The 576716-nt window shown below is 44.2% G+C and overlaps 3 protein-coding genes across 5 annotated transcripts; all 3 read right to left on the reverse strand.

The window, feature by feature from the left end:
• Nucleotides 1-529: 529 nt before the first annotated feature.
• On the reverse strand, nt 530-413461 carry CRYBB2 (crystallin beta B2). The gene is made up of 7 exons (XM_069759180.1): nt 413458-413461; nt 35221-35248; nt 32754-32828; nt 24850-24968; nt 9888-10020; nt 4228-4370; nt 530-857 (listed from the first exon to the last, which is right to left on the reverse strand). The coding sequence occupies exons 3-7, from the start codon at nt 32805-32807 to the stop codon at nt 689-691; spliced, it is 618 nt and encodes a 205-aa protein (XP_069615281.1). The 5' UTR covers nt 32808-32828; nt 35221-35248; nt 413458-413461; the 3' UTR covers nt 530-688.
• CRYBB3 (crystallin beta B3) lies at nt 157298-413461 on the reverse strand. The gene is made up of 7 exons (XM_069759168.1): nt 413458-413461; nt 213152-213183; nt 210544-210624; nt 181177-181295; nt 164558-164690; nt 162397-162539; nt 157298-157661 (listed from the first exon to the last, which is right to left on the reverse strand). Exons 3-7 carry the CDS (start codon nt 210616-210618, stop codon nt 157448-157450), a joined length of 684 nt encoding a protein of 227 aa, XP_069615269.1. The 5' UTR covers nt 210619-210624; nt 213152-213183; nt 413458-413461; the 3' UTR covers nt 157298-157447.
• Nucleotides 258668-484101, reverse strand: KIAA1671 (KIAA1671 ortholog). 3 transcript variants are annotated; one of them, XM_069759154.1, is made up of 12 exons: nt 483883-484101; nt 430026-431525; nt 422743-422827; nt 391200-393989; nt 389232-389354; nt 302555-302676; nt 269765-269990; nt 268413-268581; nt 264702-264826; nt 264056-264219; nt 263301-263382; nt 258668-262036 (listed from the first exon to the last, which is right to left on the reverse strand). In XM_069759154.1, exons 2-11 carry the CDS (start codon nt 431474-431476, stop codon nt 263304-263306), a joined length of 5334 nt encoding a protein of 1777 aa, XP_069615255.1. In that variant the 5' UTR covers nt 431477-431525; nt 483883-484101; the 3' UTR covers nt 258668-262036; nt 263301-263303. The 3 variants fall into 3 exon arrangements, with proteins under 3 accessions (XP_069615255.1, XP_069615239.1, XP_069615248.1); XM_069759138.1 differs by having other exon boundaries at nt 261627-262036; nt 268413-268584; XM_069759147.1 differs by lacking the exon at nt 483883-484101 and adding an exon at nt 479387-479499 and having other exon boundaries at nt 261627-262036; nt 268413-268584.
• Between the last annotated feature and the right edge of the window lie 92615 nt (nt 484102-576716).

Raw genomic sequence — 576716 nt, forward strand, 5'->3', positions numbered from 1 at the left:
AAAAAAAATCCATCATTTGTCACATTTATCCATCTGTGCAACATTGTAAGGATCTTCATTAATTATTAAAGTATGGCAATCACCTGCCACATGTGCCAAATACCAAGGGTGGTCAAAGATAGAAGAGGCTCCTGTGCCAGAACAGTATATGGGCCCTTTGCAGTCCACTAACTCATCGTAATGAACAATTACTGCTTTGAAGGTTGAAGTGGGCCCTCCTATCTCTTGGGTCTCTGGTGGCACCAATGATATTTCCACCCCTGAAGAATATAATAAGGTCTCTACATGATAAAACAAGACTAACATTTTGAAGTCATTAATAGCAAACCCTAGCTTACAAAGTGATGTCCTCTTAAATAAGAAATCCAACTACCGTATGTCCACCATAAAGTCCTATAGTTATAAAGCTTTAGGTATAGAATACAACACTTTAAATGCTGATTACTGCTAATCTGTAATCCAATAGATCAGATGTTCTCAGTGGAGCATTATTGCTACATGGAGAAAGTACAAAACATGGAGTCAGCAGGAGTTTGGAACTCAAAGCTTTTATTAAATTGCTTCAGCAGGTTTAGTCACACAGTGGCAGGCCAGTTAACCATACCATGGAAAAAACAGCAGCAGATCACGTAAAAGCCTTTCCGTATCTCTTTCTTGTCAGTGGCACTAGCTGGTAGAAGTGTTTTTCTTAACTGGTAGGGTGGAAGGCTCCCCTTTGGTGCCACTGCATATCACGGATGCGCCTCACAGACTGGATCTGGGGGTGTTGGGCGCCAAAATCTGAGCTGTCCTTATAATCCCCCTTCTCAAACAGGTACTGGTAACCTCTGTAACCTGGGTATTGATATCCAACCCACCTGTAAAGACATGTTTAACATATTAGAAAGTACAGTACCAAGAATATAAGAATCATATCAGTTCATTATGCAATGGGTACCCAACATTCTGCAGTCTCAAAAGGCCTTGCTCTTCTTAGCCCTTAACACAAGGATGAAGTGATACTGTCTCCTTAGAGGTACGTTCTCTTGAAAATCAAGGAATGCTGGATGGGTGCCGTTTGAAAACCTTATAACTGATAGATGAGGGGGAGAAATGCTTGTCGGGTGTAAAAGGTTTCAGGGTTTGGGTTAGTATTTTCCCCTCACTATTATTTTTAACTCATATTTTGATCTATTAGGAACATTGTCTGCTTATTAGCTGATATTTTGTCTCCTAAAATGTCATTACGCACTGTATTGTTCATTATTATAGGGCATGAGATACAATCGTCTTTCTAAGTCCCTTGCAGTTTGCATCTGTACTATAGATTAATTATGCAGTGATTATTATTTGTATTATTTATTAATTATGTAACAATCTTCATGGATTCTGCTATTTACATTCTATATATGTTCTTTCTCAGCATAATATACTTATTAGAATCATAGAATCATAGAATGTTAGAGTTGGAAGGGACCATCTGGTCCAACCCCCTGCTCAAAGCTAAATCATCTGCTAAATCATCCCAGACACGTGTCTGTCCAGCCTCTGTTTAAAGACCTCCATTGAAGAAGAACTCAACACCTCTCGTGGCAGCCTGTTCCACTCATTGATCACCCTAACTGTCAAAAAGTTTTTTCTAATATCTAATCTGCGTCTCCTCCCATTCAGTTTGATCCCATTGCTTCTAGTCTTTCCTTGTGCAAATGAGAATAAAGATGATCCTTCTAGAATGTGACCTTGAGATATTTGTAGACAGTTATTAAGTCTCCTCTCAGTCATCTTTTTTGCAAGCTAATATTCCCAAATTCTGTAACCGTTCCTCATAGGACATGGTTTGCAGACCAGTCACCATTCTGGTCGCTCTTCTCTGAACTTGCTCCAGTTTGTTGATGTCTTTTTTAAAATGTGGTGCCCAAATCTGGACACAGTATTCCAGATGAGGTCTGACCAAAGAGGAGCAGAGGGCAATAATGACTTCACATGATCTAGACTGTATACTTCTGTTAATACATCCCAGAATTGTATTTGCCCTTTTTGCTGCTTCATCACACTGTTGACTCATGTTCAGTCTGTGATCTATTAGCATACCCAAGTCTTTTCACATGTGTTGTTGCTTAGCCCTATTCCTCCCATTCTGTATATGCTTTTTTCATTTTTATTGCCCAGATGTAGTACTTTGCATTTTTCCCTGTTAAAAATCATCCTGTTAGTTGCTGCCCACTGCTCCAGTTTATTTATATCTTTTTGAATCCTCTCTCTCTCTCTTTTCTAGTATTAGCTATCCCTCCTAGCTTTGTGTCATCAGCAAATTTAATCAGTTTACTCCCAACTCCTTCACCTAAATCATTGATAAAGATGTTGAACAATACAAGGCCCAGGACAGAGCCCTGTGGTACCCCACTTGAGACATTCTTCCAACTGGATGAGCAGCCATTTACGACCACTCTTTGGGTCCGATCACTAAGCCAGCTATGAATCCACCTAACAGTTGCCTTGTCCATTCCATACTTGGTCATTTTTTCAATAAGGATTGTGTGACTTTATAGTCTAAGAGTTATGTATGCATATACCTATGGGATTGGCTTATCTATGTTAGTGATCAACAGCACGGTGGCGCAGTGGATAGCACAGCAGCCTTGCAGCGCTCGAGTCCTGGGTTCAAACCCCACCAAGGACAACATCTGTAAAGAGTTTGTATGTTCCGTGTTTGCGTGGGTTTCCTCTGGGTACTCCGGTTTCCTCCCACATTCCAAAGACATACTGATAGGGAATTTAGATTGTGAGCCCCAACGGGGACAGCGATGATGTGTGCAACCTGTAAAGCGCTGCAGAATATGTTAGCGCTATATAAAAATAAAGATTATTATTATTATTATTATTATTATTATTATTATGATTAATCCAAGACTTTCTCAGTTATCATTGAAGTAGTTCACCACATTTTATCATATTTGTCATTATCTGTATATTATGTAAACTATTTTAATTTGGTTCATAAACATTCTTTTGTCCGATATTTGTAGTGTGTAGTCATCTTTTTAGGGTAATAACTATAGATGAGGACACGAGAACACGAGTGACATTCAGACAGCAATGTTGGATCAACACTATCTTAGGGTTCTTTGACCTCTGTGGTCACACTGTGTATTCTGCTGGCTGCTTATGGAGTTGGAGCTGCAGCCTGTAGAGCTAGCTTTGCTCCTTTGAACGAGGTCGTTGTCTCCGCAGCTCATTGCTCATCGTTTCTCACTACAAGTGCTTCCACTGTAGCAAAGTAGTGGAGGAAATAGTACGCTCCTTAGAATTGCAAGGCTACCATAGAGGTACAATAAAAGGAGCAAAGCACTGCACCTGCCACCACTTCCTTTCTCCACCACCAGGGAATTCTGTGACATCAGCTTTGGTGGTGGGAGAGGAGCGTTAAAACTTATTTCTGTATAGAGAGCCATGTAACTCATGGTCATGTGCATTCATTTTTTATTCACATTTACTATTCCTGGTATGTCATGCCATTTCTCCATCATGATGTCACCTTCAAAATAACTTCTCCACTAGTAGAACATATTTTCCAATCTGTCTACATAAGTAGCTCTCAACTATATAAAAATAAACATTTGAATTCACAAAATAAATTGCATCCAATAAATAAAAAAATCAAATTAGATAAGCCCTCTGAAATGTGTTGTAGAGTGTAAGATTCATTTCTGCAAATATTGCAAGTTTTCCACTGACTCAGTAATAGAATACTTTGACAGTTCATTCTAAAACTTGAAAATACGACCTTTTTATTTTTTTTATCCCAAGCATTATTTCAACGGAACACATTGCAAGTATGTTGTGTTTGACCTTCTGCAGTGCCCTATGCCAGGGGTGTCAAACTGCATTCCTCGAGGGCTGCAAACAGGTCATGTTTTCAGGATTTCCTTAGCATTGCACAAGGTACTGGAATCATTCTCTGCAGCTGATTAAATTAGCACCTGTGCAATGCAAGGAAATCCTGAAAACATGACCTGTTTGCAGCCCTCGAGGAATGCAGTTTGACACCCCTGCCCTATGCTGACGACTTATCTGTGGTATTCAGATGTTCCCTAGAGGCCAAATGTATGATATATGTTGCACGACTGGATTTAAACAGCTGTAAGAAGACCGCACATTTCCTTTCTGATCTAATTTATCTTCATAAAAAAAAGAAAATGAAACTAGGGTATTTCGGGTTTACTACAAGGCTGAGCATGAGTAACTTACGTTCCACTTTGTACTCTCACAGAAGACACTTTTTCCTGGTAGCCATGAGCATGAAAGCTTGGGACATCATCATCAATTATCTCAATCTTCTTCCCAGTGAAGTTTGGGTTTTCATATAGAACAATCTTGTGTTCCTGGCTATCCTAGAAGTTGAAATGTATAACTATGAATCTAAGCTTACATTGAGCCCAAAAAAAAGTTTCAGGAACATCAAAATGATTACAATAAATGAAAGAAAGAATAAGGGGAAATGCTTTGTTTCAATGAAACAAAGTGCACTGGAGCGTAGGATTCTCCATTGGTTCCCCATAAATTAAGACACTCTTTTGTACACAGCTGCAGATGTGCAGATGCAGTAATGCACATGACATTTTTCTTGCTGTCACTTTTAAAGCCACCATATGCTTAATTGCTTCAGCACTCACAAAAATGACATTGAGGTCAAACTAAACTGATGCAATATTTGTAATAATCTCAACCAGGCCCCTCTTCCTCTCACAGGACGACACCAACACTGTCTTACTTCACACTGTCTCACACTGATCTCTCTCCACCGCATGTCTGCAAAAATATCTCTTGCTGTTTAACTTAGGACTTTACATGGACACAGCTTCTTGGACCCAGTCCCTGCCCCCACCCTTATTGTCTATACGTGATTAAACATAGATTCTGCAGCTGCTCACCAGACCGCTCCATAGGCACAGTACCCCTAAAGTCAGTCACCACCTTCTTACAAGTAATGGGAAGATACACTTTGTGCAGTTGATCGTCATGCACCCCTCCATTCAAAAGTTATTAACTTAATTTAAGTTCTAAATTAACAGAACTTATATATTATATGGATTCGTTACAAACTGAGTGCTCTATTTCAAGTGTTTATTTCTGTTAATGTTGATGATTATGGTTTACAGTCAATGAAAACCCAAAATTCATTATCTCAGTAAATTAGAATACTTCACAACACCAGCTTGAAAAATGATTTTAAAATCCAAAATGTTGGACTGCTGAAATGTATGTTCAGTAAATGCACTCAATACTTGGTCAGGGCTCCTTTTTCATCAATTACTGCATCAATGCGGCGTGCCATGGAGGCGATCAGCCTGTGGCACTGCTGAGGTGTGAGGGAAGCTCAGGTTGCTTTGGTAACAGCCTTCAGCTCTTCTGAATTGTTGGGTTTAGTGTCTCTCATCTTCCTCTTGACAATACCTGGCCAATCAAGCACAATGATACTGTTGTTTTTAAATCAGGTATTGGGAATTTTGGCAATGTGGGCAGGTGCCAAGTGCTTCTGGAGAATGACATTTCCATCTATAAAAAGCTTGTCGGCAGAGGGAAGCATGAAGTGCTCTAAAATTTCCTGGTAGACGACTGCGCTGACATTGATCTTAATAAAACACAGTGGACCTATGCCAGCAGATGACATGGCTCCTCAAACCATCACTGATTGTGGAAACTTCACACTAGACCTCAAGCAGCTTGGATTGTGTGCCTCTCCATTCTTCCTCCAGACTCTAGGACCTTGATTTCCAAATGAAATGCAAAATTTACTTTCATCTGAAAACAACACCTTGGACCACTGAGAAACAGTCCAGTTATTTTTTTCCTTGGCACAGGTAAGACACTTCTGGCATTGTCTATTGGTCATGAGTGGCTTGACACAAGGAATGCAACACTTGTAGCCCATGTCCTGGATACATCTGTGTGTGGTGGCTCTTGAAGCAATGACTCCAGCAGCAGTCCACTCCTTGTCAATCTCCCCCAAATTTTTGAATTGCCTTTTCTTAACAATCCTTTCAAGGCTGCGATTATCCCGGTTGCTTGTGCTCCATTTTTTCTGCCACACTTTTTACTTCCGCTCAACCTGCCATTAATATGCTTGGATACAGCACTCTATGAACAGCCAGCTTCTTTAGCAATGACTTTTGTGGCTTACCCTCCTTGTGGAGTGTGTCAATGACTGCCTTCTGGACATCTGTTAATTCAACAGTCTTCTCCATGATTGTGGAGCCTACTGAAACAGTCTAAAAAGACCTTTTTTAAATACTTAGGAAACCTTTGCAGGTGTTTTTTGTGCATTATACCTAATTTTTGGTTTTCATTGGCTGTAAGCCATAATAGTCGACATTAACAGAAATAAACACTTGAAATAGATCACTCTGTTTGTAATGACTCTATATAATATACGAGTTTCACTTTTTGAATTGAACTGAAATAAATTAACTTTTTGATGATTTTCTAATATTGTGAGAAGCACCTGTATATCCCAGAGCAGATTATAAGCATGTGTGCCACATCCCAGTCCCCTTCCATAATTATCTTGATCATGCAAAACCAACCCGTTATATTCTCATTAGTCCGACCAAATGAAGTGCATATATAATGCTGTATTGCTCCAATGGTGGTGATTACAGCATAATACTGTCCCCACAATAGAGCCACTTACTATCTGCACATTTGTGCCACCTCCTGATATTCCTTAGTGTGGCACCATGAAGAAGTAGAGGCCAAGTATAAGTGCGAGCACTACTGTATAGAAATGTCAACATAACAATTATTCATAGTGCTATGCCAATAGCTGTGCCCACAGAGTAATTACTGCTATTAAAAGAACCAATAAAATATGCAAGTTAGGAAATCTGCCTATACAAATGTTCTAGCCAAAGCAGTTTCCATACAAATGTGTTTGTCAGACTGGGTATATAACGGATGAGTATACATTCTTCTATTGTATTTAACTTATCCCTTCTTTCTGAAATTTTTGTTTCAAGTCACGCGACCCCTTTAACTTTCTGTCAGAGGAATATAGTGAAAACATAACTGTCACTGTTACATTGGGGAGGCACACTGATTTAAATCTGCTTTACAGGGAGGGCAGTTAAAGAAGAACTTTCATCAAAGTTTTTATGCTCTTAATATATTGTAGACATCACATTATATATTGCACTGTGTACTTACAATTGCTTATTTTACTTTTAACACAACTAATTCTTCTCTTTTCTCCGCTCTATGTAGAAACAGGAAGTCTCTTGCACCTGCATTTATCATTCCCCTCTTCAACTCCTGACCCAGCTGCTCACTCCTCCCCGTACCATATACTTTTGCAGTTACTCATAAGTTATGCAGAGAAAATTGACCTCCTGTTTCTACACAGAGCTTAGAATGATTCAGCTAGTCAGTTTTTAATCATGTGATGTCATAGACTTAACTGGGTAGAAGGGAAAAATTAGCAATTGAAAGTACACAGTGCCATATAATATGATGATTGCAATATATAAGAGGTTACAAACTTTGATGGGAGGAGTGCTTCTTTAAATTGTAGGACCAGCAGTATGTAATATGCTTTAGCTAATCCTATACCAAGATTCTTTATGCATTGGTGTTCCCTTGAAAGGGAAATACTTTTAATGCTTTCCCTGTGGTTGTGAGGTTGAGAATCACGGGCTTATAAAATGCCTACTATAGGAGACAAGTATACAGCCACATTGCCACAAACTCATCAGTCAGCACAGTATATTGGTTCCATTAACACACTGGTCACTTCAGATAGGACCATGACAAACAGCAATTGGAGGAATAGGATAATTACGCACTTGTTCTATTGTTTGGTGTGAAACTTAGCTGATGAATGAAAAACCAAAGCTATATTTAGGACAAGCAATAGAAGCATTGTTTCTATGCTCAGAAGCAATAATAAACTACCATATAAACCTAAGCCTTTAGCACATTAACCAGACAATACACAAATACTGTGGATTTATAGAGCTCGAAATGCACAACAACATAAAGAAATGTATGTGTACAATGAAACACTGGACACCAGTAAACATTTCAAGAAAACAGTCTTCATAAAATCTACTGTTATAAATCTGCTTTCAGTATCTTGCCAGCCCTATAAAGAGTAATCAATAGTAGATATAAAAATAAGCAAATATATAATATATCTTATCAGAAATATGGTTCTTTACCCTAATGCAGGGGTCCCCAACTCCAGTCCTCAAGGCCCACCAACATGTCATGTTTTCAGGATTTCCTTAGTCTTGCCCAGGTAATAATTGCATCACCTGTGCAATGCAAAGGAAATCCTGAAAACATGACCTGTTGGTGGGCCTTGAGGACTGGAGTTGGGGACCCCTGCCCTAATGGATTGATCACTCACTTGATCTGATTTTCACGTTACTGAGATAGGAGATGGCAGTTGGTTCTTATAGCTTCTGTTGAGAGAGAAGGAAGAGGCAGACACAGATATTCTGCAGAAGTTCTCCTGAAATAACTTTAATTTTTTAACTTTTTTTATACCATAGATTTAATGTTCATCTGTCATTTTAGGAGAATTTGCCCTAAATCGTCCTCCTTCCTTCTCCGGTCTACATAGAATCTTCTGAGTAGCAACTGCCATCGCTAATCTCAGTAATGGGAAACTCTTCACTGAATACAAATTTTGCAGCTTTTACCCTTGCAATGTGAGATCAGTCCAGGAAAGGAAACAAGCAGATTTTTCTGAAAAGATATATTGTCATTTTTCATATGTATTATTGATGTATGACATAAACATTATAACAATGGCTAATTTGTAACTTCTTATTCTCTACATTTTATATTTTTATAAGAATAAAAGCATAAATACTTTGTGGACTGCAGTATGCCTTGTAATTGTGCATGGACTTAGTGGTCCGAGGTATTAGGCCATGTTCACACTTTGTGGTTTTTACCGTGGAACCACGGCGATTTTGCCGCTGCGGGTCCGCTGCAGTTTCTCCTCCAGACCCCGGGAACCATATTTGTGTAAAAAAAAAAGAATGAAAATAAAAAAGCATGATATACTCACCCTCTGACGTCCTGATCTCCTCAGCACTGCATGCGGCCGTCCGGTCTCAGGTTTGCTATGCGACCAGTACCTGCGGTGACATCGCGGTCACATGACCGTGACGTCACGAAGGTCCTTCTCGCACAGCATCTTTGGAACCGGACCGCCGCCTGCAGCGCTGAGGAGATCGGGACGTCAAAGGGTGAGTATATCATGATTTTTATTATTTTTAACATTACTATTGATGCTGCATATTGCTGCATATGCAGCATCAATAGTAGGAGTAATCCCGCAGCGGAACCCGCAACACAAACCGCGATAAATCTGCAGGGATAACCGCAGCGGGTTTGCCCTGCAGATTTATCAAATCCGCTGCGGGAAAACCCGTGGGAGAACCCGCAGCCCCCTTCCTAGGTGTGAACATAGCCTTAGTCTCCACTAGAAACAATGTGAAACTTCTTCTCTAATAACTTGGCGCAATGGGACATTGCACAGTTGTTGTTTTCTGTTGCAATGGAGGTAAAAAGTATAGACGTTTAATGGGCAACATATAAGAAATCTGTGCAACACTGATCCATAAATCTCTCCTGTGAACTAGGCTTTAGTGTTACCTGCGTATAGAAGAAATAATAATACTATCTGAGCTAATGTGGGCCTCATTTCAGATGTAAAGTTGGGAATGATTAATACATCAGATCAGACTTTATGCAGTCATACTGCAGACACAATCAGTATGCCGTTAGGCAGAAAGAGATTAAGAATGGTAAAAAAAATGAATAGATAAACCTTTGGAGAACACAGTATTGAATATAAATGCAACATTTAGCTACATTTTCAGGCCTATTCACTATCTTACCACTTTGATTGGTCTCATGGAAGAGATGCTGTCACTTCTTCGGCTGTTTGTCCAGGAGTCCCATCGGGGGTATTCTCCCTTCTCAAAGACAAATTGTTCTCCCTTACAGTTTTGTTGTTCATATCCTACCCAGCTATGAAATAAATGAAAATAATACACTGAGAAATTTAACATTACTTAAAATGTTCCAAGATATCAAGAAGAGCATAACTGTAAATAACGTCTTGTGCTGATGCCTTCCAACCATTTGTAACAGGCATGAAAGAAAAGCAAAATCCACAGAGTATCAAACAACGAGGGGGGATGTGGAAACCTCAAATACGAGTATAATGATCCAATATATACAGCTGGGTCCATATATATTTGGACAGAGACAACATTTTTGTAATTTTGGTTATAGACTTTACCACAATGAATTTTAAACAATACAATTCAGATGCAGTTGAGGTTCAGACTTTCAGCTTTCATTTGAGGGTATCCACATTAAAATTGGATGAAGGGTTTAGGAGTGTCAGCTCCTTAACACGTGCCACCCTGTTTTTAAAGGGACCAAAGGCAATTGAACAATTGACTCCAAGGCTATTTCATGGACAGGTGTGGGCAATCCCTTCGTTATGTCATTCTCAATTAAGCAGATAAAAGGTCTGGAGTTGATTTGAGGTGTGGTGCTTGCATTTGGAAGGTTTTGCTGTGAAGTTAACATGCGGTCAAAGGAGCTCTCCATGCAGGGGAAACAAGCCACCCTTAAGCTGCGAAAACAGAAAAAAACCCATCCGAGAAATTGCTACAATATTAGGTGTGGCAAAATCTACAGTTTGGTACATCCTGAGGAAGAAAGAAAGCACTGGTGAATCATGCATCAATGCAAAAAGACCTGGGCGCCCACGGAAGACAACAGTGGTGGATGATCGCTGAATAATCTCCATGGTGAAGAGAAACCCCTTCACAACAGCCAACCAAGTGAGCAACACTCTCCAGGAGGTAGGCGTATGAATATCCAAATCTACCATAAAGCAAAGACTGCATGAAAGTACAGTACAGACCAAAAGTTTGGAAACACCTTCTCATTTAAAGATTGTTCTGTATTTTCATGATTATGAAAATTGTACATTCACACTGAAGGCATCAAAACTATGAATTAACACATGTGGAATTATATACTTAAAAAAGTGTGAAACAACTGAAATTATGTCTTATATTCTAGGTTCTTCAAAGTAGCCACCTTTTGCTTTGATGACTGCTTTGCACACTCTTGATGAGCTTCAAGAGGTAGTCACCGGAAATGGTCTTCCAACAATCTTGAAGGAGTTCCCAGAGATGCTTATCACTTGTTGGCCCTTTTGCCTTCTCTCTGCGGTCCAGCTCACCCAAAACCATCTCGATTGGGTTCAGATCTAGTGACTGTGGAGGCCATGTCATCTGGCGTAGCACCCCATCACTCTCCTTCTTAGTCAAATAACCCTTACACAGCCTGGAGGTGTGTTTGGGGTCATTGTCCTGTTGAAAAATAAATAATGGTCCAACTAAACGCAAACCGGATGGAATAGCATGCCGTTGCAAGGTGCTGTAGTAGCCATGAAGGTTCAGTATGCCTTCAATTTTGAATAAAGGCACAGATGATTGACCTCGTGGAGACCAAAACATCCAACACCGCGGAGACACCATCACGTGTTTCTCAACGCAGTGATCCAGAACAATGCACCCAAATATGCAAATGCATGTAGAGGAGCTGCAGAGACACCATTACGTGTTTCTCAACGCAGGCAGTAACATCCAATAAAGGAAAACATCCAATAAAGGAAAACCACCTATGCCACGCATGGTATCCATCCACAGACAGCTGTTTCGGGCTTTTTGCCCCTCATCAGGTGGTTTTCCTTTATTGGATGTTTTCCTTTATTGGATGCTGCCCTTCCCTTGGTTGTTCCTTCCTGGGGAAAGGCCTGGCTATTCACTGCCTGCTTTGAGAAACATGTGATGTTGTCTCCGCAGCTCCTCTACATGCATTCAATTTTGAATAAATCCCCAACAGTGTCACCAGCAAAGCACCCCCACACCATCACACCTCCTCCTCCATGCTTCACGGTGGGAACCAGGCATGTAGAGTCCATCCGTTCACCTTTTCTGCGTTGCACAAAGACACGGTGGTTGGAACCAAAGATCTCAAATTTGGACTCATCAGACTAAAGCACAGATTTCCACTGGTCTAATGTCCATTTCTTGTGTTCTTTAGCCCAAACAAGTCTATTTTGCTTGTTGCCTGTCTTTAACAGTGGTTTCCTAGCAGCTATTTTACCATGAAGGCCTGCTGCACAAAGTCTCCTCTTAACAGTTGTTGTAGAGATGTGTCTGCTGCTAGAACTCTGTGTGGCATTAAGCTGGTTTCTAATCTGAGCTGCTGTTAACCTGCGATTTCTGAGGCTGGTGACTCAGATAAACTTATCCTCAGAAGCAGAGGTGACTCTTGGTCTTCCTTTCCTCATGTGAGCCTGCTTCTTTGTAGAGCTTGATGGTTTTTGCCACTGTACTTGGGGACACTTTCAAAGTTTTCCCAATTTTTCGGACTGACTGACCTTCATTTCTTAAAGTAATGATGGCCACTCGTTTTTCTTTACTTAGCTGCTTTTTTCTTGTCATAATACAAATTCTAACAGTCTATTCAGTAGGACTATCAGCTGTGTATCCACCAGAATTCTGCACAACACAACTGATGGTCCCAGCACCATTTATAATTCAAGAAATCCCACTTATTAAACCTGACAGGGCACACCTGTGAAGTGAAAACCATTCCCGGTGACTACCTCTTGAATCTCATCAAGAGAATGCCAAGAGCATGCAAAGCAGTCATCAAAGCAAAAGGTGGCTACTTTGAAGAACCTAGAATATAAGACATAATTTCCGTTGTTTCACACTTTTTTGTTAAGGTTTGTTAAGTATATTATTCCACATGTGTTAATTCATAGTTTTGATGCCTTCAGTGTGAATGTACAATTTTCATAGTCATGAAAATAAAGAAAAATCTTTAAATGAGAAGGTGTGTCCAAACTTTTGGTCTGTACTGTAAATACAGAGGGTTCACTGCAAGGTGTAAGCCACTCATAAGCATCAAGAATAAAAAGGCTAGACTGGACTTTGCTAAAAAAAAAACATCTAAAAAAGCCAGCATAGTTCTGGAAGAACATTCTTTGGTCAGATGAAACCAAGATCAATCTCTACCAGAATGATGGAAAGAGAAAAGTGTGGCGAAGGTGTGGTACAGCTCATGATCCAATGCATACCACATCATCTGTAAAACACGGCGGAGGCAGTGTGATGGCTTGGGCATGCATGGCTGCCAGTGGCACTGGGTCACTAGTGTTTATTGATGATGTGACACAAGACAGAAGCAGCCGAATGAATTCTGAGGTATTCAGATACATACTGTGTGCTCAGATCCAGCCAAATGCAGCAAAACTGATTGGTCGTCGTTTCATACTACAGATGGACAATGACCCAAAACATGAAAGAAGACCAAAATCCACAGAGTATCAAACAACGAGGGGGATGTGGAAACCACAAATTCGACTATAGTGATCCAATATATACAGTATGTAAAAAAATTTCTTTATTGCATATATAAGACAGAACAAAGGAGGGTGAGCCCCCTCCTTTGTTCTGTCTTATATATGTAATAAATATTTTTTTTACATATATATTGGATCGTTATAGTCGTATTTGTGGTTTCCACATCTCCCCTCGTTGTCTAGTTTGGCGACTGATCTGTATAAAGTCCAGGATTGATAGCATTTCTTTTTTGAAAACATAAATTTAACAAAATGTGATTGACATAATGCTGCTATATACCATTATTTTTCTAGAGTATCAAACAAGTAGATTCCTGAATTTAAAAATGGACATCTGCTTTCCAAAAATAGTGGCCCCACCTATACATAACTGTTCCAAAAAAAAGTGTTTAGATGGATAGATTTTTGGGCAAAATTCATAAAAACAAATGAAAAGATTTCCTATAATATACTCTAAAATGTTATGAAATATCCACTGTGTGTATGCTTGTGTCTTCTATAGGTTTTAGGGAACTGGTTCTCAAAAGATTAGGCTGGTGTATGAAGTTACAGGTAATGCTCCATGAAGAAAAGTTTGCTATAAGGAAGTATGCAAATTGCCTCTTCTGAGAAAAAGAAGACTTAAACTCTATAGCGCCACCTGTTGGAAGTAGCGATCCTACAAGTCACAATCAACTCTTTAACGAGTCGTGCAATATGACTTAGGATAAAAGCCTAATTAGTATCTCAATTTGCAGACACGGTGTTTTGGGCTGTTGGCACTCATCAGTGCGAAGCATGAGAACTAATTTGGCTAGGTGAGAGGCTCTGGACTGGGGTCTAAGGGGTATCGTTTCTCCTTATGGAGAGTGACATACCATCTCTGGCTTGTCAAGGTAAGGAGGCTTATTCGCCGTGCAATGCTCCTCTGGGAAATATAATATGCAAATTGCCTCTTCTGAGAAAAACAGGACTTAAACTCTATAGCGCCACCTGTTGGAAGTAGCGATCCTACAAGTCACAATCAACTCTTTAACGAGTCGTGCAATATGACTTATGATAAAAGCCAAATTAGTATCTCAATTTGCAGACATGGTGTTTCGGGCTGTTGGCACTCATCAGTGCGAAGCGTGAGAACTAATTTGGACAGGTGAGAGGCTCTGGATTGGGGTCTAAGGGGTATCGTTTCTCCTTATGGAGAGTGACATACCATCTCTGGCTTGTCAAGGTAAGGAGGCTTATTCGCCGTGCAATGCTCCTCTGGGAAATATAATATGCAAATTGCCTCTTCTGAGAAAAAGAGGACTTAAACTCTATAGCGCCACCTGTTGGAAGTAGCGATCCTACAAGTCAATATAGCAAAAAGAGGGTAATGAACCACTCACTGAAAAAATGGGTGCCCAAAGAATTATGTATAAATAGCAAAAAGGGAAACCTAAAATATAACGATGAGAGGCTCCCTGGAGATTTTTTGTCTCGGTTGAGCACTCCATCAAATCCTGACCACGTACTGACTGCCGTGTCCCCTGAGGATTCTTCCCTTAGATGAAACGCATAGGGAGGTGGTCTTTAACGCAGGAAGTGGTCCGGGATTCCAACGGATCCTAGATGGTCGGAACCTGATCCATAGGACTCTGATCTTGACATGAGGAACACATTTCAATATGCTGCAGCATCACATTTGGGTGAGATTGTTCCAATAGCTCTATGTGTATCCCCATGTATTTGAAAGTTTCTTATTGGTGATAGATAGTGGTATTTTCCCCGTTCACCTTATATAGAACCTCAAGTTATATTTTTTTCACAGTAGTATATATTTGTTATGTTGGTTTCCTCTGCTTTACTTGACTGGGTGCATATTATGATAATAAGCCCTGAAGGTTGTGTAGGGTTCCAAATTGACTACTGATCTTTTCTCTTTGGACTGTTTATCAGTTCCCTGTCTGATTGACCTGTTGGTCAATACACGAGTTTTTCATTATATGTATTGTTGTGTCGTATAGTTTTTTAATTAGTATTTATTAAACGTTATATTTTAGATCCTACAAGTCACAATCAACTCTTTAACCCCTTTCTGCCATTAGACGTACTATTGCGTCCATGTGGGGTGGGCTTTACTTCCCAAGGACGCAATAGTACGTCATATGCGATCGGCAGCGCTCACGGGGGGAGCGCCGCCGATCGCGGCCGGGTGTCAGCTGTTTATCGCAGCTGACATCCGGCACTATGTGCCAGGAGCGGTCACGGACCGCCCCCGGCACATTAACCCCCGGCACACCGCGATCAAAGATGATCGCGATGTGCCGGCGGTACAGGGAAGCACCGCGCAGGGAGGGGGCTCCCTGCGGGCTTCCCTGAGCCCCCCGCAGCAACGCGATGTGATCGCGTTGCTGCGAGGGTCTCACCTCCCTCCCTGCTCCCTCCAGCCCCGGATCCAAGATGGCCGCGGATCCGGGTCCTGCAGGGAGGGAGGTGGCTTCGCAGAGCCTGCTCAGAGCAGGCACTGTGAAGCAGCCTGCACTCCTATCAGATCAGTGATCTGACAGAGTGCTGTGCAAACTGTCAGATCACTGATCTGTGATGTCCCCCCCTGGGACAAAGTAAAAAAGTTAAAAAAAAAAATTTCAAATGTGTAAAAAAAATAAAAAAAAATATTCCAAAATAATGAAAAAAAAAAAAAAATATTATTCCCATAAATACATTTCTTTATCTAAATAAAAAAAAAAAAAACAATAAAAGTACACATATTTAGTATCGCCGCGTCCGTAACGGCCCGACCTATAAAACTGGCCCACTACTTAACCCCTTCAGTAAACACCGTAAGAAAAAAAAAAAAAAAACGAGGCAAAAAACAACGCTTTATTATCATACCGCCGAACAAAAAGTGGAATAACACGCGATCAAAAAGACAGATATAACTAACCATGGTACTGCTGAAAGCGTCATCTTGTCCCGCAAAAAACGAGCCGCCATACAGCATCATCAGCAAAAAAATAAAAAAGTTATAGTCCTGAGAATAAAGTGATGCAAAAATAATTATTTTTTCTATAAAATAGTTTTTATCGTATAAAAGCGCCAAAACATAAAAAAATGATATAAATGAGGTATCGCTGTAATCGTACTGACCCGAAGAATAAAACTGCTTCATCAATTTTACCAAACGCGGAACGGTATAAACGCCTCCCCCAAAAGAAATTCATGAATAGCTGGTTTTTGGTCATTCTGCCTCACAAAAATCGGAATAAAAAGCGATCAAAAAATGTCACGTGCCCGAAAATGTTACCAATAAAAACATCAACTCGTCCCGCAAAAAACAAGACCTCACATGACTCTGTGGACCAAAATATAGAAAAATTATAGCTCTCAAAATGTGGTAACGCAAAAAATATTTTTTGCAATAAAAAGCGTCTTTCAGTGTGTGACGGCTGCCAATCATAAAAATCCGCTAAAAAACCCGCTATAAAAGTAAATCAAACCCCCCTTCATCACCCCCTTAGTTAGGGAAAAATTTAAAAAATGTATTTATTTCCATTTTCCCATTAGGGCTAGGGTTAGAGTTAGGGTTAGGGCTAGGGCTAGGGTTAGGGCTAGGGTTAGGGTTAGGTTTAGGGCTAGGGTTAGGGTTAGGGTTAGGGTTAGGGTTAGGGCTAGGGTTAGGGTTAGGGCTAGGGTTAGGGTTAGGGCTAGGGTTAGGGCAAGGGTTAGGGCTAGGGCTAGGGCTAGGGTTAGGGTTAGGGCTAGGGCTAGGGCTAGGGCTACAGTTTGGGTTGGGGCTAAAGTTACAGTTAGGGTTTAGATTACATTTACGGTTGGGAATAGGGTTGGGATTAGGGTTAGGGGTGTGTCAGGGTTAGAGGTGTGGTTAGGGTTACTGTTGGGATTAGGGTTAGGGATGTGTTTGGATTAGGGTTTCAGTTATAATTGGGGGGTTTCCACTGTTTAGGCACATCAGGGGCTCTCCAAACGCGACATGGCGTCCGATCTCAATTCCAGCCAATTCTGCGTTGAAAAAGTAAAACAGTGCTTCTTCCCTTCCGAGCTCTCCTGTGTGCCCAAACAGGGGTTTACCCCAACATATGGGGTATCAGCGTACTCAGGACAAATAGGACAACAACTTTTGGGGTCCAATTTCTCCTGTTACCCTTGGGAAAATACAAAACTCGGGGCTAAAACATATTTTTTGTGGGAAAAAAAAAGATTTTTTATTTTCACGGCTCTGCGTTATAAACTATAGTGAAACACTTGGGGGTTCAAAGTTCTCACAACACATCTAGATTAGTTCCCTGGGGGGTCTAGTTTCCAATATGGGGTCACTTGTGGGGGGTTTCTACTGTTTAGGTACATTAGGGGTTCTGCAAACGCAATGTGACGTCTGCAGACCATTCCATCTAAGTCTGCATTCCAAATGGCGCTCCTTCCCTTCCGAGCTCTGCCATGCGCTCAAACGGTGGTTTCCCCCAACATACGGGGTATCAGCGTACTCAGGACAAATTGGACAACAACTTTTGGGGTCGAATTTCTCCTCTTACCCTCGGGAAAATACAAAACTGGGGGCTAAAAAATAATTTTGGGGGGAAAGATTTTTTTTTTTAATTTTCACGGCTCTGCGTTACAAACTGTAGTGAAACACTTGGGGGTTCAAAGCTATCACAACACATCTAGATGAGTTCCTTAGGGGGTCTAGTTTCCAAAATGGTGTCACTTGTGGGAGGTTTCTACTGTTTAGGTACATTAGGGGCTCTGCAAATGCAATGTGACACCTGCAGACCATTCCATCTAAGTCCTCATTCCAAATGGAGCTCCTTCCCTTCCGAGCCCTCCCATGCGCCCAAACAGTGGTTCCCCCCCCACATATGGGGTATCAGCGCACTCAGGACAAATTGGACAACAAATTGTGGGGTCGAATTTCTCCTGTTACCCTTGGGAAAATACAAAACTGGGGGCTAAAAAATAATTTTTGTGGGAAAAAATTTTTGTTTTATTTTTACGGCTCTCCATTATAAACTTCTGTGAAGCCCTTGGTGGGTCAAAGCGCTCAGCACACATCTAGATAAGTTCCTAAGGGGGTCTACTTTCCAAAATGGTGTCACTTGTGGGGGGTTTCTACTGTTTAGGTACATTAGGGGCTCTGCAAACGCAATGTGACACCTGCAGACCATTCCATCTAAGTCTGCATTCAAATGGCACTCCTTCCCTTCTGAGCCCTCCCATGTGCCCAAACAGTGGTTCCCCCCACATATGGTGTATCATCGCACTCAGGACAAATTGGGCAACAAATTTTGGGGTCCAATTTCTCCTGTTACCCTCAGGAAAATACAAAACTGGGGGCTAAAAAAATAATTTTTGTGGGAAAAAAATTTTGTTTTATTTTTACGGCTCTGCATTATAAACTTCTGTGAAGCACTTGGTGGGTCAAAGTGCTCACCACACCTCTAGATAAGTTCCTTAGGGGGTCTACTTTCCAAAATGGTGTCATTTGTGGGGGGTTTCAATGTTTAGGCACATCAGTGGCTCTTCAAACGCAACATGGCGTCCCATCTCAATTCCTGTCAATTTTGCTTTGAAAAGTCAAACGGCGCTCCTTCCCTTCCGAGCTCTCCCATCCACCCAAACAGTGGTTTACCCCCACATATGGGGTATCAGCGTACTCAGGACAAATTGTACAACAACTTTTGGGGTCCAATTTCTTCTCTTACCCTTGGGAAAATAAAAAATTGGGGGCAAAAAGATAATTTTTGTGAAAAAATATGATTTTTTATTTTTACGGTTCTACATTATAAACTTCTGTGAAGCACTTGGTGGGTCAAAGTGCTCACCACACCTCTAGATAAGTTCCTTAGGGGGTCTACTTTCCAAAATGGTGTCACTTGTGGGGGGTTTCAATGTTTAGGCACATCAGTGGCTCTTCAAACGCAACATGAGGTCCCATCTCAATTCCTGTCAATTTTGCATTGAAAAGTCAAACGGCGCTCCTTCCCTTCCGAGCTCTCCCATCCGCCCAAACAGTGGTTTACCCCCACATATGGGCTATCAGCGTACTCAGGACAAATTGTACAACAACTTTTGGGGTCCAATTTCTTCTCTTACCCTTGGGAAAATAAAAAATTGGGGGCGAAAAGATAATTTTTGTGAAAAAATATGATTTTTTATTTTTACGGTTCTACATTATAAACTTCTGTGAAGAACTTGTTGGGTCAAAGTGCTCACCACACCTCTAGATAAGTTCCTTAGGGGGTCTACTTTCCAAAATGGTGTCACTTGTGGGGGGTTTCAATGTTTAGCCACATCAGGGGCTCTCCAAACGAAACATGGCGTCCCATCTCAATTCCAGTCAATTTTGCATTGAAAGTCAAATGGCACTCCTTCGCTTCCGAGCTCTGCCACGCGCCCAAACAGTGGTTTACCCCCACATGTGGGGTATTGGCATACTCAGGACAAATTGTACAACAATGTTTGGGGTCCATTTTCTCCTGTTACCCTTGGTAAAATAAAACAAATTGGAGCTGAATTAAATTTTTTGTGAAAAAAAGTTAAATGTTCATTTTTATTTAAACATTCAAAAAATTCCTGTGAAGCACCAGAAGGGTTAATAAACTTCTTGAATATGGTTTTGAGCACCTTGAGGGGTGTAGTTTTTAGAATGGTGTCACACTTGGGTATTTTCTATCATATAGACCCCTCAAAATGACTTCAAATGAGATGTGGTCCCTAAAATAAAATGGTGTTGTAGAAATGAGAAATTGCTGGTCAACTTTTAACCCTTATAACTCCCTAACAAAAAAAAATTTTGTTTCCAAAATTGTGCTGATGTAAAGTAGACATGTGGGAAATGTTATTTATTAAGTATTTTGTGTGACATATCTCTGTGATTTAATTGCATAAAAATTCAAAGTTGGAAAATTGCGAAATTTTCATAATTTTTGCCAAATTTCCGTTTTTTTCACAAATAAACGCAGGTACTATCAAATAATTTTTACCATTGTCATGAAGTACAATATGTCACGAGAAAACAATGTCAGAATCACCAGGATCCATTGAAGCGTTCCAGAGTTATAACCTCATAAAGGGACAGTGGTCAGAATTGTAAAAATTGGCCCGGTCATTAACGTGCAAACCACCCTTGGGGGTAAAGGGGTTAAGGAGTCGTGCAATATGACTTAGGATAAAAGCCAAATTAGTATCTCAATTTGCAGACACGGGGTTTCGGGCTGTTGGCCCTCATCAGTGCGAAGCATGAGAACTGATTTGGCTAGGTGAGAGGCTCTGGACTGGGGTCTAAGGGGTATCGTTTCTCCTTATGGAGAGTGATATACCATCTCTGGCTTGGCTTGTCAAGGTAAGGAGGCTTATTCGCAGTGCAATGCTCCTCTGGGAAATATAATATGCAAATTGCCTTTTCTGAGAAAAAAAGGACTTAAACTCTATAGCGCCACCTGTTGGAATTAGCGATCCTACAAGTCACAATCAACTCTTTAACGAGTCGTGCAATATGACAATATGGCAGTTTGCATATTATATTTCCCAGAGGAGCATTGCACGGCAAATAAGCCTCCTTACCTTGACAAGCCAGAGATGGTATGTCACTCTCCATAAGGAGAAACGATACCCCATATACCCCAGTCCAGAGCCTCTCACCTAGCCAAATTAGTTCTCATGCTTCGCACTGACGAGGGCCAACAGCCCAAAACACTGTGTCTGTGAATTGAGATATTGATTTGGCTTTTATCCTAAGTCATATTGCATGACTCGTTAAAGAGTTGATTGTGACTTGTAGGATCGCTACTTCCAACAGGTGGCGCTATAGAGTTTAAGTCCTCTTTTTCTCAGAAGAGGCAATTTGCATATTATATTTCCCAGAGGAGCATTGTACGGCGAATAAGCCTCCTTACCTTGACAAGCCAGAGATGGTATGTCTCTCTCCATAAGGAGAAACGATACCCCTTAGACCCCTGCTATAAGGAAGAAAACTTTTAGTGATAACTATTGAGGTTGCTGCTCTTTAAATTAATCCTTTATCAAGTCTTGTAATATGACTAGAGAAATTAGCTAACCAGAAACCTACCGTATGCGTACAAGGATTTAATCCAGCCAACCAGAACCCCACTCTGCAGTGACAAGAAGCAAGCACTTGTGCTTGTAAATTACAGAATGTGACAGTAAAAATACAGATTTAGTATTAAAAAATACACTGCAAAGAAAACTGATGATCTTTATTATGCCTAAAAGATAGCATAAGCGATGGTGAATGATTACTCTATTTAAGATTCTCAAAATTGCATCTACCTTTAAAGAGGTTCTCCAAGAATGTAATAAAATAACCCCATCACATAATTCAAATGGCAGCCTGTACTAGTCTCCTGTCAGGATACTCTTCAGTCTGAAGAAACACTGCTCCTGAAATGTGTATCTCAAAGACAGAGGAGCTGTATTCTAAATACATATATCAGTGAGCTGCCAGAGAACAACTGTGACAGGAAAAGAAATAAATATGCTACTTGGCTGACTGAACACAAATGACTTTTTTGTTTAGCCATAGTCATCCATGTGCAGTCAGCCGAAGACCAGATTTATTTCTTCTCCTGTCACAGCCCTTTTGCGACAACTCGCTGGTATATGTGCTTAAGATATAGCTCTGTCAGTTGAGACAGAGGTCTTGGGAGCTGTGTTTCTCCAGACTGCAGCCTGTCCTGACATGTGACTAGGAAGGGCTGCCATTTGACTTACATGATGATGGCCATTTTAATACATCCTTGGAAAACCCTTTTAATTAGCATTATATCATATAACATTTTATTTTTTTATTATTACTATTATTCATCTAATGTGCATTTTGTTTATGAAAACTACTATTTTAATAGGGGTATTAAAAACAAAAATTAATTAGAAACAAACATACTACTGGACATGACAAGAAAAGGAGATGCCAAACAGTATAACATGGAACATATTTGTAATAAGGAGGACATGGAGTAAAAAAATAAACAAAATTGTATTTAAAAATACATAGCTATATAATAGATATTAATTACATGGGTCACATCATGTGTACAAACAAGTGAATAAATCCATAGATGTAATATATGACCAAGGAGAGACTGAGAAACAGGAGGTCAAGCACATATGGTAAGCCTGCTATTGTTAACCTAGTAACAGTGTGTGTAGCCAATGCTATGTAGCAGAGAATCGCTCTATTTAGATCACTACACCGTTACAATGTCCATAGCTTAGCGTGCCTGTCATCCCTACATTAATGCAAATAAGTAAAGGCAATAATTACCCATTTATGTATTCAGTCCCGTTAGAGCCTCGGCCACAAAACCCCAACGCGCGTTTCGCGTACAAATAGTCTTGCTTCCTCAGGGGGCCCCAACGCACCCCAACGCACGTTTCATCTCAATACTTCATCAGTTTGGCATCCCCTCTTCTTGTCATGTCCAGTAGTATGTTTCTTTCTAATTAATTTTTGTTTTTAATTTATATAATTTAATAAAAAATCATTTTAAATGGTATATACTCCTCTGGTTATTTAACCTTTTTTGTATACAATGTCTATCTGAGTTTAATTACCCGTAAATTACACTGGGCTTTTCTTTTTGCTATTTTAATAGGGGGTTGTTAAACACTGAAAATGATTTTAAACACAGTGTGCCATAAATATTCCAAAGACCATCGTTGCAATTAGTATGAAGTACTAAACCAATGAATGATATCACATATGCTTACTGCTTATATACTGCACATAAGTAATCTACTATAAGCTGATAACATAAAAGGATTTCTCTCTGGATGATAATAATATACACACAAGTGACCTAGTTCAGTGTGATGCACACATACGGTTGCCTTGCACCTGGAGGGCCTGGGGGCCTAAATCATTTCATTAGTCCAACAACTAGATGCATTATGTATCATATTTATGGATAGTTAACCAATGCTGTCTGTTTAACTATTCATTTATATCCATTATGTTCCATATGGTTAATTAATTTTTTACACTACTTTTTTTTCTGCTTTCCAAAACATGATTCTTTAAAATGCATGTCCTGAAATAACATCATACGACAAAAATCTTGGAATCCACATACTTGAACATAGGATCATTCTCAGGTCTTAAACCATACCGCTTGGATTAAATACTCTCCTAATAGATTTGGCCAATTTCAGGCTGTCCTTTCAAGTGAGCCTCCTAACCCCAAAATGGCTTTAAAATGGCTTATACAGTGTTGTACGGGCCACTATAAAAGCCATACTAGGAATTGTACCTTTTACTTGTACAGTGCCTGAGAAAATAACTTTTAACTGGTATTGAAATGAGGAGGCTTGATGCACCCTTGGTGTGGCCAAAACTTTGGTGTGCCATTATGCCTCCTAATTTGCATATTGAGCCCCTTCCCCCACTTATGATTGACGGGGCTCGCTTCCCAAAGAGAGCAGTGTCTGAATGCTGCTGTAGAGAGGTTTTAGAGAAGAATTTTTTGAACCCGCTCGATACACTTAGGCTACGTTCACATTTGCGCCGTGGGGCACAGCGTCGTCGACACATACCGACGCATGTGTCATGCGCCCCTATCTTTAACATGGGGGACGCATTGACATGCGCCGTATGCGTTGTCATGCGTTTTATGACGCATGTGTTTTTTTGGCGCACCAGACAGGACGCGGACGACGCCACAGGTTGCAGTTTTGATGCGTCACATTTCCGAAGAAAAATGCATGCAACACACCTGCGTCGTAAATGCACCAAAAAAACACATTAGTGTCTATGAAAAACGCATAGGGCGCAGGTGCCTGCGTTGAGCCGCGCTTTTTTGACACATGCGTCTTTTGACTAAATGTATTTTTTCGAGGCGTTTTGGATCTTCAATAGTATAGTACAACGCATGCGTCAAAAAACACTGCGTTGTGTATGGGTTTGCCATGCGTTGTGCGTTGCGTCGACGACGCTGCGCCAAACAACGCAAATGTGAACGTAGCCTTACAGGTGTATTAGAGTAGCAAGTGGCATCAGCAGTGGCATCAGCAGAAGAGAACTCACCCGGCCAATGTGCGCACGTGCAGCTGGGCACAGGACATGTGCATGCACACACACCAGCAGTTCTCACTCTGGGAAGCAAGCAATGTCAATCAGAAGTGAGGGAAGGACCCAAATATGCAAATGAAGAGGCATAATGGTGCACCAAACTCTTGGCCATACCAAGGGTGCCCGAAATCCCCTAATTTGCGTTTTTATTAAAAGTAATAGTCCGTCCCCCAGTGATCACCAAATTATTCAATATCCTATAGGGAATAACTTGCTATTCTGTGAATAACTTGCTATTCTGGGAATAACCCTTTAAAGAATACTTTGAGATCATTGTGTTGCTCAAGATTTATATTCACAATAAGATGTCATGCTTATTGAATTATATTTAGATACATACGGTCCAGAGTGCACGAGTATTGAGCCAACTTTGTCCATGCCAGCCTCTTTTAGATTGGTACAGGGTGCACTGAGTTCATGGCAGCGACCTTGGAAGTTTTCTTGCTCAAAGATAACAATCTGTAAATTAGAAGTGAGAATACAAAACAATGTAAATGCTCTTTTTTCTTGATATACAATTGTGCTCAAACGTTTACATACCCGGCAGAATTTTTGCTTTCTTGGCCTTTTTTTAAAGAATATGAATGATAACACCGAAACTTTTTCTCCACTCATGGTTAGTGGTTGGGTGAAGCCATTTATTGTCAAACTACTGTGTTTTCTCTTTTTAAATCATAAAGTGAAACAAGTAGTGATTTATCACCTGCGCTGTTAGGTGTTCCTACAATTGTGCTTCAGAGTTGTGCATGAAGGCAACACACTATATATAGAAGAAGCCTTTAAAATATGTACTTATGCACTTACTAGATGCTGGAGTAGAGGTGGTCTGGAATACCCAGATGCGTAAGTCCTGCCAAAACAGTGTGACAGGCTTCGTGCTGCAGGATCAAGAGGCTGGGGGATGGCAGTTGCGCCTTAATCCCCACAAAGCGACTCTAGTGGACGGACGCCGGGAATAGACAGGAACCGCCAACTTCTAGCGTGCCCCGGCCGGAAGCAACGCCGAAGCAGTGGTGGGGTGTGGGAGGGGCGTGGTGGGTAGTGTGACGTCACACGGCTAATGGGCGGGCGCGTATGAGGATTAACCAATCCAACGCATTTCGAAGGAGCAGCCCTGATGAAGAAGGATCGTATCCTTCGAAACCCGTTGGATTGGTTAATCCTCATACATGCCCGCCCATTAGCCGTATGACATCACACTACCCGCCACACCCCTCCCACACTCCGCCACTGCTTCGGTGTTGCTTCCGGCTGGGGCACGCTAGAAGTTGGCGGTTCCTGTCTATTCCCAGCGTCCATCCATGGGAGAGACATGCAGCCATGGAGACTGGAATATATTTTTCGAGCATGCTGAAGACACTCAGTTAGTACACGAGCATTCTCAGATAACACCATATGTGATCACACTTGCTCATCACTAGAGATCAGTAATTTAAATAGCAAAAGAACAATCCTCAATCTCCTCTGCATTTCAAAAATAGGTAAAAGAATAAGGCCGGCTTCACACTCAGCGTATGAAAATACGGTCCGTATATTACGGGCGTAATACGCTGAAAAGTCCCGAAAATAGTGGTCCGTAGCTCCTCCGTAGGCAGGGTGTTTCAGCGTTTTTTGCGCATGGCATCCTCCGTATGTAATCCGTATGTCATCCGTACTGCGTGTTTTTATCGTAGGCTTGCAAAACCGACATACGGATATATAAGGGATCCATGTGTTAAAAAAAAAATATATATATATATATACTGTCTATATATATATATATATATATATATATATATATATATACATATATATGTCAGTAGACAAGCCTACAGCCTGCAGTGATCCTCAACCTACTGAACAGCCGTACAGCCAGCTCTTCCCTCTCCTAGTGTATCATCACCCACCCCCTGCAGACTGTGAGCCCTCGCGGGCAGGGTCCTCCCTCCTTATGTACTCGTGTGCCTTGTTATCTGCTCATGTTTAATGTATTTGTCTATATTTGCCCCGTATTCACATGTAAAGCGCCATGGAATAAATGGCGCTATAAAAATGTATAATAATAATAATAATATGTATATATATTAATATTTCATCCAGCGCGATAGAGCAGAAAGCCGGTAATTCAATTACCGGCTTTTGCTTTCTCCTTCCTAAACCCGACATGATATGAGACATGGTTTACATACAGTAAACCATCTGATATCACCATTTTTTTTGCATATTCCACACTACTAATGTCAGTAGTGTGTCTATGCAAAATTTGGCCGTTCTAGCTAGTAAATGAAGGGGTTAAATGGCAGAAAAAATTGGCATGGGCTCCCGCACAATTTTCTCCGCCAGAGTAGTAAGCCAGTGACTGAGGGCAGATATTAATAGCCTGGAGAGGGTCCATGGTTATTGCCCCCCCTGGCTAAAAACATCTGCCCCCAGCCATCCCAGAAAAGGCACATCTGGAAGATGCGCCTATTCTGGCACTTGGCCACTCTCTTCCCATTCCCGTGTAGTGGTGGGATATGGGGTAATGAAGGGTTAATGCCACCTTGCTATTGTAAGGTGACATTAAGCCAAATTAATAATGGAGAGGCGTCAATTATAACACCTATCCATTATTAATCCAATACTAGTAAAGGGTTAAAAAAACACACACACACACACATTATTAAACATTATTTTAATGAAATAAAAACAAAGGTTGTTTTAATATTTTATTGAACGCCCAATCCAATCACTGAAGACCCTCGTTCTGTAACAAAGAAAACATAATAAACCAACAATATCCTTTCTGTTGTGAATTCTGTGGCAGAGCTCCCTCCTGTGGTCACAAGTGGTACTTCGGCTGGTTCTCTCTGTGAGCTTCCGTTGGTGGAGGAAAGTGGTACTGCGGCTTCTGGGTTTCCTTCCTCAGGTGTGTGGTGAAGTCGTTAGGTGCTGCTCTATTTAACTCCACCTAGTGCTTTGATCCTGGCTTCCAGTCAATGTTCTAGTATTGGACCTGTTTCCTCCTGAATCGTTCCTGTGGCCTGCTGCTCTGCATAGCTAAGTTCTTCTTTGCTATTTGTTTGCTGTTTTTTTCTGTCCAGCTTGTCAATTTGTTTTTTACTGCTTGCTGGAAGCTCTGGGACGCAGAGGGTGTACCTCCGTGCCGTTAGTTCGGTACGGAGGGTCTTTTTGCCCCCTTTGCGTGGTTTTTGTAGGGTTTTGTGTTGACCGCAAAGTTACCTTTCCTATCCTCGCTCTGTTCAGAAAGTTGGGCCTCACTTTGCTAAATCTATTTCATCTCTACGTTTGTCTTTTCATCTTAACTCACAGTCATTATATGTGGGGGCTGCCTTTTCCTTTGGGGTATTTCTCTGAGGCAAGGTAGGCTTATTTTCTATCTTCAGGCTAGCTACTTTCTCAGGCCGTGCCGAGTTGCATAGGGAGTGTTAGGCGCAATCCACGGCTGCCTTTAGTGTGGTTGGAGAGGATTAGGGATTGCGGTCAACAGAGTTCCCACGTCTCAGAGCTCGTTCTTGTTTTTTGGGTTATTGCCAGGTCACTGTATGTGCGCTGACCTCTATGTCCATTGTGGTACTGAATTACCTATCATAACACCTTTCCTAGAAAGCTCCCAGGCTCGAGATCATAAGAGGCGCCCTCTGCTGGTTGTCCCCATATGAACTCGAGCCAGGGAGCTTTCTAGGAAAGTTCCCACGATCTAGGAACAACCAGCAGAGGGCGCCTCCCCGCAAATGCAGGTAAATATAGGTCAATGACCTACTTTACCTACATTCTCCGGGGTTTTGCAGACATGAGCAATGTTGCATTAGCAAAGCTCGTGGCTGCAAAATATTTTAACCCCTTCAGATGGATTTACATCGCTGGACTTTACAGGTCTGCGGAAGGTAAGGATATTGTTGGTTTATTATGTATTTTTTGTTACAGAACGAGGGTCTTCAGTGATTGGATTGGGCGTTAAATAAAATATTAAAACAACCTTTGTTTTTATTTCATTAAAATAATGTTTAATAATGTGTGTGTGTTTTTTTAACCCTTTACTAGTATTGGACTAATAATAGATAGGTGTCATAATTGATGCCTCTCCATTATTAATTTGGCTTAATGTCACCTTACAATAGCAAGGTGGCATTAACCCTTCATTACCCCATATCCCACCGCTACACGGGAATGGGAAGAAAGTGGCCAAGTGCCAGAATAGGCGCATCTTCCAGATGTGCCTTTTCTGGGGTGGCTGGGGGCAGATGTTTTTAGCCAGGGGGGGGCCAATAACCATGGACCCTCTCCAGGCTATTAATATCTGCCCTCAGTCACTGGCTTTACTACTCTGGCGGAGAAAATTGTACGGGAGCCCACGCCAATTTTTTCCGCCATTTTACCCCTTAAAGGGAACCTGTCACCTGAATTTGGCGGGACTGGTTTTGGGTCATATGGGCGGATTTTTCGGGTGTTTGATTCACCCTTTCCTTACCCGCTGGCTGCATGCTGGCTGCAATATTGGATTGAAGTTCATTCTCTGTTCTCCGTAGTACATGCCTGCACAAGGCAAGATTGCTTTCCGCAGGCATGTACTACGGAGGACAGAGAATGAACTTCAATCCAATATTGCAGCCAGCATGCAGCCAGCGGGTAAGGAAAGGGTGAATCAAGCACCCGAAAACTCCGCCCATATGACCCAAAACCAGTCCCGCCAAATTCAGGTGACAGAGTCCCTTTAATTTACTAGCTAGAACGGCCAAATTTTGCATATACACACTACTAACATTAGTAGTGTGGAATATGCAAAAAAAATGGGGATATGAGATGGTTTACTGTATGTAAACCAGGTCTCATATCATGTCGGGTTTTAGGAAGGTGAAAGCAAAAGCCGGTAATTGAATTACCGGCTTTAAAGCTGTCTAGCGCTAGAAGAAATATTAATATATATATATATGTGTGTCTACTGACATATATATATATATATATATACCTATTCTATGTGTACACATTTATTCTACCTATTCTACTGGAAGCTGTCAGTGTGATTTTACTGTACACCGCAATGAATTACCGACTTTTCTCTCTAACAGCGCTGCGTATTTCTCGCAAGTCACACTGCTGGTCCGTGTGTGATCCGTATTTTTGGGGCTTCCATAGACTTTCATTGACGTTTAATTTGCGCAATACGGTGTCAAACGCAGCATGCTGCGATTTTCTACGGCCGTATAAAGCCGTATAATACTGATCAGTTTAATACGGCAGATAGGAGCAGGGGCATAGAGAATAATTGTGCTGTATGTTTTGCGAGTTTTACGGACGTAGTTTCTGCGCTCTTACGTCCGTAAAACTCGCAAGTGTGAAGCCGGCCTAATACAATTGCTAAGAAGCTATACTTTCAATACGGTTTGGTCACTAAAGGACACAGACACTTATCTTGTATATCTTATATTGCATATTATCTTATTTATTTTCCTGTTTCCTTTCAAACTATAAAGCCTGATAATTTTATTATCATTTTCTGACCTTTAACAGCAAACAACATTAATCTTGAAGAATGCTTGAAATTAAACCCCAAGTGGGGTCTACTCACTTTTACTTGACAGATATTGAACAAAAAAGTGAGAAGTAACATATGTAATCAAGTTATGTGATGGTGAGATGTTTTTCAAACTTTCCTGCTATCCTGGTAAGACATTCTAAAATAATTTATGTATAGAAAACATATTTGACTATAGGCATTTTTTTCTGCAACAATCCCATTGACTCCTGCCAAGATGTGGGTGTGAGTTGAGGTCTCGCTATGCTCCTTCAAAACAGCTGACCATATTGGGAAATGTTCAGAGAGTTTATTTATTAGGCTATGGTCACACTAGCAGTATTTGGTCAGTATTTTGCATCAGTATTTGTAAGCCAAAACCAGAAGTGGAACAAACAGAGGAAAAGTATAATAGAAACACGTCACCAAGTCTGTATATTTGACCCACTCCTGGTTTTGGCTTACAAATACTGATGTGGAATACTGACCAAATACTGATAGTGTGACCATAGCCTTATGCTTATTTACGTAGTGTCATCAAATATTGCAGCACTTTACAGACACCATCATCACTGTCCACATTGGGGCTCATAATCTAAATTCCCTATCAGTACTGAGAAAATAATTAAAATCATTTACAGGGTGTCTAACAGCTAATATCCAGCCTACAGCAAATATGAAATATTAATATTAAATATTAGATATTAGGTAGCATAAACCGTAATAAGTTGTCTCAACCTTTACGGAATGGCCTCCACTGCAATATTTATTTAGATTACTAGTTCATAAAGTATTGACATCCAACTCACCATATTTAAAATTAAAAAGAACCTAATGCCTTTCTTACCCGGGGGTCCCAAGAACCATATTATGACATCGTGCCATTAGACATTTTATGTACAAAGAGATTAGGGTATGCTTAAAGTAAATGCCTGTCTCATTACTTTCTTCCAAACAGTTAGAAATCTTTTTCAAGATCCCTATTATACCGTATTTTTCTGACCATAAGACGCACTTTTTTTCCTCCAAATTTGGGAGGAAAGTGTGGGTGCGTCTCATGGTACGGATGTAGCATGTGGGGAGGGAGGCAGCAGTGAGTGGGATCGCACTGTTATCCCACTTCAGGATGTCCCTGCTGCCCAGAATCAGCGCTGGAGAAACCATGTGCTCCCGACGATTAAGTGCAGTGAATATTCATTAGCGGCTCCCCGCCCACCTATCAGCTGAGCGGTGAGCCGGGAGCAGCAAATGCTTAAGCAGGGACACACATGGCTTCTCCAGTGCTGATTCCTGCAGCAGCTGGGCAGGTCTGTGTGTCTGGGGGAGAGGAGGCAGCAGCAGGGGCCAAGGGAGAGAGGAGATGGCTGCATACCTGCCTGCCATGCCTGGGCTGGACGCTGAGTTCTGTGCAGGAGGACCTGTGATGATGTCAGGAGTGGGCGGGCTGGAGCATCACATGGCAGCTCAGAGCCCTCCCTCTTCTTGACATCATCACAGGTCCTTCAGGCTCTCCAGTCTCCACTGCATCAGAAAATGACCTAATAATTAAATCAAGGTTTTGTGTTAGATGTATTTTAAAACATTTTTGGCAATGTTGTTGTTTTTGTTACATAACACAATCTGTATTAAAAGTAACACTAGCTACTTTGGCTTTTCAGAATTCTACTGTTTCAGGAAACAATACATGTAGATAGCCACAATGTACAGACCCTATCACTATCTTTTGTATTGAAGTGTCTAATGGGTTTGTGCAAATGTTATTGTGATGGGAGGCGGCTCAGGGTCATCTGTGATATCATCGATTGTCAGTGTTGGATCCTTTGTTAACAGCTGTGAACACTGCTGATAATTGAAATTACTAATTTTATTTTCTTATTAAAGATTGTGATATGAAAAAAACATTGCCAAATAATATTTAAAAAAAAAATACTTGTAGCACAAAAACCTGATTGAAACACTAGGTTATTTTCTGATGATCGCTTCCTTTTAATGGGGTTGTCCACTATTATGCCAACCCGTTCTCAATCTGATTGTTTGCGTTCGTTAAAACAAGAACACTTAAACTCACTTCCTGCGCTGGTGTCGTTCCAACGGTGTCGGCACTCGCGTTACCAGGGTTCACGTAAGGTTGTTACATCACACAAACCCTTCATCCAATCAGCGCTGGCTTCACTGCCCCCACCTTTGGTCAAATTAAACATCGACAGGAAGTGAGAGAGCAGCCGCAGTCGTCAATTCCTGTTGATATTCGATTCTTAAGGCGGGGTCAGTGAAGTCGGCGTTGAGTGGGTGCAGAGCTCACATGGCATAACGACCTCCCATGAGCACCCGGAATGCGAGTGCAAACATTACTGGAACGGCGCTGGTACCAGAGGTGAGTATAGGTGTTTTTATTTTAATGGAGGCAAACATTCAGAATGAGAAGAGGTTGTCCTAGTAGTGGACAACCTCTTGAAATTATAAATTTCGAATACCAGCAGTCACCACTAGAGGCAGCTAATGATCTAACTGGATAATGTTTAAACATTGAAGTCAATAATTAAACCTATCCATTAATCGTCTACATTCCCTCTAATGGTGTATGCAGGCAGCAAGAACGTATCATTTAGGTCTATGCATTATGCAATTAATTCAAAACACCATAGGTTTGAAAGGTGGACTCTTACTGTAAAGTAACAGGCAAGAAACATGTAACGTGCCAGAGAAAAGGAATGGATTTTTGCAGAGCTACATAGGTTTCCTGCTCATACCTTCGAGCTAGGTTGCTGCTGTTTAGTGGCTGGAGTCTGATGGTCAGATGCCATTTTTATGCTGGTGTTTTGTTCCTGAAAGATACACACAATGAGAGGAGGTTTAGTGATATTCAGTCCAAATAAATACAGTCTGGACAATTTCTATTTGGAAGCTCAACCATTTTACATACAAGTTTGGAAACCTGCACGAAACTGACCACTGATTACTCAGCGTGTGATGGATTACTCGGTGTAATAATGAATAATGAATGGCTAGCTTGGCATTCTCTTGGCTGTGGCTATACTTTAAAACCCTATACAATAGATAAAGTTGATTTCATTAAGAATTTTATTGCTAAAGGAAGTCAGATATCCGCTATAAACTAATGTCATAGCCTGAAGGCTAGGCCTGTGACCCCAACCAGAAACCTAAAAATGTTTGATTTTTAAAGGGAACCAGTCAGCAGGATTGTGCACAGTAACCTACACACAGTGTCAGGTCGGCGCCATTATACTGATTAACATTATACCTTGGTTGATGAAATCCGTCTTGTAGTTGTTTCTTAATCTTTATGTTCAGTTTTGTGTTAATGAGATTTTTGCGCCCTAAGGCGGGGTTCATGTGTGTGGTGCTCTGATTATATATTCATAATGCAGACTGCTGACAGGTCACTGATCCCTCACTGACCAGCCCCCTAGTTTATATAATGAATACCTAACATACTGAAGAATGAGACAACAAAATGCTTCTGCAGGGAGGTGCCAGCCGTGGCACCTGCTCTGCAGGATAATAGCAGTAGCAGCTATCGGTGCCCATAGCTGTGATGCTACTGCGCAGGCGTGGGCAGAAACATCTGAGAATTTTTTTTTCTTCTCCAGTAAGATGGCACTGCTGGCGCATGCGCAGAAGTGGCGGGCACCATTTTCAAATTGTTTTTTCCCTAGGTGAATAACATCAAGAAAACGTATTATTGAGACACTAACCATGCGATTATCCTGCAGAGCAGGTGCCACAACTGGCACCTGCCTGCAGAAGTGTTTTTTGCCTCATTCTTCAGTATGTTAGGTATTCATTATGCAAACTAGGGGGCAGGTCAGTGAGGGATTAGTGACCTGTCAGCAATCGAGAAAGCATAAAAGTCTTCAAAATGTTCTACACAGCTACAGAATGTAAGCCTTTCTATAAAATATGTGTGTGTATGTGTGTGTATATATGTGCATGTGTGTCTGTATGTCTGTGTATGTGTGAATATGTGTTTGTATATGTGTGCCTGTGTATATGTGTCTATGTGTGTATGTACAGTATATGTGCATGTGTGTCTGTATATGTGCGTGTATGTGTATGTGCAAGGGTGTATGTGTGTAGGTGTATCTGTGCATGTGTACATGTGTATGTGTATATGTGTGTGTGTATATGTGTATGTGTGTATATATGCATGTGTGTATGTGTGTGTATGTTTTTATGTGTATGTGCATGTGTATGTTCGCATGCGTATGTGCATGTGTGTGTGCCCACATGCCTGTACGATATCAACATATTGATCATTATGATGTTTTCTGTTAATTAAACCTAACATACAATACCACTATAATTATTTATAACAATATCATAACTTATCACATACAACTGTTTGTATTATAAACTGAATATTAATTATTTTAATTGTTTATATTCACTAATATAACTTTAACAAATTATTTCATGACTATTGTATAACTATTCTTGCACCATCTGCCATAAGGGAGGTCATAACACAGCTCCCTGACTATGAGAACATAAAAATCCACCTTGTACATTTTGCCTCATCTTATACATGTGTGGGCATAAGACATAATATGCTTTAATCAACCTTTTAGCCACCAGTTGTATTCAATTTCTTTGCATAGTGATTGTCTTAGGCCGGGGTCACACTACCATAGAATACGTACGAGTGCTATGCAAGAAAACATCGCATAGCACTCGGACCAGTGTTAATCTATGGGGCAGCTCACATCGCCGTTTTTTTTCTCGGGCGTATTCTGCGTGCGAATGAAATCACAGCATGCCGCGATTGTACGCGTATACTGGTCGAGTATCGCCAATGTAAGTCTATGTGTGCAAGAAAAAATCGGACAACACAGATCATCCGTGTGACTTGCGACAAATACGCACACATTTTCCTTATTTCAGCCCATTGAGCCATTAAATTCAATGGGGAAAAGCAGTGAGAAATATAAAGCCACATGCATGTCATAAGGATGTCATACGGATATATAGGTGCGAGAAAATTGCATCATCGCATTGCAAACGCATTACACACGGATGACCATACGGAGAACATTTGTGCGACTCTCAGCAGAGAGACTCAGACTGATTTTTCATACGTTATGTGTGACCCCGGCCTTAGGCAGAATATGTCAGAATGTGCAAAAATGCTCTGAGAAGTGAGTGGGAATTATTAATTGAAGCCCAGTTGCATGAAGCCATGAATGCAGTAGGTCTTACCCGTATGCCAGTACCCGCTTGTTCCAGTAAAGGGCCTACAGCTCCTGATTACATTTATACTGGAAGGGGGCAGGAGAATGGTGCCAAGACTATTTACAAAATAGTTCCAGCGTGATGCAAAGCGATAATGCTGGATTACTGCTCTGATGAAAACCCAACTCTGCTGATGCACAGGCTGCATTGTTTTAAGAAGCAGAGTTGGGGAATTATTTCATTAGCTGTCACATTTGGCTGGCCCGGCATTGTTTGGTCTGTTGGTGGGGAGATTTGAACTTTGCATGCATCAGCCTTCTGAATGCCAAGACCAGGAATATCTCATGTGAACAATTATACGAGCCAGCCAGTCCAGCTTCAGGGCTTTTACAGCCAATGGTCCTGTCCTGTATAACAACCTATACCTAGCACAGCTCAGGAATCCAAATCAAAATATCTCAGTGGATCACTGCCATTCATATTTTTCCCACAATCTTAGATTTAGAGCATGTTAATAACAATACACAGTGTAATGACTGAAGATAAACACTTAAAAAAGAGATAGAGAATGCCTGAAATATATAATGGCACCATACTACATTTACAAATAAAAGCATTGGTGTAGAAGTCTGTGTGCTGTGATACCATAAGCCATATTTCTTAACAAGCCACATGCTTTAAAAACTGGCCTAATTGTATTGATAGATATGCTCCTTTGACTTTTACATTTCCCATTGGCAGTGGAAAAGTAAGAACAAAAACATTATGATAGGGCTACAGAGGTGAGGTAGAGTAGACTGCAAATCGGCAAACACGAGGTCCCAAACAGGAGCATCAACGTAAGAGAATATTGCAAAAATGCTTAATGCTACACAATAGTGACATTGTCGATGGTTGTGGCCAAGTATAATTGATTCTGAGGACAGACTTTGAGGGTGCCATCAAAATTTTTATTTTAGGACGGAAAAAAAACTTTACAAACCTTAAGCGATGTGTGGACCTGTTGAACATTTAAAACTCACATGATGAAATATTTACAAATCGGAGGATAGGTCATTGAGTAAATGAACCTGTCCCGTCACTTTAAGACAATACTGCAATACATTGCTCAGTTACTGCTGGCATACAGGGTAAAGAGCGCAGCTTATGTGTCCCCACTAGAGTTGAGCGACCTTGACCTTTTTAGAGTCGAGCCGTGTTTCGCGAAACCCGACTATCTCAAAAGTCGAGTCGAGTGAAATCGGCCGATTATCGCGAAAAGTCGGGGATCGACCGAAACACGAAACCCAATGCAAGTCAATGGGGGAGCATAGTCGGCAGTGAGTAGAGGCCAGGAAAACATGTACAGAGCCCATTGTATTGGCAAAAACATCCATTCTTGCTACTGAAGCTTGTCAATCGTAACTTACCTTATAATAATTGGAAGGCATTTGAAATTGGGGGTCATTTGGCTAAAGTTGTGGGGGGTAGGGCTGGTTCAAGTAATTAGTATGCCCAGTAAATCTGGACCACGTCACGGCAGTGAAGCAGGGAGAGGTAAGTATTTCAACTTTGCAAGTGCTGTGATCCTGAGCAAGCAGGGGGGGCCCACTCGTTGGCATTAGCACTGGCACAGGGCCCCTCAAAGTACAGCGGTGTGTTTGCACGGCGAGGGCGCCTCCCACCGGCAGCAACACTTTTGCGTACTATGAGGGGCCCTGTGCCAGTGACGTCGCCAACGAGTATTCCTCCCCCCACCAGATGAAGGAACCTGCACCTTCATCTGCACCTTCCTCTTTGTCCCCGTGTAAGGTGGTATGGTATGCGGGAAGGGGGACCTGACTTTCAGCAGGGTCACAATCTTGCAGTGTAGCGTGCACGGGGAATGTTGCATTATGGGTCAATGTACCAGCAGACTCATCTATCACTGGCTGGGCAATGGGCAGGATGAGGGGGTAACAGATATGGGCCCAAAGAATAAAGTGGGCTAAATGCAGTTCAAAATTGGTAACAGGACTAACCAGGGGGCATTGTTTTGTTCAGTGGAGGACAACTGGAATGAGAGGCTGACACAGAGAGTAGGCCCAAATCAGTAAGTATTTTAAATGCAGTTCAAAATTGGCAACAGTAGTAAACCGGCGGCACAGCTTTGTTCACTGGAGGAGAACAGCAAGGAGCGGCAGACACAGATAGAAGGCCCCAACCCAACTAGTAGGCCTAATGCAGTGTTGTTTTCAACAACTACTAAACGAGAGCCAGAAGATCAAAGCAATGGAGAGGAAACCTGGGGAACACCTTGGAGTGGAAGACACCGTCTCTACACCCCAGACCCAACTTGTAGGCCGAATGCAGTGTTGTTTTCAACAACTACTAAACGAGAGTCGGAAGACCCAGTCCAGACAGGACTCCCTTAGCACACATGGGTAATTTAACTATTTGATTTTTCTTTATGTGATTGTTTGTATACTTAGTGGATGTGGTGTTCCGTGTAATGTGGCCACTGTGAACAGACTTTTTTCATTAGGATCACCACATGCTTTAGGTAACATAGCCCTTGTGTGAGCAGCACTTTATTTTGATATTTATCATTAAATGTAGTGTCTTCTCATAATCATTTGGGCCCTGTCTTGTATACCTGGGTGACATGGATGTACCCTAAGATATAGTTGCTATGCACTTTATACTTTTTGATTATTATTTATCTGTATGTTTGTTTGATTTATTTAATAAAAACTACCTTTTGCGAAATATTGTGGCCAGTTTTGACTCTTGGTTCTCCTATTTTTGACTGTTTGATTTAGAGTCGCCATACATGTGCACATTGTACTTTTTACTGACGCCTTTTTTGTCTAACTACTAAACGAGAGTCGGAAGATCGAAGCAATGTGGACGAAAACTGGGGAACACCTTGGAATGGAACACACCGTCTCTACACCCCATACCCAATTTGTAGGCCTAATGCAGTGTAGTTTTCAACAACTACTAAACGAGAGTCGGAAGACCGAAGCAATGTAGAGGAAACCTGGGGAACACCTTGGAGTGGAACACACCGTCTCTACACCCCATACCCAATTTGTAGGCCTAATGCAGTGTAGTTTTCAACAACTACTAAACGAGAGTCGGAAGACCGAAGCAATGTAGAGGAAACTTGGGGAACACCTTGGAGTGGAACACACCGTCTCTACACCCCATACACAATTTGTAGGCCTAATGCAGTGTAGTTTTCAACAACTACTAAACGAGAGTCGGAAGACCGAAGCAATGGAGAGGAAACCTGGGGAAACCCTTGGAGTGGAACACACCGTCTCTACACCCCATACCCAATTTGTAGGCCTAATGCAGTGTAGTTTTCTACAACTACTAAACGAGAGTCGGAAGATTGAAGCAATGTGGACGAAACCTGGGGAACACCTTGGAGTGGAACACACCATCTCTACACCCCATACCCAATTTGTAGGCCTAATGCAGTGTAGTTTTCAACAACTACTAAACGAGAGTCGGAAGACCGAAGCAATGTAGAGGAAACCTGGGGAACACCTTGGAGTGGAACACACCGTCTCTACACCCCATACCCAATTTGTAGGCCTAATGCAGTGTAGTTTTCTACAACTACTAAACGAGAGTCGGAAGACCGAAGCAATGTAGACGAAACCTGGGGAACACCTTGGAGTGGAACACACCGTCTCTACACCCCATACCCAATTTGTAGGCCTCATGCAGTGTAGTTTTCTACAACTACTAAACGAGAGTCGGAAGATCGAAGCAATGTGGACGAAACCTGGGGAACACCTTGGAGTGGAAAACACCGTCTCTACACCCCATACCCAATTTGTAGGCCTAATGCAGTGTAGTTTTCAACAACTACTAAACGAGAGTCGGAAGACCGAAGCAATGTAGAGGAAACCTGGGGAACACCTTGGAGTGGAACACACCGTCTCTACACCCCATACCCAATTTGTAGGCCTAATGCAGTGTAGTTTTCTACAACTACTAAACGAGAGTCGGAAGACCGAAGCAATGTAGACGAAACCTGGGGAACACCTTGGAGTGGAACACACCGTCTCTACACCCCATACCCAATTTGTAGGCCTAATGCAGTGTAGTTTTCTACAACTACTAAACAAGAGTCGGAAGATCCAAGCAATGGAGAGGAAACCTGGGGCACACCTTGGAGCGGCAGACACCGTTAGTAGGCCCTACCAAATTAGTAGCCCCAATGCAGTTTTCAAATTCCGAGAGGCTGAAAACAAGACTATTGACGCTCTGCTTTTTTCAAAGGAGGACAGCTGTATTGAGTGGCGCAGACAGACACAGGTAGTAGGCCTTAAACCAAAAATGTGGCTAACTGCAGTTTAAAAAAGGTTACAGGGGTACACAGGTAGCATTGCTCTGGTCAGTGGAGGACAATTTCAATAGTGGACCGCAGACAGACTTTGTACGCCTACTATTAAAAAAAGGATGCTCTATGCAATTAAAAATAGGTTCCAGGGGTCCACGGGCAGCAGTGGTGTGGTCAGTGGAGGAGTATTGGAAGGAGGGACCGCAGACAGGCGTAGAAGGCCTAACATAACAAAATTAGGCTGTAGGCACTTTAAAATTGGTTCCAGGGGTACACGGGCAGCAGTGGTGTGGTCAGCGGAGGACAATTTGAATTAGGGACTGCAGACAGACTTTGTAGGCTGTCCCCTGTGGACCATGCATCCAACACATTAACCCAGTGCGCCGTAATGGACACGTAACTTTTTGTGGACATGCCTACTGGTCCATGCATCTCTTGTCAGGTGCACCTTTCTACTGTTTGATTGCCTGAGTGCTATGACAATGCAGACTTTTTCATGCCGGTGGAGGGCTGGGATGGCTTTTCTCGCAAAAGAAATGTCGACTGGGTAGCTTGAACCGTGGTACAGCGTAGTTCATCTGGGCTTTCTAAATATAAAACAAAGAAAAAAAGGAGGCTCCATGCACTTTCAGCTGGGTTCCAGGGGTACACGGCCAGCATTGGTCTGGTCAGTGGAGAACTATTGGAAGGAGGGACCGCAGACAGGCTTCGAAGGCCTAACATAATAAAATTGGGCTGTAGGCACTTTAAAATTGGTTCCAGGGGAACACGGGCAGCAGTAGACAGGTCAGTGGAGGACTAGTGGAAGGAGGGCCCGCAGACAGGCTTCGAAGGCCTAACATAATAAATTAGGGCTGTAGGCACTTTAAAATTGGTTCCAGGGGAACACGGGCAGCAGTAGACAGGTCAGTGGAGGACTAGTGGAAGGAGGGACCGCAGACAGGCTTCGAAGACCTAACATAATAAATTAGGGCTGTAGGCACTTTAACATTGGTTCCAGGGGTACACGGTCAGCAGTAGACAGGTCAGTGGAGGCCTAGTGGAAGGAGGGACCGCAGACAGGCTTCTAAGGCCTAACATAATATATTAGGGCTGTAGGCACTTTAACATTGGTTCCAGGGGTACACGGTCAGCAGTAGACAGGTCAGTGGAGGCCTAGTGGAAGGAGGGACCGCAGACAGGCTTCGAAGGCCTAACATAATAAATTAGGGCTGTAGGCACTTTAACATTGGTTCCAGGGGTACACGGGCAGCAGTAGACAGGTCAGTGGAGGCCTAGTGGAAGGAGGGACCGCAGACAGGCTTCGAAGGCCTAACATAATAAATTACTGCTGTAGGCACTTTAAAATTGGTTCCAGGGGAACACGGGCAGCAGTAGACAGGTCAGTGGAGGACTAGTGGAAGGAGGGACCGCAGACAGGCTTCGAAGGCCTAACATAATAAATTAGGGCTGTAGGCACTTTAAAATTGGTTCCAGGGGAACACGGGCAGCAGTAGACAGGTCAGTGGAGGACTAGTGGAAGGAGGGACCGCAGACAGGCTTCGAAGGCCTAACATAATAAATTAGGGCTGTAGGCACTTTAAAATTGGTTCCAGGGGAACACGGGCAGCAGTAGACAGGTCAGTGGAGGACTAGTGGAAGGAGGGACCGCAGACAGGCTTCGAAGGCCTAACATAATAAATTAGGGCTGTAGGCACTTTAACATTGGTTCCAGGGGAACACGGGCAGCAGTAGACAGGTCAGTGGAGGACTAGTGGAAGGAAGGACCGCAGACAGGCTTCTAAGGCCTAACATAATAAATTAGGGCTGTAGGCACTTTAAAATTGGTTCCAGGGGAACACGGGCAGCAGAAGACAGGTCAGTGGAGGACTAGTGGAAGGAGGGACCACACACAGGCTTCGAAGGCCTAACATAATAAATTTGGGCTGTAGGCACTTTGAATTCTCTTGCAGGGGTACACAGGCAGTGGGCACCATTGGTGTTGTCAGCGGCGGCCGATTGTAATGAGTGTCTGCCAGTTAGTAGTCCCAAAAAATAAATACATGTTAATGTCTCGCATTACAACAAAAAGAAAAACCAAAAGGGTGCAATCATTAGGTACAGGGGTGGGCTCCTCTGCGTAGTTTCAGACCTAGTAATTTGGCACAAAGTATTTACTTGGGTAAATATAGGACACTGCCCCTGACTATGTTAAGTACCATCATATACAGTGGGGCAAAAAAGTATTTAGTCAGTCAGCAATATGGCAAGTTCCACCACTTAAAAAGATGAGAGGCGTCTGTAATTTACATCATAGGTAGACCTCAACTATGGGAGACAAACTGAGAAAAAAAATCCAGAAAATCACATTGCCTGTTTTTTTATCATTTTATTTGCATATTATGGTGGAAAATAAGTATTTGGTCAGAAACAAAATTTAATCTCAATACTTTGTAATATATCCTTTGTTGGCAATGACAGAGGTCAAACGTTTTCTGTAAGTCTTCACAAGGTTGCCACACACTGTTGTTGGTATGTTGGCCCATTCCTCCATGCAGATCTCCTCTAGAGCAGTGATGTTTTTGGCTTTTCGCTTGGCAACACGGACTTTCAACTCCCTCCAAAGGTTTTCTATAGGGTTGAGATCTGGAGACTGGCTAGGCCACTCCAGGACCTTGAAATGCTTCTTACAAAGCCACTCCTTCGTTGCCCTGGCGGTGTGCTTTGGATCATTGTCATGTTGAAAGACCCAGCCACGTTTCATCTTCAATGCCCTTGCTGATGGAAGGAGGTTTGCACTCAAAATATCACGATACATGGCCCCATTCATTCTTTCATGTACCCGGATCAGTCGTCCTGGCCCCTTTGCAGAGAAACAGCCCCAAAGCATGATGTTTCCACCACCATGCTTTACAGTAGGTATGGTGTTTGATGGATGCAACTCAGTATTCTTTTTCCTCCAAACATGACAAGTTGTGTTTCTACCAAACAGTTCCAGTTTGGTTTCATCAGACCATAGGACATTCTCCCAAAACTCCTCTGGATCATCCAAATGCTCTCGAGCAAACTTCAGACGGGCCCGGACATGTACTGGCTTAAGCAGTGGGACACGTCTGGCACTGCAGGATCTGAGTCCATGGTGGCGTAGTGTGTTACTTATGGTAGGCCTTGTTACATTGGTCCCAGCTCTCTGCAGTTCATTCACTAGGTCCCCCCGCGTGGTTCTGGGATTTTTGCTCACCGTTCTTGTGATCATTCTGACCCCACGGGGTGGGATTTTGCGTGGAGCCCCAGATCGAGGGAGATTATCAGTGGTCTTGTATGTCTTCCATTTTCTAATTATTGCTCCCACTGTTGATTTCTTCACTCCAAGCTGGTTGGCTATTGCAGATTCAGTCTTCCCAGCCTGGTGCAGGGCTACAATTTTGTTTCTGGTGTCCTTTGACAGCTCTTTGGTCTTCACCATAGTGGAGTTTGGAGTCAGACTGTTTGAGGGTGTGCACAGGTGTCTTTTTATACTGATAACAAGTTTAAACAGGTGCCAATACTACAGGTAATGAGTGGAGGAAAGAGGAGACTCTTAAAGAAGAAGTTACAGGTCTGTGAGAGCCAGAAATCTTGATAGTTTGTTTCTGACCAAATACTTATTTTCCACCATAATATGCAAAAAAAATGTTAAAAAAACAGACAATGTGATTTTCTGGATTTTTTTTTCTCAGTTTGTCTCCCATAGTTGAGGTCTACCTATGATGTAAATTACAGACGCCTCTCATCTTTTTAAGTGGTGGAACTTGCACTATTGCTGACTGACTAAATACTTTTTTGCCCCACTGTATGTCAACACAATGGTATTGTCAGTGGCAGGAATTTACGGATGTCAGCGCATAGACTAAACATTGGTGGAACTGTGAGAGATAATTGTGCAAGTGGTAGAGCAATGTTTGAGCTGGGGGTGGGGGAACTCTCTTGTGGCCGGCGGTACATGCCCAGGGCCCCTCATGTTACAACAGTGTGTCTGACGTTGGGTGCGCACCACCACCGCCAGAGACACTTTATTGTACTATGAGGGACCCAGTGGCAGTGCCGTAGACCAAAAGCGGGCACACCCACCTCTTCAGACAAACAGCACTCTCACGGGTGCTTGCGCCAAGTGGTGATACCACGGCCCCGTGTGGGGAGTTTGGCCATTTAGGGAGGTGTAAACATGTCGTATGCTGGACAATCAGCTGCTGCAAATTACGAGATTGGTAAAGTCATTCAGAGTAGTCCACAGGCAATACCTTTTCACAGGAAAGCTAGGTGTCGGCCGGGCAAGGTGGGGCAAAAGAATTCGAAATCCAGTTGTGGTTCATTTTAATGTAGGTTAGATCATCAACATTTTGGTAGCCAGACGAGTCCTTTTTTCGGTTAATATTGAACCTGCAGCACTGAATACTCTTTCTGATAGGACACTAGCTGCCGGGCAAGCAAGCTCCTGCAATGCATATTCTGCCAATTCTGGCCAGGTGTCTAATTTTGATGCCCAGTAATCAAATGGGAATGACGGTTGAGGGAGAACATCGATAAGGGATGAAAAATAGTTAGTAACCATACTGGACAAATGTTGTCTCCTGTCACTTTGAATTGATGCAGCAGTACCTGTCCTGTCTGCGGTCATAGCAAAATCACTCCACAACCTGGTCAGAAAACCCCTCTGTCCAACGCCACTTCGGATTTCTGCATCTCTAACACTTCTGGTCTGCTGCCCCCTGCTGCTCGTGTGAGAACGATCACGGGCGCTGTGTGCTGGGAATGCCTGAAGCAAACGGTCAACAAGAGTTGATTGTTTGGTTGCTAATATTAGTTCCAAGTTGTCATGTGGCATAATATTTTGCAATTTGCCTTTATAGCGAGGATCAAGGAGGCAGGCCAACCATTAATCGTCATCGTTCATCATTTTCGTAATGCGTGTGTCCCTTTTGAGGATACGTAAGGCATAATCCGCCATGTGTGCCAAAGTTCCAGTTGTCAAATCTGCGGTTGTGCTTGGTTGAGGGGCAGTTTCAGGCAAATCTACGTCACTTGTGTCCCTCAGAAACCCAGAACCCGGCCTTGCCACGCCACCAATTTCCAGTGGCCCCGGAGAAGCTTCCTCATTAAAAAAATACTCATCCCCATCATCCTCCTCGTCCTCCTCCTCCTGTTTGCCCGCTACCTCGTCCTGTACACTGCCCTGACCAGACAATGGCTGACTGTCATCAAGGCTTTCCTCTTCCTCGGCTGCAGATGCCTGCTCCTTTATGTGCGTCAAACTTTGCATCAGCAGACGCATTAGGGGGATGCTCATGCTTATTATGGCGATGTCTGCACTAACCAGCCGTGTGCATTCCTCAAAACACTGAAGGACTTGACACATGTCTTGTATCTTCGAACACTGCACACCTGACAACTCCATGTCTGCCATCCTACTGCCTGCCCGTGCATGTGTATCCTCCCACAAAAACATAACAGCCCGCCTCTGTTCGCACAGTCTCTGAAGCATGTGCAGTGTTGAGTTCCACCTTGTTGCAACGTCTATGATTAGGCGATGCTGGGGAAGGTTCAAAGACCGCTGATAGGTCTGCATACGGCTGGAGTGTACGGGCGAACGGCGGATATGTGAGCAAAGTCCGTGCACTTTGAGGAGCAGGTCGGATAACCCCGGATAACTTTTCAGGAAGCACTGCACCACCAGGTTTAAGGTGTGAGCCAGGCAAGGAATGTGTTTCAGTTGGGAAAGGGAGATGGTAGCCATGAAATTCCTTCCGTTATCACTCACTACCTTGCCTGCCTCAAGATCTACTGTGCCCAGCCATGACTGCGTTTCTCTCTGCAAGAACTCGGACAGAACTTCCGCGGTGTGTCTGTTGTCGCCCAAACACTTCATAGCCAATACAGCCTGCTGACGCTTGCCAGTAGCTGCCCCATAATGGGACAACTGGTGTGCAACAGTGGCAGCTGCGGATGGAGTGGTTTGGCGACTGCGGTCTGTGGACGAGCTCTCGCTTCTGCAGAAAGACGAAGAGGAGGAGGAGGGGGTGCGAACACCTACAGCCAACTGTTTCCTAGACCGTGGGCTAGGCAGAACTATCCCGAAATTGATGTCCCCTGTGGACCCTGCATCCACCACATTCACCCAGTGTGCCGTGATGGACACGTAACGTCCCTGGCCATGCCTACTGGTCCATGCATCTGTTGTCAGGTGCACCTTTGTACTCACAGATTGCCTGAGTGCATGAACGATGCGCTCTTTAACGTGCTGGTGGAGGGCTGGGATGGCATTTCTCGAAAAGAAGTGTCGACTGGGTAGCTCGTAGCATGGTACAGCGTAGTCCATCAGGGCTTTGAAAGCTTCACTTTCAACTAACCGGTAGGGCATCATCTCTAACGAGATTAGTCTAGCTATGTGGGCGTTCAAACACTGTGTACGCGGATGTGAGGATAAGTACTTCCTTTTTCTAACCAGAGTCTCATGTAGGGTGAGCTGGACTGGAGAGCTGGAGATTGTGGAACTAGCGGGTGTGCCGGTGGACATGGCAGACTGAGAGACGGTGGGAGACGGTATTGTTTCCACCTGTTCCCTAGATGCAGTGTTTCCTACTACGAAAATGGTGATTCCCTGACCCTGACTGCTTTGGCCTGGCAAAGAAACCTGCACAGATACTACAGGTGGTGCGGAAAATGGTGGCCTTACAGTGACGGCAGGGATGTAGCGTTGCTGACTAGCTTCATTGGCCGAGGGTGCTACAACCTTAAGGGACGTTTGGTAGTTAGTCCAGGCTTGCAAATGCATGGTGGTTAAATGTCTATGCATGCAACTTGTATTGAGACTTTTCAGATTCTGACCTCTGCTTAAGGTAGTTGAACATTTTTGACAGATGACTTTGCGCTGATCAATTGGATGTTGTTTAAAAAAATGCCAGACTGCACTCTTTCGAGCCTCGGATCCCTTTTCAGGCATTGCAGACTGAGCTTTAACCGGATGGCCACGCTGTCCTCCAACAGGTTTTGGCTTTGCGACGCGTTTTGGGCCATCTACGGGCCCGGCAGATGGAACCTGTTGCGATGTTGATGCCTGCTGCGGCCCCTCCTCCTCCGCTTCAGAACTACTGCCGCCTGCACCCTGTTCCCCCAATGGCTGCCAATCGGGGTCAACAACTGGGTCATCTATCACCTCCTCTTCTAGCTCGTGCGCAACCTCGTTTGTGTCACCGTGTAAGTCGGTGGTAGAGCGTTCGTGATGGGGCAACATAGTCTCATCAGGGTCTGATTCTGGATCAGTACCCTGCGAGGGCAATGTTGTGGTCTGAGTCAAAGGACCAGCATAGTAGTCTGGCTGTGGCTGTGCATCAGTGCACTCCATGTCAGATTCAACTTGTAATGGGCATGGCCTGTTAACTGCTTCACTTTCTAAGCCAGGGACGGTATGTGTAAAGAGCTCCATGGAGTAACCCGTTGTGTCGCCTGCTGCATTCTTCTCTGTTGTTGTTTTTGCTGAAGAGGACAAGGAAGCGACTTGTCCCTGACCGTGAACATCCACTAACGACGCGCTGCTTTTACATTTACCAGTTTCAAAAGAGGAGGCAAAAGAGCTAGAGGCTGAGTCTGCAAGGTAATCCAAAACTTGCTCTTGCTACTCCGGCTTTAAAAGCGGTTTTCCTACTCCCAGAAAAGGGAGCGTTCGAGGCCTTCTGTAGCCAGACGACGAACCTGGCTCCACAGCAACAGACTTAGGTGCAATATTTTTTTCCCCACGACCACCTGATACTCCACTACCACTACCATCATTACCAGCTGACAATGAACGCCCACGGCCACGACCTCTTCCACCAGACTTCCTCATTGTTTTAAAAACTTAACCAAAGTAACGGTATTTGTTGCTGTCAAACAACTTACACGGAGAGCTATAACTTCAGTATGATTTAGATATCCCTTTACAGGTGGGTGAGACCGCAAGGAAAATCAGGCACAATGTTACACACTCTGTTTTCGGTGGCACCAAATGAGAGAGATGCCACACACGCAGGACTGTCACTCAAGCACAAATGTCAATATTGATCTCCCACTGATTTATTTTTATTTTTTCAGGGAGAATTTAGAATCCAAATAAAAAAAATAGGCTTTCTATAGCCCCCTATTTGAGAGAGAGAGATGGCACACCCAGGAGTCAGGAGTGGCACACAAGCAGAAAGGGCAATATTAATCTCCCACTGATTTTTTTTTATTTTTTCAGGGAGACTTTAGAAACCAAATAAAAAAAATGATTTTTTTCAGGGAGAATTTAGAAACCAAATAAAAAAAATGATTTTTTTCAGGGAGAATTTAGAAACCAAATAAAAAAAAAATAGGCTTTCTATGGCCCACTATTTGAGAGAGAGAGATGGCACACCCAGGAGTCAGGAGTGGCACACAAGCAGAAAGGGCAATATTAATCTCCCACTGATTTTTTTTTAATTTTTTCAAGGAGAATTTAGAAACCAAATAAAAAAAAAATAGGCTTTCTATGGCCCACTATATGAGAGAGAGGGATGGCACACCCAGGAGTCAGGAGTGGCACACAAGCAGAAAGGGCAATATTAATCTCCCACTGATTTTTTTTAATTTTTTCACGTAGAATTTAGAAACCAAATAAAAAAAATAGGCTTTCTATGGCCCACTATTTGAGAGAGAGAGATGGCACACCCAGGAGTCAGGAGTGGCACACAAGCAGAAAGGGCAATATTAATCTCCCACTGATTTTGTTTAATTTTTTCAGGGAGACTTTAGAAACCAATTAAAAAAAAATATTTTTTCAGGGAGAATTTAGAAACCAAATAAAAAATAATGATTTTTTCAGGCACAATTTAAAAACCAAATAAAAAAAAAAATAGGCTTTCTATGGCCCACTATTTGAGAGAGAGAGATGGCACACCCAGGAGTCAGGAGTGGCACACAAGCAGAAAGGGCAATATTAATCTCCCACTGATTTTTTTTTATTTTTTCAGGGAGAATTTAGAAACCAAATAAAAAAATACGCTTTCTATGGCCCACTATTTGAGAGAGAGAGATGGCACACCCAGGAGTCAAGACTGGCACACAAGCAGAAAGGGCAATATTAATCTCCCACTGATTTTGTTTAATTTTTTCAGGGAGACTTTAGAAACCAATTAAAAAAAAAGATTTTTTCAGGGAGAATTTAGAAACCAAATAAAAAATAATGATTTTTTCAGGGACAATTTAAAAACCAAATAAAAAAAAAAATAGGCTTTCTATGGCCCACTATTTGAGAGAGAGAGATGGCACACCCAGGAGTCAGGAGTGGCACACAAGCAGAAAGGGCAATATTAATCTCCCACTGATTTTTTTTTATTTTTTCAGGTAGAATTTAGAAACCAAATAAAAAAATAGGCTTTCTATGGTCCACTATTTGAGAGAGAGAGATGGCACACCCAGGAGTCAGGAGTGGCACACAAGCAGAAAGGGCAATATTAATCTCCCACTGATTTTTTTTTATTTTTTCAGGGAGAATTTAGAAACCAAATTAAAAAAATAGGCTTTCTATGGCCCACTATTTGAGAGAGAGAGATGGCACACCCAGGAGTCAAGACTGGCACACAAGCAGAAAGGGCAATATTAATCTCCCACTGATTTTTTTTTATTTTTTCAGGGAGACTTTAGAAACCAAATAGAAAAAAAAATAGGCTTTCTATGGCCCACTATTTGAGAGAGAGAGATGTCACACCCAGGAGTCAAGACTGGCACACAAGCAGAAAGGGCAATATTAATCTCCCACTGATTTTTTTTTATTTTTTCAGGGAGACTTTAGAAACCAAATTAAAAAAAAAGATTTTTTCAGGGAGAATTTAGAAACCAAATAAAAAATAATGATTTTTTCAGGTAGAATTTAGAAACCAAATAAAAAAATAAGCTTTCTATGGCCCACTATTTGAGAGAGAGAGATGGCACGCCCAGGAGTCAGGAGTGGCACACAAGCAGAAAGGGCAATATTAATCTCCCACTGATTTTTTTTTTTTTTTTTCAGGGAGAATTTAGAAACCAAATAAAAAAAAAAATAGGCTTTCTATGGCCCACTATTTGAGAGAGAGAGATGGCACGCCCAGGAGTCAGGAGTGGCACACAAGCAGAAAGGGCAATATTAATCTCCCACTGATTTTTTTTTTTTTTTTCAGGGAGAATTTAGAAACCAAATAAAAAAGAAATAGGCTTTCTATAGCCCCCTATTTGAGAGAGAGAGATGGCACACCCAGGAGTCAGGAGTGGCACACAAGCAGAAAGGGCAATATTAATCTCCCACTGATTTTTTTTTATTTTTTCAGGGAGACTTTAGAAACCAAATAAAAAAAATGATTTTTTTCAGGGAGAATTTAGAAACCAAATTAAAAAAATGATTTTTTTCAGGGAGAATTTAGAAACCAAATTAAAAAAAAATAGGCTTTCTATGGCCCACTATTTGAGAGAGAGAGATGGCACACCCAGGAGTCAGGAGTGGCACACAAGCAGAAAGGGCAATATTAATCTCCCACTGATTTTTTTTTAATTTTTTCAAGGAGAATTTAGAAACCAAATAAAAAAAAAATAGGCTTTCTATGGCCCACTATATGAGAGAGAGGGATGGCACACCCAGGAGTCAGGAGTGGCACACAAGCAGAAAGGGCAATATTAATCTCCCACTGATTTTTTTTAATTTTTTCACGTAGAATTTAGAAACCAAATAAAAAAAATAGGCTTTCTATGGCCCACTATTTGAGAGAGAGAGATGGCACACCCAGGAGTCAGGAGTGGCACACAAGCAGAAAGGGCAATATTAATCTCCCACTGATTTTGTTTAATTTTTTCAGGGAGACTTTAGAAACCAATTAAAAAAAAATATTTTTTCAGGGAGAATTTAGAAACCAAATAAAAAATAATGATTTTTTCAGGCACAATTTAAAAACCAAATAAAAAAAAAAATAGGCTTTCTATGGCCCACTATTTGAGAGAGAGAGATGGCACACCCAGGAGTCAGGAGTGGCACACAAGCAGAAAGGGCAATATTAATCTCCCACTGATTTTTTTTTATTTTTTCAGGGAGAATTTAGAAACCAAATAAAAAAATACGCTTTCTATGGCCCACTATTTGAGAGAGAGAGATGGCACACCCAGGAGTCAAGACTGGCACACAAGCAGAAAGGGCAATATTAATCTCCCACTGATTTTGTTTAATTTTTTCAGGGAGACTTTAGAAACCAATTAAAAAAAAAGATTTTTTCAGGGAGAATTTAGAAACCAAATAAAAAATAATGATTTTTTCAGGGACAATTTAAAAACCAAATAAAAAAAAATAGGCTTTCTATGGCCCACTATTTGAGAGAGAGAGATGGCACACCCAGGAGTCAGGAGTGGCACACAAGCAGAAAGGGCAATATTAATCTCCCACTGATTTTTTTTTATTTTTTCAGGTAGAATTTAGAAACCAAATAAAAAAATAGGCTTTCTATGGTCCACTATTTGAGAGAGAGAGATGGCACACCCAGGAGTCAGGAGTGGCACACAAGCAGAAAGGGCAATATTAATCTCCCACTGATTTTTTTTTATTTTTTCAGGGAGAATTTAGAAACCAAATTAAAAAAATAGGCTTTCTATGGCCCACTATTTGAGAGAGAGAGATGGCACACCCAGGAGTCAAGACTGGCACACAAGCAGAAAGGGCAATATTAATCTCCCACTGATTTTTTTTTATTTTTTCAGGGAGACTTTAGAAACCAAATTAAAAAAAAAGATTTTTTCAGGGAGAATTTAGAAACCAAATAAAAAATAATGATTTTTTCAGGTAGAATTTAGAAACCAAATAAAAAAATAAGCTTTCTATGGCCCACTATTTGAGAGAGAGAGATGGCACGCCCAGGAGTCAGGAGTGGCACACAAGCAGAAAGGGCAATATTAATCTCCCACTGATTTTTTTTTTTTTTTTTCAGGGAGAATTTAGAAACCAAATAAAAAAAAAAATAGGCTTTCTATGGCCCACTATTTGAGAGAGAGATGGCACACCCAGGAGTCAGGAGTGGCACACAAGCAGAAAGGGCAATATTAATCTCCCACTGATTTTTTGTTATTTTTTCACGGAGAATTTAGAAACCAAATAAAAAAAAAATAGGCTTTCTATGGCCCACTATTTGAGAGAGAGAGAGAGATGGCACACCCAGGAGTCAAGACTGGCACACAAGCAGAAAGGGCAATATTAATCTCCCACTGATTTTTTTTTATTTTTTCAGGGAGACTTTAGAAATCAAATTAAAAAAAAAATAGGCTTTCTATGGCCCACTATTTGAGAGAGAGAGATGGCACACCCAGGAGTCAGGAGTGGCACACAAGCAGAAAGGGCAATATTAATCTCCCACTGATTTTTTTTTATTTTTTCAGGGAGAATTTAGAAACCAAATTAAAAAAAAAGGCTTTCTATGGCCCACTATTTGAGAGAGAGAGATGGCACACCCAGGAGTCAGGAGTGGCACACAAGCAGAAAGGGCAATATTAATCTCCCACTGATTTTTTTTTATTTTTTCACAGAGAATTTAGAAACCAAATAAAAAAAAAATAGGCTTTCTATGGCCCACTATTTGAGAGAGAGAGATGGCACACCCAGGAGTCAAGACTGGCACACAAGCATAAAGGGCAATATTAATCTCCCACTGATTTTTTTTTATTTTTTCAGGGAGAATTTAGAAACCCCCCCAAAAAAAATATTAATAGGCTTTCTATGGCCCACTATTTGAGAGAGATGGCACACTCAGGACTGGCACACAAGCCCAAAGGCCAATATTAATCTCCCACTGTTTTTTTTTTTCAGGGAGAATTTATAAACCCCACAAAAAAAAACCAGAAAAATAAAAAAGGCTTTCTATGGCCCACTATGTGAGAGAGATGGCACACACAGGGATGGCACTCTAGCAGATTTGCCAATCTTAATCTCCCACAACTTATTTTTTTAGGGAGAAAAAAAAAAAAAAAACAGGGACTGTCCTACAATTACTATCTCTCTGCAGTAATCTCAGCCAGGTATGGCAGGCAGCAATAAGGAGTGGACTGATGCACAAATTTCATAAAAAGTGTGGACAAACAAACAAGATAGCTGTGCAGAAAGGAAGGAACAGCAGGATTTGTGCTTTGAAAAAAGCAGTTGGTTTGCACAGCGGCGTTCACACAGCAATGCAGCTATCAGGGAGCCTTCTAGGGCAGCCCAATGAGTTACAGCGCTGAGGAAAAAAAAATGTAGCTTCCACTGTCCCTGCAAACAAAAGGTGGTGTTGGACAGTGGAAATCGCTACAGCACAAGCGGTTTGGTGGTTAATGGACCCTGCCTAACGCTATCCCTGCTTCTGACGAAGCGGCAGCAACCTCTCCCTAAGCTCAGATCAGCAGCAGTAAGATGGCGGTCGGCGGGAACGCCTCTTTATAGCCCCTGTGACGCCGCAGACAGCAAGCCAATCACTGCAATGCCCTTCTCTAAGATGGTGGGGACCAGGACCTATGTCATCACGCTGCCCTCACTCTGCGTTCACCTTCATTGGCTGAGAAATGGCGCTTTTAGCGTCATTGAAACGCGAGTTTGGCGCGAAAGTCGCGTACCACATGGCCGACCCCACACAGGGGTCGGGTCGGGTTTCATGAAACCCGACTTTGCCAAAAGTCGGCGACTTTTAAAAATGAACGATCCGTTTCGCTCAACCCTAGTCCCCACCACTAAGGAGTCTCCAATTCCTGATGCTTGTATGACGGCCATTTGTGATAACTTGACCTTATCAGTAGTTTGTTTCTATTTTATTCAGTACGTCACAGATGTTGCATCCCTACGCTAGGGCTAATGGACAACTTTGGCTGTGACTTCTGCTGTACAACGCAAGATTGGTAAGTGTCGCTGCAAGTAAATGGGCTGGGGTCTCATTAGGATCCCAAGGATATGGCGACTAGGAAGTCACAAAATCTCCAACCCCGTCAGATCGTTTGCCACTTGTTTGTCTAGGTCACAGTAACATCAATGTTGCAGCAACAACTAGCAAACTTTGGCCGACATAGCCTTAATCTACTTGATAGATAGATAGATAGATAGATAGATAGATAGATAGATAGATAGATAGATAGATAGATATGAGACAGATAGTTATTATGATATAGATAGATAGATAGATAGATAGATAGATAGATAGATAGATAGATAGATAGATAGATAGATAGATAGATAGATAGATAGATAGGATATTGAAAGAGAAAAAAACATTTACAAAAGCAGGTGGTTATTCACATCCTAAGAAAACGGACATAGTACAAAATGAATTCTTATGTGATGGTTTTTTTCAAGTAGGACCAACAAAAGGAACATAAGAATTTCACAGAGAAGTAGAATAGGAGGGAGAAAACACCATTGTGGACAGAAAAGATAAGTTAAAAAGCCAAATGAATCCTGTGAGACAAACAACAAAGAAGAGAAGAGATTAGATTTAGTGGTAAATCTTTCATCAAAATTTTTAACTAGTGATGAAATTAAGGTGTTAGGTTTTAGTCCAAATACACATGTGAATTGGTTTAAACTAGAGACAGAATTATTTAAATTTTTTAGAACTATTAAATTAAAGTATTGGTACCCAAGGGATATACCAAAGAGTCAGTAAGTGTTGTCTTCAGATAAATCTATGTTGAAATTACAACAATTTGCATTAACAAGTCCTAGTGATTTTGTTCCTATTGTGGATGTGTGAGGGAGCGCCAGGGCCATAGTCGTGGCTGAGGTAAACGGCCCCAAAGCGCCCTGGTCTCCCATCACATGCAGTTCACAGTTCTCTGTCAGCATACCTGTTGCTTCATGATCCACTTCATCAGGGCTTTCTCTGGACACTAGTTCACAAAGAGAGACACAGCCCATTTCCAACTTCAAACAAGTAACTTTACTGTTGTCTGTTTTCAGCCCGTTGAAATCAATTACAGCATGCAGTTCGGGTACCACACAGTTTGCCTCAGTCACTTTTCCTGTGCTTTCCCTGTCCTCCTTCAGCATGTACCCTGGTCCTCCCATTCCATTCGGCATCATTGTATCCTCTTTGTCTAGCTTCACCAGTCTCAGATACTCTCCTGTCTGCTTCGCCCTGTTACGCTGCCGCCGCCACCCGCATCTCCCTGCTATACTTACCTGTCCTCGGTGTCCCGGCGCAGCTCTGCTACTGCAGCGTCCCTCCTCCAGCGCTCGCTCCCGGCGTCAGCTGATCGTCGGGTGCGCACGCACGCCGGCTTCCATTCTGCGCGTGCGCACCTCTAGTCTCTTCTATGCTGCCTGCCCGGTCCTCTCCATGATCCTGGAGGACCCTCGCCACCTGGAAGTAAGATCTTGCGCTACTATTTCTTCCTGTCTCATTCCTGCCTCTGTGCCCGATGATCACTTGTGCTTTGCAAGTGCTCCTTGTCACACATTATCTCTATGCATCTTCTGTGCTCTGATCTTGTGTATTGTTGTTCGTTTTCCCACAGTCCTGCGTCAGTGGCTTCCATTCCCGAACTTCCAGTCTCGTCACCGTTCCTGCGTTTCCATCTCTCCTTCTGTTTCCAGTGTCCCTGCGTCAGTCCTTGGTTTACTGAAGTTCCTGTTTTGTCGCTGTTCCTGCGTTTCCAGCTCTCCTTCTGTTTCTAGCGGTACCGTGTTCCTTCTTATCCCTGTCTCCCTGCGGTTCTCTTGGTTTTTCCTTCCTCCTTGGTCCTCCAGCTTCCGTGGCGATAGTCCCTTGCGTTCCTGCCCCTAACACTCCCTGTATAGGGGGTGGTCCACCTGGTCAGCTCATCCGTAAGGGGTTCGTCATCACGGTCTCAGTGGGTCCACCTCTCTCCCCTAGATTCCTCACAGTATCATCAGGCCATGGACCCCGCTGGTGTCTCTGCCACCCAGAAGGAATTACTTTTCCTGCGTGAAAATCAGACCAGGATCATGTCTTTCCTTAAAAGTATGGAGTCCCGTCTAGCGGCTTTACAGTCGACCAATCCTGTTAACGTCACTCAGCTGGCCGCTCTTCAGCAGGAGCTCGGTCAACAGCGGGATACTCAATCCCATATTTTGAATTTCATGGCCTCTGTGGATGATCGGCTTCGCTCTCTCCAAAATGTCACCTCTGCTCCTGTCCATGCCTCCGCTCCCCAACCATCGCCTCGTTTAGCCAGGCCTCCTCGGTATGGAGGGGAACCTAAACTTTGCCGCGGGTTTCTTAATCAGTGTCAGCTGCACTTTGAATTGTCTCCGCTACTCTACCCCACAGACCAGGCCAAAATAGCTTTTATAGTTTCTCATTTGGAGGGTGAGGCGCTGTCATGGGTTAATCCCCTTTGGGAATGAGTAGATCCGTTAGTCACCCAACTCGCACCATTCCTTGACACCTTTCGTAAAGTTTTTGACGAACCTGGTCGCCTGGTCTCTACTACTGAGTCTCTTTTCAACCTTCTTCAGGGGACCCTTTCTGTAGCTCAGTATGCCATCCGTTTTCGTACGCTGTCCTCTGATTTAGGTTGGAACAACGAGGCCTTGGTTGGTGCTTTCTGGCGTGGTTTGTCCTCTCGGATTAAGGATGAGTTGGCAGGACGAGATACTCCCACCTCTCTGGATGATCTAATCTCTTTGGCCATACGCATTGACTTGCACTTTCAGGAGCGCTCTCGCGAGCTCGTCAGAGAGAAGAAACCCCTCTGTCAGTCAACACCCTCTCAAGGGGCTTCTTTTCCTCTAGTTACCTCAGCTGTTTCCTCTACCTCTCCTGAACTCATGCAGGTTGATCGCCTCAAGCCTGCTGAGCAACGCTGTAAGGAGAGGCTCGCTCAGGGTCTTTGTTTTTATTGCTGCAGTGCCTCTCATCTCCTACGTTCCTGTCCTCTGAAGCCGGGAAACGCCTCTGCCTAGGGGTCTCCCTAGGTAGCTTTGATTCCTCTCCCCCCCTTGATTCTGTCCATTATTTTACATTTGGGTTCTCGTCGTTTTTCTCTAGATGCCTATGTTGATTCCGGTGCTGCGGGTAACTTTGTTCAACCTGAGGTAGTAAATAAACTTGGGATACCCGTAAAACCTCTGGAGACTCCTAGACATATAGCTTCTGTTGATGGTCAGCTTTTGCGGGAGACCGTCAATTTGGTCACGGACGAGGTTGAACTTCAGATTGGAGCTCTACATCGTGAGAAATTGTTTTTTTGGGTTTTACCGTCCTTGTCTCATTCTTTTCTTTTAGGTCTCCCCTGGTTAACAACTCATGAGCCCACTCTGGATTGGCGTTCGGGGGATATTTTATGGTGGGGACAGTCTTGTCAGAACAGATGCCTACTCTCCGTCTCGCCACCCGGCTCCCCTCGAGCCTCCCCGGAACCTGTGAATATGCCTTCTGCCTATCACTCTTTTTCGGATGTGTTTAAAGGGACACTGTCATCTGAATTTGGAGGGAACAATCTTCAGCCATGGAGGCGGGGTTTTGGGGTTTTTGATTCACCCTTTCCTTACCCGCTGGCTGCATGCTGGCTGCAATATTGGATTGAAGTTCATTCTCTGTCCTCCATAGTACATGCCTGCACAAGGCAATCTTGCACAGCGCAGACGTGTACTATGGAGGACAGAGAATGAACTTCAATCCAATATTGCAGCCAGCATGCAGCCAGCGGGTAAGGAAAGGGTGAATCAAAAACCCAAAAACCCTGCCTCTATGGCTGAAGATTGTTCCCTCCAAATTCATGTGACAGTGTCCCTTTAACAAGAAAGTGGCGGAGATCCTACCACCGCATCGCTCTTATGACTGTCCAATTGATCTAGTTCCTGGTTCTACTCCTCCTAGAGGCCGCATTTATCCTCTGTCGCCTGCTGAGACCCAAGCCATGTCAGATTACGTCCAAGAAAATCTGGCCAGAGGCTTCATTCGGAAGTCTTCTTCCCCTGCTGGAGTTGGCTTTTTCTTCGTTAAGAAAAAGGATGGGTCCCTTCGGCCATGCATAGACTACCGGGGCCTAAATGCCATTACGATTAAGAACAAGTACCCACTCCCACTTATTCCCGAGCTTTTTGCCCGTCTATGTGGTGCACGAATCTTCACCAAGTTGGACCTTCGAGGGGCCTATAATTTGGTCCGAATCCGTTCTGGTGATGAGTGGAAGACTGCATTCAACACCAGGGATGGCCATTACGAATACCTAGTCATGCCCTTCGGGTTATGCAACGCACCCGCAGTCTTCCAGGAACTAGTGAATTACATATTTCGGGATCTTCTTTACACCTGTGTTGTGGTGTACTTGGACGATATTCTCATGTTTTCTCCAGATATGCCCTCCCATAGGAGAGATGTTCGACTAGTGCTTCAGCGTTTGAGAGAAAACCGACTTTACGCAAAACTGGAAAAGTGCGTTTTTGAACAGTCATCTCTGCCTTTTCTGGGTTTTATTATTTCCGATGCAGGTCTGTGCATGGATCCAGGAAAAGTATCCGCTGTTCTCAACTGGCCACGTCCGCTTGGTGTTAAAGCTATTCAGCGATTTCTTGGATTCGCCATCTACTATCGGCAGTTTATCCCTCACTTTTCTTCCTCGTCGGCTCCCATCTCCTCCATGATTCGTAAGGGTGCCAACCCTCACCAATGGACTACTGAGGCCGAGGAGGCCTTTCACTCTCTTAAACAAGCCTTTGCTTCTGCGCCAATACTTCAACGTCCAGTAGCCAGTAAACCTTTCGTCCTTGAGGTTGATGCTTCTGCTGTCGGTGCTGGAGCTGTGCTCTCCCAAAGGTCTTCTTCTGGTCGTCTTCTGCCCTGTGGTTTCTTTTCCAAGACCTTCTCCTCTTCTGAAAAGAATTATTCCATCGGAGATAAAGAACTATTGGCTATCAGATTGGCACTGGAGGAATGGCGGTATCTACTAGAGGGAGCCTTACATCGTTTTGTGATCTACACGGATCACAAAAATCTAGCTTACATTCGTTCTGCACAAAGACTGAATCCGCGACAGGCCAGATGGGCTTTGTTCTTCCTTAGGTTCGATTTTGAACTTCGTTTCCTGCCTGGAAGTAAAAACTCCAAAGCCGACGCTCTGTCTAGGTCGTTTCAGTCAGTGGATATGGAGGAGGGGCCTGCACACATCATTGATCCTGCCAGAGTCATCACGGTTGCTCCAGTCTCTTTCTCATCTTTGCCTCCGGGTAAAACCTTCGTCGCGGTGGAGAACAGAAGACGTGTCTTACTGTGGGGTCATGCCTCCAAACTGGCTGGACATGTCGGTTTCAAGAAGACCCTCCGTTTGATCTCCCGCTACTACTGGTGGTCTACTTTGCCTAAAGATGTCCGAAGTTTTGTCGCCTCCTGTCCTTCCTGTGCCAGGAATAAAATCCCCAGGCGATTACCTTCTGGTCTTCTCCATCCTCTACCGGTACCTTCTTCTCCATGGCAACATTTGTCTATGGATTTCATTACAGATTTGCCTCTTTCCTCTGGCTGCTCCGTTATTTTTGTGGTCATGGATCATTTTTCTAAAATGGCTCATTTTATTGCCCTTCCTGGATTACCTTCTGCACCTGAGTTGGCGAAAAGTTTCGTTCATCATGTCTTTCGTGTTCATGGACTTCCCCAGCATATTGCTTCTGATCGTGGAGCCCAGTGCATCGCTCGATTCTGGAGATCACTCTGTAGATCTATGAACATCTTGCTTGATTTCTCTTCAGCTTACCACCCTCAGACCAACGGCCAAGTGGAACGCACTAATCAGACGTTAGTAACTTATCTTCGTCATTTCGTTAATGCCCATCAAAACAACTGGTTTGATTTGCTACCATGGGCCGAATTCTCCTACAACAACCATCCCAGCGAAGCGTCCTGCAAGTCTCCATTTTTCATCGTTTATGGTCAACATCCTGGTCTTCCATTACCGGTTCCTCCTGTCTCATCTGTACCAGCAGCAGATCTTCTGTCTAGAGAGTTCTCCAAGGTCTGGCAGGAGACCAAGTCTTCCCTCGAGTCAGCCCAACTTAGGATGAGGAGACATGCCAATAAAAGGCGTCTTGATTCTCCTATTTTCATCTCGGGGATAAGGTCTGGGTATCCTCTAAGTTTATTCATCTTAAAGTTCCTTCTCATAAGTTGGGGCCCCGTTATAACGGTCCGTTCGAGGTTTTGACTCGCATTAATGATGTTGCTTATAAGCTTAAATTACCCGCCTCTCTTCCTATTTCTAATTCTTTTCATGTTTCTCTCCTTAAACCGGTGGTGTTTAATCACTTTCATGCCTCTTCCCTTTGTTCTCCTTCACCTGTTTCGGCTGATGATGTCTTTGAGGTTAGGGATATCCTTGCCATGAGAAAAATTAAGGGAAAAACTCTATTCTTGGTGGACTGGAAGGGTTTTGGACCTGAGGAGAGGTCCTGGGAGCCACGGGAGAACATTCTGGCTCCTCAAATTTTGTCTAGGTTTCTTTCTAATCTTAGAAAGAGGGGAGGTAAAGACGGGGGTACTGTTACGCTGCCGCCACCACCCGCATCTCCCTGCTATACTTTCCTGTCCTCGGCGTCCCGGCGTAGCTCTGCTACTGCAGCGTCCCTCCTCCAGCGCTCGCTCCCGGCGTCAGCTGATCGTCGGGTGCGCACGCACGCCGGCTTCCGTTCTGCGCGTGCGCACTTCTAGTCTCTTCTATGCTGCCCGCCTGGTCCTCTCCATGATCCTGGAGGACCCTCGCCACCCGGAAGTAAGATCTTGCGCTACTATTTCTTCCTGTCTCGTTCCTGCCTCTGTGCCTGATGATCACTTGTGCTTTGCAAGTGCTCCTGGTCGCACATTATCTCTATGCATCTTCTGTGCTCTGATCTTGTGTATTGCTGTTCATTTTCCTACAGTCCTGCGTCAGTGGCTTCCGTTCCCAAACTTCCAGTCTCGTCACCGTTCCTGCGTTTCCAGCTCTCCTTCTGTTTCCAGTGTCCCTGCGTCAGTCCTTGGTTTTCTGAAGTTCCTGTTTCTTCGCTGTTCCTGCGTTTCCAGCTCTCCTTCTGTTTCTAGCGGTACCGTGTTCCTTCTTATCCCTGTCTCCCTGCGGTTCTCTTGGTTTTCCCTTCCTCCTTGGTCCTCCAGCTTCCGTGGCGATAGTCCCTTGCATTCCTGCCCCTAACACTCCCTGTATAGGGGGTGGTCCACCTGGTCAGCTCGTCTGTAAGGGGTTCGTCGTCACGGTCTCAGTGAGTCCACCTCTCTCCCCTAGATTCCTCACACGCCCCAGACAAAAGGAAGGGCACCTGTCCACGTAGCGAGCTGCCACATGATGAGCGACCTGTGTTGCTGTACTGCTGTTAGCTGTCTCGCTACCATCTGCGCTGTTATAATCTGCGCTGCTGTAATCTGTGCTGCCATCTGTGGCCCTCAGGCCCTGAACAGCTGGGCTCTTGTCTTAAAAATGTTACAGGGCCGACTGCCCTGTCAGGGCTCTGTGAGCAGGTAGGAAGATGCAGTAACAGGTCAGAGGCAAAGGAAGTGTTTAATTTAACAGGTATACTCCTCGCACGGAGAAAACAGATAAAACAGTATAAAGAATCACAGGGGACGTAACTCATGGGAAGCAGGTATGAAGCATAGGGTAGGAAGTTCAAAGATAGCAAACTTATCAGTCTGATGACTTCAGAATGCGGTTAGTTCAGGATGTGGACGTTGGTGCCAAAGTAGTGGTGCATAAGGGGTCCAGTATGGTCCTGAAAAAGATGGCGTCCAGGATCCTGGTGGCGGCGGTGATTCCCCGTGGTCCAGTGTAGTCCTGGAAAAGATGACGTCTTGGCTCCTGGCAGCGACGGTGATTCCTTGTGGTCCGGTCGGTGATCGGTGTATCAGGAAACGATGAGCCGGACAGAGCACAGTCTTTCCCATTGTCGGCGTACAGGGACAACGAGCAACTCGATTCAGGTACAAAGGGAAACCACTCACAGTGGGTGCCCCAATTCTCCCATCGGTGCATGCGCAGGCTTATGTCCTGACTGGGTGTCCTATCACTCATGGTCAGCGATGTCAGCGGGGACCAGATATGTAGTTGTCAGCCATCTCTGTTAACAGCTTTTAGCCCCTGCTGGTTTTTGCCCGCTCTGGCAGTTGGCACCCCGCAGAAGCCCTGACACTGCCCTCCTGCGCGATGCACATTCACACAGCAACTAACTGATTTGCCGCACGCTGTGGCCCTTTTATCTTAGCCACGCCCCCTACTCCTAGGTGCAGAGGTCGGTCCGGGGCTTTAAGCTTTCCCCCGTGAAACCTGAGTGACAGCCCCGACAGTTCCCTAGCCCAACTGACAAAAATGCCATATATCAAATAAAGAAAGCGGGAAATTATACGCCATAAAAAATCAAGAGTTTATTGAAGTATATTAAAAATGACATAATCATATTACTAAAAGATATCTCCCCTGGAAAAAGCAACACGTGAAACGCGCGTCTGGGTGTTTTCGACGCTTAAAGGTACAGTGTCCTGCATATTTTCCACATACACTTTTGTTCCACTTTATTCTAGCTGTGTCTTTATTTAACACTAGCTGAAGAGCCCGGCGTTGCCTGGGTATAGTAAATATCTGTGGTTAGTTATAGCACCTCACTTGTCTTATTTTCCCATCACCCCTCTCATTTTCCCAATCACATCTTTCATTTTCCCCCTCACACCTCTCATTCCCCCCTAACACTTGTCATTTCAACCTCACATCTGTCATTTTCTGATCACTCCACTATTTTTCCTCACTCCTCTCATTTTGCACTCACACCTTTTCATTTTCACCTCACACCTCTCATTTTCACCTCATCACCTCAGTATATACATGTTTGTCATCTCCCTTATATATAGTATACATCTGTATGTCATCTCCTGTATATAGTATATACCTGTATGTCATCTCCCCTGTATATAGTATATACACGCTGTGTGTCATCTCACCTATATATAGTATATACCTGAATGTCATCTCCTTCTATATATAGTATATACCTGTATGTCATCTCCTCCTGTATATAGTATATACCTGTGTGTCATCTCCCCTGTATATAGTATATACCTGTGTGTCATCTCCTCCTGTATATAGTATATACCTGTGTGTCATCTCCCCTGTATATAGTATATATCTGTGTGTCATCTCCTCCTGTATATAGTATATACCTGCATGTCATCTTCTATATATAGCATATACCTGTATGTCATCTCCTCCTGTATATAGTATATACCTGTAGGTTATCTGCTCCTGTATATAGTATATACCTGTGTGTCATCTCCTCCTGTATATAGTATATACCTGTATGTCATCTCCTCCTGTATATATATGTACCTGTATGTCATCTCCTCCTCTATATAGTATATACCTGTGTGTCATCTCTCCTGTATATAGTATATATCTGTGTGTCATCTCCCCTGTATATAGTATATACCTGTGTGTCATCTCCTCCTGTATTAGACCTCGTTCACACGTTATTTGCTCAGTATTTTTACCTCAGTATTTGTAAGCTAAATTGGCAGCCTGATAAATCCCCAGCCAACAGGAAGCCCTCCCCCCTGGCAGTATATATTAGCTCACACATACACATAATCGACAGGTCATGTGACTGACAGCTGCCGTATTTCCTATATGGTACATTTGTTGTATTTTGTCTGCTTATTAATCAGATTTTTATTTTTGAAGGATAATACCAGACTTGTGTGTGTTTTAGGGCGAGTTTCGTTTGTCAAGTTGTGTGTGTTGAGTTGCGTGTGGCGACATGCATGTAGCGACTTTTGTGAGATGAGTTTTGTGTGGCAACATGCGTGTAGCAACTTTTTGTGTGTCGAGTTGCATGTGACAGGTTAGTGTAGCAAGTTGTGTGCAGCAAGTTTTGCGCATGGCGAGTTTTGCGCGTGGCAAGTTTTATGTGTGGTGCCTTTTGAGTATGTGAAAATTTTGTGTAAGGCAACTTTTGCATGTGTTGCAACTTTTGTGCATGTGGCAATTTTTCCGCGTGTGCAAGTTTTGCGTGTGGCGAGTTTTCCATGAGGTGAGTTTTGCACTTGTGGCGAGTTTTGCAAGAGCCTAGTTTTTGCATGTGGCGAGTTCTGCGCGTGGCGAGTTTTAAGTGGCGACTTTTGTGTTTCGACTTTTATGTGGCGAGGTTGGTGTATTTGTTGTGAAATGTGTGCTGAAGGTAATATGTGTTCAAGCATGTGGTAGTGTGTGGCGCATTTTGTGTGTGTGTTTATATCCCCGTGTGTGGTGAGTATTCCATGTCGGGGCCCCACCTTAGCAACTGTATGGTATATACTCTTTGGCGCCATCGCTCTCATTCTTTAAGTCCCCTTTGTTCACATGTGGCAGCTGTCAATTTGCCTCCAACACTTTTCCTTTCATTTTTTCGCATTATGTAGATAGGAGCAAAATTGTTTGGTGAATTGGAAAGCGCGGGGTTAAAATTTCACCTCACAACATAGCCTATGACGCTCTCGGGGTCCAGACGTGTGATTGTGCAAAATTTTGTGGCTGTAGCTGCGACGCCTCCAACACTTTTCCTTTCACTTTTTCCCCATTATGTAGATAGGGGCAAAATTGTTTGGTGAATTGGAAAGCACGGGGTTAAAATTTCACCTCACAACATAGCCTATGACGCTCTCGGGGTCCAGACGTGTGACTGTGCAAAATTTTGTAGCTGTAGCTGCGACGCCTCCAACACTTTTCCTTTCACTTTTTTCCCCATTATGTAGATAGGTAGATAGGGGCAAAATTGTTTGGTGAATTGGAACGCGCGGGGTTAAAATTTCGCCTCACAACATAGCCTATGACGCTCTCGGGGTCCAGACGTGTGACTGTGCAAAATTTTGTGGCTGTAGCTGCAACGGTGCAGATGCCAATCCCGGACATACAGACATACACACACACACACACATTCAGCTTTATATATTAGATTATGACACATACCCAGTAGCAGTAGTCAAAGGTAATACATAAAATTATACATTATAACATAAGGTATTGGGACGGGCAAGAAAAAAGCAAGGACATAATGCACCCCCTTACATTTGCACCTGTTATTGAGGCTTATGTGACTGCTATGAATCAAGGTATAGAGAATTTGAAAAGTCTACAAAAAATGATCATTTTCAATATCCAAATTTTACTAAGACAGAATTGTTGGCCCTGGAATCTTTAGTCCATGACGGCAACATCTCCATCAAGTCGGCTGACAAGGGTGGTGCTGTTGTCGTCAGGGACACATACAATTACACTACCGCTCAAAAGTTTAGGGTCACTAAGAAATTTCCTTATTTTTAAAAGAAAAGCACAGTTTTTTCCTATGAAGCTAACATTAAGTGATTCAGAAATACACTCTATACATTGTTAATGGGGTAAATGACTATCATAGCTGCAGATGTCTGGTTTGTAATGCAATATCTTCATACAGTTGTGGCCAAAAGTATTGACACCCATGCAATTCTGTCAGATAATACTCAGTTTCTTCCTGAAAATGATTGCAAACACAAATTCTTTGTTATTATTATCTTCATTTAATTTATCTTAAATGAAAAAACACAAAAAGAATTGTCCTAAAGCCAAATTGGATATAATTCCACACGAAACATAAAAAGGGGGTGGACAAAAGTATTGGCACTGTTCGAAAAATCATGTGATGCTTCTCTAATTTGTGTAATTAACAGCACCTGTAACTTAACTGTGGCACCTAACAGGTATTGGCAATAACTAAATCACACTTACAGCCAGTTGACATGAATTAAAGTTGACTCAACCTCTGTCCTGTGTCCTTGTGTGAGCATGAAGAAAGAAAGAAGTCCAAAGAACTGTCTGAGGACTTGAGAAACCAAATTGTGAGGAAGCATGAGCAATCTCAAGGCTACAAGTCCATCTCCAAAGACCTGAATGTTCCTGTGTCTACCGTGCGCAGTGTCATCAAGAAGTTTAAAGCCCATGGCACTGTGGCTAACCTCCCTAGATGTGGACGGAAAAGAAAAATTGACAAGAGATTTCAACGCAAGATTGTGCGGATGTTGGATAAAGAACCTCGACTAACATCCAAACATTCAAGCTGCTCTGCAGTCCGAGGGTACAACAGTGTCAACCCGTACAATCCGTCGGCATCTGAATGAAAAGGGACTGTATGGTAGGAGACCCAGGAAGACCCCGAGACATAAAAAAGCCAGTCTGGAGTTTGCCAAAACTTACCTGAAAAAGCCTAAAACGTTTTGGAAGAATGTTCTCTGGTCAGATGATACAAAAGCAGAGCTTTTTGGGCAAAGGCATCAACATAGAGTTTACAGGAGAAAAAAAAGAGGCATTCAAAGAAAAGAACACGGTCCCTACAGTCAAACATGGCGGAGGTTCCCTGATGTTTTGGGGTTGCTTTGCTGCCTCTAGCACTGGACTGCTTGACCGTGTGCACGGCTGTCATGATCCCAATGGCAGGGAATCACAAAAGGACAAGCACAAAAGCAAAACAAGCTCTAGGGTGATGGAACCTGAGCTGACCGCGATACTGAACCTAACACACAACTAGCTGTAGCCGGGGAACGTGCCTACGATGATTCTAGACGTCTCGTGCCAGCCGAAGAACTAACTTCCCCTATTAGGAGAAACACAGACCTCTCTTGCCTCCAGAGAAACACCCCACAGAAATAGCAGCCCCCCACATGTAATAACGGTGAAATGAGAGGAAAGCACATACGTAGTTATGAAAACAGATTCAGCAAAATGAGGCCCGCTAAAGCTAGATAGCAGAGGATACAAAAGTGAACTGCGCGGTCAGCGAAAAACCCTTCAAAAAACCATCCTGAAATTACTTGAACTCATGTGCCAACTCATGGAACATGAGGAGTAATTTCAGCCCACAAGAGCAACCAGCAACAAGAAATCACATATCTGCAAGCTGGACAAGACAAAAATAAAGCAAAACGTGGAACAGGAAAATCAAAACTTAGCTTGTCCTGAAGGTTACAGAAGCGGGTAGCAGAGGTAAAAAGACACACTGATTACATTGATAGCCGGCGAGGAAATGACAAGAAAGCCAGGCTAAATAGGAAACTCCCATATCTTGATGGAACAGGTGGACACCAGAGACCGCAGAGAACACAAGTCACCCAGTACCACCAGTAACCACCAGAAGGAGCCCAAAAACAGAACCCACAACAGTACCCCCCCCTTGAGGAGGGGTCACCGAACCCTCACGAGAACCACCAGGGCGACCAGGATGAGCCCTATGAAATGCACGGACCAAATCGGCAGCATGAACATCAGAGGCAACCACCCAAGAATTATCCTCCTGACCATAACCCTTCCACTTGACCAAATACTGGAGCTTCCGTCTGGAAACACGAGAATCCAAGATCTTCTCCACAACATACTCCAATTCTCCCTCCACCAGCACCGGAGCAGGAGGCTCAAGCGAAGGAACAACAGGTACCTCATACTTCCGCAACAACGACCGATGGAACACATTATGAATAGCAAACGATGTTGGGAGATCCAAACGAAACGACACAGGGTTAAGAATTTCCAAGATCCTATAGGGACCGATGAACCGAGGCTTGAACTTAGGAGAAGAGACCTTCATAGGAACAAAACGAGAAGACAACCACACCAAGTCCCCAACACGAAGACGAGGACCCACGCGGCGACGGCGATTAGCAAAATGCTGAGCTCTCTCCTGGGACAACCTCAAATTGTCCACCACATGACTCCAAATCCGATGCAACCTATCCACCACCATGTCCACTCCAAGACAATCAGAAGGCTCCACCTGACCAGAGGAAAAACGAGGATGAAACCCCGAATTACAAAAGAAAGGAGAAACCAAGGTAGCAGAACTAGCCCGATTATTAAGGGCAAATTCGGCAAGCGGCAAAAAGGTAACCCAGTCATCTTGATCAGCAGAAACAAAACACCTTAAATAAGTTTCTAAGGTCTGATTAGTTCGTTCAGTCTGGCCATTCGTCTGGGGATGGAATGCAGACGAAAAGGAAAAATCAATGCCCATCTTAGCACAGAACGTCCGCCAAAATCTAGACACAAACTGGGATCCCCTGTCAGAAACGATGTTCTCCGGAATCCCATGCAAACGAACCACGTTCTGAAAAAACAGAGGGACCAACTCAGAGGAGGAGGGTAACTTAGGCAAGGGTACAAGATGAACCATCTTAGAAAAGCGGTCACACACAACCCAGATGACGGACATTTTTTGAGAGACAGGAAGATCCGAAATAAAGTCCATGGAAATGTGCGTCCAAGGCCTCTTTGGGATAGGCAAAGGTGACAACAATCCACTAGCCCGAGAACAGCAAGGCTTAGCCCGAGCGCAAACTTCACAAGACTGCACAAAAGAACGCACATCCCTCGACAAGGAAGGCCACCAAAAAGACCTGGCCACCAAGTCTCTAGTACCAAATATTCCAGGATGACCTGCCAACACAGAAGAATGGACCTCGGAGATGACTCTACTGGTCCAATTATCCGGAACAAACAGTCTTTCAGGCGGACAACGATCAGGTTTATCCGCCTGAAATTCCTGCAAAGCACGTCGCAAGTCTGGAAAGACAGCCGACAAAATCACCCCATCCCTAAGGATACCAGTAGGCTCAGAATTTCCAGGGGAGTCAGGCACAAAACTCCTAGAAAGAGCATCCGCCTTCACATTCTTTGAACCTGGCAGGTATGAACCCACAAAATTGAAACGGGAGAAAAACAGTGACCAACGAGCCTGTCTAGGATTCAGACGCTTGGCAGACTCAAGGTACATCAGATTTTTGTGATCAGTAAAGACCACCACACGATGTCTAGCACCCTCAAGCCAATGACGCCACTCCTCAAATGCCCACTTCATGGCTAAAAGCTCCCGATTACCAACATCATAATTCCGTTCAGCGGGCGAAAATTTTCTAGAAAAGAACGCACATGGCTTCATCACTGAGCCATCGGAGCTTCTCTGCGACAAAACCGCCCCCGCTCCAATCTCGGAAGCATCAACCTCAACCTGAAAAGGAAGCGACGCATCTGGCTGACGCAACACAGGAGCAGAAGAAAACCGGCGCTTAAGTTCCTGAAAGGCCTCCACAGCCGCAGGAGACCAATCCGCAACATCAGCACCCTTCTTAGTCAAATCCGTCAAAGGTTTAACAACACTAGAAAAATTAGCTATGAAACGACGATAAAAATTAGCAAAGCCCAAGAACTTCTGTAGACTCTTAAGAGATGTAGGCTGCGTCCAGTCACAAATAGCCTGAACCTTGACGGGATCCATCTCAATAGTAGAAGGGGAAAAAATATACCCCAAAAAAGAAATCTTCTGGACTCCAAAGAGACACTTTGAACCCTTTACAAACAAAGAATTGGCCCGCAGGACCTGAAACACCTTCCTGACCTGCTGAACATGGGACTCCCAGTCATCAGAAAAAACCAAAACATCATCCAAATACACGATCATAAATTTATCCAGATATTCACGGAAAATATCGTGCATAAAGGACTGGAAGACAGAAGGAGCATTAGAAAGTCCAAAAGGCATCACCAAATACTCGAAATGGCCCTCAGGCGTATTAAATGCGGTTTTCCACTCATCACCCTGCTTTATCCGCACAAGATTATACGCACCCCGAAGATCAATCTTAGTGAACCATCTAGCCCCCTTAATGCGAGCGAACAAATCAGTCAACAATGGCAAAGGATACTGATATTTGACTGTAATCTTATTCAAAAGGCGATAATCTATACAAGGCCTCAAGGAACCATCTTTCTTGGCCACGAAAAAAAACCCTGCTCCCAAAGGGGACAAAGATGGATGGATATGTCCCTTTTCCAAGGACTCCTTAACATAATTCCGCATAGCAGCATGCTCTGGCACTGACAGATTGAACAAACGACCTTTAGGAAACTTACTACCAGGAATCAAATCTATAGCACAATCGCAATCCCTGTGAGGAGGAAGCGAACTGAGCTTAGGCTCCTCAAAAACATCCCGATAATCAGACAAAAATACAGGTACCTCAGAAGGAGTAGATGAAGCGATAGAAATCGGAGGTGCATCATCATGAACCCCCTGACATCCCCAGCTTAACACAGACATTGTTTTCCAGTCCAGGACTGGGTTATGAGTTTGTAACCATGGCAGACCAAGCACTAAGACATCATGTAAATTATACAGTACCAGGAAGCGAATCACCTCCTGATGAACGGGAGTCATACGCATGGTCACTTGTGTCCAGTACTGAGGTTTATTCATAGCCAAAGGTGTAGAGTCAATTCCTTTCAAAGGAATAGTAACTTCCAGAGGCTCCAGACTAAACCCACAGCGATTGGCAAATGACCAATCCATAAGACTCAGGGCGGCGCCTGAATCCACATAGGCATCGATGGAAATGGATGATAAAGAACAAATCAGAGTCACAGACAGAATGAACTTAGACTGTAAAGTACCAATGGCAACAGACTTATCAACCTTTTTTGTGCGTTTAGAGCATGCTGATATAACATGAGCTGAATCACCACAATAAAAACACAACCCATTTTTCCGCCTATAGTTTTGCCGTTCACTTCTGGACTGAATTCTATCACACTGCATTATCTCAGGTGCCTGATCAGAAGACACCGCCAAATGGTGCACAGGTTTGCGCTCCCGTAAACGCCGATCAATCTGAATAGCCATAGTCATGGACTCATTCAGACCTGTAGGCGCCGGGAACCCCACCATAACATCTTTAATGGCCTCAGAAAGGCCATCTCTGAATTTTGCAGCCAGAGCGCGCTCATTCCACTGAGTAAGCACCGACCATTTCCGAAATTTCTGACAATATATTTCTGCTTCATCTTGCCCCTGAGAGAGAGCCAATAAAGCTTTTTCAGCCTGAATCTCTTGGTTAGGTTCCTCATAGAGCAAACCCAATGCCAGAAAAAACGCATCCACATTAAGCAACGCAGGATCCCCTGGTGCCAATGCAAATGCCCAATTCTGAGGGTCACCCCGCAGGAAAGATATAATAATCTTGACCTGCTGAGCAGGGTCTCCAGAGGAACGAGATTTCAATGAAAGAAACAACTTGCAATTGTTCCTAAAATTCAGAAAACTAGATCTATCTCCAGAAAAAAACTCTGGGATAGGAATTCTAGGTTCAGACATAGGAGCATGTACAACAAAATCTTGTATATTTTGAACCTTAGCAGCAAGATTATTCAGGCTGGAAGCCAAACTCTGGACGTCCATGATAAACAGCTGAGGTCAGAGCCATTCAAGGATTAAGAGGAGGATAGAAGCAGCAAGGCTGCAATGAAGGCTAGGCAGCAACCTCTGGGAGAGGGAAAAAAAAAAACTTCCTCAGACTACTTTTCCTCCTACTTCAGCCAATACGATTACCACTTTTGGCCGGCTATACTGTCATGATCCCAATGGCAGGGAATCACAAAAGGACAAGCACAAAAGCAAAACAAGCTCTAGGTTGGGTGATGGAACCTGAGCTGACCGCGATACTGAACCTAACACACAACTAGCTGTAGCCGGGGAACGTGCCTACGATGATTCTAGACGTCTCGCGCCAGCCGAAGAACTACCTTCCCCTATTAGGAGAAACACAGACCTCTCTTGCCTCCAGAGAAACACCCCACAGAAATAGCAGCCCTCCACATGTAATAACGGTGAAATGAGAGGAAAGCACATACGTAGTTATGAAAACAGATTCAGCAAAATGAGGCCCGCTAAAGCTAGATAGCAGAGGATACAAAAGTGAACTGCGCAGTCAGCGAAAAACCCTTCAAAAAACCATCCTGAAATTACTTGAACTCATGTGCCAACTCATGGAACATGAGGAGTAATTTCAGCCCACAAGAGCAACCAGCAACAAGAAATCACATATCTGCAAGCTGGACAAGACAAAAATAATGCAAAACGTGGAACAGGAAAATCAAAACTTAGCTTGTCCTGAAGGTTACAGAAGCGGGTAGCAGAGGTAAAAAGACACACTGATTACATTGATAGCCGGCAAGGAAATGACAAGAAAGCCAGGCTAAATAGGAAACTCCCATATCTTGATGGAACAGGTGGACACCAGAGACCGCAGAGAACACAAGTCACCCAGTACCACCAGTAACCACCAGAGGGAGCCCAAAAACAGAACCCACAACACACGGCATTATGAAGTCTGAAGACTACCAACAAATTTTGCAGCATAATGTAGGGCCCAGTGTGAGAAAGCTGGGTCTCCCTCAGAGGTCATGGGTCTTCCAGCAGGACAGTGACCCAAAACACACTTCAAAAAGCACTAAAAAATGGTTTGAGAGAAAGCACTGGAGACATCTAAGGTGGCCAGCAATGAGTCCAGACCTGAATCCCATAGAACACGTGTGGAGAGATCTAGAAATGGCAGTTTGGAGAAGGCACCCTTCAAATATTATGGACCTGGAGCAGTTTGCCAAAGAAGAATGGTCTAAAATTCCAGCAGAGCATAGTAAGAAACTCACTGATGGTTACCGGAAGCGGTTGGTCGCAGTTATTTTGGCTAAAGGTTGTGCAACCAAGTATTAGGCTGAGGGTGCCAATACTTTTGTCTGGCCCATTTTTGGAGTTTTGTGTGAAATGAGCAATGTTTTGCTTTTTGCTTCATACTCTTTTGTGTTTTTTCATTTAAGACAAATTAAATGAAGATAATAATACCAAAGAATTTGTGATTGCAATCATTTTCAGGAAGAAACTGAGTATCATCTGACAGAATTGCAGGGGTGTCAATACTTTTGGCCACAACTGTAGGTGTATTGAGGCCCATTTCCAGCAACCATCACTCCAGTGTTCTTATGGTACTTTGTGTTTGCTAACTGTGCAAAATGGCTAATGGATGGTTAGAATACCCTTGTGCAAGTATGTTAGCACAGCTGAAAACAGTTTGGCTAATTAGAGAACCTATAAACCTGACCTTCCTTTGAGCTAGTTGAGAATCTAGAGAATTACATTTGTTGGTTCCATTAAAGTCTCAAAATGGCCAGGAAAAAAAGAACTTTCATGTGAAACTTGACAGTATATTCTTGTTCTTAGAAATGAAGGCTATTCCATGCAAGAAATTGCCAAGAAACTGAAAAGTTCCTACAATGGTGTGTACTACTCCCTTCAGAGGAGAGCGCAAACAGGCTCTAACCAGAGTAGAAAGAGAAGTGAGAGGCCCCGCTGCACAACTGAATAACAAGACAAGTACATTAGAGTCTGAAGTTTGAGAAATCGACGCCACACAGGTCCTCAACTGGCAGCTTCATTAAATAGTACACGAAAAATCTTTTTTTCGAACCTTGTCAATATCTGGACTAGATTTTCAATTCATTTGGCAACTCATTTCATTAATAAAAGTATGAGTTTTCATGGAAAACACAAAATGACCCTTAACTTTCGAACGGTAGTGCATATGCCTGAGATTAAGAGTCAATTGGATGATTCACAGGTTTATAAAAGAATTAATGGGGACCCAAAATTTTCAATTAAAAATAAGATCAAGAGTCTTTTGGAGGTAGCAATACAACAGAATATTATAGATCAGAATTTGTACAAATTTTTGTTAGTAGATAATCCCGTGACTCCAGTTATATACATCCTTCCGGAGATACATAAAAGATTTATAAAAGTTTGCAAAATCCCCAGGGCACCCTATTGTTTCGAGTAGTGATTCTATTTTTTCCCCTTTAGGAATTTTTAGGATATACCATAATTTTGGGTCCATTGGCCAAGCAAGTTAGTTCCTTTATTTATTACTACTGATTTTAAATTGGGACATGTTCAGGTGGAAGGTCATATTATCCTGGCATCATTTGATGTCGTATCTTTCTATACATCTATTAATCATGAAGTAGGACTTAAAGCAGTATGCAAAAGCCTTGAGAAGACAGCCTATGCAACTATGGCAATTGAATTTATTTTGAAATTATTGAAGATTGTCTTGAGTAATAATTATGTTTTATTTGGTGATGAGTTTTTTAAACAATGCAGGGGGACAGCTATGGGTGCCAATATGGCGCTGGCTTAAGCCAATCTGACTATGGCAGCCATGGAGAAGGACCTCATCTATCTATCCCACCTCTTTGGGCATGTGCTGAGGTGGTGACGGTACATAGATGATGTCTTCCTCCTATGGACAAGTACTGTACAATGGGTGAACTTGAGGATTTTTATAAGTTCTTAAACAGTTTGAATAAAGATATATAATTTACTCTAACCTTTTCTAACTCTGAGATACAATTTCTTGATGTTCTTGTAAAATATGATAACCATCAATTTTCAACTTACGGTTTTTGTAAAATCAACAAATAGGAATAATATCTTGAGATTTGATAGTCTTCATCCATGGAGGATGCTGGAATTACCTTAGTCAGTTTCTTCAAGTTAGGCAGATTGTCAGTGATGATGATGCTTATAATAGGGCATTGGACAAAATGGGTTCGAAGTTCAAACAGGAAATATCCTAAAGCACTTATGGATAAATGCAAAAAGGAGGTTAAAAATTTGATACCTGATAATCTTTTATGTAAAATTGGGCAAACCAATACAAAAAAGGACAGGACACCTATGGTTACGACCTTCTGTGATGAAAGTAGGGCTATAGCTAATATAGTAAAATGACATTGGCCTATGTTGGGTAAATGTTTACCAAGCATCAAAGAATTGAATGTACCCCCATTGATAGCTTATAAATGGTCAAGGAATATTAAGGATAAGTTGGTTCATGCTGATGTGGGCACCTCTGCTATCTCTACTCAAACATCACTTATGGGTTTTAAAAAAAACGGGATGGTACCCATGTTTAAATTGTATCAGTTGTTCAAATATGTTAAAAGAGGACATATTTAAACATCCAGTTACACAAAAAAATTTCAATTAATCATTATTTAACATGTCTTTCTGACCATATAATATATTTACTTGAATGCCCCTGTAAACTTTTATGAGTGGGTGAGACAACTTGCAAGTTCAAGGTCAGATTAAACCAGCACAGATATATGATTAGGAAACAAAGATTATACTTACATGTACCAAAGCATTTTACTGAATTGAAATACACTGAGAGATTTGAAATTTTGAATTATTCATCAGGTTCCCCCTCTGAGGAGAGGTGGTAATAGGACCAAAATGCTTAAGATAAAAGAGTTGGAATGGATTAGAAGATTGGATTGTTGTGAATTCTGCTTTTGGGTTACCTCCAGTGGTTGTAGGTGGTAATGCAGTTGTCCCTGAGTTGCAGTCATGGTCAGGTGTATCTGCTGATTGCAGTTCTGACTGGGGTATTTAGGTGTGCAGGATTCATTAGTCCTTGCCAGTTGTCCATGGTTCAGGGAGGTTTTGGATCTTTGTCTGGTTCCTCCTGCCTTGCTGCCAATTTAGCAAAGATAAGTGTTTGTTTTTTCTGTGGCACACATGCTGTGTGCTTAATAATTTTGTGCTATTCATTTGTTTTCTCTTGTCCAGCTTAGATTGTGTCAGTGTTTTCTCAGTCTTGTTGGATTCTCAGGAGTTGCAGATATACGCTCCACATCTTTAGTTAGATGGTGGAATTTTTTGTATCATCTGCTGTGGATATTTTTTGGAAGGGTTTTAATACTGACCGCTTAGTATTCTGTCCTATCCTTTCCTATTTAGCTAGAAGTGGCCTCTTTTGCTAAATCCTGTTTCCTGCCTGCGTGTGTCTTTCCTCTACTACTCACAGTCAATATTTGTGGGGGGCTGCCTATCCTTTGGGGTTCTGCTCTGAGGCAAGGTGGAATTCCTACTTCCATCTATAGGGGTATTTAGTCCTCCGGCTGTGTCGAGGTGTCTAGGATTTGTTAGGCACACCCCACGGCTACTTCTAGTTGCGGTATTAAGTTCAGGATTTGCGGTCAGTACAGTTTCCACCAACTCCAGAGAAAGTTCCATGCGGCTCCAAGGCCACCAGATCATAACAGTACAACTGGCCAATAATGAGTTAAATGCATCTCAGAAGAAGGGAAGAAAGGTGTTGAGCCATTTTTTTTCTGCACTCTGCTTTGTCTTCTCTTCCCCCTTTTTCTCTGGGTGGCTGAAGAGTCTTGTGCTAGCATGGATGTTCAGGAATTAGCTTCTCGTGTGGACCAGCTTGCTGCTAGGGTACAGGGTATTTCTGATTATATTGTTCAGACTCCTGTTTTAGAGCCGAAGATTCCTACTCCTGATTTGATTTTCGGTGACAGGTCCAAATTTTTGAGTTTTGAAAACAACTGTAAACTGTTTTTTGCTCTGAGACCTCGATTTTCCGGTGATTGCATTCAGCAGGTTAAAATCGTCATCTCCCTGCTGCGTGGCGATCCACAGGATTGGGCATTTTCCCTGGAATCTGGGAATCTGGCTTTGCTTAATGTAGACTCCTTTTTTCAGGCTTTAGGATTATTATATGATGAACCTAATTCTGTGGATCAGGCGGAGAAGACCTTGTTGGCCCTGTCTCAGGGTCAAGAGGCGGCAGAATTGTATTGTCAGAAATTTAGAAAATGGTTTGTGTTGACTAAATGGAATGATGATGCTTTGGCGGCAATTTTCAGAAAGGGTCTTTCTGAATCCATTAAAGATGTTATGCCTTTCGGTCTGGGTGATTCTATGTCTCTGGCCATTCAGATTGACCGGCGCTTGCGGGAGCGCAGAACTGTGCGCGCTGTGGCGTTGTCCTCAGAGCAAATTCCTGAGTTAATGCAGTGTGATAGGATTCTGTCTAGAACGGAACGACAAGGTTTCAGACGTCAGAATAGGTTGTGTTATTATTGTGGCGACGCTTCTCATGTCATTTCTGTCTGCCCTAAGCGGACTAAGAGGATCGCCAGTTCATTTACCATCAGTACTGTATAACCTAAATTTCTGTTATCTGTGTCCTTGATCTGCTCATTGTCATCATTTTCTGTCATGGCGTTTGTTGATTCAGGCGCCGCCTTAAACTTAATGGACTTTGAGTTTGCCAGGCGTTGTGGTTTTCCGTTGCAGCCTTTGCAGAACCCTATTCCTTTAAGGGGCATTGATGCTACACCTTTGGCTAAAAATAAGCCCCAGTTTTGGACACAGGTGACCATGCGCATGGCACCTGCCCATCAGGAAGATTGTCGATTTCTGGTGTTGCATAATTTGCATGATGCTATTGTGCTGGGTTTTCCGTGGTTGCAGGTACATAATCCTGTGTTGGACTGGAAGTCTATGTCTGTGACTAGTTGGGGTTGTCAGGGGATTCATAATGATGTTCCTTTGATGTCAATCTCCTCTTCTTCCTCTTCTGAAATTCCTAAGTTTTTGTCTGATTTTCAGGATGTATTTGATGAGCCCAAGTCCAGTTCCCTTCCACCGCACAGTGACTGTGATTGTGCAATTGACTTGATTCCAGGCTGTAAGTTTCCTAAGGGCCGACTTTTCAACCTGTCTGTGCCTGAACATACCGCCATGCGGAATTATATTAAGGAGTCTTTGGCGAAAGGGCATATTCGGCCATCTTCTTCACCGTTGGGAGCGGGATTTTTTTTTTGCTAAGAAGGATGGCTCCTTGAGACCCTGTATTGATTATCGCCTCTTGAATAAGATCACGGTCAAGTTTCAATACCCTTTACCTTTGCTTTCTGATTTGTTTGCTAGGATTAAGGGGGCTAGTTGGTTTACTAAGATTGACCTTTGGGGGGCATATAATCTTGTTCGTATTAAGCAGGGTGATGAATGGAAAACTGCGTTTAATACGCCCGAAGGTCATTTTGAATATCTTGTGATGCCATTCGGGCTCACTAATGCTCCATCTGTTTTTCAGTCCTTCATGCATGATATCTTCCGGACTTATCTCGATAAATTCTTGATTGTATATTTGGACGATATTTTGATTTTTTCCGATGATTGGGAGTCTCATGTGGAACAGGTCAGGATGGTATTTCAGATCCTTGGTGACAATGCTTTGTTTGTGAAGGGGTCTAAGTGAATCTTTGGGGTGCAGAAGGTTTCTTTTTTGGGCTTCATTTTTTCTCCCTCATCTATGGAGATGGATCCGGTTAAGGTTCAGGCCATTCATGATTGGATTCAACCCACATCCGTGAAGAGCCTTCAGAAATTTTTGGGTTTTGCAAATTTTTATCGCCGTTTCATTGCTAACTTCTCTAGCGTGGTTAAACCCTTGACCAATTTGACGAAGAAAAGCGCTGATGTGGTGAATTGGTCTTCTGCGGCTGTCTCTGCCTTTCAGGAGCTTAAACGCCGATTTACTTCTGCTCCGGTGTTGCGCCAACCGGATGTTTCTCTTCCGTTTCAGTTTGAGATTGATGCTTCTGAGATTGGGGCAGGGGCCGTTTTGTCTCAGAGGGATTCTGTTGGTTCCTTGATGAAACCATGTGCCTTCTTTTCCCGTAAGTTTTCACCTGCTGAACGCAATTATGATGTCGGCAATCGTGAGTTGTTGGCTATGAATTGGGCGTTTGAGGAGTGGCGACATTGGCTTGAGGGAGCTAAGCACCGTATTGTGGTCTTGACCGATCATAAGAATCTGATTTACCTCGAGTCTGCCAAACGGCTGAATCCTAGACAGGCTCGATGGTCCTTGTTTTTTTCCCGTTTTGATTTCGTGGTTTCGTATCTTCCGGGTTCTAAGAATATTACGGCTGATGCCCTCTCTAGGAGTTTTTTGCCTGATTCTCCTGAGGTCCTGGAACCGGTTGGCATTCTGAAAGAAGGGGTGGTCCTTTCTGCCATTTCTCCTGATTTACGACGGGTTCTTCAGGAATTTCAGGCTGACAGACCTGACCGCTGTCCTGTGGGGAAACTGTTTGTTCCTGACAGATAGACTAGTAGAGTGATTTCTGAGGTTCACTGTTCTGTGTTGGCTGGTCATCCTGGTATTTTTGGTACCAGAGATTTGGTTGGTAGGTCCTTTTGGTGGCCTTGTTTGTCACGTGATGTGCGTTCTTTTGTGCAGTCCTGTGGGACTTGTGCGCGGGCCAAGCCTTGTTGTTCCCATGCTAGTGAGTTGCTTTTGCCATTGCCAGTCCCTGAGAGGCCCTGGATGCATATTTCTATGGATTTTATTTCTGATCTTCCGGTTTCCCAGAAGATGTCTGTTATCTGGGTAGTTTGTGACCGGTTCTCTAAGATGGTTCATTTGGTGCCTTTGCCTAAATTGCCTTCCTCTTCAGATTTGGTTCCATTGTTTTTTCAGCATGTGGTTCGTTTGCATGGTATTCCGGAGAATATTGTGTCCGACAGAGGTTCCCAGTTTGTTTCTAGGTTTTGGCGAGCCTTTTGTGCTAGGCTGGGCATTGATTTGTCTTTTTCTTCTGCATTTCATCCTCAGACAAATGGCCAGACCGAGCGAACTAATCAGACTTTGGAGACTTATTTGAGATGCTTTGTGTCTGCTGATCAGGATGATCGGGTGGCCTTCTTGCCATTGGCCGAGTTTGCCCTTAATAATCGGGCTAGTTCGGCTACTTTGGTTTCGCCTTTCTTTTGTAATTTTGGTTTTCATCCTCGTTTTTCTTCTGGGCAGGTTGAGCCTTCTGACAGTCCTGGTGTGGATTCTGTGGTTGACAGGTTGCAGCAGATTTGGGCTCATGTGGTGGACAATTTGGTGTTGTCTCAGGAGGAGACTCAACGTTTTGCTAACCGTCGTCGGTGTGTTGGTTCCCGGCTTCGGGTTGGGAATCTGGTCTGGTTGTCGTCCCATCATGTTCCTATGAAGGTTTCTTCCCCTAAGTTTAAGCCTCGGTTTATTGGTCCTTATAGGATTTCTGAGATTATTAATCCGGTGTCTTTTCGATTGGCGCTTCTGGCCTCTTTTGCTATCCATAATGTCTTCCATAGATTTTTATTGCAGAAATATGTGGTGCCCGTTGTTCCCTCTGTTGATCCTCCGGCCCCTGTGTCGGTTGATGGAGAGTTGGAGTATGTGGTTGAGAAGATTTTGGATTCTCGTTTTTCGAGGCGGAGGCTTCAGTACCTTGTCAAATGGAAGGGTTATGGCCAGGAGGATAATTCTTGGGTTTTTGCCTCTGATGTCCATGATGCTAATTTGGTTCGTGCCTTTCATCTGGCTTGTCCTGACCATCCTGGGGGCTCTGGTGAGGGTTCGGTGACCCCTCCTCAAGGGGTAGTACTGTTGTGAATTCTGCTTTTGGGTTCCCTCCAGTGGCTGTAGGTGGTAATGCAGTTGTCCCTGAGTTGCAGTCATGGTCAGGTGTATCTGCTGATTGCAGTTCTGACTGGGGTATTTAGGTGTGCAGGATTCATTAGTCCTTGCTAGTTGTCCATGGTTCAGGGAGGTTTTGGATCTTTGTCTGGTTCCTCCTGCCTTGATGCCAATTCAGCAAAGATAAGTGTTTGGTTTTTTTTCTGTGGCACCCATGCTGTGTGCTTAATAATTTTGTGCTATTCATTTGTTTTCTCTTGTTCAGCTTAGATTGTGTCAGTGTTTTCTCAGTCTTGTTGGATTCTCAGGAGTTGCAGATATACGCTCCACATCTTTAGTTAGATGGTGGAATTTTTTGTATCATCTGCTGTGGATATGTTTTGGAAGAGTTTTAATATGACCGCTTAGTATTCTGTCCTATCCTTTCCTATTTAGATAGAAGTGGCCTCTTTTGCTAAATCCTGTTTCCTGCCTGCGTGTGTCTTTCCTCTACTACTCACAGTCAATATTTGTGGAGGGCTGCCTATCCTTTGGGGTTCTGCTCTGAGGCAAGGTAGAATTCCTACTTCCATCTATAGGGGTATTTAGTCCTCCGGATGTGTCGAGGTGTCTAGAATTTGTTAGGCACACCCCACGGCTACTTCTAGTTGCGGTGTTAAGTTCAGGATTTGCGGTCAGTACAGTTTCCACCAACTCCAGAGAAAGTTCCATGCGGCTCCAAGGCCACCAGATCATAACATTGGATACGCTGAAACTAAATGGTCTAAATGTAGATTTCAAACTTGGAGTGACATTGCATTGAATTGTGGTTTGCCTTTTTACCAAAATGTAATTTTTTATACATTCTTATTGTGTACTTTTTGGTAACTTTTTATATATTTTTCTTTCTTTTTTACAGATTATATTATGCCAGTATTATTCCTATGGACATGACTCATCCCATTATTAAGGTTATATTTATTATTTACATTTTTGTATATATATTTTTTTATTTATTTATTTTTTTTCATTTTTTTAATCTTTTTTTTTTGGTACATCATTTTTTTTTACATGGATATTGCCAAGTGGGGATACATATATATGGAAATACTGGTACAAGGACATTGTTACTGTATATAGTCATTTGGATTGTCTTGTGAGCGATGTGCTCTTACTGGGGTATGCCTCTCAATTGTCTCCTGTGACTGTCTCCTCCCCCATAATCCTGTAGAATGTAAGCCCGCAAGGGCAGGGTCCTCGCCCCTCTGTATCAGTCCGTCATTGTTAGTTTGTTTACTGCATGTGATATTTGTAACTTGTATGTAACCCCTTCTCATGTACAGCACCATGGAATCAATGGTGCTATATAAATAAATAATAATAATAAAATAATAATAATTTAATGGGTTACTAATCTCAGCACATGGGTGGTGCTCCCATACCAATGACTTGCATGTCAAATATCAGTGCTATTTATATGATCCAGATTAAATCTTCCTTTAAACTGTTAAATCCTCGTTACGTGGTGTTTTTATGTACTTGTTGTTGGCCTAATTTAGGCTTTTTTCTTTCAAAGCATATATGGTAATTGTTATGTATATTGATGCTTACCTTTTCTATAATGGCGGCGAATAGCTCGATCTCATCACAGAGCATGCGCAAATGACATAATGCTTTCATGAAAGATAATGCCTGTGGACACACATGCATTGGAGCGCTTTCCCTGTACAAAGATGGTGAATATTGAATATCTTAACGGAACTGCGCAGAACCGGAAGTCATTTTATGTTTCTAATGACATGGGCAATGTAAATGGGGGATGTCTGCTTTCCCTGTACCAAGATGGTGAATATTGAATATCTTAGTCAATTTGGTTTCCTTAAATACTCTGCACATGCACTTTGTAACTGCTCGAGAAAGGTCTACATCCAGGACCGAAATGTCACCACATGGGCCAGTAAAGAGCACCTTACAATGGCCATAGGGAGTGCTGTTTCAACTTTTTTTGATTCTGGATAGATAGCTAGATAGATATGAGATAGATAGATAAATAGATATATGTGAGATAGGTAGATAGATATGAGATAGATAAATAGATAGATCTATAGATAGATAGAAGGATAGATAGATAGATCTATAGATAGATAGATAGATAGATAGATAGATAGATAGATAGATAGATCTATAGATAGATAGATAGATAGCTAGATAGATCGATCGATCGATAGAGGAAAAAATGAAGGCAGCACTCCAAATCCTTATGGTGAAGAAAAGTGGTAGAGTTTATTCAGACCCGTATGTCTGGGCAACGTTTTGGCTCAAACTGAGCCTTTTTCAAGCCAGGCTTGAAAGCCATAAGGATTTAGAGTGCTGCCTTCATTTTTTCCTCTGTTTAACTTTGGGCAAGTATTGGACTTTTGACTGGGAGGCCTGGCACCCATCATTGATTATTGTGCTGTTCCAATTTTTTGTTTAGATAGCTAGATATGAGATAGATATGAGATAGATATGAGATAGATATGAGATAGATAGATAGATATGAGATAGATGATACGATAGATAGATAGATAGATAGATAGATAGATATGAGACAGATATGAGAGATAGATATGAGATAGATAGATATGCGATAGATAGATAGATAGATAGATAGATAGATAGATAGATAGATAGATAGATAGATAGATATGAGACAGATATGAGAGATAGATATGAGATAGATAGATATGCGATAGATAGATAGATAGATAGATAGATAGATAGATAGATAGATAGATGCAGAGAATTCTGTCGAAATGTTGCTGCTAATGGATCAGTAAAACCACGGTTTTTCACTTTAATTTTTGGAGTGCTACCTGTTTTTTTCTGATTTCTTTCTGATTTTCTAGATAGATAATAGATAGATAGATAGATAGATAGATAGATAGATAGATAGATATGACATTCTATCTTGTTTTTTTAGAATATGTCGAATATATTATAAATAAAGCAGAAGTAGACCCAATTGTCTGTACTGCGTGTGATACAGGAGAGAAGAGGCGCTGATCTTACTGCAGCTACACTTTGTGTTGTATTATACAGCCACTTGGAAATGTGTACACAACTGAATCTCCTGCTCCCTCCCCCTATACAAATGTGTGAGGAAGGAGCTCACACTGCTGCCATTTCAGTTTGTTATTTCAACACCTTTGTGGTTATGAAGGGAGGAGATGCTCTTTAGCACATATCCGGTTGTGTGGTCTTAGCAGAACAGGAAAGCGTAAAACTGTATTTCTATATAGCAAATGAGAAACCAGCAGCTGCTTTCTTTTCTAGGCATGTGGCATGGGTCTTTGCCACTGACAGTTATCAAGCAGCCTATATTAATGCTGTACAGTACTTTATTATATTTCAGGTTCTTCAAGAACTAAGAAGTGAAAAAAATCACAGAAAACATGAGTTCAAAAGTTGAATATTTTTCATAAACAGACGCTCAAAGGGCTCATAACCCATATGCAAGAAAAAAAAGTTCCTTAATCTGGACCGAAAAAACAAACAAGTGTCATGCAAGTACAATGCGATTTTCACACCTATCATCCGATTTACATCCGAGTGAATTGCGATTGCTATCCGTCTGCAATGTGATTTTAACATGAGCTTTTACATACAGCAGTTCTCTATGTCATTTACACATAGTTTCAAAACACACACACACATTTACAGTTCTGGCAAAAATTAAGAGACCACTGCAAAATTTTCAGTTTGTCTGATTTTTCTCTTTATAGGTATATTTTTTAGTAAAATGTAAATTGTTATTTTATTCTATAAACTACTGACAACATGTCTCCGAATTTCCAAGCAATACATTTTGCATTTATTTTCTGAAAATGAGAAATGGTCAAAATAACAAAAAATGCATTGCTTGCAGACCTCAAATAATGCAAAAAAAACAAGTTCATAATCATTTAGAAACAACAATACTAATGTTTTAACTCAGGAAGAGATCAGAAATCAATATTTTGTGGAATAACGATGATTTTTATTCACAACTTTCATGCATCTTGGCATGCTTTCCACCAGTCTTTCACACTGCTTTCGGGTGACATTATGCCACTCCTGGTACAACAATGTAAGCAGTTCTTTGTTTCATGGCTTGTGACTATCCATCTTCCTATTGATTGCATTCCAGAGGTTTCCAATGGGATTCAGGTCTGGAGATTGGGCTGGCCATGACAGGGATATGATGTGGTGGTCCTTCATCCACATTTTGATTGACCTAGCTGTGTGGCATGGTGCATTGTCCTGCTGGAAAAACAGTCCTCAGAGTTAGGAAGCATTGCCTGAGCAGAAGGAATCAACTGTTTTTCAAGGATAACCTTGTATGTGGCTTGATTCATACGTCCTTCACAAAGAACAACCTGCCCAGTTCCAGCCTTGGTGAAGCATCCCCAGATCATCACTGATCCTCCACCAAATTTCACAGTGGGTGCAAGACACTCTGGCTTGTAATAATAATAATAATAATAATTTTTATTTATATAGCGCCAACATATTCCGCAGCGCTTTACAAATTATAGAGGGGACTTGTACATACAATAGACATTACAGCATAACAGAAATACAGTTCAAAACAGATACCAAGAGGAGTGAGGGCCCTGCTCGTAAGCTTACAAACTATGAGGAAAAGGGGAGACACGAGAGGTGGATGGTAACAATTGCTATAGTTATTCGGACCAGCCATAGTGTAAGGCTTGGGTGTTCATGTAAAGCTGCATGAACCAGTTAATTAATTTTTTTTTTTTTTTTAATATAGGCCACACAGGGATCGTTAGGTTAATGCATGTACATCTTTCCATGTCTCTGTCTAACCATTAGATGACCAGGTGTTGGGCAAAGCTGAAAATTATACTCATCAGAGAAGATTACCTTACTCCACTCCTCTATCGTCCAATTCTTATGGTCTTTGGCAAATTTTAACCTGGCTCTCCTTTGCTTCTCATTGATGAAAGGCTTTTTTCTAGCTTTACATGACTTGAGTCCTGCCTCTAGGAGTCTGTTACGAACTGTTCTTGCCGTGCACTTCACCCCAGCTGCCATTTGCTATTCTTTTGTAGGTCACTTGTTGTCATCCTGCGGTTGCTGAGTGATATTTCAAATAAGATGAAGGTCATCCCGGTCAGTGGAGAGTTGTTTTTGCCCTCTGCCGGTCTGTAGCTTTGCTGTCCCCAATGTCTGCTGCTTGACCTTGCTGTAATGGAATGCCATCTTAGAAATTTTAAGGATGGAGGCAACATGACGCTCACTGTGTCCCTCTACTAGTAAAGCCAGAATTGAGCCCTTCTTTTCTTCACTCAAGACTTTTCTTTTCAACTCCTTTGGCATGGTGGATATTACTAGCACTTGTTTTGCCATCCAGATTGTCATATTGCAAGAGAATTGTGAACACCACAGCAGTGTTTTTTATACTTTCCTTCGTCAAATAAGATTTGGTTTAGGTGATCACCTAATCAGAAGCACATTAAGTAGAATGAGGTGTACTCTGGTTGGAATTCAACTGATACTGGAATGGAATGGCTGTCAGACATGTAGAGACGCTGATTTTTATAAAACTGTGCAGTGGTCTCTTCATTTTTGCAAGAGCTGTGTATATATGTACACATAGAATACATATATATATATATATACATGTCAGTAACACACATATATATGCACATATATGTGTATTTATATTGCACAGAAAGATAGAAGAAAAGCCAGTAATTCATCTGCCGGCTTCTGTAAAATCCCTGCAGGAGCTAACAGGATAGAAGAGATGGATTACATCCAGTAAAGACAAATAAAATATGTAGATATATAGATGAAAGTGACAAATACAATTAGTACAGTGTGTGTGCAAATTACTGGACATGTATTTAACTAATACAAGATTATTTTATGGAAAAAAAGGATGTGGGCTCCCGCACAATTTTCACAACCAGCAGAGGGAAAGCAAACGACTGAGGGCAGATGTTTATAGCCTAGGAAGGGGGTAATACCCATGAAGATTCCCAGGCTATTAATATCAGCTCACAGCTGTATACCTAGCCTTTACTGTCTATTAAAATCCGGGAGCCAACCAAAATAATGATGTGGGGTCCCCTATTATTAATAACCAGCAAAGGCTAGGCAGACAGCTGCGGGCTGAAATTTATAGCCTAGGAAGGGACCATGGATAATGCCCCTCCCCCCAGCTAAAACATCAGCTCCCATCTCTAAGATGCAACAATTCTGGCACTTAGCCTTGCTCATCCCACTTGCCCTGTAGCGGTGGCAAGTGGGGTAATAGTTTATTACTATTAATATTTTATTTTGTAAAGCGCTGCGGAATATGTTGGCGCTATATAAATAAAAATTATTATTATTATTATTGTGAGGTTGATGTCACCTTTGTATTGTAAGTTGACATCAAGCCCACGGCTTAGTAATGGAGAGGTGTCAATAAGACACCTCTCCATTACTAAAATTATAGTTGTTAACCCCTTCATGACCCGGGGTATTTTTGTTTTTTCGTTTTTCGCTCCAATCTTTCCCAAAGCCATAACTTTTTTATTTTTCCTTCAACATGGCCATGTGAGGGCTTATTTTTTTCAGGACGAGCTGTACTTTTCAACAACATCATTGGCTTTAGCATGTCATGTACTAGAAAACAGGAAAAAAAACTCCAAGTGCGATGAAATTGCAAAAAAAGTGCAATCCCACAAGAGTTTTTTGTTTGGCTGTTTTGCTAGGTTCACTAAATGCTAAAACTGACCTGCATTGTGATTCTCCAGGTCATTAAGAGTCCATAAATACCAAACATGTCTAAGTTCTTTTTTATCTAAGTGGAGAAAAAAAATTCCAAACTTTGCTAAAAAAATAAAATGTGCGCCATTTTTCGATACTCGTAGCATCTCCATTTTTCGTAATCTGGGGTAGGGTGAGGGCTTACTTTTTACGCGCCAAGCTGACGTTTTTAATTATACTATCTTGGTGCAGATACATTCTTTTGATCGCCCATTATTGCATTTTAATGCAATGTCGCGGCGACGAAAAAAAGTAAAAAATTTTCTCGCTACGCCGTTTAACGATCAGGTTAATCATTTTTTTTGTTGATAGATCGGGTGATTCTGAATGCTGCAATACCAAATATGTGTATATTTATTTATTTTTAGTATATTATTTTGAATGGGGTGAAAGGGGGGTGATTTAAACTCATATTTTTTTAATTTATTTTATATTTTTTAAAACTTTTTTTTAATTTTGCCATGCTTTAATAGCGTCCATGGGAGGGTAGAAGCTGGCACAACTCGATCGGCTCAGCTACATAGGAGCGAAGCTCAGATCGCTCCTATGCAGCTGAAATCCTGGATTGCCATGAGCGCCGACCACAGGATGGCGCTCATAGCAATCTGGCATCAACAACCATAGAGGTGTCAAGGAGACCTCTGGTTGTTATGCTGATGCATTGCAGACCCCTGTTCATGTGACGGGGATCAGCGATGCGCTCATTTCTGGCCCGATGGCCGGAAGCGGTAGTTAAATGCCGCTGTCAGCGTTTGACTGCGGGATTTAACTAGTTAATAGCAGTGGGTAAATCGCCATTCCACTCGCCGCTATTGCGGGCACATGTCAACTGTTCAATACAGCTGACATGTCTTGACTTTAATGCGGGCTCACCGGCGGAGCCCGTATCAAAGCAGGGGATCTGACCTCGGACATACTATCCCATCCGCGGTCAGAAAGGGGTTAAATCTAATATATAAAGCTGAATGTGTGTATGTGTGTAATGTATGTATGTGTGTACTGTATGTATGTGTGTATGTCCAGGATTGGCATCTGCACCGTCGTAGCTACAGCCACAAAATTTTGCAGTCACACGTCTGGACCCCGAGAGCGTCATAGGCTATGTTGTGAGGTGAAATTTTAACCCCGCGCTTTCCAATTCACCAAACAATTTTGCCCCTATCTACATAATGGGGAAAAAGTGAAAGGAAAAGTGTTGGAGGCGTCGCAGCTACAGCCACAAAATTTTGCACAGTCACATGTCTGGACCCTGAGAGTGTCATAGGCTATGCTGTGAGGTGAAATTTTAACCCCGCGCTTTCCAATTCACCAAACAAAAGTGAAAGGAAAAGTGTTGGAGGCAAATTGACAGCTGCCAGATGTGAACAAGGGGGACTTAAAGAATGAGAGTGATGGCGCCAAAGAGTATATACCGTACAGTTGCTAAGGTGGGGCCCCGACATGGGATACTCACCACACACAGGGATATGAACACACACACAAAATGCGCCACACACTACCACATGCTTGAACACATATACCACCCTCAGCACACATTTCACCACACATACACCAACCTCGCCACATAAAAGTCGAAACATAAAAGACGCCGCTCAAAACCCGCCACGCACAAAACTCGCCACATGCAAAAACTAGGCTCACGCAAAACTCGCCACAAGTGCAAAACTCACCTCATGGAAAACTCGCCACATGCAAAACTTGCACACGCGGAAAAATTGCCACATACACAAAAGTTGCAACACATGTAAAAGTTGCCTCACACAAAACTTGCACATACTCAAAAGGCACCACACATAAAACTCACCACACGCAAAACTCGCCATGCACAAAACATGCTGCACACAACTTGCTACACTAACCTGTCACATGTAACTCGACACAAAAAGTTGCTACACGCATGTTGCCACACAAAACTTATCTCACAAAAGTTGCAACATGCATGTCACCACACACAACTCAACACACACAACTTGACAAACGAAACTCGCCATAAAACACACACAAGTCTGGTATTATCCTTCAAAAATAAAAATCTGATTAATAAGCAGACAAACTACAAGAGCAACAAATGTACCATATAGGAAATACGGCAGCTGTCAGTCACATGACCTGTCTATTATGTGTATGTGTGAGCTAATATATACTGCCAGGGGGGAGGGCTTCCTGTTGGCTGGGGATTTATCAGGCTGCCAATTTAGCTTACAAATACTGAGGTAAAAATACTGAGCAAATAACGTGTGAACGAGGTCTAATACAGGAAGAGATAACACACAGGTATATACTATATACAGGGGAGATGACACACAGATATATACTATATACAGGAGAGATGACACACAGGTATATACTATATAGAGGAGGAGATGACATACAGGTACATACTATATACAGGAGGAGATGACATACAGGTATATACTATATACAGGAGGAGATGACCTACAGGTATATACTATATACAGGAGCAGATGACCTACAGGTATATACTATATACAGGAGGTGATGACATACAGGTATATGCTATATATAGAAGATGACATACAGGTATATACTATATACAGGAGGAGATGACACACAGATATATACTATATACAGGGGAGATGACACACAGGTATATACTATACTAGCTATTGAACCCGTTCTACGCCCGGGTGGCGAGCATTTATATTGGTATATGGTCTCCATCCTGGTATGTGCTGCTCCATCCTGCGCCCCCATCCTGTCATGTGCTGCTCCCATCCTGCGCCCCCGTTCTGTCATGTGCTGCTCCCATCCTGCGCCTCCATTCTGTCATTTGCTGCTCCCATCCTGTCATTTGCTGCTCCCATCCTGCGCCCGTTCTGTCATTTGCTGCTCCCATCCTGCGTCCCCGTTCTGTCATTTGCTGCTGCCATCCTGCGCCCGTTCTGTCATGTGCTGCTGCCATCCTGCGCCCGTTCTGTCATGTGCTGCTGCCATCCTGCGCCCGTTCTGTCATGTGCTGCTGCCATCCTGCGCCCGTTCTGTCATGTGCTGCTGCCATCCTGCGCCCTTTCTGTCATGTGCTGCTGCCATCCTGCGCCCGTTCTGTCATGTGCTGCTGCCATCCTGCGCCCGTTCTGTCATGTGCTGCTGCCATCCTGCGCCCGTTCTGTCATGTGCTGCTGCCATCCTGCGCCCGTTCTGTCATGTGCTGCTGCCATCCTGCGCCCGTTCTGTCATGTGCTGCTCCCATCCTGCGCCCGTTCTGTCATGTGCTGCTGCCATCCTGCGCCCGTTCTGTCATGTGCTGCTGCCATCCTGTGCCCGTTCTGTCATGTGCTGCTGCCATCCTTCGCCCGTTCTGTCATGTGCTGCTGCCATCCTTCGCCCGTTCTGTCATGTGCTGCGGCCATCCTGCGCCCGTTCTGTCATGTGCTGCTGCCATCCTGCGCCCGTTCTGTCATGTATTGCGGCCATCCTGCGCCCGTTCTGTCATGTGCTGCTGCCATCCTGCGCCCGTTCTGACATGTGCTGCTGCCATCCTGCGCCCGTTCTGTCATGTGCTGCTGCCATCCTGCGCCCGTTCTGTCATGTGCTGCTGCCATCCTGCGCCCGTTCTGTCATGTGCTGCTGCCATCCTGCGCCCGTTCTGTCATGTGCTGCTGCCATCCTGCGCCCGTTCTGTCATGTGCTGCGGCCATCCTGCGCCCGTTCTGTCATGTGCTGCGGCCATCCTGCGCCCGTTCTGTCATGTGCTGCGGCCATCCTGCGCCCGTTCTGTCATGTGCTGCGGCCATCCTGCGCCCGTTCTGTCATGTGCTGCTGCCATCCTGCGCCCGTTCTGTCATGTGCTGCTCCCATCCTGCGCCACCATTGTATTATATGCCCCCCGCTCCAGTGTGTATGCCCCCGAATGCTGCTGCCATATAAAAAAAAAAAAAATACCATACTCACCTATCGTCCGGCTCCACTGCAGGTATGTCTTCAAGAAAATGGCGCCGGAAAGCGGGGACTGCGCAGGCGCCGATTCCGGCAGCAGGAATTGGCGCCTGCGCAGTCCGCGCTTTCCGGCGCCATTTTCTTGAAGACACACCTGCAGTGGAGCCGGAGTGTGTCTTCAAGAAAATGGCGCCGGAAAGCGCGGACTGCGCAGGCGCCGATTCCGGCAGCAGGAATCGGCGCCTGCGCAGTCCGCGCCCTCCGGAGCCGGGAGCAGAGGAGCCGGGAGACGGAGCCGCAAGCAGCGCTGGAACCGGGAAAGGTGAGTATACTTACCCTCCCTCCTGGAGGTCCCTGACTCTCCGGTGGAGATCGCGGTATGCGTTCAGTGCTTACGCATACCGCGATCTCCCGGGAGCGTCGCTCTGTGAGGCCCAGACTGCGCCGGCGCTTGCGCAGTCTATAGAGGCTTCGGACAGAGTGACGCTCCCAGCGTTATATTATAGATAAGGAGGAGATGACATACAGGTATATACTATATATAGAAGGAGATGACATACAGGTATATACTATATATAGGAGGAGATGACATACAGGTATATACTATATACAGGGGAGATGACACACAGCAGGTATATACTATATGCAGGGGAGATGACATACAGGTATATACTATATACAGGAGATGACATACAGGTGTATACTATATATAAGGGAGCTGACAAACATGTATATACTGAGGTGAAAATATGAGGTGTGAGGTGAAAATGAAAAGGTGTGAGTGCAAAATGAGAGGAGTGAGGGAAAATAGTGGAGTGATCGGAAAATGACAGATGTGAGGTCGAAAGGGGGGAATGAGAGGAGTGAGGGAGAAAATGAGAGGTGTGAGGGAGAAAATGAGAGATGTGAGGGGGAAAATGAAAGATGTGATTGGGAAAATGAGAGGCGTGATGGGAAAATAAGAGAAGTGAGGTGCTATAACTAACCACAGATATTTACTATACCCAGGCAACGCCGGGCTCTTCAGCTAGTGTTAAATAAAGACACAGCTAGAATAAAGTCTTTTAATTAAATAAAACACAACACAGTTTTACCATTTTATTATTACTCCTAGTTAGTGATGAGCGAGTGTACTCATTTCTCGGGGTTTTCCTTAGCATGCTCGGGTGGTCTCAGAGTATTTGTGAGTGCTCGGAGATTTAGTTTTTGTCGAGGCAACTGCATGATTTACGGATGCTAGCCAGCCTTAATACATGTGGGGGTTGCCTGGTTGCTAGGGAATCCCCACATGTATTCAAGCTGTCTAGCAGCCACAAATCATGCAGCTGCGTCGACAAAAACGAAATCTCCGAGCACTCACAAATTGTTAGAATCTGTTTTGTTTTGACCATCCGCCATCTTGTTGTGGTTTTCTGGCTGCTTGTGTTTTTCCCCTGGTGCTGGGTTGTCTTGGTCAGGTGATTGTATCATCCTTTATTACCCAGCACCTGCCTCCCATTCCTTGTTGGACAACAGTGTTAATCCGCTAGAGTTCTGGCTAGGTGCTTAGACAGCTTTCTGTGTTTGATATTTTGCAGTTCTTGGATCTCTGGTTCTGCTATATTTTGTTTCTGTTTTCTGTTGGTTTCTGCAGCTTTCTCTGTGTTTCCTTTTAGGAGCTGACCTGTTTTTTGTACCCAGTCCTTAGACCTTTGAGGGACCTCCTTCGCCTTATCTTAGGTCTTCGCTGAGTTTAGACTAGGATCGTCGGTGGGTCTATTTGCAAGGATACCACTCCATCCATCCACCGCCCACTCCATCGTATGGTTTCAGCCTAGTCTTAGTGCAGGGTCAGCTTTCCCCCACCTCTCCTAGTTCTGTGCTGCAGTTTCGTAACAGTTTGTTCAGCCACACATATAAAAAAAAAAATTCACGGATTGTTTCAATATGTGCAGCGTCTAGGAACTTGCTCAACGCATGCAAGGGTTAACGTTGGAAGTAACCAACCTTCAACAGCACGTGAGTAATTGCTCTGGAGCACTCTCTGAAGAACCTAAGGTTGGATTACCTGAGTTTTTTTCTTGTAAACGGCAGGAATTTTTTACGTTTAAAAATGCATGTTTACTATATTTTCGGCTTAGACCCAGCTCTTCAGGGAGTGAAGTACAGCGTGTGGGGATTATTATGTCTTTATTGCGAGGTGAACCCCAAATCTGGTTGTTTTCATTACATCCTGAAGATCCTTGTTTGACATCAGTAGAAGCATTTTTTTCTGCTATGGGGTCACATCAGCTGAGGCAGAGCTCAGATGGCTTATACAAGGCTCTGTGGATGCTGAGAGGTATTGCATCCTGTTCAGACGATGGTCCGCAGAGATCAGGTGGAATGACCCAGCGCTCAAGAGTCAGTTCTTAGCATGTTTGAGTGAAAGAGTTAAAGATTTGCTCATTGCATATCCCGCACCTGATACTTTGGAAACTGCTATGCAGTTAGGTATCTGTGTGGATAGAAGATTAAGAGACAGACGGAGTGACTCTTATAATGCTGGACCCAGTCTCTCAGGGTAGCCCCGTCGACAGCGGGGAACGGATGCAACCTCTCCTCCTCTCTCCTCTCGTTCCCAGGAGAGGGAGAAGAGGTTCGCTGAAGGGCTATGCTTGTATTGTGGTAAGGCTGACCATTTTATTAAGCAATGTGAGGTTCGCATAAGGAAAGAAAAAAAAGGTCAGTAGGAGTAACACTCCAATTCGTATTGCGTTTTTATGGTCAGCAGGAGTTTTTTTTTCTGGTAATATCACATATCATGGTCATTCCATTGATTTTCAGATTATGGTGGATTGTGGTTCTGCACTTAATTTGATTGATCAACAATTCCTAGACAAATATAAGTTTGATTATGAACCATTGTCATCTCCTATTCCTGTTGTGGCTATTGATAACACTCCTCTGGAACATGGGTGTATTTCTCGTAAGGTTTCTGGGTTCCCACTTATTGTGAATATGGAACATTAGGAGTGTATAGACTTGTTTCTTCTTGCTAAATTACCTTGCCCAGTCGTCCTGGGTTTACCCTGGTAAAAAATGCAAAATCCTTTGCTGGACTGGTCGTCTAGTACTATAAGGTCCTGGGGTCAGGGATCTTATGGTAATTGTTGTAATGTTCACATTGCTGCCGTTGTTAAGAAGGAGCTACCTGAAGCCATTCAGGATTTCTGGAGGGTATTTTCGGAGGTCGAGTCGCTAGCTCTACCACCCCATAGAGGTTACGACTACGCTATTGAGTTTGTTAAAGGTGTCACACTTCCTAAGAGTCGTTTACTTAATCTGACGATTCCCGAGAGGGAGGCCTTAAAGGAATACCTACAAACTAGTTTAGCTGCAGGTCATATAAGACCCTCTAAATCCCCTGTGGCTGTAGGATTCTTCTTTGTCAAAAAGAAGGATGGGGGCCTTAGGCCGTGTCTGGATTTTCTGGAGATTAATAAGATCACTGTGCGCAATCCTTACCCGTTGCCACTGATTCCGGATTTGTTTAACCAACTAACCGGAGTGAAGTGGTTCTCTAAGATTGACCTTCGTGGGGCATATAATTTGCTGCGGGTGAAGGAGGGCGATGAATGGAAGACAGCCTTTAATACCCCGGAAGGTCATTTTGAGTGCCTGGTGATGCCTTTTGGCCTTACTAATGAGCCTGCATCTTTTCAAAATTTCATTAATGACATTCTGAGGTCATTGATCGGTAGGAGTGTTATTGTTTATTTGGACGATATTTTGATATATTCACCTGATCTGGAGTCACATTGGCAGAGAGTCTGCAAAGTTCTACAGATTTTGAGTCAAAACTCACTGTTTGCCTAATTGGAGAAGTGCGAGTTTGCAGTACAGAAAATGAGTTTTTGGGGGTACCTTGTCTCCAGTGATGGGTTTGAGATGGACCCGGTGAAGGTTCAGGCAGTACTGGAGTGGCCTAGGCCTGAATGTTTGAAGACGGTTCAGAGATTTTTGGGGTTTGCCAATTCATAAAGAATTTTTCTGTGATCGCTAAACCTATAACTGATCTCACCAAGAAGGGTTCTAATACTGTCCAATGGTCCTCTGAGGCTGTTAAGGCTTTTGAGCATCTCAAGGAGAGGTTTAGCTCTGCTCCTGTTTTGATCCAGACGGACGAGACCAAGCCATTTTTGGTAGAGGTTGATGCCTCTTCAGTAGGGGTGGGGGCAGTTCTGTCCCAGGAGGGAGAGGATGGCGTGCATCCCTATGCTTTCTTTTCTAAAAAATTTTCGGAGACTGAGCTCAACTATGATGTTGGGAAGAGAGAGTTGCTGGCTATTAAACTTGCGTTTGAGCATTGGCAACATTTTTGGGAGGGGGCCAGACAGCCTATACAGGTTTTTACTGATCATAAGAATCTGATTTATCTGGATGCTGCTAAAAGTTTGAATGCCCGTCAAGCTAGATGGGCACTGTTTTTTTCCCAGTTTCATTTCTCCGTCACATACAGTACAGACCAAAAGTTTGGACACACCTTTTCATTTAAAGATGTTTCTGTATTTTCATGACTGTGAAAATTGTACATTCACACTGAAGGCATCAAACCTATGAATTAACACATGTGGAATTATATACGTAACAAAAAACTGTGAAACAACTGAAATTATGTCTTATATTCTAGGTTCTTCAAAGTAGCCACCTTTTGCTTTGATGACTGCTTTGCACGCTCTTGGCATTCTTTTGATGAGATTCAAGAGGTAGTCACCGGGAATGGTTTTCAATTCACAGGTGTGCCCTGTCAGGTTTAATAAGTGGGATTTCTTGCCTTATAAATGGGGTTGGTACCATCAGTTGTGTTGTGCAGAAGTCTGGTGGATACACAGCTGATAGTCCTACTGAATAGACTGTTAGAATTTGTATTATGGCAAGAAAAAAGCAACTAAGTAAAGAAGAACGAGTGGCCATCATTACTTTAAGAAATGAAGGTCAGTCAGTCTGAAAAATTGGGAAAACTTTGACAGTGTCCCCAAGTGCAGTGGCAAAAACCATCAAGCGCTACAAAGAAACTGGCTCACATGAGGACCGCCCCAGGAAAGGAAGACCAAGAGACACCTCTACTTCTGAGGATAGGTTTATCCAAGTCACCAGCCTCATATCCCAATTGAGATGGTTTGGGGTGAGCTGGACCGCAGAGTGAAGGGAAAAGGGCCAACAAGTGCTAAGCATCTCTGGGAACTCATTCAAGAATGTTGGAAGACCATTCCCGGTGACTATCTCTTGAAGCTCATCAAGAGAATGCCAAGAGTGTGCAAAGCAGTCATCAAAGCAAAAGGTGGCTACTTTGAAGAACCTAGATTATAAGACATAATTTCAGTTGTTTCACACTTTTTTGTTACGTATATAATTCCACATGTGTTAATTCATAGTTTTGATGCCTTCAGTGTGAATGTACAATTTTCACAGTCATGAAAATACAGAAAAATCTTTAAATGAGAAAGTGTGTCCAAACTTTTGGCCTGTACTGTATATATATATATATATATATATATATATATATATATATATATATATATATATTTATATATATATATACACTGCTCAAAAAAATAAAGGGAACACTCAAACAACAGAATATAACTCCAAGTAAATCAAACTTCTGGGAAATCAAACTGTCAAATTAGGAAGCAACACTGTTTGACAATCAATTTCACATGCTGTTGTGCAAATGGAATAGACAACAAATGGAAATTATTGGCAATTATCAAGACACAATAAAGGAGTGGTTCTGCAGGTGGGGACCACAGACCACATCTCAGTACCAATGCTTTCTGGCTGATGTTTTGGTCACTTTTGAATGTTGGTTGTGCCTTCACATTCGTGGTAGAATGAGATGGACTCTACAATCCATACAAGTGACTCAGGTAGTGTACCTCATCCAGGATGGCACATCAATGCGAGCTGTGGCAAGAAGGTTTGCTGTGTCTGTCAGCGAAGTGTCCAGAGGCTGAAGGTGCTACCAGCAGACAGACCAGTACACCAGGAGACGTGAAGGGGGCCATAGGAGGGCAACAACCCAGCAGCAGGACCGCTTCCTTTGTGCAAGGAGGAACAGGAGGAGCACTGCCAGAGCCCTGCAAAATGACCTCCAGCAGGCCACAAATGTGCATGTGTCTGCACAAACGGTTAGAAACCGACTCCATGAGCATGGTCTGAGTGCCTAACATCCACAGATGGGGGTTGTGCTCACAGCCCAACATCGTGCAGGACGCTTGGCATTTGCCACAGAACACCAGGATTGGCAATTTCACTACTGGCGCCCTGTGCTCTTCACAGATAAAAGCAGGTTCACACTGTGCACATGTGGCAGACGTGACAGAGTCTGGAGACTCTGTGGAGAGCGATCTGCTGCCAGCAACATTCTTCAGCATGACCGGTTTGGCAGTGGGTCCGTAATGGTGTGGGGTGGCATTTCTTTGGAGGGCCTCACAGCCCTCCACGTGCTCGCCAGAGGTAGCCTGACTGTCATTAGGTACCGAGATGAGATCCTCAGTCCCCTTGTGAGACCATATACTGTGAAGTTGGCCCTGGGTTCCTCCTAATGCAGGACAATGCCAGACGTCATGTGGCTGGAGTGTGTCAGCAGTTCCTGCAAGATGAAGGCATGTTCCCCATAACTGAATCCGATTGAACACATCTGGGACATCATCCACCAACGTCACGTTGCACCACAGACTGTTCAGGAGTTGGAGGATGCTTTAGTCTGGGTCTGTGAGGAGATCCTTTAGAAGACCATTCGCCACCTCATCAGGAGCATGCCCAGGCATTGTAGGTAGGTCATACAGGCACGTGGAGGCCACACACACTACTGAGCCTCATTTCCTTGTCTTGAGGCATTTCCACTGAAGTTGGATTAGCCTGTAACTTAATTTTCCACTTTGATTTTGAGCATCATTCCAACTCCAGACCTCCGTGGGATATTAGTTGTGATTTATGTTAATAATTTTTAGGTTTTATTGTTCTCAACATTCCACTATATAATGAATAAAGATTTACACCACCGGGTTCTGTCTTCCGTGTCCTCTGGCTGTGACGTTCAGGTCAGAGGGTGCGATGACGTATTTAGTGCAGGCCCTCTGCCTGAACAGCCACTGCAGAGAGACAGAAGACACAGCGGCGCATAGCGATGGAATGGGGAGAGGTGAATATTGCAAGTGCCGGGGGCCTGAGCCAGCGGCGACACAGGCACCTGACCCCAATAGTGTGCCGGTGTCCCCGTCTGCTCAGGACACAGGCACCTGGCCTCCGGTGACGAGAGGTGAGTATAAAATATTTTTTTTTATCGCAGCAGCAGCATATGGGGCATATTATTCTATGGAGCATCTTATGGGGCCATCAACCTTTATGGAGCATTATATGTGGCATATTATTCTATGGAGCATCTTATGGGGCCATCAACCTTTATGGAGCATTATATGGGGCATATCATTCTATGGAGCATCTTATGGGGCCATCATTAACCTTTTGTGCAGCGTTATATGGGGCATATTTTAATATGGAGCATCTTATGGGGCCATTATTAACCTTTTGTGCAGCATTACATGGGGCATATTTTTTGTATGTAGCTTCTTATGGGGCCATCATGAATTTTATGGAGTATTATATAGGGCTCCTGATTCAATATGCATATTCAAAAACATTTAACCTACTGATGTTTCAATTAATTTTACTTTTAGGATATGTGTCCACGGGCCGGACTACATCCGGATTAGCTGCGGATTGAACACTGCGTACAACCGCAGCATCCAGACATTACAGCATAGTGGAGGGGATTTTATGAAATCCCGTCTCCACTATGCGTGCGAACACACATCCGGTGGCCCTGCATTTACGGACATGCAGGGCGTCTTCTTAGAACACAGCATGTCTGTTTACCTTGGTAAATAACAGGGTCCTATGTATAGGGTGCGGCGATTCCGGAATCACCGAATGTACATAAGGGGGTGGCGCCTTGGGCGGAGCGGGTTTTCCGCTCCATCCAAAGCGCCGACAATCCAGGCCGTGGACACGCACCCTTATCGGTATTTATTTTTATTTTTTAAATTTACCAGTAGCTGCTGCATTTCCCACCCTAGGCTTATACTGTACTCGAGTCAATACGTTTTCCCAGTTTTTTGTGGCAAGATTAGGAGCCTCGGCTTATACTCGGGTCTGCTTATATTCGAGTATATACGTAATTACCCAACATCATTTTATTTTTGGCGTCACCCAGTTTAATAACCAATAAAGGCTAAGTAGACAGCTGTGACCTGATATTAATAGCCTGGAAAGCTCAATTTTGTTACCCTCTTTCCGGGCTATAAACATCATCCCCAAGCTTTTGTATTATTAAAAATTTGGGGGACCCCTTGCCATTTTTTGTTTTTAAATTATTACTTAAATATATGTACAGTAAACTACCCAAGTCATTCAGTTTAAGAGCAATGGTACCAAATAGTAATGAAATGTATGTACACTTTTGACTTTGCAGTAAGTAATAAAAATGTCTTAAAGCATTCTCTCTCTCTCTCATTATTACCATAAATATTAATAATTATGGTAATCCTAACTGAAAGAAAGCAAGAAAGTTTTATTCTGATTTCATGTCAGATATTGAGAAAAACATGCTTATATGTCTTTTTATGTAGTGTATGTAAATTTCTGGCTTCAACTGTATCACTGAAATATTTCTATCTAAAGTTTACATACCCGGCAGAATTTTTGCTTTCTTGGCTTTTTTCCAGAGAATATGAATAATAACACCAAAACGTTTTCTCCACTCATGATTAGTGGTTGGGTGAAGCCATTTATTGTCAAACTACTGTGTTTTCTATTTTTAAATCATAATGACAACCCAAAACATCCAAATAACCCTGATCAAAAGTTCACATACCCCATTTCTTAGTACTGTGTTTTGCCTCCTCTAACATTAGCTTGAAGCCTTTTGTGGTAGTTATGCGTGACATTCTTTATTTTCTGAGATGGTAAAGCTGCCCACTCTTCTTGGCAAAAATCTCCAGTTCATGTAACACAATTGTAGGTGTCTTTTCAGAGTGCAACGCCAGTGTCCTTCGGGCCTCCAGTCATCAATTAACAAGACACCAGGCCACATTTTGCTTGTGCTACTGTGAGCAGCCTCCAAGCTTCCATGGCCTGCAGCATCTCCAGAATCGCCTTCCATTGAGTACTTCTGAATAGTGTTGAGCGATACCTTCCGATATCGGAAAGTATCGGTATCGGTTTGGATCGGCCGATATTCAAAAAATATCGGATATCGCCGATACCGATACCCGATCCCAATGCAAGTCAATGGGACCAAAATATCGGAATTAAAATAAACCCTTTCTTTCCTTGTAGGTTCATTCTACATGAAGGAAAACAACTAAGAATAATGTAGGATGTATTGGGGGAGGTGGCGGAGACATTAAAGGCAATGAGGATTAGCCCAATCAAATAGAATAGCATGATTTTTTTTTTTTTAAAGACGTTCGGATTGAAAAAGATATTGACTATGTAATTTTTTTTTTATTTTGTCAGATATTGATGTTTCACTATTCCACGACCTTCCCCTTCTTTTTTTTCCTTTTCCCACACTTTCATCTTCATCATCATCAGCATCTTTGACATCAACTTCTTCACCTTATTCATCTTCTTCATCTTCTACCTATTTTTTTTTTTTATTACATTCTTCATATTCATTTTCTTCAACTATTATTATTCTTCCTATTCTACATATTCTTTTTATTCCACTGTTATTATTCTTCCTATTCTACTTCTTCATCATATTCTCATTTGTGACAGCCTCAGGCATTCCCGTAGTTGTTATCTATAAAAGTTGGAAGATTACACCTTCCGTTCTGCCAGTCACAAAAGTTACATTTGTCCGCGTTCAGTTTGGCCTGCAGCATCAGGCTTTATCCAGGGGCACCACGAGGAGGAACGGACTCACCCCCATACACTGCTTAGTCTTCTTCTGCATATAATTTAGATAATATCTTTTGCTCTGATATTAAGTCTTATGCTTAATGTTCTTCTGCTCTTTGTTCTGCAGCCTCTTGTTCTTCTGCTTCTCGGTCTTCCATGTCGTCGTCTCCAGGGTCGTCGTCTTCAGTGTCGTCATCTCCGCCGTCGTCGTCTCCGCCGTTGTCGTCGTCTCCGCCGTCGTCGTCTCCGTCGTCGTCTCCGCCGTCGTCGTCTCCGCCGTCGTCGTCGTCGTCATCGGGGTGGTCTTCCGGGTCGTCGTCGTCGTCATTGGGGTGGTCTTCCGGGTCGTCGACTTTAGGGTCTTAAACTTGGAAATGTAGCAGAAGGTACAAGAAGGCTGAGAAAATGCCAAGAACCAGCTGATGGAACTGGAACTCGGATGGCTACCCGAAGGTTCAAGAGCCTATGGAACTACCGAGGACCAGCTGACGTTACTGGAACCCGGTTACTAAGCAGGAGGTACCCGTGCTAAAAAGCACTACCAAGGACCGCCTGACGTTGGCGGAACTCGGATACCCAGAAGGAGGCACCTAAGCCAAAGGCTCTGCCCGGAACCAGCTGACGTTACTGGAACCAGGATGGGGAGCAGAAGGTACAAGAGCAAAAGACACTGCCGAGAACCAGCTGACGGTACTGGAACCCGGATGGGTAGCCGAAGGTCCAAGAGCCAATGGAACTACCGAGGACCAGCTGACGTTACTGGAACCCGGTTACTAAGCAGGAGGTACCCGTGCCTGAAAGCACTACCAAGGACCACCTGACGTTGGTGGAACTTGGATACCCAGAAGGAGGCACCTAAGCCAAAGGCTCTGCCCGGAACCAGCTGACGTTACTGGAACCAGGATGGGGAGCAGAAGGTACAAGAGCAAAAGACACTGCCTAGAACCAGCTGACGGTGCTGGAACCAGGTGGTGGACACAAAGGCCCACAGGAGAGGAGAGAACAGCTAGGCCGCGAGGCAGCCGCAGTTACCGAACCCCAACAGTCCTACAGGGGGAGCTGGGCCTACTGGCACTACAGAACCAGCCTTGACTACCAGTTCATGCAGCCCACATAGGAAGCTCCTAAACTGGAGGCACCCTGGAGTTGGCTAACCCGACCGCACCACGACGGGGCAAGCATAGGCGTCTCAGTGAAGTTGACACAACCCAGAAACAGCTGACGGTGCTGAAACCAGGCTTGGCACGAGGGAGTACCTGTGACAAGAACACTGCCGAGAACCAGCTGGCGGTGCTGGAACCCAGATGCGTTGCCCCAGTGTGCAAGAGCCAATGGCACGACCGAGGACCAGCTGACGGTGCTGGAACCCGGTTACTAAGCTGTAGGTGCCCGCGCTTAAAAGCACTACCAAGGACCGCCTGGCGTTGGCGGAACTCGGATACCCAGGAGGAGGCACCTAAGCCAAAGGCTCGGCCCGGAACCAGCTGACGGTGCTGGAACCAGGTGGTGGACCCGAAGGTCCACTGGAGAGGAGAGAACAGCTAGGCCGCGAGGCAGCCGCAGTTACCGAACCCCAACAGTCCTACAGGGGGAGCTGGGCCTACTGGCACTACAGAACCAGCCTTGACTACCAGTTCACGCAGCCCACATAGGAAGCTCCTAAACTGGAGGCACCCTGGAGTTGGCTAACCCGACCGCACCACGACGGGGCAAGCATAGGCGTCTCAGTGAAGTTGACACAACCCAGAAACAGCTGACGGTGCTGAAACCAGGCTTGGCACGAGGGAGTACCTGTGACAAGAACACTGCCGAGAACCAGCTGGCGGTGCTGGAACCCAGATGCGTTGCCCCAGTGTGCAAGAGCCAATGGCACGACCGAGGACCAGCTGACGGTGCTGGAACCCGGTTACTAAGCTGTAGGTGCCCGCGCTTAAAAGCACTACCAAGGACCGCCTGGCGTTGGCGGAACTCGGATACCCAGGAGGAGGCACCTAAGCCAAAGGCTCGGCCCGGAACCAGCTGACGGTGCTGGAACCAGGTGGTGGACCCGAAGGTCCACTGGAGAGGAGAGAACAGCTAGGCCGCGAGGCAGCCGCAGTTACAGAACCCCAACAGTCCTACAGGGGGAGCTGGGCCTACTGGCACTACAGAACCAGCCTTGACTACCAGTTCACGCAGCCCACATAGGAAGCTCCTAAACTGGAGGCACCCTGGAGTTGGCTAACCCGACCGCACCACGACGGGGCAAGCATAGGCGTCTCAGTGAAGTTGACACAACCCAGAAACAGCTGACGGTGCTGAAACCAGGCTTGGCACGAGGGAGTACCTGTGACAAGAACACTGCCGAGAACCAGCTGGCGGTGCTGGAACCCAGATGCGTTGCCCCAGTGTGCAAGAGCCAATGGCACGACCGAGGACCAGCTGACGGTGCTGGAACCCGGTTACTAAGCTGTAGGTGCCCGCGCTTAAAAGCACTACCAAGGACCGCCTGGCGTTGGCGGAACTCGGATACCCAGGAGGAGGCACCTAAGCCAAAGGCTCGGCCCGGAACCAGCTGACGGTGCTGGAACCAGGTGGTGGACCCGAAGGTCCACTGGAGAGGAGAGAACAGCTAGGCCGCGAGGCAGCCGCAGTTACCGAACCCCAACAGTCCTACAGGGGGAGCTGGGCCTACTGGCACTACAGAACCAGCCTTGACTACCAGTTCACGCAGCCCACATAGGAAGCTCCTAAACTGGAGGCACCCTGGAGTTGGCTAACCCGACCGCACCACGACGGGGCAAGCATAGGCGTCTCAGTGAAGTTGACACAACCCAGAAACAGCTGACGGTGCTGAAACCAGGCTTTGCACGAGGGAGTACCTGTGACAAGAACACTGCCGAGAACCAGCTGGCGGTGCTGGAACCCAGATGCGTTGCCCCAGTGTGCAAGAGCCAATGGCACGACCGAGGACCAGCTGACGGTGCTGGAACCCGGTTACTAAGCTGTAGGTGCCCGCGCTTAAAAGCACTACCAAGGACCGCCTGGCGTTGGCGGAACTCGGATACCCAGGAGGAGGCACCTAAGCCAAAGGCTCGGCCCGGAACCAGCTGACGGTGCTGGAACCAGGTGGTGGACCCGAAGGTCCACTGGAGAGGAGAGAACAGCTAGGCCGCGAGGCAGCCGCAGTTACCGAACCCCAACAGTCCTACAGGGGGAGCTGGGCCTACTGGCACTACAGAACCAGCCTTGACTACCAGTTCACGCAGCCCACATAGGAAGCTCCTAAACTGGAGGCACCCTGGAGTTGGCTAACCCGACCGCACCACGACGGGGCAAGCATAGGCGTCTCAGTGAAGTTGACACAACCCAGAAACAGCTGACGGTGCTGAAACCAGGCTTGGCACGAGGGAGTACCTGTGACAAGAACACTGCCGAGAACCAGCTGGCGGTGCTGGAACCCAGATGCGTTGCCCCAGTGTGCAAGAGCCAATGGCACGACCGAGGACCAGCTGACGGTGCTGGAACCCGGTTACTAAGCTGTAGGTGCCCGCGCTTAAAAGCACTACCAAGGACCGCCTGGCGTTGGCGGAACTCGGATACCCAGGAGGAGGCACCTAAGCCAAAGCTTCGGCCCGGAACCAGCTGACGGTGCTGGAACCAGGTGGTGGACCCGAAGGTCCACTGGAGAGGAGAGAACAGCTAGGCCGCGAGGCAGCCACAGTTACCGAACCCCAACAGTCCTACAGGGGGAGCTGGGCCTACTGGCACTACAGAACCAGCCTTGACTACCAGTTCACGCAGCCCACATAGGAAGCTCCTAAACTGGAGGCACCCTGGAGTTGGCTAACTCGACCGCAACACGACGGGGCAAGCATAGGCGTCTCAGTGAGCTTGACACAACCCGGAAACAGCTGACGGTGCTGAAACCAGGCTTGGCACGAGGGAGTACCTGTGACAAGAACACTGCCGAGAACCAGCTGGCGGTGCTGGAACCCAGATGCGTTGCCTTGCCTATTAAAGATTGTCTTCCTAGAGCCCCAACTAGCGGTGTTGGAGCAAAGGGTAAGCAGGGGGAGATGAGTGTAGGCCGAAGCCTGCACTGGAGGCAGCTTTGTGTCTGCGTTGCGTTTGCAGGACACTTTGCCGGCTACACACTGGGGGAACAGCTGGCGTTGCTGAACCCCACTAACACAATGGCGTGTGTTTTTCTCTGTGCAGCTAGCACTTGCGGGCAAAAACTAGCGATGTTAGAGCCCGTGTTGAAGCAGGAGGAGGAGGAGAGGAGCAGAGTGTAGGCCGAAGCCTAGTTGAACCAATTTCAAAGGAAACCTTTAACCCCCCCCTCAGGTGTTACAAAGTACAAGAGACACACCTTGTGCAGTATTAATGCTGCACAAGTGAAAGGTTGCTCTATTAATTTGTCTACTTGCACACGCTGAATGAAAGACGTACACAATTTACCCCATTCTACAGTCAAACTGTAGTGGATGCGTGACTTGGTTTTTTGATGAGACGCAGCACAGGTGTCCAAAATAACGCCTTGGTGCTTGGCGCAGCTTCCTGAGCGTTGTTATTTGCTGTACAGGAGTCTGCGCTCTTGTGTTATCCCTTGGCAATGCCCTGTTAGCGCTGCCCATCTTATGACATCATTTCATGTTGGCCGGTGCGGTTAACGATGGCCATAAATCCCAGACCCACAGTGTCTTTTCATAAAGCCACACTGCGGTGCTGGGATTCGTGGCCTTGAGCAGTAAATATTTTGGCCGCTCACACACGTCCTTACACCTGCTTCAGACTGTGCGGCCTCTGCTGATCCCTTCTCGCATGCCGCGGCCATGAGGCTGCACAGTCTGAAGAAGGCGGAAGGAGATGAGTTAAGACAGGCGAAGATATGCACTGCTCGTGCCCATCAATCACACCCTCGCAGTCAAAATAAGTAAGACAACGAGGAGCATTTTATTCAGGCAGGGCGGACGAACAGGCGCAACTAGCCAACCAATGATGTCAGAAGACGGGAAGCGCTACCAAGGGGGGTGCTGCGTATCATTAGAAAGGATAGTCACACCTCAGGGACAGTGGAATGGTCTCAAAGAGACAAATTTTGTACGTGTTGAGTTCCACGTGGGCAAGGAGAAAACATCAGCCACCTTGTACAAATGCAGCAGTACTGCTGTACAAGGTGGCTGTTATACATAGAAACACCTGGGGGTGGGGGCCAGGCTCCCTTCAATTTCAGCTCATGTGCCTGCGTGGCGTTTGCAGGTCACGTTGCAAGCTACACAGCAGGGGAACAGCTGGCGTTGCTGAACCCCACTGACACATTGACTGGTGTTTTTCTCTGTGCAGATCGCATGTCCGGGCAAAAACTGGCGGTGTTAGAGCCCAGGGTCAGCAGGAGGAGGAGAGGAGCAAAGTGTAGGCCGAAGCCTAGTTGAACCAATTTCAAAGGTTACCTTTAACCCCCCCTCAGGTGTTACAAAGTACAAGAGCCACTCCTTCTGCAGCATTAATGCTGCACAAGTAAAAGGTTGCTCTATTAATTTGTCTACTTGCACACGCAGAATGCAACACGTACACTATTTAGCCCATTATACTGTTAAACAGTAGTGGAGGCGTGACTTGTCTTTTTAAAGAAAAGCAGCACAGGTGTCGAAAACAACACCTTTTTGCATGGGCGCAGCTTCCTGAGCGTTGTTAGTTGCTGTACAGGAGTCTGCGCTATTGTGTGATCCCTTGGCCATGCGCTGTGAGCGCTTACTGTCTTCTGACCTCATGTTATGTTGGCCGTTGCGGTTAGCGATGGACATGAATCCCAGACCCACAGTGTGTTTTCAAAAAATTACACTGCGGTGCTGGGATTCGTGCCCTGGTGCACTAAATATGTTTGCCGCTCACACATGTCCTTACACCTGCTTCAGACTGGGCGGCCTCATCTGATCCCTTCTCGCATGCCGTGGCCATGAGGCTGCACAGTCTGAAGAAGGCGGAAGGAGATGAGTTAAGACAGGCGAAGATATGCACTGCTCGTGCCCATCAATCACACCCTCGCAGTCAAAATAATTAAGACAACGAGGAGCATTTTATTCAGGCAGGGCGGACGCACAGGCGCAACTAGCCAACCGATGATGTCAGAAGACGGGAAGCGCTACCAAGGGGGGTGCTGCGTATCATTAGAAAGGAAAGTCACACCTCAGGGACAGTGGAATGGTCTCAAAGAGACACATTTTGTACGTGTTGAGTTCCACGTGGGCAAGGATAAAAAGTCAGCCACCTTGTACAAATGCAGCAGTACTGCTGTACAAGGTGGCTGTTATACATAGAAACACCTGGGGGAGAGGGGGCCAGGCTCCCTTCAATTTCAGTTCATGTGCCTGCGTGGCGTTTGCAGGTCACGTTGCAAGCTACACAGCAGGGGAACAGCTGGCGTTGCTGAACCCCACTGACACATTGACTGGTGTTTTTCTCTGTGCAGATTGCATGTCCGGGCAAAAACTAGCGGTGTTAGAGCCCAGGGTCAGCAGGAGGAGGAGAGGAGCAAAGTGTAGGCCGAAGCCTGCACTGGTGGCAGCTTTTGGTCGGTTGTGCCAGCGTGGCTTTTGCTGGACACGATGCCGGCTACACAGCAGGGAAACAGCTGGCGTTGCTGAACCCCACTAACACATTGGCTGGTGTTTTTCTCTGTGCAGCTAGCATTTCCGGGCAAAAACTAGCGGTGTTAGAGCCCAGGGTCAGCAGGAGGAGGAGAGGAGCAAAGTGTAGGCCGAAGCCTGCACTGGTGGCAGCTTTTGGTCGGTTGTGCCAGCGTGGCTTGTGCTGGACACGATGCAAGCTACACAGCAGGGAAACAGCGGGCGTTGCTGAACCCCACTAACACATTGGCTGGTGTTTTTCTCTGTGCAGCTAGCATTTCCGGGCAAAAACTAGCGTTGTTAGAGCCCAGGGTCAGCAGGAGGAGGAGAGGAGCAAAGTGTAGGCCGAAGCCTAGTTGAACCAATTTCAAAGGTTACCTTTAACCCCCCCTCAGGTGTTACAAAGTACAAGAGCCACTCCTTCTGCAGCATTAATGCTGCACAAGTAAAAGGTTGCTCTATTAATTTGTCTACTTGCACACGCTGAATGCAACACGTACACTATTTAGCCCATTATACTGTTAAACAGTAGTGGAGGCGTGACTTGTCTTTTTAAAGAAAAGCAGCACAGGTGTCGAAAACAACACCTTTTTGCATGGGCGCAGCTTCCTGAGCGTTGTTAGTTGCTGTACAGGAGTCTGCGCTATTGTGTGATCCCTTGGCCATGCGCTGTGAGCGCTTACTGTCTTCTGACCTCATGTTATGTTGGCCGTTGCGGTTAGCGATGGACATGAATCCCAGACCCACAGTGTGTTTTCAAAAAATCACACTGCGGTGCTGGGATTCGTGCCCTGGTGCACTAAATATGTTTGCCGCTCACACATGTCCTTACACCTGCTTCAGACTGGGCGGCCTCATCTGATCCCTTCTCGCATGCCGCGGCCATGAGGCTGCACAGTCTGAAGAAGGCGGAAGGAGATGAGTTAAGACAGGCGAAGATATGCACTGCTTGTGCCCATCAATCACACCCTCGCAGTCAAAATAATTAAGACAACGAGGAGCATTTTATTCAGGCAGGGCGGACGCACAGGCGCAACTAGCCAACCGATGATGTCAGAAGACGGGAAGCGCTACCAAGGGGGGTGCTGCGTATCATTAGAAAGGAAAGTCACACCTCAGGGACAGTGGAATGGTCTCAAAGAGACACATTTTGTACGTGTTGAGTTCCACGTGGGCAAGGATAAAAAGTCAGCCACCTTGTACAAATGCAGCAGTACTGCTGTACAAGGTGGCTGTTATACATAGAAACACCTGGGGGAGAGGGGGCCAGGCTCCCTTCAATTTCAGTTCATGTGCCTGCGTGGCGTTTGCAGGTCACGTTGCAAGCTACACAGCAGGGGAACAGCTGGCGTTGCTGAACCCCACTGACACATTGACTGGTGTTTTTCTCTGTGCAGATTGCATGTCCGGGCAAAAACTAGCGGTGTTAGAGCCCAGGGTCAGCAGGAGGAGGAGAGGAGCAAAGTGTAAGCCGAAGCCTGCACTGGTGGCAGCTTTTGGTCGGTTGTGCCAGCGTGGCTTTTGCTGGACACGATGCCGGCTACACAGCAGGGAAACAGCTGGCGTTGCTGAACCCCACTAACACATTGGCTGGTGTTTTTCTCTGTGCAGCTAGCATTTCCGGGCAAAAACTAGCGGTGTTAGAGCCCAGGGTCAGCAGGAGGAGGAGAGGAGCAAAGTGTAGGCCGAAGCCTGCACTGGTGGCAGCTTTTGGTCGGTTGTGCCAGCGTGGCTTGTGCTGGACACGATGCAAGCTACACAGCAGGGAAACAGCGGGCGTTGCTGAACCCCACTAACACATTGGCTGGTGTTTTTCTCTGTGCAGCTAGCATTTCCGGGCAAAAACTAGCGTTGTTAGAGCCCAGGGTCAGCAGGAGGAGGAGAGGAGCAAAGTGTAGGCCGAAGCCTAGTTGAACCAATTTCAAAGGTTACCTTTAACCCCCCCTCAGGTGTTACAAAGTACAAGAGCCACTCCTTCTGCAGCATTAATGCTGCACAAGTAAAAGGTTGCTCTATTAATTTGTCTACTTGCACACGCTGAATGCAACACGTACACTATTTAGCCCATTATACTGTTAAACAGTAGTGGAGGCGTGACTTGTCTTTTTAAAGAAAAGCAGCACAGGTGTCGAAAACAACACCTTTTTGCATGGGCGCAGCTTCCTGAGCGTTGTTAGTTGCTGTACAGGAGTCTGCGCTATTGTGTGATCCCTTGGCCATGCGCTGTGAGCGCTTACTGTCTTCTGACCTCATGTTATGTTGGCCGTTGCGGTTAGCGATGGACATGAATCCCAGACCCACAGTGTGTTTTCAAAAAATCACACTGCGGTGCTGGGATTCGTGCCCTGGTGCACTAAATATGTTTGCCGCTCACACATGTCCTTACACCTGCTTCAGACTGGGCGGCCTCATCTGATCCCTTCTCGCATGCCGCGGCCATGAGGCTGCACAGTCTGAAGAAGGCGGAAGGAGATGAGTTAAGACAGGCGAAGATATGCACTGCTTGTGCCCATCAATCACACCCTCGCAGTCAAAATAATTAAGACAACGAGGAGCATTTTATTCAGGCAGGGCGGACGCACAGGCGCAACTAGCCAACCGATGATGTCAGAAGACGGGAAGCGCTACCAAGGGGGGTGCTGCGTATCATTAGAAAGGAAAGTCACACCTCAGGGACAGTGGAATGGTCTCAAAGAGACACATTTTGTACGTGTTGAGTTCCACGTGGGCAAGGATAAAAAGTCAGCCACCTTGTACAAATGCAGCAGTACTGCTGTACAAGGTGGCTGTTATACATAGAAACACCTGGGGGAGAGGGGGCCAGGCTCCCTTCAATTTCAGTTCATGTGCCTGCGTGGCGTTTGCAGGTCACGTTGCAAGCTACACAGCAGGGGAACAGCTGGCGTTGCTGAACCCCACTGACACATTGACTGGTGTTTTTCTCTGTGCAGATTGCATGTCCGGGCAAAAACTAGCGGTGTTAGAGCCCAGGGTCAGCAGGAGGAGGAGAGGAGCAAAGTGTAGGCCGAAGCCTGCACTGGTGGCAGCTTTTGGTCGGTTGTGCCAGCGTGGCTTTTGCTGGACACGATGCCGGCTACACAGCAGGGAAACAGCTGGCGTTGCTGAACCCCACTAACACATTGGCTGGTGTTTTTCTCTGTGCAGCTAGCATTTCCGGGCAAAAACTAGCGGTGTTAGAGCCCAGGGTCAGCAGGAGGAGGAGAGGAGCAAAGTGTAGGCCGAAGCCTGCACTGGTGGCAGCTTTTGGTCGGTTGTGCCAGCGTGGCTTGTGCTGGACACGATGCAAGCTACACAGCAGGGAAACAGCGGGCGTTGCTGAACCCCACTAAGACATTGGCTGGTGTTTTTCTCTGTGCAGCTAGCATTTCCGGGCAAAAACTAGCGTTGTTAGAGCCCAGGGTCAGCAGGAGGAGGAGAGGAGCAAAGTGTAGGCCGAAGCCTGCACTGGTGGCAGCTTTTGGTCGGTTGTGCCAGCGTGGCTTGTGCTGGACACGATGCCGGCTACACAGCGGGGGAACAGCTGGCGGTGCTGAACCCCACTAACACATTGGCTGGTGTTTTTCTCTGTGCAGCTAGCATTTCCGGGCAAAAACTAGCGTTGTTAGAGCCCAGGGTCAGCAGGAGGAGGAGAGGAGCAAAGTGTAGGCCGAAGCCTAGTTGAACCAATTTCAAAGGTTACCTTTAACCCCCCCCCTCAGGTGTTACAAAGTACAAGAGCCACTCCTTCTGCAGCATTAATGCTGCACAAGTAAAAGGTTGCTCTATTAATTTGTCTACTTGCACACGCTGAATGCAACACGTACACTATTTAGCCCATTATACTGTTAAACAGTAGTGGAGGCGTGACTTGTCTTTTTAAAGAAAAGCAGCACAGGTGTCGAAAACAACACCTTTTTGCATGGGCGCAGCTTCCTGAGCGTTGTTAGTTGCTGTACAGGAGTCTGCGCTATTGTGTGATCCCTTGGCCATGCGCTGTGAGCGCTTACTGTCTTCTGACCTCATGTTATGTTGGCCGTTGCGGTTAGCGATGGACATGAATCCCAGACCCACAGTGTGTTTTCAAAAAATCACACTGCGGTGCTGGGATTCGTGCCCTGGTGCACTAAATATGTTTGCCGCTCACACATGTCCTTACACCTGCTTCAGACTGGGCGGCCTCATCTGATCCCTTCTCGCATGCCGCGGCCATGAGGCTGCACAGTCTGAAGAAGGCGGAAGGAGATGAGTTAAGACAGGCGAAGATATGCACTGCTCGTGCCCATCAATCACACCCTCGCAGTCAAAATAATTAAGACAACGAGGAGCATTTTATTCAGGCAGGGCGGACGCACAGGCGCAACTAGCCAACCGATGATGTCAGAAGACGGGAAGCGCTACCAAGGGGGGTGCTGCGTATCATTAGAAAGGAAAGTCATACCTCAGGGACAGTGGAATGGTCTCAAAGAGACACATTTTGTACGTGTTGAGTTCCACGTGGGCAAGGATAAAAAGTCAGCCACCTTGTACAAATGCAGCAGTACTGCTGTACAAGGTGGCTGTTATACATAGAAACACCTGGGGGAGAGGGGGCCAGGCTCCCTTCAATTTCAGTTCATGTGCCTGCGTGGCGTTTGCAGGTCACGTTGCAAGCTACACAGCAGGGGAACAGCTGGCGTTGCTGAACCCCACTGACACATTGACTGGTGTTTTTCTCTGTGCAGATTGCATGTCCGGGCAAAAACTAGCGGTGTTAGAGCCCAGGGTCAGCAGGAGGAGGAGAGGAGCAAAGTGTAGGCCGAAGCCTGCACTGGTGGCAGCTTTTGGTCGGTTGTGCCAGCGTGGCTTTTGCTGGACACGATGCCGGCTACACAGCAGGGAAACAGCTGGCGTTGCTGAACCCCACTAACACATTGGCTGGTGTTGTTCTCTGTGCAGCTAGCATTTCCGGGCAAAAACTAGCGGTGTTAGAGCCCAGGGTCAGCAGGAGGAGGAGAGGAGCAAAGTGTAGGCCGAAGCCTGCACTGGTGGCAGCTTTTGGTCGGTTGTGCCAGCGTGGCTTTTGCTGGACACGATGCCGGCTACACAGCAGGGAAACAGCTGGCGTTGCTGAACCCCACTAACACATTGGCTGGTGTTTTTCTCTGTGCAGCTAGCATTTCCGGGCAAAAACTAGCGTTGTTAGAGCCCAGGGTCAGCAGGAGGAGGAGAGGAGCAGAGTGTAGGCCGAAGCCTAGTTGAACCAATTTCAAAGGTTACCTTTAACCCCCCCTCAGGTGTTACAAAGTACAAGAGCCACTCCTTCTGCAGCATTAATGCTGCACAAGTAAAAGGTTGCTCTATTAATTTGTGTACTTGCACACGCTGAATGCAACACGTACACTATTTAGCCCATTATACTGTTAAACAGTAGTGGAGGCGTGACTTGTCTTTTTAAAGAAAAGCAGCACAGGTGTCGAAAACAACACCTTTTTGCATGGGCGCAGCTTCCTGAGCGTTGTTAGTTGCTGTACAGGAGTCTGCGCTATTGTGTGATCCCTTGGCCATGCGCTGTGAGCGCTTACTGTCTTCTGACCTCATGTTATGTTGGCCGTTGCGGTTAGCGATGGACATGAATCCCAGACCCACAGTGTGTTTTCAAAAAATCACACTGCGGTGCTGGGATTCGTGCCCTGGTGCACTAAATATGTTTGCCGCTCACACATGTCCTTACACCTGCTTCAGACTGGGCGGCCTCATCTGATCCCTTCTCGCATGCCGCGGCCATGAGGCTGCACAGTCTGAAGAAGGCGGAAGGAGATGAGTTAAGACAGGCGAAGATATGCACTGCTCATGCCCATCAATCACACCCTCGCAGTCAAAATAATTAAGACAACGAGGAGCATTTTATTCAGGCAGGGCGGACGCACAGGCGCAACTAGCCAACCGATGATGTCAGAAGACGGGAAGCGCTACCAAGGGGGGTGCTGCGTATCATTAGAAAGGAAAGTCACACCTCAGGGACAGTGGAATGGTCTCAAAGAGACACATTTTGTACGTGTTGAGTTCCACGTGGGCAAGGATAAAAAGTCAGCCACCTTGTACAAATGCAGCAGTACTGCTGTACAAGGTGGCTGTTATACATAGAAACACCTGGGGGAGAGGGGGCCAGGCTCCCTTCAATTTCAGTTCATGTGCCTGCGTGGCATTTGCAGGACACGTTGCCAGCTACACAGCAGGGGAACAGCTGGCGTTGCTGAACTCCACTAACACATTGGCTGGTGTTTTTCTCTGTGCAGCTAGCAGTTCCGGGCAAAAACTAGCGGTGTTTGAGCCCAGGGTCAGCAGGAGGAGGAGAGGAGCAAAGTGTAGGCCGAAGCCTGCACTGGTGGAAGCTTTTGGTCGGTTGTGCCAGCGTGGCTTGTGCTGGACACGATGCCGACTACACAGCAGGGGAACAGCTGGCGGTGCTGAACCCCACTGACACATCACCTAGTGTTTTTTCTGTGTAGACAACACTTCCAGGTGTCAACTGACAGTGTTGAAACCCAGGGAATCAAAGAGGAGCAGAGTGTAGGCCGAAGCCTGCAGTGGAGCAAGTGTAAAGGGAACCTTTAACCCCCCCCCCCCCCCCCCCCCCCACCCAGGCATTTGTTGCTGAAGGAGCCATCTTGTACAGCAGTAATACTGCACATGGAAAATGGTGGCTCCGAAAATAATGCTCCTTGCAAACGCTGAAGTACACACTCATATAATGTGTCCCCTCACACCGTCAAACCATCCCGGAAGTGGGACTTTCCTTTGTAATGTGACACAGCACAGCCGTCATTCCAACCCCCTTGGTGCCGTGCGCCACCTCCTCAACGTTGTTTGGTTCTGTCACGGAGCCCGCGCTGTAATGTTATCCCTTGGCCATGCACAGTTAGCGGTGCCCGTCTTCTGACATCATTTAGGTGTCAGGCTGGCAGTGCCTGTGCGTCAAAGCTGCCCGAGATCCAACCTTGCAGTGTCATCAAATGTAATCCCACTGCGGGCCAGGGATCCATGGGCATGCGCAGTGCATATCATCGCCTCTCACTCACCTCCTTCATGCTTCTTCAGACTGTGCGGCGTCACGGCCGTGGCATGCTATTAGGGATCAGCTGACGCTGCCTAGTCTGAAGAAGCATGAAGAAGGGGAATGAGAGGCTAGTATATGCACTGCGCATGGCCATGGATACCAGGCCCACTGTGGGATCACATTAGACGACACTGCGAGGTGGGATTTCGGGCACCGTGGACGCACAGGCGCAGCCAGGACGACAACAAATGATGTCAGAGGACGGGCAGCGCAAACTGTGCATGGCCAAGGGATAACATAACAGTGCAGGGTCCATGACGGAATCAAACAACGCTAAGGAGGCAGCGCACGGTGCCAAGGGGGTAGAAATGACGGCTGTGCTGCGTCACATTACAAAGGAAAGTCTGGGACGGTTGGACGGTGTGAGGGGACACATTACATGAGTGTGTAGTTCAGCGTTTCCAAGGAGCATAATTTCAAGAGCGACCTTTCCCTTGTGCAGTATTAGTGCTGCACATGGTGGCTCTTTCAGTAACAAACGCCTGGGGGGGGGGGACAGGTCCCCTTACATTTTAGTTGTGCCAGCGTGGCGGTCGCATGACACGTTGCCGGATACACAGCTGGGGATCAGCTGACGTTACTGAACCCCAATAACAGAGGAGCGACTGTTGACTGTGCACACAGCACTTCCAGGCACCAACTGGCAGTGTTAGAGCCCAGGGACAGCAGGAGGAGCAGATTGGAGGTATTACCGCACACACAGCTGGGGATCAGCTGACGTTACTGAACCCCAATAACAGAGGAGCGACTGTTGACTGTGCACACAGCACTTCCAGGCACCAACTGGCGGTGTTAGAGCCCAGGGACAGCAGGAGGAGCAGATTGGAGGTATTACCGCACACACAGCTGGGGATCAGCTGACGTTACTGAACCCCAATAACAGAGGAGCGACTGTTGACTGTGCACACAGCACTTCCAGGCACCAACTGGCGGTGTTAGAGCCCAGGGACAGCAGGAGGAGCAGATTGGAGGTATTACCGCACACACAGCTGGGGATCAGCTGACGTTACTGAACCCCAATAACAGAGGAGCGACTGTTGACTGTGCACACAGCACTTCCAGGCACCAACTGGCGGTGTTAGAGCCCAGGGACAGCAGGAGGAGCAGATTGGAGGTATTACCGCACACACAGCTGGGGATCAGCTGACGTTACTGAACCCCAATAACAGAGGAGCGACTGTTGACTGTGCACACAGCACTTCCAGGCACCAACTGGCGGTGTTAGAGCCCAGGGACAGCAGGAGGAGCAGATTGGAGGTATTACCGCACACACAGCTGGGGATCAGCTGACGTTACTGAACCCCAATAACAGAGGAGCGACTGTTGACTGTGCACACAGCACTTCCAGGCACCAACTGGCGGTGTTAGAGCCCAGGGACAGCAGGAGGAGCAGAGGAACAGAGTGTAGGCCGAAGCCTGATTGGAGCAAGTTGAAAGGGAACCTTTAACCCCCCCCCCCCAAGACGTTTGTAGCTGAAAGAGCCATCTTGTGCAGCGCTAAGGATGCAAAAGGAAAAGGTTGCTCTTTTAATTATGCTCCTTGCAAACACAGAAGTAAACACTAAAAATGTGTCCCCTTATACCGTTAAACCGTCACGGAGGTGCGAATTTCCTTCGTAATGGGACACAGCACAGCTGTCATTCCTATCCCCTTGGTGCCGTGTGCTGCCTCCTCAGCGTTGTTTTAAGCTGTCACGGAGCCTGCGCTGTTCTGTTATCCCTTGGCCATGCCCAATTAGCGCTGCCTGTCTTCTGACATAATTTGGTGTCAGGCTGTCAGTGCCTGTGCGTCCACGCTGCTCCAGATCCCACCTCGCAGTCTCGTCTAACGTAATCCCACTGCGGGCCTTGGATCCATGGGCATGCACAGTGCATATCCTCGACTCTCACTCCCCTCCTTCCCTCTTCTTCAGACTGTGCGTTGTCACGGCCGTGGCATCCTATTAGGGATCAGCTGACGGTGCACAGTCTAAAGAAGGCGGAGGGAAATGAGCGAGAGCCCGAGGGGAAGATATGCACTGCGCATGCCCATGTATCCCAGGCCCGCAGTGTGACTCAATCAGAAGACACTGCGAGGCGGGATCTATGGCAGCGCGGCCGCACAGGCGCAGCCAGCCTGACACCAAATTATGTCAGAAGACAGGCAGCGCAAATAGGGCATGGCCAAGGGATAACAGAACAGCGCAGGCTCCGTGACAGCTTAAAACAACGCTGAGGAGGCAGCGCATGGCACCAAGGGGGTAGGAATGACGGCTGTGCTGCGTCACATTACGAAGGAAAGTCCCAGCTCTGGGACGGTATAACGGTATCAGTGAACACATTTTATAAGTGTTAAGTTCTGCGTGTGCAAGGAGCCCAAAAAAAATAGCTACCTTTTCCTTGTGCAGCATTACTGCTGCACAAGATGGCTCTTTCAGTAACAAACGACGGGGGGGGGGGGCAGGTTCCCTTACATTCAGGTTGTTGTGCCAGCGTAGCGGTCGCAGGACACATTGCCGGCTACACAGCTGGGGATCAGCTGACGTTACTGAAACCCAATAACACTGGGTCGTATGTTTTGACTGTGCAGCCTGCACTTCTGAGCCGCAACTGGCGGTGTTGGAGCCCAGGAATAGCATTTCAGGTGGTAGAAAGATGAACACAGCAGAAGACCTGGATGGCACCCAATTAATTAATCAGGCAGAGGAGTGGCAAATTCCTGCGAGATCCAGGCCTGGTTCATTTTCAGGAAAGTAAGCCGGTCAACGTTATCGGAGGATAGTCGCATGCGACGGTCTGTTAGTACACCACCTGCGGCACTAAAGACACGTTCCGATAAGACACTAGCCGCAGGGCAAGCCAGCACCTCCAATGCATACTGGCTTAGCTCTGGCCATGTATCCAGCTTAGAGACCCAAAACTTGAACGGGGAAGAGCCGTCGGGGAGTACAGTAAGAGGGCAAGCCATGTAGTCTGTCACCATCTGACGGAACCGTTGCCTCCTGCTGACTGGAGCCGCCGGTGATGGTGTAGACATTTGGGGCGGGCACACAAAAGTGTGCCAGAGTTGTGCCATACTCGGCTTGCCTTGGGCAGAGGCACTGCTTCTGCTCCCTCTTTGGGCAGAGCCTCCCCCACTGCCTCGACGCACTGAGCTGCTTTGTAAAGCACTAGCAGCACTCCTCTCAGTTGGACAGGAGAAGATGATGGAATTCACCAGTGTGTCGTGGTACTCCCGCAATTTACGCTCCCGGGTCAACGCAGGGATGAGGTTTTGGACGTTGTCCCGGTAGCGAGGATCGAGGAGGGTGAACACCCAATAATCAGGCATGTTGAGAATGTGGTCGATGCGGCGGTCATTTCTCAGGCACTGCAGCATAAAATCCACCATGTGCTGCAGAGTGCCAACCGGCCCAGAAACGCTGTCCCCTGCTTGAGACATGATCTCTGCCCGCTCGTCATCACCCCACCCTCGCTGTACACACTGACCACTGGACAATTGTGTCGCTCCCTCCTCTGGACGGAGCTCTTCCTCGTCCATTGACTCCTCCTCATCCTCCTCACAAATTGGCCCCTGCGTACCCCTTTGTGAGGAACCACGTGGCGCTGACTCTCCAGAAGCTGATGGAAAAGGTGACTCCTCATCCTCCACCTCTTCCACCACATCATCCCTTAACCCTTGCAAAGTTTGCTGAAGGAGGCAGATAAGGGGGACAGTCATGCTGACTAGTGCATCATCTGCACTTGCCATCCGCGTGGAATAATCAAAAGGACGCAAAACCTGGCAGACGTCCTTCAGAGTGGCCCACTCTGTGGTTGTGAAGTCTGATCGGCGCTGACTGCGACTTCTTTGCGCCTGATGCAGCTGGTACTCCATAACTGCTTGCTGCTGCTCACACAACCGCTCCAACATATGTAACGTGGAATTCCACCGGGTAGGTAGGTCACATATGATGCGGTGTTCCGGAAGGCGGAATCTGCGCTGCAGAGCAGCAATGCGGGATCTGGCCAAGCTGGAACGCCGCAAGTGAGCACACTCTAGGCGGACCTTGTGCAGCAGGGCATCAAGATCCGGATAGTCCCTCAGAAAACTCTGCACAACCAAATTGAGCACATGTGCCAGACATGGGATGTGAGTGAGGTTGCCAAGGGCCAAAGCTGCCACCAGATTTCGGCCATTGTCACACACTACCATGCCTGGCTGGAGATTCGCTGGCAGTAACCACACATCGCTCTCCTGCTTGATGGCATTCCAGAGCTCCTGCGCTGTGTGGCTTCGATGCCCCAATGAAACTAGTTTCAAGACGGCCTGCTGACGTTTGGCCACGGCTGTGCTCATGTCGGTCATAGGTAAACGTTCACGGGTCCATGTGGGGGTGGACTGTGACGGATCCTGCAGAGAGGAATCAGAGGAACTGGTGTAAGAGGAGGAGTCGATGCGTACAGACTGGATTCCTGCAATCCTTGGAGTGGGCAGGACACGTCCTGCGCCACTCGCACGATCTGTACCTGGCTCAACAACATTAACCCAATGGGCAGTGAGGGAAACATATCGCCCCTGTCCATGCTGACTGGTCCACGCATCGGTGGTGAGGTGGACCTTGCTACTGACGGCGTTCAGTAGCGCATGTTTTATGTTTGCCTCAACATGCCTGTGCAGGGCAGGGACAGCCTGCCTGCTGAAGTAAAAGCGGCTGGGCACCTTGTACTGTGGGACTGCCAATGCCATCAAGTCACGGAAGCTGTCAGTCTCCACCAGCCTGAACGAGAGCATTTCCAGGGACAACAGTTTGGCAATGCCTGCATTCAGAGCCTGTGCTCGGGGGTGGTTGGCCTAGAATGCCCGCCTTTTCTCCCATGCCTGTACTACCGATGGCTGTAGAGTAGACTGGGAGTGTGAGGATGACTGGGAAGGTGGTGCTGTGGGTGGAATTACACAAGGTCTCTGGGAGGAAGCCAAACCAGCTGTGCGTGAGCTGGAGGAAGAGGCAACACGAGCTGAAGAGGTGGTAGCTGCCGCTGTTGGTTGGCCTACATCTTCAGTGTGTTTCTGTAACTCCACCGCGTGCCTGGTCCGCACATGTTTCCACATATTTGTGGTATTGAGGTTGCTGACATTTTTCCCTCTTTTTACTTTCTGATGACACAGCTTGCATTTGACAAAACAAATGTCATCTGCAACTGTGTCAAAAAAGGACCAGGCACTGCAAGTCTTGGGAGCGCCCTTTTTGGCTTTGGAAAGAGACAGGCTCCTAACGGGTGCCAAAGTGGAGGCTACAGGCTCCGCAGTCTTCCCCCTCCCTCTCCCTCTTTGGCCCGTAAGAGGAAGCTCTTCCTCTGAGCTGCTCCCACCACCTTCCTGTTCCTCACGCCACGATGGGTCAAGGACCTCATCATCTCCACTACCCTCTGCCACCAACTGCTCCTCCTGGGTAGTCTCAGCAGCACAGTACGCACGAGAAAGCGGCACCTGAGTTTCATCATCAGATGCGTACTGCGCTGTGGTCACCGGAGGCACTGGCCCACCTGCCTCTTCAGAGTCAGAGAGAAAAAGGTGTTGGGCATCACTGCACACTGCCTCTTCTTCCATTTCTCCAATGCTGCTTGGCTGGCCCCCTGTTTCCAAGCCAAGAGATTCAGAGAACAGAAGTAGAGACGGCTCCTGTCCTGGGCTCTCTGACTGCCTGGCCAATTTGGCAGGTGGTGAAGAGACAGATGGCTGCTCTCCAGTGCTCTGTGCCTGAGAGGATGTGGCACTAACTGAAGTCGATGCCGAGGCGTTAGCTGCCATCCACCCGACAACGGCTTCAATTTGGTCTTCACGCAGCAGCAGTGCACGGCGCTCTCCGACAAAGCTGCGCATGAAGGACTGTTCCCTGCTGAAACTGAGTGACGACGAGTCACCGGCGCCCGCAGCAGGCACAGAATCACCACGTCCTCTCCCTGCTCCTCTCCCTGCTCCGCGCCCACGCCCACGTGCCTTACTCCCTGCCCTCTTCATCTTGGTTGACAGATAAAGATAAGCAGAAAAGTACTAAGGCCTTAGTGTGCTTATTCCTGTAATGCTCCTCCTAACAGGTGTAAGAAACACTAATGTTGTAAATTGTGGACTAAACTTTATTATTTTTCAAATGTGGCCTACACAAGTGTTAAGTTGTGTTTGGTGAACTTAACTTTTTTTTTGGTGCAGATCGGGCTACAGAGCTAGTTTAAATCACACGGAGACCGTGCAGACAGCCGTAAACGGCGCTGCAAGGCCAAAAAACCCTCCTCTAGGTTATCCTATATAGTGTTTTTCCACTATTTAGCTGGATACAAGTGGAAAGACACTAATAGGAATTTTTTTTTTCAAATTTGAAACTGGCTGCACTATTTGAAAAAAAGGAAATTGTTTTTCAAGGTATGAGGCAGTAACGCACCCTGAGCTGAATCCAACCGGCTATGGCTGCACACAGACTACAGGGCGAGCTGCGCTCACACAGAGACCGTGCAGACAGCCGTAAACGGCGCTGCAAGGCCCAAAAAAAACCCTCTAGGTTATCCTATGTAGTGTTTTTCCACAATTGAGCTGGAGACTGGTGGAAAGACACTAATAGGAATTTTTTTTTTCAAATTTTAAACAGGCTGCACTATTTCAAAAAAAGGAAAATTTTTCTCAAGGTATGAGCCAGTAACGAACCCTGAGCTGAATCCAACCGGCTATGGCTGCACACAGACTACAGGGCGAGCTGGGTCACACGGAGACCGTGCAGACAGCCGTAAACGGCGCTGCAAGGCCAAAAAACCCTCCTCTAGGTTATCCTATATAGTGTTTTTCCACTATTTAGCTGGATATGAGTGGAAAGACACTAATAGGAATTTTTTTTTTTCAAATTTTAAACAGGCTGCACTATTTGAAAAAAAGGAAAATTTTTCTCAAGGTATGAGCCAGTAACGAACCCTGAGCTGAATCCAACCGGCTATGGCTGCACACAGACTACAGGGCGAGCTGGGCTCACACGGAGACCGTGCAGACAGCAGTAAACGGCGCTGCAAGGCCCCAAAACCCCCCTCTAGGTTATCCTATGTAGTATTTTTCCACAATAGAGCTGGAGACTGGTGGAAAAACACTAATAGGAAATTTGAGAAAAAATGTGCAGCAGGCTGCACTAAGAGCAAAAAAGAACAACTGTGTGAGGCAGTGTGAACCCCCCCTGAGCTGAATACAACCGGGTATATGGCTGCACACAGACTACAGAGTGAGCTGCACACACACACACACAGAGAGACCTTGCAGAACGCTGTGAAAACAGCGCTGCAAGGCAAGAGCAAGGTGAACAGTGAAGAACACACAGCGTTTTGCTAAATTAGCCTTTGGAAAGGAAAATAAAGCAATTAGCAAGCTCAACTGGCCCTCAGTTAGAACACAGCGTCCTGTCCCTAACTGAAATCACAGCAGAGTGAGCGCAAAATGGCGGCAGCGCTTTTTTATAGTGCAGAGTGACATCATTTCAGCAGCCAATCCCAGCCTTGCCAGTACTTACATGCCCACCATGCTAAACAGGATGTGCCCACACTTTCATTCATTCCTCATTGGCTGCTGCGTTCAATTTGAATTCTGGGAACTTCCGATTCCGGTATCCGATACGCGGGAAGTATCGGAATTCGGTATCGGAATTCCGATACCGCAAATATCGGCCGATACCCGATACTTGCGGTATCGGAATGCTCAACACTACTTCTGAAACATCATAGCAAATACTGGTGTTGGCAGCAGATCTTGGTCATTTACTTGCCAAAGCGAATTCTGAGGGGCAGAATATTCTTCAGACAACCATCAATAACCTCAAAAATAGCAGTCAAGGTGTGTAAGTGCTTACTTGATACTGAATAAATTGAGATATTTTACAAATTCTGTTTCCATAGCTTCATAATTTGAACAGCATTAAGATATCTATAAGTCCTGGAATTTCCATACATCCATGACTTTTCTTTCTTGGTTTCGCATTTCAATGTTGAGGAATATAATAATTTTGTTCCCCTGTACCTGACATAACCATCTCTCCCATGCCAAGCGATGATGTGCTCCCCCTTACTGCAGTCTTAGTGCTGGTGTAGGTGTTGTGATGTAATTTTTCTTCTTGACGTCCTATGAAGCCTGTGGTAAGTGGTGGAGCAAGGAGCTGATAGCTCTCTGCTCCACTACAGTCAACAATATCCGCATACCGAGGATACAGTGTCACCTAGACTTTACAGCAGCACTGCATTTGTACAACAGCTGCTGCATACAAATGGGGGATACAGGACCCCAGTATTGATGAGTGGCGAAGGGTGAATAGAGGACAAGTTGTGATTCAGGGAATACCCCCTGAATGTCATGGTAGCTTTACAATATTCTATTACATAGGCAGCCTGAAGATCGGGAATATTATACTCGATGTGCTACTACATGCCAGGACCATTCTCTCCTTCATCCACCTACATCATAGTTGTTTTTCTAGTAAGATGGCATCCTCTAGCATCCCTCACGTTTCTTACAAGCCGCTGCTTTACATAATGAAAGACGTGTACAGTGAGATTAATACTTGACCTTCTGATACAAGAGTCCTATGGGGAATGGGCAAACACTGATTTTGCATGCAGCATTTTATTCAGGCTAGGTAGATATAATGTTTTCTAGTATACAGACAACCATTCATCACAAGCAAAAACCTCCGGAATTCTGACACATCTGACAAATTAGCTGCAAACTGACAAACAAGTAAATAATATTACCACAATTAGCACATTGGTATATTCACGGTGCTTTAAAAAGGACCTGTCACCAAGCCAAAATTTAGCAGTTTTTGCTCCTATAGCATCACCCCCTTGATAAAGACCATAAAAATTAGCACTAAATAGAAAGTCCCATATCTATGGAACTGTATTAAAAGAAATGAAAACCTACATACTCAGGGGGAGCAGCAGTGTTCAAATAAGAGCAAAAACTGCCCACTAGTAGACAGGTGACAGGTCTACCTTAAAGGGAAGGTGCTGGAATATTTAATTTTGTGTTAATAATTATTGATTATATAATCAATTATTTTTAATACAACATTAAATTTACAACTTTAATAGTTTTGTATTTATTAATTTTAACATTAACCACTGGGGGCTGCCATTTTCATTTGGGGGGTATAAATGTCTGAACACTTACATACCTCACATACGGCAGCCCCTAGGCATAAAAGATCGCGGTCAGACGGTGACCACATCTCGGGTTTTGAGGCTGCTCCGCCTGCGTGTCCAGGTCATAGCTGTGGGAGGAGATCTTGACCACCTTTGGGTATCGCATAGTGTATGCTGCAAGCTCCACTTTCCCCCTATCATCACAAACACTGCTCAAGTTAGATGGCAGGAGCCTGCCGGGGAGGAGAAAGTGTCATGGAGTGGAAGTCCGAGGTGAGGTGAGTATGTGCAACGACAGCAAGGAGCAATGATCGCAGCCTGTTAGTATTATAGTATAGGCTATGGTCACCGCTCACCGCCCACATGTTCAGCCCACAGAAAATGCATTGCTACATCGGAGCGCAAGGGAAGTGGGTAGAGGCATTTTTTTTCCATGCATTCAATATATGGAGACCATATGCAAGGATTGGGGCCATATTCACAGGATGAGGCCATATACACAAGATGGGGCAATATGCCCAGGATGGGGTGTATACACATGGTCTGGCCATATGCAAAGGATGAGGTCATATACCAGGATGGAGCCATATACGAGGATGGAGGACCATTTAAACAGGATGGAGCCATTATACCAGAATGGTGGGCCATATACCCTGGATTGGACCATATACCAGGATGGGGCCATATGCACTGGAGGGGACATATACACAGGATGGGGGCCATATACACAGGATAGTGCCATATACATAGGATGGGGCCATATACCAGGATAGGGCCTTATACCAGGATGCGGCCATATACACAGGATGGGGCCATATACCAGGATGAAGGGTCATATACACAGCTTGGGGTCATATACCAGGATGGTGGGCCATATACCCTAGATGGGGCCATATACCAGAATGGTGGGCCATATACACTGGATGGGACCATATACCAGGATGGGGCCATATACACTGGAGGGGACATATACACAGGATGGGGGCCATATGCACAGAATAGTGCCATATGCATAGGATGGGGCATATACCAGGATAGGGACTTATACCAGGATGGGGCCATATACACAGGATGGGGCCATATACCAGGATAGGGCCTTATACTAGGATGGGGCCATATCCCAGGATGGAGTGTCATATACACAGGATGGGGTCATATACCAGGATGGTGGGCCACATAACCAGGATGGGGCCATATCCATAAGATTGGGATGTATACCAGGTGAAATCGAGGTATAAAGCGAGCAGCACTAACAGAATCGGTGCAGCCATCCATCCTCGGTGAAACTGTGCTTGTCAGTATCACTCACCAATAAAATGGCTCCTCACTGTGATTCTAAACTTCATCCTTTCTCATCCTGTTGCGAACGCCCAGAAAGGGCAGAGTGGAGACATCACACACATGTGAGCAGATCCAGCCCATAGTTACTTCAGTCGTAATGTAAGCGAGTTGTACACTAGGTTTTCATGTTAAAGTTCAGCAGCTTAATTATTCTTATTTATATTTTACTTCATTAAATGATAATTTTTTTTTATTAAAACATTAATACTTTACATTTTTTAAATTATTGTAAACAAAAAAATTGGGATGGCACATTGCATTTAAACATTAAGAAAATTAATTCAAGCCTGTATAATAATGTAAAATACTCAATAATTATTTGTGACTGAGAATTAATAAATCCAATAAAGGTTGTTAGTAAATTGTAATGCATTCTAATTGCATTTCAGTAATGTCCAACCTTTTTGTGCAGCTTCTTGCAATCATAAAAGGCAGACTGATTTACATCAGCTGATAAAGCAATTTTCTAGGTGGATTCCTTATAATAAAAAGCCTGCATGTGGAAATACAGTGGTAAGCATTTTGCATCCATATTGGAAGAGCTCTCAGCTCACCAATATGCCTCGATGCATGAGGCCTAACATGTTTGAATGTCTATTAAAGCTCTTTAAATGAAAATGTAAATCCATTTTGCACTATCGCCCTCTGCTGGGCACAAACATTATTTCTCCATTATTTTTGCGACATTTTAACAGACAGGAAACAAGCTACATGTTTTTAGATTATAAAGTCATGAGTGCTGCTGAATTAACAGCCAATGCTTACTGTCTGATGATGTTTCTTTTGAGTATAATTTCAGACATATTCCCTGCATTTATGATCATTTATTCCATACTGCCATTAGAACTGTTAGCTCTGTGCTACATTGTAACAGCTGCAGGTGCAGGCCCGGACTGGCAGTCAGCCAAGGCGAGCAGATGCCCGGCTGGCTGGCGGCCCCAAACTACAAAGTGGGCCGCTGAAAAGGGTCGAGGCGGCAGACCTCGTCAGTGCAGGTACACGGCTGTGGCCCTCATTAGTGCTGGCACGCGGTTGCTGCCCTCATCACTATGGGCACGTGGCTGCGGCACTCCTTAGTGAGGTCGCGCGGCTGTGGCCCTTGTCAGTGTGTGCAAACAGGAGGGCACGCGCACACAGTGCCCCTTTAAGTCAGAAGTATGAAAAGACCACCACCATGTGCACAGCATGTTTTACCCACCAATCCCAGGAATCTGTTCCTCAGCACCTCCGACGCTCAACAGTGGACCAGCTGCAGCTCTTCATCCTCCCCCAGGGATCTGGGTGAGTCCCAAGATGGAAACTTTTTTATATACAACCCCTTCCAAAAATTATGTAATCACCGGCCTTGGAGGATGTTCATTCAGTTGTTTAATTTTGTAGAAAAAAGCAGATCACAGACATGGCACAAAACTAATTTCAAATGGCAACTTTCTGGCTTTAAGAAACACTAAAAGAAATCAAGAACAAAAAATGTGGTAGTCAGTAACGATTGCTTTTTTAACCCCTTAATCCCAAATTATGTATTATCCCGTCGAGGTGACCTGGGACTTAATTCCCAGTGATGGGATAGTACATCATATGCAATCGGCCACGCTCACGGAGGGAGCATGGCCGATCGCGGCCGGGTGTCAGCTGACTATCGCAGCTGACATCTGGCACTATGTGCCAGGAGCGGTCACAGACCACTCCTCGCACATTAACCCCTGGAACATTGCGATCAAACATGATCGCAGCGTTCCGGGGCCATAGGGAAGCATCGCGCAGGGAGGGGGCTCCCTGCGTGCTTCCCTGAGACCCTCGGTACAAGGCGATGTGCTCACCTTGTACTGAGAGTCTCCTCCCTGCAGGCCCCGGATCCAAAATGGCCGCGGGACTACATCCGGGTCCTGTAGGGAGGTGGCTTACAACTGCCTGCTCAGAGCAGGTGCTGGTAAGCCTGCAGCCCTGCTTGTCAGATCGCTGATCTGACACAGTGCTGTGCGAAGTGTCAGTTCAGCGATCTGACCCTATAGTGTGCTACGTTATAAAGTTAAAAAAAAATATTTACATGTGTAAAAAAAAAAAAAAAAATCCTGAATAAAAAAATATATATATTGTTCCCATAAATACATTTCTTTATCTAAACAATAAAAAAATAAATATACACATATTTAGTATCGCCGCGTCCGTAACGACCCCACCTATAAACTGTCCCAATAGTTAACCCCTTCAGTGAAAAAAAAAAAAGAGGCCAAAAACAACGCTTTATTATCATACCGCCGAACAAAAAGTGGAATAAAACGTGATCAAAAAGACGGATATAAATAACCATGGTACCGCTGAAAACGTCATCTTGTCCCGCAAAAAATGAGCTGCCATACAGCATCATCAGCGAAAAAATAAAAAAGCTGCAGTCCTCATAATAAAGCGATGCAAAATAATTATTTTTTCTATATATTTTCTATCGTATAAAAGCAGCAAAACATAAAAAAATGATATAAATGAGATATCGCTGTAATCGTTCTGACCCGAAGAATAAAACTGCTTTATCAATTTTACCAAACGTGGAACGGTATAAGCGCCCCCCCCCCAAAAAAAAAAGAAATTCATGAATAGCTGTTTTTTGATCATTCTGCCTCACAAAAATCGTAATAAAAAGCTATCAAAATATGTCACGTGCCTGAAAATGATGCCAATAAAAACGTCAACTCATCCTGCAAAAACAAGACCTCACATGACTCTGTGGACCAAAATATGGAAAAATTATAGCTCTCAAAATGTGGAGACGCAAAACTATTTTTTGCAATAAACAGCGTCTTTTAGTGTGTGACGGCTGCCAATCATAAAAATCTGCTAAAATACAAGCTATAACAGTAAATCAAACCCCCTTCATCACCCCCTTGGTTAGGAAAAAATAATAAAATTAAAAAAATGTATTTATTTCCATTTTCCCATTAGGGCTAGGGTTAGGGTTAGGGCTAGGGTCAGGGCTAGGGTTAGGGCTAGGGTTAGGGCTAGGGTTAGGGCTAGGGTTAGGGTTGGGGCTAGGGTTAGGGTTGGGGCTAGGGTTAGGGTTGTGGCTAGGGTTAGGGCTAGGGCTAGGGTTAGGGCTAGGGTTGGGGCTAGGGTTAGGGCTAGGGTTAGGGTTGGGGCTAGGGTTAGGGTTGGGGCTAGGGTTAGGGTTGGGGCTAGGGTTAGGGCTACAGTTAGGGTTGGGGCTAAATTTAGGGTTAGGGCTGGGGCTAAAGTTAGGGTTAGGGTTGGGGCTAAAGTTAGGGTTGGGGCTAAAGTTAGGGTTAGGGTTGAGGCTAAGGTTAGGGTTAGGGTTGGGCTAAAGTTAGGGTTAGGGCTACAGTTAGTGTTGGGACTAAAGTTAGGGCTTGGATTACATTTACAGTTGGGATTAGGGTTAGGGGTGTGTCAGGGTTGGGGGTGTGGTTAGGGTTATGGTTGGGTTTAGGGTTAGGAGTGTGTTGGAGTTAGGGGTGTGGTTAGGGTTGGGATTAGAGTTAGGGGTGTGTTGGGGTTAGGGGAGTGGTTGGGGTTAGGGGTGTGGTTGGGGTTAGGGGTGTGGTTGGGATTAGGGTTTCAGTTAGAATTGGGCATCTCCACTGTTTAGGCACATTAGGGCTCTCCAAACGCAACATGGTGTCTGATCTCAATTCCAGCCAATTCTGCGTTGAAAAAGTAAAACAGTGCTCCTTACCTTCAGAGCTCTCCCGTGTGCCCAAACAGGGGTTTACCCCAACATATGGGGTATCAGCATACTCAGGACAAATTGGACAACTTTTGGGGTCCAATTTCTCTTGTTACCCTTGGGAAAATAAAAATTTGGGGGTTAAAAAACATTTTTGTGGAAAAAAATTATTTTATATTTTCACGGCTCTGCGTTATAAACTGTAGTGAAACACTTGGGGGTTCAAAGTTCTCACAACACATCTAGATAAGTTCCTTGGGGGGTCTAGTTTCCAATATGGGGTGACTTCTGTGGGTTTCTACTGTTTAGGTACATTAGGGGTTCTGCAAATGCAATGTGACGCCTGCAGACCATCCCATCTAAGTCTGCATTCCAAATGGTGGTCCTTCCCTTCCAAGCTCTGCCATGCGCTCAAACAGTGGTACCCCCCCCACATATGGGGTATCAGCGTACTCAGGACAAATTGGACCACAACTTTTGGGATCCAATTTCCCCTTTTGCCCTTGGGAAAATACAAAACTGGGGGCTAAAATATAATTTTTGTGGAAAAAAAATTAATTTTTATTTTCACAGCTCTGCTTTTTAAACTGTAGTGAAACACTTGGGGGTTCAAAGCTTTCACAACACCTCTAGATAAGTTCCTTAGGGGGTCTACTTTCCAAAATGGTGTCAATTGTGGGGGGTTTCAATGTTTAGGCACATCAGTGGCTCTCCAAACGCAACATGGCGTCCCATCTCAATTCCAGTCAATTTTGCATTGAAAAGTCAAATCGCGCTCCTTCCTTTCCGAGCTCTGCCATGAGCCAAAACAGTAGTTTACCCCCACATATGGAGTATCAGAGTACTCAGGACAAATTGTGCAACAACTTTTGGGGTCCAATTTCTTCTCTTACCCTTGGGAAAATAAAAAATTGGGGCAAAAAGATCATTTTTGTGAAAAAATATAATTTTTTATTTTTACGGCTCTGCATTATAAACCTCTGTGAAGCACTTGGTGGGTCAAAGTGCTCACCACACATCTAGATAAGTTCCTTAGGGGGTCTACTTTCCAAAATGGTGTCACTTGTGGGGGTTTTCAATGTTTAGGCACATCAGGGGCTCTCCAAACGCAACATGGCATCCCATCTCAATTCCTGTCAATTTTGCATTGAAAAGTCATACGGCGCTCCTTCCCTTCCGAGCTCTCCCATGCACCCAAACAGTGGTTTACCCCCACATATGGGGTATCAGCATACTCAGTACAAATTGAACAACAACTTGTGGGGTCCAATTTCTTCTCTTACCCTTGGGAAAATAAAAAATTGAGGGCGAAAAGATCATTTTTATGAAAAAATATGATTTTTTATTTTTACGGCTCTGCATTATAAACTTCTGTGAAGCACTTGGTGGGTCAAAGTGCTCACCACACATCTAGATAAGTTCCTTAGGGGATCTACTTTCCAAAATGGTGTCACTTGTGGGGGATTTCAATGTTTAGGCACATCAGGGGCTCTCCAAACGCAACATGGCGTCCCTTCTCAATTCCAGTCAAATTTGCACTGAAAAGTCAGAAGTCCTTCCTTTCTGAGTTCTGTCATGCGCCCATACAGTGGTTTACCCCCAAATATGGGGTATCGGCGTACTCAGGACGTACTCAGGACAAATTGTACAACAACTTTTGGGGTCCATTTTCTCCTGTTAAACATTCCAAAAATTCCTGTGAAACACCTGAAGGGTTAATAAACTTTTTGAATGCGGTTTTGAGCACCTTGAGGGGTGCAGTTTTTAGAATGGTGTCACGCTTTGTTATTTTCTATTATATAGACCCCTCAAAATGACTTCAAATGTGATGTGGTCCCTAAAAAAATGGTGTTGTAAAAATGAGAAATTGCTGGTCAACTTTTAACCCTTATAACTCCCTAACAAAAAAAATGTTGGTTCCAAAATTGTGCTGATGTAAAGTAGACGTGTGGGAAATGTTACTTATTAAGTATTTTCTGTGACATATCTCTGTGATTTAAGGGCATAAAAATTCAAAGTTGGAAAATTGCGAAATTTTCAAAATTTTCGCCAAATTTCCATTTTTTTCCCAAATAAATGCAGGTAATATCAAATAAATTTTACCACTATCATGAAATACAATATGTCATGAGAAAACAATGTCAGAATCATCAGGATTGGTTGGAGTGTTCCAGAGTTATAACCTCATAAAGGGACAGTGGTCAGAATTGTAAAAATTGGCCCGGTCATTAACGTGCAAAACACCCTTGGGGCTTAAGGGGTTAACCAAGCATAGGGAAAAATTATGGAGTCACTCAATTATGAGGGAAAAATTATGGAATCATGAAAAACAAACAAATAAAAAAAAACACTCCAAAACATCACTAGTATTTTGTTGCACCACCTCTGGCTTTTATAGCAGCTTGCAGTCTCTGAAGGCATGGACTTAATGAGTGTCAAACAGTACTCTTCATCAATCTGGCTCCAACTTTCTCTGATTGCTGTTGCCAGATCAGCTTTGCAGGTTGGAGCTTTGTCATGTACGATTTTCTTCATCTTCCACCAAAGATTTTCAATTGGACTGAGATCCGGACTATTTGCAGGCCATGACATTGACCTTATGTGTCTTTTTTCAAGGAATGTTTTCACAGTTTTTGCTCTATGGCAGGATGCATTATTATCTTGAAAAATGATTTCATCATTTCATCAAGATCCTTTCAATTGATGGGATAAGAAAAGTGTCCAAAATATCAACATAAACTTGTGCATTTATTAAAGATGTAATGACGGCCATCTCTCCAGTGCCTTTACCTGACATGCAGCTCCATATCATCAATAACTGTGGAAATTTGCATGTTCTCTTCAGGCAGTCATCTTTATAAATCTCATTGGAATGGCACCAAACAAAAGTTCCAGCATCATCACCTTGCCCAATGCAGATTCGTGATTCATCACTGAATATGACTTTCATCGAGTCATCCACAGTCCACGATTGCTTTTCCATAGCCCACTGTAACCTTGTTTTTTTCTGTTTAGGTGTTAATGATGGCTTTCGTTTAGCTTTTCTGTATGTAAATCCCATTTCCTTTAGGCAGTTTCTTACAGTTCGGTCACAGACGTTGACTCCAGTTTCCACCCATTCGTTCCTCATTTGTTTTGTTGTTCATTTCCTGTTTTGGAGACATATTGCTTTAAGTTTCCGGTCTACCAGTATGTTTGCCTTTTACAACCTTTCCATGTTATTTGTATTTGATCCAGATTTTAGACACAGCTGACTGTGGACAACCAACATCTTTTGCAACATTGCGTGATGATTTACCCTATTATAAGAGTTTGATAATCCTCTCCTTTGTTTCGTGTTGGAGCCATGGTTCATGTCAGTCCACTTTGTGCAACAGCTCTCCAAGGTGTGATCACTCCTATTCAGATGCAGACTAATGAGCAGATCTAATTTGATGCAGGTGTTATTTTGGAGTATGAAAATTTACAGGGTGATTCCATAATTTTTTCGTCAGAAACCATTACTGACTACCACATTTTTTGTTCTTGGTTTTGACTTTTCAACTGCATAATTTATATAGACTACTGTATATACAATATAAGTGATACTGCTGTATACTGTATAATCTCAGTATCACCTATATAATTTACTAGCTGAAGAGCCCAGCGTTGCCCAGGCATACTAACTAACTGTGGTTAGTTATAGCACCTCACTTCTCTCATTTTTACATCATGCCTCTCGTTTTCCCCTCACGTCTCTAATTTTCCCCCTCACATCTCTCATTTTCCCATCACGCCTCTCATTTCCCCCCACACAACTCTCATTTTCCCCCTCACATCTCTCATTTTCCCCCGCACATCTCTCATTTTCCCCTTCACTTCTCTCATTTTCCCCCTAACACCTGTCATTTTGACCTCACACCTGTCATTTTCCGATCACTCCACTATTTTCCCCTCACTCCTCTCATTTTGCACTCACACCTCTTCATTTTCACCTCACACCTCTCATTTTCCCCTCAGTATATACCTGTATGCCATCTCTCCTTGGGATCATATTTGCCTGTAGCTTAACATTCTAAATATCATGTAAATAAAGAATTCTGAGACACAAACAGAAGTTGGCGTAAAGGCCGCGGTGTTTATTTTAGGGTTACCCAAAGTAAATTCAAATAATAATACATTTTAATCAAATATTTAATAAATAATTACAGGTCCTTCTCAAAAAATTAGCATATAGTGTTAAATTTCATTATTTACCATAATGTAATGATTACAATTAAACTTTCATATATTATAGATTCATTATCCACCAACTGAAATTTGTCACGTCTTTTATTGTTTTAATACTGATGATTTTGGCATACAACTCCTGATAACCCAAAAAACCTGTCTCAATAAATTAGCATATCAAGAAAAGGTTCTCTAAACGACCTATTACCCTAATCTTCTGAATCAACTAATTAACTCTAAACACATGCAAAAGATACCTGAGGCTTTTATAAACTCCCTGCCTGGTTCATTACTCAAAACCCCCATCATGGGTAAGACTAGCGACCTGACAGATGTCAAGAAGGCCATCATTGACACCCTCAAGCAAGAGGGTAAGACCCAGAAAGAAATTTCTCAACAAATAGGCTGTTCCCAGAGTGCTGTATCAAGGCACCTCAATGGTAAGTCTGTTGGAAGGAAACAATGTGGCAGAAAACGCTGTACAACGAGAAGAGGAGACCGGACCCTGAGGAAGATTGTGGAGAAGGACCGATTCCAGACCTTGGGGAACCTGAGGAAGCAGTGGACTGAGTCTGGTGTGGAAACATCCAGAGCCACCGTGCACAGGCGTGTGCAGGAAATGGGCTACAGGTGCCGAAATGGGCTACAGAGAAGCAGCACTGGACTGTTGCTAAGTGGTCCCAAGTACTTTTTTCTGATGAAAGCAAATTTTGCATGTCATTCGGAAATCAAGGTGCCAGAGTCTGGAGGAAGACTGGGGAGAAGAAAATGCCAAAATGCCTGAAGTCCAGTGTCAAGTACCCACAGTCAGTGATGGTGTGGGGTGCCATGTCAGCTGCTGGTGTTGGTCCACTGTGTTTCATCAAGGGCAGGGTCAATGCAGCTAGCTATCAGGAGATTTTGGAGCACTTCATGCTTCCATCGGCTGAAATGCTTTATGGAGATGAAGATTTCATTTTTCAGCACGACCTGGCACCTGCTCACAGTGCCAAAACCACTGGTAAATGGTTTACTGACCATGGTATTACTGTGCTCAATTGGCCTGCCAACTCTCCTGACCTGAACCCCATAGAGAATCTGTGGGATATTGTGAAGAGAAAGTTGAGAGACGCAAGACCCAACACTCTGGATGAGCTTAAGGCCGCTATTGAAGCATCCTGGGCCTCCATAACATCTCAGCAGTGTCACAGGCTGATTGCCTCCATGCCACGCCGCATTGAAGCAGTCATTTCTGCCAAAGGATTCCCGACCAAGTATTGAGTGCATAACTGAACATTATTATTTGATGGTTTTTTTGTTTGTTATTAAAAAACACTTTTATTTGATTGGATGGGTGAAATATGCTAATTTATTGAGACAGGTTTTTTGGGTTATCAGGAGTTGTATGCCAAAATCATCAGTATTAAAACAATAAAAGACGTGACAAATTTCAGTTGGTGGATAATTAATCTATAATATATGAAAGTTTAATTGTAATCATTACATTATGGTAAATAATGAAATTTAACACTATATGCTAATTTTTTGAGAAGGACCTGTATACCAAAACTACCTCAATACATTAAAATCCTGTCCACTCAGCATTAGCTGGGCGACCCCCTCAAAAGAAACACCATGACAAGAAAACAAATAACAATAAAATAGGGGCAGGTGGGCAGGGAGATGCTAGCGTGTAGAAATCTTCAGTCAGACAGCTCCAGATCCAGAAGCAGAGGTTTAAATAGATGCCCGTTTCCCATCTAAACTGACAACTGCCAATCAAAGTCCTGCTACCAAAATCTGCCTTATCACATGACATATTGAAGAGTCATCTAGAAGATTGTTAACCCTGACTAAAAGAACTTATGAGAAAAAAGTGGTATTATGTATACCCCTCCTCACATGTAAAGCGCCATGGAATAAATGGCGCTATAACAATAAATAATAATAATAATAAATGGTATGTACCACTTTATTAAAATTAATAACATTAAATTTAATGAAGGCAAAATGATCCCAAGTGCCCCCTTTGATGATATATTACGGGGGCTCACATTATATAGTATATACCTGTATGTCATCTCCCCAGTATATAGTATATACCTGTATGTCATCTCATCCTGTATATAGTATATACCTATATGTCATCTCCCCTGTATATAGCATACAGCTGTATGTCATCTCCCCTGTATATAGTATATACCTGTATGTCATCTCCCCTGTATATAGTATGTATTTGTATGTCATCTCCTCCTGTACATAGCATATACCTGTATGTCATCTCCTCCTGTATATAGTATATACCTGTATGTCATCACCTGTGGCTGCATGGTGGCGCTGTGGTTAGCACAGCAGCCTTGCAGCGCTGGAGTCCTGTGTTCAAACCCCACCAAGGACAACATCTGCAAAGAGTTTGTATGTTCTCTCCGTGTTTGCATGGGTTTCCTCCGGGTACTCCGGTTTCTTCCCACATTCCAAAGACATACTGATAGGGAATTTAGATTGTGAGCCCCAACTGGGACAGCGATGATAATGTGTGCAACCTGTAAAGCGCTGCGGAATATGTTAGCGCTATATAAAAATAAAGATTATTATTATCTCCCCTGTATATAGTATGTACCTGTATGTCATCTCCTCCTGTATATAGCATACACCTGTATGTCATCTCCCCTGTATATAGTATATACCTGTGTGTCATCTCCTGTATATAGTATGTACCTGTATGTCATCTGCTCCTGTATATAGTATATACCTGTATGTCATCTCCTCCTGTATATAGTATGTACCTGTATGTCATCTCCTCCTGTGTATAGTATATACCTGTATGTCATCTCCTCCTGTATATAGTATATACCTATGTGTCATCTCCTCCTGTATATAGTATATACCCGTGTTTCATTTCCTCCTGTATTAGACCTCATTCACAATTTATTTGGTCAGTATTTTTACCTCAGTATTTAAAGACACAAATCTCAAGGCAAGGTATACATATAAATAAATTTTAAAAAAATCAGAATAAGGGGGAAAAATTGTCAGCCATCACCACTAGGGTTGAGCGACCTTTACTTTTATAGGATCGGGTCGGGTTTCACGAAACCCGACTTTTTCAAAAGTCGGGTCGAGTGAAATCGGCCGATCCTATAAAAAAGTCGGGGTCGGCCGAAACCCGAAACTCAATGCAGTGCATTGGGTTTCCAATGGTTCCCAGGGTCTGAAGGAGCGGAAACTCTCCTTCAGGCCCTGGGATCCATATTTAAGTGTAAAATAAAGAATTAAAATAAAAAATATCGCTATACTTACCCTCTGACGCGCCCTGGTACTAACCGGGAACCTTCCTTCCTTCGAATCAGCGCTTCCAGGACCTTGCGGTGACGTCGCGGTGACGTCGCGGCTTGTGATTGGTATATTCCTATTAGGTATATACTCACCCTCGGACGCGCCCTGCTTCTTTCCGGCAGCCTTCCTTCCTAAGAATCAGCGCTTGCAGGACCTTGCGTGACGTCGCGGCTTGTGATTGGTCGCGCGAGCGGTCACATGGGTGGCCGCGCGACCAATCACAAGCCGCGACGTCACCGCAAGGTCCTGGAAGCGCTGATTCGAAGGAAGGAAGGTTCCCGGTTAGTACCAGGGCGCGTCAGAGGGTAAGTATAGCGATATTTTTTATTTTAATTCTTTATTTTACATTAAATATGGATTCCGATACCGATTTCCGATATTGCAAACATATCGGAAATCGGGATCGGAATTCCGATACCACATTCAGAAGATCGCCGACTTCATGGCCGACCCCACACAGGGGTCGGGTCGGGTTTCATGAAACCCGACTTTGCCAAAAGTCGGCGACTTCTGAAAGTGGCCGACCCGTTTCGCTCAACCCTAATCACCACTATGTATACCAAATGGACACTGTGACAGACAACTCGGCGATTACAAGCAGAAAAACGAAAAAAAAGCAAAATAATGTCCAATAATTTGCTAAATAATAATATTTATTAAGGAATGCAACAACATGGGGTAGAGGGGAACAAAATACGAAAGAAAGGGCGCTATGCCAGGGGACGACAAAGTTAGTTACAAAATAATGTGGTAACACATGAGAATTATCTGAAATAATTGATCAATTGCAAATTCATATAGTCAAATAATTATTCACATATATTAATACCACAGCTGAAATAAAAATCAATGGAGCAGTAATGTAACAGGTATATTCGTATGTAGAGGTAGGTAGTTAAATAAAGTGCTAGTTAAAGGGACACTGTCACCTGAATTTGGAGGGAACAATCTTTAGTCATGGAGGCGGGGTTTTGGGGTTTTTGATTCACCCTTTCCTTACCCGCTGGCTGCATGCTGGCTGCAATATTGGATTGAAGTTCATTCTCTGTCCTCCATAGTACATGCCTGCACAAGGCAATCTTGCCTTGCCCAGGCGTGTACTATGAAGGACAGAGAATGAACTTCAATCCAATATTGCAGCCAGCATGCAGCCAGCGGGTAAGGAAAGGGTGAATCAAAAACCCCGCCTCCATGGCTGAAGATTGTTCCCTCCAAATTCAGGTGACAGTGTCCCTTTAAGGGATGGGTTTGTAGGTGAGGCGGGACGCCTACTCCCCATATCTCCACCTCAAGGGTGTGGCTGGGATGTTAAATGTACAGCCACTGTTTTTTTTCTCTGTGTTGTGGTTTGGAAAAGGGAGACTCCAAATGTGGCTCCAGCTGGAACTGAAGACACATGGTGGTCTGAGCGGGCGAACCCCTCAAAAAAAGGACTTATACATTATCTGTTGTTTTTCTGTTATGCCAGAAAGGCCATGTTTACTTTGCTGAACCCGGCTATGGTTTATGCTGTTCTGCAATAAACCAGAACACTTCTTGTGATTTACCAAAAGAAGTGTTACTGTGTCTACCTTTTTGGCCACAACCATAAACGTTACATTTGTAGAGAGGTCAACAAGGCCTATGATGAAAGGAACACCATTCCTACTGTAAAGCACATAGGTGGATCGCTGATGTTTTGGGGATATGTGAGCTACAAAGGCGCAGGAAACTTGGTCAAAGTTGAAGGAAAGATGAATGCAGCATACTATCAGCAAATACTAGAGGCAAATTTGCACTCATAAGCCCGGAAGCTGCGCATGGGACGTACTTGGACGTTCCATCATGACAACAATCCAAAACACAAGGCCAAGTCGACCTGTCATTGGCTACAGCAGAACAAAGTGAAAGTTCTGGAGTGGCCATCTCAGTCTCCTGACCTTCTCCTGACTGATTTCAACTGCGCAGTTCATGCTAGACAGTCCGGGAATTTACTGGAACTGGAGGCTTTTATGCCAAGAAGAGTGGGCAGCTTTACCATCTGAGAAAGTAAAGAACCTCATCCACAATTACCAAAAAAGACTTCAAGCTGTCATTGATGTTAGAATGGGTAATACATGGTATTAAGAAATGGGGTATGTGAACTGTTGATCAGGGTCATTTGGATGTTTTGGGTTTTCATTATGATTTGAAAAGAGAAAACACAGTAGTTTGACAATAAATGGCTTCACCCAACCACTAACCATGGGTGCAGAAAAAGTTTTGGTGTTATCCTCCATATTCTCTGAAAAAAGGCCAAGAAAACAAAAATTCTGCCGGAATATGTAAAATTTTGAGCACAACTGTACTACACAGTACCACTACCAGGGCTGCTTTTTTTGTCTCAGTCCGGCCCTGTGCAGGTGCCATTGATATATCGCTGGAATCTGTGTCTCAGCCCCTAATATCATGCTGCTCTAATATAGGGTAGCAAAACCTGAAGGTAGATTACTTTTAAGTTATTAGAATTGGACTCAAAGTGGAAAACTAAAGAGCTCCGTGCAACACAGATCTTTAATAATATTAACCTGATATCCTTCTTGTCTCGTGGCTCTGAAGTATGTATGGATGTCTGAAGACCTCTGGGCTCAGAAAAGTGTATTTTCTGTTTACCCAGGAAATAGGCTTGTGGTTTGATAGCTTGGTTTTATGCTCTTACTGCAGATATAGGACCAGAAACAAAAAGACTTAACAGAAGATACAAACCTTTTTTGACATTTTTTTAAATTATTTTTGTGGTCTGGACCAGTCAGGGACTGTTATTTTTATTTGACGGAATAACTTACTCCAGATGTTAGTTAGTATCTATAAGCCAAAAGACAAGAACATTGAAGAACTCTTTATAAGCTACAATATCATTTTGAATCTATTACAAAATGACTCAACACAGATCTAGTCACATCCAGAGTGGAATTTGGTACTGTTTTAATAGAAAAGTTACTATATCACATATTTTACCATGCATTTAACTTTAAAAGGCATCTATCAGTAGAATCAACAATCCTCCTAAGCCATCTATATGATTGTGCAGGTCATAAGAAGCTGAATAACATTAGACTTTGATAACTGTGATCCGAGATCTTATTCCAGAAAAATCCATATTTTTCTTATATGTAAAAGAGCTGCTAAGATGTATGGGCTGGACACTGATCTCCCTGAGAATCGGCCTCCACAGCTCATCGTAAATGAAAGGGGGAGTTTCCAGTGTGAGACATGTAACTAACACAGAACAGTAGAACTGAACTTTGTCTTCTTACAAACACATTTGCTGCAGCTGTCATGGCTCATTTATATATATAAGATAAATGTGAATTTCTCTGAAATAAGACATCAGATCACAGATATCAAGGTATCATTTCATTCCTGACCTACATGCCCACACTGATAGCTTAGAAGGGTTTATCCTGCTGACAGATTCCTTTTAAATGCATTTGCACAACTAATTTTTTTTAACTTACACAAGAAAGCAACCTTTATGTTTTGAGGGAATTCTGGCACATAACCCTTACCCAGATAATTTTCCAAATAATTCAAGCACAGTGCTAGAGAAATGCTTTAGATTACAGGTTACAGGATATATAGAGCAAGGTTCTTGCAATGGAGCAACTATAGTATCTATATATGTTACCTTTGATTGCCAAAACGTATGAGGGCTGAAAATTTTGCTGAAAGCTTCAAATCTGCAATATGTATGACCTGATTAATTGAAAGCTCTGAAAATGGGGATTGCTGAGTATCCTTTATTACATCCATGACTGGCTGCACTTTATACCCTATACCCTTCTTTTGCCTATTTTATCTCCTGTTCCATCTCCTTTTCAATGGTTTCTCATTATATCTCTACTTTCATCAACAGTTTCTCCAATCTATAGTGTTTATTAGCGTGAGATATTCTCTATGTGGTTGACAGGACATCATTTGTAACCGTGAGTAGAAAACATTGTGGGTGGAAATCATGTCACAACTTCCAGTCCTAAGTAAACGTAGTCTATATATTTTAAATGTACTGATTTCACTGTACATTTATTTCTACAATATAAAGATCTAACTGGAAATAACAATAGGTTGGGAATCCGAAGTACTGCATGAAGGTATAAGTTTGCTCTCCGAGTAGTGGAATGTATTCAAGAGCATTAAACTCAGTATCTTCGTAATTAAAAAAAATTCCTAATTATTACCCTTATGTGATTCTTTCACACTTTACTATGTTAAATGTATCAATAATTTGTCTTTTATCTATTTATATTACTAAATAACAAACATACAAGCATACTTTTGGTGCTTCTATTTCCCCATAGCACCTTTATCTCTGTTTGGAAAAATAAAATAATGATTCAGCTTCAGTCTGCTATTTTGCTTGTTGAAATCTCAGGTGGTAGTGTTGTTAAATAAATGTCCTTATTCAGCATGACATACAACGCCTTGCGAAAGTATTCGGCTCCCTGGAACTTTTCATCCTTTTCCTACATATGATGCTTCAAACATAAAGATACCAAATGTAAATTTTTGGTGAAGAATCAACAACAAGTGGAACACAATTGTGAAGTTGAACAAAATTTATTGGTTATTTTACATTTTTGTGGAAATTCAAAAACTGAAAAGTGGGGCGTGCAATATTATTCAGCCCTTTAACTTAATACTTTGTTGCTCCACCTTTTGCTGCGATTACAGCTGCAAGTACCTTGGGGTATGTCTATAAGTTTTGCACATTGAGAGACTGAAATTCTTGCCCATTCTTCCTTGGCAAACAGCTCGAGCTCAGTGAGGTTTGATGGAGATCGTTTGTGAACAGCAGTTTTCAGCTCTTTCCACAGATTCTTGATTGGATTGAGGTCTGGACTTTGACTTGTCCATTCTAACACCTGGATACGTTTATTTGTGAACCATTCCATTATAGATTTTGCTTTATATTTGGGATCATTGTCTTGTTGGAAGACTAATCTCCGTCCCAGTCTCAGATCTTTTGCAGACTCCAACAGGTTTTCTTCAAGAATGGTCCTGTATTTGGCTCCATCCATCTTCCCATCAATTTTAACCATCTTCCCTGTCCCTGCTGAAAAAAGCAGACCCAAACCATGATGCTGCCACCACGTTTGACAGTGGGGATGGTGTGTTCAGGGTGATGAGCTGTGTTGCCTTTACGTCAATCATATTGCCATTGTTGCCAAAAAGTTCGATTTTGGTTTCATCTGACCAAGAGCACCTTCTTCCACATGTTTGGTGTGTCTCCCACTTTTTATGGATATCTTTGAGAAATGGCTTTCTTCTTGCCACTCTTCCATAAAGGCCAGATTTGTGGAGTGTACGACTGATTGTTGTCCTATGGACAGACTGTCCCACCTCAGCTGTAGATCTCTGCAGTTCATCCAGAGTAATCATGGGCCTTTTGGCTGCATCTCTGATCAGTCTTCTCCTTGTTTGAGATGAAAGTTTAGAGGGACGGCCGGGTCTTGGTAGATTTGCAGTGGTATGATACTCCTTCCATTTCAATATGATCGCTTGCACAATGCTTCTTGGGATGTTTAAAGTTTTGGAAATCATTTTGTATCCAAATCCGGCTTTAAACTTCTCCACAACAGTATCACGGACCTGCCTGTTGTGTTCCTTGGTCTTCATGATGCTCTCTGTGCTTCAAACAGAACTCTGAGACTATCACAGAGCAGGTGCATTTACACGGAGACTTGATTACACACAGGTGGATTATATTTTGTTGTGAATTCTGCTCTTGGGCTCCCTCCGGTGGTTGTTGATGGTAATGCAGTTATTCCTGAGCAGCAGTCTTGGACAGGTGTTTCGGCTAATTGCAATTCTGACTGGGGTATTTAGCTGTGCAGGACTCATTAGTCCTTGCCAGTAGTCAATGTTTCTTTGGAAGTGTTGGTTCCCTGCCTGGCCTCTCCTGCTTGCTGCCTATTCAGCTAAGATAAGTGTTTGCTTCATTTTTTTAGACACACTGCTGTGTGTTTATTTTCTGTGCTTATCTTGTTTCTATTTTGTTCCTGCTAGACTGTGTCTGATGTTTTTCTCAGTCTAGTTGGACTCGCTGGAGTCGCAGATATACTCTCCACATCTTTAGTTAGGTGGTGGAGTTTTTGTATTTATCTGCTGTGGATATTTTGTAGTGTTTTATGCTGACCGCATAGTATCCTGTACTATCCTTTCCTATCCAGGTAGAAGTGCCTCCTTTGCTTATCCCTGTTTTCTGTCTGCGTGTCTTTTCCTCTCCTACTCACAGTCATTATTTGTGGGGGGCTGCCTATCCTTTGGGGATCTACTCTGAGGCAAGAGAGTTTTCCTATTTCCATCTTTAGGGATATTTAGTCCTTAGGCTGTGTGGAGGTGTCTAGGTCTGGTTAGGCACACCCCACGGCTACTTCTAGTTGTGGTGATAGGATCAGGGTTTGCGGTCAGTAAAGTTACCACTGCTCCAGCAAAGGTCTTTTCATGCTGCTCCAAGGCCACCTGATCATAACAATATTTATCATCATTAGGCATTTAGGACAACATTGGATCATTCAGAGATCCACAATGAACTTCTGGAGTGAGTGTGCTGCACTGAAAGTAAAGGAGCCGAATAATATTGCACGCCCCACTTTTCAGTTTTTGAATTTCCACAAAAATTTAAAATAACCAATAAATTTCATTCAACTTCACAATTGTGTTCCACTTGTTGTTGATTCTTCACCAAAAACTTACATTTGGTATCTTTATGTTTGAAGAATGATCTGTGGGAAAAGGTTGAAAAGTTCCAGGGGGCGGAATACTTTTGCAAGGCACTGTATGTCAAGTGTAAATAAATCTAGGCTTATCACCATCATTCTGCACTGTGAATGGGATTCTGGAGCCACAGATAAAAGTATTTTAAATGGAATCGGTCAGCAGGTACTTGCCATGTAATCTAAGATCAGCACAATGTAGCGGCTGAGACCCTGATTCCAACAATGTGTCATTTGATGGTCTGCGTCAGGGTCAGACTGGCCCACCAGAGAACCGGGGGATTTTCCTTTGGGCCCAGGCACTCACACCTGCTGACATACTGGCCAGCAGCTGCCTAGGGCTTCCACTGCTCCAGGTTCCCCCAGCCAGTGGTGTGTTGCTAATAGCGGCACACCCATCAGCTATGGGACCCCTGAGTCAGGGGGGCCTGCCGGTGTCAGCTGAGCAGCAGCTGGAGGCAGGAGCCTGTGTCCGCTGCTAAAGAGAAATGAATATTCACGCTTCCCCACGCCCCCATGGGCATGGAGAGGAGTGAGTATTCATTTCACTTTAATAGGGAGCAGTGTTAGCCGCAGGCTGAAGCTAACACTGCCTGCATGTAACGCTGCATTGGGGTCCCGGAGGTGCATGGCAGCTAACCCTGAGGAAAATTGGCAGGCAGGGAGTGATCTCTGCAGCTTGGCAGAGAAGCGGAGCTGCAGGGATCCAATGCCGTCCTGCTTCCTACCCGCTGCCTGACTCTTCCTGTCTGACACAGCATGGCTGGATGACTTCATCATTCAGCGCGCAGCTATTTCAGAGAGAAAGCTGCCGACGATGAAGATGCTGCTGGGATGTGCTGCGGCTGCAGGAAACGTGTGGAGAGGTCAGTGTTGCTTTGTCTCTGTTTGTCTGCCTGCATGAGTATATGTGGTGCGGTGCTGTGTGTGTGTGTGTGTGTGTGTGTGTGTGTGTGTGTGTGTGTGTGGGTGGGTGGGTGGATGTGTGCGGTGCTGTGTGTGTATTGGAGATGTGTGTATTGGAGATTAGCAATGATGTGGGTGATGGAGAAAGCAGTGATGGGAATGGTGGGGGATAAGGCAATGTTGGTGGAAAGGATGATGAGGTTGTGGGGGAGGAGGCAATGGTGGAGGTGTTGGAATGGGCAATGATGGGGGTGGTGGGGGCGAAAGCAATGATGGTTGTGGTGGAAAGGACAATGATGTGGTGGTGGAGGGATGCAATGATGGAAGTGTTGGAATGGGCAATAATGGGGGTGGTGGGGGAGAAAGCAATGATGGTTGTGGTAGAAAGGACAGTGATGGTGGTGGTGGGGGAAGCCAATGATGGGGGTGGTTGGGGAGAAAGCAATGATGGTTGTAGTGGAAAGGACATTGATGGTGGTGGCGGTGGGGGAAGGCAATGATGGAGGTGTTGGAATGGGCAGTGATGGCGGTGGTGTGGGAGAAAGCAATGATGGTTGTGATGGAAAGGACAATGATGGTGATGGTGGGGGAGGCAATGATGGAGGTGTTATAATGGGCAATGATGGGGGTGGTGGTGGCAAAAGCAGTGATGGTTGTGGTGGAAAGGATAATGGTGGTGGTGGGGGAGGCAATGATGGAGGTGTTGGAATGGGCAATGATGGGGTGGTGGGGGAGAAAGCAATGATGGTTGTGGTGGAAAGGACACTGATGGTAGTGGTGGAAAGGACAATGGTGGTTGTGGGGGAGGAGGCAATGATGGGGTGATGGAATGGGCAATGATGGGGTGGTGGGGAAGAAAGCAATGATGGGTGTGAGGGAGAGGACAATGATGGAGGTGGAGGAGGGCTGCATTTTACTCTATGATTGGAGCTGCATTATACTTTGAGGGGGCTACATTATATTCTGTGGGGGGCGGCAATATTTTCTGTGTCAGGGCTGCATTATTCTCTTGGTGATACATTATATTCTGGAGGGCTACATCATACTATATGAGGAGGGTTGCATTATGCCCTATGAGGGGACTACAGCATAATCTATGGGGGACTGCATTATACCTTATGAGGGGATTGCATTATACTCTGATGGGGATACATTATATTCTGTGTGGAGGGGCTGCATTATACTGTATGAGGGGGGCTGCATTATACCCTATGAGGGTGCTACACTATATTCTATGGGGGGTGCTGCATTATACCCTAAGAGGGGGGCAGCACTATATTCTATGAGGGGCTGCATTATATTCTGCTAGAAGGGCTACATTATATTCCATGGGGGGGCTGCATTATATTCCATGAAGGGGGCTGCATTATATTCCATGAGGGAGGCTACATTTGAGGGGGCTACATTATAGTCTATGAGGGCCTACACCAACCCCTGCTACATAATGAAGACGTGTACTACCTTATATTATACCCTGATATTAGAATGTTTTATCACACAATTGGTGGTCTTGTATTTATTTCTATATAGCTACATAGTGGGTCCCAAGAATGATTTTCTCTGGTGGGCCCAAGGTGCTCCAGTCTGACGATGGTCTGCGTGCTGTCATTTTGATGCATCACTGTTTTCTCTGCTGCAGATCTAGCAGTGCTCAGAATGCTGAGCTCTGTATAACCCCGTCTACACCAGCTTTCTGTGTACATTGTGCTTTGACACAAAGCTACCAGTAAATGGTGGAGTGGAGTTACAGAAAGAAGTTAACTATGACGCACCTAGTCCTGTAGTGATAATGTCCGGCTGATAAAACACTGATTTTTGTTTTTGAGACAGCAACACAGTGACACATCACTAGAATCAGGGTCTCAGCCCCTACATCATGTTGCTCTAAGACGACATAGCACAAACCTGCTGACAGATTCCCTTTAAGCAACAGAAAAGGGCACAGCTGAGGAAACTGGTTGCGCAGTATGCAGCAGCATGCATGTCGCGGACTGCGTTGACTCTACTTTAATGCAGTAAGAGCCAGAGATAACGGACTGGCAATGATCATATGTAATCTATAGGAATCCGGACAGGAAGCAGTCCAAAGGAAGCAATAACAATGGCAGAGTATACAGGTACAATATGTGTGCTATTGTTCCTCCTGATTCTTACACAAGCCCAAACATTCTACCCAATATTATATGATGCACAAACCTACAACATACAGCAAAATCATCAACCATCATAATTGCATTTGGGGATTTTTCTTTAAATATCATCAGATCTAATGTATGTTAGATATAGCAACTGGAAAATGGAGCATAGTGAAAAAAGTAATGATTGACCTGTAAGATGCCTTAGTGCTGTTCCAGTTTCTGAAACTGAATATAACTCGTTAAGAAAGTGCTCTCAATTGTGTTAGGTTTGAATGAATATGGTTGGTCCCTCAGAAGACCTGTCACCACGCTGCATAATGCAAACTGCATACATAATTTAATAGATATTTTAGACCTAATGGGGCTTATATACCGTACTTATTTTAAAAATCCATACCAGATTGACCATACAGTAATTTTTAAAGATTTTTCAGACTAATATTAAAGTTATAATTTTGTGAGTCCAACTGCTGCTGCTGGTTGACACGTAAAATGCACATCCTGGTATCTGACATGGATGGAGGATTCATATGAGGTCTAGGGCTATGTTCACACGATGTGTTTTTGCTGTGTTTTTTGGCTTTTTAATGCAAATTTTAAGCTTCATTTTACAGTACCAGCAAATGCTAGGAGATTTCAGAAATCTCATGCACACAGTTTTTTTCCCTGACTAATTTTGAAAACTACAGCATGTCGCTACTTTCAGCGTGGTTGCAGCGTTTTGTCACCCATAGAAATCAATGAGTAAGTGCAAAAACGCAGCAAAAAATGCAGGTATCAGGTTTCGCTGAGGAAGTTGCATCAAGATTTTCTGAGGGCACCAAACTTTATCAGTAGAGTTGAGCGACCTTGACCTTTTTAGAGTCGAGCCGGGTTTCGCGAAACCCGACTATCTCAAAAGTCGGGTCGAGTGAAATCGGCCGATTATGACGTAAAGTCGGGATCGACCGAAACACGAAACCCAATGCAAGTCAATGGGGCAGCATAGTCGGCAGTGAGTGGGGGCCAGGAAAACACCTAGAGTGCCCATTTTAATGTCAAAACCATCCATTCTTCTTAATGAAGCTTGTCAAGCGTAATTTACCTTATAATAATTGGAAGGCATTTGAAATTGGGGGTCATTTGGCTAAAGTTGTGGGGGGTAGGGCTGGTTCAAGTAATTAGTGGGCCCAGGAAATCTGGACCACATCACGGCAGTGGAGCAGGGAGAGGTAAGTATTTCAACTTTGCAAGTGCTGTGAACCTGAGCAAGCAGGGGGGGCCCACTCGTTGGCATTGGCACTGGCACAGGGCCCCTCAAAGTACAGCGGTGTGTTTGCACGGCGGGGGCGCCTCCCACCGGCAGCAACACTTTTGCGTACTATGAGAGGCCCTGTGCCAGTGACGTCGCCAACTAGTATTCCTCCCCCCACCTGATGAAGGAACCTGCACTTTCATCTGCACCTTCCTCTTTGTCCCCGTGTAAGGTGGTATGGTATGCGGGAAGAGCAACCTGACTTTCAGCAGGGTCACAATGTTGTTGTGTAGCGTGCACGGGGAATGTTGCGTTATGGGTCAATGTACCAGCAGACTCATCTATCACTGGCTGGGCAATGGGCAGGATGAGGAGGAAACACAGATATAGGCCCAAAGAAGAAAGTTGGCTAAATGCAGTTCAAAATTGGTAACACAGGAATAACCAGGGGGCATTGCAGTGGAGGACAACTGGAATGAGAGGCTGACACAGAGAGTAGGCCCAAATCAGTAAGTAGTCGAAATGCAGTTCAAAATTGGCAACCGTAGTAAACAGGCGGCACAGCTTTGTTCAGTGGAGGAGAACAGCAAGGAGTGGCAGACACCGATAGTAGGCCCCAACCCAACTAGTAGGCCAAATGCAGTCTAACATTAACAACTACTTAACGAGCGCCTGAAAACGGAATTTCAGGACAGGAAACCAGGAGAACAGCAAGGAGCGGCAGACACTGTTAGTAGGCCCCCAAACCAACTAGTACGCCAAATGCAGTTGTTCCATTTAACCACAATTTAACGAGAGCCTGAAGATAGAAGCTCAGGAAAGGCAACCTGGAGAACACCTTGGAGTGGAACACACCATCTCTCTCCACCCCATACCCATTTTGTAGGCCTAATGCAGTGTAGTTTTCTACAACTACTAAACGAGAGTCGGAAGACCGAAGCAATGGCAAGGAAACCTGGGGAACACCTTGGAGTGTAACACACCATCTCTCTCCACCCGATACCCATTTTGTAGGCCTAATGCAGTGTAGTTTTCTACAACTACTAAACGAGAGTCGGAAGACCGAAGCAATGGCAAGGAAACCTGGGGAACACCTTGGAGTGTAACACACCATCTCTCTCCACCCGATACCCATTTTGTAGGCCTAATGCAGTGTAGTTTTCTACAACTACTAAACGAGAGTCGGAAGACCGAAGCAATGGCAAGGAAACCTGGGGAACACCTTGGAGTGTAACACACCATCTCTCTCCACCCCATACCCAATTTGTAGGCCTAATGCAGCCTACTTTCCAACAACTACTAAACGAGAGCATGAAGATCGAAGCTCAGGAAAGGCAACCTGGGGAACACCTTGGAGTGTAACAAACCCTCTCTCTACACCACGGAAGGGCTGATTCTTAGGAAGGAAGGCTGTCGGAAAGAAGCAGGGCGCGTCCGAGGGTGATTATATTCTTATTAGGTATATACTCACCCTCGGACGCGCCCTGCTTCTTTATTTGTAATGAATGTTTATTTGCAATGTGATTTTGACTTACTCTATTTTTTTGGTAAATAATGATTTTATTATTTTCATTGTTTTGCATCTTCTTGGCAATAATATAAAGAAGACGCGACAGGACAACACTCGGTGGATGCCATATCTGTGTTTTAAATTGAAAAAAACTTTCAGTTAACTACTTGCAGGAGAAAGTTATTGTAGCTGGTGGCCATTTTTAGTACTGTACCAGATTTTTGTTGTATGTGTTTGTTTTTAATGTTAAAATGTCTGCATTTGATATCTCTCCAGTATTTTCTTTTTTATAAGCAAAATACTTATTTTTATATTTTCTGATGTTGGTTCAAGGGGTACACGGGCAGCAGTAGACAGGTCAGTGGAGGCCTAGTGGAAGGAGGGACCGCAGGCAGGCTTCGAAGCCCTAACATAATAAATTGGGCTGGCTGTAGGCAATTTAAAATTGGTTCCAGGGGAACACGGGCGGCAGTAGACAGGTCAGTGGAGGCCTAGTGGAAGGAGGGACTGCAGACAGGCTTCGAAGCCCTAACATAATAAATTGGGCTGGCTGTAGGCAATTTAAAATTGGTTCCAGGGGAACATGGGCAGCAGTAGACAGGTCAGTGGAGGCCTAGTGGAAGGAGGGACCGCAGACAGGCTTCGAAGCCCTAACATAATAAATTGGGCTGGCTGTAGGCAATTTAAAATTGGTTCCAGGGGAACACGGGCAGCAGTAGACAGGTCAGTGGAGGCCTAGTGGAAGGAGGGACCGCAGACAGGCTTCGAAGCCCTAACATAATAAATTGGGCTGGCTGTAGGCAATTTAAAATTGGTTCCAGGGGAACACGGGCGGCAGTAGCCAGGTCAGTGTAGTAGTAGTGGAAAGAACGGGCCGCAGACAGGCTTCGAAGGCCTAACATAACAAAAATTGGGCTGTAGGCAATTTAAAATTGGTTCCAGGGGAACACGGGCGGCAGTAGACAGGTCAGTGGAGGCCTAGTGGAAGGAGGGACCGCAGACAGGCTTCGAAGCCCTAACATAATAAATTGGGCTGGCTGTAGGCAATTTAAAATTGGTTCCAGGGGAACACGGGCGGCAGTAGACAGGTCAGTGGAGGCCTAGTGGAAGGAGGGACCGCAGACAGGCTTCGAAGCCCTAACATAATAAATTGGGCTGGCTGTAGGCAATTTAAAATTGCTTCCAGGGGAACACGGGCAGCAGTAGACAGGTCAGTGGAGGCCTAGTGGAAGGAGGGACCGCAGACAGGCTTCGAAGCCCTAACATAATAAATTGGGCTGGCTGTAGGCAATTTAAAATTGGTTCCAGGGGAACACGGGCAGCAGTAGACAGGTCAGTGGAGGCCTAGTGGAAGGAGGGACCGCAGACAGGCTTCGAAGCCCTAACATAATAAATTGGGCTGGCTGTAGGCAATTTAAAATTGGTTCCAGGGGAACACGGGCAGCAGTAGACAGGTCAGTGGAGGCCTAGTGGAAGGAGGGACCGCAGGCAGGCTTCGAAGCCCTAACATAATAAATTGGGCTGGCTGTAGGCAATTTAAAATTGGTTCCAGGGGAACACGGGCGGCAGTAGACAGGTCAGTGGAGGCCTAGTGGAAGGAGGGACCGCAGACAGGCTTCGAAGCCCTAACATAATAAATTGGGCTGGCTGTAGGCAATTTAAAATTGGTTGCAGGGGAACACGGGCAGCAGTAGACAGGTCAGTGGAGGCCTAGTGGAAGGAGTGACCGCAGACAGGCTTCGAAGGCCTAACATAAGAAAAATGTCAATACAATGGTATTGACAGTGCCAGGCATTGAAGGATGTCAGCGCATAGACTAAACATTGGTGGAGCTGTGAGAGAAAATTTTGCAAGTCGTAGAGCACTGTTTGACCTGGGGGGGGACTGTCTTGTGGCCGGCGGTACAGGCCCAGGGCCCCTCATATTACAACGGTGTGTCTGACGTTGGGTGCGCACCACCACCGCCAGACACTTTATTGTACTATGAGGGACCTAGTGGCAGTGCCGTCGACCAAAAGCGGGCACACCCACCTCTTCAGACAAACAGTACTCTCACGGGTGCTGGCGCCAAGTGGCGATACCATGGCCCCGTGTGGGGACTTTGGCCATTTAGGGAGGTGTTAACATGTCGGATGCTGGACAATCAGGTGCTGCAAATTACGAGATTGGAAAAGTCGTTCAGAATAGTCCACAGGCAAGACCTTTACATAGGAAAGCTAGGTGTCAGCCGGGCAAGGTGGGGCAAAAGATTTTGAAATCCAGTTGTGGTTCATTTTAATGAAGGTTAGATCATCTACATTTTGGGTAGCCAGACGAGTCCTTTTTTCTGTTAGTATTGAACCTGCAGCACTGAATACTCTTTCTGATAGGACACTAGCTGCCGGGCAAGCAAGCTCCTGCAATGCATATTCTGCCAATTCTGGCCAGGTGTCTAATTTTGATGCCCAGTAATCAAATGGGAATGACGGTTGAGGGAGAACATCGATAAGGGATGAAAAATAGTTTGTAACCATACTGGACAAATGTTGTCTCCTGTCACTTTGAATTGATGCTGCAGTACCTGTCCTGTCTGTGGTCATAGCAAAATCACTCCACAACCTGGTCAGAAAACCCCTCTGGCCAACGCCACTTCTGATTTCTGCCCCTCTAACTCCTCTGGTCTGCTGGCCCCTGCAGCTCGTGTGAGAACGATCACGGGCGCTGTGTGCAGGGAATGCCAGAAGCAAACGGTCAACAAGAGTTGATTGTTTGGTTGCTAATATTAGTTCCAAGTTCTCATGTGGCATTATATTTTGCAATTTGCCTTTATAGCGAGGATCAAGGAGGCAGGCCAACCAGTAATCGTCATCGTTCATCATTTTAGTTATGCGTGTGTCCCTTTTGAGGATACGTAAGGCATAATCCGCCATGTGGGCCAAAGTTCCAGTTCTCAAATCTCCGGTTGTGCTTGGTTGAGGGGCAGTTTCAGGCAAATCCACGTCACTTGTGTCCCTCCAAAAACCAGAACCCGGCCTTGCCGCGCCACCAATTTCCAGTGGCCCCGGAAAAGCTTCCTCATTAAAAATATAATCATCCCCATCATCCTCCTCGTCCTCCTCCTCCTCTTCGCCCGCTAACTCGTCCTGTACACTGCCCTGGCCACACAATGGCTGACTGTCATCAAGGCTTTCCTCTTCCTCAGCTGCAGACGCCTGATCCTTTATGTGCGGCAAACTTTGCATCAGCAGACGCATTAGGGGGATGCTCATGCTTATTATGGCGTTGTCTGCACTGACCAGCCGTGTGCATTCCTCAAAACACTGAAGGACTTGACACATGTCTTGAATCTTCGACCACTGCACACCTGACAACTCCATGTCTGCCATCCTACTGCCTGCCCGTGTATGTGTATCCTCCCACAAAAACATAACAGCCCGCCTCTGTTCGCACAGTCTCTGAAGCATGTGCAGTGTTGAGTTCCACCTTGTTGCAACGTCTATGATTAGGCGATGCTGGGGAAGGTTCAAAGAACGCTGATAGGTCTGCATACGGCTGGAGTGTACGGGCGAACGGCAGATATGTGAGCAAAGTCCACGCACTTTGAGGAGCAGGTCGGATAACCCTGGATAACTTTTCAGGAAGCACTGCACCACCAGGTTTAAGGTGTGAGCCAGGCAAGGAATGTGTTTCAGTTGGGAAAGGGAGATGGCAGCCATGAAATTCCTTCCGTTATCACTCACTACCTTGCCTGCCTCAAGATCTACAGTGCCCAGCCACGACTGCGTTTCTTTCTGCAAGAACTCGGACAGAACTTCCGCGGTGTGTCTGTTGTCGCCCAAACACTTCATAGCCAATACAGCCTGCTGACGTTTGCCAGTAGCTGCCCCATAATGGGAGACCTGGTGTGCAACAGTGGCAGCTGCGGATGGAGTGGTTGTGCGACTGCGGTCTGTGGACGAGCTCTCGCTTCTGCAGGAGGACGAAGAGGAGGAGGAGGGGGTGCGAACGGCTACAGCCAACTGTTTCCTAGACCGTGGGCTAGGCAGAACTGTCCCAAACTTGCTGTCCCCTGTGGACCCTGCATCCACCACATTTACCCAGTGTGCCGTGATGGACACGTAACGTCCCTGGCCATGCCTACTGGTCCATGCATCTGTTGTCAGGTGCACCTTTGTGCTCACAGATTGCCTGAGTGCATGGACGATGCGCTCTTTAACATGCTGGTGGAGGGCTGGGATGGCTTTTCTGGAAAAAAAGTGTCGACTGGGTAGCTCGTAGCGTGGTACAGCGTAGTCCATCAGGGCTTTGAAAGCTTCGCTTTCAACTAACCGGTAGGGCATCATCTCTAACGAGATTAGTCTAGCTATGTGGGCGTTCAAACCCTGTGTACGCGGATGCGAGGCTAAGTACTTCCTTTTTCTAACCATAGTCTCATGTAGGGTGAGCTGGACTGGAGAGCTGGAGATCGTGGAACTAGCGGGGGTGCCGGTGGACATGGCAGACTGAGAGACGGTGGGAGATGGTATTGTTGCCGCCGGTGCCCTAGATGCAGTGTTTCCTACTACGAAACTGGTGATTCCCTGACCCTGACTGCTTTGGCCTGGCAAAGAAACCTGCACAGATACTGCAGGTGGTGCGGAAAATGGTGGCCCTACACTGCCGGAAGGGATGTTGCGTTGCTGACTAGCTTCATTGGCCGAGGGTGCTACAACCTCAAGGGACGTTTGGTAGTTAGTCCAGGCTTGCAAATGCATGGTGGTTAAATGTCTATGCATGCAACTTGTATTGAGACTTTTCAGATTCTGTCCTCTGCTTAAGGTAGTTGAACATTTTTGACAGATGACTTTGCGCTGATCAATTGGATGTTGTTTAAAAAAATGCCAGACTGCACTCTTTCTAGCATCGGATACCTTTTCAGGCATTGCAGACTGAGCTTTAACCGGATGGCCACGCTGTCCTCCAACAGGTTTTGGCTTTGCCACACGTTTTGGGCAAGATACGGGCCCGGCAGATGGAACCTGTTGCGATGTTGATGCCTGCTGCGGCCCCTCCTCCTCCGCTTCAGAACTGCTGCCGCCTGCACCCTGTTCCCCCAATGGCTGCCAATCGGGGTCAAGAACTGGGTCATCTATTACCTCTTCTTGTAGCTCGTGTACAACTTCGTCTGTGTCACCGTGTCGGTCGGTGGTATAGCGTTCGTGATGGGGCAACATAGTCTCATCAGGGTCTGATTCTTGATCATTACCCTGCGAGAGCAATGTTGTGGTCTGAGTCAAAGGACCAGCATAGTAGTCTGGCTGTGGCTGTGCATCAGTGCACTCCATGTCAGATTCAACTTGTAATGGGCATGGACTGTTAACTGCTTCACTTTCTAAGCCAGGGACGGTATGTGTAAAGAGCTCCATGGAGTAACCCGTTATGTCGCCTGCTGCATTCTTCTCTGTTGTTGTTTTTGCTGAAGAGGACAAGGAAGCGACTTGTCCCTGACCGTGAACATCCACTAACGACGCGCTGCTTTGACATTTACCAGTTTCACGAGAGGAGGCAAAAGAGCTAGAGGCTGAGTCAGCAAGATAAGCCAAAACTTGCTCTTGCTGCTCCGGCTTTAAAAGCGGTTTTCCTACTCCCAGAAAAGGGAGCGTTCGAGGCCTTGTGTAGCCAGACGACGAACCTGGCTCCACAGCTCCAGACTTAGGTGCAATATTTTTTTTCCCACGACCAGCTGATGCTCCACCACTACCACTACCCTCATTACCAGCTGACAATGAACGCCCCCGGCCACGACCTCTTCCACCAGACTTCCTCATTGTTTTAAAAACGTAAACAAACTAACGGTATTTGTTGCTGTCACACAAATTACACGGTGAGCTATAACTTCAGTATGATTTAGCTACCCCTTTACAGGTGAGTGAGACCACAACGAAAATCAGGCACAATGTTACACCCTCTGTTGTTGGTGGCAACAAATGAGAGAGATGCCACACACGCAGGACTGTCACTGAAGCACAAATGTAAATATTAATCTCCCACTGATTTGATTTTTTTTTTTTTTCAGGGAGACTTTAGGAAAAAAAAATAATAGAATAAAATGATATTTTCAGGAAGAATTTAGAAACCAAATAAAATAAAATGATTTTTTCAGGGAGAATTTAGAAAACAAATAAAACAAAAAAAGGCTTTCTATGGCCCACTGAGTGAGAGATGACGCACACAGGAGTCAGGAGTGGCACACAAGCCCAGAGGCCAATATTTATCTCCCACTGATTGATGTAGTGATTTTTTCAGGTAGATTTTGGAACCCAAATCAAGCTAAAAAAATAATAGGCTTTCTATGGCCCACAATTGGAGAGAGAGAGAGAGATGGCACACCCAGGAGTCAAGACTGGCACACAAGCAGAAAGGGCAATATTAATCTCCCACTGATTTGTTTTTTTTGTTTTTTTCAGGGAGACTTTAGGAAAAAAAATAATAGAATAAAATGATTTTTTCAGGAAGAATTTAGAAACCAAATAAAATAAAATGATTTTTTCAGGGAGAATTTAGAAAACAAATAAAACAAAAAAAGGCTTTCTATGGCCCACTGAGTGAGAGATGATGCACACAGGAGTCAGGAGTGGCACACAAGCCCAGAGGCCAATATTTATCTCCCACTGATTGATGTAGTGATTTTTTCAGGTAGATTTTGGAACCCAAATCAAGCTAAAAAAATAATAGGCTTTCTATGGCCCACAATTGGAGAGAGAGAGAGAGATGGCACACCCAGGAGTCAAGACTGGCACACAAGCAGAAAGGGCAATATTAATCTCCCACTGATTTGTTTTTTTTTGTTTTTTCAGGGAGACTTTAGGAAAAAAAAAAATAGAATAAAATGATTTTTTCAGGAAGAATTTAGAAACCAAATAAAATAAAATGATTTTTTCAGGGAGAATTTAGAAAACAAATAAAACAAAAAAAGGCTTTCTATGGCCCACTGAGTGAGAGATGACGCACACAGGAGTCAGGAGTGGCACACAAGCCCAGAGGCCAATATTTATCTCCCACTTTTTTTTTTTTGTTCCAGGGAAAATTTATAAACCCAATAAAAAAAATAATAAATAGGCTTTCTATGGCCCACTATCTGAGAGAGACAGAGAGATGGCACGCTTAGGACTGGCACACAAGCCCAAAGGCCAATATTAATCTCCCTTTTTTTTTCAGGGAGAATTTATAAAACCAAAAAAAAATAAATAAATAGGCTTTCTATGGCCCACTATTTGTGAGAGAGATGGCACGCTCAGGACTGGCACACAAGCCCAGAGGCCAATATTAATCTCCCACTTTTTTTTTTTTGTTCCAGGGAAAATTTATAAACCCAATAAAAAAAATAATAAATAGGCTTTCTATGGCCCACTATCTGAGAGAGAGAGATGGCACGCTTAGGACTGGCACACAAGCCCAAAGGCCAATATTAATCTCCCACTGATTGATTTATTGATTTTTTCAGGTAGAATTTAGAACCCAAATAAAGCAAAAAAAAAAAAAAAGGGCTTTCTATGGCCCACTGAGTGAGTGATGATGCACACAGGAGTCAGGAGTGGCACACAAGCCCTGAGGCCAATATTTTTCTCTCACTGATTGATGTAGTGATTTTTTCAGGTAGATTTTAGAACCCAAATCAAGCAAAAAAATAAATAGGCTTTCTATGGCCCACTGACTGAGAGATGGCACACACAGGAGTCAAGAGTGGCACACAAGCCCTGAGGCCAATATTTTTCTCCCACTGATTGATGTAGTGATTTTTTCAGGTAGATTTTATAACCCAAATCAAGCAAAAAAATAAATAGGCTTTCTATGGCCCACTGAGTGAGAGATGGCACACACAGGGATGGCACTCTAGCAGAAATGCCAATCTTAATCTCCCACAAAAAAAAAAAAAAAAAAAAAAACAGGGAGTGTCCTTCAATTACTATCTCCCTGCAGTAATCTCAGCCAGGTATGGCAGGCAGCAATAAGGAGTGGACTGATGCACAAATTAAATAAAAAGTGTGGACAAACAAAAAAGATAGCTGTGCAGAAAGGAAGGAACAAGAGGATTTGTGCTTTGAAAAAAGCAGTTGGTTTGCACAGCGGCGTACACACAGCAATGCAGCTATCAGGGAGCCTTCTAGGGCAGCCCAATGAGCTACAGCGCTGAGGGGAAAAAAAAAAAAAATGTAGCTTCCACTGTCCCTGCACACCGAAGGTGGTGTTGGGCAGTGGAAATCGCTACAGCACAAGCGGTTTGGTGGTTAATGGACCCTGCCTAACGCTATCCCTGCTTCGGACGAAGCGGCAGCAACCTCTCCCTAAGCTCAGATCAGCAGCAGTAACATGGCGGTCGGCGGGAACGCCCCTTTATAGCCCCTGTGACGCCGCAGACAGCAAGCCAATCACTGCAATGCCCTTCTCTAAGATGGTGGGGACCAGGACCTATGTCATCACGCTGCCCACACTCTGCGTTTACCTTCATTGGCTGAGAAATGGCGCTTTTCGCGTCATTGAAACGCGACTTTGGCGCGAAAGTCGCGTACCGCATGGCCGACCCCGCACAGGGGTCGGATCGGGTTTCATGAAACCCGACTTTGCCAAAAGTCGGCGACTTTTGAAAATGAACGACTCGTTTGGCTCAACCCTATTTATCAGCATGCACAAGAAACAACAAAAACACAGAAAAAAACGCCGCAGATACGCAGCAAAACCTTTTTGTAAGCAGCTTCTTTACTGCCAAGAGAGCAGGTTTTGCCTGCAGAAAAAAAATACAGCAAAACGCACTGTGTGAACATAGAATGAAAAGGGTACATTTTGTAGTTTGGCTTACGAAAACTGCTTAACTCTTCTGCCTTAGAATGCACCTTTACCGCAGCGTAATTTACTTTTACATTATTTTAGGTGATAGAATAAAAGATATAGTGATCTGTAATAGTCAGATATTGGCCACATGTACCTGTTATGGGATGTCATTAATGCAATAGTAAGTAGATGGGGCAGAGGACTGGGCAGTGTTGGGACAGGGGTGGTGAAGGATCAGGTGGGTCCATGTGGCTTTTTTCTTTCTTCATAAACCAAAATTATCAGTTTAAAAAAAGGTGTATTCCACATAAAACTTTGTTAATTGATCTGGAGCATTATGTTAATCCGCCCAAATATACTGACTGGGAAAATATAATCAACAGGATAACTGTGATGCAGTAATCTTTATTGAAGAATACAGAATGACAAAATTAAGAGACGTCAACTCATCAGGTTTTAAAATCATTTTACTCGTCTCTTCTTGCCGTGCTTGTCAGTAGAAGAGGGTGACGGCTGGTGATGGTGCTTTGCTCTCCTTCAGCTACTGGCTGGTGTGGGGGCAGGTGTGGCCGAAGCTGCTGCTACTGGGGCTGGAGCAAAGCAACCACGCTTGTGCCACTGCATGTCACGGATACGGCGAACAGACTGTATCTGGGGTTGGTTGGCCTCCCAGTCATTCCAGTGTCTGTAATCATTCTTCTCAAGTACATATTGACGACCTCGGTAGCCGGGGTATTCATACCCTACCCAACTGTAACAAAGAAGAAACCCGATTAAGTCTTATTGTGCCTAGACATCAATAATAGTTCTGTTTGTGTATGACAAAAATAAAAGACAGGGCAAAATCTTTTCGCTTTTCTTCTCCTTAAGCCACGTTCATATGTTCAGTATTTGGTCAGCTTTTTTACCTCAGAATTTGTAAACCAAAACCAGGAGTAGGTGAAAAATACAGAAGCGGTGATGTGTTTCTATTATATTTTTCCTCTGATTGTCCCACTCCTTATTTTGGCTGAAAAATACTGAGGTAAAAAACTCACCAAATACTCACCATGTGAAGGTGGTCTTATAATGAACATACCTGGAATGCTTGTTGTTTTAATTAAAGGGTTGGTCCACTCGGTATAACCCCAGTCTAAATGTCCTATTAGTGCACTTCATTGTTGGGGTGTCCAAACATTCTATTTTCAAGAACTTGCAGCTGCCAGGAAATAGAGGTCACTCTTGAGGACCTCATAAACTAATATATACACGGGTGCACAAAAACTTCTCTAGGCACCATACAATAAAACGATTTGGCTGTATGGGAAATATAGATGTGCAGAAAATTTATATCCAGGTGATAACAACTGATTAAGCTTCGGGTTCCTAGATATCAGTCATCTCACCATTAGAGGAGCTGCATCAGGAAAAGAGATGGAGAAGCTAGTCCAAAACGTGGCATTTTAAACCCTTGGAAACTGCAGTCAATAACAAATTTACAGACACCTTTCAACTGTGTGCAGGGTCGGCGTTAGGGGCAGGCAGACCAGGCAGCTGCCGGGGCCCCCACTCCCCCAGGGGCCACCAGCTAGCGGCAAGTCACGCAGCTGCTATGGGGCCCCTGTGAGGCAGTGCCGACTCCCCCACCGCATTGAACTATACCAGCGTCTGCCGGTATAGTTCAAAGCAATGATGGAGGAGAGAGCGTCACCTGACGCTCCTTCTCCCATCATTCCCCGCTCTGCCTCTGACACAGCGGGTGCGCGCGCACTCGCTGTGACCTAGGTAGTGCGGCGGCAGCCGCCGACACAGGAGCAGGGAGTAGCGCCGGCTCGGGGAGAGGTAAGGAGCTTGTGTTTTTTTTTGTTTTTTTTTACTGGCCTGTGCGGCCTTTCTCGGGAGGAGAGAGGCGGGGAGGGAAGGGGGATGTGAGCTGTGCTGTATACTCCTGTGTGCTCTGCTGTATACTACTGTGGTCTCTGCTGTATACTACTGTGGGCTCTGCTGTATACTACTGTTGGCTCTGCTGTATACTACAGTGGGCTATGCTGTATACTACTGTGGGCTCTGCTGTATACTACTGTGGGCAGTGCTGTACACTACTGTGGGCTGTGTTATATACTACTGTGGGCAGTGCTGTATACTACTGTGGGCTCTGCTGTATACTACTGTGGGGGGCTGCATTATATTCTATAGGGAGGTTACATTATATTCTGTGGGGGGGCTGCATTGTACTCTGTGGGGTGGCTGCATTATACTCTGTGGGGTGGTGGCTGCATTATACTATATGTGGGCTGCATTATGCTGTATCGAGGACTATGGGGAATACGTTATACTACATGGAGAACTATGGGGTGCATTATACTATGGGAAGTGAATTGTACTACATGGATGACCATGGCGGTGCATTATACTTTATGGAGCACTGTGAGGAGTGTATTATGCTATATGCCAGACTGAGGAGTATATTTTAATATATGGAGGACTATGAGGAGTGTATTATACTATATGGAGGACTATGGGAAGTGTATAATACTATATGGAGGATTATGAGGAGTGTATTATACATTTTACAATATGGAGGACTGTGGTGCACATTATAATATATGGAGGAGTATGGGGTGTATTTTACCAAACAAGCAAAATGCTGCATATTCATTGGGTGATTGGATTATTTATGCCGGAATAAAAATCCTTGTTCTCAGCAGCACATCACCGGTGTAAACTGTAGATGTGCTGCTGATAACATGATACTGTATGGTGATCTATTAGTGATGGTTCTGTCCCCATCATTCTTTCTCAGACGGTGGAAAGAGGCCGGGAAACAAGCGTCCAACGACTTCAGTATTGTCGATCACACTCGTTTAGCGGCCTGAGATCAGTGCATGTAAGTACAACCGAAATGATTCTGTGTGATGTGCAATATGTTAGCATTTGGGGCCCCATTTTAAACTTTGCCTAGGGCCCCACTTTGCCTAAAACCGGCCCTGACTGTGTGCAAGTGAAGGCTTATAAGGATAGAATGAAGGGAAAGACCACTGTCTAAAGCAAATCTAATGGGCGTGTTTCCAGTAGCTAATGGTGGCCATTAAACTTCGCTCTAGCAATTTTTTTAATTCACCACTCGCGTGGTATCACTACTGTAATTTCCCTACCCCTAGTAACATACTTATCAGTCACTGGATTCTTCAGTACCGCACCGCTCCAGTCATCTTCTGCTGTTTGTGACCTGCTGGATCACTCCAGTGTTTGCTGGGAGAGCAGGAGGTCACTTCTCACTGTAAGTCTAAGAGAGCAAGAATGAGACCAAAACGAATCCCTCATAGACTTACATTGAAAGCTGGTGACCGATATGTAAGGAGGAAGACCGGGCTGCAGGTGCCTGCGTCAAGCTGGGTACGGAACTGCTGAGGCTGCATCCCGTGTTGTCCAGGGGAAAGAATAGGGGACAGGACATGCCCCATGACCCGGGAAGAGGTGGCGTGACTAAGCCAGGCAGTGAGGAGAAAGCGCGCAAAGAAACAGTGAGTTTCCCACCGGCGGCGCGAGTAGAAGCAGGCGTGCTGCGCGTTACCTAGAAAGCTCCCTGGCTTTCTAGGTAATTTCCCACGATCTATGAACAGCCAGCAGAGGGCGCCTCACCGCAAATAAAGCTAAATATAGATCATTGATCTATTTTTAGCCTCATTCCCTGGGGTTTTGCAGCGAGGAGCAGCCTGCATTAGCACAGCTCCTTGCTGCAAAATGTTTTAACCCCTTCAGAAGGATTTACATCGTTGGACGTTACAGATCTGCGGAGGGTAAGTATATTGTTGGTTTATTATGTTTTTTCTTTCACAGAACGAGGGTCTTCAGTGACTGGATTGGGCGTTGAATAAAATACTGCAACACCCATTGTTTTTATTTCATTAAAATAATTTTAAAAAATGTGTTTGTGTTTTATTTAACCCTTTACTAGTATTGGATTAATAATGGATAGGTGTCATAATTGACGCCTCTCCATTATTAATTAGGCTTAATGTCACCTTACAATAGCAAGGTGGCATTAACCCTTCATTACCCCATATCCCACCGCTACACGGGAATGGGAAGAGAGTGGCCAAGTGCCAGAATAGGCGCATCTTCCAGATGTGCCTTTTCTGGGGTGGCTGGGGGCAGATATTTTTAGCCAGGGGGGGGCCAATAACCGTGGACCCTCTCCAGGCTATTAATATCTGCCCTCAGTCACTGGCTTTACTACTCTGGCGGAGAAAATTGCGCGGGAGCCCACGCCAATTTTTTCCACCATTTAACCCTTTATTTTAAGAGCTAGAACGGCCAAATTTTGCAGATACACACTACTGACATTAGTAGTGTGGAATCTGCAAAAAAAATGGAGAGAAGACATGGTTTACTGTATGTAAACCATGTCTCAAATCATGTCGGGTTTTAGGAAGGAGAAGGAAAAAGCCGGTAATTGAATTACCGGCTTTCAAGCTGTCTAGCACTGGAATAAATATTAATATATATACATATATGTGTCTCACTGACATATATATATATATATACCTATTCTATGTGTACACATTTATTCTACCTATTCTACTGTAAGCTGTCACTGTGATTTTACTGTACACCGCACTGAATTACCGGCTTTTCTCTCTAATATATGTGTCTACTGACATATATATATATATATATATATATATATATATATATATATATATATAGACAGTATATATATATTTTCTTTTCTTTTTGGGACACATGGATCACTTCTATAGCGGTATGTTGGTTTTGCTAGCCTGCGAGAAAACCACGCAGTACGGATGCCATACGGATTACATACGGAGGATGCCATGCGCAAAAAACGCTGACACACCCTGCCTACGGAGGAGCTACGGACCACTTTTTTCGGGACTTTTCAGCGTATTACGGCCGTAATATACGGACCGTATTGTTTTACGCTGTGTGTGACGCCGGCCTAACAGTCCAGTGGTAAACTAAAAAAAAACGCAGGAGTGGTGCTTTAAATGACCGCCATTAATCTACATATTTATGAATCAGCTGTCATTTAATAGCGTGTTTAAACAGGGTGACCACACTTCAATGCGCACAAAATGATGTCCTAGATCCTTCTGTGTCCAGAAACTATCATTGTTCTTGTCAGCACATGCCCTATTTACACAGGATGATCTGCTGCCTAGAACAATGATTTTTAAGCCAGCATAAAAATCATTTCTCTCAACAAATGAGCATTTTGCTAATTTGTCAGATAATTGTAAGCCTATTTACACTGGCTGACTATCGAAAAATAATCCTAGGAACGCTCGTTCACAATAATTGGCCATTTTAAATGCACCTTAAATTTCGTCTCTGAAGAAGATATTTTTGCAGAAATTATGAACACCTGATGGTAAGCGAAGACATTTTAGGGAAACATTATATGGTTACCAGGATGTAAAATTAGATTAAGCGCACAATAATAGAAAAAAACATAACACCACATGTGAAAAATGGGCTCTTACGTTCCATTGAGGACCTTCATACTGGCCACCCGGTCCTGGAAGCCATGGGCCCACAGACTGGGTACATCATCATCCACAATCTCCATCTTCCTGCCATTATAGCCAGCATTTTCAAATAGGTGAATCTTGTGCTCAGCACTGTCCTACATTAGAACATTAACAAGGTAAATGCAGGTGGTTACAAAGAAAGCCTTTTTAGCATATAATTTTAAGGCATATACTAAAAGAAACTAAGAAGAGCAAAACAAGTAGTATGTGCATTATTATATTAGCTGAGCAATGGTACACTCTATTTAAGAAGTCTGCGCAAGTACAACACTAAATTTTATAAAGGGGTGTAAGTATACCAGAATGTGCTACTGAATTGGTGATAAATGTTATATTGGTAGGGGTCCGTCAACTAGTACCCCTACTAGTCACTAATCGCTTCCATTAGTGAGATAGATCCCAGGCGATTGTCACCGATCTTGATGAGGGGGCATGTTGGGAGTCAGACGCTCCTGATTCATGAAGAGATCTATGCCTCAGGAGTGTCTGATGAGTGATGTGCACCTCCAGAAATCTTAGGGTATGTTTCCACGTTCAGGAAATGCTGCGTTTTTGACGTTGCGTTGAGCCGCAGCGTCAAAAACGCAGCGTCCAGATGTTACAGCATAGAGGAGGGGATTTAATGAAATCCCGTTTCCACTATGCAGTAAAAAATGCATGTGGCATAGCCGCGAAAACGCACATGCGGCGTGTCTTTTCAGAACGCAGCATGTCGTTACAATGAGCAAAACACGCAAGGACAGCGCAGGTGACCTGCCAGTGACCTCAGGTGCAGATTTGGTCAGGATTTTACCTGCATAAAATCCTGACCAAATCCTGAAGCAATCCTGAATGTGGACACATAGCCTTAGTCCAGTCAAAAGGCCAACTCCAAAAGTCACAAATTTTTGCAGCTTTTCAATTATTTATGCCAGAATTGTGGCGAACTTGCTTTGAAGAATCAGGGCCCTTATCTGTTAAAAGGGTAGCCCAGGCACAGGTATTTGATGAGCTATCTACAGTATAGTAGATTGTCATGGGTCCAACACCAGGTGACCCCACTGATTAGCTGTTTTTTTGCTCTGGCAGTGGTCAAACACTTTGAACAGAGGTGCTAAGCATACAGTAGCTCCATTCAAAGTGTAGCAGCCATTGCCCACATTGCCTGCTACCACTGCTGTTCTTTTGAATAGAAGCTATTGTGCAATAACCAACAATGGACAGAAGTGGCTGCTATATCTGACCATCGCCAGAGAAAAAAATAACTCATTGGAGGGGGCATCAGATGTCAGACTCACGATGATCTGCTGCTGATGAACTTTGCTATTGATTGTGTAGGTAGATCATCAAAATACCTATGCCCGGACAACCCCTTTAACTATCCCTTACTTTTGGGTATTGTAATAAATTCTAAATAGTCAAAATAATGTGATCATAATAATAAAACATATTTGACTAAGCACTGACAATTTTCCGAGATGCTGTACTTGATATTAAGTATAGCCCCATTCTCTTTTCTGCCATCCATAGTGTCCGGCAGAAAAAAAAACTCCTTCTGTATTTTTTTGTTATTTCTGTAGTTTGTACTGCACATGCACTTAAAAGGCTGACATGCGCAATACAAACTAAAAAAGGAGTACAAAGAAAAACTAGGAGCAGCAGAAGGTAGCACCGCAAGAAGAACGCATTTAGTAGCCAGCGCTGCCATTACCCGCTCCACACACCTTGTTCATGATCTGCAAATACATACGTCACAGGTCTTCAAAGGGTTAAATCCATATGGAAGCAAAAAATACTAGGTGATACAGATACAAAAATTAGGAAAAAGGTAATAAACAAATATGTTTCATAGGTTTTAAACTTTTTCCAAATATTTGAATAGTGCATTACCTAATAATTTTTTCTATGTTTATATGGCTTTAAATTACATTGGTTGTACACATGATGTTTATTCGTAGGCATATTAACCATTTGCACATGACCAGTACTACTTTAGGATGCGTTTATAGTTATATGTCATAAAACATGGTCACAATGCCTAACACACAAAGTAATGGGGACAGCGATGATAATGTCTGTAATGCGCTGCGGAATATGATGGCGCTATGTAAGAAAAGCATAAAAAATAACTCACAATGTTCAAGGGACGGATGGACATCAAATAGTCGCTCTTGTGGCTGTTAGACCAGGTGTCCCATCTTGGATAGTCGCCCTTTTCTAAGACAAACTGTTCCCCACCAAACGTTTGACGTTCAAAACTGAGCCATCTATATGTGAAGAATGAATGATGAGACTATGCAAACTTTACTATAAATGTGCATATATAACCTGCCACACATGTTTCAACATAATCCTACGTCACATGAAAATATAATATACATTTTGGGATTTTTGTCAACTACTAAAATCCATAAAATACATTTCTTTACACCAATCTTTGATTCCGTTCATTCTTAGGAGAGCATAGAGGACTATACTTTCTTCTATGTCATAAAGCTACTCTTTTTAGGGTACATACACTGGGGACATGAAGGCCTGTAGGTATGTCAGAGATATGCTCCTGATATGCAGTAATGTGCAAAAGTTTTAGGCAAATGTGGAAAAAATGCTTAAAATAAGAATGCTTTCAAAAATAGAAATGTTTATAGCTTATTTTTATCAATTGAAAAAATGCAAGGTGAATGAACAAAAGAAAAATCAAATCAATATTTTGGTGTAACCTTAGCCTTCAAAAGAGCATCAATTCTAGATACACTTGCACGTACACTTGTTTTTGAAGGAACTTGGCAGGGAGGTTGTTCCAAACACCTTGGAGACCTATACACAGATATTCTGTGGATGTAGACTTGCACAAATCCTTCTGTCTTTTCATGTAATCTCAGATAGACTTGATGATGTGATCATTTCTCTGTGGGGACCATATAATCACTTTCAGGATTCCCTTTTCTTCCTTACACAGAAGGTACTACTTAACGACACCGGCCGTATGTTTGGGGACTTTCTCCAGCTGCAAAATAAATTTGGAGCGACTCAGAGGCCTCACTGATGTTACGGCATAATGGATAAGTATCTGCCTTCCTTTATTTTTCAACATTAAAGACACCAATAGTCCTGACTAAATCCCAAACCTCATTTGAAAAATGCAGCCCCACATTTACACAGAACATCCACCACACTTCACTGTTTCCTTCAGACTCTCTTTATTGTTCCGCTCTCTAGTCCTTCAGTGATAATACTGCCAGTTTTCTGCACCCCAGTTCCTACGTTTGGCATAATATCCATGTAGAGGGTATGTTTTTTCTACTGCAACTCTTCCACGAAGACCACTTCTGGCCAAATTCTCCAAACAGTAGATGGGTGTGGCTGGGTCCCACTTTGTGCTGCCAGTTCTGAGCTGATGGTACCTCTGGACATCATCTGATTTTGTAGGGAAATATGCATGATGGCTCAGATTCATCAAAATGTTTATACCGGAAATCTGTCAAAAAAACTACCGTATTTGAAAAGTTGCTAAATCTTTGCGACTTTTCTAGTTTTCAGGCAGCGCTGTCAAAATGGGTGGGACAATGCCCTCTTACTTAATTCATGACGATTTCTGGCATACCTTTCACGACAAATCTTACTCCAGGACCCCAATGACTGGAGTAAGATTTGTGGCGAGACATACTAAGATACCTCAAATGGGATGTGCCTAATTCATTAAGTGTCATGTACAACAACACCAGCATGAACAACATCGATCTTGATGAATCGGAACCGATGTGTCTTTTATCTGCTGCATTGTTTCCTTGACAGGACACTGAGTCAATATTCTTCAACATTGCCAAGTTATTGGTGTCCTCAATGCTGAGAAATACAGGCACTTATCCAATATGCAATACCATTTGCAGGCATATGATTGGATCCAAATGTATTATGCACATCCCCAAGCATGCAACCAATGTCATTATACATAAAGAAGAACAAGGAGTCCAGGAAGTGATGATGATATGGGCCCACAGAGCCCAAATTTCACCATCATTGATTCAGTCTGGAACTACCTGAAGAGACAGAAGGATTAGTACAACTGACATCCACAGAAGATCGGAGGTTAGTTCTCCAAGATGTTTAGAACAATTTCCCTGTTGCGTTTCTTGAGAACTGTGCAACTGTATCTAGAAGAATTAATGCTGTGGTCACACCAAATATTAATGTTATTTTATTTAGATTTCCCTTTTGTTCATTCACTTCATTTTGGTAACTCGTAAAAGTAAACTATTACTACTTCTATGTTTTAAACCATTCTTGCTTTGCAACATTTTTTCTTCCCATGCCTAATAGTTTCGCACAGTACTTTATTTCTACAATGTTTTGAAAAAAAATGAGATTGGAAAATATCCATATTGAGCAAAAAAGGAATATGTCATACCCATTTAATGCCGGAACACTTAAAGGTCCTTTATTTTATTCTTTTTTTTACTTAAATGCTTGTATTTAGAGCTAAATATACTGGGTTTCAGTACAAGTTTTCAACATTTGCCGTCTCTAATCTCTATGTTACACTGTCTATTGCTGGCTGCAGGGAAAGTTAACAGAATATTCATCAGGAGGCTTGTTCTGGCAGTATTTTTCTGAGCTCTTTTCAGCTGATTTATGACAACAGACTACATCAAAGGTAAATGTGTTGAATGCGCAGTTAAACAAAGAGGCTATAAAAGCCAAACCATGAAACATTTTTAATTAATCCCAATTTGTAGACCAACAAAGAGGCTATAGAAGCCAAACCATGAAACATTTTTAATTAATCCCAATTTTTATACCCAAATACATGCATTTAAATAAAAATATATGACCCCAAAGGTGGACAACACTTTTAAGCATAAAGCTAAAATCAGTTTTGCTAGATCTTTCTAAATCACCCTTTTAGCAAATTTTTCCTTGGCACCACTGACAGGTAAAATAAGCACATTGTTTTAAACAGGTTGTCCATGAAAAATGCCGGTTTTTGGCACACCAATGTAAAACAACAATGAATCTGCATATCTATAATATAACGCTGGGAGCGTCACTCTGTCCGAAGCCTTTATAGACTGCGCAGGCGCAAGCGCCGGCGCAGTCTGGCCCCCACAGAGTGACGCTCCCAGGAGATCGCGGTATGCGTAAGCACTGAACGCACACTGCGATCTCCACCGGAGAGTCAGGGACCGCCAGGAGGGTAAGTATATTCACCTTTCTCCGTTCCAGCGCTGCGTGTGGCTCCGTCTCCCGGCTCCTCTGCTGTGACAGTTCAGAGGGCGCGATGACGCGCTTAATGCGCGCCGGCACCGCCCTCTGACTTACCAGTCACAGGCAGAGGAGCCGGAGTGTGTCTTCAAGAAAATGGCTCCGGAAAGCGCGGACTGCGCAGGCGCAGATTCCTGCTGCCGGAATCGGCGCCTGCGCAGTCCACGCTTTCCGGCGCCATTTTCTTGAAGACACACCTGCAGTGGAGCCGGACGATAGGTGAGTATGGTATTTTTTTTTTTTATATGGCAGCAGCACACGGGGGCATACACACTGGAGCGTCTTATGGGGGGCATATAATACAATGGTGGCGCAGGATGGGAGCAGCATATGACAGAACGGGGGCAGGATGGCAGCAGCACATGACAGAACGGGCGCAGGATGGCAGCAGCACATGACAGAACGGGCGCAGGATGGCAGCAGCACATGACAGAACGGGCGCAGGATGGCAGCAGCACATGACAGAACGGGCGCAGGATGGGAGCAGCACATGACAGAACGGGCGCAGGATGGGAGCAGCACATGACAGAACGGGCGCAGGATGGCAGCAGCACATGACAGAACGGGCGCAGGATGGCAGCAGCACATGACAGAACGGGCGCAGGATGGCAGCAGCACATGACAGAACGGGCGCAGGATGGCAGCAGCACATGACAGAACGGGCGCAGCATGGCAGCAGCACATGACAGAACGGGCGCAGGATGGGAGCAGCACATGACAGAACGGGTGCAGGATGGCAGCAGCACATGACAGAACGGGCGCAGGATGGGAGCAGCACATGACAGAACAGGGGAGCAGGATGGGAGCAGCACATGACAGAACGGGGGCGCAGGATGGGAGCAGCACATGACAGAACGGGGGCGCAGGATGGGAGCAGCACATGACAGAACGGGGCGCAGGATGGGAGCAGCACATGACAGGATGGGGATGCAGGATGGAGCAGCACATGACAGAATGGGGGCGCAGGATGGAGCAGCACATACCAGGATGGAGACCATATACCAATATAAATGCTCGCCACCCGGGCGTAGAACGGGTTCAATAGCTAGTAAAGTATAAGGGGTATTGTTTCTCCTTATGGAGAGTGACATACCATCTCTGGCTTGTCAAGGTAAGGAGGCTTATTCGTCGTGCAATGTTCCTCTGGGAAATATAATATGCAAATTGCCTCTTCTGAGAAAAATAGGACTTAAACTCTATTGCGCCACTTTGCCAATTCGCAGACACGGTGTTTCGGGCTGTTGGCCCTCGTCAAGCCAGAGATGGTATGTCACTCTCCATAAGGAGAAACGATACCCCTTAGACCACAGTCCAGAGCCTCTCACCTAGCCAAATCAGTTCTCATGGTTCGCACTGACGAGGGCCAACAGCCCGAAACACCATGTCTGCGAATTGAGATATTGATTTGGCTTTTATCCTAAGTCATATTGCACGACTCGTTAAAGAGTTGATTGTGACTTGTAGGATCGCTACTTCCAACAGGTGGCGCTATAGAGTTTAAGTCCTCTTTTTCTCAGAAGAGGCAATTTGCATATAAAGTATATAAATTTACGTATTCTGCATTGGCCATTTCTGACATGCCAATAAAATTAACAGCTGGGTAAGTTCACACCATGTTTGCGCATTGTGTTTGAGGTAAACGTTGTTAATACAAAATAAATATACTGGAAAAATAGCAATGAAAACAAGTTACAAGAATGTGCTGCTATTGACTTCCTGTTCTGTTAAAACAGTATTTCGATGTATGGCGTGTGTTGGCTTCGGACAATGGTAGGCAATAGTGAGGAGTGAACATGCTCAGATAAGGTCTTTGGCGTACTCGAATAATATGTTCTAGTCCCCACGGCTGCATGTCTCGCGGCTGTTCAACAGCTGCAAAGCATGCAGGGATTACCTGTTTGTTAGGTAATCCCTGCATGTGTTGCGGCTATTGAACAGTCACAAGACATGATGGTGCGGTGACTTGAACATATTTTTCGAGCACGACAAGACACTCGGTTATCACCTGAGCATGCTTGGATAACACCTTATCTGAGCACGTTTGCTCATCACTAGTAGGCAACTACTAGTGTAGGTCTGATCACCCCAGTTTAGTAGCACCAGAAGCATACACAAAAGTAGATAATGACAAGATCCCCTTTACATCTATTTGCATAGCTCTCAACTATTCTGGATCAAGCGGGACAGTCCCGAATTGGAAGAGATGTCCTGGCATCCCGGGAGGTCAGGGTTGTGTCCCAACTTCCACTCTGTGTCTGCAATATCTGCCAGCGGTGCAGACTAAGCATTGAGAAGAGGATGCTGGTGTGTACAGACATTCAATTAATGAATTAATTCTTCCCTTTTAAAGGACATCTGTCACCCTTTTGAGGTTTTGTAGTTAATAATATGGGCATGCAGGTTGTATACAGATGAAATTATTCATGCCTCCTGGAATTAAAAACCATCTTTTATTCCTTTGCTCTTCCAGGCTATGGGGGTGCTCTGCCCGGAAGATAAGACTGCCTCTGGTCTTCATTATGTAAGATTCCTCCTCCCCTTTCTCTTCAGTGTCCTTTTCATATCATGTGCGTGCCTGGAAATCCTGGGCCTGTGCATTCTGTCTGCAGTTGTTCTTCTGCACTATGGGAAATTTACTTACAGTGCACCAGAGATCACTGGGAACGGAAGTAACAGTGACTCATCGACACCTGCGCACATCAACAATGAAGATAGTGCTCAAACAAAGGGCGTAACAGAGAAGAGGAGCGACGGCTGGCAGAATGCGCAGGAGCGGGATTTCCGACTGCGCACATGAGATGAAACGAACATCTGAAGAGAAACGGAGGAGAAAACATGCATAATGAGAACAGTTGGAAGTCTTCTCTCCGGGCAGCCTACACTCCATAGCCTTTAAGAGCGAAGGTATAAAACTTGATTTTTACTTAAGAAGGCCACATCCAGGAGGCATACAGGTATGGCTAATTTCAGCTGTATATTCATATTATTAACTCCAAAAGCTAAAAAGAGTGACCAATTCCCTGTCCCTGGATTCAATCTCACAACCTCTACCATGGCAGGAAACAGTGATAGCTGGGAGCCACAGGCTGCACTTCCGGTTATCAGAGAATTTACTTCACTTGAATTTGTAAATGGTATTCTTCTTCTTTACAGGCACATTGTACTGGTATATACAGATACATATCTATATAGCAGTTTATCAGTATATACAGTAGCTGTATATTGGAGTAAAATAAAAGTGAGAGATCTTTTTTCTATAAAATTACTAATTAATAATAATGAAAAACTATAATTACGTTTAATGCACGTTTAAAAAAATATATATCACACATCAGTAAATAATAAGTACATATTTGGCATATCTGTCATTGCAACAACCCTTACAATACAGTCAATTAATTATTTATGTTGATCAGTAAATCACATTAAAAAATTAAAAATTAAAAAATGGCATGATTGCTTTTTTTACTCCATTAAACCCATAAAAATTTGACAAAAATGTAACACTTAGGCCGGGTTCATATTAGCGTTCAGGGGTTTTGTGGGTTTTAACTTCCTATGTTAAGCTCCGCCTACTTCTGCATGTGTCTGTGTACCTATCTTTAACCCCTTTCTGACCTCGGAGGGGATAGTACGTCCAAGGTCAGAACCCCCGTTTGCCGGCTCCGGCGGTGAGCCCGCATCAAAGCCGGGACATGTCAGCTGTTTTGCCCACAATAGCGGCGGGGAAATCTCGATTCACCCGCCGCTATTAACTAGTTAAATGCCGCTGTCAAACGCTGACAGCGGCATTTAACCGGCGCTTCCGGCCGAGCGGCCGGAAAAGAGCGCATCGCTGACCCCCGTCACATGATCGGGGGTCAGCGATGCTTCTGGATAGCAACCATAGAGGTCCTTGAGACCCCTATGGTTACTGATCTCGGCTAGCTGTGAGCACCACCCTGTGGTCGGCGCTCATAGCACACCTGCATTTCTGCTGCATAGCAGCGATCTGATGATCGCTGCTATGTAGCAGAGGCAATCAATTTGTGCCAGCTTCCTAGAGGCTACTGAAGCTTGGCAAAAGTTTTAAAAAAAAGAAAGTTAAAAAAATGTTAAAAAAGTAAAAAAATATAAAAGTTTAAATCACCCCCCTTTCGCCCCATTCAAAATAAATCAATCAATAAAAAAAAAATCAAACCTACACATATTTGGTATCGCCGCGTTCAGAATCGCCCGATATATCAATAAAAAAAGCATTAACCTGATCGCTAAACAGTGTAGCGAGAAAAAAATTCGAAATGCCAGAATTACGTTTTTTGGGTCGCCGCGACATTGAATTAAAATGCAATAACGGGCGATCAAAAGAACGTATCTGCACCAAAATGGTATCATTAAAAAAGCCAGCTTGGCACGCAAAAAATAAGCCCTCAACCGACCCCAGATCATGAAAAATGGAGATGCTACGGGTATCGGAAAGTGGCGCAAATTATTTTTTTTTTTAAGCAAAGTTTGGAATTTTTTTTCACCACTTAGATAAAAAATAACCCAGTCATGTTAGGTGTCTATGAACTCGGAATGACCTGGAGAATCAAAATGGCGGGTCAGTTTTAGCATTTAATGAACCTAGCAAAAAAGCCAAACAAAAAACCAGTGTGGGATCGCACTTTTTTTGCAATTTCACCGCACTTGGAATTTTTTTCCCGTTTTCTAGTACATGACATGCTAAAACCAATGATGTCGTTCAAAAGTAAAACTTGCTTCGCAAAAAATAAGCCCTCACATGGCCATACTGACTGAAAAATAAAAAAGTTATGGCTCTGGGAAGGAGGGGAGCGAAAAATGAACACGGAAAAATGGAAAATCCCAAGGTCATGAAGGGGTTAATATTTGGTACGCAGGACATGCAGATGTATGCGGATGCATGCGGATGCGTTTTTAAAGATAGGTATGCGGGACGCATGCAGAAGCATGCGGAAGTAGGCGGAGCTTAACGGAGGAAGTACGCAGCCCTCCTCAAAACCCCCAAACGCTAATGTGAACTTAGCCTTAAATACATGTTAGCAAAATTGAACTTCAAGACAACTACAGCTCAGCTTGCAAAATGGTAAAACCTCATGTAGTGACGCTTTCATAAAAATGTAAAAGCTATGGCTGCTACAACTATGAATAAATGAACTAAAAATAAATCCATTGGTCTAAACATCCCGAATACAGTGGGACAGTCCCACATTTGGCTCTCTGCTCCACTATCCTTGGTGGTCAGTTGAAAGTCCCGACTGCCCCCGTGCCTCTTCTGACATTTCCTCCTATCATTAGAGTAGCGCTGAATTTAGGTGTGCAATATGATGGGAATCTTCACAGAAAGTTGGTGGTGCTCATTATAGTTAGAGAGGAAGTGTGGACTCTGCTGGTATGCATCTAAGGCCAGAGTCACACTGCCGCAAGCTCCGTTCTGGAGTGCCGGTGCCAGAGCTTGGTTTTAACCTGCGAGACTCGGCCGTATCTCGCTGTGTGTGATCCCGGCCTTATGCTAATACTGCTCCCAGCTACCAATAATGGAACAGGACAATGTAAGGGTTTAGATTAGCAGTAATGTGAACACAGCAATAAAGGCAAAGAGGAAAGATATTTAGCACATCCATCCAGTGAGAATTGAGAAAAATTGCTTTATTTAGTCCATTAGTGCACTCAGCACCATTATTCATAGTATGTAAATCCATAAGATCTTGTTTTAACAGAAATACGAACCAAGTACCTTCAATCATGGGTGTAACATATAGCAACCAATCAAGAAAAAGCACCACTGAACACTTGTCACAGAATGTGGAAATATAACATTGGCATAAAAAATTATGAAAGAAAAAAAACCTTTGCATTAGTACATATAATAAAGACAATTTCTGATGTTCGTTGAGTTCCCGCCACTGCACAGGGGGAATCTCAAACCATGTCTGCTGCGGTCACCCATTCTTCTCCAGCCACAGTGGAGTCTGCTCAGCAGAGACGTCGGTGCCAGAATCTGGCTCAGGCTGATGCCGGACGACTGGTTACTACTCCCCTTCCAGGCTCTGTCATTGTAGCCAGCAATGTTCAGCAGCGAGCAGGTCTTTCTGGGACGAAGTCCCGCTTTTCCCATACTGAGCATGCCAATGGGACGACCTCCCATTGGAGGTCTGGGGTCACATGCTCAGGTCCTGTAGCAGCTCCTATTGGACCACCAGGAAGGTCCTTGTCTGCTACAGCTATAAAAGGTTTGCATGGCCACATGGTCATGCGCTAGTAACAACCTATGTTTTGAGCCTTGCTACTGTGTGGTCATGTTTGCATGAGGTCAGGGTTGGCTGAAATAAGCCCCTAGAATACCGGCACCTCCGGTGAGGAGTTGTTTGTGTGCTATGCTGACTGCATAACCACAGGTTTGCTCTGTTTGGTAGCTGTGTTCCTATGTGAGGTTAACAGGGCACAGTGTTTCCCTATCCCAGCGATTCTGTAAAGTAACAGAGTTCGCTAATACCGCCATATAGCGCCGCCAATTGCTAGCAGCAGGTTCCTCTCCTGCACGGTGGACCCCGGATTGCAAACGCACCTATTATCACATATATTTATACTTGGTGCATTCCGCCAACCCTAACATTCGTACCTTTTGGAAATTTTTTATCAAATTTCCAAAAGGTATGAACTTCAGGAATGATCTTTATCTATATAATCATCTAAGGGGTAATTCCGTCTGTCTGTAACGGAAATCCCACATTGGTGACTGGTCGCGGCCGGCAGGCCGCAACCAATCAGCGACAAGCACAGTCCGGCCGCGAATTCGCCCCTCCCTACTTCCGTCCAGTCAGTGCCTGCTCCATACTCCCCTCCAGTCAGCGCTCACACAGGGTTAATGGCAGCGTTAACGGACCGCGTTATGCCGCGGTGTAACGCACTCCGTTAATGCTGCTTATTAACCCTGTGTGACCAACATTTTACTATTGATGCTGCCTATGCAGCATCAATAGTAAAAAGATCTAATGTTAAAAATAATAAAAAAATTAAAAATCGTGCTATTCTCACCTTCCGTCATCCACCGATGCGCGCAATGCTGCCACCAGCTTCCATTCCCAGTGTTGCATTGCGAAATTACCCAGGTGACTGGGTCATCTGGAAAATTTTGCAATGCATCACCGGGAACGGAAGCTGGCGGCAGCATCGCGCGCATCAGGAAAGCTTCGGTAGACGCCAGAGGATGAGTATATAACAATTTTTTTTTTTAACAGGGGTATGGTGTCCACACTGCTATATAGTACGTAGCCTGTCTTATATACTACGTATGCTGTGTTATATACTACGTGGGCAGTGTTATATACTGCGTGGGCTGTGTTATATACTACATGGGCTGTGTTATATACTGCATGGGCTGTGTCATATACTGCATGGGCTGTGTAACATACTGCATGGGCTGTGTTATATACTGCGTGGGCTGTGCTATATATTACATGGGCTGATTTATTTACTACGTGACTGTGTTATATACTACTAGATTGTGGCCCGATTCTAACGCATCGGATATTCTAGAATATGCATGTCCCCGTAGTATATGGACAATGATGATTCCAGAATTCGCGGCAGACTGTGTCCGTCGCCGATTGATCGAGGCAACCTTTATGACATCATCGTCGCCATGGCAACCATTATGACATCATCGTCGCTGTGCCCGTTGCTGATTGGTCGAGGCCTAGCGGCCTCGACCAATCAGAGACGCGGGATGTCTACGTCCTTTATGACATCATCGTCGCTGTGCCCGTCGCTGATTGGTCGAGGCCTGGCGGCCTCGACCAATCAGAGACGCGGGATTTCCAGGACAGACAGACAGACAGACAGACGGATAAACCCTTAGACAATTATATATATAGATGTGGCTGTTATATACTACGTGGCTCCTATATACTACGTAGCTGTGCTATATACTACGTGGCTGTCTGTGTTACGTGGGCTGTGCTATATACTATGTGGCTGCTATATACATACATACATATTCTAGAATACCCGATGCGTTAGAATCGAGCCACCATCTAGTTATACAGTTAGGTCCATATATATTTGGACAGAGACAACATTTTTCTAATTTTGGTTATAGACATTACCACAATGAATTTTAAACAAAACAATTCAGATGCAGTTGAAGTTCAGACTTTCAGCTTTCATTTGAGGGTATCCAGATTAAAACTGGATGAAGGGTTTAGGAGTTTACGCTCCTTAACATGTGCCACCCTGTTTTTAAATAGACCAAAAGTAATTGGACAAGTGACTCCAAGGCTATTTCATGGACAGGTGTGGGCAATCCCTTCGTTATGTCATTCTCAATTAAGCAGATAAAATGCCTGGAGTTGATTTGAGGTGTGGTGCTTGCATTTGGAAGGTTTTGCTGTGAAGTAAACATGCGGTCAAAGGAGCTCTCCATGCAGGTGAAACAAGCCATCCTAAGGCTGCGAAAACAGAAAAAACCCATCCGAGAAATTGCTACAATATTAGGAGTGGCAAAATCTACAGTTTGGTACATCCTGAGAAAGAAAGAAAGCACTGGTGAACTCATCAATGCAAAAAGACCTGGGCGCCCACGAAAGACAACAGTGGTGGATGATCGCAGAATAATCTCCATGGGGAAGAGAAACCCCTTCACAACAGCCAACCAAGTGACCAACACTCTGCAGGAGGTCGGCGTATCAATATCCAAATCTACCATAAAGAGAAGACTGCATGAAAGTAAATACAGAGGGTTCACTGCACGGTGCAAGCCACTCATAAGCATCAAGAATAAAAAGGCTAGACTGGACTTTGCTAAAAAAAATCTAAAAAAGCCAGCACAGTTCTGGAAGAACATTCTTTGGACAGATGAAACCAAGATCAACCTCTACCAGAATGATGGAAAGAGAAAAGTATGGTGAAGGCGTGGTACAGCTCATGATCCAAAGCATACCACATCATCTGTAAAACACGGCGGAGGCAGTGTGATGGCTTGGGCATGCATGGCAGCCAGTGGCACTGGGTCACTAGTGTTTATTGATGATGTGACACAGGACAGAAGCAGCCGAATGAATTCTGAGGTATTCAGAGCCGCCATACTGTGCTCAGATCCAGCCAAATGCAGCCAAACTGATCGTTGTTTCATACTACAGATGGACAATAACTCAAAACATAAAGCCAAAGCAACCCAGAGGTTTATTAAAGCAAAGAAGTGGAATATTCTTGAATGGCCAAGTCAGTCACCTGATCTCAACCCAATTGAGCAGCATTTCACTTGTTAAAGACTAAACTTCAGACAGAAAGGCCCACAAACAAACAGCAACTGAAAACCACTGCAGTGAAGGCCGGGCAGAGCATCAAAAAGGAGGAAACACAGTGTCTGGTGATGTCCATGAGTTCAAGACTCCAGGCAGTCATTGTCAACAAAGGGTTTTCAACCAGGTACTAGAAATGAACATTTTATTTAAAATTATTGAATCTGTCCAATTACTTTTGGTCCCTTTTAAAAACAGGGTGGCACATGTTAAGAAGCTGAAACTCCTAAACCCTTCATCCAATTTTAATGTGGATACCCTCAAATGAAAGCTGAAAGTCTGAACTTCAACTGCATCTGAAATGTTTTGTCAAAGTCTATAACCAAAATTAGAAAAATGTTGTCTCTGTCCAAATATATATGGACCTAACTGTATATACTAACGCAAAGCTTTTTTTGTTTGCTTTTTTCTGCTGCTTCCAGTGTGTGAGGGGGGAATGGGGAATGCTGCACCTAGTGGGGAAAGCGGAAAACACTGTATCCAATGAGGGAGAAGTCGGAGGAAGAAAATTCTGCTTCCAGTGGGGTAGGGGTGAAAAGTCAAATTCATTGCTATCGTTATACTGAATTAAATGATTCCGTGGTTGATGAAATCCACCTTGTGGCTGTTTCTTAATCTTTAATATCAGTTTTGTGTTAATGAGATTCTCGTGCCCTAAGGGCGGGGTCTGTGTATGTGTGCTCTGATTAGTTATTCATAATTCAGACTGCTGAAGGGTCACTGATCACTCACTGACCAGTCCCATAGTTTACATAATGAATATCAGTACATACTGAATTTAAAAAAAAACGCTTCTGCAGGCAGGTGCTGGCCGTGGCACCTCCTCTGCAGCATAATCGCATGTTTACTGCGCACTTATTCCCTTTTGCTTATTTAACTGAGCGAGGGGGAAAAAAAGTCAATTTGAAAATGGCGCCTGTCGCGCCTGCACAGTAGCAGCTATCGGTGTGTATAGAGCTCCGATAGCTGCTATTGTGCATGCGCTCGTGGCACCATCTTGCTGGAGAAGAAAAAAAGAAGATTTCCTCCTCCAAGATGGCGCCGTCCGAGCCTGCGCAATAACAGCTCTCGGAGATCCGTGGAGCAGGGTGGGAGACGCATGGGGTAACATATGGTGGCAGGATGCGAGACACAAGGGGCAACATAGGATGGGAGACACATGAGGCAACATATGATGGCAAGATGGTAGACGTATGGGGCAACATATGATGGCAGAATGAAAGACATGGGGCAACATGATGACAGGATGGGAGACACATGGGGCAACATATGATGGCAGAATGGGCGACATATGAGGCAACATATGGGGGCAGGATGGGAGACACGTGGGGCAACATATGAAGGTAGGATGGGAAAATGTGGGGCAAAACATGATGGCAGGATGGGAGACACATGGGGCAACATATGATGACAGGATGGGAGACACATGGGGCAACATTTGATGGCAGAATGGGAGATGCCTGGGGCAACATATGATGACAGGATGGGAGACACATGGGGCAATATGATGACAGGATGGGAGACACATGGGGCAACATTTGATGGCAGAATGGGAGATGCATGGGGCAACATATGATGGCAGGATAGGAGAAAATTGGGGCAACATACGATGGCAGGATGGGAGATGCATGAGGCAACATATGATGGCAGGATGAGACAAATGGGGCAACATATGATGGCAAGATGGGAGACTCATTGGGAAACATTTGATGGCAAGATGGAATACAAATGGGGCAAGATGGGAGATGCATTGGGAAACATTTGATGGCAAGATGGAATACAAATGGGGCAACATATTATGGCATGATGGGAGACGCAAGGGGCAACATGATTGCAGAAAGAGAGACACATGGGACAACATATGATGGCAGAATGGGAGACATGGGGCAACATATGATGACAGGGTGGGAGACACATTGGGCATCATATGATGGCAGGATTAGAGATGCATGGGGCAACATATGATGACAGCATGGGAGATGCATAGGGCAACATTTGATGGCAGGATGGGAGACAATTGGGGCAACATATGGCAGAATGGGAGACACATGGGGGCAACATATGATGGCAGGGTGGGAGACGCATGGGGCAACATATGGCAGTATGGGAGATGCATGGGGCAACATATGGCAAGATGGGAGACACGTGGGACAACATATTATGGCAGGATGGGAGATGCATGGTGCAACATGATGGCAGGATGGAAGACAAATGGAGCAACATATGATGGCAGGATGGGAGAGGTATGGGGCAACATATGATAGCAGAATGAGAGACAAATGGGACAACATATGATTGCAAGATGGGAGACGCAATGGTCAACATATGATTGTAGAATGGGAGACACATGGGACAACATATGATGGCAGAATAGGAGACATGGGGCAACATATTATGACAGGGTGGGAGACACATGGGGCAAGATATGGGGACAGGATGGGAGACAAAAGGGGCAACATATGATGGCAAGATGGGAGACAGATGGAGCAACATATGGGGCAGGATGAAAGACACATGGGGCAACATATGATGGCAGGATGGAGACACAACATATGGGAGTAAAATGGGAGACATATGGGGTAATATATGGGGCAGTAAGAGAGGACATGGGCAGGATGGGAGATCATATGGGGCCCAGATGGTAGATCATATTGGGCCATGAATGTGACACATGGAGGCCAGGAATGAGACACGTGGAATAAAGAATGGAGTATATATGGGACCAAGATGGGACATGTTATTACAGGAAGGGACCAGGATGTGGGACATTATAACTGTAGGGACTAATTAAGGAATATTATTACTGCTGTATTGTATTTTGTTTTTGATTATACTGTTTTCAGTGTTGGGGTGGTTGGTCCTGTTACTGTGCAGAGTTGCCTATGTCTCTTTTTTCTTCATCTGGCATAGTGTAGAAGTTGGGGGAAAAATTGGGGAATATGCTCTGGAAGTTGTGCTCTAGATTACAGTGTGATATTTTCTGCATAGACGAGTCCGGGCTGAAGAAGTGATGGCAGTCTGCGCTGGATGAAGAATAAAAGTGAAGATGAAAGACTTCAACTAGAGACGTCCCTGGTGAGTCAGTGTATTATCTGTATGCTTACACTATACATTATATACAGTATAGAATATACAGAGCTCCTGTATATAATGTCACTGTTGATCCCTATATTACCTGTACACTATACACTATATACAAAGTTCCTGCGTATAATGTCACTGGTGATCCCTGTATTACCTGTACACTGACACTATATACAGAGCTCCTGTCTATAATGTAATTGGTGATCCCTGTATACTATATACAGAACTCCTGTGTATAATGTCACTGGTGATCACTGTATTACCTGCTCACAGACACTATACATTGTATACTATGTTCAGAGCTCCTGTGTATAATGACACTTTTGGCAATATTAGTATTGTGTCATTTTTATTAATGATCAGTATTGTAGTATTCGGTCACTATATGGTAGTAATATGTGGTCCGGTCATGGTGTGACAGTATTTGACTCTTGAATATGGCATTATTGGTCATTTTAAACAATGTATGTGACACATTCCCTTAAAGAAAAATAAAGAAAAATATACCTAAACAGAATATTGGATATTTTAAGATGTTTATGTTTTATAGGTTAGCGTAGAGTAGGACCCTGCCAAAAGAGTATACCTTGCTGTGCTGGTAACTTAAAAATCTTTTGGCCAAAACAAAAGCTGATGGTTATGTAGATGATATGGTGTTCAATGGGAACTGTCAATGTTTGATTAATGAGGACGTGGTGCAGAAGTGGAGTTTTTCCAAGAGTGGGCAGTGGAAATTTGGAAGGTTTGCGGGGTAGAGGAAGAGTTGGGCTGGAGCATGGGTGGAGTCTCAAGGGGGACCGAAAATTTTACCAGTATGGGGAGCTGAAATAACTGGTGGCATCCCTGCATAGACTACGTAAATATTTTGCAAAAACTACAGCAAAAGTAGGTCCTTTAACAGCCTACCAAAAGGACAACATGTTAAATTTCAGTACTACAATTATATTATGCAATCGAGGTCATGGCCTGGTCATAGTCTTCTATAACCACTTTTCTATATCCAACAATATTGAGGGAACTTAATGGCATATTTGTAATTTATCTGCAGGCAATGAGTCCAAGTTCACATTTCCCTTAATGAAATTAGTTTGCATTCTCCACTCACGGTCCAGATTCTACTTGGATGGATCCAACTTTCTCAAGTCCTTTCTCTCCCAAGTTCTGACATTCTCCAGTGAGCTCACACTTCTTCCCCTGAAAATTCTCCAATTCATAGAGCGTGATCTGAGAATTAAGGTAAAAATGATAAAATAGTAGTCTTTATCTTGTTTGAAACTCTGTTGTACTATCATAGTTAAGCTTTGTACACATCTTGTGCATCATGTGGCATATGTGTGGCATATGTGTCAGGAAATCTCCCACCACATACCCCTAATGTATCCACAGGTCTCCATATATCTCTCATATACAAAAAGGTTGTCCTTTTGAGACAGTATGCATCGGCATTCCTTTTTTCGATAAAGGAAATCATTGTCTGCTGCTTTTCTATAAAATGTGATATAGTTTTTTTTAACAATAGGAATGAAAGGGTGATGTTTGCCACTGTAGACCTATGCATTAGTATAATTTACATTGCAGACTTCAATCCAGGTGTATAGTAGCTAGCTACAATCTTAATGTGGTCTCAGTTTTCTGTACATGCCAAATTAATCATCTGTACCAATACAACCTATTTTTAAATCTGTACTCATTTGAAGCCATCCATAACCCCCTAATGATGACCCCCCACCAGGCTCTCTTTAGGGCATGGGCACACACTGCAGTTTTGCCTGTGGAATTTTCTGCTCCGATTCTGCATCTCTTGGCAGAAAACGCAGGTTGAAATCCGCGCAGATTTGATGCATTTTTTATGTGGATTTTCGTGCTTTTTTTCATGCGGATTTAAAGGCGTTTTTGAAAGCTAAATAAAGATCTATTATTGAAGAAAAAAAAAAAGAATTGTGATGTCATTTCTTGTCCAACCTTTTCATTTACATACTCCATTGAAGAATAATGTTTACACACATAGATATGTAGATAGATAGGTAGGTAGGTAGGTAGATAGGTAGGTAGATAGATATATATAGATAGATAATAAAAGTTCAAAAAAGAGGCAGCACTCCATTATCCAGTGTAAAAACGTGCAGGGTTTAATTTACCCACATATTCAGGCAACATTTCAGCTCACAATGAGCCTTTCTCAAGCCCATTGTGAGCTGAAACGTTGCCTGAATATGTAGGTAAATTAAACCCTGCACGTTTTTACACTGGATAATGGAGTGCTGCCTCTTTTTTGAACTTTTATGAAAACTTGGATGATCGTTGGACTGATTGTCTGGGGGCCTTGCACCTGAAGATAAGTATTTCTGTGCTGTTCCCTTTTCCTTTTTTGTTATAGATAGATAATAGATAGATAGATGTATAGTTAGATAGATCTATAGATAGATATATGTATAGATAAATCTATAGATAGATAGATCTATAGATCTATCTATCTACAGTATCTATCTATCTATCTATAGATCTATCTATCTATCTATCTATAGATCTGTCTATCCATCTATGTATAGATCTATCTATCTATAGATAGATCTACAGATAGATAGATAATACCAAGCCCGATGTTTAGTAATAAACATAATAAAATGGTACATAAAGTGTTAAATAAAGACACATACACACAGACAAAATCTGCGTTAGGCCGGGGTCACACTTGCGAGAAACTCGCACGAGTCTCGCACCTCAATTCCCGGCACTGCCGCTGACACTTGGGACAGGAGCATTCCGCTACATAGAAATACATGCAGCCGCATGCTCTGGTAGGTATTGATGCGACAGACTTGTGCGAGTTTCTCACAAGTGTGACCCCGGCCTTAAACGCAATATCTGTCTAATTTAAAAAAAAAAAATGAAAAAAATGCCGTGGGCTCCCGCACAATTTTCTGCACGAGAGAGGGAAAGCCAGTGACTAGGGACCGATGTTTATAGCCTGGGAAGGGGTAAATACCCATGGATCTTCCCAGGCTATGAATATCAGACCGCAGCTGTATATTTAGCCTTTACTGGCTATTAAAATAGGGGGATCCCCAAAAAAGGATGTGGGGTCCCCATATAATTAATAGCCAGAAAAGGTTAGGCAGACAGCTGCGGGCTGATATTCATAGCCTAGGAAGGAACCATGGATATTGCCCCTTCCCTGGTTACAAACACCAGCACACAGCCGCCCCAGAAATGGCGCATCTGTAAGATGGGGAAATTCCGGCACTTAACCTCTCTCTTCCCACTGCCCTGTAGCGTTGGCATATAGGGTAATAGGGGGTTAATGTCACCTTTGAATTGTAAGGTGACATCAAGCCAGCTTAGTAATGGAGAGGTGTCAATAAGACACCTATCCATTACTAATCCTATAGTTGTTAATGGGTTAAATAAACATACACACATGCAAAGTAAATTATTTTAATGAAATAAAACACCATAGTTTTGCCATCTTTATTGTTCTGCCAATCCATGCGACGCCCTCGATCTCCTGGAAAAAATAAAAAAATAAACCTAAGACAAATACTCCCTGGTCCGACGCAGTCCATTTAATAACAAGTGTCCCATGACGATCTCCCCTATAGACCTGTCACATCAGGAGATGTGACAGCTCTTTAGGCCTCCAGTGATATACTGACAGGAGACAATGGCTCCTGCAGTGTTATCACTGAGGGTTCAATGGCCTCTCACTTTACGGAACTGCTGCATGAGAATTTTCCCATGCAGCAGTGCTGCAAGTAACAGCGACATCTGACGGTGGAGGGATACAGTGCGGAAGGATACCTTCTGTCATTGTATCACCGGAGCCCTGGAGAGCGGTCGCATCTGCCGATGTGACAGCTCTCCACGGGAGATCGTCGTGGGACACTCATTATTAAATGGATTACATCGGATCAGGGAGTAAACTGTTGGTTTATTATTTTTATTTACAGGTGATCGAGGGCTTCGGGGATTAGCTGTATGGTGAGTATGTACTGTATTTTATATGTACTGTATGTCTATATGTATTTATTGTATATGTGTGTATGTGTTTTTTTTTGTTTGTTTTTTACATTTGAACACAGTAGCCGGATGATGGGACTACCGCTAAGTGATGTCAGCGGCAGTCACTGAGGCTGCGCTGACTCCCCACCTGACCGCAGTGAATTGACAGTGTGGGAAGATGTTTAGAAACTTTCCCACACTACAGAGTTCATGTCTGGTCAGGCAGGGAGGCTGTGCAGGCAGCTTTTCATTCAATCCTTTGTGGTTTACAGCCTGGAAGGTAGCATTAGCACCTCTCCGGATTGTAAACTATTTAACCCCTTGAGATGGATTTACAGCGTGGGACTTGACTGTATAGCAGACATGTATCGGATATTGTTGCTTTTTTATTTTGGACTTTTTTACAGGAGAACGAGGCCTTCGCTTGGATTGAGAATGCAATAAAGATGTTAAAACGTGTGTTTAATTATTTCATTAAAAGACTTTATTCTTAATGTGTGAAGAATGGGGGAAGGCAGAAATCATTTTGCTGTGATGGTAGCAATTATGCAAGAATAACAAAAAATAACTAAACCTCAGAGGTCATTCTGTCCAGATTTTCAGCATTTTTAGAAATGTCATGTAAGCTCTGCAGAGAATATCCAGTGCGCATTGCCATGTGATATAGATATGAAATTTGCATTTCAAGTTATACTTTGCATGTTACTGTAAAGATAGTGGGAATCGATTTGCAAGACAACTCCAGCGGGCAGATCTGTAATCTGTGACTGAGAGGTGGGAGCCCTGCGAAATGCCTCTTACCTGATGGCATCTCTGTTTCTTCTTTTGATTAGCCGGCCTGGCGGGACATCAGCATTGCAGCGTGATGCACATGTGACATCACACCAGGTCGGGTAATCAAAAGAAAAGTGCTGGATGCTGGAAGTTAGGCAGTGGTTCCCAGGACTCCCATCGGTACTTGCATTTGTTAATTTCTCTGCAGCATTATGGACTAAAGTCAGTGACGAAGAATACATTGCATTTAATAAAAATTAGATAGATACATTTTAGTGTCTCTTGAATATTTCCTGAAATTGTGTGACCTGATAACTAATGAGCAGAATCAATGTTTGGAATTTATCGTGTGCCAAGCACAACCTAAGACTATTACAAATACTGGGGCATCACATATTCCAATATTTGAGATTTAGTAAAATATCTAAGTGAAGTTTGGATATGCCAATTTTGTGGCCCACAATGTAAACTCTTAAGCAAAATGCTACTCAAAAAATAAAAGGAAAGTGGAAATAGCATCCCCTGCTGATCAAAAAATGGCACTGCAGCAGCTAAACTTCAACATTTGTTTAATGAGACTGGCAGACTCATCCCATGGTGTTACCCCAGAGACTATGTATGAGACTTATGTGCTATATGTTTAAAAGACTGTTACATTTCAGTGTTCTAGAATTCCTATATGTTTCCAAACATTGAGGAACAGACAGGCAAAGTAGCATTACAAGTTATGCAGTCAATATATTGCATTTAATTGAACTATAGATATCTTATTTCTTACTAAGATTGTATACATATGGGAGTGCTTCTTTTTCTGCTATATCACAATTCTGCTTAATAAATGCAAAAAAAACCCTGTCATTTATTTTTAAGTATGCCACGAAAATATTAACAATGTTATACTAAAGGTTTCAAACTTATTTAGGCCCCCCAACCTGGTTGATCCAAAAGACGAGATAACAGTAGTACAATCAGTTGGGGTGAAATTGATTGACTTTTTTTAACTTGTTATTAATTATGTACAATGTTGGCTGAGGCCTGTCCTTCAACTAAAGCTTAAAGGGTCCGGCCCAAATCAACAAGTAAGCAGTCACTCTGTGTGACTGCGGACTATGAATCCCCCAGTGCATGCATTGTGTGCTGTGGGGATTCGCTGGTTTCTGACCAGGGACCAGAGGGTATGGATGGGTTATACATACTCCCGGCCTATGGTTGCTCACCATACAATTGTATTGAGTCGAGACTGCCCCCGTCTAGTGACACGCCAACAAGTGGGCATGTCCAAATAGAGGGCGCGGCCTCACTCAGTACAAGTGTACAGAGAGCAAGGCCTCGCCCACTGGACGGGATTATGTATAACTCACACATACCGGATCGGAAATCGGCTAATCCCCCCAGGCACACAGTGCGTCCCCTGGGGGGGATTCATCAGTCTGCAGAGTGACTGCAGATTTATTGATCTGGACCAAACAATCCCTTTAAAGGAATTGTCCAGGAAAATAAAAAAGAAAAGTCTTATCCTCAGCATTCGTCATCAATATGAGCTCAATGTATAGGATCAACTATAAATGTAACTGTTCTGCAGTGTCCACCACACATTGGATGGAGCGGTGCTGTTCAACTCCGTTCTATGTTTATATTCAGCTAATGATAACAGCTGATTAGAGGGGGTACTGGGTCTCAGACCCCCAATGGTCTGATTTTGAGGACCTATGCAAGGAATGGGCCATGAATATTATATGACCGAATAATGCATTTACCTTTGTTATCATTGTACACATCAGGGTTAGCGTTCATACAATTTAATAGGTTATTTGTGAATAAACCCATAAGACTTATTCATACTTTTCATATGTCCTAACTTTCTAACAATCAATTGTTTAATATACTTCTATTACTTGCTCTGCTACTACAGTACAGACCAAAAGTTTGGACACACCTTCTCATTTAAAGATATTTCTGTATTTTCATGACTATGAAAATTGTAAATTCACACAGAAGGAATCAAAACTATGAATTAACACAAATGCGGAATTATATACTTAACAAAAAAGTGTGAAACAACTGAAAATATGTCTTATATTCTAGGTTATTTAAAGTAGCCACCTTTTGCTTTGATGACTGCTTTGCACACTCTTGGCATTCTCTTGATGAGCTTCAAGAGGTGGTCACCGGGAATGCTCTTCCAACAATCTTGAAGGAGTTCCCAGAGAGGCTTAGCACTTGTTGGCCCTTTTGCCTTCACTGTGCAGTCCAGCTCACCCAAAACCATCTCGATTGGGTTCAGGTCTGGTGACTGTGGAGGCCAGGTCATCTGGCGTAGCACCCCATCATTCTCCTTCTTGGTCAAATAGCCCTTACACAGCCTGGAGGTGTGTTTGAGGTCATTGTCCTGTTGAAAATTAAATGATGGTCCAACTAAATGCAAACCGGATGGAATAGCATGCCGCTGCAAGATGCTGTGGTAGCCATGCTGGTTCAGTATGCCTTCAATTTTGAAGAAATCCCCAACAGTGTCACCAGCAAAGCACCCCCACACCATCACACCTCCTCCTCCATGTTTCACGGTGGGAACCAGGCATGTAGAGTCCATCCGTTCACCTTTTCTGTGTCGCACAAAGACACGGTGGTTGGAACCAAAGATCTCAAATTTGGATTCATCAGACCAAAGCACAGATTTCCACTGGTCTAATGTCCATTCCATGTGTTCTTTAGCCCAAACAAGTCTCTTCTGCTTGTTGCCTGTCCTTAGCAGTGGTTTCTTAGCAGCTATTTTACCATGAAGGCCTGCTGCACAAAGTCTCCTTTTAACAGTTGTTGTAGAGATGTGTCTGCTGCTAGAACTCTGTGTGGCATTGACCTGGTCTCTAATCTGAGCTGCTGTTAACCTGCGATTTCTGAGGCTGGTGACTCGGATAAACTTTTTGTGAGTTCTGCTCTTGGGCTCCCTCTTGTGGTTTCAAGTGGTATGGCTGCTCCTTGGAGTTAGCTGTCATCAGCTGCCTCCACTTATCGTCTCTTCTGCTTGGCTATTTAGGCCTGGCTGTTCCTTCAGCCAGTGCCACTTGTAAATGGTTCCTGGTTGGATTCACATCTCTTTGGATTTCCCTGTTATCCTGACCAGTTCAGCAAAGCTAAGTTTTTGCTTGCGCTTTTCTGTTCACAGATTGTGGACTTATCCGTTCAGTGCTTTCTATGTTTGTCCAGCGTTATCAGTATGAATTAATTCTGTCTTGCTGGAAGCTCTGGGAAGCAGATTTACCCTCCACACCTTTAGTCAGGTGCATTCCACGGCTACTTCTAGTGTTGTGTTGAGCTTAGGGACTGCGGTCAGTACAGTTACCACTTCCTTCAGAGCTCGTTCCATGTTGCTCCTAGACCACCGCATCATAACAGCGGTTCTCATGTGAGCCAGTTTCTTTGTAGCGCTTGATGGTTTTTGCAACTGCACTTGGGGACACTTTCAAAGTTTTCCCAATTTTTCGGACTAACTGACCTTCATTTCTCAAAGTAATGATGGCCACTCGTTTTTCTTTACTTAGCTGCTCTTTTCTTGCCATAATACAAATTCTAACAGTCTATTCAGAGGACTATCAGCTGTGTATCCACCAGATTTCTGCACAACACAACTGATGGTCCTAGCCCCATTTATAAGGCAAGAAATCCCACTTATTAAACCTGACAGGGCACACCTGTGAAGTGAAAACCATTTCCAGTGACTACCTCTTGAAGCTTATCAAGAGAATACCAAGAGTGTGCAAAGCAGTCATCAAAGCAAAAGGTGGTACTGGAAGAACCTAGAATCTAAGACATAATTTCAGTTGTTTCACACTTTTTTGCTAAGTATATAATTCCACATGTGTTAATTCGTAGTTTTGATGCCTTCAGTGCGAATGTACAATTTTCATAGTCATGAAAATATAGAAAAATCTTTAAATGAGAAGGTGTGTCCAAACTTTTGGTCTGTATTGTATATGGATCATCTAGTCTTCTAATGTGATTCTGGTTCTGCTACTTCCAATCTGGAAATCTGAATCGGACGAACTGAGTAATGCACATCATTGGTAGGGCCGTGCTACCTCTTTGAGAGACAGCAGTCTGAGCATGCATGTGCATATCAGACTTCGCTCTCTTCCTTTACTTGTATTTTTTTGATGATTTGGAGTGCTGTGATTTCAGCTCACAAATGCTGCAATGTGCTACTTGTTGTTAGAAAGCATATCACAGCGTGGACATATCATTGGTGCAACTTGTGCAGACGCACAGGGGCCCTCGAGGTAAGGGGTCCCATTTCTACTTCCAAAGCTGGTGCAATTTTGCATTTTTAGGAATTCTTGGGCGCAAAGGGCCCATATATTATTCTTGCACAGGGGCCCTTTTCTGTCTGTGTCCGCCAATGTATCACAGCCTCACAGGGCTTGTCAGCTGAAGGGACTGCACTTCAAAGCATTATCAGAGTCTGTCTGTGTTACAACTGTCGCTTCTACTTACCTCTCCAGGCGTCGTGCTGGCTCCTCCTCGCTCGCAGCCGTGTCCTGTGCGGGTTCTGCTGCGATGTCCGTTGCTTCACTTCCTCCTCGCCGCTCTCGTCGCCTCGCTGTCCTCCCCTCCATTGCTCTCCATTGCTGCTACCGCCGCTGCTCCCAAGCTTCCTGTGCGGCTGACTCCTCCTCGCTCGCAGCCGTGTCCGCTGCAGGTTCTGCTGCGATGTCTGTTGCTCACTTCCTCCTCTCCGCTCTCGTCGCCTCACTGTCCTCCCCTCCATTGCGGCTGCTGCCACCGCTGCTCCTGTGCTTCCTGTGCGGCTGGCTCCTCCTCGCTCCAGACATCTCTCTGGTTCTCTGTTCCCTTCTTCTGCCACTAGGGGGCTTCAGCGTGGTGCTTCTCTTACTGCATTCTCTCGGTCAGTCTCTGCTCCATTCAGGTGCTTAAGGACACGGGCGCGGACTCCTTGTTCTAATTAACCCTTTCTGCTTCTTCCCAGCAGTCCCTGCTTTCCAATCAGATTTTGGCATCAGGTATATCTGGCGTCTCCACCCTACCAGTGACACCTGATTATCGCGTGCATTTCATGCGTGCTTCTGGCCCCGTATCTGACTCTTCCTTGTTTCTCTGTCTCGCCTTTTAACTGGATTTCTCTGTTGTCCGTATTTCCTTGCTTACTCCTCTGAGCCGTCCCTCTTGGTTTCCAGCAGTTGCAGTATCTGACTCCTCGGGTCTGCTTTTCACGATCCCTGTATAGGGGTTGGTCTCCCAGGCTCGCTCGCCCGTTGGAGCTTTAGTGCCGTGACCCAGAGGGTCCACTCTCTGTCCGATTTCTTCCGTCCTCTCGGTCGCAATAGTATAATCAGGCCATGGACCCCGCTGGTTCCACTACGGCAACACAAAAGGAACTACTCTTTTTGCGTGAGAATTAATCTCGGATCATGTCCATTGTGAAATCAATGGACACCCAGTTGTCAGCTTTGCTGTCATCAGATCCCGAGAATGCTTCTCTTTTGGCTGGGCTCCAGCAGGAGCTTGCGCAGCAGCGCGATACTCAGTCGCATATACTTAATTACATAGCGTCTGTCGACGACCATCTGCTCTCTCTTCAAGCCTCTGCGTCTGCAGCAGCTTCTGTTCCGCCTCGTGATTCTGTGTCCCATCCGCCGCCATGCTTGGGTAAACCTCCAAGGTATTCAGGAGATCCCAAGTTATGTCAGGGTTTTTTGAACCAGTGCCGTTTACTTTCGAGTTATTACCCCAACAATACCCTTCTGATCAAGCCAAAGTGGCTTTTATCGTGTCTCATCTCGAGGGGGAGGCTTTGGCCTGGGTGAATCCCTTGTGGGAGCGGGATGATCCTGTAGTCACAAATATTTTAGATTTTCTGGAAACTTTCCGTAAGGTCTTCGACGAACCATGGCGTTTGGCTTCCATTACTGAGTCCCTCTTCAGCCTTCAACAGGATACTCTTACAGTGGGGCAATACGCCATTCACTTTCGCACTCTATCTTTAGAACTGGGGTGGAACAATGAGGCCCTGGTTGGGGCTTTTTGGAGGGGACTCTCTGGTAAAATTAAGCATGAGCTTGCTGGTCGAGACATTCCTACCTCTCTGGAGGATTTAATATCTCTTGCTACCAGAATTGATTTACGGTTTCAGGAGCGTTCCCACGAGTTAGGCAGGGAGAGGAGATCTCCTAGGCTTTATCGCTCCTACCTCTCCTACTCTTCCCAGTACTTCTGCCCCAGAGCCTATGCAAGTCGATCGCATAAAGTTGTCGGAACAGCGACGCAGGGATAGGCTGGCGCAGGGCTTGTGTCTCTACTGTGGAGGGGCTAATCATTTTTTTCGCTCATGTCCAGAGAGAGTGGGAAACTCCTCCGCCTAGGCCAGGTAAGAGAGGCTTCCCTAGGTGACCCAAATTCCTCTCTGCCATTAACTTTTTCAGTTCTGATTTTTTTAGGTCGGGAGCGTAGATCTTGGGAGGCGTATGTGGACTCGGGTGCGGCTGGCAATTTCATTTGCCAAGAGGAGGTGGACAAGTTCCATATACCAGTTGTCTCTCTAGAAGATCTGCGTATTATCTCAACTGTGGATGGCAAACCGTTATCTGTTCCCGTTACTTTTGTTACGCTCGAATTGGAGATGCAAGTTGGAGCCCTCCATCGAGAAAAAATTGCTTTCTATGTTTTGCCTAACTTGTCTCACGCCTTGCTCCTAGGCCTGCCCTGGCTCAGGTCGCATGAGCCAGTCCTGGATTGGCGGTCCGGCGAGGTTCTTCGCTGGGGACACTCCTGTCATGAACATTGTCTCCGCGCTGTGGTTCCTTCTAACCTCTCTCCAACATCCAGTAAACTTCCTAGTCTCCTTCTGGCATATCATATGCTTGCTGACGTTTTTGATAAGAAGGAGGCTGAGGCTGAGTCTCTTCCTCCACATCGGGCCCATGTTTGCCCCATTGAGCTTTTTCCTGGATCCACGCCTCCACGAGGGAGAACATACCCTTTGTCTGCAGTGGAAACATCGGCCATGTCTAAGTACATCAGAGAGAATTTGGCCAAGGGCTTCATCCGGAAGTCTTCCTCTCCGGCAGGGGCCGGATTCTTCTTCGTCCGAAAGAAGGATGGCTCTCTACGGCCCTGCATAAACTACCGGGATCTGAATAACATCACGGTCAAGAATAGGTATCCTTTTCCGCTTATTCCTGAGCTCTTCCACCGCCTGAGAGGGGCTCGAGTCTTTACCAAATTGGATTTGCGGGGGCCTATAACTTGGTCCGAATACGTGCCAGAGATGAATGGAAGACGGCTTTCAACACACGAAATGGCCATTACGAATATCTGGTCATGCCTTTCGGTCTTTGTAATGCTCCGGCAGTCTTCCAAGAATTTGTCAACGAGGTTTTTCGGGATCTTCTGCACTCCTGCCTAGTAGTTTATTTGGACGACATTCTCATTTTTTTCTCCCGATCTTGCCTCTCACAGAAAGAGTCTCCGCTTGGCTTTGCAACGTCTTCGAGAGAATTGTCTCTATGCCAAGATTAAGAAATGTCTTTTTGAACAAACCTCGTTGCCGTTCCTGTGCTACATCATTTCTGATTTTGGATTGAAGATGGATCCTGAGAAGTTGTCCGCTGTGCTTAAGTGGCCGCGTCCACTTGGGGTAAAAGCCATTCAACGTTTTTTAGGCTTTGCAAATTACTATAGACAATTTGTGCCCCATTTCTCTTCTCTGTCTAAGTCGCTCTCCATTCTTACCCGGAAAGGAGCTACCCCTAATTCTTGGCCGCCGGATGCTGAAGATGCCTTTATCACCCTGAAGCAGGATTTCGCTTCTGCACCAGTCCTACATCGGCCAGTGACCAGTAAGCCCTTTGTGCTGGAAGTGGATGCCTCCTCCATTGGAGACGGGGCGGTACTTTCTCAAAAGGCATCCTCCGGACATCTTGTGCCCTGTGGGTTCTTCTCTAAATCTTTTTCTTCTGCAGAATGGAATTATTCCATTGGTGATCGAGAACTCTTGGCCATAAAATTGGCTCTGGAGGAGTGGCGTTATCTTTTGGAAGGAGCCATCCATCCTTTTACAATTTTTACCGACCACAAGAATCTTGCCTACCTGCAATCAGCACAGACACTCAATTCCCGACAAGCCAGGTGGTCTTTGTTCTTTAGTCACTTTGATTTCAAGCTTCAGTTTCGACCAGGTAGCAAGAATACCAAAGCAGATGCTCTCTCTCGATCCTTACAACCCAAAGAGGTGGACGAGGCTCCTTCACATATTATTGATCCGGCTAAATTCCTCACGGTAGCCCCTGTGAGAGTACTTCCTGCTCCGCCTGGTAAGACTTTCGTCCCGCAAGTCAAGAGGCTAGAGGTGCTTCGCTGGGGGCATTCTTCTAAGATTTCTGGACACGTCGGAATCAAGAAGACTCTCAATCTTCTCTCTCGCTATTACTGGTGGCCGACACTTCGTCGTCAAGATGTTCATGACTTTGTGGCCACTTGCGCAACTTGCGCTAGGAATAAAGTTTCTAGAAAATTGTCTTTTGGACTTCTGCATCCTTTGCCTGTGCCGGAGGGTCTTTGGCAGCAAATCGCCATGGATTTCATCACTGATTTACCTTGCTCCTCTGGTTGCACAACAATCTTGGTGGTTGTGGATCGATTCTCCAAGATGGCCCATTTCGTTCCACTCCCTGGTTTACCTTCGGCTCCAGAATTAACCAAGATCTTCATTCTACAAATCTTCAGATTGCATGGCTTACTTCAGCGAATCGTATCTGATCGAGGGGTACAATTTATGTCTCGTTTCTGGAGAGCTCTCTGTAAACTTCTGGGCATCACTTTGGATTTTTCCTCCTCCTATCATCCACCATCCACAGACCAATGGGCAAGTGGAGCGTATTAATCAGGTGCTAACATCTTATCTACGCCATTTTACCAACACCCATCAAGATGATTGGGTAGAACTTCTTCCCTGGGCAGAGTTCACCCATAACAACCATCCCAACAAGTCTTCTACCAAGTCTCCTTTTCTGGTGGTATATGGACGTAACCCTGGTGTACCTCTTCCTGTGCCTCCGTCTTCCAGCGTTCCAGCAGCTGATGTCCTTTCTCATGACTTCTCTCAGGTTTGGCGAGAAACCAAGGATGCTCTTGTTCTTGCTGCTACACGAATGAAAAGACATGCGGACAAAAGGAGAAGGGATCTGCCACCGTTTCATCCTGGCAACAGAGTGTGGCTGTCTACTAGACACATTCGCTTGAAGATCCCGTCTTACAAGTTGGGACCTCACTATATTGGCCCCTTTGAGGTCCTTAAAGGCATTAACAATGTGGCCTATAAATTGAGGTTGCCTGCTTCGCTTCGGGTCCCTAACGCCTTTCATGTCTCGCTCCTTGAACCTGTCATCCTTAATAGGTTTTCTTCTCCTACAGTTTCTCCTTTGCCATTTGGGAATGACAATACTTTTGAAGTGAGGGATATTCTGGCCATGAAGAAAGTTAGAGGGAGGACTTTCTTTATCGTCGATTGGGAGGGATTCGGTCCTGAGGAGAGATCTTGGGAGCCTCGTGAGAATATTAATGCTCCACGTATTTTGAAAAGGTTTCTAGTCAGTCATAGGAGAGGGAGTCTAAAGAGGGGGGGTACTGTTACAACTGTCGCTTCCACTTACCTCTCCAGGCGTCACGCTGGCTCCTCCTTGCTCGCAGCCGTGTCCGCTGCAGGTTCTGCTGCGATATCCATTGCTTCACTTCCTCCTCACTGCTCTCGTCGCCTCACTGTCCTCACCTCCATTGCGGCTGCTGCCGCCGCTGATCCCGAGCTTCCTGTGCGGCTGGCTCCTCCTCGCTCCAGACATCTCTCTGATTCTCTGTTCCCTTCTTCTGCCACTAGGGGGCTTCAGCATGGTGCTTCTCTTCCTGCATTCTCTTGGTCAGTCTCAGCTCCATTCAGGTGCTTAAGGGCACGGACGCAGACTCCTTGTTCTAATTAACCCTTTCTGCTTCTTCCCAGCAGTCCCCGCTTTCCAACCAGATTTAGGCATCAGGTATATCTGGCGTCTCCACCCTACCAGCAATGCCTGATTATCGTGTGCATTTGATGCATGCTTCTGGCCCCGCATCTGACTCTTCCTCGTTTCTCTGTCTCGCCTTTTGACTGGATTTCTCTGTTGTCCGTATTTCCTTGCTTACTCCTCTGAGCCGTCCCTCTTGGTTTCCAGCAGTTGCGGTATCTGACTCCTCGGGTCTGCTCCTCACGATCCCTGTATAGGGGGTTGGTCTCCCAGGTTCGCTCGCCCATTGGAGCTTCCGGGCCGTGACCCAGAATGTCCACTCTCTGTCCGATTTCTTCCGTCCTCTCGGTCGCAATAGTCTGCACCACACATAACCGAGCTCCAATCAGGCTTCACTCTCCTCTCTGTTTTGATCCTGCCAATGCTTTGAAGTGCCATCCCTTAACCCCTTAATCCCATATGACGTACTATCCCGTCCAGGTGACCTGGGACTTAATTCCCAGTGACGGGATAGTACGTCATATGCGATCGGCTGCGCTCACGAGGGGAGTGCGGCCGATCGCGGCCGGGTGTCAGCTGCCTATCGCAGCTGACATCTGGCACTATGTGCCAGGAGCGGTCACGAACCGCTCCCGGCACATTAACCCCCGGCACACCGCGATCAAAGATGATCGCGGTGTGCCGGCGGTGCAGGGAAGCATCGCGCAGGGAGGGGGCTCCCTGCGGGCTTCCCTGAGACGATCGGTACACGGTGATGTACTCACCGTGTACCGAGCGTCTTCTCCCTGCAGTCCCCGGATCCAAAATGGCCGCCGGGCTGCATCCGGGTCCTGCAGGGAGCACTTCCAGGTCAGGATCAGGCTGCAGCTGCAGCTCTAATCCTGCCCGGCTGTATGTCAGATCACCGATCTAACAGAGTGCTGTGCACACTGTCAGATCGGTGATCTGTGATGTCCCCCCCTGGGACAAAGTGAAAAAGTAAAAAAAAAAATTTCCACACTTGTAAAAAAAAAAAAAAAAAAAAAAATTCCTAAATAAAGCAGAAAAAAAAATATTATTCCCATAAATACATTTCTTTACGTAAAAAAAATAAAATAAAAGTACACATATTTAGTATCGCCGCGTCCGTAACGACCCGACCTATAAAACTGGCCCACTAGTTAACCCGTTCAGTGAACACCGTAAGAAAAAAATAAAAAAAACGAGCCAAAAAACAACGCTTTATTATCATAATGCTAAACAAGAAGTGGAATAACACGCGATCAAAAAGACGGATATAAATAACCATAGTACCGCTGAAAACGTCATCTTGTCCCGCAAAAAACGAGCCACCATATAGCATCATAACCAAAAAAATAAAAAAGTTATAGTCCTCAGAATAAAGCGATGCCAAAATAATTATTTTTTCTATAAAATAGCTTTTATCGTATAAAAGCGCCAAAACATAAAAAAAATGATATAAATGAGGTATCGCTGTAATCGTACTGACCCGAAGAATAAAACTGCTTCATCAATTTTACCAAACGCGGAACGGTATAAACGCCTCCCCCAAAAGAAATTCATGAATAGCTGGTTTTTGGTCATTCTGCCTCACAAAAAATCGGAATAAAAAGCGATCAAAAACTGTCACATGTCTGAAAATGTAACCGATAAAAACGTCAACTCGTCCCGCAAAAAACAAGACATCACATGACTCTGTGGACCAAAATATGGAAAAATTATAGGTCTCAAAATGTGGAGACGCAAAAACTTTTTTGCTATAAAAAGCGTCTTTTAGTGTGTGACGGCTGCCAATCATAAAAATCCGATATAAAAAACGCTACAAAAGTAAATCAAACCCCCCCTTCATCACCCCCTTAGTTAGGCTAGGTTCACATTGCGTTAATGGGTTAACGCTAACGGACAGCGTTGCACGGCGAAAATGTCACAATTAACGCTGTGCAACGGGTCCGTTAGCACAACCATTGACAGCAATGTGATTTTCGGGTGTAGCGCATCGCTAGAGCGTGCCATTTTCGGCTCGCGCTAGCAAGGTGCCATTCTTTTGTGGCGCGCCTCAGACGCTGCTTGCAGCGTCCGCGGCGCGCCCGAGGTCCGATCCCCGATCTTCCAGAGCGGGGACGTTAACGCGACCACTAAACACGACACCTAAAAAGACATTGCGTTAGCGCAATCCGCTAGTGCTAAACGGATTTCCCTAACGCAATGTGAACCTAGCCTTAGGGAAAAATAATAAAATTTTAAAAAATGTATTTATTTCCATTTTCCCATTAGGGTTAGGGCTAGGGTTAGGGCTAGGGTTAGGGCTAGGGTTAGGGTTTGGATTACATTTACGGTTGGGATTAGGGTTGGGATTAGAATTAGGGGTGTGTCAGGGTTAGGTGTGTGGTTAGGGTTACAGTTGGGATTAGGGTTAGGGGTGCGTTTGGATTAGGGTTTCATTTATAATTGGGGGGTTTCCACTGTTTAGGCACATCAGGGGCTCTCCAAACGCGACATGGCGTCCGATCTCAATTCCAGCCAATTCTGCATTGAAAAAGTAAAACAGTGCTCCTTCACTTCCGAGCTCTCCCGTGCGCCCAAACAGGGGTTTACCCCAACATATGGGGTATCATCGTACTCGAGACAAATTGGACAACAACTTTTTGGGTCCAAGTTCTCTTGTTATCCTTGGGAAAATAAAAATTTGGGGGGCTAAAAATCATTTTTGTGGGAAAAAAAAGGATTTTTTATTTTCACGGCTCTGCGTTGTAAACTGTAGTGAAACACTTGGGGGTTCAAAGTTTTCACAACACATCTAGATAAGTTCCGTGGGAGGTCTAGTTTCCAATATGAGGTCACTTGTGGGTGGTTTCCACTGTTTGGGTACATCAGGGGCTCTGCAAATGCAACGTGACTCCTGCAGACCAATCCATCTAAGTCTGCATTCCAAATGGCGCTCCTTCCCTTCCGAGCTCTGCCATGCGCCCAAACAGTGGTTCCCCCCCACATATGGGGTATCAGCGTACTCAGGACAAATTGAACAACAACTTTTGGGGTCCAATTTATTCTGTTACCCTTGTAAAAATACAAAGCTGGGGGCTAAAAAATCATTTTTGTGAAAAAAAAAAAGAATTTTTATTTTCACGGCTCTGCGTTATAAACTGTAGTGAAACACTTAGGGGTTCAAAGTTCTCACAACACATCTAGATAAGTTCCTTGGGAGGTCTAGTTTCTAATATGGGGTCACTTGTGGGGGGTTTGTACTGTTTGGGTACATCAGGGGCTCTGCAAATGCAACGTGACTCCTGCAGACCAATCCATCTAAGTCTGCATTCCAAATGGCGCTCCTTCCCTTCCGAGCTCTGCCATGCGCCCAAACAGTGGTTCCCCCCCACATATGGGGTATCAGCGTACTCAGGACAAATTGGACAACAACTTTTGGGGTCCAATTTATTCTGTTACCCTTGTGAAAATACAAAACTGGGGGCTAAAAAATAATTTTTGCGAAAAAAAAAAAATTATTTTAACGGCTCTGCGTTATAAACTGTAGTGAAACACTTGGGGGTTCAAAGCTCTCAAAACACATCTAGATAAGTTCCTTGGGGGGTCTAGTTTCCAAAATGGTGTCACTTGTGGGGGGTTTTAATGTTTAGGCACATCAGGGGCTCTCCAAACCAACATGGCGTCCCATCTTAATTCCAGTCAATTTTGCATTGAAAAGTCAAATGGCGCTCCTTCCCTTCCGAGCTCTGCTATGCTCCCAAAAAGTGGTTTACCCCCACATATGGGGTATCGTCGCACTCAGGACAAATTGCACAACAACTTTTGTGGTCTAATTTCTTCTCTTACCCTTGGGAAAATAAAAAATTGGTGGCGAAAAGATCATTTTTGTGAAAAAATAAGATTTTTTATTTTTACGGCTCTGCATTATAAACTTCTGTGAAGCACTTGTTGGGTCAAAGTGCTCACCACACATCTAGATAAGTTCCTTAAGGGGTCTACTTTTCAAAATGGTGTCACTTGTGAGGGGTTCCAATGTTTAGGCACATCAGGGGCTCTCCAAACACAACATGGCGTCCCATCTCAATTCCAGTCAATTTTGCATTGAAAAGTCAAATGGCGCTCCTTTCCTTCCGAGCTCTGCCATGCGCCCAAACAGTGGTTTACCCCCACATATGGGGTATCGTCGCACTCAGGACAAATTGCACAACAACTTTTGTGGTCTAATTTCTTCTCTTACCCTTGGGAAAATAAAAAATTGGTGGCGAAAAGATTATTTTTGTGAAAAAATATGATTTTTTATTTTTACGGCTCTGCATTATAAACTTCTGTGAAGCACTTGTTGGGTCAAAGTGCTCACCACACCTCTAGATAAGTTCCTTAAGGGGTCTACTTTCCAAAATGGTGTCACTTGTGGGGATTTCAATGTTTAGGCACATCAGGGGCTCTCCAAACGCAACATGGCATCCCATCTCAATTCCAGTCAATTTTGCATTGAAAAGTAAAATGGCGCTCCTTCCCTTCCGAGCTCTGCCATACGCCCAAACAATGGTTTACACCCATATATGGGGTATCAGCGTACTCAGGACAAATTGGCCAACAATTTTTGAGGTCCAATTTCTTCTCTTACTCTTGGGAAAATAAAAAATTGGGGGCGAAAAGATCATTTTTGTGAAAAAATATGATTTTTTATTTTTACGGCTCTGCATTATAAACTTCTGTGAAGCAATTGGTGGGTCAAAGTGGTCACCACACATCTAGATAAGTTCCTTAGGGTGTCTACTTTCCAAAATGGTGTCACTTGTGGGGGGTTTCAATGTTTAGGCACATGAGGGGCTCTCCAAACGCAACATGGCGTCCCATCTCAATTCCTGTCAATTTTGCATTGAAAAGTCAAATGGCGCTACTTCCCTTCCGAGCTCTGCCATGCACCCAAACAGTGGTTTACCCCCACATATGGGGTATCAGCGTACTCAGTACAGATTGTACAACAATGTTTGGCATCCATTTTATCCTGTTACCCTTGGTAAAATAAAACAAATTGGAGCTGAAATAAATTTTGTGTGAAAAAAAGTTAAATATTCATTTTTATTTAAACATTCCAAAAATTCCTGTGAAACCCCTGAAGGGTTAATAAACTTCTTGAATGTGGTTTTGAGAACCTTGAGAGGTGCAGTTTTTAGAATGGTGTCACACTTGGGTATTTTCTATCATATAGACCCCTCAAAATGACATCAAATGAGATGTGGTCCCTAAAAAAAAATGGTGTTGTAAAAATGAGAAATTGCTGGTCAACTTTTAACCCTTATAACTCCCTAACAAAAAAAAATTTTGGTTCCAAAATTGTGCTGATGTAAAGTAGACATGTGGGAAATGTTACTTATTAAGTATTTTGCGTGACATATCTCTGTGATTTAAGGGCATAAAAATTTAAATTTGGAAAATTGCGAAATTTTCTAAATTTTCACCAAATTTCCGTTTTTTTCACAAATAAACGCAAGTTATATCGAATAAATGTTACCACTAAAATGAAGTACAATATGTCACGAGAAAACAGTGTCAGAATCGCCAAGATCCGTTGAAGCGTTCCAGAGTTATAACCTCATAAAGGGACAGTGGTCAGAATTGTAAAAATTGGCCCGGTCATTAACGTGCAAACCACCCTCGGGGCTTAAGGGGTTAAGCCGGCGAGCCCTATGACATACTTTCTTTTCATCAGCAGCACATCGCAGTGCTTGTCAATTGAAGGCATGGCACTTCACAGCTTCGATAGGAACCAGGCAGAGGAGGAGAGCGAAGTCCGATCTATGCATTCCTACTGAGACTGCTATCAGTCACATAGGTAGCCACACCAATGATGTGTGCTATTTAGTGCGTCCGATTCTGATTTCTGGACCAGAGCCAGAATCACAACAGAAGACTAGATGACACACACAGAGATGAGCTTACAAGAGAACAGCAGGTAAAATAGGAGTGAAGAAAACTGATAATTAGGGTGAGTTGGGACATATGAAAGTGGATGAAATTGGTATCGGAAAACCTCTTTAAAGAGAACCTTTCATCAGTTTTGCATGTTAAACTCCATTGTGGAAATATTAGCTTAACATAGTAACATAGTAACATAGTTATTAAGGTTGAAGGAAGACTTTAAGTCCATCTAGTTCAACCCATAGTCTAACCTAACATGCCATAACATGTTGATCCAGAGGAAGGCAAAAAAAAACTCATGTGGCAAAGAGTAAGCTGCACATTGGGGAAAAAAAATCCTTCCCGACTCCACATACGGCAATCAGACTAGTTCCCTGGATCAACACCCTATCAAGGAATCTAATATATATACCCTGTAACATTATACTTTTCAAGAAAGGGATCCAGTCCCCTCTGAAATTTAAGTAATGAATCACTCATTACAACATCATACGGCAGAGAGTTCCATAGTCTCCTGCTCTTACAGTAAAGAATCCGCGTCTGTTATTATGATTAAACCTTCTTTCCTTCAGATGTAGAGGATGCCCCCTTGTCCCTGTCTCAGGTCTATGATTAAAAAGATCATCAGAAAGGTCTTTGTACTGTCCCCTCATATATTTATACAAATATTATCACCCCTTAGCCTTCATTTTTCCAAACTAAATAACCCCAAGTGCAATAATCTATCTTGGTATTGCAGACCCCCCAGTCCTCTAATAACCTTGGTCGCTCTTCTCTGCACCCGCTCTAGTTCAGCTACACCAGAGACCATAACTGTACACAGTATTCTAAGTGTGGTCGAACTAGAGAGTTGTATAGAGGTAAAACTATGTTCTCCTCATGAGCATCTATGCCTCTTTTAATGCATCCCATTATTTTATTTGCCTTTGTAGCAGCTGCCTGACACTGGCCACTAAATGTGAGTTTGCCATCCACCCATACTCCCAGGTCTTTTTCATTGACGGTTTTGCCCAGAGTTTTAGAATTAAGTACATAGTTATACATCTTATTACTTCTACCCAAGTGCATGACCTTACATTTATCCCCATTAAAGCTCATTTGCCATGTATCAGCCCAAGCTTCTAGTTTACATAAATCATCCTGTAATATAAAATTGTCCTCCTCTGTATGGATTACCCAGCAGAGTTTAGCGTCATCTGCAAATATTGAAATTCTGCTCTGTATGCCCCCTACAAGGTCATTAATAAGTATTTTAAAAAGAAGAGGGCCCAATACTGATCCCTGTGGTACCCCACTGCTAACCGCAACCCAGTCCGAGTGTGCTCCACCACCCTTTGTTTCCTATCCCTGAGCCAGCTCTTAACCCACTTACACATATTTTCCCATATCCCCACTATTCTCATTATATGTATCAACCTTTTGTGTGGCACTGTATCAAAAGCTTTTGAAAAGTCCATATACAGTACGTCCACTGGGTTCCCTTGGTCCAGTCAGGGACTTAGCTCATCATAGAAATTTATCAGATTTGTCTGACAGGAACGGTCCCTAGTAAACCCATGTTGATATTGGGTCATGAGGTTATTCCTCTTCAGATACTCCAGTGTAGCATCCCTTAGAATGCCCTCCAGGATTTTACCCACAGTAGAGGTTAAGCTTACTGGCCTATAATTTCCAAGTTCAGTTTTTGTCCCCTTTTTGAATATTGGCACCATTTGCTATACGCCAGTCCTGTGGTACAGACACTGTTATTGTGGAGTCTTTAAAGATTAAAAATAATGGTCCATCAATGACTGTACTTAATTCCTGCAGTACTCGAGGGTGTATCCCATCCGGGCCCGGAGATTTGTCAATTTTAGTGATTTTTAGACGCCGCCGTACTTCCTGCTGGGTTAAGCAGGTGACATTTAATGGGGAATTTTTTTTCATATTGTCTGCCATGGAATTTTCTTGTGTAAATACTGATGAAAAAAGTCATTTAGCATATTGGCTTTTTCCTCATCCTCATCCACCATTTCACGCAGACTATTTTTAAGGGGGCCAACACTATCATTTTTTAGTTTCTTACTATTTACGTAGTTAAAGAATATTTTGGGATTATTTTTACTCTCTCTGGCAATGAGTCTCTCTGTCTCAATCTTTGCTGCCTTGATTTGCTTTTTACAGAATTTATTTAATTTTCTGTATTTATTTAATGCCTCATCACTACCTACTTCCTTTAATTCTCTAAATGCTTTCTTTGTGTCACTTATTGCGCCCCTTACAGCTCTATTTAGCCATATTGGTTTCCTCCTATTTCTAGTATGTTTATTCCCATTCGGTGTGCACAGGTCCTATCCAGGATGTTAATAAACGTCTCCCATTTTCTTTGTGTATTTTTACGTCTCAGGATATCGTCCCAGTTAATTGCACCAAGATCCTCTCTCATCCGTTGGAAATTTGCCCTCCTGAAGTTTAGTGTCTTTGTAAGCCCTCTACTACAAATCTTATTAAAGGATACATGAAAACTTATTATTTTGTGATCACTATTCCCCAAGTGACCCCCAACCTGTATAATTGATATGCGGTCTGGCCTGCTGGTTAATATTAGGTATAGCAGTGCCCCCTTCTTGTTGGGTCCTGAACCAGTTGTGAAAGGTAATTGTCTCTCATAGTTGTCAAAAACTGATTACCTTTGATGGAACTGCTGGTTTCTGTTCCCCAATCTATTTCAGGGTAGTTGAAGTCCCCCATAATAATGATTTCTCCTTGAGTCACAGCTTCATCTATTTGCTTTATGAGGATATTCTCCGTTGCTTCCATTATTTTTGGAGACTTATAACAAACCCCTATCAGTAATTTATTATTTTTCCCCCTCCCCTTATCTCCACCCACAGGGACTTCACATTTTAATTAGATTCACCTATATTATTACGCAGGATGGGTTTTAAGGATGATTTTACATATACTGTAGACACACACTTCCCCCTCACTTATCCGTTCGGTCATAGCCCTGCAAGTTAACAGCCCAGTCATGGCTCTCATCCGGCTATGTTTCAGATATACCCACCATGTCATAATTATGCTCCAACAGCATTAATTCTAATTCGTCCATTTTGTTGGCGAGGCTTCTGGCATTAGTATACATGCACTTTATGTATCTCTCTGTACCTTTATTCTTTCTTGAATTATTAATTGTTCTAACCCCACTCCCCATGCCACCGCCACCCCCAACTTCCTTATTTGTGCCCAGGTGTCTATCTGCACTATCTTCCCCTCCTATAAAATGAATACCCTCCCCCCAATCCCTAGTTTAAACACTCCTCCAACCTTCTAGCCATTTTTTCCCCCAGCACACCTGCACCTTCCCCATTGAGGTGCAGTCCGTCCCTAGCGTAGAACCTGTAGCCAACTGAGAAATCTGCCCAGTTCTGCAGGGACCTAAACCCCTCCTTCCTACACCAATTCTTGAGCCACTTATTAACCTCCCTAATCTCCCGTTGCCTCTCTGGCGTGGCACGTGGGACAGGCAGTATTCTGGAAAATACCACATTGGAGGTCCTTGCTTTCAGCTTGCAGCCTTAAGGTACCTTCACACATAACGATATTGTTAACGATATCGTTGCTATTTGTGACGTAGCAACGATATCGTTAATGAAATCGTTATGTGTGACAGCGACCAACGATCAGGCCCCTGCTGGGAGATCGTTGGTTGCTGAATAAAGTCCAGGACTTTATTTCGTCGCTGGACTCCCTGGAGACATCGCTGGATCGGCGTGTGTGACACCGATCCAGCGATGTCTTCACTGGTAACCAGGGTAAACATCGGGTAACTAAGCGCAGGGCCGCGCTTAGTAACCCGATGTTTACCCTGGTTACCATGCTAAAAGTAAAAAAAAACAAACAGTACATACTTACCTACCGCTGTCTGTCCTCCAGCGCTGCGCTCTGCTTCTCTGCACTCCTCCTGTACTGGCTGTGAGCCGGAAAGCAGAGCGGTGACGTCACCGCTCTGCTTTCCGGCTCCCAGACAGTACAGGAGGAGAGCAGAGAAGCAGAGCGCAGCGCTGGAGGACAGACGGCTGTAGGTAAGTATGTACTGTTTGTTTTTTTTTACTTTTAGCATGGTAACCAGGGTAAACATCGGGTTACTAAGCGCGGCCCTGCGCTTAGTTACCCGATGTTTACCCTGGTTACCGGCATCGTTGGTCGCTGGAGAGCGGTCTGTGTGACAGCTCTCCAGCGACCAAACAGCGACGCTGCAGCGATCCGGATCGTTGTCGGTATCGCTGCAGCGTCGCTAAATGTGAAGGGGCCTTAATTCCCTTAAATCGTTTTTAAGGACCTTCCACCTACCTCTAACTTTGTCATTTGTGCCAATGTGCATCATGACCGCTGGGTCCTCCCCAGCCCCTCCCAGTAATCTGTCAACCCGATCAGCTTAAGTTTAGGTTATTTATTATTTTAAGTCCACGGAGGAATGTCCAGTGATTTGTCTCTGGGAACATGTACTTCTTCCCCTGCATCAGAATTACCAATTACAAGCAGGCAGCATTATACAGGGGAAAAAGAACACCTCCTCACTGATTTCTTCAGCTACTGTGCATAGATACAGCAAAGGTTAGTTATGTATCATTAAAAACAATTCTAGATCTTATCTGACAGTGCTGTCAGATCTCACTCTCCCCCTACACTGTTTGTCATGAGATGAGATCTGGAAGGGTTTGTAATTATACCTAACTCAGTTCTGCTGTGTCCGCAATAGCTGTAGAGATCAGTGAAGAGAGGAGAGGAGGGGATGTTCTTTTCTCCTCTATATGACATTGCCTGTTTATGAACAGTCAACTTTATGCAATGGAAGAATTAGATGCCCCCATAGACAAATCTTTGGTAATGTCTAATTGAACTATAACATAAATTATAACCTAAACTTTACAAGCTAATATCTCCGAAATGGTGAGAAAATTTTTTAAAAATCTATATTTTACTCGTACCTGCGGCCACTATTCCATAATGTGGCCAATTTGACATGCTCAAACTGGTGAAAGGTCCTCTTTAGAACCCTCTTACACATTAGACTAACATTGATTGAACCAGCTGATATTGATGTGTCTGGCTGATAGTCCAATATCTATGGGTCCCTCTCAACTATCCCCTGGTATAATGATGTCAGGGAACAGAGATGTCTGACAGATGCTCTCTCTTAGGAGCCAGAAATGTCTGACACAGGAGCACTCAGCTAGCTGAGAGTTAGGCTACTTTCACACTAGCGTCGTACGACGCACGTCGCAATGCGTCGTTTTGCAGAAAAAAAGGCATCCTGCAAAGTTGTTTGCAGGATGCGTTTTTTCTCCATAGGCTTGTATTAGCAACGCATTGCGACGAATTGCCACACGTCGCAACCGTCGTGCGATGGTTGCGTTGTGTTGTGGCGGACCGTCGGCACCAAAAAACGTTGCTTGTAACTCCGCCCCCTCCTCCCCGCAACTCACAATGGGGCAGCGGATGCGTTGTAATAATGCATCCGCTGCCCCCGTTGTGCTGCGTTGACACAGGATGCGTCGGTACGTCGGCCCGACGCACTGCGACGGGCCGACGCCGATGCTAGTGTGAAAGTAGCCTTAGGGGAAATAGTTGTTGGCCGAATGATAGGCTGAGCCACCGTTTGTCTGACATCTATTTAAAGTTTATTGGGGGGGAGCTATTCACTGTAGTTGCTATAATTGGCTTCAGAGTCAACTCCAAATGAAGTTGATGTGGAGCAGACATGAAAATATGAATTTCCAGTAAGATGAATAAGCAGCATGATCTGTATGGACCTAAAACTGAAAATGGGCATGTAGGATATTAGGTATAAGGAAAGATTAAAAGAATTACATTTATTTAGTCTTGAGCAGAGACATCTAAGGGGGAATATGATTAACTTGTACAAGAACAAGTAGTAGTTTTGTTCTTGGCCATATTCTGAGAGCTGTATCTCTTTTATTTTTTGGCGAACAGAGCTGTATCAGGGCTTATTTTTTGCGAGATGAGTTGCAGATTTTTCTGGGACTGTTTTGGGGCTTGTAATATTTTTTAATAGCAAAATAAGCAATTCAGTTATTGTTTTTATTTTTTGGGTCTTCACCATACGGTAAAAGTGATAAGACAGATTTATTTGTCAGGTCGGTACAATTACAGCAATACCACATTTATTTATTTTTTATGCTTCGCTATTTTTACACACTAAAAACAATATTTTACAAATTTGTTTTTGCCGTGTCATATTCTGAGACCTGTAACTTTTTTACGTTTTTGCCAAATAAAACATATTAGAGCTTTTTTTTGTGGGACAGGTTGACGTTTTCATTTGTCCAATTTTTTTTATATATGACTTTTTGATCGCTTTTTATTCACTTTTTTGTGAGTCAGTATGATGAAATGACATTCTTGGCATGTTTTTTATTATTTTTTATAGCGTTTCCCATACAGCATAAATAATGTGGCAGTTTTATAGAGTGGGTTGTTCCAGACACGGCGACATCAATTACATGTACTTTATCACAAATGCTGCGTTTTGTGTGGCAAAATGGCTTTTAGTGATTTGTGTGCGCTTTGTGTTTTTTTTCTTTTACTTTTTTTTTTACATATTTTACATTACATTTTTTTATTTTTTCACTGAGTCCCACTGTAGGACATGTATAATTTTTGTTTTGATTTCTGGTCTTATACACTGCTGTACTTGTGTTCTGCAGAGCAAGTGACTCACTGACGCAGCCTTAGGATTCTGCCTCCGGATCTGCAGCAGATTTGACACTGCAGATCTGCAGCTGTTTTCCATGAGTTTACAGTACCATGTAAACGTATGGAAAACAAAATCCACAGTGCACATGCTGCGGAAAAAAACACGCGGAAACGCTGCATTGTTTTTTCCGCAGCATGTCAATTCTTTGTGCGGATTCCGCAGCGTTTTACACCTGCTCCTCAATAGGAATCCGCTGGTGTAAAACCACAGGTGGAATCCGCACAAAAAACGCACAAAAGCCATGGTAAATCCGCGGCTAATCTGCAGTGCGGTTTACCTGTGGATTTTGCAAAAACCGTGCTGAAAAATCCGCACACCATTCCGCAATGTGTGCACATAGCCTTATAGCTGGACCTCACAGGCCAACATATCCTGGGGTCACCTTTTTCACCCAAGATTCTCATTGCGGGGGACTGATGGTTACAAAGGGGGTCTTGTAACCATTTAAATATGGCTGTCATTTTACGGGTTAATCAGCCCCACATCGGCTTCAAAACCAGCAGCCATGGCCCATACCACTGACATGTACAGCTGACACCTGTGGGAATTTCAGCAGTGGGGTGGTACTATACACTTAGGCCGGAGTCACACTACAGCGAGATACGGCCGAGTCTCGCAGGTTAAAAACAAGCTCCGGAGCGGAGCGTGCGGCTCCATGTATTGCTGTGCGGCCGCACGCTCCGCTCTGGAGTGCCGGTGCCAGAGCTTGGTTTTAACCTGCGAGACTCGGCCGTATCTCGCTGTAGTGTGATCCCGGCCTTGTTCCTCAGCGCTGATAAAAAGCTGCGTTGAAGAATAAGGCCCCTTAAAGGGACTCTGTCACCTGAATTTGGCGGGACTGGTTTTGGGTCATATGGGCGGAGTTTTCGGGTGTTTGATTCACCCTTTCTTTACCCGCTGGCTGCATGCTGGCTGCAATATTGGATTGAAGTTCATTCTCTGTCCTCCATAGTACACGCCTGCGCAAAGCAATCTTGCCTTGTGCAGGCGTGTACTACGGAGGACAGAGAATGAACTTCAATCCAATATTGCAGCCAGCATGCAGCCAGCGGGTAAGGAAAGGGTGAATCAAACACCCGAAAACTCCGCCCATATGACCCAAAACCAGTCCCGCCAAATTCAGGTGACAGGTTCCCTTTAATGGCCATCGTTAAAAGGTGTGCTGGCAGTCGTTAAGGGGTTACCAGTCTGGATCGGGTCATGCAACAGGGCTTTAGATGATTAAATAAAAAATAAAAGTAAGCCTGGAAAACCGCTTCTAAGACGTGCAATGCACTAACCGATTACTGAGATTGCGATAAACATTTTTATAATAAATTGAAAGGGTTTTTAAAAATATTTTAAGATGTTTACAATGTTTTAGCGCTGTGACCTGTATCCTCTATGCTGATCTCTTTACACTGGTTGCTGTGGTGACACCCCGTATACCACACATGACCACTGCAGCCCATCACTGGTTTCAGCAGAATCTGACACAAGACCAGTAAGGCCCCACTGATTGAATTATTGAGTTGAATAATAAAAATGTAAATAAAAAATGTTATCATTTATATGAATACGTTGTATATACAAAGGTTTATCAAAATGTCCTATGACCTATGCTCAATTACCCTGCAGCAGCCAACGCCGCAGTATTACATGTGGCCTAAATGGCCTCCTATGTGATAAATGGATGGCCCAGGCATGCAAAGTGAACGTCACTGCAGAGACTGGACTGAGCTGGAGACCCCTCTATGATATTAGCAGGGCATATAGATAGGGCTTGCTGGATAGCACTACCCCTTTAACCATTTATAGCCAACTGCATGCATTTTCAAGTGATTATTGTGTGATCATGAGCAAGGTGGCAGTAATACGGTCTCATATGGCTTGGTAGCTGTATTTTCTGCCAATACTTAGGGAGCCCTCTAGAGCTATTGGGTGAATAAGGCTGCCCTTAAGGGGAACCTGTCCCATTGTACATGTTGGCCAATCTGTGGACAGCATGGTAACTTACCGAAACGCGCGTTGGGGTGGACACGCGTCTTCTGGATACCTAACCTACACCCTGCTGCTGGTAAGGATAATGGTCCTAATTCTTTTCCTTTATTGAACTCCTACTGACATGGCTGAATGGAGGTCTGGATACACTATGGAAGCAGTGAGGCTTGTAGTTTAGGTACCAGCAGTAACCCATTTCACCTTGTCACTTATTTTTGTATATACTTTCTATTTATTCCACTGACTGGGCTGCTTATATGAGAATATGGTACATAAGATATAATATCTATTATCATTATTACTGCTGGTATATCCAGGTGTTGCGTGTTTACACGATACATATGTGACAGTAGTGTCTTGTTATTTTCATCCTCTTGCACTTTTGTTCATGTTAACAATAATAAAATTTGATATATTCTTTAGATATTATTGACCTAGTATCATCTTTTTTTGTGTTGTGATGCCTTGGTGATGATTGGTCACTATAGTGCAAATATGTTATATGCACATGGTGGGACACTATTGGCTGTGGTTACAGTGCACCATGTGTAGTTGACATATAGGTTGCTTTCGAAGGAGAAGATAAGCAAAATTATATATAGGCTTTTTGGAAAAGATTTGGTATAACTTGTATTTTATTAATTGAAATCCCTGATGTTTGCATACATAGGAGTTAGGAGTCCAGTGGGCGGTCCTACTAGAGATTGACAGCTATCTCTGTCATATGAAAAAGACTGTCAATCGCTGACTCTCCACTGGTCTTATATGCATATCAATATCAGGGATTTTCAGTACCAAAATGCAAGCTTTACGAAAACTTTTTCGACAATTTGATCAGCTTCTGCTCTATAACATTCCTGCCTGCAGATGAGGAACCATATTCAACATGACAGGTTCCCTTTAACGAGTTGCAGGTTCTATAAATGCAATATCACTAGGATTTCTGCTCATGAATATTCTCAGCTTATGATTCTAATATCAAATTTTAGATTTTATTCCCACGATGGCACTAATATGCTAGTGGACCACGGATATAGCACAATACCTTGTAGTTACCACCAATGCCACCATGACTCTTGCCAGCTGCCATCTGTTCTGGAGTGCTTTGTGGTTCACTCATGTTTACCTGGACCAAAAATAACTGGGTTAGTAATCATGACCAACAATATATATACATGGGAATATATCATATAAATATAGAATATAGGACTTCTTGACATGTCCCGTGGAGATACAATCATTGCACAGGATTTCATAATTTGGTAAAATGAGGCCCCGTTGTGCTACGATACGGACACTCTTGTATATACAATAAAACCTGCAGAAGATTTAGGTATTCCCGGAGTCATGGAAGATAGGTGTCTATTGTCCAACACATGAAACAGAAACACATAACCGTATAGCTGGTCTGGCTAAGAAGACGGAACAACTGTTTTCTATGTAGTTTAAGGTAATCCTGTGTAATTGGATGAATGCGACTTTATTTCTCGCCTACACATCAGACTCTTGCCTAGAACATATTTTAAAACTAATAAGCAGTTTAGCTTGGGGTAATAGATATTCACAGAATATGTAGGCGTTAATAAAAAGACCATCTGTGAATATGAAACTTATGACCTTTAGATCACATGCGACTGTAGGATGATAGACATTACACTGTCCAGATGAATGAGCTCCAACAAAAAGATCTCTATGTTACCAATGTAAAACGTCTCATGTAAGCGCACACAGATAGAAGATCCAATTTACAGTATTTAAAGGTGTTTTCTGGAAAACCCCTGTCCTCTGGCTGCAGATAGTTTTAAAAAATAATTTGCATCCGGTGACAGGGGTTTTCTGAAACCAAAAACCCCTTTTAGGCCATTTAATCCACATCAATCTCTATCAGCATAAGCTTTTACGCTTAATTACCACTAAAGGGCCACGTTGATAGACTGCAATGTATGACATCTTAAGGATTGATGCAAAGCAACACTATCCACAGAAAATTAACAAAACATTTTAAAATATCCCAGAAATTCCTTCCATAATTTCTATCTTTACTTTGATCCCATTTTGTCTCATCAGTGGGTGTGAGGAGATCAGCCATATCCCCTTCCTCCTCCTCACTTTCCTGCGTCTGGCTGTAAGACAACTGACTGCAGCAGTCTCCTCTCTGCAATAGGATCACTAAGCCACTGGTGAATGCTGAAATACTATACACAGCCCATTGAGATTGATATCCAATATAGTGTTGTTTTTCCCCAATCTCAGTAAAATCGCAACGTTTTGTTTGCAATTTTTAAAATCACAGTAATAAAAAATGCAATGTGACCACAACGTGTGAAAGCAGCCCTGCAAAGCCTTTTTTGCTATCCTGTAAAATATAACTATTACAAATGATAAAAGGAATCTGTTACTAGGTTTCTGTTACATAATCTGAGAGCAGTGTGATGTAGGGGAAGAGATCCTGATACCAGTGATGTGTCACTTACTGGGCTGCTTGGTTTTTTTTTCAGCAGGAGATCATCACTAGGACTAGTTGTCTCATGTCATGTAGTCCTCCTGCCGTGTGTAACCCAACCACCACCACTGATTGGCAGCTTTCTGTGAACACTGTGCATAAGCAGAAAGCAGTCAATCAGCGGTGTGGGTGGGTTATACAGAGCTCTGCATTCAAAGAACTGCTAGATCTGTAGCAGAGACGACTGAGATCTTATCAAATCAAGCAGCCCAGGAAGTGACACATTGCTGGAATCAAGATCGCTACTCCTACATCATGCTGCTCTCAGATTACAAAGCAAAAACCTGGTGACAGATTTCATTTTACCAAAATGAGCCACAGGTTCTCTCTATTGTCATGTCTTCTACACGCAGTATAGTTTCCTCAATACCAAACTATTAGTGATGAGCGAGTATACTCCTTGCTCGGGTTTTCCCGATCACGCTCGGGTGGTCTCCGAGGATTTGTTAGTGCTCAGAGATTTAGTTTTTGTCGCCGCAGCTGCATGATTTATGGCTGCTAGACAGCCTGAATACAAGTGGGAATTCCCTAGCAACCAGGCAACCCCCACATGTACTCAGGCTGGCTAGCAGCCGTAAATCATGCTCACAAATACTCGGAAACCACCTGGGCGTGCTCGGGAAAACCCGAGCAACAAGTATACTCGCTCATCGCTACCATCTATGCCAATGCCATCTTTAATAAATTTTGAGAGCAATGAAATATTAGTGCAACTCTCCTTAAACTAGCTTCATTTGATAATTTAAGGAACATAAAAAAACAGCATGGACCACACAAAGAAGACAATACATGGTTTCATGAGATTTTCCATTTGACCAATTAAAATGTTAGTAAACCCCCTTATATAGCATGATCTCTGCAGAGAGGAGGACCTTAAGCTGTCTAAAGTCCAACATGTTTGGTCTATTCAGGGTCCCATTCACCTGAACTTTCTATGATGCCAGGTATTCATTCATTCTTTGCATGGTCCATCAATAGTCCTTCAAAGCCATTGCCCTAAATGGGGTAGAACGATTGCTGAAGTTTATAAAACCTGGATCATAAGCCACAGCATAAATCAAACCCAGAACAAAGAGCATTGCATATCCCAAGACCAAGAAACGAAGAACTCCAAAGATCTGCGCTGCCGAAAGCGACCGGACCACCGTACCTCTTCTGCTGACTGTACTCTGAAATGACCATGTCCCATTGAAGAGGTGGACCATATATATATATAACAGCAATGAATGGAGCTTTAGACGACAGGGTGCTGAGGCAGCAAGTGTGTCTATCCCATTGTCTCCATCGGATTTCACATGAATAGTCTGCGCTGGGCACCCACTGTGCCCACCAGACACAGCTCTACCTTACAGCTCACAGCTCATTTTCAGAAGATTAGTGACGGGCTTTGGGTCAGCATGTTCAGACGGCCTCGCTCTATCGTCCCATGCCAAATATGTCGGCTCGAATGCCACTATCAGCAGTTTGTAAAGTACCATGCTGTTGTATCCCACTACAAAAAATACACAAGAGGAGGAACGTGAGGACAGGTCGAATAACATCCCATACAACCGTGACGGATTATATATATATATATATATATATATATATATATATATATATATATATATATATATATATATAATTGCAGAAAATGTATACCTATTGGTTTTGAAAATAATAAAATGCTGCATTCAAATTTTAAGCTTTAAATAATTAAACGCCCATCAACCGGACCTTCAGTGCACGTACATAGAAATCACAGGGGCACACAGAAAGGAAAGTTTGCCTGCTGCCTCCTGTTGTTTTTGTTTTCCAGCTAACACTTGTCTACTGCTACTTACAAATATATATAATATTATATTTATTACTAAACTCACATGGCATCACATTTCTGTAGAAAATCTAGTGTGTGAATTAACCCTCAGTTCACATTGAGGTTTATTCTTCAGGTGTTTCTGAAATGGAAACATTCCAAAATTCTCAAAAATTCTTGGAAAATGCTTAAAATCGATTTCCAAGGCAAATGCAATGAATTTTTCTAAGCTCTTTTTTTTTGCCTGAAGAGGTTTTGAAAACCTCCTGGGGAAAAAAATAAGTTCATGTCCTTTCTATAAGGGTTAAATCACACTGGTACATTACACGTTTTATCGAACAGCACTCGGCCCAGTGTTATACCATGGGGCAGTGCAGATCTATAATTATTTTCCCATGCTGATTCGGCATGAGAAAATACCGTAGTCGCAATATGCTGCAAGTGGCTCCAATATTTGGATTGCACTCACTCATATAAGTCTACAGGTGTGTGTAAAATATTAGACTGCACTTGGATATCATCTGAGTTCAGTCCATTTTATGTGCATACAGACAATGGAGAAGATGGAGAAAATAAGTTCTCCTCGCACCTGTGCTGTGATTCTCTCATATGAGAGAATCGGATCACACTCAGATGACGTTCAGCTCACATAGTTTGATCAGTATGTGACACAATTGTATCGGATGTCAGTCCGTGGAAAAGTCAGATGTCATCTGAGTGCAGTCCGATGGTTTCCATGCACTCATTGACTTGCATGGCTGAGTGCGATCCGAATAACAGATCTAACTTGGGCATCGGACAGCGAATTTTTCCTTGGACTGACACTGTCCGAGGAAAAAATTGAACATATGCAGGCCCCATAGAATAACATTGGTCTGATTGTGCTTCGATATTTTGACTGATCAAACTCGCACCGAAAATACAGACATGTGCATGAGCGCTGAGGCTGCAAAAAAACTCTTCATCGAAAAAATTATTTGAAACTCTTGGAAACATGTTCAGGAAAAGAAAGACTACTCAAAAACCTCAGTGTGAACACAGCCTAATTCTACTTAATGTGCAGCCACAAGCACCTCTTATTACAATTAAATAAAATTTGCCATGAAAACCTAGTATACAACTAGCTCACATTACGACTGCAGTAAATGTGGGCGGGGTCTGATCACATGATGATGACGACGACATCACTCCTCTAAGGAAGGATGTAGTTTAGGATCACAGTGAGGAGCCATTGTGTTGGTGACTGCAATGTGATACTGATATGTGGACTGTATCACACACTGAGAATCAATGCGCTCAATGTATTACAAAATTGGATTAGATGCATGGCTCAGTTCACTGTATCACATGTTGGGATTAGATACACAGACTGTATTACACGTTGGGATTATATACAGTCAGCATATTTTAGCGCTTCCTGGGAATTAGGAAGGGGAATTTATCACAAAATTTGATTACTGTATATACTCGTGTATAAGCCGAGATTTTCAGCACTTTTTTTGTGCTGAAAACGCCCCTCACGGCCTATACGTGAGACACTGCCGGCGGGGGAAGGGGTGGGGGAGCAGAAGACATCATACTCACCCTCCTGGTGTCATCGCTGCATCAGTCCCTGCATCTGGGGTGCCGGCATCTCTCTTCCTGTCTTCCTTCCTGTGCTGAGCGCTCATTAAAGTAATGAATATGCATGCGTGTCGACTCCCATAGGCGTGGAGCGCATATTCATTACTTTAATGAGCGGTATCACTGACCTCTCAGCACAGGAAGGAAGACAGGAAATGAGGTGCTGGCGCCGAGATGCAGGGACTGATATGCAGCGCCAGGAGGGTGAGTAGGACTGGGGGAGGGGGAGCCATGTGATATTCACCTTTCCCCATTGTACCGCCACGCTGTGTATTCCCGGTCCTCTGGCTGTGACGTTCAGGTGAGATGGCGCAATGACGTGGTTAATGTGCGCCCTCTGCCTGAACAGTCACTGCAGCGAGACGGCGATGCTGAGGAGCAGCGGGCAGCGACAAGAGGTGAGTATGTCATTTTTTTTATTGCAGCAGCAGCTTTATATGGGGCATATTTTTGTATGGAGCATATTATGGGGCCATCATTAACCTTTATGCAGCATTATATGGGGTATAGTTTTGTATAGAGCATCTTATGGGGCAATCATTAACCTTTGTGCAGCATTATATGGGGCATATTTTTGTATGGGGCATCTTATGGGACCATCATTAACCTTTATGTAGCATTATATGGGGCATATTTTAATATGGAGCATCTTATGGGGCCATCATTAACCTTTATGCAGCATTATATGGGACATATTTTAATTTGGAGCATCTTATGGAGCCATCATTAACTTTTGTGCAGCATTATATGGGGCATATTTTTGTATGGAGCATCTTATGGGGCCCATCATGGAGCAAATTATGGGGCCCATCATGAACTTTATGGAGAATTATATGGGGCATATTTTTGTATGGAGCATCTTATGGGACCATCATTAACCTTTATGTAGCATTATATGGGGCATATTTTAATATGGAGCATCTTACGGGGCCAACATTAATCTTTATGCAGCATTATATGTGGCATATATTTGCATGGAGCATCTTATGGAGCCCATCATGAACTTTATGGAGCATTATATGGGGCGTATTTTGTATGGAGCATCTTACGGGGCCCATCATGAACTGTATGGAGCATTATATGGAGCTCCTGATTCAATATGGATATTCAAAAACATTTAACCTACTGATGGCTCAATTAATTTTACTTTTATTGGTATCTATTTTTATTTTTGATATTTATCGGTAGCTGCTGCATTTCCCATCCTAGGCTTATACTCGACTCAATAAGTTTTCCCAGTTTTTTATGGCAAAATTAGGTGCCTCGGTTTATACTTGGGTCAGCTTATACTCAAGTATATACAGTATATACATGGCTCAGCAGGCTGTATCACACGCTGGAATTAGGTACATGGAGAGTATCTTGGAGGATGCGATTAGACACAGGGCACAGTTGAATGTATTATACGTTGGGATTAGATACCGGCCTCAGTGGAGTTTATCACATGATGAGATTAGATATAAGGCTCAGCAAAGTGTACCACACAGGATGGGATTAGATACAACTTTCGCAGAATGTATGACATAGGATGGGATTAGATGCACAAAGTATATCACACAGGACAGGCAAAAATACACAGATTGCATCACACAGGATGGCATCTGATGCATGGAGTATGGACTGTATCACACAGAATGGTATTAGCTACAGAGCTCAGTGGACCAAATCACTCATGAGGGGATTAGATGCATGACTCAGCAGACCATATCCCACCTCACGTGTTGGGATTAGATGCACGGCTCAGCAGACCTTATCACTCAAAATGGGGTTAGATGCACGGTTTAGTGGACCGCATTACATATAATGGGATTAGATACAGGGCTCAGCAGACCGTATCACATAGGATGGAAATAGATTAATCGCTTAGCGGACCATATCACACACGATTTGATTAGATGTAAGACTTCACTCAGTAAGTGTAATGCATCATTCAGATGCACAGCAGCAGGTTGATTACGCTGACTGAGCAGAGAACAGCAGAGGAATGATTACACTGACTGAGCAGAGCACGACAGCGAGATGATTACACTGAGCAGAGCACGGCAGCGAGATGATTACACTGAGCAGAGCATGGCAGCGAGATGATTACACTGACTGAGCAGAGCACAGCAGCGGGATGATTATACTGACAGAGCAGAGCACATGAGTAGGATGATTACACTGACTGAGCAGAGCACGGCAGCAGGATGATTACACTGACTAAGCAGAGCACAGCAGCGAGATGATTACACTGAGCAGAGCACAGTAGCAGGTTGATTATACTGACTGAGCAGAGCACATGTGCAGGATGATTACACTGACTGAGCAGCGCACGTCAGCGGGATGATTACATTGAGCAGAGCACAGCAGCAGGATGATTACACTGACTCAGTAGAGCACAGCAGCAGGATGATTACACTGAGCAGAGCACGGCAGCAGAATGATTACACTGACTCAGTAGAGCACAGCAGCGGGATGATTACACTAACTGAGCAGAGCACAGCAGCTCAGTTAGTGACTGAGCAGAGCACATGAGCAGGATGATTACACTGACTGAGCAGAGCATGGCAGTGGGATGATTATGCAGCGCCCCAGAGTCCTGGTCGTTGCAGTAATGTCGCTCTGCCACTAAGGGGAGTGATGTTATGTCTGATTGCACTAAAGGAGTTCACCTGACCAGGTATCACCATCACACATTACACTTCACACTCCGGCCACTAGGGGGAGCAAAAGGCACTATGTATTAGGCCACTCCTCACACTTTGGTAAAACTGGGGGTTGGATAGGAAGTTAGAACAGAATGCAGCCTGGGAGAGCTCCAGGGAGGACCTGTCAGGGGTGGGTTCCTGGCAGACACCTAGCAGAAAGGACAGACAGTTACGGAGCCGCGCCTGCACTACCTTGCGGCGGCATCCAAAGGAAGGACAAGAAGCGAAGGATATTGTGGAGAAGTGAGAAACGAGATCACCACACAAGGAGATAGACCAGTAGGAGTCGTGCCCCAAGATCGGCAACATCCTACTGAGGCGTGTAGCCGGTGGCCGGAACGCCGAGGAAGTAACAGACTTCAAGCATTACTTCAAACAGCGGCAGGACAGTTGATTATAGGTTGGCTGTCTACCTTACATCACCTAAGCAGACATAGGGGGCAAATGTGGGAGAGGGGCGTCTCTAGGGTCCCAGAATAACTCCAGGCCTTCCCGTCAAACGGGTGCGTCCTATCCAGATAAACTTGGGGGATGGAGAGAGAGAACGAACGAATACAAAAGTTGTGAGGACTATCCCGAAAGCTCAGCAGGGAAGGACTACAACACACAGGCGCTAGTTGGTAGGCACTGATCTCCACCTGCAAAGGGAACTCTGGATGTGCCTTCGGACCGGCCGGACTCAGCCATCCCTGTTAGCAGTGCTCTGGATTGCGGATCCCGAAGTCTTCAGTAAAAAAGGTAAAGAGACTGCAACCCTGTGTCCTCGTTATTAACTGCGCACCACATCATCGCCACTTACACTACTGGGAAGCCCTGGGGATATACTTCACCTGTGGGAAGGTATACCATCTAGCTGCCATTCCATCACCCCAGCGGACCCCTAAGCAGCGTCGGTCACCCTGACCGAATACCACAGGTGGCGTCACGAACCCTTCACAAACTTTCATCACCCTTTCATTGGACGCCCCTTAGCAGGGTCACGGATGGGGTCCAGCCACCGTGACAACTCCAGCACCGAGACAGAGAGGACCGGTACCAAGTACCCCGCGGCCCTGCATCTGGGGGCGCTCCAATTACACTGACTGAGCAGAGCATAGCAGCAGGATGATTACACTGACTGAGCAGAGCACATGAGCAGGATGACTACACTGACTGGTCAGAGCATGGCAGTGGGATGACTACACTGACTGAGCAGAGCACAGCAGCAGGATGATTACACTGACTGAGCAGAGCACAGCAGCGGGATGATTACATTGACTGAGCAGAGCACAGCAGCGGGATGATTACACTGACTGAGCAGAGCACGGCAGCGGGAGGGACGATTACACTGAGTGAGCAGGTTATGTGTCTGGGTCCCAGGAGCAAGGGAACCAGGGTCAAATGGACTGTTGACCAGTCATTTTCCTGTTTACAGGTGTCAAAATAAATATAATTGTCCAGTGGCCAACTCACCACAGCTCTGACACTCCAGGAGGGTTCACAGTCCATATAGTTCTGACCAGGCACGCTCCTCGGGTCTTTCTGCTTAGGTTTCCCTCTCCCTCCTTTTCACAGAGTACGGCCCTTTAAAAACATGTGTGCTGCTATTAGACCCCCTAAGAATAAAATTCAAGTTAAGCAAGGGCAGTATATAGATAGTAAAGCTCAGTCCATAGAGCAGTGAAATACCGTCTGTTTTCAGTTCAAAGGGCAGTTAACCCCATTGGGGTCTCAGTCCTGTAATTCAGCAGGGAATGCGCATACATGCGCAAAAGAAACTTGGATAGGAAAAACACAAACTATTTTTCAACTGTGGCCGCCCCGACCACACTGTAGCTTCACTACTACTTCGGCTTACTCTGGCCTATTCTGGCACCTCATGGTCATTCAGGGCTCTTGTACTCAGAGACGCGGAACAGTCTCATGCACCACTGTTTTATGTGCAACTAGCGCAACTTTTTTGTCTTAAAGGGGCAATCTTTAATCACAGTCTTTGCAGCTGCATACTGAGCCACTTCGTGCCCCTGCACATACATAAAGGTAGCTCTGGAGAAGGACCCATTGGAGGCAAACTCTCCACTTTCCTTCCAAACCCGCTTATCCACCACTTGGTTCAATGGCTGTGCTGCACTAGTGAGTTGTGTCTCAGACACCACTTATGGTGTCACAGATGACCCGGGCAGAGCATAGTCCTGTTTGACAGTGACCATCGGCCGCATTTGAGCCTGCATCCATTCGCATTCTTGGCACTCGTACACCTCAGGGTCATCCTCCGGCAGTAAGAGAGCAAACGCCACTCCGGGGTCCTTTTTCATTAATAAAAGTTACCCGATCGTCTTTCCACATTAGCTGCTGAAGCGTGATGGAACCCGCGTTCATGTAAATCTTATCACCATGGTTTCTCCTCCCGATTTACGCAAATCCACCCAAATCACTCCACTTTGGCAGCGCAAATTCGGAGCCACGGCCGCGACTGTACCTCATTCGAATACGTCGGGTTTCCTGACCACTTCCTCCTGTTGCTGTGGCTCAGGACTTCTCCTCCTGACATTCTTCCTCTCCAGCCACTTGAACGAGAACCGATCCTTCTAGGATTCTGTGTCTTCCATTCGTGCCGTCCACAAGCCTCCAGGGAGACAGTTCAATTTCAACTGTGCCAAGGACAGCTCTTAGTCCTGCCGCATGATGCACCCTCGAAACGAAATGCTGCGCTGCTCTGTAGTGGCATCTCTCCCTCTGGCACGATGTCCTTGTCTTCCAGACTCCGTCTGTTTGTGGGTGGAGCCGCTTCCGGCTGTTCTGCCCGTTCGGTATCAGACTCCTCCCGTTCCTCAGGAATCTGCTGTTGGAGACGGGGCTTCTTCTTTCTACGCCGCACCCACCGCGGGCAGGTACAGGGGGATGTGACTTGGACTTTGGCCATTGACTCTGCCAAACAGGTTTTCGCACCATTTTTGTATTAGGATGCCCACGATGGGCAGAACTACCTCCATCTTTTGTGCAATCATTCTCCATTTTAAAGTCTCTAACGGCTGCCATCTTTGCTATTCTGGGGGTTCCTCCACTTTCCAAATGCAAGGAATCAAAATCCTGCTGACTATACCTATTTTGTGAGAAGACCAGGGGGGTAGTCATGGTGAGGGCTTGCTGTTTCAGCACACCAGGCACCCCGCAAATAAAATACAAAGTCCCAAATGCCATATGATATGTGCGCCGTGTAATTCACTCACTTTTTGGTTAGAATTCTCCTCAGGTTGCAGAGTTCCAGTTTCATACGACATCACGCAGTGATTGACAGAGTCCAAGTTATTTTTTAGAAAACGAACTTAACTTAACACATTCAGTCCAGTGACAGGCACTGTACAGTGATCCTCAAAGCTCTAATTTCTTTTCCTCTGTCCCTTGCTCTTCTCTCATTCTTTATTTCCGTACCATATCCTCTGGTACTGCAGCGTCCCGTTTAGCCAGAGTAGTTCGTGCCTAGATTGTCCCGCCCATTTTATCCCATATGAGGGCGAAATCAAGGATGGTGCTTTCCAACTTTTACCATATCCAGAAGAAAAAAATGGGCACACTGTAAAGTTCAATGAAGAAGGTGCTGGCTGGACATCCAACGTCAAATATACAAGAAAAACAGCCGCACTCCAGTCTTAATTTCAATGTAGAATTTTTTTTTTGTTTTTATTCAAGTGCACAGGCACCACCAAAAAATAGCAAATGATAGCGGACAACGAGGTTCCAACTTTTACCAGACAGCAGTCTTGGACGTTTTAGGATTTTCAGCTGAACCTAGTTGATATTCCTTCCTCGCTGCACTTTTTCCTTTGTGTCCAAATAACTTCAGGCCTCGGACCACTGAACTTCTCTTGAAATATTTAACTCAGCAACCTCACTTCCCACACTCTGACTGACTGAAAACAGAGAGTGTCTCTAAGGCTGGTTTGAGACTTGCGCACGGGAGTGCTGTGGATGGCAGCATATTCCTCCCTGAAACCATGCCTACACTCCGCCTATGCCTCATTGTGTCCTGCACCACAGGACGCAAGGAGGCATAGGCGGAGTGTAGGCGTGGTTTCAGGGAGGAAGAAGGGAGGAAGTATGCTGCCATCCGCAGCACTCCCGTACGCAAGTCTTAAACCAGCCTAACTACCACTACTCTGACCCCGCCCTTTGTCTTAACTGTCACTACGCTGGCTGAAACCAGTTCTTATCCTAACCTTATCTTATCTTCTAATCTACAGTGCCCCCAATGTACTAAACCATATATTACCCATTACTATTGCTAAACCTTACTACTTAGCCCCCCAGCACACCCCTTACAGCAGGACGATTACACTGAGCAGAGCACGGCAGCTAGACAATTACACTGACTGAGCAGAGCATGGCAGCAGGATGATTACACTGACTGAGCAGGTGCTGCGGGCTTGTCGTTTGAAGAAGTTGTCATTAAGGGAGTTGCAATCGGAAAACTTAATTTTGCTTGTCGAGTTATGCCCATGGGCAGAGTTTTTTCTAGGAGATTGGCCAGTGCTACAGCGGGAGTTCGTGCTCCCCATCACTTTGTACGGTTGTCAGCGGACCATAAAGAGGACTTGGCGGTGTGGAGTAGGTTCTTACGGAATTATAATGGCTGGTCGTTGTTCGTTGAGGGAGTGGTTGATAATGAGTCGTTGGATTTGTTTACGGATGCAGCTGGAGGGTCAGGTTTCGGAGCGTATTTTGGGGGGCAATGGTGCGCAGCAACATGGCCTGCATCTTGGATTTCTTCTGGCCTGTTTTGGAATATCGCACTCTTGGAAATTTTTCCCATTTTGGTGGCGGTGCATTTGTGGCAGCAGGTTTTTCGGAACAGGCGGGTTCGGTTTTACTGTGACAACATGGGGGTGGTTTGTGCGATAAACAATCTGTCGGCTTCGTCGCCTCTGGTTGTGTGGGTACTGAGACAGTTGGTCTTATCGTGCTTGAATTTGAATGCGCAAGTAACCGCGACGCATGTTCCTGGTGCTCATAATTCCATTGCCGACTCTCTCTCTCGTTCACAGTTCGATCGTTTTCGGTTACTGGCTCTGGATGCGGAGGTCGTTGGGTTGGAATGCCCTGCAGAACCTGCGGTGTCCGAGACGCAGAGGCGTTGATTAAGTCATTGTTGGCTCTCAGAACGTGAGAGGCTTACCAGGCTACTTGGCTGGATTGGGTGGAATTGTTGCGTGCTGCTGGGTGTGGGTCGAGCGAGCAAGAGCAGGCTGGGGTGTTGTTGTCTTGGTTGAGTCGGGGAGCTTCAGCAGGTTGGTCTTCCGCCAAAGTGTCGCGAGTCATGTCAGCCTTGGCATTCGGCTTTAAATTGCGTGGTCAAATGGATTTAACCAAGATCTTTCTGGTGAAGCAAGCGGTGAAGAGCTTTCGGTGGCGGCCGTGGCGTATGGATGCTAGACGCCCCGTTTCTTTTAGCTTGTTGGAAAGGTTGGGCGGGGTTTTGCCTTCGTTGTGTGTGTTGGTTTTTGAATTGCATTTATTTTGTTTAGCCTTTTCTCTAGCCTTTTTTGGGGCATTGCATGTTGGTGAGTTGGTTTCACCTAGCAAAAAAGTTATGGGGGGTTTGTTGGCTCGTGATGTGTTTCTGTCGGCGGGTAGGGTTGAGTTGTGGTTGCGGCGATCAAAGTCTGATCAAGAAGGGGTAGTAGGATCGTGTTGGGTTCGGTTCCGGGGTCGGTTATGTGTCCAGTTACCTGTCTGGCAAATTTTTGGGAGTTTCGGCCCAGTCTGGATCGGTCATTACTATGCCATAGGGATGGTTCCTTGTTGTCCCGGTATCAATTTACGGTGATTTTCAGAAAGGCGATTGGGCTGCTGGGCCTGGATGAGGCTTGTTTCGCTCCTCATTCTTTTAGGATTGGGGCTGCGACGGACGCAGCGTTGGGGGGACTTAGTGCTCCTGCAATTCAGCACATTGGTAGGTGGCGGTCAGATAGATATCGGAGCTAAAGTGGGGGCTGGTGGTGTTTGTTTTGGCAGGTGGGGGGCTGTAAGGCTGCTATATCGGTTGTGCTGATTTTGAGTTTCTGTTTTGTGTTTTTTCAGGTCCCCTGCCTTTGTTGGTGTGGATTTTTGGCCATTCGTATGTCCATTGGGGAGAGCAGCGTGCCGACGTGCGGAACGAGGGTAGACCGCAAGGTGGTGGTAATTCGTTGGCTGGGTTTTAGGGGGATGGTCTAGTATAGAGTTCTAAAAGAGATCAATAACAGTGTCCAGTTGGACAGGGTTCCTAATATTTTAGTTTTGCACGTCGGGGGTAATGACTTGGGGGCCCGACCCTTTAGGGACTTAATAAAAGAAATCAAGCAGGATTGTTTGCGTTTATGGGTCTTGTACCCGGGTTTGACCATTGTTTGGTCAGAAATCGTGCCGCGGAAACGATGGAAGAACATGAGGTCATTGGAGAAGTTGAATAAGGCACGGATAAAGGTTAATCGGGCGGTGTCCGCGTTTGTGACCAGGAATGGAGATGTTGCGGTGCGACATTTTGAGCTGGAAAGAGGGGAAGGGGCCTTTTGGTTGGCTGACGGAGTTCATTTGAACGCAGTGGGAATGGATTTTTGGGCCCTTGGCATTCAGGAGGGCATTGAGCGGGCCATATTTTTTCGGTGTGGTGGGGTCTCGGGCCTTTGAGGGGTTCAAAGGCCTCTCGTTGTGGCTGCTGGGGGGAGTCCTGGGAGTTGGTGGAAATTGGTTTTGGGGATCCATTTTGGCATATGTTTCCTCTGTTTTTGGTGTTAATATCTTTTGAATCTGGTGAATGGTGGTTGGGGAGTTCCGGCAGGGGTGGTCGGATCTCCTGGAATTTTTACCGTGAACAGTGAACCCTCTTTTGTTTTTTTTTTTATATCATTCCAAAGAATTAAACCTAGTCGTGTTTTTATTGGTTATAGGGGTTATAGTTGGTGGGCTACGGAGTATAGAGAAATGAAGGGGTGGGGGTGGTTTTGCCACCAGATAAACTACACCTTCGACAATACCAGGGTCAAGAAAAGGCCGGAGCGAGCCGTACCCCTCCCCCCACGGCATAGGTGGAGGCCTACATGACAATGGGTTGGAGAGGGGGAGTAATTATGGTAATTATAAGGGAGGAAGGATTTTAGCCTGAGGGTATATGCGGGGAATTGGGGGAGGGATTTAGCATTTCCCACTCTTTAGGATCGTGAGCAGTCCTGCCCTCCCGCCCTAATTTTGGGGTTCAGAGGTGGGTTGTGGGTATTGTTTGTTAAATGGCAAGGATGTTTTTTCTTTTTCGGGTCATTGTGGCCGTGGCGGCTGGGGGGAGTCCTGGGAGTTGGTGGAAATTGGTTTTGGGGATCCATTTTGGCATATGGCTCCTCTGTTTTTCGTGTTAATATCTTTTGAATCTGGTGAATGGTGGTTGGGGAGTTCCGGCAGGGGTGGTCGGATCTCCTGGAATTTTTACCATGAACAGTGAACTCTCTTTTGGGTTTTTTGGTGCTCCCGAGCCAGGGTTTTGAACGGCTGGGAGTAAAATTGGTGTTATGTATGTGCACGGTATGGGTTGTCAATCACCAGATTCTTGGGGCTCCAAGGACTCCTTCTAGCCTTTAAAAAGTTATTGTTTTGTTTCAATGTATTTATTGTTATATGTTTAATAAAAAAAGGCTACTGTGGCCTATATCATTCCAAAGAATTAAACCTAGTCGTGTTTTTATTGGGTATAGGGGTTATAGATGGTGGGCTACGGAGTATAGAGAAATGAAGGGGTGGGGGTGGTTTTACCGCCAGATAAACTACACCTTCGACAATACCAGGGTCATGACTGAGCAGAGCACAGCAGCAGGATGATTATACTGACTGAGCAGAGCACAGCAGCAGGATGATTACACTGAGCAAAGCATGGCAGCAGGATGACTACACTGACTGAGCAGAGCACAGCAGCATGATAATTACACTGACTGAGCAGAGCACAGCAGCAGGATGATTACACTGACTGAGCCAAGCATGGCAGCAGGATGATTACACTGACTGAGCAGAGCACAGCAGCGGTATGATTACACTGATCTGCTCTGAGCACAGCGGTGAAGCGGCGGCGGAGTACAGGTCGGCAGCCTGACATTGTACTACTAATCCCAGACTGCGGAGCTGTTCCCACTGCTGGAAAAAGTTACTGCTACAGCACTGTTCTCACCGCTCAGAGGAGCACTGTGGCAGGGACTTCTTTCAGTGGTGAGTACAGCTTGGTAGCTTGGTATCAGTAGTACAAATATCAGGCTGCCGACCTGCAGTTGCCACTTCTACCTGCCACGGCTCACAGCTCATCACTTTCTTTCCAATGCTCACCAAAGAACACTGAGGTGTGATAAGTGGAAATTGTAGTTTGGAGCACCGCTCGGGACTACAATAAAACTCCTTAAACACAGCTCAGATCTGAACAGCCAAAGGGGTGTGGCCAGTTCACAGTTGAGGCCGCCACATTGTAGGCCACATTGTAGGAGATGCAGCCAGACACTGACAGCAGTCTCATATGACGAGGGCCTGCCGTATTTGCGATATGTGCCATGCTCAGACATTCATCACTAAATACAAATGGCAGAATTACAAAATAAATAGATGTTTTAATTCAGCATTCATCTCCATCATTGTTTGCTACATTTTTGCCTTGGTTTTGTGAAAATGGATAACACCCATTGCATTTTAAAGTGCTTCTTATCAATTGCATCTGTTTCCTGAGGATGTGAATACAATTAAAAGTGCTGGGCAGACCCTGGGCAGGACATCCCATCCGTGTGTAGGACCCTCTAGCTGGCAGGCCCCATCATAGCCATGTAACTTGCCTGTTTGTGAAATACAGCACTGGGTAAAAGGGTTGAAAAATGTCTCTTTTTCAAAAAACTGATGATCACTGAATTGCTGCTCAGTCTCATGTAGTAGAATGCAGCTGATCTGAAATAAACCGGACTGACTACTCATGAGACTAAATTTAGAATTTAATATATTGTTTCATTTTCTAATTCTGGAGAAATTCCGGGCATAGTTAGAAATGGCCTCAGGGATTTTAATTTTGTCTGACTCCTATGAATGTGAGTTACTGACATATCTAAATATGGTAAAATACGAAATAAACTTCGGTATCCCAACATCTGGGGGTTTATATTTTCTTTGTAAATAGTCCACACGCAGTGTGTTTTGTCTCCTCCATTCATACTTAGGTTAATAGGCATCTAGAACGGTTCGTACTTAAGACATGTTTATTATTTTAGACCTATTTTATGTCAACATTATAAAGAGCTACTAACACTTTTACAAGTATGCATATTAGGGTGCAGACAGACGGCCATATTACATAGATGACGGTTCGCTTCACAATTCTCGGACTGACCGGCTGCTCTCCTGACCCGAGCGTGACATGTATTTCTATTCCCCTGTCAGAAGAGCCGCCGGACAGTCTTTGCACTGCTATGCCATCGTCATCCATGTTAAACGGCGATCTGACTGCACCTTTATTCTAATATTTTAGCCTTGCATCTATCTAAAAATATTCTCTTGTACCAACATTGATCTCTCCTTATTACTGATGAGCCAACATGCTTGGATAAGTTGTTTTCCGAGCATGCTCATGTGCTAACTGACTGACTTCGCCGTGCTTGAAAAATATGTTTGAGTTCCCGCGGCTGCATGTCTGAACACGATCGCTCATCACTACTCCTTATTTAATATTTACTCTATCAAATCGACTCTCTTGTCAATGGTGATGTGATCATGTCGGGCATTCCAAAAAAAGTCTTATTGTTTATGTGCTGGAAGTCAGCTGTATATTGCGCTCCAGTCTTTGACAGTGAGTTCTGGTTTCTACCTATACTGAACATTATTGTCAAGATCTTATCACACAAATTCACAATATCACAGGGAAGGTCACGAGAACCACTGGCAGTAATCTTTTGTGAACAGCTCTGTGCTCCCCTATCGCCCAGATAATTACAAGATTGGTCGATGAATAACGGAAGAGGCCGCAGGCTGTTTGCACTAACAGGTCATTTATCGGGAAATTAACAGTGAGAGCATGATGTATACAGAAAAGAAAAAGCAGCAAATATCAGCTCACCTCCTCTCAGTCCCACCACGCGGATCATGCAGTGCTGCAAGTATTATGAAGGTGAAGCAGAAGTTCAGTGTGGGTGATATCCATAAAAAATAACTTTTATTCCATTTTCATTAAAAGCACATAAGTCCAAAATCCATCCTTATATCCAGAAACACAAAAATGGGTGATTCATACCAGTGACAGTCACAGGCTTAAAGTGCATTTAAAATGATACACGTTTCAACGGTCGTGCAGCCTTATTTATTATGACTAAGGCTAGGTTCACACTGCGTTCAGTGTCTCCGTTAAACGGACTATGTTACACCGTGGCATAACACGGTGTAACGTAGTCCGTTAACACCGCCATTGAATGCAATGTCGGACGCATCGCTAGCGTACACGCCCTAGCGATGTGCCGTCATTGAGTGACGGACCCGATACGCGGGCTGCAGCGTTTCCGGGTCCATCACTGCTAGTGCAGATGGAGCTAGCAGATGCTCCATCTGCGCTAGCGCTGTGCCAAAGTCAGCACTTGCGTTAGTGCAGTCCATTTAACGTATGCGTTGAACGGACTGCACTAACGCAATGTGAACCTAGACTAAGGCGGCACGACCATTGAAACACGTATGATTTTAAATGCACTTTAACCCCTTAACAACTGCCGATACGCCTTTTAACGGCGGCAGTTAAGGATACTTAAACCACAGCGCCGTTAATTAATGGCGCTGTGGAAAAAGTGAATAGCGCCCCCCAGAGTCGGATTTTCTCTGGGGTCTCAGTTGCCGGGGGTAGCCGAGACCCCAGAAAACATGATTCAGGGTAAGGGTTTTTTACCGACCCCCGGGTTGCGATCTCCGGTAATTAACCGTTTACCGGCGGTCGCAAAAAAACCCCGCGATTTTCCATTAAATTTCTCTGTCCTCCGACCGGCACCCGGAAGATCTTTGGGGTCTGGGCTGCCAGGGGTAGCCAAGACCCCAAAGAACATGATTGGGGTCGGTTTTGCGATCGCCAGTAATTAACTGTTTACCGGCGGCCGCAAAAAAAAAAGAAAAAGCGATGTGTCATTCTCTGTCCTCTGGTCCCTGGGTCCTCCTGCGTCCCCTCCTGCCCGCCGGCTTCTTCATCCGGTAAGAAAATGGCGGGCGCATGCGCAGTGCGCCCTGTTATGATAAGGTAATTCAGTACCACAATGGACATAGAGGTCAGAGCACATACAGTGACCTGACAATAACCCAAAAACATAGAATGAGCTCTGAGACGTGGGAACTCTGCTGACCGCAATCCCTAATCCTCTCCAACCACACTAGAGGCAGCCGTGGATTGCGCCTAACGCTCCCTATGCAACTCGGCACAGCCTGAGAAACTAGCTAGCCTGAAGATAGAAAAAAAGCCTACCTTGCCTCAGAGAAATACCCCAAAGGAAAAGGCAGCCCCCACATATAATGACTGTGAGTTAAGATGAAAAGACAAACGTAGAGATGAAATAGATTTAGCAAAGTGAGGCCCGACTTTCTGAACAGAGCGAGGATAGGAAAGGTAACTTTGCGGTCAACACAAAACACTACAAAAACCACGCAAAGGGGGCAAAAAGACCCTCCGTACCGAACTAACGGCACGGAGGTACGCCCTCTGCGTCCCAGAGCTTCCAGCAAGCAGGAAAAAAAAAATAGACAAGCTGGACAGAAAAAACAGCAAACAAAATAGCAAAGTGGAACTTAGCTATGCAGAGCAGCAGGCCACAGGAACGATCCAGGAGGAAACAGGTCCAATACTAGAACATTGACTGGAGGCCAGGATCAAAGCACTAGGTGGAGTTAAATAGAGCAGCACCTAACGACTTCACCACATCACCTGATGAAGGAAACTCAGAAGCCGCAGTACCACTTTCCTCCACCAACGGAAGCTCACAGAGAGAATCAGCCGAAGTACCACTTGTGACCACAGGAGGGAGCTCTGCCACAGAATTCACAACAGTACCCCCCCTTGAGGAGGGGTCACCGAACCCTCACCAGAGCCCCCAGGACGACCAGGATGAGCCATATGAAAGGCACGAACAAGATCGGAAGCATGGACATCAGAGGCAAAGACCCAGGAATTATCTTCCTGAGCATAACCCTTCCACTTAACCAGATACTGGAGTTTCCATCTTGAAACACGAGAATCCAAAATCTTCTCCACAATATACTCCAACTCCCCCTCCACCAAAACCGGGGCAGGAGGATCAACAGATGGAACCATAGGTGCCACGTATCTCCGCAACAATGACCTATGGAATACGTTATGTATGGAAAAAGAATCTGGAAGGGTCAGACGAAAAGACACAGGATTAAGAACCTCAGAAATCCAATACGGACCAATGAAACGAGGTTTAAACTTAGGAGAGGAAACCTTCATAGGAATATGACGAGAAGATAACCAAACCAAATCCCCAACACAAAGTCGGGGACCCACCCAGCGTCTGCGATTAGCGAAATGTTGAGCCTTCTCCTGGGACAAGGTCAAATTGTCCACTACATGAGTCCAAATCTGCTGCAACCTGTCCACCACAGTATCCACACCAGGACAGTCCGAAGACTCAACCTGCCCTGAAGAGAAACGAGGATGCAACCCAGAGTTGCAGAAAAACGGCGAAACCAAGGTAGCCGAGCTGGCCCGATAATTAAGGGCGAACTCAGCCAAAGGCAAAAAGGACACCCAGTCATCCTGATCAGCAGAAACAAAGCATCTCAGATATGTTTCCAAGGTCTGATTGGTTCGTTCGGTCTGGCCATTAGTCTGAGGATGGAAAGCCGAGGAAAAAGACAAGTCAATGCCCATCCTACCACAAAAGGCTCGCCAAAACCTCGAAACAAACTGGGAACCTCTGTCAGAAACGATATTCTCTGGAATGCCATGTAAGCGAACCACATGCTGGAAGAACAATGGCACCAAATCAGAGGAGGAAGGTAATTTAGACAAGGGTACCAAATGGACCATCTTAGAGAAGCGATCACAGACCACCCAAATGACTGACATCTTTTGAGAGACGGGAAGATCTGAAATAAAATCCATAGAGATATGTGTCCAAGGCCTCTTCGGGACCGGCAAGGGCAAAAGCAACCCACTGGCACGAGAACAGCAGGGCTTAGCCCGAGCACAAATCCCACAGGACTGCACAAAAGAACGCACATCCCGCGACAGAGATGGCCACCAAAAGGATCTAGCCACTAACTCTCTGGTACCAAAGATTCCAGGATGACCAGCCAACACCGAACAATGAACCTCGGAGATAACTTTATTCGTCCACCTATCAGGGACAAACAGTTTCTCCGCTGGGCAACGATCAGGTTTATTAGCCTGAAATTTTTGCAGCACCCGCCGCAAATCAGGGGAGATGGCAGACACAATTACTCCCTCTTTGAGGATACCCGCCGGCTCAGACAAACCCGGAGAGTCGGGCACAAAACTCCTAGACAGAGCATCCGCCTTCACATTTTTAGAGCCCGGAAGGTACGAAATCACAAAGTCAAAACGGGCAAAAAACAGCGACCAACGAGCCTGTCTAGGATTCAACCGCTTGGCAGACTCGAGATAAGTCAAGTTCTTATGATCAGTCAAGACCACCACGCGATGCTTAGCTCCTTCAAGCCAATGACGCCACTCCTCGAATGCCCACTTCATGGCCAGCAACTCTCGATTGCCCACATCATAATTTCGCTCAGCAGCCGAAAACTTCCTGGAAAAGAAGGCGCATGGTTTCATCACCGAGCAATCAGAACTTCTCTGCGACAAAACAGCCCCTGCTCCAATCTCAGAAGCATCAACCTCGACCTGGAATGGAAGCGAAACATCTGTTTGACACAACACAGGGGCAGAAGAAAAACGACGCTTCAACTCTTGAAAAGCTTCCACAGCAGCAGAAGACCAATTGACCACATCAGCACCCTTCTTGGTCAAATCGGTCAATGGTTTAGCAATACTAGAAAAATTGCAGATGAAGCGACGATAAAAATTAGCAAAGCCCAGGAACTTTTGCAGACTTTTCAGAGATGTCGGCTGAGTCCAATCATGGATGGCTTGGACCTTAACAGGGTCCATCTCGATAGTAGAAGGGGAAAAGATGAACCCCAAAAATGAAACCTTCTGAACACCAAAGAGACACTTTGATCCCTTCACAAACAAAGAATTAGCACGCAGGACCTGAAACACCGTTCTGACCTGCTTCATATGAGACTCCAATCATCCGAGAAGATCAAAATGTCATCCAAGTACACAATCAGGAATTTATCCAGGTACTCTCGGAAGATGTCATGCATAAAGGACTGAAAAACTGATGGAGCATTGGCAAGTCCGAATGGCATTACTAGATACTCAAAATAGCCCTCGGGCGTATTAAATGCAGTTTTCCATTCATCGCCTCGCTTAATACGCACAAGATTATACGCACCACGAAGATCTATCTTGGTGAACCAACTAGCCCCCTTAATCCGAGCAAACAAATCATATAACAACGGCAAGGGGTACTGAAATTTAACCGTGATCTTATTTAGAAGGCGGTAATCTATACAAGGTCTCAGCGAACCATCCTTCTTGGCTACAAAAAAGAACCCTGCTCCTAATGGCGACAATGACGGGAGAATATGCCCCTTCTCCAAGGACTCCTTCACATAACTCCGCATAGCGGCGTGCTCAGGCACAGATAAATTAAACAGTCTACCTTTTGGGAATTTACCACCAGGAATCAAATCGATAGCACAATCACAATCCCTATGCGGAGGTAGGGTATCGGACTTGGGCTCATCAAATACATCCCGGTAATCAGACAAGAACTCTGGAACCTCAGAAGGGGTGGATGACGAAATAGTCAGAAATGGGACATCACCATGTACCCCCTGACAACCCCAGCTGGACACAGACATGGATTTCCAATCTAATACTGGATTATGGACTTGTAGCCATGGCAACCCCAACACGACCACATCATGCAGATTATGCAACACCAGAAAGCGAATAACCTCCTGATGTGCAGGAGCCATGCACATGGTCAGCTGGGTCCAGTACTGAGGCTTATTCTTGGCCAAAGGCGTAGCATCAATTCCTCTCAATGGAATAGGACACTGCAAGGGCTCCAAGAAAAACCCACAACGCCTAGCATATTCCAAGTCCATCAAATTCAGGGCAGCGCCTGAATCCACAAATGCCATGACAGAATTTGATGACAAAGAGCAGATCAAGGTAACGGACAGAAGAAATTTTGACTGTACCGTACCAATGGTGGCAGACCTAGCGAACCGCTTAGTGCGCTTAGGACAATCAGAGATAGCATGAGTGGAATCACCACAGTAGAAACACAGCCCATTCAGACGTCTGTGTTCTTGCCGTTCAACTCTGGTCAAAGTCCTATCGCACTGCATAGGCTCAGGTTTAAGCTCAGGTAATACCGCCAAATGGTGCACAGATTTACGCTCACGCAAGCGTCAACCAATCTGAATGGCCAAAGACATAGACTCATTCAGACCAGCAGGCATAGGAAATCCCACCATGACATCCTTAAGGGCTTCAGAGAGACCCTTTCTGAAAATAGCTGCGAGCGCACCTTCATTCCATTGAGTGAGTACGGACCACTTTCTAAATTTCTGACAATATACCTCTATCTCATCCTGACCCTGACACAGAGCCAGCAAATTTTTCTCTGCCTGATCCACTGAATTAGTCTCATCGTACAGCAATCCGAGCGCCAGGAAAAACGCATCGATATTACTTAATGCAGGATCTCCTGATGCAAGAGAAAATACCCAGTACTGAGGGTCGCCACGTAAAAAAGAAATAATGATCCTAACTTGTTGAACTGGGTCACCAGAGGAGCGAGGTTTCAAAGCCAGAGATAGTTTACAATTATTTTTGAAACTCAGAAATTTAGTTCTATCTCCAAAAAACAAATCAGGAATAGGAATTCTCGGTTCTAACATAGAATTCTGAACCACAAAGTCTTGAATATTTTGTACTCTTGCCGTGAGCTGATCCACACATGAAGACAGACCTTTAATGTCCATCGCTACACCTGTGTCCTGAACCACCCAAATGTCTAGGGGAAAAAAAAGGCAAAACACAGTGCAGAGAAAAAAAATGGTCTCAGAACTTCTTTTTTCCCTCTATTGAGAATCATTAGTAACATAGTAACATAGTAACATAGTTAGTAAGGCCGAAAAAAGACATTTGTCCATCCAGTTCAGCCTATATTCCATTATAATAAATACCCAGATCTACGTCCTTCTACAGAACCTAATAATTGTATGATACAATATTGTTCTGCTCCAGGAAGACATCCAGGCCTCTCTTGAACCCCTCGACTGAGTTCGCCATCACCACCTCCTCAGGCAAGCAATTCCAGATTCTCACTGCCCTAACAGTAAAGAATCCTCTTCTATGTTGGTGGAAAAACCTTCTCTCCTCCAGACGCAAAGAATGCCCCCTTGTGCCCGTCACCTTCCTTGGTATAAACAGATCCTCAGCGAGATATTTGTATTGTCCCCTTATATACTTATACATGGTTATTAGATCGCCCCTCAGTCGTCTTTTTTCTAGACTAAATAATCCTAATTTCGCTAATCTATCTGGGTATTGTAGTTCTCCCATCCCCTTTATTAATTTTGTTGCCCTCCTTTGTACTCTCTCTAGTTCCATTATATCCTTCCTGAGCACCGGTGCCCAAAACTGGACACAGTACTCCATGTGCGGTCTAACTAGGGATTTGTACAGAGGCAGTATAATGCTCTCATCATGTGTATCCAGACCTCTTTTAATGCACCCCATGATCCTGTTTGCCTTGGCAGCTGCTGCCTGGCACTGGCTGCTCCAGGTAAGTTTATCATTAACTAGGATCCCCAAGTCCTTCTCCCTGTCAGATTTACCCAGTGGTTTCCCGTTCAGTGTGTAATGGTGATATTGATTCCCTCTTCCCATGTGTATAACCTTACATTTATCATTGTTAAACCTCATCTGCCACCTTTCAGCCCAAGTTTCCAACTTATCCAGATCCATCTGTAGCAGAATACTATCTTCTCTTGTATTAACTGCTTTACATAGTTTTGTATCATCTGCAAATATCGATATTTTACTGTGTAAACCTTCTACCAGATCATTAATGAATATGTTGAAGAGAACAGGTCCCAATACTGACCCCTGCGGTACCCCACTGGTCACAGCGACCCAGTTAGAGACTATACCATTTATAACCACCCTCTGCTTTCTATCACTAAGCCAGTTACTAACCCATTTACACACATTTTCCCCCAGACCAAGCATTCTCATTTTGTGTACCAACCTCTTGTGCGGCACGGTATCAAACGCTTTGGAAAAATCGAGATATACCACGTCCAATGACTCACCGTGGTCCAGCCTATAGCTTACCTCTTCATAAAAACTGATTAGATTGGTTTGACAGGAGCGATTTCTCATAAACCCATGCTGATATGGAGTTAAACAGTTATTCTCATTGAGATAATCCAGAATAACATCCCTCAGAAACCCTTCAAATATTTTACCAACAATAGAGGTTAGACTAAGGGTACCGTCACACAGTGAAATTTTGATCGCTACGACGGCACGATTCGTGACGTTCGAGCGATATATCTGTGACGTTCGAGCGATATCGCAATGTCTGACACGCTCCTGCGATCAGGGACCCCGCTGAGAATCGTACGTCGTAGCAGATCGTTTGAAACTTTCTTTCGTCGTCTAGTGTCCCGCTGTGGCGGCATGATTGCATGGTGTAACATATATCGTATACGATGTGCGCATAGTAACCAACGGCTTCTACATCGCACATACGTCATGAAATTATCGCTCCAGCGTCGTAGATTGCAAAGTGTGACAGCAGTCTACGACGCTGGAGCGATATTGTTACGACGCTGGAGCGTCACGGATCGTACCGTCGTAGCGATGAAAATTGCACTGTGTGACGGTACCCTTACTGGCCTATAATTTCCAGGTTCACTTTTAGAGCCCTTTTTGAATATTGGCACCACATTTGCTATGCGCCAGTCCTGCGGAACAGACCCTGTCGCTATAGAGTCACTAAAAATAAGAAATAATGGTTTATCTATTACATTACTTAGTTCTCTTAGTACTCGTGGGTGTATGCCATCCGGACCCGGAGATTTATCTATTTTAATCTTATTTAGCCGGTTTCGCACCTCTTCTTGGGTTAGATTGGTGACCCTTAATATAGGGTTTTCATTGTTTCTTGGGATTTCACCTAGCATTTCATTTTCCACCGTGAATACCGTGGAGAAGAAGGTGTTTAATATGTTAGCTTTTTCCTCGTCATCTACAACCATTCTTTCCTCACTATTTTTTAAGGGGCCTACATTTTCAGTTTTTATTCTTTTACTATTGATATAGTTGAAGAACAGTTTGGGATTAGTTTTACTCTCCTTAGCAATGTGCTTCTCTGTTTCCTTTTTGGCAGCTTTAATTAGTTTTTTAGATAAAGTATTTTTCTCCCTATAGTTTTTTAGAGCTTCAATGGTGCCATCCTGCTTTAGTAGTGCAAATGCTTTCTTTTTACTGTTAATTGCCTGTCTTACTTCTTTGTTTAGCCACATTGGGTTTTTCCTATTTCTAGTCCTTTTATTCCCACAAGGTATAAACCGCTTACACTGCCTATTTAGGATGTTCTTAAACATTTCCCATTTATTATCTGTATTCTCATTTCTGAGGATATTGTCCCAGTCTACCAGATTAAGGGCATCTCTAAGCTGTTCAAACTTTGCCTTCCTAAAGTTCAAGCCTCACTTTGGGCCTCCAGTACTGTTATGATAAGGTAATTCAGTACCACAATGGACATAGAGGTCAGAGCACATACAGTGACCTGACAATAACCCAAAAACATAGAACGAGCTCTGAGACGTGGGAACTCTGCTGACCGCAATCCCTAATCCTCTCCAACCACACTAGAGGCAGCCGTGGATTGCGCCTAACGCTCCCTATGCAACTCGGCACAGCCTGAGAAACTAGCTAGCCTGAAGATAGAAAAAAAGCCTACCTTGCCTCAGAGAAATACCCCAAAGGAAAAGGCAGCCCCCACATATAATGACTGTGAGTTAAGATGAAAAGACAAACGTAGAGATGAAATAGATTTAGCAAAGTGAGGCCCGACTTTCTGAACAGAGCGAGGATAGGAAAGGTAACTTTGCGGTCAACACAAAACCCTACAAAAACCACGCAAAGGGGGCAAAAAGACCCTCCGTACCGAACTAACGGCACGGAGGTACGCCCTCTGCGTCCCAGAGCTTCCAGCAAGCAGGAAAAAACAAATAGAGAAGCTAGACAGAAAAAACAGCAAACAAAATAGCAAAGTGGAACTTAGCTATGCAGAGCAGCAGGCCACAGGAACGATCCAGGAGGAAACAGGTCCAATACTAGAACATTGACTGGAGGCCAGGATCAAAGCACTAGGTGGAGTTAAATAGAGCAGCACCTAACGACTTCACCACATCACCTGATGAAGGAAACTCAGAAGCCGCAGTACCACTTTCCTCCACCAACGGAAGCTCACAGAGAGAATCAGCCGAAGTACCACTTGTGACCACAGGAGGGAGCTCTGCCACAGAATTCACAACAGTGCCCGCCATGATCTGCCGGCCGGCAGCTAGAGGAGTTGGGGCTAAATTTAGGGTTAGGGTTGAGGCTAAATTTAGGGTTAGGGCTAGGGTTAGGCTTCTTTCACACTTGCGTCGGCCCGACGTACCGACGCATGTTGTGAAAATTGTGCACAACGTGGGCAGCGGATGCAGTTTTTCAACGAATCCGCTGCCCAGTCTATGTCCTGGGGAGGAGGGGGCGGAGTTACAGCCACGCATTCACGGTCGGAAATGGCGGACGTGACATACAAAAAAACGTTACATTGAATTTTTTTTGTGACGACGGTCCACCAAAACACAACGGATCCAGTGCACGACGGACGCGACGTGTGGCCATCCGTCGCGATCCGTCGGCAATACAAGTCTATGGGCAAAAAACGCATACTGCGGGCACATTTGCAGGATCCGTTTTTTGTTCAAATTGACGGATTGCGACGGATACCACACGACGCAAGTGTGAAAGTAGCCTTAGGGCTAGGGTTAGAGTTGGGGCTAAAGTTAGGGTTAGGGTTGGGCTAGGGTTAGGGCTAGAGTTGGGGCTAAAGTTAGGGCTAGGGTTAGGGCTAAATTTAGGGTTAGGGATAGGGTTAGGGTTGGGGCTAAAGTTAGGGCTAGGGTTGGGGCTAAAGTTAGGGCTAGGGTTGCGGCTAAAGTTAGGGTTAGAGTTGGGATTAGGGTTAGGATTAGGGTTGGTATTAGGGTTAGGGTTGGCATTAGGGTTACGTTTGGGATTAGGGTTAGGTTTGGGATTAGTTAAGGTTAGTGTTGGGATTAGGGGTGTATTGGGATTAGGGTTAGGATTGAGGTTAGGGTTGAGATTAGGATTGGGGGTGTGTTGGATTTAGGGTTTTGATTAGGGTTATGGTTAGGGTTGAGATTAGGGTTGTTTTGGGGATAGGGTTGTGATTATCGTTAGGGTTTTGATTAGGATTATGGATCGGGTTGGGATTAGGGTTAGGGGTGTGTTGGGGTTAGGGTTGGAGTTAGAATTGGGGGGTTTCCACTGTTTAGGTACATCAGGGGGTCTCCAAAGTCGACAGCCAATTTTGCGCTCAAAAAGTCAAATGGTGCTCCCTCCCTTCTGAGCTCTGCCGTGCGCCCAAACAGTGGTTTACCCCCACATGTGGGACATCAGCGTACCCAGGATAAATTGGACAACAACTTTTGGTGTCCAATTTCTCCTGTTACCCTTGTGAAAATAAAACTTGGGGGCTAAAAAATCTTTTTTGTGGAAAAAAAATATTTTTTATTTTCACGACACTGCATTATAAACTTCTGTAAAGCACTTGGGCATTCAAAGTTCTCACCACACATCTAGATAAGTTGCTTGGGGTTCTAGTTTCCAAAATGGGGTCACATGTGGGGGTTTCTACTGTTTAGGTACATCAAGGGCTCTGCAAACGCAACATAACGCCCGCAGACCATTCTATCAAAGTCTGCATTACAAAACGGTGCTCCTTCCCTTCCGAGCTCTGCCGTGCGCCCAAACAGTGGTCCCCCCACACATGGGGTACCAGCATACTCAGGAAAATTGGACAACACCTTTTGGGGTCCAATTTCTCTTGTTACCCTTGTGAAAATAAAATCTTGGGGGCTAAAATATCTTTTTTGTGGAAAAAAAAATATTTTTTATTTTCATGACTCTGCATTATAAACTTCTGTAAAGCACTTGGGCATTCAAAGTTCTCACCACACACCTAGATAAGTTCCTTGGGGGTCTAGTTTCCAAAATGGGGTCACTTGTGTTTTTTTTACTGTTTAGGTACATCAGGGGCTCTCCAAATGCAACATAACGCCCACAGACCATTCTATCAAAATCTGCATTCCAAAACGGCGCTCCTTCCCTTCCGAGCTCTGCCATGCGCCCAAACAGTGGTCCCCCCACATATGGGGTATCAGCCCACTCAGCATAAATTGCACAATAAATTTTGGGGTCCAATTTCTCCTGTTACCCTTGTGAAAGTAAAAATTTGGGGGTGAAAAATCATTTTTGTGAAAAAAATATGATTTTTTTATTTTCATGGCTCTACATTCTAAACTTCTGTGAAGCAGGTGGGGGTTCATAGTGCTCATCACTCATCTAGATAAGCTCTTTCTGGGGTCTAGTTTCCAAAATGGGGTCACTTGTGGGGGGTTTCTACTGTTTAGGTACATCAGAAGCTCTGCAAATTCAACATGACGCCCGCAGACCATCCCATCAAAGTCTGCATTCCAAGCGGCGCTCCTTCCCTTCCGAGCCCCGATGGGTGCCCAAACAGTGCCCCCCCCCCACATATGGGTTATCAGCATACTCAGGACAAACTGGTCAACAGATTTTGTGGTCCAATGTCTCCTGTTACCCTTGAGAAAATAAAAAATTGCAGGCTAAAATATAATTTCTGAGGGGAAAAAAAGGATTTTTTATTTTCACGGCTCTACTTTATAAATTTTTGTGAAGCACTTGGGGGTTTAAAGTGCTCACCACACATCTAGATAAGTTCCTTAAGGGGTCTAGTTTCCAAAATGGGGTCACTTGTGGGCGGTTTCTACTGTTTAGGCACATCAGTGGCTCTCCAAACGCGACATGGGGTCCGATCTCAATTTCAGCCAATTCTACATTGAAAAAGTAAAACGGCACTCCTTCTCTTCCAAGCTCTGCGGTGCGCCCAAACAGTGGTTTACCCCCACCATACGGGGTATTGACATACTCAGGAGAAATTGCACAACAACTTTTGTGGTCTAATTTCTCCTGTTACCCTTGTGAAAATAAGTATTTGTGGGCGAAAAGATCATTTTTGTGTAAACAAATGCGATTTTCTATTTTCATGGCTCTATGTTATAAACTTCTGTGAAGCACTTTGGGGTTCAAAGTGCTCACCACACATCTAGATAAGTTCCTTAAGGGGTCTAGTTTCCAAAATGGTGTCAATTGTGGAGCGTTTCCACTGTTGAGGCACATCAGAGGCTCTCTAAACGTGACATGGCATCCGATCTCAATTCCAGCCAATTCTGCATTGAAAAAGTCAAACGACGCTCCTTCTCCTCCAAGCTCTGCAGTGTGCCGAAACAGTGGTTTACCCCCACATATGGGGTAGCGGCGTATTCAGAAGAAATTGCACAACAAACTTTATGGTTAAATTTCTGTTTTTATACTTGTGACAATAAAAAAAAATGGTTCTGAAGTAAAATGTTTGCAAAAAAAAAAGTAAATGTTCATTTTTTTCCTTCCACATTGTTTCAGTTCCTGTGAAGCACGTAAAGGGTTAATAAACTTCTTGAATGTGGTTTTGAGCACCTTGAGGGGTGCAGTTTTTAGAATGGTGTCACACTTGGTTATTTTCTATCATATAGACCCCTCAAAATGACTTCAAATGTGATGTGGTCCCTAAAAAAAATGGTGTTGTAAAAATGAGAAATTGCTGGTCAACTTTTAACCCTTATACCTCCCTAACAAAAAAAATTTGTTTCCAAAATTGTGCTGATGTAAAGTAGGCATGTGGAAAATGTTATTTATTAACTATTTTTTGTGACATCTCTCTGATTTAATGGCATAAAAATCCAAAGTTTGAAAATTGCAAAATGTTAAAAATTTTCGCCATATTTCCGTTTTTTTCATAAATCATCGCATGTAATATCGGAGAAATGTTACCACTAACATGAAGTACAATATGTCATGAAAAAACAATCTCTGAAGCGGGATCTGTTAGAGCGTTGCAGAGTTATAACCTCATAAAATGACAGTGGTCAGAATTGTAAAAATTGGCTCAGTCATTAAGTACCAAATTGGCTCTGTCACTAAGGGGTTAAGCCTGTGACTGTCACTGGTATGAATCACCCGTTTTAGTGTCTCTGGATATAAGGATGGATTTTGGACTTATGTGCTTTTAATGAAAATGGAATAAAATGTGTTTTTTATGGATATCACCCACGCTGGACTTCTGCTTCACCATAGTATATACACCTCCAGATTAAAACGCATGGAATATATACAGTCATGGCCAAAAGTATTGACACCCCTGCCATTCTGTCAGATAATACTCACTTTCTTCCTGCAAACACAAATTATTTGGCATTATTATCTTCATTTAATTTGTCTTAAATGAAAAAACACAAAAAGAATTGTCCTAAAGCCAAATTGGATATAATTCCACACCAAACATAAAAAGGGGGTGGACAAAAGTATTGGCACTGTTCGAAAAATCATGTGATGCTTCTCTAATTTGTGTAATTAACAGCACCTGTAACTTACCTGTGGCACCTAACAGGTGTTGGCAATAACTAAATCACACTTGCAGCCAGTTGACATGGATTAAAGTTGACTCAACCTCTGTCCTGTGTCCTTGTGTGTACCACATTGAGCATGGAGAAAAGAAAGAAGACCAAAGAACTGTCTGAGGACTTGAGAAACCAAATTGTGAGGAAGCATGAGCGATCTCAAGGCTACAAGTCTATCTCCAAAGACCTGAATGTTCCTGTGTCTAGTGTGCGTAGTGTCATCAAGAAGCTTAAAGCCCATGGCACTGTGGCTAACCTCCCTAGATGTGAACGGAAAAGAAAAATTGACAAGAGATTTCAACGCAAGATTGTGCGGATGTTGGATAAAGAACTTCGACTAACATCCAAACAAGATCAAGTTGCCCTGCAGTCCGAGGGTACAACAGTGTCAACCCGTACTATCCGTCGGCGTCTGAATGAAAAGGGACTGTATGGTAGGAGACCGAGGAAGACCCCACTTCTTACCCCGAGACATAAAAAAGCCAGGCAGGAGTTTGCCAAAACTTACCTGAAAAAGCCTAAAACGTTTTGGAAGAATGTTCTCTGGTTAGATGAGACAAAAGTAGAGCTTTTTGGGCAAGGACATCAACATAGAGTTTACAGGAGAAAAAAGGAGGCAAAGAAAAGAACACGGTCCCTACAGTCAAACATGGCGGAGGTTCCCTGATGTTTTGGGGTTGCTTTGCTGCCTCTGGCACTGGACTGCTTGACTGTGTGCATGGCATATGAAGTCTGAAGACTACCAACAAATTTTGCAGCATAATGTAGGGCCAAGTGGGAGAAAGCTGGGTCTCCCTCAGAGGTCATGGATCTTCCAGCAGGACAATGACCCAAAACACACTTCAAAAAGCACTAGAAAATGGTTTGAGAGAAAGCACTGGAGACTTCTAAGGTGGCCAGCAATGAGTCCAGACCAGAATCCCATAGAACACCTGTGGAGAGATCTAAAAATGGCAGTTTGGAGAAGGCACCCTTCAAATATCAGGGACCTGGAGCAGTTTGCCAAAGAAGAATGGTCTAAAATTCCAGCAGAGTATTGTAAGAAACTCATTAATGGTTACCGGAAGCGGTTGGTCGCAGTTATTTTGGCTAAAGGTTGTGCAACCAAGTATTAGGCTGAGGGTGCCAATACTTTTGTCTGGCCCATTTTTGGAGTTTTGTGTGAACTGTTATGATGCGGTGGTCTAGGAGCAACATCGAACAAGCTCTGAAGGAAGTGGTAACTGTACTGACCGCAGTCCCTAAGCTCAACACAACACTAGAAGTAGCCGTGGGATGCTCCTAACTCTCCCTATGCACCTCGTCACAGCCTAAGAGTTAACTACCCCTACAGATAGAAGCAGGAAAGCTATCTTGCCTCAGAGAAAATCCCCAAAGGATAGATTAGCCCCCAACAAATAATGACTGTGAGTGGAGAGGGAAAAGACATACACAGAATGAAACCAGGATGAGCACAGGAGGCCAGTCTAGCTAAATAGATATGACAGGATGGAATACTGTGCGGTCAGTATAAAACACTACAAAAAATCCACGCAGAGTTTACAAAAATCTCCACACCTGACTAAAGGTGTGGAGGGTAAATCTGCTTCCCAGAGCTTCCAGTAAGACAGAATTAATTCATGCTGATAAGCTGGACAAAACATAGAAAGCACAGAACGGATAAGTCCACAATCTATGGACAGAAAAGAGCAAGCAAAAACTTAGCTTTGCTGAACTGGTCAGGGAAATCCAAAGAGATGTGAATCCAACCAGGAACCATTTACAAGTGGCACTGGCTGAAGGAAAGAGCCAGGCCTAAATAGCAGAGCAGAAGAGATGATAAGTGGAGGCAGCTGATGACAGCTAACTCCAAGGAGCAGCCATACCACTTGAAACCACAAGAGGGAGCCCAAGAGCAGAACTCACAAAAGTGCCACTTACAACCACGGGAGGGAGCCCAAGAGCGGAATTCACAACAGTACCCCCCCTTGAGGAGGGGTCACCGAACCCTCACCAGAGCCCCCAGGCCGATCAGGACGAGCCAAATGAAAAGCACGAACCAAATCGGTGGCATGGACATCGGAGGCAACAACCCAAGAATTATCCTCCTGGCCATAACCCTTCCACTTGACAAGATACTGAAGCCTCCGCCTCGAAAAACGAGAATCCAAAATCTTCTCAACCTCATATTCCAACTCTCCCTCAACCAACACCGGGGCAGGAGGGTCAACAGAGGGAACAACGGGCACCACATATCTCCGCAACAAAGATCTATGGAAAACATTATGAATGGCAAAAGAGGCTGGAAGAGCCAAACGAAAAGACACCGGATTAATAATTTCAGAAATTTTATAAGGGCCAATAAACCGAGGTTTAAACTTAGGGGAAGAAACCTTCATAGGAACATGACGAGAAGACAACCAAACCAAATCCCCCACACAAAGCTGGGGACCAACACACCGACGGCGGTTAGCAAAACGTTGAGCCCTTTCCTGAGACAACGTCAAATTGTCCACCACATGAGTCCAAATCTGCTGCAGCCTGTCCACCACAGAATCAACACCAGGACAATCAGAAGGCTCAACCTGCCCAGAAGAAAAACGAGGATTACAAAAGAAAGGTGAAACCAAAGTAGCCGAACTAGCCCGATTATTAAGGGCAAACTCGGCCAACGGCAAAAAAGACACCCAATCATCCTGATCAGCAGACACAAAGCATCTCAAAAAGGTCTCCAAGGTCTGATTAGTTCGCTCAGTTTGGCCATTAGTCTGAGGATGAAACGCCGAAGAAAAAGACAAATCAATGCCCATCCTAACACAAAAGGCCCGCCAAAATCTAGAGACAAACTGAGAACCTCTGTCAGACACAATATTCTCTGGAATGCCATGCAAACGAACCACATGCTGAAAAAATAATGGAACCAGATCTGAGGAGGAAGGCAACTTAGGCAAAGGCACCAAATGGACCATTTTAGAGAACCGGTCACAAACAACCCAGATAACAGACATCTTCTGGGAAACAGGAAGATCCGAAATAAAATCCATGGAAATATGCGTCCAGGGACTCTCAGGGACCGGCAAAGGCAAAAGCAACCCACTAGTGCGGGAACAGCAAGGCTTTGCCCGGGCACAAGTCCCACAGGACTGCACAAAAGCACGCACATCGCGCGACAAGGAAGGCCACCAAAAGGACCTAGCAACCAAATCTCTGGTACCAAAAATCCCAGGATGACCAGCCAACATTGAACAATGAACCTCAGAAATTACCTTACTTGTCCATCTATCAGGAACAAACAGCTTCCCCACTGGACAGCGGTCAGGCCTATCAGCCTGAAATTCCTGAAGTACCCGCCGCAAATCAGGGGAGATAGCAGAAAGAATCACCCCCTCCTTAAGAATGCCAACCGGCTCAAGGACTCCAGGAGAATCAGGCGAAAAACTCCTAGAGAGGGCATCAGTCTTAATATTCTTAGATCCCGGAAGATACGAGACCACAAAATCAAAACGGGAGAAAAACAGGGACCATCGAGCCTGTCTAGGATTCAGCCGCTTGGCCGACTCGAGGTAAACCAGATTCTTATGATCGGTCAGGACCACAACGCAGTGTTTAGCTCCCTCAAGCCAATGTCGCCACTCCTCAAACGCCCACTTCATAGCCAACAACTCCCGATTGCCGACATCATAATTGCATTCCGCAGGCGAAAACTTTCTGGAAAAAAAAGCACACGATTTCATCAAAGAACCATCAGACTCCTTCTGAGACAAAACGGCCCCTGCCCCAATCTCAGACGCGTCAACCTCAACCTGAAATGGAAGAGAAACATCCGGCTGACGCAACACAGGGGCAGAAGTAAATCAGCGTTTAAGCTCCTGAAAGGCCTCAACAGCCCCAGAGGACCAATTCGTCACATCAGCGCCTTTCTTCGTCAAATCAGTAAGGGGCTTAACCACACTGGAAAAGTTGGCAATGAAACGGCGATAGAAATTAGCAAAGCCCAAAAATTTTTGAAGGCCTTTCACAGATGTGGGTTGGATTTAGTCATGAATAGCTTGGACCTTAACAGGATCCATTTCTATAGACGAGGGAGAAAAAATAAAACCCAAAAAAGAGACCTTCTGAACTCCGAATAGGCACTTAGACCCCTTCACAAACAAAGCATTATCACAAAGGATCTGGAACACCATCCTGACCTGCTTCACATGAGACTCCCAATCATCGGAAAAAATCAAAATATCATCCAAATATACGACCATGAATTTATCAAGATAATTGCGGAAAATATCATGCATGAAAGACTGGAACACAGATGGAGCATTAGAGAGCCCAAATGGCATCACAAGGTATTCAAAATGGCCTTCGGGCGTATTAAATGCAGTTTTCCATTCGTCACCCTGTTTAATACGAACAAGATTATATGCCCCTCGGAGGTCAATCTTAGTAAACCAACTAGACCCCTTAATCTGAGCAAACAAATCAGTAAGCAAAGGCAAGGGGTATTGGAATTTGACCGTGATCTTATTAAGAAGACGATAGTCAATACAGGGTCTCAAGGAGCCATCCTTCTTAGCAACAATAAAGAAACCCGCTCCCAATGGTGACGAAGAGGGCCGAATATGCCCCTTCTCCAAAGACTCCTTAACATAACTCCGCATGGCGGCATGCTCTGGCACAGACAGATTGAAAAGTCGGCCCTTAGGGAACTTGCAACCAGGAATCAAGTTAATAGCACAATCACAGTCCCTGTGCGGAGGAAGGGAACTGGACTTGGGCTCATCAAATATATCCTGGAAATCCGACAAAAACTCAGGGACCTCAGAAGAGGGGGAAGAGGAAATTGACATCAAAGGAACGTCACTATGTACCCCTTGACAACCCCAACTAGTCACCGACATAGTTTTCCAATCCAGCACCGGATTATGTTCCTGTAACCATGGAAATCCCAGTACAACAACATCATGCAGGTTATGCAACACCAGAAAACGGCAATCTTCCTGATGTGCAGGAGCCATGTACTTAGTCATCTGTGTCCAGTACTGAGGTTTATCCTTGGCCAAGGGTGTAGCATCAATATCCCTCAAAGGAATAGGGTTCTGCAAAGGCTGCAAGGAAAAACCACAGCGCCTGACGAATTCTAAGTCCATTAAGTTCAGGGCAGCGCCTGAATCCACAAATGCCATAACAGAAAAGGACGACAATGAGCAAATCAGGGTCACAGATAAGAGAAATTTAGGCTGTATAGTACTAATGGTAACAGACCTAGCGATTCTCTTAGTACGCTTAGGGCAATCAGAGATAACATGAGCAGAATCACCACAGTAAAAACACAGCCTATTCTGACGTCTGAATTCCTGCCGTTCTGTTCTAGTCAAAATCCTATCACATTGCATAGGTTCAGGACTCTGCTCAGAGGATACTGCCATATGGTGCACAGCTTTGCGCTCGCGCAGACGCCGATCAATCTGAATGGCTAGCGACATAGATTCGCTCAAACCGGCAGGCGTAGGAAAGCCCATAACATCTTTAAGGGCTTCAGAAAGACCTTTTCTGAAAATAGCAGCCAGAGCCTCTTCATTCCATTTAGTGAGCACAGACCATTTTCTAAATTTCTGGCAGTATAACTCTTCCGCTTCCTGACCTTGACACAAGGCCAACAGGGTTTTTTCTGCATGATCCACAGAATTAGGTTCGTCATACAATAATCCGAGCGCTTGAAAAAATGCATCAACATTCAATAATGCCGGATCCCCTGTTTCAAGAGAAAAAGCCCAGTCTTGAGGGTCACCACGCAGCAAGGATATGATGATTTTTACTTGCTGAATGGGATCACCAGAAGAACGGGGTTTCAAAGCAAAAAACAATTTGCAGTTATTTTTAAAGTTCAAAAACTTGGATCTGTCCCCAAAAAACAAATCAGGGGTAGGAATTCTAGGCTCTAAAGCCGGAGTCTGGACAACATAGTCCTGGATACTCTGTACTCTTGCAGCAAGTTGATCCACACGAGAAAACAAATCCTGAACATCCATGCCAAAGCATATATCCTGAACCACCCAGATATCAAGAGGAAAAAAAGACAAACCAGAGCACAGAAAAAAAAATGGTTCAGAACTTTCTTTTCCTTCTTTTGAGATGCATTTAATTCATTTTTGGCCACTTGTACTGTTATGATGCGGTGGTCTAGGAGCAACATGGAACAAGCTCTGAAGGAAGTGGTAACTGTACTGACCGCAGTCCCTAAGCTCAACACAACACTAGAAGTAGCCGTGGGATGCTCCTAACTCTCCCTATGCACCTCGTCACAGCCTAAGAGTTAACTACTTCTAAAGATAGAAGCAGGAAAGCTATCTTGCCTCAGAGAAAATCCCCAAAGGATAGATTAGCCCCCCACAAATAATGACTGTGAGTGGAGAGGGAAAACACATACACAGAATGAAACCAGGATGAGCACAGGAGGCCAGTCTAGCTAAATAGATAGGACAGGATGGAATACTGTGCGGTCAGTATAAAACACTACAAAAAATCCACGCAGAGTTTACAAAAATCTCCACACCTGACTAAAGGTGTGGAGGGTAAATCTGCTTCCCAGAGCTTCCAGCAAGACAGAATTAATTCATACTGATAAGCTGGACAAAACATAGAAAGCACAGAATGGATAAGTCCACAATCTATGGACAGAAAAGAGCAAGCAAAAACTTAGCTTTGCTGAACTGGTCAGGATAACAGGGAAATCCAAAGAGATGTGAATCCAACCAGGAACAATTTACAAGTGGCACTGGCTGAAGGAAAGAGCCAGGCCTAAATAGCAGAGCAGAAGAGACGATAAGTGGAGGCAGCTGATGACAGCTAACTCCAAGGAGCAGCCATACCACTTGAAACCACAAGAGGGAGCCCAAGAGCAGAACTCACAAAAGTGCCACTTACAACCACCGGAGGGAGCCCAAGAGCAGAATTCACAACAGTGAACTGATCAATGTTTTGCTTTTTGCTTCATTATCTTTTGTGTTTTTTCAATTAAGACAAATGAAATGAAGATAATAATACCAAAGAATTTGTGTTTGCAATCATTTTCAGGAAGAAAATGAGTATTATCTGACAGAATTGCAGTGGTGTCAATACTTTTGGCCATGACTGTATATATATATATACCTCTATAAGGTCACCGCTAACTCCACGATAACCCCAGACTACTCGGTGGCACCACTAATAGTTTATTAATAGGTAGCTTAGCGCTTTGAGGCGTGGTTTACATAACAAAAGAAACAGAACTATTAAATTTTATATTTAATCCAAAGCAAGGCAGTGTTTATGAAAAATATACAAACGATTTTACAAGGGGGACAAAACAGCACAGCATATAGTTACAGAAAATAAAAGGGATTGAAAAGAGAACTTACTACACCGATCGCAGAGACGATTCAGTTTAGGCAAAGGAGAGCACTTTGCTTGGGGCAGTTCAAAAAACTGGATTCATGGAAGTGTAGAGGTCATCCAGGGCCAAAGTCGTGGCGGTGCTCATCATGCTTGGTGTGACCTGACCTCCCTCCATATATAAATCACGTTTCACTTTCAGGTTACTTGTTGCTCTGTGCACTGCGCCGTCGGGGTTCTTTCTTGGTTCTGCAGTACATCCAGGTTCAGCACAGCATTGTCAGCAGTTTTTGCATTACACATCATTAAAGATTTCCCTTTGCTTTTCAGCCTGTCACACAGCTCGAGATCAAGTCGTACCGTAGTGTACATTTTTTTGGCATCCTCCCTGTTTAGGCTCACTTCCACTGGGTGTTTCTTCAGCCGTTTCACACCGGATCTGAGGACATCTACCTAGGATAGAACCTGCCACATGGTGAGCGACCTGCCTGTCTGTCCTGCCGTGTCCACCTATTTAGCTTACATCCTTGAAGCCCTAGCTTTTACAATACCTGTAGCTGTATCTAGTGACATTACTGTACAATATTTCTGTTCTGTGACATCATCATTTGCATGAACTCTGCATTATGAGATCATTAAATGCATTATTTTCATGCATTACGTATGTACAGTTGCAATTTTGAGAGCAGGATTTATATTTATCTATCCTGACTCTATTGAGGATTTTCTGCATATATTCTCTCCTGCTTTCCAAGAAGGAGTTTGACAAAGTATGTGTGTGTGAGATAACAGAGGTTCCTTAGGAATGTCTTAAGGTACCATCACACATAACGATATCGTTAACAATATCGTTGCTTTTTGTGACGTAGCAACGATATCGTTAACGAAATCGTTATGCGTGACAGTGACCAACAATCAGGCCCCTGCTGGGAGATCGTTGGTCACTGGGGATAGTCCAGGACTTTATTTCGTCGCTGGATCACCCGCTGACATCGCTGAATCGGCGTGTGTGACGCCGATTCAGCGATGTCTTCACTGTTAACCAGGGTAAACATCGGGTTACTAAGCGCAGGGCCGCGCTTAGTAACCCGATGTTTACCCTGGTTACCATTGTAAAAGTAAAAAAAAAAAAACACTACATACTTACATTCCTGTCTCATTCCCCAGCGTCAGCTTCCCTGCGTCCCCCAGTGTCAGCGTCGGCCGGCCGTAAAGCAGAGCACAGCGGTGACGTCACCGCTCTGCTTTCCGGCCAGCGCTTACACAGTGCAGGGAAGCTGACGCTGGGGGACGCGACAGGAATGTAAGTATGTAGTGTTTTTTTTTCACTTTTACAATGGTAACCAGGGTAAACATCAAGTTACTAAATGCGGCCCTGCGCTTAGTAACCCGATGTTTACCCTGGTTACCCGGGATCGTTGGTCGCTGGAGAGCTGTCTGTGTGACAGCTCTCCAGCGACCAAACAGCGACACTGCAGCGATCGGCATCGTTGACTAGATCGCTGCAGCGTCGCTTAATGTGACGGTACCTTTCGTCTAAAGGACTTAGAGAAAACATAGGTAAGTTGGCGAAACCTAAGGAGAGGAAACACACTTAACTTTTCAGCTGGGTGTAGACAAAATTACCTTTAGCCAATGAGAATTATGTATGCTAATACCAGCACATATTTAGCGATAAGCTGAGACAATTATATTATAATGAATAAATACTAATAACCTAAATACTGACTGAATGATGTAATAAAGAGAGATCTGCTTTGATGCTCAATGTATCAGCGTAGCTCTTCCATGCATGTATCCGAATTTTAAAATTTAATTTGGAGCAGGCACAACGTCTCAGAATGTCATTATGCCATTATGTGGCAAAACCTGGCACCCGAACAGGGACCCACTAGTTCAAAGGACCAATAGATCAAAACATTTTGATGGTGCCCAGAAAGACTGACAAATCAAAGCTGCAGCAATAGGTAACATATTTTATTCTTACACTACCTGAGTTTGTCTTTCTCTCTTGGTCTGATGTGCTTGGGTAAGTGGGTCCGCAGGTCACTTGATCAATTCATAATAAGTGGATCCATTAGTGTTAGAGAAAGAACTGTGATGAGACCTTGTGTACTGTGTTGAGTTCCTGTGTTGTATGTTGTATGGGTAGTGTGGATTTGGCATTTCACTGGTCATCTGTATGTGGGGTTGAATTGTAACTATTAGTTGATCGGTAGAGCTGACGTTGGTGATAGTTAGCAGTAGCCTCTTGTATAGAGTTGAGTGAATTTATTCGGGTTCCCTCTGCAGCTTATTCGGCAAGTGCTATAGCTTGCCGAATAAGAGGGAACCCAAATAAATTCGCTCAACACTACTCTTGTAGTTAAGGAAACACATATGTTTCTGGCTCTGAGACATAGAGGCTAGTGGTTTTCGTCAGGCATGGAGTGACAGAAGGAAACCATAGTGAGTGTGTTAAGAGTACCTGATTGTTTTGCCATTCTTGTCCGGTTTTCCTGTTTTTAAAGAAAAAGATGTGTTAATCTGTTCATTAAGGGGCAGGTATAGAATGGTAGAGGTGCTGTTAACATTTGGTGAAACAGAAAGAAAAATTTGTGCAGAAAATGTGTAGGTTTTGTTCATTGTCTGGTTGTCCACCAGGTGGCAGATTTGATGAAGGTTTCTGGAAGTGTACTGAAGGAACAAAGAGGTTGTTTAAATTATTCTGGCTTGTTAGATTAGGCTGAGATATGGTGGAAAAACCTCTAAATGTATAACTAGAGGCAAGTTAAAGGAAGAATAACATGGTGGTATGTTTTTGTATGTGAAAGCATGTAACAAATATGGCGCTGATCCTCGTGCCGCTATCAGTTTGACTTCAGTCCCTTACTTTGTCCCTGAAGGATGGACATGTTGTGTTTAGGGTTGAGCGAAACGGATCGGACAAATTCAAAAATCGCCGACTTTCGGCAAAGTCGACCCGATGCTAGTGTGGGATCGGCCATGAGGTTGGCGATCTTCACGCCAAAGTCGCGTTTCGTATGATGCGTTCAGCGCCATTTTTCAGCCAATGAAGGAGGACGCAGAGTGTGGGCAGCGTGATGACAAAGGTCTCGGTCCCCACCATCTTAGAGAAGGGCATGGCAGTAATTGGCTTGCTTTCTGCGGCGTCACAGGGGCTATAAAGGGGTGTGCACGCCCACCGCCTTCTTACTTCTGCCGATATTAGCATAGGCAGAGGTTGCTGCAGCTTCATCAGAAGGGATATAGTTAGGGAGGGAAGATTAAGCCCGGAAACTGCTTGTGCTGTAGCGATTTCCACTGTCCAACTCCACCATTTCTTTGCAGGGACAGTGGAGTTTTTTTTTGTGCATCAGCTCTGTTGCTTAGTAGGCTGCCTTATAAGGCTCCCTGATAGCTACATTGCTGTTTGCACGCCGCTGTGCAAACCAACTCCTTTCTGCACAGTTATCTTGTTTATTTGTCCACACTTTTGTGCGCAATAGTCATTTTTATTGCTGCCATACTTGTCCTGAGGTCATTGTAGGGAGATTGAAATTGTACTACAGTCCTTGTATTTTTTCATATATCTTCCAGCCACTTTCTGCCACTTACATTGTGTTGTTTTATGCACATGGCCTGAGGTTTGGCTTAGTCTCCCCCCAAAAAAGTGAGATTCAAATTATCACAAAGATACTGCAGTCCTGTTAGTTTGTGGTATATCAGCCAGCCACTTTCTGCCACTTACATTGTGTTGTTTTATGCACAGGGCCTGAGGTTTGGTTTAGTCTCCCCCCCCCCCCCCCCCCCCCCAAAAAAAAAAAGTGAGATTCAAATTATCACAAAGTGGATATATTTCAGTCCTGTTAGTTTGTGGTATATCAGCCAGCCACTTTCTGCCACTTACATTGTGTTGTTTTATGCACAGGGCCTGAGGTTTGGTTTAGTCTCCCCCCCAAAAAGTGAGATTCAAATTATCACAAAGTGGATATACTGCAGTCCTGTTAGTTTGTGGTATATCAGCCAGCCACTTTCTGCCACTTACATTGTGTTGTTTTATGCACAGCGCCTGAGGTTTGGTTTAGTCTCCCCCCCCCCAAAAAAAAAGTGAGATTCAAATTATCACAAAGTGGATATATTTCAGTCCTGTTAGTTTGTGGTATATTAGCCAGCCACTTTCTGCCACTTACATTGTGTTGTTTTATGCACAGGGCCTGAGGTTTGGTTTAGTCTCCCCCCCAAAAAGTGAGATTCAAATTATCACAAAGTGGATATACTGCAGTCCTGTTAGTTTGTGGTATATCAGCCAGCCACTTTCTGCCACTTACATTGTGTTGTTTTATGCACAGCGCCTGAGGTTTGGTTTAGTCTCCCCCCCCCAAAAAAAAAAAGTGAGATTCAAATTATCACAAAGTGGATATATTTCAGTCCTGTTAGTTTGTGGTATATCAGCCAGCCACTTTCTGCCACTTACATTGTGTTGTTTTATGCACAGGGCCTGAAGTTTGGTTTAGTCTCCCTCCCAAAAAGTGAGATTCAAATTATCACAAAGTGGATATACTTCAGTCCTGTTAGTTTGTCGTATATATCAGCCAGCCACTTTCTGCCACTTTGATTGCGTTGTTATATACACTGGGCCTAAGTTGTGGTTCAGTCTCCCAAAAAAAGGGGAGATTCAAATTCTCACAAAGTGGATATACTTCTGTCCTGTTAGTTTGTCGTATATCAGCCAGCCACTTTCAGCCACTTGCATTGTGTTGTTTTTTGCACAGGGCCTGATTTTTTGTTCAGTTCCCCCTCTCCCCCCAAAAAAGAAAGGGAGATTTAAAATCTCAACATGTTTATATACACCTTCTACCTTGTTTTACAGTACCATATAACGGTTGTTATTTTGGTTTAGATTTTCCAAAAAATGAGGAAGTCAGGTGGAGGAGGCCGTGGGTGGTGGTTGCGAGCTGATACTGATGGTGGTAGTGGTGCATCTGGTGGTAGTGGCAAAAGCACAATAGCACCTAAGGCTGGAGGTGTTGAACCAGTGTCATCGTCTGGCTACACAAGGCCTCGAAGGCGCCTTTATCTGGGAGTAGGAAAACTGCTTTTAAAGCCGAAGCAGCAGGAAAAAGTTTTGGCTTTCCTTGCTAACTCAGCCTCTAGCTCTTTCGCCGCCTGTTCAGAAGGTTCCAAATATGAAAGCAGCGAGTCGTCAGTGGATGCTCCCGGTCAGGAACAAGACGTTTCCTTGTGTTCTTCACCCAAACCAAAAGTGAAGAATGTGTCAGGCGGCACTACGGGTTACTCCATGGAGCTTTTTACACATACCGTGCCTGGGTTAGAAAGGGAAATTGTTAACTGCCCATTACAAGATGAATCGGACATGGAGTGCACTGATGCACAGCCACAGCTAAATTATAATGCTGTTCCATTTACTCAGATCACTACATTGCCCTCGCAGTGTACTGAGCCAGAATCTGACCCTGATGAGACTATGGTACCCCGTCCCGAATGCTATAGCTCCTTACACGGTGGCACAGAGGAAGGTGCACATGACATTGAAGAGGAGGTGATAGATGACCCAGTTGTTGACCCAGATTGGCAGCCATTGGGGGAAGAGGAGGATGATCCGCAGCAGCCATCTACATCACAACAGCTGTCATCTGGCAGGCCCGTATCAGGCCAAAAACGTTTGTCAAAAACAAAAACAGTTTTAGCACAGCGTGGAATGCCTGAAAAGGAATTCCATAGTAAGAAGAGTGCAGTGTGGCAATTTTTTAACCAAGATCCGAATGATCAGTCAACAGTTATCTGTAAGAAATGCTCAAAGACCTTTAGCAGAGGGAAGAATCTTCAAAATTTAAATACAACATGCATGCTTAGACATTTAACCAGCATGCACTTGCAAGCCTGGACTAACTACCAAACGTCCCATACCGTTGGTGCACCTGCTCAGAATGAAGGCAGTCAGCAACGCTACATTGCTTCCCTCACTGTAAGCCCACTGGTTAGGACACCACCAGCAGCAAATGTGGAGGTATCGTCGCAAGGCCAAAGCAGTCAGGGAATCACAAGGTTATTGGTAGGAAACACTGTAGGTAGGCAAAAATCGAGAATACCATCACCAACCCTCTCTCAATCCGCCATGTCCACCACCACCACCACCGCTAGTTCCACCATATGCACCTCTCCAGTCCAGCTCACCCTACAAGAGACTCTCGTTAGGAAAAGAAAGTACTCATCCTCTCATCCGCGTACACAGGGTTTGAATGCCCACATTGCTAGACTAATCTCGTTAAAGATGATGCCCTACCGGCTGGTTAAAAGCGAAGCTTTCAAAGCCCTGATGGCCTACACAGTACTACGCTATGACCTACCCAGTCGACACTTTGCGAGAAAAGCCATCCCAGCCCTCCACCAGCACGTCAAAGACTGCATTGTCCATGCACTGAGGCAATCAGTCAGTAGAAAGGTGCACCTCACAACAGATGCATGGACCAGTAGGCATGGCCAGGGACGTTACGTGTCCTTCACAGCACATTGGGTTAATGTGGTGGATGCAGGGTTCACAGGGGACAGCCATAGTGGGACAGTTCTGCCTAGACCACGGTCTAGGAAACAGTTGGCTGTAGGCGTTCGCCACCCCTCCTCCTCCAGAAGCGAAAGCTCGTCCACAGAGCGCAGTCGCACAACCACTCCATCCGCAGTTGCCAGTGTAGCACACGAGGTGTCCCATTATCGAACAGCTAGTTAGCCTACTTTTGTATTTGGGCCTACTAACTGTGTCTGCGCCACTCATTTCAGTTGTCCTCCAGTGAACAAAGCTATGCCGCCAGTTACGTGTTACGGAACCACTCGGCACCCAGAATATGTTGTGCAGTTATATGTATGTTATGTATAATAGGTTCCATGTGAGACGCATGTCCCTAATGCATCAGCCCACAGGCTCCGCCCCTGGTCAGAGGGGACACAATATTCCCCTTTAGTCCGCCCCCCCACCTTTGTAATTCCCACAGCAAATATCGGCAGGCTCCGGCCACCTGCAGCTATTGTAATGTATGTCTGGCCTGCCGCGTTTCTATTGGCTTGCCCTCTGTATCTGTGTTATATATTCTGTGTCCTGTGAGTAAAGTTTTGTCAGACTGGAAATACGTGGAGAAGCAGTGATCTTTTATAGGCACCCATGTAATCAAGTAATTCCAGCCAGCGTCCTTCATTCAGACTCCAGCCAAAGCAGAGTGGACCTCCGAAAACACGGGGTGGTAATGAAAGAGGTACCCCAGATTGGTAGACCCCGTTACACCGCCTGTTTAATCCTGTTACCAATTTTGAACTGCATTTAGCCTACTTTTTTATTGTGGGCCTACAAACTGTGTCTGCGCCACTCATTACAGTTGTCCTCCACTGAACAAAGCTATGCCGCCTGTTTAGTCCTGTTACCAATTTTGAACTGCATTTAGCCTACTTTTGTATTTTGGGCCTACTAACTGTGTCTGCGCCACTCATTACAGTTGTCCTCCACTGAACAAAGCAATGCCACCTGTTTAGTCCTGTTACCAAAACTGCTTTTAGCCTACTTTATTATTTGGGCCTATATCTGTGTTTCCTCCTCATCCTGCCCACTGCCCAGCCACTGCTAGATGAGTCTGCTGGTACATTGACCCAGATCACTACATTCCCCTTGCACTCTACACAGCCAGAATCTGACCCTGCTGAAAGTCAGGTTCCCCTTCCCGCATACTATACCACCTTACACGGGGACAAAGAGGAAGGTGCAGATGAAAGTGCAGGTTGCTTCATCAGGTGGGGGGGGGGGCATACTCGTTGGCGACGTCACTGGCACAGGGCCCCTCATAGTACGCAAAAGTGTTTCTGGCAGTGGGAGGCACCACCCGCCATCAAACACACCACCGTACCATGAGGGGCCCTGTGCCAGTGCCAACGAGTGGGGCCCCCCCTGCTTGCTCAGGATCACAGCACTTGCAAAGCTGAAATACTTACCTCTCCCTGCTCCACCGTATTCCACGTTTCCTGGGCCCACGAAAATCTTGAGCCAGCCCTACTCCCCACAACTTTAGCTAAATGACCCCCTGTTTTCAATGCCCAACTATTATTATCAAGTAAATTCAGATTGACAAGCTTAAGAAATAAGAATTGATGTTTTTGGCATTAAAATGGACACTGTAGGTGTTTTTCTGTCCTTCACTCACTGCTGAATTTGATTCCCCATTGACTTGCATTGGGTTTCATGTTTCGGTCGGTCCCCGAATTTTTGCAACAATCGGCCGATTTCACCCGACCCGACTTTTAACAAAGTCGGGTTTCGCAAAACCCGACTCGATCCTATAAAAGTAAAAGTCGCTCAACTCTAGTTGTGATTATAGGAATCAAAGCCCAGATTGGGTGGAGACCTGTTGTGTATGTGGTGCCCCCTGTTGGAACATAGGAACCATTAAACCTGCTACTCCAAAAACAGGATTCTATTAGTGATGAGCGAATATACTCGTTACTCGAGATTTCCCGAGCACACTCAGGGGTCCTCCGAGTATTTTTTAGTGCTCGGAGATTTAGTTTTTCTTACCGCAGCTGAATGATTTACATCTGTTAGCCAGTATAATTACATGTGGGGATTCCCTAGACACTAGGCAACCCCCACATGTACTTATCCTGGCTAACAGATGTAAATCATTCAGCTGCGGCGATGAAAATGAAATCTTCGAGCACTAACAAATACTCGGAGGACTCCCGGGCATGCTCGGGAAATCTCGAGTAACGAGTATATTCGCTCATCACTAAATACCAGAAGAGTGTGCCTCACTTTTTTCCATATAGTGTAAAAATCAGATGCACACAGGTACAGACAGCAAGCCACCGTACCACTGTATGGGTACAACTAACTAGGTTATGGTTGTACATAGCAGTAATATATCCATTTACACAAGTCCTAAAGGTGTCTGTACACATTAGAGGAGTGTTACATAATCAGGCAACTATCTACTGTGTATAGGGGTCTTCCTCCTAACCGGATGTCAAGACAGTGATGCTACGTATTGGGTACATCCCTCTCTATCCATTGAAAACCTATGCATGCTCATCCAAACATGCTCAATTTTTCATTTTTTTCCAACAGGCTCCGATTGGCAAGTGAATCCTGGTCTTTAGATACTCTAGTTCCCCAAGTTCTCCAGTCAACTTTCAATGAAAATACCAAAATATCTATTACTATCCTTTCTTCACTTTACCTGCTTTATCAAGAAGGAGACGGAGAAATAAAGAAACAAGACACTTTTCTTTTAAATATATATTCTGTGTATTCAAAACCAGTTTTATTGCAATACCATCTTTGTATATTGTGTATGTGTGTGTATATGTATATATAAACACTGCAGTGCATACATCCATATATACACACTCATCATGGAATAGAATTCTTTATGGGAGCAACAAACAATACAATCTGCTGCAGGTCTCGGAGATGCAGGGAACGTGTGAAGGCCTCTTCCCAGGCGTCTCCTCCTGATACAGTAGTGCGACAGTAAGTGCAAAGGATTCTGGGATTATATACAAGTTTGTTTCTGTGCAAGAAGTTTTACAGTGGGAGTGCTACTGAGGTTTCACATATACAGAACCACTATAGTCCTCTTAACTCATTCATCACCAGTCATGTAGGTTTTGCAGCTCCACTGGAGGAGGTGGGGATAACTGTACACCCTCAGCTTCCGGAAGCGTCTCGTCAGTAGTATCACTGTGGTACACATCATGTAAAAGGTACTTATGGCAATGCATTTATGTTAAAAGAAAAAAAATGACTCCCATGTACAATCTATACCAGGATAAAATTACCCATCGTCAAAATTAATATTTTATGCAACTCCTCATTTTATATTCTGAAATACATTTGACTCATCAGAGAAAGGGGTTAGCTAAGGAAAGTAGAGATCCTCTTTTACCAATCCTATTACCACCTTCTAAATACATTAAGAGATTGTTCCGGATTTAAAAAAAAAAAAAAAGTCAGTTTTTCTCCTTAAAACGGCACCAATACTTGTCTATGGCCTGTGTCTAGACAGCAGATACAGCCCTATGGTCAAGAGGTAGCACTTGGAGGGAACGAAAACCAGAATCTTCTTTGGAACCCTGTAATCCTTTAATAGGCAGAGTACGGCCCCCTCTAGGGAACACAAGACATGACTGAGTTTGATATTGATTTTACCCCCCAAACCCAGCACGAGCTAGCAGCTGGTAAATGGGAGAAAATTATTTTTAAGACAAGAGCTGAATGTAGTTTTTCTTCAGAACCGATTGCTGAGACTATGTCCAAAAACATCCATTTGGCAAATCAAAGAGTTCTGAAAGAAGCACATCTAGTCAGGCAACGATCTGGTAAATGATAAAGCAGAAAAGGGGGCAATATGGTGAAAAAAAACATTAATGCGAAGAAATATAAAGTAACGCGCTTCTTGCTTAAAGGAGCATTCTGTGCAAAACTGGCACAGTGAGATATGCCGCGTGTATGGGTGGCGGAGTGGTACATGGTACAGGGATTCTCTATTTGGAAATTATTGAATCCCTTATGGAATACCATCCCCTCACAGAGCACACCACAAGTGTGTACCTACGGTTTATAGTCTTCCTTTAAAGAGATTGTTGAATGAATTGAAAAAATTTTTTTTCATATATTTACATTTTTTAGGGTTGTCCTCTATTCAGGATCTCAATGATTAGCCAGAATGGACAATGGTTGCTTGTTCTGGAGGGTCTGTCCTGTTCCCCCATTATGTTGACAACACACTCATTTGAATATGCACTCTGTAATGCTCATTTTTTCCTGTGGAGGCACTGTAGGGAAACTGAACACTTACTACCAGATTTCCTCACTCTGGGTATTCCAAACTAATACGCATGGATTGTTCAGAGCAGATAACCCCATGTTGTATACAGAGGAATTAAACATACTATCCACATGGTTAACCCTCTCCCTGCCAGACAGCACAATATACTTCACATTCATCAGCAAGCGATGCTTTTATCATACCTTGAAAAGAAGCTTGTACATCTTAATTCAGAAAAATCAATTTCCCCATCACAATCTGGTTTGAAACACGTTTTGCCTCTTCAATATTTCATTAGAAATACAGAGTTGATGAACTCATCAGTTAGTCCAGAGCATTTTTTTGTTTTAATATAATGCAGCTAACATACTAATGATCATCGACATGATGAAAAAGCCTACAACGCCCAACAAAGTAGTCAGAACATTCAAGGTAAGCGTGATGGGAAACGGACACTGAATCGGACAGGTTTCGATTATTGCTGCTTCAGCCTTCCTCCATCTTGTTTGTTGCCAGGTAGAACCAAGTTCCAGAAGCATGATTTGCTATAAGGCAACACTATCAAGTTTTATTTCGCTCGTGCATTGTGCATTTGACTGCATGAACTATGACGGTGGAAGAGTTAATGGTTTTGCATGAAAGGGAAGGGCTGGATTTACACCGCTAGATACATAGACTTTGGCAATTTAAACCCAAGTCAATCCACTTTTTTTTTTACAAAAGTATCACATTGTGCTTCTCGACTACAATATCCATCTTCCTTCCCCTTCTAATAGACATCAGCCTACGGGGTCCTACAATAAATCCGGCCCTATACAAAATGAACACATAGGCACAAGTACAAGATCTAATTCAGAAACATGCAGAAAACAAGTGATCACACCGGAGACTTGTATACCCAAGTACACCGGGGGACAGACCGGTATCCGAAAGACACTGACAAAGGTTGCGAATCTACGGGGTCATGCAAAGCAGAACATGGAGCTGCGGGATATGTAAAACCATGCTTATATTATGGGAATTGTTATAATGTGCGTCATGGAAGCAAAAAAGAATGGTTCTTATAAGGTTGGAAGCCAATGATAACAAATATTAAAAAGAAACCCTGAAATAACGTGTCCTAACCAAGGTCCATGGGAACAGAAAGTCTATTCAACAGTAAAACAGCATTGTGCAGAGGCCAAAATAAAAGCAAGGAAAACATAAAATACAAGGTGTTCATTGTGACATTCTCTTTCCTATTAACAATTTTTAAAAATTATTTTACAAAAGTAGTCAAGCATTTTTTGTTGTTATTGGCAGTAAACATTTTGTTCTTTATATATATATATATATTTATATACTCTGGGACAAATAAATCATCTGGATCGTGAATTACAATATTCTAAGCGACATAAAAGATAAATTCATTTGTGAAATTGATTTTTTCTTCCATAAACAAATACAAAAGTCAGTCTTTTTTTCCCCCACTCATTCTACATCGAGTCTTCCGCATACAGAACATGATTACACATTCGCTCCACTGACAGGCGCTAGCGGCCACTGTCCTGATTCCCTCCGTATCACCTGGTCATCAGGAGGCATGACCTTTGGCTTTTGTACAGCTCGGTTTCAAGTAGGTATCCTTTTCAGTTTTAAAGTGACTTATCTCTTCTACAATAAAATACATTTTTGTTTGTATCTGTGTAAGTACGAAGCAGCTTTGTTCCGCAAAAATGGGAAGGCACAGAACACGTTGCAGTTGAGATGAAGCAAGACAGCAGAAAGGTGTGCATCTGTAGGGCTGGGTGGATTAAGGCTTATGTTAAACTGCTGTGTCCTCTTCTGGTTGAGTGTTGGAGCTAGCAAAAAAGAAATAGAATTTACAGAGTTAAACAACAGAAAAAATTAAAGGTGCTTAGACTATATGTATGAGCTCCGCTACCATACCTGAATACCCCCAGATGAAGCCATAACAAAACGCACAAAATCCAAATCTTAGGCAAATAAAGTTTACCAAAGTTCTTCTTCACCATTTCTGTGTATTTTATTAAATATGTGCCCTCGTCTTTATGCAATTATAACCTTGGCAATTATTTGTTACTGCACTTTGATGCACTTATTAATGTATTTTTGGTTATTTATAAGCCTGGATATGCCCCGAATTGACCAATTTGATGAGACATTTTTCACATCCCCGCAAAAGGTGGCTTTTCATCTTTTTACTTGTTTTACCACCATCTTATGTTTAAGGCATAATATTATGTGTTCTCATTTTCAATCATGTACTATTAGTATAACTATAATGTGATAGGGCATGTGTCACTGACTGGGCTGCTTGCTGCAGTTTTGATAAAATCACTGATTTGCGGTAGATTTACCAGTTCTCTGACTGCTGAGCTCTGTATAACCCGCCCTCACCACGGATCGGCAGCTTTCTGTGTACACTGTGCATAAGCAGAAAGCTGCCAATCAGAGGTGGGGGCGGAGTTACACAGAGATTATGAATATAGAGAACTACATGGCAACAGTTTTTGAGTGATAATCTCCTGCTGATAAAATGGTGATTTTTTCTAAACTACAGCAAGCAGCCCAGTAAGTGACACAATAACTGGAATCATGGTCTCTGTCTCTATATTAAACTGTTCTCAGTGTAAATGGCAAAACAATTCTGACATTTACTTTAAGAAAACGGTGGGCAGCCACAGATTATATTATTAGAGATCACTTACTAATAAAAGGACCAAACGGTCTATCAAATGTCGGGTGTGACCTTCTGGATCCTTGGTAAATGATGTCAGCACAACAGAGGAAGATCTGAACGCATTTATCATGGATTCCACACAGATTTTAGTGCAAACTTTCTTTTAATCCACATCTTGTGCATGAAAAATTGGATTTCATTACTCGTTCACATGTTTCTGTTTTTTGTTTTTATGTAAAATGATCATAAAATCAAAGAATACTGTAGATTATACCATAATGCAGCAATGGTATACGTACATACTTTAATTTAAAGTGGTTTCTTCCAGTGGCAAATAGTCTAAACATGCCTTTTACTTTATATTGTCCTGTGCAGCACAGCCATTAAGAACTGCATTTCACACTACATTTTTACAAGCATACCTGTTAACTGTGGTTCTCATATTGGCTCTGTCTCTTCTTTGATTTCAGCTCCTTTAACCACTGTGGGGATTCACTTGCTCCTCTGGAAGCAGAAAAAAATAGAACTGTGCTCAAGGTCGATCCTGCAATTTGTCAGAGGTTTCATCTTTACAGCTATATGGGGAATGCGGCATGCACTGTCGAACTGAAACATAGATCTAGCTCCAATATGCTAAACATGGCCACCGCCATGACATTGGTTTACTCTAGCCGATGGTGGTCCTTCAATAACCACTAACCAGCCTCATGCTTGCAGATCGGCAGTCGTTTATTAGCCTGCTTAGACAGGCCGACCGAACTTTCCATGAACAAAGGTCCGATTGGTAATAGATCATTCAGTGCGCATAAACGGTCATTGTTCTCGGCAGCACAAGTCCAGCTTACACAGGGCGATGTGCTGCCAAGAACTAATTTTTTTATTTAACAAGTTCAAAAATCTTTTTTCCAGATGATCAAGCGTTTTATACTGGCCGAATGGCGATTATTGCAAAAAGAATTGCTAGAAACACTAATTCATTATAATCGGACAGGATAATAAATGCAAACAATTTACCATTAAGGGACAGCCATCATGAGAGAGGAAACAACTTGGCTCAATTGTCATAAAAGAGAGGAGTTGTGACAGCCGTGCATCCTGATCTTACCATACCAAAACAAGCATGAGTGGGGAGACAGCGATCGACTGGCAACATACCGAAAAATCATGGACAACAAACCTTTCTTGTATGTCTGCAGAGGTTGGCAAGAGTTTGACACCCAGTGTTCCTTGTGGGAGAGGAGATTTTGGCGACCTTGATGGTTGAGCAGAAGACTGAGGTGAAGAAGGCTGAGTTGAAGATTCGCTACTGCTCTCTGTCTCTTGCCTTTTCCGAAGCTGGGCCTATCGAAACACAAAATTAGTATCTAAGATGATTAAACAACTGGAGACAATATTGCACAAAAAAAAAAAAAGTTTCCCATGACAAGTCAGATGTTATAAATGTAATATTCTAAAGAACCTCAGAGGAATAATCTGATTGGCTTCGATTGGTAACCCAACCAGTTTTACTCTGCACTAGTTTTGTACAATGGCGACATACGTTCCTTGGCAAACCAAAGAGCAAATAAAAAGTAAACAAAGTGAAAAATAAAAAGTATCATTTTTCATTATGAATGTGAAACCTGTGTTCAAAATCATCATACACATCAATCTCTTCATCCTAACTAGCTCGTATAATGGTAAATGTATGTGATTATATGTGAACACTGAAGTCATTCATGTCAACGGTGTTTTCGGGACATACAAGATCATAACTTCATAGCCAAATTGCACCAAACAAAAAAGTGCTTACAAACATTATCAATCGCAACCAATTCACTTACCACTAGAGTGGAGTGATCCATTCCAGGAAACATTGGCATCCTCTGAGACGGCAGGGAAGACCTTTGCGGCTTTTCTTCTTCTGCATCTACTTCATCTTTTTTCTCAGGTTTCTCAGGTTTGTCTTCTAAAATGCCAAACACAGAAAAATCACAATAATTCTAATCCTTGAGCAGAGATCTACTGTAAAGAAGGTAAACCACTAACTGACGCACGGTGTTATTTCTATTGCAAGGCTGGAGAAATTGTATCAGCCCCTTGGGCCCAATACAGAGTTCAGCCTCTGTGTTTCTTTCATAGGGTATGGCCACTATTTCACAGGAAGTGCTGTACATGACAAAACCAAAGACCAGTGGCGAAATGTGCGTGTGGTTTCTGCGTGCCTCGTCTACAGACCAGGATGTCTCGAGATATTTTTAGGAGGCTGTATGATTTGCTGCTACTTGTCTAATATTGTGTATTTTATAGTCTCACATTCTAGTATAGCTAGCATCACTCAATGACATCCATTTGGCTTACAGTACATTTATTGAGGCTTCCAAGCCAATGGTTAAACATATGTTACTAAAACTTTGTATAAATTTAGCTATTCTTTAAGATTATGTGTTTGACCATTCCTACGCACTCAATATTATTGATGATCTTACATGTGAAGCACTAGTCTACCGTGTCAACGGAGTCTTCTCCTTTATTGCTCCCTTTCTCCCCTACTTATATCAGGTCATAGTAGTACTGTTGTACTTTATTTGTAACACTTAAAAGGTGTTTTTCCACAAAGTACATTTGAATTAAAAGATCTTGGAATAATAATAAGTTCCACAATTGGACGTGTTTAAAAAAAAAAATGTTCCTGTGCGGAGATAATCTTATAAATGTGCCCCTGCTGTGTACTGTGTAATGGCCGTGTCTGACCATGCAGGGACATGGTCTCATCATAACACATCTCCTGGGCAGGGGAGGAAGCAAAAGGGTATACAGACATTACAGTATGGGATCACAGCTGATTCTTAAGCAAGGTTTTGCTTCAAAGAAAGAATCAGCTGCAATCCCATGCTATAATGCCAGTAAACCAGTGTCACATTCCTTCATCAAGGCCTCATTATAACATTGCCCATGTGGTCTCCTTACTAGTCTTAGGCCATGTTCACACAGTGCGTTTTTTACTGCGGAACCGCCGCGATTTTGCCGCTGCGGGTCCGCAGCTGTTTTCCATGCAGGGTACAGTACACTGTACCCTATGGAAAACAGGAACCACTGTGCACATGATGCGGGAATTAAATAAAAAAGCCGCGCTGAATAGCTGCGGTAAAAAAGAAGTACCATGTCACTTCTTTTTGCGGAACTGCAGCGGTTCTGCACCCATAGACCTCCATTGTGAGGTCAAACCCGCAGTAAAACCCGCAGATGAAAAAAATATCTGCGGGTTTTCTGCGGTTTGTGGTGCAGAACCGCTGCAGTGTGGCTGCCCCCCCGTGCCCCTATCCCACCCCCCCATGCTCCGATGCCACCCCCCGTGCTCCGACGCCCCCCCCCCCCCCGTGCCCTCATCTCCCCCCCTTATACTTACCCGGCCTCCCGGTGTCCGTCCGTCCGTCTTCTCCCTGGGCGCCGCCATCTTCCAAAATGGCGGGCGCATGCGCAGTGCGCCCGCCGAATCTGCCGGCCGGCAGATTCGTTCCAAAGTGCATTTTGATCACTGAGATATAACCTATCTCAGTGATCAAAATAAAAAAAATAGTAAATGATCCCCCCCCCTTTGTCACCCCCATAGGTAGGGACAATAAAAAAATAAAGAATTTTTTTTTTTCCACTAAGGTAAGAATAGGGTTAGGGTTAGGGGTAGGGTTAGGGTATTTTCAGCCATTTTAACCCTAAAAAACTTCCTAGAAAACACACAGACTCTGCATTAAAAAACGCACTAAAAAACGCATTAAAAAAACGCATCAAAAAACGCACCAAAAAAAGGACCTGAGTTTTCTGCCAAGAGCTGCGGTTTTTAGTGCAGAAAAAACAGCAGGGAAATCAGGAACGTGTGAACATGGCCTTACAGTTTACAGGGCTGGCTGGAGGCGTTGTAAAAACTCTAAAAGTCACAAAACAATTTGAAACATTTCAAGCAGTTTTAAGGCAAAATTCTGGTGAAAGCTGATCGAGTTGGGCTATAGGCTACTTGGGCTGTAGATGGGGAAAGATACGTTTAGTTTATAGACATCTAAACCGCAAAACAAACGTTAATCAAGTACATACAGAGCGGACTAAGTTAGCAAGTAGTAGGAAACGGTTATCCTCCAACATGATAATGTTTTTGTGTATGGCCAAACACGTTCTTGAGTTTTGTGGTGTAAAACTGCTGATTACCATGGCAGAAATCCATAAACTATTGTCCATCACATTTACATTGCAATTTACAACTGGTATTGACTATTTAGCTGTTTTCAACCCTGAGAAGATGAGAAATGTTAGTGGGATTCTACTCCCATGAACAAACGACACCGCTACCTTTCCAACCAGAATCTGTTTTATACCAGGTTACTGCCATAATATGTCAAATAATATTCCTAAAAATAAAAAAAATTCTACAACATATTTCCCACATAATACAACCACTGAATCCTCAAATACCGCCATAACATGCTTAAAAGGGAATCTGTCAACATGTTTTTCCTATGTAATCTCACTGCAGCATGACAAAGGGACAGTGACCCCGATTCCAATGATGCATCACTTAATTTACGGAGTGCAGCAGTTGTGATAGAATAACAGTATTCTCTCCTGCAGATCTAGCAGAGCTCAGAGTGCCCACACCACTATATTATATATTGACAGAAAGCTGCTAATCCGTAGTGGGAGTGTAGTTGACTAGGAGGCACGAGACAGCTAGTCCTAAAGTGAAAATCTCCTGTTGATAAAACACTGATTTTATTGAAACAAAAACACATAGCCTAGAACGGGAAACATCCCTGAAATCAGGCTCTTGGCCTGCATCATGGTGCTCTCCAATTACATAGCAAAAACCTGCTGACAAATTCCTTTTACTAGTAAAAGGATTATTGGAAAAGTGGTCATGGGATGTGCAGGAGTTACTAAACGAGTTCTGCCTGCCTCAATCTGATCATGTTCAGCTTCCATTTCCCCTGGCATTGATCATACAGATCAGTACAGATCAGCAGACAAATACTGTGCAGTTGGAAGGTAAAGATTAGTGATGAGCGAATATACTCGTTACTCGAGATTTCCCCAGCACGCTCGGGGGTCCTCCGAGTATTTTTTAGTGCTCGGAGATTTAGTTTTCTTCAACGTAGCTGAATGATTTACATCTGTTAGCCAGCATAAGTAGATGTGGGGATTCCCTGGCAACCAGACAACCCCCACATGTACTTATGCTGGCTAACAGATGTAAATAATTCAGATGCGGTGAAGAAAACGAAATCTCCAAGCACTAAAAAAATACTCGGAGGTCACCCGAGCGTGCTCGGGAAATCTCGAGTAACGAGTATATTCGCTCATCACTAGTAAAGATGTTTTCTGTATTGTCAGACAGTGCACTTAGTGCAAGGGAGTGCTTGTCCCAATGATTACAATGGACAGTGGGATGGAGAATTTGTTCTACTCAATTCTTGGGCTGATTTTAGAGGATGAATTGGTTTTCCAGCCCTAAAACAGTTACCGATTCCAATCATCACGTATAGCCGATGCTCTGGCTCGGCAGTTACCTGTGGTATCCGTGAACATCCAAGGACTGTCTGTATCCTCTATCACTGCTAGTTGGCTGCCGGACAGCAAAAGTCGACTTCTGCGCTGTGACTGGCTAGGTGCACGACGCTGGCTCTTCCGACTTAGTTGAACCCTGTTCTTGAGCGCTGTGGAGTCTAAGACTGAAGTCTGCTGTGAAGGAAACAACAGAGGTTTAACTGCAATGGTTCTGCTCAAAGTAACTTTACAACCTTGAAATAGTAGATAAATGAATAAGTATCGCAGGGCATGTGAGTTGAATATTACAACTGGTCAAAACAAGAGTTCTTTTGTTTTGCACTTAGTCAGCAGCAATTAAATTAAAAGAATTTAATTTTTGACGGTAAAAATCGTGAGAACACTTATGTCTATCATACTTGGACATAAAAAGTTAATTTATAATAATTAAGCTAAAAAGCATTAGAAGAATTGTGCTAGGGTCAGTGAAGAACAAGTCATGAGATCAGATGATTTGATCCACTGCTTAGATTACTGCCCAAGTCTATGGTAGGTCAGTCTAAAACCGTGTTTCCTAAAGTGCAGTCCTCAATTCCCCCACAACAGGTCACGTTCTCAGGATTTCCTTAGTATTGCACAGGTGATGGAAGTATGAAGGCATCAGGAACTCTCCCACCTATGTAAGACTATGGAAATCCTGAAAACATGACCTGTGGGGTCCGTGAGGACTGGAAATTGGGAAACATTGCTCTAAAACATTGCATTCTCAGAAATGGGGAAAAAATGTGGTATATTGGATCGATGAGCTGGACAAAAAAAAAAAATCACTGGTGGAATAATAAACATGCTCATAGTGGAAAATCTTCAGTTTCAGCTTCTATCAAACTGCTCAGCAAAATAATGTATTGTGTGTAACTGACCCTGTAATGTCTAGATTTGCACCCTTATATCAGATGCTATGCCGTCCAACTGTGCACTTTGTCCAGCACTGTCCTGTACAGACAGCTTAGTTGAAGGACACCTCTGTAGCCCAGATAACATTCTCCTAATGCCAGAAATCAGCACAGGAAGGGGAAGTCACATACAGTACAACAGCTGATGTGACTTCCTGCCTGCAGAGAGTCATGGTGGAAGCACTACAAAGCAGTTAAACTACTATGAAATTACAGACATAAGAACATGGACATTGTTACAGTAGTATAGAATACAATACAATACAATAAAATTAGGGCTAACATCTGCAACACAGACCTCCTCCCTCTTCAGCTTCCAATAGGCTTTTGCTAACCAATGCAACATAAAAATAAACCATTATAATTGGTTAAATTAAATTATGCTGTAGCTCCCATTTCCATGAGTCCCAAATGTTTCTTACATCCATGAAAGAGAAATCAGCTGCTTTGGCTTCATGAAAAGACGGTGTGCTTGCTGTGCCATCGGTGGAATCAAGGTCCATGCTTGATCTATCCAGACTTCCATCGCGGACTTCAGTGATCGAATCATGCTGGTCAGTCTCAGTGTGGGACAGTGAGGACAAGCGGCTGTGGGACTGCTGCTTGCGGGTGCTGATGTTATCGTATGATGAAGATTCTTGGACAAAGCTGGAACGAAGAAGGCGAACTTAGTTAATACATTTACTACAACTGCCGTAGCATTCTTTACAATTTAACTGTTTATTGCCGCCATAAAATATATACATAGACACGTGTTATATAGATCTCACACACACACACACACACACCACTCTCGTTATTCATATTTATCCATTAAGTGAACAGCAGAGGGCAGACAAGTCACACAAATCTGGAGAATGGTCTGCGTACTATGCGCGATGACCCAGCATAAATGCAGGAAGCTGCAGTTTACGGTAACCATTTCGCCTTTTCTTATTGATCTAAGCAGGGCAAATAATGGTAGGGCTAGTAGATCCAAAATATCTACAGCTAAGCTTAGCTGTTACTAGGTGGGCCCTGCAAGAGAATACGGTAATCTGAAAGTTGCCGCATAAATAATAACAGCACTGACCAACGTGAGCCCCCTCCAAACCAGACCTGAGGAAATCGGTGGAATTCTGTTAATATACACTTCGTTCTCCAATATTTTGGTTAGATGTAATGGCTTATTGGGCTGCTGGAAGCACAGAGCCTGTACATCAGTGTGCGGCGGATGTACAGCTCCCTGGTACGGGGGCGTTTGCAGTACACAGCGTATCTGAGGAAGCATGCTGCAATTTCATTTCTGCCAGATTAGTATAGAAAATGTGTTCCACCATATTAAATTTGAAGACAAAAGAGAAACCATAACTTATAATGAAAGCCCTATCATGGCTCATTGCAAAATAAGGCGAGACAAAAAGGATAGGGTGTTCTAACTCAAGGTGCCCCGATCCAACATAATGTGTAGGGGAAGCATCGGGTAGGTAGCCAAGCAGTCCTGACTGTCCTGCCAAAATCAACCGGTTCAGATTACTTTCATCTACCGAGTAAGGGTTAATCAGATTTATCACATTCAATCATTATTTCACTTGCAATAGAAAATGGTTCCAATACAATCATTGTCCAACCTATTGTGACAGTAATAGGCACAGAGCGGAAGAAAAAAAAAGAAACCCAATGATCGGACCACCGGGGAATAGTTTCCTTGTTTTCCTGTGCAGTATTCAGCCGGACCTCACAATAATCAATTATCTGAAGATCTATTTCAATGGGAGTATGTGCACATAAGATTAAAAGAGAATGAATGTGACAGTCCGTTGTACAAAAAAAAATAAAACCTTCAGTCTTCTAAAGAATTACCTTGCTTATATAAGATCAGTAAAAAAAAAAAAAAGCAAAGTAAAAGGCCAGAATAATAAAACTATAGAGTGTTGGCCATTGCAAACAATCCGAGTAATACTTTATACAACTACATGTAAAAATGATCAAAACTTAACATTTCCAACAATATTCATTAAATGGTCATGCCCAATTTTATGATTGACAACATACTGGCTACGGGCTGTAACTTCAGATTTTCTAGAACCCAGAGATCTCTTTTAGTACAAATCCCACCAAGGACAACATCTGCAGGGAGTTTGTATGTTCTCCCGGTGTTTGTGTGGGTTTCCTCCGGGTTCTCCGGTTTCTTCCCACACTCCAAAGACATACTGATAGGGAATTTAAATTGTGAGCCCCGATGGGGACAGTGGTGAGGATGTCTGTAGGACACTGCAGAGTATCATGGCGGCATTATTTTACTCACTATGTCAGTGAGCAAAATAAATCAACAAAATGAAAAATGAATAAAAACACGTAGGGCGGGGATGTCTGACATTATACTAAGGTTGTCGTTGCACCCTACGGGAGGTAACACTTAATCTATCCTGTCAGAGGCTCCTGGCTACAGGGATTATAGGGGTTTAACCAAAATAGCCCAGATAAGACATAACTAGTGAAGGTGCTGTGAAGACGACAATCTCGTTTACCCACAGAATAAGGTAAATGATGGATAAGCGTGTCTGCTCCTCCCCAGCCTTCTGCGTGACAGCCCACGATTTGCAGGCGCTGAGCACAAGTGTTATTTCCAGCCACAGTGCCTGTCAGGAATTGTGCCATGACTGATCCCATAAACAAGGATGATGAGATAAGCTGCTCACTTTCAGGGCTGACTCCTTCCTCTTTATCGCGGTCCTACTAGGGAAGTCATATGTGAGGCTCTCCTGCGCTGCATGTAAATATTTGGATGTGGCAGTGAGTTAAGTGTATGGAGGCGCACGTCACATCGCGCTTATTCCCTGCTGTATGGGTGTCACGGCTCTATTTATAGGCATGCCGTCACTCCGGCAGCACAATAACAGTGCCATTATCCAATACAGGCAGACTAAACAAGCCGGAATGTACTGTGCTGCAGAACACACCAACCTAGCAACTACCTGGAGACTGCCATTATTACTAACTTATTAAGAGACAACTCAATAAAAAAGGAAAAACTCTGCAGGGTAGGTTTCTTAAAGATATCTGGTGAACTGTATCTTGCCAGAGCCATGAATAGGGTTGTGCCCAAATCCGTTTGTGAAGCTGGACTGATCTAGGATACAGCAAAAAGCCAACATATTTATCATGCAATGACTTAAACTCTATAGCGCCACCTGTTGGAAGTAGCGATCCTACAAGTCACAATCAACCCTTTAACGAGTCGTGCAATATGACTTAGGATAAAAGCCAAATTAGTATCTCAATTCGCAGACACGGTGTTTCGGGCTGTTGGCCCTCGTCAGTGCGAAGCATGAGAACTGATTTGGCTAGGTGAGAGGCTCTGGACTGGGGTCTAAGGGGTAACGTTTCTCCTTATGGAGAGTGACATAACATATTTATCAACACTGACACACACCAAAGCGACCAGAAAGTTGGAGGCTCCTGCCCTGAGCAACTTTACAGCAAAGTCAATGTATCCTTGCTTCCATCCATTTATCATTGCAATGGCCCTATGCGCCAACGCTATAGCCGATGAAGCTGAAGGCTGCTGCAGACCCACAAGGAAGAGAGTAAATAAATGGAAAAACAAAAGAGTTTATCTCGGTAACAGATGCCAAATCCAATATGAAGCGGTTTATTTGTCTACGCGTTTCGAAGTATACAACTTCTTCATCAGGACAATCCACGATGATGGTTTGCCCTGATGAAGAAGTTGTATACTTCAAAACGCGTTGACTAATAATCTGCCTCAAATTGGATTTGGCATATCTAATCTTTTTCTTCCATGGCAGTGCAGATTAACCCATTTGTTTTTCCATTTACTTAACCACTATAACTATGTCCTTGCATTCATAATCGAATCTCTAAATGAGAAAGATGCCGGATATTTCCGTTTCCTGTACATACTGTATAGCCAAGGTACCTATGAACAATCAGCAAAAGGAGAAATGTGCATGGATTTACCCCACAGGGGATGTGTTTAACAATGGAAAATGTAACCATGAAGAGGAAGGGTGGGGGAAGGGAAGTCAAGAAGTCAATATGAAAAGCAGGCGAACGCTGACAGACCACAGATGCCTGGAACAATTAGGACACTATAATCAGGAATATACAACACAAAGCTCTAACCTTGAAGGGAATCGGTTATTAGGACATATAAGGACATAATGATACATTTTATGGGGAAAAAAATTATACTGTTCCATGATTTTTCTAAACCAAAGAAAAAAAAATTGAAATCTTGTAATTTTCACACTGGCCACTAGGTCTAATATAAGACCTCATCGAAATGTCAGATTTTTCTAATGAAAACACAGTCCGATTTTCATCAGTGTTTGGTTAGTGTACTGAAAGAATTAGGGTACTGAAAGAGTTACAGAGGAAATTTCAGAACCACTAGCCAGAATCTTTGAAAAATCCTGGAGAACAGGAGAAGTCCCAGAAGATCGGAGAAGGGCAAATGTTGTCCCCATCTTCAAAAAAAAAGGAAAGAAGACGGAACCTGGAAATTACAGACAAGTGAGCCGTACTTCTATACCAGGAAAGATCTTTGAACAAATTATTAAACAGCATGTATGTAAGTACTTGGATAAGAATACACTAATTAGCCAGAGTCGCATGGGTTTCTAGCAAACAAGTCATGCCAGACTAATCTAATTTCCTTCTATGATGGAATAACTGACTGGGTGGATCAGGGAAATGCGGTAGATATAGTATATGTCGACTTCAGTAAAGCATTTGATAAAGTATCTTATACTATTCTTATTGAAAAAAACAACCAAGAATGGGATTGACAAGGCTACGCTTAGGAGGATTCATAACTGGCTCAGTGATTGTACTCAAAGAGTAGTGATAAATGGATACATATCCAATTGAAAGGATGTTTCAAGTGGAGTACCACAAGGCTCTGTCCTAGCCCCAGAGTTATTTAACATTTTCATAGATAATCTGTATAAGGGACTGAGGAAAACTGATCAAATTTGCAGAGTATGCAAAGCTAGGAGGGATAGCTAACATAAGAGAAGGCAAAGAAAGAATTCAGGAGGATCTAGGTAAGTTTCAACAATGGGCATCACTAATAGAATGGTATATGAACAAGGAGAACTGCAAGATTCTACATCTGGGCTAGAAAAATGAAAATTACACCTACAGAATGGGAGGAATAGAACCAAGCAACAGCACATATGAAAAATACTTGGGCTTACTAATGGATCACAGGCTGCACATGAGTCAACAGTGTGATGCAGTAGCAAAAAAAGGCAGACAGTTCTAGGATGTATTAAGAAAAGCATAGAGTCTAGATCACGTAAAGTAATTATTCCCCTCTACTCCTTGATCAGGTCACATCTGGAATACTGTGGCCAGTTCTGGGCACCACATTTTAAAAAAGGACATTGATAAACTTGAGCAGAATCAGAGAAGAGCTACCAGGATAGTGATTGGACTGCAAAGTGTGTCCTACGAGGAATGGTTACAGGATCTGGGAATGTTTAGCTTGCAAAAAAGAAGGCTAAGGGAGGCTTAATAGCGTATTTTTCAAATATCTGAAGGGATGTCACAGTGTAGAGGGATCATCCTTATTCTTATTTGAACGTGGAATCACGAAAAGCAATGGAATTAAACTGAAAGGGAGGAGATACAGATTAGATATTAGAAAAAACTTTTTGACAGTGAGGGAGATCTATGACTGGAACAGGTTGCCACGAGATGTGGTGAATTCTCCTTCAATGGAAGTCTTCAAACAAAGGCTGGACAGACATCTGTCTGAGATGGTTTAGTGAATCCTGTGCTGCATTGAGCAGGGGGTTGGACATTGACACTTGAGGTCCCTTCTGACTAATATTTTATGATTCTAGTACATTAGTTAAAGGGAATCTGTCACAGGAAAAAAAAAACACTATAAAGCTGCAGATATAGGGTTAATCTGCAGGTTAATAGTGTTCTGAACCTGCCCGGCACCTGCACTTAGAGCCGCGCAGCCAGGAGGAAATTAACTTTATTCCCCTGGCAGCGTTTGGGTTTCAATGATAGGGACAGCACCAGCACGGGTTCAGTCACTGCTCTGTTTATAGAAAGTGGTGGCTGTAACCGGGCCCCAGGCTCTGACTTACCATTCGCTCAGCATTAGCGCCAGGGATACGGTTGCAGCCACCACTCGCTATACACAGAGCGAAGACTGAACCTGCAACGGTGCCACCTCCATGACTGAAACCCAAGCGCTGCAGGGGAATAAACTTAGACCCAAACTCTCAGGAGGAAATTAAGAGCAGGCGCCAGGCAGGTTCAGATACTATTAACCTGCAGATTAACCCCATATCTGCAGGATAATTGCGTTTTTTTATGTGACAGGTTGCCTTTAAATGTTTCATGAGTGATTTTGTCATATGAAAAAAATAAAAAAAAAAATAAAAAATATATACCATAGATAGATAGATAGAGATATAGCAAACCTAAAACTGATTGCATTTTAGAACTGCAGCACAGCAACATATTCATATAGAGCCCAAGAGGTAACACTCTCTATATTTTTACCCTGCATGTAAGTGGAACTCTGCGCCACAGTGTGCCTTTATAGACTAAACTGACAAAATCAGCTAGCACATTATATTGAGAAATCACTGAGGAGCACAACTACAACTACGTCTCCTAGTACTAAAACCATGGTTTGTGGTACATGTTCTTATCCCCCTTGTCTAATTGTGGAAGTGGGTCTTAGCGCAAATAAGCACATTTACACACATTTGGTTGTGGTCCTATTTTGCAGCTGGTCCTTCCCTCTTATATCAGCACGCCACTGTTTGTAAAAAACTTAGAATAATTACATAATTCAGCCATGTCTGAATGAGGCCTTAAAACTCATACTTGCTGTCCTTCTTCAGCAGTCACTTAGATATAGACAATAACAAGCATGCTCGGAAAGCAGGGTCAGCTGTAACATGTGAAAGGTGGATCCTGTATTATGCCAGTGAGTTCAGAGGTGTTATCTGTCATTGCAACCCTGCAGTTGATAATAATGAAACCATAAAAAAGTGTTCCATAAAGAACAGGGAGACAATATATTAGGCTTTGAGGCCAGTGAGACAATTGCAAGATTTCAGATTTTTATATACAGTGGGGAAAGTATTTGATATAGTGTCGATTTTGCAAGTTTTCCCACCTCCAAAGAATGGAGAGGTCTGTAATTTTTATCTAGGTACACTTTAACTGTGAGTGTCAGAATCTAAAAATATAATCAGAAAATCACATTGTAGGATTTTTAAATAATTAAATTGCATTTTATTGCATGAAATAAGATTTTGACTCTTACAGACCTTAGTTTTTCTTTAAGAAGCCCTCCTACTCTGCACTCATTACTTGTATTAATTGCACCTAGTTGAACTTATTATCTATATAAAATATACCTGTCCACACACTCAATCACACTCCAACCTCTCCACTATGGCCGATAACAAAGAGTTGTCTAAGGACACCAGGGGCAAAATTGTAGACCTGCACAAGGCTGGGATGGGACAATAGGCAAGCAGCTTGGTGAGAACACAAGATGGCCATCAATCTTCTTCAGTCTGGGGCACCATGCAAGATCTCGCTTTATGGATTATGGAGGATTCTGAGAAAGGTCAGGAATCATGCCAGAACTACATGGGAGTACCTGGTCAATGATCTGAAGAGAGCTGGAACCAGTGTCTCAAACACTACCATTAACAACACACTACCACCCAGTCATGGATTAATATCCTGCAGGGCACGGACGGTCCGTCAACACATGTCCAAGCCTGTTTGAAGTTCATCAATGACCATCTGGATGATCCACAGGAGGCATGGAAGAAGGTCATGAGGTCAGAGGAGACTAAAATAGAACTCTTTGCTATCAAGTCCAATTTCCTTGTTTGGAGGAAGAAGGATGAGTGCAACCCAAGAACAACATCCCAACCGTAAAGCATGGTGGGGGAAACATCATACTTTGGGGGTGCTTTTCCAGAAAGGGGACAGCATGACTGCACCTTATTGAAGGAAGGATGGAGGCATGTATCACGAGATTTTGGCCAACAACCTCCTTCCCTCAAAGAACATTGAAGATGGGTTGTGAATGGGTCTTCCAGCAAGACAATAACCCAAAACACAGTCAGGGGAATTAAGTATTGGCTCTGTAAGAAGCATTTCAAGGTCCTGGAGTGGCCTAGCCAGTCTCCACACCTGAACTGTTCAAACTTGGTCAAGAACTACAGGAAATGTCTGACCTCTGTAATTGAAAAAAATGATTTATGTACCAAATATTAAGTTCTGTTTTTCTATTATATCACATACTTATTTCATGCAATAAAATACAAATTATGCAAAAATTATACAATGTGATTTCCTGTTTTGTTTTTGTTTTTTTAGATTCTCTCACAGTTGAAATGTAGCTATGATAAAAATTACAGACCTCTCCATTCTTTACAGGTGGTAAAACTTACTAATCGGCAGTGTATCAAATACTTATTTTCCCCACTGTATATTGATATGGAAACAATAGCATTCAAATTTATGGAAAAAAAACACTTAATAAAAACCTGGTTTTAAAAATAGATCACTTTCTGATTACCGTACATCCCAATTAGACTATAAGATCTCCTACAAAGGTTAGGTGGATTGTTTATTTGTCACCTATACCTATCCATTTCCCTTTATAACCACAGCCTTATTTCACATTATTGTATTTCAGCAATTAGCAATGTTGAGGGCCAGTCTAGCATGTATGGCATTAAGTAAGGGGTGACTTAGAACCGATACGTTGTATTACCTATGTTAGATATTCCTGCACCTTTCTGAAAACAGAAGACTGGGGTAAGAGTTTAACGAAATGAGTAAGTAGTAAAGCAGAATGTATTCAAAAAAATAAAGTAAATTAACCATTTCTTGAGCAGAACGCATGAGATTTTGTCAGGAGTCATACCGGCTTATTAGACATGGATACTGTGTTCTAGTGAATAAGAAAGCTAGAAGATGTAGGATACTGATGAAAGGAATGACAGGAAAGAGCTGTATCACTTACTGGACTGCTTGCTGCAGTTTTGGTAAATCACCGTTTTATCTTCTGCAGATCTAGCAGTTCTCTGAATGCTGAGCCCTGTATAATCCCGCCCATACCCTGTAACAGCTTTCTGTGTACACTGTGCATAGGCAGAAAGATGCCAATCAGTGTTGGGAGCTCATGAATATGGAGGACAGCATAGCAGCAGGTTTACTAGTCCTCTAGTGATGATCTTCTGATAAAACAATATTTTTTATAAAAAATACAACAAGCAGAAGAGTAAGTGACATATCGCTGAGATCAGGGACTGTGTCTCCATTATGTGGCTCTCAAATGAGGCAGCACAAACCTGCCTACCTACCTTAAGAGAGAGTATAAGGAAGAGAGGGGGATGGGAGAGAGAAGGAAGAAGAGATGATAAGAAGGGATAAAGAAAGAAAGAGGGGAAGATGAGAGAAGGTGGGGGAATGTAAGGAGCTACGGTATATGGGCAAAATGGAAAGAGAAGGTGGGGAAGGTAAAGCAGGCTTGGTAATATAACAAATTCCTCAGGGAAAACTCATTTTTCACTTGATACATCATGACATTGCAATTCATTCATCATAAAGACATGGCTGATGTGACCTGCTTCAACAGGTCCTGTAATATGAATACTCAACATCTGTAAACACGTGTAAAGCTATAGTATGAAAAATAAAGTACGATCATAATTATCACTATCCATTGCAAACATTACTAGGACTGCGACTTATTCATGAGGAGATGGATTTATGGTCAAGAGACAAAACAACGTACAATAAGTTGTCTTTATCTTTTCACTGTTTGCATAGACATGTTCCCCCCCAAAAAAATGTGATTTTTTTTTTACGGAAAATGTGACTTGTACTGAATCTGTTACATTATCATCAGCCCTATCCAAGCAATTCCTGGGCAGACCTCACTCACCGTCTCTGGGTCATTTTAACGTTTCATACACTGAGCACATCCCACAAACTATCAGAGTGCTTGCTTGATTGCTTGTGTGGAGCTGTGTAGGTAAGCACAATCTTGGGGAAAAGCAGAGACAATTGGGCATAACAGGACTAAGGGGAACCAAGCTATCCTACATCTATGTAATGGCCATTTTCAGTGGTTTAGGGTCGCTGTTTGCACAAAACCTGTGACATTTGGTTTTCTATAATCTTGTAAGGCTAAGATCACACGTCCAGTAATTATTTCTGCTATTGGATCAAAAGAAGCAGAAATATAATCATGTGTAAGATTCTTTCATTAGAACGGAGGCAGAAATGTCCTCACATGTCTTGTGCTTTACTACAATCTTCTTTTTAGCTGGATGAAGAAAAAACAATTTGCACACTTTTTTTGTCCGGCCAAATAAAACCAATAACAAATGGGTCTCTCCTTTTGTAACATTCAAGCATATGAGAAATGGATCATAACGGATGGTCACCTTATGTAATCCAGATCAGTTCTTTAAACATTGCACATGCCCAGAACATTAGAGGCGTTCAACGACACTTCTAGTAAAAACAGATTCCGCACAAATTGAAAAAAAAAACTAAAGCAAAAGTGAACCAAAAGGTACATACATTTTTTCTTTGTTTGTAACGGATCCATTGTTTAAAGCTCTTTTAATACTGTATCTGCTATGAACGGACGACATATGGATATGTGAAGAGAGCAAAAGATGGTCAACCTTAAGGCTGTGTGCACACGATGCGGAATTTGTGCGGATCCGCAGCGGATTTTTCCGTGCAGAAACGCTGCAGTTCCGCACAGTGATTTACAGTACAATGTAAATCAATTAGAAAAAAAAACTGTGCTAATAGTGCGGAAAAATCTGCATGAAAACCGCTGCGGAACAAAAGAAGTAGCATGCTACTTCTTTTGTGCGGAACTGCAGCGTTTCTGACCCCTTCCATTATAGAAATCCGCAGGGGTAAAAACCGCAGAAAATCCGCAGAAAATCCACATCAAAACCGCACAAAATCTGCGGCAAATCTGCACCTGTGGTTTCTGCCAGTAGATGAGGATTTTGTGTGGAAAATTCTGCACCCCAATCCGAAACGTGTGCACATAGCCTTAGTCTGCGCATTTTTAGGTTAATAATTTCAGTGACTGTAATTCATTTGTTACCCTTCTTTTTGTTACTGCAATAATTCAGTAAATGGATTTAATCTAGAACAGCAGTACTGTACCAGATCTTGCCTTGGATGATTAACGTGTTGTGACACTACTGAATGTTTTTCACCCTACAATCTCCTGCAAGTTTTTATTGATGGGAATTAAGTTTAGCTGCATCAGACGTATTTATCTACCGTATTCTTTTTCCATCCTGATATAAAGTATATACATATACCAGACATACACATGTGCTGGGGTGGTGAAAATGCTCCAGTTATACTGAATATATTGGACATTTTAGCATATGAGGAACATTACATAATTATTGTTATCGCCTCCTAATTCAACTTCAGACAGGGGCGCTGATGATATAGACCAGACTCCATCGCAAAGCTGGCCATAAATCATGCAGAGTCTAGGAGATTCTCTCTCCTGTGCACAGCATTTTTATGAAAGCTAAGAACAGAACCCATAACAAGGCAGTAGGAAAATATTCACAAATATGCTTTCCTTCTGACTTGTTTTAAAGTGCATTATTGTTTTCCCAGTTTACCAGGGGTGCTAATGTATGAAAAAGCTGCTGCCATTACTATCCACACGGTCTTTCTAATAAAATACAGGAGATACCAGAGATGCAGAGGTAAGAAGAGGCTGCTCACACTGCTGTCCACCCTGTGTTTCTGATCTAATACTGAAGAGATCAGCGGTGTTGAGATAAGAAGCTGCTCACACTGCTGCCCACCCGGTCTTCTGATCTAATACTGAAGAGATCAGCGGTGCTGAGATAAGAAGAGGCTGCTCACACTGCTGCCCACCCTGTCTTTCTGATCTAATACTGGAGAGATCAGCGGTGCTCAGGTACCAAGGTGCTGCTCACACTGCTGTCCACCTGTCGTTCTGATCTAAAACTGGCAATACTAGGGTTGCCGAGGTTAGACTATCCTGCTCACATTGATGTTCAACCACCTGTTTTTCTGATCTGATATTGGAGATACCAGGGTTGCTGAGGTACAGAGAAGCTTTTCACACTGCTGTGGACACTGTCTTTCTGATCTAATACTGGATGTATACTAGGAGTGCTGAGGTTAGATGATCCTGCTCACACTGCTGTCCACGCCATCTTTCTGATCTAATACTGGAGATACTGACACAGCTCCCTGAGGAGGCCCAAGTGAAACAAGATTCAGGGATGCTGGCGTGGTACTACATAGGAAGAAATATGGGCAAGAGCCATTTTATGAATGCCTTTGGTGCTGGATATATTTTCTATACACATGCAGTCTTAGATAGATATCTATTATATCTATACACATATATATACATATATATATATATATATATATACACACATAAAGATATATTATATATATATATATATATATATATATATATACAGGTCCTTCTCAAAAAATTAGCATATTGTGTTAAATTTCATTATTTACCATAATGTAATGATTACAATTAAACTTTCATATATTATGGATTCATTATCCACCAACTGAAATTTGTCAGGTCTTTTATTGTTTTAATACTGATGATTTTGGCATACAACTCCTGATAACCCAAAAAACCTGTCTCAATAAATTAGCATATTTCACCCATCCAATCAAATAAAAGTGTTTTTAATAACAAACAAAAAAAACAACAAATAATAATGTTCAGTTATGCACTCAATACTTGGTCGGGAATCCGTTGGCAGAAATGACTGCTTCAATGCGGCGTGGCATGGAGGCAATCAGCCTGTGACACTGCTGAGATGTTATGGAGGCCCAGGATGCTTCAATAGCGGCCTTAAGCTCATCCAGAGTGTTGGGTCTTGCGTCTCTCAACTTTCTCTTCACAATATCCCACAGATTCTCTATGGGGTTCAGGTCAGGAGAGTTGGCAGGCCAATTGAGCACAGTAATACCATGGTCAGTAAACCATTTACCAGTGGTTTTGGCACTGTGAGCAGGTGCCAGGTCGTGCTGAAAAATGAAATCTTCATCTCCATAAAGCATTTCAGCCGATGGAAGCATGAAGTGCTCCAAAATCTCCTGATAGCTAGCTGCATTGACCCTGCCCTTGATGAAACACAGTGGACCAACACCAGCAGCTGACATGGCACCCCACACCATCACTGACTGTGGGTACTTGACACTGGACTTCAGGCATTTTGGCATTTCCTTCTCCCCAGTCTTCCTCCAGACTCTGGCACCTTGATTTCCGAATGACATGCAAAATTTGCTTTCATCAGAAAAAAGTACTTGGGACCACTTAGCAACAGTCCAGTGCTGCTTCTCTGTAGCCCAGGTCAGGCGCCTCTGCCGCTGTTTATGGTTCAAAAGTGGCTTTACCTGGGGAATGCGGAACCTGTAGCCCATTTCCTGCACACGCCTGTGCACGGTGGCTCTGGATGTTTCCACACCAGACTCAGTCCACTGCTTCCTCAGGTTCCCCAAGGTCTGGAATCGGTCCTTCTCCACAATCTTCCTCAGGGTCCGGTCTCCTCTTCTCGTTGTACAGCGTTTTCTGCCACATTGTTTCCTTCCAACAGACTTACCATTGAGGTGCCTTGATACAGCACTCTGGGAACAGCCTATTTGTTGAGAAATTTCTTTCTGGGTCTTACCCTCTTGCTTGAGGGTGTCAATGATGGCCTTCTTGACATCTGTCAGGTCGCTAGTCTTACCCATGATGGGGGTTTTGAGTAATGAACCAGGCAGGGAGTTTATAAAAGCCTCAGGTATCTTTTGCATGTGTTTAGAGTTAATTAGTTGATTCAGAAGATTAGGGACATAGGTCGTTTAGAGAACCTTTTCTTGATATGCTAATTTATTGAGACAGGTTTTTTGGGTTATCAGGAGTTGTATGCCAAAATCATCAGTATTAAAACAATAAAAGACCTGACAAATTTCAGTTGGTGGATAATGAATCTATAATATATGAAAGTTTAATTGCAATCATTACATTATGGTAAATAATGAAATTTAACACTATATGCTAATTTTTTGAGAAGGACCTGTATATATATATATCTGTGTATATATATATATATATATATATATATATATATATATATATATGTATTCATACACACACACTATATATATATATATTACCTCTATTCTGAAATACATACTCTTCTGGACTGTTTGACTCCATGTCTCTAAGTATTGGGTATTGGAGATACTAGGAGTGCTGAGGTTAGATGATCCTGCTCACACTGTGCATCCCAACTTTCTTATCTAATACTGGGAATACCAGGGTTGCTGAGGTAAGTAGTAGATAATCACACTGCTATCTACCCTTTCTTTCTGATCGATTTCTGGAGTTGCTAGGGATAGAGGCAAAAAGCAGCTGCACAGACTGCTGTTCAACCTGACTATCGGCTATAATACTCCACCTTGTCTATCTGATCTAATACTGGAGATACCAGGAGTGCTGAGGTCAGAAAAGGCTGCTCACACTGCTGTCCGCCAGGTTTTTCCGATGTAATACTGGTGATTGCTAGAGTTCCGAGGTTAGATGATCTTGCTCACACTGCTGTCCACCCTGTCTTTCTGATGTAATACTAAAGATAGCTGGAGCTGTGAGGTTAGATGATCCTGCTCACACTGCTGTCCACCCTGTCTTTCTGATCTAATACTGGAGAGATCAGTGGTAAGAAGAGGCTGCTCACACTGCTGTCCAGCCTGTCTTTCTGATGTAATACTGGTGATTGCTAGAGTTCTGAGGTTAGATGATTCTGCTCACACTGCTGTCCACCCTGTCTTTCCGATGTAATACTAGAGATAGCTGGAGTTGTGAGGTTAGATGATCCTGCTCACACTGCTGTCCACCCTGTCTTTCTGATCTAATACTGGAGAGATCAGTGGTAAGAAGAGGCTGCTCACACTGCTGTCCACCCTGTGTTTCTAATATTGGAGGAGTGCGCAAGCAAGAGTAAGTTGCTCACACTGATGTCCACCATGTCTTACTGAATGCTGAGCAGCTCCTGTGATCTGGAGATAATCTATACCACATAGTTTAAAAGTATCTCCAGGTCACAGCAGTAGAGCATTCTACATTACATGCTCTTACGTACCTGTCCCATTATTCTTTATGGAAGAATAGCAAGATGGGGAGCCATTTAAATGTTCTATAGTGATTACCTTAATAAAAGGTATTAGAAATGTATTGATAATTACATTTTCATTCTTTTTTTTTTTTTTTCCAGAGAAACCCTTTAACTTTCAAAATGTGGTGCATGGCTTCAATATCGGCAAAGATTCATGTCTAAATAGCTGTTAAAATGTTTTTTTCTGATAAACTAATATAATGTGACATTCATGCAATGTTGAGTCGGCACGGAGCTTTTTCGATTACATATACAGCAGTTTCTCTCATAGATAGAAAGGCTATTATATGTAGGCCAGGTATGGTGCTGACCTGAAACTGGAGTCACCTGTGCTAAACAATAGAGTACTTGTACTACTGGGTTTAAAACAAGAATAGAAATGTTAGCACAGAGTAAACTGCAGTATAATAAAAAAAGAAGGCATATGACTGCTGCTCAGAAGCAAGACAGAAAGGGATCATATGAAAACTAATTTTCCACATGACCAGGACTATATATATTTACTTGTAGCCAGGCATGTAACTAGATCACTAATAAGCTACAGCAGATGAAAGTTCCCAAAGTTTAGGAGAATGCCCGTTTACTACCTGCTGATGAAACACTGGCAGCAACCAAATACTAGACTTACTGCATAATCATTCACATATAGGTTGAATAGAACAGTGATGATATAAAATAGGCCACTGTATTCCTGCAGCATGTTTTATGCCCATTATTTTGGTATACCAAGCAGAATCAGTAAATGGAAGAATATACTCGATTGTGTCTGACACAGGAAGGAAAGAGATGGGGAAGCAAATGCAACACAATATACAGCACAGTTATAAACAGGAGAAGAAAAAAATGCTACAAAGTCAGAATGATTAAAAAAATAGAAGTGTTAACAGTTAATGTTTATAAATAAGAAATCAAATCCATATATAACCACTATTTGCAATCTAAACACCAGCAATTCTTCTAGGTACACTCACTTGAAGTTCTGAAGAAAATCAACAGTGAGGTTGGTCCAAACAGCTTGGAGAACTAACCACAGATCTTCTGTTGATGTAGTTTTGCGCAAATCCTTCTGTCTCTTTATGTAATCCCAGACAGACTGGATAATGTGGCAATCAGGGCTCTGTGAGGGTCATATTAAAATGTCCATTCCTTCTCGATCTCTTTTATGCTGTAGTTGGACCTTAATGCCATTGGTTGTATGTTTGGGGGCATTGTCCTGCTGAAGAATATATTTTGAGCCCAATGCCTCCTGATCGTATTAAATGATGTACAGTTAGGTCCATATATATTTGGACAGAGACAACATTTTTCTAATTTTGGTTATAGACATTACCACAATGAATTTTAAACAAAACAATTCAGATGCAGTTGAAGATCAGATTTTCAGCTTTCATTTGAGGGTATCCACATTTAAATTGGATGAAGGGTTTAGGAGTTTCAGCTCCTTAACATGTACCACCCTGTTTTTAAAGGGACCAAAAGTAATTGGACAATTGACTCCAAGGCTATTTCATGGAAAGGTGTGGGCAATCCCTTCATTATGTCATTCTCAATTAAGCATATGAAAGGCCTGGAGTTGATTTGAGGTGTGGTGCTTGCATTTGGAAAGTTTTGCTGTGAAGTAAACATCTGGTCAAAAGAGCTCTCCGTGCAGGTGAAACAAGCCATCCTTAAGCTGCGAAAACAGAAAAAACCCATCCAAGAAATTGCTACAATATTAGGAGTGGCAAAATCTACAGTTTGGTATATCCTGAGAAAGAAAAAAAAGCACTGGTGAACTCATCAATGCAAAAAGACCTGGGCGCCCACGGAAGACAACAGTGGTGGATGATCGCAGAATAATCTCCATGGTGAAGAGAAACCCCTTCACAACAGCCAACCAAGTGAACAACACTCTCCAGGAGGTAGGCGTATCAATATCCAAATCTACCATAAAGAGAAGACTGCATGAAAGTAAATACAGAGGGTTCACTGCACGGTGCAAGCCACTCATAAGCATCAAGAATAAAAAGGCTAGACTGGACTTTGCTAAAAAGCATCTAAAAAAGCCACACAGTTCTGGAAGAACATTCTTTGGACAGATGAAACCAAGATCAACGTCTACCAGAATGATGTAAAGAGAAAAGTATGGCGAAGGCGTGGTACAGCTCATGATCCAAAGCTACCACATCATCTGTAAACCACGGCGGAGGCAGTGCGATGGCTTGGGCATGCATGGCTGCCAGTGGTACTGGGTCACTAGTGTTTATTGATGATGTGACACAGGACAGAAGCAGCCGAATGAATTCTGAGGTATTCAGAGACATACTGTGTGCTCAGATCCAGCCAAATGCAGCCCAACTGATTGGTCGTCGTTTCATACTACAGATGGACAATGACCCAAAACATAAAGCCAAAGCAACCCAGGAGTTTATTAAAGCAAATAAGTGGAATATTCTTGAATGGCCAAGTCAGTCACCTGATCTAAACCCAATTGAGCAGCATTTCACTTGTTAAAGACTAAACTTCAGACAGAAAGGCCCACAAACAAACAGCAACTGAAAACCACTGCAGTGAAGGCCTGGCAGAGCATCAAAAAGGAGGAAACACAGCGTCTGGTGATGTCCATGAGTTCAAGACTTCAGGCAGTCATTGCCAACAAAGGGTTTTCAACCAAGTACTAGAAATGAACATTTTATTTAAAATTATTGAATCTGTCCAATTACTTTTGGTCCCTTCAAAATCAGGGTGGAGCAAGTTAGGGAGCTGAAACTCCTTAACCCTTCATCCAATTTTAATGTGGATACCCTCAAATGAAAGCTGAAAGTCTGAACTTCAACTGCATCTGAATTGTTTTGTTTAAAGTTCATTGTGGTAATGTCTATGACCAAAATTAGAAAAATGTTGTCTCTGTCCAAATATATATGGACCTAACTGTATATTTCTTAGCATTGAGGACACCAACAACTAACCAAAGCTGCGTCCCTAGATGGCTTAATAGGCCAAGAAAACTTAGTGTAGCAGTAAAAAAGACAAATCATGCTCACTTCCCTTCAAAATCACAACTATTGGGATTAAGCTACAACCATCTACTGATTAGAGATGTTTAGATGTTTAGCTAAAAGTGGTCTTCACAGAATAGTGGCAAAAAAACCGCAAAGGCAAATGAATCAACTATGCCCAAAAACAAAGAACAAAAAACTTGGGAGTACAGAAAAATGACAAAAGGTGCTCTGGAATCAAAGGTGGTTTGTTCACCTAGAGTTACCGTCGCACAGTGGCATTTTGATCGCTACGACGGCACAATCCGTGACGCTCCAGCATCGTAACAATATCGCTCCAGCGTCGTAGACTGCTGTCACACTTTGCAATGTACGACGCTGGAGCGATCATTTCATGACGTATGTGCGATGTAGAAGCCGTTGGTTACTATGCGCACATCGTATACAATATCGTGCACACCTTTGTTACACCATGCGATGATGCCGCCACAGCGGGACACTAGACGACGAAAGAAAGTTTCAAACGATCTGCTACGACGTACGATTCTCAGCGGGGTCCCTGATCGCAGGAGCGTGTCAGACACAACGAGATCGCTGGAACGTCACGGATATATCGCTGGAACGTCACAAATCGTGCCGTCGTAGCGATCAAAATGCCACTGTGTGACGGTACCCTAAGACTTTGTGAGCTGTATTTTGATTGCCATCAGCTCATTAATTTCTTCTTGCTCTGTTAGCACACACATGCAGTGTTTACTACTGAACACTGAAGGGCATGCAATGAAAGATTACATCCTGAAACCAGTGCCAGAATCAGGATACACTTTGTGGGCGGAGTTTGTATGGCCACTGAAGGATGCTATAAATATCCAAATGGCCCTTGGCAGAAAAAAAGATTCCCCACCCCTGACCGAAGGGCTGGGATGTGGTACAATAATGAGTGGCTTCAGGCAAAAGTAAAGCATGGTAGAAAAGTGGAAAGTCCTTATCTCAACATCATTGAGTCTTTCTTGGATTAGATGAACAGATAGAAGGTTTTGCACAAGCCTTCATACACATAAGGTCTGTGGATAGTTCTCCAAGATGTTTGAAACAACCTCCATGCTGATTTCCTTCAGAAAGTACAGTATGTGCTTTGTCCCTTGAAGACTTGATGGTTTTATGCCGTTTTGAAAGCAAAGGTCACACAAAAATTATGGATTTAGATTTCTCTTTTCTTCATTCACTTTGAAATTTGTGAATTGATAAAAAACAGGGATTTTTGTGTACTCACCATAAAATCGTTTTCTCCGAGCCAATCATTGGGGGACACAGGACCATGGGTGTTATGCTGCTGCCACTAGGAGGACACTAAGTAATACAGAAAAAATAGCTCCTCCCCTGCACCTTCCTGCTGGCTCCAAGTGAACCAGTTCGGTAACAAAGCAGTAGGAGCCAGGATGAAGTATGTCAAAACCAAACCAACACAGAAAACCAAAGCCATTAGGCTAACAGGGTGGGTGCTGTGTCCCCCAATGATTGGCTCGGAGAAAAGGATTTTACGATGAGTACACAAAAATCCCTGTTTCTCCTACGCCTCATTGGGGGACACAGGACCATGGGACGTCCTAAAGCAGTCCCTGGGTGGGGACCAATCAACTGTAATTGCTCCTTGTACCCACAGGTTACAGATGCGGGACAGCCGCCAGCAAAATTTGTCTGCCGACGGCTGCATCTGCCGAGGCCTGAGAATGAATATGGTAATGTTTTGTAAACGTATGCAGACTGGACCAGGTTGCAGCTCTGCAAACTTGTGCTGCCGAAGCATGGTGCCAGATGGCCCAAGACGCACCCACTGACCGAGTAGAATGAGCCTGACTCGGTAGGACTCTTGAATAGCTTAACTAATCCATTTGGCTATTGTCGCCTTGGAAGTGGGAAACCCCTTCGTGGACCCTTCTGGAAGCACAAACAGGGCATCTGACTTGCGGAAAGACGCTGTCTGCGAGACGTATCTCTTGAGAGCTCTCGCTAAATCCAGTGTGTGGAGGGCCTTCTCGATGCGATGTACTGGTGCCGGACAGAGTGACGGTAAGACAATCTCCTGATTGAGATGGAAGGATGAGACAACTTTTGGCAAAAAGGATGGGGATGTTCTCAAAACTACCTTATCCTGAAGAAAATTGAGGAACGGAACTTGACAAGACAAAGCCGCCAGCCCTGAGACTCGTCTAATGGACATGACCGCAACCAGGAAGGCAACCTTCCATGAAAGAAAGCACAGGGAAACCTCCTGTACAGGTTCGAAAGGAGCTTCTTGCAAGACTCCGAGGACCAGATTAAGGTCCCATGGTTCCAACGGCATCTTATAGGGCGGCACCCTATGGGAGACTCCCTGAATAAATGTCTTCACTTGTAATCTGTTAGCAATCCTGCGTTAGAACAGAGCGGACAGGGCTGAAATCTGCCCCTTGAGAGAACTAAGGGCGAGACCTAAGTCCAAACCCGTTTGTAAAAATTCGAGGATGGAAGGAATGGAAAATTCAAGAGAACGTCCCCGGTCGTTGCACCAGGAAAAGAAGGTTTTCCCAGTGCGATGATAAATGCGCATAGACGTAGGCTTTCTATCGCTGATCATGGTAGAGATGACTTCCGGAGAGAAACCTGCCTGGGTTAGAACCCAGGACTCAACGGCCATGCCGTCAAACACAGGGCCTTGGAGTTTTGGTGGTAAATGGGGCCCTGTGATAGCAGGTCTGCGCGATTCGGTAATCGCCAAGGAACATTGGGGACTAGTTGAACTAGTTCCGTGTACCACGCCCGGCGCGGCCAATCTGGCGCAATCAGGATTACTCGTACTCCCTCCGCTCTGATCTTCTTGATGACTCTCGGCAGTAAGGGGAGCAGGGGAAATATGTACTGAAGCCGAAAATGATGCCACGGGAGTACGAGTGCATCTGCCCCGATGGCTGCTGGATCGTGGGACCGAGCTATGAAGTCGGGAACTTTGGAATTTAGCCGTGAGGCCATCAGGTCCACGTCCGGAGTTCCCCAACGGTAGCAAATCTGGTGGAAGATCTCCGGATGGAGAGACCACTCCCCGGAGTCGAGGCCTTGACGACTGTGGAAATCTACCTCCCAATTGTCCACTCCCGGGATGTGAACCGCAGAAATCAATGAGCGGTTTTTCTCTGCCCAACAGAGAATGTAGCCTACCTCGCTCATGGCTGCCATGCTGCGGGTTCCCCCATCGGTTGATGTATGCCACCGCAGTGGCATTGTCAGACTGAATCCTGATGGGACGACCTGCCAGGAAGGGATGGAATTGGAGAAGAGCTAACCTGATTGCCCAAATTTCTAAGGTGTTGATCGGAAGGCATGATTCCTGAAGTGACCAGCAGCCCTGAGCAGTGTGATGTAGGAACACCGCTCCCCAGCCTATAAGACTGACATGTGTTGTCACAACTAACCAATTTACTGGAAGAAAAGATTTCCCTTGATTCAGGGAGGACTTCAAAGTCCACTACCTGAGAGACTGTCTGACTCGCTGCGGAAGGAAGAACAGATGGTCAAGGGAGAATGGGTTCCTGTCCCAAACAGCCAGGAGGGCATGCTGTAAGGGATGGAGGTGTAATTGGGCAACCGCCTCCATGGTTGCTACCATCCTGCCGAGGACTCTCATACTAAAGCGCAGAGAGTGAGTGCGAGGTTGAGAGAGCTTCTGAGCTTCCCGCTGTAAGGCTGAGATCTCTTCTGGGGGAAGAAGCACCAACCCCTGGGACGAGTCCAGTATCATTCCTAGAAAGGAAATTCGCTGAGCCGGTACTGGGGAAGATTTTTTGAAGTTTATCTTCCAACCCAGGCAAGAAAGAGAATCTATTGTGATGTTCACAGCCTCCTTGCAGGCGTGGAAAGAGAGGCCTTTGATGAGGATATCGTCTAGATACGGTAGCACCACCACGCCTCGGTTGTGAAGGATGGCCACGGTGGAAGCCATGACCTTGGTGAATAGCTTGGGAGCAGTGGCGAAGCCAAAGGGCAAACTAACGAATTGGATGTGTTGCTCCTCAACTGCGAAGCGAAGGAACCTCTGGTGAGAAGGGAAAATTGGAATGTGGAGGTACGCGTCCTGGATGTCTATAGATGCCAGGAACTCGCCTTTTTCCATGGAGGCGATGACAGAACGAAGCGATTCCATTCAGAACCGTCGTACCCAGACAAACTTGTTCAGCAGTTTTAGGTCCAGTATGGGCCATACTGTACCGTCCTTCTTTGGAAGAATGAACAGGTTTGAATAAAAACCTTGAAACTTTTCGCTTTGAGGGACCGGGATAATAACCCAGTCTTCCTTTAGAGAGCTTATGGCTTGGAAGAACTCTGATGCCTTTGCCCTGGGAGGAGAAGACAGGAAAAAATGATTTGGTGGAAGAGGAGAAAATTCTCTCTTGTATCCGGAGGACACTAGGTCGCGGACCCATTCGTCGTGAACGACCGAGAGGCACGTGTCGCTGAAGGAAAGCAGGCGGCCGCCTACTTTGAGGGTGTCCTCCGGATACCACAGGGAGTAATTGTGTGGGAGATCTGCCCGTTCTGGACCCCCTGGATCCTGACTGTCTAGGCCTGCCTCTTCATGAAGAAGGGGAAGGTTTGTAAGAGGTCTGGGGACCTGTATCCCTACATTGTTCCCGGCCAGGTCCGGAAGATGTGGAAGTAGAGGACCAATTTGAGTTGGAACGGAAAAAAAAAAAAAATCGGGACCGAGTGTGCGGATTTCGAAAGGGCCTCTGTTGTGGAAGAAATTTACCCTTCCCCCCAGTGGTGTCGGAAATGAATTGATTGAGTTTTTCTCCATAAAGACGACCGCTCTGATATGGTAAAAAAGTCAATGACTTTTGGAAGCAGAATCCGCACGCCAGTCCCTGAGCCATAAGGACATCCGAATGTTGATAGGGTTTGCTGCTGCTTGAGAAGCGCAGTCAGTGGCATCCAGAGACGCTGTCACTAGAAAATCCCCAGCTCTGGCTATCTAAGTAGCAAAGTCTGGTATCCAGAACAGCTGAAGAGAAGACCTCAGCCCAATGGGTCATAGCCTTAGCCACCCACGTAGCGGCAAAAGATGGAAAGAGTGCGGCTGCTGAGGTTTCAAAAGCTGAACGAGCCATATTGTCGATCTGACGATCGGTGGTTTTTTTTTAATAGAGGCACCCTCTGAAGAAGATAAAATAGAATTAGTAGCTAGGCGCGATACTGGAGGATCAACCGGAGGAGACTGTGACCAATCCTTTCTTAGATCAGGAGCAAAGGGATATTTTGACTCCATGGGCTTTTGCCCTGTGAAGCGTTTATCTGGACGGATCCTATGAGATTCAACGATTTCCTTAAATTCGGGATGATTGGCGAACAATCTGTGAGCCCACTTGGTCCTCTTAAAGGACACAGCATGACCCGTTTTAGATAAAGGTTCCTCATCTAGCTTCAGGGCCTTGTTTACTGACTCAATGAGAGAGTCGAGAGTCTCCTGATCGTGTTGAAATTCCTGATCTAGGAACGTGTCAGAATCGTCTTCTGAGACAAGTTCTCTACTAGCCCCAAGGGAGGGGGGAGTGAGAAATGGAACTCTCAGAACCCGATTCTCGGTGATGGTCTGAGGACAAGGCATGAGTCCTTTCCCTGGAAGAGCGAGAGCTCCTTGGTAAGGTACGAACCCTAGTGTACAAGGGGCTCTGATCATCGGAAGCGTTGTCCATAAAAGTGCCCTGGTTAGAGGAAGGGTCTCGGAACGAGTCTAACGCTTTTGCCAGGGATGCCATAGACCGGGCAGGGGAGGTAGCCCAGAGGAACTAGGCTCACTGGGTTCGGTATCAGTAACAGGTGGTTCCTGAGTAGTCACCAGTTCACAAGCTGAGCATAACGCAGTATTGTGACCCCGGGGTAGAGATACCTTACAAGAGGTACAAGCAGCAAAAAACACAGTGTGTTTTCCCAGACTTTTTGTTAGGCTCTGATTGAGACATAGTGTAGCCTTGAGGAGAGCGCTTACTAGCAGGGGATGGGTTAAGTTATGTTTCTGCAGCTTGCCCAGGTCCTGTGTCTTGAGTCCCCGGGGGAGGTCCGCAATGTGTCCACAGAAATCGCTAATCCCTGAAACTGTGATTCAAAATGCTGGAACAGCGCTGCAGCATCAGCCCTGTGGGTGTCCAAAGATGGCCGCCGAGATCAGGAACGAGAAGCGCCAGAGAGAGTGGGCGGTGGAAACTGCCGGTGGGCGGAGCCAACGTTCCGGCCTGGAAGAGAGAAAAGCCGGGGGCTAAATTTTAAGCTTGCGGCCTGCAGCGTCACAACCGCTATTTGTGCGGACCGGCGTCACCCACGGACCCGTGCTTTAAGGTATCTGCGGACCACCCTTATCCCAGGGACCAGGACCCCCCAGCGCCTCGGCCCCGCAGGTGTACTCACAGTAGATGCGGTGGGCCAGTGCTCAATCCACCGTCGCCATAATCAGGGAGGGGGTGGAGAGCTTCTGCTGCCTTCCATCATCCGCTGTCACAGTGGTGATGCAGTGGGGAGCTGCATGGACGCCATAAACATCATGTCCGGCAATGCACCTGGCTCCAGGAGAGGTAAATGGAGGGCTACTCCATGTGGTCGCCTGCTTTGGAGGGGGGAGATCGGAACGCGAAGGAACCGTCGCCCATAAAGTGAGCTCAGGGCTGGCATCCAATGGTACAGGAAAGGGTACGGGGAGGGAAGCTCCACGTTCTTGCCTGTTGATGGTTCGGGGGAGATCGGAACCTAGAAAGGATCCGTCGCCCCCATTTGCTCCGTTAAGAGAAAAATAGAATAAAAATAAAAACGGTAGGGTCTGAAAGCAGACCCAAGTGCCTCCTACAGACACTAAGCAAGAACTGGTTCACTTGGAGCCAGCAGGAGGGTGTATACTGCAGGGGAGGAGCTATTCTTTCTGTATTACTTAGTGTCCTCCTAGTGGCAGCAGCATAACACCCATGGTCCTGTGTCCCCCAATGAGGTGTAGGAGAAATAAACTATTTATTTTGTGCGTTTTTCTTGTGGATTTCATGCGTTTTTTACCCCTGCAGATTTCTATAATGGAAGGGTGCAGAAACGCTGCAGATGTGCACAAAAGAAGTGACATGCTCCTTCTTTCAATCCGCAGCGTTTTCCATGCGTAATTTTCGGGACCATTAGCACAGCATTTTTTTTCCTATTGATTTACATTGTACTGTAAATCACTTTGCGGATTTGCAGCGTTTCTGCACGGAAAAAAAAAGCTGCGGATTCGCAGTAAATCCGCAACGTGTGCACATAGCCTTACACTGCAGAGAGCTGCGAGTCCCACTGTACTTGCAGCTCATTAGCTTAAAATTTTAAAGATGGATTTAACAAGAAAGGTAACATTTTAAATTAGCATTGAAGGGCCTTTACACACATGCAATTAGTTAGTGCTATAATAATCTAATGACAGGTTCACTTTAACCCATTTGGCCACGAGCTAAAATATTGGTTTCATGGAAATGCAGCCACAGATCGCTATTAGGGTGTCTATGGATATAGCATTCAAAGACATGCATGCCTATAAGCAGTTTGGGGGGGGGATGTTGATTCTAGTGACAAATTCCTTTTAAATCTATTGAGATCTTGACTTTTTAATAGTGAATCGGTTCAGGACCAGACCATTTTCACTGTGTCGGACCATGCAATTTTTATATTCATTTTTTTATGTCAATATTGGGGGTAAAAATTAGGGATGATCGAATAGCTTCAGATAAGTGCTTATCCGAATGCCTATAGCACTTACCGAATAGCTGCATCAGTAACCTGGAGTGCTCCTGAAAATCAGCTGTTGGGCGCTGCAGCTGCATGTGTCACGGCTGTGTGACAGTCACAGCACATGCATGGAGAGCCCAACAAACAGGGTATCCATGCATGTGTTGTGACAGTCAAACAACCGTGACACATGCAGCTGCGTCGCCCAACAGCTGATTACCGGGAGCACTCCGAAGCTATTCGATCAACCCTAGTAAAAAAAAAGTAAAGACAAATAAGAAATACATATCTATTTTGTACATCTTTTTCTTTCTTATTTTTTTTTTCTACAACCATGAAGTACTGATAAAAACATTTTAAATTGCGTTCTCCTTTTAGTAGAAATTGTATATATTGGACACCTGTTGTCTCCATAAACCCCGCAATCACATGATCATGGGAACTGGAGGATGAAGCACTGACATCTGTATTCACAAAGCTGGTTCATCACTGTATATAACTGAGAAGGTAATAACCCTTGTTTATCTTCTCAGAGGGGCAATCTGTATATCTGACAGCTGGCTCCACAACCCTACAGCTGCACAGTAACATGCAAGCATCTAACTCTGCATTGACATTTTAGAACGTCAGTGCAGAGTAAAGTGTGGACCGCCCAGATGTTTATAGTCTACGGGCAGTCCAAAAATGAAGATGATTAATATCTGCACAGTTTACAGTACTAAATGGATCATTTTATATTTTTAAAGCATTGTGGGTTTTTTTTTTACAAGATTTTCTCATTTAAGTTTAATTTCCCTTTAGTTCTTCTAATATTAACCCTTTAGTGACAGAGCCAATTTGGTACTTAATGGCCGAGCCAATTTTTGCAATTCTGACCACTGTCACTTTATGAGGTTATAACTCTGGAACGCTTCAACGGATCCCGCTGATTCTGAGATTGTTTTTTCGTGACATATTCTACTTCATGTTAGTGGTAACATTTCTTCGATATTACTTGCGATTATTTATGAAAAAAACGGAAATATGGCGAAAATTTTTAAAATTTTGCAATTTTCAAACTTTGTATTTTTATGCCCTTAAATCAGAGAGATATGTCATGAAAAATAGTTAATAAATAACATTTCCCACATGTCTACTTTACATCAGCACAATTTTGGAAACAAAATTTTTTTTTGTTAGGGAGTTATAAGGGTTAAAAGTTGACCAGCAATTTCTCATTTTTACAACACCATTTTTTTTTAGGGACCACATCACATTTGAAGTCATTTTGAGGGGTCTATATGATAGAAAATAATGAAGTGTGACACCATTCTAAAAACTACACCCCTCAAGGTTCTCAAAACCACATTCAAGAAGTTTATTAACCCTTTACGTGCTTCACAGGAACTGAAACAATGTGGAAGGAAAAAATGAACATTTAACTTTTTTTTGCAAACATCTTAATTCAGAACCATTTTTTTTATTTTCACAAGTATAAAAACAGAAATGTAACCATAAATTTTGTTATGCAATTTCTCCTGAATACGCCAATACCCCATATGTGGGGGTAAACCACTTTTTGGGCGCACCGCAGAACTTAGAAGTGAAGGAGCGCCGTTTGACTTTTTCAATGCAGAATTGGCTGGAATTGAGATCGGACGCCATGTCACGTTTAGAGAGCCCCTGATGTGCCTAAACAGTGGAAACTCCCCACAAGTGACACCATTTTGGAAACTAGACCCCTTAAGGAACTTATCTAGATGTGTGGTGAGCACTTTGAACCCCCAAGTGCTTCACAGAAGTTTATAACGTAGAGCCGTGAAAATAAAAAATCGCTTTTGTTTACACAAAAATGATCTTTTCGCCCACAAATTCTTATTTTCACAAGGGTAACAGGAGAAATTAGACCACAAAAGTTGTTGTGCGATTTCTCCTGAATACGTCGATACCCCATATGTGAGCGTAAACCACTGTTTGGGCGCACCGCAGAGCTTGGAAGTGAAGGAGTGCCGTTTTACTTTTTCAATGTAGAATTGGCTGGAATTGAGATCGGACGCCATGTCGCGTTTGGAGAGCCCCTGATGTGCCTAAACAGTGGAAACCCCCCACAAGTGACACCATTTTGGAAACTAGACCCCTTAAGGAACTTATCTAGATGTGTGGCGAGCACTTTGAACCCCCATGTGCTTCACAGAAGTTTATAACGTAGAGCCGTGAAAAAAAAAATTGCATTTTTTCTACAAAAATGATCTTTTTGCCCACAAATTTTTATTTTCACAAGGGTAACAGGAGAAATTAGACCACTAAAGTTGTTGTGCAATTTCTCCTGAGTACGTCGATACCCAATATGTGGGGGTAAACCACTGTTTGGGCGCACCGCAGAGCTTGGAAGAGAAAGAGTGCCGTTTTACTTTTTCAATGTAGAATTGGCTGGAATTGAGATCGGACGCCATGTCGCGTTTGGAGAGCCCCTGATGTGCCTAAACAGTAGAAATCCCCCACAAGTGACCCCATTTTGGAAACTAGACCCCCCATGGAACTTATCTAGATGTGTGTTGAGAACCTTGAATGCCCAAGTGCTTCACAGAAGTTTATAATACAGAGCCGTGAAAATAAAAAATATTTTTTTTTCCACAAAAAAGATTTTTTAGCCCCCAAGTTTTTATTTCCACAAGAGTAACAAGAGAAATTGGACCCCAAAAGTTGTTGTCCAATTTGTCCTGAGTATGCTGGTACCCTATATGTGGGGGTAAACCACTGTTTGGGCGCACGGCAGAGCTCGGAAGGGAAGGAGCGCCTTTTTGGAATGCAGACTTTGATAGAATGGTCTGCGGGTATTATGTTGCGATTGCAGAGCCCCTGATGTACCTAAACTGTAGTAACCCCCCACAAGTGACCCCATTTTGGAAACTAGACCCCCCAAGGAACTTATCTAGATGTGTGGTGAGAACTTTGAATGCCCAAGTGCTTCACAGAAGTTTAGAATGCAGAGTCGTGAAAATAACAAATATTTTTTTTTCCACAAAAAAAAGATATTGTAGCCCCCAAGTTTTTATTTTCACAAGGGTAAACAGGAGAAACTGGACTGCAATAGTTGTTGTCCAATTTATCCCGAGTACGCTGATGCGCCATATGTGGGGGTAAACCACTGTTTGGGCGCACGGCAGAGCTCGGAAGGGAAGGAGCGCCTTTTTGGAATGCAGACTTTGATAGAATGGTCTGTGGGCATTATGTTGCGATTGCAGAGCCCCTGATGTACCTAAACTGTAGTAACCCCCCACAAGTGACCCCATTTTGGAAACTAGAGCCCCCAAGGAACTTATCTAGATGTGTGGTGAGAACTTTGAATGCCCAAGTGCTTCACAGAAGTTTAGAATGCAGAGTCGTGAAAATAAAAAATATTTTTTTTTTCACAAAAAAGATATTGTAGCCCCCAAGTTTTTATTTTCACAAGGGTAACAAGAGAAATTGGACCCCAGAAGTTGTTGTCCAATTTATCCCGAGTACGCTGATGCCCCATATGTGGGGGTAACCCACTGTTTGGGCGCACGGCAGAGCTCAGAAGGGAGGGAGCACCATTTGACTTTTTGAGCGCAAAATTGGCTGTCGTGTTTGGAGACCCCCTGATGTACCTAAACAGTGGAAACCCCCTAGCTCCAACCCTAACCCCAACCTGATCCATAATCCTAATCACTAACCCTAACCAAAATCACAACCCTTACCCCAAAACAACCCTAATGTCAAGCCTAACCATAACCCTAATCAAAACCCTAAATCCAACACACCCCTAATCCTAATCTCAACCCTAACCTCAAACCTAACCCTAATCCCAATACACCCCTAATCACAACCCTAACCTTAACCCTAATCCCAAGCGTAACCCTAATGCCAGCCCTAACCCTAATACCAACCCTAATCCAAACCCTAACCCTAATCCCAGCTCTAACCCTAACTTTAGCCCCAACCCTAGCCCTAACTTTAGCCCCAACCCTAACCCTAAGGCTACTTTCACACTTGCGTCGCTTGGCATTCTGTCGCAATCCGTCGTTTTGGACAAGAAATGGATCCTGCAAATCTGCCCGCAGGATGCGTTTTTTGCCCATAGACTTGTATTGCCGACGGATCGTGACGGATGGCCACACGTCGCGTCCGTCGTGCACTGGATCAGTTGTGTTTTGGCAGACCGTCGGCACAAAAAAACGTTCAATGAAACTTTTTTTGTACGTCGCATCCACCATTTCTGACCGCACATGCGTGGCCGTAACTCCGCCCCCTCCTCCCCAGGACATAGATTGGGCAGCGGATGCGTTGAAAAACTACAGCTGCTGCCCACGTTGTGCACAATTTTCACAACGTGCGTCGGTATGTCGGGCCGACGCATTGCGACGGCCCCGTAACCGACGTAAGTGTGAAAGAAGCCTAACCCTAAATTTAGCCCCAACCCTAACCCTAAATTTAGCCCTAACCCTAGCCCTAACCCTACCCCTAACCTAACCCTACCCCTACCCCTAACCCTACCCCTAACCCTAACCCTAATTTTAGCCCCAACTGCTGTTCTCCTGCCGGCCGGCAGATGGAGACAGATGGCGGGCGCACTGGGCATGCGTCCGCCATGTTCTTCTGCCGGCGGCCAGGAGGAGCAGCAAGAGGATCCAGGGACACAGGTGAGTATTGTAGGGTCCCCGAATCCCCCTATTTTTCTGTCCTCTGATGTGCGATCACATCAGAGGACAGAGAATTACACTTTCCTTTTTTTTTTTGCGGTCGCCGGTAAACAGTTAATTACCGGCGATCGCAAAACAGGGGTCGGTAAAACCGACCCCGATCATGCTCTTTGGGGTCTCGGCTACCCCCGGCAGCCTAGACCCCAAAGATTCTCCCGGTGCCAGCCGGCGGGCGCACTGCGCATGCGCCCGCCATTTTGAAGATGGCGGCGCCCACCGGGAGACACGAGGAGCATCGGGGGAGCTAGGTGAGTATTGGGGGGCCACCTGGGACCCCTTTTCTCTGTCCTCCGATGTGCGATCACATCGGAGGACAGAGAAATTAAAAAGAGATCGCGTTTTTTTTTTGCGATCGCCGGTAAACGGTTAATTACCGGCGATCGCAAATGCGGGGTGGGTTAAAAAACCCCCGAATCATGTTCTCTGGGGTCTCGGCTACCCCCGGCAGCCGAGACCCCGGAGAAAATCGGCCTCTGGGGGGCGCTATTGACTTTTTCCACAGCGCCGTTAATTAACGGCGCTGTGGTTTAAGTACCCTTAGCGGCCGCCGTTAAAAGGCGTATCGGCGGTCGCTAAGGGGTTAAAGGGGTTGTCCAGTCCAAATCGATAAGTCTGCAGTAACTATGTGACTACAGACTTATGAATCCCCCAGTGTATGCACTGTACCCTGTGGGGATTCAACAGTTTCTGAGGCCGCGTCCCAACAAGTGTGTGAGAATGAGACTGCAGCCTTATCGATTTGGACTGGACAACTCCTTTAAGACTGGGATCTACAGGGTAAGGTTTCTCCTTGTGGAGAGTGAAAAGCGAAGCCTGATAGTTATGAACAACCCCTTTAACAACTTAATACTTACAATAAATGATACAACAAACTGCAGTAATTTATTCATGTAAGCAACGTTAGTAATTATGATGATAATAGAAAATTGATTTTAGATTAGAGTCACAAAAGACACAAGGCTGCCCACTGACAAAAAGCAAAAACATTAATGTATATCGTATTTGCACTTAATGTTTTCTGATTAAAGCACCTCTCATTTTGGTATGCATCTGTTTTCCACAATGGAAAATCATATAAACCTAGCACCAAACATAAATCTAAAAAACTGAAAGCATGCAAAATCATATTCACATAGCTTCTATACTCTTCATTATAACTATTTTTAACCATTTAAAGTATATAAGCTGCAAAGCTAACCACTACATTAAAAAGGAACCTGTCACCACCTGGTTTTTGCTATCCCATCTAAGAGCAACATGATGCAGCAGCAGCAGAGATCCTGAACCTAGTGATGTATCATTTCTTGGGCTGCTTTCTGCAGTTTTGATAATAACACTCTTAGCTGCTGCAGATCTATCAGTTATCTATATGCTGAGCCCTGTATAACCACGTCCATACCAATGATTAACAGCTTCATGTGTATGTGAGGTGAGCCAGGGCCGTAGTCGTGACTGACAAAGACTGCTCAATCACACCCAGGTCTCCCAACACATGAATACAATGTCCCCTTTTCGGCAAACCTTCTGCCTCATCTTCTGCACCATCAGGGTCCCATCGGGACTGCTGAAGTTCTGCTGTTGGCGTTGTTACGCATAAAGAGACATAGTCCAAGTACACCATAACACAGACAACTTTACTGGTTTCTTTCCTCAGCACGTCCAAATCAATGACAGCATCAACATAGGGTTCTAAACAGCTTATATCCTTCTCTTTCCCTGTGTTCTCCCTCATGTTCTTCAACCTGTACCTAGGTCGTGTCTTGTCTGGAATCGCAGCGTCCTCCCTCTCCAGCTTCACTACTTTTAGGAGTTCCTTTGTCAGTTTCACATCAGACATAAGGGCATCTGCCCATGTAGTAAGCGTCCACCTCCATTCTTATGCTGCTGCAATTTCTAATACTCAAGCTCTGGATAGCTGGGCTCTTATCTTGTGAACGTTGCGGGGTCAGTGTGTTGTCCCGGGCTCTAAGCCCTACAGGACTGTCTGGGCTCCCTGGCCCTACTGACTGCAATCAGGAAATGCTCCTGGCTTACCCACAGTAGACTCCTCCTATGTAAACTATGTACACTAATGTACCCCCATCTAGTGTCCACCTTAAGGTACTGCATTTACCCTAAAATACAGCATAATATTGTACAATACACTATACACAGTTATATACATTACATATTAATACAGAGGGGTGGGGTACACGTCAGTCCTAGTACACCCCTTACATGTACACGGTTAGTAGGCAGAAAGCTGACTAGTGGGATTATATAAAGCTCATAAATATGGAGGACAACAAGGCAGCATATTTACTAGTCTTCTAGTAATCTCCTGCTAAAAAAACAAGATTGTGTCATAACTACAGCAAGCAGCCCAGTAAGTGACATCACATATTCCCTTTAAATATGGATAACTTTACCACAGTGCACTGAACAAAGTGTCAACCATGTGGCCAGGCACACCACACAAGATACACAGAGTTTCATAAACCTTTCTAAAGGTAGTGGAATATATATAAAACACTACTAAAGAGACACCAGCTCACCTCTCCTCGGGTTGTTGCTTATCCTGGCTCCACGTGCCATACTGTCTGTCAGTTTCTTGCACAAGAGAATCTGTGTCCTTATTGGATGTTGAGGATCTGGAGAAACACTGCTTTACGTGGTCCTGAAAATACAATGACATGGAATGTCATCAACCACTGAAAATGATTAATTTGTTTTAATTAATTTTCTTTTTTTAGAAAAAACAACTTTATCATAATGATAGTATAAGAGGGCACTTTGAGACTCATTTGCATAATGTAAGATTAAAAACTAAAAAATGTAGATATTTCTTATGTAATGTAGATAAATTGAGGACAGGAACTCTAGTGCCATCTATTGGAAGTAGCAATCCTACAAGCCAATATTGAGCCTTTAAAAGGGCTTTGCCACATGACTTAGAATCATAATGCAAACCAGAAGCTCCATTTGCAGACACAGGTTTCGGGGTGTTTTCCCCTTCTAAGTGCAAAGCGGGAGAGTAGAATTGGCTGGGTGATAGGCTTCTAACAGGGGATCTAAGGGGTAAAGTTTCTCCTTGTGCAGAGTGCCAAGTTCGCGTAGTTACTTAAAGGCCATGTAATGTTCCTCTGAGAATTTAAATATGTAATGTAGTCACATCAGACCATGATCTAATCTATAGTGCAAGACCATGATTTCCAATTTCTCATTTTTTTCCCTTAAAAAAAAAAAAGATGATTCAAAGTTAGAAAATAGCTATAAAGCTATTGAATGTATTTACAATAATTCCTATGTAATGTATTCGAAGATTATACAAAGAAAAAAAAAAGCTTTGAAAACTTGTAAGCTCATCGCGAGAAAAGCATATTATATGCTGTAAAAAAAAAGTAATCTAACCAATAAATACTAGAACTTCATAACACTGACTTCAATAATAAGGTTTGAAGCCATTCATGTGACTCTTAAACATGTTCGCTCTTGGGTGTATAAAGTTTATAGGCTTCCAGACTGACCTAGATTTTGGAGCTCTTCTGTATGAATCTTTTACTAACTTCATATTATAATACTGCAAGTATTATTTTTTCTAACTTTAAAAAAACATCTACAATGTGACTCCAGACATAGTAGACCCCATCACCAAATACCAGGGAAACGTAAAATTTCGTTTTTCCTTCTCTAGCCAATCAGATTTCTCAGATTACTGTCCCTAGTAACTAGATCAGAGGTCCCCAACCTTGAGAGCCACATTCAGCTCGGAGAGAGGGTCGCGAGCTACATCCAGCTCCTGCCCCATTAACAGTAGTGACACCCAGAGCCCCCTGTTACCAGTATAATGGCAGCCAAAGCTTTTCCACTGAAATCACACCAAGGCAGTGTGCCAAGCTCCAGGGCTTCCTATCTTACCCCCATTCAGATCTGCCCTTCTGTGCAATGCTACACACACAACCTGCCATCTACGGATCTAGCTGTTTGCTACATCTGGTACTAATGCACAAAGCTGGCAGACAGCCGCAAGCCACAAATCATGGGCCCACGAGACATGTGGATGTCGAGCTATCGCTTGGGGACCCCTGAACTAGAGATCATGCAACTTTTATGAACTTCTATGACCTCCAAAAATTAGGAACATTTTGTTACAATTGTCTACTTCTAAATCCTTTTCACTTGCTTTCCCAAATTTACATGAATCACCTATAAAACAAGGTAAGCGATCATGACTGATGGATGTAGTGCACAGAACTAAAACCTTCACCAATAACTAAAATGGGGGGCCAGATCCCCCCCCTTGGTTTACCTGTCTACAAGAAAGCAATAAGAGTTGAAAGCAGCGATGGCACTTCATTCAAAAACGAAGGGGCTGATGAGACGGCGAAGTATACCATTCAGTTATTTCCATCAAGCTACTAGAAAATGACACCATTGAGCAAAAATGGGGGACTCAGGACCCCAGTTCTAGTGATCAGTGAGGGTTCCAGCAGTGGGACTCTACAGGAAAGGTGATAAAAGCCTGATAACAAAAGTGATATATGTCAGTCGAGTTTCCCATAATTAAATGGCCGGACCATATTTTGCCATTTTCTAACTGTGCTGGATAAATGTGCAAACGTTTTTTTTCTTCTTAAGCTAACAAAGTAATGTTTTTGTTTCTTACTTAAATGACAGATTTTTGTGATATAGTGATAAATAGTGAAAAAAAATGATTACGGTACTTCCGATATTAGTGATTACAAAAACTGAGATGAAATATGCTGAAACTAGCAGTCACTCTAGTCTAGTTCTACTAGGGTGGACCCCAACTTGGTCTCCAACAAAAAAGTCCATATGGAAAGAGTTGATACAAAAAGTACATCCCAGTCAAATACTATAAAATTGCACCCTACACACAAACCTAGATACTAGAAAAATAACGAAAATGTATGTCTCACTATTTTTGATCAATAATATCTACGGGCTGTTGGCCACATGTAACATTTGGTTTATGCGCTAAAAATAGTAACAAACACGACAACCAAGTGACAGAATTTGATTGTTGTAAAATGATTAAAGATAAGGGAAAACATAAGATCACTCCCAACTAAAACACCAAAAGGTCTATTACATAGAGCATATGCATCATCTTACTTCTAGCTGGTGCATACCATTGCAATGGACACTCAATCATATGTATGAAAAACAAAGAAACAGAAGAACTTCACAAGAAAAAAAAAGTAGACTTTTAGCTTACATATCTCGGTCACAAGCTTGGTCTACAACAACCTGTTCCTCAGCAACAACAACATAATGCACAAACAGCCCTAGGGGTACTCTTCGGTCATCAGGTATTTTACTTGTGCTTATTTATGTTCTAACAAGTAATACTTCTACAACATTTCTTTAGCACTTCACTGCAAAAATTAGAAAATAAAAAGAAAGTGGACATTTTTTTAGCTTTTTAAATCAACTACGGTATTTGATACATTTAAAAGAAGCCATCCTCAGCAGATGATCTGTTGTTCATTTACCGGAATTTATGGCAATGGTCTATTTTCCACATGATCTGTATTAAAAAAGAAAGAAAAATCTTTTAAACTGACCACTTTTTAAAACTTGTGATTGTTTCAGGAAACAACACATGTACAATGGTTAGACCCTGGCCCTATTTGTATTGAAGCATCTCCTGAGTGTGTGCGAAAAGCTTTGTGAAGGGAGGTGAGCAGGGTCAGATGTGACATTACATATTGTGGATCTTGTGTTATCCGCTTTTTACAGAAGTGTTATCTATCATTGTAATCCTGCCTCCATAATAAGGAATTTTGCTGAAAACTGTCACTGAAAGAACAGGCAATAGGAGTCCAAAAAAAGGAATCCTTTTGCAGAGAAGCAGTCATTAGATTCATGGTACCTGCACCACAACAGCATAGAGCCTGGCTGTACAACTGACCAGGTATGTTTTACTCTGAATAGTCGAACAATTATTCTCACCCTGTTCCAGCTGACTGACAGGTCTCTGCCATGTCAATGCGCTATTTTGTTTAAATTATTATTATGTCTTGCCACTATTAATTTGCTGACATAGGGTACTGTGAGACAGTGAGGGGAATCATATGCAAGGGACATTATGTTCCCCTAGGATGCGCATAGAGGCATATTGAAACCGCTGTGAGTGCATTGTGATTATAGCTACAGCTGTGGTTACAATGAAAAATAAAAGAAAGTGTGGACTTGGTTAAGCAATGTGATCAGGTCAGTTTTTGGAAAATCTGACATTGGCTCTTCTTTTTGGAGACCTTTAGGATTGGTAGTGGGATGAGTGTCTCCCTCCACTCCGGGTTTTTTTGGAATGGCTCATGTCCACGGCTCCCATTTAAACTTTCAGTTTCGGTTTGTGGGTGTGTCAGTTTTTGGCTCGCAAAGTAGGAAGCTCTGTGCAACATATGGCAGATACGGCGGTGCTGTTGCCCACGGCAACTAGGTGCTACAGACAATCCGGCTGCGATCCGGAGAATAACGTTTGCCTTTTTTGTTTTACGTTAATAAAGACATAAGCTAGACTAACCTGGGTTGCTGCCTCTTTACTGCACATGTGAATATGGCTGCATTACAGCACATAGCAAATTTTAGACACCGATGAACTCGAAGGTTTTTTTTTTTTTTAGGGTATGTTTCAATGGGGCATATTCCTTCAGTATTTGCTGCAGATTGCATGTGAGTGGAAGTGTGTTCATAATGAAAATTAGCTTGTCCTGTGCCAGATTCATATCGGTAAACTGGAAAGTTATTTTATTTCTAAAGCATGCTAAAGACTTCTATACCCATATCAAAATAAGAACATTCATTTTTCTATTTTAATGTGCAAATAAATTTTGCAAAACTATGTGAGTTAATGTTAAGTGTATTTTTTTCCACAGCTAGAGCAAACTCGGTCAGAGCTGCTGAGTTAGTACCTGTAAAGCTACAGTAGTATCCTACCGTGAACACAGACATCAGCATGGGTACCTAGCCACTGCAGGTCCCAGCTTTGAGAAGGACTGTTATTGCACCTTCATTGGACTTGTGGCCAGTTTTTTACTGGCATATCTGCTCCCCTGATGAGTCTCCGCTACTGGTTATGAAACGCGTTGGGAGAAATACACCACGGTCCATATTTTGGTGGAGTCCATAACTAGGGACCACTTGGGGCCTGTCCTTGTCAGGACAGGAGCTTGAACGGGTTTTACAGGGAAGACATTACCCCACACCCAGCCCTTATCCCTAAACGTGGACTACGGACCTCCAGTTAAAGATACTGGGAGGTTATCTATGGTGACCATACGTCTGCTATTATCGGAGAGGCATTCCGCTCTGCTACCATTGGTGAGATCCAACCAATTTTATTGTTTAAGCACTGGTTCACATGAGCACTTGTTTTTGGGTTTGCATCGGCTGAGTTAATTGTTTTATGTGTTTATTATTAAAAGCTAAGTTTTAAAATAGGGGTACCCTCCTAGCTAGTATACATTGTTGACCCTGAGAGTGTAATAATAGCGGTGACTATTTCACACTATAGCTAATTATATCTATACCTGTAAAGCTTCCATCGTACAATTGGCCAGCCTTCATGCTGTAATGCTTTGCAACAAATTCTAAAATATGGAATATGATCAGAGTCAATTTAAATACAGATCGTTCAGAGCAAAAGTTTATGGATTGATTACGGCGTGAAGTAAACAGTTAAGGTGACATGCTCATACAGGTTAGACTAAAAGTCGTCAGAACTCGACGATGCTGGTTGACAATGTAATGTGTGTAAATGTAGAAAATGAGGAAAGTGGCACTCACCACTAGTGAGCAGGTAAAAAGTCACTTTATTCATTGACAGGATAGCAGACAGAAACATCAACGAAATGAACAACAGCTGTTTTGCCAAGTACCAGCTTCCAGCTCACTTGTGGTATTGACAAGCTATATGTAAGTCCACGCTTCTTCCGACTCACTTGTGGCACGGACAAGCTATGTGAGAGTACACGCTGCTTCTTCTGTAGTATTTGGAAGTTAACTATATGTGTAGAGGCCTTCTGACTCTCCCCCACCTCACACCCACACGACAGGTGAGGGGAGAAACTGAATTTCAACGAATGATCATTTTTCTTTTTGGAAATAAGACAATGGCAGAAGCTCTCTCAGAGACCATAGGAACGTTCAGCTGGGTTCCTATATATGGGGCATTCAGGAGAGAGAGCTGCCAGCCAAAATGATTGTTCGGCCAACAGCTATCCAGTGGGAAGCCTTTAGATCAATTTCCTGTGGAAGGTAAAGTGTAGTGTCGGTGGCTTCACAGTGAAATGGTGGAGGTCCTTTGTACAGCTCAATGGTGCTCTAAACGATGACACTTTGTGTGGTTCTTAAAGCTCTGTACTACAGTATCTGATGGACCATGTCATGATATAGTTCTAGCTGTATTTGTATGAATTAAAACAAAAAACTATATATGCCTCATTAAAAGAGACATACTGAGGTAGGGTAAGACACCATTGAGATGTATTGGTGCCATCTCACAACACCTTACAACTCACAGATAAGCAGCCATAGACAGACCATGCACGTGAGCCCTTAGTCTAGATGCCTAGACGCATAAGTGTAATGACACAATCGAACAACCAGCTGATAGTTGATGTGGGGAAAAAAAAAACAACCATTCCTTGTATTTGACAGGTCAATAAAAGAAAAATTACTTATTTTAGCCACCAAGTGCTCCAATGAGATCAGCAGAAATTCTCCATGATAAACTATGCCACGTGAGCAAACAAATACAACAAAATATTGTATTTTATCGCCCTTTAGGAGACAGTTTATTTGCAGAAAAAAATTGGTTCAGAAGCATATTGTTCTGTAGTGTCAGCGTTACTTTTGTCACTATTGCTCTTTTGGTTCAGTAAATATAATGAGGACTACAAAGAAAGGTTAATGAAGTAATTATGTCACTTTTTTATTTTGCCTGCTCCGTAGCTTGCAGAAATTTCAAAACAATTTAAAGTATGAGTCACAGCCGATAAATAAAAGACTGTGAGCGGTACAAGGGACTGACGTGGGTTGTACAATTCCAGGATCCTGCGGTGTCACAGCTAGATAGGTGCACTTAAATGAGACTGAAAATTTTTCTCCTAGGTGGGTGTATAGAGAATGACATTATATGCTGGAGAATAAAAGCACTCTATTTTTAATATGGCTTCTTGTTCAGTTAATTCTTCCTTGTAGAAAAGTCATGGATGCTGTAATCCGTAGAGATACATGTACCCATATACAATATAATTAAATTGGTCATAATCATTTGATAAAAGGTCAGCCAAACACTGCTTTGATCGATAACTGTTCCTCCAGACCCCGCTTTTGCCGTACATGTGTTCTCAGTAGGGGAGAAGGGAATAAGCCTTCAGTGAGAGCCAAGCTGCACCACCTGAGCATGGCCATTAAATTCTATAGTTGTGCTTGTCTGCTTTGTACACTGAATTTAGCCACCGTAAGAGCTGCAAAGAGCTGATCATTGAGGTTGTCAGACCTCAACTGATCAAATATTGATGAACCATCCTAAGAAGCCCCTATACACACAAGATAAAAGTCAGCAGCAACAGAAAATGTCAAGAGTAATTACAGTAACAATCATCGTTTTTTTCGGATAAACAAATGATTGTTCATTTAGACCAGGGGTGGGGAACCTCAGGCCCCAGGGCCATTTATTGCCCTCGATGACCTTTTATCAGGCCCCCGAGCAGATTCTCAGGGACCGCATTCTTGGGCAAGGAGCTGTATTTTGATTGCCACAAGCACATTAAGTTCTTCTTGCTGTTAGCACACACGCAGTGCTCACTACTGAACACTGAAGGGCATGCAATGAAAGATTACGTCCTGAAACCAGTGCCAGAGTCAGGATGTACTTTGTGTGTGGAGTTTGTACGGCCCCCGAAGGGTGGTATAAATATCCAAATGGCCCTTGGCAGAAAAAAAAAAAAAAAAAAAGATTCCCCACCCTTGATTTAGACCGATGTCTGATCAATGAATGTTTGCCATTATTGAAAACTCGAATAGGGCATGTTAGATTTGTTTGGGTGAAAATAATCACTGTTTTTTTATTTTTTTTTATAGCTAAACAAAAAAAAAATTGTCCAAGTGATCATCAGCTCATCTTGGTCATATGTATGTGAATCTTGTGTAGACCGTCAACATCTAAAGTTGTGGACAATCCCGTTAAAGGGGTCGTTCAGTGAAAACAAGTTACAATCTATCATCCTTAGGACAGGTTTCAGATCTCTTGGCCCCGCACAGATCGGTAGAACGGGGAACTTTTATTCATGACGAGGCACTTTTATTCCCATTAAAATATGAGCACAGCAAATCTATTCTATTTCCGTTTCATTCGATCTCCATGGAGCTGGTGGATGAAGCCAAGCTCAAAACTTGGCAGCACCAAAGAGATCCAACCAGGGAATCTGGCATGCAAAACGAAACCAGCGACAGTGAGGGGAGGGTTTGGCAGAAACGAAACAGGCAGGAAAAAACTGGGGTGACCAAAGCGAAAAGGCGGCAACTGTTCCGTAGAGTAACAACACACTTGAATTTCTCTGTCAAAGAGTTAGGTGTTCCCCAGTCTGGGACTTTTTTTTAAACGGAGTTCTGACACACACAAAAAATTTGCAACCTGTGCTATACCAAGATCAGCAAGGGCCTGACCACTAAGAGTTCCATGTTCAGGAATGTAATCTAAGCACCCGACTCAGTGGGCCGAATGCCTGTGTCCACGATTGGTGCCAGCGGGTGACACCACTCCCTGTTCCCCTGTGCTAGGTGCTTTCCAATCCCCTGTCCATAACTCTGGCATAGATGCATCCCGCCCTGCACCTGTCCTTGCACATCTGATGCACCATCATCAGGCATTTCCAAATCCTTGTCCCAGCACAGTATTCAGCTGTCCCTACCCCAGGGCTTGGAACAAAAGAGAGTTTCCAGCCACAGGCTAAACATGCACATTTTCGGGCTGCTTGTCGTGGAAATGTTGCCATTTAGGTTTGCTGACACAGAGGATTTCTACTGACTCATGGCGGCAGCCATTTCTTGGTATTCTGTCCCCACTTTTTCTCCCAGTGTTACATCTCCTCCTAATACCAGCATGTGTCCAGGAACATCGCCCATGCCCTTACCAACACAGTTACTGGGATTGTCCACTTAACGACCGACATGTGGACAAGCGCATGTGGCCAGGGATGCTACATTTCCCTGATGGCACAGTGGATGAACATTGTGGAGGCTGGAGTTGAGTCCCAACCTGGCATGGCACATGTGGTCCCAACAAGGATTGTTGTCCCTTATTTTATCAGGGTTCCCTTCACATCATATATCAGTTCCTGCACCCCCTCCTGCTCCTCTTCATCCTCCACCTTCGATGTGGTATCTCAGAGCACATCGTCCACATCAGTCAGAAGCTGGAAGCTCTGCCTCAGCGAAGTGACAACAGGTTCTGCAGAAGCTAATTTGTTAAGGAGACAAACAATACACCGTGGCAGAGTTACATAAAGGAATAACAAACCAGACAGACTTGTGGAATTTGCGCCGCTGGACCTCCAACCAGGCATGGTCGTGTGATAATGGGCGCAACCTGGTGGTGGCTGTGAAGCTTGGTAAGCTCACACACCTACCATGCTTGGCAGACGTTCTCAACTTGGTAGTCCAGTAGTCAAGGTATGCTGCACAAGCACCCATTTCTGTGAGTTGGCTATGGCTGCCACCACCCTGGCAGTGCTGCAGCAGCGAATGCAAGTGCCAGATCACCAACTGGTGTGTGGTGTGACCACATGCTGGAACACCACACTGCACATGCTGGCAATGCTTTGTGAGCAGCAGAGGCCAGTTGTGGAATACCAGCTTCAACACACCCGTTGGTACTCTGGTCAGCCTTCGCACATAACTGAAGAGTGGGCATGAATGTCGGACATCTGAGCTGTTCTCCAAGACTTTGAGAACTACACAAAAATGGTGAGTGGCGATGACGTCATCATCATCACAATTATCCCACTTCTGTGCTTACTTGAACAGTCTCGACTGACAATTTAACATACGGCTTTGCATGCTGCCCAGGTGGAGATGGAGGAAGACATAAGACACTACCCAGCCCAGCCTCATCTACTGCGGAATGGGTAACAATGAGGACGTGAAGGCTGATTAGGATGAAGAGGAACAGCAGATGGCAACAGAGGTCAGTACCCACACAAGCTTTGTCCCATCTCTCCTACGTGATGGGCCGAGGAGGGGAATGAGGAAGAGATGTAGGAAGAGGAGACGCAGAGTAGTCATAATCGTGGAGACAGGGAAGGCAGTAGGGAGCTTGGTATGCATGGCAGATTTTATGTACTGCTGCCTTTCCTGAGTCCCTCGCATTACATTCTTCTTGGCCAAAAAAAGAGTAATGGTTGCTCACCCTGCTAGACCCACGCTACGAGCAGATCCTTGCATCTCTCCTTCCTGAGATTGAGAGATCTACTAAAATGGTGCTATAGCAGAAGGCCATTTTGGAAAGTACCGTATATACTCGAGTATTAGCTGACCCGTGTATAAGTCGACCCCCCTAATTTTGCCACAAAAAACTGGGAAAACTTATTGACTCGAGTATAAGCCTAGGGTGGAAAATGCAGCAGCTACCGGTTAATGTCAAAAATAAAAATAGATACCAATAAAAGTAAAATTAATTGAGACATCAGTAGGTTAAGCGTTTTTGAATATCCATATTGAATCAGGAGCCCCATATAATGCTCCATACAGTTCATTATTGCCCCATAGATGCTCCATATAAAAGCGGTGCCCCATATACAATGCTCTGCACCGTTCATTATTGCCCGATAGCTGTGCCATATAGTGCTATGCACCGTTCATTTTTGTCCCATAGCTGTGCCATATAGTGCTCTGCACCGTTCATTATTGCCCCATAGCTGTGTCATATAGTGCTCTGCACCGTTCATTATTGCCCCATAGCTGTGCCATATAGTGCTCTGCACCGTTCATTATTGCCCCATAGCTGTGCCATATAGTGCTCTGCACCGTTCATTATTGCCCCATAGCTGTGCCATATAGTGCTCTGCACCGTTCATTATTGCCCCATTGATGTACCATAGAAAGCTGTGCCATTGCTGCTGCTGCAATAAAAAAAAAAAAAGCCATACTCATTAGAGAAATGAATATGCGGCTCCACCCCTATGGGAGTGGAGTCCATATTCATTTTTCTAATGAGCGGTCCCACGTGACCGCTGAAGAGGGGAAGAGCTGCGGCACCCGGAGACCGTGGGACGACAGGGGGAGCGTCAGGAGCGCCGGGACTAGGTGAGTATGCCTCAGCGCCCTCTCCCCCTCACCTGCCGACCCTGCCGCCCACCGTGACTCGAGTATAAGCCGAGAGGGGCACTTTCAGACCAAAAATTTGGGCTGAAAATCTCGGCTTATACTCGAGTATATACGGTATGTTGGAAAAAATCCCATCAGACAACGCTAGCTTCCTTTCCAACCAAGGAGGAGAGGCGAGGGAGACACACAGCAGAGCCAGGGGTACACTGTTAATGGCCTGGGCCAATTTCATCACACCTTCCCAGCATCCATGCCCTAATGACTGGGTATTTTTGACAAGGAGGGAAAAGATTTAAAGATGGTCAAGCAATACCTGGCCGACAAAACCAGTGTTCTCCCTAATTTCTCTGCGACCTTCAGCTATTGGGTCTCAAAGGTGGACACACGGCATTAGCTGTCAACTCTATGCCTTGGAGATGTCATGCTTCCCTGCAACTAGCATCCTGTCTGAGTGGGGTTTTAGTGCCGCTGGGGAAAGGGGGTCAAAACAGACAGGGGGTTTCACCTGTCAACAGAAAGTGCTGACAGGCTCACTCTGATAAAAATGAACAAAGCTTGCATTAGCCCCAGCTTTTCTACATCACCTATAGTGTTTTAATCTAGAATATTTGAATGAGGTCCTCTAATTGTATGGATGACTGAAAGACCCTCATTTTTCATGACTTAGCACTTTGTTCAGAGCCTTTATGACTGTAGAAGCAGATCAACTACACTGCCAAAACTGTGACACCATTGTTCTCAGCAGTAATCTGGGAGTCACAGATGCTTACAGGGATCATCATCATGGTGTTCTCTTTTGACTTTTTCCATCCATTTCAAATTTTTCACTGCGCCTCAGTTGGGTCTACCGGAAAAATGCTTGTATTTCCCATAGACTCCCATTATACTTGTTACTCGAAATGAGCATCTGTGTTCGGTTCGTGTAACGAGCATCCAAGAATTTTAGTGCTTGCTCATCTCTAGTGATAACTTGTTCTCAGAGTGTATGTAAAAATTTACCTGATTTTATGCCTTTTTTGCTACAAATACACATTAGTTTGGATGTACATATACATGCAAATTATTAGGAGTTGATCATGTAGACATTCGTTGGGTAACAATAAGCCACTAACAAGAATCACAAACTTGGTGACTATGATGGTAATGTCCAAGAATAATTTACCCAGAGATCTCAGTAAAGCAATGTATAAAAGCGGATGGGTATATCACCTGCGCTATAAAGTGGTACTGCTGGTACGTGCACTGCTTCGATGCTTCCACCGGGGCACGCTAGGAGTTGGCGGTTCCTGTCCATTCTTGACGCCTAGTGAGCAGAGACCTTCAGGGGTAAACCAGTCTGGGCACCACCCCGCAGCCCTACGGTGCAGCCCGACACGTTAACCTACAAGGAGGACCGACATTCCCTGATCCTCGCAACTACCCTCGCCTCTACAACCAGTAAGTGCATTTCTTTATGATAATTAGCACTCCTGCACTGTCAGTTATTATCAGGCGAAGGATTACCCTGCTAGAATCACCAATGTTTTTGTGTACATACAGTTCTGAGGAATAGCCAATTTATTGAGTTTGATACTCCAAACAGAGCACTCCTTGACTTTTTCTTTGGTGGAAGTGTCGACGCAGTGCACGTACCAGCAGTACCACTTTATAGCGCAGGTGATATACCCATACACTTTTTATTGTTTTATTTTAGACAAGGTTTAGCACAGACCCTGTCACCTCACCAGCAGCTCAGCCCCCCCCCCCCCCGGACTAGTCCCCTCCCTTCCCTCTTGTTCTGTCAGTGAAGCGCCAGTGTACACTACTTTTATATACAATGTATATAAGTGGCTTTAGCGGATTACTTTACCAAAATGTGCATGCTCCTCTGCAATATTTACTCCACGGTCATAGTAGCCATGGAGCATTTTGTGATGGATTACATTATGCCACACCAAATATGATCACAGTTGCTGGGCAACCAAACAGCAAAGCATACGCTTGGCGATATAATTCTGCGACTACATATGGCCATGATGAAAGAGACGTAATGCTTATTCATCTAGGAAAATAGTACCCTAGCAGAAACAATGTTACCATAGGTCTTTGTGCAGAAGAAAAGATCATTATTTGTTAACCATGTACTAAAAATAGTCAATCACTAGTTTATGTGGTCAACTAGCTTCTGACTACACTGCTAAGTGAGAGACCAGAGATGCCTTCAGTAATTATATAATGGTTGATCTTCTACCCAAGAATGTAAAATATTTCATTTTTTAATATTTATTTTATATCATCACATGCCAGACCAAACTTCTCACATTGTGCAGGGATTTAGCTCCTCTCAGATCCTGCTCCAGCACAACCCCAACAGAAACATCAAAAAATAGGAGACCCAAGAGTCAAAACTGGCCACAACATTTCACAAAAAGTAGTTTTTATTAAATAAATCAAACAAACATACAAATAAGTAATAATCAAAAATATAAAGTGCAAAGCAACTTTATCTTTAGGTACATCCAAGTCACCCAGGTATACAGGACAGGGCCCAAATGAGTATGGAAAAATACTACATTAAATAATGGATATCGTAACTAAGGTACTGCTCACACAAGGGCTACGCCACCCAGGACCCAGATAGGACTCCTTAAGCACACATGGGTAATTTAACTATTTGATTTTTTCATGTGACTGTTTGTATGCTTGAAGCATGCGGTGTTCCGTGCAATGTGGCCACTGTGAATAGACTTTTTCATTATGATCACCACATGCTTTAGGCAATTTAGCCCTTGTGTGAGCAGTACCTTAATTATGATATCCATTATTTAATGCAGTATTTTTCCATACTCATTTGGGCCCTGTCCTGTATACCTGGGTGACTTGGATGTACCTAAAGATAAAGTTGCTTTGCACTTTATATTTTTGATTATTACTTACTAGATGGCAGCCCGATTCTAAAGAATCGGGAGTCTAGAATCCATATATACTTTATTTATTCAAATGTAAGAATAATACAATTAATAAATAATAGTAAGAAAGAACAAAAATAATAGGCAGTATATGGAGAAAACACCAAACAAAAGTTCAAAATTGGTGTGAAAATGTCACTGAACCACTTCACAACTAAATATATATAGTTTTGGTAAATGGTATTATCATTTTTTTGACGAAATTCGGCAGGAGCTTGAAGAGCAACGTCACTGGGCCCGCCTCCACGCAGTAGAAACTTGCTGTGAGGTAAAAATTCAAAAATCACACCAAAATGGCGGGCGGAGTGTGTCACAGTACGGCACGTTTCTGATTGGTCGCTCGCAGCAGGCGGCAACCAATCAGACACTGGACACTGTTGACGTCACTTATCTCCGGACATTAGCTCCGGACATTAGCTCCGGACATTAGCTCCGGACAAAGCCACGGAAGTTGGCACAAATTGCAGGAAGTAGTATTCTAGGCAATTATATATTAGATTTGTATGTTTGTTTGATTTATTTAATAAAAACTACTTTTTGTGAAATGTTGTGGCCAGTTTTGACTCTTGGGTCTCCTATTTTTTGATTATTTGATTTAGAGTCGCCATATATGTGCGCATTGTACTTTTTACTGACGCCTTTTTTGCCCAACAGAAACATATCAATAATACCTGGAGTTTTGTTTTAATGAACACCTATAAGACGGTTTTTGCTATGTAATCTGAGAGCAGCATGATGTAGGGACTAGAGCTTGATTGCAGGGATGTGTTACATACTGGGCAGGCTGCTGTAGATTAAATTAAAATGTTATCAGGAGATGATCACTAGAGGACTAGTTTATCTTGAGCCATGTAGTCCTCCTGCTCTTTGTAATTCCGCCATCCACCACTGATTCGCAGCTTTCTGTCAAAGCACTGTTAGAAGAGGTGGAGTTTGAAGGGACAAAGGCGGTGCTGATCACAATTTGGAAACACCCATCGGACCAGACAGCGGAATTTACATAAACAGCAGGGCATGTATAAAACACTTTTTCTCTGGTATGCAGGGACACATCTGAGGATATAGAGGAGTTGCAGGATCCTCATTCTTATGATCTTAAAGGTGATGAGCATAGATTATAAGCGAAAACACTGATGCCAATGAATAATAATAATGAATGGCTCCATCAGGAGCATGAACAAATCAAGTTTTAGGAATCCTGACCCTTAGACAGTAGTTTCCTAAACAAACAACTGAAGGCAATCTTGTTAAGGCACCTAATTTTGATCTCTGAGATCATCTTTACTCCCTGGCAAGAAAGCTGCAGATGGTTCATGCTCTGTATTGCAATGCATCCTCAGACTCCAAAGTTCTGAGACACATCATAAGAGTCCGAGATACCTCATTAGTATACAGATCAATGGCCCTTCCCAGGCTTACTACAAAGAAGTGAGTTCAGAGATGATAACTCTTGGGTTAACCAGCCACTTTAGAACAATAGGCAACATTCTGCCAAATTAAGAATCCTCACGTAGCCATGTCCAAGAAAGCAAATTTATTTAAAAAAAATAATTAAATCTTGCTTGATTAGAGTGGCCTAAAGCCTAATAAATAATAGAATACAGGAAAATTCCATCTATGAGATGAATTAACAGTGATGTTACATGATCTATGATTATACTTGCGACATATGCAAATTTTGCTTCTTTAATTCATAGCAGTTTTGCCATTAGATAGGACTTGGAGAACATGAAAGATTTATTATTCTTCCCGCAGGGGGCTGTTCTAAGGATGTGTATCCGCAAGGTGTTGACAGCTGAGGAAATCATTTTGTATTCTACTTTATGTTGGGCACAAACTAGGAAAGGTTTATAGCTCCCCATAAAATTTATCTTTCCACTTCACTTTTTGCTTCCTAAGTAATGCAGAATATGCTGCATATACAGATCAATAGGGAACAGTTTTTATTGAGTCTTGTAATTAAAACCGCATTTTCATTTTAAATCAAAACTTGCATAGTAATTGTAAGGCCATGACATGACAGCCTTATATCCAAAGTGTTCTCATCGGAGATAGGAAAATGACAAGCAATAAGTTCACCATTGGAATCCTCATAATAGGTCGTCAGTCAACCTCTGCAGGCTACTGAATGGTAAAACTGAAAAACTATATTGAGGAAGTAGCTGAAAAGTTAAGTTACAATGGAATGACTATCCAGGTTTGCCATGTAGAAGTCTAAAATGTGGGTCATGAAATGGTCATTAAATAATAAAAGGCAACTGGGATATAGCTTAAATGGAACCTGACAGCTGACACATGCTGCCCGATCCACAGGCAGAATGCGCCAGATATTGGCTGCATGCATGATTCAGCCATGTAAGGTCGGTTTACACTAGCTGACCATCGGCACTAAACGACCAATGATCATATTCTTGTTTTCCGATTAACAGCGATTTTATAGACTGTGCAGAATGTGCTTCAGATGCGCAGTGAACGATCAGTATTAACACATTCAGTGCGTACAGGCTGCCATTGTTACATAGGACAATGAGGTGCCAAGAACGATGATCTTTGGGCAAACCAAAAGATCATTTCAAGTGACAAATGAGCGCTTTGCTCAATCGATGGGTGATTGGCAGCCTGTTTAGCAACACTGGGTCACCATAATTGTACAGTTTAAAGGCAGGATTACACTCTACATGTATTTAGCATTTTCATTGTATGATGAAGACACTATTGTAATCTCATTTGGATCTTGGAAAATCGAGGGCCCTTGTATCCAGTAAAAGTCATTGTAAAAGGTTTTAGAAGAGAAGCATATCTTAACCAAGTCATTCTTGAACAAGTAAAAGAGACTAGTATACCTCTTTACTTGAAAAGGGGGCTTGTGGATCCTGAAACACGTATTTTAAGACTCAACAAAGGTTTATCTTCTACATTCCATGGTGGCTTCTGCTGGATGCGAGTGCCCCTTTGTTGCTCAGAATCTCTCTTGTCCAAAGTGAACGGCAGCAGCTACAGCATTAGGAAGGACATTCACTGCTGTTTAATCCAGCTATATGTTTTTATTGGAGTTGAACCACAGAAGCACAACCTATAAAACATCAGTATTTGCTCTGCTTTCACTGATTGCTGGTCTTGCATCTCTTAGGAGTGCCCTTTTTCTCTGGTTTCTCTTTTTTCCATTGGTGTATTTATTTAGCGACACTATTAATTGTAAACTGTGCAGTATTATTTTGTGTGCACCTCTAAAATGTTTTACCTGAAATTTGTTTTTTACACTACTGTCACAAAAGAGCCCACGTACGGTAAGTTCTCTGCAGCACATGTGTCTCGATTATGCTAATGATGACCCATCCATGTCCATGTAAAACAAACTTGCACGGCCAACAGTAAATTTGCAAATGTAATTTTTGGTCACAGAAGATGATGTGGTTTCTCAGTTCTTCTTTACATGTATAATGAAGACTCTAATTTTAGACTATACTGGGCTTTGTTTAGTGAGAAATGTGTCTATTAAGGTTAATGCTCAAATGTGTGTCTGGAAGCAGAGCAGATAAATGTTGACTTACTGAAAGAGAAAAACAGAAGTACATGAATCCTGATCATAAAAATTCTCCCGTGCCAAGGAATGCATAGCACAAACCTCTATAATATTATGCTGGCATCATAATAAGTTTAGTGCGGTTTTTGAAATACTGTATGAAATGGCAATGCAAAACAGATAAAAAGCATTCCAGCTGGTCAATGTCCACCCCTATAGTTGGAAGGACTGTGAAAAGGTCATATGTTGCTCTGATCTACTAATACCTCTTACTGAGGCATCCACCATTGACATGCCTGCCATATTTCTAAATTCTACTTCATTAACACAGGTCACTACACCGGAACAATGAAACAAAGGTATATCACGGATTAGGACAGCTGACTATAATAAATGTTTTCACAAACAATAATAAACAGAATAAGGATTCTCTATACAATATTTAGACAAGATTTACATTACAACCAATAGGATATTCCAGTTATAACATTCCTTTTTCAATAATTGATTAATTTGAATTTGTAGATCCTTTTGTAATGTATTTTATTGTAATTAAAAGCTTTGCAAAACCTAAGGGCGGGCGTTTACATCACTCAAAATTGTGGCAGTCAAGGACCGCCAATCTGCTACATGCTTTTAGAAAGAAGGTAGTGTAATAGACTGTTTAGACCCGAAGACCACATTTCCTATGCACACTGAGCGATCAGTAAGAGATCGTTCTGTGCGCACCGGCTGCCACTGTGATTCAGGGTGCTGTTTAGACAGGACGGTGCTGCAGAGAACAAGAACTTTGAAGTTAGCTTAAAAGATATATATCTTGGTACCGTGTTAGCCAGTGGATAGAAAAATATTTAGAATTGAGAGTCCTCAGTGGTTGATACCTTTTAATGGCTAACTGAAAAGTTAGCCATTAAAAAGGTATCAGCCATTAAAAAAGGTATCAACCACTGAGGACTCTCAATTCTAAATATTTTTCTAAGTTAGCTTAAAATGATTTCACCTAATGAACAAGCAAAACGCTCAATTGTCGGGTAATTAGCGGTCTGGTTATACTGTCCAATTATCGGGAAACCAAGCATTCCTAGGAAAGGTCATGCACAATCGTCAGCATGGCTGTGGAATTGGAATCTATTTTGGTGGAGTCATAGTCAATATAAAGTAGACCAACTTCGACAATATATAGTAAGGTGTTCACAGTAGTACAATGCAGTATGTGCTGTAAAGGTTTTTATAAGAATTTGGGAAAGTTATGAAATATCTTATAAATGTCTGTTCTTTTCCTAATCAAAGGACCTCAGCTTTTAGTTGAGATTAATCTGTGCTGAACGTTATGTACATGCTCAGTAGTGACAAGTGCTGTGGATTCCGGAGACAGGGAAATTGAAGCATTGGAGGTTTGGCTTAACCCATTATCTACCAATGTCCTTTTTTTGGGACGCCTAATCTTTAGCTTCTAGCAACTAAGATTTTATAATTTTTATAATTAGGCCCAATTTTTTGTGTTGCGTTTGTAAAATGAATGTTTTCAAAATAGGAAATCAGGTCATTGTCATTTTTAAATTAATATTGGGATGCCCTTTTCTGAAAAATCCGTACTTGTAAAAATTTTAATTTGGCAAGTAATGGGTTAATGACTCAACAGCCCAGATAGTCAGCAAGTGTAAATCCAGCATTAATCTATCTGCCATATTTGTAAAATTTCTTTCCGGATTCCAGAAGATATGGTCACTTATTGATTTCACTAGATATATGGTAGGTGAAAGAGTGCACTGGGCATGCATATGTGGCTACTGATGGAACAGTGGCTAAATAAGGAACAAGTTTTCTCATTCCTAGCTCTGGTGGTGTGCGAGAAAATAATGCAAGATTAATTTTACCAGCTTAGTCACCGCATGTTTGGTTCTGGCTTCCAGTATCACCATCTGCTGATGACACTCAAACCTACCTCTTTGGCCCAGAGGTCACTTGTCTCCTGTTCTGAATCTCACACTATCACTCATATCCTCCTCATTGTGCTCTCTAAAGCTCAATACAGACAAAACATATCGTAACTCAATCTTTCTTCTATCTCAATAAATTACATCACACTTTACCTTGTATTTGAAGCCCAATGCCTGGCTGTAACCCGTGACTCTTCCCTGTTCTTCAAATCACACATCCAAGAAGTTACCAACCTCCTGCCACCTCCACCTCAAAAAAGTTTCAAGAATTTGTAATCTCCTCTACCCCAAAGCTGCTAAAATGTTAGTGCATGCCCTCATCTCCTGCCTCGACTACTGGAATATCCTCTTCTCTGGCCTCACAACTAACACAATTGCACTTCTCTAGTCCATCCTTAACTCTGCTGTCCAATTAATCTACCTCTCAATTTGCTACTTCTACGCTTCTCCCCTTTTAATCCCTTCACTGGCTTCCAATTCCCCCAAAAGACTAGTTTAAACAACTAACAAAAATTTACTAGGCTGACCATAATCTGTCTCCACCATACATCTCCAAAACAATCTCGTGATACTTTCCCAAATATAATCTCTGGTCCTCACAAAACGTCTTTCTCTCCTTTGTTCTCATACACTCCTCACCAAATTGTTTTAAAAGATTTTTCCTGAGCATCCCCCATCCTCTGAAATTCAGTGCCTCAAAACGTCCCACTGTCTCCAACACTTGGAACCTTCAGATGCATCCCGAAAGCACATCTCTTCAGAAAGGCATAGAGCCTGCAATAACACCCTTCCTCTCCTCAACCTGCCCCCCTGTAGATTTCTAACCCATGGGGGCAGGATCCTCTCCCCTCAGTTTGTTTCCTTCATTTTATGCAAGTCATATGTATGTAACCCTTTTCCATGGAATTAATGGTGGTTTAAAAGTGCCTTTTGTAATGTTTTCTTTCTGCAAACAAAAGTACTAAAATTCCTTATTGCTGTGCTACACTATGGCCTTGGGAGTGATAGAGTCCCCCTTCCCCCTCCTCCGTATTATTAGCTCCTTGAGCTCTAATTGTGGGTAAGAATAGGATCATCCAAGGATTAAATTCAGATTATTCCACAAGCTCTATATTTTTTTTACAAATGTATTCTAAAGCGGACAGTATCAATTTTTTTTCTGCTTTGACTTGAGATCGTTTTTTTAATATTCACATTTTCTAAACCCCAGAATTCATGGATAGTTAGATTGCTTTTACAAGCATTGAATTGTATTATATCTAACCCTATGTTCAGTTAGGATTTTAGCACTCTTTGAAGAATAGTAGTGTCTTTCTACACCCCAAAATATCACCACCCAAGGACCTTTCTGCTTTGTTACAGGAATGTTATGAGACATTGTATGCTATTCACACTCTTTTTCACAACTTATTAACAACCTACACAATGCAGAGGGTTTAGAATTCATACTGTAAAGGCTGAATAATTGATAGTGGTAAAACCTTCAAAATGGCTTTCACACGTTTAAAAGCATTACATTACTTTGCAGTCTAAGCTTGTTCAATGCCAATAGCACAATAACATGTTACAGCAAATTTGCCCAATTTTCTTTTATTGAAGTTAGTAGGAATGTAATAAAGGTTAATATATTCTAGATGCGTACTGCTCCAACTACTACGTAATACAGTCAAATGGACTAGGTTGAAGGCACCCAATAAGCTTGGAAATGATGTGAAGTCTATCGGCATCATGTTTTACACCAGGAGGAGTTGAACAGATTGATATATTTGTGGAAAAAGATTTAACTTACATTATATTTTATGCATTGTGGTGGAAGTACCGATTCTCCTAAAGAAGCACGCATATTAAGCTTTTTATTCATTAACCCCTTCATGACCCAGCCTATTTTGACTTTAAAGACCTTGCCGTTTTTTGCAATTCTGACCAGTGTCCCTTTATGAGGTAATAACTCAGGAACGCTTCAACAGATCCTAGCGGTTCTGAGATTGTTTTTTCGTGACATATTGGGCTTCATGTTAGTGGTAAATTTAGGTCAATAAATTCTGCGTTTATTTGTGATAAAAACGGAAATTTGGCGAAAATTTAGAAAATTTCGCAATTTTCACATTTTGAATTTTTATTCTGTTAAACCAGAGAGATATGTGACACAAAATAGTTAATAAATAACATTTCCCACATGTTTACTTTACATCAGCACAATTTTGGAAACAAAATTTTTTTTTGTTAGGAAGTTATAAGGGTTAAAATTTGACCAGCGATTTGTCATTTTTACAACGAAATTTACAAAACCATTTTTTTTAGGGACCACCTCACATTTGAAGTCAGTTTGAGGGGTCTATATGGCTGAAAATACCCAAAAGTGACACCATTCTAAAAACTGCACCCCTCAAGGTACTCAAAACCACATTCAAGAAGTTTATTAACCCTTCAGGTGCTTCACAGCAGCAGAAGCAACATGGAAGGAAAAAATGAACATTTAACTTTTTAGTCACAAAAATTATCTTTTAGCAACAATTTTTTTATTTTCCCAATGGTAAAAGGAGAAACTGAACCACGAAAGTTGTTGTCCAATTTGTCCTGAGTACGCTGATACCTCATATGTGGGGGTAAACCACTGTTTGGGCGCACGGCAGGGCTTGGAAGGGAAGGAGCGCCATTTGACTTTTTGAATCAAAAATTGGCTCCACTCTTTAGCGGACACCATGTCACGTTTGGAGAGCCCCCGTGTGCCTAAAAATTGGAGCTCCCCCACAAGTGACCCCATTTTGGAAACTAGACGCCCCAAGGAACTTATCTAGATGCATAGTGAGCACTTTGAACCCCCAGGTGCTTCACAAATTAATCCGTAAAAATGAAAAAGTACTTTTTTTTCACAAAAAAATTCTTTTAGCCTCAATTTTTTCATTTTCACATGGGCAACAGGATAAAATGGATCCTAAAATGTGTTGGGCAATTTCTCCTGAGTACACCAATACCTCACATGTGGGGGTAAACCACTGTTTGGGCACATGGTAAGGCTCGGAAGGGAAGGAGCGCCATTTGACTTTTTGAATGAAAAATTATTTCCATCGTTAGCGGACACCATGTCGCGTTTGGAGAGCTCCTGTGTGCCTAAACATTGGCGCTCCCTCACAAGTGACCCCATTTTGGAAACTAGACCCCCCAAGGAACTTATTTAGATGCCTAGTGAGCACTTTAAACCCTCAGGTGCTTCACAAATTGATCTGTAAAAATGAAAAAGTACTGTTTTTTCACAAAAAAATTCTTTTCGCCTCAATTTTTTCATTTTCACATGGGCAGTAGGGTAAAATGGATCATAAAATTTGTTGGGCAATTTCTCCCGAGTACGTCGATACCTCATATGTGGGGGTAAACCACTGTTTGGGCACTCGGCAGGGCTCGGAAGGGAAGGCGCGCCATTTGACTTTTTGAATGGAAAATTAGCTCCAATTGTTAGCGGACACCATGTCGCGTTTGGAGAGCCCCTGTGTGCCTAAACATTGGAGCTCCCCCACAAGTGACCCCATTTTGGAAACTAGACCCCCCAAGGAACTTATCTAGATGCATATTGAGCACTTTAAACCCCCAGGTGGTTCACAGAAGTTTATAACGCAGAGCCATGAAAATAAAAAATAATTTTTCTTTCCTCAAAAATGATTTTTTAGCCTGGAATTTCCTATTTTGCCAAGGATAATAGGAGAAATTGGACCCCAAATATTGTTGTCCTGTTTGTCCTGAGTACGCAGATACCCAATATGTGGGGGTAAACCACTGTTTGGGCGCACGGCAGGGCTCGGAAGGGATGGCACGCCATTTGGTTTTTTAAATGGAAAATTAGCTCCAATCATTAGCGGACACCATGTCACGTTTGGAGAGCCCCTGTGTGCCTAAACATTGGAGATCCCCCAGAAATGACACCATTTTGGAAACTAGACCCCCAAAGGAACTAATCTAGATGTGTGGTGAGGACTTTGAACCCCCAAGTGCTTCACAGAAGTTTATAACGCAGAGCCATGAAAAAAAAAAAAAAATTATTTTCTCAAAAATGATCTTTTAGCCTGCAATTTTTTATTTTCCCAAGGATTACAGAAGAAACTGGACCCCAAAAGTTGTTGTCCAGTTTCTCCTGAGTACGCTGATACCCCATATGTGGGGGTAAACCACTGTTTGGGCACATGCCGAGGCTCGGAAGTGAAGTAGTGACGTTTTGAAATGCAGACTTTGATGGAATGCTCTGTGGGCGTCACGTTGCGTTTGCAGAGCCCCTGATGTGGCTTACCAGTAGAAACCCCCCACAAGTGACCGCATTTTGGAAACTAGACCCCGAAAGGAACTTATCTAGATGTGTGGTGAGCACTTTGAACCCCCAAGCGCTTCATAGAAGTTTATAATGCAGAGCCGTGAAAATAATAAATACGTTTTCTTTCCTCAAAAATAATTATTTAGCCCAGAATTTTTTAATTTTCCCAAGGGTAACAGGAGAAATTTGACCCCAATATTTGTTGTCCAGTTTCTCCTGAGTATGGTGATACCCCATATGTGAGGGTAAACTACTGTTTGGGCACATGCCGGGGCTTGGAATTGAAGTAGTGACGTTTTGAAATGCAGACTTTGATGGAATGCTCTGCGGGCGTCACGTTGCGTTTGCAGAGCCCCTGATGTGCCTAAACAGTAGAAACCCCCCACAAGTGACCCCATTTTGGAAACTAGACCCCGAAAGGAACTTATCTAGATGTGTGGTGAGCACTTTGAACCCCCAAGTGCTTCATAGAAGTTTATAATGCAGAGCCGTGAAAATAATAAATACGTTTTCTTTCCTCAAAAATAATTATTTAGCCCAGAATTTTTTATTTTCCCAAGGGTTACAGGAGAAATTGGACCCCAAAAGTTGTTGTCCAGTTTCTCCTGAGTACGCTGATACCCCATGAGTGGGGGTAAACCACTGTTTGGGCACACGTCGGGGCTCAGAAGGGAAGTAGTGACTTTTGAAATGCAGACTTTGATGGAATGGTCTGCGGGTGTCACGTTGCGTTTGCAGAGCCCCTGGTGTGCCTAAACAGTAGAAACCCCCACAAGTGACCCCATTTTAGAAATTAGACCCCCCAAGGAACTTATCTAGATATGTGGTGAGCACTTTGAACCCCCAAGTGCTTCACAGACGTTTACAACGCAGAGCCGTGAAAATAAAAAATCATTTTTCTTTCCTCAAAAATTATGTTTTAGCAAGCATTTTTTTGATTCACAAGGGTAACAGGAGAAATTGGACCCCAGTAATTGTTGCGCAGTTTGTCCTGAGTATGCTGGTACCCCATATGTGGGGGTAAACCACTGTTTGGGCACACGTCAGGGCTCGGAAGTGAGGGAGCACCATTTGACTTTTTGAATACGAGATTGGCTGGAATCAATGGTGGCGCCATGTTGCGTTTGGAGACCCCTGATGTGCCTAAACAGTGGTAACCCCTCAATTCTAACTCCAACACTAACCCCCCCACACCCCTAACCCTAATCCCAACTGTAGCCATAACCCTAAACACAACCCTAACCGCAACACACCCCTAACCACAACCCTAACCCCAACACACCCCTAACCATAACCACAACCCTAATTCCAACCCTAACCCTAAGGCTATGTGCCCACGTTGCGGATTCGTGTGAGATATTTTCGCACCATTTTTGAAAAATCCGCGGGTAAAAGGCACTGCGTTTTACCTGCGGATTTTCCGCGGATTTCCAGTGTTTTTTGTGCGGATTTCACCTGCGGATTCCTATTGAGGAACAGGTGTAAAACGCTGCGGAATCCGCACAAAGAATTGACATGCTGCGGAAAATACAACGCAGCGTTTCCGCGTGGTATTTTCTGCACCATGGGCACAGCGGATTTGGTTTCCATATGTTTACATGGTACTGTAAACCTGATGGAACACTGCTGCGAATCCGCAGCCAAATCTGCACCGTGTGCACATAGCCTAATTCTAAAGGTATGTGCACACGCTGCGGAAAACGCTGCGGATCCGCAGCAGTTTCCCATGAGTTTACAGTTCAATGTAAACCTACGGGAAACAAAAATCGCTGTGCCCATGCTGCGGAAAAACTGCACGGAAACGCAGCGGTTTACATTCCGCAGCATGTCACTTCTTTGTGCGGATTCCGCAGCGGTTTTACAACTGCTCAAATAGAAAATCGCAGTTGTAAAACCGCAGTGAAATGCGCAGAAAAACCGCGGTAAATCCGCCATAAATCCGCAGCGGTTTAGCACTGCGGATTTATCAAATCCGCAGCGGAAAAATCCGCAGAGGACCAGAATACGTGTGCACATACCGAAACCCTAACCCTAGCCCTAACCCTAACCCTACCCCTAGCCCTAACCCTACCCCTACCCCTAGCCCTAACCCTACCCCTAGCCCTAACCCTAACCCTAGCCCTAACCCTAACCCTATTCTAACATTAGTGGAAAAAAAAAATTTCTTTATTTTTTTATTGTCCCTACCTATGGGGGTGACAAAGAGGGGGGGTCATTTATTATTTTTTTTATTTTGATCACTGAGATATAATCTATCTCAGTGATCAAAATGCACTTTGGAACGAATCTGCCGGCCGGCAGATTCGGCGGGCGCACTGCGCATGCGCCCGCCATTTTGGAAGATGGCGGCGCCCAGGGAGAAGACGGACGGGACCCCGGCTGGATCGGTAAGTATGATGGGGTGGGGGGAGACCACGGGGGGGGGATCGGAGCACGGGGGGGGGGAATTGGAGTGCGGGAGGGGTGGAACGGAGCACGGGGGGCGTGGAACGGAGCACGGGGGGCTGGAATGGAGCACGGGGGGGTGGAACGGAGCACCGGGGGGGTGGATCGGAGTGCAGGGGGGGTGATTGGAGCACGGGGGGGTGATTGGAGCACGGGGGGAGCGGACAAGAGCACGGGGGGGAGCGGAGCACTGGACGGAGGGGAGCCGGAGCAGTGTACCGGCCAGATCGGAGGGCTGGGGGGGCGATCGGAGGGGTGGGGTGGGGGCACACTAGTATTTCCAGCCATGGCCGATGATATTTCAGCATCGGCCATGGCTGGATTGTAATATTTCACCCGTTATAATGGGTGAAATATTACAAATCGCTCTGATTGGCAGTTTCACTTTCAACAGCCAATCAGAGCGATCGTAGCCACGAGGGGGTGAAGCCACCCCCCCTGGGCTAAACTACCACTCCCCCTGTCCCTGCAGATCGGGTGAAATGGGAGTTAACCCTTTCACCCGATCTGCAGGGACGCGATCTTTCCATGACGCCGCATAGGCGTCATGGGTCGGAATGGCACCGACTTTCATGACGCCTACGTGGCGTCAAAGGTCGGGAAGGGGTTAAATGTGTGTATGTATGCATGCAATGTAGAGTGAGTGCATTAATATACCCACCTACCACTGCTCTCCCTAGTGTCCAGAGCTGCTGTTTTCTTCTCAATGACGTCACCACAATTGCGACCACCCAAGAAGTGAACAAGAAGTCTCTTTTACAATGAGTGCTTATGGCACCTTGTTGTGATGCTCCATAGACACGATAAAAGTCACTTCCGGATCATGCAGAGCATAGAGTGACCCAGAGTCTGCAGAGGGGTGACGTCACTGAGAAGAGAAGAAAAGCGCTGGACACCGGCGAGAGCAGTGGTAGGTGAGTATATTAGTACACCCACACTACATTACATGCATATATGCACACATTTAATGAATAAAAAACTTAAATGGGAGTGTTTCTTTAAAGAGACCACCTGAGTATGGAGTTTTACATGTGATGCTCAATGGGAAGTATTCAAGTTAGCTCTCTTTCAGAAATGAAAGAAACTATATTGTTAGTATCACCTAGGTTGTTGGCTACCTTTGGCTCCTAATGAGTGTAGTTTTTTTTCCATTCTAAAATGGCTATTAGTTTTACTAGGGAATGTACTTATTCTCCCTGTAAGACTATGACCAATCATAAATAGGCAACAACACTCAAATGACAGAGGAACATGCCCCCACCGTAACATAGTTAGCAAGGCCGAAAAAAGACATTTGTCCAACCAGTTCAGCCTGTATTCCACCAGAATAAATCCCCAGATCTGAGTCCTTCTGAAGACCCTAATAACTGTAAGATACAATATTGTTATGCTCCAGGAAGACATCCAGGCCTCTCTCTCCTGAACCCCTCGACTGAGTTGGCAATCACCACCTCAGGCAAGGAATTCCAGATTCTCACTGCCCTAACAGTAAACAATCCTCTTTTATGTTGGTGAAAAAACCTTCTCTCCTCCAGACGCAGAGAATGCCCCCTTGTGACTCTCACCTCCCTTGGTATAAATAGAGCCATGGAGAGATATTTGTATTGTCCCCTTATATACTTATACATAGTTATTAGATCGCCCCTCAGTCGTCTTTTTTCTAGACTAAATAATCCTAATTTTGCTAATCTCTCTGGGTATTGTAGTTCCCCCATCCCCTTTATTAATTTTGCTGTCCTCCTTTGTACTTGCTCTAGTTCCATTATATCATTCCTGAGCACCGATGCCCAAAACTGTACACAGTACTCCATGTGCGGTCTAACCAGGGATTTGTACAGAGGCAGTATAATGCTCTCATCATGTGTATCCAGACCTCTTTTAATGCACCCCATGATCCTGTTTGCCTTGGCAGCCGCTGTCTGGCACTGGCTGCTCCAGGTAAGTTTACAGTTAGATCTGTAGTTTACAGATTTCTCAGTGTGTGATACCTATAATGGCAGACAGCCTGATCTCCTGCAGGAGACAGGGGCAATGCACCTGTTTAGTTGTGTCAAACTCTCTTTATTACCAAGTGTATCAGTATCACACTTATGTCGGTTGCACTTAAGCAACTTGTAATTGCTCTGCAGTGAGATCAGGCTGTCATTACATTTCACGCAGAAGCTACCTGCCTATGCTATAGACTACTTCTGTGTGAGATGTTGTAAGCACAACAGATAGAAGTGTGATACTGACACTTTGAGCTCTCATCTCAGCAAGTGTGGGGAGGCGCAGTACAGCACTGCTGAAAATTGAGGAGGCCTGATAGCAGGAAACTGACTAATGCGAGAGGTTGGAACAGAAGATCTGCCATACATCTCACACATTGAGAAACCTTCTGCAAGTTTTGGTTGGGGGTGTTCTTACTTCCTTTGAATGTTGTAACTCGCTTATGATTGGTCAACATCATACAGTAAGAAGAAATACACACCTCCCCTATGAAAAGTGTCTAACATCCACGCTTGGATTTTAACCCCTTTCGAACTTTAGAAGCATAGTTACGTCTAAGGTGGCCTCCCACACTGTTTGCTGCGGGCTTTGGCGAAGAGCCCGCAACTTTTACGTTACATATCAGCTGATTTCATCAGCTGACATGTGCCCCTAACTGTGTTGGGAGTTGGTGCTCATAGAAAGTGAACATTTCTGCTCACTTGCGCTGTGTAGCTTCCAGTCTCCCCAAAAATATAAAAGTTCAAATCACACCTCATTTGCCCCATTCAAAATAATATTGAAAAAAAGAAACAGCACTCACCATTGCTTCTTAAAAAATATAACAATATCCTTTATTCCATTTGGAGTTTGGGATAGGCGCAAAACAGCTGTTGTCCTCCTTCACTTCCCACCTTCCCCTGCATGTTAAAGGATTGTCCCACCACATGGAATAAAGGATATTAACCTTTTTTTATGGATTCAATATTGAACACACTTGTTCTTCAACACATTTTCATTTACCACCTAGCTCATCATTACATGGTATGCTTTATATTAAGGACTGATTCAGACTGCAGTCAAGAGTTGGTGCCATTTTTCACTATTTTCCATTCAAAATAAAAAAAATACACATATTTGATATCGCTGTGTTCAGAATCGCCTGATCTATCAATATGTAAAAATAATCCGATCGGTAGCCGGCGTAATGAGAAAAAAATCAAAACGCCAGAATAACTTTTTTTGGTCACCGCAACATTGCATTAAAATGCAATAACGGGCGAACAAATGATCGTATCTACACCAAAATGGTACCAATAAAAATATCAGCTTGGCACGCAAAAACTATGGCCTCGCCCAGCCCCCGATAAAAAAAATAAATAAAAAATGGAGACGCTACGAGTCTCAGAAATTGGCGACTTTTTTTTTTAAGAAACTTTGGATTTTTTTTTCACCACTTAAAGGTAACCTGTCAGCAAGATTGTGCACAATAACCTACAGTGTTAGGATGGCACCGTTATACTGATTAAAATACCTTGTTTGATGAAATTCATCTTGTGGTTGTTTTGTAATCTTTATTTTCAGTTTTGAGTTAATGATCTGCTCGTGCTTTGGGACGGACAGTGGGGGGGGGGTCTGCATGTGGTTCTCTGGTTAGGTATTCTTCAGTATTAGTGACTTGCCCCCTATTTTACTTAATATTTTATATTTATCTAGCTATGTGGAGGAAAGTCTGGCTGGATAAGTGTTACAAAATATCAGGCAGAATAAACTAATTTACACACTTTTCTCCCATGAAGCATTGCATGTAAAACGTCATACTCGGAAGGTCACTTTAGTGATAACTACTACTTCCCTCACATTGTCTTAACGTTGTCACATTCAGTCAGCCAAAATTCTGCTATACACTGTTGAGGCAAGCAGCCTGAAACAGGCTGTCTGTAGAGGAGATTCTGGGTTTGCCTTTTTCCCTAGTCATACTGCATGGCTCACTAAAGGGTCAGAGATTGACTTATAGGGAAGCAATCTTTCCTAATGTGTACTTGCAAGGTTGCCAATTTTCATTTTTTAGACATCAAAATCCCTGCCTGCTATTTCTGGTCTCTAAAAGCCTTGAGAGTTGTCTTAATCAATGCCCAATGGCTATGTTTGTAGGCACATTTATACAAAGAAAGTGGCCACTCACCAATTAGGGCCACCTATTACCTCTCTGAGCCCATAAAAAAAAAAAGTCACTTCAATGCATGAAAAGTTACACTGATTCTTTTCCCCATAAACATATATCAATCAAGATATAAGAGATATAAGATACCAAGAGCAAGCAACACTACTCTATCCTCCTCCTCCTCGACCTGTCGGCTGCCTTAGACACAGTGGACCATTCCCTATTATTACAAACCCTCTCATCCCTTGGCATCGCAGACTTGGCCCTATCCTGGATCTCATCATACCTAACAGACAGGACATTCAGCGTCTCCCACTCACACACCACCTCCTCACCTCGCCCCTTATCTGTGGGAGTCCCACAAGGTTCAGTTCTTGGGCCCTTGCTCTTCTCCATTTACACCTTTGGCCTGGGACAGCTCATAGAACCTCATGGTTTTCAGTATCACCTCTACGCTGACGACACACAGATCTACATCTCTGGACCAGATATCACCTCCCTTCTAACCAGAATCCCTCAATGTCTGTCTGCTATTTCATCCTTCTTCTCCACTAGATTTCTAAAACTTAACATGGACAAAACAGAATTCATCATCTTTCCCCCATCTCACGCGACGCCCCCAATGAACCTATCCATTACAGTAAATGGCTGCCCACTCTCCCCAGTCCCACAAGCTCGCTGCCTCGGGGTAATCCTTGACGCTGATCTCTCCTTCAAACCACATATCCAAGCCCTTTCCACTTCCTGCCGCTTTCAACTCAAAAATATTTCACGAATCCGTTCATTCCTCAACCATGAATCTGCAAAAACCCTAGTCCATGCCCTCATCATCTCTCGCCTTGACTACTGCAACCTCCTGCTCTGTGGCCTCCCATCTAACACTCTCGCACCCCTCCAATCTATTCTAAACTCTGCTGCCCGACTAATCCACCTGTCCCCCCGCTATTCCCCGGCCTCTCCCCTCTGTCAATCCCTTCACTGGCTCCCCATTGCCCAGAGACTCCACTACAAAACCCTTACCATGACGTACAAAGCCATCCACAACCTGTGTCCTCCATACATCTGTGACCTCGTCTCCCGGTACTTACCTACCCGCAACCTCCGATCCTCACAAGATCTCCTTCTCTACTCCCCTCTTATCTCCTCTTTTCACAATCGTATACAAGATTTCTCTCGCGTATCACCCCTACTCTGGAACCCTCTACCACAACACATCAGACTCTCGCCTACCATCGAAACCTTCAAAAAGAACCTGAAGACCCACCTCTTCAGACAAGCCTACAACCTGTAGTAACCACCGATCGACCAAACCGCTGCATGACCAGCTCTACCCTCACCTACTGTATTCTCACCCATCCCTTGTAGATTGTGAGCCTTCGCGGGCAGGGTCCTCATTCCTCCTGTACCAGTTATGACTTGTATTGTTTAAGATTATTGTACTTGTTTTTATTATGTATACCCCTCCTTACATGTAAAGTGCCATGGAATAAATGGCGCTATAACAATAAATAATAATAATAATAATAATAATAATAATAATAATCAGATTCTGCTACTCTATAACACAATGACCATAGATCACACAGCATTTCCAATGTGACTGGTTCAGTTTGAGATGGGTAACTCACTTGTCTGTAACAAAGAATAAAATAATTTGCTGTTCAGATCCCAATATTAAATTATGTGCTCACATTTAAACAGTATATTTACTCTATATATGAAGAAACTTCACAAATATACCATTTACTCATTTTGCAGCACTGGTGTTAAAAGGTGAACATACCGCTTAAGGCTAAACACAATTTCTTACATACCAGTACAGACTAGGCCATAAGTATATAAAGGCATGGGCCCTTTATCAAAACCATCAGCACATAAACAGCGACTGAAATGCTCCGGACTGACTAGAGAGATTAGGAGTTAAAGAGATGTAATCGCCCCACAGCCCTGTAAACTACTAAATTACATTTTGCCTAAAATCATAACTTACAAAAGGCTAAACTCACGCGAAATCGGAATTTATAGCAATTGACAAAAAATCATACTTAGTTTTTACCAACAGAGTGAATCTACTAAAATGCACACCATGTATATTGAGCAAAATACAACGTTATCAAAAAGCAAATGTGTTTCACAATGCAAACATGGACAAGCCCAGTAAGCAAACAGTACAAAAATGTTGACCTGGTGAGAGTATGACAGGTAAAATGAAAGCAGGAGAAAGGTGGTTTATACTAGAAAAGTTAAGAAAAACTGGAATTTTTCACAGAATTTACTCACAAGTGAAATGTATTTTTATTACTTGCAATATACTGTATATAGAAACTTAATCAAATTCAGCATTGCCAATTATTAGGTTGTCCACTTAATTAAATCTGTCAGGCTAATTTAAATTCCAATTTTTTTCAGAAATCAATTTCCTTTTTTAATCACAAAATGGCAAAAACATTTTTTTAAATTAAATATAACATAAATCACAATGATGTCAGAACGGTACACAAGGGATTCCTAAAAGGTCCGTAAGCAAATCAGAATTAATTTTGCTGAATCTGCGGATTTCAGTAGGATTGTCTTACCAAATGGTGTTTATGGGGACTAGACAAAGTGGGATTCGATTCACAGAGGCCGGTCTATTGTCCAAATAAGTATTCTGTGGCCACCGGACATGAGCCATGAGAACCACCTCTTAACTCACAACATCCACAGCTTTTCTATTGATTAGCCAGCCTGGCATTGATGACTTTGTGCCAGGATGGCTAATCAACAGATCCGCGGATGCAGTCAGGTTACAAGTGACTCCCACGGCTCGAGTTCAGCGGCAACAATTACTGATGTGGCTGGTGCAAACTTATGTTATATTATGTTATATTGATTTATGTTATATTTAACCCCTTAGCGACCGCCGATACGCCTTTTAACGGCGGCCGCTAAGGGTACTTAAACCACAGCGCCGTTAATTAACGGCGCTGTGGAAAAAGTCCATAGCGCCCCCCAGAGGCCGATTTTCTCCGGGGTCTCGGCTGCCGAGGGTAGCCGAGACCCCAGAGAACATGATTCGGGGGTTTTTTAACCCACCCCGCATTTGCGATCGCCGGTAATTAACCGTTTACCGGCGATCGCAAAAAAAAAAAAAAAAAAGCGATCTCTTTTTAATTTCTCTGTCCTCCGATGTGATCGCACATCGGAGGACAGAGAAAAGGGGTCCCAGGTGGCCCCCCAATACTCACCTAGCTCCCCCGATGCTCCTCGTGTCTCCCGGTCGGCGCCGCCATCTTCAAAATGGCGGGCGCATGCGCAGTGCGCCCGCCACCGGGAGAATCTTTGGGGTCTCGGCTGCCGGGGGTAGCCGAGACCCCAAAGAGCACGATCGGGGTCGGTATTACCGACCCCTGTTTTGCGATCGCCGGTAATTAACTGTTTACCGGCGACCGCAAAAAAAAAAAAAAAAAGTAAAGTGTAATTCTCTGTCCTCTGATGTGATCGCACATCAGAGGACAGAGAAATAGGGGGATTCGGGGACCCTAGCATACTCACCTAGGTCCCTGGATCCTCTTGCTGCTCCTCCTGGCCGCCGGCAGCAGAACATGGCGGACGCATGCCCAGTGCGCCCGCCATCTGTCTCCATCTGCCGGCCGGCAGGAGAACAGCAGTTGGGGCTAAAATTAGGGTTAGGGGTAGGGTTAGGGGTAGGGTTAGGGGTAGGGTTAGGGGTAGGTTAGGGGTAGGGTTAGGGGTAGGGTTAGGGGTAGGGTTAGGGGTAGGGTTAGGGTTAGGTTAGGGGTAGGGTTAGGGGTAGGGTTAGGGGTAGGGTTAGGGGTAGGGTTAGGGGTAGGTTAGGGGTAGGGTTAGGGCTAGGGTTGGGGCTAAATTTAGGGTTAGGGTTGGGGCTAAATTTAGGGTTAGGGTTGGGGCTAAATTTAGGGTTAGGGTTGGGGCTAAACTTAGGGTTAGGCTTCTTTCACACTTACGTCGGTACGGGGCCGTCGCAATGCGTCGGCCCGACATACCGACGCACGTTGTGAAAATTGTGCACAACGTGGGCAGCAGCTGTAGTTTTTCAACACATCCGCTGCCCAATCTATGTCCTGGGGAGGAGGGGGCGGAGTTACGGCCACGCATGTGCGGTCAGAAATGGCGGATGCGACGTACAAAAAAACGTTTCATTGAACGTTTTTTTGTGCCGACGCTCCGCCAAAACACAACTGATCCAGTGCACGACGGACGCGACGTGTGGCCATCCGTCACGATCCGTCGGCAATACAAGTCTATGGGCAAAAAACGCATCCTGCGGGCACATTTGCAGGATCCGTTTCTTGTCCAAAACGACGGATTGCGACGGAATGCCAAACGACGCAAGTGTGAAAGTAGCCCTAGGGCTAGGGTTAGGGTTGGGGCTAAAGTTAGGGCTAGGGTTGGGGCTAAAGTTAGGGTTAGAGCTGGGATTAGGGTTAGGGTTTGGATTAGGGTTGGTATTAGGGTTAGGGTTGGCATTAGGGTTACGCTTGGGATTAGGGTTAGGTTTGGGATTAGGGTTAAGGTTAGGGTTGTGATTAGGGGTGTATTGGTATTAGGGTTAGGTTTGAGGTTAGGGTTGAGATTAGGATTAGGGGTGTGTTGGATTTAGGGTTTTGATTAGGGTTATGGTTAGGGTTGACATTAGGGTTGTTTTGGGGTAAGGGTTGTGATTATGGTTAGGGTTAGTGATTAGGATTATGGATGAGGTTGGGATTAGGGTTAGGGGTGTGTTGGGGTTAGGGTTGGAGCTAGAATTGGGGGGTTTCCACTGTTTAGGTACATCAGGGGGTCTCCAAACACGACAGCCAATTTTGCGCTCAAAAAGTCAAATGGTGCTCCCTCCCTTCTGAGCTCTGCCGTGCGCCCAAACAGTGGGTTACCCCCACATACGGGGCATCAGCGTACTCGGGATAAATTGGACAACAACTTCTGGGGTCCAATTTCTCTTGTTACCCTTGTGAAAATAAAAACTTGGGGGCTACAAAATCTTTTTTGTGAAAAAAAAATATTTTTTATTTTCACGACTCTGCATTCTAAACTTCTGTGAAGCACTTGGGCATTCAAAGTTCTCACCACACATCTAGATAAGTTCCTTGGGGGGTCTAGTTTCCAAAATGGGGTCACTTGTGGAGGGTTTCTACTGGTTAGGTACATCAGGGGCTCTGCAAACGCAACATAATACCCGCAGACCATTCTATCAAAGTCTGCATTCCAAAACGGCGCTCCTTCCTTCCGAGCTCTGCCGTGCGCCCAAACAGTGGTTTACCCCCACATATGGGGTACCAGCATACTCAGGACAAATTGGACAACAACTTTTGGGGTCCAATTTCTCTTGTTACCCTTGTGAAAATAAAAATTTGGTGGCTAAAAAATCTTTTTTTGTGGAAAAAAAAAATATTTTTTATTTTCACGGCTCTGCATTATAAACTTCTGTGAAGCACTTGGGCATTCAAGGTTCTCACCACACATCTAGATAAGTTCCATGGGGGGTCTAGTTTCCAAAATGGGGTCACTTGTGGGGGGTTTCCACTGTTTAGGCACATCAGGGGCTCTCCAAACGCGACATGGCGTCCAATCTCAATTCCAGCCAATTCTACATTGAAAAAGTAAAACGGCACTCCTTCTCTTCCAAGCTCTGCGGTGCGCCCTAACAGTTGTTTACCCCCACATATTGGGTATCAGCGTACTCAGGAGAAATTGCACAACAACTTTTATGGTCTAATTTCTCCTGTTACCCTTGTGAAAATAAGAATTTGTGGGCGAAAAGATCATTTTTGTGTAAACAAAAGCGATTTTTTATTTTCACGGCTCTACGTTATAAACTTCTGTGAAGCACTTGGGGGTTCAAAGTGCTCACCACACATCTAGATAAGTTCCTTAAGGGGTCTAGTTTCCAAAATGGTGTCACTTGTGGGGAGTTTCCACTGTTTAGGTACATCAGGGGCTCTCTAAATGTGACATGGTGTCCGATCTCAATTCCAGCCAATTCTGCATTGAAAAAGTCAAACGGCGCTCCTTCACTTCTAAGTTCTGCGGTGCACCCTAACAGTGGTTTACCCCCACATATGGGGTATTGGCGTATTCAGGAGAAATTGCATAACAAAATTTATGGTTACATTTCTGTTTTTACACTTGTGAAAATAAAAAAAATGGTTCTGAATTAAGATGTTTGCAAAAAAAAGTTAAATGTTCATTTTTTCCTTCCACATTGTTTCAGTTCCTGTGAAGCACGTAAAGGGTTAATAAACTTCTTGAATGTGGTTTTGAGAACCTTGAGGGGTGTAGTTTTTAGAATGGTGTCACACTTCATTATTTTCTATCATATAGACCCCTCAAAATGACTTCAAATGTGATGTGGTCCCTAAAAAAAAATGGTGTTGTAAAAATGAGAAATTGCTGGTCAACTTTTAACCCTTATACCTCCCTAACAAAAAAAAATTTTGTTTCCAAAATTGTGCTGATGTAAAGTAGACATGTGGGAAATGTTATTTATTAACTATTTTTCATGACATATCTCTCTGATTTAAGGGCATAAAAATACAAAGTTTGAAAATTGCAAAATTTTAAAAATTTTCGCCATATTTCCGTTTTTTTCATAAATAATCGCAAGTAATATCGAAGAAATGTTACCACTAACATGAAGTACAATATGTCACGAAAAAACAATCTCAGAATCAGCGGGATCCGTTGAAGCGTTCCAGAGTTATAACCTCATAAAGTGACAGTGGTCAGAATTGCAAAAATTGGCCTGGTCATTAAGTACCAAATTGGCTCTGTCACTAAGGGGTTAATTTAAAAAAATGTTTGCACCAACTATCATAGGCACCTTAGACTCGTCTACAGAAAGATATCAGAAGGGAAGATAATTTAAGATTCCCATATTTACATTTTGAATTAGCATTCTGTTCTTATGGATGAAATTTTGTTCTCCGCACATGAGCCATAAGTATTGATGACGGCACATGTCCTGTTTACACAGACCAATTTACTGCTGAAAATAATTATTTGTAAAAATTATTTCACTTGTTAAACATTTTGCTAATTCATCGGTTGATTTACATCCTGTTTAGAGTGTCCCATTATCGGGAATCAAAAATTCCTAGAAATCCTCATTCACAATAGGGCAATGTAAATGCACTTTAAAGCGCAAGACTATGATCTGCAAAGAGTTTGCAAGTTCTCCGCGCACTGGTTTCCTCCCACACTCCAAAGACATACTGATAGGGAATTTAGATTGTGAGTCCCCAATGGGAACAGCGGTGAAAACTTATGTTAAGTTTTGGGGAACATGATTTAACAATATAAGCGAGCGTAATAAATAAATATGGACACACTAACACGCCTGACCTTTTAAAAAAGTAGCCATCTCAGGATATGCCACAAATGCTCAGTAAAAAGGGATCTCAAAAGGTGTGGCTTGCACGTGCATCTATCGGAAAGAAGGGGTAACCATGATGGAGTTTGGCTGTTTTCACCATAGACGTCAATGGAGAGGTGGTTATGCTTGTGTAGAACTCTCTCTATTTAAGTCTAAACAAGTTACTGAAACAGTTTTGGCTTAGTCAATTTTATTGCATTATATTGATATAGAGTTCTCAAGGGTTATGGGTTGTCGATGCTGAGAGCCTGCTGGAATACAGATTTTAGGCAAGTGTCACACTTGCAAGTGCAATGCGGGAAACTCGCGCAAGTCTCTCGCATGAATTCCTGGCACTGTCGCTGGCAGTTCGGACCGGAGCGTTCAGCTGCATAGAAATACATGCAGCCGCACACTACAGTCCCCGAGTGTCGACAGCAGTGCCAGGAATTGATGCGCAAGTTTCTCGCATTGCACTCGCAAGTGTGACACCGGCCTTAAAAAGCAATGCTGCCTGGAAAAAGTATGCTAATCTTTGCTTTGTCTACGCAGAGGTCTAAGGGGTCACGTTTCTCCTTGTGGAAGGTGGCATGTCAGAGTGAGAAGACTTAAAAGCCATACATGCTCCTCTGAGAAATTAAACATGCAGATTGTCTCTTCAGAGAGGAAAATCACTTGAACTCTAGCGCCACCTAACTTATAATTTTTTCCAGGCTGGCGGTATAAATCCCATTTTGTCAATATAAAGATAATTTTGCAATGGAATCAAATTACTTACACTGCCAATAATCATTTAACAATTTCGATGAGCAACACAGTTAAATTATATATTATAGTTCACTTATGATACTACATGCAAAATATGGCAATTATGACCTTGGCAACACCTTGGTCGCCTCAGAAAGACCTTTTTGAATCAGGGCTACCATCCAAGAACAATTGAAAATCAGATCACAAGAGCCACCAGAATATCAAGGAATCACCTGCTACATTACAAAACTAAAGAAGAAAATAGCCGGGTATCTCTAGTGGTTACCTACAATCCAAATCTGGAGGTGCTAAGGGGAGCTGCACGGAAATTACAACCTTTACTGCAAAAAGATGCCCGCTTACAATCCATTTTTCCAGACCCCCCACTACTGTGTTTTAGGCAGCCCCCAAATCTAAGAAGCATCATTGTCAAGAGCTCCATGTCCTCTCCCACAGCTGCAGGTACCTTTCCTTGCAACCAGAAAAAATGTAAAACCTGTCCATTTATAATGACCACGGACAAGATAAAGATCACCAACTCACATCAGGACTACAAGATACCAGGTACTTTCAGCTGCGTCACTTCTAATGTGGTGTACCTAATTATTTGTACTAAATGTCCAACTGGGGGTCTATGTGGGGGAGACAGGGCAGAAACTGAGAACAATGATGATCTCTCACCGACATACAATAAGAGAAAAAAGAATGGATACACCTGTAACAATACATTTCTGTCTCCCAAATCATAACATTATGGATATGAAATTACTTGTACTAAAAGGTAACTTCAAATCTCAGAGAGACAGGAGAGTCTGGGAATATAAACTGATGATGACCTTTGACACGCTCACTGATGGAATGAATGTGTCACACGGATTTATGTCTTTTTACATCAACTAAGGAACTTACCCCTCAGACCATGAAGGGTCATCACAACAGATACCCTAATCACAGGACAATAAAACAACCCTTATCTAAGAATTGGCCCAATATTTATGGACGTAACTGTTTATCACCCATGGTAATTCTGCTTCATGTCACCTGGCTTATCCATGGTTTCCCCCCCCCCCTTTTTTTTTTCTTTCTATACTATGTTGTGCATAAATATGTGATTCTTCAGAATTTGTTTTAGTCTTTGCCTGATGAAGAGACGTATGTAGTCTCGAAAGCTTGCAATTTGTTACCATCTTTTCAGTCAGCCATTAAAAGGTATCAACCACTGAGGACTCTCAATTCTTAAAATTTTTCTATCTACTGGCTAACACGGTACCAAGATATATTTCTTTCCTGTATGGTATAGTCAAGCACATAAACCGATGGGCAACACTAGTAACTCATAAAGTGACATTGCCCATATCAAACCCAAAAAGACAAAAGCAATGCAAGCTTATCATATAGTGGGGGGCTTCATTGTTGGCCTCCCAAACTTTCAAGTTCACTTATTCAAATTCTACTTCTAAATGTCCTTCGCGATGAGCATCAATTTTCTGTCTACCAAACAGCTCAGAAACAAGGTGTTCGAAAATCTTACTCGAATTTCCAATGTCAAATTTCACGGGCTGCAGAATTGAGGACAAACACAATCATTCTCTATCATCATTGATCTGACCTTGCATCCCATAGCCATTGAAATAAAAAGCTATGTTCACAAATAATCATCTTTTTTTCCTATTTTTGTCATGGAGAACAAATGACCCTAAACCAAAATATACAACATGGCTCTGCTGGATTTCTTCATTAATGTACCAAATGGTAAAAGTGCATGGCATGGTTACCTTCATTTTTGAGTTTCACTGAACTTAAAGTAGGCATTAGGTGAATATGCCCGATAAGTAAATGGATGCTATCGATAATATAAAACAAAAACTGTGCTGCTTCCGATCTCTGTGGAGGAACATCCCTGCCATTAGAAAAATAAGAGGTGATGTCAGACAGAAATACCAGAACTGACGTCCTGCAAAATCAATGAGCACTCCATCTGTGCTATAAATACATCACCTTGGAGCTGCCGTGAGGGAATCCTCTAGCAAGCCTACTCCTTCCGCTGACACTTGGCAATCAGCTAAGGTGGGTATAAGGGAGGCAGGATGGGAAAGCGACAATCTAAAACCAGGTTGCATCTTTCATACCTCCCAACTGCCTGAATGGTCAATGAAGACCACGAAAGGTCCACTGGGTGAAAGTATATCTACATGCAACAATCATTTTTCATTTGCATGCCTGCACAAAACATGGTTACTGTTTTTTTTACCTTTCTGCATTGCATCAGATAGCAAAATAATGGACATGTTGGGAGTTTAATATGATAGTAGTAACCAGATAGCTGTTTTTTTTGGAGTAATAGAGTAAACTTATAATGTAATGACATTGGTCCATTCAAAATGAGGAGCAAATAGCGACAGAGCGGATGGTATAAAAAAAGTTGGGACTGTGCCTCGAAAAAAAAAGGACACTTGTGAGGTATGTCTCTGACTCCCAAACAATATTCTGGCCTTCAGAATTCTTGCCTGCACATATAGAAAACTTGACTAAAAGGTTTCTAGAATTTCATGTATAGTCAAATAAGTCACAAAATGTCCAAGTTAGGGAGCCATTTCTGGAGGGTGTCCAAATATTTGTCTGGTAGAGACTACAAACAAAATTGTGCTCCATGAAAAATCAAAAACAAATTATCGGACTGTAATTGAAGTCCAACCCAGCTGACTGTGCAACCATACCTGGGCTTTTGACCATGGATGAGCACATGGGATGCAGCCAGAACCTTCCTATACAAAATACAAATGACAAACAAATTACCATAGAAATAATATTAGGAAAATAGCATCAACATTAGAAAATGGATTTAATACCATATCAAGCATTCCTGTAAAGGGGATAAGGAAGGTTATCAACAATCTAATACTTTGTAAACATGCCGGTATCTCATCAAGGTTAGCTCTCATGCCAGCATTATTGTTAAAGCTCAGTTTATATTACAATACCGTAGCAAATATTATATTCTTGCTCCTAGCTTGGTCTTCTGCTGGCAGAGAATGTATGTGCATATAATCAATTAAAGACATTCCTTTTAAAATAAGGTTTAATGGAAGTAGCGTAATTGTGAATCACACTGTTTTTACATGACTGGACTGCTCATGTACATAGGGGAACTATGTGTATGCATAATGTATGATACTCACATTCATAGAAAACCCCAAATGAGTAAAGCACTTTGACATACCTACAGATCCCTGAAAACGCGAAAAGGAAAAAATGAATGGAAAATTATCCTTATTTCAAAGTCAACCGGGGTGGAGACCATTTTGCAGGGTTTGATTATTTTTACAGTATTATTTGGTGTAGAGAAAGGAAAAAAAAATTCAACCCAACCCCCACCCCTTTTATCTCCAGGCATAGACAGGATTGAATTTCAGGCCTGCCATCTACAAGCCTATCTACAGAGATAAAGATTCAAGCCTGGAATTGATTGAGGAGGGTTACATTGCCCTTTCTATCATCTTGTTCTTCGAAGGATCTAGGAACATATAGCAGAATCATTTATAAATTTATTAGGCTATATATTTTTGTATTACATGGATGCATAAAACTGTCGCTTTAGTCGCATATGGGTTATTGATTAATGCAAATGTGGTCACACATGACAGAAAATTAGGGATGTGATTCTCAGGCAGCTGCATATTTTATGTACATGTCAATCAATTACCAGGCCCAGAGAGCACACTTTCCATCAAGCCATTGGGGTGTGGAGCTTGCATACAAGCTCCCCGAGGGCAGGGCTGTGCTCAATTGTGGCAATCTTAACCATTTATTTATGAACGTGCCTTATGAACTCATAGGCAGGATCTTATTTACCATGGGGTAGATCCACTAGAGCCAAAATGAGTACCAGATCGACATCTGCTTCTGCCATGTGTGAAACACACTACTTAGGTCAATCCTGGGGGGGGGGGGTGATATCCTCAGACAGCTGGATTATAATAGATGGTAGGTTTTATTTATTGGAAATGAACAACAAAAAGTAATAAAAGGCAGAAAAACAAAAGCATAGCAATAATCATCTCACTTTCTAGCAGGCACAGTCCTGGATTCAGTGGTAGAACAATTATTAAATGTTTGGCCTGCTAGCACAAAAGGGTAACATAATAATAATGTGATAAACCGATAAAAAAGAGCAAGAAAGGAAAGAAAAACAGAGAGATGGAGAAAATGCTTCTGTATGGCCTACTGCAGTGGCTGGCATTGGTGTTGACGATCATGCCAAGGTATGTTCTACCAATACCTGGTAGGTTCAGCTTACTCACCCCCTCCCCAACTAAATTTATTTAAAGTCTCTGCCTCAAACATTATAGACTCTTACCCAATGACAGACTTACATTTAATACAGCAAAAGAGATCAAATGCCTATACCAAAGATAAGGGAGGTGTATTGATCATTGTTTTCAGCATATTCTAGATGGCAATAATCATTCCTATGGAGACTAGTTAACAATTCAGCACACATCTACAGCTATGCGTTCACGCTTGTATATATACTGCGTACACGTTAGTTCTAGAAGGTTTAATGGTAACCCATCTTACAGCTGCATAAAGCTCCAGTATTAGCCATTCACCACCGTCATTACACTGCAGCAGGTACTACTGCTGTAAACACACAGAGGCAATGCTGGTTAAAGCCATGGCACATGAAAATCAGGGATCAATCCACAGCAAATGTAAGGAAAAATATCAAATTAGAGACTCACTTACATTCACTGTGTGTTATAAATGCTAAAATCAGACATATGAGCATGAAATCATCATACGTGTGTATGTATATATATATATATATATATACACATACACTCACACGTCTATATTTCACACATACACACTTACATAAATATATACATACATGTTTATGACCTTAAAAGTTGGATACGGCTATATATGATTTAAAGGACAGAATAAAATCATCAATAATGAGAACTCAATCCACAAAAACAAACTTTGAGACGCTTACAGAGTCGGCCTGTTCTGGGACCGTGTGCCTTTTCCTCAGAGAAGAAAACCTTTGCTGGCTCCTAACGGAAAATCTACGGAAGGATTCACGGCTCCGGGAGGCAAAGTGTCGGAAGGACGATGTACGTTTAAAAGGGTTCCTACTGCCACCTTCCACACTAGTTCTCTCGTGTGTTACTGCAGTTGTGACCAAACTGAAGGCTTCGTGCAGAGACCTCCTCATGGTGCCCATCCACTGATTCATGTGTGTATGTGCCACCGTTAACTTGTCACCCAGGTACTCCATAATCCAGTCAAAACCAAAAGAGAAAAATATTTTGAGCCAAAAACAAGTACCAAGACCAAAGAAAAAGGGTTCTATGGGATTACCGTCCTTGTTTTCATCCAGGGGGGTAAAAGTTGCCAAAAAAACAAAAATAGTATAAAGAATAAAAGGCAGTCTAGTTCATAAATCCAATGAAGTGACAAACTAAAACCTTTGTCTTCATTTTTGTTAACAATGCTTGGCTCAGACTAGGTACTTTGCCCTTTACAAACTTGAGTAAGTTGCCATCTCCTAAACATTCAGCATACGCACTTATAGCAGCTGTCCATTCTCTCTTCGCTCTCGAAAGCTCTTCGATTCCCAATCTTTGCTGGTCATGTACATTACCTCTTTCCAATCTGGTAAGCTGTTATTACACAGGGTGAAGCAGCTTCATTTTAGGTGGTTTAATGGAGTATTAAGCAAAAATAATAAGCTCTGGTTTCTTTGCACACACCATGGCTCTTCTTCAAACTGTGAGCAGACGGTGACTGGAACAGCTTAAGTCTCTGTGTAAATCCAGCCTGGAAGGGACTGCTCCGCTCTCTTCAAGACCGTGCTTGTAAGCGCACTCTTCCCTTTTGCCAAGAGGTTTTTCTGAATGACATCAGGTCTTTGCTTTGCAAAGGAGCTGCATAACTGAGGTATGCAGCAGGGACAGATAAACCCTCAGGGCAAAGAGCCAAAAAAAGAGAAAGAAATGCACACACTTCCTCCACGCCTATATCAGAGTCCCCCAGACCTCCTCTTCTCCACAAGCATTTCCAAGAAACCTAGATGTTGCCTGGAAGCTGCAGAGTAGAATGAATGGCTGATTCCTCTGCTTTTCTCTCCCAAAATTGTGGCAAGCAGGATGAAAAGGTTGTCACTGCTGCCTTCCATCCGCCTGCTCCCTCGTTATTCTACGATAACCCACAGCAGAGAAACAATGGGCTAGGTGAGGCAGCCGCAGAGGTCTGCCAAAGGAAAATGATTTGGGCAGGGCTTTTTTCTTCGCTTTACGCTACAGGCAGCCATTGTCATAGCAACCAGGGGACAGCATCTGCCTAGGAAGGCTGGGGAAGCAAGAACTATGGGAATGATTATGGTCATGTGTCACCGACACCTTAACCCTTTTTGACAGAAAGGATCCAGAGATCATTTAATTTGTTCCTTTTTTATAATCCTTTTATGGCTGCATTAGTAACCGGAGGTTAAAGGATAAACAACATTTAGGAATATTTTTAGGAAGAGCGTTACCTGGAGCAATCTAAAGAATGCCACAAATACAGAGCGATGTATGGAATAACAAACAAAACATCCAAAACATTTAGAGCAGCCGGCTGTGTGTCACAATGTAATAAATAAGGTATATAGTCAGGAAAACAATACTGGATGTATTCTGTGACTCTACAGTCCTCAAAGGTTTGGTGATTTCAGTTTGCTGCTTCCTTGATTTTAGAAGTCAAATATTTCTATGGTTAAAACACAATTCTGAGCATTTCGTAAGTTTTTTAGACTTCTGTCCTTCACCCCATCTTCTGGGCCAAATCCTGACTGTTGACAGACCATTGTTGCCTACTTAGTGCCTGCAGTTGAACACAATTTCTGTGGTTTTTTTTGCCCACCCAATTTTCTGGGACGTTTCCTGGCCATGGACCCAAAATTTCAATATTTTGCTCACCGAGCCACTTGGTTATTCCATTTGCCTTATGACCTGATGTGCCTACATTCTGTAAAAAGCATCGCTAATAAACAAATTGCTCCTGGATCATTTTCATTTTTAATCTTGAATATATAAAATAAAAGTGAGTGACTTTGAAGTTAAAGTCACCTGAAGAATGATCAGGCCGCTTCTTTTAACAGCTCGGCGGTTGACAAATGTTGAAGTGGTTAAAAGAAGCTCAAAATTCTGAACATATGCAAAGCAAGTTATTTTTACATTGTTATGGTCATTCGGATTAGCATTTATTTAGCGGTTTTCTCAGTAAAAAGGACAGTGGAGGCTAGCTAGTGCTTTAACCCCATTCTAAACCATAGTTCCACCCCCATCAGTGAGTGGCATACACTAGATGGTATTTGGCATTGCGCGTCCTGACATGGATGATTGTATAGATGCTTTTGGTGCAGATGTTTGGTCATTTCATCCTAATGGGATACTATTGACCCTAGTTTCAAATCAGGACCAGATAAACATTTAGCATCACCCCAATGAGTGTAGCACAAAATACATAGAATTCCACTCAGATTAGTGAAATATATGATGTACGAAGGGTAGTTATTGTGGTAAAGAGGACAGTTTAAATTAGCACCCTCAAAAGGACGTTTGGTTACCTTGCCTTGAGAGTATTGTCGGCCCTATATACCAGTTAGAAGCATGGACCAAGTCAGTTACACACCTATCTGTGTAGTAAGTCAAGCACTGACTTTGGTTAACGTTCCAGTTTGAGAATAACAACCATATGCCCCAGTTAGCACCATAAATTGATTGATTTGCACCTTAGTCATTTTCATATGCGCGGGAGCGTTCTAAGGCCGGGGTCACACTTGCGAGTGTGATGCGAGAAACTTGCGCAAATCTCTCACATCAATACCCGTCACTGGAGTGTGCAGCTGCATAGAAATACATGCAGCCGCATGCTGCGGTCCGAGTGCCGGGTATTGATGCGAGAGACTCGCGCAACTTTCTCGCATACAACGATGGCTTACAGGCTTGTTTACAAGCTTAACTGTATTTCTGAGTATCTATCAAGTCAAATTGGAGGAGGAGAAGGCATTATGGAAATTTGTTCCCATAAAAGATAGCTGGGTCCTTTAAAAAAAACACACACAAACACCAAAAAAAAATACATACGGAGGAAATATATGAGAATCGTATTTTACATTCAAGAGCTGCCTGGCCTACAGACACCACTATGGAAAACACATGACAGCATGTGTAATCTATCATTTAAAAAAAAAACAGCTTAAAGGGGTTGTCCATTACTCCGATAACCCTTTCTCAACATCTGCGTTTCCCTTTGAAGCAAAATAACCCCTATACTCCGCTTTTCTACCATACATTATAAAATACAAATGTACGGTAATACACACATAGAATTCAGAGTACCTGGCTTCATGTTTGAACACACTTGCCTGAATATACCCCAAGGTGTAAAATGATTCTGCAATAATTATCACATGCAACAACATGTTATAAAATCAACCACATGAAGACCATGCCAGGAAAATAATAGTTTAAGGAATTTAGTGCACCTCACCGGCAAGCTATTTCTATAGAGTGCCAGTATGTACTGCACCGAGCCGCCTCCTCACTATGGAAGGTGTTTGTTCATTTACATTCAGCACATGGAAGCTGCACTATGTACAAAGGAGGGAGCGTGCCCACACTCGGCATTGTTTAATGGTAAAGCTCTAGATCTGGATTGCTTTATTTTTAGTAGATTACTGTGGAGGAGACAAGAGTACATTTATCTGTTCAGTATCAGACAGAAATCCGGTGTCATACATGGAGCCCGGAAGGAGGCCTTACATAAGTACCTTGCATTTATACATGAGCAATAAAATGTAAAGCAATGTGTATATACCACAACACTATGCCCTATGGCAAAAGATGGCACAGTGGCATTTAAAAGGACAGTGAAGCTAAAATCCAAGACTAAGGACACGTTTATATGAATGAGTTCACCACGTCCATAGATATCTGCACATACTACTAAGATGAATGGGACAGACACAGACATTTATGCAACAAATACTCCATGTTTTCATTTTACCCAAAAGGTACATACAAAATTATATACTGGTAGGCTACTGGTATATTAAAACTCTGCTGTTCTGTTCGGTCTGGGGAGACCTATTTTGAACTTTGGTATTTTTTGGGGTGTTCAAGATGCGGTTCTGAAACTTGTGGTTGATTGACTTAAATGAGGATGGGTCGGTCGGCCACGGGTTTCAGAGCCGCATCTTGAATATTTTAAAGAATATTGAAGTTCAAAGTCGGTCATTTTTGACCAACAGAACAGCAGGGTTTTAAAGGTATATACTGGATTTAAAAATGCAAAAATTAAAAAATATTGTGGAACGTTTCACTATGCATGGGGTGTTTTTTTTTAGCGTCAATTGATTTATTAGCCAACTTTGGGGTGTTTTTTTATCAACTATTTACATAACAGCCTTCAGCTTGATCTCGAGCCATGAAACCTCTCCATAACTTGACACATTTCATCTTTGTCCACATGCAAAAAATAACAGCACTGAAATTAATAGTAAGTTTATTCCAGAAGTACATGAAGCAGGTTTTCATAAGGATTTTAGAACAGAATCTACTCCAAAATCCACTACAAAGATCATAACTCTTTTCTGAACTGTTCTAGGGCAGCGGTTCTTGTGCCATCAGATCCAGCAGGGCCCCTGCTACGCATTAAGACCAAAGACAGCTTTGCCATCTTGTTTCTACTGGCAGTTCTACGTACCTTCACACCCCTTGAATGCTAGAATGGGTCGAGCACCAGCAGGGCGCTCGCCATGTTCTGGGGACCTTGGAAATACACACGATGTAAGGCTAGGATGTACAATATTCTCCATAACCTTATGGAATCATAGCTGACTCAACAAAGCAGTTTACGCCCCATGGTTTGGCTCCACATGGCAAGCAAGCCAGTTCTGCATTGAGCTGACTCGTGGTGTGAGATCTGTCATTCATAGCCTTTGAGGCTTGAGCCCTTGCTGGGACAAAGAAGGGGGTTTTATAATCTCCTACCAGATAGAATGGGCCCCAAGAGTTAATGTTATTGGTGAGCCTTTGCCAACCCACTCCGACACTATGTGTCCATCGTTTTTTTCAATGAAGCAGGGGTGAAATGCGCTTAAAATCTTAAGCAACAGCCACAACAGAAACTGTCTGCAGAATGTGAATTCACAGATTATAAAAAAGCCGATAATGTAATTTCAAAATCTGTTCATAGTCGGGCAGGCTAAGTTTGGAAAAAAAGAATCTCATTTTCCATTGTGATTTAAATAGGTAGTACAGTTATAAAAAGTCATTCCTCTGAGTGCCTAACAGAGTATATAGACTCAAATTATTTGTGATATGGTCAAATAGTCCTGGTATTTGTGCTAATTGGCAAGAGCGACTTACATAAGGTCAGCATAATAATAGCAGCCAACGCAAAGTGATATGAGGGTTGCCAAGCATTTGTTTTGTCCACAAGTTCTTAAAGCGTTAAACACTAATATCACTTTTCCTGGACATAAGACGTACAGCGTGACTCAGCGAGCAATTAATACAGGTTTTATCATAAATCCTGGCAGCATGGTATCATTTAAGGTTTCTATTAAATTATGTACCGTACATTTATTCAGCTACCATTTCCTTAAACCCTTATGAAAAAGGGAGAAAACAAACTTCATACTGAGTAGAACGGGAAACTGTACAGAGCCAAAGCAGTAATACGATTATTCCCTACTGAGAATCCGTCACCACTGATCACATGTCTGTTTCAGGAAATACTTGTATTTCCCTGAAAAAAAAACCCCAAAATTCAAAAGCACCTTTTTCTTATAGGAGAACCGAAATTGTGCAAGGCAGAGTAATAAGAAAAAAATTCTACATAATTGTTACTGTATGAGAAACGCAAGAGCCTTATTTACCGAGACAATAAAGTAATATATGTTGACTAACAGAAACAGATAATAAACCCACTGACTAACACACATGAACGATTTACACCATATGTGAATAAAGTTGAATATATGTAGAAGGAACACTATTTTGGGTTGCATAGCTGCCAATTAAAACCTTGTCTGGGATGGATGTGTCGATAAAGGTACTGAGAAAAAATAGAGCCGGCACACTTTTAGTATTAAATTAATTTACTGATGCACAAATATACTATGAGGCCAATATAATACATACACAATGCGTCAGCACGCTGTGACTAATGGAAACATGCTGTACTGTTAACAACAGAAGGCACCTAGTTAACATTTTTGGTACTGTGTATAGGTTTTGTGTATCATGTAGTGCTTTGGGACATTGGGCCCCTGCCTGATCCCTCAAACTAGAGGTGCCCTAGTCTATCCCTGTCCCCGGGATTATTTGTGGTGCAAGGTTCTCGTAACTATCTATGATCCTAATGTAACTCTTATCTGATCCTTTCCCCACCTAAGGAGGTGAGAGGCTAAAGTGTATAGGAAAAAACTAACTAGACAGACAGAAGTAAACAGACAGGGATAATAGAAAACTAGAATCATACACGTGCACTCATGAAAGAGTGGGGAAACAGGGGAGGTATAAGAAGGCGAAAACAAATGTGAGAGCATAAGGATAAACACGCAAACCAACTCCACGCAGCAATCTCCAGTTGTCAAAACACTGAACTTTCCCCTTCACCACCAAACAAGGAAGTAGAACTTTCAGTGGCAACTCCCAAGTGCCAGTGACCAGCATATATACCAGAGGGGAGTGGCCAACACTGAACAGCTGAGACAATTCAGGATGCAGAGCCCCAGGAGATCAACTGAACTGATTATCCCTTGCCATGACAGCAAGGAATCCTGCACTATTTAATAGGATGGTGAAGCAGTTCTAATAAGTGCAGGAGTTCCTGTAACCATACGCCACAATCTTCTGGACCCTCTCTGTCACTGTATCCCTGTGACAATGTGTTTTTTTGTGTCTATTGACACATGGAAAATTAGTGCACCTGTACACTAAAGAAATACTGAAGGTGTTTGTGCCCTATTTTTGTTTATTTTTTGCCACCATTTAAAGGGTCTTTGCAATCTGAAGCAGGTAAAAAAATTAATTAACTTTCACGTTGCAGTATAAAAGCATCTCCATAAAGATAATATATCCAAAGTATTAATGAGCACAGAATACACAGTGGAAGTCAAAAACGCAGCTACATGCCTCTAGCAAAACTAACCACAGATATTAGATGCAAAGCGAACGTTACTGGGCCCCAAGTCATCACACTTGATTATGCACATTACACAGGCATTTTATTTTTAAAAGGAAGGATAGGTAATTAGCTGACTGAGAAAGCAAAAGTTCATCTTTTTCCTTGTTCAATAAAGGTTTAGAATACAATTTGGGTGATTGCTGCAGCGACCATGTAGAAAGGATGTCTTCGTTGCAGTCCTGCTTACAGTCCATGACAGTAAGCAGTGTAAAGGTGTTGCTGGTTATTAAATATATATTTTGGACCTGATGAGGCTGGTGTTCTTCCTATGAAAATCTATGTAGGAATGGCTGAGTAATTTATTTTGAATGTTTCCCTACCTAATAAAATTAGCATTTTTATTCTGCAACTCGTGTAGGATTGAGGATTATACAGCGACAATATCAATTTTCAAAGTAAGTACGCCTGCATTATCAGGTCTCAAATCTATTCAATGTATGTAGTTTGTATTATGAAATCTGGTGATAAATCCTCTTAAGTATAGCTACCATTGAGTTATAGCGCAATGACAGTGCATTCAAGTACAAGGCGCATCGTAATGTGCAAGTGTTTAACCCCACTTTCATGTTTGTATGTTTTATCTACTATTATCTTCTGTTCACCCTCTAATGTTTAACCAATGTACAGAGTAACACACCCAGTAACGGCTAACCCAGTAACATGGCATGAGTGTGCAGCAGTGAGGTTTATCACGAAATTGCATGACTTGCAGGCTTCTGGCACAAACATGAAGGGGGCATATTTTATCAGAACAGGGTGCAGCTATTTGGTAATGTCAGGTTTGGCACACAAACTATTAAAACTTCTTTCCTACATCGTCATATACTTATAATTTTGTGCATTTCAATTTAACAGGCATGACAAAAAATAAACACAACACAAAGCCATTTACTACAAAACACTATTTTTCAGAATTTTTTTAGATCAGGTGTGTTATAAAGAGTTTCGCACCCATAGTTTTATCAGGTACCATGTTTATCTACTATCTCAGAATGTTTGGGAGACCACCAAGGTACCCTCCAGCAGAGTTGCCACGATACACCTAACTCCAGGGCTAGAATTTTCCATTCTTTATGGCTATATATTCTACCGTATATACTCGAGTATAAGCCGAGATTTTCAGCCCATTTTTTGGGCTGAACGTCCTCCTCTCGGCTTATACTCGAGTCATACCCAAGGGTCGGCAGGGGAGGGGGAGCGGGGGCTGTCTAATTATACTCACCTGCTCCTGGCGCGGTCCCTGCAGGTCCCCGGCGCCCCATCTTGTTCCTGTACTGAGCGGTCACATGGTAGGTGGAGCCACATATTCATTACTGTAATGAGCGGTAACGGTGACCGCTCAGTACAGGATGAAGCTGCGGCGTCGGGGAAGCAGGGACTGCACAGCGCTCAGGAGCAGGTGAGTATAACGGGGAGGGGAGCGCTGCGCGATATTCACCTGCTCCCCGTTCCAGCGCCGCTCCATCTTCAGCGTCTTCTGCAGTGACGCTCAGGTCAGAGGGCGCGGTGACGTGGTTAGTGCGCACCCTCTGCCTGAAAGTCAGTAAAGAAGACGCTGAAGATGGAGCGGCGCCGGAACGAGGAGCAGGTGAATATTGTAAGTTCCGGGGGCCTGAGCGACGGAGAGGCGAGTATGTGATATATTTTTTTTTATCACAGCAACAGCAAATGGGGCAAGTGTCTGTATGGAGCATCTATGGGGCCATAATATTTGTGCAGCACTATATGGGGCCATAATGTTTGGGCATCACTATATGGGGCAAGTGTCTGTATGGGGCCAGAATTAACGTTTGTGCAGCACTATATGGGGCAAGTGTCTGTATGGGGCCATAACGTTTGTGCAGCACTATATGGTGCAAGTGTCTGTATGGGGCCATAATTAACGTTTGTGGAGCATTACGGTATATGGGGCAAGTGTCTGTATGGAGCATCTTATGGGGCCATAATCAAGGTTTGTGCAGCACTATATGGGGCAAATATCTTTATGGAGCATCTTATGGGGCCATAATCAGCATTTGTGCAGCATTATATTGGGCAAATGTGTCTATGGAGCATCTTATGGGGCCATCATAAACTTTATGGAGCATTATATTAGGCTCCTGATACAATATGGATATTCAAAAACACTTAACCTACTGATGTCTCAATTAATTTTACTTTTATTGGTATCTATTTTTACTTTTGACATTTACTGGTAGCTGTTGCATTTCCCACCCTAGGCTTATACTCGAGTCATTAAGTTTTCCCAGTTTTTTGTGGCAAAATTAGGGGGGTTGGCTTATACTCGGGTCGGCTTATACTCGAGTATATACGGTAATTTCTAAACAATAGCGACATGTCATCGATCACACTACATGAACATGGTGGTAATCAGTGTCACTGAGGCACTGCGACCATCATTGGTGTGCACTATCATAAAAACGGATTACAAGGAAAATGTAACAGTATGAGATTTAGATCAAGAAGGGGTTTTCCTTGTAGTGGACAACCCCTGTTAATGTTTGCCCCAATAAAATAAGAAAGCGTATACTCTCCTCTTGTGCCGACGGCGTTCCAGTGGTGCCAGCACTTTCGGTCCCGGGCGCTCATGAGGTTGTTGTGACACATGATCCCCAGCGCCCAATCAGCGCTGGTGATACTGCCCCCGACTTTTGCTGAATTGAACATGAAGAGGAGTCAGGGCTGCAGCTGATCTCGGGCTTCATGCTCAATTCGTATGAAGGTGGAGAGAGCGGTGCCAGCACTGATTGGGCGCCAGTGTCACAACAACCTTACGGGAGCTTGGGAGAGTGAGTACCAACACCGCGGGAACGGCGCTAGCACAGGAGGGGAGTATAAGCTTTTTTATTTTATCGGGGCCAAGCATGAGATATCAGAAGGGGTTATCCAAGTAGTGGACAACTTCTTTAAATGCTTATTTCCCTAAAACTTTTGGATCAACAGACGAAACTGTGTAGGGCCTATCTGACCCTACTGTTGGACCAAGTTTCTGAATATGAGCACAACTGGGCTAATGTAAGGATACTTATTTAAGTCTGCTAAAAAAAAAAAAAAGCACGGGAAACCTGTGGCACCAGTCTATAGACAGAGTTTACACATTTACTTCCTTCATTAAATCATTTCTTAAAGGGAATAGATCACCAGGTGTTTGCTACTCTGAGAGCAGCATAATGTAGGGGTAGAGACCCCGATTCCAGCGATGTGTCACTTACTGGGCTGAGTCTTGTATCATTTTTAGAAAATCAGTTTTCTCTTCTGCAGATGTAGCAGTTCTCTGAATGCTGAGCTCTGTATAACCCACCCACACTGCTGATTGGCTGCTTTCTGTGTACACTGTGCATTGACAGAAAACAGCCAATCAGCGGTGGGGCAGAGTAATACAGAGCTCATGAATATGAAGGACTGCATGGCAGCAAATTTAGTGGACATCTAGTGATTATCGCCTGATAAAACAATATTACCAAAACTACAGCAGGCAGGCCGATAAGTGACACATCAGCATCATTATGCTGCACTTGGATTAAGTGGCAAAAACCTGGTGATAGATTACTTTAAAAAAAAAAAAAAAAAAAGGCAAATAACATTGCAGTGTCCCAAGGTGGTCCCATACCACTCGGTCAACAGTGTGTGTGGCCACCCCTTACACCACATCAACAAACAAGCTTACTGCCATAGACACAGAACAGCAATAGAAAGTCTGGTGCTTAGAAGATCAGTGACTCAGCAACAACAGCTCAGCTGCCAAGCAGTAACCCAGGCCGCTCACAGAACATTTACCACAGTAAGAAGCAGCTGCCCTTAGTTACAGCACTAAAAGCTCTACATTGCCTCTGGATGTGGCATAAGTGACAGTCTATCTACTGTAGAGCTTCAAGGATTGCGTCTCAATGACCAAGCCTCAATGGAGACCTGTAGTAATAAAAGCACGAGGAATAAATCATGATTTATAATCAGTGTCTGAAATACAAATGTAACCCTGGCAGATGGCAAGACAAAAAATATACTTTTTTTTTTTTTTTCTTAAACTAGAAGGTTTCACAAAATTGTAATAGATCAGAAATAAAGGTCTGATGCTGCTTTCATGGTTTAGTTGGGTCTCTCTCTTTTACATAATAACAGTTTTTGACCTCACAAAATAATGCCAATAAAACTTACAGTAATTCTAGGTAAGCTTGACTAGCCCGTATTAGAATCTGATCCATCAAATGCCAATGGCATGGATTGGTGGAAAATGCCATCATCATTTACCGCCAACTTTCATTAACATACATTCATTGTGGAATAGGAACAAATTCCCACAATCATGCTCATGTTGCAGATTTCAACTTTCAGCAGAATCATTTGGAACTCCGACCTTATGGGACATAAAGCAACTTATCTTCATCCAGCGGCATAACATCAATGCACAAGTAATTATACAGTGACGGTTTGTGTGGGGTCCAACATACTGTGTGGAGGGCCGTGTGTGGGCTGTTATACAGTGTGGAGATATTACACCGTATTTTTGCCCATTATAATGCATGAAGGGCTGTGTGGGGGTCACAATTGGGTGATCATACTGTGTTGAGGTCACCATACTTTGTTTTGGTAGTTGAGGCTAATGTGGAGGACTTCACCATAGAGGTATCATACTGTGTTTCGGGGGAACTTTTGTTGGCATCATACTTTATGGAGGCAATTAAAGAATCTAGGACTTCAGCAGGAGGAAAATTATTCAAAGGCTGGAAAGTTGTGAGAAATGGTCTTCTGTAACTTGGACAACTATTTAATTTTCATAAAATTTTTTCCCCATAATTAGAACTTCTGCTACGAGGCCCCATGATTGACATGTCCCCCTTTGTCTTCATCATCAACCGAGGATGACAGAAATAATTCAGGCAGACAAAATGAGGTCACATATTACAGTATAAACAAACCCAAACAATTTGCCCTACCCCTAAACACCATAAGCCTACAGTTGTATTCTCAAACAGCTCCAAACTTAATGTAAGAGGCTGATGTATCTGGAAAGGAGCAACGGAAAAAAGTATTAGCCAGGATTTGGGGATTAGATAACTAGAAAGTACATTTTTAAAAAGCAGATTTTGACATGCCTTTGAACATAAAATGATGAATTCACGAAAACATACAATAAAACACACACAAAAGGTAGCAAAGGCTAGTCAGTTTGGTCCAGACACATACAGATTATGGCTGGCTATGATAATAAGATGTCAGAACAGTGTCGGAAATGGGGCTTTGAATGTGCACAATATTAGACTTTGTTATGGCTCATTGGTGCGCACGCACACACAGAGTAAATAATATGATTGAAGACACTTATTTGAAACACTAAAATCTCAAGAACATCTTGTGGTACCGCAGCTTCTTCTCTGTGAGGCTATTCATGCATGCGAGCTAATATACTTAATTTTAAAGTAGAACAGCCTATCGGGTTACTGAAAAGGTCAATTCCAAGCAGCCCCGACAAGTTGGTGTCAGAGTAATTCTTAGAGGGGTAAATCTGTCAACGTTTCAGATTTTATACATACGTCTATAGCACTCTCCATCACAATGTTCAGACACTACAGCAGAAGGAAGAATGAAGCCAACGGAATGAAAGCGTGATATCTGTGGTACTCTGGGACCAGTCTTGTCTTGTTCTCTACTTGATATGTGACAAATTCCAAGAGGCCATAGAAGCAGGCGAGGCGTTCCCTCGGAGATTGATTCCTCTACTCTAAGCTAGATTTCTCACTTGCGCACTTATATTAGGCCACGACCGCACCTAAATGCTAAAATACCAGATAGTCAGTGCAGTCGAATTAAATACATTCTTCGGTCTAAAATATGCAATAATATTTTTCTGTAAGTCAAAAACTGATTAAAGATTAAGCAACCTATACATGTTTTTTTGTTGTTGAAAGTGAGCATATAAAGCCTATATACAATAGGACGTGAATTATTTTACTAGTGGCGCGCCATAAAAGCATGCATGTATTATTTCTTCTTGGCATAGCGCCCTTTCCCCCAGTCAGGAAAATTAGTTCACAAAAGCTGATGTTGATTTATCATTCATCACAGGCAATAAAGAAAAGTGTACAAAAGGTAAAAAGGGAAAGCTTTACTAGACTGATAAAAAAATGACATAGTAGCAAGCAATACTAGATCCAGTTTAAGGCTGCGTTCACATTTGCGTTGCGTCGGGCGCAGATTCGGCGACGCATGCATCATGCTCCCCTATATTTAACTTGGGGGCGCATGGACATGCGTTGTCTTGCGTTTTGTGACACATGCGTCATTTTTGATATATAAACTTGTGCACTGCCTGTATATTGGTGGTGCTCAGGTAGGTTCCAATACCATAACCATATATACGTCTGACTAGCGGTGGACACCGTGTCTACTACGCCATCCCTGCACGGGGGCTGCCCTTAAAGCCGTACACGGACCATCACTCTGCATCTTTATTGAAACTAACTAGTGTCTGCCCATATGGGCACATCCCTTCTAAGAACTCTACATATCACGTGACTGATGAAGGTCCAGTTTTTGGGACCGAAACGTTTTGTTGCTGATAATAAAATAGATCTCCAGACACAAAGTTGAGTGCCAGGTTTTATTATACATGCGTCATTTTTGGCGCAAGCGTCAGGGCGCAAAGGACGCTGCATGTTGCATTTTTTTGCGTCCAAAATCAAGCCAAAAATGGACGCATGCGTCACAAAACAATGCGTTTTTGCATGCGTTTTGCGTTGCCGACGCAACGCCCAACAACGCAAATGTGAACGTAGCCTAACCCTCACAGGATTAAACCAAATTTGACTCATCAAGGCAATGGATTTTTTTTTTAGATGCAAAGACACATCCCCTTATCCATGGTGATCAGCAGTTTAGACTAAAGCCCCCATATAAATTATATGGATGCTGGTAGAACCATGCTCCGGCCAAATGTACCGCCAAAATCCATCTCAACGGTCTCTCACTCGGTCAAGAGCTCCTGCATACTCTATGATAAAGCCTGCATCAGCAGGAAAAAAGTAAGATTACCTGGAAGAAGATATTAACGTGAATGGCTGTCCACGAATGAATAGATGCCTTGGCAGGCTCGGTCCACTTAATAGCATTCATATGCCCTAGATAACTCCTATAGGAAGCCATTTTTACGGTAATTGATTTTAACGTATGTGCAATTGGCGTTTTTTCCATATGGATCCTTTACACGATTTTCAATAAAAGGGTTCATTTTATTTTTGGAAAGTGCAGTTTTTCAGCATAACCTTTTTCTTTCCTAAAACATCCTTTAAGAACTAAGTACGGTAATTTGACATGCTGACAAGCCATCGCTAATCCCTATTTTTGCTGAACGAGGCCTCATTTTGTGTTGATCACTGACATCTATGTATTATCTCGTGGTATGTATAACATTGTGACTAATTTTATAAATATAGATAAATATATACTGTAATATCTGCAAATCAAGTCCCATAAAGAGACATTTATATATTTATAGATTTTTTGTCACATGAACAACTTTTGACAGGAACTCATTGTTACAAGGGTCCTCTGCAATCAGGTTTGATAATAGTTATGGCCGTCAGTCAGTCCTGGTTCTTGTATGGGTGGTGTGGGGGTGCGGCTGAGTATAAGGCCATGTGTCACACCTTCAGTATTTGGTCAGTATTTTACCTCAGAATTTGTAAGCCAAAACCAGGAGGGGAACAATCAGAGGAAAAGTATAATAGAAACATATGCACCACTTCTGTATTTATCACCCACTCCTGGTTTTGGCTTACACATACTGAGGTAAAATATTGAACGTGGCCTTATAGCAATGCTTCTGGCCAATATTACCGTCCTTCTTTGATGTTTTATCAGAAGGAATGAAAACAACCTTGTCAGATAGCTGCCTTAGGAAGGGGGGTATTTATTGTACGTACATTAGTTTTACTGGAAGATGGAAAAAAACACTGTCTGTGGGGAACAGGACTGATCTGAATGATTACGAGAACCCCACAATAATGTTTCACCCCAATAAATAATGGGAAAGAAATAAAAATCTATAAGATGCTTGGAGATAGAGTGTAGTAATATTAGCGTACTTAGTTTGATTATACATCTACATTAAAAGCAAAAAAATAATAAAAACCAGAAAAGGGCCCCAGTGCAAAAACAGAATATTGGACATCCGCTATCGAACAGCTATTCTACCACTCATCATTACGTGCCTCCCTCAAGGCTCTCCAGCAAATCCCCTATTAGTGCCAATTTCTCGGGTAGAATGCAATTCATCAGTAATACGTAACCTTGGGAATCAACAAGGTGACGACTTTCAAGGTTATGGTGGCCTATTTTCTTCAGGGCTCTTGTACAGCTGTACATGTTGCACGTAGGAATGATCTACCCTGGTTAATTGAGTTTTGAGTACCTGAAGCTATGGTCGACAGGGTCATAAAATCAATTCGGAAATTCAGAATCTCATTTAGGCAGGACACTACAACACAGAGTGCCTACAGGTCCTCTTTGCTGACCGCTCGTGCAGTCTTTGTTCACAGTATTGCTGTGTGACTGAATCCTTAGTGTGTCTGCTACAATAAAGGTTCCTCTAAACTTACTAATTAAAGGGATTGTTCCTTTCAGGTAGCCTTCTAACCTATTAAAAGAAAACTCAGCACACTGACCATGCAATCTGACCTGCAGTGATGGGGTCAAACCCTTCTGATTCATGTAGAGACATATGCCTGTTCATGAATCAGGAGCCTCAGATAAGCACTTTACACATCTGTGTGTGCCATGCCAATCCTACTCTAGTCCCTGCTGGAGTAAGATTTTTGATGTTGCAAAGGCCACCACTTGTCATGAATTTGATGAGCATCAGTGTCGCACCCACATTTCGCCCCAGCTTCGCCCATTTTAGCAGTGCTGGAAGAAACAGCCATGAAAACACCAAAAGTCGCAAAAGTTAGGCGCAACTGCATTGTGCATTCTGCAACTTTTCAAAGCTTTTATGTCAGAATTCTAGTGTGAAAGCTTTCATGAGTCAGCCCTGTGTCTTTATATGCTCAACAGTCCAGTAGTCCGTTATAATCAGTGATTCACAGTATATCTCTATATAGGAAGGCTGTCAATTGTTGAGTGACACAAACCACTGGAATACTAAGCTGAGAAAGAACAGATTTTAATCAATAAAACACAAATTTATATTGAAACTTTTCAGGCAAAACTATATCAACCAGCTCAGCTCCTCCTGCCTATATCATGCTGCCAGTGAGAACACAACACCATAATGTGGTGGTGCACCATCTTGGGTGTCAGGTCCGAGCATTCCTACATGAACAGTTTCCTGGAAAGTGGATTGGTCGTCGTGGGCCAGTTGAATGGCCACCAAGGTCTCTCGATCTGACCCCCAGATGACTTTTATCTTTGGAGTCATCTGACGGCAATTGTCTATGCTATGAAGATACGAGATGTGCAGCATCTGAAACAACGGACACTGGAAGCCTGTGCTAGCATTTCTTCTGTGGTGTTGCTATCGGTGTGTCAAGAGTGGGAGAAGATGGTTGCATTGACAATCCAACACAATGGGCAGCACTTCGAACACATTTTATAAGTGGTCATAAACATTGTAAATAACTCATGAAAGAATAAAGTTACGTTAAAACCAAGCACACCATTGGTTTTTCTTGTGAAATTCTCACTAAGTTTGATGTGTCACATGACCCTCTTCCCACTGGAAAAAATAAAGCTGGATTCAAAATGGCCGCCATGGTCACCACCAATCTTGAAAAGTTTTCCCCCTCCCATATACTAATGTGCCACAAACTGGAAGTTAATATCACCAACCATTCCCATTTTTAGGTGTATCCATATAAATGGCCCACCCTGTATGTATTTATGTATATATACCGTATATACTCGAGTATAAGCCGAGATTTTCAGCCCAAATTTTTGGGCTGAAAGTGCCCCTCTCGGCTTATACTCGAGTCACAGTCGGCGGTGGGGTCGGCGGGTGAGGGGGAGAGAAGACTCACCTAGTCCCGGCGCTCCCCCTGCCTGTCACACGGTCTTCGGTGCCGCAGCTCTTCCCCTGTTCAGCGGTCACATGGGACCGCTCATTAAAGTTATGAATATGGACTCCACTCCCATAGGGGTGGAGCCGCATATTCATTTCTCTAATGAGCGGTAACGGTGACCGCTGACAGGAAGAGGCTGCGGCACCCGGAGACCAGCTGTCCGGGGGAAGGTTCCAGGGACGCCGGGAGCAGGTAAGTATGTCATAGTTACCTGTCCGCGTTCCACACGCCGGGCGCCGCTCCGTCTTCGCGTCCTCTTGCACTGACTGTTCAGGTCAGAGGGTGCGATGACGTACTAGTGTGCGTGCCGCCCTCTGCCTGAACAGTCAGTGCGGAGAGACGCCGAGACGGGACGCTGATGAGCTGCAAGCAAGAGAGGCGAGTATGTCGTTTTTTGTTTTTTTTTATTGCAGCAGCATTATATATTGCACAGATTTCTATGGAGCATCTATGGGGCCATAATCAACGGTGCAGAGCATTCTATATGGGGCAGCTTTATGTGGAGCATCTATGGGGCCATACTGATTGGTGCAGAGCATTATATATTCATTCTATATGGCACAGCTTTATGTGGAGCATCTATGGGGCCATAATGAACGGTGCAGAGCATTATATGTGGCATAGCTTTATATGAAGCATCTATGGGGCCATAATGAACGGTGCAGAGCATTATATATGGCATAGCTTTATATGGAGCATCTATGGGGCCATAATGAACGGTGCAGAGCATTATATATGGCACAGCTTTATATGGAGCATCTATGGGGCCATAATGAACGGTGCAGAGCATTCTATATGGCACAGTTTTATATGAAGCATCTATGGGGCCATAATCAACGGTGCAGAGCATTCTATATGGGGCACAGCTTTATGTGGAGCATCTATGGGGCCATAATGAACGGTGCAGAGCATTATATATGGCACAGCTTTATATGGAGCATCTATGGGGCCATAATGAACGGTGCAGAGCATTATATATGGCACAGCTTTATATGGAACATCTATGGGGCAATAATGAATGGTATCGAGCATCTATTTTTATTTTTGAAATTCACCGGTAGCTGCTGCATTTTCCACCCTAGGCTTATACTCGAGTCGGCTTATACTCGAGTATATACGGTATATATATATACTTACTATGTTTGCAAGAAGGAAAAGTCATGACATTATGAAAATCACAGGATGAATAGACATGTAAATGATCTGTAAATTTTGTTATAATTTTATCATTTTCATAACACTTCAAAAAGACGTTATTTAATATAGGACTAAATGCGTTGCAATGCGTCGTTCTGTGCAAAAAACGCATCCTGCAAAGTTGCCCGCAGGATGCGTTTTTTGCACACAGACTTGTATTACCGATGCATCGCGACATATGGGCACACGTTCCATACGTCGTGCACTGGATGTGTCGGTAATTGGCGGACCGTCGTCACAAAAAAAGTTCAATGTAACGTTTTTTTGTGCGACGGGTCCGGGTTTTTCGACCGCACATGTGCGGCCGAAACTCCGCCCCCTCCTCCCCAGACTGCAGAATGGGCAGCGGATGCGTCCACTGCCTACGTCGTGCAGAGAATTCACAACGTCCGTCGGTACGTCAGCCCGACGCATTGCGACGGGCCCGTACCGATGGAAATGTTTAAAGAGGCCTAACAAAAAGAAATTCTTGACACATTGTCTTTAGCTAAGAAGCCGTGGAGTAATTATGAATTCCCTTCTAATTTTAGTAATAAATGCTAGGGCACATTGAACATATGCTTATTAGATTAACTATTGCACAACAACCAAAAGTCATGAAAAGAAAAAAAAAAAGTATATGAAGCACACACAAAAATGTCGTACACCACATGTTACACTCCAGTATGTAAGCTTTGCAGCTGCTGTATGTAACAATGGCAGGGTAGAAGCTAAAGACGTGTTTACACAGCGGCGACATCTGAATAACAATGTGCACACACTTAAAAAGTCATATACCACAATGGAATGTTTTCCTGATACAACACCACAATTTCCTTTATACATAGTAAACAATTCACTTACTGGAGAACTGAAAGCCGTTCTCTGAAAACAATGCTGTGAACCTTTTCAGCCGGCATAAACTTGACAGCGGCAAATGCATAAATAGGATAAAAGGAAAAATGTGCAATTACTACACTATAATAAAGAAATGCTACACACGGAATTTATACAGGATCATGTGTGGCTCGATGTGCACAAAAACAGTAATTTAGGTCGTCCAAATCTTGTGTGTTACCTTTATTTTATATGCAAATTGCCTCTTCAGAGAGGAAGAGGACTTGAACTCTAGCGCCACCTATTCTAAAAGTCAGTATTGACCTGTTAACAAGCTTTGCCATATGACAGGATAACAGCCAAACCAGAATGTCAATTTGCAGACACAGTGTTTCGGGGTGTTGCCCCTTATTAGTGCAAAGTATGAGATCTGATTTGGTTAGGTGAAAGGCTTCTGACTGGGATCTAAGGGGTAAGTTTATCCTTGTGGAGAGTGACAAGGTGATTAGACTTCTACGCCACGCATGCTTTTCTGGGAAATTGAATATGCAAATTGCCTCTTCGGAGAACTCTATATAACCACCTACTGGAAGCAGCAATCCTAGAAGTCACTATCAACCCTTTAACAAGCTTTGTACTATGACTTAGGTTAAAAGCCAAACCAGAATCTCAATTTCCAGAAACGGTGCTTCGGGGTATGCCCCTCATCAGTGCAAAGTATGAGATCTGATTTGGCTGGGTGGGAGGCTTAACACTGGCATCCATGGGGTAACATACATGTGTAACATGATGAACCATATACAATCCAGAATGCTAACAGAGATAAGTCTGCGACCAATGGGCAAAAAAATAAGTGTCAAGATTCTGCAGAGGACCAGGCGGTGGGACACACGAGGAGGTAGTATATAGCTGGTGCATGGAATCTACTGCCAATCACTAAGGCAAGTGAAGAAGTGGTAGTACTGATCAACCAAAAAAGCCCATCCAACCTGACCAGCAGCGGGACCACCCCTGGGTGAGTATAATATAACGTCTTTTTCTCCTTTTTCAGGTAACATCGGGGGCTTATCTACAGCATTACAGAATGCTGCAGATAAGCCCCTGATGCCGGTGGGCTTACCTCACCCGCGATTTTCGGGGTGACAGGTTCCCTTTAATAAGAGCCCTAGGCTACAAAAGCCATTTCCTATTCTCTACATAAACGGAGAAAACTAGTGACAACAACTGTGTTAGACTGAAACTTACATATCCTTTTTTTTTAAGATTTTAGAGCAGACTGAAAGCAATTCTACATGATTGAACCTTTTTATGTGTTGGTTGGGAGAAATATGCTCCCCAGGCCGGTCCCACAGTTTATGTTTAAAGGCAGCAGTGCCAAGCCATTTACCAAATGACCAGTTACAGCCAGTAAGCCAGGTTCTATTTGGGCATCCATGAGGTTTGCCAGGTTCTGTTACTTTACCCATGCAATATGCCAGGTTTAGTTATTGTATCCATGCAATAAGTAAGGTTCTGTTATGGTATGGTATCCATGCAGTAGGGCAGGTTCTCAGAGTACCTATATAGTAAACTTGTTTATGTGCTCACATCTAGTACTTGGCTTGACTCTCTTACAGTATCTACTATATGTAGTAAGCTTTGGTCTATTTTCAGATCTAGTAGCAAGCTAGAGTAACTGAAACAGGCTTACTATTTAATGTGGACACAGAACCAAGCTTACTCAATATGAACCGTAACAGAACCAAGCTTAATACACAAATACTATAACACTTCTAGACTTGTTACATAGATATAGAACCAGGCTTACTGAATGGATACTGTTGTGAATTCCACTCTTGGGGTCCCTCCGGTGGTTGTAAGTGGCACTTTTGTGAGTTCTGCTCTTGGGCTCTCTCCGGTGGTTTTAAGTGGAATGTCTGCAGCTGCTTCCACTGATTGTCTTTCTGCTCGGCTATTTATACCTGGCTCTTCCCTTCAGCCCGTGCCACTTGTCAATGGTTCCTGGTTGGATTCACATCTTTGCTTGGATTTCCCTGATATCCTGACCAGTTCAGCAAAGATAAGTCCTTGCTTTGCTCTTTTCTGTCCACATGTTGTGGACTTATTCGTTCTGTGCATTCTATGTTTTGTCCAGCTTGTCAGTATGGATTAATTCAGTTAAGCTGGAAGCTCTGGGAAGCAGAGTTACCCTCCACACCTTTAGTCAGGTGTGGAGATTTTTGTAAACTCTGTGTGGATTTTTGTAGTTTTTAATACTGACCGCACAGTATTCTATCCTGTCCTATCTAGCTAGACTGGCCTCCTGTGCTACATCCTGGTTTCATTCTGTGTATGTCTTTTCCCTCTCCACTCACAGTCATTACTTGTGGGGGGCTATCTATCCTTTGGGGATTTTCTCTGAGGCAAGATAGTTTTCCTGTTTCTATCTTTAGGGGTAGTTAATTCTCAGGCTGTGACGAGGTGCCTAGGGAGTGACAGGAGCATCCCACGGCTACTTCTAGTGTTGTGTTGAGCTTAGGGACTGCGGTCAGTACAGGTACCACCTCCTTCAGAGCTCGTCCCATGTTGCTCCTAAACCACCAGTTCATAACAGGATATCATATTTATGTAGTAAGTATGCCTCTTTTCCTGCATCTATGTAGTAAGCTTCTCGTATGGTATCCATAGAGTAAGCCTGGTTCTGTTAAAGTATCTACGTAAATGGAAAGCTGGGCTATCAGGATGTTACTGTGACATCGCACACTAACATCCAACAGCCCAGTTTTCCACTTACCCAAAGCTGATCAGAAGACTGAAAAGCAATGATCGAGTGCAGCGATTCCAAATAGAGGTGAATGTCTGATTCTGTATACCACATAATCACCATCATCATTCCCCACCATCCCTTCTCTTATCTGTATACACTCAGTAGCTATGTAATAAGCTTGGTTCTGTTCCCATATCTATTCAGTAAGCTTGGTTTTGTTAACAGATCTATGTAATTAGCTTAGCTATGTAACCCTAAAGTTACCGTCACACTCAGGGACGCTGCAGCGATATAGACAACGAGCCGATCGCTGCAGCGTCGCTGTTTAGGTCGCTGTAGAGACGTCAAACACAGCAACTCCAGAACGATGCAGGAGCGATCCAGTGACGTAATGGCGACTCACTTATCGTTCTCGCTGGTTGCTAGCTCCATGTAAAACATTGAAGGCATCGTTGCTTTTGCTGTCAAACACGACGATACACGCCGACCTGATGACGAAATAAAGTTCTGGACTTCTAGCTCCGACCGGCGATATCACAGCGGGATCCAGATCGCTGCTGCGTGTCAAACACAACGAGATCGCTAGCCAGGACGCTGCAACGTCACGGATCGTTGTCGTTCTCGTTGTAAAGTTGCTGAGTGTGAAGGTACCTTAATTCTCGAATAGTATCCATGCAGTAAGTTTGGTTCTGTTACAATAGGCGGTAAACCTAGTTTTGTAAACCTGGTATCTACACAGTAAGAACTCAGCGATTGGCTGCAGCGGTGATGAGCGCTGTAATTGTGACGTTGTAAGCACCTGGTCTGTATGTTTCACATAATAATAAGCCACAACTCATGAGAAAATGCTACATGCTTGCCAAGAGTCCTATATTACAGCTTTACATGTATACTATATAGGAGCAGCACGGTGGCTCAGTGGTTAACATTGTTGCTTTGCAGTGCTGGGGTCCTGGGTACAAATCCCACGAAGGACAACATCTGCAAGAAATTTATATGTTCTCCTCGTGTTTGCTTGGGTTTCTTCCGGGTTCTCCATTTTCCTCCTACACGTCAAAGACATACTGATAGGGAATCTATATTGTGAGCTCCAGTGATGATAATGTCTGTAAAATGCCCTGGAATATGATGGCGCTACATAAGCAATGAATAATAATAATGAAGTCACTCATCCACAAAACACAAAATAAAAAGGCAAGGACAGAAGCTGTGATTACAGCACCACCTGGTGGCATTGTCTGTGTACGTCACAGTCCATACAGTGGACCAGTGAGCCAGATAAATGGCTCGAGCCCTCGGCATGTGGCTCCCCAGTTTGGTGCTGTAGTTAATATAACATAATGAACTGATGTCAGCAGAGATGTCAGAACATTACCAAAACTTGTCACTAGGATATGAATATAACACTGACAGTTCACAATGAGACAACAGACATGCCAGTTATAAGACACTTTATTAGGGGATCTCTGTGTGGTTATCCAATAGGATCTGACAACTACTGTAATATTTAAAAAGTGGCCTGCAACATAGAAAATGTCTGAACCTATGTAGTTCTGATGAAATACAGATGTATGTATGGACAGCCTGGAGCACGGATCCCGATCACGCAATACAGTGCTAATGATTATTAAGGAAAATCACAAAATTACCACACTGAAAAAATTGTGGAGCATCCTTTACTTAAAGGGACTTTCCACTACTAGACAACTCGTTAATTGCAGCAGTGCTTGAAATAAAAAAAACACACCCGTTCCAGCAATGTCTGCGCTTTGTCTAGTAGGGGACAAACCTTAAAACTGAAGCTCAGGAGCGGACATACACAGGAAAGGGCCCCTGAGCAAGAACAGTATATGGGCTCTTTGAAGTCCAATAGATCATCACAATGCTCACATTCACCTGCTTTAGAGGCGGTGGTGGGCCCAGTGGCTCCCGGACCCCTGTGCACAGAGAGCACCAATAGTATGTCCGCTCCTGAGGAAGCTATTGTAATACTACCACATTAGGGATCTGTACCTGAAGCAAGGAGTCGTTTCTGGAAATGAGCTCCAAAACACTAACGGCAATACACAGAAGCGAGTTACTGTTTCCTGCTGTGTACATCCTGCCATGAAACCCTTTACCCCCTACATTATGAATACTGATCAGTGTCAGGCTCTCGTCAAATGTTTAATCCATGGGAAAAAGGGAATGTGGGGGGAGGGGGAGACATCGCCGTTCTCCTAGGTGGGTGGAGGCGTCGTGTTCTTTTGCTAATACCGGCGCTGATCAAGATCTCGGACAGGCACAGGATGCTAGCACTTGCCCATGTTCTCTGCCATGGCTGGAACGTGACATGAAGTGGCCTTATCAGAGGTTGCACAGGCACCAACACCCTGTTAATCTGGGAGCCCACCCATGTTTCCATTGATACATATAGTGAGAACATTCAGTAAGTTTTTTCCTTTGGCTGAAAGAAGTCTTCTAAATTAGAAACCACACAAGTGCAATGCTATATTTAGAGAATTGGAAAACCTCGAGTAATTACAACTCTGCAGATCTGTCCTTAAATGTATGAAAATGAAGCTTGTGAATGATATTAGCAGTGTCTAGTCCACTTACTACACTATAAACCGCAGCCTCTTTTCTTCATGTTCTACCTCCTGGCGGGTAAGGAGGGACCCGAGCATCAGGTAATACCATGTCTGCCGAACTAGTACCCCTACAAAGATGCCTTCTATTGTCAAATGCCTGACGCAACTATGGTCTTCTCCCAAATACATCACTTAAAGGGGCTCGTCCCCTTCCCCTCACCTTTGTACTGGGAAGTGACAGAGGCAGGTGACATGTCTACAGATAACCGACCATCAGGATTTGTGTAGCTGCTCCTCTCATTAGAAGAGGACATGATGACACCTGTCCACCGGCCCAGCAGGTATCAGGAGACGTGATGTCACCGGCCTCCATCACTTCTCAATGCAAAGAGAGTGGAGAGGGAAAACCTATTAAGCCAAGTCCAAGCGGCATCAAGAAAGCGGAATTCATGGCACGGACGGATCCATAACATGACGGACCAGAAGAAGACAACCCCACTGCCTTATAATGAAGCCAGTTGGCCAATGTCCATCCCATCTTCTAGCTGTGTAGTGGCCGACCGCAGGTACTGAAGTTAAAGGCACAAACAACCTCCATAGGAGCCAAGCTGCAGTACCTGAGAGCGGCGGCCACCACGTAGTATATGGAGCTGTGGCGCTCTCATCTACTGTATATACGGTGTACTTTTTGGCAGCCAATCAACTTGGTAACAGCAGATTGGAGGAAAGTATGTCCCCCCCCCCCCCAATCTGATGCCAATTACATATCGTAAAGCTTAGATCTTCGGAATTTTAGTTCTGTAGAAAACCCCTTTGTCTTTCTTATATTTATTCACATTTTTTGGGGGTATGATTTTAGCAAGGAGAATGCAATCTAGTGTTACCATCGCTCTAAAAAGCTGTTACTCTAAATACCCCATTATGAGGCATTAGAGTTCACTGGATTTTGTTGGAAAGCATAGTTGTTCATGTTCTAAATGCAGGGATTAGTAATCTGCAGCACTCCGACTGTTGTGACACTGCAGCACTCCGACTGTTGTGAAACTACAGCACCTAGTATTCCCCGACAACCACCAGCTGTCAGAGCATTCAGGGAGCTGCAGCATGGCAGCAGTAGGAGTGTAGCATCCTGCTGACCCATAATGCATTGCAAATAAACTATACTGGAGCATGGATGTAGTGACACCCTGCATGGGGCAAGCCACATTTCTAACCACCTTCAATCCTATGGTCAGGTAAAGAAAAGCAAGCACTGGTATTCTGATTCCATAGCAGTTCATCAGCAGTACAAGGTGCATACCTGCTGCAGGCCACTGGCAGATTAAGCCGAGCTCCTCAGATTTCTCCCGACCAGTTAGGCAGGTTTCTTCCACAATAGATATAGAGCCCTCACAGCAAGGATTAGGAGAACTAAAGAGATTCATTACAGGAGTAGACATCCTCTAAAGGTTACCATCTTCACACACAGAAGAAATTCGCTATTAATACAAAAGGACCAAGTAAGAAAAGAGAAATGGTCCAATATGTCTGCCTGTATTACACACAGGGCTGGCGTTAGCGGCAGGCAGACCAGGCAGCTGCCTAGGGCCCAGCTCCCCCATGGGCCCGCAGCCAGTGGCTGCTATGGGGCCTGTGAGTCAGAGGGGCCCGCCCAGCGCCAAAAACCCTCTCCCCCGTGCACTGCATTCAACTGTATCGGCATCATAGACGCTGATACAGTTGAAAGCAATGATGGAGGAGAGGGTGTCAGGTGACGCTCCCTCCCCCATCATTCGCCTCTGCCTCCGACACAGCGGATGCGCGATAACTTCACTTCATCGTGCACCCGCTGTGTGCCGGGCAGTGCAGCTGCTGAGACCAGAGCAGAGCCGGGAGCAGGCGGGGAACAAGATGGAGAGGTGAGTATTGTGTTTTGTTTTTTTATTTGTTTTTTTTGTTTGTTTTAACTATATCAGTGAGTCCTGGACTGTGTGGCTGGATTATATATTATGGGGGAGGGGGGCTGCATTATATACTATATGAGGGGGCTACATTATAGTCTATGGGGAGAGCTGCATTATACTACATGAGGGGCTACATTATATTCTATGGGGAGCTGCATTGCACTAAATGACAGGGCTGCATTATACTATATGAGGGGGCTGCATTATATTCCAAAGTGGGCTGCATTGTACTGTACGAGGGGGGCTTCATTATACTATATGAAGGGGCTACATTATATTTTATGAGAGGCTGCATTATATTATATGAGGGGGCTACATTATATGCTATGAGGGGGGCTGCAATATATTCTATGGGTGGCTAAATTATACTTTGAGGTGATGCATTATAGTCTAAGGAGGATACATTTTGCTCTATTGGGGCTATAATAAACTCTATGGGGGCTATATGATACTCTATGAGGGGGCTGCTTTATGCTCTATGGGGGCTGCATTATACTGTATCGAGGACTATTGGGAATACTTTATACTATATAAAGATCTATGGAGTGAATTATACTATGAGATGTGAATTGTAGTATATGGAGGACTATGGGGGGTGCACATTATACTATATGGAGGACCATGAGGAGTGTAGTATACTATATGGAGGACTATGGAGAATGTATTATATTATATGGAGGACAGAGGATTTTATTCTACTATATAGAAAACTGAGGAGTGTATATACTATATGGTGGACTATGGGGAGTGTATTGTGCTATATGGAGGACTATGGAGTGTATTATACTATATGGGGGACTGTGCAGAGTGTATTATGCAATATAGAGCAGGGGTGTCAAACTGCATTGCTCGAGGGCCGCAAACCATGCGTGTTTTCAAGATTTCCTTAGCTTTGCACAAGGTGCTGCAATCATTATGTGTGTAGGTGATTAAATTATCACCTGTGCAGTACAAGGAAATCCTGAAAACATGACCTGGTTGTAGCCCTCGAGGAATGCAGTTTGACACCCCTGATATAGAGCACTATGTGGTGTGTATTATACTGTATGGAGGACTAAGGGGAGTGTATTATACTGTATGGAGCACTACAGGGTGTGTATTATACTATATGGAGGACTATAGGGAGTGTATTATACTATATGGAGGACTATAGGGAGTGTATTATACTATATGGAGGACTATCGGAAGGGTATTATACTGTATAGAGAATTATGGGGTGTGTATTATACTGTATGGAGGACTATGGGGGGTGCATTATACTATATGGAGGGCTATGTGGAGTGTCTTATGCTATATGGAGGACTATGGGGCACATCATATTATATGGAGGACTATGGGGTGTGCATTATACAATATAGAGGACTGTGGTGCACATTATACTATGTGGAGGACAATGGGATGTATTTTACTAAACAAGCAAAATGCTGCCTATTCATCGAGTGATCGGCTTGTTTATGCCGGAACAAAAATCACTGTTCTCAGCAGCACATCGCCCGGTGAACACTGCAGATAAGCTGCTGATATTGTATGGGGACAGACTGATCCAATAGTTCTTCACCTGGTGTAAAGAGGCAAGGAAACAAGCGTCAAACAACTTCAATATGGTCGATCACAGTTGTTTAGCGGCCTGAACTCAGCGCATGTAAATACAACCAAAATGCTTTTGTGTGATGTGCAAAATGTTAGCATTTGGGTCCCATTTTAAATTTTGCCCAGGACCCCACTTTGCCTAAAACCTGTCCTGAGTACACACTGTATCAGTCTGTAATAAACATGTGCCTCATTCTAAAGCTTGTATCATCAGAAAACACCTAATATACAGAGTGCGAAGATGTTCGGTAGCCACGTATAGTGAGAATTGGACATATACAGTTATGATAGTGCAGTAACTCACTCAGGAAAAAAGGGAACAGTAATAAAACTGCAACTGAACAAGCCTGTTACTGTATAGAGATCCTGACCCCCGCAGTCCCTAGGGGTTTCTGTTTGAGTGAGATAGCCCTAACCACAGGCAATGGCAACTTGGACTTATGCTGCTTAAAAGAACGTCAGGTGCTTCACGTTCCTCCTAAAGAATCGGAGGGCAGAGCAGAGTGCAAATTACCTACAGAAGGGAAAGTGTGCTTAAGTAGAAAGAGATCCCAGAGGGAGTAAAACAAACCATGAAATATGAAATTAAGTACCGTTAGAGAATATGCAGCCTACTTCCTAAAAAGAAACAGAAGATAGGTGCAGGATAAAGAACATAATCAGAGAGATAAACCCTAGCTGGTCTTTCATTAACTGGCTAAAACTACAGTAGTATGGCTGCACATCTAAATGAGACTATTACTAGCAGGAAATACCAGCAGGGGGAAAGTATATAAAGCCGCACCTGAAAGGTGATAATGCAGACAAGTGAGTGAATTAAAACACCTGTTACCCCAAAAAGACTAAAGCAAGGATAGCAAACTAAAAACCCAGAGAAAAGGTGCATCTGCTATGGCACAGCAGACAGAGAAGCAGACCGTAAAGCACAGGCTCAAGGGTTTAATCTCAGACGCATGTGACACATACAGTGATGAACATATGACAGTAAATCCATCTTTTGGCCCATGATTAATATGATTATGAAGAAACATTCCCATCACAACAGCTATAGGAACAAAAATAACAGTCATATAGTCCATCCTGGCACTAAGTGGCGGCACATCTCAACATAGTATATTGCAATACAGTAAAGCACCACTCTAGCATTTTTTTTATTGCAGCACTGTTGTGGTGCTACTAATCTAAGTTCCACATCTCTAGTCTTATACTTATTAGCTGCTGATTTAATCTGTTATCAGTGCTGCTCTGGTCGGTCTCCAGTTTGACCAGCTGGATCGTTCCAGTGTTTGCTGGAAGATCTGGAAGTCACAACTTAAAGAGGTTGTAGACTACTTTATTATTGATGACCTATCCTTGAGATAGGTCATCAATGTCTGATCAGTTGGGGTATGATGACACCAGGAATCCCCCCCCCAATCAGCTGTTCTCTGTGGCGGCTGGAACTACTCACATGCGGAGCTGCTCCGTCGTCTTGTAGTGGCCGCGGCTGGGTACTACACATCCATCTCCTATTGATTAGAATAGGAGGGGGAAGTGCAGTACCATGCTGCAGTCACTATCAGAAGACAGAGCAGCTCTGCAATTGAGCAGTTCTGCCACCGCTGCCGACACTGAGAACAGCGACCCGGATGTCGGAACCTGTGGAAAACCCCTTCTTTAATGTAAATCTATTATGGCCACAATGAGGCTCTCAGACTTAGAACTTGTGAGTTACTTCTGACTTCCAGTCAATCAGAAGTTGCGGTTACAAGATGGTGGCACGGGACTGGAGCGGCGCCAGGAAGAGCTTAAGACTGAGGCTGGTATGTGTAACACTAGGAGCAGGTACGGTAACTTAGATAAGTGGCAACAATCCAGCGCCGAAATAACATGATAAAGAAAAGCTGGAGTGGTGCTTTAAATTGAGCCTTTCAATAGATGCAGTGCTGTAGCTGGCAAGGTAAGATTTGGGACACAAAATTCAGTTGCACCAGAGTCACACTGCAAAACAAGACCTGCCTATAAACTGAAGCCAGCAGAATAGGCACGTGTATAATCTAGTAAACAGCATTTCTGACAAATGTCATAGCTCCAATCCTTAGTGCCCCTTCACATGTTACACATTTAAGAAGGATTTCAGAGCAAATCCCACTCCAAAATGCTAAATGAATTGGATTACAATCTGTGTCCAATGCAAGTGAATATCTTTGGGTGGAAGACAAGGTTTGTAATCTAGATCAGATTTGTTAAAAAAAAAAAATGTTTTGCCCCTACCCGTAATGAAAACAGCAATCATATGCAAATGCTAATTAGCCCCATTGAAGTGGACTAAATCCAGTGTCCATTACACATTTGTGGCACACAAGTGTCACTCTTGGATTCCTGCTATAGATCCTCCAACTAATACTCACATTTGCTATACACAAATTCATGGCATTGAAAAATATCCTATTGTGCATTATAACAGGTAAATTAAAGGGTAATTACATCTTTAATACCAATGTAAATTAGTGGAGAGAAGCATGAAGTACAAAACGCTAGTATAAATTAAATATCAAAAACACTGCCTTCAGTGACGGAAGAGATATGCAAATAATACTCTGGGCAGTGGGGAACATCAAACATCCAGTACTTGCCATGCAAGCCCATAAGCAAGAAAACTTCAAACAAATTTGCCATATACTGTAAGTGTAAAAAGCAAACAAAAAAAACCAACACAAGAGAGCCCAGGCTTGGGAACGCTAAATGACTTTTAGGGAAGGTTACTTCTAGACAGAGAACACCATAGTTAGCAATATGTCAGCTCTCATCAACCCTCTGATTACAAGGTGAACGGCACAATAGTGCGGATCCACATTACATACTGCGCAGTATTCGTTCCTAGAATATGTAAGTGCAGACAACAATTAACGACTCAAAAGAGCAAAAAATAGCAAGAATACAACAGAAAATAGTCTCCTCTCTTCTCTTACCCATGTGGCCTGGAAGCATTTGAACATTTGAGGCAGGTAGTAGTAATCCATGTCCTTAGGGCACTACACTGAACAGGTCATTATACTATAGACTCAGTTTGTGGAGTGACATGTATAATTCACAGGTTCCCCTGCAGTACACAGACACTTCCTCCCTCATCAGCAAACCACCGGCTGCTCATATGACCGACCTTGCTGTATCTGTTAAGACCGCTGGCCAGGGGAACTCTGCATGTAGGTTGTGATGGCATGTAACAAGAAACTGATAGTATCCTAGGAGCAACGAAATATTAGTATAATCTACAGCGAGCCGTTCTGCCATCTGGAGTCATGTGCAAGAATAATTAGCACCTAAGATATGTAACAGGTGCCATATATTTGATAAACAGGACTAGAAAAATAAAAAACATTATAACACTAACATCATAACTGGTTCTAACGGGTGTGTGTGTATATACTATATATACCATCACTGATTACGCAAACTTCACACTAGACCTCAAGCAGCTTGGATTGTGTGCCTCTGCACAAATGAAATGCATAATTTACTTTCATCTAAAAGCAACACCTTGGATGGACAACTGAGCAACAGTCCAGTTCTTTTTCCCCTTGGCCCAGGTAAGACGCTTCTGGCGTTGTCTATTGGTCATGAGCGGCTTGACACAAGGAATGCGACACTTGTAGCCCATGTCCTGGATATGTCTGTGTGTGGTGGCTCTTGAAGCAATGACTCCAGCAGCAGTCCACTCCTTGTGACTCTCCGGCAAATTAATGAATGGCCTTTTTTTAATAATCCTTTCAAGGCTTTGGTTATCCCGGTTATTTGTGCACCCATTTCTACCACACTTTTTCCTTCCACTCTACTTTCCATTAATATGCTTGGATACAGCACTCTGTGAACAGCCAGCTTCTTTAGCAATGACCTTTTGTGGCTTACCCTCCTTGTGGAGTGTGTCAATGACTGACTTCCGTACATCTGTCAAGTCAGCAGTCTTCCCCATGACTGTGGAGCCAACTGCAACAGACTAAGGGACCTTTTTAAAAGCTTAGGAAGCCTTTGCGGTGTTTTTTGTTAATTATTCTATTTTACTGAGATAATGAACTTGGGGTCTTCATTGGCTGTAAGCCATAATCATCAACATTAACAGAAATTAACACTTAAAACAGATCACTCTGTTTGTAATGACTCTATATAATATGAGTTTCACTTTTTGTATTGAAGAACTGAAATTACATTTTGATGATATTCCAATTTAATGAGAAGCATACACACACAATATATATATATATATATATATATATATATATATATATATATATATATATATATATATATATATATATATATATATATATATATATATACATACACACACACACACCTCATTTAAAGATTTTTCTGTATTTTCAGGACTATGAATATTGTACATTCACACTGAAGGCATCAAAACTATGAATTAACACATGTGGAATTCTATACTTAACAAAAAAGTGTGAAACAACTGAAATTATGGCTTATATTCTTGGTTCTTCAAAGTAGCCACCTTTTGCTTTGATGACTGCTTTGCACACTCTTGGCATTCTCTTGATGAGTTTCAAGAGGTAGTCACCGGGAATGGTCTTCCAACAATCTTGAAGAAGTTCCCAGAGATGCTTAGCACTTGTTGGCCCTTTTGCCTTCACTCTGCGGTCCAGCTCACCCCAAACCATCTCGATTGGGTTCAGGTCTGGTAACTCTTGAGGCCAGGTCATCTGACGTAGCACCCCATCACTCTCCTTCTTGGTTAAATAGCCCTTACACAGCCTGGAGGTGTGTTTGGGGTCATTGTCCTGTTGAAAAATAAATGATGGTCCAACTAAACGCAAACCGGATGGAATAGCATGTCGCTGCAAGATGCTGTGGTAGCCATGATGGTTCAGTATGACTTCAATTTCGAATAAATCCCCAACAGTGTCATCGGCAAAGCACCCCCCACACCATCCCACCTCCTCCTCCATGCTTCACAGTGGGAACCAGGCATGTAGAGTCCATCTGTTCACCTTTTCTGCGTCGCACAAAGACACGGTGGCTAGAACCAAAGATCTCAAATTTGGACTCGTCAGACCAAAGTACAGATTTTCACTGGTCCATTCCTTCTGCTCAAACAAGTCTCTTCTGCTTGTTGCCTGTCCTTAGCAGTGGTTTCCTAGCAGCTATTTTACCATGAAGGCCTGCTGCACAAAGTCTCCTCTTAACAGTTGTTGTAGAGATGTGTCTGCTGATAGAACTCTGTGTGGCATTGACCTGGTCTCTAATCTGAGCTGCTGTTAACCTGCGATTTCTGAGGCTGGTGACTTGGATAAACTTATCCTCAGAAGCAGAGGTGACTCTTGGTCTTCCTTTCCTGGGGCGGTCCTCATGTGAACCAGTTTCTTTGTAGTACTTGATGGTTTTTGCCAATGCACTTGGGGACACTTTCAAAGTTTTCTCAATTTTTTGGACTGACTGACCTTCATGTCTTAAAGTAATGACGGCCACTCGTTTTTCTTTACTTAGCTGCTTTTTTCTTGCCATAATACAAATTCTAACAGTCTATTCAGTAGGACTATCAGCTGTGTATCCACCAGACTTCTGCTCAACACAACTGATGGTCCCCATCCCCATTTATAAGGCAAGACATCCCACTTATTGAACCTGACAGGGCACACTGTTGTGAATTCTGTGGCCAAGCTCCCTCCTGTGGTCGTGAGTGGTACTTCGGCTGGTTCTGTCTATGAGCTTCCTTTGGTGGATGAGAGTGGTACTGCGGCTTCTGAGTTTCCTTCCTCAGGTGATGAAGTTAAGTCGTTAGGTGCTGCTCTATTTAACTCCACCTGGTGCTTTGATCCTGGCCTCCAGTCAATGTTCTAGTATTGGTCTTGCTTCCTCCTGGATCGTTCCTGTGGCCTGTCTATCCTGCATAAGCTAAGTTCTGCTTGTGTTACTTTTGTTGCTATTTTTTCTGTCCAGCTTGCTATATTGGATTTTCTTGCTTGCTGGAAGCTCTGAGACGCAGAGGGAGCACCTCCGTACCGTTAGTCGGTGCGGAGGGTCTTTTTGCCCCTCTGCGTGGTTGTTTGTAGGTTTTTGTGTTGACCGCAAAGCTATCTTTCCTATCCTCGGTCTATTCAGTAAGTCGGGCCTCACTTTGCTAAATCTATTTCATCTCTGTGTTTGTATTTCATCTTTACTCACAGTCATTATATGTGGGGGGCTGCCTTTTCCTTTGGGGAATTTCTCTGAGGCAAGGTAAGCTTATTTTTCTATCTTCAGGGCTAGTTAGTTTCTCAGGCTGTGCTGAATTGCATAGGGAGCGTTAGGCGCAATCCACGGCTACCTCTAGTGTGGTGTGATAGGATTAGGGATTGCGGTCAGCAGAGTTTCCACGTCTCAGAGCTCGTCCTATGTTTTTGGTAAATGTCAGGTCACTTTGTGTGCTCTGAACTTCAAGGTCCATTGTGGTTCTGAATTACCTGTTCATAACAGCACACCTGTGAAGTGAAAACCATTCCCGGTGACTACCTCTTGAAGCTCATCAAGAGAATGCCAAGAGTGTGCAAAGCAGTCATCAAAGCAAAACGTGGCCACTTTGTGAAGAACCTAGAATACAATACATAATTGTGAATGTACAATTTTCATAGTCATGAAAATACAGAAATATCGTTAAATGAGGTGTGTCCAAACTTTTGGTCTGTACATATATGGTACTTCCGTCTGTCTGTCTGCAACTTCTGTAACGGAAGTCCAACGTCGCTGATTGGTATCGCCAGCTGCCTGTCATGGGTGCCGCGACCAATGAGCGACGGGCACAGTCCGATTAGTCCCTCCCTACTCCCCTGCAGTCAGTGCCCAGCGCCCGCATACTCCCCTCCGGTCACTGCTCACACAGGGTTAATGTTAGCAGTTACGGACCGTGTTATGCCGCGGGTAACGCACTCCGCTACCGCTGCTATTAACCATGTGTGTCCCCAACTTTTTACTATTGCTGCTGCCTATGCAGCATCAAGAGTAAAAATATGTAATGTTAAAAAAAAAATACAAAAACAAAAAACCTGCTATACTCACCCTCCGTAGTCCGCCGAGCTGTGCACGGCCCCCGCCATCTTCCATTCCTAGAGATGCATTGCGAAATTACCCAGAAGACTTAGCGGTCTCGCGAGACCGCTAGGTCATCTGGGTAATTTCGCAATGCATCCTGGGAACGGAAGATGGCGGCAGCCGCGTGCACATCGCCAGCGCTTCACTGGATTGGATCCCGGTGGGTGAGTATATAACTATTTTTTATTTTAATTATTTTTTTATAACAGGGATATGGTGCCCACACTGCTATATACTACGTGGGCTGTGTAATATACCGCGTGGCTGCTATATACTACCTGGTCAGTGTTAGATGCTTTGTGGGCTGTGTTATATACTGCGTGGGCTGTGCTATATATTACGTGGCCAGTGTTATATACTGCGTGGGCTCTGTAATATACCGCGTGGCTGCTATATACGACTTGGCCAGTGTTGTATACTGCGTGGGCTGTGCTATATATTACGTGGGCAGTGTTATATACTGCGTGGGCTGTGTTATATATTATGTGGCCAGTGTCATATACTGCGTGGACTGTGTAATATACCGTGTGGCTGCTATATACGACCTGGCCAGTGTTATATACTGCGTGGGCTGTGCTATATATTATGTGGGCAGTGTTATATACTGCGTGGTCTGTGTTATATATTACGTGGGCAGTGTTATATACTGCGTGGTCTGTGTTATATATTACGTGCCCAGTGTTATATACTGCGTGGTCTGTGTTATATATTACGTGCCCAGTGTTATATACTGCGTGGTCTGTGTTATATACTACGTCGCCTGTGTTATATACTGCGTGGCTGCTATATACTGCGTGGTCTGTGTTATATAGTACGCGGGCTGTGTTATATACTGTTTGGGCTGTGTTATATACTGCGTGGCCACTGTTGTATATTGCGTGGCCTGTATTAACGCATCGGGAATTCTACAATATTTATGTATGTTTGTATATAGCAGCCACATAGTATATAGCACAGGCCACGTAGTATTTGTCTGCTATATACTACATGGCTCCCATATACTACGTGGCCTGTGCTATATACTATGTGGCTGCTATATACACATAAATACATACATACATATTCTAAAATACCCGATGCGTTAGAATCGGGCCACCATCTAGTATATATATATATATATATATATATATATATATATATATATATATATATATATATATATATATATAGTCTGTTTGTGCGTGTGTATATATTATATATAAATATATTTATATATTTCACAAATGCATATGTCCAACTTTATTAGAAGAGGTGGTTTAGATTTAGTCTTCAGAGTCTGCATTTCGAAAGAAAAAAAAAAAGAGAGAAAAAAGAAAATTGAGAGACTCAAAAGAAAAAAAAAGAAGGAGAGCCAGCACTACTTTAGAAATGAGAATTAGATACTTTAATTACAATTTGGGGGAAATAGCCATCCAGCGTAAAGATAGAGAGTTGCAACATTAAGAAAACAATTAGTAATGAAGACAAGCCTGGAAGCTGCATTTAGGTTGGTCAGGAGCTAATGGTCTGTTAATTGGAAAGAGAAAAATAGTAGTGCTGGAATTACTGAGTGACACACACTTACGTATCTATGTAGCTCCACTAATGATGTGCCACATATATTAGGATAGCTGGTAATGTGTATTCTGAGAAGAAGTGATTGGCTGAGTCTATACATATTCCAGCACATTTGTAAATGCTGCCTACATTTATCAAAATGGAGCAAACTGTGTGATAGATTCGGTGCAAGAGAAGCATGTCTGACTTCTACGAGAATGTGTGAAATATCTGTGCCAAAAAAACCTGACGCCTCGCAATAATATATATGGTGCAAATTACCACTCAGCTTGCGCAAACACTTAAGCAGGGGGAAAAAAAAGTGAGTGTGACACGTGGCCTTTTTTTTTTCTTAAAAGGGGAACTATACCTTCATGTAACTTCAGAATAAGCTGTACTGTGTGTGAAGATGAAGAATCTTAATATATACTTACCTTGTAATGTCTTCACGTCCTGTGCCATCCAGATGTGTCCGGATCCCAGAAATTCCAAGAGGCGGAAGTTCGCCGACCGCCATATTGGGACACCCAAGTGATGGGTGTCTCAATATTGACACTGCTGGTGGTACCAGCCTCTTGTGCGGTACCACCAGAACACAGGTGCACCACAAACACACTTTATACACCAAACACTGTATATGCTGTACGCACCACACACACACTGTATATGCCGTATGCACCACACACACACTGTATATGCCGTATGCACCACACACACACTGTATATGCCGTATGCACCACACCCACACACTCTATATGCCATACGCACCACACCCACACACTCTATATGCCGTACGCAGCTTAGCACCATCATGAACACGTCACCGGGATCAGCCGATTCACTGACCGCCGCCATCTTTGTACAGGAGGAGCGCATGCGCAGTTTTAATGTGACCGCCGCTATCTGTATGCACAAAGATGGCGGCGGTCTGATTTACTGCGCCTGTGGAAATTCCCGGCGGCAGATGTGCGATGTGCCTACAGGCAGAGGAAGCCGGTCACATTAAAGGGGTTTTCCCATGAACGAAAGTTCGTTTTAAAAATTGTCTGAACGTGTACGGAGCATGCCACATCTCCTTGGCAGGGGAGGAAGCAAAAGCCAATACTGACATTAATAGCAGGGGATCACAGAGGATTCATTTTGTCACGTAAAATATTTCACTGACTGTTTTTAAACAATATTTTACCTCACAAAATGTATCCTCTGCGATCTCCTGCCTGTAATGTCAGTATTGACTTTTGCTTCCTCCCCTGCCCTGAAGCTGTGGCATGTTCGGTACACGGTCAGACACAGACAACTTTTAAAATTAACTTTCGTTTGTGTGCAAAAACCCCAAGGGGGAGAGCACATGGGGTACACAGGTCAAAGAAGAGATGACTTGAGAGAAGAAGACAGCAGATGGGGGAGAGAGAAAGGGCACAGGGGTGAGAGAGACAGAGCACAGGGGGGAGACTGCTCAAACAGGACAGCACATGAGGGAAGAACACAGCGCAGGAAGGAGAAAGACAGCAGACAAGGGGGATAGCACATTGGGTAGACAAGAAAAAGAAGAGAGCACAGACTGGAGAAGTCAGCACATGGAGAAAGAGAGTGGATAGGTGGGTGAGCACATGGGGGGGAGAGATTCTCAATGGGGCAAAGCCTGCCCCCATCATGACATTACCGCCCTCCCAATGAGATAGCATCGGGCGTCCATCTAGTAACACTATATCTGGCCATTTTGTGACTCAAATCCTGCATTTAGATTAGTTTCCCTCCACAAGCTCCATCTTTAATTTGCAATTGACTTAGCTGGTGGAAGAAAGTAGCTTTTCAGGCGGTTTTTCACATTATCTCAAAATGGACAATATTGTAACGTTGGCAAAAAAAAGAAACTTTGCAATTTACTTATAAAAAAAATTGTCTGCATTCTCAAGAACAGAGATGTTTAATCTTATGGTTTACTGCTGGTTGCCAAGGTCACCAGCCATTTCTGCAGTCCATCACAGGTGGTCGGTCTCCTAGGCAAGGAATGCTTGTAAGCGTCGGAGACTGCACACTTTGGGCCAGTGATGAAACCAAGCTGTTGGTCCAAACTGGCAATCAGCAGTGCACCAACCCCTGGTAAGCAGGAATTCGGGAGGCATGTGTTCATGTTCAATAACATGAGACAACCTCTTTAAGTGTTAACATTTTCCTTTCAGGAGGTTGAATAAACTTTTAAAAAGCTATTAGGTTATGTGCAGTGTACCCGTTGCAGACCATTTTGGAAATAAAAACCTGTTCCATACATGTGAAACCTCACAAATGCTAATTATTTGACCTTACATATTAACCATTGGTCAAAAGCAACACGAAAATGACAGATTTTCCAAAATACGGCACAAAGCATGAGACTTTACTGCCATTAATGCAGCTGTAAACTCTGATCTTCTGGCCGGAGAGCTTTGCGTTATATAAGCATTTAGCTGCTTAGACTGCCACCATGTGGATACTGCAGGAAGTGACTTACCAATAGGCTCCCACTATCAAAAAACCCTTGCTGCAATGTCCTCCTAAGGGTATGTGTCCACGTTCAGGATTGCATCAGTATTTGGTCAGTATTTTACATCAGTATTTGTAAGCCAAAACCAGGAGTGGAACAAATAGAGGAAAAGTATAATAGAAACATATGCAGCACTTCTGCATTTATCACCCACTCCTGGTTTTGGCTTACAAATACTGACATAAAATCCTGACCAAATCCTGATGCAATCCTGAACGTGGACACATACCCTCACATGTACACTTGTAAGGAAGGGCTATGTGGTATCCTCACAAAACTGTCAGCACAGTGGACACAACTAGGTCACACAACCCATGGTACCATTAATATTTTACCACCAAAGTCCTCGGTGCATAAGATTGCCATTATAAGGACTTAACTGGCCTAAGGACTATTATCAAATAATAATACTTGTCATTTCTAACCAGTACTAGTTAGAGTCAGATCTCTGCCAATGGGGGAGTTATTAAATGAATGCACAGAGTGGGCCTGGAAACCCCAATGCAGGCGAAACTACATTTACAGAGTTTTCCGCACCAGGCAGCGACTGTTCCAAGCTGAACCCTAACATTCGGCATGTGGTGCCAAGTATGCCAATCACATAGGAGCCGTCATGTAGCGACTTACTGAACAGGCACGCAGAGCTGAATCCTAAGTGTGTACATTGCACACTGTTAAGATTTGGCATGGAAAAGTCGCTATCGAAACTGCTGCATGGTCCCAAAGACAACTTTAACCCTTAATTCAGTCAACAAGCTACAGGCTACTTTACAGAGATTTTGCTTCTATGACTCAAATCGTAAATTAAACCGGGGAAAAACAGATCATCAAATCTTCTGAGCCAGCAGTTTTCATGGGGAACAGACAACTATCTGATAAACGTGAATCTTCTAACAATCTAGACAACAGCTATCCAATGTATATGGCGCACTCAGGCGACAGCCATCTCTGCCAACCACCCGTAAAATACCACATGCTAGGCTTAGTCAATGTTCTGTATGGTCTTAAAGGGAATCGGTCACCAGGATTCTTTCACGTGAAAGCAGCATAATGTGGAAACAAAGACTCCGATTCCAATGATGATCACTTGTTGAGCTGATTAGTCATGCTTTCATAATAATCAATGTTTTATCGGAAGGAGATCATCACCAGGTGACTAGGAAACTTGATGATACATAATACGCCATAATCTTGAGCTCTGTATAACCCCGCCCACACCACCGATTGACATATTCCTGTGTACACTGTGCATAGGCAGAAAGCTGCAAATCAGTGGTGTGGGCGGGGTTTTACAGAGCTCAGCATTCAAAGAAATGGTAGATCTGCAGCAGATCATTATTTCATCAATATTTAGCATTAATGAAAACTGCACTCAAGCTTCTTAGTCAGTGATACATCACTAGAATGAGGGTCTCTGCCCCTACATCCTGCAGCTCTTTAGATCTCGTAGCAAAAACCTGCAGACAGATTCCCTTTAATGACCATATTCATGCTGATTTTGACAGAAGCATCCAACCATCTATCTATCTATCATGTCTGGGTGCTACCCTACTCTCACCCAACGTCATAAGTCGGAGTCATTTGAAGATGGAGGAGACTGGCAGCAGCTTACTCTCCACTCCCCATACAGAATACATGCACGCTCAGCTGAAGTGAGCATGCATGTATATGAGCAGCTGGGAGCAGACTTATCAGGAGCACACAAATGTGTTCAATCTTATTATAATGTCATCATTTCCCCGACATCAGGCAGAGATAGCGAATAGTCCCCGCTAGTGTTACAACGTCCTACAATTGCTACAGAAAGGTAAGGGACGGACCAAGCGTTCGCATTAATCTGACTTCCAATAGTAACAAGAATTCGCATTCTCTCATTCCATTTCTCACTGTTACATATTCCTTGGATAATCAGATTTCTAGACAGTTTACTGTCCAGGGTTATGTAATATACTGTAGGCAACATGGGGACCTTCCTAAAAGGAGCCCAAATAGTTACATGCGGGCGGTCGAATTTTTCAGTGGTCGTAATATATAAAGGAAACATCCTTTATACACTATACATTGGGTCAGTACATGTTCTGTAAATCAGCAACCTAGTGGTAAAGAAAGGGCTTGGCTGTGAACTTTAAAATCTGCAGCCAGATAAAGCCTGGAGGCCAGATGTGTGTGATCCTCAGTAAGGGAGCCTGTGAGCTGATGACTTCTGATTTATGACCTGGTTTTATAATCACAGTTCAAAGGATGATCTCCTAATGACAACAAGCCCTAATTCCCTGCAGCAAGTACAGTGCAAGGAAGGAAATTAAACTGAAACTCTCCTCCTTGTACTTAAAGAGGTAGTAGCTTTTCTAAGATCATATCACAATATGTAGTAGGTGTAATACTAATATTAGAAAATACCTACAATTAGAAATGTAACATAGTTCATCTGATTCGCTATGTTGCTTACCCCATGTGCAGGGCATTGCACTAGCTTAGGAATCCATGGTTAAGAGCACTCATATAGTGACAGCTATTTAGCGGTCGTAACCATGGATACCTAAGCTACTGCACTGCCCCGCACTTGGGGGTAAGCAACATAGTGAATCAGAAGAACTATATTACAGTTCTAATTGAAGGTATTTTCTAATATACCGTATATACTCGAGTATAAGCCTAGATTTTCAGCCCATTTTTTGGGGCTGAAAGTCCCCCTCTCGGCTTATACTCGAGTCATTAAGTTTTCCCAGTTTTTTGTGGCAAAATTAGGGGGTCGGCTTTTACTCAGGTCGGCTTATACCCGAGTATATACGGTAATTATTACACATACTACCTATTAGTATAGGATTTTGGAGATGGGAATAGCCCTTTTAAGCAGCTTGAAATCACTTAAACCTTCCTGTTACTCTCAGTCAACGGGTGATTTAATTCTCCATCATACTTATAGATTATGTTTATTCATGCTGACAAATGTAAGCGATACAGAGGTAGAAGTAGATCCCAATACGCTGCCATCCAAACCAAAGAACTAAGTATGTAGGATGTCCTTAAATAGGTTATCCAGTTTAACCCATCCCTAGTAATTCTTCTAGATGGGAACCACCACGATCCGCTCTACCAACGAGCAATAACCTAGTCTATCATGCTATGGTGTATCTCCACTTTTTAGTAGCAGATACTTCACACCAAGACCTGCACTAAACAAAAAATAATCTTTAGCAAGTACAAAAATTATATTATATGAAAAACCTCTTTTTTACATCAAAAAAGTCAAGACCACAGCAAGAAAAAGTAACGGTCTGTGCTTCGTTTGTAGAATCACAGTAAATCTGCTTTGGACAGTTTCTCTAATTTACCTCAGACGCTGTTACGTAAATGGGAACATACGGTCACGTTAAAAAAAACCAAAAAAAAACCAAAACACTATTATCCTGTAGATATGGGTTTAATCTATAGGTGAATAGCTTTTTGAGCCAGACCAAAGCCTGCAATGAGAGCCCCACTGCCAGGAGGAAATTACGGTAAGTGCACAGGTTCAGTAATTGGCAGCGCTTTGGAAGCAGCACATGTCCACTCCGTATAAGTGCTGCCGGCTTTTGAACGCAGTTGATTCTGCATGTGTTCAATGATCCGTGCGGAATCACCACATCCAATACATTGTACGGGTGACATTTATCACGTGTAGGCTGGCGTCTCTGCAAGACAAATTGACATGATAGGTGTGGAAAGACGCACCACATGTCTGTCCGGACGCATAGCGGAGATGGGATTTCTTGAAAATCCATCCACTATGCTGTAACATCTGGACGGTGCAGGTTGGCGCAGCGTTTAATGACCGTGTGCACATGCCCTTATTCATCCCGGCAGCCTTGGGCTTTAAGTCAGGGGGTGTGCCGGCAAGGCTCCAGTCACCGCTCAGTGCATAGTGATCGTCAACAGTACACACACTGCGGTATTGACTGACAGCCGGCTCAGCATTACAGACGGCTGCCAGTCATTACCAGGGAATGGTACTGTATTTCAGACAGGAGTCAGTGATGAGAGCGCTCACAAACTGCAGGAGCCCGGCCACGTGCCACTCATACAGTCCAAGCTCTTATCGCCGTCACCTGTGGCTGCAGCTCGAAATTGTGACAAATACCACAAATATGCATTTCTGGAAAAAGGGAGGGTCGAAAAAAAAATAACAGTAGTCCTACCTCATTAAAGCCAGTGTACTCTCTGTGCCGATATAGACTCTTTCTACTAAACAGATCCGTTGTAAGCTCTTTCTCCTGTATTCTTGCTGAATGTGGTTTTATCTCTTCCTTTTTGTAAAATTCCTATAGAGCACAGGTTAATGTAAATTATTACATAAAACATGACACCACATATAAGTGTGGATATATACATAGTGTAGCATGCATAGCTTTACACAAACATTGTGTAATATAAAGATTATAACTACAATCACATATAAGAACATGCATCGTCACACTATATGAATTTATCAGCTAGATTTCATATTTCCAGCAGCAAAAAAGTGTCCCAACCCCAAAAAGTCTTCAAAGAGTTGTTCCATTACTTTTAGGGCAGGGTCACAAAATCATAGATTCTCTCATCCCAAAGAATTGGGCAGATTATGAAAATGACAGTCCGATCAATCCAAGTGTCAGCAGAGTGTGATCCACTTCTTTCAGATGCGAAAATTAGAGCACACCGTGAGAAGAAGATGGAGAACAACATTTCTCCATCTTTTCCATTGTGTGAGTCTGTGGAAATCGAACTAAACTCAGACGTCATTTGATGTTTTCTACGTTCCCATAGACTTGAATGGATGAGTGGCATCGGATTTGAGAAACTGCAGTATTCGACAATTTTTTCACTGACAGAATCTGCCATCAGCACTACCCTATTGAATAACATTGGTCAATTTTGATTGCACTCATCCGATATATACGATGGTGTGAACGAGCCCTTATATTGAGGACTGATCCTCAGGAGCTGTGATGTTCAGCTACGCAACTGATAACATTCAATCACCGCTAGCATTAGGAACATCTGATCGAAAGAGTGTGATGGTGCTGGCTCTCCATCGATCAGATATTGATTGATTAGTAGAAATATACTGGAACAAACCTTTAAGGGCTGTAGCTTTCACCGCTGCTTTTCTATCCCATTGTATGGTATGATTCCCAGTCCCAAGGAAAGTCAAGCATACCAGATTAAAAAGCTACAGGCCAGTTTGGCCAGTGACCTTGAGGTGTTTAGCAAAATTAAGGCCTCATGCACACGTTGAGCATTTGGTCAGTATTTTACATCAGTATTTGTAAGACAAAACCAGGAGTGGATGAAAAATGAAGTAGTGACGTATTTCAATTATACTACTCCTCTCATTGTCCCACTTCAGGTTTTGGCTTACAAATACTGAAGTTAAAAATGCACAAAAAACTCAATGTGTGCACGTGGCCTGACATTTAAAGACGACTTGTTATCAAGTCAAAATAAGCCAGATTTTACGCTTATTTTATTCCCGTTGCTCATCCAATTAGTCTGTTTTTTTGTTTATTTTGTAAATCCACCATAAAATTCCATAGATATGAGGTTTTTTTTTTATTATTTTGAGCAAAATCACTGGCCTTTACCAAGAAGGATCTCCTCAGAGTGAGTTTTGCAGAAAAGCCTCAACTAATGCCCACAGAAACTCCTGTGATGAACACCCTATTTGTAAAAGTCATCAAAATTAAGACTGAAAATTAAATTGGATTTGGATAAAAAAAAAAAAAAAACATAGTACTCAGCGGAGCAAAAATTGGCCACTTTTGACGGGTCTGCTTACAGACCTCTAATTACACAATGCTAAAACGTATTGAGAACTTATCTCTTCTGAACCTCATCCAAATACTCAACTAGCATTCCCATTACCAGAAGGTTGATACAGTAATCAATTATATGACTATTTCTGAAGAACACTTTATAAATACACTTTGGATACATTTTAGGAATAAACTAACGACCAAAACCTACTCCTAACAAAACAGTCACAGACTTGCACAAAAAAATTAGGGCATTTTCCAGATATAGCAAAGCAAAAAATTAAAGTTTAGTTTCAGAACTTCATTTCCACCAAAAATGTATGACGTACATATCTGAACCTAACAGACTATGACAACAATTTTGTTTCATACCTTGGTTTCACTATGCGTCCATTCTTGGGAAGTCATGAATCGGTGCATTTTGGGCTCTTGCGGATGATCCACTGGAACACTTTGCCTAGAGCGATGCCGTTCCATTCTCTTTTCTTTATTCTCCAGCATAATGTTAATTAAATCACTGGCTTTTGCTGCTTTTTTACCTTCAGAAAGTGGTTGCGTTTTCTCTTCTGGAATAGATCCCCTATGTGTAAAGCTTTTGGATTCATACGCTACTACCCTATTTTCATTTTTATCATCATCACTCACTTTTATTAGCATTTGTTTGCCTTGCGTATGTGAAGTTGTCCACGAGTCTGTAACCGTTGTTTCAAAGAATTGTGTTGACTGTGCTGCATAGTTAAAGGTTCTTCCAGGGGACTCTAAAGTCATTGTGGTCTGACTGTCATTTGGACAGGGCAGAATGCCACCACTTTCTCCTTTTATATTTCCATCTTTCTCATGTCTTCCTTCTGAAAAACTATTAAAATTATCTAAAAGTGTAGAATATTTTGATAGACCTTGCTTACGACCATCCTTTGTTGAGGTAGTTTCCTGAGGTGAAGTAAACCGTGATGCAACAGCCTCATACTTATTGCATTCATCATTGGCGAAATGTCTAACTGAGGGATCTCTCCAACCTTTAGAGACATTATCCCTAAAAGATCTTGACCTCTCCCATTTATTAATATTATGATCATCATCTCTGGCCTTGTTTTCTTTATCCTTTCTTTGACTGGCATTATAGTCGGCCATAAAAGAATCAATGTCCAAAACTTTAGATTTATATGTGTCATCAAGTTTAACGGGAGAGCCTTTTGCATTTGACTCTTGCGTGTTCTCGGACGTTATCAAATGTGATTTCTGCAAAGATCTTGTTTGGTCATCAAGATGTGATGGACCTTTATCATCTATACTTGACTTGTGCTTTTGTCTCTTGAGCAAAGCATCGATATCAATAACACGGTGTCTTTCTGGTGCCTTCTCTGGCTTTTCTATCAAATTTTCTTGAAGAACTAGCACATTTTTGTTTGTTTTAAATCCCTTTGATAAATGTGAAGTACCTATATCTTTATCTGCATTTTTTGCTTCTTGAGTGAAAGAATCCAAGCTTGAGTTTGTAATAGCCATTCTCCCACTGCGCTTAAAGTAAGATTCGTCAAATGTTAAACTAGTATTACTGCTGATCTGATTCTCAGAATCTTTTCCCTGCCTTTTGCCATCCACACCTGTTACTGCAAAATATGTTGCTTTTTTATCCATTGGAGAAGGGTCTTTAGTAGCAGGTATCATGTCATCATGCTCAAATTTATATAGTTCAGATGTTCTATCACCGATTTTTTCCTTATCTTGAAAATAGTCATTACTTTTTAGCAACATAATATCTCCTTTAGATTCTTCCTTGAAGCCTTTCTTTAAAAAGCCATCAGGTTCTTTCTTAGACCTAGGAGTGATTAATTCTCTCTTTATTTGCTCAATTTCCGTATTTAACATGATATTCGTAAAGTCATTTGACTCTTTACTGATGTTCCTGGTTAATGATCCTTGAGGATGAAATTCATTAAATGATGGCTGTTTTTTATAGCCTTTAATTTGGGTATTTACATCATCTCTTACACTTATAATGGATGGATCTTCCTTCACAGATATAATGTCTTTTTCTGAATCTCTTCTTACGGAGTTGCGAGAACCTATTGACTGGTCACTTTGCTGACTGAAACTGCTGAATGAGGTTTTTATTTCTCCCTTACTTTTTGATCCAGTTCCAAAGTGGGAATATTCTGGACAATTATTTCCAAATGTATTTTCTTGCTTTTCTTTCTGGTTGTAGGATTCAAAAGATTTCTCTTGAACACCCTCTAAGTCTGTGTCATTAGTTTTTGTTTGTTTTTTTCTGGTAAAAACACTCTCTATTTTGTAAAAACCTTCAGATGGTGTATTTAACATTTCATTTTTCTCTGTTGTAGAGGAATTTCTTGTTTCAAAAGAAAAATCAGTGCCTCTAGAATAAAGTCTGCCTTGGGAATTTTCCGGAGGACTATTAAAAGCATTTCTCTTCCAATATTCACTCTTACTTCTTTGCAGACTACTCCCTTCACGTTCATCCATATCTTTGCCTAGATCCCGATCTTTGTTGTGAAAAGATGGTCGAGATCGAAGAGTCACGGCTTTGTATTCTGGTGCCATTTTAATAGATTCACTTACAACTCTTTCAGTGACGGCTTGGACAACTTCATACTTTGGCTCTACTCTCTTGTTCTCATCAAGTTTAAAGTTCTGAAGCGCCATTCTTGATAAATTTCCAACATCAGTAGAGGAAGTGGTGTCAAGATACTTTTCACCCAAATTATGGTCTTTCATTTTAAGGTCCTTTTGACTTTGAGATACAGATTGAACATTATCACCAGATAACCAGTCTGACCAGCTTGACGACTCAGGTTTGGCCAGTAGACATTCAGATATGACAGCACTTTTGGAAGGCTGAGTGGATATAAGATTTCCTGAGTGATATATTTCAGGAGCATTATGTCTTTCTACATTGTGCTCAAATAAGGTTGCCTTCACAGTTTTCACACTTTTGTCCACTTGGGTTGAAGTCATATTGTTTTCTTCAAATGCTTCAGTTTTTGCATTATATAATCTCTCTCTGTAATTGTATTGTCTTCTGTCTTTTGCAACATCTGCACTGCCTTCTATTCTTATAGGTTCATCATTTCTTCTGAATGACCTTCTTGGTCTGAACGTTCTTTCTTCCAATATTGAACTATTTTCCAGTTCCTTTTTTTCCTGAGGGAAAAAATATATATATATATTTATAACCTTAATATTATTTTCACATGCTGCCATGAAACGGTCTATTCCTACTCATTAAACTATTTAGAAAAATAACAATCTATAGCATAGAATGCGCCTATTTTTATTTTTTATGCTTTATAAGAAGCTTACGGTTTTTACATGGACTTTCAGAATTAAAATCACATCTTAGAATTTCAATTGACCTTACGGTGGACTAACACAATCACTATGAGTACATTTAGCATCATCTGAATTAGAATAATCATTATTATTTATATGAAGAAAATGTGTTGTGAGACATTTATTCTTTTATAAGTTGACTACATATGAGATTTCTTTTGACGAGGATTCACCAAAAATATTAGACTTTTGAGGACACCAGATATGTCACAGTTTAAGTGAAACGGTGATTGGACTAATTTGATGGGGTTACCCAGGAATTAGGTTTTTTTTTTTCTTATTGGGCTAAAAACTTTTAGTCAGGTAGTTGTTAACTACATGCCTGTTCTGCCCTGTGATGATCTTCCCTGGTTCAGAGCAGCCACGGACACCTACTGCCGTGGTCAGGTCAATGAAGCAGTGTCTTCTTTTCCACTCTGCTGTGTTGACAGGGTGCCACTGCCGATGTCATGCTGATTGAAAGCTGCCCAGGGTTAACATGATGCCAAAAGAAGTAGGCAAATTGCCACCTGAACTGAGACATCTTCACAGGTCAAAACAGACAGGTAGTATAGCAAACACCTGCTGGCAAGTTCTTGGCCAAAAAGGAAAAATAACCCTAAGTCCCAGATAACAGCTCCAACTTTATGGTTTCACCTGAGGCTCCTGACAGTGACCACTCTGCCACCACAGATAACAGTCCAGCTTAACAGAGCTAGATTGTCAGGAATATAGCGGAGTCTGAAAGCCAGCTAAACTATTGTTTGAGCAATGGCTGTCATGGCATGGCTCCATGGACTATTTTATATAGAAACAGTGGTGTGTGTGTGTATGTGTGTGTGTGTGTGTATGTGTGTGCGTATGTGTGTGTGTATGTGTGTGCGTATGTGTGTGTGTGTATGTGTGTATGTATGTGTATATATATATATAATTGCCTAAGGGTTTTTCCGTCTGTCTGTCTGTCTTTGTCTGTCTGTCCTGGAAATCCCGCGTCTCTGATAGGTCGAGGCCGCCAGGCCTCGACCAATCAGCGACGGGCACAGCGACGATGATGTCATAAAGGACGTAGATATCCTGCGTCTGATTGGTCGAGGCCGCTAGGCTGGCGGCCTCGACCAATCAGAGACCGGCACAGCATCGACGTAGAAATCCCACGTCTCTGATTGGTCGAGGCCGCCAGGCCTCGACCAATCAGCAACGGGCACAGCGACGATGATGTCAAAGGACGTAGACATCCCGCATCTGATTGGTCGAGGCCGCCAGGCCTCGACCAATCAGCAACGGGCACAACGACGATGATGGCATAATGGTTGCCATGGCGACAATGATGTCATAAAGGTTGCCTCGACCAATCAGCGACGGGCACAGCAACGATGATGTCATAATGGTTGCCATGGCGATAATGATGTCATAAAGGTTGCCTCGACCAATCAGCGACGGGCACAGTCTGCCGCGAATTCTGGAATCATCATTGTCCATATACTGCCGCCAGGCAGGTAGAAATCTCATGTTTCTGATTCAGTGACGGGCACAGTATCGACGTAGATGTCATAATGGTTGCCATGGCGACGATGATGTCATAAAGGTTGCCTCGACCAATCAGCGACGGGCACAGTGTGCCGCGAATTCTGGAATCATCATTGTCCATATACTACGGGGACATGCATATTCTAGAATACCCGATGCGTTAGAATCGGGCCACAATCTAGTATATATATAATTGTCTAAGGGTTTTTCCGCCTGTCTGTCTTTCTGTCCTGGAAATCCCGCGTCTCTGATTGGTCGAGGCCGCAAGGCCTCGACCAATCAGCGACGAGCACAGCGACGATTATGTCATAAAGGACATAGATATCCCGCGTCTCTGATTCAGCGACGGGCACAGTATCGACGTAGATGTCATAATGGTTGCCATGGCGGCGATGATGTCATAAAGGTTGCCTCAACCAATCAGCGACGGGCACAGTCTGCCGCGAATTCTGGAATCATCATTGTCCATATACTACAGGGACATGCATATTCTAGAATACCCGATGCATTAGAATCGGGCCACAATCTAGTGTATATATATTGTAAGACTCATGCTGGTGTGGTAGATGGAGGCAGGTATATCTCGCCCAGGTGTTTGTCCTATGTGAATTAGGCCACTCAGTATCTTCAGGGTGCTAATGGGTTAATGATTGCAGGAATAAAAGATGACCAGCTGGGTGTTTCCAGTGTCTGCCTGGGGCACACAGATTGCCTGCCTGTGTGAGACAAACGTGAGTGAAGAGCTCTGCTCAAGATCTGTATGATGTTAGCTGGGTGGGAGAAGCCCCCCCAGTTGTTGAGATAGCAACGTATTTGTTTAGTTAGTGCCGGACAGGCTAGGGTTTATTTTTATGTTTTGTTTTTTGTGTTGCTTTCACGTTAATAAATCTGACCTGAGGTCAGCCTGCTCAGAAACCTGCTGTACGCCTCAGATTCAATGCACAAACCACGTGTCCTTTGACCCCAGCAAAGGCGATCCCAGAGTGTTTTGTCACATTGTGGTGGAGAACGCGGGCATACCGTGGCACAGGCGACAGCATGGAAGACGTGGTGAAAGCCTTAGTACAGTCCACTGCCGTACAGCAGCAGGCCACTGCCGCACAGCACGAAGCTAATCGCTTGATGGCCGCACAGCTGAAGGAGTTACTGGACATGACGGTTGCAGACCGCCAACTTCTCCAACAGGTGGCGCAGCGCCTGGTGAGCATGCCTGACGCTGACCCGGAAGCAGAGTCCAGAAGGATCCATGTGAGTCGATACTGGCAAAAGCTGACTGCAGAAGATGACGTCGAGGCATATCTGACAACTTTTGAGCGGACGGCATTGAGAGAGAAGTGGCCGAAGGCACGATGGGCCGATTTGATTGCCCCGTTTCTCTCCGGCGAGGCCCAAAAAGCTTACCATGATTTGGACCCGGAGGTCGCTCAGGACTTTGAGAAGCTGAAAGCTGAGATCCTGGCCCGGCTGGGTGTGACGACGGCTGTCCGTGCACAAAGGGTACATCAGTGGACATACCAGCAAGATAAACCAGCGCGGTCTCAGATGTTCGACCTGATCTACTTGACAAAGAAATGGCTGCAACCCGAGGTACTGACAATACCCGAAATAATCCAGCGGGTTGTCCTGGACAAGTACCTGAGAGTACTACCCCCAGCGCTGAAAAGGTGGGTAAGCCAAGGAAATCCCACGACAGCGGATCAACTTGTGGAGTTGGTCGAGCGTTATTCCGTGGCAGAAGGACTTCCCGACGACACCGCCAAACCCCGGACTGTGCCTCCTCCTCGTGGAACCGGTAAGACTGTTCCAGGGACCACGGGTGAAGGAAAATCGCTTAAAACTGTGGGGGAGGAGTCCGGGACTGCTCGCACTTCGAGACCAAGAGTATTGGACGGTGGTCTCAGTAGGGGACCTGTTAGGTGTTTCCGCTGCCATGAGAAGGGTCATGTTTCTGCGAACTGTCCTGTTACCGCTGAACCCATGCAGTGCGACGTTATAGACTCTAGAAAACGCATGTCTTTGGTTACACAGCTAGTGAGTGTGAATGCGGGTCAAAATGATACAGTGAAACACCTGTGTGAATTATCTGTTGATGGGAAAAATGTTGTGGCATTACTAGACTCTGGAAGTGTGGTGACTCTGGTGAAAGCTAGTCTGGTGGCACTTCCGTCTGGTCCGTCTGACAAGTTTTCTGTGACGTGTGTGCATGGTGACACCCGCTCGTACTTAACAGCGGTCATATGGATTTCTACTCCCTATGGGTCAGTGCAGCACAAAGTGGGACTCGTTCCCGCATTGTTACATGATGTAATCCTGGGCAGGGATTTTCCCTATTTCTGGCAGTTGTGGGAGAATCAGTTACTCCTTCACGGTAGCTGTACCCGTAAATCTTCCCCCATGCCATCTGGAGGTCCCGAGTCCCTAGAGGAGACCCCACAGGAAGATGTTGCTGGGGAGGTTAGTGAATCTAACCTTCAGTACCCCTTCTCCGTCATGGCGGGGGAAACAGAGGAAACTGAGGAACCTCAGCGAGAGGCGGAGGCAGACAGCCATCCGGCACCCTGCCTGCCAGATTTGGGAGTCCAGGTGGATGACTTCCACAGCGAGCAAATGAAAGATCCTACCCTGACTCCGGCTAGGAAAAATGTAAAAATGATAGATGGGGTACCCGTAGAACCTGACACTAGGCTAGCGTACCCGTATATGGTTCTTGAAAATGATTTGCTCTACCAGGTAGAAAAAAAAGGGGAAGACACAGTGCAACGGTTAGTGGTACCCAAACCTTATCGGCGGAAGGTACTGGATTTGGCCCACGGACATATAATGGGGGGACATCTGGGGGTACAGAAAACCACAGAAAGGATATTGCATTGTTTTGTGTGGCCTGGAATACATTGTGATGTGCGTAACTATTGTGAGTCCTGTCCAGAGTGCCAAATCGCGGCCCCTAAATCTCAGTTCCGTAGCCCTTTGGTACCCCTTCCTATCATCGGGGTCCCTTTTGAGAGAATTGGGATGGATTTGGTTGGGCCCCTTCCCCGATCCGCACGTGGGCACCAACATATCCTCGTCATCGTGGACTATGCCACTCGTTACCCGGAAGCCGTCCCTTTGCGTAACACAGCTACCAAGACGATCGCCAAGGAATTGGTACAAGTGTTTAGTCGGGTGGGAATTCCAAAACAGATACTCACCGACCAGGGGACTCCCTTTATGTCGAGGGTAATGAAGGAGCTCTGCAGGCTCTTACAAATAGACCCGTTGCGTACGTCTGTCTATCACCCTCAAACAGATGGCCTGGTTGAGCGCTTCAACAAAACCTTAAAACAGATGCTCCGGAAGGCGATAGACAAAGATGGGAAGAACTGGGATTACTTGTTACCCTATTTGCTGTTTGCCATTAGGGAAGTTCCCCAGTCTTCCACAGGATTTTCGCCTTTCGAACTGTTGTACGCCCGTCGTCCCCGGGGACTGCTGGACGTCGCAAAAGAAACCTGGGAAGGTCAAGTCACTCCCTTTAAAACGGTGATCGACCATGTAACACAAATGCAGGATCGTATTGCCGCTGTCATGCCCATTGTTAGGGACCATATGTTACAGGCCCAGGGAGCCCAGAGGCAAAGTTATGATAGAGGCGCTAAGGTCCGTACATTTGCACCCGGCGATAGGGTGTTGGTCCTAATCCCTACGGTGGATAGTAAATTCCTGGCGAAATGGCAGGGCCCATTTGAGGTCCGAGAAAGAGTTGGTGAAGTGAACTATAAAGTGTACCAGCCGGGTAAGAGAAAACCGGAACAGATTTATCATGTGAATCTGATAAAATCCTGGAAAGACCGCTCTGCCCTAACGGCGGATCTGCCCCGTCCGGTTTGTTCACCTACTGTACCAGAGGTGCAGGTTGCTGAGACTCTCTCAGAACGACAAAAATCTGAGGTTAAGCAATTTTTGTTACAGAACCGACAGTTTTTCTCCGAAAAACCTGGCCGGACGAAGTTGGTGAAACATGATTTTGTCACAGAGCCTGGCGTCACTGTTCATGTGAAGCCCTACCGGATTCCGGAAGCCCGCCGTGAAGCCGCCTCCCGGGAAGTGATGGCAATGTTGGACTTAGGAGTCATTGAGGAGTCACACAGCGCCTGGTCCAGTCCAATTGTGTTGATACCTAAACCGGATGGCTCCATCCGGTTTTGTAATGACTTTAGGAAACTGAATGCAGTTTCTAAATTTGATGCGTACCCTATACCCCGGGTCGATGAGTTGATCGACCAGCTTGGTAAAGCCCGATACATTACGACCCTGGATTTAACAAAGGGGTACTGGCAGATTCCTCTGGCCGAGGCGGCCAGAGAGAAGACGGCATTTGCTACACCGGAAGGTCTGTTCCAGTATGTCTATATGCCGTTTGGACTTCACGGAGCTCCCGCAACGTTCCAGAGATTGATGGATCGAGTCTTGAGGCCTCACAGACAGTACGCTTCTGCCTACCTGGATGACATCGTAATTTACAGCATGGACTGGGAAACTCATCTCCAGAAGGTACAAGCCGTGATTGATGACCTGCGAGATGCAGGTTTAACGGCAAACCCCAAGAAATGCCACATCGGGCTTGAAGAAGCCCGATACTTGGGCTACGTGATTGGCCGAGGAGTGGTTAAACCCCAGATCGACAAAATACAGGCAATTCAGGGCTGGCCACAACCAGTGAACAAGAAACAAGTGCAGGCTTTCCTGGGGATTGCCGGCTATTATCGCCGGTTCATACCCAATTTTGCAGCCATGGCTACTCCCTTGACGGATCTTACCAAGGGGAAGGGTTCCGTCATGGTAAAATGGACCTCAGCTGCTGAAGAGGCCTTCCACAGCCTGAAACGGGCTTTGTGCTCTCAGCCCGTACTAGTGACTCCTGATTTCAGCAGCGAGTTTGTGGTACAAACTGATGCCTCTGATACTGGTGTCGGAGCTGTACTTTCCCAGGTGAGGGACGGAGTCGAACACCCGGTCCTCTATCTCAGTCGGAAACTGAATGTACATGAGCAGAGGTATGCCGTGGTTGAAAAAGAGTGCCTAGCCATTAAATGGGCTCTCGACTCCCTCAAGTATTACCTGGCTGGTAGGAAGTTTAGGCTGGTCACAGACCATGCCCCTCTCAAGTGGATGCACCTCCACAAGGACCGTAATAGTCGGGTAACCAGGTGGTTCCTTGCCCTGCAGGCTTACTCTTTTACGGTGGAGCATCGACCTGGGGTGCAGATGGGGAACGCCGATGCCCTATCCCGAGTGCACTGTTTCAAAAGTGTTCTTGCTCGACCGGAGTGGTCTGAGCAAGGGGGGGGGGATATGTAAGACTCATGCTGGTGTGGTAGATGGAGGCAGGTATATCTCGCCCAGGTGTTTGTCCTATGTGAATTAGGCCACTCAGTATCTTCAGGGTGCTAATGGGTTAATGATTGCAGGAATAAAAGATGACCAGCTGGGTGTTTCCAGTGTCTGCCTGGGGCACACAGATTGCCTGCCTGTGTGAGACAAACGTGAGTGAAGAGCTCTGCTCAAGATCTGTATGATGTTAGCTGGGTGGGAGAAGCCCCCCCAGTTGTTGAGATAGCAACGTATTTGTTTAGTTAGTGCCGGACAGGCTAGGGTTTATTTTTAGGTTTTGTTTTTTGTGTTGCTTTCACGTTAATAAATCTGACCTGAGGTCAGCCTGCTCAGAAACCTGCTGTACGCCTCAGATTCAATGCACAAACCACGTGTCCTTTGACCCCAGCAAAGGCGATCCCAGAGTGTTTTGTCACAGTATATATATATATATATATATATGTGTATGTATGTATGTATGTATGTATGTATGTATGTATGTATGTATATATATATATATATATATATATATATATATATATATATATATATATATACATACATATTGTAGAGATTTCACTCACTCAGCTGCGACGGCTGACACTCAGGAGACGTGTTCCTTTAAAGTTCACTGGGTTTATTGCTTCATAAACCATGTGGCAAACAACAGAAAACAAATAGCCTTTGGTTCAGGTAAAGGAAAAACAAGTGTCCAGTTCATCCGGCTCAGTCCTGAAGCCGTAACACACTCAGGAGGGTTTCACCTCCACACATACCTACCTGTGTTAAGCATTAGGCTTTCTTTTATATGTCTAACCACACCCAGAACCCATCACATGACCAGACATGTGGTTGTGACATCACCACAGGTCCTGAAACACATATAGGTAGCCATGGTTACATCACAGCAACAAGCCATCTATAAGACACATATCTCCCATCGATTAGACATCCTTTAGCCACGCTACAATATATACAGTCATGGACAAAAAATTTTGAGAATGAGACAAATATTAATTTGTCCAAAGTCTACTGCTTCATTTTTTCTAATGGCAATTTGCATATACTCCTGAATGTCAGAGTGATCAGCTTAACAGCAATTACTGTACTTGCAAAGTCAATATTTTCCCAGCAAATGAACTTTAACCCCCAAAACACATTTCAACATCATTGCAGTCCTGCCTTAAAAGTAGCAGCTAACATCGTTTCAGTGATTGATCCATTAACACAGGTGTCGGTGTTGATGAGGACAGGGCTGGCGATCAATCAGTCATGATTAAGTAAGCAATATACTACGTGGCTGGGCAATATACTACGTGACTGGGCAATATACTACGTGGGCTGTGCAATATACTACGTGGCTGGGCAATATACTACGTGGCTGGGCAATGTACTACGTGGCTGGGCAATGTACTACGTGACTGGGCAATATACTACGTGGGCTGTGCAATATACTACGTGGACATGCATATTCTAGAATACCCGATGCGTTAGAATTGGGCCACCATCTAGTGTTTAATAAGTACGATAAATATTTAAGTCATAAAGGAGATCAACTGTCTATACTAAGGTGCAACACAAGGCTAAATGACATGCAATTCCTAGAGCCATAAATCAGTGTCATATATTTTCAATGCAAATGAATTTCATACAGATAAGAAGATGGATTTGATGCGGATGTCTACATGATCAGATACAATTTTCATTAGGGAACCTATTACAGCTGAAAGTGTTTGATGGGCTGTTATGGACTAATCAACAATTAGTAAACTAAGCACTGCATTAAATGTATTTTAGACATTCATAAAAATGTGATCTATCTGGTCCTCTGTCATTATACAAAAACAGAACTGATAATGCCCTACATCAGTTTACTACTTTATATAAGTATTGAAATGGAATCTGTCAGCATGTATTTGTTATGTAATTTGACAGCAGTATGATGTAGGGACAGGGACCCCGATTCCAGAGATGTTTCACTTAGCTGCTGCACCCAGTAAAACCTATGACAGAATCAGTGTTTTGCCTGCTGCAGATCTAGCAGAGCTCGGAATGCTAAGCTCTGTATAACCCCGCCCACACCACTGATTGGTAGCTTTCTGTGTACATTGTATAGGGACAGAAATCTGCTAATCAGTGCTGGGGGAGTGGTTGGACTTTGAGGAACAATGCACCTTGTCCTCCAGTGATAACTTCCTGATGATAAAACACAGATTGTATACCAGCAAAACACAGCCCAGTAAGTGACACATCCCTGGAATCAGGCTCTCCTCCCTACATCATGCAGCTCTCAGAGGAGAGAGCAAAAACCTTCTGACAGATATCATTGGACAAGAATTCCACATCAGTCTACAAGTGCAAAATGTCACTGTCTGATCATGCAGGAATCCAATCTGCAGATATATTGACCCAGAGCAGGAGAAGCAGAGAACAGTAAGTGTTTTGTGAGGCAATTAAATGGTTAACATATAAGTTATACTATGTGTTTTGTAACAAAATGTTGCAGCAATCTGCTTAGCCCCTCACATCCAACATGACCATTGCAGACTGGATGACATATATAAAGTGACAGGTTCTTTTTAAGCTTTTTTATCATTATTTTAAGAACAATCTACAGAGATCTGCACAAATAATTCACAAAGTACTGTCAGGTCAATGCGAAGTCCACATCATAAAACTTTAATAGGAAACATGGGGAGTACAATGTAAAGAATTACTCAATATAGAATTACACTCAAAGTAGAAAAGAGATGATATCAATATATATTTGAAATTTGTTCTATCTAATGAAAATAAACTATTTTTATGCATTAAAAAAAATCAGTCAGGATCTGTTACATTATGTAGCCATTACCTTAGTCATCATGACCCCAATGTTAAAAACCGCTATGATGCTATTGTGAACAGAACAGAATGATTGGGGCGCTAGGGCAGATACTGAATGGGTGCATCACATAACTTGTTTAAAAGTATTATATTAAACTAGCTATTGAACCCGTTCTACGCCCGGGTGGGGAGCATTTATATTGGTATATGGTCCCCATCCTGGTATGTGCTGCTCCATCCTGCGTCCCCATCCTGTCATGAGCTGCTCCATCCTGCGCCCCCATCCTGTCATGTGCTGCACCCATCCTGTCATGTGCTGCACCCATCCTGCGCCCCCATTCTGTCATGTGCTGCACCCATCCTGCGCCCCCATTCTGTCATGTGCTGCTCCCATCCTGCGCCCCCATTCTAACATGTGCTGCACCCATCCTGCGCCTCCATTCTGTCATTTGCTGCTCCCATCCTGCCCCCCCCCGTTCTGTCCTGTGCTGCTGCCATCCTGCACCCCCGTTCTGTCATGTGCTGCCCTATTCTGTCATGTGCTGCTCCCATCCTGCGCCCCCGTTCTGTCATGTGCTGCTCCCATCCTGCGCCCCCGTTCTGTCATGTGCTGCTCCCATCCTGCGCCATCGTTCTGTAATTTGCTGCTCCCATCCATATGCCCCATACGCTGCTCTATTATGGTTGATGGCCCCCATAAGATGCTCCATAGTATATGCCCCGTATGCTGCTCCATTATGGTTGATGGCGCCCATAAGATGCCCCATAGTATACAGGTCCTTCTCAAAAAATTAGCATATAGTGTTAAATTTCATTATTTACCATAATGTAATGATTACAATTAAACTTTCATATATTATAGATTCATTATCCACCAACTGAAATTTGTCAGGTCTTTTATTGTTTTAATACTGATGATTTTGGCATACAACTCCTGATAACCCAAAAAACCTGTCTCAATAAATTAGCATATTTCACCCATCCAATCAAATAAAAGTGTTTTTTAATAACAAACAAAAAAAACAACAAATAATAATGTTCAGTTATGCACTCAATACTTGGTCGGGAATCCTTTGGCAGAAATGACTGCTTCAATGCGGCGTGGCATGGAGGCAATCAGCCTGTGACACTGCTGAGATGTTATGGAGGCCCAGGATGCTTCAATAGCGGCCTTAAGCTCATCCAGAGTGTTGGGTCTTGCGTCTCTCAACTTTCTCTTCACAATATCCCACAGATTCTCTATGGGGTTCAGGTCAGGAGAGTTGGCAGGCCAATTGAGCACAGTAATACCATGGTCAGTAAACCATTTACCAGTGGTTTTGGCACTGTGAGCAGGTGCCAGGTCGTGCTGAAAAATGAAATCTTCATCTCCATAAAGCATTTCAGCCGATGGAAGCATGAAGTGCTCCAAAATCTCCTGATAGCTAGCTGCATTGACCCTGCCCTTGATGAAACACAGTGGACCAACACCAGCAGCTGACATGGCACCCCACACCATCACTGACTGTGGGTACTTGACACTGGACTTCAGGCATTTTGGCATTTCCTTCTCCCCAGTCTTCCTCCAGACTCTGGCACCTTGATTTCCGAATGACATGCAAAATTTGCTTTCATCAGAAAAAAGTACTTGGGACCACTTAGCAACAGTCCAGTGCTGCTTCTCTGTAGCCCAGGTCAGGCGCCTCTGCCACTGTTTATGGTTCAAAAGTGGCTTTACCTGGGGAATGCGGCACCTGTAGCCCATTTCCTGCACACGCCTGTGCACGGTGGCTCTGGATGTTTCCACACCAGACTCAGTCCACTGCTTCCTCAGGTTCCCCAAGGTCTGGAATCGGTCATTCTCCACAATCTTCCTCAGGGTCCGGTCTCCTCTTCTCGTTGTACAGCGTTTTCTGCCACATTGTTTCCTTCCAACAGACTTACCATTGAGGTGCCTTGATACAGCACTCTGGGAACAGCCTATTTGTTGAGAAATTTCTTTCTGGGTCTTACCCTCTTGCTTGAGGGTGTCAATGATGGCCTTCTTGACATCTGTCAGGTCGCTAGTCTTACCCATGATGGGGGTTTTGAGTAATGAACCAGGCAGGGAGTTTATAAAAGCCTCAGGTATCTTTTGCATGTGTTTAGAGTTAATTAGTTGATTCAGAAGATTAGGGTAGTAGGTCGTTTAGAGAACCTTTTCTTGATATGCTAATTTATTGAGACAGGTTTTTTGGGTTATCAGGAGTTGTATGCCAAAATCATCAGTATTAAAACAATAAAAGACCTGACAAATTTCAGTTGGTAGATAATGAATCTATAATATATGAAAGTTTAATTGTAATCATTACATTATGGTAAATAATGAAATTTAACACTATATGCTAATTTTTTGAGAAGGACCTGTATGCCTCATATGCTGCTCCATTATGGTTGATGGCCCCCATAAGATGCTCCATTGTATATGCTCCATATGCTGCTGCATTATGGTTGATGGCCCCCATAAGATGCTCCATAGTATATGCCCCGTATGCTGCTGCATTATGGTTGATGGCCCCCATAAGATGCTCCATAGTATATGCCCCGTACACTGCTCCATAAAGGTTTATGGCCCCTATAAGATGCTCCATAGTATATGCCCCGTACACTGCTCCATAAAGGTTTATGGCCCCCATAAGATGCTCCATAGTATATGCCCCGTACACTGCTCCATAAAGGTCCTCTGGCTGTGACTGTTCAGTCAGAGGGCGGCGCGCATTAAGCGCGTCATCGCGCCCTCTGAACTGTGAACGTCACAGGCAGAAGACCCGAAAGATGGAGCGACGCGCAGCGCTGGAACGGGACAGGTTAATATAGGTTAGACTCACCCTCCTGCCACGTCCCTGCTTCTCCGTTGGAGATCGTGGTGTGCGTTCAGTGCTTACGCATACCGCGATCTCCTGGGCTGCGTCACTCTGTGGGGTCCGGACTGCGCCGGCGCTTGCGCAGTCTATAATGGCTCGGACAGAGTGACGCTCCCAGCCTTATATTATAGGCTAGATTGTGGCCCGATTCTAATGTATCGGGTATTCTAGAATATGCATGTCCCCGTAGTATATGGACAATGATGATTCCAGAATTCGCGGCAGACTGTGCCCGTCGCTGATTGGTCGAGGCAACCTTTATGACATCATCGTCGCCATGGCAACCATTATGACATCATCATCGCAGTGCCCGTTGCTGATTGGTCGAGGCCTGGCGGCCTCAACCAATCAGAGACGCGGGATTTCTACGTCGATCGTGTGCCCGTCGCTGATTGGTCGAGGCCTGGCGGCCTCGACCAATCAGAGACGCGGGATTTCCTGGACAGACAGACGGAAAAACCCTTAGACAATTATATATATATATATAGACTAGATTGTGGCCCGATTCTTACGCATCGGGTATTCTAGAATATGCATGTCCCCGTAGTATATGGACAATGATGATTCCAGAATTCGCGGCAGACTGTGTCCGTCGCTGATTGATCGAGGCAACCTTTATGACATCATCGTCGCCATGGCAACCATTATGACATCATCGTCGCTGTGCCCATTGCTGATTGGTCGAGGCCGCCAGGCCTCGACCAATCAGAGACGCGGGATTTCTACATCGATACTGTGCCCGTCGCTGATTGGTCGAGGCCTGGCGGCATAGACAATGATGATGATGACAATGATTCCAGAATTCGCGGCAGATTGTGCCCGTCGCTGATGTCTACGTGACATGACGCGGGATGTCTACGTCCTTTATGACATCATCGTCGCAATCAGAGACGCGGGATTTCTATGTCGATGCTGTGCTGGTCTCTGATTGGTCGAGGCCTGGCGGCCTCGACCAATCAGAGACGCGGGATTTCCAGGACAGACAGACAGACAGAAAGACAGACAGACAGAAAGACAGACAGACGGAAAAACCCTTAGACAATTATATATATATAGATAGATGTACTAACTTACAGGGTTATTCTCATCTTCATAAATGGATACTGTCAGATTGAGCTTGCAAGAACAAGCATGTTTGCAATTTAGCGCATATTAAAATTTTCAGCCATTCTTGAGATACTAATTTTCCTGTGTTTATAGATTGTTGCACAGGACACCGACCTGCCAGCTACAAAATAGTGGCAACAAGCTCAACAGAAAACAGAAAAGAACTAGTAAGCACTGTGCATGTTCTGCTATCTAGCAGCAATGGTCGGTATCTTTAGCAACAAGTATAACAAAAGAAAAGTATTCACATTTTCAGGAGATATTATTATGTTTTCAAGCACTATTCAACAGTTTCCATTTATGAAGATGGGAATAACTCTTTAATTGTAGCGCGTTAAAGGGAACCAGTCATCGGGTTTTTCACCTGTACGTCCTCTGTGACAGCACACTGCTCTATATATGTTCCCAATCCACTCTGCATAACACAAACAATAGCTTTTATTGTATGCACCAAACTGAATTCTTGCCCTGGTAACAGAAAACCTAGATGAACCTCTGCACTGCCTTGTTACTGTTTTACTCCTAAGAATCTTAATAAAAAATGTTCATATTTTATTTGTATTCTATAAATACATCTTAGGCTTTCAACACTGCCTGAATCCTTCTGGGCATGCTCTCGATTGGGGGCCCAATCCAGCACTTAATGGTAACTGAATCATTTCTTCGCCAAACTGGACATATGCTCCGGGTTGTTGTCCTGCTGGAACACGATGTCGTCCTTTTCATATACATAGTACTCGATTATATGAAGCAACTCGTCTTGTAGGATCCTGGTCAAGTATCCAATGAATTTGGCTGTGAAAGAAACAGATCATCAGGATCACTCTAACAGATCTTGACGGTTCCTTTAATTTCTCAATCCGTTAGCCCCTTTTTCCCTTGTTTCCTCCAGTCCCATTTGCACCCGTCAGAGCCTAGATTATTGACTTTTTTAATTGCCCAAAATCACCATTTTCCATTCTTCTACTTTTTTATAAAACTCGAACTGAAGCTTCTTATAACGATATTGAAGTCGAGGCTCTTCACCTTTTTTCAGGCCACCGATTCTGACTTGTGTAACATGTCTCACACGTTCTTTGCATGGATGTCCTTGATCTCACTATTACGAAGCATATGAGCCACCCCCACTACTGATTTTGTCGCGCCATCAAGGACAGGCCCTGTGATGAGCCAAGTTGACGCTGATATTTTGCCAGGATGTCCACCACTTGGCTATTGAATGGATGGACGGACTTCATTTTGTATTCTCCCAACTGTTATGGCACTCACATAGTGAAGTTTGACAATTTTCTTGACTGAGAAACCATTATCAATGAGCTGGATGATGTAGTTTCTCTTTTCTTGGGAAATCTTCTTCACGGCTGCCCCTCGATTCGAACCAGTGACCTTTATTTGGCAATCAACTTAACACACTGATCTATTAGGGAATGTGAGAACAGGTTGTATCTTGTGGTATACAGGAAGAAAAAGATTTTTTCCATCACAAAGAGCAAAACAGTAACAATGCAGTGACATGACAAGAATCTGCATAACTAATCATTTGCTAAATAATAGCAAATAAAATGTATTAGAAAGGCAAGATGATTATCTATAAAATGATGGTAGTCTCACATTCAAAGCAGTAATGGATGGTGAGATATGGAGCCTGAAAGTAAAAAGTTCTAAACATTGTTACCCTTTTGCTAGTCAGTGTATATATTACACTATAACAAAGGGATCACGGTGGCTCAGTGGATAGCACTGCAGCCCTGCAGCCTTGCAGCGCTGGAGTCCTGGGTTCTAATCCCACCTTGGACAACATCTGCAAGGAGTTTGTATGTTCTCCCCGTGTTTGCGCGGGTTTCCTCCGTGTTCTCCGGTTTCCTCCCACATACCAAAGACATACTGATAGGGAATTTAGATTGTGAGCCCCATCGGGGACAGTGATGATAATGTGTGCAAAACTGTAAAGCGCTGCGGAATATGTTAGCACTATATAAAAATAAAAATTATTATTATTATTATTATTATTACAGGCTGTGAGGGGTTAACACATTCAGCTGCTTCACAAGGTAGACACAGGAACGGTTCTGGTCGTAGATCACCTGCTGGTTTATTATGGACAGAATAAAACCTTAGCAGGGTTCAGCAAAATAAATAGAGACTTTCTGGCGTAACAGTAAAACAAAACAAAGATAAAGTCCAAAAGAGTCCTTTCCCTGCAGAATTCACCCGCAGGTAGGTAGCACACAACATCCTCAGCTCCTCCTGGAGCCATGTGGGAGTTCATCCTCTCCCAAGACACGACACCCCCTGACTCTCTAGACCAGCTATTTAAGCCAGACCATGTGATTATCACCTGACCGTGACATCATCACAGGTCCTGTCAGTACACATGCCAGTGTCGGCTCTGCAGGTCGACATATGGTAAGCACCCTCCCACCGTTTGTATGGGTGCCCACATAAAACCAGCCCATGAATGCAACTTTAAATGAACCCTCTCAATAGGTAGTGTGCTGGAGGAAAAATATCCTGGTTTCACATCACTGACGCCAATATGGGCAGTGACACATATCTCCCCTCATACACTGCTCAAAAAAATAAAGGGAAAACTAAAATCCCACATCCTAGATATCACTGAATGAAATATTCCAGCTGTAAATCTTTAGGCTAGGTTCACACTGCGTTGTGTGAACCCGTTTAACGGACTACGTTACACCGCGGCATAACGCGTTGTAATGTAGTCCGTTAACGCCGCCATTGCTTGCAGTGGCGAACGCATCGTTAGAGCACGCCCACAATGGGCGTGCGCTAGCGATGTGCAGTCATTTGAGTGACAGACCTCAAGCAAGCAGCGTTCGAGGTCCGTTCCTCACTAGCGCAAATCGGGCTTCTGCGCTAGCGGGATCGGCAAACGCGATCCCTTTTGGGACACTGCGTTAGCGCAGTCCGTTAGTGTATGCGCTAAATGGATTGCCCTAACGCAATGTGAACCTAGCTATATTCATTACATAGTGGAATGTGTTGAGAACAATAAAACCTAAAAATGATCAATGTAAATCACAACTAATATTCCACGGAGGTCTGGTGTTGGAATGATGCTCAAAATCAAAGATGAAAATGAAGTTACAGGCTGATCCAACTTCAGTGGAAATGCCTCAAGACAAGGAAATGATGCTCAGTAGTGTGTAGCCACCACGTGCCTGTATGACCCTCCTACAATGCCTGGGCATGCTCCTGATGAGGCGGCAGATGGTCTCCTGAGGGACCTCCTCCCAGATCTGGACTAAAGCATCCGCCAACCCCTGGACAGTCTGTGATGCAACGTGACGTTGGTGGATGGTGCGAGACATAATGTCCCAGATGTGTTCAATCAGATTCAGGTCTGGGGAAAGGGCGGGCCAGCCCATAGCTTCAATGCCTTCATCTTGCAGGAACTGCTGACACACTCCAGCCACATGAGGTCTGGCATTGTCCCACATTAGGAGGAACCCAGGGCCAACCGCACCAGCATATGGTTTCACAAGGGGTCTGAGGATCTCATCTCGGTACCTAATGGCAGTCAGGCTACCTCTGGCGAGCACATGGAGGGCTGTGCAGCCCTCCAAAGAAATGCCACCCCACACCATTACTGACCCACTGCCAAACGGTCAAGGATGTTGCAGGCAGCAGATCGCTCTCCAGGCGTCTCCAGACTCTGTTACGTCTGTCACATGTTCTCAGTGTGGACCTGCTTTCATCTGTGAAGAGCACAGGGCGCCAGTGGCGAATTTGGCAAGCCTGGTGTTCTGTGGCAAATGCCAAGTGTCCTGCACAGTGTTGGACTGTGAGCACAACCCCTATCTGTGGACGTTGGGCACTCAGACCATCCTCATGGAGTCGGTTTCTAACCATTTGTGCAGACACATGCACATTTGTGGCCTGATGGAGGTCATTTTGCAGGGCTCTGGCAGTGCTCCTCCTCTTCCTCCTTGCACAAAGGCTGAGGTAGCGGTCCTGCTGCTGGGTTGTGACCCTCCTACGACCCCCTCCACGTCTCCTGGTGTATTGGCCTGTCTCCTGGTAGTGCCTCCAGCCTCTGGACACTACGCTGATAGACACAGCAAACCTTCTTGACACAGCTCGCATTGATGTGCCATCCTGGATGATCTGCACTACCTGAGCCACTTGTGTGGGTTGTAGAGTCTGTCTCATGCTACCCAGAGTGTGAAAGCACAACAAACATTCAAAAGTGACCAAAACATCAGCCAGAAAGCATTGGTACTGAGATGTGGTCTGTGGTCCCCACCTGTAGAACCACTCCTTTATCGAGTGTCTTGATAATTGCAAATAATTTGCATCTCTTGTCTATTCCATTTACACAACGGCATGTGAAATTGATTGACAGTGTTGCTTCCTAAGTGGACAGTTTGATTTCACAGAAGTTCGATTTACTTTGAGTTATATTCTGTTTAAGTGTTCCCTTTATTTTTTTGAGCAGTGTATACTGTGCCAGTGACACTGTCACAAAGCATAGGCCCTACTTTAAATGGGCGAAAACCGGGTGATAGGCTCCCTTTAATAAACATCAGTCTTTCTACACTAAAAAGTGTTTTACATTGTTATATATTCAATGAAGTTGGAGGATATTTTTTTTTTATCTGTTACTCATTGAGCGTTGTTACCAGTTTCACTTAATCTTCTCCAAAACTGAAGTCACTGCCACTAAAGCTGTTGAACGATGTGTGATTTGCACAAATTTGATCTTTGCAAAAGTCTTGGCTGGTCCCATTACATACCACTTGAAATAGTGTGTAGCGTCCTTTTTTGAGAGCTCTTGACATGCAGCTATTCATTTCTTCTTCAGAACGAAGACTCCATTACTGGTTGCATGCATTCTCTGTGCCGTCCACCACCTCCTACACAGTTAGTGGAATGTGCAGTTAACAAAAGCAAACTAAAACTTCTCTTCCATCTCCCTAACATTTTTATAACAAAGCAACCCTCAGTATATATTCACCCACATTGTTTCTGTAAACCCTATCATCTTGGGAAAGAAAGCAGGAAACTGTTTTACTAAACCACGTGAAATAATAAACTCAACATTTCAAACAACCTTTATTAATTAACCACAACCAAAAACATCCTGCAGGCCCTGCAGCGAGAAATTTTCATTCCCGTGACCTCCACAAAGTGTTCTCTTTAGTAAGTTCAAATGGAAAACGAAGACATATATACCAAGGGTGAGCAATTTGGCTTGTAAACTAAAAACATTACGAGAATATTTAAGGAAGGTTCACTTTGAAAGAACTTTATAAACAGCAAGCAGCTATAAAACTAATACATAATTTACAGTGGTTTCTTGCTCTTTATCTCATGCGACACTAATTATTTGTCTGAGTAGTCCCATCCAGGCCGGGGACAAGGGGTAGGCAGGGTCGACACCTGCCTAGGACTCTACCTCTTGCCTACCCTAAGGGTCACACTTTGGGAAAAAAAAATAGCTGAATGACTGCGGCCACCTGACACCTTCCTCCGGCTGCAGGCACTCACCACATTAACGGCCAGAGCCGGGGCAAACAGGGGAGCAGTGTCAGCCACTGACACAGCTCACCCCTTTCTCTACATACGTCCCCGGCCATCGCTCCCCCCGTACTCATTTGTACTCACTTATATCAGACATGAATACAATTGCTGTGATCGCCGTCCAGGACAAGAGCTGAGGAGCTGTAATCTCCTCAGGTCCGCCGGAATCTCCAGTAAGAAGCAAGATATTTCCAGCCTGCTCCTTGTTGGAGAAGGAGCACGCTAGGGACGCCTGATAGCGCGATGCAGTGACATGGCATGTAGTGACCATCATACCGTGTAAGGGGAAATTTTGATGAGTAGCTACCGTTTGAAGAGGGCAGCGTGGTGGGCTATATGAGGACATAGTTTGAAGAGGAAGAACAGTATGGATATGCGGAGGGGACAGCGTGAAAAGGGGACACAATATGGAGAGTAGCTAGCATGGCAGGGGGGATAGTGTGGAGATAAAGAAAGTGCAATGGAAAATTAGACAGGGGACCGCAATGGTAGAGGTCGTGGTTCATAAGGGTGGATGGTGTGATGGTTATAGCGGATAATGGTAGACAGTGTGGAGGCAAATTACCATAGTAGGCTTATTTAGGGTACAGTATGGAGAGGTTTTTTCACGCAGAGGGCATTTTAATAAAACTAATTTTTACGGGCACTGTGTAGGGATGTGCTGCAAAAGACTGGAGAAGAGGAAGGTCTGCAGAGACCACCTGTGGCTCTGAAAAGACATCGTGGCACCTAGACAAGATGGAGCTGGAAAGAAAGACTACTCCACAGAAGATGTAATCTATAGAAGGTACCTGGATGTAAATGTTTATTTGTGATACTGACGGTGTCTCATCAGTACGGTGTTCATTTTAGGACATGGTCACAAATCAAAGTCAAACATCAGAAATACTCTGTCTGATACCTGACTCTGATACCTGACTCTGATACCTGACTCTGATACCTGACTCTGATACCTGACTCTGATACCTGACTCTGATACCTGACTCTGATACCTGACTCTGATACCTGAGTCTGATACATGAAATTAGTAAAATTAGAAAAATTTGCTAAAATTAGTACCTGGGATCACTCGAGCTTGTGGTGCAATGGTAAGGCCAACGGCTGTAGTGTCTAGACGCAGGATCCGTATTTTTTCCGCCGGATCGGTTTTATTTTTCTGCCGGCTCCGTTTTTTTACGCCGGATCCGATTTTTTTTACGTCGGATCTGGTTTTTTTACGCCGGATCCGGGTGTTTTTACGCCGGATCCATTTTTTTTTTCGCCGGATCCGTTTTTTTTTAACGCCAGATCCGTTTTTTTTTTTTTTGCCTGATCCGTTTTTTTTCCGCCAGATCCTTTTTTCTTCCGTCGGATCTGTTTTCTTCGCCGGATCTGTTTTTTTTTTAACGCCGAATCCGTTTTTTTTCGCCGGATCGTTTTTTTTCCGCCTGTTCAATTTTTTTTACGCCGAATCGGTTTTTTTTCGCCGGATCTGTTTTTTTCTGTCGGATGTTTTTTTACGCCATATCCATTTTTTATGCCGGATCCTTTTTTTTTTTTTTTTACGCCGGATCCGTTTTGTTTTGTTTTTTACACCGGATTTTTTTTTTTTCGCCGGATCCATTTTTTTATGCCGAATCCGTTTTTTTCGCCTGATCCATTTTTTCTTCCAGATCCGTTTTTTTTTACGCCTGATCAGTTTATTTTTGCGCCGTATCCGTTTTTTTACGCCGAATCCATTTTTCTTCTGCCGGCGGAAAAAAAACGGATCCGGCGTAAAAAAAAAAAGGATCCGGCGTAAAAATAAATGGATCAGGCGTAAAAAAAAAACGGATCCGGAAGAAAAAAATGAATCCGGCAAAAAAAACGGATTCGGCGTAAAAAAACGGATCCGGCGTAAAAAAAACAGATCCGGCGAAAAAAAAACGGATCCGGCGTAAAAAAATGGATATGGCGTTAAAAAAAAAACAGAATCGGCAGAATAAAACGGATCCGGCGAACAAAAACGGATTTGGCGTAAAAAAACGGATCCGGTGTAAAAAAAAACGGATCCGGCATTAAAAAAAACGGATCTGGCGTAAAAAAATGGATATGGCGTTAAAAAAAAACAGATTCGGCAGAATAAAACGGATCCGGCGAACAAAAACGGATTTGGCGTAAAAAAACGGATCCGGTGTAAAAAAAAACGGATCCGGCATTAAAAAAAACGGATCTGGCGTAAAAAAATGGATATGGCGTTAAAAAAAACAGATTCGGCAGAATAAAACGGATCCGGCGAAAAAAAACGGATTAGGCGTAAAAAAAAACGGATCCGGCGTAAAAAAAATGGATCCGGCGTAAAAATAAACGGATCAGGCGTAAAAAAAACGGATCCGGAAGAAAAAATGAATCCGGTGAAAAAAACGGATTCGGCGTAAAAAAAACGGATCCGGCGAAAAAAAAACGGATTTGGCGTAAAAAAAAGGATCCAGCAGAAAAAAAACAGATCTGGTGAAAAAAAAACGGATTCGGCGTAAAAAAACGGATCCGGTGAAAAAAACGGATCCGGAGGAAGAAAAACCGATCCGGCGTAAAAAAAAAACGGATCCGGCAAAAAAAACCGGATCCAGCGTAAAAAAAAAAAATGGATCCGGCGGAAAAAAAAACGGATCCGGCAGAAAAAAACGGATCTGGCGTAAAAAAAAAAACGGATCCGGGAAAAAAAAAAGGATCTGGCGAAAAAAAACGGATCCGGTGTAGAAAAACCGAATCCGGTGTAAAAAAAGGATCAGGCAGAAAGAAAACGGAGCCGGCAGACAAAATCGGATCCGGCGGACAAAAACGGATCCGGAAAAAAAAACGGATCCTGAGGAAAAAAAACGGATCCTGCAGAAAAAAACGGATCTGGCGGAAAAAAAACGGATCCGGCCGACAAAAACGGATCCGGCAGAAAAATAAAACCGATCCGGCGGGAAAAAAAAGGATCGGCGGAAAAAAAACGGATCCTGCATCTAGAGGCTACAGCCGTCGGCATTACCATTGCACCACAAGCTCAAGTGATCCCAGGTACTAATTTTAGCTAATTTTACTAATTTCATGTATCAGAATCAAGTATCAGACTCAGGTATCGGAGTCAAGTATCAGAGTCAAGTATCAGAGTCAAGTATCAGAGTCAAGTATCAGAGTCAAGTATCAGAGTCAAGTATCAGAGTCAAGTATCAGAGTCAAGTATCAGAGTCAAGTATCAGAGTCAAGTATCAGAGTCAAGTATCAGAGTCAAGTATCAGAGTCAAGTATCAGAGTCAGGTATCAGAGTCAAGTATCAGAGTCAGGTATCAGAGTCAAGTATCAGAGTCAAGTATCAGAGTCAAGTATCAGAATGAGGTATCAGACAGAGTATTTCTGATGTTTGACTTTGATTTGTGACTTTGAAATGTGAAAGTCAGGTATCAGAATCAAGTATCAGAATGAGGTATCAGACAGAGCATTTCTGATGTTTGACTTTGATTTGTGACCATGTGTGAAAGTCAGGTATAAGAGTCAAGTATCAGAATGAGGTATCAGACAGAGCATTTCTGATGTTTGACTTTGATTTGTGACCATGTCCTAAAATGAACACCGTACTTCAGTACTGTGGTTCCTTTATGGTCAGCAGTCTGATGATCACTGATAATATTAACTCCCAGTATCTCCTTACCATTGTTAAGAACACACTGGGAGTAGGAGGGCTTTAAATTCAAGCAATACAATGTTTCATGGGTCTGACTTGACATTACAGTTGATCGTTCAAGTACTTTTGGTTCTGATCATGTATGGTTCTAGTGACGTATTCATGTACTGATGGTGGTTCTGGTGATGTATTTATTTACTGATGAGGTTTCTGGTGCCATATTCATATACTATTGATGGCTCTGGTGCTCTAATTATGTACTATGATTTTAATTTCGTATTCATGCACGGATGATAGTTCTAGTGATGATTAGATCACCAAAATCATCATCACTACAAAGCAAAATCAAAGGTCAAAACTAGACGCACAACAGCATGGTCACATAAAGGTTGTACAAATGTTACTGTTGTTCGAATTTTCAGAGAATTGTAGTGTGACCCATCGCCTTGTAGCCACAGCCTTGATGCGACTAAAGGCCCCTTCACATTAAGCGACGCTGCAGCGATACCGACAATGATACGGATCGCTGCAGCGTCGCTGTTTGGTCGCTGGAGAGCTGTCACACAGACCGCTCTCCAGCGACCAACGATCCCGAGGTCCCCGGGTAACCAGGGTAAACATCGGGTTACTAAGCACAGGGCCGCGCTTAGTAACCCGATGTTTACCCTGGTTACCAGCGTAAAAGTTAAAAAAAAAAACCAGTACATACCTACCGCTGTCTGTCCCCGGCGCTTTGCTCTGCTCTCCTCCTGTACTGGCTGTGAGCACAGCGGCCGGAAAGCAGAGCGGTGACGTCACCGCTCTGCTTTCCGGCTGACCGACGCTCACAGTCAGTACAGGAGGAGTGCAGAGCAAAGCGCCGGGGACAGACAGTGGTAGGTAAGTATGTACTGTTTGTTTTTTTTTCACTTTTACGCTGGTAACCAGGGTAAACATCGGGTTACTAAGCGCGGCCCTACGCTTAGTAACCCGATGTTTACCCTGGTTACCAGTGAAGACATCGCTGGATCGGTGTCACACACGCCGATCCAGCGATGTCAGCAGGGAGTCCAGCGACGAAATAAAGTTCTGGACTTTGTTCAGCGACCAACGATCTCCCAGCAGGGGCCTGATCGTTGGTCGCTGTCACACATAACGATTTCCTTAACGATATCGTTGCTACGTCACAAAAAGCAGCGATATCGTTAACGATATCGTTATGTGTGAAGGTACCTTAAAGCAGCAAAGATGATGACTGGACACATCCTTTCATTAGGCTTACCAAATGCATGTACTAAGTTTGCTACCTCTCCCATCACGATTTGTCTCTCCAGAAAAGACTGTAAGACAGTCCTTAATTCTACAATGTAATGCCCACAATACTTTGCATTTTACTCCAAGCAACATTACACAGTGGCCAAGACCAGGAATCAGACCTAGGGCATCACACAGTGGAGCAGCAGCATTATACCTTTCGATTAGTGATGAGCAAGTGTACTCGTTGCTCGGGTTTTCCCAAGCACGCTCGGGTGACCTCCGAGTATTTGTTAGTGTTCGGAGATTAAGTTTTCATCGCGGCAGCTGAATGATTTACAGCTACCAGCCTGTTTGATTACATGTGAGGATTCCCTAGCATTCAGGCAACCCCCACATGTACTCAGACTGACTAGTACCTGTAAATCATTCAGCTGCCGCAATGAAAACTAAATCTCTGAGCAGTCATAAATACTCGGAGGTCACCCGAGCATGCTCAGGAAAACCCGAGCAACGAGTACACCCGCTCATCACTACTCTCTATATCTAGAAGCAAAACTGTGGTTGCAAGCTGGACAGCATTTTCAGGTGACTATTTCTTAACTGCTACATTTATGTTTTATACAAGAGATGAATGCAATAAATGTTTCATCCCCCCCATTGAGCTGTGTCATTACGGCAACATAGGTAGTTCTGTGAAGTGGGGGGCAATTGTGTGGGCCATTCTGTCACGTTAATACTATTATTAGTCCTTTCCTAATGTTCTGCAATATGGAAGGTGTAGGTGAAGGTATATGCCCAAGGACGAAGCTGGTGGAGTTAGAAGATCCCTTGGTCTGGTCAGAAAGACACAGAATTCAGCTAACAACCAGTTTCAGTTTTAGTGTGGCCGGTGTAATAAGGGATGCAGCTTCCAGGTTGGGAAATAATTATGAGGCATTTGGTTCTAGGATTCCATCAATGAGACCCCTAAATGGAAGATAGGCATTGGGGCACTTTTATATCCACCCTTCTTATGTAACAAAGGTGGAACATAGATGTACCTACAAATCATGAACATACGGTATTTTTCAATAGTATGTGCAAATAATAATATAGTAAAATGTTTAGATGTAGAAAGAGCAAACAACATATGGTATAATGATATACAGACTAGTAATAAGAATGAATAGCGTAAAAGGTTGGGGTTTGCCTCCACAAACTGGATATAAATCCGAAATACTAACGAAAGCAATTCTTGTGATATGTAAAAGCAATGTCTCATCATAGACAACCCCTTTAATCTCAGAGACCTGCCACAAAATCAGCTATTTTAAACTACTATAGTGAACCGTATATGTAAAAGCCAATGGAAGAAATGTGTTGCAGATTCAGCCAGCTATGCACTCATCAATCACAGTACTGCATGGTGGCCATTCATATAAGATGTCATACACCCTAAAAAGGCAGGTAAACAGTGGATGTGCTGATGGCCCAGCCACGTGGAAGCAGGTAATGTGCTGCCGGACTAGAACTGCAGCTTGGGTTACAATGAAAGCTACGTAATACCTGTACTTGTCTACTTCTAGGCTATGTCCATTGTGTATAAGGACATCTGCACTACTGCGGTCATCCTATCTCCAAAGACACTAGCCACAATCCTTTGCTCAAGCGCTTTGTGCCTAGTTATATCCCCATCCCCGGGACACACCGCGCATGCGCCGGGCTTCCGTCTGGTGCGCAGGCGCAATGGCACCACACACACTTCTGCGTGTCATACCTCTCTCCCGACTGCCGTAGCTGCGAGCCGAGCCACCTAGTTCCGGAAATGACAACAGACGCTGCCTGCTTATCGCACGATCGCTACTCACATTTGCCACTGCATCACCTACCAGGCGGACATGACTCCTCTACTCTTCTAGTAGGACCGGTAACTATGTCAACTCTTTTCTTGTTCCTGCCTCCCTATTGATGCACATGGTTTTCTTGACATTCCTTATTTTTCCTCTCTTCTAGCCCCTTTTGGGACTTGCTCCTACATTCCTTCTTTCCATTTCTATTGTCACAAGGTCAGTATATGTTTCTAACGGCTTGATCACTTTACCGGAGTTATCTAATCATATGTATTCTCTGCATGTCGGATGCGATTCTTTTGAATTTCTCCTGCTTCTCCTGTCTTTATGGGATAGTAATACCCAGAGATGCTATATAATGTTTTTTGTCATGATGCCAGCTTATTGTATATAAGGTTGTATATAGTTCTTGATGTAGTTTTGTTTCGGGAGGTATTGTTTGATCATGGAGCCTCTAGTTTTTTACCTATATGTATGCCCATGTATATACAGTCATGGTCAAAAGTATTGACACCCCTGCAATTCTGTCAGATAATACTCATTTTCTTCCTGAAAATGATTGCAAACACAAATTCTTTGGTATTATTATCTTCATTTAATTTGTCTTAAATGAAAAAACACAAAAGAGAATGAAGCAAAAAGCAAAACCTTGATCATTTCACACAAAACTCCAAAAATGGGCCAGACAAAAGTATTGGCACCCTCAGCCTAATACTTGGTTGCACAACCGTTAGCCAAAATAACTGCGACCAACTGCTTCCGGTAACCATCAATGAGTTTTTTTTACAAAGCTCTGCTGGAATTTTAGACCATTCTTCTTTGGCAAACTGCTCCAGGTCCCTGATACTTGAAGGGTGCCTTCTCCAAACTGCCATTTTTAGATCTCTCCACAGATGTTCTATGGGATTCAGGTCTGGACTCATTGCTGGCCACCTTAGAAGTCTCCAGTGCTTTCACTCAAACCATTTTCTAGTGCTTTTTGAAGTGTGTTTTGGGTCATTGTCCTGCTGGAAGACCCATGACCTCTGAGGGAGACCCAGCTTTCTCACACTGGGCCCTACATTATGCTGCAAAATTTGTTGGTAGTCTTCAAACTTCATAATGCCATGCACACGGTCAAGCAGTCCAGTGCCAGAGGCAGCAAAGCAACCCTAAAACATCAGGGAACCTCCGCCATGTTTGATTGTAGGGACCGTGTTCTTTTCTTTGAATGTCTCTTTTTTTCTCCTGTAAACTCTATGTTGATGCCTTTGCCCAAAAAGCTCTACTTTTGTCTCATCTGACCAGAGAACATTCTTCCAAAACGTTTTAGGCTTTTTAGGTAAGTTTTGGCAAACTCCAGCCTGGCTTTTTTATGTCTCGGGGTAAGAAGTGGGTTCTTCCTGGGTCTCCTACCATACAGTCCCTTTTCATTCAGACACCGACGGATAGTACGGGTTGACACTGTTGTACCCTCGGACTGTAGGGCAGCTTGAATTTGTTTGGATGTTAGTCGAGGTTCTTTATCCAACATCCACACAATCTTGCGTTGAAATCTCTTGTCAATTTTTCTTTTCCGTCCACATCTAGGGAGGTTAGCCACAGTGCCACGGGCTTTACACTTCTTGATGACACTGCGCACGGTAGACACAGGAACATTCAGGTCTTTGGAGATGGACTTGTAGCCTTGAGATTGCTCATGCTTCCTCACAATTTGGTTTCTCAAGTCCTCAGACAGTTCTTTGGTCTTCTTTCTTTTCTCCATGCTCAATGTGGTACACACAAGGACACAGGACAGAGGTTGAGTCAACTTTAATCCATGTCAACTGGCTGCAAGTGTGATTTAGTTATTGCCAACACCTGTTAGGTGCCACAGGTAAGTTACAGGTGCTGTTAATTACACAAATTAGAGAAGCATCACATGATTTTTCGAACAGTGCCAATAATTTTGTCCACCCCCTTTTTTATGTTTGGTGTGGAATTATATCCAATTTGGCTTTAGGACAATTCTTTTTGTGTTTTTTCATTTAAGACAAATTAAATGAAGATAATACCAAATAATTTGTTTGCGCAATCATTTTCAGGAAGAAACTGAGTATTGTCTGACAGAATTGCAGGGGTGTCAATACTTTTGGCCATGACTGTATGTACAGCACATTCATATCATGTATTTGTTTTACAGTGAGGTTTTGACAAAGACCGCCCCTGGTCGAAACGTTAACCTTGTTGTCCGCAATTACTATATGCCATAAGCACCCGGTGATGTCTGTACACATGAATAAACAAATAACACTTTTTGCATAATTTTCAACTATCTGAGTGCGGCTGATTTTTTCATTGACATTGTGTATAAGGATTCATGCATATGTGCTGTTTACTGTTGGTGCAAATGGGTCAATCATAGACAACAATGATCATCGTTTATACATTTCTTTCTTGGAAATAGTCGCCCCTGTCGACATTGCTAATATAGGATTCTTACAATTGCTGATATCACTTATGAATGTAACAAGCGAGAGATTGGAATCGGAGGTTTCAGATGATGTGAAAGATAAGTCAGCCTATGTTCAGACATTGCTGAACAAGAACACATTATCAAGACCACAGATACCTTTTCCAACCATTTTCCTGCGCTCCCTTTCACATACAGAAAGGCAGAGGCCAACACTTCTTACCTTCGGAGCAATATATTCTTGAGAGGAAAAACTGCCCTTCCTTTCTTCATTTAGCTTCTCAGATTTCAAAGGGGAATTTGCAAACCTTTAAAGACAAATCAAAAATTGAAAATTAGAATAAGAAACCAGAGAAACATTTAAGAAACTGATACTTAAACCTTGCCATGTAAATAGAAGCGCAGTGGGCATAGGATTTCTATAAATTCCATCCAGCGTATTTGTAACCTAGAACGCAGCGTTTTGGACGCTGTATCCAAAACGCTGCTATTCCGGATCGTGGGCACATATCCTTAGGGCCTATTCACACGTCGATATTTTTCATCAGTGTTTGTATGCCAAAACCAAGAGTGGAAATTATAGAGAAAAACTGTAATTGAAAGATTGACACTTGTTCTTTGTTTTGGAGACCCTCCTTGTTTTGGTATACAAAGACCACATGTTACAAAAATATGAATTAACCCCTTCGTGACATGCGCCGTACTAGTACTGCGCTGCCGGCACTGCATTATTGCCAGCAGCAGTACTAGTACGGCGCACCGATCACCGCGGTCTCGCGCTGAGCGCCGCGGTGATCGGGTGTGGGTGTCAGCTGTATATGACAGCTGACACCCCGCAGCAATGCCCACGATCGGCGCTATCGCCGATCGCGGGCATTTAACCCCTCTGATGCCGCTGTCAGTAGTGACAGCGGCATAGAGGGGGATCGCGCAGGGACGGGGGCTCCCTGCGCTCTCCCACCGGAGCAACGCAATGAGATCGCGTTGCTCCGGTGACCCGGAAGGAGTCCCCGGATCCAAGATGGCCGCCGGACTCCTTCCGGGTCATGAAGTGACCTGGCTAGCCGGCGCCTGCTGAGAGCAGGCGCTGGAAAGCCAGCTAAGCTGCCTGTCAGATCGTTGATCTGACAGTGTGCTATGCACAGTGTCAGATCAACGATCTGATCTAATACAGAGATGTCCCACCCTGGGACAATGTTAGAAAGTAAAAAAAAAAAAAAAATAGAATGTGTAAAAAAAAATAAAAAAAAATCCCCAAATAAAAAAAAAAAACATTTCCCAATAAATCCATTTATTTATGTAAAAAAAAAAAACCAAACAATAAATGTACACATATTTGGCATCGCCGCGTCCGTAACGACCCGCTCTATAAAACTATCCCACTAGTTAACCCCTTCAGTGAACACCGCAAAAAAAAAAAAAAAAAAAACAAGGCAAAAAACAACGCTTTATTATCATACAGGCGAACAAAAAGTGGAATAACACGCGATCAAAACGACGGATATAAATAACCATGGTACCGCTGAAAACGTCATCTTGTCCCGCAAAAAAAAAAGCCGCCATACAGCATCATCAGCAGAAAAATAAAAAAGTTATAGCTCTCAGAAAAATGCGATGCAAAAACAATTATTTTTTTATATAAAATAGTTTTTATTGTGTAAAAGCGCCAAAACATAAAAAAAATTACATAAATGAGGTATCGCTGTAATCGTACTGACCCGAAGAATAAAACTGCTTTATCCATTTTACCACACGTGGAACGGTATAAACGCCCCCCCTAAAAGAATTTCAGGAATTGCTGGTTTTTGTTCATTCCGCCTCCCAAAAATCGGAATAAAAAGCGATCAAAAAATGTCATCTGCCCGAAAATGGTACCAATAAAAACGTCAACTCGTCCCGCAAAAAACAAGACCTCACATGACTCTGTGGACCAAAATATGGATAAATTATAGCTCTCAAAATGTGGTGATGCAAAAACTATTTTTTGCAATAAAAAGCGTCTTTTAGTGTGTGACAGCTGCCAATCATAAAAATCCGCCAAAAAAACGCTATAAAAGTAAATCAAACCCCACTTCATCACCCCCTTAGTTAGGGAAAAATAATAAAATGTAAAAAAATGTATTTATTTCCATTTTCCCATTAGTGCTAGGGTTAGGGTTAGGGCTAGGGTTAGGGCTAGGGCTAGGGTTAGGGCTAGGGTTTCAGTTATAATTGGGGGTTTCCACTGTTTAGGCACATCAGGGGCTCTCCAAACGCGACATGGCGTCCGATCTCAATTCCAGCCAATTCTGCTTTGAAAAAGTAAAACAGGGCTCCTTCCCTTCCGAGTTCTCCTGTGTGCCCAAACAGTGGTTCCCCCCCAACATATGGGGTATCAGCGTTCTCAGGACAAGTTGGACAACAACTTTTGGGGTCCAATTTGTCCTGTTACCCTTGGGAAAATAAAAACATAGGGGATAAAATATCATTTTCGTGGAAAAAAAAATATTTTTTATTTTCACGGCATTGCGTTATAAACTGTAGTGAAACACTTGTTGGTTCAAAGCTCTCACAACACATCTAGATAAGTTCCTTTGGGGGTCTAGTTTCCAATATGGGGTCACTTGTGGGGGGTTTCTACTGTTTAGGTACATCAGGGGCTCTGCAAATGCAACATGACGCCTGCAGACCAATCCATCTAAGTCTGCATTTCAAATGGCGCTCCTTCCCTTTCGAGCTCTGCCGTGCACCCAAACAGTGGTTCCCCCCAACATATGGGGTATCAGCGTTCTCAGGACAAGTTGGACAACAACTTTTGGGGTCCAATTTGTCCTGTTACCCTTGGGAAAATAAAAACATAGGGGATAAAATATCATTTTCGTGGAAAAAAAAATATTTTTTATTTTCACGGCTCTGCGTTATAAACTGTAGTGAAACACTTGTTGGTTCAAAGCTCTCACAACACATCTAGATAAGTTCCTTGGGGGGTCTAGTTTCCAATATGGGGTCACTTGTGGTGGGTTTCTACTGTTTAGGTACATCAGGGGCTCTGCAAATGCAACATGACACCTGCAGTCCATTCCATCTAAGTCTGCATTTCAAACGGTGCTCCTTCCCTTCCGAGCTCTGCCATGCACTCAAACGGTGGTTCCCCCCCACATGTGGGGTATCAGCGTACTCAGGACAAATTGGACAATAACATTTGTGGTCCAATTTCTCCTGTTACCCTTAGGAAAAAAAAAATTGCGGGCTAAAACATCATTTTGTGGAAAGAAAAAATGATTTTTTAATTTTCACAATGCTACATTCTAAACTTTAGTGAAACAATTGGGGGTTAAAAGTGCTCACCACACATCTAGATAAGTTCCTTAGGGGGTCTTCTTTCCAAAATGGGGTCACTTGTGGGGGGTTTCCACTGTTAAGGCACGTCAGGGGCTCTCCAAATGCGACATGGCGTCCGATCTCAATGCCAGCCAATTTTGCATTGAAAAGTCAAATGGCACTCCTTCCCTTCCGAGCTCTGCCATGCGCTCAAACAGTGGTTTATCCCCATATATGAAGTATCGACGTACTCAGGACAAATTGCACAACAACTTTTGGGGTCCAATTTATCCTTTTACCCTTGGGAAAATAAAAAATTTGGGGCAAAAAGATCATTTTTTGTGAAAATTAATATAAATTTTTTTTTACGGCTTTACATTATAAACTTCTGTGAAGCACTTGGAGGTTCAAAGTGCTCACCACACATCTAGATTAGTTCCTTAGGGGGTCTACTTTCCAAAATGGTGTCACTTGTGGGGGTTTCCACTGTTTAGGCACATCAGGGGCTCTCCAATCGTGACATGGGCTCCGATCTCAATTCCAGCAAATCTTGCATTGAAAAGTCAAATGGCGCTCCTTCCCTTCCGAGCTCTGCCATGTGCCCAAACAGTGGTTTACCCCCACATATGGGGTATCGGCGTACTCAGGACAAATTGTACAACGACTTTTGTGGTCCAATTTCTCCTGTTACCCTTGGTAAAATGAAACAAATTGGACCTGAAGTAAAAATTTTGTAAAAAAAAAGTTAAATGTTCAATTTTTTTAAACATTCAAAAAATTCCTGTGAAGCACCTGAAGGGTTAATAAACTTTTTGAATGTGGTTTTGGGTACCTTGAGGGGTGCAGTTTTTAGAATGGTGTCACTTTTGGGCATTTTCTGTCATATAGACCCCTCAAAGTCACTTCAAGTGTGAGGTGGTCCGTAAAAAAATGGTTTTGCAAATTTTGTTGCAAAAATGAGAAATCGCTGGTCAACTTTTAACCCTTATAACGTCCTAACAAAAAAAAATTATGTTTCCAAAATTGTGCTGATGTAAATCAGACATGTGGGAAATGTTGTTTATTAACTATATTATGTGATATACCGGTAACTCTCTAATTTAAGGGCATAAAAACTAAGAGTTTGAAAATTGCTAAATTTTCATAATTTCCGACAAATTTTTGTTTTTTTCACAAATAAATGCAAGTCATATCGAAGAAGTTTTACCACTATCATGAAGTACAGTATGTCACGAGAAAACAGTGTCAGAATCACCGGGATCCGTTGAAGCGTTTCAGAGTTATGACCTCATAAAGTGACAGTGGTCAGAATTGTAAAAATTGGCCCTGTCACTTAGGTGAAAACAGGCTTTGGGGTGAAGGGGTTAAAACCCAGTCCAGGGTCAGTCATGTTATTCACAGTAGGTATGTGGTTTGTGTGCCACCCCACAATGTAAGCTGTGACTGATCTACAAAAGATTTTATGCTACAATTAGGAGTGTTACCACTAGATCTGCGTGAAGGAGCCCCTATGTAGTCCTCAGACTGAAGGAGCCGTAACGCTGGTGGCTAACTCATAGCTTCTCCATTTAATTCAGTGCTACCACACACTGGCTGGCAGGAAACAGCAACACTGTTCCTCTAAGGGGTCTCAAACACGCAGCCCCTTAGGCTGCTTTAAGTGGTCCGCAGGCATGTGAGCTCCTGTAATGAGGTGACCCGGCCCAGGTTGAATGTGCGTCCTCGGATGGAGACCAGGCTGGGGAACATGGCTGCAATATGGGGACCAGGAAGGAGGACATTACTGCAGGATAAGGACCAGGAAGGGGGATATTACTGCAATATGGGGACCAGGAAGGAGGACATTACTGCAGGATAAGGACCAGGAAGGGGGATATTACTGCAATACGGGGACCAGGAAGAAGGACATTACTACAGGATAAGGACCAGGAAGGGGGATATTACTGCAATACGGGGACCAGGAAGGAGGACATTACTGCAGGATAAGGACCAGGATGGGGGATATTACTGCAATATGGGGACCAGGAAGAAGGACATTACTGCAGGATAAGGACCAGGAAGGGGGATATTACTGCAATATTGGGACCAGGAAGGAGGACATTACTACAGAAAAAGGAACAGGATGGGCGATATTACTACAGGATAGGGACATAACTACAAGATGGTACCAGGATGGGAGACATAACTTCAAGATGTTGGCCAGAATTACTAAAAGGTGGTAATTGTAAGACAGTATTATTGTATAGTGCTAATTAACGTACAAAAAATTTTTTTTCAAAATAAAAAGTATGAAAAAATATTTTGTCACTAAAATGATGTTTTATGTACAAAACTAGAGTAAACAACAAAAGTTCACATTTGTTACCGCCAACCCAAGCTATAAAAACTGTACCATATCCCATACAATTAGTGCAATTTAAACCCATTAAATATCATGTCAAAAATATTTGGAAAAAAAATTCTTAAAAAAGGTGTATAGAAAATAACAAAATGGTATCACTAAAAAATGTCATCTTATCCTGCAAAGAGTGTGGCCAGTCAAATTAAGCATTTTTCTATGTGCCACCCATATAGCCAGACGAGTTTGAGTCTCTTGGTCTAATGTGAATTAAAGTTGCAGGGCTGCGCATGACAGGGGGAGTTCCAGGGGCTTCACCTCAACAATTATAAAGATGGCGTATCCCAACTACATCTCATAACATTAAACCATCCCAAGAAAAAAAAAAAAAAAAAAAAAGAACACTGCCAGATCAAAGCACAGTCCGGGCCTCTGTACAACGTCTTTAAGGGAAAGTCACCCCTAAAACATAATTTAAACTAAGCACATAGTTATTCCATGTGCCTTTACCATATAATTCTGTCCCCACGTGTGGTGCAAAAAATGCTCTTTAATCTCTTAAACTAGTTAAAGTGCTCAGTGCACCCTTGGCAGCTTCTTTACACTTTTCCTCCCCTTTAAGGTGATAGACAGCGCAGGTTTGACCAGAGACAGGGAGAAAACTGGTGCCTGCATTAGCTCAATGTTGGAGTTCCTAAATCGGAGTATACCCGCACACAGCTTCTCCTCTCTAATGCTGCATGCTCCACAGTGAGGAGAGCGCGGTGTGCGTGCGCGCTCCGATCTAGTGGCTACGACAATGAGGGAGTGCAGGTGGCTTTCTCCCATGACAGCAGTGGCTCTGAGCAAGCCAAAGCTATCCATCACTAAAGCGAGATGAGGATACCCAAATTAAGGGGCACAAAAATGTACTGAAGCTGGGTGCCACAACAGAGGTTAGCAGAGCTCCCTAATTAGCATAATCAAACACCGAATATTTGCATCACGGAGGGATAGATTTATAGAATAAAGGTATGGTTTTTATTAGGGACTAAGTCCACTATAGGAGTATGTGCTCGGTATAAAATTGTGTTTTACAGGTGAGACTCCCACTAAAACATGAACAGGTTAAATAACAAAATGACTACACAAAAAAAAAAAAGAATTTCAAAACTTTCTTCTTCCACCATTTTTCCATTTTTTAGGAATAAAATGTATGAAGAAATGCATTTTACCCATACTCTTCAGAGGAGCATTACATGGCCTACAGGACTCCTCACACCGGCACGTCATTCTCCACAAGAAGAGACATTACCTCTTAAAATCCCTGCTCCAGAAAGCGTTTCTTATAAAATGCATATTATTGCAAGCGTATGGAAACATATGTTAATATCGACTAAATGTGGACATCCATGAAGCAAATGTTTGTTACACGGTTGTTAAGCCGTTAATATTTTTATTACCGTTTTAACTCTATTTTTATGACTCGGTCAATGATTGACAGAAGATTGTTTAGCTTATTGTATGTGAAGTGATTTGCCTCACCCCTACAACGGAAAGAAATGGATTGCAATGCAGGGACATGTTTCTATTGTCTTACTAGGATGCTTTGAACTAGGGCCAGATATAAAAATTGTTACCCATCCCCATTTTTAAGCCAGGCTTTCATTGTTTCTCTTAAGCCAAACTAGCAGTTAAAGATTTTTCTCCCCATTTTAGGACATAAAAATGTAAGCATTGTTTTTACATTGAAAGAGTTTTTCAGCTCAATTTCTATATCGGGCTAAGGGAGACAATGCCTTACGCCAGGTAGGAAAATACCAGTACTGGGATTCCTCAGAGAAAGATTTATGTAAATGTATACATATCCTATACACTGTTACACTTACATTGTCAAATCTGTGCTCACTGTCGGGGATAGTGAAGTTGTCCATTCTGTTCCAGACTTTGCCGCCTTATCAGAGACTAGGCCTCTAGATTTCCTTTCGGTGTTGGCAGTACTCTTGTCCTCAGTGTTCGAAGTCACTTCTGCATCCTCAGAGGAGCTGGTATTGGCAATAGAAAGACTAATTCGCCGTCTCATTATTCCGGGGGCAATTCTACTGTCATCTAATTTCTTTACGTCCCCAGATGAACCATCAGGGAGACATTTTGAAGGCTGACTACTAATATTTGCCGACAGCTTCATAACTCCTTCATTTTCACCAACGTCAGCTATTTGCTGCTGCTTCTTAGATGGCATTTCCATTGGTTTGTCTTTTTCCATGCGCACAGAATAGGCTTTTCTTATGGAACTTCCGCTTATGCCAGTTCTAGTGTCGCTGGAAAAGTTTTTAGCATTTGTGTAATCTCCTTCGTTGGGGTCAGGATTAGACTGCTCATCTTTGACACTGTTTAGAAAACTTTTCGTGAAAGGTCTATTTTCCTTTGTTTCTTCAGAGGGTTTTTCTTTTTTGTTAACAATGCCTCTGCTTTCAAACAGTGAGGTAAGATCTTCAGAAAGAGGTCTTCTGTTCCATTTTCTGGGTTCATCAACTACTTTTTGGTCACTCGTGGGCTCATTTGATTCTAGAAACACAGCAGACACTGGACGACGTTTTTGCCTTAGTTGAGCTCTAACTGTTATGCTATCAATGTTATCGGGTTTACCTGCTTCTACAATCTTCTCTCCAGACTCCCTCGTTTCTTCCACAGAATCTGAAAGAGTTCTTCTTGAGTAGCTCGAAAAGACTTTTTCTTGCTGAGAAAGCTCAGGTTTCCTATACATCATCGGGGGCTTAGATGTGACTTTACCATCTTCAGTTTGTGGATTAGGCTTGGATTCACCTATACTGTTTGTTCTGAGAAGCCAACTAGTGTTCTGTCTTCTTCCTGCTGCAGTTGAAGAAAACATTTCCGACTTATTTCCTTGGTCTTCATCAGTGCTTGTTTGAGGGGGTGATGTGAATAGGCGAAGACCTACTCTTTCACTTTCATTACTTTTTGTACTACCAGATAGAGATATGCTGGTAGTGGCTTGAAATGGCACAGCACTCTGTTGCTTCACATCTCCAGCCAAAGTGAAGGGCATTCCTATTGACTTTCTGCTTTCTGGAGGTTTGTCCCTTGAAAAAGGCTTTGGGGAGAGTCTCGGCTTCATACCAGTGTTAAGCATGCTTACGGTTTTGGAAAGATTTCTTATATCATCAGTAATTAGGGACGTGGATATATTTGTATCAGCGGCCTTATTGCTTGCATCTGATAGAGGACTAATGTATGTCCTTGACGGTTTTGCTTCATTTAAAATATCACTCCGTGTAGTTCTGGTAGACAGTTCTACCTTTGTAGCCATGGCTGACATCAGTTAAATTGCAACATTTTCGAAGCAGGAAAGAGACCCGGGAGCGATACTGTAAAATAAAACACAAAAATTACATGGATTATTCTGCCATGACAAGTTTCTTTTCATTCTTCGTTGTGCATATGTATAAAAAAAAAATGCAGAATAAAAAAAATAACTCCGGGAGAATAATTTCTATACCTTAAAACAGCTGATCTGCATGAAATTACTGTAGATGTTAACTTTTAACATTATACAAATGTGCCAAGGGCGATGTAAGTATCCTGCGCTGCTACTTAAATGACAAGCCACATTGAGAAGAAATGCTGGTTTAATGTCAATACGTTTCGGAGTCACTCCGACTCCTTCTTCAGGACAACTACCATTGGTTTTTGTGGTTGTCCTTAAGAAAGACGGTGTCTCCGAAACGCGTTGACATTTTAACCAGATTTCTTCATCTCATCGTTGCTTTTTTTTTCGTTGCTTTTTTTTTTTTTTCCTTCAAATAGTTGCCAGAAAATTCTAAGGTTGATAGCTAGCCACTATTCTTCCTAAGCCCAATATACACGAATATGTTATCAGAAAAGATTGGGGTCTATAACTGGACAGACACGCAAGATGGCTGCCAGCCGATTGATGCTTTGTCTGATCATTTGGCAGACAGCCATCTCAGCCAACACTCCCATGAACTGGGGAGCTCAATAAAAATAGACTCCAGTTGACACGTTGGCAAGAGGTTTATGTTATCTCTGGGAGAACAATGCAGTTGGCAATCCAAAATCGGACATGCTTACATCTCCCCAAGACAATCAGTCGGCCGGTGCTCTCATACACATCAGACTATCAACTGAACCTCTCGATATTAGCAAGTTCAGACGAAAGTAGTTTAGTGTGCATTGGGGCCTTAAGTCAATGAAAATTATCTCCATTAGGTTATGTTTAGACAAAATGGTAGTTTAAAGTAAGCGCAAACATGACTTCTCCCACGTGCAGATCCATGTGCTCGTCCATATTGTGAATAGGCTTATGAGCCATGTGCCTTTCACCACAATTGAGGCGAGCATGATCCTGTCTGCAAACAAGACTAAACTGGCGCACGCTGCAATTTTTTCCACTTTGACCGTTGGCTCTTGTGAAAAATCCTCATGTGAACTAGCACAAAGAAGTAGCACAATGACCTGCTCTGTTCTGTGTTCACTTCGTTGAGCATATGGACAGAATAGAGACTGAAAGTATGCTCAACTGAACAGACCTAAAAAAAAATACATAAGAGGATAGAAAATATTGCAATCCAACAACCCAATCTGCTATCGAGGGAAAGCAAAGACGTGCAATGCATATTACCAACAGCAGACTCAAAATAAATCCAACCCTTAGCGGAAGAAATATATACAGAGCGTGGTAACTTCCATTATTACTACTTTATCTCCTCTGCGTGCCAATATAAAAATGATTAAAATTTAAAGAAAAATCCAAAGAACAATCTGGTTTCCAGCGAATACGTAAAGGTTGTTTGATTTGAATATAAGCATCCTCCGCTTGTCTCCAAAGATCATTCTAATCACATGGGGTCCCACTTCTGAGAGATTCTGTGATCAGCAGGAATAACCAGTAAAACCACTATGTCTGTACTCATTTTCTCTGAAATACTACTGCAAAAAAGACAAAGCAATGCAGGAAACTCTCTGATATCAATACTACATACATCTCAGAAAGACCTTTCAGGGCTTATAGAAAGGGGCTACCTAAACAAACAAAAAAGCAAAAAAAAAAGCCCGAAGGCTTAGTGACAATCTAAAGACTAAAGAAATAAAATACAACAATCCTCCAGGTATTACAGCCCACGCCTTCATTACAGTTTACACGATACTAAGCACCATTTTTACAAGTTCACTTATTAAGGCAATGTGGCTTGTAAAATGTCATTATGCCCAACAGACAAACATTGTGTAATTTACATATAATTAACAAGGTAGATTCAAAATATTGCGACAAATCGACACATTACCTGTCTCAATCAGCGAGTATGAAGGCTAAAGTACAGGTGGAAACACATAAAGAAGCCACACCTAAGCCAGCAGTGAATGTACAGTGCACTTTTATGTATTTCCCAAGACATCAACATTTTACCACGGCATGTAGGAAGGCTTATACGAGGACTCCAGTGACGCAGAAAGTAGCTAGGGATTGTATTAAAAACAGCTAAAACTAAAGATATCAGTATATTATTGCTCCATAAATTCTACATTGCAACACTGATCCATAAAACTCCTAGTGTCTGAGGCTTAGACGGCATTCCCACCTTGTACATTATAGCATATCCACAGGGTATGGCAGAAATGTGCAGTAGATGCAGATCCCACCAATGGGACCTGCATCCACCTTGAGAACAGAGTCCATCACACGCTCCACTCAGTGTAGAGATTATTGAAGTCTGCCTCAAACGAATGACAATTCTGACCATGTCTCTCGCCACCCACTATGGAGAACATCAGGTCCCTGTTCTCAAGTTAGACAGGTCATATTGGAGGTATCCACATCTACTATACAGTTTTGCCATATTGTGGGAATGTGCCTCAAGTCTAGGGCTACACGGTGACTTTGGATGTGACATGGTGAGCGGTCAACGCTTGTTAGGTGTCACTGCTACATTGCAGTGCAGTATAAGTCAATGGGGTCCATTGAGACCCCGAGGATATTGTGACCTTAACATGCAAGTCGCATGAAGTCCAGTCACATTGGATTTTTTGCAACTTGCTTGTTGATGTACCCTTGGCGACGGATTAACTTGCTTTGTGGCGCCCATAGAAAACACCCATAGAAAACTTAGGCTGTACGACAAGTATCGTGCCCCAAGTTGCCGTGCATCACTAGCCTAAATTTACAAAATGGTAATACCCCTTTGAGGGAGCAAGAGAAACTGCCCAAAACTCATAGCAATGTGGAATGTACGATTACTAATTTATCTGTCAAAATAATGCACCACATACCAACATCTTACTTTCCATCACTTAATAGGTAGAAGTGGGCACGTATGATCTTAGAACATATTGGCTGTCTTAGCCTAAGTGCACTATTTATAATGGTAATCGATTTTCTTTCCCATTTCGAGGAAATTCAATCATGTTTAGTGTACGTATAATAAAGCATCCTATGGACGTGCCTCTGACATAAATAAGGAGGCTCTGTAGATGAAAGAGTGATAATGGGATGAATCCAGTGCCGAAGATCAGAATGAACCACTCCTGGCAAGCTCTTCAATTTACTCAGAAAACGTCACGAGAAAAGTAGCTCAGATTTTGGCCACAGAAGACTTTTTATGTTTGCAATCTTTATTGCTTGTCACATCAGATCTCTAGTCTTTTACAGAGAATCTCTTTATCTCATCCAAATTTAATACTAGATAATGCCAAATGCGCTCACTCATGCCATGCATAAAAAATATTTTCTTCTCAGGTACCTCAGAATGGTTCAAAAAAGCTAAAACAGGGCTTTATATATCTTCAAAAAGCCCGCCAAACAGAATAACCACCAATGAAAAACCGTTAAAAAGGCGCCAATCAAAACTGGTAAAACCAGTTTTAACTGCTCAAGTGATGACCATAAGCATCATATTGACCTTTAATTGACCTCAAGGTGACAGAAAAACTGAGTAAAACTATAAATGTTATTCACGGTCTGTGTAGCCATGAGCCCCCCCCCCCCTTTATTTCTTTATTTTTACGGGGGGGGGGGGGGTTACAATTATCATCACAGGCGGAATTACAATAAAATGTGATACCTATATACAAAAAATACAAGATAAGACTGTTCATAGGTGATTATCAAAGTACACCCGTCCCTCAGCCTGCCCAAGGGCATCTGAACCGAACACAGGACATACCTAGAAAGCTCTCCTAATGTCAAGACGTCATTTCAATCTACCGGTTCCTATGGTCCATGTAGCTGCTGTGAAGAACCTCTGCTAATAGCAGCCCTGACAAGACGGCTGCAACTATAATTATGCACGTAAAATAGAATTAAAAACATTTGGACATCATATTCTGACACCAAACAAGTTCAAAACAGGTAGATACAAGTAAAAGCAGATATTTAAAGTATGGTAAAATAGCTATGTGTGCTTAACACTTTCGTAGACTCAATGAGAAATTTTACTAAAAATAAAAATGAATTAAAAAAAAGAAATGTCAGGGAATCACCTTCTATAGACACATGTGTGATACAAATCTGTTGCATATAACAGTAAAATAAAATTGCTCACAGGTTAGCTTGTCATTGACTTTTAGCCCTGCCAAATCTTTATAACTTTATTATTCACAAAGAATGATCTGCAATGAGGAACTGCACTGACAGTGTGAACTTTAGATCTGAACACGGAGAGGGTGTGCGGACCAGAGGATTAATCACTCACTGAAAAGACATTTCTGCAGTACAGCCTATGTCCAATAAAGCAAAGTATGAGCAGCAACAGGTTAGATAACATGCCAGGTCTGCTGACTGAAGCTTGAAGCCTGCATGAGGAACGAGAATCCAATGCACTGCACCCACATGAGCAGACACCGGATGGAATAATACATGTACATGTGTGTATATATATATATATATATATATATATATATATATATATATATAGTAGCCGGGTGACGTTTCAGCTCCATCTGAGCCTTTATCAGGCTTGATAAAGGCTCAGATGGAGCTGAAACGTCACCCGGCTATGTGGGTCGATTAAACCTTCCACATTTTTCACTTAAATTATGGAGTGCTGCCTCTTTTTTGAGTGTCTGTAAACTTGCTGCAATCGCTGGACTGGTTGCTTGAGGCCCTGCACCTGATATATATATATATATATATACACACACAGTTATATGAAAAGTTTGGGCACCCCTATTAATCTTAATGTTTTACAAAAATTGTTTTTTTTTGCAACAGCTATTTCAGTTTCATATATCTAATAACTGTTGGACACAGTAATGTTTCTGCCTTGAAATGAGGTTTATTGTACTAACAGAAAATGTGCAATTTGCATTCAAGCAAAATTTGACAGGTGCATAAGTATGGGCACCCCACCAGAAAAGTGACATTAATATTTAGTAGATCCTCCTTTTGCAAAAATAACAGCCTCTAGTCGCTTCCTGTAGCTTTTAATGAGTTCCTGGATCCTGGATGAAGGTATTTTTGACCATTCCTCTTTACAAAACAATTCCAGTTCAGTTAAGTTTGATGGTCGCTGAGCATGGACAGCCCTCTTCAAATGATCCCACAGATGTTCAATGATATTCAGGTCTGGGGACTGGGATGGCCATTCCAGAACAGTGTAATTGTTCCTCTGCATGAATGCCTGAGTAGATTTGGAGCGGTGTTTTGGATCATTGTCTTGCTGAAAGATCCATCCCCTGCGTAACTTCAACTTTGTCACTGATTCATCAACATTATTGTCAAGAATCTGCTGATACTGAGAGGAATCCATGTGTCCCTCAACTTTAACAAGATTCCCGGTGCCGGCATTGGCCACACAGCCCCAAAGCATGATGGAACCTCCACCAAATTTTACTGTGGGTAGCAAGTGTTCTTTTTGGAATGCTGTGTTTTTTGGCTGCCATGCATAATGCCTTTTTGTATGACCAAACAACTCAATCTTGGTTTCATCAGTCCACAGGACCTTCTTCCAAAAAGAAATTGGCTTCTCCAAATGTGCTTTTGCATACCTCAGCCGACTCTGTTTGTGGTGTGCTTGCAGAAACGGCTTCTTTCGCATCACTCTCCCATACAGCTTCTCCTTCTGCAAAGTGCGTTGTATAGTTGACCGATGCACAGTGACACCATCTGCAGCAAGTTGATGCTGCAGCTCTCTGGAGGTGGTCTGAGGATTGTCCTTGACTGATCTCACCATGCTTCTTCTCTGCCTTTTTGATGTTTTCTTGGCCTGCCACTTCTGGCCTTAACAAGAACTGTACCTGTGTTCTTCCATTTCCTTACTATGTTCCTCACAGTGGAAATTGATAGGTTAAATCTCTGAGACAGCTTTTTGTATCCTTCCCCTGAACAACTATGTTGAATAATCTTTGTTTTCAGATCATTAGACAATTATTTTGAGGAGCCCATGATGCCACTCTTCAGAGGAGATCCAAATAGGAGAACAACTTGCAAGTGGCCACTTTAAGTAGCTTTTCTCATGATTGCATACACCTGGCTATGAAGTTCAAAGCTCAATGAGGTTAGAAAACCAAAAAAAGTGCTTTAGTAAGTCAGTAAAAAGTAGGTTGGAGTATTTAAAACAAGAAAATGATAAGGGTGCCCATACTTATGCACCTGTCAAATTTTGTTTCAATGCAGGTTGCACATTTTCTGTTAGTAAAATAAACCTAATTTCAAGGCAGAAACATTACTGTGTCCAACAGTTATTAGATATATGAAACTGAAATAGCTGTTGCAAAAAAACAACAATTTTTATAAAACATTAAGCTTAAGATTAATGGGGGTGCCCAAACTTTTTCATATAACTGTGTGTGTGTATATGTATATATATATATATATATATATATATATATATATATATATATATATATATATATATATATATATATATATATATATATATATATATATATATATATATATATATATACACATATACATACATACACACACATATATGTATATATGTATATATATATACACACACACATATATAATATATATATATACATATATATATATATATATATATATATATATATATATATATATATATATATATATATATATATATATATATATATATATATATATATACACACACACATACGCACACTGTACAGACCAAAAGTTTGGACACACCTTCTCACTTAAAGATTTTTTTCTGTATTTTCACGACCAGGAAAATTGTACATTCACACTGAAGGCATCAAAACTATGAATTAACACATGTGGAATTATATACTTATAAAAAAAAAAAAAAAAAAAAGAGTGAAACAACTGAAATTATGTCTTATATTCTAGGTTCTTCAAAGTAGCCACCTTTTGCTTTGATGACTGCTTTGCACACTCTTGGCATTCTCTTGATGAGCTTCAAGAGGTAGTGACCGGGAATGGTTTTCAATTCACAGGTGTGCCCTGTCAGGTTTAACAAGTGGTATTTCTTGCCTCATTAATGGGGTGGGGACCATCAGTTGTGTTGAGCAGAAGTCTGCTGGATACACAGCTGATAGTCCTACTGAATAGACTGTTAGAATTTGTATTATGGCAAGAAAAAAGCAGCTAAGTAAAGAAAAACGAGTGGCCATCATTACTTTAAGAAATGAAGGTCAGTAAGTCCGAAAAATTGGGAAAACTTTGAAAGTGTCCCCAAGTGCAGTTGCAAAAACCATCAAGCGCTACAAAGAAACTGGTTCACATGAGGACTGCCCTAGGAAAGGAAGACCAAGAGTCACCTCTGCTTCTGAGGACAAGTTTATCCGAGTCACCAGCCTCAGAAATCACAGGTTAACAGCAGCTCAGATTAGAGACCAGGTCAATGAAACACAGAGTTCTAACAGCAGACACATCTCTACAACAACTGTTAAGAGGAGACTTTGTGCAGCAGGCCTTCATGGTAAAATAGCTGCTAGGAAACCACTGCTAAGGACAGGCAACAAGCAGAAGAGACTTGTTTGGGCTAAAGAACACAGAAATTGGACATTAAACCAGTGGAAATCTGTGCTTTGGTCTGATGAGTCCAAATTTGAGATCTTTGGTTCCAACCACCGTGTCTTTGTGCGATGCAGAAAAGGTGAACGGATGGACTCTACATGCCTGGTTCCCACCGTGAAGCATGGAGGAGGAGGTGTGATCGTGTGGGGGTGCTTTGCTGGTGATACTGTTGGGGATTTATTCAAAATTGAAGGCATACTGAACCAGCATGGCTACCATAGCATCTTTCAGCGGCATGCTATTCCATCCGGTTTGCGTTTAGTTGGACCATCATTTATTTTTCAACAGGACAATGACCCCAAACACCTCCAGGCTGTGTAAGTTCAAATTGCAAAGTGCTAATCATAGGAGGGCAGGAGTAGTGCAGAGTCACCCGTGCAGCATCCAGGGAGGGCAGGGGTAGTGCAGCGTAACCCGTGCAGCATCCGAGGGTAGGGGTAGTGCAGCGTCACCAGTGCAGCAACTGAGGAGGGCAGGGGTAGTGCAGAGTCACCCGTGCAGCATCTGAGGAGGGCAGGGGTAGTGCAACGTCACCCGTGCAGCATCTGATGAGGGCAGGGAGTAGTGCAGCGTCACCCGTGCAGCATATGAGGAGGGCAGGGGTAGAGCAGAGTCACCCGTGCAACATGCGAGGAGGGCAGGGGGTAGTACAGCGTCACCCGTGCAGCATCTAAGGAGGGCAGGGGTAGTGCAGCGTCACCCGTGCAGCATCTGAGGAGGGCAGGGGTAGTGCAGCGTCACCCGTGCAGCATCCGAGGAGTGCAGGGGTACTGAAGCTGGAAAGATCCAGCAATTTGGCCAGCTTTAGAGCAGAATTTGTAAGCTTTAACCCCTTCATGACCCAGCCTATTTTGACCTTAAAGACCTTCCCGTTTTTTGCAATTCTGACCAGTGTCCCTTTATGAGGTAATAACTCAGGAACGCTTCAACGGATCCTAGCGGTTCTGAGATTGTTTTTTCGTGACATATTGGGCTTCATGTTAGTGGTAAATTTAGGTCAATAAATTCTGCGTTTATTTGTGATAAAAACGGAAATTTGGCGAAAATTTTGAAAATTTCGCAATTTTCACATTTTGAATTTTTATTCTGTTAAACCAGAGAGATATGTGACACAAAATAGTTAATAAATAACATTTCCCACATGTTTACTTTACATCAGCACAATTTTGGAAACAAAATTTTTTTTTGTTAGGAAGTTATAAGGGTTAAAATTTGACCAGCGATTTGTCATTTTTACAACGAAATTTACAAAACCATTTTTTTTAGGGACCACCTCACATTTGAAGTCAGTTTGAGGGGTCTATATGGCTGAAAATACCCAAAAGTGACACCATTCTAAAAACTGCACCCCTCAAGGTACTCAAAACCACATTCAAGAAGTTTATTAACCCTTCAGGTGCTTCACAGCAGCAGAAGCAACATGGAAGGAAAAAATGAACATTTAACTTTTTAGTCACAAAAATTATCTTTCAGCAACAATTTTTTTATTTTCCCAATGGTAAAAGGAGAAACTGAACCACGAAAGTTGTTGTCCAATTTGTCCTGAGTACGCTGATACCTCATATGTGGGGGTAAACCACTGTTTGGGCGCACGGCAGGGCTTGGAAGGGAAGGAGCGCCATTTGACTTTTTGAATCAAAAATTGGCTCCACTCTTTAGCGGACACCATGTCACGTTTGGAGAGCCCCCGTGTGCCTAAAAATTGGAGCTCCCCCACAAGTGACCCCATTTTGGAAACTAGACACCCCAAGGAACTTACCTAGATGCATAGTGAGCACTTTGAACCCCCAGGTGCTTCACAAATTGATCCGTAAAAATGAAAAAGTACTTTTTTTTCACAAAAAAATTCTTTTAGCCTCAATTTTTTCATTTTCACATGGGCAACAGGATAAAATGAATCCTAAAATGTGTTGGGCAATTTCTCCTGAGTACACCAATACCTCACATGTGGGGGTAAACCACTGTTTGGGCACATGGTAAGGCTCGGAAGGGAAGGAGCGCCATTTGACTTTTTGAATGAAAAATTATTTCCATCGTTAGCGGACACCATGTCGCGTTTGGATAGCTCCTGTGTGCCTAAACATTGGCGCTCCCCCACAAGTGACCCCATTTTGGAAACTAGACCCCCCAAGGAACTTATTTAGATGCCTAGTGAGCACTTTAAACCCTCAGGTGCTTCACAAATTGATCTGTAAAAATGAAAAAGTACTTTTTTTTCACAAAAAAATTCTTTTCGCCTCAATTTTTTCATTTTCACATGGGCAGTAGGATAAAATGGATCATAAAATTTGTTGGGCAATTTCTCCCGAGTACGCCGATACCTCATATGTGGGGGTAAACCACTGTTTGGGCACACGGCAGGGCTCGGAAGGGAAGGCGCGCCATTTGACTTTTTGAATGGAAAATTAGCTCCAATTGTTAGCGGACACCATGTCGCGTTTGGAGAGCCCCTGTGTGCCTAAACATTGGAGCTCCCCCACAAGTGATCCCATTTTGGAAACTAGACCCCCCCAAGGAACTTATCTAGATGCATATTGAGCACTTTAAACCCCCAGGTGCTTCACAGAAGTTTATAACGCAGAGCCATGAAAATAAAAAATAATTTTTCTTTCCTCAAAAATGATTTTTTAGCCTGGAATTTCCTATTTTGCCAAGGATAATGGGAGAAATTGGACCCCAAATATTGTTGTCCAGTTTGTCCTGAGTACGCTGATACCCCATATGTGGGGGTAAACCACTGTTTGGGCGCACGGCAGGGCTCGGAAGGGATGGCACGCCATTTGGCTTTTTAAATGGAAAATTAGCTCCAATCATTAGCGGACACCATGTCACGTTTGGAGAGCCCCTGTGTGCTTAAACATTGGAGATCCCCCAGAAATGACACCATTTTGGAAACTAGACCCCCAAAGGAACTAATCTAGATGTGTGGTGAGGACTTTGAACCCCCAAGTGCTTCACAGAAGTTTATAACGCAGAGCCATGAAAATTAAAAAAAAAAATTATTTTCTCAAAAATGATCTTTTAGCCTGCAATTTTTTATTTTCCCAAGGGTAACAGGAGAAATTTGACCCCAAATGTTGTTGTCCAGTTTCTCCTGAGTACGCTGATACCCCATATGTGGGGGTAAATCACTGTTTGGGCACATGCCGGGGCTCGGAAGTGAAGTAGTGACGTTTTGAAATGCAGACTTTGATGGAATGCTCTGTGGGCGTCACGTTGCGTTTGCAGAGCCCCTGATGTGGCTTAACAGTAGAAACCCCCCACAAGTGACCCCATTTTGGAAACTAGACCCCCAAAGGAACTTATCTAGATGTGTGGTGAGCACTTTGAACCCCCAAGTGCTTCATAGAAGTTTATAATGCAGAGCCGTGAAAATAATAAATACGTTTTCTTTCCTCAAAAATAATTATTTAGCCCAGAATTTTTTATTTTCCCAAGGGTTACAGAAGAAATTGGACCCCAAAAGTTGTTGTCCAGTTTCTCCTGAGTACGCTGATACCCCATATGTGGGGGTAAACCACTGTTTGGGCACATGCCGAGGCTCGGAAGTGAAGTAGTGACGTTTCGAAATGCAGACTTTGATGGAATGCTCTGTGGGCGTCACGGTGCGTTTGCAGAGCCCCTGATGTGGCTTAACAGTAGAAACCCCCCACAAGTGACCCCATTTTGGAAACTAGACCCCGAAAGGAACTTATCTAGATGTGTGGTGAGCACTTTGAACCCCCAAGCGCTTCATAGAAGTTTATAATGCAGAGCCGTGAAAATAATAAATACGTTTTCTTTCCTCAAAAATAATTATTTAGCCCAGAATTTTTTATTTTCCCAAGGGTAACAGGAGAAATTTGACCCCAATATTTGTTGTCCAGTTTCTCCTGAGTACGGTGATACCCCATATGTGGGGGTAAACTACTGTTTGGGCACATGCCGGGGCTTGGAATTGAAGTAGTGACGTTTTGAAATGCAGACTTTGATGGAATGCTCTGCGGGCGTCACGTTGCGTTTGCAGAGCCCCTGATGTGCCTAAACAGTAGAAACCCCCCACAAGTGACCCCATTTTGGAAACTAGACCCCGAAAGGAACTTATCTAGATGTGTGGTGAGCACTTTGAACCCCCAAGTGCTTCATAGAAGTTTATAATGCAGAGCCGTGAAAATAATAAATACGTTTTCTTTCCTCAAAAATAATTATTTAGCCCAGAATTTTTTATTTTCCTAAGGGTTACAGGAGAAATTGGACCCCAAAAGTTGTTGTCCAGTTTCTCCTGAGTACGCTGATACCCCATGAGTGGGGGTAAACCACTGTTTGGGCACACGTCGGGGCTCAGAAGGGAAGTAGTGACTTTTGAAATGCAGACTTTGATGGAATGGTCTGCGGGTGTCACGTTGCGTTTGCAGAGCCCCTGGTGTGCCTGAACAGTAGAAACCCCCACAAGTGACCCCATTTTAGAAACTAGACCCCCCAAGGAACTTATCTAGATATGTGGTGAGCACTTTGAACCCCCAAGTGCTTCACAGACGTTTACAACGCAGAGCCGTGAAAATAAAAAATCATTTTTCTTTCCTCAAAAATTATGTTTTAGCAAGCATTTTTTTTAGATTCACAAGGGTAACAGGAGAAATTGGACCCCAGTAATTGTTGCGCAGTTTGTCCTGAGTATGCTGGTACCCCATATGTGGGGGTAAACCACTGTTTGGGCACACGTCAGGGCTCGGAAGTGAGGGAGCACCATTTGACTTTTTGAATACGAGATTGGCTGGAATCAATGGTGGCGCCATGTTGCGTTTGGAGACCCCTGATGTGCCTAAACAGTGGTAACCCCTCAATTCTACCTCCAACACTAACCCCAACACACCCCTAACTCTAATCCCAACTGTAGCCATAACCCTAATCACAACCCTAACCGCAACACACCCCTAACCACAACCCTAACCCCAACACACCCCTAACCCTAACCACAACACACCCCTAACCACAACCCTAATTCCAACCCTAACCCTAAGGCTATGTGCCCACGTTGCGGATTCGTGTGAGATATTTCCGCACCATTTTTGAAAAATCCACGGGTAAAAGGCACTGCGTTTTACCTGCGGATTTTCCGCGGATTTCCAGTGTTTTTTGTGCGGATTTCACCTGCGGATTCCTATTGAGGAACAGGTGTAAAACGCTGCGGAATCCGCACAAAGAATTGACATGCTGCGGAAAATACAACGCAGCGTTTCCGCGCGGTATTTTCCGCACCATGGGCACAGCGGATTTGGTTTTTCATGTTTACATGGTACTGTAAACCTGATGGAACACTGCTGCGAATCCGCAGCGGCCAATCCGCAGCCAAATCCGCACAGTGTGCACATAGCCTAATTCTAAAGGTATGTGCACACGCTGCGGAAAACGCTGCGGATCCGCAGCAGTTTCCCATGAGTTTACAGTTCAATGTAAACCTACGGGAAACAAAAATCGCTGTACACATGCTGCGGAAAAACTGCACGGAAACGCAGCGGTTTACATTCCGCAGCATGTCACTTCTTTGTGCGGATTCCGCAGCGGTTTTACAACTGCTCCAATAGAAAATCGCAGTTGTAAAACCGCAGTGAAATGCGCAGAAAAAAACGCGGTAAATCCGCCATAAATCCGCAGCGGTTTAGCACTGCGGATTTATCAAATCCGCAGCGGAAAAATCCGCAGAGGAACAGAATACGTGTGCACATACCGAAACCCTAACCCTAGCCCTAACCCTAGCCCTAACCCTACCCCTACCCCTAACCCTACCCCTAACCCTACCCCTAGCCCTAACCCTAACCCTACCCCTATTCTAACATTAGTGGAAAAAAAAAATTTCTTTATTTTTTTATTGTCCCTACCTATGGGGGTGACAAAGGGGGGGGGTCATTTATTATTTTTTTTATTTTGATCACTGAGATAGATTATATCTCAGTGATCAAAATGCACTTTGGAACGAATCTGCCGGCCGGCAGATTCGGCGGGCGCACTGCGCATGCGCCCGCCATTTTGGAAGATGGCGGCGCCCAGGGAGAAGACGAACGGGACCCCGGCTGGATCGGTAAGTATGATGGGGTGGGGGGAACCACGGGGGGGGGGATCGGAGCACCGGGGGGGGAATCGGAGCGCGGGAGGGGTGGAACGGAGAACGGGGGGCGTGGAACGGAGCACGGGGGGGCTGGAATGGAGCACGGGGGGGTGGAACGGAGCACCGGGGGGGGTGGATCGGAGTGCAGGGGGGGTGATCGGAGCACGGGGGGGGGTGATTGGAGCACGGGGGGAGCGGACAAGAGCACGGGGGGGAGCGGAGCACTGGACGGAGGGGAGCCGGAGCAGTGTACCGGCCAGATCGGGGGGCTGGGGGGGCGATCGGTGGGGTGGGGTGGGGGCACATTAGTATTTCCAGCCATGGCCGATGATATTTCAGCATCGGCCATGGCTGGATTGTAATATTTCACCCGTTATAATAGGTGAAATATTACAAATCGCTCTGATTGGCAGTTTCACTTTCAACAGCCAATCAGAGCGATCGTAGCCACGAGGGGGTGAAGCCACCCCCCCCCTGGGCTAAACTACCACTCCCCCTGTCCCTGCAGATCGGGTGAAATTGGAGTTAACCCTTTCACCCGGCCTGCAGGGACGCGATCTTTCCATGACGCCACATAGGCGTCATGGGTCGGAATGGCACCGACTTTCATGACGCCTACATGGCGTCATGGGTCGGGAAGGGGTTAAAGCAAAGTGCTTACAAGCACACACTATGAAGGGGAAACTGGGAACCTCTAATAGACTGCAGAAGTGGCTGATAATTTAGACAACAAAAATGGACGGGATTTTCAATAAGAGGTAAATAGCAAAGTCACATGTTTTTACAAGCACTTTGCCTTTTTATTCATTTATCAACCCATCTGACCCGTTTATTGCCTTTAGAGGGAACCTGTTACCCCCCTCAGGCCTTTGTAACTAAAAGAGCCACCTTGACATTCTGACAAGGTGGCTCTTTTAGGCTACGTTCACATTAGCGTTTTGCGGTGCTGCGCCGGCGACGCAACGCATGCAAAAACGCATGCAAAACGCAGCTTTTTGTGATGCATGCGTTCATTTTTTCATGATTTTTGGCGCAGAAAAAACTGCATCATGCAGCGTTTTCTGTTGCGCCAAAAAAACGCATGCGTCACAAAACGCAAGACAACGCATGTCCATGCGCCCTCCATGTTAAATATGGGGGCGCATGACGCATGCGTCGCCGCGGTTGAGCCCGACGCAGCCCCACAAAACGCTAATGTGAACGTAGCCTTAGTTATGATGCCTGCACATGCTGAAATAAACGTTTATAAAATGTGGCCCCTCATACCCTGAAATGTTCCCGGAGGCGGGTCTTTCCTTCCTAATCAGACGCAGCACAGCCGTCACTCCGGGCCTGTGCGCGCCGGGTGCCGCCTCCTCTTGCTTCACTATCGTCCCCGGCGACTGCACATTAAAATTTTTTTTCCGGCCGTGCGCAGTGGCGCTGCCCTTCGTACTTACAGCGCAGGCGCCGTGGACGATAATGCAGCAAGAGGACCCGGCGCGTACAGATCCGGAGTGACGGCTGTGCTGCGTCTGATTAGGAAGGAAAGACCCGCCTCCGGGAACATTTCCGGGTATGAGGGGGCACATTTTATAAACGTTTATTTCAGCTGCACAAGGTGGCTCTTTTAGTTACAAACGCCTGAGGGGCGTGACAGGTTCCCTTTAAGTATCATTAGGTTAGGAATGCACTATTAACAAATGCAAAATAAAAGTTAAAAATTATTTTGCCATACAGCGCCTGCTTAGGGACAACCCTTCTAAAAATACGTTTTAAATAATATATTTGTTTGTGCAGAATTGAATGGTGTAATAGGCTGCACAGTATGCAAAAAACCCTGTCAAGCGCGAGCCAGTATTTGCATATGTTTGTTCCCCTGTATATATTCGTATAGGTAAGTAACATTTGGAATCATTTGATTTATACCTAAAACATACCGTACGTCTGGGGCAAATATCCTGCCTAAAGAATGTGACCACTGCTGAAAAGTCACAGCATATTGTGATCGGCTTACAAATTGCTGGTTGCACAACTTGAACTTGAGCCACTGCTGCGAGGACTTTCTGAACTTTAAGCAAGTGAGGTGTGGTGAAGAATGCTGAGCAGAGCTCCACATGACTCACTGACCTTGACAACAAAAGAAACTTGCACTTGCTGTCAGGTAATATAAACAAGAGACAAATGGAGAGTCCCGCTAATAGGAGGCTCAATGTACAACTATTGGGGTGCAAGGCAGGACAGCAGACAGGGAAACTAGATCCCACCTAGGTTTCTTCTAACCTCATTATACTAAATTGCAAAATATGTTATCTAGTACAAGTGTCTAAGGCTGAGGTCACACCAGTGTGTGTATACATACATATATATATATATATATATATATATATATATATATATACTAGATTGTGGCCCGATTTTAACGCATCGGGTATTCTAGAATATGCATGTCCCCGTAGTATATGGACAATGATGATTCCAGAATTCGCGGCAGACTGTGCCCGCCGCTGATTGGTCGAGGCAACCTTTATGACATCATCGTCGCCATGGCAACCATTATGACATCTACGTCGATACTGGCGGCCTCGACCAATCAGAGACGCGGGATTTCCAGGACAGACAGACAGACGGAAAAACCCTTAGACAATTATATATATAGATATATATATATATATATATATATATATATATATATATATATATATACACACATATACACACACAGCTGTGGCCAAAAGTATTGCCACCCCTGCAATTCTGTCAGATAATACTCAGTTTCTTCCTGAAAATGATTGCGAACACAAATTCTTTGTTATTATGATCTTCATTTAATTTGTCTTAAATGAAAAAACACAAAAAGAATTGTCCTAAAGCCAAATTGGATATAATTCCACACCAAACATAAAAAAGGGTTGGACAAAAGTATTGGCACTGTTCGAAAAATCATGTGATGCATCTCTAATTTGTGTAATTAACAGCACCTGTAACTTACCTGTGGCACCTAACAGGTGTTGGCAATAACTAAATCACACTTGCAGCCAGTTGACATGGATTAAAGTTGACTCAACTTTGTCCTGTGTCCTTGTGTGTACCACATTGAGCATGGAGAAAAGAAGACCAAAGAACTGTCTGAGGACTTGAGAAACCAAATTGTGAGGAAGCATGAGCAATCTCAAGGCTACAAGTCCATCTCCAAAGACCTGAATGTTCCTGTGTCTACCAAGCGCAGTGTCATCAAGAAGTTTAAAGCCCATGGCACTGTGGCTAACCTCCCTAGATGTGGACGGAAAAGAAAAATTGACAAGAGATTTCAACGCAAGATTATCCAACATCCGCACAAAGAACCTCGACTAACATCCAAACAAGTTCAAGCTGCCCTGCAGTCCGAGGGTACAACAGTGTCAACCCGTACTATCCATCGGCGTCTGAATGAAAAGGGACTGTATGGTAGGAGACCCAGGAAGACCCCACTTCTTACCCCGAGACATAAAAAAGCCAGACTGGAATTTGCCAAAACTTACTGGAAAAAGCCTAAAACGATTTGGAAGAATGTTCTCTGGTCAGATGAGACAAAAGTAGAGCTTTTTGGGCAAAGGCATCAACATAGAGTTTACAGGAGAGAAAAAAAAGGCATTCAAAGAAAAGAACACAGTCCCTACAGTCAAACATGGCGGAGGTTCCCTGATGGTTTGGGGTTGCTTTGCTGCCTCTGGCACTGGACTGCTTGACTGTGTGCATGGCATTATGAAGTCTGAAGACTACCAACAAATTTTGCAGCATAATCTAGGGCCCAGTGGGAGAAAGCTGGGTCTCCCTCAGAGGTCATGGGTCTTCCAGCAGGACAATGACCCAAAACACACTTCAAAAAGCACTAGAAAATGGTTTGCGAGAAAGCACTGGAGACTTCTAAGGTGGCCAGCAATGAGTCCAGACCTGAATCCCACAGAACACCTGTGGAGAGATCTAAAAATAACAGTTTGGAGAAGGCACCCTTCAAATATCAGGGACCTGGAGCAGTTTGCCAAAGAAGAATGGTCTAAAATTCCAGCAGAGCATTGTAAGAAACTCATTGATGGTTACCGGAAGCGGTGGGTCGCAGTTACTTTGGCTAAAGGTTGTGCAACCAAGTATTAGGCTGAGGGTGCCAATAGTTTTGTCTGGTCCATTTTTGGAGTTTTGTGTGAAATGATCAAGGTTTTGCTTTATCTGTATTATCTGACAGAATTGCAGGGGTGTCAATACTTTTGGCATATACACATACATACAGTTGTGGCCAAAAGTATTGAGACCCTTGCAATTCGGTCAGATAATACTCCGTTTCTTCCTGAAAATGATTGCAATCACAAATTCTTTGTTATTATTATATTCATTTAATTTAAGTTTCATCTTAAATGAAAAAACACAAAAAAGAATGAAGCAAAAAGCAAAACCTTGAGATTATATATATATATATATATATATATATATATATATATATATATACACACGTACACATACACACACACACTCAAGTATAAGCCGAGATTTTCAGTCCACTTCTTTGGGCTGAAAGTCCCCCTCTCGGCTTATACTCGAGTCATACGTACGGGTCGGCAGGGGAGGGGGAGCAGGGGCTGTGAAATTATACTTACCTACTCCTGGCACGGTCACTGCAGGTCCCTGGCTTCCCCGGCGCCAGCAGCAGCAGATTCTTCCTGTACGGAGCAGTCACATGGTACCGCTCATTAGAGTAATGAATATGCGGCTCCACCTCCCATAGGGATGGAGCTGCATATTCATTACTGTAATGAGTGGTAACGGTGACCGCTCAGTACAGGATGAAGCTGCGGCGTCGGGGAAGCAGGGACTGCACAGCGCCAGGAGCAGATGAGTATACGGGGAGGGGAGCGCTGCGAGATAGTCACCTTTCCTCGTTCCGGGCGTCGCTCTGTCTTCTGCAGTGATGCTCAGGTCAGAGGGCGCGGTGACGTGGTTAGTGTGCGCCCTCTGCTGAACGTCAGTGCAGAAGACGCTGAAGATGGAGTGGCGCCGGAACGAGGAGCAGGTAACTAAATAAAAAGAGCTGAGCTGCAATACCAAAATGTTACTGGAAGAAGTGGACAGTTTTTCTAATCGTGGACACCACTTTTAATCCTTGTTAATATTTAACAATAAAAAAAACACAACTAGCATAAATAAAGCAGATGTAAATATGCAAAAATGTCCATTCATATAAACTATAGTACAATTCTTACACATATGCTGAATTAATTGCCAAATTTGGTACAGAATTTCAGGGCAGTTCAACAGTGTAATTTTTATATGAGGAGTGAACTTGCCTAGGAAAACTGTACAATTCTCCTAACCTCTAGTACAGTGATGCAACAATATTGGAATACTAATGTACGGTAAGTTTTATTGACTGCAGTGTAGGGATTCACTCTGTGACTTATGCATGTAGTACCTCACACATCAAAATTAGCGTGGTCATCTGTACATTCAGACTGACACATCACTGTGTACATCTGATTAATCACAAGGCACCCAATAGAAAGTGCACCCGACACTGGCAACCGTGGGTGGCATCAAGTGAGCAGCAGTTATTGTGAATCACTTACAGACCTCCATGTCCAATAAGTTGGAAAAAAATTATTGGAAATAATTGAAACAGTTTAGAAATAACTTAAAACCGTTAAAGCTGGAACGTTTCTAATCTTACTATTCTCAAATCCCTACTGATATATCACTATAACAAGCCCATCACATAGCACAATTTGTGATACAAACTGCACCACATAAACAAGACCTTAAAGGGGTCCCTGGTCCCGTGTTCAGCATCTGCATTTCCAACCGTGTGCTAGAAACAGAAGAGCTTCCCGTCTCTGGACCTCATTAGTACTGTGTGTGAAGGGGGCTGGCTGACTGCCTAATTTATTCACTGTGTTATTCATAAACGATTAAAAAAAAGGCACAGCTGTGTCAAAGGGTCAAAATTTTGCACCTGCACTTTATGCTGCGTATACGGATGGAAATCAAAGGAGTATAATTATGTATGCATTACTTGATTTCTTTGGTATAAAATATGTGGGGCTAATGTGTCCCATCTCTTTGCAGAGCATTCAGTGGGAGTTGGTGCTGTCTTACATACAGTAGAGTTTGGCTCCATTTAATACCTAAAATCTGCACCTTTTATTGTCTACGTATTTGCCATGTCATAAGAGGGGTTTGGCTTAGCAGCTAAAAAGAGCATTCATAGAGGAAGCTCTATCCCCAGGACCATACCTGGAGCTGCTGAACAAAGGACCAGTGGGGACCTCTCAACATTGGGGTACCTAAGATAATTGAAGTGCACCAGTAAGTTGTCAAACTTGTTATTTAAGCATCTTCTTTTTAATTAACAACCCTTTAATATGAAGTCCATAGTTTATAAAGTACCTCTTAAAGGAATAAAAGTGGAAGCTTATGGTAGAACAACTACTAACTTGGCATTGCCTCCAGTTCTAGATCTGCTTTTAACCTAACCTTATGTTTGAGAGCCTAAACAATCCAAAGCCGCAAGATATCATGTTCCATGTATTTGTGAAGTCCTGACCCTTCTTTGTCTGCCATAGTTGTGATTCTTCCTCAAAGTATTCTAGAGACAATAATACCAACGCAAAGAAACTTGAGCCTCCACCCACCATTACTCAAATGGGAAACTCACACCTAGCAGAATCATGGAGAAATTTCAGATTTTATCCCATTCAAATGAATGGGGGGTCGGGGGGGTCTACAGAAGTTCATGCACAGAGAGTAGGTCAGGAATTTTTACAATAAATTGGCACAATAACTACATCCTGAGGCTAGGGTCCCACCAGCGTACATTCTCTCATCCCAGAGAATCATGCAGATTACGCTAATCACACTCTGATCTGAGTGAGATTCGATCCTCTCGGATGGGAAGATGGGAAAAAAAAAATATGTCTCCACCTTCTCCATTCTATCAGTCTCTGGAAATCGGACTGCACTCAGATGTCATCCGAGCGCAGTCCAATGTTTACCATGGACTCATAGACTTGCATTGCTGAGTGCAAGGGAATGCTGCGATTTTTTTCTTTGGACCAGCTTGGTCGGAGGAAAAAATTAAAAACGGACATGTTCACAGCCCCATAGAAGAACATTGATCTGATTGAGATCCAAAATTTTCTCGGATCACACTAGGCCCAAGTGTGTGGAAAAGATTCAGTATCACAAGTAATTTATTCACTCAGTTCATGGTGTTGGTACACATGTGTCCAGTGGGCGGGTCTACTAGGGATAGACCGCCATCAGTACATGCAGTCATGCAGGGAAGATGGTCAATCACCGGGTAGGACCACCCACTGCACTCATATACATACAAAATAGGAGTGATTTCAGTGAATAAACTAAATTGAAATTTTTCATAGAAAAATGTCTATCAATCTGATCAGCTCCTCACGCAATATAACATGCTGCCTGCAGGTCTGATACTATTTTGAACACAACAGGATCCCTTTAAAGGGAACGTGACACTGACACCTGATACATGCCGCCCAATTCAGGGGTAGTGTATATAAGTGTTCCATGGCACATTCAATCGTCTTATCAGTGAGAGTCATATCCCCACAGATATTAATATCGCTGGATCTTTGCTTAGGAAAAATAGTCAATATTAAAGTCTCTATACACATGGGCCTGTGAGCACGCATTTCAGATTCAATCTCATTAATAGGAAGAAGAGCACTGCATGCATCCTTTACTTAAAACGTCAAGTTATAATCAAAGATGAGCAAACCTGAACACTTAGGCTATGTGCACACATTGCGGATTTGCAGCAGTTTACACCTGCTCCTCAATAGGAATCCGCAGGTGTAAAACCGCAGCGGGAATCCGCACAAAAACCGCAGGAAATCCGCAAAACTGTGTTGACAAATCTTCACACGAATCCGCAACGTGGGCACATAGCCTCAGTGTCTGGTGCTGATCTCCAAACACAGACTTCTCCTGGAAGCCTGTTTTAAAGGGAACCTGTCACCCCTAAAATCGAGGGTGAGGTAAGCCCACCAGCATCCAGGGAAGTTTGGGAACAAAAAGAGATAGAGGCAGAGAGGGAGCCAGGGAGGGAGGCAGAGAGCTCCAAAGTTCAGGTCCTCATAGATTTCAATGGGGTTCAGGTTCATGTTCAAATTTGGTTAAAGTTCTGGTATCCAAATCGAAGTTTGGACTAAAGTTCGGTCAGGTAACAGAACCCGAACTTTCACAGGTCGGCCCAATCCCTAGTTATGACGCAATGCCAAGTTATAAAGAAAAAAAGGGTATATTTTTGACAGATTAATTGATGTTGGTCAATGGTTGAAAAATATGAGATTAAAAAAAATGGACATTAGTCAGGAAAGGCAGCGGAAATTGTCAGTTTCTGGTAACATCAATGGCTAACTTAAAGGGGAATGGGATGTCTTGTGTTCCTATTTTCAGGAGCCCACCGTTCCCCTGCCTCCTGCACTGACAACTGGCCCAAACTGTGCACTCCTTGATGTCTATAGCACAGGCAACTTTGCTTCTGTGGCATCAAAGGAGCACAGCAGCATGGATGCTAACAATCCAGCCCGCTTCAGAGCTGCGCTCGCAATTTTACCCTTTTAACCCTGCTGTTCTGTTCGGTCTGGGGAGACCTATTTTGAACTTTGGTATTTTTTGGGGTGTTCAAGATGCGGTTCTGAAACTTGTGGTTGATTGACTTAAATGAGGATGGGTCGGTCGGCCACGGGTTTCAGAGCCGCATCTTGAATATTTTAAAGAATATTGAAGTTCAATGTCGGTCATTTTTGACCAACAGAACAGCAGGGTTAATGAGAGACAACCTTTTTAAGTCATGACTAGCACTGCACACTCTTATATCTTGCATTTAGTGAAGAAAAAAGAAATATATTTGATGATAGGAAGAAAACTGCCTAAAAGTAAATAAAAGCACAAATATTCAGACTTCCCAGGATGCCTTTGCATTGTGCTCCTCCTGCAGAGGCCATAGATCCAGCTGAGCCAACTAGGCCACCAGATCTGTTTGGTTAGTAAAGAAGCATCACTGAATGTTTTTTCACCTGCACACTGAGAAGTACAGCGCTCTCTAGAAGTAAGTTGCAATGCTCGGACAGGGACATTGGAAATGAACTGCATTACTAGTGAAAACCCACCTTTAAGGGGCTATCCTTGAATTGAAAATTGTTTACTTTTAAAACAGGCTATGATTAATACACTGGTGGGGTGGGGCGCCTATTAACGCTCCTTCCGATCACCTAGGAGGAGGTGGCAGGTCCATTCTGAACAAGTGCAAAATCTTACATGGTCGCCAAGTACAAACCAACCAGGAAGCTGAAGAAAACAAGAGGCAAAGGAGTTGAAGAAAAGAGCAGAGCCTTTCCAAACAGCAGATCAAAGAGGAACCCCCCTACCAATGTAACATTGTTGGCTTAAAGGGAACCTGTCAGTAGGATTGTGCTCAGCAACCGACAGACACCGTCAGGTCAGCGCCGTTATACTGATTAAAATGATACCTTGGTTGATGAAATCCATCTTGTGGTTGTTGTTTAATCCTTATTTTCAGGTAACGATATGCTTGTGCTTCGGGGCAGCCTGTGGGGGGTCTTTATGCGGTGCTCAGATTAGGCATTCATGTGTATGGCTTCTGACAGGTCCCTGATCCCTCACTGACATGCTCCCTATCGGAGATCGCCGATAGATGCCAATCTTGTAGAGAGTTGTTTTTTTTCTCTACAAAGATGGTGCCGCCTGCGCAGCAGCAGATTTCCGATCATCGATAACTGCTACTGCGCAGGCTCGGCCGGCGCCATTTTCAAAGTGATTTTTTTTTAAATGAATTTCAGGATACCCTCTAGCAAATGAATTATATACACATTATAGATGCGATCATGCTGCAGCGCAGCCGCCACCGAATGCAGAAGGTCTTTATTTTCCCAAGCTATATATAATATTCATTATGTAAACTAAGGGGCAGGTCACTGAGGGATAATAAGTGACCTGTCAAAAGCCATACATATGAATATGTAAGCAGATCACCACAAGGAACCCGCCCCCCAACAGGCTGCCCCGAAGCATGAGCAAATCATTAACTCAAAACTGCAAATAAAGATTAAACAACCACAAGAAGGATTTCATCAACCAAGGTGCCACTTTAATCAGCATAACGGAGCCCACCTGACAGGTTCTGTAGGTTACTGTGCACAATCCTGCTGACAGATCTAGGGATAAACTATAAAATGTAAAACACACCAAAATTATCCCATATACTGGGCCATAAAGCAAAAATATAAATGGACCACCAAAGAAGAACGCTTTAATCAAGGCCAGAATAGTTAAAAAATAAAAATCTTATTAAATATTACTCATAACATGTAAAAAAAAAAAAAAATCATAAAAAGTCAGACAAGACAACCGGTATTGTGAAAGGAAGGTGGGTACAACCAGACAAGGTTATAGTAGAAAACACCTGGTACACCTCCAAATCACAACCTTCTTAGTATGGCTACTGCCTCAGGCCGGTTTCACACGTGCTGATATGTCCAGTACCGGAAAAAAACAGAACTGGAGATATCAGTGTCCGTGTGACACATCCGTGTGGCACACGTGCGGCAGCCGTGTGTCGCATCAGGACCACACGTACGGCCACAGGGAAGCAGCGATACAGTAAGCGCTGTCCCCTGCGTGTGGTGCTGAAGCCGGCTGTCATCCGTTCTCCCATGCTAGAGAAGGGATTAAAGAAAAAACCGACATGGGGTCCCCCCTATATTTTACAACCAACCGGCAAAACTCACAGGTGCGGGCTGCTATTCTCAGGCTGGTAATGGATATAGCCCCCCACAGCCTAAAAAAAAAGCAGCCCACCAATTCAGGAGCTTTGCCCGATGCTTCCCACTGCCCCGTAGTTGTGGCATATGGGGTAATGAGGGGATAATGTCACCTTCCTATTGTAAGGTGACATTAAGCCGGCTTAGTAATGGAGAGGTGTCAATAAGACCATGCAACTAGTCATAGTCAAATCTAAATATTGTGTGTAAAATTTTTGTCTTGTTTGCCATCGGAAAACTCAATCTGTAACAAACACTTGAAAAAATAAAAAATAAAAGGGACCCCATAAAAATATTTGATGAAGATTATATACTATTTCCAATGGAGCTACAAAAATATTCGACTTTGGATTTGAAAAGATCAAACGTACTTTATGTTCAAAATAGAAAAAAAAGTAGCTAAGGACCAGGAAGGGGTTACTCCCCATAAATTGGTCCCACCTCACTCTAGGTCATGTGAAGACCTTCTAAATCTAGTAAGGTTTGACACCAAAAGCACAGAATAACTTACAAAAGAGAGCTGTTCTGCTCCAAAAAAGTAACCGAGAGCTGAAGTGTCCGGCTTTCTCATCCTCTTCCATCCTTTACTGACTGATGTGGTGGATGATGCCTCCTACGACATCAGTCTTCTCCAGCCCATGCACACTACAATGCGCTTTTGTAGGAAAAAGATTCCCTTCCCTTTTGCTTACGTGTCAGTCCCAATTTGATAAAAACGGTTGATGACACAGAAGTAGATCAACATCAATCAAGGAAACATTGGCAAGGTTACAATTACAACAAACGCCCAGAACAAAATTCAGCCCTCATCTACAAAAGATAGGACATTCATAAAACTTTTTTTGTAGAGCCAATGGCAGCTTCTAATTTGGGTGGGTTCACACTTTTTTTTTTTTTAGATATCTCTGCAGTTTTAGGTTTTTGTTTCTTTGTTATTCAGAAAAAGCTAGAAGTTATGCTCCATCAAGATGGCGCCAGCGCCGTAAGATCTTTTGGAACACCGGCGCCATTTTGATTAAGAAGTAAATAAAATTATTTTAATTTTTTTCAAACAAAACTATATGACTTAACTGTTTGACAGCCATGAATCATACAGCCGCAGGGCCTCAAACATATTACTCGAGCACCCACCATACACTGATAACATCTGATCTATTCTCAATCTGTACTAAAAACAGTAGAAATCTTGCAATTTTCTCACTGGACACCAGTGCTATTTTAGATACCGTACACGCTTCCTGGGTTTTTTTCTCACTGTCCGCTGACCTGGAGACTGGTCTCGGCCGAAATTGCCATAGGAACAAATACTTATTTAAATAATAGGTCACTTTATATCAATACGGTCCCTTTACAGGGTTCATGACAAATCTCTGCAGTCAGTCGGCAGATTTCCAAATCATGACAGTATGCAATGTGCGCACTTTCACAATTCTTCTCTATTTTCTCGGTGAGTGACTGGAGACATGGCCACATTGATGCAAATTGCATATCAGTCAGGAAGCCCACGTGTAGTATGAGCTCAGCAGCTGACCCTTCTCCAGACTGGGCAGATACCGGCTGTATTGTACAGCTGACATTTGCCTGCAGCAGTAGTGACTGGAGCTGCTTCTGTTTGCGGCTATTTAACCATTTAGATGTCATGCTCAGTGATCGCAGCATACCAAAGGGCTACCATGGGGAAGGGAAGTAGACAGACACAGAAAGAGAGAAGAAAGATATAAAAAGATATCTGATATTGTAGTATCCATGATAGACAAATTATCAAAGTATAGCCTAAAAATAAAACCCGAAAAACAATGATAATTTGCATGTTTTTTCACCTTTTCATTTAAGCACCTTAAAAAAAAATTTTGTTTGGTATTTTAGTACATTGTATGGTAAAATTACAACTTGTCTAGCAAAAAACAAGCCCTCACAGGGGTGTGTTGATGAAAAAATAAATTATGCGCCTCTTGGGAAAAGAAAAAAAAAACATGACTTTAAAAAACTAAAATTTGGGGTATGATAGGAGTTATAAAGTATATTCTGCTGTATTATATTTTCCCAATTTCTAATTTTCCTGTGATTTTCAGCAAGAGCATTATTTTAGCCACGATTTATTTCTGCAATATTATTGGATACTTTAAAGCACCACTCCAGTGGTTTTTATTCTTACATTTTACCGCTGGATTGACGCTTTGGATCTAAGGTCTGACCCTGCTCTTATCCTTAGGCCGGGATCACACTTGCAAGTGCAATGCGAGAAATTTGCGCAAGTCTCTGGCCTCAATACCCGGCACTGCCGCCGGCACTCGGGACCGGACTGTGCGGCTGCATGGATTTCTATGCAGCTGAATGCTCTGGTCCCGAGTGCCGGCGGCAGTGCCGGGTATTGAGGCCAGAGACTTGCGCAAATTTCTCGCATTGCACTTGCAAGTGTGATCCCGGCCTTACCTGCCGCCATCATCACCTTCTATCGCCGCCGCAGCTTGTGACCTGCTAGAACGCTCCAGGAGTTTGCGGAAGTGCTCCAAAAGGTCACAACTCAATACAAGACTTCTAGCAAATCAGAAGTTGCAGTCACAAAATGACAACGCAGGACGAAAACTGTAAAGAGCGGGGGCAGGGTCCTTATAGTAGGAGCACGGCTTCGTGCGGAAATAAAAAAAAAAAAAAAACGCTGGAGTGATACTTTAAAGGGTTGTTTGTACATGCAGTCCGATCTGTGGACAGCATGGTGTAGAGAAAAATCCTGAGCAGAATGACTTCTCGGTTTGTTGGAAAATAGTCAGTATAACTTGCATTTTATTAATTTCATTCCCTGGTATTTGTATACATGAGTCCAGTGGGCGGTCTTACTCAGTGATTGACAGCCATCTCTGCATGTATAGTCATAGAGAAAAGACTGGCAATCACTGAGTATAGCTGCCTACTGGACTCATACAAACATCAGGGATTTCAATGAATAAAATGGGATTTTTACTGACACTTTATCCATAAAAACAGAAATCCATGTGATCAGCTCCTCCTCTATAACATCTATGCCGAATACCATTTCCAGCGACAGGTTTCCTTGTTGTCTGCACACAAGTGAAATAAAAATAATAAAAAAAAACAACAACAATAAAACGCTGGAGTGATACTCAACTAGTATCTACTCCTTAGTAATCTGTACTGCCCACCGTGTGCAGCTTCAGTGGGATGTGCAGCAAATCTATTAAGTTTAATACTTGCATACATTGTGTACATATTTACACTCACTTAATCACAAGAACACTTGTATAAAACAACCAAACAACCTTTCTAACCCAGTAAGTTAGGAGTTAAAAGCACATGAATAACAAAGAGAAGTATGTCCTAAATAAGGAGAGTGGGAAATAAACAGCTAATTTGGGGCTAATCGAGTCCATAGTTGACCTCCACATTGATTCATTTCTCAGAATGTGGACTCTCGAGTTTTGGGGAAAGAGCCAAATCTTCCAAGTTTCTCAGGCCCCGTAACCAAGTAATGAGACAAAGTGCAGATTCTATCCGGACCTAATGTAGTCCAACAAGAAAGTCAGTATTTGGAATTTGTGAGCTGATAGATTGGGGTAGCAAGAAAATAACAGTGTAAAGAAAAAGACAGAAAAAAAAACACACAGGATGTGACAGAAGAAGGGGAGGCTTTGAAATCAATATTCACTTTGGAGGAGTCGAGTTTCGGACATTATTGGCCAGAGGCCTGGGATTGCAAATACAAAGACTAGGCGCCGTATGGGGGGGGGGGACCACTCATCTCAGCTGTGGGGGAATAGGCCACTGGCTGACGCCTAATGCCTCGTTCACACTTCCGTCGGTACGGGTCCATCATAATGCGTCGGGCCGACGTACCGCCGGACGTTGTGAAAGTTTTGCACGACGTGGGCAGCGGATGCAGTTTTTCAACGCATCCATTGCCCATTCTGCAAACAAGCTAACATTCTTCCCACAGACTATATTAAAACAGGTGTATGTTATCATATAAGTATCTCACACTCAATAAACAGGGTGCATTGCAGTGCAATATTATTATCGCTCCCCCAACTAACAGTGCAGCATACATAACCCAATTATCACTGCCATAAAGGAATCTGAATAGCACTTGGAACTTAAAGGGAATCTGTCAGCAGGTTTTGCTAGGTAATCTGAGGACAACATAACGTAGGGGCCGAGACACTGATTGCAATGTGTCACTTACAGGTTGGTGGGCTGTTGTGTCAATACAATCAGTGTTTCATCAGCAGGAGATTATCACTGCTGGACTATCTGCCTGTGTGCTTTCTGGTCAACCAGCTTTCCGTGCACTGCTACATCTAAAGCAGAGAAAACTACTTGCATCACAACTGCTGCACCCAGTAAACTAAGTGACACATGGAAAGAAACAAGGTCTCTGCTCCTACATTATGCTGCTCTTAGCTGGGGTAGCAAAAACCTGGTGACATATTCCCTTTAACAAATTATGGATGAAGTGGCCACAGAGCCCCAGGAGCACCCACTTATGCAAATGGAATGAAAGGTGAAACACCCCTAAGACCGACCTTGAATAATTTGATCAAAATTGTTGTTTTGTATTTAATACTTTTTTCATATTTATATGATTCTTTAATTTTTATTTTTGAGAAGAAAATAAAATCAATAAAATAACTGTACTTAAAAAAAAAAATAAAAAAAATAAAAATAGTACTGGATCCCAGCAGATGAAAAAAAAAAAAAAAAAAAAAAGAAAAGTACTCTTCCCCCACTTTTAAATTTGCATAAAAAAAAAAAACACCTTTTCCCAAGCTGTATCTTACCAGTCTTTACACATCACTAATTTGTGAACCAGTCACAGGACACAGACAGCAGACTTTACTCACAAATTGGGAGCTTATCGCATCACAAGGAGCCAGTAGCAGTCAATATCAGTCAGCGTGTACTGATGCACTACATAACTATTCATTAGAATGCTGCTGCTGAAACACTCACCTCCGCAGCATAAGACAATAGGGTCCCTTAAACGCGACCTGTCACTTGCCACAAATATGGCACTTGCCACAAATATGGCACATTTTTTCACCTTATGTAAGTGCAGATATTCCATTGAATCTGGCATGGTTTATTTTAGGTTCCTGTTCCTCTCGAATCCTGATACACAGACCCTTTTCCCCTGTATCTAGTCTTTTTAGCCAAGTGGGCATGGTTCTTAAAAAGATTCTAACAAGTTGATGAAAACACACACTTGGATAAAAAGATCAAGTTTATATACACGGTCAGAGGGGGCCATATCTCAGGAATGGAGAGGTACAGGAACCAAAAAAAAGTGTGTGCGTGCCTCACAGAAACATGGCTAACACTGCCTCCCCTGCTGCGCTGTGTTACGGCGGCCTCCACTTCACCCAAACCCCTCGTCCCGGAAACAGACATGGTGGAGGAGTGGGTCTTCTCCTTTCTGCACCTTTAACCCAATCCCACCTTTACCCTCCCTTATCCTCCCCTCTTTTGAAGCCCACTATGTCCGCATTTACTCTCCCTCCAACCTCCAGTGGCCGTCATATACCAACCTCCAGGCCCGGCCACAGCCTTCATTGACCAATTCTCCACCTGGCTTCTTCACTTTCTATCTATTGACATTCCCACCATCATCATGGGTGACTTCAACATCCCCACTGATACCCCTCAGTCAACAGCCTCCACACTTCTGTCCCTTACTTCATCTTTTGGACTTACTCAGTGGTCCTCCGCAGCCACCCACACAGACGGACATACCCTAGACCTGATCTTCACCAGTCTCTAGATGGATACCATGCTTGGCATAGGTGGTTTTCCTTTATTGGATGCTGCCCTTCCCTTGGTTGTTCCTTCCCGGGGAAAGGCCTGGCTATTCACTGCCTGCATTGAGAAACATGTGATGGTGTCTCCGCAGCTCCTCTACAGGGTTGCAGAGAGCCATTGGAAGAAAACACATTTGCAATCACTGCATTCAAACAGGCAACACTCGCTTTTAAATCTGCCCTCACCTCTGCTAAACAGGCCTACTTCACAACCCTCGTATCTTCCCTATCCTACAACCACAAACATTTATTCAAAACCTTTAACTCCCTCCTCTGCCCCCTCCAACCTCCCTCATCTCTGCTGAGGACTTTGCCACACACTTTAAAAATAAGATTGACCAAACAAGGCAAGTCTTCATTGTTCAACCACCACAACCCCTTTGTATACCAGACCAATGCCCAAACCCCATAACCTCCCTCTCCAAGATCACTGAATGGGGGCTCAATTGTCTCCTCTCCAAATCGCACCTCACCACCTGTGCGCTCGACCCCATCCCACCTCCTCCCCAACCTCACCACCACACTTATCCCATCCCTAACCCACCTCTTCAACGTATCACTAACTTCTGGCACCTTCCCTTCTGCTTTCAAACATGCCACAATCATGGCCATCCTTAAAAAGCCAACCCTTGACCCAACAGCTATGTCCAGCTATTGCCCAATATCGCTGCTTCCATTCGCTTCCAAAATCCTGGAGCAGCATGTCCACGCTGAATTTTCCTCCCACCTCTCATCTAACTTGCTCTTTGACAATCTACAATCTGGTTTCCCCCCCATCACGCAACTGAGACAGCCCTGACCAAAATCACTAATGACCTACTTACAGCCAAAGCTAATGGACAATACTCTGTACTCCTCCTTCTAGACCTGTCCTCTGCTTTTGACACAGTTGACCTTTGCCTACTACAACAGATCCTCTCCTCCTTTGGCATCAAAGACCTTGCCCTATCCTGGATCTCCTCATACCTTTCCAACCGCACATTCAGCATCTCCCACTCCCACACTACCTCCTCATCCCACCCTCTCTCTGTTGGAGTCCCCCAAGGCTCTGTTCTAGGACCCCTACTCTTCTCCATCTATACACTTGGCCTGGGACAACTCATAAAGTCCCATGGATTCCAGTACCACCTTTATACTGATGACCTCAGATCTACCTTTCTGGCCCAGACGTCACCTCTCTGCTGTCCAGAATCCTAGAGTCTATCAGCCATATCCTCCTTCTTCTCTCGCTTCCTCAAACTCAATGTGGAGAAATCTGAACTCATCATCTTTCCTCCATCTCATAGATCTTCCATACCTGGCCTATCGATCGCAATTAACAACATCAGCTCTCCCACTGTAGCGGAAGTCCGCTGCCTCGGAGTAACCCTTGACTCTTCCCTGTCCGCACATCCAAGCTCTTTCCACCTCCTGGTGCCTCCAGCTCAAAAATATCTCCAGAACCCGTCCTTTCCTCAACCGTCAATCTACTAAAATGCTTGTGCATGCCCTCATCATCTCCCGCCTTGACTACTCCAACATCCTTTTCTGTGGCCTCCCTGCTAACACCCTTGCAGCTCTCCAGTCCATCCTCAACTCAGCTTCCCGATTAATTCATCTCTCTCCTTGCTACTCCTCCGCTTCCCCCCTCTGCAAATCTCTTCACTGTCTCCCATTCCCTCAGCGTATCCAGTTCAAATTACTAATACTGACCTACAAAGCCATCCATAACCCGTCTCCTCCATATATCTCTGAACTAATCTCCCGATATCTTCCCTTACGTAATCTTCGGTCCTCCCAAGACCTCCTTCTCTCCTCCACACTTATCCGCTCCTCACCCAACCGCCTCCAAGACTTCTCCAGAATATCCCCCTTCCTCTGGAATTCTTTGCACCAACAGATACGACTATCAACCACATTCGGATCCTTCAGACGGAACCTGAAAACCCATCTCTTCAGGAAAGCCTACAGTCTGCACTGACCCTGCTGCCTCCTCACCACTAATGAAGCTACTGCCTCACCAACACTGGAGCTCCTACAACCCTCAACCTATTGTCTCCATCCCCACAATCCTGTAGAATGTAAGTCCGCAAGGGCAGGGTCCTCGCCCCTCTGTATCAGTCTGTCATTGTTAATTTGCTTACTGTAAGTGATATCTGTAATTTGTATGTAACCCCTTCTCATGTACAGCACCATTGAATCAATGGTGCTATATAAATAAATAATAATGTATGAATGCATGATATTATATAATAGTAACCCATCAAATGTCCGTGCTAAACAGTAGCCACCCTTCCCCTCAATCCCTTACGTTGGAAAAGAGCGGAGTTCCCAGGACTCTGTAGTGATACACAATTTCATCCCAATAAAAAGTGGTCTATGACTGATTTTAAAAAAATAAAATAAAAATATGGAGGGGTCCTTTGGGGGACAACATGCTTTATGGGGGCCATGAAGGGGGTATTGTAGTGGATGAGAACATTAAAATATTACTCCAGTGTTTTTGTTTGTTTGTTTTTTATCACTGGAGTAGAGCTTTGAATCTAATCCCTGCCTCTACTCTTAAGGTACCGTCACACTTGCGACGCTGCAGCGATACCGACAACGATCCGGATCGCTGCAGCGTCGCTGTTTGGTCGCTGGAGAGCTGTCACACAGACCGCTCTCCAGCGACCAACGATGCCGGTAACCAGGGTAAACATCGGGTAACTAAGCGCAGGGCCGCGCTTAGTAACCCGATGTTTACCCTCGTTACCATCCTAAAAGTAAAAAAACAAACATTACATACTTACCTACAGCCGTCTGTCCTCCAGCGCTGTGCTCTGCACTCCTCCTGTACTGGCTGTGAGCACAGCGGCCGGAAAGCAGAGCGGTGACGTCACCGCTCTGCTTTCCGGCTGACCGATGCTCACAGCCAGTACAGGAGGAGTGCAGAGCACAGCGCTGGAGGACAGACGGCTGTAGGTAAGTATGTAGTGTTTGTTTTTTTTACTTTTAGGATGTTTACCCTGGTTACCAGTGAAGACATCGCTGAATCGGTGTCACACACGCCGATTCAGCGATGTCTGCGGGAGATCCAGCGACGAAATAAAGTTCTGGACTTTCTTCCCCGACCAGCGACAGCACAGCAGGGGCCTGATCGCTGCTGCCTGTCACACTGGACGATATTGCTAGCGAGGACGCTGCAACGTCACGGATCGCTAGCAATATCGTCTAGTGTGACGGTACCTTAAAACTCACCTGCTGCCATCTTCCCCCCTACAGTAGGTCTCCAGCAGTTTGTCACCTGCCGGATCACTTAAGTGTTTGCCGGAGGTCACAACTCAATACAAGTCTATGAGAGCCTCCTTAGGGGTGGGTATAGTACTGGGAATAATTCAGTAGCATAATCTGTTACCAGGTCTTGGGTCAAGCCGAGAACACAATTCGATGTAAAAGTTTGGTGTCCAAAAGAATGAAAACCAAAAAGGAGATGAAATACCAATACCCATGCTTGTACGTAACAGGCTGATAACAGACATTAGCCATAAAATGTAGCCCTCATGCTTTGGATTAGGCGGACACCCAGTGATTCACAAACTTGGAATTTATATTTATCAACATTTTTTTAAATTAATGAGTCTGAGATATGGGCAGCCAGCCAGCTACACGTGGGGAAAGGTTACGCGCAGGGTGTGAATCCACAGACATACATCACTCCAGTATTCAGCGGAACACCCATACATTGGCATTTGGGGAAAGTACATCAACAGATGCGCTGCTTACTAAGGGCAGTCAATGCAAACAAGAAACAGGTTAGTAAAATGCGGCAGACATCACAAGTCCGTGTCATTTGCTTACACATACAGGTCTATAATTAGAGCCTTCTGTATCAGTTTCTCAACCCTCCAGTCCACAAACTTCAACAAATCCTATTTTGACCATTTCAATTCCAAATATCAATCATAATAATAAACCACTGAGACGTAAAGCGAATACCACTGATTATCTCCTACAATGCCACCTTGTCAAAGGGGCGGAGGATATGTTAGGCAGCAAGGGAATAGTAGGGGGCAAAGCCATATTGGCAGGCTGGCGCATGTGGCCAATGGTCACACAGCTTTCAAAGAAAATGATGTGCCCATTGGCCACCAGGGGTGGCTGAAGTTTCTGAAGTTTGTGGCCAGCCACTTTTAGTGGTCTCATCCTAAGGGTAGGTTCACATGATCTTAGAAAAAAAATTAAAGTTCATTCAGAAAAGTACGGAAATATTTTTATCTCGTCATCCGTGTGCAGTCCATATACAATCAGGTTTTTTTTGCAGCAGCTATCATTTACAGGATCATTTACAGTTTCCTATGTTACAGAATTACAAAATATCTGAAAAAATCTGATGCTATACTATGGCTCCATATGGCATCCGATTTTTTTTCCTCGCACCCATAGGCTTGAATAAGGGGAGTGTGTCCGATCCAATTTTCGGAGAAAAATTGTGCATTTTTGTCACATGAAGGTTCAGTCAATGAAAAAAAAGATTATCATCTGCACTGTCTCATAGGTCCAAGTGCGAGTGTGATCAGATTTTTTGACAGATTGCACTCAGAACAAAAATACATTTCTCAGTAAAATCCACAGTGGAGAAATCCACACTAAATAGTGTTTTTTAGTAATGCTGCAGATCTACTGCACCACATCTGCAGCATAAATGTACATTTTGCAATATACCATACAATAGCAGCAGAATAAGACTGCACAACATCCAAATACATTACATTGATCTATTGTGGTTAACATTTTGATTAGACTGCATGAAGGCAACTACCACGTCATGGCGAACCTCTTAGTGGGTCCCTGATCTTGCGCATCAGCAATTTTGGTGTGGTATTTGCTTCGGCAGTGGTTGGAGCATGACAACACATTTTTATGGTTAGGACCCTCTGAGAGGTTTGCCGTGATGCGGTAGTGGGTTTCATGCAGTCTGATCATAATGTGAACCAAGAACCTCGTGGTCAGTCCTGTAAATTCTTGCTTAGCCACAATAGACCAGAGTATGGAGTTTTCGATGTGCGACATGTGTCTTTTCTAAACATTTTGTAAAATCTCATCTACAATACTACTACTGTTAGGCTGATGGTTATCCATCCAGAAAATACGTACGGTAAATATTTCTAATATATCGAACAAGCATGGACATAACCTAAGAAACAAATACAACTTTTAGAGAGTCCAAATTATGCACAACTAGGTCAGAATATCTTCAAACAACAGGACAGCACCTACCAAAAGTGGAAGCTCAAGAGACAAAACATAATCTCAGGATAAGGGCGCCCGCCGACCCCCCGTGTGAAAAAGTCAATGCTGCCTATGATAAAAAGAAGATGTCAGACACAATCGCATAATGGTAAGAGTGCCCATTTTGGAAAAAACATATACAAGGGGCACATGACCGTCAGAACTGGACCATGGAGTAATGGAAAAAAGGTGGTCTAGTCTCATGAAGCTTGTGGCAAGAAGTGTTACACAACCATGAAAGTTTCTAAAGTCAGGAGACACCTGAACTCTTGTTAGGGGCAATTTTAGGATTTTCTGCACTCTAGTTCTCACACCAAGCTTACTTTTGTAAATGTATCCAGGCATGCAAGGTAAATGATGCAGAGCTGACTCCACAGTAGTTTGCAGATGTGAATCATCAGGCGTGAAGAGGGATACGAAACAAATGCTTAAGAGTCTATGGTGTTCGTACAGCAAGAGCTTACCTCCAGACCTTGGAAGAGCATTGATCCTCAGCATACTAATGAGCCAGCCTGTCACAGCCAACAGTGGAATGTATGTCTTTGCTTGTGTGAGCGTCTGCTGATTGGTTGACGTTGTTCCTATGCTGCCTACCAGGAAAGAACCACCATTTTCACTACCATGCTACGTGAATTGAATAAGTACTACATAGGCAACATACCTGACTCTGGAATCAGAGAGTGCATCTGAAACCACAGGCCATCTATACCCAAGTCATCAACTGTTTGGGAACGTTATCGTGTACTCAGCAGAAGCTATATGGTGACCGGAGAAAGAACTACAGAGGCTTACATTTGGCCATGGCGTTAGGCTCACTTTACGTCACGTCTAGCGCATATGTTGGATTTTTTTTGGAGTCAGGTGTCAGTTGAAAAGTGGTTCATGCCATATTATGCGGAATATCGGTATCTCACCATTAGAAGGCCAGAGAAGGTCGCAGATTGCAGTAGAGATCGATAAGTGTTTTTATTTTTGCATTAATTTCGGGCAATATTATTTTTGACAAAAACTTTCACAGAACAATTATAACTGATGAATCGGTAAGAAAAAAAAAATCGGTAAGAAAACAGTAGGTTATGGGTAAGTTCACACAGGGCGTTTTTGCTGCGTTTTTTTCTGCTGTGTTTTTTTCTGCAGTGCATGCCAATAAAGTTGAATGCAGACAGAAAAAAAACAACTTCCTGTAGATAGAATGAATAGATATCGAATGAATAGATACATTACCTGCGGTATCCTCTTCCCTGGCATTTTCCCACGGTGTAGAGGTTACCTCAGGTCAGTCTGTGAGGGAGCGCAGGCTCGGTGACGTCACCGCTAGTTACTGAGCCTGCGCCCGCTCCATCTCATTCATTCCCCAGTCGCTTACAGCTGGGAGCGGTCGCATTAGCAGCATTCCCAGTTGTAAGCTTTATCGTGGGACACTCTATATCGGACTACGACGGACCAGGGAGTATACGTTTGCTTTCTTATGTTATTTTTATTACAGAAGATCGATGGCTTCACTTTGGAATGGCAGAACAATAAAAAGATGGTCAAAACTGTGTGGTGTTTTATTTCATTAAGGTGTGTGTGTGTGTGTGTGTGTGTGTGTGTGTGTGTGTGTGTGTGTGTGTGTGTGTGTGTGTGTGTGTGTGTGTGTGTGTATATATATGTGTATATATATATATGTGTCTTATTGACGCCTCTTTTTTACTAAGCCGGATTAATGTCACCTTACAATAGCAAGGTGACATTAACCCCTCATTACCCCACTTGCCACTGCTACAGGGCAAGTGGGAAGAGTCGGGCAAAGCACCAGAATTGGCACATCTAATAGATGGGCCTTTTCTGGGCAGCTGCGGGCTGCTATTTTTAGGCTGGGGGTCAATATCCATGGCCCCTTACCAGCCCCCAGCTGTGAGCTTTAGCAAGGCTGGTTGTCATAAATGGGGGGAACCCCACGCCAATTTTTTAAATTATTTATTGAAATAATTTTTTTTTTTTAAAGTGTGGGGACCCCTCTATTCTTGATAACTAGCCTTGCTGAAGCTCCCAGGTGAGGGTCGGGATTTCCCTGCCGATCCGAAGCGGTGTTTGCCAAGCTGTCATGCATATGACAGCGTGTCAAACACTAATGTCGGCCCCCCCATTCAAGTGAATGGGGGCGTCCGCCGCTGGATGACAGGCTGCATGGACGCATCATGCAGCCTGTCATCTAGATGTAGCAGAGCCGAGTGTGACGTCACATCCGGCTCTCCTTTACTTTTCTGCAGCAAATACGCTGCAAGAAAAGTCAACCTAGCGTATTTGCAGTGTTTTTTCACCACCCATTCAAGTCAATGGCTGAAAAACGCTGAAAGAAGTGACATGCCCTATGTCAATAAAAACGCTGCAAAGCACAAAATACTGACCACACAAAAACCAATGTGTGTACATAAGATTTTTGAAATCTCATAGGCTTTGCTGGTACTGTAAAAAGCAGCTGAAAATTAGCATAAAAAAAGCAGCAAAAACGCCCTGTGTGAACTTACCCTAAAACCCATAATGTGCATACAGCCAGCTACAAAATCTTTCATAGATTGTAAGCTTGCAAGCGGTAACCTCACTGCTTCTGTAACTGTTGAAGTGTTATATTGTATTGTTTTATGGTCTGTACACTTCCATACTTAATTGTAAGGCTGTGTTCACACGTTGCGGTTTTTCCCGATAAAAACGCTATAAAACCGCATACAATAAGCATCCCATCATTTAGAATGAATTCCGGATGTTTTGTGCACATGATGCGTTTTTTTCCGCAAAAAAAACGCATACCGCACAAAATCCGGACATGCTCTATCTTTTTGCGTTTTTTTTGCGGATTTCCCACTCCAAAATGCATTGGGAAGTGTCCGGAAAAAACCGCGGCAAAAACGCGTCAAAACCGCGGCAAAAACGCATGCGGTTTTCTTGCGGATTTCATGCAGAAAATGTCTGGAATTCTCAGGAATTTTCTGCATGAATTCCTGAACGTGTGCACATAGCCTAAAGTGCTGCGGAATATGCAGGCGCTATACAAATAAAAATTATAATTATTAACACCATGCAGGTCTGTAGACCCAATCTGACCATAAAACAGCAGCAAGAACAAGTCAACCCAATGAAAAGCAGAGTACAGGAAAGAATAAGAGACAAGAAAGCATCAATAAACCAGGTCTGAGAAATTACACACTTAACAAGCAGATACGAAGAGAATAAGCAGGAGGGGGGGCCCCCTGACGAAGGACTTGTTCCAAAACACGCGTCGGGGCGCGTGTCTGCCCATATCTACACAGCCGCACAGGTAATCATCCCTTTATGGTACTATGTATATTTCCCTCGTCCTCTGTACCTAATTGAATATCATCCAGCGTCCGCACAGGCGATATGACCCACTGATTTAACACTCTGGATATTACTGGCACATTTATGGACATGGGATAACATACCCACTGCAAAGCCACATTATATCTGCACTCAGGGCATTATGCTTTGATACTATTTGGTCCTAGTGTGCCACTCCTTAGACGTATTATATCTATTTATATACTATATTTTTCCTACATGATGGTTATTTGCTTTAACCCTAAAGCACCTTTTCTACATTGCTCAACTGTACAGTGACCTCAGGTGCAGATTTGGTCAGGATTTTATGCAGGTAAAATCATGACCAAATCTGCACCTGAGGTCACTGGCAGGTCACCTGCGTTGTCCTTGCGTTGTTTCTGCAATGTAAGGACATGCTGCGTTCTTAAAAGATGCCCCGCATGTGCGTTTTCGCGGGTATGCCGCATGCGTCTTTTAATGCATAGTGGAGACGGGATTTCATGAAATACCCTCCATTATGCTGTAACATCTGGACGCTGCGTTTTTGACGCTGCGGTTCAACGCAGCGTCAAAAACGCAGCGTTTCCTGAACGTGGAAACATACCCTAAGAAGCTGCCCTACTCTGCACTCATTATCTGTATTAATTGCACCTGTTTGAACTTGTTACCTGAATAAAAGACACCTGACCACACACTCAAATCAATCACACTCCAACCTCTTCACCATGGCCAAGACAAAACAGCTGTCTAAGAACACCAGGGAAAAAATTCTAGACCAGCACAAAGCTAGGATGGGCTACAGGACAATAGGCAAGTTGCTTGATGAGAAGGCAACAACTGTGGGCACAATTATTAGAAAATGGAAAAAAAAAAAAACACAAGATGGCTGTCAATCTTCCTTAGTCTGGGGCTCGGTGCAAGATCTCGCCTCGTGGGGTAAGGATGATTCAGAGAATGGTCAGGAATCAGCCAAGAACTACACGGAAGGACATGGTTAATGACCTGATGAGACCTGGGATCACAGTCTGAAACATTACCATTTGTAACACATTACGCCATCATGGATTAATATCCTGCAGGCCACGCAAGGTCCTCTATTCACGCCAGCACATGTCCAGGCCCGTTTGAAGTTCGCCAATGACCATCTGGATGATCCAGATGAGGAATGGGAGAAGGTCATGTGGTCAGACGAGACCAAAATTTAACTTTTTGGTATCAAATCCACTCACCGTGTTTGGAGAGAAGAAGGATGAGTACAGCCCCCAAGAACACCGTCCCAACCATGACGCCCCGTGAGGAAAACATCATAATTTGGAGGTGCTTTTCTGCAAAGGGGACAGGACGACTGCATGAACAGGTCAGTTCCACAGAGTCAGGCTTCTGACAGGTCCATGTGGCAACCAATACTTTTTAGCCTTGGGGACATTAAAGTTAGTATTAAGTTATTTCCACTCACACCCATCTGCCGAAGAATAAATGTAAAGGACCAGTTTGAGCTGGTTGGATTAGCAAGAAATGACAACAAAAATGTGTTTTGCAACCTCCTTAGCTACCACTAATGTCATCAATGGCATTTCAGGATGAAGCAATGCAGAGCAATTACCATATATAGAAAGCTGAATATCACCTAGCCTTCAAGAGAGGGTGTGTGTCCTCCATGCTGGAGAGGGACTAGGAGGTCAGGATCATACTCCAATTGTTCTGCTCAAGTACATCCAATCTAGCAACAGAACTAAAACAAATCGGCTGCTAAAAGGTACAACATGGCCAGTGGGACTCTGGATTTTTTTCTGCGAAGTGTACATTTCTTAATAGCCATGAGCAATGTGTTTAACATTTCTATTTATGAGTTTTAATAAAAATTGATTTCAAGGAGAGAGAGAGAATCTATCTATCTATCTATCTATCTATCTATCTATATATATATATATATATATATAGTGCCTATAACCGCAATAGAAACATCAATGTTAAAGTGCCTAGTGCAAAAATGATCCATCACCCAATTACAATAGGCAAGGGATTGCTTCAGTCATGAATGCAAATCCAGCTTGGATATAATAATCCTAGCAACCATGATGCTAAACTCACACCAGCATAAATGATACTCATCTGTGAGTTGTGGTAATACGTTCCAATATCCGGGGAACATCGTAGTATGGTTTCAGATGATAGGAGAAGCGCTTAGTCTATACCTTATCCCCAAAACAATGCCCGACGCGTTCCCCTTCCATAGATGTAAAGGGGGTTCAACAGCACGTATAATAAGAGCTGTTCTTTAGGGTTCTATACTCATTTATATTTGTTTTTTTTCTGTTTCAGTAGGCTCTACAATCATGGGGAAGACTGCAGACTTGACAGATGTCCAGAAGGCAGTCATTGACACACTCCACAAGGAGGGCAAGCCACAAAAGGTCATTGCTAAAGAAGCTGGCTTTTCAGAGTGCTGTATCCAAGCATATTAATGGAAAGTTGAATGGGAGGAAAAAGTGTGGTAGAATAAGGTGCACAAGCAACCGGGATAATCGCAGCCTTGAAAGGATTGTTAAGAAAAGGCCATTCAAAAATTTGGGGGAGAGTCACAAGGAGTGCACTGCTACTGGAGTCATTACTTCAAGAGCCACCACACACAGACATATCCAGGACATGGGCTACAAGTGTCACATTCCTTGTGTCAAGCCACTCATGACCAATAGACAACGCCAGAAGCGTCTTACCTGGGCCAAGGAGAAAAAGAACTGTATTATTTCTCAGTGGTCCAAGGTGTTGTTTTCAGATTAAAGTAAATTTTGCATTTAATTTGGAAATCAAGGTCCCAGAGTCTGGAGGAAGAGTGGAGAGGCCACAATCCAAGCTGCTTGAGGTCTAGTGTGAAGTTTCCACAATCAGTGATGGTTTGAGGAGCCATGTCATCTGCTGGTGTAGGTCCACTGTGTTTTATCAAGACCAAAAGCACGGCCGTCTACCAGGAAATTTTAGAGCACTTCATGCTTCCCTCTGCCGACAAGCTTTTTGGAGATGGAAATTTCATTCTCCAGCAGGACTTGGCACCTGTCCACACTGCCAAAAGTACCAATACCTGGTTTAAAGACAACAGTATCACTGTGCTTGATTGGCCAGCAAACTCGCCTGGCCTTAACACCATAGAGAATCTAAGGGGTATTGTCAAGAGGAAGATGAGACACCAGACTCAGCAATGCAGATGAGCTGAAGGCTGCTATCAAAGCAACCTGGGCTTCCATAACACCTCAGCAGTGCCACAGGCTGATCGCCTCCATGCCACGCCGCATTGATGCAGTAATTGATGCCAAAGGAGCCCCGACCAAGTATTTAGTTCATTTACTAGACATACATTTCAGTAAACCAACATTTTAGATTTTAAAATCATTTTTCAAGCTGGTGTTATAAAGTATTCTAATTTACTGAGATAATGATTTTTGGGTGTTCATTGACTGTAAACCATAATCATCAACATTAACAGAAATAAACACATCAAAAAGATCACGCTGTTTGTAATGACTATGTAATATGAGTGTCACTTTTTGTATTTTAGAACTGAAATGAATTGATGATATTCTAATTTAGTGAGAAGCACCTGTATGTTCCCACTGGAGTGAGAAGGAAGATAACCCTTATGAATATGCTTGCATGCTGCCCTTTCCGTTTACCTCTCTACAACCTCACTATGGTATATTTCCACTGATTTGCCTGCAGAAGACAGACTGTCATAGCTTTCAAGTATCAGGGTGATCGGTGGAGGACTCCTTAGAGGATGTTTTTGCTCAAGGACATCTGACAGTTATGACATTGCCTTCAGGAAGATGAATGAATGAAGTGATCGCATGGTCCAGGAAGTGGGAGCAGATAAAAGTACCGGAATTTATTTATTTTTTTTGCACAACATGATATTCTCATGTTTGCTCCCCTGTCCTCCACTCACATTGCAAACATCTGGTATTTTCACACTGCTAAAAAAGTCGAACATTTCATCTAAATGATAAATTAAAGTCCAGAATTAAATATTAAAAGTCTACAAAGCACTTACGGTAGGTTGGTGACATTTTTCCTCCCAAAACAGGCTTTCTTGTAAATCTTTAAAAATGACAAAAATGTTAAAAAATATTCCAAAATAAACAAAAAAGGCCTGTAAAAAGTGCCATATAACCTTTGAATTGACATGCTTTTACGTTGAGGTGTGCTAAAAAGGATCCACTTGAGTGCACAGGGTGAACCAAACCCGCTCTTAGGCCTTATTCACATGTCTGTGTTTAAACACGTACGTAAATAAATGGTAATGTTGTCAGATTCTCCTATACTTTGCAGTGTTATACACTCGGATGCTGTGTTTTTCACAGACCCATAAATTTGTGTTGACCTTTGTCATCCGTGCTCCTGGGAAAAAAAAAGACTTGTCTATGTGTGCTTTGCAAGGACACATGGTCCATGAAAAAGCACAGACATGTGAATAGCGCCACAGATTATAACTGATAAGTGCGGATTCCGTGAGAAAAAAAAGATACAACACATACTGTATGTGCAACATGGACGTCTGAATGAGACCTTAGGTCTTGTGCACATAACAGTATTTTCGGTCCGAGTGTGATCTGACTAAACACCGGATCGTGCTATTCTATGGGGCCATGCACATTTGATTTTTGCCTCTGACCCAGCCGGTCCGATGAAAAAAAATTGTGGCAAGCCCGAGTTGAATCCGATATTCAGATTGCACTCGGCCATACAAGTCAATGAGCGATGGAAAAAGAAAAAAAATCTGACTGCACTCAAATGGCATCTGAGTGCAGTTAAATGTTCATGGATGGATAGAATGAAGAAAATGGAGATTTTTTTTTCCCTCATCTTCTCCTCATCCAAGAAACCCTGATCATACACACCCGGTCCGATTCTCTTGTATGAGAGAATATACGGTTGTGCGAGGATAGAATTACCGGTATCCCAGTGGACTAAACACAGTAGTAATGTAGGTGGTTACAACAACAAAAATGCAAAAGAAACAATGAAAACCCCCACGTACAATCCTGCATAATGCGCAGTCATGCCATAGTCCACATCTCATGGCGTGAGCTTTGATTCTTTACACATTTCCATCTGCTTTCCAAAGTCATTTTTTACTACTATCCATTGCAGTACAACATTTCCCCACTAAACAGAAGGGAGATTTTCCTGTCATCTCTTCTGCCAAATATCCAAAAATACAATTGGATTTATTCCTTATTTGGGGACACTGTGAGGAGACATGCTACAAATTTCCCAGCTATGCATACCGCTGTTCCAGACTTCTTCATCAGTGCCAGACATGATAAACATGGCTGTATAGAGGAAGAGATAGAAAGTGACAGGAAGAGAGAACAACTAAGGTTAAGTGATGGGATTTAAGGAGTTAATAAGGCCCTTCTGTGAAGTATCCCTTTAAATGTGGATATTTGGCTATATAAAAAATTACACTCCCTTGTGCATGTGACGTTACCATGCGCATAGCTCAACCACAAGACCGCGAACATATAACCCCATTACAGACACCGTGATGCTGTATGATCATGTGAATAACACTACAACAAAATTCCTAAGTCCACCACACAGCGGACCACTCCTACACTACACACTCCCTTACATATTCCCTGGGGTAAGAAGAAAACTAAAATGAATGGCAGTAGAGATCTGGAGGTGAAAGGATCAGCAAAGGCCAGATGGCCAGTGTATGATCCTGAGGAGGATACCCATGGGCCCGGCCCACCCAACTGACAGGGGCTTGTCTGGCACAAACAGGACACAGCAGATGGGAATGAGAAATCACTACCCAGGAAAAGCCTTCCAGGCAAAGTAATGGACACACAGCAGCATGGAATCACATCAGCCATATGCTCTCTAGCTAGGATCCTCCCAGTAAACATGATGATGCCTAATCTAGAACTTCCAACTGACCCTGTTTTGCCTTTAAAAAAAAAAAACTGAAAGGTATAGGTAACAATGTCTATATAAAAAAAAAAAAACTTTAAAAATGCTTGCAAAAACAATCAACTTTGCTTTTTACTCGTTTTTAAAAATCCACTGTTCTCAACAATGGAGGGATTTTTAATTCTTATTTACTCCTGGTTACCTAGGTTACTGTACTGACCACCGCTGCAGTCTAATCAGTGGTGGCCAGTCTCCTAGGGAAGAAGCACAATGCTTGCAATCTCTCTGTACATATCCTGTGAGCAGCTATGTTCATATCGTGTTTCAGTCAGGGCTGTGATGGAGTCGGAATAAAATGGACAGACTCCTAAAAATATTATATATATATATATATATATATATTATTTTTTATTTTTTTTTTTAATGAAAATGGCCGGACAAAACCGATGGTACCCCTGGAAAAGATTGAAAATAATTTGACCACAGGGACATGTGATGCTAACTACAGGACACACCTTAGTTTAACAGCTGTCTTCTAAACTTGTAATCTGTCAGTCGGCCTATTTAGAGGGTGAAAAGTAGTCACTGTGCTGTTTGGCATCATGGTGTGTACCAAACTGAACATGGACAAAAGAAAGCTAAAGAGAGGGTTGTCTCACAAAATTAGAAAGAAAATTATAGACAAACATGTTAAAGGCTATAAAACCTATATATACTTAAAGAAAGAAAATGTAAAATAACGGTGGACAACTCTCAATATGCATAGGCGGTAAAAGATCTGCAGAGTGTACTAGTACCGACTGTATGGAACCGAATCCTCCATGTACAGTCCAGCTATAACACGACCACCTTTACTCAGCAAGTGGAAGGACAATGCACGAATAATATCTGGACAGCGTATTTTCAGCTACATATATAACAAGTCTTCTGTGCACATAGCTGCCATTGTGGAAGCATCGTGCTCATTCCTGTAGCATAAAACCCATGCTGAATAGTCCTGTGCCTGAAGTCTGGGATGAATGCTATAAAAGGCAATGGCAGAGACAATCCAGCCTATTATGATCAGAACAAAAGTCATTACTGAAATACACAGAACAATGAATTCTCCAATGTCGGCTTTCTTAAACATCCAGGCATAAAAATAAAACACGAGGTATTGTGATAGTGAGCGGTGATCAAACACAGACCGCAATGAGACTTCACTGTTTAGTTCTTCGTTTCGAGGAATGGAGCCTGGGGAACGCGACACTGAAGATCCATCACGAATATCAAAGCAGAGGCAAACAATAAAGCAGGCGACTCTCAGTCCAGGTCCACTTACACTGTACAATTACGGTGAAGGAGCGATCAATAACACGGAAAGGTAAAGATACAGGTGTTTTCCATGGTATCATCTCCAGGCACTGCCACATCACACAGATCTACGTCCAGCGAGTCCTACTAAGGGGTGCAAACAACTAGAAGATGCCATAGAAACAGTTGTAGTGGAGCGCATGTCTACCTGCTGCGGTATTATGGGCGCAATAAGTGACGTCACTGAAACCCGCTGCGGTATCAATGACAACGCATATACCATTTAACGGGGAGGTGATTTATGGGCAGTTTACCCAGAGCTTCTGGCACAGAGAACAAGAAGAAATCAGGTTATAAATGCGTAGATTTACGTTTATGTGAGCCATCACTTTCCACTATGGATTTGTTCACAGGGAGTCAACCTGCATCTGCCCTCTGCCGCACCCCTCACCCCCAAAAAAGCAAAACACGTACATGTTGCATATGGTTTCTAATACAAATTGGTTGTGGAATTGTTGCATATTTCACCACTTCAGCAACTAAAAGACACTTAAAGGGATTACTTAATTTTTATTTTCTATGGGGGCGCTTATCGGCGAGTAGTTGCTAACTACCTGTGTACGCTGACCTGAGGGGATCTCTCCCAGATCAGAGCATTCACGGACCACTCCTGATAGCGATTCTATCACTTTCTGTGTTGTAATAGCGACAGAGCAGGTCCCTTTTCTTCTGCTTTGCTCTGTCAGAGTAAAGAAGAGAAGGAACTGTACTGTTGATGTGACGGCACAGGAAATGGGAGAATCAATGGCTGGAGTGGTCCGAGACTGGTCTGCAACCAAGAATGAGATTGTCACAGGGAAGTTAGCAAATACGACCGACAAATGCCTAGCCTATAGAAATAAAAGGTTAAAGTCCTGGATAACTCCTTTCAATAGACGAGTATCACACACGATTTTTCAGCTGATAAAGTTCAGCTTCACATGAACTGTACAAACTGAGTTTTTGGAGGCAGAAAACTTGCTGCGTTCTACAATTCAAGCCACAACCTTAAACTACGTGGTTTCTTGTGCATTTATTTCTGATGGGGAGCCTGAAAAATACACATTTTTTTAAAGTGAAGAATCAAAAGCTTTTCTGTACTAAAAAAACACATTTTACAAACTTGGCTTCAAAAAGCACCAAAAACACATAAAAAAAGTGTAATACAAACGCAACAGATTGCATTAGTATTGTGAATGCTGCACAGAAAGATGCAGCAGGGAAAAAGGATGCGGTTACGCTACGTGGGGACATGGCCTCGCCACGCACCAGTCATACATGAAGGTCACGGCACAAAGCTCCGCAGCTTCGGCATGTCAGTAAATAATAAGGAAGTCTTCTAAGACGTGACTGCAGGAAGCTCACAGGGTTACTCCACGTATCATGCGGTATATAAGCCCCCCAGCCCGGGCCCACATGTCTGATCACTGCTGCCTTACACCAGACAGCACTGCGCACATTGACAATCCCTCAGGAAAAACCCAACCTGGAAGCGAATTCCATTGGAAAGGTTTGTTATTGCTAATGCTCAGTCCTTATACACCAGGACTCCTCCAGCTGCAAAGAAGGCTTCACCTCCCATGTAAACAGTGGGGTCCATGTTCCTCCACAGCTGGGGGAGGGATGGGAATTTCCCTGTTCTGCTCCTATTTCTCCCAGTGGTCCATGTTTTGATATGAGGGGTGTCACGGGGTGGGGAGAGTATGTTTACCTTATTTTTCCTTCTCCCAGTCAGGACTTGCAGAATGCGGGATAGGCACAGTAGGAGTGCACTGACCTTTGGATACCGCTCAGATTACTGTACATGGGAATATTGCAACTGAAAGAACCTAATAAGGGAAGAAGGGCCACAAATGAGAACTCCGGACTGACACTGACAGCGTGGACATCAGAGAGTCACTGAGAAGAGAGGGTTAATAAGGGAAGAAGGGCCACAAATGAGAACTCCGGACTGACACTGACAGCGTGGACATCAGAGAGTCACTGAGAAGAGAGGGTTAATAAGGGAAGAAGGGCCACAAATGAGAACTCCGGACTGACACTGACAGCGTGGACATCAGAGAGTCACTGAGAAGAGAGGGTTAATAAGGGAAGAAGGGCCACAAATGAGAACTCCGGACTGACACTGACAGCGTGAACATCAGAGAGTCACTGAGAAGAGAGGGTTAATAAGGGAAGAAGGGCCACAAATGAGAGCTCCGGACTGACACTGACAGCGTGAACATCAGAGAGTCACTAAGAAGAGAGGGTTAATAAGGGAAGAAGGGCCACAAATGAGAACTCCAGACTGACACTGACAGCATGGACATCAGAGAGTCACTAAGAAGAGAGGGTTAATAAGGGAAGAAGGGCCACAAATGAGAACTCCGGACTGACACTGACAGCGTGGACATCAGAGAGTCACTAAGAAGAGAGGGTTAATAAGGGAAGAAGGGCCACAAATGAGAGCTCCGGACTGACACTGACAGCGTGGACATCAGATCGTCACTAAGAAGAGAGGGTTAATAAGGGAAGAAGGGCCACAAATGAGAACTCCGGACTGACACTGACAGCGTGAACATCAGAGAGTCACTAAGAAGAGAGGGTTAATAAGGGAAGAAGGGCTACAAATGAGAACTCCGGACTGACACTGACAGCGTGGACATCAGATCGTCACTAAGAAGAGAGGGTTAATAAGGGAAGAAGGGCTACAAATGAGAACTCCGGACTGACACTGACAGCGTGGACATCAGAGAGTCACTGAGAAGAGAGGGTTAATAAGGGAAGAAGGGCTACAAATGAGAACTCCGGACTGACACTGACAGCGTGGACATCAGAGAGTCACTGAGAAGAGAGGGTTAATAAGGGAAGAAGGGCCACAAATGAGAGCTCCGGACTGACACTGACAGCGTGAACATCAGATTGTCACTAGGAAGAGAGGGTTAATAAGGGAAGAAGGGCCACAAATGAGAGCTCCGGACTGACACTGACAATGCAGACATCAGATCGTCACTAAGAAGAGAGGGTTAATAAGGGAAGAAGGGCCACAAATGAGAACTCCGGACTGACACTGACAGCGTGAACATCAGATCGTCACTAGGAAGAGAGGGTTAATAAGGGAAGAAGGGCCACAAATGAGAACTCCAGACTGACACTGACAACGCGGACATCAGATCGTCACTAAGAAGAGAGGGTTAATAAGGGAAGAAGGGCCACAAATGAGAACTCCGGACTGACACTGACAACGTGAACATCAGATCGTCACTAAGAAGAGAGGGTTAATAAGGGAAGAAGGGCCACAAATGAGAACTCCGGACTGACACTGACAGCGCGGACATCAGAGAGTCACTAAGAAGAGAGGGTTAATAAGGGAAGAAGGGCCACAAATGAGAACTCCAGACTGACACTGACAACGCGGACATCAGATCGTCACTAAGAAGAGAGGGTTAATAAGGGAAGAAGGGCCACAAATGAGAACTCCGGACTGACACTGACAGCGCGGACATCAGAGAGTCACTAAGAAGAGAGGGTTAATAAGGGAAGAAGGGCCACAAATGAAAACTCCGGACTGACACTGACAGCGCGGACATCAGAGAGTCACTAAGAAGAGAGGGTTAATAAGGGAAGAAGGGCCACAAATGAGAACTCCGGACTGACACTGACAGCGTGGACATCAGACAGTCACTAAGAAGAGAGGGTTAATAAGGGAAGAAGGGCCACAAATGAGAACTCCGGACTGACACTGACAGCGTGGACATCAGACAGTCACTAAGAAGAGAGGGTTAATAAGGGAAGAAGGGCCACAAATGAGAACTCCGGACTGACACTGACAGCGCGGACATCAGACAGTCACTAAGAAGAGAGGGTTAATAAGGGAAGAAGGGCCACAAATGAGAACTCCGGACTGACACTGACAGCGTGGACATCAGACAGTCACTAAGAAGAGAGGGTTAATAAGGGAAGAAGGGCCACAAATGAGAACTCCGGACTGACACTGACAGCACGGACATCAGAGAGTCACTGAGAAGAGAGGGTTAATAAGGGAAGAAGGGCCACAAATGAGAACTCCGGACTGACAACGTGAACATCAGATCGTCACTAAGAAGAGAGGGTTAATAAGGGAAGAAGGGCCACAAATGAGAACTCCAGACTGACACTGACAGCGTGGACATCAGATCGTCACTAAGAAGAGAGGCTTGTCGTGTTTGTAAACACAGAAGAGATATAAAGAGAAATAAAAAACAAACATTACTATGGAAATATACATTACCTTCCTTCAATCTGTCACAGATTACACAATATTAGTAACCCCTTCCCTGCCCTAGACCACCAGGGATGAGATTATTAACTTCCTCACTGCCCTAGACTGCCAGGGACGTTAATATGAATCCCAGGTAGCCAACCCTTTAGTGCTCTAGGCTAACAGTATTATGATCAGATCTGAACATTATTTTGTTTTCTAGGGGCTTCCTGCGCCATTCACTTGTACATCGGAGGTGAGCTGCGCCATTGACGTTACACCCCACACTCATTAGTATAGCACATGTTCTGCACCTGGCCATCAGGCGCAGGTTGTAGTGTCATCGGCACCACTAGTCTCCTGTGTGAACAGGCTGGAATTCCCCTATAATACGTGATGATATATGCAGGTATGATGGCAAAAGGGGGCGCACACATGGCACGCACAGGGACACGATCTGGTGGACACTAAGGTATGTAAAAAGTGAGAGCTGGCGTCTGATTACAGACCATGCTGACGTACAGCGCAGTCACTCGTATACACAAGGATGGCGGACCACATAACAGCACCGGGACCTCTGCAGTTCCACCGGATAGGACCTAGATCACTGCAGCTGTCTGACTGTGGGACCTCCAGAGCAAAACTCCACACTTAAAGGGCCAGCCACCTTAACTAATAAACAGAGCCATCATGGATCACACACCTGCATGTAAATCTGCCTGGAGCTTCTCTGACACTGAGCAGCAGGGGACGCAGAACCTAAATGCCCACCACGGTCAGTCTGCACTGGCTGATAACTGAGAACAATAACATTGCATGTGGTAGAAAACTCACTAATATACAGAAAATGACTGACCCCAGTCACACTCAGAACCCCCCCCAAAGGTCACACTCACTCAGAACCCCCCCGGGTCGCACTAAGAACACCCCCCCTGTCACACTCAGAACATCCGCTGTCACACTCAGACTACAACGCCCCCCCCCCCCCCCCGGTCATACTCAGAACATCCGCTGTCACACTCAGACCCCCCCCCCCCCCGGTCGCACTCAGAAACCCCCCCCGGTCACACTCAGAAGCCCCCCCCGGTCACACTCAGAAGCCCCCCCCCCCCGGTCACACTCAGAACACCCACCAGCCCCCCCCCCCCCCCCCCCCGGACACACTCAGAACACCCACCAGCCCCCCCCCCCCCCGGACACACTCAGAACACCCCCCCCCCCCGGACACACTCAGAACACCCCCCCCCCCCCGGTCACACTCAGAAGCCCCCCCCCCCGGTCACACTCAGAAGCCCCCCCCCCCGGTCACACTCAGAAGCCCCCCCCCCCCGGTCACACTCAGAAGCCCCCCCCCCCCGGTCACACTCAGAACACCCACCAGCCCCCCCCCCCCCCCCGGACACACTCAGAACACCCCCCCCCCCCCCGGACACACTCAGAACACCCCCCCCCCCCCCGGTCACACTCAGAAGCCCCCCCCCCCCGGTCACACTCAGAAGCCCCCCCCCCCGGTCACACTCAGAAGCCCCCCCCCCCCGGTCACACTCAGAACACCCACCAGCCCCCCCCCCCCCCCCCCGGACACACTCAGAACACCCCCCCCCCCCCCCGGTCACACTCAGAACACCCACCAGCCCCCCCCCCCCCGGACACACTCAGAACATCCGCTGTCACACTCAAACCCCCACCCCCAGTTGCACTCAGAACCCCTGGCACCATGGGCAAGTTTAGGCTCTACAGCAGAGATCTGCCAACTGTGGACCAACCAGAACTCCCAGCATGCCCCCACTCATCCCTTCTACAGTACAGTCATTACAGGGTTAAGCGATCGTCCCCTCCTGTGGTCTGGACCCGGCTCTGAGGTAAGTGAGTAGTTGGCATCCTGCAGCCGTGTGTGCCCAGCCCAGTGGTGGCAATGCTACCCGTGTCCTGGTGAGCTGCGGGTGGGCGCAGGAAAGTTTCCCGTGCCCCGGTCCCTGAGCACTTACCTGTCCGTCCGCCCGTCCCCTTTGTTTCCCGGTGTCCGCTCTCACTGCCTTCCTTCCTCTTTCTCCATGTTCCACCTGCCTAACAGGGGCAGCTCCACCCGACCAACCCAACCTGCTGCGAAAGAGCCCAGGCCACGCCCCCTGCCCTGCCGTGCCTTCCACAGGGAACCCCAGCTGGGACAAAGGCTGTGCAACCTAGTTTGTTTGTCAGGCATGTAGGCGGGGCCAATGTTTGGAAGCTGCTTTGTTAGCATGGCAACCTGTGACTGGAGATAAGGGAGCAGGGTATCGCTGCCGTCTATCGCCATCTGCTGGCTGTGCAGCGCACTGCACGCCCAGTGCTGACTTCCTCCATACTGTTGTTCTTGTGCTTTGGTTTGTCAGAAGTGGCTTGTGGTTGGGGAGCGCGTGTCTGTGGTGTTCTAGCGAAACTTCAGCAGCTTCACCGCAACACTGTCCGCTGCTGAGCTCGCTGCCACTACTAGGGGGTAAAGATTATTAGTCATAGCAGCGCTGCAGCCAATCTGTGACATCAGCGACTCCGCCCGAGCAATGTCAAGAGCCGCTCTGCTGATTGGCTGCAGCGCTGTTAGTGTGATGTCAGCTCTGCAGACAGTCGCTAACACCACTGGTGAGGACTCGGCTCTGGACCCGGGGAGGGTGAGTAAAGCGCAGGTGGTTGTTTATTAGGAGGAGAGAGGGCTTTTTAAAACTGGAAAACCTCTGTAAATATGCCCCGTGTGTAAAAGGTTTATCTTTTTAAGAAAACGTGTTTATACGCAGTGTGTTTTACCTCAGGAGAAAAGCAATGGCCAGAAAAATGCAGCGCCAATACTGCATTAAAGTGTGCACTTTTTGATGATTCTATTTTTTTTGTGGGGGGGTGGGTCACACACTTTGCAGAAAATTGTAACTAAATATATTCCATCAAAGCAGTATGTGTAAGGGTTTGTGTCCACGGCCAGGATTTTATGCAGGTAAAATCCTGACCCAATCTGCACCTGAGGTCACTGGCAGGTCACCTGCGCTGTCCTTGCGTTGTTTCAGCATTGTAAGGACATGCTGCGTTCTGAAAAGACACGCCGCATGTGCGTTTTCACGGCTATGCCGCATGCGTCTTTTAATGCATAGTGGAGACGGGATTTCATGAAATCCCCTCCACTATGCTGTAACATCTGGACGCTGCTCAACACAGCATAAAAAACGCAGCGCTTCCTGAACGTGGAAACACACCCTTACTGCTCCCCGGGCCTGGCCGGTATTACTGGGTGGAGTAAATGGCAATTGATTATGTAACATGAGTGGAAATGGTCTTGACACTAAGGGTATGTGCACATGCTGCGGAATGGTGTGCCGATTTTACAGCACTGATTTTGGTAAATCCGCAGGAAAACCGCACTGTGGATTTACCGCGGAATTACTGCAGATTTACTGCTGTTTTTTCTGCGGATTCCACCTGCAGTTTTACACCTGCGGATTCCTATTATGGAGCAGGTGTAAACCGCTGCGGACAAAGAATTGACATGCTGCGGAATAAACAACCCAGCGTTTCCGCGCGTTTTTTTCCTCAGCATGTGCACTGCGATTTTGTTTTCCATAGGTTTACATGGTACTGTACACCGCATGGAAAACTGCTGCAGATCCGCAGCATCAAATCCGCAGCGTGTGCACGTAGCCTTAGGGTATGTGTCCACGTTCAAGATTGCATCAGGATTTGGTCAGGATTTTTCATCAGTATTTGTAAGCCAAAACCAGGAGTGGGTGATAAATGCAGAAGTGGTGCATATGTTTCTATTATACTTTTCCTCTAATTGTTCCACTCCTGGTTTTGGCTTACAAATTCTGAGGTAAAATACTGACCAAATCCTGATGCAATCCTGAACGTGGACACATACCCTTAATGATTCCCAGATTGAATTGGAAGACACAGTTACTTTTTTTGGTGAAAAGCTGGCAGATCTGTGGCATACTAGTACAATTCCATCAGCATATCTGAGCAGCAGGAATAATACTTTCCAGGCTGGGAGCCTGTAAGAACAGATGCCATCTTTAGTGTTGGCCCTTGAAGAGTCTAATGCTGATGTAGCAGTATGATGTGGCACAGAGACACCTGGTAGGAAAGCAACTTTCTGCTTGCGCAGGCATGTACTACGGAGGACAGAGAATGAACTTCAATCCAATATTGCAGCCAGCATGCAGCCAGCGGTTAAGGAAAGGGTGAATCAAACACCCGAAAACCCCGCCCCTATGGCTGAAGATTGTTCCCTCCAAATTCAGGTGACAGAGTCCCTTTAAGGATGAATTGGCAGATATAGATATACCATCCTCCCTGGATGCCCTTATACACCTGGCTATTAGGATTGATCTCCGTTTCCATGAGCAAGCTCAGGTTCAAGCTCAAGTATCTTCTTATGTCATAGGCTAGCTCCAGCCCTCCAATACCCTTGGGTGCCACAAGCCACACCTCCTGCCATAGAACTGATGCAAGTTGAGCGGGTCAAACTTTCTGTACAAGAGAGAAAGAAAAGGTATAAAGAGAACGAGTACATGTACTGTGGAGAAAAGGGCATTATGTTTTTCTCTAGTCACCTTCCACGACAGCAGCATCGGAGGATGTCTCCCAGCCCTAATGGGGGACAGGAAACACAAAGAGGTTGAATACCCTCCTCTTCCTGCAACCACCAGTGCTTTTCTGCTATGGGGTATGAAGAGGTCCTGCTGTGGTGCTGCTGTGGCCGTTGACCGGAGTACCCAGTTTTATTTACCTATAGCCGGGCAGCTGGGGTTTGGGGGCTCCGCTCTCCTCCCTCCATAAGCTGCTCCAGTCTCCATGTCACCATGCGACTCGGGACCCTCCTTTACCGCCCCTCCCGTGCCCCCTCTGGGGGTAAAGCAGGGCAGTGACATGCGGCTGGGGTCCTTTCAAGCTCCCTGACTTCTCCTATCTTTCTTGGCGCGGACTGTGTTGTAGGCGCGTACCGGAAGTGATGTGATCCCGAACTTCCGGTTTTCTTCTGGTGCGTTCCAGCGTCGAATGCACGCGCGCCCGGCATCACCACTGGTTCTACTTGAGTCAGCTGCCACATGGGGTGTTCCCGGATGGTTCCCCCCCCACCCCGGGCCAGCTCCAGGTTTTTGAGGGGCCCGGGCGAAAGAGTCTCAGTGGGCCCTCCCTTTAACACATACCATGATTCATGATCACATATAACACGGCCCACGTAGTATATAATACGGCCCACGTAGTATATATAACAGCCCTGTAGTATATCGCACAGCCCATGTAGCATAGAACAGCCATGTAGTATATAGCACAGCCCACGTAGCATATAACAGCCCATATAGTATATAGCACAGCCACATAGTTTATAACACGGCCAATATAATATATAGAATAGCCATGTAGTATATAGCACAGCCCACGTAGCATATAACAGCCCATATAGTATATAGCACAGCCACATAGTTTATAACACAGCCCATGTAGTTTATAGAACAGCCATGTAGTATATAGCACAGCCCACGTAGCATATAACAGCCCATATAGTATATAGCACAGCAACATAGTTTATAACACGGCCAATATAGTATATAGAATAGCCATGTAGTATATAGCACAGCCCACGTAGCATATAACAGCCCATATAGTATATAGCACGGCCCACATAGTATATAACACAGACATGTAGCATACAGCACAGCCCCCCTCCCCCCAAGAATGGCCCCATAGTCCAGTACTCACTGTTAGGCCGGAGTCACACTACAGTGAGATACGGCCGAGTCTCGCAGGATAAAAACAAGCTCTGGCACCGGCACTCCAGAACGGAGCATGCAGCTCCATGTATTGCTATGGCGCACGATCCGCTCTGGAGTGCCGGTGCCAGAGCTTGGTTTTAACCTGCGAGACTCGGCCGTATCTCGCTGTGTGTGATCCCGGCCTTATAGTTACAAAAAAAACCACTCCTCACCTCTCAATGTGCCCGCGCTGCTCCCTGTTCCAGTCTCGGCGGCTGCTGCTGCACTGCTTAACACACAGCGAGTGCACGATGACATCATCGCGCACCCGCAGCGGCAGTGTCAGAGGCAGAGTGGGGAATGATGGGAGAGGGAGTGTCAGGTGACGCTCTCTCCTCCATCATTTGCTTTGAACTTTACCAGCAGACGGCATAGTTCAAGGAGGCGGCGGGGGAGTTGGCGCTGGCGACAGGCGGGCCCCCCTGCGTCACAGAGGCCCCATAGCGGCTGCTGATGTGCCGCCCCTAATGCCGGCCCTGAATGGGCCCCCCTGTCTCGCCAGGGCCCCGGCACTTGCCCGGGTACGCCGGGTGCTGACGCCGGCCCTGCCCCCCCCCCCCCTCACCACCTGCCGACCTGGGAGAGGAGGAGCACGAACAGATGACACTGAGACCTCGATTATTTAATCTTGGTCGGGGGATGCCACCAGGTAAGGCCTACTGTCTGTTCTGTGTGACTGTGGACGGACAGACAGACCAAGGATGGCGACAAAATTCCCCCCTCTGCTGAGCCCAGCGTCCTCCCTCCTACTGTAAGTAGTGGATGAAGGTCCATTTCCTCTAGGTGGCTTAACCCCTTCCCGACCTTTAACGCCATGTAGGCGTCATGAAAGTCGGTGCCAATCCGACCTATGACGCCTATGTGGCGTCATGGAAAGATCACGTCCCTGCAGATCGGGTGAAAGGGTTAACTCCAATTTCACCCGATCTGCAGGGACAGGGGGAGTGGTACTTTAGCCCAGGGGGCTTCACCCCCCCGTGGCTACGATCGCTCTGATTGGCTGTTGAAAGTGAAACTGCCAATCAGCGATTTGTAATATTTCACCTAAAAAACTGGTGAAATATTACAATCCAGCCATGGCCGATGCTGCAATATCATCGGCCATGGCTGGAAACACTGGTGTACCCCCCACCGCCACCGATTGCCTCCCCGGTCCTCCGTCCGGTACTCCGCTCCCCTCCGCCGTCCTGTCCGCTCCCCCGTCCTCCTGCCCGCTCCCCCCGTGCTCCGATGCCACCCCCCATCCTCCGATCCACCCCCCCATGCTCAGATCTCCCCTCCCCCCCTTATACTTACCGGGCCTCCCGGTGTCCGTCCGTCTTCTCCCTGGGCGCCGCCATCTGCCGGCTGGCAGATTCGTTCCAGGTATATTTTGATCACTGTGATATAACCTATCACAGTGATCAAAATAAAAAAAATAGTAAATGACACCCCCCGCCCCTTTATCACCCCCATAGGTAGGGCCAATAATGAAATAAAGAAAATATATTTTTTTTCTTTTTCCACTAGGGTTAGGGCTAGGGTTAGGGTATTTGCCCACGGTATGGATTTGGCTGCGGATCCACAGCGGATTGGCCGTAGATCCGCAGCGGATTGGCCAGGGATGGCCGTTGCGAATTCGTAGCAGTTTTCCATCAGGTTTACAGTACCATGTTATCCTATGGAAAACCAAATCCGCTGTGCCCATGGTGCGGAAAATACCGTGCGGAAATGCTGCGTTGTATTTTCCGCAGCATGTAAATTTTGTGCGGATTCCGCAGCATTTTACACCTGTTCCTCAATAGGAATCAGCAGGTGAAATCCGCACAAAAAACACTGGAAATCCGCTGTAAATCCGCAGGTAAATCGCAGTGCCTTTTACCTGCGGATTTTTCAAAAATCGTGCGGAAAAATCTCACACGAATCCTCAACGTGGGCACATAGCCTTAGGGTTAGGGTTGGAATTAGAGCTAGGGTTGGAATTAGGGCTAGGGTTGGAAATAGGGTTAAGATTATGCTTGTGGTTAGGGTTATGGATAGGGTTAGGGGTGTGTTGGGGTTAAAGTTGTGGTTAGGGTTGGGATTAGGGTTAGGGTTGGGATTAGGGTTAGGGTTGGGATTAGGGTTATGGGTGTGTTGGGGTTAGGGTTGTGGTTAGGGGTGTTGGGGTTAGGGTTGTGATTAGGGTTATGGCTACAGTTGGGATAAGGGTTAGGGGTGTGTTGCGGTTAGTGTTGAAGTTATAATTGAGGGGTTTCCACTGTTTAGGCACATCAGGGGTCTCCAAACGCAATATGGCGCCACCATTGATTCCAGCCAATCTTGCGTTCAAAAAGTCAAATGGTGCTCCCTCCCTTCCGAGCCCCGACGTGCGCCCAAACAGTGGTTTACCCCCACATATGGGGTACCAGCGTACTTAGGACAAACTGGGCAACAACTATTGTGGTCCAATTTCTCCTGTTACCCTTGCGAAAATAAAAAATTGCTTGCTAAAACATAATTTTTGAGGAAAGAAAAATTATTTTATATTTTCACGGCTCTGCGTTATAAACTTCTGTGAAGCACTTGGGGGTTAAAAGTGCTCACCACACATCTAGATAAGTTCCTTGGGGGGTCTAGTTTCCAAAATGGGGTCACTTGTGGGGGGTTTCTGGAGCGCCCCCAGACGCAGGGCCGCGGGTTACTCGGTACTGGTCCTCTGCTGGCTTAGTTCTGGGGATGTCACGGTGGCTGGACCCGGTCCGTGACCCTGATAAGGGGCGCCCAATGAAAGGTGATACGAGTCTGTCAATGGTTTGTGACGCCACCTGTGCTGTTCGGTCAGGGTGACCGACGCTGCTTGGGGTCCACTGGGGTGATGTGATGGCAGCTAGATGGTATACCTTCCCACAGGTGAAGTATGTCCCCAGGGCTTCCCAATAAGGTGGATGGTGATGGTGTGAGGTGCAGACAATAACGAGGACACAGGGTTGCAGTCTCTTTACCTCTTTACTGAAGACTTCAGGATCCGCAATCCAGAGCACAGTTAACAGGGCTGTCTGAGACCGGCCGGTCCGAAGGCACATCCAGAGTTCCCTTTGCAGGTGGAAATCGTTTCCTACCACTAGCACCTGTGTGGTGAAGTGCTTCCCTGCTGAGCATTCGGGATAGTCCTCACAACTTCTATTCTCGTTCTAATTCGTTCCAGTTCTTTCTAGTTCTCCGTCCCCCAGTATGTTATGGCTAGGACGCACCCGTTTGACGGGTAGGCTCGGAGCTCTTGCGGGACCCTAGAGACGCCCCTCTCCACACGTTGCCCCCTATGTCTGCTTAGGTGATGTAAGGTAGACAGCCAACCTATAATTAACTGTCCTGCGGTATTTGAAGTAAGGCATAAGGTCAGTCACTTCTTCGGTGTTCCGGGCACCGGCTATGCGCCTCAGTAGGATGTTGCCGTTCTACTGGCTCTCCTTTGTACTTGATCTCGTTTCTCACTGTCCACAATATCCTTCGCTTCGTGTCTCTTTCTTAGGATACCGCCGCAAGGTAGTGCAGGCGCTGTTCCGTAACGTTCTGTTCTTGTCACTAGGTACCTGCCAGGTTCCCACGCCTGGCAGGGACCCCCCTGAATCTTCTCCCTGCAACACCCCCTGCCACAGGATGTTGCCTGAATCCAACCCAGTCAGCTTCTCACTAACTTCCTATCCAACCCCTAGTTTTACCAGTGTGAGGAGTGGCCTAATAAATAAAACCTTTTGCTCCCCCTACTGGCCGGAGTGTGAAGTGTAATGTGTGCTAGTGATACCTGGTCAGAAGAACTCCTTTAGTGCCATCACTCCCCTTAGTGGCAGAGCAACGTTACTGCAACGACCAGGTCTCTGGGGCGCTGCACTCCCCCCCGGTTAAATCCAGTACTCCTGGACTGGGAAGAAGAACAACAATACATGTCAGCAAAAGACATACAAAATTTTGGAATGCTTGAAACAAGTAAATATAACAATGCTTTATGGGAGGTGAGGACACTTGAACGTTACAAACGAAAACAAGGTTAAATATTTTAAATAACATTCTGACTATAAATAACTTCTGGTACCCTGCCGGGTATTCTACTAAGTGCAAATTCTGAACAATAATTTAACTTTTCCTTTAAGGGCATATAGGCTGAACCCACTAAAGGCTTACTATAAAATACTTTAATACAAACTCAACTTTTTCTTTATTTTCTAACTTCACCAATGCAGGATCGCCTAGCTCCTTGGCTGGGCCTACTGTCATTGTCTTTCTATCAGCAACCAACCATCTTCCTATGGTTCTCCGGAGGACTCTCTAACCCCTACGGGTTTTAGCAGCAGCAACAAGAAGAACAAACAGTTAGATAACTATGTACAAATTCAGGCCTTCGAGGTTTATTTCTGCTTTGGCTGCAGCTCTGCAGGTAGCAGTGGGCGGGGCCATCCACACGGATACCTGCGGGCACTAGGTGTAGTCACAGGAGATCCTTCGCTCCAGGCAGGGGTCTGGGTGGCTATTGTTCTGAACCCCGAAACGGCCGGGGTACTAACCACCCCTGAGGCTGGGCCTTCTGCCACCACAGAGGTAGTGGTGTCCATGGTGCAAGTGGTGGTCTTAACGATGGTGCACGTGGGGGTAACCACCGTAGTCTTGGTGATAGTGGTGGTCCAGTCACAAGGGGGCACCCTTGCTACGGGGGATGGTTTCTCCGACGCTTTGGTTAATGATGTGACGGGGCCTTGCCGCTTGTGAACGTTCAGAGCGAACCACCCCCTTTCCCCAAAGTGCCGAGTATAGGTGACCTCGTCCCCCGGGTAGAGATCCCGGTCCGGGTGTCCCTCTTTGAGGTGGGACTCCACATCCCTCCGGTTTACGAAGACCTCTGCATACAGGTCCGGCTCCTTGATGAAGCCCCATCCCCCACGGAGCTTAAAATCCACAACGGTGCCCTGCCTGCGCGGGGCCTGGTGGGTGGTACGGTCTTTGCGGGCCCGATCCTACACCGCGAGGTCCCGCCGGTAGTGGGCCTCTCGCCCGGCCTGATACTTCCTCTCCTGCTCCTCCCACTGCCGGTCCAGCTGGACCTGGTATTCTTCCCAGCTGAGGGCCTCCACCATCTCCTCTTCCTGTGTCTTCACCCCGGGAAACCCCATGAAGTCAGATCCCGGGTTCACCCAGCGACACACTGTACGCTCTGCGTAGACCTCGCCTGGCATAACAATCGGCGAGATCAGGGCTTTTAGAAAGTGCTCCATGCCTGTGGCCTGATCCCAGTGCGGGAGACGCTGGAGCGTATGGGTCCCAGGGAGAGGGGGCGCTGCGACGAGGACTATTAACAGGTCCTCCGCCTGTGGGACGGGTCGGCGGACTCACCGGCCGGTACGGCTTCCTCCATCGCAGCCGGCTCCAGTGGCGGCAAAGGAACCAATGTCAGGGGGTCCTCCGCCGGTGCCTCCTGGCACGAGGCCTTGGTCTCCAGCCGCAACTGGAGGAGCTGCTCCATTAAGTCCTCCATCTCACCCTGCAGGAGACCGGTCCCCGCCGTGGAGATCTGGCTGTTGTGCTCGTCCAGGTAGCTGGGGGAGCCCTCTGCTTCAACCCCGCATTCTGGATCTGAGTGACTGGCCATGGCCTTTTGCTCCCCCTAGTGGCCGGAGTGTGAAGTGTAATGTATGCTGGTGATACTGTTATGTTTGCTAATGACAGGTGTTATGAAGGCAATCCAGAAACACAGTGTGCTTAGCGATCAGAGCGCACACAGTGATCTGACAAATACCCAAAAATACAAGAACGAGCTCTGAGACGTGGAAACTCTGTAGACTGCACACCTGATCCTATCCTAAACACAACTAAAAGCGGCTGTGGATTGCGCCTAACAACTACCTAGGCAACTCGGCACAGCCTAAGAAACTAGCTAGCCTGAAGATAGAAAAATAGGCCTGACTTGCCCCAGAGAAATTCCCCAAAGGAAAAGGCAGCCCCCCACATATAATGACTGTGAGTAAGATGAAAAGACAAAACGTAGGGATGAAATAGATTCAGCAAAGTGGGGCCCGATATTCTAGGACAGAGCGAGGACAGTAAAGCGAACTTTGCAGTCTACAAAAAACCCTAAAGCAAAACCACGCAAAGGGGGCAAAAAAAAACCACCGTGCCGAACTAACGGCACGGCGGTACACCCTTTGCGTCTCAGAGCTTCCAGCAAAACAAAAGACAAGCTGGACAGAAAAAAAGCAACAAAAAAGCAAAAAGCACTTAGCTATACAGAGCAGCAGGTCACAGGAACAATCAGGAGAAGCTCAGATCCAACACTGAAACATTGACAAGGAGCAAGGATAGCAGCATCAGGCGGAGTTAAGTAATGAAGCAGTTAACGAGCTCACCAGAACACCTGAGGGAGGAAGCTCAGAAGCTGCAGTACCACTTGTGACCACAGGAGTGAATTCAGCCACAGAATTCACAACAGTACCCCCCCTTGAGGAGGGGTCACCGAACCCTCACCAGAGCCCCCAGGCCGACCAGGATGAGCCGCATGAAAGGCACGAACAAGATCGGAAGCATGAACATCAGAGGCAAAAACCCAGGAATTATCTTCCTGAGCATAACCCTTCCATTTAACCAGATACTGGAGTTTCCGTCTAGAAACACGAGAATCCAAAATCTTCTCCACAATATACTCCAATTCCCCCTCCACCAAAACCGGGGCAGGAGGCTCAACAGATGGAACCATAGGTGCCACGTATCTCCGCAACAACGACCTATGGAATACATTATGTATGGAAAAGGAGTCTGGGAGGGTCAAACGAAAAGACACAGGATTGAGAACCTCAGAAATCCTATACGGACCAATAAAACGAGGTTTAAATTTAGGAGAGGAAACCTTCATAGGAATATGACGAGAAGATAACCAAACCAGATCCCCAACACGAAGTCGGGGACCCACACGGCGTCTGCGATTAGCGAAAAGTTGAGCCTTCTCCTGGGACAAGATCAAATTGTCCACTACCTGAGTCCAGATCTGCTGCAACCTATCCACCACAGAATCCACACCAGGACAGTCCGAAGACTCAACCTGTCCTGAAGAGAAACGAGGATGGAACCCAGAATTGCAAAAAAATGGAGAAACCAAGGTAGCCGAGCTGGCCCGATTATTAAGGGCGAACTCAGCCAACGGCAAAAAGGACACCCAGTCATCCTGGTCTGCAGAAACAAAACATCTCAGATATGTTTCCAAGGTCTGATTGGTTCGTTCGGTCTGGCCATTAGTCTGAGGATTGAAAGCCGAGGAAAAGGATAGGTCAATGCCCATCCTACCACAAAAGGCTCGCCAAAACCTTGAAACAAACTGGGAACCTCTGTCAGAAACAATATTCTCAGGAATGCCATGCAACCGAACCACATGCTGAAAGAACAAAGGTACCAAATCAGGTAGTTTTTTCTTCTATCCTTCCAGTAGACGGGCATGGCACCAGGAGATGGAACAGGATCCTTGATGCAAACAACTGGCTAAGACGATGGTGCAGACAACAAGGATTTGGATTCCTGGACCACGGTGTGAATTACTGGTATGATGGACTCCTCGCCAGAGACGGACTACACCTCAACAAACCTGGGAAACACACATTCGCCAGAAGACTCGCTACACTCATCAGGAGGGCGTTAAACTAGAAGAAGAGGGGACGGGAAGAAAAACATTAGACTCGAACAAAGACGACCCAGGAAAACATACTCAGAAGGGAGGTAAGAACATTTCTAAAACAATCCACAGTGAGGAGATTGGAACAAAACAAAATCCTCTAAACTGCATGCTCGCAAACGCCAGAAGCCTGACAAACAAGATGGAAGAACTAGAAGCAGAAATATCTACAGGTAACTTTGACATAGTGGGAATAACCGAGACATGGTTAGATGAAAGCTATGACTGGGCAGTTAACTTACAGGGTTACAGTCTGTTTAGAAAGGATCGTAAAAATCGGAGAGGAGGAGGGGTTTGTCTCTATGTAAAGTCTTGTCTAAAGTCCACTTTAAGGGAGGATATTAGCGAAGGGAATGAGGATGTCGAGTCCATATGGGTTGAAATTCATGGAGGGAAAAATGGTAACAAAATTCTCATTGGGGTCTGTTACAAACCCCCAAATATAACAGAAAGCATGGAAAGTCTACTTCTAAAGCAGATAGATGAAGCTGCAACCCATAATGAGGTCCTGGTTATGGGGGACTTTAACTACCCGGATATTAACTGGGAAACAGAAACCTGTGAAACCCATAAAGGCAACAGGTTTCTGCTAATAACCAAGAAAAATTATCTTTCACAATTGGTGCAGAATCCAACCAGAGGAGCAGCACTTTTAGACCTAATACTATCTAATAGACCTGACAGAATAACAAATCTGCAGGTGGTTGGGCATTTAGGAAATAGCGACCACAATATTGTGCAGTTTCACCTGTCTTTCACTAGGGGGACTTGTCAGGGAGTCACAAAAACATTGAACTTTAGGAAGGCAAAGTTTGACGAGCTTAGAGATGCCCTTAATCTGGTAGCTTGGGACAATATCCTCAGAAATGAGAATACAGATAATAAATGGGAAATGTTTAAGAACATCCTAAATAGGCAGTGTAAGCGGTTTATACCTTGTGGGAATAAAAGGACTAGAAATAGGAAAAACCCAATGTGGCTAAACAAAGAAGTAAGACAGGCAATTAACAGTAAAAAGAAAGCATTTGCACTACTAAAGCAGGATGGCACCATTGAAGCTCTAAAAAACTATAGGGAGAAAAATACTTTATCTAAAAAACTAATTAAAGCTGCCAAAAAGGAAACAGAGAAGCACATTGCTAAGGAGAGTAAAACTAATCCCAAACTGTTCTTCAACTATATCAATAGTAAAAGAATAAAAACTGAAAATGTAGGCCCCTTAAAAAATAGTGAGGAAAGAATGGTTGTAGATGACGAGGAAAAAGCTAACATATTAAACACCTTCTTCTCCACGGTATTCACGGTGGAAAATGAAATGCTAGGTGAAATCCCAAGAAACAATGAAAACCCTATATTAAGGGTCACCAATCTAACCCAAGAAGAGGTGCGAAACCGGCTAAATAAGATTAAAATAGATAAATCTCCGGGTCCGGATGGCATACACCCACGAGTACTAAGAGAACTAAGTAATGTAATAGATAAACCATTATTTCTTATTTTTAGTGACTCTATAGCGACAGGGTCTGTTCCGCAGGACTGGCGCATAGCAAATGTGGTGCCAATATTCAAAAAGGGCTCTAAAAGTGACCCTGGAAATTATAGGCCAGTAAGTCTAACCTCTATTGTTGGTAAAATATTTGAAGGGTTTCTGAGGGATGTTATTCTGGATTATCTCAATGAGAATAACTGTTTAACTCCATATCAGCATGGGTTTATGAGAAATCGCTCCTGTCAAACCAATCTAATCAGTTTTTATGAAGAGGTAAGCTATAGACTGGACCACGGTGAGTCATTGGACGTGGTATATCTCGATTTTTCCAAAGCGTTTGATACCATGCCGCACAAGAGGTTGGTACACAAAATGAGAATGCTTGGTCTGGGGGAAAATGTGTGTAAATGGGTTAGTAACTGGCTTAGTGATAGAAAGCAGAGGGTGGTTATAAATGGTATAGTCTCTAACTGGGTCGCTGTGACCAGTGGGGTACCGCAGGGGTCAGTATTGGGACCTGTTCTCTTCAACATATTCATTAATGATCTGGTAGAAGGTTTACACAGTAAAATATCGATATTTGCAGATGATACATAACTATGTAAAGCAGTTAATACAAGAGAAGATAGTATTCTGCTACAGATGGATCTGGATAAGTTGGAAACTTGGGCTGAAAGGTGGCAGATGAGGTTTAACAATGATAAATGTAAGGTTATACACATGGGAAGAGGGAATCAATATCACCATTACACACTGAACGGGAAACCACTGGGTAAATCTGACAGGGAGAAGGACTTGGGGATCCTAGTTAATGATAAACTTACCTGGAGCAGCCAGTGCCAGGCAGCAGCTGCCAAGGCAAACAGGATCATGGGGTGCATTAAAAGAGGTCTGGATACACATGATGAGAGCATTATACTGCCTCTGTACAAATCCCTAGTTAGACCGCACATGGAGTACTGTGTCCAGTTTTGGGCACCGGTGCTCAGGAAGGATATAATGGAACTAGAGAGAGTACAAAGGAGGGCAACAAAATTAATAAAGGGGATGGGAGAACTACAATACCCAGATAGATTAGCGAAATTAGGATTATTTAGTCTAGAAAAAAGACGACTGAGGGGCGATCTAATAACCATGTATAAGTATATAAGGGGACAATACAAATATCTCGCTGAGGATCTGTTTATACCAAGGAAGGTGACGGGCACAAGGGGGCATTCTTTGCGTCTGGAGGAGAGAAGGTTTTTCCACCAACACAGAAGAGGATTCTTTACTGTTAGGGCAGTGAGAATCTGGAATTGCTTGCCTGAGGAGGTGGTGATGGCGAACTCAGTCGAGGGGTTCAAGAGAGGCCTGGATGTCTTCCTGGAGCAGAACAATATTGTATCATACAATTATTAGGTTCTGTAGAAGGACGTAGATCTGGGTATTTATTATGATGGAATATAGGCTGAACTGGATGGACAAATGTCTTTTTTCGGCCTTACTAACTATGTTACTATGTTACTATGTTAGAGGAGGAAGGCAATTTAGCCAAGGGCACCAGATGGACCATTTTAGAAAAGCGATCACATACCACCCAAATGACTGACATCTTTTGAGAAACAGGAAGGTCAGAAATGAAATCCATCGAAATATGTGTCCAAGGCCTCTTTGGGACCGGCAAGGGCAAAAGTAACCCACTGGCACGAGAACAGCAGGGCTTAGCCCTAGCACAAATCCCACAGGACTGCACAAAAGTACGTACATCCCGTGACAGAGATGGCCACCAGAAGGATCTAGCCACTAACTCTCTGGTACCAAAGATTCCAGGATGACCAGCCAACACCGAACAATGAAGTTCAGAGATAAGTTTATTAGTCCACCTATCAGGGACGAACAGTTTCTCTGCTGGACAACGATCAGGTTTATTCGCCTGAAATTTTTGCAGCACCCGCCGCAAATCAGGGGAGATGGCAGACACAATTACTCCTTCCTTGAGGATACCCGCTGGCTCAGATAAACCCGGAGAGTCGGGCACAAAACTCCTAGACAGAGCATCCGCCTTCACATTTTTAGAGCCCGGAAGGTACGAAATCACAAAGTCGAAGCGGGCAAAAAATAACGACCAACGGGCCTGTCTAGGATTCAAGCGCTTGGCAGACTCGAGATAAGTCAAGTTCTTATGATCAGTCAATACCACCACGCGATGCTTAGCTCCTTCAAGCCAATGACGCCACTCCTCGAATGCCCACTTCATGGCCAGCAACTCTCGATTGCCCACATCATAATTACGCTCAGCGGGCGAAAACTTCCTGGAAAAGAAAGCACATGGTTTCATCACTGAGCAATCAGAACCTCTCTGTGACAAAACCGCCCCTGCTCCAATCTCAGAAGCATCAACCTCGACCTGGAACGGAAGAGAAACATCTGGCTGACACAACACAGGGGCAGAACAAAAACAACGCTTCAACTCCTGAAAAGCTTCCACAGCAGCAGAAGACCAATTAACCAAATCAGCACCCTTCTTCGTCAAATCGGTCAATGGTTTGGCAATGCTAGAAAAATTACAGATGAAGCGACGATAAAAATTAGCAAAGCCCAGGAACTTTTGCAGACTTTTCAGAGATGTCGGCTGAATCCAATCCTGGATGGCTTGGACCTTAACTGGATCCATCTCGATAGTAGAAGGGGTAAAGATGAACCCTAAAAATGAAACTTTCTGCACACCGAAGAGACACTTTGATCCCTTCACAAACAAAGAGTTAGCACGCAGGACCTGAAAAACCATTCTGACCTGCTTCACATGAGACTCCCAATCATCTGAGAAGATCAAAATGTCATCCAAGTAAACAATCAGGAATTTATCCAGATACTCACGGAAGATGTCATGCATAAAAGACTGAAACACAGATGGAGCATTGGCAAGTCCGAACGGCATCACTAGATACTCAAAATGACCCTCGGGCGTATTGAATGCAGTTTTCCATTCATCTCCTTGCCTGATTCTCACCAGATTATACGCACCACGAAGATCTATCTTAGTGAACCAACTAGCCCCCTTAATCCGAGCAAACAAGTCAGATAACAATGGCAAGGGATACTGAAATTTAACAGTGATCTTATTAAGAAGGCGGTAATCAATACACGGTCTCAGCGAACCATCCTTCTTGGCTACAAAGAAGAACCCTGCTCCCAGTGGTGATGACGATGGGCGAATATGTCCCTTCTCCAGGGATTCCTTCACATAACTGCGCATAGCGGCGTGTTCGGGCATGGATAAATTAAATAATCGACCTTTAGGGAATTTACTACCAGGAATCAAATTGATAGCACAATCACAATCCCTATGCGGAGGTAGAGCATCGGACTTGGGCTCTTCAAATACATCCTGATAATCAGACAAGAACTCTGGGACCTCAGAAGGGGTGGATGACGAAATCGACAAAAATGGAACATCACCATGTACCCCCTGACAACCCCAGCTGGATACCGACATGGAATTCCAATCCAATACTGGATTATGGGTTTGTAGCCATGGCAACCCCAACACGACCACATCATGCAGATTATGCAACACCAGAAAGCGAATAACTTCCTGATGTGCAGGAGCCATGCACATGGTCAGCTGGGCCCAGTATTGAGGTTTATTCTTGGCCAAAGGTGTAGCATCAATTCCTCTCAATGGAATAGGACACCGCAAAGGCTCCAAGAAAAACCCACAACGTTTAGCATAATCCAAATCCATCAGATTCAGGGCAGCGCCCGAATCCACAAACGCCATGACAGAAAACGACGACAAAGAGCATATCAAGGTAATGGACAGAAGGAATTTGGACTGTACAGTACCAATGACAGCAGACCTAGCGGACCGCTTAGTGCGCTTAGGACAATCAGAAATAGCATGAGTGGAATCCCCACAGTAGAAACACAGACCATTCAGACGTCTGTATTCCTGCCGTTCAACTCTAGTCATAGTCCTATCGCACTGCATAGGCTCAGGTTTAACCTCAGGCAGTACCGCCAAATGGTGCACAGATATACGCTCGCGCAAGCGTCGACCGATCTGAATGGCCAAAGACAAAGACTCATTCAAACCAGCAGGCATAGGAAATCCCACCATGACATCCTTAAGAGCCTCAGAGAGACCCTTTCTGAACAAAGCTGCCAGCGCAGATTCATTCCACTGAGTGAGTACTGACCATTTCCTAAATTTCTGACAATATACTTCTATATCATCCTGACCCTGGCACAAAGCCAGCAAATTTTTCTCAGCCTGATCCACTGAATTAGGCTCATCGTACAGCAATCCGAGCGCCAGGAAAAACGCATCGACACTACTCAATGCAGGGTCTCCTGGCGCAAGAGAAAATGCCCAGTCTTGAGGGTCGCCGCGCAAAAAAGAAATAATAATCAAAACCTGTTGAATAGGATTACCAGAAGAATGAGGTTTCAAGGCCAGAAATAGCTTACAATTATTTTTGAAACTTAGAAACTTAGTTCTATCTCCAAAAAACAAATCAGGAATAGGAATTCTTGGTTCTAACATAGATTTCTGATCAATAGTATCTTGAATTTTTTGTACATTTATAACGAGATTATCCATTGAAGAGCACAGACCCTGAATATCCATGTCCACACCTGTGTCCAGAATCACCCAAATGTCTAGGGGAAAAAAAAAAAAAGTGAACACAGAGCAGAAAAAAAAAAAAAAAATGATGTCAGAACTTTTTCTTTCCCTCTATTGAGAATCATTAGTTTGGGCTCCTTGTACTGTTATGTTTGCTAATGACAGGTGTTATGAAGGCAATCCAGAAACACAGTGTGCTTAGCGATCAGAGCGCACACAGTGATCTGACAAATACCCAAAAATACAAGAACGAGCTCTGAGACGTGTAAACTCTGTAGACTGCACACCTGATCCTATCATAAACACAACTAAAAGCGGCTGTGGATTGCGCCTAACAACTACCTAGGCAACTCGGCACAGCCTAAGAAACTAGCTAGCCTGAAGATAGAAAAATAGGCCTGACTTGCCCCAGAGAAATTCCCCAAAGGAAAAGGCAGCCCCCCACATATAATGACTGTGAGTAAGATGAAAAGACAAAACGTAGGGATGAAATAGATTCAGCAAAGTGGGGCCCGATATTCTAGGACAGAGCGAGGACAGTAAAGCGAACTTTGCAGTCTACAAAAAACCCTAAAGCAAAACCACGCAAAGGGGGCAAAAAAAAACCACCGTGCCGAACTAACGGCACGGCGGTACACCCTTTGCGTCTCAGAGCTTCCAGCAAAACAAAAGACAAGCTGGACAGAAAAAAAGCAACAAAAAAGCAAAAAGCACTTAGCTATACAGAGCAGCAGGTCACAGGAACAATCAGGAGAAGCTCAGATCCAACACTGAAACATTGACAAGGAGCAAGGATAGCAGCATCAGGCGGAGTTAAGTAATGAAGCAGTTAACGAGCTCACCAGAACACCTGAGGGAGGAAGCTCAGAAGCTGCAGTACCACTTGTGACCACAGGAGTGAATTCAGCCACAGAATTCACAACATGATACCTGGTCAGAAGAACTCCTTTAGTGCCATCAGACATACCATCACTCACCTTAGTGGCAGAGCAACATTACTGCAACAACCAGGTCTCTGGGGCGCTGCATTTCTACTGTTTAGGCACATCAGGGGCTCTGCAAATGCAAGTGATGTCCGCAGACCATTCCATCAAAGTCTGCATTTCAAAATGTCACTACTTCCCTTCCGAGCCCTGACATGCGCCCAAACAGTGGTTCCCCCCCACATATGGGGCATCAGTATACTCAGGACAAACTGGACAACAACTTTTGGGGTCCAATTTCTCCTGTTACTCTTGTGTAAATGAAAAATTGCAGGCTAAAAAATAATTTTTGAGGAAAGAAAAATGATTTTTTATTTTCACGGCTCTGCGTTATAAACTTCTATGAAGCACTTGGGGGTTTAAAGTGCTCACTATGCATCTAAATAAGCTCCTTGGGGGGTCTAGTTTCCAAAATGGGGTCACTTGTGGGGAAGCTCCAATGTTTAGGCACACAGGGGCTCTCCAAACGCGACATGGTGTCCGCTAACGATTGGAGCTAATTTTTAATTCAAAAAGTCAAATGGCACTCCTTCCCTTCCGAGCCTTGCCGTGTGCACAAACAGTGGTTTGTGACCACATATGAGGTATCGGTGTACTCAGGAGAAATTGTCCAACACATTTTAGGATCCATTTTATCCTGTTGCCCATGTGAAAATGAAAAAATTGAGGCTAAAATAAATTTTTTGTGAAAAAGTACTTTTTCATTTTTAAGGATCAATTTGTGAAGCACCAGGGGGTTCAAAGTGCTCACTATGCATCTAAATAAGCTCCTTGGGGGGTCTAGTTTCCAAAATGGGGTCATTATGGGGAAGCTCCAATATTTAGGCACACAGGGGCTCTCCAAACGCGACATGGTGTCCACTAAAGATTGGAGCCAATTTTTCATTGAAAAAGTCAAATGGCGCTCTTTCCTTTCCAAGCCCTGTCGTGCGCACAGACAGTGGTTCCCCCCACATACAGTACAGACCAAAAGTTTGGACACACTTTCTCATTTAAAGATTTTTCTGTATTTTCATGACTATGAAAATTGTACATTCACACTGAAGGCATCAAAACTATGAATTAACACATGTGGAATTATATTCTTAGCAAAAAAGTGTGAAACAACTGAAATTATGTCTTATATTCTATGTTCTTCAAAGTAGCCACCTTTTGCTTTGATGACTGCTTTGCACACTCTTGGCATTCTCTTGATGAGCTTCAAGAGGTAGTCACCGGGAATGGTTTTCACTTCACAGGTGTGCCCTGTCAGATTTCATAAGTGGGATTTCTTGCTTTATAAATGGGGTTGGGACCATCAGTTGTGTTGTGCAGAAGTCTGGTGGATACATAGCTGATAGTCCTACTGAATAGACTGTTAGCTGCTTTTTTCTTGCCATAATACAAATTCTAAGTAAAAAAAATGAGTGGCCATCATTACTTTAAGAAATGAAGGTCAGTCAGTCCAAAAAATTGGGAAAACTTTGAAAGTGTCCCCAAGTGCAGTGGCAAAAACCATCAAGCGCTACAAAGAAACTGGCTCACATGAGGACCGCCCCAGGGAAAGAAGACCAAGAGTCACCTCTGCTTCTGAGGATAAGTTTATCCGAGTCACCAGCCTCAGAAATCGCAGGGTAACAGCAGCTCAGATTAGAGACCAGGTCAATGCCACACAGAGTTCTAGCAGCAGACACATCTCTACAACAACTGTTAAGAGGAGACTTTGTGCAGCAGGCCTTCATGGTAAAATAGCTGCTAGGAAACCACTGCTAAGGACAGGCAACAAGCAGAAGAGACTTTTTTGGGCTAAAGAACACAAGGAATGGACATTAGACGAGAGGAAATCTGTGCTTTGGTCTGATGAGTCCAAATTTGAGATCTTTGGTTCCAACCACCGTGTCTTTGTGCGATGCAGAAAAGGTGAACGGATGGACTATACATGCCTTGTTCCCACCGTGAAGCATGGAGGAGCAGGTGTGATGGTGTGGGGGTGCTTTGCTGGTGACACTGTTGGGGATTTATTCAAAATTGAAGGCATACTGAACCAGCATGGCTACCACAGCATCTTGCAGCGGCATGCTATTCCATCCGGTTTGCATTTAGTTGGACATCATTTATTTTTCAACAGTGCAATGACCCCAAACACACCTTGAGGCTGTGTAAGGGCTATTTGACCAAGAAGGAGAGTGATGGGGTGCTACGCCAGATGAGCTGGCCTCTACAGTCACCAGACCTGAACCCAATTGAGATGGTTTGGGGTGAGCTGGACCGCAGAGTGAAGGCAAAAGGGCCAACAAGTGCTAAGCATCTCTGGGAACTCCTTCAAGATTGTTAGAAGACCATTCCCGGTGACTACCTCTTGAAGCTCATCAAGAGAATGTCAAGAGTGTGCAAAGCAGTCCTCAAAGCAAAAGGTGGCTACTTTGAAGAATCTAGAATATAAGACATAATTTCAGTTGTTTCACCTTTTTTTGCTAAGTATATAATTACACATGTGTTAATTCATAGTTTTGATGCCTTCATAGTCATGAAAATACAGAAAAATTTCTAAAGGAGAAGGTGTGTCCAAACTTTTGGTCTGTACTGTATGAGGTATCGGCGTACTCAGGACAAATTGTACAATAACGTTTGGGGTCCAGTTTCTCTTTTTACCCTTGGGAAAATAAAAAAATTGTTGCTAAAACACCATTTTTGTGACTAAAAAGTTAAATGTTCATTTTTTCCTTCCATGATGCTTCTGCTGCTGTGAAGTACCTGAAGGGTTAAAAAACTTCTTGAATGTGGTTTTGAGTACCTTGAGGGGTGCAGTTTTTAGAATGGTGTCACTTTTGGGTATTTTCAGCCATACAGACCCCTCAAACTGACTTCAAATGTGAGGTGGTCCCTAAAAAAAATGGTTTTGTAAATTTCGTTGTAAAAATGAGAAATCGCTGGTCAAATTTTAACCCTTATAACTTCCTAGCAAAGAAAAATTTGTTTACAAAATTGTGCTGATGTAAAGTAGACATGTGGGAAATGTTATTTATTAAATATTTTGTGTCACATAACTCTCTGGTTTAACAGAATAAAAATTAAAAATTTTAAAATTGCGAAATTTTCAAAATTTTAGCCAAATTTCCATTTTTTTCACAAATAAACACAAAAATTATTGACCTAAATTTACCACTAACATGAAGCCCAATATGTCACGAAAAAACATTCTCAGAACTGTTAGGATCCGTTGAAGCGTTCCCGAGTTATTACCTCATAAAGGGACACTGGTCAGAATTGCAAAAAACGGCCAGGTCTTTAAGGTCAAAATAGGCTGGGTCATGAAGGGGTTAATATGCTTTGCCCCTTCTCTCTCTTTTTTAGGGAGACAAGGCCCCTACCCTTAGGAAGGATAAAACGTCCAGTCGCAAGTTTGGTGTATGTGCTACCAGGCTTCCTTACTCATACAACAAGAAGCTTTGCCAATCCTACACGAGGTGTTACAGGCCGAACAACCCTCCCTGTTTAAAAATATCAAGTCCCTCATTAAAAGGAGGTGAAACAATATATACAGGACAAAATGTTTGGGGGCCTCAAACCTAGGAAGCTAAAGGGATTTCCCGTGCATGAAAATGTACAGAGCCTCATTCTTCACGAATGGGACTCTCCGGAAAAGAGACTTAGTGTTCCCTCTGAATTAAAAAATCGCTTCCCGTTAGACGGAGATATTTACCTTTGGGATACTCCCAAGGTAGATGAACAGGTATCTAGAGTGACGAAAAAGACAGCCCTCCCATTCGAGGACTCCTCTCATCTCTGGGATCCCATGGATCGCAAAATCGAAAGCCTGCTAAGGAGATCCTGGGATACCTCCACTAACCTCCTAAAAATGAATATTGCATCTACCTGTGTGGCTAGATCTCTGTTTCGCTGGCTCCAAACCCTGGAGGATCACCTACCCCAGGTGAACTTCTAGGGAGGTGATTCTGGATTCCCTTCCCCTTCTCTGGAAGGCGACGGGGTTCCTTGCTGATGCTTCGGCGGAATCAGTTCGGGTGGCAGCCAAATCCGCGGTCCTCTCCAACTCAGCTAGGAGGGCCCTGTGGTTGAAATCCTGGAATGGCGACATCACATCTAAAGCAAAACTTTGTGCCATTCCATTTCAAGGTCACTATTTGTTTGGTCCAGCCCTTGACGATATCTTAGAGAAGGCTATGGGCAAAAAGAAGGCACTTCCGGAACAGAGGAATCCCAAAAAAAAACGTTTTTTTTCGTTCCCCCAAAGATCAGACTTCCCAAAGAGAATTCAAAGGGAAAGGCAAAACAGGCCGCTGGAGTTATCCAAAACAGGGGAAGGGCAGAAATATCCTTGTCCTGCAACATCAGCGAACCCCTGACAAACAGTGACTACTCTCGGCCTGTGGGGAGTCGACTGTCGAGCTTCGTCCACCAATGGCGGACCATCTCCTCAAACCAGTGGGTGCTCCATACCATCCAGGATGGATTAAAACTAGAGTTCGAGAGTCCTCCCCCTCAGTGCCTAAGGTTCACCTCATTGCAGGATCTACATTCTCGGGACGCACTATTTTCGGGTATTCAGGATTTACTATGGGCGGAGTAATTACTCCTGTACTGCAACAAGAAACAGGCAAAGGCCATTTTTCTTGCCTCTTCTTAATCAGAAAACCTTCAGGGAAGCACAGGATCATCATCCACCTGAACCCCCTAAATCGAGTAATCACATACAGGAGATTCAAGATGGAATCCATCAAGTTAGCAATTCCCCTTATTGGCCAGAACTGGGTGATGGCTACAATAGATTGAGGGACGCTTTGTTAGAGCTGGCGGAACGCACCGAGTAAATATTGAGATAATATAGGTGCGTTCACTGCCCAGGGTCCACTGTGCAGGAGTGGAACCTGCTGCTAGTAAATGGCGGCACTATATGGCGGTACAACGCCTAAATAGACATGGGTTCCGTCACCCGGTCTGTATAGGAGCAAACTCTGGGATTAGGATAACGCTGTGCCCTGTTAACCTCACAGAGGATCATAGCTCACTAACATAGCAGGTAGCATACAGTGGTCATACAGTCAGCGTCAGCACACAAACAACTCTCCGGAGGTGCCGGAATTCTAGTGACTATATGCCAGCCGTAAATTCACACACACACACAAACTCCTCTCCGGCGGTGCCGGAATTCTAGTGGCTACACAGCCAACCCTGAGCACATGCAGACACAGACCACAAGGTAGCTAAGCTCATAAACATAAGTTGATACTAGCGCATGGCCGTGCGGCCATGCAAACCTTTTATAGAGGAAGCTCTCCAGGACCTTCCTAGTGGTCCAATAAGAACTGCTTCAGGACCTGAGCATGTGACCCCAGTAGAGGGAAAGTAGGACTAAATCCCAGGAGCATCAGTTCGCCGCAGAACAGTGCTGGTTATAATGGCTGAGTCTGGAAGATCAGCAATAACCAAGTGCACAGTATCTGCCTGAGTCAGATGCTGGGACCGACGTCTCCACTGAGCAGGCTCCACTGCGGCCGGAGAAAAATGGGAGACCGCAGAGGAGGTGTTCGAGATTCCCCCTGTGCTGCGGCGGGAACTCGACACCTAACATTACCCCCCCCCCCTCCTAGGGCCCAGCTACGTTCGAAGGCAGCAATAAGCTGCGGAGCCCGAATGTGCTCAGCAGGTTCCCAGGACCTGTCCTCTGGTCCATAACCCTTCCAATCCACCAAATAAAATTTTTTGCCACGTACCACCTTACACCCCAAGATAGCATTCACCTCATAATCATCCGTAGATGAACCCGATATCCTGGCAGATGACTCAGAAAATCGGGACATGTGAACGGGCTTTAGAAGGGACACATGAAGGTGTCGGTGATACCTAGGCGTGGAGGAAGGGCCAGACAGTAGACCACAGGGTTAACCTGTTCCAGGACCTTGAAGGGATCCAAGTAGCAAGGTGCAAACTTAGTGGACTCAACTCGCAGCCTGATATTACGGGCGGAGAGCCACACTAAGTCGCCAGGAACAAAGGTCGGAGCGGGGCGCCGATGTGCATCGGCGGAGACCCTCATTCTCTCCATCGAGGCCTGGATAGCATCCTGTCTGTGGTCCGAAATGTCACGTGCCTCCACAGCCCAGTCTGCCACCCTGGAGTCGGCGAAAGACATGGGCATAGGCACAGGAACCCGGGGATGCTGGCCGTAGTTAAGGAGGAATGGGGTCTGCACAGTGGAGTCAGCTACGGCGTTATTCAGCGCAAACTCCACCCATGGAAGCAAGGATGCCCAGTCATCTTGCCTGGCTGAAACAAAATGTCACAGATATGTGACCAGAGTCTGGTTGGCCCTCTCTACCAACCCATTCGTTTCGGGATGGTATGCTGAAGAGAGATTCAGCTTGATGCTGAGTAGACGACAAAGCTCTGTCCAGAACTGAGACAGGAAAAAACAAAATCCAGCTCGCCATACCGACATTCCCAAGAGCTCGGAGCACGGAACCGCTGTGTCAGGGCGTACACGAACAGGAAAGAGAAGGAGATCCAGCTCAACGAAATAGTGAAAAATCCATAGTTTATTTCACTTAAAATATAGTGAAAGGACAAAACATCAGCATACAAAAAAATATTATAAAACCAAGGTCAACGCGTTTCCGGTGACTAAGCACCCTTAATCACTGAGACGCAAACTGGGGACCCCGGTCACTGACAATTTTGTCTGGCATACCGTGTAGGCGGAAAATGTGCTTGATAAATAATGCTGCCAAGATCCATGCAGAAGGTAGCCGTGGAAGAGGCACCAAGTACACCATTTTTTAAAAATGGTCGGTGATTACCCAAATAATGGTACAACCACGGGACTTGACTAAGCTCACCACAAAGTCCATCCCGACCATCTCCCAGGGCCTGTCCGCCACCAGCAGGGAGTAAATTAACCCAGCTGGCCATTGTCGAGGAGACTCATTCTTGGTGCAGGAGACCAGGTACACACGCCCGAATATAGTCTCCAATGTCAAGGGCAATATGCAGCTACCAGTACGTCCTCGCCAGAAGCTCAGATGTCCTTTTGGTCCCAAAGTATCCACCCACCCTGGACGAGTGAGCCTAAGAGAGAACCTCCGATCGCAAATTTGATGGCACAAAAGTCTTGCCCGGGGACACGGACTCTAGCGAAACCGGAGCCACGGTCCTCAGGCTCTCTGAAGGGACAATTAACTGAGGCTCCTTCTCCTCCACTGATGATACTATGGAGCCGGAGAGAGCGTCGGAACGGATGTTCTTCTCCCCGGACAGTTAATGGAGGGCGAAGTGGAAATGGGAAGAACAAGGACCATCTAGCCTGGCGAGAATTTAGCCGCTGGGCAGTCTGCAAGTAAACCAAATTTTGTGATCGGTATAGACTTGGAAGGGAAAACGAGCCCCCTCTAGGAGGTGTCTCCACTCCGAGAAGGCCAACTTCATAGCTAGCAACTCCCTGTCCCCGATGGAATAATTCCTCTCCTCTGGTGTAAAGGACTTAGAGAAAAAGAAGCAAGGATGCTTCCAACCTTGAGCATCCTTTTGGAATAGGACTGCTCCTGCACCGACAGATCAAGCATCCACCTCCATTATGAAAGGTTTATCTACATCGGGGCGATGTAGAATGGGAGCACTAGCAAAGTGGGACTTAATAGAGAGGAAGGCCTTGGAGACCTCCTCCGACCACAATTTGGGATTTGCTCCCTTTTAGGTGAGGGCAACCAATGGAGCTACCAAAGTTGATAAGTAGGGAATGAACTGGCGATAGTAATTAATGAACCCCATAAAGCGCTGCACCGCTTTGAGAGAATGGGGTTCCTGCCAGTCCATCACAGCCTGTAGCTTGGCAGGATCCATAGCCAATCCCTGGGCGGAGATGATATAGCCAAGGAAAGGCAAGGACTCCTGCTTAAACACTTCTCCAACTTGGCGTAGAGGGAGTTTGCCCATAGGAGGTTGAAGCCTTTCAAACATCTCTCCGGTGGGCGTCTATATCTGGAGAGTAGATGAGAATATCATCCAGATATACTACAACCGAGGTGGAGAGCATATCTCGGAAGATATCATTCACAAAGTCTTGGAAAGTGGCAGGAGCATTACAGAGCCCAAAGGGCATCACCAGGTATTCATAGTGCCCGTCCATGGTGTTAAATGCCATCTTCCATTCGTCCCCCTCATGGATGTGAATCAAGTTGTAAGCACCCCGCAGATCAAGTTTAGTTAATACCCTCGCTCTCCGCAACCTATTGAATAGCTCGGATATCAGAGGTAGAGGGTATTTGTTCTTAATGGTGATGGCGTTAAGACCCCTGTAAGCAATGCATGGATGTAGTTCTCTGTTCTTCTTCTGCACGAAGAAGAACCCAGCACCTGCAGGTGACACTGACTTCCTAATGAATCCTCTTGTCAGATTCTCCTAGATGTATTGGGACATCGCCTCCGTCTCCTGGAGGGACAGGGGATAGACTCAACCACGGGGAGGCTCTGCACCAGGCAAGAGGTCAATAGGACAGTCATAGGGGCAGAAGGGTCTCTGCAGCCCTCTTGGAGAATACTTCCGCATAGGGCCAATATTGCTTGGGGAGAGAGGAAAGATCTGTGGGTACTTCAGTAGTAGCAACCTGAACGCACTCCCTCAGACATCTGCCCTCACAAGAATCACTCCATCCCAAAATTCTCTCTGAGGACCACTGTATATGAGGGGAGTGGTAACGTAACCAGGGTATCCCTAGCAGAATCTCGTCTATTCCCTCGGGATTGACAAGAAGGGAAATAACCTCATGATGTGATGGTGACATAGATAATGAAAATGGGATGGTCTGGTGTGTTTTTTGTTAGGACAGTGTCGACCCATTCACCACTCGTACAGTCTCCTGTTGTGAATTCTGCTCTTTGGCTCCCTCCAGGGGTTGTAAGTGGCACTTTTGTGAGTTCTGCTCTTGGGCTCCCTCTTGTGGTTTCTAGTGGTATGGCTGCTCCTTGGAGTTAGCTGTCATCAGCTGCCTCCACTTATTGTCCGCTATTTAAGTCTGGCTCTTTCTTCAGCCTGTGCCACTTGTCAATGTTCCAGGCTGGATTTCATCTCTGCTTGGATTCTCCTGGTTTCCTGACCAGTTCTGCAAAGATAAGTTCTGGCTTTGCTCATTTCAGTCCACATGTTGTGGACTTATTTTTCTGTGCATTCTATATTTGTCCAGATTGTCAGTATGGATTTTTTCTTTTAGCTGGAAGCTCTGGGAAGCAGATTTACCCTCCACACCTTTAGTCAGGTGTGGAGATTTTGTAAACTCTGTGTGGATTGTTTTGTAGTTTTTATACTGACCGCACAGTATCCTTTCCTGTCCTATCTATCAAGCTAGACTGGCCTCCTATGCTAAAATCTGATTTCATTTCTGCGTATGTTATTTTCCCCTCCTCTCACCGTCAATATTTGTGGGGGGCTATCTTTCCTTTGGGGATTTTCTCTGAGGCAAGATAGGTTTCCTGTTTCCATCTTTAGGGGAAGTTAGATCTTAGGCTGTGCCGAGGGGTCTAGGGAGCGTCAGGTACCCCCCACGGCTATTTTTAGTTGCGCTGCTAGGTTCAGGGTTTGCAGTCAGTACAGATACCACCTCCTTCAGAGCTTGTCTCATGTTGTTCCTAAACCACCAGATCATAACAGTCTCCGGCTTGGCTAGCATCAACAGGGGTATTGCGTGGCATTTGGCGAAGGCAGAGGACATAAAATTCCCCTCCGCCCCTGAATCCATGCAAAGCTCGACTGTAAGAGTGGATGGGCATATGGTAATTGTTCCCTTGAAGGACAGTTTGGAGGAAAACGTCGCCGTGTCTAGTGTACCTCCTCCTACGACCACTAGACGCTGACGTTTTCCCAACCGCTGGGAACATCTGGAGGCAAGATGTCCTGACTGCTGGCAAACATGACAGACCTTGAGTGCGTGAGCGGTCTGGGAATTGGATCCCGTTCGTGACACCTCCATGGCCTCAAGTGACTCAGACGCCCGGACCGGAGACTCCAAAGGTTTGGCAAAGGTGGGAGCCAGCCGAAACCTCTGCCTACACTGGGCTCGCTCTAACCTCCGCTCGTTAAAATGGAGGTCAATGCAAGTTGATACAGTTATTAGCTCCTCCAGTGTGGTGGGAATCTCCCTGGTGGCCAAAGCGTCCTTCACATGGTCAGCAAGTTCCCTCCAAAATATAGGGATGAGGGCTTAATCCAGCCACTTCAGCTCAGATGCTAAAGTCCGGAAGTGGACGGCAAAATGGCTGACCATGGATGAGCCCTGGGTCAATGCCAGCAGTTGGAACGCCGTATCATGGGTGACTCGGGGTCCTAGGAAGACCTGTTTCAGAGTGCTCAGAAACAACTGAGCACTCTGCACCACATGATCGTCGCGCTCCCACAACGGCGTAGCCCACTGCAATGCCCTGTCCAACAGAAGGGATATAACGAATCCCACCTTTGCCCGCTCTGTGGGAGAACGTGCTGCCAGGAGCTCGAGGTGTATTGCGCACTGGCTCACGAATCCCCTACATGACTTGCAATCACCAGAGTATTTATCAGGCAGTGGAAGGCGGGATAAGGTCGGAACAGAGGTGGCAGTGAACAAACTTGCTGCAGCTACTGCGGTAACATCCACAGCTGAGGTTGCATGCTCGAGAGCCGCCAACCTGCCCTCCAGCTGCTGGAAGAACCGCTGCAGTCGCTGTTCGTCCGCCATTACTAGCCAGACCCTGGTGCTAGTATACTGCTAGTATACTGGCAGAACGCACCGAGTAAATATTGAGATAATATAGGTGCGTTCGCAGCCCGGGGTCCACCGTGCAGGAGTGAAACCTGCTGCTAGTAAATGGCAGCACTATATGGCGGTACAACGCCTAAATAGACACGGATTCCGTCACCCGGTCTGTATAGGAGCAAACTCTGTTGCTTCACAGAGTCGCCGGGATTAGGATAACGTGTGCACGGTTAACCTCACAGAGGATCATAGCTCACTAACAGCAGGTAGCATACAGTGGTCATACAGTCAGCGCCAGCACACAAACAACTCCTCTCCGGAGGTGCCGGAATTCTAGTGGCTATACGCCAGCTCTAAATTCATGCACACAAACTCCTCTCTGGAGGCGCCGGAATTCTAGTGGCTATACAGCTGACCCTGAGCACATGCAGACACAGACCACAAGGTAGCTAAGCTCATAAACATAAGTTGATACTAGCGCATGGCCGTGCGGCCATGCAAACCTTTTATAGAGGAAGCTCTTCAAGACCTTCCTAGTGGTCCAATAGGAACTGCTTCAGGACCTGAACATGTGACCCCCGACCCCCAATGAGAGGTCGTCCCTTGGGCATGGCCAGTAGAGGGAAAGCAGGACTAAATCCCAGGAGCATCTGCTCGCCGCAGAACAATGCTGGTTACAATGGCTGAGTCTGGAAGATCAGCAGTAGCCAAGCGCACAGTATCTGCCTGAGCCAGACGCTGGGACCGACGTCTCCGCTGAGCAGGCTCCAATGCGGCCGGAGAAGAATGGGAGACCGCAGCGGAGGTGGATCGAGATTCGGCACTTCGGCACTCTATGTCTATCCTGGGTTCCTTAACATCCTACATCCAGATGGTACCCTGGGCCCTAGCCCATACAAGAGCTCTTCAGACACATGTACTCTCATCCTGGGACAGACAGCAGGACTCCCTAACCAAAAAAGTTCCTCTTCCCAATCACGTCAAGTTATCCCTGGCATGGTGGCGATGCCGCCAAAATCTCCAACAGGGGGTCAGCTGGGACCAGCTTCCCCTAAAGATACTTACATCAGATGCCAGTCAAAGGGGATAGGGAGCCATGGTGGAAAGGACCCACTTCCAGGGAATATGGTCCCCAGACATCAGAGCCAGCTCATCAAACTTCAAAGAGCTGAAGGCAGTAGAACAGGCACTGAAGGCCGCATCGACTCTTGTCCACAGTCATCATGTGCGAATATACTCTGACAATATGACCACGGTAGCGTACCTCCATCACCAGGGGGGCATGAAATTCGCAAAATTAAAAATGGTGGCTGCAAAAAAATTTTCCTGGGTGGAAAGACACCTCCTGTCCATCACAGCGGTCCATCTAATAGGATCCGCCTATATCCAGGCAGATTTCCTCAGCAGGAAGGATGTACATACGGGGGAATGGTGCCTAGACCAGGAGGTCTTCCCCTCCCTAGTAACACGATGAGGATCCCGGATGTGGATTTATTCTCCAACAGCCAGAATGCAAAAGTGGAAACATATTTCTCTCTGAACACTGCGGGTAGAGCGTGGGGCATAGATGCCTTTTCCCACCCCTGGAGGTTCAACCTCACCTATGCCTTCCCACCAATCCCGATCCTGGGAAGGACAATACAAAAAATTCGATCCGATGGGGTCACTACGATTCTGATCTCTTCCATGTGGCCAGGAAGGAGCTGGTACAGTGCCCTGATGGACATGACCCAGGAGGGTCCACTGCCATTACCTCAAAAGGACGACCGCCTTCATCAAGGTCCCCTGTTACATCCAAATTTACACAGGTTGAACCTTGCGGTCTGGCTACTGAAGCCAAAATACTGAAAGCAAGGGGTCTGTCTGATGAAGTGATTCAAACACTTCAGAAAACCAGTGACTAACGCCATTCATGGCAAAGTATGGAAAAAATTCTCATCTTGGTGTTCTCTGAAAACTCCAGATCCGTTCCATCCAAATATTGCACAGATACTTGACTTCCTTCAGAAAGGCCTTGAGATGGGACTCAGTCCTAGCACCTTAAAGGTTCAGGTCTCAGCTCTTAGTTCTTTTTTCGACCAGAATTTAGCTAGTCATTAGGGTAAAATGCTTCATGACATCAGCCATTAGAATCCGTCCCAGAGTTCATAATCGCACTCCCCCTTGGGATCTTAATTTGGTTCTTAATAGCTTAACCCAAAACCCAAGAGCCGTTATCAGAAGCTAGTTTAAAGATTCTTACTCTTAAAACTGTCTTTTTAGGCTACGTTCACATTAGCGTTGCGCCGCCGTGCGTCGGCGACGCAACGCGCGACGCACGCTAAAACGCACGCAAACGCGCGCGTTTTGCGACGCGTGCGTCGTTTTCCGACGAAAATCGGACGCACAGAAAATGCTACATGTAGCGTTTCCTTGCGTCCGACGCTAGCGTCGGAAACGACGCACGTGGCGAAAAACGCCACCAAAACCACGCACGCGTCTCCTATGTTAAACATAGGGGCGCGTCGCCGCTGCGTCGCCGGCGCAACAGCGACGCACATTGGCGGAACGCCAATGTGAACGTAGCCTTAGTGGCGGATAGGAGAACTACAGGCCCTATCTATGCAGGAGCCTTACTTAACTGTAACAACAGATAGTATTATCCTCTGTTTAGACCCCACTTTCATGCCTAAAGTAACCTCAGATTTTCACAGAGGGCAGGACATAGTGTTGCCCTCATTCTGCCCAAATCCTTCCAACATAAAGGAAGAGTCCTTCCACACTCTTAAAGTCCAAAGGGTAGTTCTCTATTACCTCCAACAAACTGAGAGCTGGAGGATGGACCGGAATTTATTCATTCAACACTCTGGAAGGAAAAGGGCAAGAAGGTGTTTAAAAACACGATCGCTAATTGAATCAATCAAGCCATATCTCTTGCATACTCATCACAGAACTTATCTCCTCCGTAATCATTAAAGGCCCATTCTACTCATTCGGTATCGATATCATGGGCAGAGAGAGTAGGCGCATCTACGGAGCAGATATGCAAAGCCGCCACCTGGTCTTCAGTCCATAAGTTCACCAGGCACTACAGACTAGATTTTAATAAGGATTTAACGTTCGGCAGACAAGTTCTGCAGGCTGTTGTCCCTCCCTAAGAAATTAGATTGTTGGTATTACTCCAATGCTGCTGTCATGGAAGGTGACTAGGAAAATTTAATTAGTCTTACCGGTAATTCGGTTTCTAGGAACCTTCCACGACAGCACTAATTTCCCTCCCTATCTGATACTCTTATTGGATGATTCCTGTACTTGAGTGGTAACTATACATGCTACTGTGTCCAGAAAAAAACACTGGTGTCACGCCGTAAGCGGCGATAAAGGGTCAGGACGGCGTACTGGGACCCACTCCTGTCCCTACCACTTTAATGGGGCCCTGGCTTTGCCTTATCTCGGGGGTACCTATGATGGTTAGGAGGCCCGAGCCGCCAGCGTATCCCTGTCTCCTGTGCAGGCCTTATCAATGGCCCCCTCTCCCCCCAAAGGAGGTGGACTGCACCAGTGTAATAATACAACAAATAACAGGGTATACAGACAAGGTAACCAAATGCTCACACAACCACAGAGGAAACACAGAGAAGGGAAGAGAAGGAATAAACTAGGAAGGAAAACAGGCTTAACATGCAACCAAAACAGCAGACACCAATCTCTGTAAATAAACCTCCAACACTACGCTCCTTCAACCTCCAAGCCAGGCAGTAGAACTGATCACTGACAATAGCTGAAGTCAGGACTGGGTCTATATAGAGGACCAGATTACAAAATCCACTTCAACTGAGAGAGACCCAGCTCTCAGCAATAAGTTTAACTCCTACACTGCTGGCACAAAGCAGCCAGGTCAGAATACAGGTGAAGAGCTTCTATTCACTGTGTGTGAACGAGGCCCAGAGCGCTGCAGTTCTCTGGAACCTCTCTGTCGCGGTAGCCCCGTGACAACTGGTGGTTGCAGGAAGGGGAGGGTATTTAAGCCTATTAAGCCACCTAGAGGAAATGGACCTTCATCCACTACTTTAGTAGGAGGAAGGACGCTGGGCTCAGCAGAGGCAGAGAGGGGAATTTTGTCGCCATCCATGGTCTGTCTGTCTGTCCACAGTCACACAGAACAGACAGTGGGCCTTACCTGGTGGCATCCCCCGACCAAGATTAAATAATCGAGGTCTCAGCGTCATCTGTTCGTGCTCCTCCTCTCCCAGGTTGGCAGGTGGTGAGGGGGGGGGACAATCCGGGAACGCCCCATGTGGCAGCGGACTCAAGTAGGACCAGTGGTGATGCCAGGCGCACGTGCATTCGACGCTGGAACGCACCAGAAGAAAACCGGAAGTTCGGGATCATGTCACTTCCGGTGCGTGCCTACAACACAGTCTGCGCCAAGAAGGAGAGGAGGAAGTTGGGGAGCTCGAAAGGACCCCGGCTGCACGTCACTGCCCCACTTTATCCCCAGCGGGGGCGCGGGAGGGGCGGTAAAGGAGGGTCCCGAGTCGCATGGTGACATGGAGACCGGAGCAGCTTATGGAGGTAGGAGAGCGGAACCCCCGAACCCCAGGTGCCCGGCTATAGGTAAATAAAACTGGGTACTCCAGTCACCAGCCACGGCAGCACCACAGCAGGACCTCTTCATGCCCCATAGCAGAAAAACACTGGTGGTTGCAGGAAGGGGAAGATATTTAACTTCTTTGTGTTTCCTGTCCCCCATTAGGGCGGGGAGACATCCTCCGATGCTGCTGTCGTGGAAGGTTCCTAGAAACCGAATTACTGGTAAGAATAATTCTATTTTCAGTGCCCAGTGAGGACGGTAAACTCCAGCACCTAGTATTGGCCAGAGCGATGACCCCAGGTGTGAAAGATTGCTCTCCAAAACTATTGACTGATGTAACCCTGGTCTGGGGAGAGAGGTATCTCTCCGCGGCAGCCCGTTTAGACTCCAGCTCTGCTGCCAACTTCATCAGGACCTGGTTCTTCAACCTCAGATTCTTACACAAAAGCTAAATTATCCCCTGGCTGTTGCCTCCATTGACGAAAAACTCATGATGGAGTCTATCCTACATATCACATTGCCAGTCATGTTGCCGATTGTAGCCTTGCATTCCGAAATAATTTCTTTCTACTTGCTACCTACAGAAATCAGCACACAATAACAAGGACTTAGGTCTTAGGTGATCTAATATTTCCAAATCTCACAAAATCAATGTAAACATAGCTTGGTGAGAATAGATCAAACTTAACTTTTAATATATTAATAAATAAAACTGAAAATGCCTTCCTTAAATAAGGATCAGTTAACTATAATAATGCCACAATGGTGGACTAACATATACACAAAGACCTAAGGATCAATACTTCACACAGCAAAAAACAGAAACAAAACTTTACATAGACCCAAAACTACAGGGGTCGCATATAGGTCTAATAAAGACACATTGATCAGTACTTCACAATGGATACCTGAAAATTACAGTGGTCATATATAGTATACTAGTATACATAAGTTGTATATGAAGTGCACAAGGATAGTTCAATGACAGCTGTTACACCTTACAAAAGGAAATCTCTCACCCAATGTTGCAGCTAATAGGGCGACCAAGGAGACCCTCATCATCTGGTGAGTCAAAGGAGATAATCGTCATCAGGTCTGAACAGAGTAAAGGCAGGAGCATTACCCCTACAAGGCCCTAGGGGTCACTATAAGGGTTGGATTTATGGGGTTCAGGGACATCATACAGTCATGCTGGTGACTCTCATGGTTTGTAAGCGCTGCCTGAATCACTTCTTGCACCGCTCTGCTCCCCCAGTATCAAATCCTAGTGTATCACTTCCAGCACTGGTACATCCTCCTATAGATGGAGATTTTTCACCCGGCTTTAGGGAGGCATGGCCAGACTCTGCAGGAATTTACGACTGTGCCCCGCAGAGTTTTGCTTCCCTGGCCTATCCTTTGCCAGCAGTATACCAGTATGCCAGGTAGCTACCCCCTGTACACCTTGCCTGAGCGTAAGTACTAGTTGCAGTTTGTCACTAGTTCCCCTGTCAAGGTGGTTTATTGTTTTGACTCACCTGTTACCAACCTGGCTTGTTTACTCGGTTTCCCTGACCTCTCCACTCCTAATCCCAGCTTTGTATTTTGAACCTGTGATGCCTGCCCCAACCTTGGACTTTCTGACTATGTTTCTGTCTTCGCCCTCAGTGCTGCATATTTTGCCTTTGACCCATTGCCAGCTGCTGCAGGTCCGGGGACTGCCCTAGATTGGCACCTGGTGACTACCCTAACGGCCCAAGCCTATCCTCACCATCAGATACTCTAGAGTAGACCAGGTAGACTCTTAGCTATGCCTCTCCAGGGTAAGCCCGGCCAGCGGTGCAGTGGGTCCACACCTAACATCGTTACAGTATTTTTGTCACAAGTGTGCCAGGGGTGACAGTCAATCTAGATCCGGCTGTGGAAGGTCACTGAGCCTGACTCTGCAGACACATTCTGGATCTTGCATCTCTACTGTGGAGTGATATCCACTCTAAGACCTAGCGGTGATCTCCACCGTCTGCTGCTGATTAACACACCCTTGCTGAAGGCTTAAATACCTGTAGTCGCTTCAGCAAGGCGCCAGTGATAGCTCTATTTACCTCTGTGTGTTGGAAGTGCTAGAAGTCAACTACTTTCTTCTTCGACCCTCTTGGAGGATTGCTGGCGTGAGCTCTCTTGTGTCATCTCAAGCTAAGTGTATTCCCTCATATCTCTTCTAAGTTCTAGGCCCATCCTGGTTTATATGTTCTCCATCCTGGTATATATGTCTCCCATCCCAGGACCATCCTAATCTGTATGACCCCCATTCTGGTATATATGATCCACATCCTCGTGTATGTGTCCTCATACTGTGCCCATCCTAGTATATATGACCTCCATCCTGGAATACATGTCCTCCATCCTGGTATATATGTCCCCCATTCTGCTGCTGTTCTTTAACACATAAAAAAAAAAGATTCTACTCACCTTCATCCCCTCCAACTATGTGCCCCGTCCTCTAGCTGGCTGCTGACTTCAGCATGAAAGCAATGGGCAGTGCATGACATTACTGCCATGCGCCATCAGTGACTTGCATGCTGAAGTCAGCTGCTGGCGTCTGATTGGCCAGGGGTATGTATTGTGGAGCAGATACCCAGCAGGTTTGTGTACCGCAATAAAATTCAGCTGAATGTGGGTCCTCGGATGAGCATTCTGCTGAAATATACGCTGGTGTCGGTGGGCCCCTCTCCAGCAAGGGCACAGTCTCGGTTGTACCCTCTGCGACTGCAAATGTTACACACCTGGTGCAGAATCAAATGCTGGAGTCACACTAGAGCGTAATACGGATGAGTGCTATGAGAAAAAAATCACATATCACTTGGCCAATGTTAATCTATGGGGCAGCTCCTATCATCCGTTGTTTTCTCATCAGTATTATACGTGTGAGAGAAATCGCAGCATGCTGCGATCTGACCCGTATATTGGCCGAGACTTGCCAATGAAAGTCTATGGGTGCGAGAAAACTTCGCACACCACATGGACCATCAGTGCCACTTGCGAGAAATACACACCGGTGTCCTTTAGAAAAGCCGTCAATTCAGTGCGGTGTAATGTAAAATCACACTGACAGGTTAAAATAGAATAGATCAAATAAATGCCTACGCATAGTATAGGTAGATATATATGTATGTGTGTGTGTGTGTATATATATATATATATATATAATATACACGTCATTGACACACACACATACAATATACATATATATATTGTGATGCAGCGGTAGGACCATACACAGTAAAACGGCAGTAACCCGAGCAAGTTCAAATAAAACGTTCTTTTATTGTGTTACTTCACACAGTCAATATAGTATTCAGCTTCTTCATACAGTCCATTAATAGTGCATGGCTATATGACGCAGTCAATACTCAGGCCGAACTTCCCTCTGTCCAGTTTCCCTGGGTGACCGCACGCCAGTAACAAGTCTCTGTACTCACTCAGCGCACTGCACTCTTTATCCTCTGGAGTGCAGCCGGGTACACATAAGACAGCCCAAGATGCAGGGTGTCAGTCTCTCTGGTTCCTTTAGCCTCTGCGTTTCTCCACACAGAGAGAGCTCTGCAGACAACTGCCCTGTCTGCTTCCAAGAACACACTGACAGACCTCCCCCAGTAGTACAGGGCTTTTTAATCAGTCACTGCTTCACTACTCTAATTACAGCCACAGCTGTGTCTGTAGTACGCCCTCATGGCTTCACTACGCTTCCTTGCACATTCTGGAGAGCACATACAGCGCCCCCTAGCTGTAACAGGGGTCACTGCCTCACATATCCTCCCCCCCTGTTCATACCTGTGGGGTTGAACATTTGTTACCCCGTAAGGGCGAAAGACAGGGCATCGGTATGCCCCCCTGACATCCCCGCTCACTACATTAAGAAACCAAAGTAGGGACCGGAACCATCGATCAACGCACGCATCTCTCCCCTTTGCGTTTCTCCTCCATATTTCATTACGGGACCACCCACCCCGATCTCCATTGCAGAAGCCAAACCCTCTTTTCTGATTAACTGCAGTTTTGGGCCAGTTTTGGGTGGTCTTTACTTTGTTTACTTCAGGTTCACTAACCCCACGGGTCATCCTGTCACCTAAGTATCTGCTTTTGGGCCCCTGGTACCGCTTCTTCTGTACCCTTACCCGTGCCTCAGTGATTATATCACGCTGAAACGCCACCGACCGCGCTGGCAACTCTGAGCATATATCTGTACTACACCGCACCCGAACCGGAGCCACCCGACAATGCTGTCTAGCGAGCACTCTATCAAATTTACTCTTACCCTTCCTTGACCGGTGCCAGAGGGTTCCTCGTGCGCACGTCCCCAGTCGCCTCTGCGATCGTACTCTCTCGGATCTTCTCATACCTGCGTCTTTTATATCTGCGTCTCCGAAAGAGACCCTGGATCTGAGCTGTCCCAACCTTACCAGGGAACACCTCCAGCTCAGGGTTCAATGGGGTTCCCACAACCTCTACTGCCACAACCTCTAGAGGGAGCCTATCGGGATTACACTCTAATCCTAAATTGGTGACCCCTGTGGCATACATCTTATGATCTTCGGGTTCTACGCCCGAAACAACATCTTTAGCTTCTCCTGCCGCTACCTTTAGGGGGAGCCTATCGGGATTACACTCTGTCCCTAGGTTGGCAACCCCTATGGCAGGTATTTCAATATCTTTGGGTTCTGCACCCGGTATAACTTTTCCCAGGAGAGGGTTTACCCTGGTCTCCCACAGGGACCAAAACAGGGGAAAATCTCTTCCCAACACAGTCCCATAGGGAAGGGTCTTTGCCACTCCCACCACATGTCTAATGTCTCCACATGGTGTAGAAACATTGACCTCCGCGGTCAGGTACTCCCGGATTTCCCCATGGATACCCATCACCTCCACTTTTTGTCCGTTGGTGTTGTCCCCAGCAACAAGGGAACAATGGACCAGAGTCACTTTACTCTCCGTGTCCAGGAGAGACTCTGTTCGACACCCATTCACAAGTACCTGACACAATTCTGGTTCGCCGTCAGCTGTGCCCCTAGTGGTGATACAGACAGGCTGGGCACACATAGACTCCTGACCAGTGTTCCCACAGTCCATGGGCTTAGATGTTACTGAACAGTTACTAGCCCCATGCCCGGGCTCTGGTGCAATGTCCTGAGTGGACTTATACCGCTCAATCAATTCTATCAGCAGTTCCAGGTGGCCTAGGTCCCTCAGCCCGACCCAATGCTGCATGGTGGCCGGCAGAGCCCTCACCATCCGATCAGCCACGATTCTCTCCATCATCTCATACGGAGAACAGAACTCAGGCTGGAGCCACTCCTCCACCAATTGCAACAAGTCACTTGCTTGAGACCTGGCAGACCGAGTCTCTACATAGGACCACTGGTCCACCCAATGATCGCCCCTTACCTTTGGGGTCTCATCAGGACTCTGCTGTTCACCCCTCACATTAGAGGTCTCCATTTTACATCGCTGAAGCTCTGCTAGCTCCCTCTGCATTGTCTCCTGCTGCCGCTGCTGCTGCTGAAAAATCTCTTGCTGGGAATGTTGAAACTGCAGCGTCTCTTGTTGAAGCCTTTGCTGACTGAGCACAACCTGCTCCAAAAGTTCCTCCATTTTTCCAGCAGACTTGCACAACAATCTGCAGCACTCTCTGGGGTATGCCTCAGTTCACATGCCCGCATTCTCCACCATATGTGATGCAGCGATAGGACCATACACAGTGAAATGGCAGTGACCCGAGCAAGTTGAAATAAAACGTTCTTTTATTGTGTTACTTCACACAGTCAATATAGTATTCAGCTTCTTCATATAGTCCATTAATAGTACATGGCTATATGACGCAGTCAATACACAGGCCGAACTTCCCTCTGTCCAGTTTCCCTGGGTGACCGCACGCCGGTAACAAGTCTCTGTACTCACTCAGCGCACTGCACTCTTTATCCTCTGGAGTGCAGCTGGGTACACATAAGACAGCCCAAGACGCAGGGTGTCAGTCTCTCTGGTTCCTTTAGCCTCTGTGTTTCTCCACACAGAGAGCTCTGCAGACAACTGCTCTGTCTGCTTCCAAGAACACACTGACACACCTCCCCCAGTACTACAGGGCTTTTTAATCAGTCACTGCTTCACTACTCTAATTACAGCCACAGCTGTGTTTGTAGTACGCTCTCATGGCTTCACTATGCTTCCTTGCACATTCTGGAGAGCACATACAGCGCCCCCTAGCTGTAACAGGGGTCACTGCTTCACTATATATATATATATATATATATATATATATATATATATATATATATATATATATATATATATATACTAGCTGAAGAGCCCGGCGTTGCCTGGGCATAGTAAATATCTGTGGTTAGTTATAGCACATCACGCCTCTCATTTTCCCAATCACATCTTTCATTTTCCCCCTCACATCTCTCATTTTCTCCCTCACTCCTCTCATTCCCCCCTAACACTTGTCATTTCAACCTCACATCTGTCATTTTCTGATCACTCCACTATTTTTCCTCACTCCTCTCATTTTGCACTCACACCTTTTCATTTTCACTTCACACCTCATTTTCACCTCATCACCTCAGTATATACATGTTTGTCATCTCCCTTATATATAGTATACATCTGTATGTCATCTCCTGTATATAGTATATACCTGTATGTCATCTCCCCTGTATATAGTATATACCTGCTGTGTGTCATCTCCCCTATATATAGTATATATCTGAATATCATCTCCTTCTATATATAGTATATACCTGTATGTCATCTCCTCCTGTATATAGTATATACCTGTGTGTCATCTCCCCTGTATATAGTATATATCTGTGTGTCATCTCCTCCTGTATATAGTATATACCTGCATGTCATCTTCTATATATAGCATATACCTGTGTGTCATCTCCTCCTGTATATAGTATATACCTGTATGTCATCTCCTCCTCTATATAGTATATACCTGTGTGTCATCTCTCCTGTATATAGTATATATCTGTGTGTCATCTCCCCTGTATATAGTATATACCTGTGTGTCATCTCCTCCTGTATTAGACCTCGTTCACACGTTATTTGCTCAGTATTTTTACCTCAGTATTTGTAAGCTAAATTGGCAGCCTGATAAATCCCCAGCCAACAGGAAGCCCTCCCCCTGGCAGTATATATTAGCTCACACATACACATAATAGACAGGTCATGTGACTGACAGCTGCCGTATTTCCTATATGGTACATTTGTTGTAGTTTGTCTGCTTATTAATTAGATTTTTATTTTTGAAGGATAATACCAGACTTGTGTGTGTTTTAGGGCGAGTTTCGTTTGTCAAGTTGTGTGTGTTGAGTTGCGTGTGGCGACATGCATGTAGCGACTTTTGTGAGATGAGTTTTGTGTGGCAACATGCGTGTTGCAACTTTTTGTGTGTCGAGTTGCATGTGACAGGTTAGTGTAGCAAGTTGTATGCAGCAAGTTTTGCGCATGGCGAGTTTTGCACGTGGCGAGTTTTATGTGTGGTGCCTTTTGAGTATGTGCAAGTTTTGTGTGAGGCAACTTTTGTATGTGTTGCAACTTTTGTGCATGTGGCAATTTTTCCGCGTGTGCAAGTTTTGGATGTGGCGAGTTTTCTATGAGGTGAGTTTTGCACTTGTGGCGAGTTTTGCAAGAGCCTAGTTTTTGCATGTGGCGAGTTTTGAGTGGCGACTTTTGTGTTTCGACTTTTATGTGGCGAGGTTGGTGTATTTGTGGTGAAATGTGTGCTAAGGGTAATATGTGTTCAAGCACGTGGTAGTGTGTGGCGCATTTTGTGTGTGTGTTCATATCCCCGTGTGTGGTGAGTATCCCATGTCAGGGCCCCACCTTAGCAACTGTACGGTATATACTCTTTGGCACCATCGCTCTCATTCTTTAAGTCCCCCTTGTTCACATCTGGCAGCTGTCAATTTGCCTCCTACACTTTTCCTTTCATTTTTTCCCATTATGTAGATAAGGGCAAAATTGTTTGGTGAATTGGAAAGCATGGGGTTAAAATTTCACCTCACAACATAGCCTATGACGCTCTCGGGGTCCAGACGTGTGACTGTGCAAAATTTTGTGGCTGTAGCTGCGACGCCTCCAACACTTTTCCTTTCACTTTTTCCCCATTATGTAGATAGGGGCAAAATTGTTTGGTGAATTGGAAAGCACGGGGTTAAAATTTCACCTCACAACATAGCCTATGATGCTCTCGGGGTCCAGATGTGTGACTGTGCAAAATTTTGTGGCTGTAGCTGCGACGCCTCCAACACTTTTCCTTTCACTTTTTTCCCCATTATGTAGATAGGGGCAAAATTGTTTGGTGAATTGAAATGCGCGGGGTTAAAATTTCGCCTCACAACATAGCCTATGACGCTCTCGGGGTCCAGACGTGTGACTGTGCAAAATTTTGTGGCTGTAGCTGCGACGGTGCAGATGCCAATCCCGGACACACACACACACACACACACACACACACACACACACACACACACACACACACACACACACACACACACACACACACACACACACACACTCAGCTTTATATATTAGATATATATATAGTTCAGACCAAAAGTTTGGACACACCTCATTTAAAGATTTTTCTGTATTTTCATGACTATGAAAATTGTAAATTCACACTGAAGGCATCAAAACTATGAATTAACACATGTGGAATTATATACTTAATTTCAGTTGTTTCACACTTTTTTGTTAAGTACCGTATATACTCGAGTATAAGCCGAGAATTTCAGCCCAAATTTTTGGGCTGAAAGTGCCCCTCTCGGCTTATACTCGAGTCAAGGTGGGTGGCAGGGTCGGTGGGTGAGGGTGAGGCGCTGAGGCATACTTACCTAGTCCTGGCGATCCTGGCGTTCCCCCTGCCGTCCCACGGTCTTCTGTGCTGCAGCGTCTTCCCCTCTTCAGCGGTCACGTGGGACCGCTCATTAATAAAATGAATAGGCGGCTCCACCTCCCATAGGGGTGGAGCCGCCTATTCATTTCTCTAATCAGCGGTGCCGGTGACCGCTGATAGAGAAAGAGGCTGCGGCACCGAAGACCAGGCAGAGGGAGCGTCAGGATCGCTGGGACTAGGTAAGTAGTTTATATTCACCTGTCCGCGTTCCAGCCGCCGGGCGTCGCTCCATCTTCCCGGCGCCTCCATCTTCCCGGCGTCTGCGCTCTGACTGTTCAGGTCAGAGGGAGCGATGACGCGTATATTGTGCGCGGCGCCCTCTGCCTGATCAGTCAGAGCAGAGACGCCGGGAAGATGGAGGCGCCGGGACCGGACGCTGGGAGCTGCAAGCAAGAGAGGTGAGTATGTGTTTTGTTTTTTTTATTGCGGCAGCAGCAGTGACAATGGCAGAGCATCTATGGGGAAATATGAACGGTGCAGAGCACTATATGGGGCACAGCTATGGGGCACAATGAACGGTGCAGAGCACTGTATATGGGGCAGAGCTATGGGGCAATAATGAATGGTGCAGAGCACTGTATATGGGGCACTGTATATGGGGCAGTGCTATGGGGCAATAATGAACGGTGCAAAGCACTGTATATGGGGCACAGCTATGGGGCACAATGAACGGTGCAGAGCACTGTATATGGGGCACAGCTATGGGGCACAATGAATGGTGCAGAGCACTGTATATGGGGCACAGCTATGGGGCACAATGAACGGTGCAGAGCACTGTATATGGGGCACAGCTATGGGCCACAATGAACGGTGCAGAGCACTGTATATGGGGCACAGCTATGGGGCACAATGAACGGTGCAGAGCACTGTATATGGGGCACAGCTATGGGGCACAATGAACGGTGCAGAGCACTGTATATGGGGCACAGCTATGGGGCACAATGAACGGTGCAGAGCACTGTATATGGGGCACAGCTATGGGGCACAATGAACGGTGCAGAGCACTGTATATGGGGCACAGCTATGGGGCACAATGAACGGTGCAGAGCACTGTATATGGGGCACAATGAACGGTGCAGAGCACTATATGGGGCACAGATATGGGGCACAATGAACGGTGCAGAGCACTGTATATGGGGCACAGCTATGGGGCACAATGAACGGTGCAGAGCACTATATGGGGCACAGATATGGGGCACAATGAACGGTGCAGAGCACTGTATGGGGCACAGCTATGGGACAAAATGAACGGTGCAGAGCATTGTATATGGGGCAATAATGAACGGTGCCGAGCACAGTATGGGGCACAGATATGGGACAAAATGAACGATGCCGAGCACAGTATGGGGCACAGCTATGGGACAATAATGAACGGTGCAGAGCATTGTATATGGGGCACAGATATGGGGCAATAATGAACGGTGCCGAGCACAGTATGGGGCACAGCTATGGGACAAAATGAACGGTGCAGAGCACTATACGGGGCACAGCTATGGGGCAAAATGAACGGTGCAGAGCACTATATGGGGCACAGCTATGGGGAAATATGAACGGTGCAGAGCACTATATGGCACAGCTATGGGGAAATAATGATCTATTTTTATTTTTGAAATTCACCGGTAAATGCTGCATTTCCACCCTAGGCTTATACTCGAGTCAATAAGTTTTCCCAGTTTTTTGTGGCAAAATTAAGGGGGTCGGCTTATACTCGGGTTGGCTTATACTCGAGTATATACGGTATATAATTCCACATGTGTTAATTCATAGTTTTGATGCCTTCAGTGTGAATTTACAATTTTCATAGTCATGAAAATACAGAAAAATCTTTAAATGAGGTGTGTCCAAACTTTTGGTCTGTACTGTGCATATATATATATATTTCATAGAGAGTTGCATAGCAGAATAGCCGATACGATAATTCAGTTGTCGGGTTCTGTACAATCATTGCAGAAATACAATAGAGAAGATATGGCACTCACCCCAGCGATGCTGTAGTAAAAGTCCTTTATTCGCTGTGATCAGCAATCAGGTATACATGGAGAGGCGGCAGGGAATGAAGAGGAGAGGGTGCAGGGAAACAGGTGAGGACAACGGCCGTTTCGCGCAATGCGCTTCAATGGGTCCAAGTGCACAGCGAATAAAGGACTTTTACTACAGCATCGCTGGGGTGAGTGCCATATCTTCTCTATTGTATTACTGCAAGTGAAGTCTCCGGTCCACTGTTGATATTTTTTGCGCACCACCCCTGAATGCTTTGATCTGGACAGTGTTATAAGTCCATTCGCCTGCGCTTGTTGAATTACCTGTGAAGATTTACTAACCTGGTGCCGCACGGTTTCTGTGTCTTGGCCTGTTTCACAATCATTGCAGAACCCGACAGGATATGAGACATTGTTTACATACAGTAAACCATTGCATATCCGTTAGATTTTTATATGTCCCTGACTAATAATGTTAGTAGTGTGTGTGTGATAAGTTTTGGAGCTGTGGGTGTTAAATTAAAGGATTAATTCATGGAAAAAACTGGCGTGGGCTCCGGCGCAATTTTCTCCACCAGAGAGGGAAAGCCAGTGACTGAGGGCAGATATTAATAGCCTAGAGAGGGACCATGGTTATTGCCTCCCCTGGCTAACAAAAATCTGCCCCCAGCCACCCCAGAAAAGGCGCATCTGTAAGATGCGCCTATTCCAGCACTTAGCCTCTCTCTTCTCATTGCCCAGTAGCGGTGGCGTATCTGGTAGTAAGGGGTTAATGTCACCTTGCTATTGTGAGGTGACATTAAGCCTGGTTAATAATGGAGTGGTGTCAATAAGACACCTATCCATTTTAAAAATACACACATTCATTAAGAATAAAGTCTTTTAATTAAATAACCACACAGGTTTAACATCTTAATTGCACTTTCAATCCAAGCAAGGCCCTCGTTCTTCTGTAAAAAAATCCAAAATAAAAAAGCAACAATATCCCATACCTATCCGCTGTACAGTCAAGTCCCACGCTGCAATCCATCTCAAGGGGTTAAATAGTTTACAATCTGGAGCGGTGCTAATGCTACCGGCCGGGCTATAAACCACAGAGGAATGAATGAAAAGCTGCTTGCGCATCCTCCTCGCCTGACCAGACATGAACTCATTAGTGTGGGAAAGTTTCTGAACATTTTCCCACGCTGTCAAGTTCACCTCAGGTCAGGCAGGGCCGACTACCGCTGACATCACTGAGCATGCACAGACTCACAGCCAGACCTAAGGTGAACACTTGTGCCTCTGGAGACCAAAATAATGCTTTGGTTGTTCCCACCCTCTTAATGGGCCAGTGCGTGCAGCCAATGGTTTTGAGGCATTATATATACAGGTCCTTCTCAAAAAATTAGCATATAGTGTTAAATTTCATTATTTACCATAATGTAATGATTACAATTAAACTTTCATATATTGTAGATTCATTATCCACCAACTGAAATTTGTCAGGTCTTTTATTGTTTTAATACTGATGATTTTGGCATACAACTCCTGATAACCCAAAAAACCTGTCTCAATAAATTAGCATATTTCACCCATCCAATCAAATAAAAGTGTTTTTTAATAACAAACAAAAAAACCATCAAATAATAATGTTCAGTTATGCACTCAATACTTGGTCGGGAATCCTTTGGCAGAAATGACTGCTTCAATGCGGCGTGGCATGGAGGCAATCAGCCTGTGACACTGCTGAGATGTTATGGAGGCCCAGGATGCTTCAATAGCGGCCTTAAGCTCATCCAGAGTGTTGGGTCTTGCGTCTCTCAACTTTCTCTTCACAATATCCCACAGATTCTCTATGGGGTTCAGGTCAGGAGAGTTGGCAGGCCAATTGAGCACAGTAATACCATGGTCAGTAAACCATTTACCAGTGGTTTTGGCACTGTGAGCAGGTGCCAGGTCGTGCTGAAAAATGAAATCTTCATCTCCATAAAGCATTTCAGCCGATGGAAGCATGAAGTGCTCCAAAATCTCCTGATAGCTAGCTGCATTGACCCTGCCCTTGATGAAACACAGTGGACCAACACCAGCAGCTGACATGGCACCCCACACCATCACTGACTGTGGGTACTTGACACTGGACTTCAGGCATTTTGGCATTTCCTTCTCCCCAGTCTTCCTCCAGACTCTGGCACCTTGATTTCCGAATGACATGCAAAATTTGCTTTCATCAGAAAAAAGTACTTGGGACCACTTAGCAACAGTCCAGTGCTGCTTCTCTGTAGCCCAGGTCAGGCGCCTCTGCCGCTGTTTATGGTTCAAAAGTGGCTTTACCTGGGAAATGCGGCACCTGTAGCCCATTTCCTGCACACGCCTGTGCACGGTGGCTCTGGATGTTTCCACACCAGACTCAGTCCACTGCTTCCTCAGGTTCCCCAAGGTCTGGAATCGGTCCTTCTCCACAATCTTCCTCAGGGTCCGGTCTCCTCTTCTCGTTGTACAGCGTTTTCTGCCACATTGTTTCCTTCCAACAGACTTACCATTGAGGTGCCTTGATACAGCACTCTGGGAACAGCCTATTTGTTGAGAAATTTCTTTCTGGGTCTTACCCTCTTGCTTGAGGGTGTCAATGATGGCCTTCTTGACATCTGTCAGGTCGCTAGTCTTACCCATGATGGGGGTTTTGAGTAATGAACCAGGCAGGGAGTTTATAAAAGCCTCAGGTATCTTTTGCATGTGTTTAGAGTTAATTAGTTGATTCAGAAGATTAGGGTAATAGGTCGTTTAGAGAACCTTTTCTTGATATGCTAATTTATTGAGACAGGTTTTTTGGGTTATCAGGAGTTGTATGCCAAAATCATCAGTATTAAAACAATAAAAGACCTGACAAATTTCAGTTGGTGGATAATGAATCTATAATATATGAAAGTTTAATTGTAATCATTACATTATGGTAAATAATGAAATTTAACACTATATGCTAATTTTTTGAGAAGGACCTGTATACTAGATTGTGGCCCGATTCTAACGCATCGGGTATTCTAGAATATGAATGTCCCCGTAGTATATGGACAATGATGATTCCAGAATTTGCGGCAGACTGTGCCCGTCGCTGATTTGTCGAGGCAACCTTTATGACATCGTCGTCACCATGGCAACCATTATGACATCTACGTCGATACTGTGCCCGTCGCTGAATCAGAAACGTGGGATTTCTACGTCTTTTATGACATCATCGTCGCTGTGCCCGTTGCTGATTGGTCGAGGCCTGGGGGCCTCGACCAATCAGAGACGCGGGATTTCCAGGACAGACAGACAGGCAGACAGACGGAAAAACCCTTAGACAATTATATATATAGATTGCTTCCTCTCCACTGGGGAAATGCTTGAGCAACATTCCTGTTTCAGTCTATGTTGTGTAAGGTCGCATACCAGTGCAGGCCTTGCTGCACTCAGAAACAAATCCTGCTTGCTGCACTCAGAAGCAAATCCTGCTTGCTGCACTCAGAAGCAAATCCTGCTTGCTGCACTCAGAAGCAAATCCCACTTGTTGCACTCAGAAGCAAATCCTGCTTGCTGCACTCAGAAGCAAATTCTGCTTGCTGCACTCAGAAGCAAATCCTGCTTGCTGCACTCAGAAGCTAATCTTTCTAGCCGCACTCAGATGGAAACTCTGTCCCTTATACAAGCTCTGCCTGCTGCTCCATTCAGTCTGTCCTTCGGGTCCAGCTGCTGCGCAACCATTAGTCTGCCCTGGAGTGGTACCTGGCATTCATCAGGAGCCAAGTCTAACCTGACCATCAAAGGCTCTAGTGAATAATTGCCCCTCCAAGCTCTCCGCGGACCATAGTAAAGTGGTTCCACAAACCACGAGCGTGAGTTTGCTCAAGCAATGGATCCCGCTGGATCCCGGACCCTACCCGAACAGACCATGTACCAGGAGTTTAGCAGTCTGGAGAACGCACAGGAAAAGCTGTCCACACAGGTACAGTCCTTAACCACTAAGTTGGCGGCCTTAAATATTCCTCCAGAGTTCCAGCAAGTCAAAACAGCTGTGTCTCCTCCAGAGACTTCCCAGACATTTTGCTTAGTTCAACATCCTGGTCCCTGACTCGCAGCTCCACCACGTTTTGATGGCAATCCGAAGCTCTGCCGCGGGTTCATCAACCAATGCCAGCTACATTTTGAACTTCTTCCATACCACTTCCACTGGACCGAGCAAAAGTGTAGCTTCTAATGTCGCACCTTAGAGGCGAAGCCCTGGTGTGGCTGAATCCATTATGGGAGAGAGAGGATCCGATCATCTCCAATTTGCCAGCATTCTTGGAATCTTTCCGCAAAGTGTTCGATGAGCCCGGGCGAACCACCTCAGCAACTTCAGCTCTTTTCCATTTACGTCAGTCCAATTCTACTATGGGGCAATATACAGTACGCTTTCGCACCCTGGCATCCGAACTCAGATGGAATAACGAAGCTTTGGTGGTGGCATTCTGGAAGGGACTTTCCAGAGATATTAACCCCTTCATGACCCAGCCTATTTTGACCTTAAAGACCTTGCCGTTTTTTGCAATCCTGACCAGTGTCCCTTTATGAGGTAATAACTCAGGAACGCTTCAACGGATCCTAGCGGTTCTGAGATTGTTTTTTTCGTGACATATTGGGCTTCATGTTAGTGGTAAATTTAGGTCAATAAATTCTGCGTTTATTTGTGATAAAAACGGAAATTTGGCGAAAATTTTGAAAATTTTGCAATTTTCACATTTTGATTTTTTATTCTGTTAAACCAGAGAGATATGTGACACAAAATAGTTAATAAATAACATTTCCCACATGATTACTTTACATCAGCACAATTTTGGAAACAAAATTTTTTTTTGTTAGGAAGTTATAAGGGTTAAAATTTGACCAGCGATTTGTCATTTTTACAACGAAATTTACAAAACCATTTTTTTTAGGGACCACCTCACATTTGAAGTCAGTTTGAGGGGTCTATATGGCTGAAAATACCCAAAAGTGACACCATTCTAAAAACTGCACCCCTCAAGGTACTCAAAACCACATTCAAGAAGTTTATTAACCCTTCAGGTGCTTCACAGCAGCAGAAGCAACAAGGAAGGAAAAAATGAACATTTAACTTTTTAGTCACAAAAATTATCTTTTAGCAACAATTTTTTTATTTTCCCAATGGTAAAAGGAGAAACTGAACCACGAAAGTTGTTGTCCAATTTGTCCTGAGTACGCTGATACCTCATATGTGGGGGTAAACCACTGTTTGGGCGCACGGCAGGGCTTGGAAGGGAAGGAGCGCCATTTGACTTTTTGAATCAAAAATTGGCTCCACTCTTTAGCGGACACCATGTCACGTTTGGAGAGCACCCGTGTGCCTAAAAATTGGAGCTCCCCCACAAGTGACCCCATTTTGGAAACTAGACGCCCCAAGGAACTTATCTAGATGCATAGTGAGCACTTTGAACCCCCAGGTGCTTCACAAATTGATCCGTAAAAATGAAAAAGTACTTTTTTTTCACAAAAAAATTCTTTTAGCCTCAATTTTTTCATTTTCACATGGGCAGTAGGATAAAATGGATCATAAAATTTGTTGGGCAATTTCTCCCGAGTACGCCGATACCTCATATGTGGGGGTAAACCACTGTTTGGGCACTCGGCAGGGCTCGGAAGGGAAGGCGCGCCATTTGACTTTTTGAATGGAAAATTAGCTCCAATTGTTAGCGGACACCATGTCGCGTTTGGAGAGCCCCTGTGTGCCTAAACATTGGAGATCCCCCACAAGTGACCCCATTTTGGAAACTAGACCCCCCAAGGAACTTATCTAGATGCACATTGAGCACTTTAAACCCCCAGGTGCTTCACAGAAGTTTATAACGCAGAGCCATGAAAATAAAAAATAATTTTTCTTTCCTCAAAAATGATTTTTTAGCCTGGAATTTCCTATTTTGCCAAGGATAATAGGAGAAATTGGACCCCAAATATTGTTGTCCAGTTTGTCCTGAGTACGCTGATACCCCATATGTGGGGGTAAACCACTGTTTGGGCGCACGGCAGGGCTCGGAAGGGATGGCATGCCATTTGGCTTTTTAAATGGAAAATTAGCTCCAATCATTAGCGGACACCATGTCACGTTTGGAGAGCCCCTGTGTGCCTAAACATTGGAGATCCCCCAGAAATGACCCAATTTTGGAAACTAGACCCCCAAAGGAACTAATCTAGATGTGTGGTGAGGACTTTGAACCCCCAAGTGCTTCACAGAAGTTTATAACGCAGAGCCATGAAAATAAAAAAATAAATTATTTTCTCAAAAATGATCTTTTAGCCTGCAATTTTTTATTTTCCCAAGGGTAACAGGAGAAATTTGACCCCAAAAGTGGTTGTCCAGTTTCTCCTGAGTACGCTGATACCCCATATGTGGGGGTAAATCACTGTTTGGGCACATGCCGGGGCTCGGAAGTGAAGTAGTGACGTTTTGAAATGCAGACTTTGATGGAATGCTCTGTGGGCGTCACGTTGCGTTTGCAGAGCCCCTGATGTGGCTTAACAGTAGAAACCCCCCACAAGTGACCCCATTTTGGAAACTAGACCCCCAAAGGAACTTATCTAGATGTGTGGTGAGCATTTTGAACCCCCAAGTGCTTCATAGAAGTTTATAATGCAGAGCCGTGAAAATAATAAATACGTTTTCTTTCCTCAAAAATAATTATTTAGCCCAGAATTTTTTATTTTCCCAAGGGTAACAGGAGAAATTGGACCCCAATAGTTGTTGTCCAGTTTCTCCTGAGTACGCTGATACCCCATGTGTGGGGGTAAACCACTGTTTGGGCACACGTTGGGGCTCGGAAGTGAAGTAGTGACTTTTGAAATGCAGACTTTGATGGAATGGTCTGCGGGCGTCACATTGCGTTTGCAGAGCCCCTGGTGTGCCTAAACAGTAGAAACCCCCCCACAAGTGACCCCATTTTAGAAACTAGACCCCCCAAGGAACTTATCTAGATATGTGGTGAGCACTTTGAACCCCCAAGTGCTTCACAGACGTTTACAACGCAGAGCCGTGAAAATAAAGAATCATTTTTCTTTCCTCAAAAATGATGTTTTAGCAAGCATTTTTTTAGATTCACAAGGGTAACAGGAGAAATTGGACCCCAGTAATTGTTGCGCAGTTTATCCTGAGTACACTGATACCCCATATGTGGGGGTAAACCACTGTTTGGGCACACTTCAGGGCTCGGAAGTGAGGGAGCACCATTTGACTTTTTGAATACGAGATTGGCTGGAATCAATGGTGGCGCCATGTTGCGTTTGGAGACCCCTGATGTGCCTAAACAGTGGTAACCCCTCAATTCTACCTCCAACACTAACCCCCCCACACCCCTAACCCTAATCCCAACTGTAGCCATAACCCTAATCACAACCCTAACCACAACCCTAATTCCAACCCTAACCCTAAGGCTATGTGCCCACGTTGCGGATTCGTGTGAGATATTTCCGCACCATTTTTGAAAAATCCGCGGGTAAAAGGCACTGCGTTTTACCTGCGGATTTTCCGCGGATTTCCAGTGTTTTTTGTGCGGATTTCACCTGCGGATTCCTATTGAGGAACAGGTGTAAAAAGCTGCGGAATCCGCACAAAGAATTGACATGCTGCGGAAAATACAACGCAGCGTTTCCGCGCGGTATTTTCTGCACCATGGGCACAGCGGATTTGGTTTTTCATATGTTTACATGGTACTGTAAACCTGATGGAATACTGCTGCGAATCCGCAGCGGCCAATCCGCAGCCAAATCCGCACCGTGTGAACATAGCCTAATTCTAAAGGTATGTGCACACGCTGCGGAAAACGCTGCAGATCCGCAGCAGTTTCCCATGAGTTTACAGTTCAATGTAAACCTACGGGAAACAAAAATCGCTGTACACATGCTGCGGAAAAACTGCACGGAAACGCAGCGGTTTACATTCCGCAGCATGTCACTTCTTTGTGCGGATTCCGCAGCGGTTTTACAACTGCTCAAATAGAAAATCGCAATTGTAAAACCGCAGTGAAATGCGCAGAAAAAAACGCGGTAAATCCGCCATAAATCCGCAGCGGTTTAGCACTGCGGATTTATCAAATCCGCAGCGGAAAAATCCGCAGAGGACCAGAATATGTGTGCACATACCGAAACTCTAACCCTAGCCCTAACCCTACCCCTAACCCTAGCCCTACCCCTAACCCTAGCCCTAACCCTAACCCTAGCCCTAACCCTAGCCCTACCCCTAACCCTAGCCCTACCCCTAACCCTAACCCTAACCCTAGCCCTAACCCTAACCCTAGCCCTAACCCTAACCCTAGCCCTAACCCTAACCCTAACCCTAGCCCTAACCCTAGCCCTAACCCTAGCCCTAACCCTAACCCTACCCCTAACCCTAACCCTAACCCTATTCTAACATTAGTGGAAAAAAAAAATTTCTTTATTTTTTTATTGTCCCTACCTATGGGGGTGACAAAGGGGGGGGGTCATGTATTATTTTTTTTATTTTGATCACTGAGATATAATCTATCTCAGTGATCAAAATGCACTTTGGAACGAATCTGCCGGCCGGCAGATTCGGCGGGCGCACTGCGCATGCGCCCGCCATTTTGGAAGATGGCGGCGCCCAGGGAGAAGACGGACGGGACCCCGGCTGGATCGGTAAGTATGATGGGGGGGGGGACCACGGGGGGGGGGATCGGAGCACGGGGGGGGAATCGGAGCGCGGCAGGCGTAGAACGGAGCACGGGGGGCGTGGAACAGAGCACGGGGGGGCTGGAACGGAGCATGGGGGGGTGGAACGGAGCACGGGGGGGGTGGATCTGAATGCAGGGGGGGGTGATTGGAGCACGGGGGGGTGATTGGAGCACGGGGGGAGCGGACAAGAGCACGGGGGGGAGCGGAGCACTGGATGGAGGGGAGCCGGAGCAGTGTACCGGCCAGATCGGGGGGCTGGGGGGGCGATCGGTGGGGTGGGGTGGGGGCACACTAGTATTTCCAGCCATGGCCGATGATATTGCAGCATCGGCCATGGCTGGATTGTAATATTTCACCCGTTATAATGGGTGAAATATTACAAATCGCTCTGATTGGCAGTTTCACTTTCAACAGCCAATCAGAGCGATCGTAGCCACGAGGGGGTGAAGCCACCCCCCCCTGGGCTAAACTACCACTCCCCCTGTCCCTGCAGATCGGGTGAAATGGGAGTTAACCCTTTCACCCGATCTGCAGGGACGCGATCTTTCTGTGACACAGCATATGCGTCACAGGTCGGATTGGCACCGACTTTCATGACGCATACGCTGTGTCACAGGTCGGGAAGGGGTTAAAGATGTGCTAGCTGGTCGAGATCTACAAACCACCCTCGACGATCTGATCTCTTTCACCATCCGTATATACTTCCGCTTCTGTAAGCATGCTAGTGAAGTGGCACGTGAAAGGAAACCGCAGCACCTGGCTCTATTTTTTTCAAGGACCGGAGAAGCCCCGGCATCTTGGGGTAGTAGGAGATGTCTCTCTAAACAGAAAGGATGTTTCTCAACCCTTGATTCTGGCCAGAGAGTTCTTTCAGAAATCCTCCTCACCTGCTGGGGCCAGGTTTTTCTTCGTCAAGAAGAGGGAAGCATCTCTACGACCCTGTAAAGACTATCGAGGTCTCAACCAGATGACAGTAAAAAATAAATATCCTATCCCACTGATTCCAGAGTTGTTTGACCGATTTAGAGGTGCCAGGATCTTCACCAATCTATATTTAAGGGGCACCTACAATCTAATCCGCATTCGCCGGGGAGACGAATTGATGATGGCTTTCAACACCAAGGACGGACACTATGAATACCGAGCGATGCCCTACGGTCTCAGTAATGCACCGGCCGTTTTCCAGGAGTTCGTCAACAATATCCTCCGGGGCCTGCTTTATACCTGCATTGTGGTGTACCTGGACGATATTCTGATATATTCCCCAGATCTGGCCTCCCACAGACGAGCAGTTCAGCAAGTTCTTCAGCATCTAAGGGAGAATTGACTCTACGCCAAGTATGAGAAGTGTGTTTTCGAACAGTCCTCTCTTCCTGTCTCCTGTCTCAGATACTGGACTCAGGATGGATCCTGATAAGGTCTCTTCCATCCTTAAATGGCCGCTGCCCGTGGGAGTCAAGGCAATCCAAAGATTCCTTGGCTTTGCTAATTATTATCGTCAACTTATTCCGCACTTCTCCACTCTGACTGCTTCCATCTCTGCCATGATCCGAAAGGGAGATGACCCAAAGAACTGGTCCCCTGTGGCTGAAGAGGCCTTCTACTCTCTCAAACGGTGCTTCTCCACCACACCCGTTCTGCATCGTCCAGATCTAAATAAACAGTTCTTCCTCGAGGTGAACGCATCCTCCTTAGGGGCAGGAGCTGTGCTTACACACGGTTCGCCGTGTGTCCTGTAGCTTCTTCTCCAAGGCCTTCTCCACTCCAAAACCTAACTATTCCATCGGGGAACGGGAACTGCTCACCGTTAAGATGGCTCTGGGGGAGTGGCGATACCTGCTGGAGGGCGCAGTTTATCCATTAGTGATCTACACGGATCATAAGAATCTGGCATATCTCCAGTCCTCTCAGAGACTTAATCCTTGCCAAACCAGGTGGTCTTTGTTTTTTGCCTTCTTTAACTTTCTTTTCCATATCAGATCCGGTGACAAGAATGTCAGAGCTGACGCCCTCTCTCGCTTATTTCTGTCTGGGGACCCAGAGGTGGATCCTCAATTTATCTTTGAACCCTCTAAGATGGTTACGGTCACCCCTCTCTGCCTGTCGTGAATTCCTACCGGAAAGACCCTTGTGGGTGAATCTGAGAAGGAGCAGGTTTTGTCTAGGGGTCACTCCTCCAAGGTGGTTGGTCATGTGGGACAAATGAAGACATTACAATTGATCTCTCATCATTACTGGTGGCCATCTATGAGGAAGGAGATCTATGCCTATGTGGCTGCCTGTCAGATTTGTACCCACAATAAAGTTCCTAGATGACTTCCTACAGGTTCTCTCCTACCATTACCCATACCGTCCGTTCCTTGGCAGCACATAGCAATGGACTTCATTACGGATTTGCCAGTTACCGAGGGTTGCACCGTCATCTGGGTAGTCGTGGATCGCTTCTCTAAAATGGCGCATTTTACCCCGTTGTCTGCTCTTCCGTCCGCTCCTGAATTGGCTGACAGCTTCATTAAGCATATTTTCCGCCTGCATGGATTTCCTCGCCATATCGTATCAGATCGAGGTGCGCAGTTTACTTCCAGATTCTGGCGAGCACTCTGTAAACATTTGGATAGCGTATTGGACTTCTCCTCGGCTTATCACCCTCAGTCCAATGGACAAGTGGAGCATGTCAACCAGGTCCTGGGCAACTGCCTGCGACACTTCATCAATGCCCACCATAATGATTTGGTGAAATTACTTCCCTGGGCTGAGTTCTTGTATGACAATCATGTTGGTGAAGCCTCTGGAAAGTCACCATTCTACATTATGTTCAGTCTGCAGCCCAAGGTTTCCCTTCCAGTGACGATTCCTTCTGATGTTGCTGTGGCAGATGTCCTTTCCAAGGATTTCGTGAAGTTGTAGGAGGACACCAGAGTCACGTTAGAAGCATCCTCGGTTTGTATGAAGAGACATACAGACAAGAGGCACCTGGATCCTCCGTGCTTCCATCCTGGAGACAAGGTATGGCTTTCGTCCAGGTACGTCCAGCTGAAGATGCATTCTTACAAGTTGGGTCCTCGTTTTATCGGGCCTTTGGAGGTGTTTAATCAGATCAATAAAGTGTCCTATAAATTGAAGCTGCCTCCTTCTCTGAGGATTCCAAATTCCTACTGAGGCTAGTCATCCTGAGTCCTTTCTTCAAGGATTCCAGTACAACACCCATGACAACAGCCTCGGATGATGTTTTTGAAGTGGAGAACATCTTGGCCATGAAGAAGGTCAGAGGCAAGACTTTCTTCCTCTTTGACTGGAAGGGATTTAGTCCTGAAGAGAGCTCCTGGGATCCGAAGGAGAATATCCACGCTCCGATCTTTCTCCGGAACTTTCTCAAGGGTCTGAAGAGGAGGGGGCGTAAAGGGGGAGTACTGTTAGCACCATGCCAACTTCCCGGTGTGTCAATTCACTCACCCGCACTGCAGTTGGTTCCTCTTCCTCTCTCGTGCTCCACATGCTCCCAGCAGCACTTCAAGCCGGGCCTTTGGCTATGTTCTAAGGGAACGTGCACGCACGCTCCCGTCCTCTTAAAGTTCCAGCACGTGCACTTGCTATTTCCTCCCCAGCCAATGGTTTTGAGGCATTATGTATATATTGCTTCCTCTCCACTGGGGAGGTGCTTGAGCAACATTCCTGTTTCAGTCTATGTTGTGTAAGGTCGCATACTAGTGCAGGTCCTGCCTGCTGTACTCTAAATACAAATCCTGCCTGCTGTACTCCAAGTACAAATTTTGCCTGCCGTACTCCAAGTACAAATCCTGCTTGCTGCACTCAGAAGTAAATCCCGCTTCACTCAGAAGCAAATCCTGCTTGCTGCACTCAGAAGTAAATCCTGCTTGCTGCACTCAGAAGCAAATCCTGCTACACTCAGAAGCAAACTCTGCTTGCTGCACTCAGAAGCTAATCCTGCTAGCTGCACTCAGAAGCAAATCCCACTTGTTGCACTCAGAAGCAAATCCTGCTTGCTGCACTCAGAAGCAAAGCCTGCTTGCTGCACTCAGAAGCTAATCCTGCTAGCTGCACTCAGATGCAAACTCTGTCTCTGATACAAGCTCTGCCTGCTGCTCCATTCAGTCTGTCCTTCGGGTCCAGCTGCTGCGAGGCGGTTGGTCTGCCCTGGAGTGGTACCTGGAATTCATTGGAAGCCAAGTCTAACCTCACCATCAGAGGCTGTAGTGAATAATCAGGTGATCACTTAGTCATGCCCCTCCGTGGCACAGTGGTTACACAAACCAAGAGTGTGACACCCATCCAAACCCTGGTCTGCCATTTGTTGTCAAAGTAGACACCTCAGACTCTGTGGTGGCAGCTGTCTTGTCTCAATTTCTTTCTCATATCATGTCATCTGCAAAAAAGAACAAAGACATTGGAAAAAATGAACTTTTATTTATTAAAGTTGCCTTCTCCAAATGGAGACATTTGTTGGAAAGATATAATCAACCTCTGACTGTCCTTACTGACCACAGAAATTTTGAATCCATTCATACAGCTAAGAGATTGTATGCAAAACAAGCATGATGAGCCTTGTTTTTTTCCACATTTAATTTTATAATTTATCTGCCCGATTAACAAAATGGCAAGGCCGATGATCTGTCCAGGATTTTTGCAGAAGAGATCTAACACTGAGTGTACTTTTTATGCCCCAAACATTTCATGGGAACACTGGACTCTAAAGAATTTTTAACACTGTTCAAAGATGGATAACAAAAATACTCTTTTTTTATCCATCTATGCATGTGGATCTCTTTTTTAAGAAGGGGTTTTGAATGCAGAATCACTAATTATATTTCCCCAAATCTACTCGACTTGAAGTTCTTCTAAACTTCCAGGACATCCTGGAATTATGAAAACTCAAGTACTGCTTTGATCATTTTCATGGCCAAATTATAGTAATGTGAGAAAATATGTTTCGTCCTGTTTATCATGGGCACGAAACAAGATACCACAATCTTCTTCTTTAGGACTCCTTCAACCGCTTGCAGTTCCTTCCATTCCTTGGGGATTAATCTCAATGGATTTACATTATGGAGCTTCCGCCAAAGAAATGACTGCCATCTTTATTGTAGTGGACCAACTCATTCAAAATTGTTCATTTCCTTCCAACTAATTCAATTTCCTATAGCTGAACAAACTGCAGATTTAATGATCAAGAAGATATTTAGGCTGCATGGAATTCCTGACAATCTGGTTTCTCATAGAGGTGTTCAGTCTGTATAAAGATTTTGGAAAAGCTTCTGTACAGCTTTAGGAGTCGCTATTAATTTGTATACCGCCTTCCATCCAATGGCCAGACTGAAAGGATTAACCATATTCTCGAACAATACCTCCCTGTTTTATTATCTACCTTCAGGATGATTGGGTGGACTATTTACCAACAACAGAATTTGCCTGTATCAACTCTAAACATACAGTATATACTCGAGTATAAGCCGACCCGAGTATAAGCCGAGGTACCTAATTTTGCCACGGAAAATTGGTTAAGCTTATTGACTCGAGTATAAGCTGGGTATACATTGTCACCTCATCCCTGTCCTACTTTGTGTGCCTCCCCGTCCTGTCCTGGTATGTGGCTCCACCTGTCCTGTCCTGCTATGCGTGGTTTCCCTCATCTTGTCCTGGTATGTGTGGCTCCCCCGTTTTGTCCTGGTATGTTTGGCTCCCCATTTTGTCCTGGTATGTGGCTCCGCCATTTTTTCCTGTTATGTGTGGCTCTCACTGTTGTATGTATGGCTCCACGGTCCCGCATGGCTCCCACATGGCTCCCACAGTCCTGCATGGCTCACACACCCCCATCCTACTCACCCTTCTCGCATGTTCCTGCATCTCTGTCCAGGCGCTGGCAGCTCTTCCTTGTTCCTGTGCTCAGCGGTCACGTGGTACCACTCATTAAGGTAATGAATATGCACTCCACTCCTATGGGAGTGGAAACGCGTGCATATTCATTACCTTGATGAGCGGTACCACCTGACAGCTGAGCATAGGAACAGGGAGAGCATCCGGCACCAGGACAGAGATGCAGCGACAGAGGGTGAGTATTGATGTTTTCTGGAAGCCAGCGGCTGCAGCTGTCACTGTGCTACAGTCGCCGCCTTCCCGCTTCCCCTCCCCCGCCAGCTTTCTGGACAACGACTCATGCATAAGCCGGGGGGGGCATTTTGAGCACAAAAAAAGTGCTGAAAATCTTGGCTTATACAAGAGTATACACAGCAGTTGTACATCTCAAAGTCCATGTTATGCTAAATTTGGCTTGCATCCAATATTTGTTCCTAATTTTCTATTTAATACTATTCCTGCTGTTATTGACAGGCTTACAATGTTGCAGGTATCAAAGAAAACAAAATAGAAATCTTACAAAAGGCCCAATAAGATTATAAAATAGCTAATAGATAAACATTGCAAAACAACTCTTACCTTTCCATTTGGTGACAAGTAGTGAAGAGCGAGTATGCTCGTTACTCGAGTTTCTCCGAGCATGCTCACGTGGTCTCCGGGTATTTTGGCGTGCTCAGAGATTTAGTTTATGTCGACGCAGCTGCATTTGCAAAAATTTCTATGTTTCTGTTTTTTTCAGTCAAGATGGGGTGCAGAGTGTACATTAATGTGAAAAAAATGAACTTTTTTGAGTTTACCAAATGGCTGCAGTGAAACAAAAAGTGAAAAATTTAAAGGGGTCTGAATACGTTCCGCACCCACTCTATTTGGAATTGGCGAAACGTCTAACGCCTTGACAGGCAAGATGGGCATTGTTCTTTACCAGGTTTTACTTTTTTTGTCACATATAGGCCGAAGAACAAAAACATTAAGGCAGATGCCTTATCTCATTGTTTTCCTGGGGGAGGAAATCATTGTGGACCGGTACCTATTCAACAATAAGGGGTGGTTATGGCGTCTATATGCGCCGATCTTGAAAGAGAGGCTGTTGACGCTCAGGGGGACACCCCTGCTGCCTGTCCACTAGGTAAACTCCTGGCAATAACTCCACCACTGATCTTCTTATTCGCCGTTTTTGGTGGCCCGGGGTTTATCAGGGTGTCCGGGAGTATGTACCCTCCTGCAGTGTCTGTGCGTTCTAATACCTCTCATACTCATCCTTTGGGGGCTCTGCAACTATTGGAGATTCCCAGTATACCTTGGACTCACTTGTCGGTCGATTTTATCACGGATCTACTCGTGTTGGCGGGGAATACTGTTATTTTAATTGTGGTAGAAAGATTCGGTAAGATGTCTCATTTTATTGCATTACCAGCTTTACCAAACACCAAGTCTTTCATCAGGAAAATTGTAAAATTACATGGGATCCCTACCAATATTGCTTCTGATCAGGGGGTACAGTTTGTTTCCAAGTTTTGGAGGGCATTTTGCACCCCTCTGGGGATCTATTTGCCATTTTCTTCTGCATTTCACCTGCAGTCTGATGGATAGACTAAATGGGTTAACCAGAATCTGGAGACTTATCTTAGGTGTTTTGTGTCTGAGAATCAGGAGGATTGGGTTACCTACTGTATTTACCATTAGTTTCCATCCATCCATCATTTAATAAAAATCGTCCTTCTGGATTACCTGAAGAGGAACGTTTTTCATCATCTATTATGTCCGTAAGGCAGGGGGTTACTAATAATTTGAGGAAAATGGGATCCAAATATAAGTGTCTGGCTGATCGGAGATGTTTGGTGGGTCTGGACCTGTGTGCTAGTGACTTGGTGTGGTTGTCCTCTAGGAACATTAAGTTGAAGGTTCCGTCTTGGAAACTGGATCCCAGGTTTATCGGCCCTTATAAAATTGTAACTATTGTCAATCCTGTAGCATTCCGCCTTGCTTTGCCGCCCACCTCTAGGATCCATAATGTATTTCACCAATCTCTCCTCAAAAAATATATTACATCTTCGAGACCATCACTACTACCACCATCTGCTGTCATTGTCGATGGAAACTTGGAGTTTCAGATTGCAAAAATTATGGATTCTCATTTAGTTCCTCGATCACTTCAGTATCTGGCAGATTGCAGGGGTTACAGTCCTGAGGAGAGGAAGTGGTTACCAGCATCTGACATTCATGCGGCCAGACTGATCCAGACTCCTCACGAGGCACACCCCGATATACTCAGTCCTGAGAATAAAGATAAAGAATCATAGAATGGTAGAGTTGGAAGGGACCTCCTGTGTCATGTGTTCCAACTCCCTGCTCAAAGCAGGATTCACTAAATCATCCCAGACAGATGTCTGTCCAGCCTCTGTTTGAAGACTTCCATTGAAGGAGAACTCATCACTTCTCGTGGCAGCCTGTTCCACTCATTGATCACCCTAACTGTCAAAAAGTTTTTTCTAATACCTAATCTGTGTCTCCCATTTAGTTTCATCCCATTGCTTCTAGTTTTTCCTTGTGCAAATGAGAATAAAGATCTAGAATCATAGAATGGTAGAGTTGGAAGAAAATGTAATTTTTTTTTCTGTGAGCTTCCCCAGGTCTCAAACCCACAAACATTGCAGGAAGGCTCCTAAGCTACTGAGCCACAAGCTCTGAGGATCCGAAGGTCCCTCGTAGAAGGGTGCGTACTGTCCCGGGGCTCCCACAAGAGAGAGGAGCCAGAAAATCAGAGGGTCTGATTGCTCCTACTCCTGTGCTGAATAGAAGCACTTCTTTTTAAATGGTGATTATTTCATTTGGCAGAACAGGGGTTAATCGGCTATGTTAGAAACTCTAGGAGTATGAGCGCTCACCTGAGCTTGGTTAGCCACTCCCATCCCCTTTATAATCTGGGTCCTGATTCAAACCCTTGTCAGATCTAGCTTTGGCTGTATGGCTTGGAGGAGAGGTGTTTGCATGAGGAGTTTTAGGCTATGTGCACACATTGCGGATTAGGCTTAGGAATTTCTGGTACGGATTCTGCCTCTCCTGGCAAAAAACGCACCTGCAGTTCCGCAGCGTTATTTGTGCAGTTCCACAGCGTTTTTTGTGCATTTTTGCTGCAGTTTTCTTGCGGATTTGCTGTGGTTTTTACCCCTGCGGTTTTCTATAATGGAATGTGTACAAAAATGCTGCAGATTCATAAAAAAGAAGTGACATGCTACTTCTTTTAAACCGCAGCGTTTCCGCAGCGGATTTTCCGCAAAGTGTGCACATTTTTTTTCTCATTGATTTACATTGTACTGTAAATCAATTGCAGATCTGCAGCGTTTCTGCACCTCAAAATATCCGCAACGTGTGCACATACCCTTAGAGAAGTTATCAGTGACTGTTGCGTGGTTTGTCAGTGTGATAATTCCCTTCCCTCCTCTTACTTTGGTTATTCTCCGTCGTTCACTCACTGGTGCATTCCTTTGTTATATGTGAGTGAATATTTGTATGCTTGATGTTTTCAGTTTACCCTTGTTTATGTTGCCTTGTTCATTCAGTTGGTGTACTGCAGGGCACAGTAGCGCCCCTCTTCCCTGGGTGGGGAAAGAGAACAGACGGAGGGTGGATTCAGGAGATAAGGCAAGGGTGGCGACCCAGGCATCTCCACCTTCAGAAGTATCCCGAGGAATAGGGTGACCTAGGGCACCCCTTAGTTGTAGGCACAGGGAAGGAGCCCCTAATCCCGGGTCACCCGACAGTTGGGTCGTGACAACCGCCACACCATGACCAGATGACATATCGCCACCACATAGTTACCGAATAATACCACATACAAAGAACAAAATACCACCAATGACCAGACCACAAAATGATCGAATACTGCAATACTAATTAATAAAAAAAAACATTACTAATATTACCCTAAATGCCATTATACACTGGAGCTCTGTACATAGTATACAGTGTATAGTGTAAATGTACAGGTGATACATCGTCCTCAACGTCCCCCACTCTGTACCTCCCGCTCCCCGGATTCATTATATTTGCATGGACCCCTCTGCAAAGTTACATGACTAACTTAAGTGCACGTGTAAGGACAGAGAATACATACAGTGGTATACATACACAACAAGAGTTTGGTCTGTATAAGACCTGCAGTCCTCTTTACCTTAGTAGGCTAGCCATGCTAGTATCCAAAAACACAGTACCTATAATATTGTTTGTGCCAAAACGCATCGGATGTATTATCACCAAGGTGAATAAGGATTTTAACACAGTCGTGTGTGAAATCTGTTATGGACCTGGTGGTTAGGAGCACCCGAAACGACCTGATGGTTAAACTAACAAGGACAAGCTCTGGGAAGTGGGAGCTCTGCTGACCCCTAATCCTATCACACACACTAGAAATAGCCGTGGAGCGTACCTAACACTGCCTAGACGCCTCTTCACAGCCTAAGAGCTAACTAGCCCTAGAGATAGAAAATAAAGCCTACCTTGCCTCAGAGAAATTCCCCAAAGAAAAAGGCAGCCCCCCACATATATTGACTGTGAGTTAAGATGAAAGTCACAAACACAGAAATGAAACAGGTTTCAGCAAAGGGAGGCCAGACTTACTAAACAGACTGAGGATAGGAAAGGTAACTTTGCGGTCAGCACAAAAACTACAAAAAGACCACGCAGAGTGTGCAAAAAGACCTTCGCACCGACTCACGGTGCGAAGGTGCCACTCTGCCTCCCAGAGCTTCCAGCTAGTAAGGCAAAATCATAATAGCAAGCTGGACAAGAAAACAAGGAACAAATAATTAACTAGCAGGGACTTAGCTTCTGCTGGAGTAGACAGGTCACCAGTAAGATCCAAGAGCGAACAGAACCAGTACAAGAACATTGACAGCTGGCATGGAGTAACGATCTGAGTGGAGTTAAATAGAGCAGCCAGCCAAAGACTAAACTAAGTCACCTGTGGAAGGAACCTCAGAAGCATCAGCTCCATGGACTCCCTCTGGTGGCTGTGAGTGGACAGAACTCGCCGAAGTACCATTCATGACCACAGGAAGGAGTTCGATAACAGAATTCACAACAGTACACCCCCCTTGAGGAGGGGTCACTGAACCCTCACCAGAGCCCCCAGGCCGATCAGGACGAGCCAAATGAAAGGCACGAACTAGATCGGCAGCATGAACATCAGAGGCAAAAACCCAGGAATTATGTTCCTGACCATAACCCTTCCACTTGACCAGGTACTGGAGTTTCCGTCTCGAAATACGAGAATCCAAGATCTTCTCCACCACATACTCCAACTCCCCCTCGACCAACACCGGGGCAGGAGGATCAACGGAGGGAACCATAGGCGCCACGTATCTCCGCAATAACGACCTATGGAACACATTATGGATGACAAAAGAAGCTGGAAGGTCCAAACGAAATGACACAGGATTGAGAACTTCAGAAATCTTATACGGACCGAGGCTTAAACTTAGGAGAGGAAACCTTCATAGGAACATAACGAGACGCCAACCAAACCAAATCCCCGACACGAAGTCGGGGACCAACACAGCGCCGGCGGTTAGCGAAACGTTGAGCCTTCTCCTGGGACAATGTCAAATTGTCCACCACATGAGTCCAAATCTGCTGCAACCTGTCCACCACAGTATCCACACCAGGACAGTCCGAAGGCTCAACCTGCCCTGAAGAGAAACGAGGATGGAAACCAGAATTACAGAAAAAAGGAGAAACCAAAGTAGCCGAGCTGGCCCGATTATTAAGGGCGAACTCAGCCAAAGGCAAGAAGGACACCCAATCATCCTGATCAGCAGAAACAAAGCATCTCAGATATGTTTCAAAAGTCTGATTAGTTTGTTCGGTTTGGCCATTAGTCTGAGGATGGAAAGCCGAAGAAAAAGACAAATCAATGCCCATCTTAGCACAAAAGGACCGCCAAAACCTCGAAACAAACTGGGAACCTCTGTCAGAGACGATGTTTTCCGGAATGCCATGCAAACGAACCACATGCTGGAAAAACAATGGCACCAAACCAGAGGAGGAAGGCAATTTAGACAAGGGTACCAAATGGACCATCTTAGAGAAGCGATCACAAACCACCCAAATGACCGACATCCTTTGAGAAACAGGGAGATCAGAAATAAAATCCAAGGAAATATGCGTCCAGGGCGTCTTCGGGACGGGCAAGGGCAAAAGCAACCCACTGGCATGAGAACAGCAGGGCTTAGCCCGAGCACAAGTCCCACAGGACTGCACAAAAGAACGCACATCCCGTGACAAAGAAGGCAACCAAAAGGATCTAGCCACCAAATCTCTGGTACCAAAGATTCCAGGATGACCAGCCAACACCGAACAATGAACCTCAGAGATAACTACTACTAGTCTATCTATCAGGGACAAACAGTTTCTCCACTGGACAACGGTCAGGTCTATTAGTGTGAAACTTCTGCAGCACCCGCCGCAAATCAGGGGAGATGGCAGACAAAATTACCCCCTCTTTGAAAATACCCGCCGGCTCAGGAACACCCGGAGAGTCAGGCACAAAACTCCTTGACAGGGCATCAGCCTTCACATTCTTAGAGCCCGGAAGGTACGAAACCACAAAATCAAAACGGGAGAAAAATAGCGACCATCGAGCCTGTCTAGGATTCAACCGCTTGGCAGACTCGAGATAAGTCAAATTCTTGTGATCCATCAAGACCACAACGCGATGCTTGGCTCCTTCAAGCCAATGTCGCCACTCCTCGAATGCCCACTTCATGGCCAACAACTCTCGATTGCCAACATCATAATTGCGCTCAGCAGGCGAGAACTTTCTAGAAAAGAAGGCACATGGTTTCATCACCGAGCCATCAGAACTTCTTTGCGACAAAACAGCCCCTGCTCCAATCTCAGAAGCATCAACCTCGACCTGAAACGGGAGCGAAACATCTGGCTGGCACAACACAGGGGCAGAAGAAAAACGATGCTTCAACTCCTAAAAAGCCTCTACAGCCGCAGAGGACCAATTGACCACATCAGCACCTTTCTTGGTCAAATCAGTCAACGGTTTAGCAACACTAGAAAAATTAGCAATGAAGCGACGGTAAAAATTAGCAAAGCCCAGGAACTTCTGCAGGCTCTTCACAGACGTCGGCTGAGTCCAATCATAAATGGCCTGAATTTTAACAGGGTCCATCTCGATAGTAGAAGGAGAAAAATTGAAACCCAAAAATGAAACCTTCTGAACTCCAAAGAGACATTTTGACCCCTTCACAAACAAGGAATTCGCACAAAGGACCTGGAACACCATTCTGACCTGCTTCACATGAGACTCCCAATCATCCGAAAAGACCAAAATATCATCCAAATATACAATCATGAATCTATCCAGGTACTCTCGGAAGATGTCATGCATAAAGGACTGAAACACAGATGGAGCATTAGAAAGCCCGAATGGCATAACCAGGTACTCAAAATGGCCCTCGGGCGTATTAAATGCTGTTTTCCATTCATCGCCGTTTAATACGCACAAGATTATACGCCCCTCGAAGATCTATCTTGGTGAACCAACTAGCCCCCTTAATCCGAGCAAACAAATCAGACAGCAGCGGCAAAGGGTACTGAAATTTGACCGTGATCTTATTAAGAAGGCGGTAATCAATACAAGGTCTCAAAGAACCATCCTTCTTGGCCACAAAAAATAACCCTGCTCCCAATGGTGATGATGACGGGCGAATATGACCTTTCTCCAAGGATTCCTTTATATAACTCCGCATAGTGGCGTGCTCTGGCACAGATAAATTGAACAGTCGGCCCTTAGGAAACTTACTACCAGGAATCAAATTAATAGCACAATCGCAATCCCTATGAGGGGGTAGGGCACTGGATTTGGGCTCATCAAATACATCCCGGTAATCCAACAAAAACTCAGGGACTTCAGAAGGAGCGGAAGGCGAAATTGACAGCAATGGAACATCACCATGTACCCCTTGACAACCCCAGCTGGACACAGACATAGATTTCCAATCCAATACTGGATTACGGACCTGTAGCCATGGCAACCCCAAAACGACCACATCATGCAGATTATGCAACACCAAAAAGCGAATATCTTCCTGATGTGCAGGAGCCATGCACATGGTCAATTGAGTCCAGTACTGAGGCTTATTCTTGGCCAAAGGCGTAGCATCAATTCCTCTCAATGGAATAGGATACTGCAAGGGCTCCAAGAAAAAACCACAGCGCCTGGCAAACTCCAAGTCCATCAAATTCAGGGCAGCGCCTGAATCCACAAATGCCATAACAGAATAGGACGACAAAGAGCAAATCAGAGTAACGGACAAAAGAAATTTAGACTGTACCGTACCAATAGTGGCAGACCTAGCGAACCGCTTAGTGCGCTTAGGACAATCGGAGATAGCATGAGTGGAATCACCACAGTAAAAACACAGCCCATTCCGACATCTGTGTTCTTGCCGTTCAGCTCTGGTCAAAGTCCTATCACATTGCATAGGCTCAGGCCTATGCTCAGAGAATACCGCCAAATGGTGCACAGCTTTGCGCTCACGCAAGCGCCGATCGATCTGAATGGCCAAGGACATAGACTCACTCAGACCAGCAGGCGTGGGAAATTGTTATGATAAGGTAATTCAGTACCACAATGGACATAGAGGTCAGAGCACATACAGTGAGCTGACAATAACCCAAAAACATAGAATGAGCTCTGAGACGTGGGAACTCTGCTGACCGCAATCCCTAATCCTCTCCAACCACACTAGAGGCAGCCGTGGATTGCGCCTAACGCTCCCTATGCAACTCGGCACAGCCTGAGAAACTAGCTAGCCTGAAGATAGAAAATAAGCCTACCTTGCCTCAGAGAAATACCCCAAAGGAAAAGGCAGCCCCCACATATAATGACTGTGAGTTAAGATGAAAAGACAAACGTAGAGATGAAATAGATTTAGCAAAGTGAGGCCCGACTTTCTGAACAGAGCGAGGATAGGAAAGGTAACTTTGCGGTCAACACAAAACCCTACAAAAACCACGCAAAGGGGGCAAAAAGACCCTCCGTACCGAACTAACGGCACGGAGGTACACCCTCTGCGTCCCAGAGCTTCCAGCGAGCAAGAAAAAACAAATAGACAAGCTGGACAGAAAAAAAAACAGCAAACAAAATAGCAAAGCAGAACTTAGCTATGCAGAGCAGCAGGCCACAGGAACGATCCAGGAGGAAACAGGTCCAATACTAGAACATTGACTGGAGGCCAGGATCAAAGCACTAGGTGGAGTTAAATAGAGCAGCACCTAACGACTTCACCACATCACCTGAGGAAGGAAACTCAGAAGCCGCAGTACCACTCTCCACCAACGGAAGCTCACAGAGAGAATCAGCCGAAGTACCACTTGTGACCACAGGAGGGAGCTCTGCCACAGAATTCACAACAGTACCCCCCCTTGAGGAGGGGTCACCGAACCCTCACCAGAGCCCCCAGGACGACCAGGATGAGTCATATGAAAGGCATGAACAAGATCGGAAGCATGGACATCAGAGGCAAAGACCCAGGAATTATCTTCCTGAGCATAACCCTTCCACTTAACCAGATACTGGAGTTTCCGTCTTGAAACACGAGAATCCAAAATCTTCTCCACAATATACTCCAACTCCCCCTCCACCAAAACCGGGGCAGGAGGATCAACAGATGGAACCATAGGTGCCACGTATCTCCGCAACAATGACCTATGGAATACGTTATGTATGGAAAAAGAATCTGGAAGGGTCAGACGAAAAGACACAGGATTAAGAACCTCAGAAATCCTATACGGACCAATGAAACGAGGTTTAAACTTAGGAGAGGAAACCTTCATAGGAATATGACGAGAAGATAACCAAACCAAATCCCCAACACGAAGTCGGGGACCCACACAGCGTCTGCGATTAGCGAAACGTTGAGCCTTCTCCTGGAACAAGGTCAAATTGTCCACTACATGAGTCCAAACCTGCTGCAACCTGTCCACCACAGTATCCACACCAGGACAGTCCGAAGACTCAACCTGCCCTGAAGAGAAACGAGGATGGAACCCAGAGTTGCAGAAAAACGGCGAAACCAAGGTAGCCGAGCTGGCCTGATTATTAAGGGCGAACTCAGCCAAAGGCAAAAAGGACACCCAGTCATCCTGATCAGCAGAAACAAAGCATCTCAGATATGTTTCCAAGGTCTAATTGGTTCGTTCGGTCTGGCCATTAGTCTGAGGATGGAAAGCCGAGGAAAAAGACAAGTCAATGCCCATCCTACCACAAAAGGCTCGCCAAAACCTCGAAACAAACTGGGAACCTCTGTCAGAAACGATATTCTCTGGAATGCCATGTAAGCGAACCACATGCTGGAAGAACAATGGCACTAAATCAGAGGAAGAAGGTAATTTAGAGAAGGGTACCAAATGGACCATCTTAGAGAAGCGATCACAGACCACCCAAATAACTGACATCTTTTGAGAGATGGGAAGATCTGAAATAAAATCCATAGAGATATGTGTCCAAGGCCTCTTCGGGACCGGCAAGGGCAAAAGCAACCCACTGGCACGAGAACAGCAGGGATTAGCCCGAGCACAAATCCCACAGGACTGCACAAAAGAACGCACATCCCGCGACAGAGATGGCCACCAAAAGGATCTAGCCACTAACTCTCTGGTACCAAAGATTCCAGGATGACCAGCCAACACTGAACAATGAACCTCAGAGATAACTTTATTCGTCCACCTCTCAGGGACAAACAGTTTCTCCGCTGGGCAACGATCAGGTTTATTAGCCTGAAATTTTTGCAGCACCCGCCGCAAATCAGGGGAGATGGCAGACACAATTACTCCCTCTTTGAGGATACCCGCCGGCTCAGATAAACCCGGAGAGTCGGGCACAAAACTCCTAGACAGAGCATCTGCCTTCACATTTTTAGAGCCCGGAAGGTACGAAATCACAAAGTCAAAACGGGCAAAAAACAGCGACCAACGAGCCTGTCTAGGATTCAACCGCTTGGCAGACTCGAGATAAGTCAAGTTCTTATGATCAGTCAAGACCACCACGCGATGCTTAGCTCCTTCAAGCCAATGACGCCACTCCTCGAATGCCCACTTCGTGGCCAGCAACTCTCGATTGCCCACATCATAATTTCGCTCAGCAGGCGAAAACTTCCTGGAAAAGAAGGCGCATGGTTTCATCACCGAGCAATCAGAACTTCTCTGCGACAAAACAGCCCCTGCTCCAATCTCAGAAGCATCAACCTCGACCTGGAATGGAAGCGAAACATCTGGTTGACGCAACACAGGGGCAGAAGAAAAACGACGCTTCAACTCTTGAAAAGCTTCCACAGCAGCAGAAGACCAATTGACCACATCAGCACCCTTCTTGGTCAAATCGGTCAATGTTTTAGCAATACTAGAAAAATTGCAGATGAAGCGACGATAAAAATTAGCAAAGCCCAGGAACTTTTGCAGACTTTTCAGAGATGTCGGCTGAGTCCAATCATGGATGGCTTGGACCTTAACAGGGTCCATCTCGATAGTAGAAGGGGAAAAGATGAACCCCAAAAATGAAACCTTCTGAACACCAAAGAGACACTTTGATCCCTTCACAAACAAAGAATTAGCACGCAGGACCTGAAACACTGTTCTGATCTGCTTCACATGAGACTCCCAATCATCCGAGAAGATCAAAATGTCATCCAAGTACACAATCAGGAATTTATCCAGGTACTCTCGGAAGATGTCATGCATAAAGGACTGAAACACTAATGGAGCATTGGCAAGTCCGAATGGCATTACTAGATACTCAAAATGACCCTCGCGCATATTAAATGCAGTTTTCCATTCATCGCCTCGCTTAATACGCACAAGATTATACGCACCACGAAGATCTATCTTGGTGAACCAACTAGCCCCCTTAATCCGAGCAAACAAATCAGATAACAACGGCAAGGGGTACTGAAATTTAACCGTGATCTTATTTAGAAGGCGGTAATCTATACAAGGTCTCAGCGAACCATCCTTCTTGGCTACAAAAAAGAACCCTGCTCCTAATGGCGACGATGACGGGCGAATATGCCCCTTCTCCAAGGACTCCTTCACATAACTCCGCATAGCGGCGTGCTCAGGCACAGATAAATTAAACAGTCGACCTTTTGGGAATTTACTACCAGGAATCAAATCGATAGCACAATCACAATCCCTATGCGGAGGTAGGGTATCGGACTTGGGCTCATCAAATACATCCCGGTAATCAGACAAGAACTCTGGAACCTCAGAAGGGGTGGATGACGAAATTGACAGAAATGGGACATCACCATGTACCCCCTGACAACCCCAGCTGGACACAGACATGGATTTCCAATCTAATACTGGATTATGGACTTGTAGCCATGGCAACTCCAACACGACCACATCATGCAGATTATGCAACACCAGAAAGCGAATAACCTCCTGATGTGCAGGAGCCATGCACATGGTCAGCTGGGTCCAGTACTGAGGCTTATTCTTGGCCAAAGGCGTAGCATCAATTCCTCTCAATGGAATAAGACACTGCAAGGGCTCCAAGAAAAACCCACAACGCCTAGCATACTCCAAGTCCATCAAATTCAGGGCAGCGCCTGAATCCACAAATGCCATGACAGAATACGATAACAAAGAGCAGATCAAGGTAACGGACAGAAGAAATTTTGACTGTACCGTACCAATGGTGGCAGACCTAGAGAACCGCTTAGTGCGCTTAGGACAATCAGAGATAGCATGAGTGGAATCACCACAGTAGAAACACAGCCCATTCAGACGTCTGTGTTCTTGCCGTTCAACTCTGGTCAAAGTCCTATCGCACTGCATAGGCTCAGGTTTAAGCTCAGGTAATACCGCCAAATGGTGCACAGATTTACGCTCACGCAAGCGTCGACCGATCTGAATGGCCAAAGACATAGACTCATTCAGACCAGCAGGCATAGGAAATCCCACCATGACATCCTTAAGGGCTTCAGAGAGACCCTTTCTGAAAATAGCTGCGAGCGCACCTTCATTCCATTGAGTGAGTACGGACCACTTTCTAAATTTCTGACAATATACCTCTATCTCATCCTGACCCTGACACAGAGCCAGCAAATTTTTCTCTGCCTGATCCACTGAATTAGGTTCATCGTACAGCAATCCGAGCGCCAGGAAAAACGCATCGATATTACTTAATGCAGGATCTCCTGACGCAAGAGAAAATGCCCAGTCCTGAGGGTCGCCACGTAAAAAAGAAATAATGATCCTAACTTGTTGAACTGGGTCACCAGAGGAGCGAGGTTTCAAAGCCAGAAATAGTTTACAATTATTTTTGAAACTCAGAAATTTAGTTCTATCTCCAAAAAACAAATCAGGAATAGGAATTCTCGGTTCTAACATAGAATTCTGAACCACAAAGTCTTGAATATTTTGTACTCTTGCCGTGAGCTGATCCACACATGAAGACAGACCTTTAATGTCCATCACTACACCTGTGTCCTGAACCACCCAAATGTCTAGGGGAAAAAAAAGGCAAAACACAGTGCAGAGGAAAAAAAATGGTCTCAGAACTTCTTTTTTCCCTCTATTGAGAATCATTAGTACTTTGGGCCTCCAGTACTGTTATGATAAGGTAATTCAGTACCACAATGGACATAGAGGTCAGAGCACATACAGTGAGCTGACAATAACCCAAAAACATAGAACGAGCTCTGAGACGTGGGAAATCTGCTGACCGCAATCCCTAATCCTCTCCAACCACACTAGAGGCAGCCGTGAATTGCGCCTAACGCTCCCTATGCAACTCGGCACAGCCTGAGAAACTAGCTAGCCTGAAGATAGAAAATAAGCCTACCTTGCCTCAGAGAAATACCCCAAAGGAAAAGGCAGCCCCCACATATAATGACTGTGAGTTAAGATGAAAAGACAAACGTAGAGATGAAATAGATTTAGCAAAGTGAGGCCCGACTTTCTGAACAGAGCGAGGATAGGAAAGGTAACTTTGCGGTCAACACAAAACCCTACAAAAACCACGCAAAGGGGGCAAAAAGACCCTCCGTACCGAACTAACGGCACAGAGGTACACCCTCTGCGTCCCAGAGCTTCCAGCGAGCAAGAAAAAACAAATAGACAAGCTGGACAGAAAAAAAAAACAGCAAACAAAATAGCAAAGCAGAACTTAGCTATGCAGAGCAGCAGGCCACAGGAACGATCCAGGAGGAAACAGGTCCAATACTAGAACATTGACTGGAGGCCAGGATCAAAGCACTAGGTGGAGTTAAATAGAGCAGCACCTAACGACTTCACCACATCACCTGAGGAAGGAAACTCAGAAGCCGCAGTACCACTCTCCACCAACGGAAGCTCACAGAGAGAATCAGCCGAAGTACCACTTGTGACCACAGGAGGGAGCTCTGCCACAGAATTCACAACAGGAAATCCCACCATGACATCCTTAAGGGCTTCAGAAAGACCCTTTCTGAAAATTGCCGCCAGGGCACACTCATTCCACTGAGTAAGCACAGACCACTTTCTAAACTTCTGACAATATACCTCCGCTTCATCCTGACCCTGACACAAAGCCAGCAAGATTTTCTCTGCCTGATCCACTGAATTTGGTTCATCATAAAGCAATCCAAGCGCCAGAAGAAACACATCAACATCACGCAATGCAGGATCTCCTGGCGCAAGGGAAAATGCCCAGTCTTGAGGGTCCACACGCAACAAAGAAATAATGATTTTTAGTTGTTGAACGGGGTCACCAGAGGAGCGGGGTCTCAAAGCAAGAAACGGTTTACAATTATTTTTGAAATTCAGGAACTTAGATCTATCCCCAGAAAACAAATCAGGAATTGGAATTCTAGGCTCTAACATCGGATTCTGAACCACAAAATCTTGAATGTTTTGTACCCTTGCAGTGAGATGATCCACACAAGAGGACAGACCTTGAATGTCCATAGCTACACCTGTGTCCTGAACCACCCAGAGGTTTAGGGGCAAAGAAAGACAAAACACACTGCAGAGAAAAATAAATGGTCTCAGAACTTCTCTTATCCCTCTATTGAGATGCATTAACACTTTGGGCCAGCTGTACTGTTATGGACCTGGTGGTTAGGAGCACCCGAAACGACCTGATGGTTAAACTAACAAGGACAAGCTCTGGGAAGTGGGAGCTCTGCTGACCGCAACCCCTAATCCTATCACACACACTAGAAATAGCCGTGGAGCGTACCTAACACTGCCTAGACGCCTCTTCACAGCCTAAGAGCTAACTAGCCCTAGAGATAGAAAATAAAGCCTACCTTGCCTCAGAGAAATTCCCCAAAGAAAAAGGCAGCCCCCCACATATATTGACTGTGAGTTAAGATGAAAGTCACAAACACAGAAATGAAACAGGTTTCAGCAAAGGGAGGCCAGACTTACTAAACAGACTGAGGATAGGAAAGGTAACTTTGCGGTCAGCACAAAAACTAGAAAAAGACCACGCAGAGTGTGCAAAAAGACCTCCGCACCGACTCACGGTGCGGAGGTGCCACTCTGCCTCCCAGAGCTTCCAGCTAGTAAGGCAAAATCATGATAGCAAGCTGGACAAGAAAACAATGAACAAATAATTAACTAGCAGGGACTTAGCTTCTGCTGGAGTAGACAGGTCACCAGAAAGATCCAAGAGCGAACAGAACCAGTACAAGAACATTGACAGCTGGCATGGAGTAACGATCTGAGTGGAGTTAAATAGAGCAGCCAGCCAAAGACTAAACTAAGTCACCTGGGAAGGAACCTCAGAAGCAGCAGCTCCACTCACAGCCACCAGAGGGAGTCCATGGACAGAACTCGCCGAAGTACCATTCATGACCACAGGAAGGAGTTCGGTAACAGAATTCACAACAGAAATCCACCTAGGTACAAACATAGGAACTATAGTATTGTATGCTCGGTTAATATGTCACCAAAAGAAGCTGTCATTCATTTCAAACCATGGCAATAGGTTCTAAATTAAGGCTGCAGCTTATATTTTCATAGGTGACTGTGCATCTCATTATTATACGGGGTCAAAATACAACAGGCGTTCAAAGAGAGAAATAAGTACGGCAGCACGGTGGCGCAGTGGTTAGCACAGCAGCCTTGCAGCGCTGGAGTCATGGGTTCTTATCCCACCCAGGACAACATCTGCAAAGAGTTTGTATGTTCTCTCCGTGTTTGTGTGGGTTTTCTCCGGGTACTCCGGTTTTCTCCCACATTCCAAAGATATACTGATAGGGAATTTAGATTGTGAGCCCCATTGGGGACAGCGATGATAATGTGTTCAAACTGTAAAGCGCTGCGGAATATGTTAGCGCTATATAAAAATAAAGATTTATTTATTTTTATTTTATTTTTATTTTTTTATTTAAAAAAAAAATAACACAGAACATTTGCAGGGTAGTATTATTCAAATATATATCTCACCCATACTGATATCTGAATCTACTCTTCCTTAATCTCTCTTTGAGCATACATATAAAAGTCAGTGCGATATTTAGGTGACCTACTCTAACTATACCTACCTATCGTGGAGGTTGGCACCCTAGGACCTTCACAATGGCGCCCCCACTCGTCGACGGCTCTAAAGGTACCTTCACACATAACGATATCGTTAACGATATCATTGCTTTTTGTGACGTAGCAACGATATCGTTAAGGAAATCGTTCTGTGTGACAGCGACCAACGATCAGGCCCCTGCTGGGAGATCGTTGGTCGCTGAGGAAAGTCCAGAACTTTATTTCGTCGCTGGACTCCCTGCAGACATCGCTGGATCGGCGTGTGTGACACCGATCCAGCGATGTCTTCACTGGTAACCAGGGTAAACATCGGGTTACTAAGCGCAGGGCCGCGCTTAGTAACCCGATGTTTACCCTGGTTACCAGCGTAAAAAAAACAAACACTACATACTTACCTTCTGCTGTCTGTCCCCGGCGCTCAGCTTCTATGCACTCCTCCTGCACTGGCTGTGAACGTCGATCAGCCGGAAAGCAGAGCGGTGACGTCACCGCTCTGTTTTCCGGCCGCTGTGCTCACAGCCAGTGCAGGAGGAGTGCAGAGAACCAGAACGCCGGGGACAGACAGCGGTAGGTAAGTATGTAGTGTTTGTTTTTTTTACTTTTACGCTGGTAACCAGGGTAAACATCGGGTTACTAAGCGCGGCCCTGCGCTTAGTAACCCGATGTTTACCCTGGTTACCCGGGGACCTCGGGATCGTTGGTTGCTGGAGAGCTGTCTGTGTGACAGCTCTCCAGCGACCAAACAGCGACGCTGCAGCGATCGACATCGTTGTCGGTATCGCTGCAGCGTCGCTGAGTGTGAAGGTACTTTAAGCCAACAGCCACTAAATCTCTCCTAAGGTGGGAAAGCAGCCACTCAAGATCCCTAAAGAGAGGCATACCAAAGGGGCAATACCTCAGAATACGACAAAATTGCTTCAATCTGTCTGTTTAAAGAACAGGCAGATGACCTACAAAGATGATTTGTGGAAAGAGGTTACCCCAAAGATGTGTTGAGAGAGGCATATAGAGAGTCCATTCCAATGGATTGAAAAGAGCTACTCACCCCCCCAACCACAAAAGAACCAAGGCAATATATCACGCTTTATACAAGGTTTTCTAATGGAGCCGGAGAGATTAGGGATTTGCTAAAACGCCACTAGCCGGTGCTTCTCATGGATACAGACATCAGAGATACGGTGAGTCCTTCACCACAAATTACATTCCGTAAAAGCAGGTCCCTCAGAGACAGACTGGTCCACAGTCATTTTCATAATCCTACAGGCCAAACATGGTTTAGTTCACAACCCAGGAGATGCTTTAAGTGTGGTAGGAGTAAAGCATGCAGGCAAATCATTCGAAAGCAACAACACAGGGAGAACTTACACCATTAGACATTTCATAAATTGCCGCACATCTGGCATTATTTATAAAGCTACCTGTGAGTGTGGTATGAAATATATCGGTAAAACTAAAACGGAGTTTTAGAAAAGGATATTGCAAATAAAAGAGATACAGCAGTTGCTAATCACATCAACAACTGTCACCAGGGTGAAAAAAAATCACATTTATGGGAATTGATAGGATCAATCCCCTGGTAAGAGGCGGCAACTGGGACCACATGATCCTATAAATGCAATCAAAATGGATCTTCTGTCTACAGACCACTTACCCCAATGGTTTAAACGACCAGTTCTCCTTTTCTTCCTTAATTTAGAGTAGTTTGAAATAAGGGACAGATAGTAAGGGTAACATAGTAACATAGTTTTTAAGGTTAAAGGAAGATTTTAAGTACTTCTATTTCAACCCATAAACTAACCTAACATGCCCTAACATGTTGATCCTGAGGAAGGCAAAAAAAAACATGTAGCAAACAGTAAGCTCCACATTGGGGAAAAAATTGCCGACTCCACATACGACAATCAGACTAGTTCCCTGGATCAACGCCCTATCAAGGAATCTAATGTATATAGCCTGTAACATTATACTTTTCAAGAAAGGCATCCAGTCCCTTCTTAAATTTTAGTAATTGATCACTCATTACAACACCATACGGCAGAGAGTTCCATAGTCTCACTTCTCTTACAGTAAAGAATCCACTTCTGTTATTATGATTAACCCTTCTTTCCTCCATTAGAAAGGTCTTTGTACTGTCCCCTCATGTATTTATACATTAACATAAGATCACCCCTTAGCCTTCGTTTTTCCAACCTAAATAGCCTCAAGTGTAATAACATCTCTTGGTATTGCAGGCCCCCAGTACTCTAATAACCTTGGTCGCTCTTCTCTGCATCCCCTCTGGTTCAGCTATGTCTTTCTTATACACCGGAGACCAGAACTGTACACTGTATTCTAAGTGTGATCGCACTAGCGACTTGAATAAAGGTAAAATTACCGTATTTTTCGGACTATAAGATGCACAGGGCCATAAAGTTTACCTAAGGCATACCTAGGTTTTAGAGGAGGAAATTAGGAGAAAAAAAAATTGAAGCAAAACATGGTCGAATCTGTACTGTAATATCCTATATCCTGGTACATATGATCCCCTGATCCCCATTCTGATACACATGGCCCCTCATCCCCATCCTGCTATTCATGGCCCCCTCATCCCTATCCTGGTATGCGTGGCCCTCTCATTCCTATCTTGGTGGGCATGGCCCTATCCTTATCCTGGTATGATTGGCACGATCCCGGTCCTGGTATGCAAGACCTCATCACAGTCCTGGTATGATTGGCCCCATCCCGTTCCTGATATGATTGGTCCCATCCTTTTTCTTTTAGAATTAGCCCCATCCTGTTCCTGGCATGATTGGTCCCATCCTTTTTCTTTTATAATTGGCCCCATCCTGTTCCTGGCATAATTGGTCCCATCCTTTTTCTTTTACAATTGGCCCCATCCCTTCCTGGTATGCATGGCCCCATCAGGAAAAATTAAAAAAAACAAACCATTACACTCACCTACACGGCGCTCCCTCGCAGCGTCCTGCTCTTGTGCCAGCAGCTGCTTAATGCTTGTAAGCAGCGTATGACAGGGACGTCATGCACATACAAGCAGAGCACAGCTGCCGGAATACTCACCGGGACCATTCATCGTAGAGAGCGGTGAGTGTCCATTCCTCTTCAGTAGCGCGCAGTGTCAGCCAGCGGCTTCCGGCTGCGGCCGGGGCTCACGTGTGCTGATACTTAAGAGAAATGAATATTCAGAATATGATCACTGATCATGTTGTCCGTCATTGGACTTATAACAAACCCCTATTAGTAATTTATTATTTTTTCCCCCTCCCCTTATCTCCACCCACAGGGACTCTACATTTTCATTACATTCACATATATTATCACACAGGATGGCTTTTAAGGATGATTTTACATATAAACACACACACCCCTCGCTTATTTGTATGGTCATTTCAGAACAGACTATAGCCCTGTAAATTAACAGGCCAGTCATGGCTTTCATCCAGCCATGTCTCAGATATCCCCACCATGTCATAATTATGCTCCAACAAAATTAATTCTAATTCATCCATTTCGTTGATGAGGCTCCTGGCATTAGTATACATGCACTTTTTATATCTCTCTGTACCTCTAACCCCACACCCATGCCACCCCAATTTCTTTATTTGTGCCCAGGTCACTATCTGCACTATCTTCCCCTCCTATAAATCCGGTGAGCCGCCGATGAGCAGGGGCGCCATTGCGCAGGTCCTAGGTTACCAACATCCGTGAAGGGTAGGGTATAGTCAGAGTAGGTCACCCTAGAGATTAATAGCCCCCATGCATTTAAATAATCACCTCTTTCTTTCTTTCTTCCTCCCTCCCTTTGTCAAAGAACCCCTCCTGGGGAGTTCGGTTCTTTGTCCACAGGTATGGGTTCACCTTATTGACTCTCCTGTATGTCTAACCAAATGTAATGGACTGGGATGTGTCCTCTGTAAGTGCTGATCCATCTGATAAACCCCCTGTTGATGTTTCATAAGTCATGCTTTGAGTAGGAACCTACACATGATATGATGGTCCCTCTTATTTAGCAAGAGATGTTTCTATATTATCAATGAATGCCCACTAGGATGACATATAACTTTATGATCCTACTAATGGGCGCGTAAGACGCGTATACAGGATAATCATGTCTGTACCTGGGAGCGGAGTAAAAGCTCTGCAGTCCGATCTGAATGGTGCATGAGGAAGGCATCTCATGAAGCACCCACCGGATATCCGCAATGGCTTCTGGAGAAGGGAGGTACAAAAAAAGAAAAGAATCCACTACCGATCACTGAGAGGGGAATACAGTAACCGATATGATACACTACCCCCAAAATCGTGTGAGACTTTTCCTTATATTAATTGCCCAAATGTTGCACTGACTTTTATATGTCTGTTCAAAGAGAGATTAACTACAGATTTAGATATCAATATGGGTGAGATATACACTGCTCAAAAAAATAAAGGGAACACTTAAACAACAGAATATAACTCCAAATAAATCAAACTTCTGTGAAATCAAACTGTCCACTTTAGGAAGCAACACTGATTATCAATTTCACATGCTGTTGTGCAAATGGAGTGCACAACAGATGGAAGTTATTGGCAATTATCAAGACACACTCAATAGGAGTGGTTCTACAGGTGGGGACCACAGACCATATCTCAGTACCAATGTTTTCTGGCTGATGTTTTGCATAGTAACATAGTAACATAGTTATTAAGATTGAAGGAAGACTTTAAGTCCATCTAGTTCAACCCATAGCCTAACCTAACATGCCCTAACATGTTGATCCAGAGGAAGGCAAAAAAAAAAACATGTGGCAAAGAGTAACCTCCACATTGGGGAAAAAAATTCCTTCCCAACTCCACATACGGCAATCAGACTAGTTCCCTGGATCAACGCCCTATCACGGAATCTAATATATATAACCTGTAACATTATACTTTTCAAGAAAGGCATCCAGTCCCCTATTAAATTTAAGTAATGAATCACTCATTACAACATCATACGGCAGACAGTTCCAGTCTCACTGCTCTTACAGTAAAGAACCCGCGTCTGTTGTTATGCTTAAACCTTCTTTCCTCCAGACGTACAGAATGCCCCCTTGTCCCTGTCTCAGGTCTATGATTAAAAAGATCATCAGAAAGGTCTTTGTACTGTCCCCTCATATACTTATACATTAAGATAAGATCACCCCTTAGCCTTCGTTTTTCCAAACTAAATAGCCCCAAGTGTAATAACCTATCTTGGTATTGCAGATCCCCCCGTCCTCTAATAACCTTAGTCGCTCTTCTCTGCACCCGCTCTAGTTCAGCCATGTCTTTCTTATATACCGGAGACCAGAACTGTACACAGTATTCTAAGTGTGGTCAAGCTAGTGACTTGTATAGAGGTAAAAATATGTTCTCCTCATGAGCATCTATGCCTCTTTTAATGCATCCCATTATTTTATTTGCCTTTGTAGCAGCTGTCTGACACTGGCCACTAAATGTGAGTTTGTCATCCACCCATACACCCAGGTCTTTTTCATTGACGGTTTTGTCCAGAGTTTTAGAATTAAGCACATAGTTAAACATCTTATTACTTCTACCCAAGTGCATGACCTTACATTTATCCCCATTAAAGCTCATTTGCCATTTGTCAGCCCAAGCGTCTAGTTTAAATAAATCATCCTGTAATATAAAATTGTCCTCCTCTGTATTGATTACCCTGCAGAGTTTAGGGTCATCTGCAAATATTGAAATTTTGCTCTGTATGTCCCCTACAAGGTCATTAATAAGTATTTTAAAAAGAGGGCCCAATACTGACCCCTGTTGTACCCCACTGCTAACCGCCACCCAGTCTGAGTGTGCTCCATTAATAACCACCCTTTGTTTCCTATCCCTGAGCCAGCTCTTAACCCACTTACACATATTTTCCCCTATCCCCATTATTCTCATTTTATGTATCAACCTTTTGTGTGGCACCGTATCAAAAGCTTTGGAAAAGGCCATATACACTACGTCCACTGCATTCCCTTGGTCCAGTCCTGAACTTACCTCTTCATAGAAATTGATCAGATTTGTCTGACAGGAATGGTCCCTAGTAAACCCATGTTGATATTGGGTCATGAGGTTATTCCTCTTCAGATACTCCAGCATAGCATCCCTTAGAATGCCCTCCAGGATTTTACCCACAGTAGAGGTTAAGCTTACTGGCCTTTAATTTCCAAGTTCAGTTTTTGTCCCCTTTTTGAATATTGGCACCACATTTGCTATACGCCAGTCCTGTGGTTCAGACCCTGTTATTATGGAGTCTTTAAAGATTAAAAATACTGATTTATCAATGATTGTTCTTAATTCCTGCAGTACTCGGTGGTGTATCCCATCCAGCCCAGAGATTTGTCAATTTTAGTGATTTTTAGACGCCACCGTACTTCCTGCTGGGTTAAGCAGGTGACATTTAATGGGGAATTTTTGTTATCACTGATCACAGGGCCGGCTCCAGCTTTTTGAGGGCCCCGGGTGAAAGAGTCTCAGTGGGCCCTCCCTTTAACACATACCATGATTCATGATCGCATATAACACAGACATGTAGTATATAACACGGCCCATGTAGTATATAGCAGCCCATATAGTATATAGCACGGCCCACATAGTTTATAACACAGACATGTAGTATATAGCACAGCCCATGTAGCATATAACAGCCCATATAGTATATAGCACAGCCACATAGTTTATAACACGGCCAATGTAGTATATAGAATAGCCATGTAGTATATAGCACAGCCCATGTAGCATATAACAGCCCATATAGTATATAGCACAGCCACATAGTATATAACATGGCCCATGTACTATATAGAACAGCCATGTAGTATATAGCACAGCCCACGTAGCACATAACAGCCCATATAGTATATAGCACGGCCCACATAATATATAACACAGACATGTAGTATACAGCACAGCCCTCGTAGCATATAACAGCCCATATAGTATATAGCACGACCCACATAGTATATAACACAGACATGTAGCATACAGCACAGCCCCCCTCCCCCCAAGAATGGCCCCATAGTCCAGTACTCACTGTTAGGCCGGAGTCACACTACAGCGAGATACGGCCGAGTCTCGCAGGATAAAAACAAGCTCTGGCACCGGCACTACGGAGCGGAGCATGCAGCTCCATGTATTGCTATGCCACACGATCCGCTCTGGAGTGCCGGTGCCAGAGCTTGGTTTTAACCTGCGAGACTTGGCCGTATCTCGCTGTGTGTGATCCCGGCCTTATAGTTACAAAAAAAAAACACTCCTCACCTCTCAATGTGCCCGCGCTGCGCGCTGCTCCCTGCTCCAGTCTCGGCGGCTGCCGCTGCACTGCTTAATACAGCAAGTGCACGATGACATCATCGCGCACCCGCAGCGGCAGTGTCAGAGGCAGAGTGGGGAATGATGGGAGAGGGAGTGTCAGGTGACGCTCTCTCCTCCATCATTTGCTTTGAACTTTACCGGCAGACGGCATAGTTCAATGAGGCGGCGGGGGAGTTGGCGCTGGCGACAGTCGTGCCCCCCTTCGTCACAGTGGCCCCATAGCGGCTGCTGATGTGCTGCCCCTAATGCCGGCCCTGAATGGGCCCCCCTGTCTGGCCAGGGCCCCGGCACTTGCCCGGGTACGCCGGGTGCTGACGCCGGCCCTGACTGATCATATTGTCTGCCATGGAATTTTCTTGTGTAAATACTGATGAAAAAAAGTCATTTAACATATTGGCTTTTTCCTCATTCTCATCCACCATTTCACTCAGACTATTTTTAAGGGGGCCAACACTATAATTTTTTAGTTTCTTACTATTTACGTAGTTAAAGAATATTTTGGGATTATTTTTACTCTCTCTGGCAATGAGTCTCTCTGTCTCAATTTTTGCTGCCTTGATTTGCTTTTTACAGAATTTATTTAATTTTCTGTATTTATTTAATGCCTCCTCACTACCTACTTCCTTTAATTCTCTAAATGCTTTCTTTTTGTCCATTATTGTGCCCCTTACAGCTCTATTTAGCCATATTGGTTTCCTCCTATTTCTAGTATGTTTATTCCCATACGGTATATACTGTGCACAGGTCCTATCCAGGATGCTAATAAACGTCTTCCATTTTCTTTGTGCATTTTTATGTCTCAGGATATCGTCCCAGTTAATTGCAACAAGATCATCTCTCATCCGTTGGAAATTTGCCCTCCTGAAGTTTAGTGTCGTTGTAACCCCTCTACTACACATCTTATTGAAGGATACATGAAAACTTATTATTTTGTGATCACTATTCCCCAAGTGACCCCCAAACCTTATATTTGATATGCGGTCTGGCCTGTTGGTTAATATTAGGTCTAGCAGTGCCCCCCTTCTTGTTGGGTCCTGAACCAGTTGTGAAAGGTAATTGTCTCTCATAGTTGTCAAAAACCGATTACCTTTGCTGGAACTGCAGGTTTCTGTTCCCCAATCTATTTCAGGGTAGTTGAAGTCCCCCATAATAATGACTTCTCTTTGAGTCGCAGCGTCATCTGTTTGCTTTATGAAGATATTCTCCGATGCTTCCATTATTTTTGGAGCCTTATAACTAACCCCTATCAGTAATTTATTATTTTTTTCCCCCTCCTCTTATCTCCACCCACAGGGACTCATCACGCAGGATGGGTTTTAAGGATGATTTTACGTATAGACACACACCTCCCCCACTTTTGAGTGTTGGTTGTGCTTTCACACTCATGGTAGCATGAGATGGACCCTACAACCACACAAGTGGCTCAGGTAGTGCAGCTCATCCAGGATGGCACATCAATGCAAGCTGTGGCAAGGTTTGCTGTGTCTGTCAGCGTAGTGTCCAGAGCCTGGACGCACTACCAGGAGACAGGCCAGTACACCAGGAGACATGGAGGGCAACAACCTAGCTGCAGGACCGCTACCTCAGCCTTTGTGCAAGGAGGAACAGGAAGAACACTGCCAGAGCCCTGCCAAATTACCTCCAGCAGGCTACAAATATGCATGTGTCTGCACAAACGGTTAGAAATCAACTCTATGAGGACGGTCTGAGTGCATGATGTCCACAGATGTGGGTTGTGCTCACAGCCCAACACTGTACAAGATGCTTGGCATTTGCCACAGAACACCAGGATTGGCAAATTCGCCACTGGCACCGTGTGCTCTTCACAGATGAAAGCAGATTCACGTGACATACGGGACAGAGTCTGGAGATGCCGTGGAGAGCGATCTGTTGCCTGCAACATCCTTCAGCATGACCGGTTTGGCAGTGGGTCAGTAATGGTGTGGGGTGGCACAGTCCTCCATGTGCTCGCCAGAGGTAGCCTGACTGCCATTAGGTACCGAGATGAGATCCTCAGACCCCTTGTGAGACCATATGCTGGTGCGGTTGGCCCTGGGTTCCTCCTAATGCAGGACAATGCCAGACCTCATGTGGCTGGAGTGTATCAGCAGTTTCTGCAAGATAAAGGCATTGAAGCTATGGACTGGCCCTCCCGTTCCCCAGACCAGAATCTGATCGAACACATCTGGGACATCATATCTCACATCATCCACCAACGTCACGTTGCACCACAAACTGTCCAGGAGTTGGCGGATGCTTTAGTCCAGGTCTGGGAGGAGATCCCTCAGGAGACCATCCACTGCCTCATCAGGAGCATGCCCAGGCATTGTAGGGAGGTCATACAGGCATGTGGAGGTGACACACACAACTGAGCATCATTTCCTTGTCTGAAGTTGGATCAGCCTGTAACTTCATTTTTCACTTTGATTTTGAGCATCATTCCAACTCCAGACCTCCGTGAGATATTAATTGTGATTTAGATTGATAATTTTTAGGTTTTATTGTTCTCAACACATTCCACTATGTAATAAATAAAGATTCAGTGATATCTAGGATGTGGGATTTTAGTGTTCCCTTTATTTTTTTGAGCAGTGTACATTTGAATAATATTACCCTGCAAATATTTTGTGTTATTTCTCTCTTTGAACGTCTGTCATATTTTGACCCTGTATAATAATGAGATGCACATTGACCTATGAAGATATAGGCTGCAGCCTTAATTTAGGGTCTACATTGAGGCATGCAGGTCTGATTGTGTGGTAAGCCACTTCTTATGCAATTTCTGCATTATGATAATATGGGTACAAACATATAGAACCTATTGCCATGGTTTGAAATGAATGACAGGCGCTTTTGGTGACATATTAACAGAGCATACAATGCTATATGTTATGACCTGGTGGTTAGGAGCACCCGACCTGATAGTTAAACTCATACAGGACGAGCTCTGGGATGTGGGAGCTCTGCTGACCGCAAGCCCTAAACCTATCGCACACACTAGAAATAGCCGTAGAGCGCTCCTGATGCTCCCTAGGCGCCTCGTCACAGCCTAAGAGCTAGCTAGCCCTAGAGAAGAAAATAAAGCCTACCTTGCCTCAGAGAAATTTCCCAAAGGAATAGGCAGCCCCCCACATGTAATGACTGTGAGTAAAGATGAAAGTCACAAATGCAGAAATGAGATAGGTTTCAGCAAAGGGAGGCACGACTTACTAAATAGACAGAGGATAGGAAAGGAATCTTTGCGGTCAGCACAAAAACCTACAAAAAACCACGCAGAGTGTGCAAAAGTGTCCTCCGCACCGACTCACGGTGCGGGGGTGCCACCCTGCATCCCAAAGCTTCCAGCTAGCAAGACAAAATCAAGATAACCAGCTGGACAAAGAAACAAGAACAATAATAACAATCAGGAACTTAGCTTCTGCAGGAGAAGACAGGACACCAGACAGATCCAGGAGCGAACTGAACCAATGCTAAAACATTGACAGCTGGCATGGAGAAACGATCTGAGTGGAGTTAAATAGAGAAGCCAACCAAAGGATAAACCACGTCACCTGTGTAAGGAACCTCAGAAGCAGCAGCTCCACTCACAGCCACCAGAGGGAGCCCACGGACCGAACTCACCGAAGTACCATTCATGACCACAGGAGGGAGCTCGACAACAGAATTCACAACAGTACCCCCCCATCCTTGAGGAGGGGTCACCGAACCCTCACCAGAGCCCCCAGGCCGATCAGGATGAGCCAAATGAAAGGCACGAACTAGATCGGCAGCATGAACATCAGAGGCAAAAACCCAGGAATTATCCTCCTGACCATAACCCTTCCACTTGACCAGGTACTGGAGTTTCCGTCTCGAAACACGAGAATCCAAGATCTTTTCCACCACATCCTCCAACTCCCCCTCGACCAACACCGGGGCAGGAGGATCAATGGAGGGAACCATAGGCGCCACGTATCTCCGCAACAACGACCTATGGAACACATTATGGATGGCAAAAGAAGCTGGAAGGTCCAAACGAAATGACACAGGATTAAGAATTTCAGAAATCTTATATGGCCCAATGAAACGAGGCTTAAACTTAGGAGAGGAAACCTTCATAGGAACATGACGAGATGACAACCAAACCAAATCCCCAACCCGAAGTCGGGGACCAACACAGCGCCGGCGGTTAGCGAAACGTTGAGCTTTCTCCTGGGACAATGTCAAATTGTCCACCACATGAATCCAAATCTGCTGCAACCTGTCCACCACAGTATCCACACCAGGACAGTCCGAAGGCTCAACCTGCCCTGAAGAGAATCGAGGATGGAAACCAGAATTGCAGAAAAAAGGAGAAACCAAAGTAGCCGAGCTGGCCCGATTATTAAGGGCGAACTCAGCCAAAAGCAAAAAGGACACCCAATCATCCTGATCAGCAGAAACAAAGCATCTCAGATATGTCTCCAAAGTCTGATTAGTTCATTCGGTTTGGCCATTAGTCTGAGCATGGAAAGCCGAAGAAAAAGACAAATCAATGCCCATCTTAGCACAAAAGGACCGCCAAAACCTTGAAACAAACTGGGAACCCCTGTCCGAGACGATGTTCTCCGGAATGCCATGTAAACGAACCACATGCTGGAAAAACAATGGCACCAAATCAGAGGAGGAAGGCAATTTAGACAAGGGTACCAAATGGACTATCTTAGAGAAGCGATCACAAACCACCCAAATGACCGACATCCTTTGAGAAACAGGGAGATCAGAAATAAAAAACATGGAAATATGCGTCAAGGGCCTCTTCGGGACCGGCAAGGGCAAAAGCAACCCACTGGCACGAGAACAGCAGGGCTTAGCCCGAGCACAAGTCCCACAGGACTGCACAAAAGAATGCACATCCCGTGACAAAGAAGGCCACCAAAAGGATCTAGCCACCAAATCTCTGGTACCAAAGATTCCAGGATGACCAGCCAACACCGAACAATGAACCTCAGAGATAACTCTACTAGTCTATCTATCAGGGACAAACAGTTTCTCCGTAGGACAACGGTCAGGTCTATCAGCCTGAAACTTCTGCAGCACGCGCCGCAAATCAGGGGAGATGGCAGACAAAATTACCCCCTCTTTAAGAATACCCGCCGGCTCCGGAACACCCGGAGAGTCAGGCACAAAACTCCTTGACAGAGCATCAGCCTTCATATTCTTAGATCCCGGAAGGTATGAAACCACAAAATCAAAACGGGAGAAAAAGAGCGACCATCGAGCCTGTCTAGGATTCAACCGTTTGGCAGACTCGAGATAAGTCAAATTCTTGTGATCCGTCAAGACCACCACGCGATGTTTAGCTCCTTCAAGCCAATGTCGCCACTCCTCGAATGCCCACTTCATGGCCAACAACTCTCGATTGTCAACATCATAACTGCGCTCAGCAGGCGAGAATTTTCTAGAAAAGAAGGCACATGGTTTCATCACCGAGCCATCAGAACTTCTTTGCGAAAAAACAGCCCCTGCTCCAATCTCAGAAGCATCAACCTCGACCTGAAACGCAAGCGAAACATCTGGCTGGCACAGCACAGGGGCAGAAGAAAAACAATGCTTCAACTCCTGAAAAGCCTCTACAGCCGCAGAGGACCAATTGACCACATCAGCACCTTTCTTGGTCAAATCAGTCAACGGTTTAGCAACACTAGAAAAATTAGCGATGAAGCGACGGTAAAAATTTGCAAAACCCAGGAACTTCTGTAGGCTCTTCACAGATGTCGGCTAAGTCCAATCATAAATGGCCTGGACCTTAACAGGGTCCATCTCGATAGTAGAAGGGGAAAAAATGAAACCCAAAAATGAAACCTTCTGAACTCCTAAGAGACACTTAGACCCCTTCACAAACAAGGAATTAGCACGAAGAACCTGGAACACCATTCTGACCTGCTTCACATGAGACTCCCAATCATCCGAAAAGACCAAAATGTCATCCAAATATACAATCATGAATCTATCCAGGTACTCTCGGAAGATGTCATGCATAAAGGACTGAAACACAGATGGAGCATTAGAAAGCCCGAATGGCATAACCAGATACTCAAAATGGCCCTCGGGCGTATTAAATGCTGTTTTCCATTCATCGCCCTGTTTAATTCGCACCAGATTATACGCCCCTCGAAGATCTATCTTGGTGAACCAACTAGCCCCCTTAATTCGAGCAAACAGATCAGACATCAGCGGCAAAGGATACTGAAATTTGACTGTGATCTTATTAAGAAGGCGGTAATCAATACAAGGTCTTAAAGAGCCATCCTTCTTGGCCACAAAAAAGAACCCTGCTCCCAATGGTGACGACGACGGGCGAATATGACCCTTCTCCAAGGATTCCTTTATATAACTCCGCATAGCAGCATGCTCTGGCACAGATAGATTAAACAGTCGGCCCTTAGGAAACTTACTACCAGGAATCAAATTAATAGCACAATCGCAGTCCCTATGAGGAGGTAGGGCACCGGATTTGGGCTCCTCAAATGCATCCCGGTAATCTGATAAAAACTCAGGGACTTCAGAAGGAGTGGAAGGTGAAATTGACAACAATGGAACATCACCATGTACCCCTTGACAACCCCAGCTGGACACAGACATAGATTTCCAATCCAATACTGGATTATGGACCTGTAGCCATGGCAACCCCAAAACGACCACATCATGCAGATTATGCAACACCAAAAAACGAATATCCTCCTGATGTGCAGGAGCCATGCACATGGTCAATTGAGTCCAGTACTGAGGCTTATTCTTGGCCAAAGGCGTAGCATCAATTCCTCTCAATGGAATAGGATACTGCAAGGGCTCCAAGAAAAAACCACAGCGCCTGGCAAACTCCAAGTCCATCAAATTCAGGGCAGCGCCTGAATCCACAAATGCCATAACAGAATATGATGACAGAGAGCAAATCAGAGTAACGGACAAAAGAAATTTTGACTGTACCCTACCAATGGTGGCAGACCTAGCGAACAGCTTAGTGCGCTTAGGACAATCGGAGATAGAATGAGTGGAGTCACCACAGTAAAAACACAGTCCATTCCGACGTCTGTGTTCTTGTTGTTCAGCTCTGGTCAAAGTTCTATCACACTGCATAGGCTCAGGCCTATTCTCAGAGAACACCGCCAAATGGTGCACAGCTTTGCGCTCACGCAAGCGCCGATCGATCTGAATGGCCAATGACATAGACTCATTCAGACCAGCAGGCGTGGGAAATCCCACCATGACATCCTTAAGGGCTTTAGAAAGACCCTTTCTGAAAATTGCCGCCAGGGCACATTCATTCCACTGAGTATAGTTAGTAAGTTACATAGTTACATAGTTAGTAAGGCCGAAAAAAGACATTTGTCCATCCAGTTCAGCCTATATTCCATCATAATAAATCCCCAGATTTGCGTCCTTCTACAGAACCTAATAATTGTATGATACAATATTGTTCTGCTCCAGGAAGACATCCAGGCCTCTCTTGAACCCCTCGACTGAGTTCGCCATCACCACCTCTTCAGGCAAGCAATTCCAGATTCTCACTGCCCTAACAGTAAAGAATCCTCTTCTATGTTGGTGGAAAAACCTTTTCTCCTCCAGACGCAAAGAATGCCCCCTTGTGCCCGTCACCTTCCTTGGTATAAACAAATCCTCAGCGAGATATTTGTATTGTCCCCTTATATACTTATACATGGTTATTAGATCGCCCCTCAGTCGTCTTTTTTCTAGACTAAATAATCCTAATTTCGCTAATCTATCTAGGTATTGTAGTTCTCCCATCCCCTTTATTAATTTTGTTGCCCTCCTTTGTACTCTCTCTAGTTCCATTATATCCTTCCTGAGCACCGGTGCCCAAAACTGGACACAGTACTCCATGTGCGGTCTAACTAGGGATTTGTACAGAGGCAGTATAATGCTCTCATCATGTGTATCCAGACCTCTTTTAATGCACCCCATGATCCTGTTTGCCTTGTCAGCTGCTGCCTGGCACTGGCTGCTCCAGGTAGGTTTATCATTAACTAGGATCCCCAAGTCCTTCTCCCTGTCAGATTTACCCAGTGGTTTCCCGTTCAGTGTGTAATGGTGATATTGATTCCTTCTTCCCATGTGTATAACCTTACATTTATCATTGTTAAACCTTAAGTAAGCACAGACCACTTTCTAAACTTCTGACAGTACACCTCTGCCTCATCCTGACCCTGACACAAAGCCAGCAAGATTTTCTCTGCCTGATCCACGGAATTTGGTTCATCATAAAGCAATCCTAGCTCCAGAAAAAACGCATCAACATCACGCAATGCAGGATCTCCTGGCACAAGGGAAAATGCCCAGTCTTGAGGGTCACCACGCAACAACGAAATAATGATTTTTACTTGTTGAGCGGGGTCACCAGAGGAGCGTGGTTTCAAAGCTAGAAACAGTTTACAATTATTTTTGAAATTCAGAAACTTAGATCTATTTCCAGAAAATAAATCAGGAGTAGGAATTCTAGGCTCTAACATCGGACTCTGAACCACAATATCTTGAATGTTTTGTACCCTTGCAGTGAGATGATCCACACAAGAGGACAGACCTTGAATGTCCATAGCTACACCTGTGTCCTGAACCACCCAAAAGTCTAGGGGAAAAGAAAGACAAAACACAGTGCAAAGAAAAAAAAATGGTCTCAGAACTTCTCTTATCCCTCTATTGAGGTGCATTAATACTTTTGGCCAGCTGTACTGTTATGACCTGGTGGTTAGGAGCACCCGACCTGATAGTTAAACTCATACAGGACGAGCTCTGGGATGTGGGAGCTCTGCTGACCGCAAGCCCTAAACCTATCGCACACACTAGAAATAGCCGTGGAGTGCTCCTGACGCTCCCTAGGCGCCTCGTCACAGCCTAAGAGCTAGTTAGCCCTAGAGAAGAAAATAAAGCCTACCTTGCCTCAGAGAAATTTCCCAAAGGAATAGGCAGCCCCCCACATGTAATGACTGTGAGTAAAGATGAAAGTCACAAATGCAGAAATGAGATAGGTTTCAGCAAAGGGAGGCACGACTTACTAAATAGACAGAGGATAGGAAAGGAATCTTTGCGGTCAGCACAAAAACCTACAAAAAACCACGCAGAGTGTGCAAAAGTGTCCTCCGCACCGACTCACGGTGCGGGGGTGCCACCCTGCATCCCAAAGCTTCCAGCTAGCAAGACAAAATCAAGATAACCAGCTGGACAAAGAAACAAGAACAATAATAACAATCAGGAACTTAGCTTCTGCAGGAGAAGACAGGACACCAGACAGATCCAGGAGCGAACTGAACCAATGCTAAAACATTGACAGCTGGCATGGAGAAACGATCTGAGTGGAGTTAAATAGAGAAGCCAACCAAAGGATAAACCACGTCACCTGTGTAAGGAACCTCAGAAGCAGCAGCTCCACTCACAGCCACCAGAGGGAGCCCACGGACCGAACTCACCGAAGTACCATTCATGACCACAGGAGGGAGCTCGACAACAGAATTCACAACAGCTATAGTTCCTACATTCGTACCTAGGTGGATTTCACACACGGCTGTGTTAAAATCCTGCATTTTGGCACAAACAATATTATAGGTACTGTGTTTTTGGATACTAGCACAGCTACCTTACTACGGTAAAGGAAAAACATCATCCTCAGGGAAGCCATGGGCA

The sequence above is a fragment of the Ranitomeya imitator genome, chromosome 1, assembly GCF_032444005.1.
Source record: "Ranitomeya imitator isolate aRanImi1 chromosome 1, aRanImi1.pri, whole genome shotgun sequence".
NCBI classification, from domain to species: domain Eukaryota; kingdom Metazoa; phylum Chordata; class Amphibia; order Anura; family Dendrobatidae; genus Ranitomeya; species Ranitomeya imitator.

What these genes read in the sequence shown, in the direction of transcription:
- CRYBB2 (XM_069759180.1), bottom strand. Translation starts at nt 32,807, where the DNA reads ATGGCATCTGACCATCAGACTCCAGCCACTAAACAGCAGCAACCTAGC. An exon ending in AGCAGCAACCTAGCTCGAAG is followed by an intron (nt 24,969 to 32,753) that starts GTATGAGCAGGA and finishes TCTAATTTACAG; the next exon opens with ATTGTTATCTTTGAGCAAGA. An exon ending in GTGAGAGTACAAAGTGGAAC is followed by an intron (nt 858 to 4,227) that starts GTAAGTTACTCA and finishes ATGTCTTTACAG; the next exon opens with GTGGGTTGGATATCAATACC.
- CRYBB3 (XM_069759168.1), bottom strand. Translation starts at nt 210,618, where the DNA reads ATGAGTGAACCACAAAGCACTCCAGAACAGATGGCAGCTGGCAAGAGT. An exon ending in GCATTGGTGGTAACTACAAG is followed by an intron (nt 181,296 to 210,543) that starts GTATTGTGCTAT and finishes CTTAATTCTCAG; the next exon opens with ATCACGCTCTATGAATTGGA. An exon ending in ATGAAGGTCCTCAATGGAAC is followed by an intron (nt 157,662 to 162,396) that starts GTAAGAGCCCAT and finishes TCTTTGTTACAG; the next exon opens with TTGGGTAGGGTATGAATACC.
- KIAA1671 (XM_069759138.1), bottom strand. Translation starts at nt 431,476, where the DNA reads ATGTCAGCCATGGCTACAAAGGTAGAACTGTCTACCAGAACTACACGG. An exon ending in AAGCAACAACCCGAGGAGAG is followed by an intron (nt 269,991 to 302,554) that starts GTGAGCTGGTGT and finishes TCTTCGTTCCAG; the next exon opens with CTTTGTCCAAGAATCTTCAT. An exon ending in CTGATTTCTCTTTCATGGAT is followed by an intron (nt 268,585 to 269,764) that starts GTAAGAAACATT and finishes TTTCCTTCACAG; the next exon opens with CAGACTTCAGTCTTAGACTC.